This window comes from Schistocerca cancellata, chromosome 6 (genome assembly GCF_023864275.1).
Source record: "Schistocerca cancellata isolate TAMUIC-IGC-003103 chromosome 6, iqSchCanc2.1, whole genome shotgun sequence".
NCBI classification, from domain to species: Eukaryota; Metazoa; Arthropoda; class Insecta; order Orthoptera; family Acrididae; genus Schistocerca; species Schistocerca cancellata.
The window spans coordinates 563500463-564077178 of NC_064631.1; the positions used below are offsets into that span (position 1 = coordinate 563500463).

General features: G+C 42.7%; 2 protein-coding genes, 1 non-coding gene and 2 pseudogenes across 4 annotated transcripts; 2 read left to right on the top strand and 3 right to left on the bottom strand.

The window, feature by feature from the left end:
• The first annotated feature begins 20640 nt into the window (after positions 1 to 20640).
• On the top strand, positions 20641 to 334859 carry LOC126191405 (uncharacterized protein K02A2.6-like). The gene is made up of 2 exons (XM_049932271.1): positions 20641 to 23375; positions 334659 to 334859. The coding sequence occupies exon 1, from the start codon at positions 21875 to 21877 to the stop codon at positions 22985 to 22987; it is 1113 nt and encodes a 370-aa protein (XP_049788228.1). The 5' UTR covers positions 20641 to 21874; the 3' UTR covers positions 22988 to 23375; positions 334659 to 334859.
• LOC126191404 (cytochrome P450 6k1-like) lies at positions 36199 to 170972 on the bottom strand. 2 transcript variants are annotated; one of them, XM_049932270.1, is made up of 8 exons: positions 170929 to 170972; positions 142205 to 142431; positions 113872 to 114110; positions 103866 to 104128; positions 76354 to 76553; positions 54106 to 54327; positions 50495 to 50746; positions 36199 to 36509 (listed from the first exon to the last, which is right to left on the bottom strand). In XM_049932270.1, exons 2-8 carry the CDS (start codon positions 142422 to 142424, stop codon positions 36343 to 36345), a joined length of 1563 nt encoding a protein of 520 aa, XP_049788227.1. In that variant the 5' UTR covers positions 142425 to 142431; positions 170929 to 170972; the 3' UTR covers positions 36199 to 36342. The 2 variants fall into 2 exon arrangements, with proteins under 2 accessions (XP_049788227.1, XP_049788226.1); XM_049932269.1 differs by lacking the exon at positions 170929 to 170972 and adding an exon at positions 164500 to 164632.
• Positions 188820 to 188937, bottom strand: LOC126089658 (5S ribosomal RNA; annotated as a pseudogene).
• Positions 220672 to 301565, bottom strand: LOC126088431 (cytochrome P450 6k1-like; annotated as a pseudogene).
• Positions 322568 to 322642, top strand: Trnas-cga (transfer RNA serine (anticodon CGA)). The gene has a single exon. It is a non-coding gene; the product is annotated as a tRNA-Ser (tRNA).
• Positions 334860 to 576716: the final 241857 nt, after the last annotated feature.

Consider the following 576716-nt stretch of genomic DNA (forward strand, 5'->3'; position numbering starts at 1 on the left):
AGTCACTTATTGAGATCTCTGGGGAGCGACTACTCAGGAGTATGTCATCAGCAGGAGAAGCAAAACTGGCGTTCTACAGGCCACAGCATGGAATATTAGATCCCTTAATTGGGCAGATAGGTCAGAAAACTTAAAGAGGGAAATGGATAGATGGAAGTTAAATATAGTAGGACTTCCTTCAGTCAGTACAGAAGGCCCATATGCTGTGATGAGACAATCAACTAAGTTTTCCTTGAACACATGCGATAGACAAGTATAGATTCCCTGAGAACTACTTAGAACAGATAGTACATAATGACACTCATAATGGAAATATATTAGAGCTAATGGCAACATGACCTCTTTGAAGATGTCTACATAAAAACTGGTATCAGTGATAATGAGGCTGTTGTGTCAATAATGATTACCAAAGTACAAAGAACTACACACACACACACACACACACACACACACACACACACACACACACACACACACAAAGATGATGTAACTAACCAAACAAAAGCGTTGCTGTGTTGATAGAGACACTAAGAAACACAAACACACACACAAAATTCAAGCTTTCGCAACCCACGGTTGCTTCATCAGGTAATAGGGAAGGAGAGGGAAAGACGAAAGGATGTGGGTTTTAAGGGAGAGGGTAAGGACTCATTCCAATCCCGGGAGTGGAAAGACTTACCTTAGGGGTAAAAAGGGACAGGTATACACTTGCACACACACACATATCCATCCGCACATATACAGACACAAGCTAGTGTCTGTATATGTGCGGTTTTGTGTGCGCGAGTGTATACCTGTCCCTTTTTCCCCCTTCCGATCCCGGGACTGGAATGACTCCTTACCCTCTCCCTTAAAACCCACATCCTTTCGTCTTTCCCTCTCCTTCCCTCTTTCCTGATGAAGCAACCATGGGTTGCAAAAGCTTGAATTTTGTGTGTGTGTTTGTGTTTGTTTGTTAGTGTCTCTATCAACATACCAACACTTTCGTTTGGTAAGTTACATCATCTTTGTTTTTAGATATATTTTTCCCACTTGGAATGTTAAGCAGTCAAAAGAGCAATGTGATCTTTCACAAAACCCAAAGAAATTATGGTCATGTGTAAAGACTGTTAGTGGCACCAAAATTAGTGTCTGGTCACTTGTGGATGAGATAGGACTGAAATTTAGAATAGCAAAGCAAAAGCAGAAATGCATAACTCTCTTTTTAAATGTTCATTTACAAACAAAAACATAGCAGTATTGCCAACATTTAATTCTCATACCACTGAACAGATGAATGAAATAAGTATTAGTGTCAGCGGTGTTGAGAAACAACTAAAATAATTAAAACTCAACAAAGCTCCATGTCCCAATGGAATTCCTGTCAGATTCTGTACTGCATTTGTTGCTGAGTAGCCTCTCTTTTAGTATGATCTGTCATAGATCCCTTGAACAAAGAACTGTGCCCAGTGGTGGGAAGAGAGCACAGGTCACACCTGTTTACAAGAAGAGCAGAAGAAGTGATCCACAAAACAACTGTCCAGCATCCTTGACATCAATTTGTTGTAAAATCTTAGAACATATTCTGAGATCAAACATAATTAAACATTTAAAATAAAATGACCTCTTTCATGCCAAACAGCACAAATTCCCAAAACTTCAGTCATGTAAAACCCATTCTTCTCACACGACTTTGGATCAAGCAGTCAGCTAGATGCAGCATTTCTTGTTTTCCAAAAAACATTTGACTCAGTACCATATCAACACTTACTATCAAAAGAATGACAATATGAAGCAAAATGTGTTGCTAGATTAAGGGTTTTTTGGTAGGTAGGCCACAGTAAGTTACCTTGGCTGGAGAGTCACTGACAGATGTAGAAGTAACTTGGAATATGTCCTGCAGAAGTGTGTTGGGACCCTTGTGTTCATGAAATATATTAATGACCTTGCAGACAATATTAATAACAACCACAGATTATTTGCAGATGATGCAGTCATTTATAATGAAGTACTATCTGAAAGAAGCTGCACAAATATTCATTCAGATTTTGATAAGATTTCACATTGGTGCAAAGACTGGCAACTTGCTTTAAATGTTCAGAAATGTGAAACTGTGCACTTCACAAAACGAAAAAAATGTACTATTATTCTACAACTATAACATCAATGAGTCGCCGTTGGAATTGGCCAACTCATACAAATACCTGGATGTAACACTTTGTAGGGATATGAAATGGAATGATCACATAGGTTCAGTCATGGGTAAAACAGGTGGGTGACTTTGGTTAATCTGTAGAATACTGGAATACTGCAGAAGTGAAATTGATCTACAAAAGGGATTGCTAATAAATCACTTGTGGGACCCATCCTAGACTATTGCACAGATGTGTGGGACCCATACCAGATAGGTCTAACAGGGGGTGTTGAACATATAGAGAGAAGGGCAGCATGAATAGCTACAGATTAGTTGGATCCATGGCACAGTGTCACAGAGATACTGAAGGAACTAAAATGACAGACCCCTGAAGACAAATGTAAACTAGCCTGAGAAAGTCTATTAACTAAGTTTCAAGAAGCAGATTTAAATGATTACTTTACAGATGTACTGCAATCCCCTACATATTGCTCACACAGGGATCATAAGGATAAGATTACAATAATTACTGCATGCACAGAGGCATTCAAACAATCATTCCTGCACTCCATACATGAATGGAACAGGAAGAAACCCAAATAACTGGTACAATGGAGCATACCCTCTGCCATGCAGCTCATGATGGCTTGCAGAATATAGATGTAGATGTAGATACTCATACAATGTTCTCATAAGCAGTGAGTCCAGTTTTGAGTTTGGAATCATTGTGGCAATCCACATGTTATGTTTCCCTGTTCTAAGGGATTCTCATAATATGCAAAGATCAGCACATTCCTCAAACTGGGGAACTATCAAGAATGGGGTTCCACAAGGGTCAGTCTTGGGTCCTTTGTTGTTCTTAATATATATTAATGACTTGCCATTCTATATTCATGAAGAGGCAAAGTTAGTTCTCTTTGCTGATGATATAAGTATAGTAGTCACACCTGACAAACAAGAATTAACTGATGAAATTGTCAATACTGTCTTTCAGAAAATTACTAAGTGGTTCCTTGTAAACGGACTCTCACTGAATTTTGATAAGACACAGTACATACAGTTCCGTACAGTGAATGGTATGACGCCATTAATAAATATAGACCTTAATCAGAAGCATATAGCTAAGGTAGAATATTCCAAATTTTTAGGTGTGTCCATTGATGAGAGATTAAATTGGAAGAAACACATTAATGATCTGCTGAAACGTTTGAGTTCAGCTACTTATGCAATAAGGGTCACTGCAAATTTTGGTGATAAACATCTTAGTAAATTAGCTTACTACGCCTATTTTCACTCGTTGCTTGCATATGGCATCATATTTTGGGGTAATTCATCACTGAGGAATAAAGTATTTATTGCACAAAAGCGTGTAATCAGAATAATAGCTGGAGTCCACCCAAGATCATCCTGCAGACATTTATTTAAGGATCTAGGGATATTCACAGTAGCTTCTCAGTATATATACTCTCTTGTGAAATTTGTTATTAACAACCAAGCCCAATTCAAAAGTAATAGCAGTGTGCATAACTACAATACTAGGAGAAAGGATGATCTTCACTATTTAAGATTAAATCTAACTTTGGCACAGAAAGGGGTGAATTATACTGGCACTAAAGTCTTTGGTCACTTACCAAATAGTATCAAAAGTCTGACAGATAACCAACAAGTATTTAAGAAGAAATTAAAAGAATTTCTGAATGACAATGCCTTTTACTCCATGCAGGAATTTTTAGATATAAATTTAAAAAAAAATTAAAAAAAAATAAAAATAAAAAGCACAAAAAAATGAAAAAGTTGTTATATTAACTTAAGTATGTTGTTAAATTAACTTAATTATGTCATGTATTGGAAAATTTGACTCGTTCCACATCATTACGAAATATCGTATTCATGATCCATGGAACTAGTATTAATCTAATCTAATCTCTAATCTAAGGTTATTTTCAAGTGTGAGACAGAGTCTGTTAATGAGACCCTCTGTTTTCTGTCATGAAAGGCCATCCATGCAAGAGGGATGACATTAACTCTCAAGTGAGGGTGCCTATGTGTAAAGTGTGCCAAATACAAATAAAAGTGTTATACATCATTCTATTGTTGTTTCACAATGGTGAGCCCATAGCCATTCCTTCATCACTTCTTCAGCTAATACAGTGATATATTGTGTTGTCGGACCAACTGGGCACCAGTAATATAAAATAAACAGTAAGCAAAAAAATTATCCCTGCAAGAAAATGACCCATATTACAATCCAACAGCACAATTCCACAGTTAGACAGTTGTCTATGAGATAATGAGTAATTGAATAAATTGTTGATTGGGATATGATGCAATTGCAGTGTTTAATGCTTCAAGTGGGTCTTTACTGTGGGGTGACACCTGTCCATGGGAACAGAGCAATATAATGAAAAGCTATTTCATTATTGTTTAATGAAACAGTGCTTTAGTGCATATTGTGTAAGTTTATTTTGCCATTGTTTGATTACACTAAGATTCAACTATGATTTTGCTCTTACATGTTTACTTTGGTAGCATTAAGATAGCTATTCTTTACAGTAGTACCAAGTATGCCATGCTCCTGCTTGAGTTATGAAAATTCGTGTACCCACTTGACGGTTAATGCCACAAGACTTTGGTTTGTTAACTAGAATTTTGTGATGCACACAATCAAAGGTTTTGGTAATGTCACAAAATACATCAACAGGATAATTTTTCTTGTTTAACTCTACTAGCACTTAATTTGTGAGGTTATGTTTTACTTTCTATGAGAACGAACCTGAGCCAGTATTTTGTCATAAGCCACTTTCTCAAATACTTTTGAAAGGACTGGAAGGTGTGATATAAATCTGTAACTAGAGGGAGTTTGCTTGTCTCCAGATTTGTAGATAGGTGCTACGACATCACATGTAAGTCTGTTGGGAAATATACCATGAGTCATTGATTGGTTGCAAAGATAGCTTAACAATAATTCTATCATATGATACTGCAGTGCCTGTGTTATTCAGAAATACAGTGCAACGTTCCTACGGATATGCACACATATCGAAAGGAACAGGCACTGCAGCAACTGCAGCTGAAAATTTGTGCTGGACTGTGGCTCAAACCTGGATTTCCCACTTATTGTAAATGGCCACCTTACTAGTACGCTATCAGGTGTGATTCGTGGGCAGACTCAAACTTCTGTATGTCATCAACCATGTGTCTGCTTCCTACAGTCATACACCCATTTTTTCCTTGCATGTCCGAAGGAACATTACATCATACTTCTGAGCAATACAAGCATTGCAATATTGTATTTATCCACCAACAATGAGCAAGTAACTTTCAATTAAAATGTCTCACCTGTAACAGAAAATGCATAATGGATGCACAAGTGTAGATTGTAGACACATGTTTGACAACTTATGGAAATTGGGTCTCACCATGAAGCATGCACGGATAGCCTAATTGTAAGGCGGTCAAATGTGATAAGTAGTAAGTTCAGGTTCAAGTCCTGGTCTGGCATAATTTTTCATTACCATTATTCCATTTTACAGCTGATGGTTGTCCATATTCACAATTGTGAATGCATTGAATGTATTTTACAATGGCTGTAATCACCACAGTGCCTTTTCCATTGGACATGTACATGTGTCCAGAGGAACACTGCATCGTATTTTTGAATAGCAAAGGCACTGCAATATTGTATCTATCCACCAACAATGGGCAAATGACTTTCAATTAAAATATCTCCATGTACAGGTATATACATATGAACGTACGAGTGCAGGCGATAGACACATGGTTGGTGACATATAGAAGTTTGGGTCTGGCCAAGAGTTGTGTTCGGACAGTGTAATGGTAAGGCAACTGCTCACAGTCAGTGGGAAATCCATGTTTTCAAGCCCTGATCCAGCACAAATTTTCATTATCTTCATTTCATTGTACAGCTGATGATTGTCAATATTCACAATAGTGAGTACATTTAATGTCATCCTATCAAGTCAGCAAAAGAATTCATATTCTGCTTGAAATAGCATCTACACAGAAGAATTACGTTTTTTAATGACCTGATCTGTTCTGTAACCTCCTTAGAGGTTGTATTTTTGAAAGTAATATCTGTTGGTGTTGGACGTGGTATCTGCATAAGTAAATTTAATGCAATTGTATTTGTTTCTGTTAACTGGGTGCAGTGTCTGCTGCAATTGACAAAAAGTAGTCATTGAACTTGTTGGCTTGTGAATTGGAAGTGTCACCATTCCATCAGAGCTATTTTCTGGAGGCTCTAATTCATTTGGACCACTTGTTTCTGGTTTAATAATGATCCAAATACTTTTTGTTTTATTCTTGGTGTATTTTATTTTTTGAGCTCAGCAGATGAGTTTTGTATTTTTAGCGACACAGTGGACGAATTCTCATCACTGATGGCAATAGAGGTTCAGATGTTGACTATTGCTTATGATTTGAATTATCTAGAGCTCTCTCTTTGTAGCACAAGGTGATTTAGTCCAGGGTTTTATCCACCGTCTTTCCATGCCTCTGTTCACTGTTGCCCTTATATGTTTTAGGAATATATTTAAGGAAGGGCTAAATTTTCCATCAACACTCTCTGCTTTACAAATTTCTCCCAATCATTTTCCCCATAATTTCTTTGTGAACTATATGACAGATAATTGTTTGTGATCCAGTGGTACAATACTTTTTTTCTACAATCTGCACCTAAGTGGTCAGTACTTTATAGTTAACATTTCTCTGACAAAAAAAGTGAAGTACCAATTAGACATGGTTGGATGTCAATGTAACTTCGTACAAACACATATAATTGACTAGTATGAAAATGACTAGAATTGCAGTTCTCTGTAACAGATAGAGTGGCTGCCAGAGTGCATTAGTGTTGTTCATATTTAATTATAGTTGTAATCCAGAGTGTCTTTAAGAGAGAATAGCTGATACAGAAACCTATCAAATTATTTTATTTTCTACACTCCAACAATCTAAGAAATAAGGAGAAAATCGCACCAAATAACACATCATCTTTTCGATCCTATAAGTGAAAGACTAAACTTAGTCGCTTTCACTATCTTTTAGTTTTATCAAAGATATTAATAATATACACTACTGGCCATTAAAATTGATACACCACGAAGATGACGTGCTACAGACGCGAAATTTAACCGACAGGAAGAAGATGCTGTGATATGCAAATGATTGGCTTTTCAGAGCATTCACACAAGGTTGGCGCTGGTGGCGACACCTACAACGTGCTGACATAGGCAAGTTTCCAACCGATTTCTCATACACAAACAGCAGTTGACCGGCGTTGCCTGGTGAAACGTTATAGTGATGCCTCGTGTAAGGAGGAGAAATGCGCACCATTACCTTTCCTACTTTGCTAAAGGTCGGATTGTACCCTATCGCGATTGCAGTTTATCGTACCGCGACACTGCTGCTCGCGTTGGTCGAGATCCAATGACTGTTAGAGAATATGGAATCGGTGGGTTCAGGAGGGTAATACGGAACACCGTGCTGGATCCCAACGGCCTCGTATCACTAGCAGTCGAGATAACAGGCATCTTATCCGCATGGCTGTAACGGATCGTGCAGCCACGTCTCGATCCCTGTGTCAACAAATGGGGACGTTTGCAAGACACCAACCATCTGCACTAATAGTTCGACGACGTTTGCAGCAGCATGGACTATCAGCTCGGAGACCATGGCTGCGGTTACCCTTGACGCTGCAACACAGACAGGAGCGCCTGCGATGGTGTACTCAACGACGAACCTGGGTGCACGAATGGCGAAACGTCATTTTTTTCGGATGAATCCAGGTTCTGTTTACAGCATCATGAGGGGCGCATCCGTGTTTGGCGACATCGCGGTAAACGCACATTGGAAGCGTGTATTCGTCATCGCCATACTGGCGTATCACCCGGCGTGATGGTATGGGGTGCCATTGGTTACACGTCTCGGTCACCTCTTGTTAGCATTGACGGCACTTTGAACAGTGCACGTTACATTTCAAATGGTTCAAATGGCACTGAGCACTGTGGGACTTAACATCTGTGGTCATCAGTCCTCTAGAACTTGGAACTACTGAAACCTAACTAACCTAAGGACATCACACGCCTCCAAGCCCGAGGCAGGATTCGAACCGTAGCAGTCGCGCGGTTCCGAACTGAGCGCCTAGAACCGCACGGCCACCGCAGCCGGCGTTACATTTCAGATGTGTTACGACCCGTGGCTCTACCCTTCATTCGATCCCTGCGAAACCATACATTTCAGCAGGATAATGCACGGCCGCATGTTGCAGGTCCTGTACAGGCCTTTCTGGATACAGAAAATGTTCGACTGCTGCCCTGGCCAGCACATTCTCCAGATCTCTCACCAATTGAAAACGTCTGGTCAATGGCGGCCGAGGAGCTGCCTCGTCAAAATACGCCAGTCACTACTCTTGATGAACTGTGGTATCGTGTTGAAGCTGCATGGGCAGCTGTACCTGTACACGTAATCCAAGCTCTGTTTGACTCAATGCCCAGGCGTATCAAGGCCGTTATTACGGCCAGAGGTGGTTGTTTAGGGTACTGATTTCTCAGGATCTATCCACCCAAATTACGTGAAAATGTAATCACATGTCAGTTCCAGCATAATATATTTGTCCAATGAATACCCGTTTATCATCTGCATTTCTTCTTGGTGTAGCAATTTTAATGGCCAGTAGTGTATATTTCCCTTGATGAGTAGTCGACAGAATTTTACATGTTTTTAGAGAGATCACAACGTCAGAGCTAAGACTATTGTCCCAACAAGAACTAAAATTCTGCAGCCGGAAAGGAGCAGAGTCTTGTTAGTTAAAGCACTGTTAATTCCATTAATAAGCAGGTTGCAGTTACACGTCAAGATGAAAATATATTACATATTGAATGTATCGAAAGACTTTTCAAAATGTCCCGTTCAATACAGCGCTCTGACCGGCGTGTATCTGTATCAGTCGGCGCCGCCACCCACCTGCCACTACCGTACATGAGACAGGGATATTCTTCACGATGGTTCACCTGCTTTGCACTGGTCTCTTCTACGCATGTAACCTGCTTTCTTTGTGTGTGCACCCAGAGATTAGTCGTGGCTTGAGTACTGAAGATGAGTGCACAGTTTTGCTTCAGAATATCACTGTCAGGGCGAAAATGACCTATTGTTGGGATCAGATTGCCCCTCTAAAAGCTGTGTATTGTGAGACTATGGAGGGCTTAAGACGAAAATAATGCGATGCACTGTATATTACTGCAAATGTGCTGCAGAAGAGGCTGTTTGATGCCTGGAAATAAGTTCGACAGAAAGTCCTCGCTGCAGACGAAAAACGCATCGTCCGTTCGTGAAGGGCTAAAAAAATGGTTGTATTCTTGTTTATTCTCACCATGAGAAAATACAGTGTATGTGATCCTTTAAACGGAAACAGGCCATAGAGCAATGTCCTTGTTATGTCCCTGTTATCAAAAGTGCTATTTGTATATTCTTTTAGTCACGGCAACTTCAGTTTGTGGACTAATAGTGAGTTGTGAGGCTTTCATTTATTTTTGTAACTTTTTCGAAGGCCGCTCTAAATTTAGTTTAATAGTTAATCATCGTTTAAAGCAGTAGTCGCAAATTTATTATGAAGCTACTGTACCGGTTTTAGTTCCTACTGTGCGTAAAAAAAGCACCTAGGGTAGGATTAAAAAGTTTTTTTACAAACTCTTACATTTGTTTATTGCTTATAAACTCATGTGTCTAATGAATATGGAATGAATTATAATGTCTATAAGAAAAATAAATTGAAATGTGCATAAGAAGGAAAGCAATGTGTAATTAGTAATAAATTACAATTGCAGGAACAGATTTTTTTATCGGACTTACTAACAGTTAGTCTGTTTTTTGTTCTTTCTCTTTTTAATTTCGTACTGGTAAAAGAAACCACACACATATACGTAAAGCCGAATATTGCCTCCACTTTGAGACCAACATGGACCAATACAGAATTATTTTGTTTTTGAGTAAAAGGCCAAATAATTTCTGAGCTTGAAGAAATCGAGTTTAAAGATAAATATTTTGAAAATCAGTCAGTTTGTGCCATCCCTATATATGTCTTACTTGTGCCAGTGTGATACAATAGGAAACAGTGTAGTGTTGTGAAAATATGGTGAAGTGTGAAATGAAACTCAATACAGTGCGTCCACAAAATGAAACTCAATACAGTGCGTCCACAACAAATAAAATCTATAAACAATAGCAGATGAAAGTGTTTCGTCTAGTTGAACTCATCGACCTCTCTGGTAATACACATATGGTGAGCCGCCAGAGAGAAAATTGACTGATACTCTTTTGTCTCGCTGTACAAGAAGGAACTTGTTTTGTTAAACTATCTCTAACGCTTACTACTTGTAAAACGAAAACGTATGTATTGTAAATGTATTACTTTATGCTTAATTTCAGAATGTAATTCAATAGTTAAAATATTAACCTACTTCCTTTCGGAGAAGCTCATCTCCTTGAATTATCAAGTAAATACGTAAGAATTTTCTGACGGCCACAAGCCATTGCAGATTATTGCTGGATTGCGGCCGCATTTTAATAGCTTTAAATTTGTGTAATAATTTGCGGGCGTCACCTGTTTTCTTGAATATTATTACATTTAGTCTAATGATATCATAAAACCTGGATGCTTGGGCATAATTTTTTTTTTACTTAACGTAATAAAATACTCTTACTTGATAGATTTCGCTTCACGAAATCTGACAACAGTAAATGGTTTATTAAAGAATTAACTTGAAGACAAATACTGAACAGTCAACCGAAGTCAAGTTTTTTTTTAATTCTGGATGCTCAGATATTAAGAATTACTTCATTACCATAATTTTTCGTTACGTGAGTGTATTGACAATCTCACTAGATTGTGTACGTTGTTGTGTTGGGCAAACCAAAACAATTTCACGCTGTTGACGTCATATACCTTTCGCGAATCCAGTCACATAAATGAGACGATATTCCATAAGCACGCAATTTAACTACAAGCCGCTTGTGTGCTACAGTGTCAAAAGCCTTCTGGTAATCTAGAAATCAATTTGAAATCCTTGTCAATAGCACTCGTCACTTCGTGTGAGTAAAGAGCTAACTGTGTTTCACAAGAACGATGTTTTCTAAACTAGTCTTGACTGTGTACCAATAGACCATAACAGACATAATGTGCACACTGCACAATCTAATGTTTATATAATCAACAATGAGGCTAGCAATTTAGTATTCTTGAAATTTGGCTAACAATGGCAGCTGCGCGGGAGAGACAAGCAGTTGTAGAGTGCAGTCTGAGCCAGAGCTGAGAGAGCTACTGCACCTACTCGCTATTACCGTTGGTGCATATTTGTAATATATTCAGAACCGACCAGAAATTAAAATGACGGAAATGGAAGCTCCAGGTTGCCTTGTGTTTAGAAAAAATAGCTTTTTTGGCTTGGGTCCTGCGAGACACGAGCCACTTAACGTTAGCGTAGTTTACGGGCAGAAACTGGCTCAATGGAGAGAGTACAGAATGCAAATCCGATCCGAGGATTGTTGGGTCGAGTCCCTATCTGGAAACAATTTTTAATTTTTTTGTTACTTATACGACAAATAAACCGAACTATTGCTCAGTATACTGTATTTATTAATATTTTCAAAAATGGCATTTAAAGGAAAGACAGATGAAAATTTGTGATTGCAACAAATTTCCATGAAAGGATTATAAGGCAGACCTGGGAACTTGGAATATAAAATTACTTTTTTTCGTATTTTTTTCCAGTTGATGACTTACACGTGCTGGAGTGATATTCATCGTGAAAATGGGTGAATCTATAATGAGCATTATTTCGGTTTATTTGCATTGTAATAACGTAAAAATTAGAACGAGAAAAACGTTTCCTCATAGGGACTGGACCCCACGGCCGTCGCATTTCCATTCCGTAGTCTTTCCTCTGCGTCAGCCTAACGTAAATGGCTCATGCTTCACATGACTGCGACAAAATTGCTATATTTTCTAAACCCTTCGGCATCTAGAGCGCTCACTTCCATCACTTTCATTTCTAGGCAAACCTTGCATATACGATAAGTTTGGACGAAATCAATATGACGAGGACCCCTTTTCACTGGAGCAATCCATGTTACCCAACCTCAGTAGTGCGTTACTGCCGTCTACCAAAAATGTCGTCGTGAGCTACGAGCAGCTTGAGATCGACTATTTCGCTATCACCAATTTAGAGAATACACTTCATTCTCATGTCCTGTTTTATTTTACAGTCGTCACATGCTCGGCAACGTGTCGAAAATAAATTTACAGTTGTCTTTGCAAAAGTTTTGTGCCAACAAACACACACACACACACACGCGTGCGCGCAAAACATGCTGAAAACAGTAATAGTTCCACTTTCTGCCACAAGATGAACATATAGCGATGTAAGCAGTCAGACCCTATTCCGCCGTCAGTTTTCTATTTGTCGCTTGGCGACTGTTATTGATTTCTTTTGTGAATTGACTGTAGGTGTAAAGGGTTAAGAAGGTTGAAGTTTTCCATATGAATCGCAATGACTGTTGAGAAGGAATGTGCACAGCTGGTTAAATTGTTTCAACAGAATGAAAGTAACAGCAGCGCTGCTTTATGTGAATATCGCCGACAGAAGCAGCTGCGAAGAAGCCCCACGTAAATAAATGGGCTAAAGAATGTGATCAAGGAATCTGAAGAAACAGGTGCATTAAGTTGTGCAACACGGAGGGGGCGGCGGCCCATTCCCATGATAGTTGTTGATGGGGTTGCTGTATGTATAGCCGACCGTGCAGCTCATGCCTCAGATTCCAGAGCCAGCACTCGAGCTGTGTCATAGGAATTGTCTCTCCACTAATCAACAGTTCAAAAGATTTGCGGCGCATTTTGCACTGGCATCCCTACAAGATTCAGGATGAGCATCAAATGAAGCCCGAAGAGAAGCTAGAATGCCATGACTTTGTCCCTTAATTTTTGGCACAAGCGACTTCTAATCAAGCTGCGGGCCTATGCGATATCGTCTCAGTTGTGCGACTGGATTCGTGATTTCCTGTCAGGAAGGTCGCAGTTCGTAGTAATAGACGGCAAATCATCGAGTAAAACTGAAGTGATATCAGGTGTTCCCCAGGGAGGCGTCCTGCGACCTCTGCTGTTCCTGATCTATATAAATGACCTGGGTGACAATCTGAGCAATTCTCTTAGGTTGTTCGCATATGATGCTGTAATTTACCGTCTAGTAAGGTCATCCGAAAACCAGTATCAGTTGCAAAGCGATTTAGAAAAGATTGCTGTATGGTGTGGCAGGTGGCAGTTGGCGCTAAATAACGAAAAGTGTGTGGTGATCCACATGAGTTCCAAAAGAAATCCATTGGAATTCGATTACCCGATAAATAGTACAATTCTCAAGGCTGTCAATTCAACTAAGTACCTGGGTGTTAAAATTACGAACAACTTCAGTTGGAAAGACCACATAGATAATATTGTGGTGAAGGCGAGCCAAAGGTTGCGTTTCACTGGCAGGACACTTAGAAGATGCAACAAGTCCACTAAAGAGACAGCTTACACTACACTCGTTCGTCCTCTGTTAGAATATTGCTACGCGGTGTGGGATCCTTACCAGGTGGGATTGACGGAGGACATCGAAAGGGTGCAAAAAAGGGCCGCTTGTTTTGTATTATCACGTAGTAGGGGAGAGAGTGTGGCAGATATGATAAGCGAATTGGGATGGAAGTCATTACAGCAAAGACGTTTTTCGTCGCGGCGAGATCTATTTGCGAAATTTCAGTCACCAACTTTCTCTTCCGAATGCGAAAATATTTTGTTGAGCCCAACCTAAATAGGTAGGAATGATCATCAAAATAAAATAGAGAAATCAGAGCTCGAACAGAAAGGTTTAGGTGTTCGTTTTTCCCGCGCGCTGTTCGGGAGTGGAATGGTAGAGAGATAGTATGATTGTGGTTCGACGAACCCTCTGCCAAGCACTTAAGTGTGAATTGCAGAGTAGTCATGTAGATGTAGATGTATGGAAATGGGTGACATGTGACCAGGGAATATTCTTTGTATGGAAGAGGAACATTTCACTCTGCACGAATGCTCAGAACTGTCTCATACTGTGTGGGAACATCCACTGCAATCAGCTTATGTGACTCTGTGGTGTGGTTTTACAATGTGCTTCACTCACTGTCTTCTTCGAGAAGACGCCTGTTATGTGTACAGTGGCATTTACGCGTTATAAGGACCTTGTTGTGCAACAGGTGATTCTAGCTTCGCAAGAATGCAGCAGTGTCCACACCACTATTTTCATGCAAGATGGCGCGACGTCACATAACACTTGCCATGTGAATGGTTTGCCTCGAGAAACCTCCAGTAACGACTACATCATTTCTAGGCGGTCTTCCAGGTCCCCTCGAACTAAATCCATGTAACTTCCAGTTTTGGGTTTCTGAAAGATCGTGTCATGCAGGGATTTATCCGGACTTTTCCTGATCTGAAGGACAGCATATAGCGACATATCACTCTGATTACACTATTCCAGATATACTGTGAGCAACTGTCGAAAATGCTGTGTTGAGATGCTGCGTGTTGCTGAATTGGGAGACCATATGGAACAGATGATGTAACTTGTGATGATAGCCTAATAAACGTACCAGATCCACTGATACCAATGTGTTTGATCGTTCCTTGCCTTTCCCTGCATCCACACCACATTATAGCTGCTTACAGCGCCATATTTTCAACTGGTGACAGATAGTGGAACTATTACGTTCTTCAGCATACTCTGCGAGGGCACCGATTAATGAACGTCCTGCGATGTATACAGTGCACATTGCAGCACTCGGAACACAGTGTAATTACGAGTATAACCACCAGGTACACGGCAGAGCATCTCTTCTTGGGTTTCGTCGTTCGCCTCGTGACTTGCATCCTGCTTCTTACAATGGTATGTGGTTTTTCCAGGAGAAAGTATATCAATTTACAGACATTTGATATCGAATTTTATTTTTAACCATTGTAGGTATGTGGAATACGGTTTCTTCATGTTTTCTTCCGAGAAATCATCGAGGGGTTAAGAATAAATCATGTCAGTCCTTATAGACTGATTATGCGCTTGTTTACGGGACACAGCTTTCATCTAATGCTTTCAGTTACGGGACAACGATGAGGCAAATTTTTATAACTACTGCCCATCGCGAGACTGAATGCCGCTTGGTGCGGTGTAGGTAGCTGACTCGGTACAGGGAGTGCACATTAGGAGCAGAAACGATTTGTGAATCATTACAATGACTATACAGGACGCAGATGTGGAAATCCACCGACATTAGTGAGTTTGACAAAGGGCAGATTGGTGTGGTCCGTCGCCTGGGAAGGAGCTTCTAGCAAACGGCGAAACTGGTCGACTGTTCGTGCCTACTGCCGTGTTTGTCTTCAGAAATGCTTGAAAGATGTTGAACTATGAGTATGCGAAAAGGTGCTAGACGTCCACTACTAAACATAGAACGTGGAGGCAGGAGATTTGCTCGTTCTGTAAAGCAAAATAGGCTGCGTCTAGCGGCAGATCTAATGACAGAGTACTATTCTAGTTCAGCCAGAAGTGTTTTCGAACACACATTGTAGTACAGATTGTTGAACTTGAGGCTCCATAGCAGGCAACTCCTATGTCTTCCCTTGCTGACGAAGCGACATCGTAAATTACGATTTCTGTGGACGTGGCTACTCGAAACATTTACCGAGCCACGGACGCAGGCTGTTGGCGACAGTATTGGGTTGTAGTGGATATTCACCGCAGCAGCCATGGAACCTGTGGTAGTAAAAGAGGCACCGTAGCGGCTGTGGACTACGTGAACGAAATTGCAGTCCATCTGAATCATTGCTTGACTTCTACCCAGAAGACGATGGCATTTTCCAGGAGGATAACTTACCTGTGCGTAGATATCTGGTGCGACATACCTCCAGATACCTAGGAAGGACGTATCGATTCCATGGCGTCCAGAATCGCTGCTGTATCGCAATCCAAAGCTTTCATTGATAAAAGGTACAGACAAAGAAAGCGATGCGGATGGAAGAAAAGTAAGTAAACTGATAATTATTTCGAAAGTAGTCGCAATCACTGCCTTCATAGAAAATGTTTGGGGTTGCCTGTTGGACCATGATCATACCCAGGCGTGCGCTTCGTCTGGAGCAAATCGACAGCTATGAATGTCTTTTCATAGCGTGTAGGCTTTCACGGCCGGCGTCTTCAGTAATTAAAACTTCCGGGCTAAGAGGCCGTGGTCCAACAGTAGAAATACTTCTCCCTGACGTTTCGTTGCCAGCTGCGGGCAACATCATCTGAGGTGAGTCTACGACTGGCTGCTAGGCCGTGGAGGTCCTGTTTATATAGAGCGCGTAGAGGGCGCCACCACTCGTCAGGGCTTCTTCAGGGCTCTAAAAATATGGAAATCGCACGGGGTGAGGGGTGGGGGGGGGGGGGGTGGGGAGGCAATCGGTACTGCAGAGGATGTCTAAGGGCTTCTCAAAGAGATTTCTTTCTGCAGCGTAATCGAAACAACCTAGGCAACATGTGAGTGGTCCACATGCGATTTCCATATTTTTTGTGCCATGAAGAAAGATATTCGTGGCCATCGATTTACTTCGGGCGATAAGGTGCACGCCTAGGAACAATCATAGTTTCATAGGCAACCACAAACATTCTTCCATGAGGACACTGACCAACTTGTCTCACAGTGTTAACGATTGTGGCGACTTCTTTTAAAATTATAAACAGTTTGCTTAATATTTTTTCTGTCTGTCCCGTTTTAATTTAACTGCCCCTTACACAATTTTTTATGTATAATTTCATTTCATAATCATTCAATAATGTGTTTAACTACTGAATATTTTCTGTTCAGTTATGAAATGTTAGTTTCTTTACTAGCATCTGTACAAGTTTATTCACTTCACTGTTTAACGGTATTATAACACCATTGTTGTGTTTGTTACCACATAAAAAGTATCGGTAATGAAGTCCATGAGTCTGATTAATAGCATTTAAAGAGTGATACGTGGTATACGATAGTATGAGGAAACAGGGTCCCAAGCCATCGTATCTAATTTCATGTGATCAATTGCTGCTCATTAGCTAGCTCTTTTCGTATAGGGTTTAGTGTTTAGTTGAAATCTCAATAATTTTGTAGCATGTAATAGTAGAGAACAAGTAGTGAAGTTTGAAAGTGGTCTGCGCATTGTTCACTGTATTTCAGGTCAGTGTCTTTTACTTACAAGTGAGCAAAATGTTTGGTGACAATTTATTGCGTTAAGAACGGGCGGCGGTTTTATGTTATGTAATGTAAAACGATACAGAGAAATAGCTTGACGATATTTCATTGCTCTGTCCTCATCTATATAACAGTGACAAGATAGCCTTATTTATTTCATTAGGGGAAACACAATCATGGTCATTTCCGACTAAAACGCCGCAATGCTACCTTAGTTGTTGAGTGTCAGAAGAAGGTAAGGACATAGCAAGGGGTTGCGGCATCCGGATTTGATTTTTTAGTCAATTCCCTAAATTGCTTCACCCAAATACCAGAATAATTCCTAAAGAAATGGCCAGGGCCAGTTTCCTTACACATCCATATCTTTTACGGGATTGTGCTCTGTCCCTAATAACCTTTGTGTGGTTGAGAAGTTAACCCTTAATCTCCTTAGAGTACGTATTGTACTTTTCGTTTTGTAGATCCAATGTTAAGAGATAGTCAAGTGTGTGAGACATATCATAACACAAAACAAGTAATACACTAACACTTAGCAGCCTGACGGCTGCAGCTTAACAACAAGCCCGTTGGTTCATAACAAGAAAGCTTTTAAGCCCCCGCTCAAGTGCCTTAGGTTATCGTAACTCAGCGGAGTCTCTCAGTTGTCAGTTCGTCTTGAAATGGAACATCCACAAGGCGGGTTTAAGGGATTTAGGGGCCCCTGCAAAGTCTGATCATGTGCGCACAACGCGCGCGCACGTGTGTGTCTTTGTGTATGTATGTGAATGTGTGCGTGCATCTGTGTGTGTGTGTGTACAGCTCAAACAGTTTCGACGAAAATGATGGATTGAGGTTTCTTTGAACCTATGTACAAACGGGCCAGCAGTTTGGTAAGGACTAGTTTACCCATGATTTCGCATGGGCTTAAGACTTGTCGGTAAAAACACATTGTAGTTCAGTAATTACTTACATGGAGTGTCACGTGTTAGGCTCGAGTTTTAGCAGTACCGGACGGTGTGAATTTCATAATATTTCTGTGGTGTCACCGCCAGACACCACACTTGCTAGGTGGTAGCTTTTAAATCGGCCGCGGTCCGCTAGCATACGTCGGACCCGCGTGTCGCCACTGTCAGTAATTGCAGACCGAGCGCCGCCATAAGGCAGGTCTAGAGACACTTCCTAGGACTCGCCCCAGTTGTACAGCAAGGAACGGTTCACTGACAACTACGCTCTCATTTGCCGAGACGATAGTTAGCATAGCCTTCAGCTACATTTGCTACGACCTAGCAAGGCGCCGTATTCAATTGATATTGAGGTTCTATTAATGTATCATCAAGAGCGATGTTCTACAAATGTGGATTAAAGTTAAGTATTCCAGAAGCTACGTACTTTCCTTTATAGCATTCATTACGTATCCTGTTTCAGACCTCACGCCAGCCTGCGTGAGTTTAAGCGCGTGCCTTTCGGCTTCCTCTCATTGTGTCTAGGCTGTCTTGTCTAGACACAACATATTTGGCGACGAGGATCAAAAAGGATCTTGTTCTTTATACTTGCTTTGCCCTAATTTACTTGTGTCATGGCTTCGCCACATTCTCCAGATGTACTGTCCGAATTTTATCGTTTGCAGAATCAGCAGACGCAGGCCTTAATGGATGCCCTTGGACAGCTCGTCCAGGATCAACGTGCAATGCAAAAAGATTCGGCCGCCGCCGCTTCACCGCTACAGCAGCCACAAAACGCAGTTGCACCACCCTTTCGGCCTTATGATGCAGCAATGGAAAGCTGGACGGAGTGGTCACGCCAATTTGGATTCCATCGCGCCGCCTACAGAATTCAAGGTAACGAGCGGCAGCCTCATCTCCTTTCTTGTGTAGGTGTGTCCACCTACCGTGTGATAGTGAAATTGTTTCCCAGACGCGACGTAGCAACTCTGTCCTACGAAGAAATTTTGTCTGCATTGGATGCCTATTTCAAAGAAACAGTCAATGTAGTTGCAGAAAGGTATACGTTCTTTCGTACAAAACGTACGGCCGGTCAAACTAATCGGGAGTGAGTTGCAACATTGCAAGGCCTTACTAGGGATTGTGCATTTGAGTGTGAATGTGGACTCCCTTATTCAGATACTATGGTGCGTGATGCAATTGCACAGAACGTTTCTGATGTTCGCATAAGGGAACAGATTTGGAAACTAGTCAATCCCTCCCTTCAACAAGTGATAGACATATTGGATAGGCAAGACACACTTGACTTTGCTCAGGAATCATTTGAAACTTCGCCAGCTGTGTGTCACATTAACCGGCCCGCCGGGCGAGCTGCACGGAACTGTAAACAGCCCTCGCGCCCTTCCACGCAGCCACGTGTCCCGCGCCAGCATGCAAATACAGTGATAAAATCATGCCCGCGTTGTGCAACTAGACATTCGCGTGAGAATTGCCCGTCACGCCAAGCTATTTGCTTTTTCTGTAGTAAAAAAGGACATGTTCAAAGTGTTTGCCAGAAAAAAGCTCAAAACGGACACTAACAACCATTCCAGGCCCTCTGCTTCGCGCCGGAATCGAACCAAGAATACTCGGGTTCGTGAACCTTCGCCCATGGACATTCATGTAGTTAATTCCACTCCGTCCAGTGCTACTCTCTCTAACAGTGACTGTGTTCGTCCCACAAAAAGTGTACGTCGACGTCGACGGAAATCCCGTCACGTCGCAAGTGATTCTGTACCAGTGTCTGTTGACGTTGCACAAAACAGTCGCTCTTGTCGTCAGCACGACAATAAACTTTTTGTAGATTTGGACTTTGACGGACAAGTGATAATGTTCCAGCTCGATACCGGAGCTGCAGTTTCATTGCTCAATAAAGACACGTACAAACAACTGGGCACCCCTCCGTTGCGTGCCGCAAATGTTAAGTTACATAGTTATTCTGGCCAGCATATCCCTGTGTTAGGACAGTGCAGCCTTCTTGCTACATACAAGGGACAAACAAAACTTGTGTCATTTTACGTCCTTCGTACTTCTTCTGCAGTGAACTTGTTTGGTTTAGATTTATTTCAGTTGTTTAACTAGTCTTTAGTCAATCAGGTCCTATCAGTGAACCAGACTGTGCCTTCAGCCAGTGTTTCTCGTCTATGTGAAGAATTTGCAGACTTTTTGCACCGGGCCTTGGTTGCGCTAAGAACTATGCAGCACATTTGGAACTGAAAGTAAACGCGCAACCGAAATTTTACAGAGCGCGCAATGTTCCCCACGCATGCGTGATGAAGTCGCAAGAATATTGGAATCACAAGGTGTCATTGCACGTGTGCAGGCTTCTCTCTGGGCTTCACCCTTAGTAATTTTGCAAAAACCTTCCGGAAAATTGAGACTTTGTGTGGACTTCAAGGCAACAGTGAATCCACAACTTGTGACTGCTACTTTTCCTTTACCCCGCCCGGAAGATCTTTTTGACAAACTGTGCCCGGGTAAATATTTTTCTAAGTTGGACCTACCAGATGCGTACTTGCAAATACCGGTGGACGAAGAATCCCAGCGCGTATTGGTGGTTAACACGCATCTTGGTTTGTATCGAGTCAAAAGACTGCCATTCGGGTGTGCATCCGCCCCTGCATTGTTTCAGCAATATTTACAAACTGTTTGTGCGTCGGTCCCTACTGCTGCAAACTATCTGGACGATATTGTGATCTCCGGACAGACGGAAGAAGAACATTTAGACAATCTCCGAACATTATTTCAGGTCTTGCGACAAAATGGTCTTCGCTTGCGGAAGGACAAATGTGTGTTTTTTGCTCGTGAATTGCCATATCTGGGACATGTACTCAATGCCCAAGGCATACATCCCAGTCCAGAGCACCTTCGTGCCATACAAGACTTGCCTTCGCCGCAGAATTTGAAGCAGCTACAGAGTGTGCTGAGAAAAATTAATTATTACAACAAATATATCCCCCATGCATCTTCCATTTCAGCTCCGCTTCATCGCTTACGCCGTAAAGGTGTTCCGTTCGTCTGGACGACGGAATGCGAACGCGCCTTTCGCCAGTTGAAATCGGCGTTGCTTTCTAATACTTGCCTTACGCCTTTCGATCCCCAGAAACCCCTTTTGTTGATGGTAGATGCATCGGATTTCGGGATCGGAGCTGTGCTTGCGCACAAAGATGGTTCGCATGATCGCCCTATTGCCTTTGCGTCCAAGTTGCTGTCGTCTGCGCAAAGAAATTATTCACAGATCGAGAAAGAAGCTTTGGCTCTCGTATTTGGTGTTACCAAGTTTCATGATTTCTTGTATGGTCGTCACTTTACCATCATCACAGACCACAAACCCTTGACATCGCTTTTTCATCCGAACAAGTCTGTACCTCCGCGTACAGCGCAGAAATTCATTCGCTGGTCTATTTTCCTCTCGCAGTACCGCTACGATATCTTGTATCGGTCCACTGCTAAGCACTGAAACGCCGATGCGTTGTCCCGTTTGCCTGTTGCTGAGGATAGAGCATTCGATTCCTCCGAACTTGCTTGCATGTTCATTGATGCGGAAACCGATGACGTGGTCGAATCGTTTCCGATTGATTTTCGTCGTGTAGCTACAGCCGCAACTTCTGACCCTGTCCTTGCTACCGTTTTGCGTTTTGTTGCTACGCAATGGCCTTTGTCAAAGTCACGGATCGAGGATCCGTTGGTTCGCCGATTTTTTGCTCACAAGGAGAAACTTTTTGTACGACGTGGTGTTTTGCTGTTGCGTTCTGATAATGATCAGTCCAGGGTCGTGGTCCCACGTTCGTTACAGTCCTCTGTCTTACAGCTTCTCCACCAAGGACATTGGGGTATAGTGCGAACGAAACAACTTGCTCGTCAGCACTGTACTTGGTTCGGAATCGATGCTGCGATTACGAATATGTGCTCTTCTTGCGTGGCGTGTGCTGAACAACAATCCGCACCACCGCGGAAATTCTTTGCATGGCCGAAAGCCACTTCCCCTTGGCAACGCTTACACATAGATTTTGCTGGTCCATTCTGGAATGCTCGATGGTTGGTTGTTGTCGATTCCTTCAGTAATTTTCCTTTTGTTGTCAGGATGTCTTCCACGACGTCTTCTGACACCATCCAAGCGTTGTCCGCTATCTTTTGCATTGAAGGTCTTCCACAGACTATTGTTTCCAACAATGGCCCACAATTCATGTCCGCAGAATTTCAGTCATTCTGCAAGGCCAATGGTATTCAACATCTGACGTCCGCGCCGTTTTCGCCACAGTCAAACGGTGCCGCTGAACGTTCGGTCCAGACTTTCAAGTCACAGATGTTGCAATTGACAGAGTCGCATTCTCGGGAGGACGTGTTATTGCTCTTTTTGTCCTCGTATCGCTCTCAGCCCCGCGATGGTCGCTCGCCGGCTGAGTTGCTTCATGGTCGCCCTCATCGAACCTTGATGTCTTTGCTGCATCCGCCGCATCAGGTTCCTGTGCAGCTGCAGATACTTGCTTTTACTCCCGGCGACGTTGTATACTATCGCAACTATCGCGGCTCACGGCGTTGGCTCGCAGGGCGTATTCTTCGCTGCCTCGGTCGCGCTATGTATCTGGTTTTGGGGGCTTCTGGTGAGGTGCGTCGGCATCTCAATCTGCTGAGCCTCTGACGTCGCATGGGTTCTGCCGCTCCCCATCTGCTTTCAGCGACGGTGCCGTCCGGTCAGCGCCCTGGGGACCCATCTACTGGCTCGCCTCATCCCCAGGTGTTACCGACGAAGCCTTCCATTTTGCCCCATGGCGTCGCGCCGCCGCCGCAGCCGCCGCCGGCGCCGCCCGCAGTGGACACGTCGCTGCAACCGCCGGGCGCCTCCCTGGGTCTCGCGCCGCCGATCGCTTCCCGTGACCAGTTGTCCTCCGACATGGAACTCTTGCCCGCTCCGGACCATCTGTCGTCTTCGCCAGTCGGGTGCCCCGACACGATGGAGGTCGACCCTTCGGCCCCTCCTGACTATCTACGGGCGCATACACCTCATGTTGGCGTGCACCCTGGACTAGGTTTTCAGGCGTTTCCTAGCTCCCCTCGGACCGATTGGCCGGGTGCGGGTGGCACAGCCTCGCCTGTTGTTAGGCTCCCCACCTCATCGCATACGCCAACATGGGGACCTCCCAACGGGTGGCGGAAGCCTTATAATACAACCGTTCGTCGATTTGCGGGGGAGGAATGTGGTGTCACCGCCAGACACCACACTTGCTAGGTGGTAGCTTTTAAATCGGCCGCGGTCCGCTAGTATACGTCGGACCCGCGTGTCGTCACTGTCAGTAATTGCAGACCGAGCGCCGCCACACGGCAGGTCTAGAGACACTTCCTAGGACTCGCCCCAGTTGTACAGCCGACTTTGCAAGGAACGGTTCACTGACAACTACGCTCTCATTTGCCGAGACGATAGTTAGCATAGCCTTCAGCTACATTTGCTACGACCTAGCAAGGTGCCGTATTCAACTGATATTGAGGTTCTATTAATGTATCATCAAGAGCGATGTTCTACAAATGTGGATTAAAGTTAAGTATTCCAGAAGCTACGTACTTTTCTTTATAGCATTCATTACGTATCCTGTTTCAGACCTCACGACAGCTTTCGTGAGTTTAAGCGCGTGCCTTTCGGCTTCCTCTCATTGTGTCTAGGCTGTCTTGTCTAGACACAACAATTTCCCTTTTTTATGTAAACGCAATGATGCTGCTGCCTAGCTGGAACGTCAATGGTTTCGCCCTGATGTACACTATGTGATCAAAAGCATCCGAACACCTGGCTGAAAATCACTTACAAGTTCGTGGGCCCTCCATCGGAAATGCTGGAATTCAGTATGGTGTTGGCCCACCCGTAGCCTTGATGACAGTTTCCACTCTCGCAGGCATACGTTCAATCAGGTACTGGAAGATTTCTTGGGGAGTGGTAGCACTTTCTTCACGGAATGCTGCACTGAGGAGAGGTATCGATGTCGGTCGGTGAGGCCTGTCACGAAACGTCCCAAAGGTGTTCTATAGAATTCAGGTCATGACTCTGTGCAGGCCAGTCCATTACAGGGATGTTATTACAGGGCTATTACAAATGATTGAAGCGATTTCATAAATTCACTGTAGCTCCATTCATTGACATATGGTCACGACACATTACAAATACGTAGAAAAACTCATAAAAGTTTTGTTCGGCTGAAGCCGCACTTCAGGTTTCTGCCGCCAGAGCGCTCGAGAGCGCAGTGAGACAAAATGGCGACAGGAGCCGAGAAAGCGTATGTCGTGCTTGAAATGCACTCACATCAGTCACTCATAACAGTGCAACGACACTTCAGGACGAAGTTCAACAAAGATCCACCGACTGCTAACTCCATTCGGCGATGGTATGCGCAGTTTAAAGCTTCTGGATGCCTCTGTAAGGGGAAATCAATGGGTCGGCCTGCAGTGAGCGAAGAAACGGTTGAACGCGTGCGGGCAAGTTTCACGCGTAGCCCGCGGAAAATTGGCTCATGCCACAACTGGAGACCGACAGCGCCGACTTCATCTTTCAACAGGATGGTGCTCCACTGCACTTCCATCATGATGTTCGGCATTTCTTAAACAGGAGATTGGAAAACCGATGGATCGGTCGTGGTGGAGATCATGATCAGCAATTCATGTCATGGCCTCCACCCTCTTCCGACTTAACCCCATGCGATTTCTTTCTGTGGGGTTATGTGAAAGATCCATTGTTTAAACCTCCTCTACCAAGAAACGTGCCAGAACTGCGAGCTCGCATCAACGATGCTTTCGAACTCATTGATGGGGACATGCTGCGCCGAGTGTGGGAGGAACTTGATTATCGGTTTGATGTCTGCCGAATCACTAAAGGAGCACATATAGAACATTTGTGAACGCCTAAAAAAACTTTTTGAGTTTTTGTATGTGTGTGCAAAGCATTGTGAAAATATCTCAAATAATAAAGTTATTGTAGAGCTGTGAAATCGCTTCAATCATTTGTAATAACCCTGTATTGTGTAACCACTCTTCCACAGGCCGTGCATTACGAAGAGGTGCTCGATCGTGTTGAAAGATGCAATTGCCATCCCCGAATTGCTCTTCAACAGTGGGAAGCAAGAAGGTGCTTAAAACATCAATGTAAGCCTGTGCTGTGATATTGCCACGCAAAACAACAAGGGGTGCAAGCCCTCTCCATGAAAAACACGACCACACCACATCATCACTGCCTCCGAATTTTACTGTTGGCACTACACACGCTGGCAGATTACGTTCACCGTGCATTCTCTATACTCACACAGTACCATCGTATCGCCACATTGTGTACCGCGATTCTTCACTCGACACAACGTTTCTCCACTGTTCAGTCGTCCAATGTTTACCCTCCTTACACCAAGCGAGGCGTAGTTTGGCATTTACCGGCGTGAAGTGTGGCTTATGAGCAGCCGCTCGACCATGAAATCCAAGTTTTCTCACCTCCCACCTAACTGTCATTGTACTTGCAGTGGATACTGAGGCAGTTTAGAATTCCTATGTGATGGTGTGGATAGATGTCTGCCTATTACACACTACGACCCTCTTCAACTGTCGCTGGTCTCTGTCAGTCAACAGACGAGGTCGGCCTGTACGCTTTTGTGCTGCACGTGTCCCTTCACATTTCCACTTCACTATCACATCGGAAACAGTGGACTAGGGATGTTCAGGAGTTTGGAAATCTCGCGTACAGACGCATGACACAAGTGATACCTTATCACCTGGCCACGTTCTAAGTCCGTGAGTACCGCGGAGCGCCCCATTCAGCTCTCACTATATCTAATGACTACTGTGAAGAGTGATGATGATGATGTTTGGTTTGTGGGGCGCTCAACTGCGTGGTTATCAGCGCCCGTACAATTACCCAATCGTTGCTCAGTCCAATTTCGCCACTTTCCTGGATGATGATGAAATGATGAGGACAACACAAACACCCAGTCATCTCGATCTAATGACTACTGAGGTCGCTGATATGGAGTACCTGGGAGTAGGTGGCAGCACAATGCACCTAATATGAAAAATGTATTATCTTTGGGGGCGTTCGGATACTTTTGATCACATTGTGAATGTATGCATTAAAATGTGCACAAACGTACCGGAAATATTTACTAAAACGAGAAAATTTTGCGCCAAAAATATACGATTATGCATTGAAAATGAACGAACCTCTATTTAAAACCAACACAAAATAGAACTGCAAAAATAGGAATCTAACACTTTATTAGGCGTTTCTAACTTTACTAAAGAAATTCTGAATTGATTTTATTCGTATCTATATAGTAAATAGCTAAATATTATTTTCCTAAATTTTTCAGAAAGACCTTCCTACACCTGTCAAAATAGTTGTCGCATATGGAGAAGTCCCCTTCGAATCTCATTACGATACGAAGTTGGATTTCACTGTCGCAATGTCGCTTGCAAAATAATAATCGAATAGTACGTCTGAAATCATAATGTCTGATACAATGTTTGTTTTTTAACTCCCAAATTTAACAACAAGCATACGTGTGTCTATTTTGTATTGTGTTAAACAAATTTACTCATAGCACTATATACAAACTGAGGGAACCACAGATTACTACTGGTGTGGCAACAGCCGTAATGACGAAGCGTTTCATTGTAAATTTTATTTTTTAAGAAGCAAAAAGTATTTGGTTCAGCGCTGGGTTTCCTGATTATACAGGGTGAGCACAAAATCTTGCCCTGATTATAACATTTTGTTACAGAATAAGCGTTTGACATAATAATTTACATTTGATGGCGTTACATAGGTTAGTGTTACTATTTTTTTTAAGACCACTTACGTTAGTAAACCTCAAGGTATTCTCCCTTGGTAGCTCGGGGAATGTCGAGGCGGTATTCCAGTTCCCGCCAGATGTTCAGCAACAAGTGTTCTGTCACAGTACCCACAGCAGCTTGCATCCTAGCCTTCAGATCGTCGACGTCTGCAACTGGTGTGATGAAGACTCTGTCCTTGATATAGCCCCAGAAAAAAAGTCAAGGGGCGTAATGTCTGGAGAGCGGGGTGGCCAGGGTGTTGGACCGTCGCTTCCAATCCACCGATCCGCAAATGTTTCATCCAGGAAATCACGCACTATCAAAGCCCAGTGGGTGGGTGGGGGGGGGGGGGGGGGGAGGGGGGCGGGGTGCTACATCTTGCTGGAAAAGTATCCATGGTTGGTATTCTTCTAACTGTAGGGAAATGAACTGTTGCAAAACGTCTAAGTAAATGTTAGCGGTAATAGATTTTTCCGCGAAGAAAAACAATCGAAAAACCTTGTTATGAATGAGGCAGCAGCAAACTTGCACTTTTTCGCTGTCTCGCTGTAACTGTACAGTAGCATGTGGAGGCTCTGAACCCCATATACGGACATTATTCCTATTTACCATTCCACTGACATGAAAGGTGGATTCGTCGGTAAAGTATATGCGATTTAAGTAATCGTTAGCGCCATCAATCCTGTTGAGAAACTCAGTTGCAAGTTCAGCACGTGTCAGCAAATCATTCGGTTACAAGGCCTGCACAATTTGCACTTTGTAAGCATGCAACCCAAGCCTTTCATGAAGAATTTTCACCACACTTGCTTGCGGTATTTGAAGTACACGTGATGCTTGACGAGTTGATTTAGACGGACTCCGTTGAAACGGTTGCCGAACACGATCAACAGTTGCATCACTCACACGAGGCCTGCCACTTTGAGGACAATATTCAACGCTGCCTGTTTCGTTAAACCTTGCATACCATCGCTTTATTGATTTAACGTCAGGAGGGCTGCGTCCATAAGAAGCCCGAAATTTACGCTGAACACTGATTGGCGATTTCGTTTCGTGAAACCAAAGCACACATTGCGCTTTCTCCTCCTTCTAAGCCATTTCGCTAGCGACTAGCGTGACCTAACAGACCGCGTCGGTGTTGTGTAGCACTAACGCCATCTATTCGTCACAACAACTATTAACAATAATCTGTGTAATGGCATCAAATGTAACTTATTATGTCAAACGGTTATTCTGTTATAAATTTTTAAAATCAGGGAAAGACTTTGTGCTCACCCTGTATTATTCGCTGATTAGTTCTTACAACCAAGACAAGCATAGGGCGAGAGCTGGAAGAAATAAATTCCATTTATATGTATTGTTAAATTTTGTTTTCGTGAGCGTTTTGCCACTGTCGACTAGGCGTTAATAGAAGTTCATAACCAAGTGAAGGTCGACTGACCAGATAGTAATAACTTTTACATGCCCCGCTACAACAATGCAAGATTGGTCAAATAGCCAAAGAAAGTGTTCTTCAGTAGCAAATGATATGGAAAAAACATTTAATACCCTTAAAACCACCTTAATTGCTCCTTGTGGGTTAATATGTTACTGAGTACGGCCTTTTTCGTGACAGATACCAACTCATCAGAAATTATGGTAATGACTTCATTTTGTTTGCCCTTACTTAAGTAAGTAACCAACTTTCTAGGTTTAGCCACACGATTAACGTGATTATTTAATACGAGGTCGAACTTGGCCGTTAAGTCTACTTACCTTAAGAAATTTCTATTACCAGGATCTGGTTCAAATGGCTCTGAGCACTAAACATCTTAGGTCATCAGTCCCCTAGAACTTAGAACTACTTAAACCTAACTAACCTAAGGACATCACACACATATGCCCGAGGCAGGATTCGAACCTGCGACCGTAGCAGTCCCGCGGTTCCGGACTGCAGCGCCTAGAACCGCACGGGCACCGCGGGCGGCTACCAGGATCTCCCAACAGTTTTTGGTCGCCTCTTAATGAACGATTTCGACAAGGAAACATACTATGGAAAATAACCTTAACAAAAAGAATCTTCACCGCTTTTCCTTGACCTATTGTTTATGAGTTTTTAATTTTCTCCGAATGCCCTTTCCATTTGCAAATTTTACACTCCTGGAAATGGAAAAAAGAACACATTGACACCGGTGTGTCAGACCCACCATACTTGCTCCGGACACTGCGAGAGGGCTGTACAAGCAATGATCACACGCACGGCACAGCGGACACACCAGGAACCGCGGTGTTGGCCGTCGAATGGCGCTAGCTGCGCAGCATTTGTGCACCGCCGCCGTCAGTGTCAGCCAGTTTGCCGTGGCATACGGAGCTCCATCGCAGTCTTTAACACTGGTAGCATGCCGCGACAGCGTGGACGTGAACCGTATGTGCAGTTGACGGACTTTGAGCGAGGGCGTATAGTGGGCATGCGGGAGGCCGGGTGGACGTACCGCCGAATTGCTCAACACGTGGGGTGTGAGGTCTCCACAGTACAACGATGTTGTCGCCAGTGGTCGGCGGAAGGTGCACGTGCCCGTCGACCTGGGACCGGACCGCAGCGACGCACGGATGCACGCCAAGACCGTAGGATCCTACGCAGTGCCGTAGGGGACCGCACCGCCACTTCCCAGCAAATTAGGGACACTGTTGCTCCTGGGGTATCGGCGAGGACCATTCGCAACCGTCTCCATGAAGCTGGGCTACGGTCCCGCACACCGTTAGGCCGTCTTCCGCTCACGCCCCAACATCGTGCAGCCCGCCTCCAGTGGTGTCGCGACAGGCGTGAATGGAGGGACGAATGGAGACGTGTCGTCTTCAGCGATGAGAGTCGCTTCTGCCTTGGTGCCAATGATGGTCGTATGCGTGTTTGGCGCCGTGCAGGTGAGCGCCACAATCAGGACTGCATACGACCGAGGCACACAGGGCCAACACCCGGCATCATGGTGTGGGGAGCGATCTCCTACACTGGCCGTACACCACTGGTGATCGTCGAGGGGACACTGAATAGTGCACGGTACATCCAAACCGTCATCGAACCCATCGTTCTACCATTCCTAGACCGGCAAGGGAACTTGCTGTTCCAACAGGACAATGCACGTCCGCATGTATCCCGTGCCACCCAACGTGCTCTAGAAGGTGTAAGTCAACTACCCTGGCCAGCAAGATCTCCGGATCTGTCCCCCATTGAGCATGTTTGGGACTGGATGAAGCGTCGTCTCACGCGGTCTGCACGTCCAGCACGAACGCTGGTCCAACTGAGGCGCCAGGTGGAAATGGCATGGCAAGCCGTTCCACAGGACTACATCCAGCATCTCTACGATCGTCTCCATGGGAGAATAGCAGCCTGCATTGCTGCGAAAGGTGGATATACACTGTACTAGTGCCGACATTGTGCATTCTCTGTTGCCTGTGTCTATGTGCCTGTGGTTCTGTCAGTGTGATCATGTGATGTATCTGACCCCAGGAATGTGTCAATAAAGTTTCCCCTTCCTGGGACAATGGATTCATGGTGTTCTTATTTCAATTTCCAGGAGTGTAGTAATATGGTTGCGGGATAGTTCATGGCTGGAGAGAATTTTTGATCAGCTTTGCCAGTCTCTTAAACCTCTTCCTGTGACAGAGTCAGCACTAGAATTGAACAACTTAACAACAAAAGCAGTACACAGCAGTTTTTGTTCTAGAATAGACAAATCGCGTTCGCCTTACTTTTTCGTCATTTGAAAGATGAACGAAACAATGAAAAACAGTTAAACATATTCTTGTCTCGCTATCCACAATAAATTTTACATCTTTTTCACTAATGCTCCTATCCTAAAACTGTCATTTATAATAAATCCGCCCAGGTTTCCGGATCGCAAATACTATCGCCAAGCTGAACGCTGTTTCCTTCCATAGATGATTTTTTCTTTCTTGGTGATGTTGGTCTGCTCCAGTTTCTTCCGCAGTAACGCTGTCTCGTATTTCCGCTACTGGAATACTTTCGTGAGCCACTAGTTCTTGCTTGCACGAAACATGCGATTCTTCAGCATCATCAAATGATGAAATTTTAGTAATACTACGTTCTTTCAACTACACTGTACATTCACAGAGGCACTCTCATTCCGGTTTAAAAATGTATTTAATGAACCCTGTTGCCACAACTCCGACTGCAACATTGACTGCGTTCATTCTTCACATCGGACTGGGTAGCTGAACCAAGATACCGAAACAGTGAAGTACCTTTACTTCAATGGGCCAAGCCCTCAGATTTGCAGAGGAAATTCCAACCTGTCGATTTCGACCTTGTAGGGAATAAGGAATACCGCGCTGGTCGACGATATCAAACATTTCTGCTATTTCCGCACAAGCCAGCGACCAACTGGAAGAGAAACGGAAATCTATGTTGTAGCGCAGCGCTATTCATTGAAGAATTTTTTGCCAGGAAACCAAACTGTTCAATAAGTAAGGACAAATTATAACAGGGAACATGGCGCCCCACTCCCAAAATTACTGAGACCTTGCGCGACTGCAGTTCTTGCAGCAGCCCTGAACATTATTTTAAGAGCAAAACACAACACAACACTTCAGTTAAACCGTTCCTATTCGTCGTTTATGGCTTTTCGGGAAAAGCTCAGGATAATCGAGAGCGGCTGAGCTGGAACACCTTTGTCCTGAGCGTCGGGCTGCGAAGTATTACAATATTTACCAAAGAACTAATCATGAAAGAAGGTTGTATACGTGGAAGAGGCCTGGAGACACTGAAAGGTTTCAGATAGACTATGTAATGATAAGACAGTGATTTAGGAACCAGGTTTTAAACTGTAAGACATTTCCAGGGGAAGATGTGGACCCTGACCACAAATTATTGGTTAAGAACTGCAGACTAAAACTGAAGAAACTGCAAAAAGGTAGGAAATTAAGGAGATGGGACCCAGATAAACTGAAAGAATCAGAGGTTGTAGATTTTCAGATAGACGATTAAGGAACGTTTGACAAGGACTGGTGGAAGAAAGCAGAAGAAGAATGGGTAGCTTAGAAAGATGAAATTGTGAAGGCATCAGAGGATTAAGTAAGTAAAAAGGCGAGGGCTACTAGAAATCCTTGGGTAACAGAAGAGATACTGAATTTAATTGATGAAAAGGAGAAAATATAAAAATGCAGTAAATGAAGCAGACAAAAAGGAATACAAGCGTCTCAAAAATGAGATTGACAGGAAGTGCAAAAGGCTAAGTAGGAATGGCTAGAGGACAAAGGTAAGGATGTAGAGGTATATATCACTAGGGGTAAGATAGATACTGCCTGCAGGAAAATTAAAGAGACCTTTGGAGAAAAGAGCCCCACTTGTATGATTATCAAGAACTCAGATGGAAACCCAGTTCTAAGCAAAGAAGGGAAAGCAGATAGGTGGAAGGAGTGCATAGAGGGTCTATACGAGGGCGATGTACTGGAGGGAAATGTTATGGAAATGGAAGAGGTCGTAGATGAAGATGAAATGGGAAGTACGATAGTGCGAGACTAGTTTGACAGAGCACTGAAAGACCTAAGTCGAAACTGTGCCCCGGGAGTAGACAACATTCCATTAGAACTACTGACAGCCTTGGGAGAGCCAGCCCTGACAAACCTCTACCATCTGGTGAGGAAGATGTATGAGACAGGCGATATACCCTCAGACTTCAAGATGAATATAATTCCAATCCCAAAGAAAGCAGGTGTTGACAGTTGTGAAAATTAGAGAAATATCAGTTTAAAAAGGCACTGCTGCAAAATTTTAATACGAATTCTTTACAGACAAATGGAAAAACTGGTAGAAGCCGACCTTGGGGAAAATAGGTCTGGATTCCGTAGAAATGATGGAACACGTGAGGCAATACTGATCCTACGACTTAAGGCAAACCTACTTTTCTAGCATTTGAAGACTCAGAGAAAGCTTTTGACAATGTTGACTGGAATATCCTTTTTCAAATTCTGATGGTGGCATGGGTCAAATACAGGGAATGAAAGGCCATTTACAATTTGTACAGAAACCAGATGGTAGTTACAAGAGTCGAGGGGCATGAAAGGGAGGCAGTGGTTGGGAAGTAAGTGAGACAGGTTTGTAGTCTGTCCCCGATTTTATTCAATCTGTATGTTGACCAAACAGTAAAGGAAACAAAATAAAAATTCGGAGCAGGAATTAAAATCCATGGAGAAGAAATTAAAACTTTGAGGTTTGCCGATGACATGCAATTCTCTCAGAGACAGCAAAGGAACTGGAAGAGAAGCTGAACGGAATGGAGAGTGGTTTGAAAGGAGAATACAAGATGAACATCAACAAAAGCAGAACGAGGATAATGGAATGTAGTCAAAATAAATTAGGTGACGCTGAGGAGACACTTAAAGTAGTGGATGAGTTTTGCTATTTGAGGAGCAAAATAACTGATGATGGTCGAAGGAGAGAGGATATAAAATGTAGACTGGCAATGGCAAGAAAAGCGTTTCTGAGGAAGAGAACTTTGTTAACATCGAGTATAGATTTGGGTGTCAGGAAGTCTTTTCTGAAAGTATTTGTTTGGAGTGTAGCCAGGTATGGAAGTGAAACATGGACGATAAATAGTTTAGACAAGAAGAGAATAGAGGCTTTCTAAATGTGGTGCTACAGAAGAATACTGAGGATTAGCTGGATATATCACGTAACTAGTGAGGAGGTACTGACTAGAATTGGGGACAAGAGGAATTTGTGGCACAACTTGAATAGAAGAAGGGATCGGTTGGTAGGACATGTTCTTAGGCATCAAGGGATCACCAATTTAGTATTAGAGGACAGCGTGGAGGGTAAAAATCGTAGAGGGAGACCAAGAGATGAATACACTAAACAGATTCAGAAGGATGTAGGTTGCAGTAAGTACTGGGAGATGAAGAAGCTTGCACAGAATAGAGTAGCATGGAGAGCTGCATCACACCAGTCTCTGGACTAAAGACCACGACAACGACACCAACAACAACAACCAAGGAGCTAACACATGAATATGTCTTTCGAGACCATAAGGGGAAAGATGCTGAAGAATGAGGATCGCGGAAAAAACTTGGATCTTTTTCACTGAAAAGTTAGCAGAAACATTATCTTAAATATGCGATTTTACACATGTTGAAGAGCGGCAGATAATTCCTGAGCTACTGTAGCAAGCGCCATAAAAGGCTTACTTACTCTGATTGCATTAATGCTCCGAAGAGGTGGAGAAGTCAATTATTACACGTAACACTACACATGTCAGCTGGTTCTACTAAGTAATTTGTCAGTGAAGATGAAGTCATACTCCTGTACTTAATCCCTTAGGCTCCCTCTTATACTATATTTTATTAGAAACAAAATTTTGTTATGGCTGCCAGAAAACTGTTAAAATGTATATTGCCCGAAAAATGATAACACTTGTTGTGATTTCAGTCATAGTAGTTCTAAACGCGTTTGAGCTGCAGGGGTTGGGCAAAAATACGAAACACCGCGAGAAATGCATGCATTGACATACAACCAGGTGGTAGCCAAGCCTGTACGTTGCGCAACTGTATTTGAGCACGAACGGCACCTGCGCGATGTCTTCAATACGTTGCAATTGTCGGTCGCGGTCAGAACACTGTTCTGTGTAGTTCTGAGTGCATAATGTCGGAGCTAATTGGATTCGAACGCGGGCAAATTGTTTGTAGACGTTTAGCGGGTGCTTCGATAAACAAGGCAGCCGAAGTGTTTGGCGTTTCAAGAAGCACCGAGCTGAAGATTTATACTGCAACCAGGAAAGCGGAAAAACACCATCCGCCAAGTCACAAGGAGGACGAAAATTTGTTGGGTGAACGAGGCGGACGGTCATTGAAGAGGGTTGTCATGAAAAATGAGACGGCAGCAGCACAAGTCGCTGAAGGAATGAATGTCGCACTCGCGAACCTTTTCAGTACCAAAAGAGTACGGAGGAGGCTCCAGCCGGCCGAAGTGACCGAGCGGTTAAAGGCGCTACAGTCTGGAACCGCACGACCGCTACGGTCGCAGGTTCGAATCCTGCCTCGGGCATGGATGTGTGTGATGTCCTTAGGTTAGTTAGGTTTAAGTAGTTCTAAGTTCTAGGGGACTTATGACCACAGCAGTTGAGTACCATAGTGCTCAGAGCCGCTCAGAGCCAGGAGGCTCCAGAAGCAGGGAATTACAGGGCGAACTGGAAATCCGAAAACACACATCATTGAGGTAAATGCCATTCACAGGAAAACGTGGTACCGACGCCATAAAACGGGAACTGTGGAACAATGGAAGGAAGTTATTCGATCAGTCTCGTTCTCACTTTGTTTTAATTTCTAGTCTAGTTTTCGTCCCAAGAATGAAAGAAGGCTGGGCTTCGGTGATGACTGGGCAAGCCATGTCGTGGTGTTCCATGGGTCCCATGGTTACTCTGCAAGGTCGCATTACTGTCAAGGATTAGGCATGGAAATTTGTGGTGTTTTAGGTGTTTCCGTGTTTTTTCCCACCTCCTGAACGTTGTATGTATCGCTATAAAGTTAATAACAAAGAAAAACTTTGTGTAACGTGTTAATAGTGTTATATTAAAGTGCCTCAAAGCAAGAGAGTTACTGTTTTCCTCTGTGAATGACAGTTGTTTTGTCCGCCGCTCGTGGTCTCGCGGTAGCGTTCTCGCTTCCCGAGCACGGGGTCCCGGGTTCGATTCCCGGCGGGGTCAGGGATTTTCACCTGCCTCGAGATGACTGGGTGTTTGTGTTGTCCTCATCATTTCATCATCATCCAGGAAGGTGGCGAAATTGGACTGAGCAAAGGTTGGGAAATTGTACGGGCGCTGATAACCACGCAGTTGAGCGCCCCACAAACCAAACATCATCATCATCATCATCTGACAGTTGTTTTAATTTACAATCACATATTCCATGCAGAGTGATTAATGGAAGTACAAACATAATTCTTAAAAGCAGTTGGCAGCGTCGCACACAGGTATGATTGATAGATACTGTATCATGACGTGCGAAGGTAGGATACTGTATGGATGTGCATTATTTTGAAAACAAAGAGCCGCCTTATACTTCACTCTCTTAGTAAAATAGTGTATTTTATCATAATGTAATTTAATCTTAACATATTGCAACAATGTAGAGCTAAAAGAGCAACTTCATAAGCTCTGAAACAATCTACAGCGTTACTTTGATATGATATCTTGGATCCATTCAATGTGAACATCGTTAGAATCTCTTTTCAAGTCGTAGCTGGATGCCACTTTTAGGCATCAGTATAATGGACATAGAGCTGTACTCGAGGTTCGTCACCGTTTTTTCAGTGGTCCGAACGTTGTACCTCGACAACAGGTAAGCGAGTCCCACCTTGACTTGCAACAGACCGAGCCTCATACCTGAAATAGAAAGACAAGTAACGTAAGGAGGCTGTGTATTAGGCAAGGCAACAGAGTGGTTAACTAAATCTCTATGTTATTGAAAATCAAACAAGATTACGAGATAATTCTATTTTTGTTCCAATGCACCCGTGTATTTATAATACTGCGTATTTACAAATGTTTACAAAGACAGTTGGACAAATATCAAACACTTGAAAGTAAAACTGATAAAATGGAAACTACAAAGTCGATGACATCAATAATAACAAAAAAATTCACCATATACAGTTACTTCATTTTAAAAGGCTTCGTAATTTCTCAAATAATGTGGAAAGTGGATCTTGAGCTTTTCCCATCTATCATATATCGTACAGGGATGCAGCAGGGTAACGTTCTCGACAGCCGGTGGTATTTCTAGGGGTGAACACTTCGTCGTTTTCAAGGTACGAATCCTACGAGAGATCACCGTTTACTGCATATGCGCTGTGAAAACGATGCCGTCCTCAGCTATCGAAATTTGGCAGTCTCGAAGACGTTATTTGGCTGCAGTCCCCCAGGGTTACTTGAATAATGAAGGAAATGTAGGCCTTGGTCATCACCGGAAACTGCAGCCTATGGAATAGTTTGAGGAATGTCTCTCATGCCACAACACACATATACAGAGAAGCCTTGTTGAAAATGTGTCTTCAAGACGGCATGTCGGCTTTCGTCGGACCACCGATGTTACTGAGGAGTGTTATTGACAGCATCACGAATAAAAATGGCCTTAGCAGCAAACAATAGTGATGGCAGTACTCGGAGATTTGCAATTAGCCAACCACAAAATTCCAATCGTCTACCTTCATCTGTTTCTCCAAGTGGTCGAATTTGCTACAAATGATAAGGACAGAGTCCGTGAATACGCAGTGTCCGCCGTATGTTTGAATGTGAAACACCGATGTGTATAGAAATTCTGCGTAGGCTTGTTTGAAGTATTACGTTCTACGAGCTGAATAATTCATGAAATGTATTCGCAGTTGCCAATATGGGCAATCATAAGTTCTATAATGGAATGAAGACAGTGAAAATTTGTCCCGGATCGGGATTCGAACCAGGATTTCCCACTTATCGCGAGAGGTCGCTTATCCGAGCACGACTCACAGCCGACCCGAACTTCCACAGTTATGTCGTCAACTGAATAATGTCTTCTACTTCATTTACTCTCTGTTCATTTATATATTCAGATGAAAAATGAGTGCCGCGCGCTGCACCAGTCTCACACAGTTTAGTGAAAAGACGAGTAAACACTCATGAATGAAGTTATGAAATCGTCTACCGTATTTCTTACAAGCAGCAGCAGTGTTTCCGTTACAAAACAATACATAAATACTACATCGGCATACATCACATTCGTGAATACGTGCAGTGTCAATCGCGCAACAAATCACAATCACGAAACAATTCAAAAATTCAATTGTCTAAGTTCAAGCACAACTTTACGTTAACTTCAAAATTGAAATGAAAATCGAAAAAGGAAGTCGCAGCTACTTGAATACCGACCCGCGAAATGAAAACTTATCTCCGTAGGCATTGGTATCTCAGTAACCACTAACATTGCACACATGTTACATGGAATAATGTATTAGAATTAGTCTATGTTACCAGCGTCTAAAATGTTTACTGTTCCTCATGAAACTCCCTGTATAGCAAACCGCGCTGGCTAGAGCAAGTAAACCAAACAGGTTCGTCTTTTTCTCATATTAAATTAGAGCACTTGCCCGCGAAAGGCAAAGGTCCCGAGTTCGAATCTCGGTCCGGCACACAGTTTTAATCTGCCAGGAAGTTTCATATCAGCGCACACTCCGCTGTAGAGTGAAAATTTCATTCTAGATACATTTTAATTAGTTACAGTTAACGTAAGATATCAAACTTTTCAATTTATTCTAGTGTTCTGTAATTCTCATAATACCGATACGTGTACCTTAAGTAGTAATTTTCATACATAATGAACATTATATTCTTACTTTTCGTATTGCTGGCTTACAATTCACTAACATCATCATCATAATCATCATCATCATCATCATTATCATTAGCTGCAGCACCAAACTGGCACACAGTGCTGCATACAGGCCCGCTCTGCACTTCTTCGTGTCTTTGTATTTTTTGTATTTAGGTGCTGATGTGAAATGAAATACCTGAAGAAATCTTGGTTTAAAGGGTAGTTCTTTTTAGAGAAACTGAGTGATGGTAAACAGCATTGAGGTAGACTTTGTCGAAGAAGTTCTCGTCACTGGCTCTAGGGGCGATGTATCTGAGCGATAGACATAGCACCCAGATGTGATACCAGGCGCTGTGGGTTATATTTCCTTGATGGCTGGATTGGAAGGGATTTTACTCAGCTTCATGAACTCAGGTGGGTAGATAATTGAAGGATAAGTAGCGGCTTTGATTCCTGAACTTTACAGCGACATTCGCGTCCAAGGGTGAGGTCACAATCACATGCTAGCAATATGGGCCTCGACCAGGCCGTAGCCACTCCGAACTCTTGTGGTGTAAGAATTTTTCAACGATAATGTTTGACCAGAAAGGGAAGAAATTTGGTGGTGTACAGTTTTTGAGTACTATATCACGCGCCAGTACTTTGAGTTAAATCCAAAATCTCTCCACAGTGTCACAAGGTGTGAGGTCATGTGATCGTTTTGACTGTAATCAGGCCTTTGGATGGGGACATTACGTTTATTCATAGAAACAGAAGGCTGCATTACAAAAGAACTCAACTGTGTCATACAAATGATATAGAAACATACTTCATCCAGTCAACAATACGAAGAAAGGTTGCGGTAAGACACTTCTACTAGGATCTTGCCATGGAGATCGGAGTAGGATTTCGACTTTAGAAGAAGATGTGGAGTTTGAGAGAAAGAGAGAGAGAGAGAGAGAGAGAGAGAGAGCTCTTCTAGCCATGCAGAATGGAATAGTACACAATTTCATGTCATTGGGTCACTACATCAGCAAGGTCTTACTGGCATTGCGCTGTTCTTATCATATCTTGTCTAGACTGTACCGCAAGCACCTCGTTTCAAGGTAAACCACAATCGTAAGAGTCTACTGCTTTGGGCCTAAGCGTATTGAGGACTGAGGACTGGGGTCACCGACGATTTTAATGGTAGACAGACAGAATACAGTGCAAGAAGCCTCTCGCCAAATAAGTAACGTACAACAGACTTATAATTCAGAGCTATTATCTTGATACAGTGCAAAGAAGCCAGCGCCAAACACATGTACTACTGCTCAAGGTAGACCACAGGGCACAGAAGCTAACAGGGAATTCACGATTGTACACCTGAAACGTTGAGACAGGTCATCTGTAACGCTGAGCCGCGGTACACAGCACACCGAAGATGATCCGTACATTCAGTAAGACAATGTTAACATCTCCTTAATTACGAACTGTGTTATGAGGGTTTGCTGGACACACCGTGGGCATGAGAGCACTCTTGACTCCCTCCCATCCCATCCCTTTATCACCGGATGATCTAATTTAAGTATTGGACAAATGTCTGACGACATTAAGCGAGATGGCCATGCCTTTGACTGTCTTCTGACCACTTTCCATGCTTAGCATTATTGGTGGTTCAGCGGTGATATTACTGGAAGGCCCTTCAATGCCGTCGCTGTCTCTTGGAATGGAGGGGAGTGTTATACCTGGAGGATGCAGTATTTAGGAACGGATGATGTTTACCGGTCGGTGTTTCACAGAATCACATGATGGAGCGTGCGCTAGAGACCACACTAAGCAGTTTCCGGCTTGTATTTGTTGTTGAAAGGCATTAGTTGGTGTTTTGTGCACTTTTGTAACTACAACGTATTTTACATACACAAGTTGCGTGTAACATCCACTGACGGAAGAAAATTCACAACATAAAAATGTAATTAATGTAGAGTGATGAATTTCGGGACTGCATTTATCGAGATTGGCAACGGCCTTGCCGCAGTGGATACACCGGTTCCCGTGAGATCAGCGGCGTTAAGCGCTGTTGGGCGTGGTCGGCACTTGGATGGCAGACTGCCCAGCCGCCATGCGCTGTTGCCATTTTTCGGGGTGCACTCAGCCTCGTGATGCCAATTGAGGAGCTACTCGACCGAATAGTAGCGGCTCCGGTCAAAGAAAACCATCATTACGACCGGGAGAGCGGTGTGCTGACCACACGCCCCTCCTATCTGCATCCTCAACTGAGGATGATACGACGGTCGGATGGTCCCGATGGGCCACTTGTGGCCTGAAGACGGAGTGCTCTTTTTTATCGAGATTAACATATTGAAGTGGTTAACATTGCAAGACCATAAATTAATAATGTAAGTGCGAGATAAGCCATTGCAAATGTGAAATTTCGGTACATTAATGACCGGTGTAACCGCCAGAATATTGAATGCAAGCATACAAATTTGCGTGCATTGTGTTGCACGGGCGCCGGATGTCAGTTTGTTGTATGGCGTTCCATGCTTCTTGCACTTAGTCGCTCAATACAGGGATAGTTAACGACGGTTGTGGTTGACGCTGGAGCTGTCATCCGATGATGTTCCATATGTGCTCAATTGGAGGTAGATCTGCTGATGGAACAGGCACTCTGTAGAGCTTGCTGTGTTATAACAGCGGTATGTGGACGAGCGTTGTCCTGTTGGAAAACACCTCCTAGAATGCTGTTCATGGTTAGCAGCACAACAGGTCGAATCACCAGATTGTCGTACAGATTTGCAGAGAGAGTGCATGGTATTAACACGAGAGTGCTCCTGCTGTGATACGAAATGGCACCTTCACCATAACTCCAGGTGTAGGTCCAGTGTGTCTAGCATGCAAACAGGTTGGTTGCATGCCCTCAACTAGCCTCCTTCTAACCCACACACGGCCGTCACTGGCACCGAGGCAAACCCAGCTTTCATCAGAAGATACAACAGACTTCCACTCTGCCCTTCAATGAGCACTAAAGTCGCATATAGCGGTGGTTTCGGATCAGTGGAGTGCATGGTACAAGGCGTCTGGCTCGTATCTGTCCTTGAAGTAATTGATTTGTAACAGTTGTGTCACTGTGGTGCCAGCTGCTGCTCAAATTGCTGTTGCAGATGCTTTACGGTGGGCCAGAGCCATAGGTCGAACACGATGGTCTTCCCTCTCGGTAGTGCCAAGTGGCAATCCAAAGCCCAGTCTTCTTGCGACCGTACATTCCCGTGACCATCGCTGCCAGCAATCATGTACAGTGGCTACATTCCAGCCAAGTCTTTCTGCAGTACTACAGAAAGGGCATCCTGCTTCTCGCAGCCCTATAACACGACCTCTTTTAAACCCAGTGAGTCTTTGTTGCCTTAAAGGCAGTCTTGACTAACATCAACTCCATCTTCCAATCTCAAAGATGACTAAGGTTGACGACCGTTACTGCCCGTATTTAAAGCAAACCTCTTAGTGGTGCTGCATCATCTTTAGATGTAGAAACATGCCTACCAACTGTCGTTTATGTCGCACAACTCCTAGGTGTTGCGATTTTTTCCCATCAGTTTATTAAAACTAGTTAGAAGATGTTCTTAATTCTTCAGTTACAGAAGCTTACGGTGAGCAAGATGCTGAATATTTTTAAAACTCGATACACAATTTATATGAAAATAGTAATGTTCTCGAAAGAACAGATACCATTGATGACCGTGCAAAAAAATGGTTCAAATGGCTCTGAGCACTATGGGACTCAACTGCTGTGGTCATAAGTCCCCTAGAACTTAGAACTACTTAAACCTAACTAACCTAAGGACAGCACACAACACCCAGCCATCACGAGGCAGAGAAAATCCCTGACCCCGCCGGGAATCGAACCCGGGAACCCGGGCGTGGGAAGCGAGAACGCTACCGCACGACCACGAGATGCGGGCTGATGACCGTGCACCTTCTCTAGAGTAAATGATAATTAATTGAAACCCTCAGCTGCCGACAGGTGGTGTTGATATACCTAAATGTGGGCAGCTGAAATTGTGTGCCCCGACCGGGACTCGAACCAGGGATCTCCTAACATGGCAGACGCTCTATCCATCTGAGCCACCGAGGACACAGACGATTAACGCGATTGCAGGGACTTATCCCTTGCGCGCTTCCCGTGGGACCCACATTCCCAACTGTCCACAATCTACATACTTAATGTTCCTAATGTATATTTGTCCATCCACTCATTACCCGCGCCAACTAAGGTGACGATTCCCGTAAGAGTTCGGGCAACCCGTGTGCATTCGCACAGACGAAGGTCAATGGCCGGGTAGCCTTTTTGCTATATATGAAGATAGTAACTGTTCTCGAAAGAACAGATATTATTGATTACCGTGCAGCTTCTCTTGAATAAATGATGATTAATTGAAACCCTCAGCTGCAGACAGGTGTGGTTGATATACCTCGATGTGGACAGCTGAAAATGTGTGCGCCGACCGGGACTCGAACTCGGGTCCTCCTGCTTACATGGCAGACGCTCTATCCATCTGAGCCAATTTCAGTTAATTATCATTTACTCTAGAGAAGCTGCACGGTCATCAATGGTATCTGTTCTCTCGAGAACAGTTACTATCTTCATATATAGTTAAAAGGCTATCCGGCCATTGACCTTCATCTGTGCGAATGCGCACAGGGCGCCCGAACTCTTACGGGAATCGTCACCTTAGTTTGCGCGAGTAATGAGTGGATGGGCAAATATCTATTAGAAACATTACGTATGTAGTTTGTGGACATTTGGGAATTTGGGTCTCACGGGAAGCGTGCAAGGGCAAGTCCCTTCAGTCGCGCTATTCATCTGTGTCCTCGATGGCTCAGCTGGATAGAGCGTCTGTCACGTAAGCAGGAGATCCCGGGTCCGAGTCCCGGTCGGGGCACACATTTTCAGCTGTCCCCATCGAGGTATATCAACAACACCTGTCGGCAGCTGAGGGTTTAAATTAATTATCATTTATTCGTTACATAATGTTTAGCCATATTTCGTCCATCATGTACCATCTTGTAGGTTAAAAGGGAAGGCCTTCTACCATGGAACAAATGATATTTACAAATGAACTGACAACGGAATGGTCCAATCCGACATGTCGAAACTTTCCCTGAAATATTTTATGCAGGAAGTTCCTCTCAAAATTTGAGCTTCTCAGACGAACTAGGAGTACCAACAAAAAAAAAAAAAAAAAAGTTGAAGATTGCCAAATTCAGTAGCTCAGCAGATGGCTGGAGAAATGTACAGCTCTACTGTAGCTGTAGTAGACTGCGCATGCGCAAAATGACAGCGGCATATCCTTAGTTGACAGTACTTCGGTAAGCAGGTAACACGACTCGGCGCGATCGCAATTCGTGAAGCTAATTTTAGTTTTTGTTGATAGTTTCTCTGAAATATTTGTCCGCAGTTACTGCCCAATCAAATCTGCAGTTGCTTTTGCGGTAGCGTAAGTGTTAAAAATGGAGTTTAAACTTATTCATTGTGTTTAACACTTAATGTTAAGCAGCGTGAAAACCCGGTTTTACTTCGTAAAATCTGACTGTGAAACGTATAAATGGATGAAAGACTTACACAAAGTAATAAATAAGCGTCATAAAGAAACTCGCAAAACTGTGAAATCAAAACGATTATAAAAATTTATTGCACAGATTGTCCCCACGAAGCCCCGACACCCGCATTAATAAACATACTGAACCACAAAACTTGAATAAATAACATGAACAACAGTTTCTTAGATGAGTTTTCTTGAGTTATGAAGCATGTAGGGCTGCTCCTGCTCTTGAAAGGCAATGGAATATTACCGATGGAAGTCTTTGAGACTGGACCTTCGAAATGGAACTGAGATGAACACTGCTGATCTCACGTCTTTTTCCATCTGGTTGAGCAGATTCAAGACACCATACAATATAGGAAGTCACAAAACAACGAAGTTTACGTCAAGTAAACGTCTAGAGAAGGTGCCATTAATTCATAGTTGTCGTGAAGACAAAGCTGGATGTTATCCCTACATCTGATGTATCTATCGGCAATCGACCAAGCTTCGTGGAAGAACTGCGAGCAAACCACACTTTATCATTTCGAGGCGAAAAAAGACAGTTTGTTGTGTAACTGATTAATGCTATGGCACATTCAAATAGAACAGTGGTAGTGATAAGTGTGGGTGGATTATTGTTTCCACAGCTTCAGGGACCTCAAGGCATGTTACGACCAAACCTTAAAGGAAAGGATTGTTCAGAAGCAAAAATCTTGCAACAGGCCTATCAAAATCTGGAAAAACAGGAAAGAATAATTTTTAACATCTCATTCAAAATGGTTTCTAATCAGTTGCAGAAATTAATTCATAGCTTTTGTTGCACTCTTGGCCTGGAAATAACGATACCCGCTTTTCAGGAGGACGACGAAAAGACTGTTGATACAATTCAGATTCCACCAAGAACGACAAGTGTGAGTCTCGAAAAAAATATTTTTTCGACTGTGGAAAGTATTTTTAAGGATATTGTCGGACAGTATAATTGCCGATATCTCCATGTCATTTGAGAATTACCAGGAGAGCAGTATTCTTAAATTTCAGTCATTTGTACACTGTCAGTCTGTTTCGGAACGTTTTTACGGACTGTGCACTGTCAGTTTGTATCGGCAGAGTTTTATGAACTGCTTGAAGTATGCTCGGCATGCAGCACAATAAGCAGGCAATGGCGAGGACCATTTCTATGTCTTACTCCATCGCAATTCTGTCTAAATAAAATTAGTAATTACTATGACGTTTCCCAAAGCATTAATTTTTCTTTCGCCGGGTGTGCCTGATGTATGGAAAATGTTAGTTTTCGTCATTCGAATGATACTTCGCTTTATTGTGACGACTATGTGAAATGAACAAGGAACTGTTTCAGTGTTACTAAAATATACATTATTAAAAAATTACAAGAACTGTGCTACAGGAATTGTAACAAAATGATGTATGTGGAAGAAATATTTCGTTTCAAAAAGTTGAAGTCACGATTGATGGAAGTTGTCTTTAAGGTAACAGCAAACACTGCCTTGATTTATTATCCTCTGCTAGTCACCTTGAAAGAACTACATACGCAACAGTTCAGCTGTCAATATGAACCGCCTCTTATTCAAAATATTAATGATACGTGACATTTTTTTAATGTTTCACGTGTTACAAATTCGTTTGTCATTCCGCAGCGCTATGCTCTCTTCTCACAGCCGATCGTGCGCTAGGCAAGCGGTTCTTCGTGCGACATAAACGAATAACTTCAACAGTTTTGGAAAAAATATTTGGGTGTGTCTCAGCAGCTAAATGATGACAGAGCATTTCTTTCATTGCGTTAGTCCTGCATAAAAATTTTCAGGGTGGATTTTGACATGTCGGATTGGACCATTTCCTTGAGTGTTTCTTTAATGTCTTAACAGTCTTCCCTGACTTGAAACGGAAATTTCTGTTAGCTGGCAATAGCTTCGTGGAGTAATGATGTAGGTCATAAAGATGAAGGTAGGCACATCCATATTGATGATGATGATGATTACTGTCCGATAATAGATGTTCTAATACTTTTGCTCAGATAATGCAAATGCTCCGAAAGTCATTGAAAAGTGCATGGCACAGTGTGATCCGTACCAACATAATCCATTTTCATTCATATTCTTTTCACGTATTCAGCGAGGGAAAACTGGCTATATATATGTCACTGTTACATTCCCTAAATTCTGTTATCTTATTCTAAAGATCCATACGCGATATACAGGGTGTTACCAAACTTTCAGGAAACATTCCTCACACACAAAGAAAGAAAATATGTTATGTGGACATGTGTCCGGAAACGCTTACTTTCCATGTTAGAGCTCATTTTATTACTTATCTTCAAATCACATTAATCATGGAATGGATACACACAGCAACAGAACGTACCAGCGTGACTTCAAACTCTTTGTTACAGGAAATGTTCAAAATGTCCTCCGTTAGCGAGGATACACGCATCCACCCTCCGTCGCATGGAATCCCTAATGCACTGATGCAGCCCTGGAGAATGGCGTATTGTATCACAGCCATCCACAATACGAGCACGAAGAGTCTCTACATTTGGTACCGGGGTTGCGTAGACAAGAGCTTTCAAATGCCCCCATAAATGAAAGTCAAGAGGGGTGAGGTCAGGAGAGCGTGGAGGCCATGGAATTGGTCCGCCTCTACCAATCCATCGGTCACCGAATCTGTTGTTGAGAAGCGTACGAACAGTTCGCCTGAAATGTGCAGGAGCTCCATCGTGCATGAACCACATGTTGTGTCGTACTTGTAAAGGCACATGTTCTAGCAGCACAGGTAGAGAATCCCGTATGGAATCATGATAACGTGCTCCATTGAGCGTAGGTGGAAGAACATGGGGCCCAGTCAAGACATCACCAACAATGCCTGCCCAAACGTTCACAGAAAATCTGTGTTAATGACGTGATTGCACAATTGCGTGCGGATTCTCGTCAGCCCACATATGTTGAGTGTGAAAATTTACAAATTGATCACGTTGGAATGACGAAACTAAAATGAGCTCTAACATGGAAATTAAGCGTTTCCGGACACATGTCCACATAACATCTTTTCTTTATTTGTGTGTGAAGAATGTTTCCTGAAAGTTTGGCCGTACCTTTTTGTAACACCCTGTATACGATGGCAGCAGCACAACGCTTGAACAAGCTTCTTTGAATACAGCTTCTTTAAATTTGTCCAACTCTCTTCCGGGTCAACTGCCTTCGAAGAATTCTTATTTGACTCGCCTGTGCATTCCTTGTTTCTTGTAAGGACTCCAAACACTGCTAAATACTCTAGAACTGGCCGCAGTAGCGTCTTGTGTGTGATTTCCTTTACAGATGTGCTACATTTTCCCATAATCCTTCCTACAAACCTTCGTCTACAGCTACATGACTACTCTACAAACCAAACTTAAGTGCCTGGAAGATTGCTCTTCGAACGGCCTTCAAACTATTTCTCCTCTGTTCCAATCTCTAACAGCGCAGTAGGAAAAATGAACACTTAAATCTTTTCGTACAAGCTCTGACTTCTCTTATTATGGTCCGATGATCATTCCTCTCTGTATCGATCTCTGAGACCAAATATTTTGCATTCAGAGAATATAGTTGGTGATTAAAATTTCGTGGAAAGATCTTGATTTCCACCCCAACTCGCTCATCACATCCGTGACACTCTCGAGAATTTTGCGACAGTAGGAAATATGCTGCCCTTATTTGGACTTTTCCATATTCTCTGTCAATGCTATCTGGTAAGGATCCCATACCGCACAGCAATGCTCTAGCAGAGGATGGAAAAGCGTAGTGGAAGCAGACTATTTAGCAGATCTGTTGCATCTTCTAAGCGTCCTGCCAATAAATCATTGTCTTCGGTTTGCCTTTCTCAGAACATTATATGTGATCGTTCAAATTTAAGTTGTTCGTAATTGTAATACCTAGGTATTTAACTGAATTGACAGCCTTTAGATTTATATGATTTATCGTACAACCGAAATTTAACGAATTTCTATTAGTGCTTAGGTGGATGCTTTCATACTTTTAGTTATTCAGAGGCAATTGCCACTTTTCGCATCTTACAGGTATCGTGTCTAAGTCATTTTGCAACGGGTTTTTATCTTCTGATCAATTTACTAGGCTGTAAATGACGGCATCATCTGCAGACAATCGAAGGGAGCTATTCAGATTGTCTCCTAATCGCTTATATAGATTAGAAACTGCAGAGTGACAATGAAACTTTCTTGTAGGTTGCCAAATATCGCTTCTATTTTACCTTCCGTCTAATACTACGTACTGCAACCTTTCTGACAGGAAACCACAAATGTAGTTGCACAACTGAGACTGTAGTCCACAGGCACGCAATTTGATTAGAATTCTTTTGTGAGGAACGGTGTTAAAAGCCTTTTGGGGATCTAGAAATATGGAATCAATCTGAGATCCCTAAATCTTCCATTCACCTTCGGCAACACTGATTTTGCATGATGGTGCCATTTCATGTTGCTTCTTAGTGGTACACAGTAACCATAGCATATCATTAAAAAAAATTACTGCCATCCAAATGTTTTTCAAGAGGTTCTAAAATAAGGATATATGGAACTATAATCAGATCGGTATTAATATATTGGGCACACATATGGAGAACAGATGAGTACACAGAGAGAAAGACAAAGTTTTTTGAAACGAAAATTCTGAGGAAAATATTTGGACCAATATGTGAGGGAAGAGGATGTTGAAGAAAAAATAACTGGGGGATATATAAATAACCAGATGTTGTTGCAGAAGGCAAGACAAGGAGACTGAGAATGGGCAGCTATATCTATATCTATAGAGGAGATGAGGAGTCAAGATTGAGGGGAGTGTCAGAGAAAAAACCCAAAGAACGAAGACATTCAGGAAGGTCGAAAAATAAAATGGAGAGACATGGTGGCCAACGATCGTCAGATATTTGCTGCAGGGAAAAAAGACGCCAATAACAGGAGAAGCGTACTTGACAAGGCCAAACACAGACGGCTGTTTATGGAGCCACGAGAGTAAGAGAAAGTCTTAGAATTACTCATAGGAACTGAGGTGTTCAAGAAGTTTACCACTACTCTTGGAATCAGATACTGTAGAGTTATTTCTATATATTATGCGTTATCTCACATATGTCCACATTTTAAGAGGCTGGCACCCACTATGCCAAATCTGAAATTTTATCTGAAGTTTACCACTACTCTTGGAATCAGATACTGTAGAGTTATTTCTATATATTATGCGTTATCTCACATATGTCCACATTTTAAGAGGCTGGCACCCACTATGCCAAATCTGAAATTTTATCCAAGTCAAAAATGGTTCAAATGGCTCTGAGCACTATGGGACGTAACTGCTGTGGTCATCAGTCCCCTAGAACTTAGAACTACTTAAACCTAACTAACCTAAGGACATCACATACACTCCTGGAAATGGAAAAAAGAACACATTGACACCGGTGTGTCAGACCCACCATACTTGCTCTGGACACTGCGAGAGGGCTGTACAAGCAATGATCACACGCACGGCACAGCGGACACACCAGGAACCGCGGTGTTGGCCGTCGAATGGCGCTAGCTGCGCAGCATTTGTGCACCGCCGCCGTCAGTGTCAGCCAGTTTGCCGTGGCATACGGAGCTCCATCGCAGTCTTTAACACTGGTAGCATGCCGCGACAGCGTGGACGTGCTTTAGAAGGTGTAAGTCAACTACCCTGGCCAGCAAGATCTTCGGATCTGTCCCCCATTGAGCATGTTTGGGACTGGATGAAGCGTCGTCTCACGCGGTCTGCACGTCCAGCACGAACGCTGGTCCAACTGAGGCGCCAGGTGGAAATGGCATGGCAAGCCGTTCCACAGGACTACATCCAGCATCTCTACGATCGTCTCCATGGGAGAATAGCAGCCTGAATTGCTGCGAAAGGTGGATATACACTGTACTAGTGCCGACATTGTGCATGCTCTGTTGCCTGTGTCTATGTGCCCGTGGTTCTGTCAGTGTGATCATGTGATGTATCTGACCCCAGGAATGTGTCAATAAAGTTTCCCCTTCCTGGGACAATGAATTCACGGTGTTCTTATTTCAATTTCCAGGAGTGTACGTCCATGCCCGAGGCAGGATTCGAAACTGCGACCGTAGCGGTCGCGCGGTTCCAGACTGTAGCGCCTAGAACCGCTCGGCCACTCCGGCCGGCTATCCAAGTCATTCTGCCATTCCTTGCTGATAGAGTCAATATCCTCATGTTTTTTTTACTGTAAAGCATATCTAAATCGTTTGATGGTAATAAGCAAATTTGTACTTCGAACTTGACACCAAGACTCATTCCGAAATCTCTCTGCTTGTACGAGACAAAAGCTCACGAATAACATTTTTGGCTACTGTAACCGAAAAATGGAACTACATTTTAGAACTCACAATTTGAGGATTTTATTGTTCTTCACATCGAGACACAAATTGGAACTGAAAGATATGACGCGAGATTACTCACCTATACAGATGCGGGGGCCCTCCCCGAACGGCAGGTAAACATAGGGGTGCCTCTTGGCTTTCTCCTCCTCCGAGAACCTCTCAGGGTCGAAGCGCTCTGGATCCGGGAAGTACTTGGGGTCGTGCTGGAGGCCCAGGACGGAAATGGCGACAGCCGTTCCTTTCTCCAGGACGAGTTCGCTGTCAGGAATCCTGTACTCTTTGTTACACTCCCTGTTCAGGATGGGCAGGGGTGGGTACTTCCGCAGTGTCTCTAAAAGAATTACACAATCGATGGATTAAGGATATGCTGTGTAATCTACCAGACTAGTTTACAATACAATTCTTTAGAATGCTGAAGAATTTGAGCCGTAATTCACAGGAATGATAATGCTTGTAACTCCTTTTAATAACTTCGTCATTCTTAATTCCAATGTAACACGAGTGTACAAATGTTGTTATACTTAAAAAGCATACTGTTGAACGTAATTTATTATTTTGTGTATAATTGCTTTGAAGAACAATCAGAAGATAACGTGATAACTTGAAATTAACTTAAAAAATGTACGAAATATTTGCCAAGTAACGAAATAAATCTCGGGTGAACAGCCTACTATGAGTGTGCATAGGCCACAATATTTCGGCAATCGACCACGTTGCCATCATCAGGTGCCACAGGTCAGTACGTCAGCGCACCTGATGATGACAACGTGGTCAGTTGCCGAAGTATTGTGGCCTATGCACACTCATACCAGGCTGTTCACCCGAGATTTATTTCGTCATAAAATACGCCTGGAGAAATTGAAGAATCACTTTACCAAGTATCTAACTGAAATAAATTTTTCAGCATTTGTACGAGAACGTGCTAGAAATTTAGCATCAAAATTGAAAAAAAAATGAAAAAGTATTTATCTTCGGAGACTAATTATGTGCACAAACAAATGTTATTAATTTTCATTTTGAGAATGTACGAGGGGCGTTCAATAAGTAATTCAACACTTTTTTTCCTCGGCCAATTTCGGCTGAAAAATGCGGAATCTGTTTTGGGACTTCGTGGTATATTCCGCCCTCAGCCCTTACAGGTTCATGAAGTTCAGACATGTGATGGCGCTTTACGTAGCTTTCAGAATGGCGTCTGTAACACGGACGTGCATTCCAAGCAGAGAGCTCTCATTGAGTTTCTGTTGGTGGAAAACCAGAGCATCGTAGTTATTCATAGTAGCTTGCAGGATGTCTAGGGAGACCTGGCAGTGAGTCGCTGGGCGAGGTGTCTGTCACCGTAGCAACGAGGTCGGACAGACCTGTCCTATCTTCTGCGTGCCGGCCGGCCGCGCACTGTGACACTTGCAGTGGTGGAACGTGCGGACACTCTCATTCGAGTGATCGACGGATCACAATCAAACACCTCGCTCCTCAGCTGGACATCTCTATTGGTAGTGCTGACACACGCCTACCAGTTGTGGTACTCAAAGGTTTGTGCACGCAGGGCTCCTCGCCACCTAACGGAGGACCAAACGAGCAACGAAGGACCACCTGTGCGGAACTGAATGCGCGTTACGAGGCTGATCGTGACAATTTTTTGTTGAACATTGTCAGAGACAGTGAAATATGGGCTTATCAATTCGAAATGGAATCAAAACGGCAATCCACGTGGTGGTGTCGCACCATCCCTCCTCTGAAGAAAAAGTTCAAAGCCGTATCCTCAGCTGATAACGACAAGGCGATGGTCTTCTGGGACTCTGAAGGGTTATTCTGTCTGATGTTCTCCCTTTTCGTGCAACAATCAACTTGAAAGTGTATTGTCCTTCACTCAGGAAATTGAAGAAACGACTTATGCTCGTGCCAAAAAAAAAAAAAAAAAAAGAAAAAATGCAAACGAACTTCTCCTTCTCCATGACTACGCGAGGAGTCACAGAAGTCAGCGCACCAGAGAGGAGCTCACAAAACTTCACTGGACTTTTCTTCCTCAAGCACCCTACAGCCCGGATCTCACACCTTCTGAATTCCTTTTATTTGGTCCAAAGAAGGGTACACTCCACTGGAAGCAGTTCGTGGATGATGGGGATGTTATTGATAGAGCAAAACGTTGGCTCCGACGTCGACCAGCTGATTGGTACCATGGGGGCATAAACGCCCTGCCAATCAGGTGGCGTAAGGCCGTCGCATTGAACGGAGATTCTATTGAAAAATAGGTTTTTGTAGTCAGAAGAGTGGGAAATAATATAGGATATTGGAATCCTGAATAAAACCGAACCACTTTCAGAAAAAAAGTGTGTTGCATTACTTATTGAGTGCCTCTCGTATTTGTTTCAAAACTATGGTAAACATGTTACTACACTCTGTAAAATCTTATCTCTGCACTCGAACTTTTGTAGACATTTTAATTTTGAACACATTCCAGTAATACTTTGAAATATTTCAATCGTTTTAACTCATTTATAGGCCAGCAGCGGGGGCGCAAAGTGATTTATTTGAGAGTTCTGGAGAGCTATAAACTGTATATGCACTCATCTCATTTCAAAATCCGTTTTGAGCTTAGTAAATATGAAGCGATGTTATAATCTCGTACTCTTAAAAGTAATAAACAGAAAAGATGGCGCAAAAAGTTGTCTGATAATTATCTTACACATAAAATTCCAGGAAATATTTAAGCTACACTTCCACAGACAAGAATATTTTCAAAATTTATTTCATTGTACGTTACCACTCACTGTTGTTTTTACACTGTGGTACATTGGCATTATGCTCCAATTGAATCACTTACTGTTTTTAAAGCCGATTTATGTGAATGATAACGATTATTAAGAAATATCGGACGATTACATTACAACAGCAAAATATAAAAAGCAAGAAAGGTAGTTGTTTAAAGAAGAGAAAAAGAACAAAAAAATGGTTCAAATGGTTCTGAGCACTATGGGACTTAACATCTGAGGTCATCAGTTCCCTAGAACTCAGAACTACTTAAACCTAACTAACCTAAGGACATCACACACACCCATGCCCGAGGCAGGATTCGAACCTGCGACCGTAGCGGTCGCGAAAGAACAAGATTTCGTAAACGATGAAGGTGAGGGAAAAATGTCCGACGTTGTAGTATGACATCCAATATAATTTATATGAACGAAAGTGAAGCATATTTAGTTAATTTGAAGCGTGACATTATGTACTGCAACAAGTTAACGCAGTGTCTTCGAATTCGAGAGGACGGCTGTTGAAATCCCTGTCCGACCATCTAGATTTAAATTTTTTTGGCTTCCCAAAGCCAAAGGACGGAATGACTCGTTTTAGAACAACGCAGCCGATATCCTATCCATCATCCCCCAACCCGATCCTGTATTCCGTCTCTAATGATCTCTTCATCAACCTGACGCTAACTCCAATCTTTTTTTCTCATTTTTCGAAGGAAATACCTAATAAGGCCAAAAGCCGGTGGACGCCAGCTGACATGACCAGTACACGGAGTATGTCCAACACGTCGACAACAAAACGCTGCTGTCAACGACGCTGGCTTCGTAACCGTGCTTTGAAAACCGTCTTATCATACAGAGTAAGGCATTTAATGAGTGCCCTGGCTATAGGCAGAAACAAATTATGTACAAGTCTGGATTCATAGTGAAGGTTAAATTGACTTACCGCACACAACTTTGTCGAGGTAGGACATTTTTGAAATGGAGTCGTAGGTGATGTCCGTTCCATATTCTTTGAACACCGAGTCAATCTCCTCTTGCAGCTTGGTCTGCAACGAAGGATTGAGAGCCAGTTCGTGCAAAGCGAAGCTCATTGTCGTCGAAGAGGTTTCAAAGCCGGCTGCGAAGAAGACGAATGCCTGGGCAGCCAGCTCGTTGAGAGTCAGCTCTGCAGAAAAGTGAATACGGCTAAGAAAACAATTTAAATCTACTTCTGCATCTATATTCCGCAATGCACCTTACGGTATGTGACGGAGGGTGAATGTCGCACCACTATCGTCTTATCCCTTCTCTGCTCCACTTGTGAACGACCCGTGAGAATAACGAGAGAGTACAAACTAGTTTCTCTGATTTTTTAGTCCTGATATGTAGAGGGACATACATGAGTGGAAGTAACATATTGCCCGCCACTTTTTCGAAACACATTCTGCAAGTTTCCTCTCCGTGATACAAAACGCCTCTCTTGTAGTTTCTGCCAATGAAGTTTTCTGAGGATCTTCGTATCGCTGTCGGGCTTATTAAACCACCCGTGACGAAATGTGTCACTCTTCTTTGGAGCTTCGCTATCTCTTTTGTTAATCTTATTTACAAGGGAACTTTACCGAGCGAGGTGGCGCAGTGGTTAGACACTAGACTCGCATTCGGGAGGACGACGGTTCAATCCCGCGTCCGGCCATCCTGATTTAGGTTTTCCGTGATTTTCCTAAATCACTCCAGGCAAATGCCGGGATGGTTCCTCTGAAAGGGCACGGCCGACTTCCTTCCCCATCCTTCCCTAATCCGATGAGACCGATGACCACGCTGTCTGGTCTCCTTCCCCAAACAACCAACCAACCAACCAACCAAGGGAACTTTCCCAAATGTCAACAAACGTTCTTGATGGAACTTGGCAGGCATATGGAAGAAGTAAAATAATCCAATACTTATTGTTTTTGTTTGTGTCCAATTTCACTTTTATTGGGTAAAACATGCCCCAACAGGTAATTTGACGTATTAGGTTTGGAGAGAATATCTTCGAAACGATTATATATAAAAGTGTTTCCCATACGGAAGCTGATACGTAATTAATGTTCTTGAAAACTATATAAACGAATTTCACAATAATTTGAAATTTTGTAAAATACTCCACCACCACTAATTAATTTTGAAAAATGAAAATTTTTGTAATATAAATTGAAGAAGCTTTTAAGCTACATACATCCATGTACAATAAAGCAAGTCTCTGAAACACCATTTTTGTAAAATACCCTATTCACAATGTGCTGTCAGAGTACTTTCGACATACCAATTAAAATATCTAAACGCTCACTATTAGTCTAGTTTTTAATTTACTTGTGTTTATCTGAAAGGGAAGCAGTGGTTGGGAAGGGAGTGAGACATGGTTGTAGCCAATCCCCGATGTTATTCAATCTGTATATTGAGCAAGCAATAAAGGAAACAAAAGAAAAGTTCGGAGTAGATATTAAAATGCACGGAGAAGAAATAAAAACTTTGAGGTTCGCCGATGACATTGTAATTCTGTCAGAGACAGCAAATACTTGGAAGAGCAGCTGAACGGAATGGACAGTGTCTTGAAAGGAGGGTATAAGATGAACATCAACAAAAGCAAAACGAGGATAATGGAATGTAGTCGAATTAAATCGGGTGATGTTGCGGGAATTAGATTAGGAAATGAGACACTTAAAGTAGTAAAGGAGTTTTGCTATTTGGTGAGCAAAATAACTGATGATGGTGTAAGTGGAGAGGATATAAAATGTAGAATGGCAATGGCAAGGAAAGCATTTCTGAAGAAGAAAAATTTGTTATCATCGAGTATAGATTTAAATGTCAGGAAGTTGTTTCTGAAAGTATTTGTATGGAGTGTAGCCATATATGGTTCAAATGGCTCTGAGCACTATGGGACTTAACATCTATGATAATGGGTCCCTCAGAACTTAGAACTACTTAAACCTAACTAACCTAAGGACATCACACAACACCCAGTCATCACGAGGTAGAGAAAATCCCTGACCCCGCCGGGAATCGAACCTGGGAAGCCGGGCGTGGGAAGCGAGAACGCTACCGCACGACCACGAGCTGCGGACTGCCATATATGGAAGTGAAACGTGGACGATAAATAGTTTAGCCAAGAAGAGAATAGAAGCTTTTGAAATGTGGTGCTACAGAAGAATGCTGAAGATTAGATGGGAAGATCACATAACTAATGAGGAGGTATTGAATAGAATTGGGTAGAAGAGGAGTATGTGACACAACTTGACTAGAAGAAGGGATCGGTTGGTAGGACGTGTTCTGAGACATCGAGGGATCACCAATTTAGTATTGGAGGGCAGCGTGGAGGGTACAAATCGTAGAGGGAAACCAAAAGATAAATACACTAAGCAGATTCAGAAGGATGTAGGCTGCAGTAGGTACTGGGAGATGAAGAAGCTTGCACAGGATAGAGTAGCATGAAGGGCTGTATCAAACCAGTCTCAGGACTGAAGACCACAACAACAACATATTTATTTTATGTTTCGCACTGTTGTTTTACATTTTACATTGATTTTCTTCTTCTTGTTTCTTTGTTTCTAAGTTTACCGTTTCACTCAAGGATACAGGATTCTTTTCTGGCTCAATATTATGAAAAAATCAACACATATTTCCTTCAGGCACTACATATAACGTGTATGTTTTTTTTGTTGATATCAGGTAATGCAGCACAGTTTCTAAACAAATTAGAAGCATTCTGAATATTTTTGGTTCTGCTTAGGGTTATTAAAATAATTACCAAGAAATTGATGATTTTTTTTCCAAATTGCTTCCTCAAATTGCGGTAGCATTTAATCCAACGCTATACATTTGAAGGAGACCAAATTTTTATCAGATATGTATGACATGATGGCTGAGTTACTAGACCTATTTAATTCCACCTATTACGTATATTACAAGGATAAAAAATATCACATCTTACATTTTAATTTTTATAACTTTTTCCTAGTAAAAATTTTTTTTCCTATAATTTCGTTGATTCTGCAATAAAGCTTAGGTCTACTACATAAGTATGGACTATTGCAAGTTACAGAAAAATATTAGAGCAAAGCTTTATAAACTTTAGGAAATATTTATACCTGAATTCTGAAAAATACAACTTCTCGGAAATTGCGAATGAAGATATGAGTCCTATTAGACTGTGCCTCAGTACATTGGTGAAGCATAGTTTTCATCCTGCAGCATTTCTTTATCTTCAAGCTAGCTCTTGGCATTCCTTTTAGCACTTCTGGCTTCTTTGGTAACTTGAATGCACCTGTTGTCTGTCACACACAAGCAATTGAACTTCCATATTAGAGCCACATTTTATGCCTAAATTTCTCAGGACTTCCAACCTTCCTATCACTCCATCATTGAAACATATCACTGCATCTAGTACACCTATTTATTCCTACGAAAACATTCTTCGGTCATCTTTCCTGTATGCAATGGTTGAAACTTTTATTTGTATTCTGAGTACCCCCATGAAAACAGGGTCACTCAGGTCTCTAAAAAGTCGTTTTATTTCATTCATAACAGGCTCAGGAAGAGAATGCTTCTGATGGTGTGTTTGACCACTTTCTGTTCCGTTTTGGTAACCACACCAAGAATCTGCTCCTTTAGAGCAAAGTTCGTGAACAGGGTGGTCATCTGAGGACAACTTACGAAAGTAGTTGGCCCATACAGCTTTTCTCATAGCTGTAACATCATTCAGCGGTGCAGTTTGTCTAATCACCAGTCCATAATAACTCTGAAGAAGGTCTATTTCAGTTTCTGTCAATCTGCCTCGGCCAGCCAGATTTTCCATCAGATAGCAACTTTCCTTTCATTTCTCTTCGTAGCTTCGTCAATATAGCAGCCATCCTCTTTTGCACATGTCCACAACACTTCAGTTTTGTTAGCAAGGTGTCACCATAAACATTGAACTTATTAATTTTATTGAAAACTTTAGAGTCCCCATAGCCTAGGTGCTTCGTATACCTAACTTTATAAACGGGCACCGACCTCTGAAATATTTTTAGAGCTCCATCACATTCCATACGGCCACAGTAACCATAATAATTCTTAGAATACTGATGTTCACTATGTCCTTCAGTGTTACCATAGTATGTGTGGCAGTACTTAGATAAGCACTCAACATCAACAACTTTTCCATTCTCCAGAGAAGAAGCACTTACAACACCATTCAAGGAACGATGTGCTCGACGTTGCCATGTCCCATCAAGTGCAACAGCAATGTCCCTGGTTCCACTATATTTACAGTTTCTTCTACTGCACGTTTCATAGATGCTTTAGACATAACCGTCAAGGCACCTAAAAGTATTTTTATGTCCTTCCTGAACCTACTGGGAGGAGGAGGAAGGTCCATCAAATCACAAAACGTTTAAGCAGCCTTTTTTCCTTTTCCTATTGCACACATTGCATATACTTATTTCAAATTCATAAGACTTATGCACAATGTTCGAAGTCATTTTTGAGGTAGATTTATTGCAGGATCTACACAGAACAACTAATTTTGGCGCTAAACCCTTCCTGCTACTTTGTTCTTCGGTTATTTCCAGACAGAATACACCATCACCATCACGTTGTTTTCATTTCGCCACTTCCTTTATCAAAGAAGATAAGATTCCCACATCAACAACAATAAATCCACTACAAACAGCGTCACTGTTAACACAAAAATTTGAATCACAAGGAGGCATGCCATGTGGGAGTTTCTTCCCTGAATAACTATACATGGGTTACTTTCAAGAATGTGGCTTGCTTTGTTTGTGAACTGGTTGCCATGGAATTTCCTTTTATTGAATTTCTTGATGCGTGGCATAGTTCGTATTTATTGCACACTAAAGGATACGTACTTCCACAAATATATGTAGCACTTGGGAAACAAACATGCAGCGAAACGAAAGTAAATACAAGCAAAGATAATAATTTACAGACACTAGAAACCTGCACTGTTCCCAAAATATACAATGTATCATACGTATAATCGCTGGAAACGAAAGTTCACAGTTCTTTTAGAAATAATACCGGCTTCTGTAGTAGAAATAAAGGGTGCGTGGCGGCATACATGACTGTAACTTTAAAATTTAATATATGTAGGACTTTTTCATTTGAAACCCTATAATGTATATATCAATGGAATCAAGGAAGCTTATAGAATTTAATAAACTCAAAACATTCAATTTTTCCACCATTTATAAGTACCCTGTATCCTTAAGTGTATTTTGTTAATTTAAAATAATAAGTAACTCATTATTATGATATAAAATCATTACAATAATGATAATTTGTAAATAAATGTTTGAAACATAACGTTTTATTACACCGAGTGCATAAAATTAGCAACTTTTCTCACGCAATATACACGACAAAGAACACAATACAGAACAAAATTTGTCAGGACTTGAAACTGTCTCAAGTAATTTTTTAAATATCCTGATTTGTATCAGGCATATTTCAGCATACTGGTAAGCTATGGAGAAAAGAACTGATCATGTGCTAGTGACTACAGCTTTACTATATCGATATCGAAATCATTTAACAGAACTAGATCTGAAAATATTCTCACAAGGTGCTTCCAACATCGAAAGCCTTATACGTACCACGACTATACCTGTGCCATCGTGTCCTTTGGTATCACAAGATGAATAAGTGCCTTGTCCTCGGATATGATAGTGAGAATGGTTTCTTTACGCTGACCACCTGCCTTTTCATAGTTTTAAAAGAAACCAAGAATTCGAGAACCTCTTTTTGAAGTCCCAAATGTCCTTGTGACAGCATAGAAATATGATAAACAAATGTCTGAGCAGGTCAAAAGATATCTGAAGGAGGTTTTCTTTCCCAGCAAGGGAGAAAAATTTGTATGATTGTTAGATTCTCAGGGTTGTCAGTGAAAGAACAGTATACACCATCGTACCTCAGGACAAGGAGCTTGTTCAGCTGATGATCGCAAAGGGCTTGACGAGAGATACCGTATACCGTTTTCGATGTTGGAAGAACTGCGTTAGAAGACTTTAAGATCTACTTCTGCTGAATGATTTATATGTCAATCTCCACTTCAGAAACAATATAAATAATCTGTAGTCACATCCTACCAATATACTGAAATAAGCCTGACACAAATCAGGATATTTAGAGGATCACCTTTGAGAATTTGAAATGCTGCTGAATTTTGTTTTGTATTGTATGCTCTGTCGTGTATATTATGTGAAGAAATATTATTAATTTTATGTGCATGCTGCAAGAAAACGTTATGTTTTAGGCATTACCATTATTGTAATGTTCTGTATCATAACAATGAGTTACTTATTATTTTCAATTAACAAAATACGTATATGTGAAAGAATAAATTTAAAAAAAGAAAAGAAAAGAAGTAAAATAAATATGAAACGTAAAATCACAATTTCAAACATAAAACAAATATAATTAAAATAAATAACTAGACTAATAATGCATGTTTAGATATTTTAATTAGGTATGTTGAAAATACTGTGACAGTATATTGCGTACAGTGTATTTTCCATAAAATGTATTTCAGAAACCGGCTCTATTACACATGAAGCTTAATTACACATGACTGTATGTAGCCTGGAAGCTTCTTTAATTTGTGTCGCAACAAAAGTTACCATTTTTCAAAATGGTGGTTGGATGTTTTGCAAAATTTGAGATTTTGCAAGTTTTCAGATTACTACAAAATTGTATTATACGGTTTTCAAGAACATTAATTCCACTAGAACTTCTATATGAGAAACATCTTTTATATATCATCGTTTCGAAGATATTCGTTCCAAATCTAATATGCTAAATTACATTTTGTGGTGTGTTTTACCCCTTAAAAGTGAAATTGCGCACAAAGAAAAAACATATGTACTGAATTATTTCTCTTCTGCATACCCATCAAGTTTCATCAAGAACGTTTTTTGAGAGTTGGGAAAGTTTCCTCGTTTGTGAGGGTCCGAGAATGACAAAAATCACAGATATCTATTAAGTAAGTGTTTTGTAATCCATTTCTTTCTTGGATGAGCTATATTTCCTTAACACCCACCTCGTATATCTCAGCCAGGGACCTGCTCTTCCTATAGTTGGTTTTACTTAGCCATTCGACTTTGGGTCGTTATTGACGGTTATTCCTGGGTATTTTACGGTTGTTACTGTTTTCAGTGTGTTTTCACCAGCTGTAAAATCGACCAGTGTTGTATGACTTCGCCTAGAAAACAACAATTAATACTTACATACAACACAGCTGCGTGAAGCCTCGTGTGCGTGTCAAAAATAAGGATAATAATTTTCTTCAGTGTGAGAGAGATGTTGTTATTTGGTTACTCGTAGCAAGCAGACCAAAGTATTCAACCAAAACGTTGGTTTTACACCGCAGTGCTTTTATGGGCACGGTACTACTGGAGATGGTGTGCCGTTGCTTTCCTATCTTTGAGCTGACGTTATCTAGATGTAGCTGGTGTTCTACACTCCTGGAAATGGAAAAAAGAACACATTGACACCGGTGTGTCAGACCCACCATACTTGCTCCGGACACTGCGAGAGGGCTGTACAAGCAATGATCACACGCACGGCACAGCGGACACACCAGGAACCGCGGTGTTGGCCGTCGAATGGCGCTAGCTGCGCAGTATTTGTGCACCGCCGCCGTCAGTGTCAGCCAGTTTGCCGTGGCATACGGAGCTCCATCGCAGTCTTTAACACTGGTAGCATGCCGCGACAGCGTGGACGTGAACCGTATGTGCAGTTGACGGACTTTGAGCGAGGGCGTATAGTGGGCATGCGGGAGGCCGGGTGGACATACCGCCGAATTGCTCAACACGTGGGGCGTGAGTTCTCCACAGTACATCGATGTTGTCGCCAGTGGTCGGCGGAAGGTGCACGTGCCCGTCGACCTGGGACCGGACCGCAGCGACGCACGGATGCACGCCAAGACCGTAGGATCCTACGCAGTGCCGTAGGGGACCGCACCGCCACTTCCCAGCAAATTAGGGACACTGTTGCTCCTGGGGTATCGGCGAGGACCATTCGCAACCGTCTCCATGAAGCTGGGCTACGGTCCCGCACACCGTTAGGCCGTCTTCCGCTCACGCCCCAACATCGTGCAGCCCGCCTCCAGTGGTGTCGCGACAGGCGTGAATGGAGGGACGAATGGAGACGTGTCGTCTTCAGCGATGAGAGTCGCTTCTGCCTTGGTGCCAATGATGGTCGTATGCGTGTTTGGCGCCGTGCAGGTGAGCGCCACAATCAGGACTGCATACGACCGAGGCACACAGGGCCAACACCCGGCATCATGGTGTGGGGAGCGATCTCCTACACTGGCCGTACACCACTGGTGATCGTCGAGGGGACACTGAATAGTGCACGGTACATCCAAACCGTCATCGAACCCATCGTTCTACCATTCCTAGACCGGCAAGGGAACTTGCTGTTCCAACAGGACAATGCACGTCCGCATGTATCCCGTGCCACCCATCGTGCTCTAGAAGGTGTAAGTCAACTACCCTGGCCAGCAAGATCTCCGGATCTGTCCCCCATTGAGCATGTTTGGGACTGGATGAAGCGTCGTCTCACGCGGTCTGCACGTCCAGCACGAACGCTGGTCCAACTGAGGCGCCAGGTGGAAATGGCATGGCAAGCCGTTCCACAGGACTACATCCAGCATCTCTACGATCGTCTCCATGGGAGAATAGCAGCCTGCATTGCTGCGAAAGGTGGATATACACTGTACTAGTGCCGACATTGTGCATGCTCTGTTGCCTGTGTCTACGTGCCTGTGGTTCTGTCAGTGTGATCATGTGATGTATCTGACCCCAGGAATGTGTCAATAAAGTTTCCCCTTCCTGGGACAATGAATTCACGGTGTTCTTATTTCAATTTCCAGGAGTGTATTTCCGAGTTACTGAAAAATATCTGAACGTTCGATCAGAGGAAATGGAAGCAAACATAAATGCTGCAGGACACGCGCTGTCACAGATCCTGTGGCTGCGCTGACCATTCTTAAGGGAAAATCACCCGTTGCCAGATTTGAACTCTAAACAAGAATATTTTTCAAATTCATATCCGCATGACACCGCAATATTTTTAAAGCTCTTGGAAGTAAGATATCATTGACTTAAAACTGTGCACATTTTCGAATTGTTATGCTTTATTTAACCCCTGTTTATGAATTTCATATAAATTAAAGAGTTTCATTTCTGGTTTATTCACTACGACGTAAACGTGGACTCCCTAGTTCCCCATCGTCTGAAGCCGAGAGAACTATGCCGCCTTCGAGCCACTTAAGATTTGTGTCCGGTCGCTGCTAGTATTGCAGAGGAGTACACACGTTCCCCCCCCCCCCCCCCCCCCCCCCCATGAACCATGGACTTGTCGTTGGTGGGGAGGCTTGCGTGCCTCGGCAATACAGATGGCCGTACCGTAGGTGCAACTACAATGGAGGGGTATCTGTTGAGAGGCCAGAAAACGTGTGGTTCCTGAAAAGGGGCAGCAGTCTTTTCAGTAGTTGCAGGGGAAACAGTCTGGATGATTGACTGATCTGGCCTTGTAACACTAACCAAAACGGCCTTGCTGTGCTGGTACTGCGAACGGCTGAAAGCAAGGGGAAACTACAGCCGTAATTTTTCCCGAGGGCATGCAGCTCTACTGTGTGATTAAATGATGATGGCGTCCTCTTGGGTAAAATATTCCGGAGGTAAAATAGTCCCCCATTCGGATCTCCGGGCGGGGACTACTCAAGAAGACGTCGCTATCAGGAGAAAGGAAACTGGTGTTCTACGGATCGGAGCGTGGAATGTCAGATCCCTTAATCGGGCAGGTAGGTTAGAAAATTTAAAAAGGGAAATGGGTAGGTTAAAGTTAGATATAGTGGGAATTAGCGAAGTTCGGTGGCAGGAGGAACAAGACTTTTGGTCAGGTGAATACAGGGTTATAAATACAAATCAAATAGGGGTAATGCAGGATTAGGTTGAATAATGAATAAAAAAATAGGAGTGCGGGTAAGCTACTACAAACAGCATAGTGAACGCATTATTGTGGCCAAGATAGACACGAAGCCCGCGTCTACTACAGTAGTACAAGTTTATATGCCAACTAGCTCTGCAGATGATGAAGAAATTGATGAAATGTATGACGAGATAAAAGAAGTTATTCAGGTAGTGAAGGGAGACGAAAATTTAATAGTCATGGGTGACTGGAATTCGAGAGTAGGAAAAGGGAGAGAAGGAAACATAGTAGGTGAATATGGATTGGGGCTAAGAAATGAAAGAGGAAGCCACCTGGTAGAATTTTGCACAGAGCACAACTTAATCATAGCTAACACTTGGTTTAAGAATCATGAAAGAAGGTTGTATACATGGAAGAACCCTGGTGATACTAAAAGGTATCAGATAGATTATATAATGGTAAGACAGAGATTTAGGAACCAGGTTTTTAAATTGTAAGACATTTCCAGGTGCAGATGTGGACTCTGACCACAATCTATTGGTTATGGACTGTAGATTAAAACTGAAGAAACTGCAAAAAGGTGGGAATTTAAGTAGATGGATGAACTGACTAAACCAGAGGTTGTACAGAGTTTCAGGCAGAGCATAAGGGAACAATTCACAGGAATCGGGGAAAGAAATAAAGTAGAAGAAGAATGGGTAGCTTTGAGGGATGAAGTAGTGAAGGCAGCAGAGGATCAAGTAGGTAAAAAGACGAGGGCTAGTAGAAATCCTAGGGTAACAGAAGAAATATTGAATTTAATTAAGGAAAGGAGAAAATATAAAAATGCAGTAAATGAAGCAGGAAAAAAGGAATACAAACGTCTCAAAAATGAGATCAACAGGAAGTGCAAAATGGCTAAGCAGGGATGGCTAGAGGACAAATGTAAGGGTGTAGAGGTTTATCTCACTAGGGTAAGATAGATACTGCCTACAGGAAAATTAAAGAGACCTTTGGAAGAAAGAGAACCACTTGTATGAATATCAAGAGCTAAGATGGAAACCCAGTTCTAAGCAAAGAAGGGAAAGCAGAAAGGTGGAAGAAGTATATAGAGGGTCTATACAAGGGCGAAGTACTTGAGGACAAATTATGGAAATGGAAGAGAATGTAGATGAAGATGAAATGGGAGATACGATACTGGGTGAAGAGTTTGACAGAGTACTGAAAGACCTAATTCGAAACAAGGACCTGGGAGTAGACGACATTCCATCAGAATTACTGACGGCCTTGGGAGAGCCGGTCCTGACAAAACTATACAATTTGGTGAGCAAGCTGTATAACACAGTCGAAATACCCTCAGACTTTACGAAGAATATAATAATTCCAATCCCAAAGAAAGCAGGTGTTGACAGATATGAAAATTACCGAACTATCAGTTTAATAAGTTGCAGCTGCAAAATACTAATACGAATTCTTTACAGACGAATGGAATAACTGGTAGAAGCTGACCTCGGGGTAGATCAGTTTGAATTCCGTAGAAATATTTGAACACGTGAGGCAATACTGACCTTAAGACATATCTTAGAAGAAAGATTAAGGAAAGACAAACCTACGTTTCTGGCATTGGCAGACTTAGAGAAAGATTTTGACAATGTTGACTGGAATACTCTCTTTCAAATTCTAAAGGTGGCAGGGGTAAAATGCAGGGAGCGAAAGGCTACTTACAATTTATACAGAAACCAGATGGCAGTTGTAAGGGTCGAGGGGCTTGAAAGGGAAGAAGTGGTTGGGAAGGGAGTGAGACAGGGTTGTAGCCTCTCCCCGATGTTATTCAATCTGTATATTGAACAAGCAGTAAAAGAAACAAAAGAAAAATTCGAAGTAGGTCTTAAAATCCACGGAGAAGAAATAAAAGCTTTGAGATTCGCCGATGACATTGTAATTCTGTCAGAGACAGCAAAGGACTTGGAAGAGCAGTTGAACGGAATGGACAGTGTCTTGAAAGGAGGATACAAGATGAACATCAACAAAAGCAAAACGAGGATAATGGAATGTAGTCGAATTAAGTCGGGTGTTGCTGAGGGAATTAGATTAGGAAATGAGACACTTAATGTAGTAAAGGAGTTTTACTATTTGGGGAGCAAAATAACTGATGATGGTCGAAGTAGAGAAGATATAAAATGTAGACTGGCGATGGCAAGGAAAACGTTTCTGAAGAAGAGAAGTTTGTTAAATCGAGTACAAATTTAAGTGTCAGGGAGTCGTTTCTGAAAGTATTTGTGTGGAGTGTAACCATGTGTGGAAGTGAAACATGGACGAAAAATAGTTTGGACAAGAAGAGAATAGAAGCTTTCGAAATGTGGTGCTACAGAAGAATGCTGAAGATAGATGGGTAGATCACGTAACTAATGAGAGGTATTGAATAGTATTGGGGAGAAGAGGAGTTTGTGGCACAACTTGACAAGAAGAAGGGACCGGTTGTTAGGACATGTTCTGAGGCATCATGGGATCACTAATTTAGCATTAGAGTGCAGCGTGGAGGGCAAAAATTGTAGAGGGATACCAAGGGATGAACACACTAAGCAGATTCAGAAGGATGTAGGCTGCAGTAATTACTGGCAGATGAAGAAGCTTGCACAGGATAGGGTAGTATGGAAAGCTGCATCAAACCAGTCTCAGGACTGAAGACCACAACAACAACAACAACAACAACAACAACAACACATGTTCCGCTTTCATCCTGCCAATGCTTGCCTGTTAGTCAAGCAGGCCAGCTGCCTCACGCTATCAGCAGAATGGACACGGTGCTTTACCCACGCCAAAGCCAAGCTACGCCCAGCCCATGCAGGCTATAGGAAACATGCCCATCCATCTTCCCGCTGTGTTACGCTGCGCAGCATTTTATTCTCTACGCTTACACTGCAGTGTCACGAGTAGAGGTCGGAAGTTGATGAAAAGTCTTTTTTTTACCCTTGTACTATAAGATGAGGCTCAATTACATGTATATTCATTTTGGATCATTGTAGGCCAAAAAATGGTGTATTTCATTTGTCCTTTATTTCGTTTTCGGCGTATTTCGGGCTTATTTATTTATTTCGATATGAACGTTTTTCTCTGCAACTTCACCCTTTTTCTGCCAGTCCTGGGTACTCTATATTCGGGCACTCATCCGGTCACCTCCAATACATGTTACCTGTAATAAGCAGAACCGCCTCTAAAGGAGATATCATTTGCACCCAAGAAATGAAGATCTCTATTACACTGTAACCTTTATCTGAAGTAAAGTTTTGGGATTCTAGTGTCTGTTATCAGCCCAAAAATGAGCCCAGTTATACCAATTTTAATTACTTTTTACAGGATGCGCTTTGCGGGTTCGCTGAAAAACTCATGCTTCTAAATTTCCCAATGCATTTTGGCAAAAATGAATTTCGTTTTTCATTTTATGTTCGTCTAAAAACTACATATCTGAAAGAAGAAGCTCCTTTTTCATGCTAAGCTTTCTTTGCACTATGTTGCATACCACCAAAATGTGGTTTTTAATGTCCATAGAACCATCTTTTTTCCTATTACAATCAGTGAGTGCCCTAAATTTAGAAAGCCTGTATACTGCTGAATGGCCTCAAGTCCTTTGGATGAATTTCAACAAACTGGTCAGCCATTAAGTCTTTATCCTCTTTCAAAATATTTATTGAGTGACTGCTGGTCAAATTTAAAACTATGTCTTGACACACTCGACGTTCTCGAATGAGTGTTTGATAACTTCTTAAACAACTTGTTTCCCGAGACGCCTATCGATTTATTAGAAGTTGCGACATAAACACAATAAAGCTTTTAAGGGCTCTGTTTCGTGATTGATATATATTCGTCAATTCTTAATTTCTTTGAGTCTTCTTTAAGTTAAGTTTGTTTAGTTTGTTGCTCCCACTGTTATGATAAAAAAGCTGCAGTGAAACTACCCACGGAAACATATACAGTAATGTTAATGTTCGGACACTATGAGATTTTCCTCTATAAAATCATAACATTATGATAAACAAAATAAAAAAAATAATAATCAAGTATTGTAGTAAGATCGATGTCCAGCACATAACAGTATGAACTTTTTATATAACTTTTAACAGTTGTTAAATAATACCGTTTAAATAATACGCTGTTCGATTTTCACGTTACTTTAATATTCTGACAGTTGGCAGTGTAGCACTTGTTTAGATCGTTCACGCCAAGTTATGGACTCTGGGTTAGAAGGTAGCGTTTGTTTATGAGTGCGGTCGACTGTGCAGATGGTACAGTGTCACGCAAAAGTAATACCAGTTTTGATATGCAACTTGTGATTTTTCGTAACGCAAAAGGTACATTATATAGACAAAGTTATGACATTCTCAGTATGCGTAAGAGCACTGTGACTTATGTCGTCAAACGATTAAAAAACGAGGACTGTATAATCTCTACACATCAGAAGTGCCAACCAGAGAAGTTGGATTCATGTGACAAGAGGAATCTAATACGCATAATAAAGAAGGATTCTACATTCAGTGCACCCAAATTAGCATGTCGGCCTCTGAACGAGACTGGAAAGAACGTATATCCACAAGCCATTCACAGAGCATTGAAATGTAGTGGCTACAATGGAAGAGTGGTTAGGAAGAAGCATTATGTGAATGAACGTCGAAAGAAAATTTAGAATTTTTAGGTTGGAAAGACGAAGAATGGTGTGGCGGAAGAAGAATAAATTTTAAGCTGACTGTAATGCATGGAGATGACAGTGTTCTTGTATGAGGCCGTATATCCACATTTTGACCTGTCTAATTAGTGTTCGTCGACATTATTACGGACAAATATGTCTATCTGAAAATAATAAAAAACAGCATACGCGAAAGTGCTGAAAAAATCAAACACGTCCAAGTTCTACCAAGACAATGACCGAAGCATAAGGTTCGCATTGTGCAGGAATGTTTGGTGTACAGTTCTCCGAAGATCTTACAACCATCACCTCTATCACCAGACCTCAAACGTATAGAGAATGTTGACGAGAACTAGAGCGACTTGTTAGAAAACACCAAAATCATCCAAAGAAACTTTGAACTGTCGATTAAAAGAAGAATGAGATGATCTATGTACTGACTAATTACAAAAATCATTAGCAGTATGTCACTGCTTTTGAAAGAAGTGATACAACAGTGTGACTGCTCGACAAGATATTGAAACACATATTTTCAGAACAATTTGTCGTGAAATAATTGGTTCTGAAAAGTGTCCGAATACTAAAGTTGGATTTTTAGTGCGACCTACTGTCAGATGCAGCAGACTGAAAGGGTCCCGCAAAGAACTGCTACAGTATACCGCAGAAGCTAGCTGAAGGACATGCGCATTGAGACGAACAGAAATAACACTTCAGTTTACAGACAATAATTACGCGAATGTCACCACGATTTTTGATGGTCCTCTGGTTATTACAAAATGTGGGACATGGTCTTCAATATTGTGTGTGATCACCACGGACAACAATGCATGCTATGCGACCCAAACGCAAAAGGACTCAGTTAACTCTATAAGACACTGAGACATGCGGGTCGAAATCATTCCCGAACCCCAAAGCTCAGTACCCTCCTCTTCCTTTTTAACAAAAGCATATGCGACCCCAAATTCTTAAGCCGCAACATACTCCTCAGACACATTCAGAGATAAGTCTTTGGCAAAGTTATTCTTATTTCTAGCACTGATTCCGTTAACAGAGCAGTTGATTGAAAAAGAAATATACGGGGTGTTTGTTTTAACTTGATAGAACTAAATATCTCAAAAACGACACATCGTACGAAAATACACTCCTGGCAATGGAAAAAAGAACACATTGATACCGGTGTGTCAGACCCACCATACTTGCTCCGGACACTGCGAGAGGGCTGTACAAGCAATGATCACACGCACGGAACAGCGGACACACCAGGAACCGCGGTGTTGGCCGTCGAATGGCGCTAGCTGCGCAGCATTTGTGCACCGCCGCCGTCAGTGTCAGCCAGTTTGCCGTGGCACACGGAGCTCCATCGCAGTCTTTAACACTGGTAGCATGCCGCGACAGCGTGGACGTGAACCGTATGTGCAGTTGACGGACTTTGAGCGAGGGCGTATAGTGGGCATGCGGGAGGCCGGGTGGACGTACCGCCGAATTGCTCAACACGTGGGGCGTGAGGTCTCCACAGTACATCGATGTTGTCGCCAGTGGTCGGCGGAAGGTGCACGTGCCCGTCGACCTGGGACCGGACCGCAGCGACGCACGGATGCACGCCAAGACCGTAGGATCCTACGCAGTGCCGTAGGGGACCGCACCGCCACTTCCCAGCAAATTAGGGACACTGTTGCTCCTGGGGTATCGGCGAGGACCATTCGCAACCGTCTCCGTGAAGCTGGGCTACGGTCCCGCACACCGTTAGGCCGTCTTCCGCTCACACCCCAACATCGTGCAGCCTGCCTCCAGTGGTGTCGCGACAGGCGTGAATGGAGGGACGAATGGAGACGTGTCGTCTTCAGCGATGAGAGTCGCTTCTGCCTTGGTGCCAATGATGGTCGTATGCGTGTTTGGCGCCGTGCAGGTGAGCGCCACAATCGGGACTGCATACGACCGAGGCACACAGGGCCAACACCCGGCATCATGGTGTGGGGAGCGATCTCCTACACTGGCCGTACACCACTGGTGATCGTCGAGGGGACACTGAATAGTGCACGGTACATCCAAACCGTCATCGAACCCATCGTTCTACCATTCCTAGACCGGCAAGGGAACTTGCTGTTCCAACAGGACAATGCACGTCCGCATGTATCCCGTGCCACCCAACGTGCTCTAGAAGGTGTAAGTCAACTACCCTGGCCAGCAAGATCTCCGGATCTGTCCGCCATTGAGCATGTTTGGGACTGGATGAAGCGTCGTCTCACGCGGTCTGCACGTCCAGCACGAACGCTGGTCCAACTGAGGCGCCAGGTGGAAATGGCATGGGAAGCCGTTCCACAGGACTACATCCAGCATCTCTACGATCGTCTCCATGAGAGAATAGCAGCCTGCATTGCTGCGAAAGGTGGATATACACTGTACTAGTGCCGACATTGTGCATGCTCTGTTGCCTGTGTCTATGTGCCTGTGGTTCTGTCAGTGTGATCATGTGATGTATCTGACCCCAGGAATGTGTCAATAAAGTTTCCCCTTCCTGGGACAATGAATTCACGGTGTTCTTATTTCAATTTCCAGGAGTGTATGATGTAAGTGAAAAGTTAATATTAGTAAAAGGGGCATCTGGCTGTGCTACAACTGGCCACCTCCTAACCACACCTCTACGAGGGTGGGGTCATTTTGTATTTTCAAGTAGGAGCCTCCAATTTTTATTGGCTATTCGGATTCTACACCAAAAAATACATACTGTTTACTCATACCATTATTTCCCATTCGTGGTAGACGGCGCTGTAACCGACAATTATCAGGTATACCTGATTTTGCAACAAAGAACCGAAGCATTTGATTGTACATGTCATTTACGATGCAAATATAAACATTTGTGTTCTAGCAGTTGATACTGATGTACAAACGTTACCTGAGTGTTGCAAATGTGACTGTACAGTACAAATAAAATGGCTGGACATGCAAGTTTCTGGCGAATAAGCTATTTGTATGGTAACGTCATTTTCTGTTCTCTGCGGCGTTGAATGTGGTGAGTCGCCAAACCATCGGAACGCTTGATTTCGGTGCCTATACTCGAACTCCGCATCAGCGTGACTGATTTCGTCCTGGCTACTACGCGGCTACCGGCGGAATACAAACGACAACCGTTGTAATAAGGTAAAATGATCATGAAGTAATAGTGACAGGCGTACCTGCCATGGATGCGCACCGAAATGATGCACCCTAATGGTGAGAGGCAAGAGGACTTACGGAAAACAAGAATGAAGCTGACTCACCGATGTCTAGCATCCCGATGGAAGTGGAAGACTATTACACCCACGTCGTTGTTCCTGGATCACGTTACAGGTAGTTTTTAACGAGACATTGAACATCCGAATATATTGCAATTGTACAGTCAAATATGCGACACTGAAATAAATGTCAGACATAAATATTAACCGTTAGAACACAAACGTTTACATTTACATCATAAATGGAATGTAGAATCAAACGCGTCGGCTCTTAATTGCAAAAACACGCGGACGTAATACTTGTGGATTATGGCGCCATCTACCAGAACGAAAGACAGTGGTTTGAGTAAAGCTACGTATTTTTTGGCGTAGAATCCGAATGCGCAGTAAGAATGGAAAATTCCCATTTGAAAATACGAAGTTGGCTCCACCCACGCAGTGGTGTCGGAGGTGGCCAGTTGCGGCAGAGACAGATGTCCCCTTTACTGATATTAATTTTTCACCTAGAGCATTTTTTTCGTACGATGCGCCGTTTGCAAATGGTTCAGATGGCTTTGAGCACTATGGCACTTAACATCTGAAGTCATCAGTCCACTAGAACTTAGAACTACTTAAACCTAAACCTAAGGACACCACACACATCCATGCCCGAGGTAGGGCCGGCCGGTGTGGCCGGGTGGTTAAAGGCGCTTCAGTTTGGAACCGCGTGACCGCTACGGTCGCAGGTTCGAATCCTGCCTCGGGCATGGATGTGTGTGATGTCCTTAGGTTAGTTAGGTTTAAGTAGTTCTAAGTTCTAGGGGACTTATGACCACAGATGTTGAGTCCCATAGTGCTCAGAGCCATTTGAACCATTTGAACCCGAGGTAGGATTCGAACCTGCGACCGCAGCAGTCGCGCGGTTCCGGACTGACGCCAGGTAGAACCGCTCGGCCACCACGGCCGGCCGCGTCGTTTTCGATATATTTAGTTGTATAAAGTTAAAACAAACACCCTGTATATTAGTGACACATTTCATTAAGAATTAAATATTTTGGGAAAGAGCAGTTACCTCATTTCCTAAAACAGGCCTCTGCAGGACGATTTCGAGTTCTCACCACTTGGGAAAACTTTAGCTTGGCTTGATGAGTTAGCCTAAAAATCCAGCTTGATGTTATGGAATAAAAGAAGTCTTTTTTTATTTTTGTATCACGTATCTCTGAGAACTTCCGCACTACACATCCAGACCTGTTTAGGCACTGCAGCAGTACCTCCTAGTCTCATTTCTTATCAAGCTGAAAAGTTCATGAGCCAGTCGTTTTGAGACTATACCTGATTTGCTATAACTGTAATGTTTCTATCACCCACAGACAAAATGAAGTTGGCAACTGGTAATGTTACTGACGAAAAGTCATTGGTCACTAACATCGAACCTTAGAGGACACCACATGTATAGTTCCCAACTGAATGAAGCCTGGTACCTTAACAGACCTTTATTTCCTAATGACACCTTTTGTTTGCTGTCGGAGACATATGATGTGATCCCTTTTGCTGCAGTTTCTGTTTTCAACTTACTATTCTAATTTACTTAATAGGATTCTGTAATTTACACAGTTGTAGCGGCACCACCGTTTAAGATAGGGAAAGTTAGTTTTGCGCGATATTCGGAGCACAAGTTACAGGCAGGTGCGGGCCGGATTGCAGTACGTTACGCTGACCAGCGGTTGCGAAGTGGAATGGAGGCCACAGGACCGTCGAACCACTGAAAAGAGTAAATGCAGCGGTTCGCATGGTGCAAGCTATAGGCAGAAGGAGCCCACTGGCGTAACAGAGCCACACAGCCGAGTATAAATAGGTGTTGTTTTCTAACGAGAGTCATTCAAGTGTGGCAGCTCTCCTGGACGGCGGGGCGTATCACTCCGCCGGGCTACATGCAGCAACAGATGGGGCGACAACACCCTAGCCCATGGCGGGTCGTTGGTTCGACCCTCTGAGGCCGACGTGGGATCCGCAGCCAACCAGGGCGGGCCACTCTTTGGCTCGCTACCGCGGGCAGTCGTATCGGCCCGGGACTCACACCGGAGACTTCCGAAGAGAGTGGCCGCAGATTCGAACGCCGGATCGTGGGCGGTCGCTGCCGCCGCGTTCCGAGCTATGCCAACCGAGGAAGAAGCAGCAGCGGGGCCAGCCTATGACTCCCGGCGGAGCAAGGCGGAGACAACGAGAACAGTGGTCGCTGAGTCGGCTGCTGGCGCAGCCATCCTGTTGTAATCGGAACTCTACGGCTGCCAAACAAGGCCAGCACGACACAGCGTTGCACTGCACAGGCCGCTGGGGGTGCTACCTTAGCACTGCGGGGCTTGTGACGCAGACCGAGGTGAACAGAGCACTGTAGCGGAAGCAAATAAATCATTTGGAAAGTTCTCGCCGAGTTGTAATACGGCACCTCCTGTCACCCATCCACTACATGTGGTGTCAATACGCTGCAATTGGCGTCTGGCACCACAACACAGTTAAATAACTCCGACAGATCACAAAATATGCGAGTAACCTGTAAGTTCTCATCTAATTAATTAAGTGCATTCTCACTGTATGTGTAAATTCCCTCATCAACAGCGGAACCGTGTATAAATGCGAATAGCGACTTCGACAACGTATAAGGGGCGGCCAACAAGTTCCCTTCCGAAGGCCGTACAGTTCAGAATCGTTATGCCAGTCAGGCAAAATCACCGCGAGTATTGAGGAAATCATCCCAAGTTGAAGATATCCGTTTGATAAAACACCGTGTCTTGCTGCGTTAAGAAGTCCGTAACTGCCTGCTGCACATTCTCGTCCAGCAGGAATCGTCGACCCTTCAAGCCCTTATTACTACTAAAGGCAGGATAATTGCATGGGTAGAGATCAAGACTATAGGGCGGTTGCTCGAGTATCTCCCACTTGAGTTGGCGTAACTTCTGCGTTATGACATTTTCTAAATGGGGACGTGCATTATCATGAACTTGTCGCACCATTCCAGAACGGTGCTTTTCGACAGACCCCATGCACATTATTTATTTTTCATTGGATGTCTGTTACCAGGAAAAGAATGTCAGTACGTTTGTCCTGTTGGGACATATTTGGTAATAACGTCGGCATAACTCACGTTTCCGCATTAACCCCGCGCAATTCGGAAAGACGCCAATGTCACATTAGTCTCTTGCCTACATGCCGGTGCTTATATAGCGGGGTCGGATTCGAGCTACGTTGTATATACGCAGCAGCTGCCACTCGTTATATAATTTCTTATCAGATGGCTAAGAAGCTCACTGTGTATTGCCTTTTCCAAAAATTTTCGAGAATGCTGCCAAAAGTGAAACTGGATGGAAATTTGGTGTTATTTCTATATCTTCTTTCTTATCAAAGGTAGCACATTTCAGCCATCAGGAAATGTTCCACTGACAAATCACTGGCTATACTAATAACTTAATTTGTTACTAGACTCAGTACAACCCTCTTTAGTTAACTTCGTCGATATTATATTAGAACCTCTATAACTTTTTGATTTTAAAGATATTATGGTGGACATTACTTCTACTGGTGTAGTAAGGTCACATTCATATTACTGGAGTTATTTGCAACGACTGGTGTGAGATATTGCATTGTGGCATCTGATGAACCTGAAAATTCCAGGCAGTAACGCTACAGTACTTCGCGTCGCATGATATACTTGTTCCTCAGAAAAGAATTCATACGATATGCTGATGTATCGCACAAGACAAATTACTGCACTTCCCTTCCGCAAGAGTTCGGCTGTAGCCAAGTTAGTTTGCACAGCTCCTTCTAGCAACGACTCGCGACGACTTGCACGCGGCAGTCGGAATATAGTTTTGCTTATGTCTTTGCTCGGAAATTATACCCATAATGTTGTTACCACACAAATTGTTTGGTTCATAGGCTCAAGATTATGCCGAATTCAGAAGACGGCACGTTTAGTTATAGAAAAATCATTGTAAATTAATGTACTTTTGAAACTTCCTGGCATATTAAAACTGTGTGCCGGACCGAGTCTCGAACTCGGGACCTTTGCCTTTCACGGGCAAGTGCTCTACTATCTGAGCTACCCAAGCACGACTCACGCCCGATCCTCACAGCTTTACTTGTGCCAGTACCTCGTCTCCTACCCTCCAAACTTTACAGAAGCTCTCCTGCGAACCTTACAGAACCAGCACGCCTGGAAGGAAGGATATTGCGGAGTTCGAGTCTCGGTCCGGCGCACAGTTTTAATCTGCCAGGAAGTTTCATATGAGCGCACACTCCACTGCAGAGTGAAAATCTCATTCTAATGTACTTTTGTTTGTAAAACCAGCTGATAGTAAGTTTTACAGAAAGTATTTGCTCGAAGCGTACTTACTTTTGGTATCGATGGCTTCATTCGTGTACCCGTTCTCCTGAGCCTCGCTCTTGTCTGGGTCGACAACTCCTTTGTTTTTGAGCTGTATAAGCAAGTCCATAAAATCTTTCCTCGTGATATTGTTCTTCTCCCTGTAGGCTACGGTGTCTGCAACCATGCGACGAAAGTATTCGCTGACCTCAGTAGCTCCGCCCTTGATCCTGTAAGGGAAATGTCCCATTTCTGAACTGATAAGCGAGAGATGATCAACGTTCTCATCAACTGCTTCACAAACAGGGTTCCTGAGTAACCTGCATGCTTGCTGCAATCACAAAAATGAGCAGAGACTGGAAGAAACAAAACTACACTACTGGCCAATAAAATTGCTACACCACGAAGATGATGTGCTACAGACGCGAAATTTAACCGACAGGAAGCAGATGCTGTTATATGCAAATGATTAGCTTTTCAGAGCATTCACACAAGTTTGGCGCCGGTGGCGACACCTACAACGTGCTGACATGAGGAAAGTTTCCAACCGATTTCTCATACACAAACAGCAGTTGACCGGCGTTGCCTGGTGAAACGTTGTTGTGATGCCTCGTGTAAGGAGGGGAAATGCGTACCATCACGTTTCCGACTTTGATAAAGGTCGGATTGTAGCCTACCGCGTTTGCGGTTTATCGTTTCGCGACATTGCTGCTAACGTTGGTCGAGATCCAATGACTGTTAGCAGAATATGGAATCGGTGGGTTCAGGAGGGTAATACGGAACGCCGTACTGGATCCCAACGGCCTCGTATCACTAGCAGTCGAGATGACAGGCATCTTATCCGCATGGATGTAACGGATCGTGCAGCCACGTCTCGATCCCTGAGTCAACAGATGGGGACGTTTGCAAGACAACAACCAACTGCACGAACAGTTCGACGACGTTTGCAGCAGCATGGACTATCGGCTCGGAGACCATGGCTGCGGTTACCCTTGACGCTGCATCACAGGCAGGAGCGCCTGCGATGGTATACTCAACGACGAACCTGGGTGCACGAATGGCAAAACGTCATTTTTTCGGATGAATCCAGGTTGTGTTTACAGCATCATTTCAGCAGGATAATGCACGTCTGCATGTTGCAGGTCCTGTACGGGACTTTCCGGATACAGAAAATGTTCGACTGCTGCCCTGGCCAGCACATTCTCCAGATCTCTCACCAACTGAAAACGTCTGGTCAATGGTGGCCGAGGAGCTGTCTCGTCAAAATACGCTAATCACTACTCTTTATGAACTGTGGTATCGTGTTGAAGCTGCATGGGCAGCTGTACCTGTACACGCCATCCAATCTCTGTTTGACTCGATGCCCAGGCGTATCAAGGCCGTTATTACGGCCAGAGGTGTTTGTTTTGGGTACTGATTTATCGGTATCTATGCACCCAAATTGCGTGAAAATGTAATGACATGTCAGTTCTAGTATAATATAGTTGTCCAATGAATACCCGTTTATCATCTGCATTTCTTCTTGGTGTAACAATTTTAATGGCCAGTAATGTATATGAGAATAAACGTAAAATACAGAAATGGAAGTACTCTGACGAAATGTGAAGTACAGGGTGCCTCTACGAAAGACGCTCGGGAAATGTCCGCGAGTCGCGCTTCACCGCCATCGGCCGCCGCCACCGCATCCGCCGGCCGCCGCCTTCTCGCCCGACTCTCGGACACTAATTGCCGTTAGTCGGCTACGCGCGCTCCTCCGCTGAGTTAAGCATAAACAACGTTGCCATCTGATTAACTTAAGCTTATCTTTATTTACAGCAGTTGTGAAAAATGATGTCCCTCTGTGGTAAGAGCAGCCTGACATCTCCTGAACACATTACCAAGCACTGGACGAATTTCGGCTGCCGAAATCTGGGGAGCGACTAGCCGACCCTGTCTTCCAACACTTCGAGCTTGTGGGGATTGGTTGCATACACCTTGTCTTTCAACATTCCCCAAAGATAAAAGTCACACGGATTTAGATCTGGAGAACGAGGAGGAGAGTCAACTATCCTATCATCAAGAACACTTCTTATTGCTGTCATAGTAGCATTGGCGACGTGTGGAGTTGCTTTATCCTACATTAAATAACCGTGCATCGTTACGTTAGGTGTTAGTTTAAAAAAAATGATCCAGTATATTGTTCACACACCTGTCAGAACTTACTGACTTGTGGGAAAAGATTGGCCCAATAATTCGTCTTGCACTAGTTGCGCAGCATACTCCTGTTTTCACATCACGCAGACGTTGTCGGTGTAATTCTTGAGGATTTTCTGAGCTCCAACGTCGATTGTTCTCATAATTTACGTACCCTGACAAATGCAGCCAGGCTTCATTAGAAAAAAAGCATCTCAGGATCGACTTCCCCGTCGTGCGTAGACGGTAACAACCAACTGCAATAACGACGCAGAACAAGAGTATCTGAGTTTCTCAGTTGATGCGCCACGGTCATTTTGTAGGGTTTCAATTTCAGTTTGTCCACAGCTCTGTGAGCAAGTGCTCTTGACGCACCAGTCTGAAGTGCTAAACGGTGCCGGCCGGAGTGGCCGAGCGGTTCTTGGGCGCTACAGTCTGAAACCGCGCGACCGCTACGGTCGCAGGTTCGAATCCTGCCTCGGGCATGGATGTGTGTGATGTCCTTATAGGTTTAAGTAGTTCTAAGATCTAGGAGACTGATGACCACAGCAGTTAAGTCCCATAGTGCTCAGAGCCATTTGAACCACTTTTTTTTGCTAAACGGTGCAAAAATTTTCTCGAACTTCTTTCCAAGGCCTCCCCTATCTCGTCAAATTTATTTTCCGGTAAAACACTAGGTTATCTAGGCCTTCGTTTGTGTAACACTGATCCGTCTCTTGAAATTTGTTCACTAATCTCCGTATCGTCGAATCATTGGGAACATGCACACCGGGAAATATTCGTATGAATTAAAGCCGACAGTCCACATACGATTCTGTTTTTGCATAGTTCAGCACAAGAAACACTCGTTGACCCTTCGTGTATACAATGCCGAATGGAAACTCGACAGGAAACTCAAAACACCCGGACACTCAGTCGCACAGTATAGAAGGCACGCGCGCGGTGTTTCTGCCCGATGACCGGGCCCAGCGACATACGGGCAGGGAAAGCCGCCGATAGAGCCCACTTGCAATAACAACTTACAGCAACAATATTTGAAGCGATTAAACTTGAAAAAATCTCAGAATAAGACACCATTACACTCAGTCGCGCAGTGTAGCGGGCACGCTCGAAGTATTGTTGTCCGAGAACTACGCATAGCGCCAGCCGACAGACACAGTGGTAATAGCCTGCATATGCGCCGCGCGACCCTGGACCCCTCCAGGGCGTCTTTCATGAGACACCCATTAGTACAGAAGGCACTTGACGCAATGCCTCCAAACTGGTACTGCAGTATTTCCACACGTTGATTAACATTTCATTATTATACTAGGTTTTTTCAGTATTTTAAGTACAGTATAAAGCCATTCTTATAGATGAAGAACTATCTCAGGACATGATGGCTATTTGATGCGCCTAACGTTATTGGAACTTTTCAGGTGGGGATCGCAATACAGTATGCCCAGGGTTCGTGCAAGTGGAGAGTATTGTCATCTTACGGACTTTCAGAAAGGTAGAATCCTTGGGATGAAGAGCATCAGAGCCGGCCTGTGTGGCCGTGCGGTTCTAGGCGCTTCAGTCTGGAACCGCGTGACCGCTACGGTCGCAGGTTCGAATCCTGCCTCGGGCATAGATGTGTCTGATGTCCTTAGGTTAGTTAGGTTAAAGTAGTTCTAAGTTCTAGGGGACTGATGACCACAGATGCTAAGTCCCATAGTGCTCAGAGCCATTTCCGTAGTGTTCAACTTCTGCTCGTGGCGGTGAGGCATTTATGCGATGGGCGCTCAGTAAGTCATTCAACACATTTTTTTTCTGAACGGAGATTAGTTTTATTCAGGATTCGAGTACACCACTCTTTTGGATAAAAAACCGTGTTTTTCAACATAATCTCCGTTCAACGCGACGGCTTACGCCACATTACTGGGTCAGCCTGTATGCGTGGTACCATTCTACTGGTCGATTGTGGGGCCAACATGTTGCTGCATCAGTAACCTTCCCATCATCAGTTTACTGCTTTCCGCGGAGTGCATCCTAATTGGGCCAAACAGATGGAAAGGTGAGGGAGCTGGGCTGTAAGGTGGATAAGAAAGAATATTCCGATGAAGTGTTTTAACTCCTCTAGGGCGCGCAGACTTGCATGCAGCCTTCCGTTCTCATGGACAAGGAGCAGTTCGCTTGCATTTTTGTGGCGACGAAAACGTTGTATCTTCAGTTTCCTGGAGGTAGCACAAAACACTTCAGAGTTGATCGTGGCACCATGAGGGAGAATATCAAATAGAATAACCCCTTCAGAGTCCCAAAAGATTGTCGCCATGACTTAAGCAGCTGACGGTGCGGCTTTAAACTTGTTCTTCGGAGGAGAAGTTTTGTGGCGCCACTCAATGAACTGCCGGTTTTGTTTTGAAACGTCCCCTTAGAACAATTATACACGACTGTGCTTAAGCTGACACACAATATTTTTAGCGCAACGCAATCTGACTTTCAAAAATCCCTACAAAAGAATGGCCCTGACTGACATTAACCTATACGTTTCACAAATCACTTACCTCACAAAAATCTTGGTTACTCGAACTACTGCAATGCAGCGAGCGCCACTACTGCCAGCTAAATTAAAGATTCAAACTACGGAAGGCACTAACTACTGATAGGCATAGTTAGCAAATGAAAGATTTTAATAGAGAACAAACAATGTATTTACCTTAATAGTCATCAAAAGACAAAATATATATAGCAGTTCATGACATCCAGTATTACAAATTTCAAAACTCCGCCATTTCTCTCCCCACATCCAGCACTGCTGCCGGCTCACCTCCAACTGCGCAACGCTACGCAGTGTTGCCAACTCTAAATAACCCGAGTCGCTAGATTCAATATCAAAAGTCGCTAGAAAGTCGCTAAAACTGATTTTACTAGGGGTGTACTGAAAATTTCGTGCTGTGAATGGTGCAATAAGCCAAACATTGTCTCATATGTAATTTCTATATTGTCTTAATTAAATGACGCATCGCTTGCAACAACATACATATAAAATACAATAACGTTTAATTAAACATGTTATCATAATTGACGCAACATACAAATTGTTGTTTCAATCACAGTAGTCAAATATACTAGAAATATAGAACTACATTTGTAACAAAAGAAAGCAAGAACTCAAATTAGGTTACAAAATATATACATACCGGTATGTGAGCTATTCATCGTCGTCACTCAGAAGATCGAATAACTTCTCTTTCATGCACTGACAGAACTGTGGATGATGTAGAGGGTTGAACGTTTAAGGTAAAACATGTAAAGATGATTTGAGTCGTCGCAATACATCTTGTACAAAAGATCGGCAGTGTAACAATTGTCTTGAACCATGGCAAGTGAAAAATTTAACTTCAGTTCTTCCCACTGCTCCAAAATTCTTCGTATTGCTGGTTCAATTGAAAGCCAACGTGTTGCACAGATCTTCAAATTTTTAGTGGCTGTTTTCCACAATTTACTGTCTTATAAACCTTTTTATATTCCTCTTGTCTTTTGGGTGAAATGGAGAACCAATTGTAGGTTTCCCGTATAAGAAACTCTATGTTTATAGGTATGGTACTCACTGAGGCGTGCGAAACTTCAAGCTGAAGAGAGTGACAAATGCAACGGATCAATACCAAATGCTTCAAACTATATTCTGTCTTGAGTTGTTCGAAAAGCCCATTGTTTATTCCAACCATTGCAGAAGCATTATCTGTGCCAATTCCTACCATATCAGAAATTGGAAGTTTGAGATCTTTCAAAGAATTCACAAGAACAGCAGCCAGATTTCTTGCATATGCAGTTTCTACTACAGCGAGTTTGAGAAATGTTGATCTAGTGGTTTGGTTGTTTACACTATAGTACCGTGTGACGATACCTACCATTTTAGATATTGATACATCTGCGGATTCATCTGTTAGTACACTGTATTTTTGGTTACCTATATCTTCAACCAATGATTGTGTAAAATATGGAGCCAAAATTTCAGTTATAATGTTAGTGCACTTTGTACAATGTAATTGCATGTTTTAGCGTCCTCGTCACCGGAAAACACCTTCTTGCACGGTATTCCTACATGATCTACAGCTAAAATAGAACGATGTTCAGCAATAAATAAAGAAAGGGCTCCTTCCGCTCTGCTTGCTATTCTAACTGTAGTTTTCGGAACAATTTTCACAGGTAAGGTGGTTTGTCTTTTTTTAATCATTTTTTTATGCTTAATAGTTTTCGAATGCTTTCTAATATCACACAATTTAGCATAAAACTCTGTTGCACATACTTGACATCTTGCCTTGGATAAGTCTCCAACGACTGGTTTCAGCCAGCCATTGAATTCAGGTTCTGCTTCCCACGCATCCCGATATTTTTGAGCGTACTGCTTCTTCTTCTGCGGTAAATCCATTATGTAAGCCACCACAACATAAGTTTCACCAATTTATAATCACTGAAAATACATTAAAACTCAGGCGAACTAGAGGTCATGAAACAATCTACTCACTCGATAACTCAATATCAGTCCTGTTGTTCATTGTTTAAAACGTAATAATGTCTGAGATACCCCCACCGAATTGTTCTTGCGTTACCACTGCGCATGTGGTAATAATTTGACTGCGAGTTAACATTTCGAAAAATTAGAGGTTGCTGGACAGAAATGTACTTTAGTATACTTAATATTACGTATGTTTTTTGTCACTTCGAAAAATAAAGGGAGTTCAAAAGTTGAAGAATTATAGATTGATACGCTATCGACGATAACAGGCCAGTGGGTAATGAATAATGAATTGTTCTATAGTCAAGGTTCTCTCACTCTGTAGGCAATTCCCACATTCAGGTTTACTAAATGCTGAACAATGATACGTGATCTGCTAAGAACTTAATTTAACTTAGTAAATCTAGAACAAAGTCAGTGTAGTACCCATTCTATAGTAAAAATCTTAGTTTTGTTAATGAAAATACTGGCCCAAAATAGTTTTGATTTGTACTTCAAAAGTCGTCAGTACTCCAAAAGTCGCCAGGTAAGTCGCTAAATAATTTTTGTCGCTAAAAAGTTTTTTTTGTCGCTAAGACGGAGGCAAAAGTCGCCATTTCTAGCGACAAAGTCGCTAAATTGGCAACACTGACGCTACGCGCTGTTAACAGCCAGCTGCCCAACACTACAATGGCCAACAACAATGCAAACCAGCCACAGACTGCACACAGCACAGCCAGTGACTTTCATACGGAGCGCTACGTGGCGTTACCAATATAAAAACCGAAACAGCCTACTTACAGTTTCCAGGATGAACCAATATGTCATCATCTATGACACTTTATGCTATCTTAAGAGGCAAGACATAACATTGACTGCCGCAGCTGGTGGGCGAGTGAGTCAGCACTACCAACAGATACGTCCAGTTGTGCAGCGAGGTGTCTGAGTGTGATCCGCCTATCACCTCGAATGAGAGTGTCCGCACGTTCCAACACTGCAGAAGTCACAGCTGTGTGCGGCCGGCCGGCATGCAGGAGAAAAGATAGGTTTGCGTGATCTTGTTGCGATGTTTACGGATGCTTCGCTCAAAGGTTACCCTACTTTTGTTCACTGCCGTGTCTCGATAGACATTCAGCTAGTGTCTGTGATTATCTGCGACGCTCTGGTTTTCCACCAAAGGACACTCAATGCCAACTCTCTGCTAGGAACGCACCTCCATTACAGGTGCTATTTTGAAAGCTACGTATAGCGTCGCCACGTATCGAAATTTCACGAAACTACATAGGTGCCAAAAACGGGAATGTTTCACGATGTCTCAACAGATTCAGGATTTTTTCAACCAAAATTGGCCAAGAAAAATTTGTGTTGCATTACTTATCGAGCACACCGCCACGTATCGAAACTCCATGAAACTACATAGGGCTGAAGCTGGGATATCCCCAGATGGCTTACAACAAATTCAGAATTTTTTCAACCAAAATTGTCGGAGAAAAAAGTGTTTTGCATTACGTATTCAACGTCTTTTGAACATCTCCAGCCCCTGGAATAATGATGTGGAGTACTACTGGATATGTTGATTTTTGTTGGAAGTCTGAATGCTTTCCAGCATGTTGTAAGAGTGGGAAACTTTGTTGTCATACCGTTCATGACCAGGTGATTAAACTGCAAATTTCAGCCAGATAATGCAAGAACCCACACTGCAGGCTACACCTTTTAGTACTTTATCGATATTCAACAGCTCTAAGCATACTTATTCAAAAAAATCAGCAACGAGTTGCACAAAAGAAGGGACCAATGACCTTCTTCATAAAACTGTACAGAAAAATATCCCACAAATAGGCCCAAGTACAGGCTGCATAAGGATATTATAAAATTTAAGAAGGAAAAGTTTAAAAATTTAAATTACAAAGAGAAGGTACATACTTAGAATTATCGCATTATTAGAAGGTAAAAAATAGGCAGGCATGGGCACCATAACACTGTAGTCCTATAAAACTATGAGAACAATATGATACGATTATGAAGTGTGTCACTGTAGAAAGAGCTCGTAAGTAATTACATATAGATGGAGGCATATGTACAGATATGGTATAAGGACACCAAACAAGAAGTGGAGACTTCATGCAAACCTGGAGCTAATCAGCTGATGACATGCACATCTTCAGGTTGGTCTCAGGGTGGGGGTAAATGCAAAATAAAGCAATAAAACAAAAACTAATGCATAAAACATAGATGAAAACTTAAGTGCGCATAAACAGCGTATGAACTAATAGATAAAATACATATTAATGATAAAATAAGTTTATACAAACGGCATGTGGCGTTGTGAATGGGAAGTTTAGGAACTAACTGCCGAAATAGGTGTGGCGAGGTCAGTAGCGTGGTAGCAGGGAACCTGTCAGCGAAAACGAAATGCGAAGCAACTCATGGGGCTGGAAGCAGTAACTCCAGTAAGTGGAGAAACAATTTGCAATTAACAGCTAAAGTGAGGCGTCAAAAGAGGGCTAGGAAAGGAAGCGTATGCAAAATTTTATACTTCTATTTTAGTGAAACAACTAATACCGGAACATATGCAATGTCGCAAATACAATTCGTGAAACAATAACGAGAGATATACATACCAATTGTATGATAATTGTTAGTATACATCGTCGAACAGCTGTAGAGAGATCCTATATGTGCTCTCAGGAAATACGCCTGCGCAAAGAACGCGCTAAGCGCACCAAGGAGCCAAATGCAATAACTAGAGTAAGCAGAGAAATAATTCCTAATCGCCGCGCGGGATTAGCCGAGCTGTCTGTGGCGCTCCTGGCATGGACTGCGCGGCTGATCCCAGCGGAGGTTCGAGTCCTCCCTCGGGCATGGGTGTGTGTGTTTGTCCTTAGGATAATTTAGGTTAAGTAGTGTGTAAGCTTAGGGACTGATGACCTTAGCAGTTAAGTCCCATAAGATTAAAAAAAAATCCTAATCACTACCCAAAATGAAGGTTCAAAATAGCTACAGAAGAAAAGTATACATAGTTGTGTACAATTTATTGTGAAATAATTGATTGGTGAATGCACACAATGTCAAAAGTACGCTTCATGTAGAAACTGTAACTAGGAATAGATATGTTAATTTTATAAAATTGGTACAATAGATTTGACTGATGTTAAATAACTAAAAGTGTTCGGCAGCTGTAAATGTCACTTGTAACTATTATGCAAAACAACTGTCACTATAAAGATACACTGCTGGCCATCCAAAATACAACACCAAGAAGGACCTGAAATATCACAGTCAAACTGATTTGTGGGATCACTTGACTGAAAATATAGCGAAGCAAGGGGGATAATGAAATTAGTATTGCGCATTGCCTCCGTTGCTGGCTATACCCGTTGCTACATGCCTCGGCAACGCACAGTCTTCGGCTGTGTTGATGGGGTATTGCAGTCCATGCTGCTTCCACATATTGCCAAAGTTGATCTGGTTTAGCAGTGGGTGGTGTATCCCGGGACGCTTTCTGTAGGCGAACAGGAAGACCATGGCAGCTATTGCACCCGAGGGGGCGACGAAAAAATCTTGAACATTGCATGCCACGTGTGATAATGCATTGCAATCTGGCCATCGGCAAGCTCCGAAAGTACGGGAGGAGAACAGGCTCGAACACTTCAGAGATGTAACGCTAGCTTTTTAGTGTATCAGCGATGGGCACAAGAGGTGTGCGGGAATGGAATCCAATACCATCCCAAATCCTAGTGCATGAATCAGGCAGGCAGAAGCGGGATTCGTCGGTGAAAACATTGCCGTTCCATTTGGTTGTTCTTGTCCATGGTACATTGCACCACTGGCGGCGCAAGCACCTGTGGTGTTGACTCAGTAGTAAACGCAGCAATCGACGCCTTGCGGACAGTTCAGTCTGCTGCAAACGACGTCGAATGGTACACGCGGACACTCCTTTTTGCGCAACAGACAGAATTTGTTGTGATATGGTCCGTAATGTGGCAGAGCGATGCATCAGTGCCATTGGCGCAATATTCCTGTTGTCAAATGCAGTGGTGCACCGACGTAGGTGCAATTGGTCCCACCGGTCCGGAACTATTCTCAAAAATGGTTCAAATGGCTCGAACACTATGGGATTTAACATCTGAGGTCATCAGTTCCCTATACTTAGAACTACTTAAACCTAACTAACCTAAGAACATCACACACATCCATGCCCGAGGCAAGATTCGAACCTGCGACAGTAGCAGCCATATGGTTCCGGACTGAAGCGCCTAGAACTGCTCGGCCACTGCGGCCGGCCAACTATTCTCCCTCGGCCGAAATCCGAAGCGTGCTCGAAAGACGCTCGTTGACTTCTGCGAGGGACACTGAAGGTGCTTATGTAAAACAACCGCACAAAAGAACAGTTCCATTACGTCCACATGGCCGTCTGTTCCCTTGCGTGTGACGCTACTAGCGCCTGTGATGTGCGCTTGCGCTGAAATGCTAATCATGTGCATCTCTCGTCGCCGCAAACGATTGCTGCAAATTTCACCTGATTTGGATACTTCCTTCAGGATGTAGCATTTTTGGTGCCCAGCAGTGTAGATTGTCAGCTCACTGCTTATCTTTGGCTAACCAAATGAATCACCACCTATATGTTATAGACGACTTAGTATCTGTAACAATAAATGGCTAAGTACCTGGTAGTCTAAATGGCTAACCAAACATTACTTGAGGAATGCACAGAACCTGGACCAGCTCGCTCTATAACCTGATCTATCACCCATGCTTACAGAAACGTGTGGTGTGTGATGGGAAGACGTATATTTTCGTTCCAAAGTGCAGCCTGCCTTCTTCAAGAGCTCAGTCAGCATGTGTTTCAAGCGTTGTAAAAAATTCTTCAGAGTCGGAGATGTTTGCTTTCCTGCCTCAACGAATACAAGTGTGTATTCGTGCTGGTGTGGAACATACTTCATACTGATGTTGATACCGAGCGAGGGGACGCAGTGGCTAGCACACTGAACTCACATTCTGGAAGACGACGGTTCAAACCCGCGTCCAGCCATACTGATATAGGTTTTCCGTGATTTCTCTACACCGCTTCAGTCAAATGCCGAGATGCTTCCTTCGAAAGGAACCCGATTTAACCGATGACCTCGCTTTCTGGCCCCTCCCCCAAATCAGTCAACCAACCAACTGACGTTGATCATCAGTTCCGAATGGAATTAATGTTGAACCGTTTAATACTTATTACGTGATGAACATCACAAAACTTGATAAATATCGGATGGTGCTTCATGGTGTAACACTTTCCATTTCCGTAGCGTATAACAGGAGACAAGGATAATTGTAGAACTCTCTGCCTCCCTCCTCAGTAAAACATACTACAAAAATATTAACTTTATTGCCCTCAGTACACAACAAGAGCCAGATCAAATAAACTCGAGGCACAGGGAGAAACTGTGGTTATGAATCAACTGTGTTGTGTGTTCTTAGTTTGTCCCTACCACAAACAGTCTCTCGCTACTTACCTGTCAGCAACAAACGAACAGATCCATTGCTTTTACTAGGAATGTGGGTATATCAATGTGTGTATGATGTATGATGTATACTGGTTTCACAATATCAGATTTATTTGGCGCCCCATCCTGTGCATGCCATGAAAAGTTCAGACCCTAGCGTCAACATTCCCTGTATAAAACATAACTATTCTAATCACAGTAATTTTAAAAAATACAGCAAAACCTGTCACTTACCTACTTCGCTTTGCTCATTGCTTTACATATTCAGTTCGACTAAATTTGACCCGACACAGATATGTTCACAAAATCACATCTCAGTAACGACTGCCTTGGCTTTGCCTATCCCCAGACACTCTCTCCAAAATTCGAATAACAGTTTGTACGCCTGAAAGCCCAAAAAGTGGCGGCGGAAAATCGCAGATGTAATAAAAGTCCGGTACAGCACAGTCGCGAATGAAATACAACACGTCATTTTTCCGGATACTTTGAGGACCCGGGAATGAGAATTATACACGAAACATTACGCAAAAATGGTTTTGCCCCATTAAGTTTCTGGCGTGCAGCCACATAAATTCTACTTCTAATATTTCGGCCGTGTACCGTGCGGCTGGAAAACTCACTCTGAAGATGGCCGAACGGTACGTGGCCGATATACAGGGTGATTCAAAAAGAGTACCACAACTTTAGGAATTTAAAACTCTGCAACGACAAAAGGCAGAGCTAAGCACTATCTGTCGGCGAATTAAGGGAGCTATAAAGTTTCATTTAGTTGTAAATTTGTTCGCTTGAGGCGCTGTTGACTAGGCGTCAGCGTCAGTTGATGCTAAGATGGCGACCGCTCAACAGAAAGCTTTTTGTGTTATTGAGTACGGCAGAAGTGAATCGACGACAGTTGTTCAGCGTGCATTTCGAACGAAGTATGGTGTCAAACCTCCTGATAGGTGGTGTATTAAACGTTGGTATAAACAGTTTACAGAGAATGGGTGTTTGTGCAAAGGGAAAAGTTCTGGAAGGCCGAGAACGAGTGAAGAAAATGTAGCACGCATCCAGCAAGCATTTGTTCGCAGCCCAGGAAAATCGACTCGCAGAGCTAGCAGAGAGCTGCAAATTCCACAATCAACTGTATGGAGAGTCCTACGAAAAAGGTTAGTTATGAAACCTGAACGTCAACTACCCGAGGCGATGGATCGGCCGCCAGGCAGCCCGTGACAGAGCACTTCATCACTGGCCTCCAAGAAGCCCTGATCTTACCCCCTGCGATTTTTTCTTATGGGGGTATGTTAAGGATATGGCGTTTCGACCACCTCTCTCAGCCACCATTGATGATTTGAAACGAGAAATAACAGCAGCTATCCAAACTGTTACGCCTGATATGCTACAGAGAGTGTGGAACGAGTTGGAGTATCGGGTTGATATTGCTCGAGTGTCTGGAGGGGGCCATATTGAACATCTCTGAACTTGTTTTTGAGTGAAAAAAAACCTTTTTAAATACTCTTTGTAATGATGTATAACAGAAGGTTATATTATGTTTCTTTCATTAAATACACATTTTTAAAGTTGTGGTATTCTTTTTGAATCACCCTGTATTATAAGAAGAAGTGGATTTTCTGTGGGTGCACACCCAAAGTTTAATGGAGAACTCATTGTCGCGAGAAAACATGAACATGCACAAGAATTGTTTTTTGTTTTTTTTTTTTGCTTGCTACATTTATTCCAGTAAGACACAAATGTTTTTCTTCAAATAAAATATGTGTTATTAAGCTATGTCCCTTTACAGGAACATGCATGCTGAACGTCACTATAGTTCAATGAACTGCTCGCTACGCTTTTTAGGGAACGGGAGTAGAGGTGGTATTCAATTTAAAATTTCGACAGGGATAATAATGATAATAATAATAATAATAATAATACATTAATAAATTAATTGGATCATAGTCTAGCAGAAGGGCGAAGATGATCGAAATCTGATTACTGAATTTAGACAATAGCAGCAGTACGAACGCTGAAGGTTTTCCTTTGATTGCATTACTGGAATCTGCAAATTGCTCATACTACGGCAGTACGTAAAGAAATCCATTTTTGTAAATAACTTGCCGTTTAATTAACACTCGAGGATATACATTAAATGGTTACTATCTTCTTGTCACACTGAAGTAACATCTAATACGTAGCATAATGCTTTTTTTTTTTTTGGGGGGGGGGGGGGGGTGAGTCTTGTGGCTGGTTTGATACGGCTCACTGCAAATTCCTCTCATGTGCCAACCTCCTCATTTCAGAGTAGCATTTGGACCCAGCTGTTCAACTATTAGTTGGATGTGTTGCAATATTCTAACATTCTACAACTCCCTCAAGTACCATGGAAGTTATCACTTGATATCTCAACAAATGTCCTATAGTCCTGTTCCTTGTTCATGTCAGTGTTGCCCTTGAATTTCGTTCCTGGCCGAATCTGCAGACAACCTTCTCACTTCTTATCAGCCTACCTCCTCACTTCTTATCAGCCTACCTAATCTTCAACATTCTTCTGTAGCATCACGTTCCAAAAGCTTCGATTCTCTTCTTTTAAGCCTTCCCCACAGTCCTTCATTCAGTTCTATACGATCATGACATCCAAACGTACAGAAACGTCTTTGTCAGTATAAGCACTATTTATAACAATAGTGGTTCTTTCTGCGAAGAATTCCCTCTTTTCCTGTGGTATTCTCCATTGTATGTCCTTCTTCCTTCGACCGTCATGTATTAGCTTGCTTCCGAGGTAGCAGAATTCCTCCACTTCGTGGTCCCCAGTTGTGATTTCAGGGCTTTGCTAATCTTATTTCTAGTATTTCTCACTACTTTGGTTTATCTTCTTTTACGTTCCACTCAGTGTGTCCCGTAATTGTCCCTATTACATTGAGGGTAACAGTGTCCTCAGCATCTTATCCTCGATATTCTTTCACTCTTATCTCTTGTTTCCGTCATTGCTTCCTCAGTATACAGTTTTAGTAGAAGGAGTAAAAGACTACATGTTTATCTTTTACCCTTTCTAATCCGAGAACTCCCTTCACGGTGTTCCATACCTATTTCTCCCTCTTGGTTCTTATACACATTGTACGACGGTCGTCCACAAAGTAAGTTCAATTTGTATTTCTATCCGCGGCAGCGCTGCGACCGCAGTTCCGAGCATGAGCGGCAGTTACTCTGACTCAAGGAGAAGACATGTACGCCATTTTCAGATCGCTGCTGCCGACGTGTGCTTTGTAGTGCTTTTTTATAATGTCAGCCGTAATTGAAAATGCCGCCGCGTGTGAAATCAGATCCATGATTCGTTTCCTAAATACAAAGAAAGTTAAACCAAAGGAAATTCATTGGCAAATCTGCGAGGTTTACGGACAAAATGCCATGAGTGATTCAATGATTAGAAGATTGGTCAGACTGTTCAATGAAGGACGTGATCAAGTGCACGATGAAGAACGAAGTGGACGCCCGTCTGTGGTTACTGATGAACTGGTTCACACAATTGAAGAGAAGATTAAGTACAACCGTAAGTTTACACTTAGTGCCCTTGCTATGGAAGTTCCGCAAATCTCACGATCACTAATTCATGAAATTGTTACCGAAAAACTGAAATTTCGAAAACTTTGCTCACGTTGGGTACCAAAAATTCTTACTGAACGACACAAAAAACAGCGGATGGGCAGTGCACTTCAGTTTTTCACACGCTACAATCAAGAAGGCGATGGTTTTCTTTCATGGGCGATGAAAATTGGGTATCGTAAGACTCCCTTGAAACAAAACAGCAATCAGTGGAATGGAGGCACACTTCGTCCCCAACGAAGGTTAACCCTAAGCAAATCTTGACAACTCGAAAAGTCATGGGCACCGTTTTCTGGGACAGAAAAGGCATTTTGCTGATTGATTTCTTACCACGAGGCCTAACAATCAACGCACATGGTTACTGCAAGACCATTAAGAAATTGCGCCTCCTAATACAGAACAAGCGCCGAGGATTACTGTCAAAAGATGTAGTTTTTTTTTCACGATAATGCCCGACCTCACACGGTGAATGTGACCAAACAACTCTTACCGGAATTTCACTGGGACGCGTTTGATCATCCTCCGTACAGCCCGGACCTCGCTCCCAGCGACTTTCAACTCTTCTTACACCTAAAATCTGTCCTTGGTGGTCAACACTTCAACGATGATGACGAGCTGAAAGAACATGTTACCACATGGTTGAATACACGCGCAGCAACCATCTATGAAGAAGGCATACAAAAACTTGTGCCACGCTATGTCAAGTGCCTACAAAATTTCGGAAGCTATGTAGAAAAGTAATTTAACACTTGGGGATTTTTGTACAATAAATATTTTTCTGTATCTGTACAAGTTTGTTTTATATAACCAAACAGAACTTACTTCGTGGACATACCTCGTATATTACCCGACTTTCCTTATAATTTGCATCCATTTTCATGATAATTTCGAATGTGTTTCACCATTTTACAGAGTCCTAACGTTTTGTAGTTCAGCAAATCATTTTTCTTAATTATTCCATTACCAATCTACAAACAAGGATATGTATACTTCTGGGTTCTTGGTCTGGAGATGAATCGGAAAAAATGAGAATTAAATCATGGAAATAAATAAGTATTTAATGAGTAACTAGTCGCACCGAACTTTATTTGTACATTTTTTTGAAGAAAATAAAGGTGCACCACGAAGAAATGAAGGACATATGCAAAGATATTACAAACTGATATTCACACAGGTATCAACGGTAAATGGAAAATTGCAAAATGGTTAACTTTGGATGAGTGTGTCACGCTGCAGCGCGGTTTCACTGCGCAGCTCCCAAGGATAGTAAACAGGAGACTTGTCGATACCAGGGCATAAAATTTTTGCGAATTTCACTCTGCATACTCAGTTGGACACCTAACTATGCCTTGCAGACAGGCGGGTGAACAATATATACATATGCCAGCATTTCAGAAAGACGGCCGGCCGATGGGGCCGAGCGGTTCTAGGCGCTTCAGTTTGGAACAGCGCGACCACTACGGTCGCAGGTTCGAATCCTGCCTCGGGCATGGATGTGTGTGATGTCCTTAGGTTAGTTAGGTTTAAGTAGTTCTAAGTTCTAGGTCACCGATGACCTCAGATATTAAGTCCCATAGTGCTCAGAGCCATTTGAACCATTTTTTGAGAAAGACCTGTAGTTGGGTCCAAAGAAGCCAGTTGGAGGGACTGGTGAACCACTCGACAGTTGAACAGGAATGATGCCACTGTTCGACGATTTTGGCATGTATGGGTGAACCATGGCCGTACACAGCGTCGGAAGGAAGTGGTTGGTCTAGAGAGACGACAAAACGAGAGGACCGAGAAATCATTAGAGAGACACTCAGAATCCAGGATTCATCATTATCATCGATCTAATGTGCTCTGGTGCTTCGTTGACCTCAAGTGCCATTAATAAGTGGTTCAGAGAGGGCTGGGCTCATTGTGCCCCTTGCGCTGACTGCCATTGACCTCTGTACAAGAAGCCCATATGCAGTGTTGTCAGGCACATTCGGTCTGGAATCTCATGGACTGGAGAAGAATTATGTTCAGTGAAGAGGCCCGCTCCGAACTGAGCTACGACAACCAGTGAAGGCATGTCTGTAGACGCCCCAGACTGCAGTAGGATACCAACCTGTCTGTTGCCCAGGATATGGCTGGGGTGCCATTTTATTTCGTAGCATGTCTCCTTCGGTTGTCATCCTCGGGACCCTTGAAGTACATTGTTACGTCGGCGATTTTCTATGCCTCGTTTTTTTGGGTAGCGATCCAGAGCATATATTTAAGCAAGATAACGTCTGCCTGCACATGGCAAGAGTTTCTAATTCTTGTCTTCATGCTTGCCAGACCGTACCTTGGCCAGCAAGGTAGTCGGATCTCTCCCCAGTTGGGGAATGTCTGAAGCATTATGGGCAGGGTCCTCCAACCAGCTCGGGATTTTCACGATCTAAGGCATCAGTTGGACAGAATTTGGCATGATGTCCCTCAGGAGACATCCAGCTATGCTATCAATCAATTTCCAATCCAAAATAACTTCCTGCTTAAGGCCTAGTTGTGGACCAGCGCATTATTGACTTGTTCAATTAGTGAAACTCTTTTTCTTTAATAAAGCATCGAATTTTTCTGAAGCTTTAATTATTTGATGACCTTAGCACTTAAGTCCCATAAGATTTCATACACATTTGAACATTTTTTTAAATTATTTGTTTCTCTGTACATGTTGTGACGACTGCGATTCTACCCTGTCACTAAGTATCGCCAAAATACCCGAAAAATACCGCGTTAACTAATGCAGTCCAAATCAAGCCGTATCTAAACAGACGTTTCTCCAAATTTTACTTCCCATAACAATATCTGACCGTGCATTTATCCCAGTTTAGCATATAATAACCATATTAAATAAGAATTAAGGACATTGACAAAAAAATTTGTTTCTAACATCAATAAACAAAAGAATACCAAAGTTGAGTGATGAACCCACAATTTTACACGACTCTCATTCAAAGTAATCACAACCCGTCTGGTTTGACAGCTGCCCGCCTTTGAATTACCCACTATGGAATGTTAGCACCAATAGCAAGCGAGCTTCACTGTCATTGGTCGACGTTTAAGAAATTAATGGCAGGCGCCCTTGTCCAAGTAGCAAAGCTTTACAATACTTCTGGTAAATGCTACGGCACACGAATTTAGACACATACCCTCCAAAAGTTATAAAAAAATACACATGCAGCGACAGGGGATTTAAAATGTAAAAAAAAAAATAAAATAAAATGGAAATAATTAAAAGGGAAATGGCTACTGCTAATGAAAGTCAACAATGTCTACATAGAACACACCACTTCGTGGGGAACACTTTTATTCTAAAGAAGACAAATGTTACGTGTATGTCAGCCAAAAAGAAATTAAAATTGTTTGCAATAATTTTGAGTCTTTGAGAGGAGAGCGCTGCTTTGAAATCTTATCTTGTGTGTTGTGACGATGGTCGCGATATCGACGGCAGCTGGCTGGTCCTGGTGAAACGCTGAGATCTGCTCCCACGGTCGTGTGATTGCAGCTGATGATCTTTCCTCGTAATCGGGTGGGCGGTGGTACTCATTAAGCTGCAAATCTGATTACAGTGGCGTTTTGCAGGCCACAGGTTGGTCGATGTAATTGTTTTTACAGATGTCCGTTGTGCACAGTATTAATGTTTCTGGCACAAACAATTTAAGTTTACTTATGACACACACAGTTTATAAAACTTGCCGATGGCGAATTCTATAGAAAGTCAATTCGTATTATGACTGCCGCGATCGCGAAAAACCATCCTGGGCGGGAATGTACTCACACACACAATAGACAGTTCGCATAAGTTCATAACGACTGTTACTGATTATAGGCGTCCGACAGTTCATCGAAACGCGAATAAATATGTAAGTTCACAGTACTTGAGTGTACGAAAACACAGTCAAAATACAAGTGCAGTTCAATTCACAGACACAAAGCTACAATACCGCCCATTCTCGGTTGCATTGTCATAGTTACTTCGTCTCACGGCACAGTCTCAGTATTTACTTCGCCCAGTTTCTACATTCACTATTATCATATCACGTACTGGTATAAAACAGTCATTCAAAACGTACATCGCTTGCCACTAAACTCAATCTTCAACAGTTCGTAAAAGTCACAACTCCCACAGTAAAACATGTGTCCGCCTCTCTAGCTACCCAACAACACAAAAACCCTTTGTTGGATTGACTATCGATATCGCTCTCTCTCTTTCTCAATACTCTCGCCCACAGTTTATACAACATCAAAGTAAATTACATATATCTTTACACAACTATTTTCTACCAAACTTATTACAGTAAACGATAAACAAAAAAAAAAAAAAAAAAAAAAACACTTAAAGCTTTCCACAATCAATAAACTCTAAACATATTTATCTACTTACAAAAAAAAAAAAAAAATTTCCAGTTACATATTACATCTAGAAAACAACTTTTATCTCTATATTACAGGATAAAAGAAAAATGCGTTACAACATCAAAGATATATAAACAGACGGAAAAAACAAGATAAATATATATATCTATTGCAAAATAAGATGCCTTCACAATGTACATCGCATCTACTGATTTCCGTCCCATTCTGATGATTCCTTCGTGGTGTGCCATTTCTCTGTTTTATGAAACTTCCTGGCAGATTAAAACTGTGTGCCCGACCGAGACTCGAACTCGGGACCTTAGCCTTTCGCGGGCAAGTGCTCTGCCATCTTTTTTTTCTGACAAAAACATTTATTAAAAAAACCATGTTAAACATTCCAAATACATACAAAGTTACACATACATTAAGTTATTTAAACAAAACGGTTTGACCATTTCAATTAGGCTGACGTTAAGGAAAGACAACAGAAAATTGTATTATTGACTAAATTACCAGAAAGAATTAAGTTAAACATCAAGAAAAACCTTTTTAAAGACATTCAAACTTCAACCTGAAGAAGTAAAATCTGCACTTTGAATTACATGAGCTCCAATCTTTACAGAAGCATAATTAGTTCTTTATGATGGATATCAGCAAGTTGGTGGGATAATTTTAAATATAAAACAATTTAATAATCATATTAGACAATTTCTGAAATACTTGAGAATGGCGGAAAGGAGATATATAATAAAGTTGCCTAGCCTTCCAACTACACTTTCTGGACATTAATTGAATCTTAAGTATCTGAAGTGATCAGATCTATATAATCAGTCTTTCACTGCGAAACTGACTTACACAACACAGTGAAAAAATGAACAGGGCAATGTGCCAGCCATTGAATATTACATTTATCAGATAGAATCTTATGGTTTTAACCAATCGATAAGGACACTTCTATAAAAACTGTCTATTTCCAAATTTATATTATAAGCCAATAATGCACCTTTAATGTTTTGTGTTTTGACACTATTAGACACACAATCTCAGTGTCACATAAGTTCTGTGCATTAGCTTATAAATTTCAAAAACTACTCTCTGAAGTAGAAAAAGCACACATTATAAATATACTGTAAAATCTTAAATAGTATCCTTAAGGTAACTACAGTACATCACTGTCAACACAGTCTTCTTTTTTATATTAACCAATGCCCATCTTTCAAATACAATTTTTAACATAGTACCGAACTTTTTCTTGTGATTCGAATACCTTCTAATTTTGTGGAACTCACACAGCATGTGTATCTTGAACTCTATGATGCTATCGGATCCTAATTTGTTAAGGACGTAGTTAACAAAATTTCCCAGCAACCAGTACACAGCTTTATTTTTTGCTTCTGGGAAATAGCGTGCTTCAGGCCTGTGTATCAATGACAGCGATATATACTCAGGGGATGTTCTTGTAATCAGAGCTATTTGCTCCCGGATCCACTTCCAACTATTCATGTGACCACTGCAAGTATATCTATGAATTACTGTGTCAACTAGATGGCGTTGTTGACATAAATTTGTTTCACAGAGTCCGACTGCGTGCAGTCTTTCATTTGTGCTAACTATGTTGTTAACTGTCTTGTACAATGACGTTTGTATATTAGACGTGAGCACATTAGAACTAACGTTTTTCCTAATCTCAGTCCACTCAATGTTTGGAAACTGTCGTTTATTTTGTTCTTTCCTTCGCTTTTCTGTCGTTCCCGCATTATGGCTCTCGATGTTAAGTGTCGGGACTGCCTGAGTTCGACACTGACATAACTAAACTCAACATAGAAATTCCTCACGTGCTGTAAGAGACTGTTGATATTCTGTACGTCAGTCGGGGGAAACAGGCTTGGAGGTTTAATGATCTCGAAAACTTGGTTGGTTATGCTTTCTCGCGAGTCTCTTATTAAATTAACTTGCTTTCCGATAAAAAGAGCAGAGGCTTTATTCGTTATATCAGTTAATCCTAGTCCACCATTTTTAGGATCTAAAGTGGCTACTTTAGCAGGTACTCTGAACACTTCACCTCTCCACAAAAAGTTGGTGATTTTGGACATTATCCTCCTCGCTATCATTCTCGGTATTGGAAACAGCTGGGCAGTATAATAAGCCTTAGCAAGGATGCATGAGTTGCTATACTGTGTTCTTTGAACTTGGTTCATATATCGAGTTAAATTCTCTACAATGGCTCGTTGCACTTTACCTGCTGCAACTTTCCAATTTAAAGCCGCCATTTTCATAGGGCATGCTGTCAGGGTGATCCCAAGTGTTTTATGTTGTCGGACTAATTTTGCGCACTCGACGTTGATATTATCAAAACCTCTGACATTTAACATCTTACTTTTTTTTCGTTTGCATTGGCTCCAGGTGCTCTACAGTACGAATCAATCACTGTTGCTAGCGTGTTTACCTCGTCATTATTCCTTATAATGACCCCTATATCGTCCAGCATAGGCTCTTATAACTGTTTTATTTCCTGATAACGTTAAGCCTTTTAATATAGCATGGACATGTCGGAGGAAAGGTTCCAGCGAAATGGCGAAGAGCGACATGGACAGAGGACTACCTTGAGGAACACCTCGTTGTTTTTGCATCGGCCTGGATTGTTGACAATTCACCGCTATTTTAGCATTTATTCCAGTTGCTATGTTCTTAATCAACTGTATGACCCTATCGTTGAAATCTATTTCCTTCAATGTCTGTAGAAGATATTCTTGATTTACTACATCGAGCGCTTTATAAAAATCTAAAAACAATAAAGCACACTTTATGTTTGTTACAGAAGTTATTGCAATGATATCCCTGAATTCCGCTAGATTTTGAAAAATGGTTCTGCCTTGCGCACAGTTCTGATGTTGACTAATAATCTTATCTATAAGGCGTGAAATTCTCTTGTTTATTATTCTAGCTATTAATTTATAATCAGAATTCAGCAGTGAAATTGGACGAAAATTATTTAAATCTTTGTTTCCATTATTTTTTGGCACCAGAACAATTTTACTCTCCTTAAACTCAGCCGGAATCAATTTACACTGAATAACCTCATTTACAATGTCCGTGATTTTCGCACCTACTATTGGCCAGTAACGGATGTAAAACTCTGCTGGCAACCCATCCGGTCCTGGGGATTTTTTTGGTGATGAGGCGCACGGAGTCTGATACACTTCTTCTTCACTGACAACCTCGAGAAAATTTTCGTTGTCATCTTCTGTCAGCTGTGGGGCTGGGATGTCAAGGAATTCTTCCAAGGAAGCATCACTACTTTGATGTACAGAATATAGCTCGCAAAAATAGCGATAAATCTCGTCCATGATATCCTGCTGGATTCTAAGAATTGTACCGTGTTTTGTTCGAATTTCATCAATAAAAGTCCTCCCGTTTTTCGTATGCTTCACTAAATGATATAGGGAAGTAGTTTCATCTTCTGACACCGAATTTGCCTTAGATTTTATTTTCAACCCTTCCATTTGACTTCTCTTGATATTAAGTAACTTGGCTTAGACTTTTTTGGTGTCTGCTATCCGAAGTGAGGAACCTGCTGAGACTTGATCATATAGATCTCTCAAAACGGAATAGTAATACTCTATAGTGCATTTCATTTCCCTTGCGCTCTGGGCACTGTATTGAATAAGAACTTTCGTCAACTTTGGCTTTGCCATTTTAACCCACCAGTCAATAGCAGTGGCATATCTACTACGGGCTCGCAGGCATATTGCCCATGTTTCTTTAATCAGATCTTCTAAATCATGATTTACTAACAAGGAAGTGTTCAAATTCCACTGATTCTTGAATCGGCGAACCGGCTGTCTTGTTAGATTTATGCAAGCTAAGACACTTGAATGGTATGAAAAGTACGTAGGAATGGTTTCTAATTTTGTCACGGAATTTTCAAGATTTTTAGAAATATATAGTCTATCAATCCTGCTACGTGATTTTGCCGTGACATAAGTGAACTCAACAGTGGATGGGTATTTGATTTCCCATATATCCTTTAATTCTAAACCAGTAACTAGTTGTTTTAGTTCACTTGAGAAATTAAAATTAGGTAACTGATCTTTTCGATTTAAAACACAATTAAAATCAACACCAAGTAATAACTGTCTTGGCGATTTCCTTAACAAGTATATCAGGTCATCTTTGAAGAAACGTACCTTGTCAGCTCGATGAGAACTTCCTGAAGGGGCGTACAAGTTGATGATAGTCACATCATAGATATTTAGTCCTATTCCCCCTCCTGATTCCAGTCGTTCCACCTCGCTTACTGTAATCCCTTCCCTCACCAAAATTGTTGTTCCAACACTTGTTTCGGGAGACACATTTATGTAACTGACAAAACCGGGAATTACCAAATACGAAATTAGAACTTCTTGTAACAGGGCAACATCAGTCGCGGATTCGTTCAAAAATTCCTTAAGGGCCGATAATTTCGTACCGGTCGTGATTTTATTTATGTTTATAGTGGTGACAATAAGATTGCGTCATTGTGCTGTCACTATGTAGTTGTTTTGATGAACTAATTTAGTTTCCTGTGGTTCAGGGTTCAGTTAAGCTGAACATGGAATAACACTTCAATCAGTTTATTAGTTACTGTCCCGTTTTTTTCTACTTCTGATGTTTTCTCTTGTACCGCAAGCAGACTGATTTCCTGGTAAACTTTCTGATTTTTCCTCCAGTGATTCGTGTACGACCGTTTCGGACTGAACACTCTTTGGGCTTGGGTCGCCCCTACCGGACTTTCCCATCCCTTGGTTACGAGCAACATTCTCATTTGGTTGCGTCGGTATTTTACTTCGCGGCTTTTCTGGAGCAGCAGCAGACGCTTTAGCAATTTCGGTTGCCGGCGCCTGCCCTGAGGTGTTGACCGTGATTTCAGTTCGGCCGCCACTTCCTCGTTCTTTATTAATTTCACTCACTTCCCGATCGAGGGCAACAAATGGAGACTGCAGTTTTGCAACCTCTCCCTGAATTTGTTTATTAACAGATAGATTCTGACCCTTGAAATCGGCTGCTGCACCTGTTGTTTCTTGCAAATTAATGCTGCTTACACCCCCTTCATTTTCTGATACCGTATGTGTATTATCTTTCTGTTCATTAGTTTCCATTCGCATTTTGCCTTCAGGTTCCTCTGCCTCCTCGTCGCACTGTTTTTGCTTGCGAAGTGAGGGAGTGGGACAAGACAGTTCGTCCTCTGAACAACTATCAGTTATCTCCAGAGGTGGTTTTTTCGGTTGCGTTTCAGTTTCACGAGTAGTGGCAACAGGGTTTCCTTTTGTTGTTAACGGGGGAAATTGACTGTTATCGTGAAGGGAGACATCAGCTTGGCCCGCTGCATTAACATCCTCAACCAGTTGTTCCGGGCTATTCTTTGGTAACAGATCATTTAAGGTAAGCTTCTGACGCTGAATCAAATTACTTTTAAGAACAACAGTTCGCCGCGGACATTCCTGTCTGAAGTGACCGGTTTCGTTACATATATGACATGTAGCTTCCTGACCTGTATAAACAATTAGTGCCTTATACCCACAAACAGTTATGTGAGACGGAATATTCGTCTTAACATCCATCTCTACGCAGCGGACCCCGTTAAAACACTGCAGTTTAAAGCGAGGCGACCATCTTTCATTTGCAATTGATTTAACGTCTCCGTAGTTTGAAAGAGCTTCCTTAATCTTAACATTTTCAATTTCAATGGGAAAATTCAAGACACGAACGGTTTTTTGATGAATGTCCGCTCTATAGATGGAAACCTTACTTTTATAACCATTTCTATGCACAAAATCTACTTCATAGCCCCACTTTCGTAACACTTTATCAACAGTCGAAGCACTGATTAACTTGACAAAAACACAGTATTTTTCCTGATCCAGTTGCCAGGTATGGACGGTTTCAGAATTTAGATCAATTACCTCTGTAATCCAGTCATCTATTTCCAGGGATGTCGGCTGAACAGGACGGGATTCCTTGTCAAAAGCAAATACCAGAGTATTCTTCCTGAGGTTTGTAGCCATGGTTAATCCAGCGAAGCAATGTCGGTTAAACAACCGAATTCCAAGTAGCAGCAGCAAGACCAGAAAGAGCGATCAGATCACAAGGAATGGGAACGAACACTGAGATTAACGGACGGACGGCACTCGGCGAAGCACAAGTACAGAGATGTAAACACTGAAGTGCAGCGCAACAGTTAACAGCGGCCACTCGCGAGCGCGGCTGAAACGACTTTACAGAAGCTCTCATGCGAACCTGCGCAGGAGAGCTTCTGTAAAGTTTGGAAGGTAGGAGACGAGTTACTGGCAGAAGTACAGCTGTGAGGACCGGGCGTGAGTCGTGCTTCTGTAGCTCAGATGGTTGAGCACTTGCCCGCGGAAGGCAAAGGTCTACATCTACATCTACATTTATACTCCGCAAGCCACCCAACGGTGTGGCGGAGGGCACTTTACGTGCCACTGTCATTACCTCCCTTTCCTGTTCCAGTCGCGTATGGTTCGCGGGAAGAACGACTGTGTGAAAGCCTCTGTGCGCGCCCTAATATCTCTAATTTTACATTCGTGATCTCCTCGGGAGGTATAAGTAGGGGGAAGCAATATATTCGATACCTCATCCAGAAACGCACCCTCTCGAAACCTGGCGAGCAAGCTACACCGCGATGCAGAGCGCCTCTCTTGCAGAGTCTGCCACTTGAGTTTGTTAAACATCTCCGTAACGCTATCACGGTTACCAAATAACCCTGTGACGAAACGCACCGCTCTTCTTTGAATCTTCTCTATCTCCTCCGTCAACCCGATCTGGTACGGATCCCACACTGATGAGCAATACTCAAGTATAGGACGAACGAGTGTTTTGTAAGCCACCTCCTTTGTTGATGGACTACATTTTCTAAGGACTCTCCCAATGAATCTCAACCTGGTACCCGCCTTACCAACAATTAATGTTATATGATCATTCCACTTCAAATCGTTCCGCACGCATACTCCCAGATATTTTACAGAAGTAACTGCTACCAGTGTTTGTTCCGCTATCATATAATCATACAATACAGGATCCTTCTTTCTATGTATTCGCAATACATTACATTTGTCTATGTTACGGGTCAGTTGCCACTCCCTCCACCAAGTGCCTATCCGCTGCAGATCTTCCTGCATTTCGCTACAATTTTCTAATGCTGCAACTTCTCTGTATACTACAGCATCATCCGTGAAAAGCCGCATGGAACTTCCGACACTATCTACTAGGTCATTTATATATATTGTGAAAAGCAATGGTCCCATAACACTCCCCTGTGGCATGCCAGAGGTTCGAGTCTCGGACGCTCACACTGTTTTAATCTGCCAGGAAGTTTCATATCAGCGCACACTCCGCTGCAGAGTGAAAATCTCATTCTGGTTTCTGTTTTATCTTACAGTGTATTTGATTAACACACAGTCACAGGCTCCTAGAGCACCCGTAATTACCTTAAAAGTCTGCTGAGTGTGGGACTGATGAAAGAGAGGATGGTGCTGATGCCCGACCTTACGGTGGGCTGGAAGATCTTGCGCCCCCACTGGCGGAACTCGTTGTCGGGGTTCCTCTGGCAGTTGCACTCGATGCCGAAGGCCACAGACGCGATGACGTCAGTGGCGTACCTCGCGGCCAGTTCCCGCATTTCCACAGTGTCGCCACGCTCGGCCACCGCCTCCAGCACGTCTGCCATCTCGCGGCCGCACTCCGACAGCGTCTGCCGGCAACCACAGTTTGCGATGCTGTAACACCACTGTTTAAGAGTTTCGCGGAGCGCCGTCGCCAATCCAGAACATCAGTCCTGGAGCTTGTAAACGAACTATTTCCTTTTCTATGTACAGAAACCAATATATCAATATATTGTATCAAAGAATACAGTTTGAAAACACAGAGAACAATGGAAGTAAGGTGTGTTCCTAAAACGCCATAATCTGACGTCCTGTGTATGGATACCAACGAAGTAAACCTTGATGCCGGCATGTATACAGTAATACGGACGCGTTTAAGAAGTAATGCAACACATTTTCTTTCGCGTCCAGTTTCGCTTGAATAAATGCGGCATTTATTGAGGGACTCTGTGGAATATTCCCGGTTCAGGCCCCGCAGTTTCATGACAATCTGACAATTAGCGACGCTACACGTAGCCTTCAAAGTGGCGTCTGCAATGGAGGTCCTTTCCAAGCCGAGAGCAATCATCCAGTTTCTTTCGAAGAGAAACCAGAGCATCGCAAATATTCGTAGCGCTTGCAGAATGTCTACAGAGGCCTGTCAGTGAACAAAAAGACCGTGACTCGTTGGGTGAAGCGCCCGTCATCATCGCACAAAGTCGAGCAAACCTGTCCGGTCTCCCACGTGTGGGCCGGCTGTACACAATTGTAAAGCCTCCAATGTTGGAACGTGCGGACACTCTCATTCAAGGTCATCGACGGATTACAATGAAACACCACGCTACTCAGCTCGGCGTCCCTGTTGGCAGCACTGACACGCTCGACCACCAGCTGAGGTATTCAAAGAATTGTGACCTCTGGGTTCCTACCAGAAGACTATAAAGAACAACGATGTATCATCAGTGCGGAACTGCTTGCGCATTACGAGGTGACTGAAAATTTTTTGTCCAGCATCATCACAAGTGATAAAATATGGGTTCGTCACTTCGCACCAGAAACAGAATAGCAATCTATCTAGTTGTGCCACACCACCTCTGCTCTGAAGAAAGGGTTCAAAATCTCACCCTCATCTGGTAAAGTCATGGTGACGGTCTCCTGGGACTCTGAAGGTGTTATTCGGTTAGATGTCCTCCATCATAGTGTAACGATCATCTCGGAGGTGTATTATGCTATCCTCAGGAAACTGAAGAAACGTCTTCAGCGTGTTAGGCACCACAAAAAAAGAGAGGAGCTCAAAAAACTTCACCCTGGAGCTCGGATCTCACACATTTCGACTTCCATCTGTTTGGCCCAATGAAGGCAGCGTTCTGCGGGAAATTAATTCCAATGATGTACCCTATAAAATTCACGTCAGTGAAAAGTGACTGTCTATTATTAACATACTTAGCACAAGAATAAGAAAGTTTATACAGGGCGTTTCAACGTCTTTGAATCAAACGTCTACGGGTGATAACGCTCTCTGACGCTTCCTGGCGATACTAATCATCTTTTATTTTGGTTATGTCTTGAGAGGCAGCAGGTGTAGGCGCTTTGCGGCGTGAGTATTCTATCTATATTGCCTACAATCCTGTGATATGCTCCGTGTGAAAGGGGGTATGTCGAACTACCAAAATATCTTTCTCCTCTTAGAGGTACTCATTCATAAGGGTATCTTGCTGAAAATCAGTCTATCAATTTACTGGGGTAGGGCGTAGGCAGTAGCACCACACCTGGCTTGTAGACTGTGGCACGACATATTATAAAGAGAATAGGGGTGACTGGTTCTGATCGTGTGCTGTACTTGGTTCATACGCGCTGTAGCGCAGGCGCTGGCTAGCACGTCACTGACAGCTCACAGGGAGACGTGGTAGGCCCTGCAAGATGAGGCACTAAGAGCATCAGAGTTTGTTAAACTTCACAAGGGCCCTGACGTAACATCATGTCTGCCCGCCATCATACAAAAAGGACTGTACATCGGGTGGTTGTAGTTAAAGTGCAGCAACCCACAGAGGTCGAGTGTAGGCTGCAATTATCGTATGGCAGAGAACCTTGGTAGATATGCCTAAACATTAATGAGGAACTATTTTATGCAGAAAAAAAATTAGTTCCAATTTTGGCCACCAAGGAAAATCTGGCGCTGTGAGTGCAAGAAAGATTTATAGACATGTTTATGTATGTAATGGATTAGGGACGAGACGTGGGTAAAAGAGGCATAATGCTGAATTTATAATTGCTACCACGTCCACAGTTTGTTTAATATCAGCACAGAAGACACTGAGGATATGCTGTACAACACCAGATTTGCACCTGGTAGTCAAAATTGGAAATAATTTTTTTCCAGCGTAAATCTGTTTTTCTTCAATGCATTACCATGTCTATTACGTTTCTCTCCCATACAGTAATTACACCCCACTTTGGTCCTCTATGAGTAACTGCACATTAATTATAATCACCTCTTGGCTTTATCTACACTTGTGCACGTGCAGCAGGCGCCATAGTACTTAGGGTAGGAGGATGATGAATCATCTTAAAGAAGAAGGAGTGACTTTTCATCTTATATGTAGATGGGGTATGAAAGTGATATGTGTAATTAGTTAGAGAGCTGAGAAGGTTTCTGTAACTGAATTTCACTAAATATAAAATAAAAACTGAAATTAAGTGTCTGAAAATTAAATCGAGCCTTCAGATTAAAGTGCTCATTTATACACTTCGACTGAACTATATACATATTTGATTACCTATGGAATTATCAGTGATAGGCAATTTAATCAGACACTTAGTTAAAGTCGATTTAATTAATGAAACAAAACGGATATACTAGACTTGTGGGTGATCAACTTCAGATATTAAGAAGTATAATATACCATTTAAACAATATTATGAAAAGGATACTTCCTACTCACCATATAGCATAGATGCTGAATGGCAGGTATGCACAACAAGAAGACTGTCACAAAATAAGCTTTTGGCCAACAAGGTCTTTGTCAAAAATAGGCCACAGACAAACCAACACACACACACACACACACACACACACACACACACACTCAAATGCACTCACACACATATGAACACAGTCTCTGACAGCTAAGCCGACAACAAGTATCAGCACTATTGCCTGATGAGTCGGAGCTGGCCGCTGTGGCCGAGAGGTTCTAGGCGCTTCAGTCCTGAAGTCCAGTCGCAGGTTCGAATCCTGCCTCAGGCATGGATGTATGTGATGACCTTAGGTTAGTTCGGTTTAAGTAGTTCTAAGTCTAGGGTACTGATGACCTCAGATATTAAGTCTCATAGTGCTTGCAGCCATTTGAACCATTTTTTTGATGAGTGGGCATAAGGAAGAGGCTGGCGCTGGGAGGGGGAGAGATAGCAGGGTAGGGGTGTGGTACGCTGAAGTGCTGCTAGGGAGCGTGAAAGGATGAAGTGGAGAGAGGGTAGGACAACTAGGTGCAGTTTGGAGGTTAGATGGCGGCCAGGTGAGAGGGGAGATGGTATCAGAAAAGGAGAGAGGTAAAAAGGCTGAGTACATTGATGTAATCGATGGCTGCATAGTGCTGGAATGGGAACTGGGAAGGAGCTAGATGGGTGAGGACAATGACTAACGAAGATTGAGGCCACGAGGGTTATGGGAATGTAGGATATATTGCAGGGAGAGTTCTCATCTGCCCAATTTAGGAAAGCTAGTGTTGGTGGAAAGGATAGGGTGGAAAGCAGTCACTGAAATGAAGAGTGTCATGTTATGTGGCATGCTCAGCAACAGAGTGGCCACAGTTTGTCAGTGGCCTTTCATGTGGACAAACAGCATGCCCACAATGACTGCAGCACAATGATTGCAGCTTAACTTGTAGATCACATGATTGGTTTCACAGGTAGCCCCGCCTCTGATGGTATAAGTGATGTTTGTGACCAGACCAGAGTAGGTGGTGAGTAGATGATGGTGGGAGGATGTATAGGACAGGTCTTGCTTTAGGTTGCAGGATATGAGCCATGAGGTAAGGGGCTTGGGAGCAGGGGTTGTGTAGGGATGGATGACTGTATTGTTTAGGTTAGTCAGACAGTTGAAACCATTGTGAGAGGGGTGGGAAGGATAGTGAGCAGGACATTTCTCATTTCAGGGCATGACGAGAGGTTGTCGAAATCCTGGTGGAGAATGTAATTCAGGTGCTCCAGTCAAGCATGGTACTACTGAGGTATGAGGGGAATGCTCCTCTATGGCCAGATTTTGAGACTTTGGGAAGTGGGCGACTGGAAAAACAAGGCACGGGGGATTTGGGGAGGATAATTACAGTTTCTAAAGGCCTCAGTGAGAACCTCAGTATATTACGAGAGGAGCCGTTTGTCACTGCAGATGCGAAGGCCAGGGGTGGTTAGACTGCATGTAAGGGACTTCTTGGCATGGAATGGGTGGCATCTGTCAAAGTGGAGGTATTGATGGTAAGTTAGTAGGTTTGATATGGACAGAGGTACTGATGTAGCAATCTTTGAGGTGGAGGTCAACGTCTAGGAAGGTGTCCTGTTTGGTTGAGTAGGGCCAGGTGAAACGAATGGGGGATAAGCTGTTGAGGTTCTGGAGTAATGTGGATAGGGTGTCGTCACCCTCAATCCAGATCGCAAAGGTGTCATCAGTGAATCTTAATGAGTTGAGAGGTTTTAAATTTTGGGTGTTTAGGAAGCATTCCTCTAGACTGCCCATGAATAGGTTGGCATAGGATGGTGCCATATGAATGCCCATAGCTGCACCCCAGTTTTATGTGTTCGTAATTCCTTAAAAGGAGAAGGAATTGTGGATGAAGATGTAGTTGGTCATGGTAACTAGGAAGGAGGTTGTTGGTTTCGAATCCATTGGACTTTGGGAAAGGCAGTGTTGAATAGCGGTAGGGCCAAGGGCGTCAGGGATGTTAGTGTAAAGGGAGGTGACATCAATAATGATGAGCAGAGCGCAATGTGATGAAGAAACAGGGGCTGTGGACAGTCGATGGAGGAAATGGTTGGTGTCTTTTATATAGGAGGGTAGGTTCCAGATAATATGCTGAAGGCGTTGGTCTATGAGAGCACAGATTCTCTCAATGGCAGCACAGTAACCAGCCACAATGGGGCATCCTGGGTGGTTGGGTTTATGGACTTTAGGAAGCATGTAGAAGGTAGGAGTAGAGAAGTGGACTCTGGGGAAAGGTTCTGGGATGGGCCTAAGGATTTGAGAAGAGACTGGAGATCCCCTTGGATTTCTGGAATAGGGTCACTGTGGCATGGTTTTGTAGATGCATGAGTCTGACAGCTGGCAGGGTACTTCTGCCAGGTAATCCTTGTGGTTCTAAGCAACAGTGGTGGAGCCTTTGTTCACAGGTACAATTATAAGGTCAGGATCAGTTTTTAGGGAACGGACTGTGGTCCTTTCTGCAGATGTAAGGTTAGTTTGCATGTTGAGGGTTTTGGGGAATGAATAGTGAGGCTGTGTTCGAGGTTCCGAAATTCTAGAAAGTTAACAGGGGGTGATTTGGGGGCAGTGGTGGTGGATCACAGTTGGATGGAGGAGTGAACTGAGACAGGCAGGGTTCAACATTGGTTGACTCTGATTGGTAGTGTTATTGACAAGAAAGTGTTTCCACTCTAAGGACTGGGAGAATGAAAGAAGATCTTTAACAAATCCAGCATGACTGAATTTGGGAGTGGGGCAAAAGGTGAAGCCTTTGGAAAGGACCGATATTTCTGTGGGACTAAGGCTTTGGGAGGAAAGGTTCATGACTGTGTTTTGGGTATGATTAGGTTCTGGATTCTGTGTGGAGATGGGAGGGAACTTTGGAAGGTGGGACAAATGTAGTAGGCCTGCGAGACAGAGTTTGTCAGCCATGAGGGGATATGGGAGAGGTTTGGAGGTTTTTGAAGAGGTGGTGGCCAGATGTACTCCAGTGTGGGAATAGGAAGAGAGCACAGTGGAGAGTTTTTTGAGGTGGAGTTGTGCATGTTGCTCTAGTTGCTGGAGGAAAAGAGTTTCAATGTGTGTTATGGGTTCCATGAATTGGGGTTTGCAGAGTAGGAGAACTTTACAGGTGGAGAGAAGGTATTGCATGGAAATTTGTGCTTGATTGATATGGATGAGGACTAAAGATAGGCGGAATCTAAACAGAAGGAGGTCACTGTGGAAGTAAGAGTGGCAACTGGAGGTGAGTAAATTGATGGTAAGGCTATTTGGAGGATTCCATGAGCCAAGCAAGAACGCAGGAACAGTGTGTGGGACTGGGTTCTGGCTAGGGATAAGGAAACTTTTCTGTATTGTCGCAAATGGAAGGAGCAAGGATCCATGGTGATGGGGAAAAAATGGAAAAAATACGTAAATAACATAGAAATACCTCTGGAAAAATTCGCAAAAGTATTCCCAAATATGTGGGAAAAATCACGGAAACGATGAAACGGATGAAATAGGGGGTAAACAAGATGAAATATGAGGAAGTAAGACGATAGTGAAAGGCGAAAACCCACTAAAATTGGCGTGAAGTCATAATAAGTTCAAAGAAAAGATATAAATAAAAAAGTATTTTACTGTGGGTTGCAGTTCCTAGGGTGGTTAAGCGTGAAGAAGGGAGGCGGCAGATGTCACTAGATGAGTTGAAGTTACAATTTGTTAAGGAAACCGCGATATCGCTAGACACTGCAAGTTCGGTGAAATCTCCTCGTCCCAGGGCAGGCAAATTCAATAAAAAGACGCACAGCGTGGTGGCGTGCCCACATACGCCGCCACTATCACTGCTGCCATCGGCACCGTCGACTGATTGGAGCTGGCTGGCTAAACACCAGCAACGCGGCACACACTCTCTTGCTTCGCTCGCGCTCTGTGAAGGTTCTACTTAAAATTACGACTGTTTGTTATGACGAGCTTGGTTGTTATCGGACTTGTACCTGGACCGTTTTTCCCACTGTTTCTGTCGTGTCTGTGCAGTCTTTGGTGCTCAGTTACTACAATGGTACAGGGTGAGTCAGGAGCCCCTAAGATGGGTTTCCACAACCCATCCCGCCCCCTTCCCAACCCTCGCCCCCACAGAAAAGGAAAAAAAGAACAAGACAATTTTTAGGAAATTTTACTTAGTTAAATTTTGTACTGAGATACATTATCGGTAAAGACCTTAGTTTTGGATTTGTTCCCGAAAAATGAAAAAAAGTGACCTTCAGATACGATTTTACTGAATAACTCGACAACTGTGGCCTCCTGCGGAAACGTATCCCAGTAGAAAATTTAACTACTCTAAATTTCTTACAGACAGATCCTTTTCATTTTTTATAGGACTAATAGCTTGCTCATAATGACGAAGACAATATGAAAATGTATGTTACACGTTGTTTTTGAAGTCATTGTGGATTACATAATGTCCATTGGCAGAGGTAGCTGAATCACCCTATATTTATTATGCACTTTATTATTAGCAATATATCTGTGAACACTACAGTCTTTTGCGATGAAGTCATTTAGTTTCAACGTGTGCTCCACGGTGTCAGTTATTACAACAACAACAGCAGCAACAACGGCAGTTAGACTTGTTCCATCAGTTGTTTATGACGTCACAGGGTGCTACAGTCTTCCTGAAAACTGCTTTGTTAATTAAATTTCAGTTAAATTCACAAGTCTATCATTCACGTAGGGTATCAATTCTGTTTTCTTTATTCACTGGTGTGATGGATGTCATAAGGTGAATGTGAATGTCGTGTGACTAGGGCCTCCCGTCGGGTAGACCCTTCGCCGGGTGCAAGTCTTCCGATTTGACGCCACTTCGGTGACTTGCGCGTCGACGGGGATGAAACGATGATGATTAGGACAACACAGCACCCAGTCCCTGAGCGGGGAAAATCTCCAACCCAGCCTGGAATCGAACCCGGCCCCTTAGGATTGACATTATGTCGCGCTGACCACTCAGCTACTGGGGGCGGACGTCATAAGGTGATACGAATTTTTGTTTTGTGTTTCTTTCTTCCATTTTATTAGTATTTCTGCGTCTAATGTGATCCCATGTAGATTTCAACGAAATTGTCTGATTTTTTACGGTATGTATATAACTTAACACTGAGCTTCTTTTTTTAGCGTATAGGAAACGAGTTTTATCTTGTAACTAATTTTTTTCTGCTTTTCTTTTTGCTATTTGCATAAGCCACACATCACGCCGGTAAATTCCCAACGACATCTCGCTTGGAGTGAAGAGCGTAAACATTGGATGATTGAACAGTGGATAAACGGTGTGTGGAGTGACGAATCACGGTACAAAATGTGGCAATGCGGTGGCAGGGGGTAGGTATTGCGAATGCCCGGTGATCGCCATCTACCATCGTGTGTAACGCCAACAGTAAAGTTCGGAGGCGGTGGTGTTATGGTGTGGTCGTGTTTTTCATGAAGGGAGCTTGCACCCCTTGTTGTTTCGCGTGGCACTATCACAGCAGAAGCCTACATTTATGTTTTAAGCACCTTCTTGCTTCCCACTGTTGAAGAGCAATTCGGGGATGGCGATTGCACCTTTCAACACGATCGAGCACCTCTTCATAATGCACGGCCTGTGGCGGAGTGGTTACGCGACAATAACATCCCTGTAATGACTGGCCTGTAGAGCCCTGACCTGAATCCTATAGAACACCTTTGGCATGTTTTGAAACGCCGACTTCGTGCCAGGCCTCACCGACCGATATCAGTACCTCTCCTCAGTGCAGCACTCCGTGACGAATGGGCTGCCAAGAAACCTTCCAACACCTGATTGAACGTATGCCTGTGAAAGTGAAAGCTGTCATCAAGGCTAAGGGTGGGCCAGCACCATACTGAATTCCAGCATTACCGATGGAGGCCGCCACGAACTTGTAAGTCGTTTTCAGCCAGGTATCCGGATAATTTTGATCACATAGTGCCGTAAAGGGACACGATGACTTGAATACAGTAAGCAGGTTCAAATGGATGTAGGCTACGGTGATTGTGTCGACATGAAGGGGCTTGCAGAGGATAGACCAGCGTGGACAATGGCCTTAAACCAGTCTATGGACGAAAGACAACGACAACAAACAACAAGAATATTATTCCAAATTTCGTTACTATTCCGTCTTTATGGAGGCACGTAAAGAGATTTATAGCGACCATCGATCTGTAGAAGTATTTAAATAAATAGAGCTTTCAGAAGTATTTTGCAGTAGTAAAGTTCGAAACTTTACGTCATGAAAACTTTGCTTCAGCTGTCAACGACGCATACCTTCCCAAACTTATATATTTTACAATATGATCGTAATATTCTAGGCACAAACATTTAAAATACTTGATCATGGCACGTAACTGAGTCGAAACCGACTGTGTAACCAGACTACAACATAATTGGCAACTGGAGTGTTGATTTCAACGAAAGCAGTCCAAATCTGTCAAATTTTTTGTTAAGTTTGTCAGATTTATTATAAGAAAGCTTTATAAAAATTGTAATGGAAGAAAACAACAAAATCATAGCGTTATAGCTATATTTACGCCTATGCTTTAATGCATTTAATACATTTAATATGTTTCTAACTAATATATATCAACCACCGACTTAAGAAATTTTAGCGTTTCTAAAGGTGATATGCATAAAGTATACACTATGTTACAGCCACTCTATCAAATGTAAAATTCCTCATTATGTTCTAAATGATATTAGCCTTCCAACAAATACGTATTTCGATTGCCAAAAGGTACTTAAAGAACTTCAGGTTTGAAGAAATGCAGTTTTACAATGTATCTGGAGGAAGAGATTTGACACATCTTCATGAGAGATTTCAGACTGAAGTATTTATAATTCAGATAAATGTAAGACATGTACGTACTCACCTTAAACATACCCTTCAGTTTGCCAGACGTGAATGTAGGACTCAATTTAACCCTCAGTTGTCGCCACTGTTGTCCAGTGAGGGCAAACAGATGATTGTTTAGTGGCTCTTCATCGTCAAATACGACTCCTCGGTCGTGGAACGTCGAGAAATCCTTCACAAGGATGTGGCGTATGATCTCTGGATCACGAATTAGAAGAATCGGTCGACTGAATCCGAAATGTCCAACATAACGCTCTCCTGCAAAGAGAAATTAATCTACAAAGTGCATGATAGTAGCAGGAACTGATTTATTAAAATATCCAAATAACCTAGTAATGGTAGCCATTGCTGCAGATGGAGTTGGGCCTTTTCGTCCGTGTCATATAGCAGACGTGCGCTATAATTCAGTGGGCAATGGAATGAGAGCTATGTGCTTCTCACTTTGCGACGTACCAATTGTATGGCGCTTGAGCGATGTATGGCTCTATTAATAAATATAGCTCATTTATTTCATGCCCAGCAACAAATTCCACTGGAGTATTGTCCTTTTCTGGCCGCGGTGGCCGAGCGGCTCTAGGCGTTTCAGTCCGGAACCGCGCGACTGCTACGGTCGCAGGTTTGAATCCTGCCTCGGGCATGGATGTGTGTGATGTCCTTAGGTTAGTTAGGTTTAACTAGTTCTAAGTATAGGGGACTGATGACTTCAATGTTAAGTCCCTTAGTGCTTGGGGCCATTTTTTTGAACCTGCGCTGTTCGATGCGGCAGCGCATTGCCATCTATCAAAATGACATCATGGTCGAATGCGTCCCTGGAAAGACGCACATACGGAAGGAGCACAGTGTTATAACAACGTTGCCTGGTGAGCGTACTGTGTACAAAGATCTAGAGCTCAGTACCCCATGCAATGTTTGTCTCCCCACATCATAACACGTGGACCACCAATACAACATTTCGATAATGTTCTTGGATGCATTACGTTATCCCATCTCTCGCTATATAAGGGAACGCTCAGCTTTTGCCAAACATGACCGTCTGGTGGTACACATGTTACAGTGTAGGGAGGCATATGTTGCATGGACGTATTGAGTTCGTAATGTTTGAACACGGATACTCGCCGTTTACTGCTAATATGGCACTGTACTTTTTATCATGCGCGTCATTTCGGGGTTGCATTCAAACCTGAATGCATTTTTATGGATGAGAATGCGCTACCGCATCGAACAGCGCAGGTGGAGGGGCTCTTGGAACCAGGGGATATTCGGCGAATGGACTGTCCCGCCCGTTTCCACAACTTAAACCCCGTCGGGCACGTGGAGAATACACTCCTGGAAATTGAAATAAGAACACCGTGAATTCATTGTCCCAGGAAGGGGATACTTTATTGACACATTCCTGGGGTCAGATACATCACATGATCACACTGACAGAACCACAGGCACATAGACACAGGCAACAGAGCATGCACAATGTCGGCACTAGTACAGTGTATATCCACCTTTCTCAGCAATGCCGGCTGCTATTCTCCCGTGGAGACGATCGTAGAGATGCTGGATGTAGTCCTGTGGAACGGCTTGCCATGCCATTTCCACCTGGCGCCTCAGTTGGACCAGCGTTCGTGCTGGACGTGCAGACCGCGTGAGACGACGTTTCATCCAGTCCCAAACATGCTCAATGGGGGACAGATCCGGAGATCTTGCTGGCCAGGGTAGTTGACTTACACCTTCTAGAGCACGTTGGGTGGCATGGGATACATGCGGACGTGCATTGTCCTGTTGGAACAGCAAGTTCCCTTGCCGGTCTAGGAATGGTAGAACGATGGGTTCGATGACGGTTTGGATGTACCGTGCACTATTCAGTGTCCCCTCGACGATCACCAGTGGTGTACGGCCAGTGTAGGAGATCGCTCCCCACACCATGACGCCGGGTGTTGGCCCTGTGTGCCTCGGTCGTATGCAGTCCTGACTGTGGCGCTCACCTGCACGGAGCCAAACACGCATACGACCATCATTGGCACCAAGGCAGAAGCGACTCTCATCGCTGAAGACGACACGTCTCCATTCGTCCCTCCATTCACGCCTGTCGCGACACCACTGGAGGCGGGCTGCACGATGTTGGGGCGTGAGCGGAAGACGGCCTAACGGTGTGCGGGACCGTAGCCCAGCTTCATGGAGACGGTTGCGAATGGTCCTCGCCGATACCCCAGGAGCAACAGTGTCCCTAATTTGCTGGGAAGTGGCGGTGCGGTCCCCTACGGCACTGCGTAGGATCCTACGGTCTTGGCGTGCATCCGTGCGTCGCTGCGGTCCTGTCCCAGGTCGACGGGCACGTGCACCTTCCGCCGACCACTGGCGACAACATCGATGTACTGTGGAGACCTCACGCCCCACGTGTTGAGCAATTCGGCGGTACGTCCACCCGGCCTCCCGCATGCCCACTATACGCCCTCGCTCAAAGTCCGTCAACTGCACATACAGTTCACGTCCACGCTGTCGCGGCATGCTACCAGTGTTAAAGACTGCGATGGAGCTCAGTATGCCACGGCAAACTGGCTGACACTGACGGCGGCGGTGCACAAATGCTGCGCAGCTAGCGCCATTCGACGGCCAACACCGCGGTTCCTGGTGCGTCCGCTGTGCCGTGCGTGTGATCATTGCTTGTACAGCCCTCTCGCAGTGTCCGGAGCAAGTATGGTGGGTCTGACACACCGGTGTCAATGTGTTCTTTTTTCCATTTCCAGGAGTGTATTTGGGTCTCATTCAAGAGATTGAAAAGGTCCAAAGAAGAGCGGCAACATTCGTGACTGGTACATTTAACCGTCGTGAGAGCGTTACAAATCTCTTAGAAAGTTTGAAATGGGATACACTTGAAGATAGACGACGCGCTAAACGGAAGGGGCTGCTCACTAAATTCCGAAATCCGATCTTCGCCGAGGATGTAGAGCTTATATTATTACCACCAACTTTCAAATCGCGTAATGATCACCATTCAAAGTTAAGGGAAATTAGAGCTCGTACTGAGGCGTTCAGGCTGTAGTTTTTCCCTCGTGCAATCCGCAAGTGGAACAGAGGGAGGGGTAGGGGGAGGGGAAATATGACTTTGGCCCGAATTGTGCCCTCCGCCACACACCGCTTGGTGCCTAGCGGAGTATATATGGAGTATATATGCAGATGTAGTTACCTTATGTACATGTGATGGATGGATGGATGGAGAGGGTTTCAAGGGCGCACGACGGCAAGGTCTTCAGCGCCCGCTCAGTAACAGATTGAGACTGGTGTCAAGAAAATACTCAGAACAATAAGATTAAACAGAACGTAAGACACAGGAAACAAGCTTGGAAAATTATGTGCCTACCCACACCGAAGCGTGGGACGAAGCATGCCGCCAGCAGTAAAACATAGACAACTCAGGAAGAAAGTGGTATAGGGAGCTAAAACAATATAGCAGATGGTAGTGGCTGGCTGATCGCAAGGAGAAGGGAGGAGCCAGCCACTGTGCAATACACTAAAACCTCTAGCCTAAAAGTTTAGGCCAGAGTCCAAACACATCACAAAACTTTAAAACCCTAGACACACACGTCCCATCATTAGCTAAAACACAGGGCATCCCCATCAACTTGTGCTTGTGCCCTTGCATCTCGGTATAAAATGCAGCCTGTTAAAATGTGCCGGACAGAGATGTGCACACCACAAGCATCACGAATCGGGGGATCATACCGCCGTAATAGAAAGCTATGTGTGAGAGGACAGTGCCCAATCCGAAGACGCGTGAGGGTCACTTCTTCCCGCCTGAGCACCCGGCAGCAGGTACGCCACGGTCGAGTTGTTGACTTCACCAACCGCAGTTTATTGGCCGTCACCGCCAGCCATTCTTCCTCCCACAACTCCATGCACTTCTTGTGGAGTGCAGAAATGACAGACTGCAAGGGAATAGGACACTGGACCACATCCTGCTCTCTGCAGGCCTCCTTGGCAGCCCGATCGGCCTGTTCATTGCCCCATATTCCTAGATGACCAGGTACCCAGCAGAAGGACACCTTCCTACCCCGCCGTTGGAGCAAATACAGCTGGTCATATATCAGTTGGGCCATCTCCTCAGTTGGGTACAGATTCTGCAATGACTGTAAGGCACTAAGAGAATCGGAGCAGAGGAGAAATCGATTGCCCCGAACACGATTCATCCGCTCCAGTACCTTCAGGATCGCGTAGAGCTCCGCTGCAAAAACGGTATATTCATCAGGGAGGCGAATCAGGGTAACATGATCAGGGAACTCTACAGAACAGCTAATGAAATTCTCCTGTTTGGAGCCGTCAGTGTAAACGACGGTAAAACCGTGGTGCGCATCTAAAATGTTAAAAAACTGAGATTGGAATGTAAAATCTGGTGTACTATCTTTCTTAAAATTAGTCAAATCTAAAATAAGTCTGGGTCACCGGAGGAGCCAAGGTGGAAATCTGCTCCAACCGCGACGGAAAACATGAAGACCAGCCATATCCATCGCAGAGAGGCAATCCTGCGCGCGAATCCCATAGGGCTGCGTCGCTCGTTGCCGGTTATGAAATAGCCGTGCCAGAGGAAGCTGAGCAACGGTATGGTATGCAGGTGCGTATGGTGTGGACAAAGTTTTATACGCCTGGCGCACCGTAAGTAGCCGCCGCCGCATATGAAGTGGCGGTTCACCAGCCTCTGCGCAGAGGCTTGGTATGGGGCTAGTTCTGAATGCCCCAGTGGCCAACCGAAGCCCTTCATGGTGCACAACGTCCAACATCTTTAAGTAAGAAGGCCTCGCAGACCCATACACCGTGCACCCATAATCGAGCCGAGATCGTACAAACGCCCTGTAAAACTGGAGCAGATACGTCCTGTCGGCTCCCCATGTACTGTGGCTAAGACACTTTAAAATACTTAAAGTCTTAAGTGACCGTCGTTTCAGGTCTTTAAGATGAGGTAACCACGTAAGCTTCGAATCGAAAATGAGCCCCAGAAATCTCACCGTGTCTTTAAAAGCGAGGACAGTGTCCCTTATCCTCAACTCAGGAAAGGTTAAAATCGAACGAGAACGGTGAAAAAGAACACAAACGGACCTCTCGGTAGAAAACTTAAAACCACTCTTCTGCGTCCAGTCATCCAAACGTCTAAGAGTAAGTTGCAACTGACGCGTTGTCGTTGCAAGGCTTCAAGAAGAGTAAAACAAAGAGAAATCATCCACAAACAAGGAACACTGGACAGGACTTTTCACTATGGAGGTGATGCTATTAATAGCGATGGCAAAGACAGTCACACTTAAAACGCTACCCTGAGGGACACCGTTCTCCTGCTCAAAGCGGTCAGTCAGGACGTCACCAATTCGGTATCTAAAATGTCGTGGCGAGAGGAAAGACTGAATAAAAAGAGGAACCCCATTCGTGAAGCTGCTCCAGGATGAGACGCCTCCAAGTGGTATCGTAGGCCTTCTCGATGTTAAAAAATATACCTAGAAGCGTAGGAAAGCTTGTTGTATAGCCGTCTCCAGGAGGGCAAGGTTATCGAAGCTGGAACGAAACCTCCTGAACCCACACTGAAAACGACTAAGGAGTTGCCGGGATTCTAACATCCAAACAAGGAAGAGGTTGACTATCCGCTCCAAGGTCTTTCCCATAATTAGTGAGGGCAGCACTACGGTAGCTACTCGGGCTCGTGCGGTCTTTCCCAGGTTTTAAAAAGGAATTAAAACTGCCTCACGCCACGAGTCAGGAAAGTGACCTGACGCCCAAATGGCATTAAAAAGTGCGAGGAGGATTTCTTTTTTGGGCCTTGTGAGGTGCCGTAGCATACTGTAATGGATCCTGTCGTGACCATGGAATGTGTCACGAGCTGCAGACAATGCGGAATCAAGCTGCCACATAGAATACTGTAACAGTTCTTTCTATGTATGGGCCAAGTTTCATCGAGCTATGATACTTGGCAGTGGCACATCAAGCAACCGCTGTCGGAGGTTCGAGTCCTTCCTCGGGCATGGGTGTGTGTGTTGTCCTTAGCGTAAGTTACGAGGGTAATCCCGAAAGTAAGGTCTCCTATTTTTTTATAAGTACAGAACTCTTTGTGTGGCAGTTGGTCACACTGTTATGAAGAGTGCTTCACGCGCTGTGTGTAAACATGAACACGCCGCGCTGAGGCGCTGTCTTGGCTTGACAGCCGTTGATAATGGAGCTCCCGTTGGGTGTTACCGCCAAGTGCGAATTACGCGCAGTTATTCGGGTTTTGAACACAAAGGGCATTGAGCTGATTGAAATCCATCGCCGATTGGCGGAAGTATATCGTGAGTCGTGCACGGATGTCAAAAATGTTCGTAAGTAGTGTAGAGAGTTTGAAGCTGGTCGGACCGAAATTCACGACGAACAAAGGAGCGGGAGCTCGTCAATTTCTGAGGAGACAGTGTTGAAGGTTGAGCAAAGCATGCGTGAAGATATGCGGGTCACCCTGGATGATCTCTGCACGTTGGTTCCTGAGGTTTCCCAAAGCACCGCTCACAGAGTTTTAATGGAAACATTGAACTATTGGAAGGTGTGCGCAAGATGGGTGCCACGAATGCTGACTGAAGACCACATACGGCAACGAGTCGATGCTTCCCTCGCATTTCTTCACCGCCTTGCAGCCGAATAGGATAACTTTTTGTTCTCAGTTGTCACGGGTGACGAAACCTGGACATACCACTTTACACCTGAGACCAAGCAACAATCACACCAGTTCATAACATTCTGAACAGCATGGCGGCGAGCTGGTATGATATGGGCATACAAAAACTACCACAGCGTCTACAAAAATGCATCGACAGAAATGGTGATTATGTCGAAAAATAGTTAAATATTCAAGCTGTAAACTTATGTAAACCATTGTAGAAAGAAGCAGGTCTATGTACTTATAAAAAATAGGAGACCTTACTTTTGGGATTACCCTCGTAGTTTAAGTTAGATTAAGTAGTGCGTAAGCCTAGGGACCGATGACCTCAGCAGTTTGATCCTATAGTCCTTACAACAAATTTCCAATTACATCAAGAAAAAGTTACTTTCGTTCTTTAGTTTCCCACACTGGTGTATTTACAGAACTGAAAATAAAAAAAAGCCGATTCAGTACGAAATAGGCTACACAAAACACCCAACTTATGGAAATCTTGCAAGCATCTGAAAATTGTCGGTAACGTATCTTTTTTCATGCTAATACACAATGAAACAGTTGGTTTTGAACGAGAAAGTTTCTGAAAAGTACAGGTTAACTTTACAACTGAAGATATAATACTACATAGTATATCACTATTACGAAAAGTACAGGTTATGTTTACAAATGATGTTATAGAACTGCACAAAATATAACAACAGCCGCACTAGTTCTCATAAAATCAACACTAAAAAATGTATAAATTTTACGTCAAGTTTTTGGATCCTAGTTTTCTAAACGATTTTGTCTGACGTACGTGATCATACTCTTAGACAAAAGTAATAGGTGAAGTCGGCTTATATGAGCAAATATAAGTAAATAAACGCACGAATTCCACGAATATTGTAACATAGTGATTTTGTGTCTCCTTTTGCACCAAAGTACCAAAGATGAACTTTGCAGCGTCAGTACATCTCACAGAAACGACGTGAAATATCGAGCACAACAGAATGACCGTCTGCTTTGTGTGGCTAACCCGCTTGCTCGTAGAATGTTCTCGTGAGCTGTGGTTATGAGAGATGAAACTGTGCACGTGTTACGTTAGCTTTCGACGTTCAAAGGCAACGGTACGGTACACCGTCTAGCAGATTTGGTCCTCCGCTTCGTTTGTCATTAGCAAGCCTTTGAAGACCAGCGTATTAAGGAAGGCAATGCCTCGACATATAGCTCTGGGACTGTTTGACCATGATTCGGTAAACCCTCGAAGGGAGTGAGATTAGCTGTTTCATAACGAAGTCGCTTGGTCTGAACCCAATGAGCCCATGTAGAATACTTTAGAAGAGCTGTGCACATCCTGGTAGACTGCCTAGCTAAAATATATTGAAGGAAGAGAGGCCCACTAATGAATGAGACACAAGCTCCGTAATCGAATGCTTTGTCTTGCAGAAACGATGGAATTCTTTGAAGCGCAAATCGAGACTTCTACTAACTAGTCTCGCATTTCTTACACTGAAACTTGAAAAACAGTTTAACCCTCTAACGGTAAGGTGAAGTTTCTTGGCATAAACGGTAAGGTGGGGTTGGATCAGACCCCTCCCTCCAAATATAGATTTTTCGGGGTAAAATAAAAAATGAATAATGGGAAAAAGTTTTATCATCAATTAAAAACATATAATATTTGTTATAACAACAAGTTTTTTTATTTTTATAGTCAATAAATAAGAATATAAAGTACATTGGAAAAGATAGGAACTTGATTATAAAAAAATACCTTAATAGAAATATTCTCTATAAAATTATTGAAAACATAGTAAAAATCAGTAGATTCAGTCATCAACTAGGAACTTTAGAAATTCTAAAGATAGGAACTAAATGAGAAACATCTATTACTAATTGTAGAAAATAATTATAGTGTCAGCAGTTTCGAAATATAAAGTTCTCAATAATAAACGTCTTTGTACACATAACGTACTAGGAACAAATAATAAATGTATAATGTTATCCTGGACACGATCACATACATCCCTTAAAGTACATATTTGGCACAATTTATCACATCTCAGTTTCTTTACAGCCAGGGCACATAATAACTTTATGCTCCCCCCATATATAACGATTACACTTACTACAAAAAGCATTCCCCTTCCTATCTTTTGATCTGTCACAAAAATCACATCTTCTTTTCATTAATGGCTGTGCTTGGGAAGGCTTGTCTAATTCGATCGATTCTTTTTCTAAAAGTTTTCCAATATACGAACGGAGCTCACGGGGAAGATGTCTGTTATTCAACCTCTTTTCCATAAGAGGTTTTGTCAAAAAGAGCCCAAGATCTTTGAGAAATGATATTCTCGCGTCATTTGAAAAGCTGTCCATTTTGCCATTGCTTTTGTAAGTGATAAAGCTATTTATAGCAGCGATGTCTAAAGTAGCATAAAAGTACCGCATGGCCCATCTTCTCGATTTTCTTTTTGTGCCCTGCTGTAGCAAAGCATATCTAATACATCGACCCCTCCTTTAGTTACATTGTAGAACTCCACTATTTCAGGCTTATTTGATTTTTCATTTATCTCTCCAGAGAAGTGCATAGACGATATCAGTAAAACTTTTTTTATTTTCCTTTGGGGTAAATGACACCAAAGTCTTGTCGTCCTGATACATAAATGTTGAAGAGCCTACTGGAGCGGAAAGCAGCATTGATGGTGGTATTTGTGGTTTGTTCCTCCTCAATGTACCTACAAATGTGAGTTTCTTTTGGAGGAGGGCGTCAGTCACCTCCAGTGTGGAGAACCAATTGTCCGCTGTAATGTTTTTATTAGAACTCCTGATAGATTTCGTCAGGCGTAAAACATACTGGACAGGTAAAGGCAAATCTCCAGGTCTCCTCTTTATTCTGTTGTCCTTGCCAGTCTATGGAATGCCATGCAAAAAACAGAATGTCCTTGCGTCGCATAGTGACATTATTTTGAACCCATATTTGTCGGGTTTCGGTGGGATATACGTTTTAAATGGACAGGCACCCCGAAAACTCAGTAGAGTCTCATCTACTGTGACATATTCAGATGAACTGTAATTTTTTTCACTGTTAGATTCAAACATGTCCCACACTTCTCTGAAAGCCGCAAATTTGTCGTTGATTTCTCTTGCCTCTCTGGTGGCTTTATCATCGAAGCGGACCTTGGCTCTGAGCACTATGGGACTCAACTGCTGAGGTCATTAGTCCCCTAGAACTTAGAACTAGTTAAACCTAACTAACCTAAGGACATCACAAACATCCATGCCCGACGCAGGATTCGAACCTGCGACCGTAGCGGTCTTGCGGTTCCAGACTGCAGCGCCTTTAACCGCACGGCCACTTCGGCCGGCCATCGAAGCGGAGGTTTTCTAGAAGAAATGCAAACCTCTTCTTGCACATAGTGCAACGGAATACCGGAGGTCCATAGGTTGCTGAGAACATCTCATCTACACTGAGCATTGAATTTTTTAGGACACACTCATGAAGAGAAGGCCCATCAACCCTTTTATTTCAACGCTCTCTGTTGGTGATGGAGCCACTGCACCGTATTGTACTTTTGCCTAGATTTATCGATTTCAAGATTTGTGTAGAAAACAATTTTTTCTATAATTTTCGAATCTATAAATAATAAAAATATTTCTAATTCACTAGTGACCCACCCCCTTGCTTCCCCACGTGGACCAGGGACATGAGTAATAATATTTGACGCTGGTGTCCTAGAAAATTTTGAATGGATGGGTTTGTTGGTCCATATTGTCTCTAAGTCTGCACCTAGATCAAAATTTCTCTCATCATCTACATCTGACTGAGAATTATCAAACTCGACTGCTCCTGCCGCACAATGAAATACATCATCCTCGTCATCAGTATTAGATAATACATCATCCTCGGTTTCTGAACAGTTTTCTGCATCGATATTGTCGCCATCCTCTGACTCAGCCTCCTGTCGGAGAAACTCGTTGTATATCTCCTCAGGAGTTCTAAGGAGTTGATGCGCCATTGTAGTAAGATACTAGAAGAGAAAACAAAACTTACAGGGTGTTTCAAAAATGACCGGTATATTTGAAACGGCAATAAAAACTATACTAGCAGCGATAGAAATACACCGTTTGTTGCAATATGTTTGGGACAACAGAACATTCTCAGGCGGACAAACTTTCGAAATTACAGTAGTTACAATTTTCAACAACAGATGGCGCTGCAAGTGATGTGAAAGATATAGAAGACAACGCAGTCTGTGGGTGCGCCATTCTGTACGTCGGCTTTCTGCTGTAAGCGTGTGCTGTTCACAACGTGCAAGTGTGCTGTAGACAACATGGTTTATTCCTTAGAACAGAGGATTTGTCTGGTGTTGGAATTCCACCGCCTAGAACACAGTGTTGTTGCAACGAGATGAAGTTTTCAACGGAGGTTTAATGTAACCAAAGGACCGAAAAGCGATACAATAAAGGATCTGTTTGAAAAATTTCAACGGACTGGGAACGTGACGGATGAACGTGCTGGAAAGGTAGGGCGACCGCGTACGGCAACCACAGAGGGCAACGCGCAGCTAATGCAGCAGGTGATCCAACAGCGGCCTCGGGTTTCCGTTCGCCGTGTTGCAGCTGCGGTCCAAATGACGCCAACGTCCACGTATCGTCTCATGCGCCAGAGTTTACACCTCTATCCATACAAAATTCAAACGTGGCAACCCCTCAGCGCCGCTACCATTGCTGCACGAGAGACATTCGCTAACGATATAGTGCACAGGATTGATGACGGCGATATGCATGTGGGCAGCATTTGGTTTACTGACGAAGCTTATTTTTACCTGGACGGCTTCGTCAATAAACAGAACTGGCGCATATGGGGAACCGAAAAGCCCCATGTTGCAGTCCCATCGTCCCTGCATCCTCAAAAAGTACTGGTCTGGGCCGCCATTTCTTCCAAAGGAATCATTGGCCCATTTTTCAGATCCGAAACGATTACTGCATCACGCTATCTGGACATTCTTCGTGAATTTGTGGCGGTACAAACTGCCTTAGACGACACTGCGAACACCTCGTGGTTTATGCAAGATGGTGCCCGGCCACATCGCACGGCCGACGTCTTTAATTTCCTGAATGAATATTTCGAAGATCGTGTGATTGCTTTGGGCTATCCGAAACATACAGGAGGCGGCGTGGATTGGCCTCCCTATTCGCCAGACATGAACCCCTGTGACTTCTTTCTGTGGGTACACTTGAAAGACCAGGTGTACCGCCAGAATCCAGAAACAATTGAACAGCTGAAGCAGTACATCTCATCTGTATGTAAAGCCATTCCGCCAGACACATTGTCAAAGGTTTCGGGTAATTTCATTCAGAGACTACGCCACATTATTGCTACGCATGGTGGATATGTGGAAAATATCGTACTATAGAGTTTCCCAGACCGCAGCGCCATCTGTTGTTGAAAATTGTAGCTACTGTAATTTCGAAAGTTTGTCTGCCTGAAAATGTACTGTTGTCCCAAGCATATTGCAACAAACGGTGTATTTCTATCGCTGCTCGTTTAGTTTTTATTGCCGTTTCAAATATACCGGTCATTTTTGAAACACAGTGTAGATGTAATATAAACATCAATATGGGGTTGAATCCTCCCCACAAAAGAAACTAGTAAGTGTGATGTAAACAGTAAGGTGGGCTCGGATCCAACCCGAGCGCGGGTAATGTAGGTTTCGGATAGAGAGGGTAGCTGCAGGTCACTCACCAGACTGACGTGGCCTCCTCGGCGTTCTCGGGACGACTGGCTGGTAGGGTAGCTGGAACCGTAGCGCTCTCAGAAAAGGGAGTGGGGAGTTATAAACAAAACAGACTCGCTGGGGTCGGATCCAACCCCAACCTTACCGTTAGAGGGTTAGTAAAAGCATAAAGTCCAGTCCCCTTGGATCTACCCGAACTGCGGGGTAAGCCATCAGTTGCCTGAGATATAAAAAGCATTCTGTCTGCTATAAAATTTAGTAGTTATAGTACGATACGTAATAAAACTCACCGACCAAGCTATAAATGAAATGCCAGTTTTAGGGTCTTTCCCTTCCGCGCCTTCGGTCAAATGCTGCGCAGTGTCGTGATTATCACACTATAATGTGCCTGAGGCTTCTCTCCTTGTATACTTCTCAAATACTACATTCATCTGAGACACAAATCACAACCATCACTACCCATGTAAAATAACTACTGGTGTTCTGCCCCCTTCCCACTCCATAAATTGTGTATTACAGACGCCAGTCTTACTTCACATTTAAATATCCATGAGACAAGGACTTCCAGTCTGTTAGAGTTTCTTAGGTTCTCTAGCTACTTCTGTCTCGAAGACTTTTCGTTTGTTAGTTGGATCGATGAAAAGCAGGGAAAATATGAAACGGACAAATTTGTCCGCAATAAGACAAATAAAGGCCATTCCTGTAATCAAAAGTATGGACCAACCACCAGGGTGGATAAACAGAAACAATAGCAGAACAATAAAATAGCGTTTATTTATCTTAAATTAACAGGACTCCGTGTCCAGTTAGCAAAATATAATAAACTTTCCGCCACCCGTAGAAAGATACTGCACCACTGGAAATGCAATTTAATTAACATGCGCCCCTTTCCCGTCTACTGCTGAAAAAATTATTCAGTTCTTTATTACTAGACTGCTTGACAATAAAAGTGAAGTACCTCAGAAAAGGAGGAAGAAGCGAAACGAATATATTACGGCTTGAGGCAATAGGCGATGTTATTCCAGTGATTAAAAATTCCAGACAAATTTAGAAAGAACTTGTCATGACGAGCCAACTAATCATTATGACGCTGCGGTCCCTCTGGCCTAGATGTATGCACTGATTCGCGTAGATATGTTGTCACAAAGCCGTTGCATCCTTTCCTGATGCAAGCTGGGCCACAACTGTTGTAAGTGACACTAGGGATCCGAGATACTGGCACTGGGAGGAAGTCAACGTCCAAGCTAGATCTTGCCGGTCTCGGGATCACCTCAACATGAGGCAGGCACCTCATAGATACAAGATCCACGTGTGAACGAGCATTATCCTGTTGAAAAACGACACCAAACTAATGTCGCATAAGAGGTAATACATCAGGAAGCAGGATGTATTTGACGTAATGTGTGCCTTCAGAATTCCCTGAGTAACTGCCAGCCGTGACCTGAATGTAAACCCACCCACAACTTTGTTACGCCAGGAGTAGCAAAGCTGTGCCTCTCCAAAACATTAGAAGAACGTAATCACCCCCAGGTCGCAGCCACACTAGCCCTTGGCATTCGGAGTGGTGCGGAATTGCGATTCATCACTGAACATACACTGCTTGCCATTAAAATTGCTACACCACGAAGATGACCTGCTACAGATGCGAAATTAAACCGACAGGAAGAAGATGCTGTGATACGCAAATGAGCTTTCCAGAGCATTCACACACGGCACTTTAAACAGTGGACGTTACATTTCAGATGTGTTACGACCCGTGGATCTATCCTTCATTCAATCCCTGCGAAACCCTACATTTCAGCAGTATAATGCACGACCGCATGTTGCAGGTCGTGCACGGGCCCTTCTGGATACAGGAAATGTTCGACTGCTGCCCTGGGCAGCACATTCTCCAGATCTCTCACCAATTGAAAACATCTGGTCAATGGTGGCCGAGCAATTGGTTCGTCACAATACGCCAGTCACTACTCTTGATGAACTGGCAGCTGTACCTGTACATGCCATCCAAGCTCTGTTTGACTCAATGCCCAGGCGTATCAAGGCCCTTATTACGGCTAGAGGTGGTTGTTCAGGGTACAGATTTCTCAGGATCTATGTACCCAAATTGCGTGAAAATGTAAACACGTGTCAGTTCTGGTATAATATATTTGTCCAGTGAATACCCGTTTATGAAATGCATTTCTTCTTGGTGTAGCAATTTTAATGGCCACTAGTATAATATAATATATATATAATGAATAGGAAAATAGGAATGCTGGTAAGCTACTACAAACAGCATAGTGAACGCATTATTGTGGCCAAGATAGACACGAAGCCCACGCCTACTACAGTAGTACAAGTTTATATGCCAACTAGCTCTGCAGATGACGAAGAAATTGAAGAAATGTATGATGATATAAAAGAAATTATTCAGATAGTGAAGGGAGATGAAAATTTAATAGTCATGGGTGACTGGAATTCGAGTGGAGGGAATGGGAGAGAAGGAAACGTAGTAGGTGAATATGGATTGGGGCTAAGAAATGAAAGAGGAAGCCGCCTGGTAGAATTTTGCACAGAGCACAACTTAATTATAGCTAACACTTGGATTAAGAATCATGATAGAAGGTTGTATACATGGAAGAACCCTGGAGATACTAAACGGTATCAGATAGATTATATAATGGTAAGACAGAGATTTAGGAACCAGGTTTTAAATTGTAAGACATTTCCAGGGGCAGATGTGGACTCTGACCACAATCTATTGGTTATGACATGTAGATTAAAACTGAAGAAACTGCAAAAAGGTGGGAATTTAAGGAGATGGGACCCTGATAAACTGAAAGAACAAGAGGTTGTACAGAGTTTTAGGGAGAGCATAAGGGAACAATTGACAGGAATGGGGGAAAGAAATACAGTAGAAGAAGAATGGGTAGCTTTGAGGGATGAAGTAGTGAAGGCAGCAGATGATCAAGTAGGTAAAGAGACCAGGGATCTTAGAAATCCTTGGGTAACAGAAGAAATATTGAATTTAATTGATGAAAGGAGAAAATATAAAAATGCAGTTAATGAAGCAGGCAAAAAGGAATACAAACGTCTCAAAAATGAGATCGACAGGAAGTGCAAAATGGCTAAACAGGGATGGCTAGAGGACAAATGTAAGGATGTAGAGGCTTATCTCACTAAGGGTAAGATAGATACTGCCTACAGGAAAATTAAAGAGACCTTTGGAGATAAGAGAACCACTTGTATGAACATCAAGAGCTCAGATGGAAACCCAGTTCTAAGCAAAGAAGGGAAAGCAGAAAGGTGGAAGGAGTATATAGAGGGTCTATACAAGGGCGATGCACTTGAGGACAATATTATGGAAATGGAAGAGGATGTAGATGAAATGGGAGATACGATACTGCGTGAAGAGTTTGACAGAGCACTGAAAGACCTGAATCGAAACAAGGCCCCCGGAGTAGACAACATTCCATTGGAAATACTGACGGCCTTGGGAGAGCCAGTCCTGACAAAACTCTACCATCTGGTGAGCAAGATGTATGAAACAGGCGAAATACCCTCAGACTTCAAGAAGAATATAATAATTCCAATCCCAAAGAAAGCAGGTGTTGACAGATGTGAAAATTACCGAACAATCAGTTTAATAAGCCACAGCTGCAAAATACTAACACGAATTCTTTACAGACGAATGGAAAAACTAGTAGAAGCCGACCTCGGAGAAGATCAGTTTGGATTCTGTAGAAATACTGGAACACGTGAGGCAATACTGACCTTACGACTTATCTTAGAAGAAAGATTAAGGAAAGGCAAACCTACGTTTCTAGCATTTGTAGACTTAGAGAAAGCTTTTGACAATGTTGACTGGAATACTCTCTTTCAAATTCTAAAGGTGGCAGGGGTAAAATACGGGGAGCGAAAGGCTATTTACAATTTGTACAGAAACCAGATGGCAGTTATAAGAGTCGAGGGACATGAAAGGGAAGCAGTGGTTGGGAAGGGAGTGAGACAGGGCTGTAGCCTCTCCCCGATGTTATTCAATCTGTATATTGAGCAAGCAGTAAAGGAAACAAAAGAAAAATTCGGAGTAGGTGTAAAATCCATGGAGAAGAAATAAAAACCTTGAGGTTTGCCGATGACAATGTAATTCTGTCAGAGACAGCAAAGGACCTGGAAGAGCAGTTGAACGGAATGGACAGTGTCTTGAAAGGAGGATATAAGATGAACATCAACAAAAGCAAAACGAGGATAATGGAATGTAGTCGAATTAAGTCGGGTGACGCTGAGGGAATTAGATTAGGAAATGAAACACTTAAAGTAGTAAAGGAGTTTTGCTATTTGGGGAGCAAAATAACTGATGATGGTCGAAGTAGAGAGGATATAAAATGTAGACTGGCAATGGCAAGGAAAGCGTTTCTGAAGAAGAGAAATTTGTTAACATCGAGTATAGATTTAAGTGTCAGGAAGTCATTTCTGAAAGTATTTGTATGGAGTGAAGCCATGTATGGAAGTGAAACATGGACGGTAAATAGTTTGGACAAGAAGAGAATAGAAGCTTTCGAAATGTGGTGCTACAGAAGAATGCTGAAGATTAGATGGGTAGATCAGGTAACTAATGAGAGGTATTGAATAGTATTGGGGAGAAGAGGAGTTTGTGGCACAACTTGACAAGAAGAAGGGACCGGTTGTTAGGACATGTTCTGAGGCATCAAGGGATCACCAATTTAATATTGGAGGGCAGCGTGGAGGGTAAAAATCGTAGGGGGAGACCAAGAGATGAATACACTAAGCAGATTCAGAAGGATGTAGGTTGCAGTAGGTACTGGGAGATGAAGAAGCTTGCACAGGATAGAGTAGCATGGAGAGCTGCATCAAACCAGTCTCAGGACTGAATACCACAACAACAACAGTATAATATGACGTCATTGATCAGCAGTCCATACTTCTCCGTCGCGACAACACTCCAGGCGCACGCGTCTTTGTTGTCGAGTTAACGGCAGCCCACACAAGGAAGTTAATTCCCTAACTCGGTTGCTGCTAGTCTCCAACAAACGGTGCAGGATGACACAGAATGTTGCCGGGAATGCATTGCTTGATCTCTGATGCCAGTCGTAGGTGTGAAGGATTTACGATGTGCTTGGTGCACAGTACAACAATTCTCCATTTGCGGTGGTCAGGTGTGGTGAAGTGGAACCCTGACGACGTTCCCATGAAATACAACATTACCACTGTCACATCCAAATGCCCCACAAATCTCGATATTACATGATTAGACCGATGTAAAATGTAAACCCACAATGGTGCCCCTTTAAAATTGTGTCAGCTGCTGATAACTCTCTCTCAACCGAATATACGGTAATCCGTGTTCTCCAGGGGGGTTACTCAACATCTGATGGATCTGACGCCATTTACATACCCCACCACGCCTGTTTCCTTTTACCGACCCTCCAACTCAGACGATCCAGTTGCTGAACAGTTCAAAGAAAACATGAGTCTCATTTCAAATAGATACCGATTCATTCCTTTTTTTCTTAGTTTTTGAGTCATCGGTCTTCTGACTCTCTTGTGTCAACCTTTTCGTCACAGAATAGCACTTGCAACTTACATCATCAGTTATTTGCTGGATATATTCCAACCTCTGTTTTCCTATACTGTTTTCACCTTCTACACTCCATCTACTATCATGGAAGTTATCCCCTGACGTCTTAGCAGATGTCCTATCATCTTGTGCCTTCTTCTCGTCGGTGTTTTCCATATAGGGCCTATTTCCTTCCCCACTGATTTTGCAGAGAACCTCCTCATTCCTTATCTTATCAGACCTCACTCATACAGAAGTTAGGGGTGACTTCAGCGAAAATACATGTTTAAGTAGGTGGTAGGCATAAAACATTGTCCGAAATCGTGCTAAATGCTTTCTCCGAATATGATTTTGAACGGCTAGTTCAAGAGCCCTCTCGAAGTCTGAGTAGTTGCGAAAACATTTTTGACCTCTTCGCGACAAATCATCTTGAGCAGAGAGGGAGCATCTTGACGGATCCAGGGATTAGTGGCCACAAGATCGTTGGAGCGACACTGAATACTGTAACATCAAAATCCGCCAAAAACAAACGCAAAATATGTCTATTTTAAACAGCAGAGAAGAATTGGCATAACATCTTGCTAAGAGACATTCTCCATCTCGTAACTGTACATCAAATGTGGCTTAAATTCAAAGAAATAGTATCAACGGGAAGTTATAAAAAATAAATTAATAGAAGATTGTACTGATCCTCCACCGCCCTCAAAACCGCTCAGAACTTTGTTGTAGAAGCAATGAAAAAAAAAGGATGCCAAATCTGTAAAAGAACGCACAATCTCCAAGATTGGCGATGTTTTACAGAAGCTCGAAACTTAGGACAAACTTCAAAGCGAGATGCTTTTAGCAGCATCCTCAACGAAACTCTGTCTCGAAATCTGGCAGAAAATCTAAGGCGATTCTGGTCATATGTGAAGTACACCAGTGGCAAGACATAATCTATATCTATACTTCGCGGTACCAGTGATAATATTACTGATAACAGTGCCACTGGAAACTAGTTGCTAAACACAGTTTTCCGAAATTCTGTCACCAAAGACAGTGAATTAAATAATACAGAACTGGAATCAAGAGCAGCAGCCAAGATGTGTGGCTTAAAAGTAGACATTCTCGGTGTAGTGAAGCAATTTAAATCACCGAATTAATGCAGGTCTTCGAGTCCAGATTGTTTACCAGTCAGATTTCTTTTAGAGAATGCTGACACAACTGCTCCGTACTTAGCAATCACATATAACTTCTCGCTCGTCCAAAGATACGTATCTAAAGATTTGAAAGTTACATAGGTCACCCCAACACTCAGGAAAGGAAATAGGAGTCATTCGATGATTTACAGACCCATATTATTGACGTCGACTGACAGTAGAATTTTAGAAAATATACTGTGTTCCAACATTAAGACTTACCTCGAAGAAAACGTTCTGTTGATCCATAGTCAGCACGATTTCAAAAATATCATTCTCGTGAAGCGCAACTAGCACATTATTCGCACGAAGTAGCGGGTGCTACTGACAGGGGACCGCAAATTGATTCCATACTTCTACATTTTCAGAAGGCTTTTTACATCGTTCCTGACAAGAGTTCTCTAATCAAACTGCGTGCCAATGGAGTAGCGTCTCAGTTGTGAGACTGGATTCGTGATTTTCGGTCAGAAAGATCACAGTTTGCAGTATTCAAAAAATGGCTCTGAGCACTATGGGACTTAACATCTGAGGTCATCAGTCCCCTAGAACTTAGATCTACTTGAACCTAATTAACCTAAGGACATCACACACATCCATGCCCGAGGCAGGATTCGAATCTGCGACCGTAGCAGTCTCGCGGTTCCAGACTGAAGCGCCTAGAACCGCTCGGCCACACCGGTCTTCTCTCAGTAATTGACGGAAAGTCTTCGAGTAAAAGAGAAATGATACTGGTGTTCCCCAAGGAAGTGTTATAGCCTGTTCCTAATCTACATGCTGTTCCTAATCTACATAAATGATTTAGGAGACAATCTGAGGAGCCCTCTTGGATTGTTTTCAGCTTATACTGTTATTTGCCGTCTAGCAAAGTCATTAGTAGATCAAAACCAATCACGAAATGACTTAGACATGATATGTATATGGTGCGCAAGTGCCATTTTGCTCCAAACAAAGAAAAGTGTGAATACTAAAAAGAATCCGATAAATTTCGCTTGCACGATAAATCACACAAATCTAAAGGCTGTCAGTTCTACTAAATACCTAGAAATTACAAGTACGAACAACTTAAATTAGAACGTTCGCATAGACCCTGTTATGGGAAAGGAAAACCAAAGACTGCGTCTTACTGGAAGAATATTTAGAAGATGCAACAGATTCACTAAAGAAAATACCAACATGACGATTGTCCGTCTTCTCCTAGGGCACTGCTGTGCCGTGCGGGATCCTTACGAGATAGGACTGACATCGCATCGAAAAAGTCCAGAGAAGAGCAGCTTGATGTGCATCGCCATATTTTCGTGGCGCAATGACTGATATATGAAATTTCGGGCGTGCAGCCGCGTAAATACGACGTCTTCTTCTAATATTTCAGCTGAATACCTTCCAGCCATCTTCAGAGTGAGCCGAAGTGACTGACGCTCTAGTCAGTCACCTCGCCTCACTCTGATGATGGTTGGACGACATCCAGCTGAAATATTAGAGGAAGAAGTCGCATTTACGCGGCTGCACGGCCGAAATTTTATAGATAAGAAGAGAAGCTCGTTTTGTATTATCGCGAAATAGGAGAGAGGGTGGCACGGTTATGATAAGCGACGTGGGGTGGCAGTCATTAAAACAAAGGCGTTTTTCGCGTTCTCCTTTGAATGCGAAAATAATTAATGACACCATCCTACATAGAAATAAACAATCATCACAATAAAGTAAGAGAAATCAGAACTCGTATTGAAAGAGCTAAGTGTTCATTTTGATCAAGCTATGTTCGAGAATGAAACTGTAAGGAACTAAAGGAAATAGTCTCAAGGTGGTTCGATGAATCCTCTGCCAGGCACTTAAGTATGACTTGCAGAGTAGTGCTGTAGATGTAACAACACTAGACACTAACTACGCCAGTGTTCACTGGTCGCCGTTTCACCTGTCACAGAAAATTGCAGATCTTATCATTTATATACCTGCCGTGTACATGTACGAAAATACGCTGACATCCGAACATGACTTCGGGTGCTTTTTTTTGTTTTTGTTAGGCAGTGTGCTTCCAAGCCTGTAACCTAAATACTATACCACACAACCACTCTCGTCTAGTACAGAAGAATCAGTTCAGCATCTAACCGGTAATTCGAACGGATGTATACCCTCTTGAACCGTCCTTGAACGATCACCGGCGCTACAGTATGGAGCCGAGTGACCGCTACGGTCGCAGGTTCGAGTCCTGCCTCGGGCATGGCTGTGTGTGATGTCCTTAGGTTAATTAGGTTTAATTACTTCTAAGTTCTAGGAGACTAATGACCTCAGAAGTTAAGTCGCATAGTGCTCAGAGCCATTTGAACCATTTTTGAACGATCACCAGATTTTCAATATCTACTGTGAAACTACCTGACCATTTCAGAATTTACAATAATTTTAATACATTGTTTATTTTTTAGTGCCAGTTGTACATTGTTTTTTTACAGTTTTACTTGTTTCGAACAGCCTGGATTATCTTCAGATCTAAAAACAGATCAGGACTAAGTATGTACTATTATTTTATAAAAAGTGGAAATGTTTTGTAAATAAATGTTGAATTTACACATGTAGCTGCATCAGGAATCCGCCGTGTCAGTATCAGAACTTCACACCAGAATACCATAGTATGTAACGGCTGTCCATATTTTAAATCGGTTGATAGTGGAGGGCGGGGAGAGGGTTAAAAGGGAGAAGAGGGGAAATGCAGAAGAGTGGTGCGAGGTGCAGAGATGGGGTGGGGGGGACGGAGATAATGAATTTAATAGATTTGCATTTGGTAAATATGTAAGGAACTCGTGTAAAAAAATTGTCTTACGCTAAAATTATAAAAAGTAAAATGATGTAGAATATTATCATTAACATATTAAGAGCATAGAACAGTGGAGGAGGGATGCCCTGAGTATATCTGATTTACATTTGGCCAAACGTTATTGTATATTGTGTATCAAGAGAGAGTTGTCTTCTAAAATTATAAAAAAATATATGTAATATTAAGAGGGTGGAACAAAAGATGTGTAAACTGTGAAAGGTATAAAATGATGGAATTATAAAAGGAGAATTATGTAAAGTAATCAAAGATGAATTTGCCGCACGGGATTAGCTGAGCGGTCTGGGGCACTGCAGTCATGTACTGTGCGACTGGTCCGGCGGAGGTTCGAGTCCTCCCTCGGGCATGGGTGTGTGTGTTTGTCCTTAGGATTATTTAGGTTAAGTAGTGTATAGGCTTAGGGACTGATACCTTAGCAGTCAAAAAAAATGAGTTAAGTATCTGAGAACATTAACAGTATAAGACTTCAGAAGTACACAAATAGAAAATGTATATACACTCCTGGTAATTGAAATAAGAACACCGTGAATTCATTGTCCCAGGAAGGGGAAACTTTATTGACACATTCCTGGGGTCAGATACATCACATGATCACACTGACAGAACCACAGGCACATAGACACAGGCAACACAGCATGCACAATGTCGGCACTAGTACAGTGTATATCCACCTTTCGCAGTAATGCAGGCTGCTATTCTCCCATGGAGACGATCGTAGAGATGTTGGATGTAGTCCTGTGGAACGGCTTGCCATGCCATTTCCACCTGGCGCCTCAGTTGGACCAGCGTTCGTGCTGGACGTGCAGACCGCGTGAGACGACGTTTCATCCAGTCCCAAACATGCTCAATGGGGGACAGATCCGGAGATCTTGCTGGCCAGGGTAGTTGACTTACACCTTCTAGAGCACGTTAGGTGGCACGGGATACATGCGGACGTGCATTGTCCTGTTGGAACAGCAAGTTCCCTTGCCGGTCTAGGAATGGTAGAACGATGGGTTCGATGACGGTTTGGATGTACCGTGCACTATTCAGTGTCCCGTCGACGATCACCAGTGGTGTACGGCCAGTGTAGGAGATCGCTCCCCACACCATGATGCCGGGTGTTGGCCCTGTGTGCCTCGGTCGTATGCAGTCCTGATTGTGGCGCTCACCTGCACGGCGCCAAACACGCATACGACCATCATTGGCACCAAGGCAGAAGCGACTCTCATCGCTGAAGACGACACGTCTCCATTCGTCCCTCCATTCACGCCTGTCGCGACACCACTGGAGGCGGGCAAGGCAGAAGCGACTCTCATCGCTGAAGACGACACGTCTCCATTCGTCCCTCCATTCACGCCTGTCGCGACACCACTGGAGGCGGGCTGCACGATGTTGGGGCGTGAGCGGAAGACGGCCTAACGGTGTGCGGGACCGTAGCCCAGCTTCATGGAGACGGTTGCGAATGGTCCTCGCCGATACCCCAGGAGCAACAGTGTCCCTAATTTGCTGGGAAGTGGCGGTGCGGTCCCCTACGGCACTGCGTAGGATCCTACGGTCTTGGCGTGCATCCGTGCGTCGCTGCGGTCCGGTCCCAGGTCGACGGGCACGTGCACCTTCCGCCGACCACTGGCGACAACATCGATGTACTGTGGAGACCTCACGACCCACGTGTTGAGCAATTCGGCGGTACGTCCACCCGGCCTCCCGCATGCCCACTATACGCCCTCGCTCAAAGTCCGTCAACTGCACATACGGTTCACGTCCACGCTGTCGCGGCATGCTACCAGTGTTAAAGACTGCGATGGAGCTCTGTATGCCACGGCAAACTGGCTGACACTGACGGCGGCGGTGCACAAATGCTGCGCAGCTAGCGCCATTCGACGGCCAACACCGCGGTTCCTGGTGTGTCCGCTGTGCCGCGCGTGTGATCATTGCTTGTACAGCCCTCTCGCAGTGTCCGGAGCAAGTATGGTGGGTCTGACACACCGGTGTCAATGTGTTCTTTTTTCCATTTCCAGGAGTGTATTTGGTTCTGTACAACTCAGTTATCCGCTTCTAATATTTCGAAACACTTAATTCAATTTTAGTTACTTTACTTAATTACACTTTTATGCGGTCCAATCATATTAATATGACCATCTGTCAAAAATATGAATAACCATCTTTTGCAGTGAGGACGTGCAGGACGAGAGCCAATGAAGTTCTGGGAGGCACCGGCTGAGACGTGGAGCCATGCCGTCTCCAGCGCCATGGCCAGCAGCACTATGATCCTCGGTTAAGGATCCATGGCGCGAACAGCCCGATCCATGAAGTTCCACAGATTTTCGATTGGGTTTAAATCAGAGGCATCTGGTGGCGAGGGGAATACGGCAAATTCACGCTGGTGTCCTTCGAACCACGCACATGCACTTCGAGCCGCCATCTGTGGTGGCCCATATGCAGCTATGTTCGTTAAACGGTGGTTGAGGAGACACTGTCTGTAGCCCCTTGGTTTATCTGGATCGGTCAGTTGCTCAACAGTTGGACGTCTGCTCGCTCGTACACATCTCCGCAACCGTCACTCACGCCTGTCATCCATGGCCTGTTGAGCACCACAATTGCCTCGTTGCTGGTTTTGGATAGTACCAATTTGCCATGCGAGGTGTACTCCATCCGAACTGTTTAGAAACTTTGTTGTTTCGGATATTTCTCCACCCTTGACCCGAAAGCCAATGTACACTACTGGCCATTAAAACTGCTACACCAAGAAGAAATGCACATGATAAACGGGTATTCATTGGACAAATGTATTATACTAGAACTGACATGTGATTACATTTTCAAGCAATTTGGGTGCATAGATCCTGAGAAATCAGTACCCAGAACAACCATCTCTGGCCGTTATAACGACCTTGATACACCTGGGCATTGAGTCAAACAGAGCTTGGATAGCGTGTACAGCTACAGCTGCCCATGCAGCTTCAACACGATACCACAGTTTATCAAGAGTAGTGACTGGCGTATTATGACGAGCCAATTGCTCGACCACCATTGATCAGACGTTTTCAATTGGTGAGAGATCTGGAGAATGTGCTGGCCAGGGCAGCAGTCGAACATTTTCTGTGTCCAGAAAGGCCCCTACAGAACCTGCAAAATGCGGTCGTGCATTATCCTGCTGAAATGTAGGGTTTCGCAGGGATCGAATGGAGGGTAGAGCCACGGGTCGTAACACATATGAAGTGTAACGTCTACTGTTCAAAGTGCCGTCATTGCGAACAAGAGGTGACTGAGACGTGTAACCAATGGCACCCCATACCATCACGCCGGGTGATACGCCAGAATGGCGAAGACGAATACACGCTTCCAATGTGCGTTCACCGTGATGTCGCCAAACACGGATGCGACCATCATGATGCTGTAAACAGAACCTAGATTCATCCGAACAAATGACGTTTTGCTATGCACCCAGGTTCGTCGTTGAGTACACCATCGCAGGCGCTCCTGTCTGTGATGCAATGCCAAGGGTAACCGCAGCCATGGTCTCCGAGCTGATAGTCAATGCTCCTGCAAACGTCGTCAGACTGTTCGTGTAGATGGTTGTTGTCTTGCAGACGTCCCCATCTGTTGACTCAGGGATCGAGACGTGGCTGTACGATCCGTTACAACCATGCGGATAAGATGCCTGTCATCTCGACTACGACTGATACGAGGCCGTTGGGATCCAGCACGGCGTTCCGTATTACCGTCCTAAACCCACAGATTCCATATTATGCTAACAGTCATTGGATCTCGACCAACGCGAGCATCAATGTCGTGATACGATATATCGAAATCTCGATATGCTACAATCCGACCGTTATCAAAGTCGGAAACGTGATGGCACGCATTTCTCCTCCTTACACGAGGTATCACAACAGCGTTTAACCAGGCAACGCCGGCCAACTGCTGTTTGTGTATGAGAAATCGGTTGGAAACTTTCCACATGTCAGCAAGTTGTAGGTGTCGCCACCGGCGCCAACCTTGTGTGAATGCTCTGAAAAGCTAATCATTTGCATATCACAGCGTCTCTTTCCTGTTGGTTAAATTTCGCATCTATAGCACGTCATCTTCGTGATCTAGCAATTTTAATGGCCAGCAGTGCACATGCGCTCTTGCGAGTCAGACAAATCGTATCGTTTCCCCATTACGGCAACGATTGCATTGTTTCTTGCGTGGCCCGGGAAGACTTTGATTATCCTCCTCTGCTGGTGCTGCCACCTGCCGTCCATGGATAGTTATAGCACGCTGACGTCGAACGTAGCCGATGGTCACGTTGACGCGATTGGGCCGTGTGTAATTTGATTATTTTGTACCTTTTACAGTTTACACATCTTTTGTTTCACACTCTGAATATTTTAACGGTAAGTTCACACAACTTTAGCAGTATGTTCTCTCTTTTTACACAGTATCCTGTAATGTGTTACCATACGTAAATCCAGTATGATTATGACATCCCTCCTCCACTGTTCTACACTCTTAATATTTTAGCGATAATTTTCTAGATTATTTAATTTTTTATGATTCTAGCCTAAGGCTCTTTCTTTTTACGCAAGTTACTTTATTGATTTAGCAAATGTTAATCTATTAAGCTCATGACATCCCACCAAGTCCTCTGCCTTCTTTCTACTCTGGTGCTCCGCGAAAAACTTAATAACATAGAGATTTTTTTCGACTTTTTGACGATACTTACTACTTTCTTAAAATTTTATTATGATTTCTGTGTTATTAGTCATGTTTTAAGACTGAAATAATCAGCGAATAAAACAGATTGTTCCCATTTTAAAAAAATTAATTAACTTACGACATAAACAACGTTTTCCATCCTCTTTTCAATCTCTACTTGTAAAATATGATTGACCAATGCTCATTAGATGACAAAGGGGTAGAAATTGGAGGCCGTAAAAAATTATAGAATGAAAATTAACACAAAGAAAACAAAAGTATTGGCATTAGGAGGAAATAAAGAAATAAAAATTGTGCTGAATGGAGAAATACTAGAACAGGTGCAAAATTTTAAGTATCTTGGAAGCAGGATAGACGCCGACTGGAAGTGCACCACGGAAATTTAAACAAGGATAGCAATGGCAAAAGAGGCATTTTATAAGAAAAGGAGAATTTTCTGCAGCGGTCTGGACAGAGAACTCAGGAAGAGACTCATAAAATGTCTTGTATGGAGTGTTCTTCTATATGGCGCTGAAACATGGACTTTGAGGAAGAAAGACAGAGAAAGGCTGGAGGATTTTGAGATGTGGACATGGCGGAGGATGGAAAGAGTGAGTTGGATGGACAGAGTAAAAAAATGAAGAGAGAAAAGACAATTACTAGATGTGATAAAAAGAAGAAAAGGAAATTGAATTGGGCATATATTAAGAAAGAATGACCGACTGAGAAAAACAGTTTTAGGGAGAAAAGGAAGCGAGGAAGGAAGAGATTTCAGATACTGGATGACGTGATGGACGGTACAATATAGAGCAGCCTTAAGAAGGAAGCAATGGATCGCAGAAAGTGGAGAGGCAAAGGACCTGCTAATATAGCAGAAAACTAATGACGATCCACCAAAATACATAGATTCTCAAAGTGTTTCGTCAGAGGCAAAGTTTGGGAACTCGTGCTTCCTCCTAGCTTATCTGCAGGTTCGTGTTGACGCTATCTCAAAAGGAGCCACCTGCAAGAGATATACATACACTTCGTTTACGCTTCTCGCCGATTATTTGTTTCAGGAGGCACCAGTTTCTTCATCTCCCATAATGTAAAGGTGAGCTGCACAACAGCCATCTATAAAATCTGCTGCAATGTCTACCTGATCTCTTTTTTTGGCCGTCAGTCAATTTTCATGACTTGTGTCCTGCTAATTCTTCCTATGTAACGCTAGTACCCAAATCTTTCAATGTATGTTTCAGAAGCAGTCGTGTATTTTGAGCCAGTATCTGTGGTAGTTGCTGTGTCTATGATATGTAATGCGGCAGTCAACCCGAAAGAAAAGCATTATCTACAATTTTTTTTACGATCTGAAAGCATTTTTAACAAATGTAAACGCATTTACTGTTCACGGATTCTGCAAAGGGTGTTTGCGTCTCCAACTATTTTTAGAAAAGTTACAAAAGTGCCAATAAGCAACAAAATACAAAAATTTGCGCTATGACACGAAGTTCTACCTTACTGCAACTCGAAAACCTGGTTCATGTAGGAGTATCTCTGTTTGTCTGCAGGTACACACATTCACACACGTTGTTGTTTTGAAAGCCGTCCCTTCATCACATCTCATACGTTTACACGATCGAGTAGGACCTGTTAGGTTAAAAAAATCTTTACCGAAGACTTTATTTATGCTAGGTATCCTCATCACGATGTACACCGTACAAGAAGAATTTACAGTATACATAAAACTTATGTCTAGCTTACCATTGCCGCAGGGCTTGAAACGTACCTGGTAACTGTTTGTATAAGCGTTGTGTCGTAACACCAAGGGTCTCCTGGCCCAAAATGTTTTTCCTGAAGTTTCCGAACGGAATGCTTGGCTCCACGAAAGGTACGCCCTTCTTCTTCCAATATTTGAAGCCATGTTCGAACCATAGGTAGATAGCGAGAGCAGCCGCGGAAACGACAAGCAGGAATTCACTAATCCACGAGTCTAAGATTAGCGCCATCGTTGCCCTGGAATAAAGAGATTGAGTTAATATCTCAAATGAACATGTATAATCCGAAAATTCGAATTAAAGTAAGTAGCTAACTAGGCGATATGTTATGCTGGTAGTGTTTGTATTACAGTATAGACGTGAAGTTTATGAAGACTGTTTTATTTGAATCACTGGATCGTATGAATGAAATGGAGAATGTACTTTACTCTCGGAATTTCGGAGAACATTCACAGACTGTCATGGATAAAGTGAGTGGAGAAAATACTTCGCCTGAGAATGTTCTCGGTTAATGTAAAAGTTTGGGAGAAAATACTCAAAGTGAAGAACGTTCTAGGATTTCGTATGAATAAAACTAGCGAGGTTTCTCAGAAACGGAGAATATTCTCAGTTTTTGAAGTAAACTTTGTAGCGTAGTTCGTATTGTGTAAGTTCTGTTGAGAGGTTAAGTTTTACCGAGCTTGTTTTCTAGTAAAAATACCAGATTTTAAACTGCTCAGAAGGTCAGAAAAAATACACTACTGGACATTAAAATTGCTACACCACGAAGATGACGTGCTACAGACGCGAAATTTAACCGACAGCAAGAAGATGCTGTGATATGAAAATCATAAGCTTTTCAGAGCATTCACACAAGGTTGGCGCCGGTGGCGACACCTACAACCTGGGGACTTGAGGGAAGTTTCCAACCGATTTCTCATACAAAAACAATAGTTGACCGGCGCTGCCTCGTGAAAAGTTGTTGTGATGTCTCGTGTAAGGAGGAGAAATGCGTACCATCACGTTTCCGACTTTGATAAAGGTCGGATTGTAGCCTATCGCGATTGCGGTTTATCGTATCTCGACATTGCTGCTCGCGTTGGTCGAGATCCAATGACTGTTAGCAGAATATGGAATCGGTGGGTTCAGGAGGGTAATATGCAACGCCGTGCTGGATTCCAACGGCCTCGTATCACTCGCAGTCGAGATGACAGGCATCTTATCCGCATGGCTGTAACGGATCGTGCAGCCACGACTCGATCCCTGAGTCGACAGATGGGGACGTTTGCAAGACAACAACCATATCCACGAATAGTTCGACGACGTTTGCAGCAGCATAGACTGTCAGCTCGGAGACAAGGGCTGCGGTTACCCTTGACGCTGCATCACAGACAGGAGTGCCTGCGATTGTGTACTCAACAACGAACCTGAGTGCACAAATGGCAAAACGTCATTTTAGCGGATGAATCCAGGTTCTGTTTACAGCATCATGATGGTGACATCGCGGTGAACGCACATTAGAAGCGTGTCTTCGTGATCGCCATGCTGGCGTATCACCCGGCGTGATGGTATGGGGTGCCATTGGTTACACGTCTCGGTCACCTCTTGTTCGCATTTCGGCACTTTGAACAGTGGAAGTTACATTTCAGATGTGTTACGACCCGTGGCTCTACCCTCCATTCGATCCCTGCGAAACCCTACATTTCAGCAGGTTGCAGGTCGTATACGGGCCTTTCTGGATACAGAAAATTTTCGACTGCTGCCCTGGCCAGCACATTCTCCAGACCTCTCTCTAACTGAAAACGCCTGGTCAATGGTGGCCGAGCAACTGGCTCGTCACAATACGCCAGTCACTACTCTTGATGAACTGTGGTATCGAGTTGAAGCTGCATGGGCAGCTGTACCTGTACACGCCATCCAAGCTCTGTTTGACTCAATGCCCAGGTGTATCAAGGCCGTTATTACGGCCAGAGATGGTTGTTCTGGGTACTGATTTTTCAGGATCTATGCACCCAAATTGCATGAAAATGTAATTACATGCCAGTTCTAGTATAATATATTTGTCCAATGAATACCCGTTTATCGTCTGCATTTCTTCTTGGTGTAGCAATTTTAATGGTCAGGAGTGTATATGTAGCCCGAAGGAAAAGGGAAAAGACAAACTGTAGAAGTTTATTTGGGTTTGACAATAAAAGCATTATTTGGCTGGCGAACTTCCGCCCCCAAAATGATGAAAGAAGAGTAGATGATCTCTCAGACGAAATGATAAAAGAAGAGAGGATGTGCTTTCAAACTACGTGAAATTGAAAATATTTTTGTGCTTTTTAGGTGAGCCAAGTATTCAGACTGGTGTGCAAGAAGATTTAGGTATACATCACAGGGCATTCAACTGCGTAACTTACATTCTCAGGTGTTCATCAACATGTTTTCTCAAAGCATAATTTTTATATTATGTTATGTTATAAATATGTAAGCGATTCATTAATATTGCTAACTGGTTTATTACAAATCTAGCGTTCTGTTTCTCGTATAGAAACCTCTCGGTCGAACGTTTAAGTCCTCGATGCGCGAGCGGACTATTAGGCGTCATGTTAAACAAAATTATCTCGTATTAGAAAACTCTGACAGAGTTGTCGTTCGGAGCAGCTGAAAGCGTGATGTATTGTTAAAACTTTGCTCACGTATTGTGTTCACTTAAGTTCAATTACAAAAAAATATGCCACATATCGGCAAATGAGGTAACATCGGCAGAAAATGTATTTTGGTAAAGGAGGTAGTATCGAGACGTAGTGCAACTATTCCGTAACACAGTGAAGGCAGTTCTATAACTGTACGCTGAATAGTTTGCCCGTTTGAGCGAGCTGAAGAAAAAGTAGTTTTACACGTGTGTTCTGTGCCGGACGCCGCAGACGACACACACCGAGAACCTTCTCAAGAAGGCGGGGAGGTGGTGAGAAGGAACTCCCTCCTCAGAGAACATGCTGCGAATATACACTACCGGCCGTTAAAATTGCTACACCATGAAGATGACGTACTACAGGCGCGAAATTTAACCGACAGGAAGAAGGTGCTGTGATATGCAAATGAATAGCTTTTCAGAGCATTCACACAAGATTGGCCATTAGTGTATTATTCACACAAAACTGAGAACTTTTTTCAGGGAATGTTCTTTTGATTCGGCAGTCTTCTGTGGAGAATGTTCCCTGTTCTATTCGTTGTTGTTGTTGTGGTCTTCAGTCCTGAGACTGGTTTGATGCAGCTCTCCATGCTACTCTATCCTGTGCAAACTTCTTCATCTCCCAGTATTTGCTGCAACCTACATCCTTCTGAATCTGCTTAGTATATTCATCTCTTGGTCTCCCCCCACGATTTTTATCCTCCACGCTGCCCTCCAATACTAAATTGGTGATCCCTTGATGCCTCAGAACATGTCCTACCAACCGATCCCTTCTTCTGGTCAAGTTGTGCCACAAACTTCTCTTCTCCCCAATCCTATTCAATACTTCCTCATTAGTTATGTGGTCTACCCATCTAATCTTCAGCATTCTTCTGTAGCACCACATTTCGAAAGCTTCTATTCTCTTCTTGTCCAAACTATTTACCGTCCATGTTTCACTTCCATACATGGCTACACTCCATACAAATACTTTCAGAAATGACTTCCTGACACTTAAATCTATACTCGATATAAACAAATTTCTCTTCTTCAGAAACGCTTTCCTTGCCATTGCCAGTCTACATTTTATATCCTCTCTACTTCGACCATCATCAGTTAATTTGCTCCCCAAATAGCAAAACTCCTTTACTACTTTAAGTGTCTCATTTCCTAATCTAATACCCTGAATATCACCCTACTTAATTCGACTACATTCCATTATTCGTATTCTATTCGTATGACCCATAATTCCTAGCCCAGAGCTAAATAAACCGATGACGACTAAATAGGTACCTTCAGGTGGTATTTTGGACGTATGAAGTGTTAAGGAAACTACATAAGTGGAGGAGAGACGAATGGGGAAATCATTCTAGCGATACGGTGCATATTTGGGAAACTCAATGTGAAAATCGACTTTAATAAAGGGCAGATTAGATTGTTCTAGCCCGGTGTCTGAGTGTTTTACGTCTACGTCTCATCGCACAACATGGAGATCGAAGGCTTGTGCGTTCTGTAGAACAGAATAGACGGCGATCTGCGGCAGATATGACAGAGCGCAATACTGGTGCAGGCAAAAGAGCTTTGGAGGACAACTTTCAGCGCTGACTGCTGAAGTAGTTACCCCGCTGTTGACACAACATCATCACAATTTTCATGGGCGCGATATCACCGAGACTGGACCGTGGCTCAGTGAAAACGTGTCGCCTGGCCTGAAGAATCACGTTTCTTGTTATAACTGATAGTTCGTTGTGTGCACATACGCAGGTCGTACAGTTAACCGGGACTCCATAGGACCTGTGGTAGTTTTCACTAATTCTCTATTATTCCATTCCCGAACAGCAGGCGGAGAAAACGAACACCTCTGATTTCACTTCCTTTATTATGAAGATCATTTCTTCCTATGTAGCTCGGCATCAACAAAATATTTTCGCATTCACAGGAGAAAATTGATGACTGGAATTTCATGAGAGGATTCCACCACAACGAGAAACGCCTATGTCTTAATGGTGTCCACCCCAATTCCTGACACTCTCTCCCCTATTTCGCGATAATACAAGACCTACTGCACCTCGCTGAACTTTCTTCGTGTACTCCTTTAATCCTATGTACTAAGGATCCTACACCGCGCATCAGCACTCAAAAAGAGGACAGACAAGTGCAGTGTAGGCAGCCTCTTTTGTAGATCTGTTCCATCTCCTAAGTGTTCTACTAATACAAGTATTCTTTCCAATTTACGTTGTCCCTAATTGTAATTCCTAGGTATTTAGTTGAATTTACGGCCTTTAGATTTGATTGATGTGTGGTGTGTCGGAAGTTTAAACGATTCCTTTTAGCACTCACGTGGATTACCTCCCACTTTACATTATTTAGGGTCGACTGCCAATTTTCGCACCATAAAGATATTATCTACATCGTCTTACAATTGCTTGATCTTTTGATGGCTTTATTAGACGATAAAAGACAGTATCATCTGCAAACAACCTAAGACGACTGCTCATATTGTCTCCTAAATCGTTTATGTTTCTACGGAACAGCAAAGGGCCTATAACCCTTCCTCGGGGAACACAATAAAATCACTTCTGTTTTACTAGATGACTCTCCATTGGTTATTACAAACTGTGACCTCTGTGACAAGAGATCAAGAATCCAGTCGTATAACTGAGATGATATTCCATAAACATGCAATTTGATTACAAGCCGCTTGTGAGGTGCGGTGTCATAAGCCTTCTGGAAATCCAGAAAAACCGAACTATTTGGAATCCCTTGTCCATAGCACTCAACACTTCGTGTGAGTAAAGAGCGCGTTGTATTTCACAAGAACGATGTTTTCTAAATCCGTGTTGACTGTGTGTCAATAGACCGTTCTCTTCGAGGTAATTCATAATGTTCGAATACAATCAATGTCCCAGAATCCTGCGGCATATCGACGTTAATGAAATGGACCTGTAATTTAGTGGATTACTCCTGTTGCCTTTCTTGAATATTGATGTGGCCTGTGCAATTTTCCAGCCTTTAGGTATGGATCTTTCCCCGAGCGAGCTGTTGTATATAATTGGTAAGTATAGATCTATTGCATCGGTGTATTCTGATGTTTTCTTCGAAGATGACGGCATCGTTTAGAAGGACAACTGTTCGTGTCACACGGCCAGAATCGTGTTGCAGTAGTTGATGAACTTGATAGTGAACTCACTTTCGTGTCATGGCCACGAAATTCGCATGATCTGAACGCGATGGAACAAGTGAAGGACGCCAAAGATACACCCACGAACAACCTGCTCACAATTTACGGGAATTGTGTAACCTGTGCGTAGAAATCCGGCGCCACGAACCTCCGGATACCTACCAGGGAGTTGTTCAACACTTGGCACGCAGAATTCCTGCTGTACTACGTTCAAAAGATGGACAAGCGCTACTAAGCAGGTGGTCACAACGTTTGGGCTCATCAGTGCAGCTTATGTCGTAATGTACCAGTTCTCTCATATCTTTTCGGTCAAAAGTGTTCAGCCAGTAGAGGATCATAACCTTAGAGTTCTGTGTAAGGAACCAGCGGTCGGAAAGAAATACTTCAATCTCTGTTGATACATCTTGGATACGGGACAGCGACCCGTCAGTTAGTTACCAATGAAAAATCAACAGACGGCCTATTTTTTCAGAAGTTGTTATTTTATTTACACGACCAATTTCGGTACCTCATGAATGCCATCTTCAGGCCCCTATGCACTACATGTATAGAGAATCAGATACAAAGATGCATGCGGTTGTAGTCAAATCTTCGCAGTCATGCTCCACAAAATATTCACGGAATTCAGATATTGATGGCTCCGGTTATGCATGCATCGCTGTATCTGATTCTCTATACATGGCGTGCATGGAGGCCTGAAGGTAGTATTAATAAGATGCCGTAACCGATCACGTAAATAAATTAAAAACTTATGAAAACATACGACTGTTTGATGATTTTTCTTTGGCAAATAAATACTTGAAGTAGGGCGAGTTCTTCACTGAGCAATGCTTGTTTGTAAAATGCTCATGTTACATAACAAACAACTGCTTACAGAAGCGGCACTTGTGGCACTATGTTAAAGCGCTTGTCAATCGTGTGTGACGTTGTCCTCAATAGAAGAAATTTGTCACCGGGTAGAGTACCTCACGAGAAACTGGGTACGTCTAGTCACTGAGAAAAACTTTTAGGAGAACATGTTGTATCGTGTGAGAAAATACACTCCTGGAAATTGAAATAAGAACACCGTGAATTCATTGTCCCAGGAAGGGGAAACTTTATTGACACATTCCTGGGGTCAGATACATCACATGATCACACTGACAGAACCACAGGCACATAGACACAGGCAACAGAGCATGCACAATGTCGGCACTAGTACAGTGTATATCCACCTTTCGCAGCAATGCAGGCTGCTATTCTCCCATGGAGACGATTGTAGAGATGCTGGATGTAGTCCTGTGGAACGGCTTGCCATGCCATTTCCACCTGGCGCCTCAGTTGGACCAGCGTTCGTGCTGGACGTGCAGACCGCGTGAGACGACGCTTCATCCAGTCCCAAACATGCTCAATGGGGGACAGATCCGGAGATCTTGCTGGCCAGGGTAGTTGACTTACACCTTCTACAGCACGTTGGGTGGCACGGGATGCATGCGGACGTGCATTGTCCTGTTGGAACAGCAAGTTCCCTTGCCGGTCTAGGAATGGTAGAACGATGGGTTCGATGACGGTTTGGATGTACCGTGCACTATTCAGTGTCCCCTCGACTATCACCAGTGGTGTACGGCCAGTGTAGGAGATCGCTCCCCACACCATGATGCCGGGTGTTGGCCCTGTGTGCCTCGGTCGTATGCAGTCCTGATTGTGGCGCTCACCTGCACGGCGCCAAACACGCATACGACCATCATTGGCACCAAGGCAGAAGCGACTCTCATCGCTGAAGACGACACGTCTCCATTCGTCCCTCCATTCACGCCTGTCGCGACACCACTGGAGGCGGGCTGCACGATGTTGGGACGTGAGCGGAAGACGGCCTAACGGTGTGCGGGACCGTAGCCCAGCTTCATGGAGACGATTGCGAATGGTCCTCGCCGATACCCCAGGAGCAACAGTGTCCCTAATTTGCTGGGAAGTGGCGGGTGCGGTCCCCTACGGCACTGCGTAGGATCCTACGGTCTTGGCGTGCATCCGTGCGTCGCTGCGGTCCGGTCCCAGGTCGGCGGGCACGTGCACCTTCCGCCGACCACTGGCGACAACATCGATGTACTGTGGAGACCTCACGCCCCACGTGTTGAGCAATTCGGCGGTACGTCCACCCGGCCTCCCGCATGCCCACTATACGCCCTCGCTCAAAGTCCGTCAACTGCACATACGGTTCACGTCCACGCTGTCGCGGCATGCTACCAGTGTTAAAGACTGCGATGGAGCTCCGTATGCCACGGCAAACTGGCTGACACTGACGGCGGCGGTGCACAAATGCTGCGCAGCTAGCGCCATTCGACGGCCAACACCGCGGTTCCTGGTGTGTCCGCTGTGCCGTGCGTGTGATCATTGCTTGTACAGCCCTCTCGCAGTGTCCGGAGCAAGTATGGTGGGTCTGACACACCGGTGTCAATGTGTTCTTTTTTCCATTTCCAGGAGTGTATTTGTAAATAACCACCTGTCAACTTGCCCATGAAATGCACGTGTCGTAGAATGAGGTGCGGACTGCATTACTGGAGCAGTAATTGTACCCGTATAACCAACAAAGTGTGCAGATCATGGCCTGATGTAATTTGATCCTAAAGTTCAGTTCCGTTAATGCATTATTCAAGCATTTTGACTATGAATACACTTCCTGACAAAAAAAAAGGAAGACCCTCATAAGACGTGGCCAGATATCCCTGTAACTTCGTATACACGCTCACCATCGGCGGATATGTAAATAATTGAAGTTGCATTTCCCTATTGCAAGTAGAACGGCCACCAGGGTGTTGTTCGTGTTGGTCGTCATTGTGGTAGTGTATACAAGAGTTGTGAGCAGCACAGATGTCGAGTGGTCACTGTGGAGGACACAGAGATGCCGTATACTGCTGTGACACAGCGTTATCAGCACCTGACAGAGTTTTAACAGAGTGGATCTCCTTTGCGTCTGCTGGTCGAATCAGGTAATATTTGTGGGGCATTCGGATGTGACAATGGTCCAATATTGAGTGGGAACATGAAGGCAAGCATATTCGTTGCGAAGCTTCCGGTTGATCACGTCTGATCACGGCAAGGGTGGGTCTCCGTGTTGTGCACAAAGCACTTCCTAACCCCTTCACATCGGTACCTGTCTTGCAAGAGCAAGTAAACGACTCCCTGTAACATTCCGTATCATTACACACCACTGGTCGGAGACAAGCAGCTTTAGGACGAGGGAATTACTGTTCCACGCGTAGGCTGCTGTTAACACCACAACACAGACTGTTGTGTTTGCAGTGGTTCCTTACTTGGAATCATGGACTGCTGACGAATGGCTTTGTATTGTGTTCAGCTGGTGTCCAGTGATGAATTGTCGTTCCACATTGCCGGCCAGTGTGGCCGAGCGGTTCTAGGCGCTTCAGTCTGGAACCGCGCGACCGCTACGGTCGCAGGTTCGAATCCTGCCTAGGGCATGGATGTGTGTGATGTCCTTAGGTTAGTTAGGTTTAAGTAGTTCTAAGTTGTAGGGGACTGATGACCTCAGATGTTAAGTCTCTTAGTGCTCAGAGCCATTTGAACCATTTTTTTGGTTCCACGTTAACACGGATTACCATCGCCAAAGAAACTGGTATGAGCATGCCTATTCAAATGGTTCAAATGGCTCTGAGCACTATGGGACAATTTCTGAGGTCATCAGTCCCCTAGAACTTAGAACTACTTAAACCTAACTAACTTAAGGTCATCACACACATCCATGCCCTAGGCAGGATTCGAACCTGCGACCGTAGCGGTCGCGCGGTTCCCTACTGAAGCGTCTAGAACCTCTCGGCCACTCCGGCCGGCATCGCGGATGAGTATGGTGGCGACCTTGCGACAGATTGCAGTCTTCCAATGTTTTGGGGAGGCACAGCGGTGTTATTCCTGCCGTCATGGTGTTGATAGTTAGTGGGTTTGCCTTCTGGTCACGTCTACTAGCGGTTGAGGGGACTCCGAATGCATAACAGTACGTTACAGACATCCTGCGCCCTCAGGTCTTATATCTCATGCAGCTGTATCGTGGTGCCATTTTTCTACAGAACATTGCTCGTGCATATATGACATGTGTCACTATGAACAGCCAACATGACGCTGGAGTACTCCTGTGAGCAGCAAGATCTACAGATATGTCCCCGATGGAACATATGTGGGACCATCCGGTACATGAACACCACCCCAGTGGCGGTACGGAGTACAAAGCATGATTTGTCCACCGTGTACAAAACCCAGGGATTGAGCGATGACAGGATATGGAACAAAAAAGGTCTAACGAACTTATCTCCGCAATTCGTGGTTCCATGCTAGAGAACAATTATAAATCAAACATTGTTACAGAGATTGCGGTCTAATATGCGCTGTACCATACAGCCACATTTACAGTATGCACGGTTTCCTCCTAGAGTCTGGTACTGTTCCTCATACGTTAGGCTCTAACGCCCTCCCCTGCCATCGTAATTGGTTACGTTTTGTCTCATTCACTTCTGCTGCTGTTTATCTTGTAGTGGATGCGATGCAGCGTCGTTCTCAGTGGTTCCGTATTGGAATCGAGAGCTTGCCGACATGGTGTTTACTTACGGAAAGGCAAATGGCAACGGTCGGCGGGCAGCGAGGGTGTATCAGAAGAACTATTCCTGCCGACAACAACCACTGCATTCAATGGTTGGAACAGTGTTTCGCCGTTTGCCTGAGATAGGGTCCTTTTAGGAAGCAGGAACTCATGAAGGACGTACCCGAAATGTTCGGACGCCAGACTTGGAGGGAAATGTGATTAGCACTGTGGAAGGCGACCGCCGTGTCAGTACCAGGCAGTTGGCCCTTCAGTGCAGGGTAAGCCAGACGACAGTGTGGAATATACTCTATGAGAATTGTTACTACCCTTATCACTTACCCCCCCGGCTAGCAGGGCAGTCTAACGTGCTGCTTTTCGGGCGGGAAGGCGTGCCGGTCCCCGGCACGAATCCACCTGGCGAATTAGTGTCGAGGTCCGGTGTGCAGGCAAGCCTGTGGATGGTTTTTAAGGCGGTTTTCCATCTACCTCGGCGAATGCGGGCTGGTTCCCCTTATTCCACCTCAGCTACACTACGTCGGCGATTGCTGCGCAAACACTGTCTCCACGTACGCGTACACCATAATTACTGTGCCATGCCAACATTTGCGGTTTCACTCGTCTGGTGTGGGCCGTTCCCGGGATGATCCACTGGGGGCCGAACCGCACAATAACCCTGGGCTCGGTGTGGGGCGGCGGTGGGGTGGGTGGACTGCTGTGGCCTGTTGTAGAGTTGTGACCCACTGAGGACTACAGCGGGACGAAGCGTCCCTGTCGTTTCTAGGGTCCCGTTTCAATGCACACTTATCTCTTACAGGGTGTTCAGGGCTTACTAGTGACAGACGGTTTTGTCACTGGTTTCTTCACCAGGCAACCTCTATTCTGGAATTTGTGTCATCCATCCTATTCACAGGTGAGGCCAGTTTATGCGGAGTTGTAACTTCAACTTGTAAGTAGGCTGTTTATGTTTTCTTATTGGTAACGCCACGTAGCGCTCTGTATGAAAATCACTGGCTGTGCTGTGTGCAGTCTGTGGTTAGTTTGCATTGTTGTCTGCCATTGTAGTGTTGGGTAGCTGGATGTTAACAGCGCGTAGCGTTGTGCAGTTGGAGGTGAGCCGCCAGCAGTGGTGGATGTGGGGAGAGAGATGGCGGAGTTTTGAAATTTGTAAGACTGGATGTCAATTATGAATATTAAGGTAAATACTTTGTTTGTTCTCTATTAAAATCTTTCATTTGCTAACTATGCCTATCAGTAGTTAGTGCCTTCTGTAGTTTGAATCTTTTATTTAGCAGGCAGTAGTGGCGCTCGCTGTATTGCAGTAGCTTGAGTAACGAAGATTTTTGTGAGGTAAGTGATTTGTGGAAGGTACAGGTTAATGTTAGTCAGGGCCATTCCTTTGTAGGGATTTCTGAAAGTCAGATTGCGTTGCGCTAAAAAATATTGTGTGTCAGTTTAAGCACAGTCATGTATAATTTTTCTAAGGGGACGTTTCATAAACTTTCATAACAGTCATCTGTGGAATAGTATGCAGATGACTGGATGACAGCGAATCATCAGCATCGGTGCATCCGGAATGGCCGGGATAATTGGTGACCGTGTTTTCCGACCAATCTTCGTTCCACGTCGCCTGACAGCCGGAACTATCGGCGTTTCTTGCGGGTGACTGACTCCCGTGGCATACCGTATACAACCGTTGTCGGCGACCGTGACTCAGGAGCGGATACGAAAGAAAAATGACATCCTTCGAAATCGAGTCTGTGCATGCATCAAGGCTGGAGGGATTGCAACATCATGCTAATAAATGGGCGCATATTGCCATCTTCTCTATAAATCTGATACGATGTTCTGATAATTGAAATACTATTAAATGACCTCGTAATCCGTGAAATTTCATTTCGCTTTCTCGTCTCCTATTGGTTGCTTAACTGTTTGTCAGGCAGTGTTGTTGCTGTGAGTTTACGTTGTTACCATAAGGTATAGTGTATTTACGTTGGCTAAATATTGATTTCGACCGTTAGTTCCTAATCAGTTGTTTTGACCATAAAGGCATGCGACACCTTGTATGTATACGATGATCATTACTGCAATCTAACGCTTGCAACAAAACCGAACATCGAGAGAGGTGTGGATACAGCGCGAGACAATACACATAATAATGAAAAGAACAGAAAATGAATCTCATTTCAGTACCGGAACTCAGGATGTTATTCAGTTTAGTCCAGTAAATACGGTCGAAAGGTGTTATTGGGCAGTTTTGAATGGTAGTAATGCAGATCCAGAAAAAAAGGAATCATCGTAATTATCGATACCATATGAAGTACAGAGACAGTTTTGATTGAACAACTATTATTTATTTTTTATTTATTCTATTATTTAGCCTGACCGGATTAGGGCCTTTAGGCCCTCTTTTACATCTGGCCAGGAACAACACATACAGATGTATTACCAAAACATTCATGAAAATGATAACAATCTTAGAGACGATAATAATCTTAATAATAGTAATAATAATAATAATAATAATAATAATAACAATAATAATAGTTGACAATAATGAAAGTAACGATAAATGGTAATAATAACAGTAATAATAAAACAAAGTGCATTAAAAATAACATTGACTAGTTTAGAACAACTTACATCATGTTTAGTATTGTCAGAAAAAGAAAGGATGAAGAACAGTAAAATTGGAATGACAGTAATAGTGGCTGTTAGGAGAGGACTTGATTTAAGTGGATAATTCTGTAAGCGAGGAGAAGGGAAAAGTTGTAGGGGGTGGCGATTGAAGAGTGAGGGCTGCAGACCAGTATGTGGGAGAGAGAGCTATTGCAAGAGAAGGTGAGCCATTAGCTGCCTTTTGAAGCCTGGAAGTGATTTAATTTCTCCGATATTTTGAGGAAGATTGTTCCGAAGTCGGGTTCCGGATACAGAAAATGATTTCGAAAACATGACGGTGTTGTGTGGTGGTACTGAGAGGATCTTACTTTGTTGAGGATGAGTATTTCTGCTGTGCTATGCAATGGCTGAAGATAAGTAAGAGGGAGTCTGATGATTGAGAAGACGATGGAGTAAACATAATGTATGGTAGTCCCTACGTTTAGCAGCACGTAGCCACGATAATTGTTCATAGGCTGGAGTGATATGATGACGAACGTCACAAATATATTGTACGCAAGCATTCATCGCCAGTTCAAGCCTGTGAGAGTTTTCGTACGAAAGTCCTTGAAGAATAGCAGCACCACGGTCGAGAATAGGGAATGTTGGAGATTCTACGAGCTTCTTCGTAAGCTCGAATGGAAATACTTTTTTATATTTCTGTAGACAATGAAGGGAGCAGAAACTTTCTTACAGACTGCAGTAGTGTGTTCAGTCCAGTCTAAGTGGTGGTCCAGGATTATCCCTAAGTTCTTTGCAGAAGGAGAAAGGTTATTTCTGTGTCATTTAAAATTAAGCATGGAAGAGATTCTCTTTGCTGTGTTGTAATAAGTCTTTTGTGGGCGACTAAGACTGCTTGGATTTTGGAAGGTTGTTGTTTGAGACCTAAGTTCTGCGACCATTCTGAGAAAGCAAGTAAGTCAGCATTTACATGATCGATGGCTGTGTACAGGTTTGCTGGACTTGCAGTGAGATATTACTGAAAGTTATCAGCATATGGGTGGCATCTGCAGTGGGAGAGAATAGTTGACATATCATTAACATACAATGAGAAAAGTAATGGGCCCAATACTGTTCCTTGTGGGACCCCTGATAGAGTATCCTACCACTGCGACCTTTTGGTACCTACCATTACTCACTGCTGGCGGGATGTAAGGTATGAGGGGAAACACTGTACATCTTATTCAAATTATGATTTTTTATACTCTGGCTTGTGCAAAAAATGGTTCATTTCTTTTTTCTGTCCTTTTCCCAAACATGTATCTTCAGTTCGTCTGGTTTCATATATTGAAATTTTCGCAAGAAGTACCTGGTTTGGCATTGCACTTAAAAACTAAAACATGTTCTTTTTTGTTTGTTTTGATTGCTTACCCAAAACTACAATCATTGTGAAGTTGGAATTGTACAAACTCGCTTGCTTTTATGGGTTTATGGCTGACAGCAAGTCATCTGAAAAGCAGTTGGAGAAATTTGCTTAAAGAACTATTATTTTATGCACTTTTTCCGTCACTCTCCTCTGGCATAATATGTTTTATGCATAAAAACTAGATTTAGGAATAATTTATGTTGCCACAGGCATCGAGAGATGCTATGTAATTGACGCTACCCACTTGTTCAGCGTTTTGTATTTTGTCCAGTATAGCGCTAATTTTGACTGTTTGAGGGAGTTTTTGCGGTCATACAGCCGCCGATTCCCTCTACACACACACGCATACGCACGCACGCACGCACGCACACACACACACACACACACACACACACACACACACACACACAGAGACGCAAACACACATGAGATTACGAGACTATGGCATGCGGGGTGGAAAGAGGTGGTGAGTGTTTTTAGCGGCTGGGGTTTACTGGGTAAACAGAAATGACTAGCTAGTCGAAGTGCATAAGAAATGCAGGCTGTGGCTGGCCAATGTATTATGGGTGGATAAGTTTGTTTGAAATGAAAAACGGAACAGCAAATACACCAGAAATTTTGTAGTGATGAGACGAGCTCATTGCAGTTTTAAGTATAATTCTAGACCCAATATTTTAAAGGTTATAGTACGCTTTTACTTACAATAGTTTATAAAATTAATAACAAATGAACGACTGAATCAGTATCTTTATATGAGGCGTTATATGAAAGTTGACGATGACCGTATGCACCACAAGCAGCTGCACAAATAAGTGTATAAACAATTGCAGACGATTTATTAAATGTTAATGTGAAAATTCTCCATAGTCGCACGTAATATGAAGGCAGCATGAGCTCCCCACTTTCTTAAAATATTCCTAGTGGATGAGTGATAACAATTTGTTATTTGGTTTGAATTAGTAATGTTTCTAAAGGTTTAACATATTGCAATGCCGGATGCAGGCATGTATTCGTGAAGTTTATTAATAACTTGTTAAATACTGTGGCGATATTTTAGTGAGAGATGGCAAAGCGACCGTAATAAATTTATCTGTGTTCTAGCATGTTATATATATATGTAATTGTCTTTAACTTGAATAATTGTCAATATTTAAGTAATTAACGGGAATTCAGTAGTGTGAGACGCCACAGAGCATTCAATCGGTCGAGGAAAGGCGCGCAGGGACTCGTGTCAGCAAGCTTTTGTCGCTCCTGTTGAGTGTCTTATTGTCGGGAGGATGTGCAGCTGAGGAGCCGTGGTCAATGGAAATACTTCAGAATGCCATGACCGTAAGTTACACGCTCTAACATTTTACACGTGACTTAGAATATTTGACTATGAGTTTTTTGTTTTGGTAATTGATTTTGCGAGGTGTAATTTGGTTTACGGGATTGAAGGCAGCTGTGAAGTGCGAATATTCCCTGCATTTATTATTTCTGTTCTGTCTGATGAACTAGATGGATATTTTCTGCGCGGTGATTGTTGAGAATATCGAACTTTCCCCCTGCAGTGGGAAACTGAAGTTTCGAACTTTGAACTTTTCTTGTTCTTTTTATGAATTAACGTGCAGTTAGATGTACTTTGCTCTCACGTCTTGATGTGCAGAATGCTCTCTTTGTATTACATAACAACATACTTTGCACTACATAAAGTAATCATTATTTAACGGTTTTTGTTTGTATCTGCAAATCCATGTGAGGCCAACATTCTCTTTAGTTTGAACTATAGCTACATGGTTTACCTCAGAATATTATCCTGAACATTTTATCCAGTTAATTTACATTTTCTTCAGTGTCTTATTAAACCATACTAGACAGGCACATTAACAAAAGCTAAAGACATCTTTAACTATGCTAAAGTCACTGTCTACTAAATAAGGGTTTGAGGAATATTTCTGTATTTAATATTTGGGGTTTAAAGCATTGGTGAAACACCGACCCATCCGACAACATATCGAGTCAAGACAACAGATTGTGCATTGTTTATTGAACTAGGGACATAGAAACGACGGAGAGGCTTCGTTCCGGCGTAGCCATCAGAGGTTCACAACTCCACAACAGGCCACAGCAGTCCACCCACCGCACCGTCGCTCCACACCGAACCAGGGGTTATTGTGCGGTTCGGCCCCCAGTGGACCCCCCAGGAACGTCTCATACCAGACGAGTGTAACCACAAATGTTTGAATGGTAGAGTAATTATGGTGTACGCGTACGTGGAAACAGTGTTTGCGCCGCAATTGCCGACATAATGTAACTGAGGCGGAATAAGGGGAAGCAGCCCGCATTCGCCGAGGCAGATGGAAAACCGCCTTAGAAACCATCCACAGGCTGGCCGGCACACCGGACCTCGACACTAATCCGCCGGACGGATTCGTGCCGGGGACCGGCATGCCTTCCCTCTCGGGCAGCAGCACGTTAGACCGAGCGGCTAGCCGGGCGTGCTAAGACAACAGATACTACAATTTGGTCGTGCATTGCCCACACAGATAGCGGCCTACACAGCTGCCAGTGCAGACCGAAAAGTTTTCCGCAGCAGATACACCACATACAGGGTTATTACAAATGATTGAAGCGATTTCACAGCTCTACAATAACTTTATTATTTGACATATTTTCACAATGCTTTGCACACACATACAAAAACTCAAAAAGTTCTTTTAGGCATTCACAAATGTTCGATATGTGCCCCTTTAGTGATTCGGCAGACATCAAACCGATAATCAAGTTCCTCCCACACTCGGCACAGCATGTCCCCATCAATGAGTTCGAAACGGTAAGGCTTCTGCTTTAGCCTTTTCCGTAAGATTTTCCAACCGTCGGCTGTGGTACATTTAGCTCCCTGCTTGCTTTATTCATCGACTTCCGCGGGCTACGCGTGAAACTTGCCCGCACGCATTCAACCGTTTCTTCGCTCACTTCAGGCCGACCCGTTGATTTCCCCTTACAGAGGCATCCAGAAGCTTTAAACTGGACATACCATCGCCGAATGGATTTAGCAGTTGGTGGATCTTTGTTGAACTTCGTCCTGTCGTTGCACTGTTATGACTGACTGATGTGAGTGCATTTCAAGCACGACATACGCTTTCTCGGCTCCTGTCGCCATTTTGTCTCACTGCGCTCTCGAGCGCTCTGGCGGCAGAAACCTGAAGTGCGGCTTCAGCCGAACAAAACTTTATGAGTTTTTCTATGTATCTGTAGTGTGTCGTGACCATATGTCAATGAATGGAGCTACAGTGAATTTATGAAATCGCTTCAATCATTTGTAATAGCCCTGTATATACAATTTTAGATGAGTAGTGAAAACAAAATATACTTATCTTGCCTAAAACATAAAACCACCACTAACTTTATGTGATATTTTTACAAAAATAAAACGAAACACATTAAAGATGAGACATAGGCGCTGAAACTTGTTGAAACAGTCAGGATGTCTCATTTCTTTTTTTACTTAACACACTTATCCATCCGTATGATAGGTCTAATTAATCAATAAATTCCGTTATATACGCAGAACAGTGGTATTATCCGCAACAGTGGGTGATGATTGTCAAGAGTTTCCTTCAACTTGTCTTAATTGTAAAGCTGCACTCTGAATTCATTATGTTAATTAGTGGGGAGTAAAAACACGGCCTCTACAGTTTCTGTCGCCTTGGCTGCCTTCAGTGGGCGAGGCAGCTGCAGCTTGCGCCCGGGGGAGCAGCGGCGGCTACCCGACTCCTGTGAGCGATCGCCCACTATCGCATTCACTGCGGCAGAAGGGGGCGTACGTCTTTGACAGAATTATCAACGCTGGAGGAAGAATGCATTCGGGTGCTGATTTCAGCGAACTCGCACTGTCCTCGATACTTTGCGAGTATGAATACATGGGTTTCTCCGAAGGACAGACCACCCACGAAAATGGCGTGTCCCGTGCGGTAAAATCGCTGTATTGAGCAGTAACAACGGGGCGACTCCACAAGTGAGTCTTTTGTCTAGTGCCAACGGGCTGCTGACGTCTTGTGCGTAAACATGGAGAATGTAACGGAACTGAAATGATGGTGGGCTGACAGTAATTTGGAGCCCGCGCGTCGGAAACGGGCGCGCTTGTGTGAGACTGCCAGGGAGTGCACCCTGATGCCATCTATTGGCGAAACTGGGAATTAGCGCTACCTGTCAGACAATGCACTAAGCTCTCGGAGTCAAATGTATTCTTTTTCTTGGTAATTATAAGTTGTTACTGTATAATTTAATGTTGTAAAGCGCTAGTAGTAAATCATTATGACTGGTATGAACTCCAGGGTAATAAATATAAATATTCTTAAATACTAAATGATTTCAGTAAAAAGGTGGTAGGGGAACGCCCCCACTCTTGGTGATACGAGTGTAGCTAGGGGTAGCTGGAGACACAGGGACTGAACAATGGAATGGCCTGGGGAGTGTTGACGTGATCGGACGTGCGTAACTCTGCTCACGCAAAAGTGATTGTGCAACAGAGAAGAGGCGAATATCGTCGCCGTTTTTGGAGTAAAACGCGACGAATGGTTGTTGAAGCCGCCTCTATGCCACTGGGGCTGAGTGTAAGAGTTCCTGCACCCAGATTTTATGGCGGACGTGCAGTAGCTTATACGAGTGCTACAGCTCGTAGTTCCAGCCGCCATTAAGGGCATGAGGCGTGAAGAGCTGCGTTAGCCACATGCATTTCACCACCAGCACCGACACGTCTACTCAAGGCAAGACTGCTTGCAATTGTTAAGTCGAACTTTGTATACATGTAAAAGGAGAATACCAGTTTTCTTTTATGCAAGTGCAGAGGACAGAATATAGTAATGAGTAAAATTACGACGCATGTTGTTCATTGTAACGTGTAGTAACCTCAAACATAGTATAGTGAAATCAAAGCGTATAAGAATGTTGAAAAGAGCAATGGTCTCACCAGAATGAGTCGCCTATTTATAGTTACTTAAATTTTTCTGAGTAACCTTTCAAGTAAAGTCACTTAACTAATTCTGTATCAATTGTCCAAAGAGTAAGATCCAAAATCATTAAATAAGTGAAGGATAGAATTTTGTTAACCCAAGTTGCATAAACTGTCTTGGTAGTAATTACCAAGCCAACTCACAGAAATTGAGAGAGTATTTGCTTTGTAGAATCATCTAGAATGATCAGAAATAGTAATATTCAGAATTAAGTTTAAATTCAAATCAAGCCATTTCACTTTGAAACGAGCCAAAAATTGATTTATTCTTTTGCTCCTTCAGAGCTGGCGACCGTAGTTATAAGTATTTTCAGGAGGATTCGACGGTAAGTCTGCTGCTCTCGTCGTGCTGGTAGGATTATCCACTGCTGCTAGCAGTGGTGATTGGATACATAAGCTCACTACCAAGTTAAGTGGGTCAGGTAGGCAGTGTTACCGTGTGAACTGTAGGGCACTGTAGGCCGTGGATCGAACCCGTTCAATCATCACAGCTCTTAGGGAAATAGTCCGGTTAGGAGTGTACTAATCATTAGGTAAATACTGGCGAGTAACGGTCAAAAATGTATACGCAAGTGAATTTAGCAAGGTCCACGTAGCACCTAGTTAATGTGGTGCAATGGCGAGGGTAGGAGTGGAGTAAAAGTGAGCTGAGCTTGTGACAGCTGTGCTGTATTCAAATATTAACAACGTGAATTCACTACTACCTCTTACCGTTAGGACTGAGATATTTACAGTTAAAAATACGTAGCAGTAAGCGCAAAGGCGTGACAGCTACAAGTCCGTATTGGTTTTATACATACGGAATTAGGAAGCGGGTCATTCCGTCAGTGGAGGGGGTTAAAACAACCGAGTCAGTTGAGAACATACCCCATTTACTGATGGAAAGATTCGGCGGTTCGGTCGCAAGAAGACAAGCTTACATAAAGTTTTTGCTGGGACACAATCTGATAGGCTGCAGTTTGGAATCTTTGGGAACGCTGATGCGTCATAGTACGGCACTCGCAAATTTCTGAAAGGAGGAGTGGGGTAGTTTGGCGTTAGGAATCTTCCAAAAAGCGATGCCACATCTTCCAGAACAAAACTGTAAGGACGTTTCTGACTGGCGGAAAAGAGTATGCGGTTTCAGACTGGACAGAATGACAGTTTTGGCTGGCCCGCACCGGGAAAGGACCGGGAGCCATAGCAAACGCACTTATCCGCCTGGAGCCTCAGTAAATACACTTCGTCATTGATACGAATAGAGCACAGAGTTCTTCACCGTGAGAGGGGCAGTTTATTCACGAGCAGATGGGCTGCATAATTCACTGCCGCCTGAGACTTCGCCGCGCCTCGTCTCCCGTAAATGATGCAAGTGTCGCAGCAGTGGGGTACGAAGTTCGTACGGGATGATAGGCGTGTTAGTTCAGATTAATAAATCACTCACAGTGTGGTGTCCTTTCGGGCATGATTTTACTCTTTGGGATTCTATTTCTCTTTACTCATTAACCTTGCAATACAGTCTTCACCAACACTTCAGTCTCGCGATTAGCAATTATTTAACGCACTTTTATTTAACACCGTTTCTTGTTCGTTCGGCCTGTTTTATGAGAACTTTGCCAATTCCGTCCCCCTGAATATCCACAGTTACAAAACGCTCCTGTATGCGTATGCACTCATTCTCCTGTGATGATATTTGATCCTTGTTTGTCAGGAACAATAACTGAATTAATAACCAATAAATGTACATAATTTGTAAACATTACTTCGTTGCAGTTGTTGGTAGTCCTCGTCACTACTAGAGTAACTATTTTTTTAAATATTTAATCAGGCCACACAGCTACAGTCTATGTGTTAGAGCCAACCCTTTCCTTTAGTTTCCTTGTGCACAGTTCCTTTACATACGCCTGGAGCGTAGTGAGGGACCTGCACCTCGAGAGGGGATACTCAGAGAATGCCAGTAGCAAAGGAGATTGATTTGAACTTTAACCCAGGGGAGCCTTGCACGATAAAGAACAGAAAACAGAAAAAAATCGTGTTTTGCAGAAGATGGAGTTTAAAAAGCCCACAGTAAATTCGCAAACAATGGAAAAACTGTAAGCGGGAGGTTACTGTTGTGTCTAGACAAGACAGTCTAGACACAAGGCGAGGAAACCGAAAGGGCACGCGTCGTCTGGAACAGGATACGTAATGAATGCTATAAAGGAAAGTACGTAGCTGCGGTTATACTTAACTTTAATCCATCATTTGTATACAGCATTCTTGATGATACAAGTGAGACTCTCTCTAGATATGGTTAATGGCGCCTTGCTAGGTCGTAGCCATGGACTTAGCTGAAGGCTATTCTAACTATCTCTCGGCAAATGAGAGAAAGGCTTCGTCAGTGTAGTCGCTAGCAAAGTCGTCGTACAACTGGGGCGAGTGCTAGTACGTCTCTCTAGACCTGCCGTGTGGTGGCGCTCGGTCTGCGATCACTGACAGTGGCGACACGCGGGTCCGACATGTACTAATGGACCGCGGCCGATTTAAAGCTACCACCTAGCAAGTGTGGTGTCTGGCGGTGACACCACAGTTACAATCTCAGCAAAACATTTTATACAGCTTATGAAAGTCTGAGAAAACGTAAGCACTGACTAGAAGTACGGGCTGACTGAAGACAGGGAGTACAGGGGAAGTACTAAACAGAAACAAATCTCTCTCTGGTGGAATGAGATAAGAGACAACTCCAGGGAAACGGATTACATTACTGTAGCTGTAGGTGCTATGAACAGAAGCAATTAGTTTAATATTTTGAGGAATCAGCCTCAGTTGCACAAATTTTCTGGTCTTTACCAGGTTTCGGCTAAATTAATCTAGCCTTCTTCAGAAGCATAAAATTACTATAACATGCCAGAGTAAGGCAAAGTCAGCATTAAAATTAAAACCTATATTACCGTGGTACCATGTCGAATAAAACTACTTAGCTGAAGTCCAGCCCATGCGGTCACTGTGCGGTCGGTTGGCAGCGGCAACTAACGTTTGCACTGACCGTTGCACGCGGAACTGCACTGAGGACATAGCAACTCGTGCGCGCGCGCAAACGGAGAGTCAAGGCTGTATATCGTTGGCTGTCTGTATATCACGTGTTGGGAAGTGATAACCGTAATTGTAAGCAAACTAGGCATTATGTACATGAAGTCCCTCTGAGTATTAACTACATGCAAATTGTATTAAATGGTAGGAAATTTACTTAGTTGGGTATATTAAGTTTAAGGATAACCTTTACGACTTTCAGCAGATATGGTCATCGTGTAAAGTATCCCCACGGAACATGCCTTACTTGTCTCATTTAAAACCTATCAATAATTTAACTAGGGTGCAACTGGGCGTTCAACGCCCCTGTCATCACACTTAACTAGTATTGACCGACATAGGTCAAGCGTATTAATTAAAATGTGTCGGAGGGTACAACGTCTCCGTCATCACGCTTACATGCTATTGACCGACATAGGTCAAGTACACTAAAATATACTCTACGATGTACGTTAGACGGGAAATATTTTTTATAGGTAACATTGTGAGTAACGCGATACACATGAAACGTTATCGTTATCATTACAAGGGAAAATTTAGAGCAGCTAAGTTCTACTTTACTTTGCTGCATAATTGTTAAATTAATGTATGCCAATGAGCGACATAGGCCACGCATATTAATTAAAGTGTGGCGGAGGGTACAACGTCTCCGTCATCACGCTTATGTGCTACTGACCGACATACGTCAAGTGTACTAACATATAATCTACAATGTACCTTTGACGGGAATATTCTTCCACAGGTAACATTGCGAGTAACGCGATAAGCGCGTAGCGTTATCGTATCATAGAAAGGGGAAGTATTTAAAGCAGCTAAGCTTGACATACTGTGCTGCATAATTGTTAAATTCGACTATAATGCGGCCGGAGTGGCCGTGCGGTTCTGGGCGCTACAGTCTGGAGCCGAGCGACCGCTACGGTCGCAGTTTCGAATCCTGCCTTGGGCATGGATGTGTGTGATGTCCTTAGGTTAGTTAGGTTTAATTAGTTCTAAGTTCTAGGCGACTGATGACCTCAGACGTTAAGTCGCATAGTGCTCAGAGCCATTTGAACCATTTTTTTTCTCGTCTATTAATGGCGTCCAAACTCTCGTGAAAGAGTAGTGGGCCAAACTTAAATTTAAAGATAAGTGTGAGGCTTGATGTCTGAACATGGTATGCGGCAAACAGGAGAGAAATATGGTAGTCAATGTAACAGGGATAAATTAAACCAACCGTAACAAAGATTGGAAATCTTCGAAAAAGTTTTTATTTCTCAGTAGCAGCTGATCGTTCAGAAGGATTTCCTTATCGGATAGCAAGTGTTTAAAAATCTGCATCTCCTCTAGAATATCTAGCTTTGTTCCTTTTACCTCACAGTACAACAGCTCAGTATTAGTTGGAGGATTGGTTGCATGGGCCATTTGGACGAGGTGCTCGGTGAAAGTCGAACCCCGTATGCCGTCACCACTTTTCGTTGGCATATGCTCTCTATATCTTGCTGACAGCGCTCTCTCTGTTTGGCCGATGTTAAAGCTAGGGCAGTCACCGCACGTGATTTTATGTACCTCAGAGAGAGATAGTTTGTTCTTAACTACTTTTAAATAATGGATTAAATTTTTCTTTTGGCTGTGGGGGATACTTTACACGATGACCATATGTGCTTAAGGTCGTAAAGGTTATCCTTAAACTTTATATACCCAACTAAGTAAATTTCCTATCATTTAATACAATTTGCATATAGTTAATACACATAGGGTTCAAAAATGGTTCGAATGGCTCTGAGCACTATGGGATTTAACTTCTGAGGTCATCAGTCCCCTAGAACTTAGAACTACTTAAACCTAACTAACCTAAGGACATCACACACATCCATGCCCGAGGCAGGATTCGAACTTGCGACCGTAACGGTCGCGTGGTTCCAGACTGTAGCGCCTAGAACCGCTCGGCCACCGCGTCCGGCTACACGTAGGGACCTCCTCTACATAATACCTAGTTTGCTTACAATTACGGTTACGAGTTTCCAACACGTGATATACAGACAGCCAACGATATACAGCCTTGGCTCTCCGTTTGTACACGCGCACGAGCTGCTATGCGCTAAGTGCAAGTCCGCGCGCAACGGTCAGTGCCAAGGTCAGTTGCCGCTGCCAACGAACCGCGCGGTGGAGAGATGCCGGGGCTGGACTTCAGCTAAGTACACTCCTGGAAATGGAAAAAAGAACACATTGACACCGGTGTGTCAGACCCACCATACTTGCTCCGGACACTGCGAGAGGGCTGTACAAGCAATGATCACACGCACGGCACAGCGGACACACCAGGACCCACGGTGTTGGCCGTCGAATGGCGCTAGCTGCGCAGCATTTGTGCACCGCCGCCGTCAGTGTCAGCCAGTTTGCCGTGGCATACGGAGCTCCATCGCAGTCTTTAACACTGGTAGCATGCCGCGACAGCGTGGACGTGAACCGTATGTGCAGTTGACGGACTTTGAGCGAGGGCGTATAGTGGGCATGCGGGAGGCCGGGTGGACGTACCGCCGAATTGCTCAACACGTGGGGCGTGAGGTCTCCACGGTACATCGATGTTGTCGCCAGTGGTCGGCGGAAGGTGCACGTGCCCGTCGACCTGGGACCGGACCGCAGCGACGCACGGATGCACGCCAAGACCGTAGGATCCTACGCAGTGCCGTAGGGGACCGCACCGCCACTTCCCAACAAATTAGGGACACTGTTGCTCCTGGAGTATCGGCGAGGACCATTCGCAACCGTCTCCATGAAGCTGGGCTACGGTCCCGCACACCGTTAGGCCGTCTTCCGCTCACGCCCCAACATCGTGCAGCCCGCCTCCAGTGGAGTCGCGACAGGCGTGAATGGAGGGACGAATGGAGACGTGTCGTCTTCAGCGATGAGAGTCGCTTCTGCCTTGGTGCCAATGATGGTCGTATGCGTGTTTGGCGCCGTGCAGGTGAGCGCCACAATCAGGACTGCATACGACCGAGGCACACAGGGCCAACACCCGGCATCATGGTGTGGGGAGCGATCTCCTACACTGGCCGTACACCACTGGTGATCGTCGAGGGGACACTGAATAGTGCACGGTACATCCAAACCGTCATCGAACCCATCGTTCTACCATTCCTAGACCGGCAAGGGAACTTGCTGTTCCAACAGGACAATGCACGTCCGCATGTATCCTGTGCCACCGAACGTGCTCTAGAAGGTGTAAGTGAACTACCCTGGCCAGCAAGATCTCCGGATCTGTCCCCCATTGAGCATGTTTGGGACTGGATGAAGCGTCGTCTCACGCGGTCTGCACGTCCAGCACGAACGCTGGTCCAACTGAGGCGCCAGGTGGAAATGGCATGGCAAGCCGTTCCACAGGACTACATCCAGCATCTCTACGATCGTCTCCATGGGAGAATAGCAGCCTGCATTGCTGCGAAAGGTGGATATACACTGTACTAGTGCCGACATTGTGCATGCTCTGTTGCCTGTGTCTATGTGCCTGTGGTTCTGTCAGTGTGATCATGTGATGTATCTGACCCCAGGAATGTGTCAATAAAGTTTCCCCTTCCTGGGACAATGAATTCACGGTGTTCTTATTTCAATTTCCAGGAGTGTAGTTTTATTCGACATGGTACCACGGTACTATAGGTAATAATCTTAATGTTGACTGTGGCTTACCCTGGCATGTTATAGTAATTTTATGCTTCTGAAGAAGGCTAGATTAATTTAGCCGAAACCTGGTAAAGACCAGAAAATTTGTGCTACTGAGGCTGATTCCTCAAAATATCAGTCTATCGCAGTTGCTGACGGGGCCGCAATATGCTAAAAATTCTTAGCAATTAGTTTGTTAGAATTTCAAGAATGGCAGCAAGACAACGAAGCCGTTTATTGTTTGCACAAAATTAAGAGACAGAGTAAGGGGATTTTTGTGCTGTTGCTGGGGTCGTACAAATGTGTCCCCGCATGGAAGCCCACATTACATACTGAGATGGAAGTTTACTATCCTTTACTTCTAGAGAGGCGTAAACGTCAGAAATAAAGTTCCGGACGGTATGCTATTCAGTCGGTTAGTTATTTTCATGTCACGTGGATGTTTTGCACGATAAATCGTAATGATGTGGAACTTGTCATTTTACATTCATCGCAAATTAATTTGCGTCTGTGGTTACATATTCAATATTTCTAAGGTTCTTTTTCTTTTTAAGAAACAAGATATACAGATGTGCATTAATAATTGCTATCCACCACCTTTTATACATTAAAATAATAGAAATACTTCTACAGATTAGAAAGAGTTGTAAAGAAGAAACTTTTTCAGTTTGTTTTCAAATTTTGCTTTGCTGTCTGCCTAACAGCTGTGGCCGCCAACAGTAGTACAACAATCCCCCAATTCAAGCGTGGTTTTACTGCGTACTTTGTTGCCAGACCTACAAAGGAGCTTTATCGCAGAATTTTTCTCATATAGATGATGTATTCTGCCGCAAAAACAGAAGGAAACACAGTTCCTTTAACAACTGCTTATGTCTGTATCTCAGTGTTTAATAAATTTGGGAAAACTTGTCTTTATTTGATGATCCATGGCGGCTAGTCTTCACCCCATAATCAACAACCATCTAACATTCACAACTGGATAAAGTTTTATATACAGTGAAATGAAATGAAGAGTAGAAATTGAAGCCGCTCTAAGTACGAAATCTAACATTTGCTGGAAGAATGAAAAAACAAGGTACCTCTGTTTGTGTCAAAAATATTGAGAAGTTATTCTGATACTACAGAATTATACTGCCTGTCCCATCACCACATAAAAATGATACAAATTAGGAAATAAAGTTTGTTAAGAACTTTCTAAGTGCCATACTAGGAAACTGGATGGTTCTAAGTGCCAATAAGAAATTTTTTACATGTTGTGTCTTGCAAAGAAGCAAACAGTAACTATCCACAATGAATAATGCTATTTATTGACATAAACAGCGTTATTACCTGTTCAGAATCGACAGGCTTATTTTCAGATAACTGTTCACGTTTGTATTACATTTATTGCTGTGTACATTAGTTGTTGGTCGTTTTTTCCATCAACTAATGTAAGCAGCAGGTGTTATACAAACGTGGACAGCCCTATGAAGATGTTGGTTCTAATGCATGAACGAGCACTTTTCGTGTAAATGAATAGAATTATTCACTGTGGCCGATTGCTATTCTCTACATCTACATCTACATGATTTCTCTGCAATTCGCACTTTAGTGCCTGGCAGAGAGTCCATCGAACCATTTTCATACTACTTCTCTACCATTCCACTCTCGAATGTTGCGTGGGAAAAAGGAACACCTAAATCTTTCTGTTCGAGCTCTGATTTCTCTTATTTTATTATGACCATCATTTCTCCCCACGTAGGTTCGTGTCAACAAAAAATTTTCGCATTCGGAAGAGAAAGTTGGTAATTTAAATTTCGTAAATAGATTTTGGCGCAAAGAAAACCGCCTTTGTTTCAGTGACTGCCACCTCAACTCGCGTATCATATCAGTGACACTCTCACCCCTGTTGCGCGATAACACGAAACGAGCTGCCCTTCTTTGCACTTTTTCTATGTCCTCCGTCAATCCTACCTGGTCAGGATCCCATACCGAGCAGCAATATTCCAGCAAAGGGCAAGTGTAATGTAGGCTGTCTCTTTAGTGGGTTTGTCACATCTTCTAAGTGTTCTGCCAACAAAGCGCAGTCTTTGTTTCGCCTTCCCCATAATATTATCTATGCGGTCTTTCCAATTTAAGTTGCTCGTAGCTGTAATTCCTAGGTATTTAGTCGAATTGACAGCCCTTATATTTGTGCGATTTATCGTATACCCAAAATTTATCCGATTTCCTTTAGTACCCATGTGGATGACCTCGCACTTTTCTTTGTTTACTGCCATGCAATCAGGCGGGCGCTGTGGTAGCTGGTCCTGCGCTGCTATGCATTTGTTTCGCATGGGTGTGATCCCCAATCACTGACTGACTAGCCCGACCATCACACATTCATGTTTTCATAATTATGTGGTGGCACCTGAAGACGAAGCTTTAAGCTTCGAAACAGGTCGTGGAATAAATTAAGACAATTACTAGCAGCTGAAGCGGATTTCTATTCTATGTTCCCCAATTGAGAACGTTCACCTGATCAAATATTTTGCACACTGGTTAAGTTTAACTCCTAGGTAGTTATCGCATTGAGGAGAAACCAGCAGCATTTCACCAGTGCAAAGCAAGTGTAACGCTTGAAACCGTTCGGTGAGTCGCAGAATACACAAAGTGAAATGCCTTCAGCCACTTACTTATCAGTAGACGGGTACCGTCAGTGTTCTGGACGACGTATCCTACTGCGTCGGCGACAAAGAAACTATTAAAGACGCTGTGAATGGCGCTGCAACTTATATGACTCAGCTTTCTGGAGGCTGAGATACCGGGCTTTACCACGAGGTCTTTGGTGACGGAAAATAACTGCGCGTGCACGTAAGGTCACCTTGTCTCACAGTCTCGTCTCCGATATCTGCTTACCGGGCAGCCTTTCTGCGCAAATATGCTGCCGGAATATGCTTGTGAAGAGTCGTTTCATGCCGATCCATCATTTTCTTGTGAATTTCTGTGATACTAAACTTCGGTCTGAAGCTGTTCATCATATAATTCCATTATACGTATACAGCCAACGTCTTCCTTTCCACTTAGGAAAAAAATACCACTGACTGCAATGACAGTAAAGAACTGTAAATCTATCAGGCATGTAAAAGAATCTAGTGATGCTCGAAACTGTTTTCAAGACATAGTGGAATGCGTGAAGTTCTTTCATCGTTTCGAAGAGTGCTCGTTACACAATTCCAGCGAACATATACTCCTGTACCCACAACTCGGGAGACATCTTTAAGTAATCGAGAACGGAGAAATCATGTTAAATACACGCGCTGCAAATGGTAGTATTAATATTAATTCCCATTCAGACAGCGTTTAAATAATTTTGCTGTGCCCTGTAACCGTGAGTCTTATTAACTTATAGCTAGATGACGAATGAGTATGTTGTTGGTACACTGCGTCCTTGCAGCTGTTATCAAGTGATAACTCAGTCTCAAAATTAGTCTGAAGAAAATATGATTTTCGTAAATTTCCTTTTCGTTACTCTTCCACACGACTGTTGAAGTATTTATTAATGAATCAGTTACCGCAGAATACTACTATGGTTACAGGAAGCGATTTAAATTTTAAATGTTTTTTCATTATGTAGTATAAGTGGCTTGTACCTACGACTCAGAACCGTCTGTAAATCTTTATTCTACGCTTATGAGTTAGTATTGACTGGAATACTCTCTTTCAAATTCTGAAGGTGGCAGGGGTCAAAACAGGCAGCGAAAGGCTATTCACAATTTGTACAGAAACCAGATGGCAGCTATAAGAGTCAAGGGGCATGAAAGGGAAGCAGTGGTTGGGAAGGGAGTGAAACAGGGTTGTAGCCTATCTCCGATGTTGTTCAATCTGTATATTGAGAAGACAGTAAAGGAAATAAAAGAAAAATTTGGAATGTGAATTAAAATCCATGGCGAAGAAATAAAAACTTTGAGGTTCGCCGATGACACCGTAATTCTGTCAGAGACAGCAATAGACCTGGAAGACCAGTTGAACGGAATGGACAGTGTGTTGAAAGGAATTTGGGAGAAGAGAAATTTGTGGCACAGCTTGACTAGAAGAAGGGATTGGTTGGTAGGACATGTTCTGAGGCATCAAGGGATCACCAATTTAGTACTGTAGGGCAGCGTGGAGGGTAAAAATCGTAGAGGGAGACCAAGAGATGAATACACTAAGCAGATTCAGAAGGATGTAGGTTGCAGTAGGTACTGCGAGATGAAGCAGCTTGCACAGGATACAGTAGCATGGAGAGCTGCATCAGACCAGTCTCTGGACTGAAGACCGCATCAACATGAGTAAGTATAGGTAAATATAGTGATGCTGTGTATCACAAACATTTTTGGTCCCGACGCCCTCAATTTGTCATAATTTTTCCATGATGCCAAAATATATCTTTCTAAAGCAGATGAAGTGAGCAGTTGATGCGATTAGATTTGCTTAAAATGTAATAATAAATGAAGCACGAAATTTACATTAAAAAGCAAGTGATACAACAGATTTATCATTAACATAATAGATGGGAAGTATGTGCGTGTTGTTAACCACTCAGCTTCTCAAATCATACGCGGCTAGCCTCATTTATTGTTGGACTCGACATTTACTCCACACACCACCTGGTAAAAAGCATATGGACAACCATATGAAATTTAGAACTGATCACTAGATGTCGCAAGAGACGGACCCGCCAGTATAAAGAGAGACGGGGAATATGGTTGTGTTACTGGGGAAGCAGTGGCAGCAGAACTGGTGGAACGGGAGAGCTCGGCGACTTCGAAAGTGGACGAGTCATTCGATGTCACCTGAATGACAGATCCATCAGAAACATCTCAACCCTTCTACAGCTGCCCTGGGCGACTGTTGGTGATGTGACTGTGAAGTGGAGACGCAAAGGAACAACCAGAGCTAGACCAAGACCAGCATTTCTCACGTAATGACGATCAAGGAACCGTCGAGCATTGAGGAACGTGGTTGTAAAAAAATCGCTCGAAATCAGTGCAAAGGTCCGCTTGTGATTTCCTAAGGGCTAACAGTAGTCTAGCTAGAACAATGACTGTTCAAAGGGAGTTAAATAGAGTGGGGTACGACGGTAGAGCAACTCTTCATAAGCGACACATTTCTGTAGTGAACGCTTAGCGACGTTCGAGGTGGTGTGACGTCACTGGACAGTGGATGACTGGAGTGATGAACCACGCTGTGTCCTACGGTAATCTGATCAAATGGCTTGGGTTTGTCTAATGCCTGCACAACCTTACTTCTCATCACGTGTAATGCCAAAAAATGAAGTATGTAGCAGGTGATCCTACAGTATGGGGTTGTTTTTTATCGTTTGGATGTGGTCCCGTTATTGCGATTAAGAGAACCGTGAACGTGGAAGAATATGAACACATTTTATGGCACTTTTTACTACGTAGAATAGCGAGTGACGATGATTGTATAAGCATCACAATGTAAACCTGTCATATATCAGCATGTGTCAAGCAATGTTTTATGGACAATAACATACGTGAAATGAACTTGCCTACCCAGAGTACCGACCTGAACACGATGGAACACCTATGCGATGAGTTCGAATGTGCTTTCACTCCAGACACCAGCCGCCAACATCACTCACGTCTTTGCTTTCTGCTCTTAAGGAAGAAAGAGCTGCCATTCTTACAAAGGCTTTCAGACACCACATTGAAGATGTTCCTAGCGGAATCCAAGACGTCATAAAGACTAAGAGTGGACGAACACATATTAATGGCCACTAATACGTGTCCGGATACTTCTGATCATATAGTATATTTCATTGACCGCCATAAATCTAGCTTTACACAGTTATGATGCTACAAATGGAATTAATGTTCGTTGAAGTTCACTATTTTCGAGTGGATATCCCAAACCTTGACTTAAAATTTCAGTCGCAAGACTACAGAATCAAATTTTCGTCCTCTAAAGAATGAAATTTAGATGAATCTTAGGCGTAAATCCATCTGAATTCATCGATATTATCAAGTTGGCAGCTGGAGCCTAACTGTAATCTTCGGAGGCTCGGACCAAGTTCCTAAAGTAAGTTCCCTTCTTATCCCCCCCCCCCCCCCCCCCGCTCCACCCCCTGTAACGCGCCGACTGGCGGTACCCAAGATTGAACTTACAACGACGATATATCGTACTGTACCAACGTCGCTATGCGTTAATGTGTGGCTTCCCGCCGCGCAAAATACTTGGGAGAACCAATCGACCACTACAGCTTTAATTTAAAAAAATGGTTCAAATGGCTCTGAACACTATGGGACTCAACTGCTGAGGTCATTAGTCTCCTAGAACTTAGAACTAGTTAAACCTAACTAACCTAAGGACATCACAAACATCCATGCCCGAGGCAGGATTCGAACCTGCGACCGTAGCGGTCTTGCGGTTCCAGACTGCAGCGCCTTTAACCGCACGGCCACTTCGGCCGGCACAGCTTTAATTAGTTACAGTTTTTAATTTCACAGTCAATGTTATGACTGCGGATCACTATCTGATTCAGTCGTAGTGGAGCGCCTGGCGACTACTCGAAGTCTACCTTGTACCGTAATCGCACTCTTAAGGAACAAAGTGAAGACAGATCAACTTTAGTATAATTACTCCTGCGGCAACCTCAACCACTAACTATGCAGCCGGCTCGAATATCGAATAATGAAAGACAGCACCCTTACATTACACATCGTCGTTATAGAACAATGACACGATCACACTACGAATAGAAACATCCAAACATTCGAATGACAGTCATAAACCATAATTACGAGATAAGCCAATTGAGATAACAACTCTCGTTATCTAAACAACTGGTCAAATCAAAGCAACAAATCTCTTTAAATACAGTACCTATTTGTATTATGTCATGATAAATGTCATTCTAACTTGCAATTGTTCTCCCACACAACGAAATTCTCACAACGCAGTACATTATCTCTGGAAAAGACTCGTAACTTTTTAATTACTTACAAAATTCCTATTCCATATATCGTCATGTTATGACCAATTTTTATTAAGACGCTTTTACCGATATCTATGTGAATTAAAATAGTTTATGCTACCACTAATTCTCTTTCCGCTTAGCCCAGCGTTGCTACGTAAATAACACGACGTCACGTACTCCACCGATTTACCAATCTTGGTTATACGTATAATCGTTGACTGTTACGTAATAAATTATGGCAACGTCAATTCTACTTGCATTTACTGATAACACTATTTCCATATATGAAATCGTTTTAACTGTTTAGATTATTTTTTTTCATTTATGGGGTTTCGATTCCCCCTACAGGGGGCGGGCTGGCAGCAGCTTAATACGCCGCTCTTCAGCCTCTGTTTAGAATATCTACCTTCTATATATTTATCGTGAATCTACTCAATCAATGAACTTTTGATAAGGTAACCTTACAAATACCAGCGTATACTTGTGTCCTGGAAAGCAGTATTAAGATCTCTGAATTTCAACCTTTTCTTTTCTCGTAAAATATATAAAGGGTGATCCATTGATAGTGACCGGGCCAGATATCTCACGAAATAAGCGTCAAACGAAAAAACTACAAAGAACGAAACTTGTCTAGCTTGACGGGGGAAACCAGATGGCGCTATGGTTGGCCCGCTAGATGGCGCTACCATAGGTCAAACGGATATCGACTGCGAAAAATAGGGACCCCTATTTTTATGACATATTCGTGTAGTACGTAAAGAAATATGAATGTTTCAGTTGGACCACTTTTTTCCCTTTGTGGTACATGGCGCTGTAATAGTCACAAACGTCTAAGTACGTGGTATCACGTAACATTCCGCCAGTGCGGACGGTATTTGCTTCGTGATACTTTACCCGTGTTAAAATGGACCTTTTACCAATTGCGGAAAATATCGACATCGTGTTGATAACTGGCTATTGTGATCAAAATACCCAACGGGCGTGTGCTATGTATGCTGCTCGGTATCCTGGACGACATCATCCAAGTGTCCGGACCGTTCGCCGGATAGTTACGCTATTTAAGGAAACAGGAAGTGTTCAGCCAACATCTCTGGCGGTACACCGCAAGGTTACAGCCCTTCGATTGTGCCATTCCAGCACTAATCGAAGTGCTAGGTTTTTGAGGTGCCAGCCCGCCAGCCAGCCAGCCAGCCAGCAGCAGCAGCCCCGTCCGCGGCAGCAGCAGCAGCAGCTGCGGCGTTCCTGCCACCCTCCGTCGCCGTCGCCGTCGCCGTCGCCCTCGCCGTCGCCGTCCGACCCTGGTCTACGTCCGTCTTCATCTTCCCCCGTCTCCGTCTTTGCCTGTTCCCAGTTTGTGTCCTTTCTTTTTCGTCCTGTGCGTTTTTGTTTCTCCCTGTCGTCATGTCCGCCCCCACCACCACCGCCACAACTACCACCACCGCCATAGTTTATACTTCCCCTTCCGCCGCCTCCACCACTATAACATGGTGTGCCCAGTCACACCCCCCTCCTTCCATCCCACCTCTTCTCACTCTCCCTTCGCCCTCGCTCTTTGTCGCCCCCTCTCCAGCTTCTTCCTCCCGCCCCTCTCGATCTGATCCTTTCCCCCCACTCCCCCAGCCTGTCACTGCAGCTCCGGCTAGGGTGGTGGCCCGTCGGGCCACTGTCCATGCCCAGCTCTCCCCATCGCCTTCGCCATCACCGCCGCCACCGCCACCACCACCGCCACCATCACCGGCACCGTCACCGTCACTGCCACCGCCACCGTCACCGTCACCGCCACTGCCACCGTCACCGTCACCGTCACTGCCACCACCACCGTCACTGCCACCGCCACCATCACCGTCACCGTCACCGTCACCGTCACCGTCACCGTCACCACCACCGTCACCACCACCGTCACTGTCACCGTCACCGCCACCGCCACTGTCACCGTCACCGTCACCGTCACTGTCACCGCCACTGTCACTGTCACCGTCACCATCACCACCACCGTCACTGTCACCATCACCGCCGCTGCCACCGTCACCATCACCATCACCGCCACCGCCACCGTCACCGTCACCGTCACCGCCACCACCACCGTCACCGTCACCGTCACCTTCACCGTCACCGTCACCGTCACCGTCACTGTCACCGTCACCGTCACCATCTCCGGCGCCGACTACTGCGTCCACGCCGGGACCTGTCCCTTCCCACCACCTCCCTATAGCTCCCGTCCCTCATATCACCACCCGCCCTTCTGCCACCATTAAACACCCTAGTGGCACCACCACCTCCTCCGCTCCCAAAAAGGCCCTGCCCCGTCCTCCATCCCCTCCCACAGAGTGCCATGGATGTCTCCCCACCTGGCCCTGCTCCCTCCGCCTCCTCCTCCTCCTCCTCCTCCTCACCCCCTGTTTATACAAATACCTCCTCTCCCGTCCCGATCCTTCCCTTCTCGAGGCCCGGAATCTCTCCCTCCTCCTCCGCCAACACTTCCCTGGTGCCCCCATCTCTCTCCTTACTCTCAGACGGGATTCTGTTCTCATCTCCTCCCCCAGCCCAACCCTCCATACTGACATCCTCTCCCGCCTCCCCATCACCCGATTTGGCCCCAACGCCTCTCTCACCCCTGCTCCTTCTCCGTCTCCTACCCGCCAACCCCAACCCCCACGTCACCCGTCAACCCTCACCACCGTGATCACTCGGCTCAGTCCGTCGATCATGGAGGAGGAGGTGTTGGCGGAGCTCAAGGCGCATCCCACACTGGAGGTGCGGGCGGTCCGCCGTATTTTCAACTCGGCCGGCCCCACCCGCCTTATGTGGGTTTTCTCCGAGGACGCCCCCTCCATTGACCATCTCCTGAAGGAGGGTGCCATCCTCTTCAACCAGCGCTACAAGGTCGACCCCTCCCGTTCCTTTCCTCAATCCCTGCGCTGCCAGAGGTGTCTGCGCTATAACGCACACCCCACCGCTGAGTGCCGTGAGGCCCCCACCTGCCCGCATTGTAGGCAAGCGCACTTCCTCCGGCAGTGCCCTAACCTTCAATCCCCTCCCTCCTGCAATACCTGCAATCTCCCCCATCCCACCTACTCCCAAAAGTGTAAAGCCCGACCCCCTCCGACCACTACTGAACTCACCATACCTGTCTGTCCTCTGGACGCCACCACCCCTCCTGGCAATTCCCTTCGTCCCCCCCCCCCACCGCTGAGGACATCATCAGGTTCCTCACCATCGTCCTTCAGAATGTTCATCCCTTTCAGCGCCCCCACACCCTCCAACAGATCTCCCTCGCCGCCCATTCCATTTTCCACCTCAAAATGTACGCCACCTACTCCAACAACCAGGCTCATTTCACCTCCTCCCCTCTTGACACCCTCGTCTAAATCCCTGTCATGGCGTGACAGCACCGTATCCTTTTCAACAATATCTGCTCCCTTCCTGCCAACAAGAACCTCTTCCTGCACACCCTTGCCACCCACCGCGTGGATGCCTTCCTCCTCAATGAAACCTTCCTCCAACCCCACCACTCCATCCACACCTCATCCTATCTCCTCCACCGCTCCGATAATCCCCTCCCAATTGCGCGTGGCGGAGTTGCCATTGGTCACCACCGCCAGATCCCCGTTCGGCTCCAACCTCTCCTTCCCGACCCCACCGAACACCTGATCCTTAGTCTCTTCTTCCGCGGCCTTACCGCTACCTGCGCCACTATCTATGTCCGCCCCAACGCTCCTATTCCCTTCGACTTCCTCTCCAACATCGACTGTACCTTCTCCTGCTACGTGATCGCCGCCGACCTCAACATCCATAGTCGTTCCGCTGCCCAGTTACAGCGGTGGCATCGGTTCCTCTCCTCCCTTCAAGGCGACCTCATCCCCGTCCCCCAGCACACCCGTCCCGAATCCAACTCCACTCTCGATGTTCTTCTCTCCTCCCCCAACCTCCTTGGTCGCATAACGGTGGATATCCTGGAGCCTATTGGTAGTGACCATCTCCCTGTCCTCCTCACCGTTTCAGACGGCCGTCGCCCCCGCCCCGACCCTCGTAATGACCCTCCCCCTAAGTTTGTCCATGACTATTTCCATGCCAACTGGAATGCTTACCGGGATACCCTCTCCACCCAGGTCGATGGCCACCCTTTCACCTACCACCACCCAGATGATGTCACCCATGCCGCCTCCTTTCTCAAGCAGACCTTGTCTGAGGCTGTGGAGGCCCACGTCCCAACTGTCGCCATCCACCCCCACCGTCCTACCTTACCCCCACAGGCCGTCCTCCTCCTCTGTGAATCCCGCCATCTCTACCATGCCTTCCTCCGCACGCGTGACTCGGACACCCTACGACGCCACCGGCAACTCCAGTGACACATTCGTAATTTGCTCACGGCTAAGAAATGCCGGGACTGGCGACAGACATGCACCCGTTTAAATGCTACCCTACCTATCAACTCGTCCAAGTTCTGGTCAGCCTTCCGTCGCCTTACCAGAACTAAGCCCTCCCCCTACTATCCTCTTCTCCGTGATGATCACCCCTTCCCTGACGCCCTTAGTAAGGCCAATCACTTTGCCTCGTACCTGTCTGATGTGTTTTCCATCCCCTATGAGCCCCAGTTCGATTACTCCCTCTTCCCAGATATCCGTGATCAAACTGACACCTCTGTCCCTCCCCTCGCTCCTGGTTTTCAGTACTTGGACAAAATTGCACACACGGAACTCAATGCCCCTATCACTACACAGGATCTCATTGCTACACTCCGCACAAAACGCAACACCGCTCCTGGTCATGATCGTGTCACCTACCGTCACCTTCGTGAAGCTCCTGTCTCTTTCCTCTCCACCCTGGCCAGGCTCTACAATGTAGTCCAGTCCACTGGTTACTACCCCGACCTGTGGAAAACCTCCCGTATCCTCATGTTCCTGAAACCTGGCAAACCGCCGTCCGTCGTCTCCTCCTACCGTCCCATCAGCCTTACCTTGGTCTTCAGCAAGGTCCTGGAATCTATCCTCCCCCAACGCATCCACCAGCATCTCCGCCAGCACCGCCTCCTTCCCATTACCCAATGTGGCTTTCGGCCGTCCTTCTCTTCCGACGACCTAATCCTTCACCTCATTCATCTCCTTTCCGACCAGCTTAATTCCCGTCGCTCCACAATCTTCCTCTCCCTGGACCTCGAACGTGCTTATGACCGCGTATGGCATTCCGGTCTCCTCTTCAAACTCCAAACCTTCGCCCTTCCCATTAACTATGTCCATCTGATCGGCTCCTTTCTCTCCCGCCGTCCTTCCTATGTCACCATCCATAACACAGATTCCTACACCTTTTTCCCCTCCGCCAGTGTGCCCCAGTGTGTCCCCCCTTCTGTATTTTTTGTACACGGCGGACATGCTGCTGCCGTCACCCCCTGTCCACCTTCTCCAGTTTGCCGATGACACTGCCTTCATTGCCCTTGCCCCCACCCTGCAGCGCTGCCAACACCTTCTCCAATCCCATCTTGACCGGTTCACCGCTTGGTGCAACCAGTGGTTGCTCAAGGTCAATCCCTCAAAAACCCAGGCGATCATTGTCGGCAAAACCACCCCTTCCTTCCGCCTCCTTGATTTCTATCTCACCACCTATGGCCGTCCTATCGCCCTCACTCCCACCCTTAAGTACCTTGGCGTCGCCCTCGACCGTCGGCTCTCCTGGACTCCCCACCTCCGGACAATCCAAGCCAAGGCACACTCCCGACTCAGTCTCCTCAAGCTCCTCTCCGGCCGTACGTGGGGGTCTGGACCCCTCCACCATCCTCCACACCTATAAATCCCTCATCCGCCCTATCCTTTGTTATGCCTATCCAGCTTGGATCTCCACCCCACCTACCTTTTACAAATCCCTCCAAATCCTTGAATGCCATGCTCTCCGCCTCGCCTATCGCATCCGTCTCCCCTCCCCCACGTGGATCATGTACGATCTCCTCCCCTTCCCCCACCTCCTCCTTTTCCTTGAAAGGATATGGATCCTGTACACCTCCCGTAAACACGATCCTCCTCACCCGCTAGTTTCCCCAATCCTCTCCCACCCCCACCCGCTGCCGCGCCTGTATGCCCACGTCCCACCCGGTCTCAATCTCTCCACCCTCCTTACCCTCTCCCAAGGTGGCTTCCGCCAGCTCCCTCTCCCTGATGATGTCCTCCTCCCCTCCATCTACCCCTCCTACCAAATTTGATCCTCCCTCCCTCTTCCGTTTTTTTGCTCCTTTGGGCACCCTCCCACCCTTCTCTCCCTCTTCCCTCCATCCTCCATTTCTCCCCACTCCTTCCCGGGCTTCCCCTCCCCTGTTCCTCTCCTCCTCCCCACCTTCTCCTCAGCCATTGGCATCCTTGTTCTCCCCTCTCCACCACCTCACCCTTCTTCCCCTCTTGGCAGGTCCCTGGACTCATACACGCCAAGTGGCCATTCGCGCGCCGGAGATCATCGCCATCAGTGTCTCGTGTGTGCCATCATGTTTAGTGTTCAGTGTTCCCGTCACACTCCATCGTTCACCTGTGCCATCACCATCTTCAGTGTTAGTGCATCGTGACAACAGTTTGTAGTGTGGATTATCGTCGAGTGTGAACGGCTCCGTGTTTGTCTTTATGTGTCTACTGTTTTATTACCCACCGTTATGTCACATCTGAGTATTCTTTCTGTTCTTTATTTATCTACTCTATGGCTGAAGAGCGGCGTAACATGCTGCTGACAGCCTGCCTGTTTGTACGGGTTTGAAAATAACAATAAAGAAAAAAAAAAGTTCAGCCAACCCCTCTCCCCCACCTCACCCTTATTCCCCTCTTGGCAGGTCCCCGGACTCGCACACGCTACGTGGACTTTCGCGCGCCGGAGATCATCGCCATCCGTGTCTCGTGTGTGCCGTCGTGTTTAGTGTTCAGTGTTCACCGTCACACTCCATCGTTTACCAGTGCCATCGTCATCTTCAGTGTTTGTGCTTCGTGTCAACAGTTTGTAGTGTGGATTGTCATCGAGTGTGAACGGCTTAATGTTTTTTTATGTTCCTGTGTCTACTGTTTTTCCCGCCGTTTTTCCAAGTCATGTATCTTCTCTGTTTATATCATTGTACTATCTTTGTCTGAATAGCAGCGTATTGTGCTGCTGCCAGCCTACCTGATCTACAGGTTTTAAAATCACAATAAAGAAAAAGAAAAAAAAAAACAAAAAAAAAGTTCAGCCAAATGTGAAACGTCAACCACGACCTGCAACAAATGATGATGCCCAAGTAGGTGTTTTAGCTGCTGTCGCAGCTAATCCGCACATCAGTAGAAGACAAATTGCGCGAGAATCGGGAACCTAAAAAACGTCGGCGTTAAGAATGCTACATCAACATCGATTGCACCCGTACCATATTTCTATGCACCAGGAATTGCATGGTGTCGATTTTGAACGTCGTGTGCAGTTCAGTCACTGGGCACAAGAGAAATTACGGGACGATGACAGATTTTTTGCACGCGTTCCATTTAGCGACGATGCGTCATTCACCAACAGCGGTAACGTAAACCGGCATAAGATGCGCTATTGGGCAACGGAAAATCCACGATGGCTGCGACAAGTGGAACATCAGCGACCTTGGCGGGTTAATGTATGGTGCGGCATTATGGGAGGTGGGATAATTTGCCCCCATTTTATCGATGGCACTCTAAATGGTGTAATGTATGCTGATTCCCTACGTAATGGTTCAAACGGCTCTGAGCACTATGGGACTTAACTTCTGAGGTCATCAGTCCCATAGAACTTAGAACTACTTAAACCTAAGTAACCTAAGGACATCACACTCATCCATGCCCGAGGCAGTATTCGAACCTGCGACCGTAGCGGCTGCGCGGTTCCAGACTGAAGCGCCTAGAACCGCACGGCCAGGCTGGCCGGCCCTACGTAATGTTCTACCGATGTTACTACAAGATGTTTCACTGCATGACAAAATGGCGATGTACTTCCAACACGATGGATGTCCGGCACATAGCTTGCGTGCGGTTGAAGCGGTATTGAACAGCATATTTCATGACAGGTGGATTGGTCGTCGAAGCACCATATCATGGCCCGCACGTTCATCGGATCTGACGTCCCCGGATTTCTTTCTGTGGGGAAAATTGAAGGATATTTGCTATCGTGATCCATCAACAACGCCTGACAACATGTGTCAGCATATTCTCAATGGATGTGCGAACATTACGGAAGGCGAACTACTCGCTGTTGAAAGGAATGTCGTTACACGTATTGCCAAATGTATTGAGGTTGACGGACATCATTTTGAGCATTTATTGCATTAATGTGGTACACTCCTGGAAATTGAAATAAGAACACGGTGAATTCATTGTCCCAGGAAGGGGAAACTTTATTGACACATTCCTGGGGTCAGATACATCACATGATCACACTGACAGAACCACAGGCACATAGACACAGGCAACAGAGCATGCACAATGTCGGCACTAGTACAGTGTATATCCACCTTTCGCAGCAATGCAGGCTGCTATTCTCCCATGGAGACGATCGTAGAGATGCTGGATGTAGTCCTGTGGAACGGCTTGCCATGCCATTTCCACCTGGCGCCTCAGTTGGACCAGCGTTCGTGCTGGACGTGCAGACCGCGTGAGACGACGCTTCATCCAGTCCCAAACATGCTCAATGGGGGACAGATCCGGAGATCTTGCTGGCCAGGGTAGTTGACTTACACCTTCTAGAGCACGTTGGGTGGCACGGGATACATGCGGACGTGCATTGTCCTGTTGGAACAGCAAGTTCCCTTGCCGGTCTAGGAATGGTAGAACGATGGGTTCGATGACGGTTTGGATGTACCGTGCACTATTCAGTGTCCCCTCGACGATCACCAGTGGTGTACGGCCAGTGTAGGAGATCGCTCCCCACACCATGATGCCGGGTGTTGGCCCTGTGTGCCTCGGTCGTATGCAGTCCTGATTGTGGCGCTCACCTGCACGGCGCCAAACACGCATACGACCATCATTGGCACCAAGGCAGAAGCGACTCTCATCGCTGAAGACGACACGTCTCCATTCGTCCCTCCATTCACGCCTGTCGCGACACCACTGGAGGCGGGCTGCACGATGTTGGGGCGTGAGCGGAACACGGCCTAACGGTGTGCGGGACCGTAGCCCAGCTTCATGGAGACGGTTGCGAATGGTCCTCGCCGATACCCCAGGAGCAACAGTGTCCCTAATTTGCTGGGAAGTGGCGGTGCGGTCCCCTACGGCACTGCGTAGGATCCTACGGTCTTGGCGTGCATCCGTGCGTCGCTGCGGTCTGGTCCCAGGTCGACGGGCACGTGCACCTTCCGCCGACCACTGGCGACAACATCGATGTACTGTGGAGACCTCACGCCCCACGTGTTGAGCAATTCGGCGGTACGTCCACCCGGCCTCTCGCATGCCCACTATACGCCCTCGCTCAAAGTCCGTCAACTGCACATACGGTTCACGTCCACGCCGTCGCGGCATGCCACCAGTGTTAAAGACTGCGATGGAGCTCCGTATGCCACGGCAAACTGGCTGACACTGACGGCGGCGGTGCACAAATGCTGCGCAGCTAGCGCCATTCGACGGCCAACACCGCGGTTCCTGGTGTGTCCGCTGTGCCGTGCGTGTGATCATTGCTTGTACAGCCCTCTCGCAGTGTCCGGAGCAAGTATGGTGGGTCTGACACACCGGTGTCAATGTGTTCCTTTTTTCCATTTCCAGGAGTGTATTTACAGGTAATCACGTTGTAACAGCATGCGTTTTCAGAAATGATAAGTTCACAAAGATACATGCATCACATTGGAACAACCGAAATAAAATGTTCAAACGTACCTACGTTCTGTATTTTAATTTAAAAAACCTTCCTGTTACCAAATGTTCATCTAAAATTGTGTGCCATATGTTTGTGACTATTACAGTACCATCTATCACAAAGCGAAAAAAGTGGTTCAACTAAAAGATTCATATTTCTTTACGTACTACACGAACATGTAACTAAAAAAATGGGGGTTCCTATTTAAAAAAACGAAGTTGACATCGGTTTGACCTATGGCAGCGCCATCTAGCGGGCCAACCATAGCGCCATCTGGTTTCCAACTTTAAGCTAGACAAGTTTCGTTCTTTGTAGAAGGCCTTCCCTTCTCGACACACACACCAACCAATACCAAACCACTTCAACAAAACGTATAACAACCCAATTACCTCTGGGCGAGCCGCGACCACTAATCCCACAATACGGACGGGGTAACGGTTCCACAGATTCCCGAAAACTCAGCACCTACAATCTACTACTCTCTCTAACCAGGCTCATGGTGGATTTACCACAGCAAACTTTACGACCGAAACTGTTCACAAGACGACAATCAATTGATAGCTCGTGCACCTAAATTCGCTAGAACTAGTGTATCACCAGCGACTATACAGAAAATCCCACAGAATCCCTGTGTATTCCGTTACTCAACGTTGGGAGGAAACAACCGTCGCAGCCACGTATATGAGCAGGGGCCTAACAGACTAAATAGCCACGCGTACTCCTTTTCCTTCTTCATTTTCTGCAATTTTATATTGTCTCTTTACATCAGTTAAATTCAGTCTCTCCTCTGATAGCCAAAGATTTCTACTAGACCCTGACTTTTTACGTATTTGATCCTCTGCTGGCTTCACTGTTTCACCCGTGAATGCTTCCCATTCTTTTAGTCCATTCCTTTCCCTTGTTTCTGTCTATTGTTGTCTAATGTTCCCTACGAAACTGTCAACAAGCTGTGGTTCTTTCAACTTATCCACATCCCACCCCTCTAATTTCGTACGTTTATACAATTTGTTCAGTTTTAATCTACATTTCATAACCAACAAATGGTGGTCAGAGGCCACATCTGCCCCTGGGAATGTCTCAGAGTTTAAAATATGGTTCCGAAATCTCTCTTACAATTATACACACTTCAAAAAACGTTTTGCATCACCCCAGTTCTCAGAACTCCTGAAGATAGATGTTGCTGTGAGTATTGTATCCCTGACACCGTTCGTTTGACTGTTCAGAGATGTCACTAAACGCTCCAAAAGATGTAAACAACCATGCATGAGCAGTGCCTATTAGACGGAGTGGGTCCGACAGCTGATCAGTTCCACTCATTCCACCAGAAAGGAGGTACACGGCTCATGTTGTCTGTAGTTCAATCATGCCTAGACAGTCAATACCGCGGTTCGATCGCGTCCGCATTGTTACTTTGTGCCAGGAAGGGCTCTCAGCAAGGGAAGTATCCAGGTGTCTCGGAGTGAACCAAATCGATGTTGTTCGGAGATGGAGGAGATACAGAGAGACAGGAACTGTCGATAACATGCCTCGCTCAGGCCGCCCAAGGGCTACTACTGCATTGGATGACCTCTATCTACGGATTATGGCTCGTAGAAAACCTGACAGCAACGCCACCATGTTGAATGATGCTTTTCGTGCAGCCACAGGACGTCGTGTTACGACTCAAACTGTGCGCAATAGGCTGCATGATGCGCAACTTCACTCCCGACGTCCATGGCGACGTCGATCTTTGCAACCACGACGCCATGCAGCGCGGTACAGATGGGCCGAAGAACATGCCAAATGGACCGCTCAGGATAGGCATCAGGTTGTCGCATATACCTTCAACCAGACAATAGTCGGAGATGTGTTTGGAGGCAACTCGGTCAGGCTGAACGCCTTAGATACACTGTCCATCGAGTGCAGGAAGGTTCCATGCTGTTTTAGGGTGGCTTTTCGTGGGGCCGACGTACGCCACTGGTGATCATGGAAGGCGTTGTAACGGCTGTACGATACGTGAATGCACATCCTCCGACCGATAGTGCAACCATATCGGCAGCATATTGGCGAGGCATTCGTCTTCACGGATGACAATCCGCGCCCCCATCGTGGACATCTTGTGAATGCCTTCCTTCAGGATAACATCTCTCGACTGGAGTGGCCCGCATGTTCTCCAGACATGAACTCTATCGAACATGCCCGGGATAGATTGAAAAGGGCTGTTTATGAACGACCTGACCCACCAACCACTCTGAGGGATCTACGCCGAATCGCCATTGAGGAGTGGGACAATTTCGACAACAGTGCCTTGATGAAGTTGTGGATAGTATGCCACGACGAATACAGGCATGCATCAATGCAAGAAGACGAGTTACTTGGTGTTAAGGGTACCAGTGTGTACAGAAATCTGGAACACCACCTCTGAAGGTGTCGTTGTATGGTGGTACAACATGGAATGTGGGGTTTTCATGAGCAACAAAAAGGGCGGAAATGATGTTTATGTTGATCTCTATTCCAATTTTGTGTACAGTTTCCGGAACTTTCGGAACCGAGGTGATGCGAAACTTTTTTTGATGTGTGTATTTTCAATCGGAAACCTCCTAGTGACTTTAGGACTCTTCCATGTTCACAACCATCTTTATGATTCTTAAACCAACTGTTTGCGATGAATAAATCTCGCTCTGCGTAAAATTGAGGCGGGCTGCTTCCATTTTCATACCTTTCCCCCAGTTTATAGTTTCCGACTACCTTACCTTGTCTTCCTTTTCCAACTATTGAATTCCAGTCTGGACTGTGCGGAGGTTCGAGTCCTCCCTCGGGCATGGATCACACATCCTTAGGATAATTTAGGTTAAGTAGTGTGTAAGCTTAGGGACTGACGACCATAGCAGTTAAGTCCCATAAGATTTCACACGCATTTGAACATTTCAATTCCAGTCCCTTGTCACAACTAAATTTTCCATCTGTTAAGTATCTGAGTAAGTTCTTTTATCTCATCATACATTCTTCCAATCGCTTTATCACCTGATACGCTAGCTGGCATCTAAACTTGTTTCGATGGTGGTTGTCGACTTCGTATCTGTCTTTGCTACGATAACATTTTCACTGTACCATTGTGCTCTTCATAGAAGCTTACCAGCATTTCTGTTTTATTATTTATTATTAAAGCTATTCCCGTATTAGCCCTGTTTGATTTTGTTTTTATGAACCTGTGCTCACCTGAACAGAAGTCCTGTTATTTCTGCAATCGAACTTCACTTATTGCCATTCTATCTAACTTTAACCTACCCATTTCCCTTTTAAACATTCTAACATGCCTGCCTGATTAAGATATGTAACAGTCCACGCTCAGACCCGTAGAATGCCAGTTTTCTACTTTCTGATGCTGTCTCCGTCCCTATCTTCCTACCGGAATATTTTGTCCAAGAAGATGCCAACACTATTTACCATACAGAGATCTGAATGCCATTGGGAAAAATAACGGCTGTAGATTCACTTTGCTTTCAGCAGTTCGCAGTATCCCTCTCGGCAAGGTCCGTGGTTCACGGCCGTGTGCTCCGCTTCCAGTCACCCCGTAGTCGACAGTAAAATACCTATACTTAGATTATATGATGGTTCTCCTCCAGAACAGGCCATGAAGCCCCAATGGCACCGACCGGCTTCCGTGTCATCCTGAGCCCACAGTCGTCACTGGATGCGGATATGGAAGGGCATGTGGTCAACACACCGCTCTCCCGGCCGTATGTCAGTTTCCGAGATCGGAGACGCTACTTCTCAATCAAGTAGCTCCTCAGTGTGCCTCACAAGGGCTGAGTGCACCCCGCTTGCCAACAGCGCTCGGCAGACAGGACGGTCACCCACCCAAGCGCTAGCCCAGCCCGACAGCGCTTAACTTCGGTGATCTGACGGGAACCGGTGTTACCACTGCGGCAAGGCCGTTGGCTTATGGTTTTACTTAGTTAGATTTGAAAGTGAAAAGTGATTTCACCCTGTGATCTTTCCAGTTTCTTGGTGCTTATTTAGTGCGATTTGTGCTTATTTAGCGCTATTTGGCTATTCTATTTATTTCTGCGGATTCAGTAGCATTTAAACTACAGGCGTTAATTTTTAGGATGTTTCTTTTGAAATCTATTTTAAACAATGTATTGTATTCTTTAGTCACGTTAGGTATGTTCTGTATTTCCTTCCTATCTAAATTTCACAAATATATCTTGATATCCTCAATTTCGTCATTGATTCGGTCTCAACATTTGCTCACATCTAGTCCCTTCCTTTCTTCGTTTGTTTACCAGTTTGGCCGTAATTGCTTAATAATTACTGAAAGTATTTTAAATACGTCTTTGTCACCAAACGCGTTTCATTTATGTAAATAAAACATCATCAGTGGTATGTAATGGAAGTTATTTACAATTTCTCTTGTTTTTCAGATAAAAAAACGATTCCCTAGAAAATTTATTGATTTTACTTGTGGTATTTCATGCCTAGTTCTCGCTTATACGAGAAAGCGCCGCCTGCTTGCACCATTTTCGATATCTACATGGATACTCTGCAAATCACATTTAAGTGCCCAGCAGAGGCTTCGTCGAACCGCCTTCACAATAATTCTCTATTATTCCAATGTCGCAGAGCGCGCGTAAAAAATGAACACCAATTTCTTTCAGTGCGAGATCTGATTCCCCTAATTTTAAGATGATGATCGTTTCTCCCTATGCAGGTCAGAGTTAACAAAATATTTTCGCATTCGGAGGAGAAAGCTGGTGACTGAAATTTCGTGAGAACATTCCACCTCAACGAAAAACGCTTTTGTTTTAATTATGTCCACCCAAAATCTTGTATCATGTCCGTGACACTGTCTCCCATATTTCTGAATTATACAAAAAATGGTGCTCTTCTTTGAACTTTCTGGATATACTGATTGAATCCTGTCTGGTATGGGTCCTAGATTTCGCAGCAGCAGTGCAAAAAAGGACGGACAAGCGTAGTGTAGGCAGTGTCTGTAGTAAATCTGTTACATTTTCTAAGTGTTCTGTTAATAAAACGCAGTCTTTGGTTTGCCTCCCCCACGACATTATCTATATATTCTTTCCAATTTAAGTTGTTCATAATTGTCTTTCCTAGACGTTTAGCTGAATTTACGGCCTTTAGGTTTGATTGATTTATCGTGTAACCGAAGTTAAGCGGATTCCTTTTGGCACTTATGTCGATGACCTCACACTTTTCATTATCTAAGCTCAATTGCAAACTTTTGCACCACACAGATAACTTGCCTATATAGTTTTGCATTTGGCTTTGATCTTCTGACGAGTTTACTAGGCTATAATCGACAGCATCATCTGCAAAAAATCTAAGATGGCTACTGAGATTGTCTCCTATATAGTTTATATAGATAAGAAACAGCAGAGGGCCTATAACACTACCTTTCGGAATGCTAGAACTCATTTCTGTTTTACTCGATGACTTTGCGTCAGTTACTACGAAGTGTGACCTCTCTGACAGGAAATCACGAATCCAGTCACATAACTGAGACGTTATTCCATAAGCACGCAATTTCACTACAAGCCGCCCGTGTGCCAGAAGCCTTCTGGAAATCTAGAAATACGAAATAAATTTGAAATCACTTGGCAGTAACATTCAACACTTCGTGTGAGTAAAGAGTTAGTTGTGTTTCACAATAACGATATTTTCTAAATCCATGTTGATTGTGTGCAATAGACCATTCTCTTCGAGGTAATTCGTAACGTTCGAACACAATATAAGTTCCAAAGCCCCGCTGCATATCGACTTTAATGATTTGGAACCGTAATTCAGTGGATTACTCAAAAATGGCTCTGAGCACTATGGGACTTAACAGCTGTGGTCATCAGTCCCCTAGAACTTAGAACTACTTAAACCTAACTAACCTAAGGACATCACACACATCCATGCCCGAGGCAGGATTCGAACCTGCGACCGTAGCAGTCGCGCGGTTCTGGACTGTGCGCCTAGAACCGCGAGACCACCGCGGCCGGCGTGGATTACTCCTGCTGCCTTTTTTGAATATTGGTGAGACCTGTGCGACTTTCCATTCTTTGGGTACGGATATTCCGTCGAGATAGCGGTTTTAAATGATTGTTAATTATAGAGCTGTTGCATTAGCATACTCTGAAAGGAGTATTCCTTCACTTGGCAGTGCCTATTCTGGCCTAGTCCCACATTGCCTTGCAATAGTATGCATTTCTTGATGTGAAGCACAACATGATGTACTCCACTACTGATTGCATATTTCTGGCTAAATATGTCACGTGTGGATTGTAGAAGGTTAACAACTTTACCGCTAGTTTTTCCTTCCATCTAAAAATGTTCTCTTTTTCTGCGATTCGTCGTATGTAAGTTATGTCGTTTAATTATGTTACTATGCATTTATTTCCTGTGAAAGAGAAACGAAGGAGTAGTGATGGAGTTGGATTTCTAAATGGTGAGAAGATGGGAGAGAGCCGGGAGAGGAGGGCCAAGATGCGTGAACAGCGAATCCAAGTCAGTGGAACGAGTAAGTTGGAGGAAAACGGGTGAGGAGCAAGAGTTGAAATGAAAGGGGGGAGAGGTAGAGCGAGAGTGAGGAATGCTAAAGAAAAAATGTTTTTTTCTCATTACGTTATTTTTAAAAGCTTTGAAATAATGTTTCGTTACCAATATTTTTCAGAACATTGAGTAACTTTTTAATTTTTGTTTTGTTATGTATATAAACAACTTAACTTGAAACTTAACTAATCTTGCTCATGTTTATTGTATAGCTAGAGAAGGCCGAAATGCACGTGTTAAACTCAAGCAGTCTGGCGTGACGGGCAATTCTCACGCGAATGTCTAATAGCACACCGCGGGCATGATTTTATCACTGCATTTGCGTGCTTGCGCGGCACACGTGGATGCACGGACATGCGCGAGGGCTGTTGACAGTTCCGTGCAGCTCGCCCGGCGGGCCGGTTAACGTGACACACAGCTGGCGAAGTTTCAAATGATTCCTGAGCAAAGTCAAGTGTGTCTTGCCTATCCAATATGTCTATCACTTGTTGAAGGGAGGGATTGACTAGTTTCAAAATCTGTTCCCTTATGCGAACATCAGAAACGTTCTGTGCAATTGCATCACGCAACATAGTATCGCAATAAGGGAGTCCACATTCACATTCAAAAGCACAATCCCTAGTAAGGCCTTGCAGTGTTGCAACCCACTCCCGATTAGTCTGACTGGCCGTACGTTTGGTACGAAAGAACGTATACCTTTTGGCAACTACATTGACTGATTCTTTGAAATAGGCATCTAAAGCAGACAAAATTTCGTCGTAGGACAGAGTTGCTACGTCGCGTCGGGGAAACAATTTCACTATCACACGGTAGGTGGACACACCGACACAAGAAAGGAGATGAGGCTGCCGCTCGTTACCTTGAATTCTGTAGGCGGCGAGACGGAATCCAAATTGGCGTGACCACACCGTCCATGTTTCCACTTCTGCTTGAAACGGACGAAACTGGGGTACAACTGCGGGTTGTGGCTGCAGTAGCGGTGGAGCGGCGGCGGCCGCATCGGTTTGCAGTGCACGTTGACCCTGGACGAGCTGTCCAAGGGCATCCAATAAGGCCTGCGTCTGCTGATTCTGCAAGCGATAAAATTCGGACAGTACATCTGTAGATTGTGGCGAAGCCATGATACAAGTAAATGAGTGCAATACGAACGCGAAATCCTCTTTTAAGCCTCGTCGCCAATATGAAGTGTCGGCAGAATTGCCAACACTGTTTTTAGAGGAGACCGAAATGCACGCTATAAGCTCACGCAGGCGGGCGTGAGGTCTGAAACAGGATACGTAATGAATGCTATAAAGAAAAGTACGTAGCTTCTGGAATACTTAACTTTAATCCACATTTGTAGAACATCGCTCTTGATGATACATTAAACATTAATAGAATTTCAATATGTATACTGGAGAGGGCGCCTTGCTAGGTCGTAGCAAATGTAGCTGAAGGCTATGCCCACTATCGTATCGGCAAATGAGAGCGTAATTCTCAGTGAACCATGGCTAGCAACGTCGGCTGTACAACTGGGGCGAGTGCTAGTACGTCTCTCGAGACCTGCCGTGTGGTGGCGCTCGGTCTGCAATTGAATACGGCGCCTTTCTGAGTCACGCGCCGCCGATCGCTTCCCGTGACCAGATGTCCTCCGCCATGGAACTCTTGCCCGCTCCGGAACAGCTGTCGTCTTCGCCAGTCGGGTGCTTCGACTCAATGGAGGTCGACCCTTCGGCCCCTCCTGACTATCTACGGGCGCGTACACCTCATGTTGGCGTGCACCCTGGACTAGGTTTTCAGGCGTTTCCTAGCTCCCCTCGGACCGAATGGCCGGGTGCGGGTGGCACAGCCTCGCCTGTTGTTAGGCTCCCCACCTCGTCGCATACGTCAACATGGGGTCCTCCCCACGGCGGGAGGAAGCCTTATAACACAACCGTTCGCCGATTTGCGGGGGAGGAATGTGGTGTCACCGCCAGACACCACACTTGCTAGGTAGTAGTTTTTAAATCGGCCGCGGTCCGCTAGTATACGACGGACCCGCGTATCGCCACTGTCTGTAATTGCAGACCGAGCGCCACCACACGGCAGGTCTCGAGAGACGTACTAGCATTCGCCCCAGTTGTACAGCCGACGTTGCTAGCCATGGTTCACTGAGAATTACGCTCTATTTTCCGAGACGATAGTGGGCATAGCCTTCAGCTACATTTGCTACGACCTAGCAAGGCGCCCTTACCAGTATAGATATTGAAATTCTATTAATGTTTAATGTATCATCAAGAGCGATGTTCTACAAATGTGGATTAAAGTTAAGTATTCCAGAAGCTACGGACTTTTCTTTATAGCATTCATTACGTATCCTGTTTCAGACCTCACGCCCGCCTGCGTGAGCTTATAGCGTGCATTTCGGTCTCCTCTAAAAACAGTGTTGTCAATTCTGCCGACTCTTCAATGTTAATACCTTTCACTATTGTGTTTGTATTGTGGTGTTCCTGTTCATGGTGATCTGTAAATATTGAGTGGTTTCTAACGTATTTCCATGCTCTGATGTATTCTTTCAAAATCAAATGTGAGTGAAATTTTATGGGACTTAACTGCTAAGGCCATCAGTTCCTAAGCTTACACACTACTTAACCTAAATTATAATAAGGACAAACACACACACACACATGCCCGAGGGAGGACTCGGCCTGTCCCGCGCGGCTGATGTATTTTTTACACCTTGTGCTAAATGTCCTGCCAGTCATCACAATGTAGATTCTTTCACGGTCCCTGGAACTGAGCTGATAGATATCAAATTGTTGGTATCTGTCTGGTTTTGTCTTCAGTTCAAGAATGTGTTTCTGTAATTACTTATTTCTTTTTTAGGCAACGTCTTTTGAATATATTACCTATTTTGTATGTGAGTTTATTGTGGTAGGTCATTGTACGCCACTTTCTTGTGATGATGGTGTTTGTATGTGTTGATGTGATTTGGTTTGTTTGTTTTATTATTTATGTCGTTATTTTTCTGTTACGTTTATCTGCTAATGTGTCTTTTTATAATGTTATCATCTTTGTAGCGGTAATGAGAAGCGTATAGTTGAATGTGATTGCGTTTGTTTGGCATGTATCTGACCGCAGCTTGTTTGTGATTCTGTGGGGGTTTGAACTTGCATTTATTATTGTGTGTGTTGTTATGGATTTTCTGCGTTCCGTTCTATAGGTCTTAATAACTGCTGTGCAAGTCCAAATGCAACATAATTTTGGCTTGAGAAAATGAGGTAAATGATACGTATATCTGTCTCAGAAGGACTTCAAAAACCAGCGATGTTTCTATTAACACAGACCAATACTTCACTAGGCTAATTGATGTGAGTGATTCTTTGTATTTTAATTACTCCTTGTTTTTCCTGTTTCAGTAAGGTGCAAGGGACCCCTTAAACTCGGTGGTTCTGTCCAGCGCCTGGGTTGCCTCAGCCTACTTCGCCCCTGCTTGAGGAATATTTCCGGCCATCTAATAAAATGTGATGGGTGATGTACAACAGACTTTATATCGTGTGGCAAATCAACCAACGTCTTAGAATATTACCAACTTTTGCAACAGCGGTAATCAGTCTTATATATTATCTTCATAATTTTGTTCTGGAGTTGTGATGTTTTTTTAATCTGAAATATTCTCGTTAATTTCAAAATGTGGAAACTGCATTCTTTGGGTAAGAAGAATCCAACACATGTGATTTTTCAGAGATGTCCTACGAATATGGTACGTTAACGAACTATTCCGTGTACACAAAGTATTCAGCAGACTCGGTTTTATTTCTTCTTCAAAAGACATGCACATTTGCTGACGTAACCGTAACATACGGGAGATAGTACTGCCACAAGAGACCCACTAGCAGTAGTAAAATAAATACGTGTGTTCGGTTCCTATACCCCCGTACAATGTTTTGACAGATTTTGCTCATAACTGGCCAAATTTCCTTTTATGTAGCATACAATATTCGACCGACAAGACTAGATTCAGCGGAGGGCTCCAATAGTTTGCTGTGCGTACTTCTCTTTGAAAGACTCAGTGCATCTTCACTGAATCTAGAACATTGTTTGGAATGGCAACCAACAAAAGCAGCCGGACATCCAGCTACAACAGTCTGTACTATCACCAACCCACTTTTCCCACTCCACTTATTTTCACTCTTTAAAGTGTTTAGTATCTCGGACAGGTATTGAGCTTTTGCGGTTGCAGTTATGTTCTTACGAAAGAGACAATTCTCCACAACACAATTACCATGTAAGATCAAGTGTGCACCCTTGTTATTAAATATGGCCTTAAGGAGCTGAAACATAAATTTCCTTTCTCTTTTTCAAATATTTGTGTCATTTAACATAGTTTTCTCGTCAACTCGCCAATCGTGAATTTTAATAACTGTGGGATAATATACGCGTGTTTGTTGTTGAAGAGAAAAATACACTCCTGGAAATGGAAAAAAGGAACACATTGACACCGGTGTGTCAGACCCACCATACTTGCTCCGGACACTGCGAGAGGGCTGTACAAGCAATGATCACACGCACGGCACACCGGACACACCAGGAACCGCGGTGTTGGCCGTCGAATGGCGCTAGCTGCGCAGCATTTGTGCACCGCCGCCGTCAGTGTCAGGCAGTTTGCCGTGGCATACGGAGCTCCATCGCAGTCTTTAACACTGGTAGCATGCCGCGACAGCTTGGACGTGAACCGTATGTGCAGCTGACGGACTTTGAGCGAGGGCGTATAGTGGGCATGCGGGAGGCCGGGTGGACGTACCGCCGAATTGCTCAACACGTGGGGCGTGAGGTCTCCACAGTACATCGATGTTGTCGCCAGTGGTCGGCGGAAGGTGCACGTGCCCGTCGACCTGGGACCGGACCGCAGCGACGCACGGATGCACGCCAAGACTGTAGGATCCTACGCAGTGCCGTAGGGGACCGCACCGCCACTTCCCAGCAAATTAGGGACACTGTTGCTCCTGGGGTATCGGCGAGGACCATTCGCAACCGTCTCCATGAAGCTGGGCTACGGTCCCGCACACCGTTAGGCCGTGTTCCGCTCACGCCCCAACATCGTGCAGCCCGCCTCCAGTGGTGTCGCGACAGGCGTGAATGGAGGGACGAATGGAGACGTGTCGTCTTCAGCGATGAGAGTCGCTTCTGCCTTGGTGCCAATGATGGTCGTATGCGTGTTTGGCGCCGTGCAGGTGAGCGCCACAATCAGGACTGCATACGACCGAGGCACACAGGGCCAACACCCGGCATCATGGTGTGGGGAGCGATCTCCTACGCTGGCCGTACACCACTGGTGATCTTCGAGGGGACACTGAATAGTGCATGGTACATCCAAACCGTCATCGAACCCATCGTTCTACCATTCCTAGACCGGCAAGGGAACTTGCTGTTCCAACAGGACAATGCACGTCCGCATGTATCCCGTGCCACCCAACGTGCTCTAGAAGGTGTAAGTCAACTACCCTGGCCAGCAAGATCTCCGGATCTGTCCCCCATTGAGCATGTTTGGGACTGGATGAAGCGTCGTCTCACGCGGTCTGCACGTCCAGCACGAACGCTGGTCCAACTGAGGCGCCAGGTGGAAATGGCATGGCAAGCCGTTCCACAGGACTACATCCAGCATCTCTACGATCGTCTCCATGGGAGAATAGCAGCCTGCATTGCTGCGAAAGGTGGATATACACTGTACTAGTGCCGACATTGTGCATGCTCTGTTGCCTGTGTCTATGTGCCTGTGGTTCTGTCAGTGTGATCATGTGATGTATCTGACCCCAGGAATGTGTCAATAAAGTTTCCCCTTCCTGGGACAATGAATTCACGGTGTTCTTATTTCAATTTTCAGGAGTGTATCAATTTTGTTTTTTAAATGAAAGGAGAAACAGAACTGAATATTATCTAATATCACAGCAACTCAACCCCTCAGTCTCACTACTAAAGACTTTAATATAAGAGAATTATATCTTTGAACATAGCTGCTAAGGTTCAGTGACCGTGTCAGAATTATATTGTAACAAATAAGCCCTCGGTCACAAATATTAAGTCAAAATTGACCTGGTTTCGACGCTACTATGAGCGTCGTCTTCAGAATTAAACTAACTGTTCTAAAACATATTAGGTATATAATACATTAATAAAATTAAAGTTTGTACTGACTGGAAAGAGATGCACTACTTACAAGTATGTTGCCTTCTCTACTAATAATAATTTGAAGAGACACTTCATTCATAATTTGAAATCCATTCGCTCCCCTACAGAAAGTTCTGGCGTTTATAAGATCATCTGTGATACCTGCTCCTCCTATTATATAGGACAAACTGGACGTGCTTTCACCATCAGATATAAAGAACATCTTTTGAGAAAGAAAGGCAGCAGTCCCCCAAATTCATCCTTTGCCGATCATCTCTTAATTACTGGACACGTGCCTAAAGCCATAGGCGATAGCAATATTCTGCATACCGAAAAGAAGGGGCGTAGGTTAAATGTTTTAGAGGAATCGGAGATTTTCAAACATCTCTCTCGTCATGATGGCCTCATTCTCAACGAACAGCTGCAGCTGCGAAATAAAAACTTTTTCGACTGTATAAAGCCTTTGCTTGATCTTTGATTCAGATTTCCTCATGCAGTTTACCGAAATGTTGTTTTTCTGTTACATCTTTGCCGTTTTCTTGAATGTCATAACTGACGTTTCTTACGTTACAAAATGTATCTCTGTTTAAAGCAGATAAATATATAACTTCATCCTATTATTATTAGAGCTTACGTTATGTCTGAATCAACTGCATCACAATTTCATGTGTCTAAGTTTGAATGTACAGTAGCCTAGTTGTTTCTGCGGCTACTAGATGGCGCTTGTAGCAACACCACGTTTACTTGCCCACACTTTCTAACGTGGGAACCTCAGTCTTGTTGCAGCCCTTGTTCACTCAAGTACGAGCAGCCCTTAGCGGCTCGCCATCTTATTTACAACTATTCATGACGTCGCCTTTCCGGTTTAGATTTTTTTAAATGTGACTTGTAAGTGCTGCATCTCTTTCCAGTCAGGACAAACTTTAATTTTATTAATTTATTATGTACCTAATATGTTTTAGAACAGTTAGTTTAATTCTGAAGACGACGCTCATAGTAGCGTCGAAACCAGGTCAATTTTGACTTAATATTTGTGACCGAGGGCTTATTTGTTCTAATATAAGAATTATGTCTCTTTCGTCTACAACAATAACTGCAGTGTGCTCAAAACAATTTCAACTCGTTCCACAGAGTTAAACTATACCACGTGCAAATGATATGTTGGAATAAGGATTTTCGAAAACTTTGTTTTTTAACAGTGACTTACTTTCTTATGTCACCGGATTTCAATTCAAATTGCATTTGATATGATTTAACAAATGCAATTAATACTGAAGTCCACACAGTCTCCTATAATTATATTTATCAGAGAAGTAAAATTAACGTACTAACGGTTGTCGTAGGCGAACAGCTACAATAATACGGCAGAATTTGTTAAGTTCGGGCTTAAATACACAGAGTGTTTCGATGTCCTTGCATTAAACGTCTAGGCATGATCCATCACCTCATGGGGAACAGCTTCTGATAGACACAAATATTTGCTTACGCTTTCCGCAGACAGTCATTCGTCTGCCTTGGGACGACGAGATGTCTGCGAAATAGCAGGATCAACTAAACAGGTCTGCTGCATCTGCATACTGCTTACCCCAGTAAACTGATACAGTGATTTTACGGCCTATACTGTTTCAGGTGGAGCAGGCGTCTGGATTATAAACACTACTCATTGTATAGATAGGTCGCAGAGTGCCTAAGGTCTACTGCGTCGCACGGGCGTAGTCAGTGATATGATAAGACACTTGGCGTTACTGGGAAGAGTCAGCGAACATTTTAACTCTCACGAAAGTTGTTCCTCATTACGTAACCTGTCACACCAAGAAGTTTGATGCAAAGACTTTGATTACTCAGTATGCATCACCAGTAACCTGTAAAATGTAAGATATTAGCTTGGTCCCTTCGTTTGGCGAGCGGAAGTTGCTAGTTTTGTGTACTGGGTATAGTGCCTTTAAAACGTACTCTCATCCCTACTTTAACCCTCATTAGTCAAGAATTTTCCTGGTCATGGTCCTCCCTCCTATCATTCTACCACTGCACTAAAGTTTGTGACTAGACGAATTATTTCCCATAATTGACGATTTTTGGTCTTCATTGGGCTATTACGCCACCGGCTTCGTCGGTTGCTTCGTTACCATTATTAATTTAATCTTTCCCGTGAGACTATTGACAGAAAACGTTATGCGTAAGCTCATTACGTTTACATTTCGATCTCAATTTAACGCCTACAGACACAATGGTTTCGCAGTGTGAAGTCCAGACAAACAAAACAACTTGTCAATTTTATGCTGTTAATATCAATACAGTTACGAGGTAATTTTACACTAAAGTCAATTTTACAATTTGTAAGTGTACGACTAAGGTGATGGCGCAATAACAGCCCAATCAATGAGTAAAAAAGGTCGAATATAGGCAATAACTCGTGTAGTGACAAATTGTTGTACAGTGATATTGTGATAGTAGGAAGTGCCTAGAACAACATACCGAAAATCCTGACCGATGGAGCGTGAACGTCGGATTGGGTACGCATTTGAAGGCCACATTCGTATGTTTTTCTCGAATAATTCTAAAACGGTGATCTGTAACGAAAACGTGACCTGTAAAATTTGCTATAAAGGTCACATTCATTCTGTCTCCAAGACCAATACTTTCCACTGAGAGAGCGAGAGAATTCTGAAGATCTCGCACACCGCGCATGCGCTGTAACTTAGGTTGTCTTTGTAGGTCCATTTGTGGTAGTTGATCGATCACAAATGTTTTGTATGAAACTGTACGTGTAGACGTCCTCTGCACCGCTGTGGTACTTTGGAAACAATTATATCTGCGATTGCACGCAGTTAAAGCTCCTTCAAGTGTGGCAGTATGGCTCACTTGGTTTAGTTACGAGTGTTTACTAAGCTCAGATGCAGGCCTGGATGCTCAGCTTTTAACTGAGACGAGTAGTTGTTCGATGAACAGAGTGAGATTACGAGTGAAAAGTACTGTTGCCACCAGAAAAACCGAAGGCAGGTCCGTATTGAATGGCATTTTAATACGAAGAGAGATGATGCAAAATAAATTGAAGCATATCTCGACTGAAGAGAATGTGCTTGGAACAAGTAAAGCTTCACTGGGTCGCAAATGTAGTTTTAAAAATGTATTTATTTCATGCTGCTGGTATTGGAAGTTACCTGGTTGCGTAGAAAAATATATATTAGAGTAGATTAGATTCAATTTTGGTTACATAAATCCAAAATGAGATGTCTGTGGGTGTGGAACATGTCAGAAGGTATAAAATAATAAACAAAGAACATGTGAACACTCACTTCCATGAACATTTGTCAGGAGATTGTCAAAATATGTGAATATTTACAGAGTTAATACGCTGCCAGAATTAAACATAGTTATGCACTTTTAATAAATAATAATAAAATATTCATTTATAAAGTAGGAGTTGCCTACCAAAAAGTCTTTCAGACTCTGTTTAAATTATGCATTATCTGAAACCCAGCTTTTAATGTTTAATGGAAATTTACTGAAATTGTGCACTCCTGAATACTGGACACGATTTTTGATCATGGCAAGTGATTTGAGGTCTTTATGTAATTTGTTCTTATTTCTAGTATTGGTACTATGTATTGAACTATGGACTGGAAGTAGAGCCATATTACTTGCAACAAATTTCATTACACAATGAAAATTCTGAGAATCAGTAGTTATAACACTGTTTCTTGAACAGGTTTCTACACTCCTGGAAATTGAAATAAGAACACCGTGAATTCATTGTCCCAGGAAGGGGAAACTTTATTGACACATTCCTGGGGTCAGATACATCACATGATCACACTGACAGAACCACAGGCACATAGACACAGGCAACAGAGCATGCACAATGTCGGCACTAGTACAGTGTATATCCACCTTTCGCAGCAATGCAGGCTGCTATTCTCCCATGGAGACGATCGTAGAGATGCTGAATGTAGTCCTGTGGAACGGCTTGCCATGCCATTTCCACCTGGCGCCTCAGTTGGACCAGCGTTCGTGCTGGACGTGCAGACCGCGTGAGACGACGCTTCATCCAGTCCCAAACATGCTCAATGGGGGACAGATCCGGAGATCTTGCTGGCCAGGGTAGTTGACTTACACCTTCTAGAGCACGTTGGGTGGCACGGGATACATGCGGACGTGCATTGTCCTGTTGGAACAGCAAGTTCCCTTGCCGATCTAGGAATGGTAGAACGATGGGTTCGATGACGGTTTGGATGTACCGTGCACTATTCAGTGTCCCCTCGACGATCACCAGTGGTGTACGGCCAGTGTAGGAGATCGCTCCCCACACCATGATGCCGGGTGTTGGCCCTGTGTGCCTCGGTCGTATGCAGTCCTGATTGTGGCGCTCACCTGCACGGCGCCAAACACGCATACGACCATCATTGGCACCAAGGCAGAAGCGACTCTCATCGCTGAAGACGACACGTCTCCATTCGTCCCTCCATTCACGCCTGTCGCGACACCACTGGAGGCGGGCTGCACGATGTTGGGGCGTGAGCGGAAGACGGCCTAACGGTGTGCGAGACCGTAGCCCAGCTTCATGGAGACGGTTGCGAATGGTCCTCGCCGATACCCCAGGAGCAACAGTGTCCCTAATTTGCTGGGAAGTGGCGGTGCGGTCCCCTACGGCACTGCGTAGGATCCTACGGTCTTGGCGTGCATCCGTGCGTCGCTGCGGTCCGGTCCCAGGTCGACGGGCACGTGCACCTTCCGCCGACCACTGGCGACAACATCGATGTACTGTGGAGACCTCACGCCCCACGTGTTGAGCAATTCGGCGGTACGTCCACCCGGCCTCCCGCATGCCCACTATACGCCCTCGCTCAAAGTCCGTCAACTGCACATACGGTTCACGTCCACGCTGTCGCGGCATGCTACCAGTGTTAAAGACTGCGATGGAGCTCCGTATGCCACGGCAAACTGGCTGACACTGACGGCGGCGGTGCACAAATGCTGCGCAGCTAGCGCCATTCGACGGCCAACACCGCGGTTCCTGGTGTGTCTGCTGTGCCGTGCGTGTGATCATTGCCTGTACAGCCCTCTCGCAGTGTCCGGAGCAAGTATGGTGGGTCTGACACACCGGTGTCAATGTGTTCTTTTTTCCATTTCCAGGAGTGTATAAAATATTCTTGAATTTACACGGCAAATGAGTCTTATTACCCGCTTTTACTCCCTAAAATCTATTTCTCAGTTTGACAAATCACCCCAGAATATGATCACGTATGACATAATACTATGAAAGTAAACGAAGTACACAATTTTTTTAAATATTTATATCTCTTACATCTGACATCATTCGCGTTGCAGGTACAGACTTATTTAGGCGCTTCGGCATTCTGTAGAGTGCCCTTCCCAACTGAATTTATTATCGAGTTGTAATACCAGAGCCGGCCGGTGTGGCCGTGCGGTTCTAGGCGCTGCAGTCTGGAGCCGGTTCGAATCCTGCCTCGGGCATAGATGTGTGTGATGTCCTTAGGTTAATTAGGTTTAATTAGTTCTAAGTTCTAGGAGACTGATGATCTGAGAAGTTAAGTCGCATAGTGCTCAGAGCCATCCATTTGAACCATTTGTAATACCAGAAATTTAACAGTGCCAACCTCTTCTATCTGCATATCTTCGTATGTTATACACATGCTGGAAGGAAATCTCTCACAGTTTCTGAAATGCAAATAGTGAGTCTTTCCAAAGTTTAATGTCGGTGGATTAGTTTTGAACCATTTATTAATTTCAGTGAAAATTTGATTAGCAGCCCTTTCTAAATCTGTACTTGACTTGATATTTATTACAATGTTTGTATCATCTCGAAACCAAGTAAACTTAATATCTGGCAATATAATGGATGAGAGGTCATTAATGTGCACAAGAAAAGCATTGGGCCCAAAATGGAACATTGAGGAACACCATATAAATTAAATTCCAATCAGATGAAAACTGATTGCTTACTCCACAGGTATTTCGCAACGTCACACTTTGTTTCCTGGCAGCACTGCCAGTGACACCATGTTATTCTAATTTACTTACGATAATTCTGCGATTCGCACAGTCAAAGGCTTTAGACAGATCACAGAAAATGCCAGTAGCCTGTAATTTGTAATCTAATGAATTAAGTACATTCTCACTGTATGTGTATGTAGCCTTTTCTATATCTAAACCGTTAACGAACCCAAATTGAGACTTTAACAATGTATTATTTGCATTCAGGTGCTGAAGAACACTCTCGAACACAACCTTTACAATTATTTTGGAAAAAACCAGAAAAAGTGAAATTGGTTGATAGTTTGGATGTATCCCCTTATCCCTTCTTGTAAAGAGTATAGTTTAGTCAGTCTAGTAATATTCTGCCTATAAGTGATTGATTACAGAAATAAGTTATGCTAGAACCCAACTCGAATGAAGACCTGAAAGATTAACTTTTTTGACATGTTATCATAACCACTATAATACTTCGGTTTTTAGGATTTTATGATAGAGATTGCTTCTTTGGGAAATGTGAGTGTCATTTCCATTTTACGGATGTTATCTGTAGAGACTGTCTCAGATGTTCCATTGCACTGTTTACTGAACCTGGTAACCCAAAGCTGTCAGTAACAGCAACAAAGTACTTGTTTAAGAGGTCTGCAATATTACATGCACTTATTAACAATGCGTACTGTATTTTTGAGCTATGTGTTCCTCTTCCTTTCTAGCATCACCTGCTTTGCCTTCAATATATCCCATACTGTTTTTATCTTGTTGCGTGATGTAATAATTTTTTTCTCATAACAAAGCTGCTTAAATTTCTGGATTACTTGCTTCATTATTTCGCAGTACTCTTTATAATGCATTAGAATGATAACATCAGAACTGTTCCCAGATGTAGATACAGTTTCATTTTTGTTCCACATGATATCTTTATTCCTTGTGTGATCCACAGTCTATTTTTAGACTTCTCTTTGATTTGAGTAACATTTAAAGGAAACCAATTTTCAAATGAGGAAGTAACTTTATTAATCAATGCTTTGTATTATCCAACTGAGTCAGAAATATTGTAAAGATTTATCCAGTTCATGCCTCTGAGAAATTTCCCAATTTCTCAATTCTTGACTGTTTTATTCCCCCCCGTTCTCAGATTTAATAGATTGTTTATCCTGACAAGTTTCAAAATTTAACATAAGATGCTACAGATCATGTTCAGATAGCCAATTAACTATTGATTTTGTGATATGACTTTATTCCCTAGATACTTCTACAAAGGTGTTATCAATAAGAGTCTCTGAGCATTCACATAACCTAGTTGCAAAATTGACAGTAGTAATTAAATTGAATAACTGTTACTGATTACAATAATTATTCACTGACACAGCTTTTCAATAAATCGCCATTAAAGTCACTAGCAACCACAGTGTCCCTGTGTTTTACTGTGAGATAGTGTGGCGAAACAAGCGCTGTATCATTTGATACAGAGGCGAGCGAGTGTGCCGGTACTTACCCCAGTTCATTGCTAGTAGCGCCACGTCACCTAACGCGTCTGTACGTAGCACGCAAGCATTGCACCATAATTAAGAATGAAATTAAAAGTTAAAGTTGCTTTTTCAAACGTTGTGAATAATGCTTTAGTGTAATAATGTTTAAACTGTCAAGTATCAGATTGATTAGGTCAAAATTTTGCCTAAATGCATTGTTTTAAGAAAAAAAAGCGGCGCTAAATAATAAAGCTAGGAAGCCAGAAAATGGTCATAATGTGCAGATGTATGTCTAAATTAACTGGTACAAGTCTCAATGTGATTAAAACAATATTTTGGCCAGAATCCACGGTTTTAAGAAAAATTGAAGCCGCTAAATATTAGACTTAGAAATGTTAAAATTTGTATGACGCTTCAGTTCAACATAAAAATAATAAGTACGTGACCCCATTACGCTAGCTCTAATAGTTTTCGAGTAATTTACTGAAAACTAAATCTGGAACAAAGACGTTTTTATTTGTAGTAGATTAAGTATCTGTTATATTAATGTTAGGAAGTTTTGATTACAGCAGTGATGAAACCTACTAAATAACACAGCTATAAAAAGTTTCAGGACCTTGATGTTAATAACTACTAATACAAGGTCTCTTAAAGTTGTAGTTCAGAAGTAATGTTCTACTGCCAGTTCCGTTCTAAAAATTCTAGAAAGCAAAGTTTTAATGCAGGCGTGCTAAACGTTTTTCTGTGATTTTAATCAACTTAACTACATGCATGCAAAAATTACGAAGATTCTAAATTGATCCATAACACTGTTATTAAATACTGTGTGTCCGAGAAAGCGGCCGTTTAGAGAGTGCTACAGCGTGCATAGGGCGGACGACAGCAGGTGTTCCCTTGGCAGTCCGCTGCGCTACATATACAAATACAGCCCGAGAGGCAAGACTAGGTTTCACTTCGCACCCAGCCACTGTAAGATCGCGTCTGTCGAACGCCGGATTGCGCGCTGCCTCGGGTGACGTCAGGACAGGCTGTTACAAAATTCTTATTTTCAGTAATAATAGAAAGTGAACTCGCGAGGACTGTACACCGTCCTAGATCGCTTAGATTTCACTACAGTAACTGTTAGTGTGCCGCCCGTAATGTTAACAAATCCGTGTGGCAAGTGCTGACAACTATTTTCCACTTTTGGAACGAGCATTTACTTTGATTATCAGTAGTCAGGGCGAAAGACAATTTAATAGGAACTTACCGTAGAGGACGCCTCTGAACTGCTCATAGTGCTGTTTAGGATAGAGTGATTTACTGTCAGTATGAACATAATGAATATTACAGTGTTGTGCGTGTGAAACTTTACCAAATATGTGTATCAATTAGGGCTCAAAATCTTCATTGATAGTCGTAGTTCTAATCCTCCTGAGCAAATAGAGAATAGAAACATTTTGTTTCAGTGAGCTGAACAAGAATGTGGACTTGCAGACTGAGAACTATAGTCAATATGTTCTCTATAGTTGCTAGGCGCTCGTAAAAGATGGCGAACAATATTTACAACAATTCCAATTTCCTAGTATGACTAATGTTTATTATTACGAAAGTAAGCCCGCCGACCTACAATAGGACAGGATAGCTTCCAGATTTTTTTATGAAGAGGTTAAAGTTTCCTGAAGGTACTCTGTACATCCTTACTATTATGAAGAACTTATTATGAAATACTACTTCTGTTGTATAAGCTTCTAAGTGCTGATCTGAGGAAAATTTATTAACGCCAATATTATTGAAATTAGAACATTTTTGGCAGATGTGGCAACTCCTTCTGTCTCCATATTATCTCTACAGAAATGCGAGGCTGGCTTGAATCCTGTAACATTTAACTTATGTGTAGGGTGGTTACATGATGTTCAGAGACGCAGATTATAACATCTGCTTTGCTCAACTAATTCTTTAACACAAATAAGCAACTCATTAAGCTTAACCATGTCATCAGATATTCTGATACAGTAAGGGTAAATGATTTTGTGCAATGGCTGAATTGAAACTGGATGAATCTAATTTTTCTGTCGATTTATGAGCATCACCAATTTCAATTAGAGGCTTTTGCATGAGCTGTGTACATTGAAATGTGTTTTCTGGCTGCCTGTTTTATCAATGTGAAGGTAATTTTCATCCTGTCTCTGAAAATCTTTTGTTCCGCCCTCCAAAGCGCATAGTGCTGTAGCTGTGGAATAAATGTTGTTTACTGTGACTGTAAAGCTGGTTCATGATTGTGCCACATTTGATAATTATTGTGTCGTCGTAGAAGGGTACATGGATTTAGTAGTGTTATATGGAAATTTGAGATACGTATTCAGTCTTGATTTAAGAGTAAGACTTTTTGAAGCTTGCTTCGTACCAATAGATTAACATTGAAATGGTCGAGCTAGAAAGTATTCAGACTTTTCTCACTAAATGGGCAGAAGAAAAAGGCAAGATGGAAAAAAAGCCAAGGCAGGGAAGAGAAAGGGAAAGGCGAGAAGACAGGAATAAATTCAACGATTTTTTTGAATATTGCATTTGTTTTTGTTGTGGTCTTCAGTTCAGAGACTGGTTTGATGCAGCCATCCATGCTACTCTATCCTGTGCAAGCTTCTTCATCTCCCAGTACGTACTGCAGCCTACATCCTTCTGAATCTGCTTAGTGTATTCATCTCTTGGTCTCCCTCTACGATTTTTACCCTCCACGCTGCCTTCCAATATTAAACTGGTGATCCCTTGATGCCTCAGAACGTGTCCTACCAACCCATCCCTTCTTCTAGTCAAGTTGTGCCACAAACTCCTCTTCTCCCCAATTCTATTCAGTACCTCCTCATTAGTTATCTGACCTACCCATCTAATTTTCAGCATTCTTCTGTAGCACCACATTTCGAAAGCTTCTATTCTCTTCTTGTCCAAACTATTTATCGTCCATGTTTCACTTCCATACATGGCTACACTCCATACAAATACTTTCAGAAAAGTCTTCCTGACACTTAAATCTATACGCGATGTTAACAAATTTCTCTTCTTCAGAAACGCTTTCCTTGCCATTGCCAGTCTACATTTTATATCCTCTCTACTTCGACCATCATCAGTTATTTTGCTCCCCAAATAGGAAAACACCTTTACTACTTTAAGTGTCTCATATCCTAATCTAATTCCCTCAGCATCACCAGACTTAATTAGACTACATTCCATTATCCTCTTTTTGCTTTTGTTGATGTTCATCTTATATCCTCCTGTCAAGGCACTGACCATTCCGTTCAACTGCTCTTCCAAGTGCTTTCCTGTCTCTGACAGAATTACAATGTCATCGGCGAACCTCAAAGTTTTCATTTCTTCTCCATGGATTTTAATACCTACTCCGAATTTTTCTTTTGTTTCCTTTATTGCATGCTCACTACACAGATTGAATAACATCGGGGAGAGGCTACAACCCTGTCTCACTCCCTTCCCAACCACTGCTTCCCTTTCACGTCCCTCGACTCTTATAACTGCCTTCTGGTTTCTGTACAAATTTTAAATAGCTTTTCGCTCCCTGTATTTTACCCCTGCCACCTTCAGAATTTGAAAGAGAGTATTCCAGTCAACATTCTCAAAAGCTTTCTCTAAGTCTACAAATGCTAGAAAAGTAGGTTTGCTGTTCGTTAATCCATCTTCTAAGATAATTCGTAAGGTCAGTATTGCCTCACGTGTTCCAATATTTCTACGGAATTCAAACTGATTTTCTCCGAGGTCAGCTTCTACTAGTTTTTCCGTTTTTTTGTAAAGAATTCGTGTTAGTATTTTGCAGCTGTGGCATATGAAATTGATGGTTCGGTAATTTTCACCTCTGTCAATACCTACTTTCTTTGGTATTGGAATTATTATGTTCTTCTTGAATTCTGACGGTATTTCGCCTGTCTCATACATCTTGCTCACCAGATGGTAGACTTTCGTGAGGACTTCCTCTCCCAAGGCTGTCAGTAGTTCTAATGGAATGTTTACTCCTGGGGCCCTCGTTTCGACTTAGGTCTTTCAGTGCTATGTCAAACTCTTCACCCAGTATCATACCTCCCATTTCATCTTCATCTACATCCTCCTCCATTTCCATAATATTGTCCTCAAGTACATGACCCTTGTATAGACACTCTATATACTCCTTCCACCTTTCTGCTTTCCCCTGTTTTCTTAGGACTGGGTTTCCATCTGAGCTCTTGATATTCATACAAGTGGTTCTCTTTTCTCCAAAGGTCTGTTTAATTTTCCTGTAGGCAGTATCTATCTTACCCCTAGTGATATATACCTCTACATCCTTACATTTGTCCTCTAGCCATCCCTGCTTAGCTATTTTGCACTTCCTGTCGATCTTATTTTTGAGACGTTTGTATTCCTTTTTACTTGCATCATTTACTGCACTTTTATATTTTCTCCTTTCATCAATTAAATTTATTCTTTCTTTTGTTACACAAGGATTTCTACAAGCCCTCGTCTTTTTACCTACTTGATGCTCCGCTGCCTTCACTACTTCATCACTCAAAGCTATCCATTCTTCTTCTACTGTATTTCTTTCCCCCATTCCTGTCAATCGTTCGCTTATGCTCTCCCTGAAACTCTGTACAACCTCTGGTTTAGTCAGTTTATCCAGGTCCCATCCCTTTAAATTCCTACCTTTTTGCAGGTTCTTCAGTTTTAATCTACAGTTCAAAACCAATAGATTGTGGCCAGAGTCCACATCTGCCCCTGGAAATGTCTTACAATTAAAAAACCTGGTTCCTAAATCTTTGTCTTACCATTATATAATCTATCTGATACCTTTTAGTATCTCCAGGGTTCTTCCATGTATACAACCTTCTTTCATGATTCTTAAACCAAGTGTTAGCTATGATTAAGTTGTGCTCTGTGCAAAATTCTACGAGGCGGCTTCCTCTTTCATTTCTTAGCCCCAACCCATATTCACCTACTACGTTTCCTTCTCTCCCTTTTCCTACACTCGAATTCCAGTCACCCATTACTATTAAATTTACGTCTCCCTTCACTATCGGAATAATTTCTTTTATTTCATAATACATTTCTTCAATTTCTTCGTCATCTGCAGAGCTAGTTGGGATAGGAACTTGTACTACTGTAGTAGGTGTGGGCTTCGTATCTATCTTGGCCACAATAATGCGTTCACTATGGTGTTTGTAGTAGCTTACCCGCATTCCTATTTTCCTATTCATTATTAAACCTACTCCTGCATTACCCCTATTTGACTTTGTGTTTATAGCCCTGTAATCATCTGACGAGAAGTCTTGTTCCTCCTGCCACCGAACTTCACTAATTCCCACTATATCTAACTTTAACCTATCCATTTCCCTTTTTAAATTTTCTAATCTACCTGCCCGATTAAGGGATCTGACATTCCACGCTCCGATCCGTAGAACGCCAGTTTTCTTTCTCCTGATAACGACATCCTCTTGAGTAGTCCCCGCCCGGAGATCCGAATGGGGGACTATTTTACCTCCGGAATATTTTACCCAAGAGGACGCCATCATTTAATCATACAGTAAAGCTGCATGCCCTCGGGAAAAATTACGGCCGTAGTTTCCGCTTGCTTTCAGCCGTTCGCAGTACCAGCACAAGCACAGCAAGGCCGTTTTGGTTATTGTTACAAGGCCAGATCAGTCAATCATCCAGACTGTTGCCCTTGCAACTACTGAAAAGGCTGCTGCCCCTCTTCAGGAACCACACGTTTGTCTGGCCTCTCAACAGATACCCCTCCGTTGTGGTTGTACCTACGGTACGGCTATCTGTATCGCTGAGGCACGCAAGCCTCCCCACCAACGGCAAGGTCCATGGTTCATGGGCGGGGGGGGGAGTAGTGTGAGGTGTTATTCCACGTACCACGTTACGCAAAAGCGATTGATTAATGTTACTGGGGCAATATATTACTAATAAGTTAATCATAACAGACAGATGTACGGTAACAATCCACGTTTATTAACTGAAATAATGGTGCGATTAAATACGCACAGCCAAACGCTGTGGCCTAGCGATTCTAGGCGCTTCAGTCCGGAACCGCGCTGCTGCTACGGTCGCTGATTCGAATCCTGCCTCGAGCATGGATGTGTGTGATGTCCTTAGGTTAGTTAGGTTCAAGTCTACGGGACTGATGACCTCAGATGTTAAGTCCCATAGTGCTTAGAGTCATCTGAACCATTTGAAATACGCATCTTACGTGCTGCGCTATGGTCCCAACGACAGCACAGCGCTCCCGGCACACGACTCAACTACCACTGACAATGCGAACTAAGAACGTGTGTCGGTGTTATTGTTAACCTGTACATTTAAATGAAGGTATAAACTATTCAAAAGTGTGCTCAATTAAATGACTTCGAGATGTGGTAGCTCTGAAAACGTCACAAATTAATTTGGAATCTGTAACTCAAGATTTACTTCTTCGAGATCACTTTGAGGGGTGTGAAAGTGTGAGATGATTCCGAAGATACTATCCACGTTGTAAAGAAATTTTTGATTATAGAAGGGGCAGTCAAATGAAAACGAGACACTTGGAAAATAGTAAGTAAAATGTTTATTATTTGAAAAGCATTGGCTTTATCTATTAATATACTTATCCCACTGTGAGACAAGCCAGTCAGTAAATTAGTGGAAAAATGTTTGCAGTTGCCTACGAAAGCATTAATGTGCCCAGGCGTGCACGTCTTCGTCCGAAGCAAATCGACGATCACGAATGTCTTTCTTCAGGGCTCCAGAAATATGGAAATCGCATAAGGAGAGAACGGGACTGTATGGAGGATGTGGGCAGGCCCACATGTTGCCATGATCGTTTCGAGTAAGCTTCAAAGTTTCTATGGAAAGCCATTACACATCCTCCCTACAGCCTGTATCCATGCAATTTTCGTATTTTTAGAGCCCTGAAGAAAGACATTCGTGGCCGCCGATGTGCTTCGGGCGAAGAGGTACATGACTGCGTACGATCACGTTTCCGTAGGCAGCTGCAAACATTCTTCTTGAAGGCATTAACTGGCATGTCTCACAACGGGGTAAACGTACAGGGTGACAATTACTGAACTACATGAAAAGGAAACGTATATTAGTTACAAACTACCACGTGTACACACTTTATTCAACACATAAACGTCACTACAGATATTTGGATTTAGGTTATGACGTGTTCGATGTACCTGCCATTATTGGCGGTGATGTGACGCAGACGAATAGCGTAATTCTGCATGACCCGCTGAAGTGCCGGAACATCGATGCTGTCGATGACCTCCTGAATGGCTGTTTTCAACTCAGCAATTGTTTTGGGGTCATTGCTGTAGCCTTGCCTTTAATATATCCCTGCAAAAAGGAGTCGCATGTGTTCAGATCCGGAGAATATTGCAGCCAATCGAGGCCCTTGCCAGTGGCCTCTGGATACCCTAGAGCCAGAATGCGGTCCCCAGAGTTCTCCTTCAGGACATCAAAAACTCTCCTGCGTCGATGGGGTCGAGTTCTGTCTTGCATGAATCACACCCTGTCGGAATCAGGGTCACTTTGGACAATCGTCTTCCAAAACATTCTAGTTCCTTTCGGTAGTCACCGTGCCATCAAGGAATATCGCACCGACTATCCCGTCACTGGGCATTGCGCACCACATAGTCACCCGTTGAGGGAGAAGAAACTTCTCGGTCGCGAAGTGCGGTTTCTCAGTCCCCCAAATCCACCAGTTTTGCTCATTGACGAACTAATCCAAATGAAAGTTAGCTTTGTCTCTAAACCAAACTACACAGCGCATACTAATTCCCATCATACGCCGCGGCCAACCGTGCAGTTTGAATGTTCTAACGCAAACCGTTTAGAAGTTATGACGATTTTTATTTCATATAGTTCAGTAATTGTCACCCTGTATTAATAGTAATGGCGATTACATTTGAAATAACAAACCCTTTACTCATTTTCCCCCCACTGTCATTTGAATGCCTCTTATGTAATGAGAGGCTTGGTCGGTGTTCTAGCACGACTGTCGCCAGCCTAAGAAGAAGAACTTAATGCTGTGTTCCGTCGTTACTTCTGAATCCGGATTTAGCCATTCAAGTGTTATGAAGCTACAGCGAGATTGGAGAGTACAAATAGACTTAACAGAAGCCCAGGATGAAGAGATTGCTGACTAATCTGTAATCTTAAATTGCTGGAACGAAATTCTACAGTTGAAGTAGGTGCCGTGTCTTGTTTATTTTCGTGCGGTTATAAGCGTTAAACAACTTGAGTTTTTATCGTAGTATAACAAAACGTACAGCTTACGCACGTTGTATATTACGCGAGTTCCCACAACTGCCTCTGACAATGTCACCTCTCTTGTGTGTACGGCTGACAGCGTTATCCCTTGCTTTTAAAGTTCATGCGCAATGACACCTTTATCTTCGGAAGGCAGCCAGTACCTGTCAGGGATTCGATGATGATGATGTTGATGATGTTTGGTTTGTGGGGCGCTCAACTGCGTGGTTATCAGCGCCCGTACAATTACCCAATCTTTGCTCAGTCCAATTTCGCCACTGTCCTGGATGATGATGAAATGATGAGGACAACACAAACACCCAGTCATCTCGAGGCAGGTGAAAACCCCTGACCCTGCCGGGAATCGAACCCGGGACCCCGTGCTCGGGAAGCGAGAACGCTACCGCGAGACCACGAGCGGCGGACCAGGGATTCGAGTTCTGCACTGTCACACGGTAACTAAAACTTGCACATAAGAGTTTCCACATATTCAGGGTACTTATGAGGTCAGTGAAACATATAGAAAAAGAAAAGTACCGATATATCTCCCAGAACAACGTAATTAATATTACATGCATAGTAAACCAAAAACTCAGCTACATTCAAAGACTTTCCATTAAGATGTTATTTTCTGGTGCTATAAACTTATTTTGTCTATGACCATTACCAATCTATCTGCAAACAGTATTGTTAGCGCATGTATCTAGTGCATATTTGCTTGCGACTGGTAACAGTTTTGTATGTATCTGTCGTAGTACTTACTTCCATAACATCTCATTAATGCTGTCGCTGTCTAATACCTTCTCTTGCTGAGTATCGTAGGTGTAGCGCAGACGATATTGTTATTCGCTAAATATTTAATGTTTAATCAGTGGAATTTGTTGCTGAACAATATTCGATAGGACCTATTTAATGTTTGCTTTTTTGTTAGCTTCAGTTGATACGTAAGTCAACGCTGTTGTGTGTTTCAATAGGTGGCTTATTCATCTATGGAGTTCTGTGTGGTAATAGAAAAATATTTGGAGCAAAATTACGAGTGGATCATGAAATCAAGGATAAATTGGCACAGAAAAATCTTTTGAATGAAATTACGTATGCGGCTTACTTGTCTTAGGACAGCACCAGTCAACAGATGTTTGACCAGTTGTCCAGATTTATAGATAAATATGTGTGTTATACCAACGAACATGCACAGATAACACATAAAAACAAAATGCAACATACACTGCTCACACAGTACCCTACAACTAAATCAGAACAGGTGTGTGCATAACCTTTCCAATTCCATGCAAGAACATCAAATCTAACATATATCACCCTCACGATTAACGAAAAAACTTACTTGATAAGGGCTTCAAATATAACTGAAAACCTAAACCAAACATGAAATCATTGAACATTCGCATAACTGCAACCAAAGTCGCAACCGACGCAGCAAAATTAAGAGTCAGACAACAAAATGAAAAACAGTACGAGCATCACACAGTATAGAAAAAAAATTAACACACAACCGTTGATACAAAAAAGATGCAAAATTAGATCACTCAACACTCGACAATATAAACCAAAGCTCATCACAAACCATGCATCGCAATTAAAGCAGAAAAGAAACAAGTTTACTCATAGTAAATCACAATGACTACATAAATAAAGTAGAACTAAAAATAGTATTAAATCAGAATTGCTTTGAACTCTGTAATGCACTATATATACAAAAGGATAGAGTAGCCATCGATGTATTATAGCTGGCACCATAGATGTCATATTTCTAAATACAATGGAACAAAACTAATTTACAATCACAAACACACTTGCAAAGATTGTTGACTATTTTTCTTGTTATGTGGATGACACCCTGCTACTAATAGATGGTTCCGGCACAGACATTCAACAGATACCCAAAATAATTTCTTCATATACGACGTGTTCACACACCTCATGTATCGTCTAATTGTTGGAACCATTTTAACCACTGTAGGTCGTCAGTTTTATCTTTTAAATGTACCATGCATATACATCAGATTACTGGCCAGTTGAAGCCTTAGGCTTTTGTCAGGTGTCCGCAATATAATGCCAAAACTACAGTTAACAGGTAAGACATATTTGTGGATAACATTTGATTACAATTGTTGTTTAAATTATTTACACGATACTGACGATATGTGTGTCACATTTTAAAAAATCGTGTTATCCGGAGCTATACGCATCCCACACATACACATGTCGAATGTTAGAGATATGGTCTTGCACGTACCCATCAGCTTACAGGAACATCTATCATAAGTCATGTAGAAAAGAACCTTATTGGCAGTTATTGACAGGTAGCTTACTAGCCCTTGCACGTTCGTTTAGCAGAATACTGTTTACTTTCCCGCACTCATACACACACACACACACACACACACACACACACACACACACAACTGTTACAAAACGCAGGAAACATGCAGTGGCACAATATTACTTTCCCTCCCTACTGTAGTAAAACAGTTTCTTACATTTGATCGATGAGGCAACGGTCTTGCCTCAGTGGATACACCGGTTCCTGTGAGATAACCGAAATTAAGCGCTGTCGGACGGGTGACCATCCAGGCCACCATGCGCTGTTGCCATTTTTCGGGGTGCACTCAGCCTCGTGATGCCAATTGCGGAGCTACCCGACCGAATAGTAGCGGCTTCGGTCAAGAATACCATCATAACGACCGGAAGAGCGGTGTGCTGACCCCACGCCCCTCCTATCCGCATCCTCTCCTGAGGATGACACGGCGGTCGGATGGTCCCGGTAGGCCACTCGTGGCCTGAAGACGGAGTGCTACATTTGATCAATGTCTCATTTCAAATCGAACTGCGAGCATATAATTATGCACAACGCTATTGAAATTGTTTACAGTACTGTCAAATAATAAAATGATGTACATTTGTTATTGTGTGTAAAAATTCGTTTTTCTGGCTATAATTTTCACTGAAGTGGTCTCACGTGTTTGTTTTCTGATAATAATCTATTAAAACTATAATTTTCGTCATTAATAAAATTACAAATCCACTTCATTGCAGAGGTACGATACTGCTCTGAAGCGACCACCTAGATTTCATGGTGATAATATCAGTCACTCTTATTAATTAAGTCACATAATGATGCTCCACTTTATGCATACAAGCACTTTATGCATACAAGCATAGAGGTTATTTTCAATGATGGTGTATAAAACTAAAACCATTTAAAGAAGAACAATAAGACCACATAGCATCATTCCAACGATAACGGAAGTTTAATTATGTGTAGAATGATTATAAGTGTTCTCAAAGTCCATCAAAGGTTGATAAGAACTAACGACATGTAGGCGAGACTGCCATCATATGTCTGCAGCTCTCTCTGGCGATGATTTTGTCTTTGCAAAATGACAAGTCTTAGCACGTATTTTGGTTGATGCATGTTTCCGTCCAGGATAACGTGCTGAATCCTCGCTACGAAAAAATCCTCACTCTAAACTAAAATTTTGCTTGATATTCCATATGATCATACTGAATCAAAAGCTCTCGGGAAATCGAGAAATAGTGCATCTACCTGACTACCTTCATCCATGGCTTTCGGATGTCATGTGAGAATAGTACGGTTTGAGTTTCACTTGATCGATATTTTCGGAATCCATGGCGGTTGGCGTGGTAGACATTCTGTTTCAGATGTATTACGAGTGAGCTCAGAGTATGTTACGAGACTCTACAAGAAATGGATGTCAAACATAATGGACGACAATTTCATGAATCACTTCCGCTACCCTTCTTGTAAACGAATGAGACCTGTGCGTTCTTCAAGCACTGCGCACGTCTCTTTGTTCCAGGGATCTACGGTGGACTGTAATTAAAACAGGGTGTAGCCGCAAATTGGGGGTAGTATGCTTAGGTATCCTCGCAGCTCGCGAACTTCGTACTGTGGTAGCGAGTTCAGCTGTTTCTTTACACTACTGACACTAACAAGGTAATCTTAGCAGTGCTGTGAGTATTTAATCTGTTACTTAGCATGGCCTTTTACGCGACAGATACAGTCTCATCAGAAATTATGGGAATGAATTCATCTTGTATGCTCTTACTGAAGTAAGTTACCTATCTTCCAGGTTTAGCCGCAAGATTAATGTGTTCCTTTAATACGGGGTCGAAGTTGGCTCTTAATTTTACTTGCCGTAAGAAGTTTCCAGTACCAGGATTTGCCAACATTTATTGGTCGCCACTTAATGAAATATTATTTTCGACCTGAAAACATTCTATGGAAAATAGCCTTAACGGAACCGATCTTTGCCTCTTTTCTTCATAGTTAATTTGATCTTGAGCTGCCTTCATAGTTAATTTGATCTTGAGCTGCCTTCATAGTTAATTTGATCTTGAGCTGCCTGACCCATTGTTTCTGAGTTTTTAATTCTGTGCGAAAACTCTTTCCACTAGCGCATTTCAGTAATACGGTTGCGGGACATTTCATGGCAAGAGAGAATTTTTGATAAGCTTTGCCAGTCTGTTAGACCAATTATTGCGAGAAAGCCAGCATTCGTATTCAACAGCTTGCAACAAAAACAATACACAGCGAGAATATACAAACCACGTTCGCTTAACTTTTTCGTCATTTAAAGGATGAACGAAGCAATTAAAAACAGTAAACATCTTCTTGTCTCGCTGTCCACAAGAAAGTTTACAGTTTTTCACTAAGGTCTTTCGGACCTTCCTTAATTGCTCTTAACCTAAAACAGTAATTGATGATATAATATGAGGCCAGGTTTCCGGATCGCAAAGAATATCGAGAACTTCCTTAGATGATTTCGTTCTTCTTGTGGACGTTGGCCTGCTCCAATTTCTTCCGCACTGACACTGTCTCATACTTCCGCTACTAGAATACTAGTTCTTGCTTGCACGAAACATGCAATTTTCAGCATTATCAAATGATGAAGCATTAGTAACACTTTCTCGCCACACTGTACATTCATACAAACACTATCATTTCGGTTTAAAAATGTATGTAATGAATCCTTTTGCCGCAATTCCGATAGCAGCAGACTAAACACGCAGATTGCGTCCGTCCTTCACATCTGACTAGGTAGCTAAACCAAGACACCGAAAAAATGAAGTATCATTACTCCAATGCGCCCAGCTCTCGGATTTACAGTAGAAATTCCCGCCAGCCCATTTCGGCCTACACGCCGCACTTTGTCTAGAACTTTGTAGGCAATAAGGCATACTGCGCTGGTCGACAATATCAAAGGTTTCTGGTATTTCTACACAAGACGGCGACCACCTGGAAGAGAAATGGATTTCTGTGTTGTAATGCCGCGATATTCATGAAACCTGTCCGGTTTAAGGAAAAGTAGAACCTAAAACGAAGGTGCTCTCAGCTTATTCTAAATTTGAAGAATTTTTTTGCCGGGAAACCAGAATGTTCGTTAAGCAAGGAGAAATTCTGACAGGGAACGGCGCCCCACACCCTAATTACGGGGACTTCGCGCGACGGCAGTTTTTTCGGTAAACTTGAATCGGCCCTGAACGTTCCTTTCAGAGCAGAGCACAACACTTCAGTTAAACGGTGCCTCTCCGTCTTCTGTGGCTCAGGATAATCAGGCGCGGATGAACTGGAACCCGTTTGTCCAAAACTTCGGGTTGCTAAGTATTACAATATTTACCAAGGAACTAGCATATTAATGTGTCTTTCGAAGACCGTCAGGTGAAAGATGCTGAAGAATGAGGAATACGGCAAAAACTTTAGTCATTTTCACTCAAAAGTTAGTACAAACATTATCGCAAATGTGTGGTTTTAATACATACTAAAAAGCGTCAGATAATTTCTGAGCTACTATAGCAACCGTCATAAAAGGCTTTCTTACCAGTATCGAGTTAATACTCTGAAGAGGTGCAGAAGTCAGCCATTACTCAGAAATTATTTTCCAAGATACTTGTAAAAGTACATATATCAGCTGGTTCAATGAAGATGAAGGCGTATTCCTCTACTAAGTCCTTTAGGCTCCCTCTTAAACTACATTTTATTATAAACAAAATTTTGCTAAGGCACCCAGAAAATTATTAAAATGTATATTCTTCAAAATATGATAACACTTATTGTTTTAATTTCAGTCACAGTAGTACGAAACTCTTTTGAGCTACAAGGGTTGGACAAAAATATGAAAACACGTGAGAAAAGCATGCATGAACATACAACCAGATGCTAGCCAAGCTTGCACGTTGCGCAGCTGTATTTGAGCACGAACGGCACCTGCGCGATGTCTTCAATACGTTGTAAGTGTCGATCGTGGTCAAAACACTGTTCTGTGTAGTGGTTAGTGCACTATGTCGGAGCTCAGTGGATTCGAACGCGGGCAGATTGATTGTAGACGTTTAGTGGATGCTTCTGTAAACAAGGCAGCCGAAGTGTTTGGCGTTTCGAGACGCACCGAACTGAAGATTTATACTGCAGCCAGGAAAGCGGAAAAACACCATCCGCCAAGTCACAACGCGGACGAAAGTTTGTTGAGTGAACGTGGCGGACGATCATTGAAAAGGATTGTCACGAAAAATGAGACGGCAGCAGCAAAAGTCACTGCAAAATTGAGTGTTGCACTCGTGAACCTTTTCAGTACCAAAACAACACGGAGGAGGCTCCAGAAGCTGGAAATCCAAAAACACACATCAGTGAGGTAAATTCCCTTCACAGGAAAACGTGGTGCTGTTGCCATAAAACGGGAACTGTGTAACGATGGAAGAAAGTTATTTGATCGATCATTCTTGTTTCTCACTATTTCCAATTTCTGGTCTAGCTTACGTCCCAAAAATGAAACATGGCCGTGGATAGGTGATGATTGGGAAAGCCATGTCGTGTTGTTCCATGGGCACCATGGTTACTCTGCAGGGTCGCATTATTGCCAAAGATTAGGCATGGTAATGCGTGGTGTTTCCGTATTTTTGCCCAGCCCCTGTACATTGTATGTATAAGCAAGTGAGTTACCATTTCCTTCTGTGAATTATAGGTGTTTTAATTTACAATCATATATTCCATGTAAAGTGATTCATGGAAGTACAAGCATACTCTTAAAAGCAGTTGACCGCCTCGCATACGGGTATGTGTGGTATACATTTTATCATCATGTGCGAAGGTAGGATCCTGTATGGATGTGCGTTATTTTGAAAACAAAGAACCGACTTATACTTCAGAGTGGCTCGTAGTAAAACAGTGTATTTTACGACAATGTAATTTAATCTTAACATAGTGCAACAATGTAGAGCTAAAACAGCAACTTGTTAAGGTCTGTAATAGTCCGCAGCGTTAGTTTGCTATAATATCTCGGATCCATATAATGTGAACATCTTCTAGAATCTCTTTTCAAGCCGTAGTTGGATGCCACCTTTAGGCATAAGTATGATGGACCTAGGGTTGTACTCGAGGTTCGTCAACGTTTTGTCCGTGGTTCGCACGTTGTGCCTCGACAACAGGTAAGCGAGTCCCACCTTGACTTGCAACAGACCGAGCCTCATACCTGAAATAGAAAGACAAGTAAGGAGGCAGTGTATTAGGCAAGGCAACAGAGTGGTTAACTAAATCTCTATATTATTGAAAATTGAAAGAAAAAGATAACGAGAGAGTTTTATTTTTGTTCCATTGCACTTCCGTGTTCATAATACGTGTCACTGTGTATCTACAAATGTTTAGAAAGACAACTGGACAAATATCAAACATTTGAAAGTAAAACTGATAAAATGGAAACAACAAAGTCAATGACATCAATAACAATAAAAAAATTCAACGTATACATTTACTTCATTTTAAAAGAGTTCCTAATTTCTCAAAGGATGGGGAAGGTGAAGCTTGTGCTTTTCCCGCCTATCGTATAGGAATGCAGCCGTCTAACGTTCTCGACAAACAGGTGGTATTTCTAGGGGTGAACACCTCGACGTTTTCAAGGTAAGAATCCACCGAGAGATCGCCGTTTACTACACATGCGCTGTGAAAACGATGCAGTGTTCAGCTACCGAAATATTGGCAGTCTTGAAGACGTTATATGACTGCAGTCTCTTAAGTTACCTGAATAAGAAAGAAAATGTAGGCCTTGGTCATCATCGGAAACTGCAGCCTATGGAATAAAAGTTTGAGGAATACAGGCTGTTTTGGAGAGAACAATAAATATTTTACAAAGTGGTTCTACAGACAAATTCGAATGAAACATGCGTCCAGCTTTTACTCGTAGCAGAGATACAATTGTTAGAACACAACTCACAAAAATACGCACAGAAGGCATTAGGCCATTACAGGCAAGTGATGTAGTTCACATCTGATTTTCTTAAACCCGTCTGCAACTTCAGTGCACTTTCTAGTCTGGGGTTTCTGAGGTAGTCTTGGTGTTTATTTACAAAGGGAGCACTACTCATGATCCAAACAATTAGTTCGTCTAATGTGTTTATTTTGTATCCTCAGACTTTATATTCCAACTATTTTCATACGCATACAGTGCTGGAACATTGCTGGTCAAGGAACTTTATCATTTCTATCGATCTAACTTCCACTGAATGTTACGTTTAGATTACGTGTCACTTGGAGAATATAATGGTAGGAGCCCCGTCATGCTGGAAAAACATACCCATGCTTGCAGCCAAAAAGGGTCTTTTTCACTAATGACAAAAGCTCTCTTTCAGGGAATTCTAGCTAATGGGGCCTGTAAGGGGATGCGGTTACGCAATAGGCCCAGTTAGCTGATTGTCTCTCATGCCACAACACACATTTACAGAGAAGCGTTGTTGAAACTATGTCTTCACGACGGCATGTCGGCTTTCGTCGGACCACCGATGTTACTAAGGAGTGTTTTTGATTGCATCACGAATAAAAATGGCTTCAGCAGCAAACAATATTGATGGCAGTTCTCGGAGATTTGCAATTAGCCAACCACAAAATACCAATCGTCTACCTTCATCTCTTTCTCCGACGGGTCGAATCTGCTACAGATGATAAGGACAGAGGCCGTGCATACGCATTGTCCACTATATGTCTGAATGTGAAACACCGATGTCTATAGAAATTCTGTGTAGGCTTGTTGAAGGGTTACGTTATACCAGCTGAATAATTTATGAAATGTATTCGCATTTGCGAATATGGACAACCACCAGCTTTATAATAGTATGAAGACTATGAAAATGTGTATCGGATCGAAACTCGAACCCGGATTTCTCACTTATCGCAAGCGGTCTCCCATCCGATCACGACTATTGGCCATATCCGTACTTCCATAATTATGTCGTCAACTGAATAATGTTTTCTACTTCATTCTCGCTCTGTTTGTTTACACATCCAGATGAAAAATGAGTGCCTGGTGCTGCACAAGCCTCACACAGTGTAGTGCAAACACGAGTAAACACTCGCGAATCTTCTACACTGTTGTCAGAAAATCGTCTACGGTATTTTTTACAAGCAGCAGCAAAACCAATGCATAAATACCACATCAGCATACATCACATTGGTAAATACGTGCAGCATCAATTGAATAACAAATCACACTCACAAAACAATTCAAAAATTCAGTTGTGTCATCAATTGAATAACAAATCACACTCACAAAACAATTCAAAAATTCAGTTGTGTAAGCTCAAGCACAACTTCATCTCAGCTTCAAAATTAAAATTAAAATCTTAAAAGAAACCCGCTGCAACTTGAATACCGACCCATGAAATAAAAATTTATCTCTGTAGCCACTTGTATCTCAGTAGCCACTACAACCAGGCACAAGTTACAGGGAATGTTGTATTCGAATTAGTCTATGCTAACAGCTCCTAAAATGTTTAGAATTCCTCCTGAAACACTCTGTATTGCAGATCATGGTGGCTAGAGCAAGTAAACAATATAAGTTCATGTTTTCATTATACTCTATATATTTTAATAAGTTACAGTTAACGTAAAACTGACAGCAGACTTTTCGATTTATTTCAGTGTTTCCTAATTCTCATAATATCGGTACCTGTACCTTTATTACGTATGAAAATTTGTACTTAAAATTATATTCTTCCTTTTCATATTACTAATTTACAATTCCCTAACCATCGTCATAATTAGCAGCAGCACCAAACTGACACACAGTGCGGCATACAGGTTCGCTCTGGACTACTTAAAACCTTACAGTCTTCCCTCACAGGCCTCTACACATTTGTGTCAATGCAGTCTGCCCCCCTTACATCAAATCGCTACCCCTGTCTTCTCACATGTCCTGGAACCCATCTAAAGCGTCCGTGGCCCATCTGCCAGCCGGCAGCCGTATTACTAGCACTGTTACTACCTATCGCTGATCGTTTACTTCATTTTACTCTCTCAAAGTAATCTGAAATAGGATTCGCTCCGTTGCTAGCTCAGAATCACTCGATTTTCTAATGGTTTCCCCATCTAAAATCCATCGCTCAGTGCCATAACACAAAACAGGTGACACACTCTGTATTCTAACTTTCCATACAGATAAACTGAAAGTTTATTTTTGAAAATTTTATTTAGTTTACAGGAAGCTCCTCGGAACAGTTTTTACACTTCTGCTCTTTCTTAGCTGTGCATCCAGCCATCTTCCTCAACATCGATAGATACACTAACACAAAAGCTGCATTGATAAGTTGGACCATCTTCTTTCCGATATGCCGGTTACGCGTTATTTATGTTTTATTATAACTGATTTTACGAACACTTTTAAATTTAGTTGATTGAGATTTTTCAATAATTAATGTAGTAGAAACAAACATCGCAATTTCATTCGAAAAATTACGGCGTGTCAGTTAAGTTACATTTATCCAAACACCTTATTTTCCGGTTTAAGGATAAGAAAACTTACTCTAGCGCTGTTCAAAAATGGTTCAAATGGCTCTGAGCACTATGGGACTCAACATCGGAGGTCATCTGTCCCCGAGAACTTTAGAACTACTTCAACCTAACTAACCTAAGGACATCACGCACATCCATGCCCGAGGCAGGATTGGAACCTATGACCGTAGCGGTCTCGCGGTTCCAGACTGAAGCGCCTAGAACTTCTCGGCCACACCGACCGGCCCTAGCGCTCTATCCTAGGCGCGGTGACTTGACCGACTAAATCCTTCTCGGTTTACAAGCGGCGTCATTTGGAAACGACAGGCTCGTAAGCCGAGAAGAGTAGATTTACTCTAGTGCTGCTGATAGCTACTCCCTTAGTTTTGAACTTCCCATCATTCTACTGAAGTCTAATAGAAACTGTTGCCTTAATGTATATACTCTTCAATAAGATAACATACACTAGTGTCCAAAATTAAAGCAACAAACGGAAATTTTGCAAGGTTGCGTTTATTTTTCCGCAAGACGGTGATAGTAAAGTAAAAACAACGTAAAGAATACACAACGTAATCAACTGCAACATGCGTAACAGTAGAGAAAAACGTTCTTTTTTATTTTTCAAGTTACACATTCTGACAACTGGTTAATTTGCTCAGTATGGCGTGTGACCACCTGTGGCACCAGTAAAGTCTTGACAACGACGGGACATGTTGTGAATGATGTCATCGATCCCATGTTGAGGCAATAATGCCCATTCTTCCTGCATAGCTGGTCACAAGTGTTGGAGGGTGGTTGGTGGGTTGGTGGATGCTGATGTGATGCAACCCGTATCCCTAGTGCATGCCAGGCATGCTCTGTGGGATTCAAATCGGAAGAGCGAGCAGACCACACTATGCGTGCAAAGTCTGAACGCACACATCTTGGAACACCCGCGCATGAAATCCCAAGATCTCCTCATAATACCTGACAGCAGTTAAACATTGCTGATTCACCCGTACAATTTCATGAAGAGGCATTCGAGTGGTCAACAAACTCCCTGCCCACACCATTAGGGATACTCCTCGATATCGGTATCTTTCTACAATGTTTGGGTCCCGAAATCGTGTTCCATATGCCCTAGAGATGCGAATGCGTCGAGAATCACTCTCCAGATCAAATCGAGACTCATCAGTGAAAAGGACATTGGCCCACTGCCCGACCGTCCAGGTGGCATGTTGACGGCTCGACTCTAGACATTCACTTCTGTGACGACGTTCCAGAGGTAAGACAGCTGTTTCCAACAATAAAAAATGGCTCTGAGCACTATGGGACTTAACTGCTATGGTCATCAGTCCCCTAGAACTTAGAACTACTTAAACCTAACTAACCTAAGGACGTCACACACATCCATGCCCGAGGCAGGATTCGAACCTGCGACCGTAGCAGCAGTGCGGTTCCAGACTGTAGCGCCTTTAACCGCTCGGCAATGTTCCTTGGCCTCCCACGTCTCCTGACTTGTCAGTATGTGATTTTTTTCTGTGGGGGTGCCTTAAGAACTGTGTCTAAAACCACTAAATTTGGATGAGTTGAAGAATGCAATCATTCAAGAAATTGCTGCCATCCCTGGAGAGATTTTAGTCGTATGATGGAGGATTTTGAGAAGAGACTTGAGTCCTGCATTCGAAATGATGGACATCACCTTGATGACATTATTTTTCACAAATAACTTTGTTCACTAAAATGGCAAATAATGAGCTTTGATTTTGTGTAAATAAACATGCATTAATTTCAAAGTTGGCTGAGTATTATTTCATTAAAAAACCGTCCGTCTCCCATGTGTCACCCTCTAGAACTCAGGAAACCAGGAAACATGCGTCCAAGAACTGTCATTGAATTGTTTGCGGTGTGCGATGTTGCCCCATCCTGCTGGAACCAAACGCGTTTTAAAGGGTTTCGTCGTCTTCTTAGTTCTGGTTTCAAGAATGTTTCAAGCATACGAATGTAACGAACCGAATTAACAGTAACTGTGGCCCCGTTCTCTTCAAAAAAATAAGGTCCAATAATGCCAACAGAGCCAAGAGCACACCAGACTGTTACTTTTTCTGAGTGTAGAGGACGCTGGTGGATAAGGTGGGGATGCTCTGGAGCCCAGTAACGTAGGTTTTGCTTATTCACGGTCCTGTTTAAATGAAAATGAGCTTCACCGCTCATCAATAAAACTTCAGTTTCATTCGATCCCAAAATCACTTGTATTCTGTAAGCGAAGTCTTCTCGTACAGCAAAATCAGTTTCCTTAAGTTGTTGGACAATGAGCATTTTGCAGGGATGGAATTTTAATTCTTTATGCAAAATTCGTCTAACCGATTCACGATTGATTCGTAACTCACTAGCATGGCGTCTAGCTGACTGTCCTGGGCTTCTGACTGCCGCTTGCCTTACCATTTCAACATTTTCTGGTGCCGTTACTCTGCGTCTCAGGCCAGGATGCTTCTTATACAGAATGTTTCCAGTTGATCTGAAGTTTTCCACCCATCTGAGGATTGTGTTACGGCTCGGAACAGCTCCATGTCGACCGACATTAAACCGCGCACGAAACAATCGCTGCGTAGCAATAATAGACCTGCCACTTTTCACGAAACCGTCATAGACAAACACTCGACGTTGCGTGTCCCACTGCTTCATAGTGACTGAGTAAATGACATGGCGTCTTGTGTGGATCAGAACTATCCCCACCACGACCACCCCCCACCATCGCGCCCTCAGTACTACGCAGTTCAAAACCGTCCGTCTCCCGTGTTCACCCTGTATTTGTAGGAAACTCTTCTATCCAGTGATTGGAGTGATATTCCGTACGCTGTTTTGGTTATTAGGTGGCAGTGCGCAACTGTATCGAATGCCTTACAGAAGTCAAGGAAGACGGCATCTACTGGGGCGTCTATATCTACTGCATTCTGGGTCTTGTGGATGACCAGACCGAGCTGGATTTCACACGATCCCTTTTTGGTACGTAACTATTATTATAATACAATTAAGGAGACCGAAAGTACTCATAGACTGAATAGAAGGACTTGGTCACAGTAAACGCCTTCAACTGGGGTTTGGAAATTTGCAGTTTGTCAGAGGAAGCGTTCTTATGTTGTGGGAGCTTGTTGAAAATTACTGTATAAGGGACTATCACGAAGTTTCCGTTCGAAAGCCCCTTGCCTACATGTCTGTGCTTATATACCAATTCGGAGTCGAGCTGGGATGCATATGCGCTGCTGCACTGCCATCAGGCGGAAAATTTGTCACCATCTCTTTTTCAGAAAATGAGCAAATTATGATCACAGGCGTTGTAAAAATGAGCAAAACTGCATAGAAAATGTGTACCTGGGTATTCTATGCTGTGGTAAAAGTAATGAAACTGAAATCTGGAATTTGCACAATCAGTGTTTCTATTTAGGTGCTCATCTGAGGCGAATTACCTGAAGGAAGTAGCCCTTGCTTAGAAAAACTGAGTAACCGTAGACAGCATTCAGATAGACGTTGCCGAATAAGTTCCTGTCTCTGGTTCTCGGGGTGATGTATCTCAGCGATGGACATAGCACCCAGATGTGATATCAGGTGCTGAGAGTAATGTTTCTTTGATGTCGGGGCTGGAACGGATTTTATTCATTTTCATGAACTCTGGTGGGTAGATTATTGAAGGATAAATAGCGGCTTTGATATCTGAAGTTTACTCCGACATCCGCGCCCGAGAATGAGGTCACCATCACATGCTAAAAATATGGACCTCGCCAAGGTTGTAGCCACTCCGAACCCTTCTGGTGTAAGAATTTTCAACGACCGTATTTGATGAGAAAGGGAAGAAATTTGGTGATATACAGTTTCGGGCAGGTAGGTTAGAAAATTTAAAAAGGGAAATGAATAGGTTAAAGTTAGATATAGTGGGAATTAGTGAAGTTTGGTGGCAGGAGGAACAAGACTACTGGTCAGGTGACTACAGGGTTTTAAACACAAAATCAAATAGGGGTAATGCAGGAGTAGGTTTAATAATGATTAGGAAAATAGGAATTCGGGTAAGCTACTACAAACAGCATAGTGAACGCATTATTGTGGCCAAGATACATACGAAGCCCACACCTACTACAGTAGTACAAGTTTATATGCCAACTAGCTCTGCAGATGACGAAGAAATTGAAGAAATGTATGATGAAATAAAAGAAATTATTCAGATAGTGAAGGGAGACGTAAATTTAATAGTCATGGGTGACTGGAATTCGAATGTAGGAAAAGGGAGAGAAGAAAACGTAGTAGGTGAATATGGATTGGGGCTAAGAAATGAAAGAGGAAGCCGCCTGGTAGAATTTTGCACAGAGAACAACGTAATCATAGCTAACACTTGGTTTAAGAATCATGATAGAAGGTTGTATACAAGGAAGAACCCTGGAGATACTAAAAGGTATCAGATAGATTATATAATGGTAAGACAGAGATTTAGGAACCAGGTTTTAAATTTTAAGACATTTCCAGGGGCAGATGTGGACTCTGACCATAATCTATTGGTTATGACTTGTACATTAAAACTGAAGAAACTGCAAAAAGGTGGGAAATTAAGGAGATGGGACCTGGATAAACTGAAAGAACCAGAGGTTGTACAGAGTTTCAGGGAGAGCATAAGGGAACAATTGACAGGAATGGGGGAAAGAAATACAGTAGAAGAAGAATGGGTAGCTTTGAGGCATGAAGTAGTGAAGGCAGCAGATGATCAAGTAGGTAAAAAGACGAGGGCTAGTAGAAATCCTTGGGTAACAGAAGAAATATTGAATTTAATTGATGAAATGAGAAAATATAAAAATGCAGGAAATGAAGCAGGCAGAAAGGAATACAAACGTCTCAAAAATGAGTTCGACAGGAAGTGCAAAATGGCTAAGCAGGGATGGCTAGAGGACAAATGTAAGGATGTAGAGGCTTATCTCACTAGGGGTAAGATAGATACTGCCTACAGGAAAATTAAAGAGACCTTTGGAGATAAGGGAACCACTTGTATGAACATCAAGAACTCAGATGGAAACCCAGTTCTAAGCAAAGAAGGGAAAGCAGAAAGGTGGAAGGAGTATATAGAGGGTCTATACAAGGGCGATGTACTTGAGGACAATATTATGGAAATGGAAGAGGATGTAGATGAAGATGAAATGGGAGATACGATACTGCGTGAAGAGTTTGACAGAGCACTGAAAGAACTGAATCGAAACAAGGCCCCCGGAGTAGACAACATTCCATTGGAACTACTGACGGCCTTGGGAGAGCCAGTCCTGACTAAACTCTACCATCTGGTGAGCAAGATGTATGAAACAGGCGAAATACCCTCAGACTTCAAGAAGAATATAATAATTCCAATCCCAAAGAAAGCAGGAATTGACAGATGTGAAAATTACCGAACAATCAGTTTAATAAGCCACAGCTGCAAAATACTAACACGCATTCTTTACAGACGAATGGAAAAACTAGTAGAAGCCGACCTCGGGGAAAATCAGTTTGGATTCCGTAGAAATACTGGAACACGTGAGGCAATACTGACCTTACGACTTATCTTAGAAGAAAGATTAAGGAAAGGCAAACCTACGTTTCTAGCATTTGTAGACTTAGAGAAAGCTTTTGACAATGTTGACTGGAATACTCTCTTTCAAATTCTAAAGGTGGCAGGGGTAAAATACAGGGAGCGAAAGGCTATTTACAATTTGTACAGAAACCAGATGGCAGTTATAAGAGTCGAGGGACATGAAAGGGAAGCAGTGGTTGGGAAGGGAGTAAGACAGGGTTGTAGCCTCTCCCCGATGTTATTCAATCTGTATATTGAGCAATCAGTAAAGGAAACAAAAGAAAAATTCGGAGTAGGTATTAAAATCCATGGAGAAGAAATAAAAACTTTGAGGCTCGCCGATGACATTGTAATTCTGTCAGAGACAGCAAAGGACTTGGAAGAGCAGTTGAACGGAATGGATGGTGTCTTGAAGGGAGGATATGAGATGAACATCAACAAAAGCAAAACGAGGCTAATGGAATGTAGTCGAATTAAGTCGGGTGATGCTGAGGGAATTAGATTAGGAAATGAGGCACTTAAAGTAGTAAAGGTGTTTTGCTATTTGGGGAGCAAAATAACTGATGATGGTCGAAGTAGAGAAGATATAAAATGTAGACTAGCAATGGCAAGGAAAGCGTTTCTGAAGAAGAGAAATTTGTTAACATCGAGTATACATTTAAGTGTCAGGAAATCATTTCTGAAAGTATTTGTATGGAGTGTAGCCATGTATGGAAGTGAAACATGGACGGTAAATAGTTTAGACAAGAAGAGAATATAAGCTTTTGAAATGTGGTGCTACAGAAGAATTTTGAAGATTAGGTGGGTGGATCACATAACTAATGAGGAAGTACTGAATAGGATTGGGGAGAAGAGAAGTTTGTGGCACAACTTGATCAGAAGAAGGGATCGGTTGGTAGGACATGTTCTGAGGCATCAAGAGATCACCAATTTAGTATTGGAGGGCAGTGTGGAGGGTAAAAATCGTAGGGGGAGACCAAGAGATGAATACACTAAGCAGATTCAGAAGGATGTACTGGGAGATGATGAAGCTTGCACAGGATAGAGTAGCATGGAGAGCTGCATCAAACCAGTCTCAGGACTGAAGACCACAACAACAACAACAACACTTTCTGAGCACCAGATGGTGCACCACAGCTTTGAGTTAAATCCAAAATCTGTCAACAGTCTCTAGTGAGGTATGTGAACATTTTGTTATATTTGTTGTTCAGAGACACGAGATAGCGTTTTGTGCGCGTTTGTAAATATATGTTCAACATATTTAAGTTCTGTATAACATACATTGATGAAAAAAATCACAGCACCAAAAAATAATTAATATAGGGTAATGAAATTTCGTGAATACATTTTCTAAATTAACATATTTAAGTGATAAATCCAGGAAGATCACATGTTAATGTAAACGCGAGATAAGCCATTGAAAATGTGAAATGCTGGTACATTAATAACCGGTGTAACGGCCAGAATATTGAATGCAAGCATGCAAACTTGCATGCGTTGTGTTGTACAGGGCCGGATATCAGTTTGTGATATGGATTTCCATGCTTGTTGGACGTGGTCGGCCAGTGCAGGAATGGTTAATGCTGATTGTGGATGACGCTGGAGTTGTCATTCGCCGATGTCCCACAAGCACTCCACTGAAGACAGATCTGGTGATCGAGCAGGCCAAGACAACATGTAGACACGCTGTACAGCTTGTTGGGTTACAACAGCAGTATGTGGACGAGCATTATTCTGTTGGGAACCACCCCCTTAAATGCTGTTCATGGATGGCAAGACAACAGGTCGAATCATCCGTCTGACGTACAAATTTGAAGTTAAGGTGCGTGGGATAACCACGAGAGTGTTCCTGCTGTCATACGAAATCGCACCCTGACCATAACTCCAGGTGTAGGTCCAAAGTCTCTAGCACGCATGCAGGTTGGTTGCAGTTCCTCACTTGGTCTCCTTCTAAACAACAGATGGCCCTCCTTGGCATCGAGGCAAAACCAGGTTTTATCAGAAAACACAACAGACTTCCACTCTGCCCTCTGATGAGCTCTCGCTTGATACCACTGAAGTCACAAATGCAGGTGGTTTGGGAGCAGTGGGAAGCCCGCTACAGGACATCTGTTTCGGAGCTGTCCTTGAAGTAATATATTTGTAATGGTTCGTTGTGTCACTGTGTGCTCAAATTGCTGCTGCAGATGCAGTATGAGGCGCCAAAGCCATATGCTGAACACGATAATCTTCCCTCCCGATAGTGCCACATGGCCTTCAGGAGCCCCGTCTTCTTGCGACTAAACATTCCCGTGACCCCCGCTGCCAGCAGTCATGTGTTGTGACTACATTCCTGCCAAGTCTTTCTGCAGTATCACAGTGTTCCTCTTGACGAACATAAACTGCCACATCCAAACTCAAATGTAAGTAACTTTCACGACCGTTATGCTTGTACTTATGGCGAAACTGATTCGCATTCTCATAGTGGCGCTACATCTTTCAGGTGTAGAAACACGCCTACCAACTTTCGCGTATGTTGTACCACTCCTTCTAGGTGTTGCGATTTTTTTCCGTCAGTGTACTTGTTGTGTACATAGTTCCACGTAGTCAGCGCGTACTCAACTTTCCCACTAGAGCGCGCCCCGCTAAGCTCAACAGCGCAGGCGCAGAGCTCTTCCGTCTCCGCACTATGAGATGGCGCTGCCATAGAGACGGACCAAATTCTGCTTCCACTGATCCGCGTGTTAATATGTAACGCAGCCAATGAGATTGCTGCTAATGTAGAATCTTTGCTCCTCGCGGATCACACTTGCGCAGTGATACATGAACGCGTGAGGTGTTATAACGAGTTTACTGACCTCCGATTAGTCAGTCTGCATTAGTCTGCAGTTTTCTGTACCAGTCTGCATTAGTCTGTACCAGTCTGTATGAGTTCTACATTTGTCTGTACAAGTCTATAGTCAAGTTGCAGTCTGCGCCTAATAATATTACCATAGTCCTGTACATAACCATGAAGATAAATGTATAGACACTTTTGTCAAGTATCAGAGATACATGTGAGAATAAGATTAACATACCAATACCAAACGAACTTCAGATTGTCAATTGTAAATAGCATCCAGAACCAAGTTAAGTAATTTTTATGCTTGTTATTATTTTAATAAATGTGTGTGAAAATTAATCAAGTTCTGTTTAAAGTTGGTCACCGTCAGTGTGCTACTCTAAGCGTGCAAGTGGCATTTCTATCGTCTGACCTAACGGCGGAAGAAAAACACGCCACGATAAGACCACGAGACATAAAATAATCTGATGGTGTGTGTACTGAAGGTCTTACAGTATGCACACCACAGTACTAAAACTATTTTTAGGCTCTTCTTAATTCTTCAGTTACAGAAGCTTACGGAGAGCAGAATGCTGTTTATTTTTAAAATTCGATACATAAGGTATGGGCAGGTACACCAAATTTCGTCCATCATGCACCATCTTGTACGTTGAAACGGAAATCCTCCTACCATGGAACACGTAATATTTACAAATAAACTGACAAGGGAATGGTCCAGTCCGACCTGTCGAAATATATTATGCAGGAAGACTCTCTCAAAATTTTAGCTGCTAAGACGAACTATAAGTTTTTTAAAAATGTTGAAAATTTTCAAATCATAGCTCGGCAGGTGGCTGGAGAAGTATACAACCCTGCAGGAGCTGTAGTAGTCAGCGCATGCGCAACACGACCGCGGCATATGCTTGGTAGACAGCATATCGGTAAATTAGTAACACGTCTCCCACGATCGTAATTCGTGAAGCGAATTGTTCTTGATTGTTTCTCTGAAAAATATTTCTGTGGTTACTGTTCACACATATCTGCAGCTGCTTTTGCGGTAGCGTAAGTGTTAAAAATGGAGTTAAAAAACTGAATTAATATTCATCGCATTTAACACTTAATGTTAAGCAGCTTGCAAACAGGTTTTAATTCGTGAAATCTAACTGTGAACTGTATAAATGTAAGAAATACTTACATAATGTAATAAATAAGCGTCAAATTGAAACTCGCAAAACTGTGAAATCAAAACTATCCGAACAATTTATTGCATAGAGTGGTCATACGAAGTCCCGACACTCTCATTAATAAGCATCCTGAACCCCTAACCTTGAATAAATAACGTGAACAACAGTTCTTTAGAGGAGTTTTCTTGAGATATGAATTATGTAGAGCTGCTCCTACTCGAGAGAGGCAATGGACCATTACAGATGGAGATCTTTGAGACGGGGTCTTCGAATCGCGGTTGACATGAACACTGCAAAAGTCTTCTTCGATCTGGTTGAGCAGATTCAAGAAATCATTCAATGTAGGAAGTCGCCAAACAACAAAGTATACTTCAGGTAAACGTGTAGAGGAGATGCAGTCAACTCGTAGCTGTTGTGAAGACAAAGCTTGCTGTTATCTCCACTTCTGATATGTTTAAAGCTATTCAGTCAGGTTTCATGAAAGAACTGTGAGCAAACCACACTTTATCATTTCGAGGCGGAAACAGAGTCTGTTGTGTAATGGACTAATGCTATGACTCTTTCATACGCAACGTTGTCAGTCATAAGTATGAGTGGGTTACTGTTTCCATACTTTTACACTTGAAGGACCTTAACACATAGTGCGACCAAAACTAAAAAGAAAGGACTTTTTCGTAGCAAAAATTTTGCAACAGACCTATTAAAACCTGGAAAAATAGGAAAGAATAATTTGTAACATTTCATTCGAAATTGTTTCTAATGAGCTGCAGAAATTAATTCATTGCTTTTGTCACACTGTTGCCCTGGACATAACTCTGCCTTTCAGGAGGACGAAGAAAAGACTGTTGATATAATTGAGATTCCACCCCGAACGCCTAGTGTGAGGCTGGAAAACAGTTTTTTTTTTAAACTGTGGAACATCTTTTTAAGGAAGTTGTCGGACGATATAATTTCCAATATCTTCGTGTCATTTGAGAATTAGCAGGAGAGTAGTATTCTTAAATTTCAGTCATTTGTGCACTGTCGGTTTGTATCGGCACATTTTACGAACTGCTTGCAGTATGTTCGGTATGCAGCACGGTAAGCAGAGCAACGGCGAGGACCATTTCTGTTTCTTGCTCAGTCGCAGTTGTGTCTAAATAAAACTAGTAATTACTGTGACGTTTCTGAAGCATTAATTTTTGTTTGGCTGGTTGTGCCTGATGTAAAGAAAATGTTAGTTTTCGCCAAATTTTGTGACGACTACGTGAAATTAACAAGGAACTGTGTCATTGTTACTAAAATATACGTTATTCAAAAATTACGAGAACTTTGCTACAGGAATTGTTACAAAATGATGTACGTTTAAGAAATATTTTATTTCAATAAAATGAAATCACGACTGATGGAACTTGTCTACAATGTAATAGCAAACACTGCCTTGATTTATTTTCCTCTGCTAGTCACCTTTGTAGGAATTACATACGCAACAGTTTAGCCGTCGGTACGTACTGCTTCTCAGTGAAAACATTAGTGATGCGTTTTTTTAATGATTCAGATGTTTCAAATTCGCTTGTGTCACTCCGGGTATCAGCACTACGCAGCACGATGCTCTCTTGTCACAGCCGATCGCGCGCTAGGCAAGAAGGACTGTACAAACAGTTGTCTTAAGCTATTCGTCGTGTGTCAAAAACGAAAAGCGTCAACTTGGAAAAAATACTTGCTGTGTGTCTCAGCAGCAAAAATGTTGACAGAGAATTTGTTCATTGTATTCTAAATTCCAGGTTTGGTTTCGACATATCGGATTGGAATATTTCCTTGTGTGTTTCTTTAATGTGTTAAGTCTTCCCCGCCTTGAAAACGGAAATATATGTTAGTTGGCTATAGTTTCTATTTCAAAAGCTATTTAACTTATGCCTGTTTTAAGACAATACTTCTTCTTACTTCGATTACACTTACTGATTACTGGTGTGGCGTAGAATAATAATGTAGGTCCAGCACATAGATTATCAAATACGATGTATTCACGATTTTCTCGATCGCAACGTTTTTACGTTTGACCAGAATACTTGTTCATAATTACATGACTCTGACGTTCGTTGCAACATTTTTTCACATTTGTTTAAACCTTTCTTTCGTGGAGTAATTTTTATGATTTCAAGAAGACTGCACCGCACGTAAAATGAACGCTGTTGTTGTTGTCTTCAGTCCAAAGACTGGTTTGATGCAGTTCTCCATGCTACTCTGTCCTGTGCAAGCTGCTTCATCTCCCAGTACCTACTGTAACCTACATCCTTCTGAATCTGCGTAGTGTAATCATCTCTTGGTCTCCCCTACGATTTTTACCCTCCACGCTGCCCTCCAATCCTAAATTGGTGATCCCTTGATGCCTCAGAACATGTTCTACCAAGCGATCCCTTCTTCTAGTCAAGTTGTGCCTCAAATTTCTCTTCTCCCCAAATCTATTCAATACCTCCTCATTAGTTATGTGATTACCCATCTAATCTTCAGCATTCTTCTGTAGCACCACATTTCTAAAGCTTCTATTCTCTTCTTGTCCAAACTATTCATCGTCGACGTTTCACTTCCATACATGGCCACACTCCATACAAATACTTTCAGAAACGACTTCCTGACACTTAAATCTATACTCGATGTTAACAAATTTCTCTTCTTCAGAAACGCTTTCCTTGCCACTGCCAGTCTACATTTTATATCCTCTCTACTTCGACCATCATCAGTTATTTTGCTCCCCAAACAGCAAAACTCCTTTACTACTTTAAGTGTTTCATTTCCTAATCTAATTCCCTCAGCATCACCCGACTTAATTCGACAACATTCCATTATCCTCGTTTTGCTTTTGTTGATGTTCATCTTATACCCTCCTTTTATGACACTGTCCATTCCGTTCAACTGCTCTTCCAAGTCCTTTGCTGTCTCTGACAGAATTACAATGTCATCGGCGAACCTCAAAGTTTTTATTTCTTGTCCATGGATTTTAATACCTATTCCGAATTTTTCCTTTGTTTCCTTTACTGCTTGCTCAATATACAGATTGAATAACGTCGGGGAGAGGGTACAACCCTGTCTCACTCCATTCCCAACCACTGCTTCCCTCTCATGCCCTTAGACTCTTATGTCTGCCATCTGGTTGGTGTACAAATTGTAAATAGCCTTTCGCTCCCTGTATTTTACCCCTGCCACCTTCAGAATTTGAAAGAGAGCATTCCAGTCAACATTGTCAAAAGCTTTCTCTCTGTCCACAAATGCTAGGAATGTAGGTTTGACTTTCTTTAACCTATTTTCTAAGATAAGTCGTAGGGTCAGTATTGCCTCACGTGTTCCAACATTTCTACGGAATCCAAACTGATAGTTCGGTAATTTTCATATCTGTCAATATCTGCTTTCTTTGGGATTGGAATTATTCTATTCTTTTTGAAGTCTAAGGGTATTTCGCCTGTCTCATACATCTTGCTCACCAGATGGCAGAGTTTTGTCAGGAATGGCTCTCCCAAGGTTATCAGTAGTTCTAATGGAATGTTGTCTACTCCCAGGGCCTCGTTTCGGCTCAGGTCTTTCAGTGCCCCGTAAAACAACCATTTCAAAACTGGATAAGAAAGTATATTAAATTTACAGTACATGGCGGGATAGAAGCGAAAGGTTGAAAAGTCTTCCAGTGATAACAGATTCCCCTACATACCAGAGACAGGTTGCAACAGTCATGGGGCGAAAGAGGTCTGGTACGGGTGACTACGCCGCATTCTCTGATTCAGCTCTACATCTTTTTACACTACATCATCTTTTTACACTACATCAAACGCATCCGGATACTCCTATGTAATGCCGAACTGGCCACAAGATGTCACGAGAGGCGGACCCACAAGTGTAAAAGAAGGAGGGGAGTGCTGTGTTGTCAGTAGAGAAGCAGTAAAAGTTGAATGGTTCAGTCAGGAGCGTTCAGTGACTTCCAATGTGGACTAATCATTGGATGTCATTTGAGTAACAAAGCCATCTGGTATATTTCAGCCCTTCTAAAGCTGCTCATACCACCACAATTTATGGTATGAGTGTGAAGTGAAAATGCGAAGGAGTAAACGCAGCTAAACGAATACCATGCAGACCTCATATACTGACGGACAAGAAGCATCGATCATAGCCGCGGCTGGTAGTAAAAATATAGCATGACATCTGAGGAAGGAATCACTCGTAAGTTCCGAAGTGCTACCAGCAGTCCAGCTAGGACAGTAATTATGAGTAGGGAGTTACAATGAATGGATACAATGTTCAAACAACCCCTCATACATGGCACATTTCTGTTAGTAAGTGATAAGTGATGCTTTAGGTGGTCAATGACTGGAAACGAGTGATTTGGAGAGATGGATCACGCTATACACTGTGGCAATCCGATGGAAGGGTTTGGTCTGGCGAATGCCTGGAGAGGGTTTCTTGCCCTTATGTGTAGTTCCATCAGTGAAGTATGGAGGTCTTGGTGTTACGGTATGACGGTGTTTCTCGTGGTAGGACTGTAGTCCCCTAATTGTGTTTGAAGAAACAAAACGCCGTACGAAGAGACCATGAAGGCGGAAAGGTACCGACCGGTCGCCGTGTCATCCTCACCCCTAAGGCGTCACTGGAGGGGCATGTGGTCAGGACACTGCTCTCCTGGCCGTTGTCAGTTATCGTGACGGTTTCGCTGATTCTCAATCAAGTGGTTCCTCAACTGGTCTCACACGGCCTGACTGCACCCCGCGTGCCAACAGCACTCGGCGGACCCAGAGGGTGCTCGATCCAAGTGCTAGCCAAGCCTGGCAGTGCTTAACATCGGTGATCTGACGGGAACCGGTGTTACCACTGTGGCAAGGCCACTTGCGTTAATTGTGCTTCAGGAAAAGCTAAATGTAGATGGATATGAACAAATATACAGCATTTTTTTACCATGTATAGTAGAGGAACAGTTGTGAGTCGATGACGGTATGAACATGACAACGCACGCTGTCAGAAAGCAACAATCCTGACACAGACCGGCCTGCCTAGAGACCCGAGCTGGATCAAATGGAACACGACTGGGATGAACTGGAACGATGGCCTCCCTCTAGCGCCCAGTGTCAAAGATCACTAGCTTCTCTGGTTTCTGCTCTTGAGGAAAAATAGACAGCCATTTCTCTACAGATACTCAGACGCCTTACTGTAAGTGTCCCCAGTAGGGTTCAAGCCCAAGGGTGGGTTAGTCTACGTATTAACGCCCGCTAATAGGTGTCTTGATATTTTTGGGCAGGTAGAGTAAATGCTCCGAAAGTCACTGAACAGTGCGTGATACAAAGTAATTCGTACCAACCTTATCGATTTTTATTTCTATTCTATTCACGTATTCAGCGAGGGAAAACTGACTAAATATATGCTACTGTACGTAGCATAAACTCTGTTACCTTATTCTTAAGTTCCATATGCGAGGCGCCTTGCCACAGTTCATGTGGCTCCCTCCGTCGGAGGTTCGAGTCCTCCCTGGGGAATGCTTCTGTGGGTCGTGCTTAGCGAAAGTTAGTTTAAGTTACATTAAGTAGCGTGTAAGCCTAGTGACCGGTGACCTCAGCAGTTTGGTCCCATACGATCTTACCACAAATTTCCAAATCTCCATACGCGATATATATGATGGTAGCAGCATCATGTTCAAATAGGTTTCTTTGAATACGGCTTCCTTAAATTTTTCTAACAGGCTTCCGAGTCATCTTGCTTCCAGGGATTCTCATTTCAGTCGCGCGTACATTTGTAGTTACTTGATAAGGCCTCCAAACAATGAAAAATACTCTACAACTCGTCGCGGTAACATTTTGTCTGTGATTTCCTTTACAAATGTGCTACATTTTCCCATAAACCTTCCCGCAAACCTCCATCTACAGCTACATGACTACTCTGCAGACCACACTTACGCGCCTGGCAGAGGGGTCTTCCAACGGCCTTCAGGCTATTTCTCCTCTGTTCCACTCTCTAACAGCGCAGTTGTAAAAATGAACACTTAAATCTTCCCATACGAGCTCTGACTTCCCTTATTTTATTACGATGATCGTTTCTCTCTGCCGGCCCCTGTGGCCGAGCGGTTCTCGGCGCTTCAGTCCGGAACCGCGCGACTGCTACGGTCGCAGGTTCGAATCCTGCCTCGGGAATGTATGTGTGTGATGTCCTTAGGTTAGTTAGGTTTAAGTAGTTCCAAGTTCTAGGGGACTGATGACTTCAGATGTTAAGTCCGATAGTGCTCAGAGCCATTTGAACCATTTTGAACCATTTCTCTCTATGTCAATTGGCGAGAATAAAAGATTTTTGCATTTAGAGTAGAGAATTCCCCCATTTCGCTATAATAGGAAACGAACTGTCCTTTTTTTGGACTTTTTCGATGTCGTCTTGAAACGTGGTAATGTGGTATGCACCAATGAACACGCTTCAGATATGCAATAGTCTTAAGCCTTTTTAATTAAGCGAGCTCTGATTAGAATGCAGGAGGATGGCAGACGAACGGACGGAGTGAGCGGAGGTAGCGTGCTGAAGGGTTACGATAAGAGCCGAGTCGGGCGCGGTAGGCCAGCAAGGTGAGTTGCGAGAACGTGAAGGCGGAAGCACACAGAAAAGCCAGGGGTAGGCCTAGGTTAGAAATACGACGCAGCATCCACAGGCGAGCACCCCATATGGATTGACAAGATGGACGGGTCTTACTAGACGCTGCTGAAAGGTAAAAAAAAAATAGTTCGGTGTAAAAACTTTAAATTAGAGCAGAGGGCCATAGTAAAATTTGCAGAAGAACGAAATTCAGAAGTGTATTTGCGCAGAAAGAAACAGGGAAAGTATAAAACAAAATATGTCTGTTTTAAGGGCAGTGACGTCACAAGCGGTTTAGTGGGGGAGAAGGAGCACATAGCTCACCATTGTTGAGGACTAGCGGTTAGACGGGGGAGCAGAACGGATGGCTGGCGGTTGCGCTCCCGCAGGATTACCAACTAAGCTTTGCTCTGTGGCTTAATCTGCTTAAGACCGTGACAAAGTAATGTTCGCGTAGTGGTGAAGTTATGTTGACTGTGAAGGAACGTTTATCTTAATATCTTACAGTTACTGAGGTACAGACGCCAATAGTTAACTGAGCAAAGCTTAGTGCATGCAACAACACGACAGTCATTGAACACTGCTGCTGTGCTCGCTCCTGCTGTGGCAGATTCTGGTTTTGTTTTCTGATAATGACCATTATTTCCAATTAGTGATTATCATGCTTATTTTTATATGGCGTATCAAGTGTAAGAAAGACTGAGTTCCGTGACATCCAGTAATACAAGATCGTGGCCTTGTGCACACAAAGACCCACGTGGCAGCTGAGTGATTTATATTAATGCGATCACAATTGGGGTTAGCTTGATTGAGACGACAACAAAATGCAATCGGTATCCGACAGTGGTCTAAAACCCACTGAGAGAGACATATCCGTGTGACCGCTATCTGGCTGGATTCTGGCGTGAAAACTATGATTTTGCTACTTGTTTGTAATAAAGTGTATCAGAGCATTTTGAGGCCAATATAATTGTTTTATCAGAGGTGCGTTGCACTATTTAGTCGCAACGGAATTCCTCTCCAAACCCTTAGTTCAACGTATTTACGAAGTCCAGAATCCACAGGGTGCCGAGTAACGCACGAGCGGCTGAACTGCGGGTAAGGGCAGGTAAGATTACAGGTCGAGAAAGTGCGGAGGCTGATGACGCTGCCCCTGCGCAGGTGTCACAAACAGGACCTGCCATGCACCCCTGAAAGTCTACTGCTTACCGTACCAGAAAGTCCAAGCAGTCCAGTACGTTATAAGTTAGGGTACGTCATTCCGCAGAGGGCATGTTACAAAGTGGTACATCGGCCCAGGGAATGTTACATTCTGTCTTTCCTGTTTGGTAAGGACCCCATAACGCACAGTGGTTCTTTAGAGGTCGGAAAAGCAAAGTGTAGTGAGACTCTTTAGGAGATATTGTATGTTTTCTAAGTGTCCTGCCAATAAAACGCCGTCTTCCGTTTGCCTTTCTTACAACGTTATCGATGCGATCGTTCTAATTTAACTTGTTCGTAATTGTAATTCCTAGATATTTAAATGAATTGGCAGTCTTTAGATTTATATAAATTATCAAGCAAATGTAATTTAACCCATTTCATTTAGTACTCATGCGGATGCCCTCACACTTTTCGTTATCCAGAGACGATTGGTACTTTTTGCTTATACAAACATCGTGTCCGAGTGATTTAGCAGCTGGTTTTGATCTTATGATGCAATTACTGGGCGGTAAATCACAGCATCAACTGCATAAGACAATCTACGAGAGCAACTCAGGTTGTCTTCTGAATTGTTTATGTAGATTAGAAACTGCAGAGGGCTTATGACACTTTCTTGGCGAACGCCAAATATCACTTCTATTTCACTCGATGACTTTCTGTGTAATGCTATATACTGTGAACTTTCGGACACGAAACCACAAATCCAGCAACACAGATGAAACGATAGTCCACAAGCACCCAATTTGATTAGAATTGTCTTGTGAGGAACGGCGTCAAAAGTCTTCTGGGAGTCTAGAAATATGGAATCAATTTGAGATCCCTAAATCTTCCATTCACCTTCCGTAACACCGGTTTTACGTGATCGAGCCATTTCATGTTGCTCCTTAGTGTTCCGCAATAACCATTGCTGTAATCCCAGCACTTTTGTAGAGTTACTACTACAAGAAAATATGAAACTAAAATCAGATCTGTACATTTGGCACAAAATTGGAGGATGGATAAGCATAAAGAGAGAAAGATAAAGGTTTTCGAAAATTAATTTCTGAGGAAAATATTTGAACCAATATGTGAGGGAGGAGGATGCTGAAGGAAAAAGAACAGCGGGATATATAATGAACCAGGTGTTGTTGCAGAGGGCAAGACAAGGAGACTGAGAATGGCCAGGTTCCCACGGTGGAATATCATAATTCTGAAGGCAAGAGACGTTAAAATCAAACAACGAAAACCAAAAATATATGATACACACCAAAATTATATCTACATACCTGTTTTTTCGGCATTTGGTTGTTTCGGGTGCAAACTGGATTCTCTCCATACCGTATACGATTAGCAGCATCCTCTCTTTGCACAGTTCGAATATCATTACTGCTACGAGAATTATTAACATTTGTTAGTGGAATTCTTTCCGCCATTTCAGTGTCTTCCTCTGGTCCCGGATATAAAACACCTCCGTCGTATTGTATAGAGCCATGGTTGCCCGTGCTTAAATACTGATTTACCCAAGACATTTTGCTGACTAAAATAAATAAATCATTGCCACCTTTTATATACATTACGTTATCGAACAGCACGTGACGGGCAACCTTTTGCTGGCGTGGGTGCTTGCCGAGATAGTGTCTGAAAGACAACTATCTTGCAGGGACAGGCATGGCCGCCACGGCGACCTTGGGACCCAGTGACCCGGCGGCCTGGTGCCTCGAAACGAAACGGCACTTAGTGCCATGTTTCATGTTTCATGTTAGCGAAACAGTGCCCTTGTTATCTGAGAGTGTCACGGACGGGGCCGCAATTAACACAGCTGGTATTACAAGTTCAGGGCAGATAGCGATAGCGGCAGGCGCGACAACCGCTGCCGCCGCAGGTGCTGCTTACGGCGTTAAAAAAGTAGTTGAACGTGTACAGAACAAAGGATATACTTTACCTGGTAGTGATTACGTAGGACCGGGAAATCCTATAAAAATAGACGCGCCGCGCAGTGGAGCAGATGCCATTGCTAAAGAGCACGACGTAGGATACGATAATCTGCTAAAGGAAGCAAGGGAACGATCATTTACAGAGGAAGAGTTTAGACAACGAGTTCAACAGTTGGATGCCAAAGCTATAATTTATTTCGCAGTTGACTGGAGCAATACACGAAATTGGCATTCATTTGTGGGAAAACACGGCCTGAAATTTAAGACAGCTGTTGAACAACGTACTGGGAAAACTTTGTACCCGAAACAACCAAATGCCGAAAAAACAGGTATGTAGATATAATTTTGGTGTGTATCATATGTTTTTGGTTTTCGTTGTTTGATTTTAACGTTTCTTGCCTTCAGAATTACGATATTCCACCGTGGGAACGGTCTAATTGGGAGTTCATGCATGAAGGCCAGAAACGCTATGCCTATGAACAATGGCTAATGTCTCGTGTTCGCCGTGGTTTGCCTATAGATCACGACCGTCCATCAACATCTAGATCAGCCACAGGAATAAGTTCTGTAGACGAACATCACGTCGACCACGAGGTATCAGACAGCGAAGAAGACGAATACGAACAAGGACCAGAAGAAACACAACATCCTCAACCACAACGTTTAGTGCCATATTCTGACAGTGACGAAGGTATGAGTTCGCCAATGCAGGTAGAGTCGGGTAAACGACAGGCTGCAGCAGGTCAATCTGGTAGACCTAAGAAAAAAAAAAAAAACGTTACCAGTGACTGGAGCACCATCTGCTAACGTTCTGGGTGATTCTCCTAATACCCGTGTTGATCCGTTACCTGCTCCTTCTATATTAGATACTGGTAATATTACAAGATATCGCAAAGTACATAGATGTTTCACATATGGTTTAGCATATAAAGTGATTGAACATGAAAAGGTAGTACGCATGGTTACTCCTTTGGCAGAAATTCCCGTTGATAGGCCATTTTTGTATATGACACCTTCTGAATTCGATTTATTACCTGATGGAAGTAGAATTATTCATTGTTCTGTAAAAGTAATTGCACGAAATCCTAGAATTGCTTTTCCCACTAATTCAAGTGATACAGAACTTGCAACATTAAATCAAAATAAGAATATGATTACAAGTGTAGGGATTAATTTGAAAATACCGGGTATTAATGTAAAACCTACAGCATTTACAACAAATGCACCTATGGAAACAACCGCCATAGATCATAAACGAAAGTTTGATTCCATTTGGAAGTCATGGTATGGTTATAGAAATGATGAAGCAGAGTTTCTTACTAAAGTGCCTGCACATCAATTTGGATAACCCATTAATTTGAAATATTATTTTGCATGTGTTTCTAGCTCAAAAGATAAGGGTTTACATAATTGGGGTTGGAAATGTGTACAGTCTTGTGTTTCTGGAGTAGATGCAGATGCACGAACAGGAAGTGTTATTGTTGACCTTACTTACACACCAACATTAGGTTTTCTCAAAATTCCAAAAGTAGCTAATGTTGATATTTTTCCTATTACAAGTACTGCTCAAAATGTGATTCAAAGGTATAATATTAATGCTGATAAGCACTGTAATCCTTTTATGTCATGTGATAGTTTTTCTTTAACCCCTTTTGAACCGGCAAGAGTGGAAGAACAATTAGTAGGAGCTGTTACTCCAGTCACAAATGCAGGCGCATCTGGATATAATAATTTAATAGAAAAAGCTGATATTGCTTCTGCCGGGTACAATATTAGACTTCATGATACAAATGTTCAACTGAGCCTTCATGTAGGCATTAATCCTACATATGCTTTAAGTACAAGCAGTTTAAATAGTGATGTTACAAAATATACTGATACTCAAACGTTATTGAAGTTATTGCTGAATGTTCAGTGTATGCAGATGGTCTAGAGACACATTACCCTAGAGCAACTGTATCAAATGTTCAAGTATCAGATATGATTTATATGTCTAATGTAAAAAGGAATGAGGAATCATCTATTTATAAAGGTCAATATGAAATGAAACAGAGTTAATACACAATAATATTTATTATCAAGCATTGTCATTATTTGTACACCTTTTATTTTGTTAATAAAAACATTGTATATATATTTTGTCATGTTTTTGATTGGTACATAAATGGAAATACACATTTTACTGTACATTGTGTATAGGTAGATTATGCTTCATTTTGTTTATTAATATTCCACACCATACATTTGAAGTAAATTAAAAAATGCCAATGGATAGGGTTTTTTTGATGCATCCTTCAAATCATCAAATTTCTTCCACTGGATTGTTTTTACACGTATGTCATTAAAGTCAGGATGTGAACAAACAATAGGTGGATGTGAACAAACAATAGTTAGATTGTTAGAAATTAATAATACAGGTGTTCTTCTCAAAATGGCGTCCCCTTTATATTTGAGACGAATATTACAAGCTATACCCTCACATATTTTCTTAAAGTCTTCTAATGCACCGTCTTCAATGGATATCTCATTGCCGACTATAATTCTCCTATTTACTGCGTCTTGTAACGCGAACTGATTTGTATTGTTATTACAACGGCCTATGTGACCTACATTTAGTGCCCAACTTATTAAACAATCGAAAAACCAGTTCTTTCCACTATTTGGAGGGCCAATTACACATAAAGTATTAAGTTTTTTACTTTTACAAAATATGTCATCATTTCTACAGTATAGCCCTTCTTTATTGAACCATGAAACAAGATTTGTCAATAATTCCGTTGCTTTATCACTGTCATTTTCACATTGGAAAAGAAGTAACCTGTTGAGCCATGAAATAGAATCACCAAGAGTATAATAATAATCCCACACAGTGTTACATGTTGCATAAAACACATTTGTTTCTGATGAGGAACACAGTAAAGTTTCAATACCTTTCAAATACAAATAATTTACTGTCTTTTTGTACAACTCTAAACCCATGTCAAAAAACCTTCTAAATTTAGGATCAATTAAATTTAAAAAATAACCATGAGTTATTGGAATAGCATTAGCTATATTTTCCGGCGGAATGCAGTTGTACTGCATCAATAGGGAAAGAATCTTCTTTGCGATACTTGTAGGGTTGCACCATTTGCATGTAATGATGAATTGGCGTCGCGAATGAGGTTGCTTACATGTTTCATTAGTGGACTGTTTTTGTTCGATGTTATAAGTAGATCCACTGGCTTCCCTTTCCAATATTGCTTTGTATCCTTCGAGGCAATTTTGCCATCGTATAATTTCAGTTGTATTAGGTAATCGTTTACTGGTTCCTCTAATCCATATTTGTCCCCGACCTGGCCCTTTTGACACAAAGAAGTATAGAAATACATTGAGCCAGTCGAGGTCAGACATGGCTGCGATTGCTCTTGTTCTTTTACTATACTTTTACTATACTTTTTATAGAGGAGACGAATAGTCAAGATTGAGGGGAATATCAGAGAAGAAACCCAAAGGACGAAGATATTCAGGCAGATCGAATGTAAAATGGAGAGACCTGGTGGCCAGAGATTGTCAGATATTTCCAGTAAAGAAAAATATGCCAATAATAGGAAGAGCGTACCTGAAGAGCCCAAACACCGACTACTCTTTGTGGAGCCACTGGAGTAAGAGAGAAAGTCTTAGAACGATCAAAAATGGTTCAAATGGCTCTGAGGACTATGGGACTTAACATCTTAGGTCACCAGTCCCCTAGAACTTAGAACTACTTAAACCTAACTAACCTAATGACATCACACACATCCATGCCCGAGGCAGGATTCGAACCTGCGACCGTAGCAGTCCCAACTAGAATGATCCCTGAGTACTCATGGCATTTGAGGTGTTCAAGACGTTCACCGCTGCTCGTGTGGTCAGACACGATAGGGTCGTTTCTCTACATTACATGCGTTATCTTACACTGATCCACATTTAAAGAGAGCTGGCATTCACTATAGCAATCTGAAATTTCATCGAAATCATTCTGCATTCCTCGCTCATTGAGACAATAGCCCCACGTTGTTAAATTTTGATTTACTATAAAGGATATGTAAACCGACTCACGGTAATAAACAGAGTTGTACTTCAACCTGACACTAAGACTTATTCCGAAAGCTCTCTGCCTGTACGAGACAAATGCTCACGAATAACATTTTTGGCTACTGTAACCGAAAAATGCAACTATATTTTAGAACTTACAATTTGAGGATTTTATTGTTCTTCACATCGAGACACAAATTGGAACTGAAAGATGTGACGCGAGACTACTCACCTATACAGATGCGGGGGCCCTCCCCGAACGGCAGGTAAACATAGGGGTGCCTCTTGGCTTTCTCCTCCTCCGAGAACCTCTCAGGGTCGAAGCGCTCTGGATCCGGGAAGTACTTGGGGTCGTGCTGCAGGGCCAGCACGGAAATGGCGACCGCCGTTCCTTTCTCCAGGACGAGATCGCTGCCAGGAATCCTGTACTCTTTGTTACCCTCCCTGTTCAGGATGGGCAAGGGCGGGTACTTCCGCAGTGTCTCTAAAAAAACACACAAACGCTGTTTATGTACACATTAATCTACCAGGCTAGCTTAAAACACGATCCTTTAGAATAGTGAAGAAACCGATCCATAGTTCGCAGAGGTTGTAAAGTAACAGGGGATAATATGGAGCTCTTCCAAGTAGTTTGTAATTTAAATTTAAAGCACAGCAGCAGAAATGTCAGGCTGGTGTACTTCAATCAAAACGTTTCATAGTAGAATTGAGTTATAAAGATGTTTAGAACAACTGCAAAGTAAGTCGTTATTTTATTATGAAGACACCATTCAGTTTCGATATTTGTAGTGCCAGACAATTATTTGTATGTTTCATATTTCGTGCAGAGATGTCATTAAATGAAGGAAGAGGGGCGAAGCTGTGCCAAAACATGGAGTTATTCCTAATTATGTAATCTGGTAGCATGTCATAAATTAGTACTGATTTTAATTTTCCATGCTTAAGAATAAAACTGCTTTAAATGCAGAGTGAAAATATTATAATGCAAAATAGACAGGAAAATAATTGTTTTGTCTTTTGATGAGCGTTTTAGTTCCTTTGCATAGTGTTTTGTTTTCTTTTTAATTGCTACAAATTATAAAACTGTGGTGATAAAGCTGTGTAAAATTATATAATGTATTTAGGTTTAAGTATTTAAATCTTATAAAAATTATAAACGAATTATGGCCCGGTTTATGGATTATTTTGATTAATGTAGTGTCAGGTGACCCAAACTGGGGGTATGAGCGTGAAAAGGAGATCTTTGGTCGTGGTCCGCTTGGACGCCAGTGCATGTGAAGGAACAATGTGAAAGTGTGTAGGTACGAGACAATAAACCATGTGTACGAACTGCACCGATTATTATTCGTACAGATCGGATTTATTTGTGAACTTAAAAAATGCATGGCCACAAAGTTAAAGTGTTTCTTTTTGAATAAATAAGTTTCAGTCTGAACGTGTATAGTGTACCTCATTTTCGCAAGGTTGTGGTATAGACAATTGTGTATTCAGTTCACTGCCGTTCAAAAGCTAGCGAATATATGGCTCAGTAGTAGGGGCGCAAATGCAACCGTTCACTACCAACCCCCTTTGCAGATGAGCCACGTGAGAAGTAGGTAGTGAACGAGCCCGAGTACAGTTGCAAGGTGATAATGTTTGTAACTACTTTTAATAACTTTGACATTATTAATTTTAATATAACAACGGTGTACAATTGTTATTATACCTAATTCACTTACTGTTGGATGTAATTCCATTATTTTTGTGTATAATTCCTTTGAAGAACAATCCTGAAGACAACATGATAACTTGAAATTAACTGAAAAAGAATATACGAAATATTTACCAAATATCTAACTGAATAAAATTTTTCAGCATTTGTACGAGAACGTGTTTTAACTGCAGCATTAAAATTAACTTTGTAATTAAAAAGGATTTATCTTTAGAGACTAAGTAAGTGCAAAAGCAAATGTTATTAGTTTACGTAATGAGAATGTATGCATGGTATTGAATAAGTAACGCAACACACTTTTTTCTTGGTCAGTTTCGGTTGAAAGAAGGCGGAATTTGCTGTGGGTCATCGTGTTGTATTCTTCCTTCAGTCTTTACAGTTTCATGAATTTCTGGTCGGTTGTGGCGCTATACGTCCGCCGGTTGGGGAACTCAAAGGTGTGTGCGCCCTGGGTTCCTTGCCGCCTAACGGAGGACCAAAAGAGCAACGGAAGTCCATCTGTGCGGAATTGCTTGCGCGTTTCGAGGCTGATCATGACAATTTTTTCGACCATTGTCACAAGCAGTGAAATATGAGTTCATCACTTCGAAGTGGAAGTAAAACGGAAATCCATGGAGTGGCGCCAAACCACCTCTCCGCCGAAGAAAAAGTTCAAAGCCACACCCTCATCCGATAAAGTCAATGACGGTCTTCTGTGGCTCTGAAAGGGTTATTCTATTTGATGTCCTTCGTCTTGGTGCAACGATCATCACGGACGTGTGTTGTATTACCCTCAAAAATCGAAGGAACGACATTAGCTTGTTCGTCGGCAAGAAAATGCAAACGGACTTGTTCTCCTCCATGACAACGAAAGGACTCTCAGAAGTCAGCGCACCCGAGAGGAGCTCACAAAACTTCATTGGGTTGTGTTTCCTCATCCACCCTTCAGCCCTTATCTCGCACCTTCTGACTTCCATCCGGTGGCCCAAAGAAGGACGCACTCCACGGGAAGCAATTCGTGGACGATGGGGCGGTTATTGATACAGCCAGACGTTGGCTCCGACGTTGACCAGCAGAGTGATACCATGCGGGCTTACACGTAAGGTGGCGTAAGGCCGTCCCATTGAACTGAGATTGAAAAATAGGGTTTTGTAGTCAAAAGAGTGGGAAATAATATAGTGCATTGGAATCCTGAATAAAACCAAACCGCCTTAAAAAAATAAAATAAAAAAAACAAACGGTGTGTTGCATATTCCTTATTGAATGCCCCTCGTATTTCTTCCAAAATGCTGTTAAACTATGTTAAACATATTACTACGTTTCGTAAAACTTATCTTTGCACTTGGATTTTTGTAGACGTGTAAATTATTGTTTTAATTATGAACACATCCCAATAATACTTTGAAATATTGTAATTGTTTTAACTCATTCATAGGCCAGCGGCGGAGCCTGCCAAGTAAGTTGTTTGAGAGTTCTGGAAAGTTATAGACTTTATGCTTTCATCTCATTTCAAAATCCCTTTTGATCGTAGTAAATGTGAAGTGTTGTTATGATCTCGTGCTCTTCGAAGTAATAAACAGAAAACATGGCGCAGAAAGTTGCCTGATTATTATTTTATACATAAAAACTCAGGAAATATTTACGTTACTACCCCACAGATAAGAATATTTTCAAAATTTATTTCATTGTACGTTACAATTCGCTGTTATTGTCCCTCAGCGTTGTTCATTGGTATTTTGTTCCAATTGAATCACTTAGGTTTTTAAAGCCAATTTATGTTATTGATTAGGATTACTCGGAATCATCGGATGATTTCGTTACAACTGCAAAATCAAGAAAAGGAAAGTAACTGTTTAAACAAGAGATCATTAGAAACGGAATACGACTTCGTAAACAATGAAGGTGAGGGAAAAATGTCGGCCATGGCAGAATGACACCCATAATAATTTATTTGGACGAAAGTGTAGCAAATTTAGATAATTTGAAGTGTGATATTATGTATTGCGATAAGTTAACGTTGTTGTTGTTGTGGTCTTCAGTCCTGAGACTGGTTTGATGCAGCTCTCCATGCTACTCTATCCTGTGCAAGCTTCTTCATCTCCCAGTACGTACTGCAGCCTACATCCTTCTGAATATGCTTAGTGTATTCATCTCTCTGTCTCCCTCTACGATTTTTACCCTCCACGCTGCCCTCCAATACTAAATTGGTGATCCCTTGATGCCTCAGAACATGTCCTACCAAGCGATCCCTTCTTCTAGTCAAGTTGTGCCACAAACTCCTCTTCCCCCCAATCCCATTCAGTACCTCCTCATTAGTTATGTGATCTACCCATCTAATCTTCAGCATTCTTCTGTAGCACCACATTTCGAAAGCTTCTATTCTCTTCTTGTGTAAACTATTTATCGTCCACGTTTCACTTCCATACATGGCTACACTCCATACAAATATTTTCAGAAACGACTTCCTGACACTTAAATCTATACTCGATGTTAACAAATTTCTCTTCTTCAGAAACGCTCTCCCTGCCATTGCCAGTCTACATTTTATATCCTCTCTACTTCGACCATCATCAGTTATTTTGCTCGCCAAATAGCAAAACTCATTTTCTACTTTAAGTGTCTCATTTCCTAATCTAATTCCCTCAGCATCACCAGATTTAATTCGACTACATTCCATTATCCTCGTTTTGCTTTTGTTGATGATCGTCTTCTATTCTCCTTTCAAGACACTGTCCATTCCGTTCAGTAGTGGATTCGAATTCGAGAGGACGTCTGTTCAAATTCCTGTCCGGACATTCAGATTCGTATTTTTGTGGCTACCCAGAATCGCTTAAGGCACAGGACGGAATGTCTCGTTTTAGAAGAAGGCAGCCGATATCGTACTCATAATTCTCCATCCCGATCCTGCATATCGTCTCTAATGATCTCTTCGTCAAACTGACGCTATATCCAATCTTATTTCTTATTTTTCAAAGGAAATACCTAAAAGGGCCAATAAGCAGCGAACGCCAGCTACCATGACCAACACACCAAGCATCTCCACGACGTCAACAACAAATCGCTGCTGTCAACGACCTTCACTTCGTAATCGTTCTTTGAAAACTGTCTTGTCATACTAACTAAAGCATTTAGTGAGTGTCTTGGCTAGGGGCAGAAACAAATGATGTACAGGTCTGGATTCGTAGTGAATGTTAAACTGACTTACCACACACCACTTTATCAAGGTAGGACATTTTTGAAATGGAGTCGTAGGTGATGTCCGTCCCATGTTCCTTGAACACCGAGTCTATCTCCTCTTGCAGCTTGGTCTGCAACGAAGGATTGAGAGCCAGTTCGTGCAAGGCGAAGCTCATTGTCGTCGAAGAGGTTTCAAAGCCGCCTACGAAGAAGACGAATGCCTGGGCAGCCAGCTCGTCGAGTGTCAGCTCTGCAGAAAAGTGAATACGGCTAAGAAAACAACGTAAAGTTACTTCTGTATCTATACTTAACAATCCACCTTACAGTTTGTGGCGGCGGATGCCTGTCGTACCACAATCATGTTCTCCCTTCTCTGATCCACCTGTGAACGGCCCGTGAGAATAACGAGTGTGTACAAACTAGTTTCTCTGATTTTTTAGTCCTGATATTTAGAGGGACATATATGAGCGAAAGTAACATATTGCCTGCCAGTTTTTCGAAATACGCCCTGGAAGTTTCCTCTCCGTGATACAGAACGCCTCTCTTGTAACGGCTACCAATGGAGTTTGCTGAGCACCTCCGTAACATTCTCGCGCTTATAAAACAGCTCCGTGACGAAATGCGTCGCTCTTCTTTGGATCTTCTGTCTCTTCTGTTAATCCTGCTTACAAGGGATCATTCCCAAGTGTCAAGAAACGACCCTGATGAAACCTGGTGGGTGTGCAGAAGGTGCAAAATAACCCAAAACGTATTTTTTTTGTTCGTGCCCAAATTCACTTTTAACGTAATTTAACAAATTAGGTTTGGAAGAGATATCTTCGAAACTATGATACATAAAAAATGTTTGCCATATGAAAGCTGATATGTAATTAACGTTCTCGATAACTGGGTAATCGAATTTTATAATAATTAGAATTTTTTGCAAAATACCCTCCCTCCACCATTAACTACTTTTGAAAAATGAAAACTTTTGTACCAACACAAACCGAAGGAAATTTCAAGCTTGATACATCCATGTGTAACAAAGCTGGTTCTGATTTTTGTAAAATACAACGTACACAATGTTGTGTCAAGGTATATTCAACATACTTCATTGAAATATCAAAGTTTTCATTATTAGTCCAGTTATTTATTTTACTTACATTGTTTCATATTTCGTGTTGTTATTTTACATTCTTTTTCCTGTATTTATTTTTTATTTTTCCGTTTCACATAAGTGTATTATGTTAAGTGAAAATAATAAGTAACTCATTATTATGTCACAAAATCATTTCAGTTATGATATCTGTAAATAATCGCTTAAAACATAACGTTTTCTTACGCCATGCACATAAAATTAACAAAATTTCTTCATATAATATACACGACAGAGAACACAATATAAAACAGAATTCAGCAAGTTTTCAAACTGTCGTAGGTGATCCTTTAAGTGTTCTGATTTGTATCAGGCATATTTCATTAAATTGGTAAGCCGTGGCGGAAAGAACTGATTATGTGGCAGTGACTACAGCTTAATTATAGTGTTTCGCAAGTGGAGATTCACATCAAAATCATTCAACAGAACTAGATCTGAAAATATTCTCACAAGGTTCTCGCAGCATCGAAATCCGTATACTTACCAAGTCTGCACCTGTGCCGTCGTGTCCTTTGGGATCACATGGGGATAAGTTTTTCTCCTCTGGTATAATAGTCAAAATGGTTTTTTCACATACCTTTTGATAGTTTTAAGAAAGAACTAATGGTAAGTTTGAATTGAGAGTTCGAGAATCTCTTTTTTAAGTCCCAAATGTCCTTGTGACAGCATCGAAATATGGAAAGCAATCCTCTGACCAGGTCAAAAGATATTTGAAACCGCTTTTATTTCCAAGCGAGGGAGAAGAATTTGTATTATTGTTAGATTTTTAGGGCTATCAGTGTGAAAGAACTGTACAGAGAATCGTACCTAAGGACAAGGAACTTGTTCCTCTGGTGGTCCCAAAGGACAGGACGGCACAGGTGCAGACCTGGTACATATACGGCTTTCGACGTTGGAAAAACCTTCTGAGAATATTTTCAGGTCTAGTTCTGTTGGTTGATTTTGATGTCAGTCTCCACTTGGGAAACACCACAATTAGGCTCCAGTCACTAGTACATTATCAGTTCTTTTCGCAACGGCTTAGCAATGTACAGAAGTATGTTTGATACGAATCAGGATATTTTGCGGATCACCTGCGAACAACTTGAAATACTGCTGAATTTTGTTTTATATTGTATTCTCTGTCGTGTATATAATGTGAAGAAAGTTTGTTAACACACTAATAGACTAATGGTGGATGTTTAGGAATTTTAATGTGGTTTATTGAAAATACTCTGACAGCACACCGTGTACAGAGTATTTTCCGTAAATCGTGTTTCAGGTACCAGCTTTATTACACACGAATGTCTGTGGCTTGAAGGCTTCTTTAATTTGTATTGTAACCAAAATTTTCGTTCTTCAAAATTAATTAATGGTGGTGGAGTATTTTGCAAAATTTTAAATTATTACAAAATTGGATTATAAATTTTTCAAGAACGTTATTTACATATCAACTTCTACATAAGAAACATTTTTATATATCATCGTTTCGAAGATATTATCTCCAAACCTATGTCAAATTACCTTTCGGGGTGCGTTTTACCCCTTAAAAGTGAAACTGGTCTCAAACAAAAAAATACATATTGAATTATTTTGCCCCTTCCTCACACCCGCCAAGTTTCATCAGGAGTGTTTTTTGACCCTTGGAAACGTTCCCTTGTTAGTAAGTGTCCCAGACTGATAAACAAAACACAGTAATCTGCTGAATGAGTGTTTTTTAATCCAATTGTTTCGTGGATGAGCCAAATTTGCTTAAGATCCACCTCATAAATCTCAACCTGGAATCTGCTTCTCCTGTAGTTAGTTTCATTTGCTCATTCGACTGTAGGTCGTCCTTGACGGTTATCCCTAGGTATTTTAGGGTTGTTACTATTTTCAATGAGTGTTCACCAAAGGAATACTCGAACAGTAATGGATCACTTTGTCTAGAAAAGAACAATTAACATTTACGTACAGCACAGCCATGTGAAGTCTCGTATGTGGCGAAAATAGAAACAATAATTTATTTCGGTGTGAGTGAGATGGGATTATTTAGGTACTCGGAGCAAGCAGACCAAAGCATTCGACCAAAAGGGTGGTTTTACATCGCAGTACTTTTCTGGGTACGGCAGTACTCGTGATGGTATGCAGTTGCTTTCCTCAATCTCTGAATTGACATCTTCCACAAAGAATTTAACTTCTAGTTTGTTCATTACGTCCTAAACAACTAAACGAGGACTCCGTAGTCCTCGATCGCCTGAAGCCGAGAGAACTCAGTCGACTTCGAGCCAGGAAGGTTTTTGTCCGGCCGCTGCCAGTACTACAGAGGTGTACACGGTTAGTCAAGCAGGCAAGCTGCCACACGTTATCACAAGAACGGGCAGTCTGCTTTACTCACACCTAAGCCAAGCTATACCCAAACCATACAGGCTAAAGGAAACATGTCTGTCCGGTTTTCTCTGCAACTTCACTCTCTTTCTGCCAGTACTGGCTATTCTCAATTCGAGCCATCATCAGGTCTCCTCTAATGCATGTTATCTGCAGTAAGCAGAACCGTCTCTGAGAGTCGACATCCTTTCACACCTAAGAACCTGAAGATCTCTGCTACACTGCAAGTCTAGTTTCTGTAACCTTAGTGTGTTTCAGCCAAAACATGAGCTCAGTTATACCAATTTTAATTGTTTCTTCCGGGACGTGTATTGCGGGTTCACTGAACTATCAGTTCATAGGCTAAAGATTATACGCAATTCAGAAGGCAGCACGTTTAGTTATAGCGAAATCATAGTAAATTAATGTACTTTTATTGATGAAAACAGCTGAGAATAATTTTTACAGAAAGTATTTTCTGAAAACGTACTTACTCTTGGTATCGATGGCTTCACTCATGTACCCGCTCTCCTGAGCCCCGCTCTTGTCTGGGTCAACAACCCCCTTGTTTTTGAGCTGAATAAGCAAATCCATGAAATCTTACCTCGTGATATTGTTCTTCTCCCTGTAGGCTACGGTGTCCGCAAACATGCGACGAAAGTATTCGCTGACCGCTGCAGTTCCACCCTTGATCCTGTAAGGGAGATGTTCCACTTCTGATCTCATAAGCACGACATGATCAAAGATCTCGTCAAGCTGCTTCACAAACAGTGATCCTCAGTGACCTCGCCTGCAGTTCTGAACGCTTGCTGCAGCCAAAAAATAGAGAGAGAGAGAGGGAAGGAATAAATCTATGTGGTAATAAAACTAAAATATAGAAATAGTACTCTGATGAAAATGGAAAGTATTTTAAAAGGAACACCTTGACGCAACGCCTTCAAACGACTACTGATTAATATTTCATCGTTATGCGGGCTTATTTTCAGTATTTTAAGCACAGTATCAGGCCATTATTATAGATGAAGAGCGGTGTGAGGACATGATGCCTATTTGATGTGTCTAACGAGAGTGGAACTTTTCAGGTGGGGATCGCAACGCAGCGTGCCCAGGTGACGTGCAAGTGGAACTTATCGTCATCTTATGGACTTACAGAAAGGTAGATTCATCAGGATGAGAGACATGAGAACACCAGAGCGGCAGATTGCACGGACAGTTGGCTTTAGAGCAAGTGCTGCAGAGCGTGTGGTGATAAGACGGATTCACGATAACAATGAAAAGACAAATAGGTACAGGTTCTTCCAGAAGGTCTACAAAGCGAGGAGGTTGTAGTGTAAGTAGGCTGTTTAGGTTTTCTTATTGGTAACGCCACGTAGCGCTCTGTATGAAAATCACTGGCTGTGCTGTGTGCAGTCTGTGGCTGGTTTGCATTGTTGTCTGCCATTGTAGTGTTAGGCAGTTGGCTGTTAACAGCGCCTAGCGTTGCGCAGTTGGAGGCGAGCCGCCAGCAGTGGTGGATGTGGGGAAGTGAGATGGCGGGTTTTTGAGAATGGATAACCTGGAGGTGTGTCCATCAGAAACAGCACATTTTTAAGAATGGATGTCATGATCTGCTATACATATTATGACTATTAATGTAAATACATTGTTTATTCTCTATTAAAATCTTTCATTTGCTAACTATGCCTATCAGTAGTTAGGGCCTTCCGTGGTTTGAATCTTTTATTTAGCTGGCAGTAGTGGCGCTCACTGTATTGCAGTAGTTCGAGTAACGAAGATTTTTGTGAGGTAAGTGATTTGCGAAACGTATAGTTCAACTTAGTCAGGGCCATTCTCTTGTAGGGATTACTGAAAGTCACAGTCATGTATAAATTTTTCTAAGGGGACGTTTCATATAGCGACCCTGCCAGGATACCTCACTGGAATCTTCTGATTTTTTCTTGTAGTTTGTGTAATTAGTGCAGCCTTTGTTTATTGCTAGCACGTAATTGTAGAGAGAATTTCCTCTGTAGTTGTAGTTTTTCATTGCTGTACAGTAAAACAGTTGTGGCATGCATGTAGATTTGCACCAAGTATTTCGCAGCTGCGCTTGCAATTAACGAGATATTATTTTCAATGCTATGTTAATGTGTTTTCTTACTTTGTTCTTCAAATTGTGGTTTTCTGTGTTGTCGTGTGAAATATTGTGACAATAATGGCGTGTGAAAAAAGTAATACTAGGCTCCAAAGTAAACTGAGAAATGACAGTGAAGACGAAAGCATTGTGTTAGCGCCGCCGAGCAATGGATTAACTAATGTTCAAAGTAGTAATTTTGTAATTGTGCATAGGGAAATGGAGCGGGCTGCAAATAATGATGTAGGCAGTGAAACAATTAGTAAACAGGGAAGCATTATCGATCGATCGGTCGGCAACAGCTCGCCTCAGGAATCCGAAATGACAGGACACAATCTTGCAAATACTGTAGATTCAGGTTTTGCGTCCTCACCGTTTTCTCAAATAAGTCAAGACACATTTTCTGCTTGTCAAAATGTGAATGTTGCCGGTGCAAATGCACTGCCGAAAAGCATAGAGGAACAGATTCCAGACACTAATACATTATTATTGCAATTAATGCAACAAATGAAACAAAATCAGAGACAAACAGAGCAACAGTTACACACAATGTTACAAAATCAGAGACAAACACAGCAAAAGCTTCAAAAGTTAGACACAATGGAACAAAAGCTTCAAAAGTTAGACTCAGCGGAATATACGCTTGAACAAACACGTGAAGATTTAACTACTGAGTTACACAAAATCGAATCGAAATGTCAAAAAGTCTGTAATGACGTAAAAACACAAATTTGTGAGCATTTCCAACCTATTTTTTCGCGGCATGAAAATACATTACAGAATCACGAATTATCCATAAAAGAACAGCAAACTATTGTTCATGAAAATCATGAGACCTTGCAAGCTAAAATTGACTCAGTTGCATCTACCGATTCGGTTACGCAACTTGCAAAAACTCAGGAAAACTTAAAGGACACAGTAGATTCGATTTCAACACAAATGGACACTCTGAAACTTAGTTCAGAAAAACACACTGAAGAAATAAGTACACTATCGGAGAAAGTAGCCGAACTTTTGGATCAGTTCACTAACTTATCTGCAAAGGTAGATGATGATCTGAATGACACAAGACCTGTAGCCATCACTGACACAGAAGAGTATGAACCAATTAGGAAATTCAAATAAAATCAGAATCAAATTAATACGTAACACCAAAGAGAAATCCAGGAAGTACAAGATCAGCTGACACAGGTAATACAAGAATTACGTATTTCAGAGGACACTCGCGCTCCAATATGGGAAGAGGGACATAGAAATACGGAACAGCCACAAAATAATAACATGGGGTACTTTGGAAATTATGAAAGAAATTGGTAAGGTACACCGAATTTTGAGATGGAACCACCGAAACAAAGTAACAATGACCGATATGCGACTCGCCGACATGATGATTTTGACTATAAGCTGTTTATTACTACATGTAAATTCAAAACATTTAAGAACTATGGCAACGACATTCATCCACAAGCGTGGCTCCATCAATTCTCTCATTGTTTTCCTCCCAACTGGTCATTAGAACACAGATTAGAATTTATGTGTGGCTACTTAGAGATTGAACCAGCTGAAAGAATGCGATCGGTCATTCACGATTGTCACAGTGAAGGAGAATTTTATCATGCCTTCCTCTCAGCATATTGGTCTCAAGCTACACAAGACCGAGTAAAACATAGCATCATAATGATGAAACATTTCGAACAGTCTGAATTTTCCAGTCTTGTGAAATATTTTGAAGATATGTTGCACAAGAATCAGTACCTGTCAAACCCATACAGCCCCTCAGAACTCATCCGCATTTGCTCAATCAAATTACCTGAACATTTACGACATATTATCATGGCAGGACGTTGCAAAGACGACATTGAAGCTTTTCAGGGACTCTTACAAGAATTAGAAATTGACACTATCGCGGAACTCGAAAACAGGAACACAACAATAATAGGTCACATCCGTCACAATTACACGATGATAGAAATAATAAATGGACATGACAAGGCTATTCTTACAACGTAAATCGTGGCCAAAACAGACACCACCCATATGGCAGAGTAGTAATAATTACAGGGAAAGATCACCTCTCCGCAGTAATGACTATTACAGAGACAACCATAGAAACAGACAATATGGGAACGAAAATAATTATTATCAAGGGAGACAGAATAACTTCAGACGCAACGGTCCAGCGCGCAGTTACGATTCCAGGAGAAATTCGCCACCACGTGACCGACAAGAAAGAAACTACAGAAATTACCGACATGACGACAGACGATATAATCGTAACGACAGACTTGAATTTCATCAAAGCTGGCGGGATTCAAACAGGGCAGGGCCCTCTCGACAAGGTGAATTAGTAGAAGTTAGACCTCCAAATTGCAATAACGACGCGCGCCAACAAAGAGGCAGACAATGACCTGCACCGCAGGCAGCCACGTGCGCCGGCTGGCTCAGAGAACAATAACATAGACGCTAACCTTGAGAAAAATTTTAGCATTCCTTACCGACGTATACAACATGATAATTACTTTTAAGTTGAAAATCTGCGCACTAGAAATATGGATAATCTGGAGGTGTGTCCATCAGGAACAGTACATTTGTAAGAATGGATGTCATGAACTGCTATATATATTATGACTATTAAGGTAAATTCATTGTTTGTTCTCTATTAAAATCTTTCATTTGCTAACTATGCCTATCAGTAGTTAGTGCCTTCCGTGGTTTGAATCTTTTATTTAGCTGGCAGTAGTGGCGCTCGCTGTATTGCAGTAGTTCGAGTAATGAAGATTTTTGTGAGGTAAGTGATTTGTGAAACATATAGGTTAATTTAGTCAGGGCCGTTCTCTTGCAGGGATTACTGAAAGTCAGATTGCGTTGCGCTAAAAAAAAATATTGTGTGTCAGTTTAAGCACAGTCATGTATAAATTTTTCTAAGGGGAGTTTCAGTAGGATTGTGGGGCTGGTTGTGACAACAGATGGATGCCGTTAACTATAATCCAGGCAGTGGTTAGAGGCGGAGTGCCACAAGGGACCGTCGGGATCAGATTAGTATGGGCTGAGTTGACATCTCGAGTTGGCAAGCCTCCTTTACTGCTGACACAATAACAGAGGCAACAGCCAGAATCAGATGGGACATTTTGTGGTATTCTGTAGTGTTCAACGACGAGTCACGCTGTTATTTGTGGTGATGCATTTGTACGAGGAGCGTTCTATAAGTAATGCAACACAGTTTTTTTCTGAAAGAAGGATGGTTATATTCAGAATTAGAATAGACACTATTATTCCCCACTCTTTTGACTAAAAAACCCTATTTTTCAGTTTAATCTCCGTTCAATGCGACGGCCGTACGCCACCTTACTGGGAGGACCTGTATATCCGCATGGTACCACATTGCTGGATGACGTACTAGTTAACGTCTTGCTGCATCAGAAAACTCTCCATCATCCACGTACCGCTTCCTGCCCTCATTGTGCCAGGCGGATGGGAGTCAGAAAGTGCGAAAGTCAGGCTGGACGGTGGATAGGGAAGAACAGCCTAACGAAGTTTTGTGAGCTCCTCTGGGGTGTGCAGACTTATGTGAGGCCTTAAGTGCTCATGGAGATGGAGAAGTTCGTTTGAATTTTTGTGGTGGCGAAAACGCTGAAGCCGTTTCTTCAATTTCCTGAGGGTAGCTCAATACACTAGTGGGTCGGTCGTGGAACCATGAAGGAGGAGATCAAACAAACTAACTCCTTCAGAGTCCCAGAAGACTTAACCAACTCAAAGTGCAGCGTTGCACTTATTCTTCGGAGAAGTGGTGTGGCGCCATTCCATAGATTGCTGTTTTGTTTCCCGTTGAAAGTGATCAACCTATGATTCATCGCGTGTGATGATGTTCCACAAAAAAATTGTCACCATCAGCTTCGTAACGCGGAAGCAATTCCGTCCAGATGGTCCTTAGTTGCGCTTTATGGTCTTCTATTGGGCGGCAAGGAATCCAGCGGTCTCACAGCTTTCAGTACCCCAACTGGTGTATGAGTGTTACAGCAGCACCAAAAGATGCGTCCAGTTGTGCAGCAAGCTATCTGATGGCGATTCGTCGAACACCTCGAGTGAGGCTGTCCGCACGTTCCAACATTGCAACCGCGCGGAGTGGCTGCGTGGTTTGGGGCGCCAAGTCACGGATTGCGCAGCACCTCCCGCCGTAGGTTCGAGTCCTCCCTCGGGCATAGATGTGTGTGTTGTTCTTAGCACTCTGTTGTGTGTTCTTAGTTTGTCCCTACCACAAACAGTCTCTCGCTACTTACCTGTCAGCAACAAACAAACAGATTCATTGCTTTTGCTATGAATGTGGGTACGTGGGTACATCAATGTGCGCATGATGTATACTGGTTTCACAATATCAGATTAATTTAGCACCCCATCCTCTGCATGCCATGAAAAGTTCAGACCCTAGCATCAACATACCCTGCATAAAATATAACTATTTTATTCACAATAAAGTAAAAGTTATAGCAAAACCTGACACTTATCTACTTCGCTTTGCTCATTGTTTTACATATTCAGTTCGGCTAAATTTGACCCGACATAGATATACTGACAAGATCACATCTCAATAACGACTGCTTTGGCTTTGTCTACCCTCAGGCGCTCTCTCCAAAATTCGAATAACAGGTTGTACCCATGAAAGCACAAAAATTGGTGGCGGAAAATCGCAGATGTAATCAAAGTCCGGTACAGCATTGACGCGAATGATATACAACACGTCATTTTTCCGGGTACTTTGAGGACCCGGAAATGAGAATTATACTTGAAACATTATGCAAAAATGTTATTGCTCCATTAAGTTTCTGGCGTGCAGCCGCATAAACTCCACTTCTCCTAACATTTCGATCGTGTGCCATTCGGACATCTTCAGAGTGAGTCTTCCGGCCGAACGGTACATACCCGAAATATTATAAGAAGTGAAATTAATGCGGGTACATGCCCGAAGTTAAATGGAACACTCGCTGCGCCGTGAAAACATGAACAAGAATTACATATTTTTGTTTCTACATTCATTCCAATAAGACACAAAAGCTTTTCTATAAATAAAATACGATTTTATTAGCTATAGATATAGGAGACAAACCCTTTACAGGAACATGCATGCTGAACGTCACTATAGTTCAATGAACTGCTCGCTAGGCTTTTTAGGTAACGGGAGTAAAGGTTGGATTCAATTTAAAATTTCTACATTGATAATAATAATAAATTAATAAATTAATTGCATCATAGCCTAGCAGAAGGGCAAAGATGATCGAAAGCTGATTACTGAATCTAGATAATAGCAGCTGTACGAACACTGCAGGTTTCCTTTTGACTGTATTACTGGACTCTGGCAAGCCGCCCATACTACGGCAGTACATAAACGAATTCATTTTTGGAAACAACTTGTCATGTAATTAACACACAAGACGATACATTGCATGCTTACTACCTTCTTGTCACAGTGAAGTAACACCTAGTACGCAGCACAATGCTTTTTTTGGTGGGGGGTCAGTCTTGTGACTGGTTTGGTACGGCTCGCTGTAAATTCCTCTCATGTGCCAACCGCCTCATCTCAGATTAGCATTTACACCCAACTATTCAATTATTTGCTGGATGTGTTACAATATTCTAACACTCTAGAACTCCCTCATGTACCACGGAAGTTATTCCTTTCTGTCTTAAGGAATGTCCTGTCGTCCTGTCCCTTGGACTTGTCAGTGTTTCCCTCATATTTCTTTACTCGCCGGATCTGCAGACAACCTCCTCACATCTTATCAGCCTATCTAATTTTCAACGTTATTCTGTAGCACCACATTTCAAACACTTCGATTCTCTTCTTTTAAGCCTTTCCCACAGTCCTTCATTCAGTTCCATACTATCATGAGATCCAAACGTACAAAAATGTCATCCTCAGTATAAGTTCTATGTTTAATACCAGTGGACTTATTTGTGCCTATAATTCCCTCTTTTGCTGTGCTGCTCTCCTTTTTATGTCTTCCTTCCTTCGACCGTCATGAATTAGTTTGTAGAATTCCTTCACTTCGTCTACTTCGTTGTCCCCAGTTGTGACTTCAGGATATTGTAATCTTATTTCTACTATTACTCACTTCTTTAGTTTATCTTCTTTTATGTTCTACTCAATGTTCCCGTAATTGTCTCTGTTTCACTGAGGATAACAGTGTCCTCAGCGACTCTTATCGTTGACATTCTTTCATTCTTATCTCCTGTTTCTGTCATTGCTTCCTCAGTGTACAGATTTAATAGAAGAAGTGAAAGACTACATGCCTATATTCTACCCTTTCTAACCCGAGAACTCTTTTTATGGTCCTCCATATTCATTTCTTCCTCATGGTTATTATATACATTGTATATTACCCGACTCTTCCTATACTTTATACCCATTTTCATGATACTTTCGAATGTATTGCACCATTTTACGGCGTCATAACTTTTTTCTAGTTCAATAAATCATTTTCTTTATTCTTCCATTATCAGTATACAAGCTTGATCTGGAGATGAATCGGAAAAGCAATGAGAAATAGTTCATGGAAATAAATGGGTATTTATTGAGCGTCTGGTCGCTGCGGAGTTTATTTCTGCACTTTTTTCTTTCCTTTTTTTTTTTTTTAAAAAAAGGAAGAAGTAGATGCATCACGAAGGAGTGATGCAAATACGTTACAAAGTGATATTCATACAGGTATCGACGGTAAATGGAAAATTGCAAAATGATAAACTTTGGCGGCCAGCGGATGAATGTGGGACGCTGCAGCGCAATTTTACTGTGCAGTTACCATGAATAGTAAACAGGGCACATGTCGATACCCGGGCATAAAATCTTTGCGAATTTCATTCCGCATACTTAGTTGGACTTTAACTATGCCTTGGAGACAGGCGCGTGAACAATATATACATATGTCAGCATTTGAGAAAGGCACATAGTTGAGCTCAAAGATGCCAGTTGGAGGAACTGGTGAATCACTCGACATTTGAACAGGGGTGATGCCACTATTCGACGATATTAGCAGGTATGTGTCAACCATGATCCGACACAGCGTCGAGAAGGAAGTGGTAGATCTAGAGACACGACTGAACGAGAGGACCGAAAAATCGTCAGAGAGGCACTCAGAATCCCGGATTCATCATTATCATCTATCTGAGGTGCAACTGGTCTTTCATCGACCACAAGGACCATTAATAGTCGGCTCAGATGGGGCTGGGATCACGGCTCCCTTTGCGCTGACTGCCATTGACCTCTGTACACGAATCCCTTTTGCAGTGTTGTCGGGCACATTCAGTCCGCCATCTCATTGACTGGAGTAGAATTATGTTCAGCGAAGAGTCCCGCTTCGAATTGAGCTACGACGACCGGTGAAGGCGTGTCTGTAGACGCCCCAGACAGCAACCTGTTAGTTGCCGACTATATGGCTGGGATGCCATTTTATTTCATAGCATGTCCTATTTGGTTGTCATCCTCGGGACCCTTAAAGTACAGTGTTACGTCGGCGATGTTCTATGCCTCGTTTTGTTAGGAAGCTATCCAGAGCATATACTTAAGCAAGGTAACGTCTGCCTGCACATGGAAAGAGTTTCTAATTCATATCTCCGCGCTTGCCAAACCAAACTTAGGCCAGAAAAGTAATCGGATCTCTCCCCAGTAGGAAATGTTTGAAGCTTTATGGGCAGGGTCCTCCAGCCAGCTTGGGATTTTGACGATCTGACTCATCAGTTGGACAGAATTTGGCACGATGTCCCTCAGGAGGACATCCAGCTATGCTGTCAATCAATTGCCAAGCCAGAATAACTGCCTGTATAAGGCCGAGAGGGGGACCAGGGCTTTACTGACTTGTTCAGTTTGTGAAACACTTTTTCTTGAATAAACCACCCAATTTTTCTGAAGCTGTAATTATTTGTTTCTCTGTACATGTACTTCCGTCCCATTTGGATGATTCCTTCGTGGTGTGCCGTTTTTCTGTTTTGTCTTACAGTGTATTTGATTAACACACAGTCACAGGCTCCTAGAGTACCCGTAATTACCTTAAAAGTCTGGTGAGTGTGGGACTGATGAAAGAGAGGATGGTGCTGATGCCCGACCTTATGGTGGGCTTGAAGATCCTGCGGCCCCACTGGCGGAACTCGCTGTCGGGGTTCCTCTGGCAGTTGCACTCGATGCCGAAGGCGACAGACGCGATGATGTCAGTGGCGTACCTCGCGGCCAGTTCCCGCACTTCCACAGTGTCGCCGCGCTCGGCCACTGCCTCCAGCACTTCTGCCATCTCGCGGCCTCAATCTGACAGCGTCTGTCGGCAACTGTGGATTGCTGTTAACACCACTGCTAAGAGTTTCGCGGGGAGCCCTCGACAAACCAGAACATGAGTCCTGGAACTTGAAAACAACTATTTCCTTATCGATGTACAGAACTAATACAGGGTTATTACAAATGATTGAAGCGATTTCACAGCTCTACAATAACTTTATTATTTGAGATATTTTCACAATGCTTTGCACACACATACAAAAACTCAAAAAGTTTTTTAGGCATTCACAAATGTTCGATATGTGCCCCTTTAGTGATTCGGCAGACATCAAGCCGATAATCAAGTTCCTCCCACACTCGGCGCAGCATGTCCCCATCAATGAGTTTGAAAGCATCGTTGATGCGAGCTCGCAGTTCTGGCACGTTTCTTGGTAGAGGAGGTTTAAACACTGAATCTTTCACATAACCCCACAGAAAGAAATCGCATGGGGTTAAGTCGGGAGAGCGTGGAGGCCATGACATGAATTGCTGATCATGATCTCCACCACGACCGATCCATCGGTTTTCCAATCTCCTGTTTAAGAAATGCCGAACATCATGATGGAAGTGCGGTGGAGCACCATCCTGTTGAAAGATGAAGTCGGCGCTGTCGGTCTCCAGTTGTGGCATGAGCCAATTTTCCAGCATGGCCAGATACACGTGTCCTGTAACGTTTTTTTCGCAGAAGAAAAAGGGGCCGTAAACTTTAAACCGTGAGATTGCACAAAACTCGTTAACTTTTGGTGAATTGCGAATTTACTGCACGAATGTGTGAGGATCCTCTACCGCTCAGATTCGCACATTGTGTCTGTTCACTTCACCATTAAGAAAAAATGTTGCTTCATCACTGAAAACAAGTATCGCTTTGAACGCATTCTCTTCCGTGAGCTATTGCAACCGCGCCGAAAATTCAAAGCGTTTGACTTTGTCGTCGGGTGTCAGGGCTTGTAGCAATTGTAAACGGTAAGACTTCTGCTTTAGCCTTTTCCGTAAGATTTTCCAAACCATCGGCCGTGGTACGTTTAGCTCGCTGCTTGCTTTATTCGTCGACTTCTGCGGGCTATGCGTGAAACTTGCCCGCACGCGTTCAACCGTTTCTTCGCTCACTGCAGGCCGACCCGTTGATTTCCCCTTACAGAGGCATCCAGAAGCTTTAAACTGCACATACCATCGCCGAATGGAGTTAGCAGTTGGTGGATCTTTGTTGAACTTCGTCCTGAAGTGTCGTTGCACTGTTATGACTGACTGATGTGAGTGCATTTCAAGCACGACATACGCTTTCTCGGCTCCTGTCGCCATTTTGTCTCATTGCGCTCTCGAGCGCTCTGGCGGCAGAAACCTGAAGTGCGGCTTCAGCCGAACAAAACTTTATGAGTTTTTCTACGTATCTGCCGTGTGTCGTGACCATATGTCAATGAATGGAGCTACAGTGAATTTATGAAATCGCTTCAATCATTTGTAATAGCCCTGTATATCAGTATAAAGTATCAAACAATAAATTTTGAAAAAACAGGGAACAATGGAAGCAAACGCCATTATCGGACGTCCTGGGTAAGCACACCAAACACAACTTCACGACAGCACATATATTGGAATACGAGGGGCATTTGCGGGCAGTTTCGGTTCAAAAAATGCGGCATTTATTGAGTGGTAACGTGGAATATTAGCGCTTCAGTCCTTGCAGTTTCATGACGTTCCGATAAGTAGTCTTCAAAATGGTGTCTGTAACGAAGGTGCGTTCCAATCAGAGGGCAGTCATGGAGTTTCTTTTGAATAGAAACCTGAGCATCGATAATATTCGTAGGCGCTTGCAGAATGTCTACAGAGTCCTTATAGTGAAGAAAAACATGGTGAATCGTTGGGCGAAGCGTCCTGTCTTCATCACAAGAAAGCCAAGGAAACCTGTCCAATCTTCCAGGTGTTGGCCGGCTGCAGACAACTGTGACGCCTCCAGTGTTGGAACGTGCTGACACTCTCGTTCGAGCTGAGCGACGGATTGCAATCAAACACCTCGCTAAGCAGCTCGGCATCTCTGTTGGCAGCGCTGACATATTCGTCCACCAGCTGAGGTGTTCAAAGGCAAGTGCCCTCTGGGTTCCTAACAGAAGATCTTAAAGAACAACGATGGACCATCTGAGCGGAATTGCTTGCGCGTTACGAGGTGACTGAAAATTTTTTGTCCAGCATCGTCACAGACGATAAACCATGGGTTCATCACTTCGCAGCGGAATCAGAACGGCTATCCATGAAGTGCCGCCACACCACCTCTCTGAGGAAAAGGTTCAAAGCTGCACCCGCAACCGGTAAATTCATGGAGACGGTCTTCTTGGACCAGGTAGGCGTGGTGCAACGATTACCTCGGAAGAGTGTTGTGCTACCCTCAGGAAACTGCAGAAACGACTTCATCGTGTTTGCCAGTACAAAAAACGAGGTGCTCAAAAAATTTCACTGAATTGTTTTCCCTCCCTCACGCTCCAGCTCGGATCTCACACATTTTGACTTCCATCTCTTTGGCGCAATGAAGGTAGCATTCCGTGGGAAGCAGTACGTGGATAATGGGGAGGTCATCGATGCAGCAAGACTTTGACTCATGTCAACCAGTAGCATGTACCAAGCAAGCATACAGGCCGTCACAGTAAGGTGGCGTAGGGCAGTCGCAATGAACGGAGATTATGTTCAAAAATATGGTATTCTAGCCAAAACAGTGGGGAATAATACGGTTATTGGAATCCTGAATAAACACATCTCACAACGTCTTGTATTACTTACTTAAGAGCCCCCTTACCTTAAAAAATCTCCTCTGAAGGTGCTTCACAAATAAAAGGAAATTAAACTTATATGGTACAAAACAAACTGCCTTTCATTTAGTTGCTGTAGACGAATCGCATCTTCAAGAATACAAAAGAGCTCAACTTCCTTGGATCCAAGGGTATTCCCCAACCAGAGACAATGAAACTGTCGAACAGTTAACAAAAGGTAGCATCACGAATGGAATACCTTTCTTTATACGTAACTAAAGGGCCATTTAATGATTGGTACAGATTCTGGGAAACCTCTCAGTTGATGTAAGGACATAACTTTGCACGTATTCATTAATACATTCCAAAAGGAAAGTGCTATTCAAAGTTAAAACTTTCACCAACGACAAGCAACATCAGTTATAAGAATCCATAATGGACACTGCTGTTACGCTGCACATCGCTACAGCACCCCCTCTCCCTATTGGTAAAATCACCACTCAGAAGTAGCACATCTAAAATACCCACTTCTTAGCTGGTCAGCAGGTCAAAATTTATAAAGACAGTCGTCAAACAGAATTCTTCTACTGACAAGAGTCACAAAACTTGCCTAATAGCCAAAATTCTATGCCCACATCGCAAGATACTATCAAGAGACGGACATGTATACCTAAATTCTAAGATTCGTAGCTACTGAGCCACAGGAACTGCAGTGTTTGATTAATTCCACCAGTGCACACTACACCAGTAACTACTAACAGAACCGCATGCAGTAATATAGTAACTTAATAACTGGTAATTTGTGTGTAATGTTAGTCTATTGCCCAGTTAGCTAATTACCTCCAGTGATAAATAATATAAAACTTACACCAGTGAAAAGTGATTACCAATTATTAACATACTTAGCACAAGAGTAAGAAAGTTTATACAGGGCGTTTCAACGTCTTTGAATCACACGTCTAGGAGTGATAGTTGATGTCATGTGGAACTACTTTTGTTAGAGATAAAATGCTCGCTAACGCTTCCCGGTGATGCTAGTCCCCTTTTATTGTCGGTAATATCCTGAGAGACAGTAGGTGTAGGCACCTTGCGGCGTGAGTATTCTATGTATGTTGCCTACAATCCTGTCATCTGCTCCTTGTGAGAGGGGTATGTTGAGCTACTAAAATATCTTTCTCCTCTTAGAGGCACTAATTCATAAGAGTATCTTGTTGAAAATCAATCTATAAGTTTGTGATTACGTAAGCTTTCCCGGCGTAATAATCACAACAGTTTCCTCAAATTTCACAAAATGAAATTTGAGGAAACTGTTGTGATTGCCAACATTTCCGGATTTTGGGATAGTGTCTATAAAGAGGCGATTCAAATTAGGTTAGCTGATAATTTAATCAACAGAGACAATGGGTTTCCTCTTAGCAAAACGTGGAATCCCGTATTATCTCGCATCAAAACTGAACGTTCTTCGGTTCGGCATGGATTGCGATATATCGCTGCCAGCAATGTTTCACCAAGGGCGGCGCCACCTCCCTGTTTTGAAAGGTAGAAACCGTGATGGGCGGCGCATGCGCCGTGTACTGAACGGTGGCCTATATAGGACGTTGAATTGCAATCTTGCGTCAGTTCTCAGCGGGACTCATCAGCAGAAGCAGCATTCCTGAAGATGGCGAACAGTTGGATCGCCGAAATATCGAGTCAAGTTGATTTTAGGATCCGGCAGCAAACCCGAAAAGATTTTCAAAATCTATAAGTTTACTGGGGTAGGTCGTAAGCTGATGCACCGCATCTGGTTTGTAAACTGTGACACGATATATTAAAAGAGATTAGAGGTGACTGGTTCTGATCGTGTGTTGCACTTGTAGGAAGACGCGGTAGCTCCTGCAAGATGAGACACTATGAGCATGAGAATCTGTTAAACTTCACATGGGCCCGTACGTGACATCATGTCTGCCCGCCAGCATACACAAAGGACTACACATCGGGTGGTTGTATTTAAAGTGTAGCTACCCACAGAGGTCGAGTGCAGGCTGCAATTACCGTATGGCAGAGAACCTTGGTAGATATATACACTAATGCGGAACCGATTTGTGCAGGAAAATAAAAAGTTCCAATTTTTGACCACCAGGAAAAATCTAGCACTGTGACTGCAAGAAAGATGTATAGAAATGTTTATGTATGTAATGGATTAGGGACGAGATGTGGGTATAAAAGGCCAAACAAATGAGAAAGGCATAATGCTGAATTTATTATTACCGCCGCTTACACAGTTCGTGTAATATGAACACTGGAGGCATTGACGATGTGCTGTACTACGCTAGATTTGCACCTGGTGGCCAAAATTGGAAATAAATATTTTCCAGCGTAAATCTGTTTTCCACATCTATCATGTTTCTCTGCAATACAACAATTACACCCCACACTGGACCTTTATGAGTAACTGTAGTTTAACTATAACCACCCCTTGGCTTTATCTACTCTTGCACACGTGCAGACGCCATAGTATTCAGGGTTGAGGACGATGAATTATCTGCACGAACAACGAGAGGTAATTCAGCTTATACATATATAGATAAGCTATGAAAGTGGTATGTGTAATTAGTTATAAAGCTGAGAAGGTTTCTGTACAGAGTTTCACTAAATATATAATAAAAATTGTAATTATGTATCTGCAAATTAAACTGACTCTTTAAATTAAAATGCTCATTGATACACTTCAACTGAGTAATATACATATTTGACTATCTGTGTAATTGACCAGTGATAGGCCATTTACTAAGACACTTAGCTAAAGTCGATTTATTTAATAAAACAAGACAGATACATTACTTCAGATACTGATAAGTGTAATATATCATTGAAACAATATTGTGAAAAGGACAGTTGCTACTCGACATTTAGTGGAGAATTTGAATCGCAGATAGGCACAACAAAAAGACTGTTACAAAACAAGCTTTCGGCCAACAAGGCCTTTGTCAAAAATACACGAAATCCACACACACACACACACACACACACACTCACGTAAACACAACTCACACACACCTGATGACAGTCTCTGGCAGGTAAGCCAGACTACGAGCAGCAGCATCGGATCATAATGGGACAGGCATCTGGGCGGGGCTAAGGATGAGGCTGGCAAAGGTAGGGGTGGGGGCAGTTAAGCACTGCTGGGGAGCATGCAGGGACGAGATGGAGAGAGGGTAGGGCAGCTAGGTGCAGTCTGAAGATCAAACGGAGGGAGGGGGAGAGAAGAGGGGTAGTGGAAAACGAGAGAAGTAAAATGACTGGTTGCGTTAGCGGACTATACCGCTCTGTAGTGCTGGAATGGGAATAGACAAGGTGATAGATGGGCGAGGACAATGACTAACGACGGTTGAGGCCAGGAGGGTTACAGGAACATAAGATATATTGCAGGGAGAGTTCCCACCTGCGCAATTCAGGAAAGCTCGTGTTGGTGGGAAGAATAGTCTTGGAAGCAGTCACTAAATGACGAATGTCGTGTTGGGGGACATGCTCAGTAACAGGGTGGTCCAGTTATTTCGTGGCCACAGTTTGTCAGTGGCCATTCATGCGGACAACTAGCTTGTTGGTTGCCATGCCCACAAAGAATGCAGCACAGTGGTTGAAGCTTAGCTAGTAGTTCACATGAATGGTTTCACAGTTAGCCCTACCTGTTATGGTACTGGTGATGTTTGTGACAGGACTAGAGTAGGTGTCGCTTGGAGGATGTATACAACAGGTCTTGCTTCTAGGCCTGTTACAGTGATATGATCCATAAGGTAAAGGATAGGGAGCAGGGGTTGTGTATGGATGGATGAGTGTATTGTGCAGGATTTGCAGCCAGCGGAATATCACTGTGTGAGGGTGTGGGGGTGGGGAAGTTTAGTAGACTGCACATTTCTCATTTCAGAGCACAATGAGAGGTAGTCGAAATCCTGGTGGAGAATGAAATTCAGTTGCTACATTCCTGGGTGGTACTGAGTTACAAGAATCCATAGTGATGGAAGAAATAGGAAAAAATCGTAAATAGTATAGAATAATGTGTGGAAAATATTCGCAAAAGTACTCCCAAATACAAGAGAAAAATCACGAAAAGGATGAAACTGACGAAATAGAGGAAAAAAGATTAGTGAGTGAGTGTGATGATAGATAGTTGACCTAGCTGCAAGATCTGTCTCGTACGTCCTCTCACCACCACCCTCTCCAGTCTGGTCACAAATATCACCTATACCATCAAAGGCAGGGCTACCTTTGAAAGCAGAAATATACTCTACAAGCGAAGCTACAACCACTGTGCTGCATTCTATGTGGGGATGACAACCAACAAGCTATTTGTCTACATGAATAGCCACTGACAAATTGTGGCCAAGGAACAACTGGATCACCCTGTTGCTGAGCTTGCTGTCCAGCATGACAGTCTTCATATCAGAAACTGCATCACAACCTGTGCGATATGGATCCTTCCTACCAGCACTGGCATTTCTGAGTTGTGCAGGTGAGAATTCTCCCTGCAAAATATACTTTATTCCTGTAGCGCTCCTGGCCTCATCCTGCATTAGTCGTTCTCCTTACCCATCTAGCCCTTTCCCAGTTCCCATTCCAGCACTATGCAATACTTGATTCCATCAACGCATCCAGCCTTTTTACTTATCTCCTTTTACACTACCCCACATCTCACCCCTGCCCTCTGTCTAACCGGATTTCACCTAGCTGTCCTACCTTCTCTCCACACTGCCCCTGCACGTCCCCATCAGCACTTCACAATCCACCATCCCTACCCTGCCATCTGTCCCCGTCCCTGCCCCACCCACCTCCTCATCCCCACCCAGTTACCTCTCCCATCATGCACTGATGCTGCTGCTCGTAGTCTGGCTTGAGCTGCCAAAGACTGTGATCATGTGTGTGTGAGTAGCATTTGTGTGAGTATGTGTCTATGTCTGTCGTCTATTTTTGACAAAGGCTTTGTTGGCCGACAGCTTATTTTGTGTCATTCTTTTGTTGTGCCTATCTGTGACTCAGCGTCGCCACTATATGATGAGTAGCAGCTATCCTTTTCGTAATATTTTTCAACTCCATCCTGGATTTTCAATTGTTTAATTTTGCCTGACGACTTTTCTTCCATCCTAAACCCTGTGCCCGTTTTCTTTGTTACTATTTTTAATGCATTACTATACACAATATCCGTCCTTCCTTCTTTCCAGAGTTTCTCTTGTCGCCTTACAAATCGCACTGCACATTATGGTTACGAGCCACACTGTATCAACAGTCTCGGCCGCTCACAACAGATGGCTACAAGACCTAGCTGATTAAGCTTCATGGCGAAGTTATGGTTATAAGTTACAGAAGTAGACCTAGTCATAATAATGACGATGTTGGCTTTGTATCATCCTTCCCACTCCCAAGTTATTTTTAGGTGCATAAACTTCGTGCTTAAGCACAAAATTTTCCTAGACACGCCATACGTTGTAAGCACGTGATGTCTTCCTCATATCATGACCAACGAATACTTCATAGATGTTAAGACAGTCGATCTAAGTCCGTTCTGCACAGGATAACATATACGCCCTTTTCCTCAGCTGTTTCACTTTACTAGTAAATTCAAGGTCAGGTGTTAGGTTCGCGTCTTGTCCCAACAAGTACCCATCATACAGTTTATGCGCAGGCACAGCGTATTGTGTCCGCCTAGGCGGGCCTCATAACTTTACAGTCAGTTCCAGTATAGCACTCGTGGCTGCCGCATCGTGGTCGCGAAGTGGGGCCGAGGCAGTTTCAGATACGCTTTTCTGACGATAATTTATGGATTTGCAGTTTGAGCTTGATAATGCCCACTATGGACTAACGGTAGTTACTTTTATTCTGAAGAAGGTTGGGTTATAACGACTGAAACCTAGGTAAATCTAGGTAAACTTTGCAACTGAGGCTGTTGGTTTTTAAAATTAAAATTAATATTTATACAGTTGCTGACAGGGCCGCGAAATGTTGAAAATATTTAATCAGTCTCCCTGTGTCACTCTCCCGTATTTTCGCGTGTTATTTGCCATACGTTTCTTGTGCCACACGATCTTGTTTCTCATCCTACCAACCCATCCGCCCCCTCCTTCTCCCTTCTATTCCAGTTCGCAGTTACTAATTTCACCTCATCCAGTCACGCCCGCTGTGCCCCTTCTTCATGCTTATTCACCCTCATATCTCCAACCCACAGTAAAATATATATTCTTTATTTATATCTTTTCTTTGGCCTTATTATGACTTCACACCAATTTTAGAGGGTTTTATCCTGTCAGTATCGTCATACACCCTCAGTTTCATCTTGTTTCCCACTATTTCATCCGTTTCATCCTTTTAGTGATTTTTCCCATGTATCTGGGATTACTTTTGCGAACTTTTTCATACGTAATTCTACGTTTCTTTTCCTGTTTCTTCCATCACCAGGCTTCCTTGCTCCTTCCATCTGCATCAATACAGGATACCTAGCTATAACATAGTCCCACATGGGTTACTGTGATGTTGCTTGGCTTATGGAATCCCCCCAAATGGACTTACCATCAAAATACTCATGTGCAGCTACCACTCTTCCTTCAACAATGATCTCCATCTGTTCATATACCGACAATCCTTTCTGTTCAGATTCCAACAATCCTTAGTCTTTACCAACATAGTCCTGCAAAACCATATTAATCAATTGCAAACCTCTTTGCAGTGCTTTCTCTCCATCCGTAAACTTGTCCTGCTATGCAGTTCCAAATACCTGGAACCCATAACACACATTGAAACTCTTGCCCTCCAGGAACTAGAGCAACAACCCTAACGCCACCTCAAAAAGCTCTCCACCCTGCTCTCTTCCTGTTCCCGCCTTGGAGTACTACTGTCCACCACAACAACCTCCAAACCTCCCCTCATAGCTGAGAAATCCTGTCTCACAGACATACTACATTTACCCCACCCTCCATAACTCGATCCTACCACCACACAGAATATAGAAGCTGAATTGATCCGAAACATAGTCATGACCCGTTCCTCTAGAAGCCTTAGCCCTGCAGAAATATTGGTCCTTTCGAAAGGCCTCAATTTTTGCTCCACTCTCAAATTCAGTCATGCAGGTCGTGTTAGAGAACTTATCTCCTTCTCCTGGTCTTTACAGTGGAAACACTTTTTCACCACCAACCCTACCAATCAGAGTCAACCAAAGACCACTGTTGAACCCTGTCAGTTCACTCCTCTATCCAACTGTGATCCACCGCCACTGCCCCCAAATCATCCCCTGTCAACTTTCCAGAATTTCTTAACCTCAAACCTTGCCTCACCATCATTCCCCAAATCCATCAACATACAAACTAACCTTACATCTGTAGAAAGAACTATAGTTCACCACCTAAAAACTGATACCGATCATATAATCCTACCTGCAGGCAAAGGATGCACCACTGTTGTTTTGAACCGCAAGGATTACCTAGCAGAAGGATCTTGCGAACTGTCAGAATCATCCACCTACAAACATTGCCACAGTGACCTAATTCCAGAAATCCAGCAGGATCTCCAGGCTCTCTTCAAATCCTTAAGCCCATCCCAGAACCTCTCTCCATTGTCTATCTCTCTCCTCATCCCCACCACACCCTGCATTACTACCTTCTACATGCTTCCTAAAATCCATTAACCCAACCACCTAGGATGCCACATTCTGGCTGGTTACTGTGCCCCCACTGAGAGAATCACTGCTTTCATAGACCAACACCTTCAGCCTACTACCTGTAATCCAGCCTCCTATATAAAGGATACCAACCATTTACTCCTCTGACTCTCCACAGTTCCTGTTCCTTTACCACATGGTGCCCTGCTCACCACTATTGATGCTACCTACCTTTGCACCAACATCCCTAATGCCCATAGCCTTACTGCTGTTGAACACTACCTTTCCCAATACTCTATGGATTCCAGACCAACAACCTCTTTCCTTGTTACCATGACCAACTCTATCGTCACCCACACTTGTCCTTTTATAGCATTACCTAGAAACAAATCAGGGGTATAGCTATGAGCACCCACATGGCACCATCCAATGCTATCCCATCCATAGGCCATCTAGAGTAATCCTTCCTAAACACCCCAAATCCTAAACCCCTCATCTGGTGCAGGTTAGGACACCCTATCCACATTCCTCCAGAACCTCAACAGCTTCTTCCTCATTCGCTTCACCTGGTCCTCCTCAACTCAACAAGTCACCTTCCTAGATGTTGACCTTCACCTGAACGATGGCTACATCAGTGTCTCTGTCCACATCAAACCTACTAAGAACCAGCAATAACTCCACTATGACAGCAGCAACACATTCAATACCAAAAGGTCACTTCCATACAGCCTAGCCAACCATGGCCATCGCATCTGCAGTGACGAACGGTCTCTGTCGAAATACACAGAGGGTCTCGCTAACGCCTTTGCAGACATTATCTCTCCAACCTTGTACAAAAACAAATCTCCTGTGCATTACCTTTCCAGTCACCCACCGTCTCCCAATGCCTCATCATCCAGATAAAAAGGAGAGCCAGTACCACCCAGGACTGGAGCAACTGAATTTCATTCTCCACCAGGATTTCGACTACCTCTCGTTGTGCTCTGAAATGAGAAATGTGCAGCCTACTATACTTTTCACTTCGCACACAGTGGTATTGTGCTGGCTGCCAAACCTACACAATACACACATCCACCCATACACAACCCCTGCTCCCTACCCCTTACATTATGGATCATATCCCTGTAACAGGCCTAGAAGCAAGACCTGTTCTATACATCCTCCAAGCGTCACCTACTCTAGTCCTGTCACAAACATCACCAATACCATAGCAGGCAGGGCTAACTGTCAAACGATTCATGTGAACTACAAGCTAAGCTTCAACCACTGTGCTGCATTCCTTGTGGGCATGACAACCAACAAGCTAGTTATCTGAATGAATGGCCACTGACAAATTGTGGCCAAGAAATAACTGGACCACTTTGTTACTGAGCACATCACCCAACATGACATTCGTCATTTAGTGACTGCTTCCTAGACTTTCCTTCCCACCAACACCAGCTTTCCTGAACTGTGCAGGTGGGAACTCTCCCTGCAATATATCTTATGTTCCCGCAATACTCCTGGCCTCAACCTTCGTTGGTCCTCATCCATACAGCACCTTCTCCATGCCCATTCCAGCACTACAGAGCAGTCTAGTCCACCAACGCACCTAGTCATTTTATTTCTCTCCTTTTGCACTACCCCTCTTCTCTCACCCACCCTCCGTCTAATCTTTGGACTGCACCTAGCTGCCCTACACTGTCTCCACCTCTTCCCTTCATGATTCCCAGCAGCACTTAACTGTCCCCCACCCCTTCCCTTCTATCCCTCCCCCTCCCTGTGCTAGCCACCTTCTTACCCCCACACAGGTGCCTGTCCTACCATGCACTGCTGCTGCTCGTAGTCTGCCTTCAGCTGCCAGGGGCTGCGGTGGTATGTGTGTGAGTTGCATTTGCGTGAGTGTCTGTGTGTGTCTGTCTGTCGTCTGTTGTTGACAAAAGCCTCATTGGGTGGAAACTTGTTTTGTGACAGTCTTTCTGTTGTGCCAGTCTGCGATACAGCATATCCGCTACTTGGTGAGCAGCAAATTTCATAATATTGTTTCACTACATCTTGGATTTTGCATTGATATCATTTAAACAGATTTTTAGGATGCTTCAAATTACACATATAGTTTCAAGGTAAGTTTTTAGTAGAAATAACATGTATGTGTGAATGTTGGTGCTAAGTGACGTGAGGTCTTGGAATTTGTGGGGGTATTAGGACCGAACTTACAGAAGACGATAGCCATCTGGCGTCTTTCGCAGTTTGTTAGCACAATTGCTGTGAAGCGATGTTCAAGCCAAACGTGTTAAGAACTTAGTAGTTTTTCGACGCTGCGGTCATGACAGAGAAATTTATCGCAGTGGCTTAGTGGGGACTACAATAATCTTTGCAGTCGTCAACATCTTCAAATATTTTGTCTGCGGTTCAGTGGGTCTCGTAATTTTTCATGTGCTGAGCTGATCTGGACTTTAACAACTCTGTTGCGAGTTGAACTTCAGTTGAGTCTGTGTAGTGGAGACTGTATTTTAGCATTAAACAGAGACTTTACAAATCACAATGTGGGGGGCTCGAGCTACTTTAAATCGGTTTAACAACTGTACAGATTCGTTACTCAGTCTGCAGTCTGCTATGCAGTTTGTGAAAAAGATAATTTTTAGCCTTAAAAATGGTAGTACTCCAACGTTATACAGCATGTTGCTCTTGTCTACCAATTAACATTCTTTTACTCTGGTTTATACATGAGGAACAATTAAGGGTTTTTATTTAGGAAAGCATGGGGTTTGGTAACTGCATCTCCTGTGAAAATGACACAGTCAATTTGTTAGCGAAACCGCAATATCGCTAGACTCTGCAGATTCGGTGAAATCTCACCGTCCCAGGACAGGCAAATTCAATAAAAAGACGCATAGCGTGGTGGCGTGCCCACATATATCTCCACCACCACTGCCGCAGTGTCCACAATTGAAGTCTCTAGCGAGAGAATGAAACCAGAGCGCCTCCTTCCCTTGCTGCCAGCGTCACCACCGACTGGTTGGGGCTAGCTACACACCAGCAGCGCTGGCCACTCTCTCTTGCTTGCATCATTCATGTTCCGTGAAGGTTCTACTTCAAATTACGACTGTTTGTTATGACGAGCTTGGTTTGTATCAGACTTGGACCTGGATCGTTTTTCCCACTGTTTCTGTCCGTGTGTGTGCACAGTTTTTGGTGCTCCGTTACTGCAGTTATACAGGGTGATCAGCAGACCCCACAGATGGGTTTATGCAACCCGCAACATCATCAGATCCCCCCCCCCCCCCCAAAAAAAAAAAAACGTACTGAGGTACGTTATAGCTAGAGGCCTTAGTTTTGGAATTGTTCCCGAAAAATGAACAAAAGTTACCTCCAGATACGTTTTTACTGAATAACTCGTCAACTGTTGCCTCCAGAGGTGACGTATCCCAATAGAAAATTTAACTACACTAAATTTCCTACATACAATCCTGTTCATTTTTTATAGGACTCTTAGTTTGCACATAATGAGCAAGAGAATTTGAAAAATCTTGCACGTGATTTTTGTAGGTATTGTGGATTACATAAAGCCCATTGGCAGGGGTTGCTGAATCACCCTATATTTATTACGCACTTTGCTACTTTCAATAAATCTGTAGATACTACAGTCTTTGGCGATGAGGTCATTTAGTTTCTGCGTTGGTTCCATGAGCACAGTGGATCCAGTGTTTGTGCAGGTTGCTAGAACAGCAGCAGCAGCAGCAGCAGCAACAAGAGCAGTTAGACTTGCTCCATCATTTGGTTATTACTTTGCAGGATACTGCAGTCCTCCCGCAACCTGCCCCCCACCCCACCCCCTTTCCAGCATGCAGCACACTCATCTAGGCCTCCAATTTTTCCACCATTCCAAGAGCTGATGGAAGAGTGGGACCCAACACATCTGGCATTTGCAGCAACATTTCGCAGCATTTCAGGCACTTGACCGGACTTGCCAAAAATCCATTTCTTTATCTTGGATCGAGCCATATGCGTTCCGCCTATTTCGAAAACTCACTCCATTAATGGAATCTGGAGTTTCTCAATGATTACACTACTCAACACTCATTTTGCATCGGGGATTTGACATATCAATTAATATGTACTTTGGCGCGTAGAATTCGAATGTACCTTTGAGAAAGTTCTCATTCGTGAGATTTTTGAATTTTTAAGGCTGTTTCCTGCGCTTTTGTTTAGATGTTTCATGTTCTAATCTTTTTTGTTGTTTTGGTACACGAAGATCTCTAGTTCATCACCAGAAGGCAGATGTCATAAAGATTCTGATGGCGAGATAATCCATAGTGCAAAAGAGTTCTTACGATTTAATCCATGATGAAACACACATGATGCTATTATCATAATACTTACCTCGGTCCAGTAGTGTTTTGCGAGTTTTTGTTGTCCCGCTGTGTATTCGTTGCGAGAAACATGGAACGTTGTCATACGTTTGTTAAGCTTACACTTAACAAAAATGGCAACTAGCAAACGCCATTACCGTGTAAACCATCACGATAACTTGCTATTTGTATGGGAAATTCACTCAATATCTCAAAGAATACCAATCATTGATTTTGATCGTCCTGTTGGTGATCACGATAAAAATTCTGCACTTCATATTGCCTGCGTAACCTGTGGTACCACTTTAATCGAATGGTCGAAAGCAAAAAGCGTAACCATGCCATTCACTATTGCAACGTAGTGGCCTCAACCTAAAGAGCATTTTTAGGTTGCTCCTCTCCAATACTGCAGGGTATTGAAACAAAACAGCGTAAAGTTTTCAAATGTGTCTTCACTGCATTTGCACCCTTTGACGCCAAATATCGAATTAGCTGCTTGGTCCTCTTTCAAGGCAATTGTGTAGGGCTTTTTTAGCAACACAAATTGCTGTAACGGTGACTGGAACAGTCGCGGGGTTGAAGTGACGGAAAACGCGGCGGGACCCGCGGAGCGGCCCGCGAACAACAACACAACCGAGAGGATGGACACGACCAACGAAGGGCCTTACGACAACAACAAGAACGAGACAACAGAGTCGAGAAAACCTAAGTAGACAACCACGTCCTCTCGTAAACAAAACGCGAAAGTAAATACGCTGTCTAAGGCGAGGCGATATGTTCAGAGACGTACGCATTGTTAGACTGGATGGCTGAGCTTTTTTTTTCTTTTTTTTTCTTGATGAGTTTCGATTGCCCCCGAAGGGGGGGGGGCTGGCAGCAGCTTAGTATGCCGCTCTTCAGCCTACTCAATTTGTTTTAAAAAGAGGAAGACAATAAATAATAAAAACAGGCGATAAAATCGGAGACTTAAATGGTAAATGATGATGCTAATAAAATACATATGAAGTAGACAGTTAAAATAATAGACAGACAATTAAAAAACACGGCGACAGTCTGGTTTCTGTTCGCAAGAGACATAAAATTCACATCCAGCGACAGCATGATTTCTGTTCGTAACACTTTGGAAAGACGAACAACACTGAACATTTACTTGAACACTGCACTGAGAACTTGGCAAATATGACATACCACAGCTGAGGGCTGGTTGGGGGAACCTGGACAGATGATGGGAAAATAAAAAGGGGGGAAGGGGAGGACAAACGAAAGGGGGGGAAGGGGGGCAAGGAGCCTCTGGAGGACGAGGCTGCTGGTTGAGCTTTTTTTTTTCCTTTACTGTGATTTTAATACCCGTATAATAACAGGTAGGCTGGCAGCAGCACAATACGCCGCTCTTCAGCCAAAGAGAGTACAATGATAAAACAGAGAGGACACATGAGTTGGAACAAAACGGCGAGGAAAAAACAGTAGACACATGAACATAAAAAACCATGAAGGCGTTCACACTCAATGACAATCCACACTACAAACTGTTGACACAACGCACAAACACTAAAAATGTCGATGGTACTGGTGAACGATGGAGTGTGACGGTGAACACTGAACACTAAACACGTCGACACACACGAGACACTAATGGCGATGATCTCCGGCGCTTGAATGTCCACGTAGCGTGTGCGAGTCTGGGGACATTCCATGAGGGGAAGAAGGGTGAGGGAGGGGAGAGGGGAGAACAAAGATGACAATGGGTGAGGAGATGGGAGGAGTAGAGGGACAGGGGAGGGGGAGCCCGGGGAAGGAGTGGAAAGAAATGGTGGAGGGAGGGAGGGTGCCCAAAGGAGCAAACACAGGAAGAGTGAGGGAGGATCAAAGTTGGTAGGAGGGGGGGATGGAGGGGAGGAGGACATCATCAGGGAGGAGGAGCTGGCTGAAGCCACCTTGGGAGAGGGTAAGGAGGGTGGAGAGATGGAGACGGGTGGGACGTGGGAATACAGGTGCGGCAATGGGCGGGGGTGGGAGAGGATGGGCGAGACAAGCGGGTGAGGAGGATCGAGTTTACGGGAGGTGTACAGGATCCATATCCTTTCAAGGAAAAGGAGGAGGTGGGGGAACGGAATGAGATCGTACAGGATCCACGTGGGGGAGGGGAGACAGATACGATAGGCAAGGCGGAGAGCATGGCGTTCAAGGATTTGAAGGGATTTATAAAAGGTAGGGGGGGGGGCGGAGATCCAGGCCGGATGGGCGTAACAAAGGATAGGGCGGATGAGGGATTTATAGGTGTGGAGTACGATGGAGGGGTCCAGGCCCCATGTACGGCCGGAAAGGAGTTTGAGGAGACGGAGTCGGGAGCGTGCCTTGGCTTGGATTGTCCGGAGATGGGGCGTCCAGGAGAAGCGACGGTCGAGGGTGACGCCAAGGTACTTAAGGGTGGGGGTGAGGGCGATAGGACGGCCATAGATTGTGAGATAGAAATCAAGGAGGCGGAAGGAAGGGGTGGTTTTGCCTACAATGATCGCCTGGGTTTTGGAGGGATTGACCTTGAGCAACCACTGGTTGCACCAAGCGGTGAACTGGTCAAGATGGGATTGGAGAAGGTGTTGGGAGCGCTGCAGGGTGGGGGCAAGGGCAAGGAAGGCGGTGTCATCGGCAAACTGGAGAAGGTGGATGGGGGGTGACGGTTGCGGCATGTCCGCCGTGTACAAAAGGTACAGAAGGGGGGAGAGGACGGAGCCTTGGGGCATACCGGCAGAGGGGAAAAAGGTGTAGGAATCTGTGTTATGGACGGTGACATAGGAAGGACGGCGGGAGAGAAAGGAGCCGATCAGACGGACGTAGTTAATGGGAAGGGCGAAGGTTTGGAGCTTGAAGAGGAGGTCGGAATGCCATACGCGGTCATAGGCACGTTCGAGGTCCAGGGAGAGGAAGATTGCGGAGCGACGGGAAAGGAGATGCGTGAGGTGAAGGGGAAGGTCGTCGGAAGAGAAGGATGGCCGAAAGCCACACTGGGTAACGGGAAGGAGGCGGTGCTGGCGGAGATGCTGGTGGATGCGTCGGGTGAGGATAGATTCCAGGACATTGCTGAAGACCGAGGTAAGGCTGATGGGACGGTAGGAGGAGACGGTTTACCAGGTTTAAGGAACATCAGGATACGGGAGGTTTTCCACAGGTCGGGGTAGTAACCAGTGGACAGAACTACATTGTAGAGCCTGGCCAGGGTGGAGAGGAAAGAGACAGGAGCTTCACGAAGGTGACGGTAGGGGACACGATCGTGACCAGGAGCGGTGTTGCGTTTCGTGCGGAGTGTAACAATGAGATCCTGTGTAGTGATAGGGACATTGAGTTCCGTGTGTGCAATGTTGTCGAAGTACTGGAAACCAGGTGCGAGGGGAGGGACAGAGGTGTCAGTTCGGCTCTAAACTGGCTCTGAGCACTATGGGACTTAACATCTTAGGTCATCAGTCCCCTAGAACTTAGAAGTACTTAAACCTAACTAACCTAAGGACATCACACACATCCATGCCCGAGGCAGGATTCGAACCTGCGACCGTAGCAGTCCCGCGGTTCCGGACTGCAGCGCCTAGAACCGCACGGCCACCGCGCCCGGCGGTGTCAGTTCGATCGCGGACATCCGGGAAGAGGGAGTAATCGAACTGGGGATCATCGGGGATGGAAAAGACATCGGAGAGGTAAGAGGCAAAGTGATTGGCCTTACTAAGGATGTCAGGGAAGGGGTGATCTTCATGGAGAAGAGGATAGTAGGGGGAGGGTTTAGTAAGGCGACGGAAGGCTAACCAGAACTTGGACGAGTTGATAGGTAGGGTAGCATTTGACTGCTGGCTGAGCGAGAGGCAGGCGCTTAAGTACTCTATCGTAAATGCGGGCCAGGAGGCCCGCGCCGCCCAGCTTACGGCGCGATGGTGCAGAGACCTCTAGGGGTCTTCGACGTCCATGACGTCTGGCGGGGATTCAAATTCGGCGGCGCGCGGTACCAGACAAATGATAATAGGGTTGGGTTGGGTTGTTTGGGGAAAGAGACCAAACAGCGAGGTCATAGGTCTCATCGGATTAGGGAAGGATGGGGAAGGAAGTCGGCCGTGCCCTTTCAAAGGAACCATCCCGGCATTTGCCTGGAGCGATATAGGGAAATCACGGAAAACCTAAATCAGAATGGCCGGACGCGGGATTGAACCGTCGTCCTCCCGAATGCGAGTCCAGTGTGCTAACCACTGCGCCACTTCGCTCGGTCAAATGCTAATAACTACGTTTCCATTGTAAATGATCTGTTAGACTGCCACAAGAAGCGTCGCTTTAAATTGCCCTTTAACAACGCCACCCTGAGTTCTTTCCAGGAAATTTGGCCACCGTAAGCAATGAGTAGGATGCACGCTTTGACGAAGACATCCATACTATAGAACACCACTATCGAGGCTACTCGAACTCTTCGATGATGAATGACTACTGCTGGGATCTTGTTAGGGAGAGCGATGAAATGGCAAACAGAATAAGGGCATCTTTGTGACATTTTCGAAAGCCGAAAAAGATTATAGTTGAAAAAACCATGTTGGGAAATAATTTAGACCTTTTATTGGCGTCCTTTCCGTATACACACATTTCTAAAGTTCTGAATACGTATTTCTTGTTTATTGTAATTCTGTCAATGTTCATCAGTGCTGTTTTGATTCTGATGTGTATGTAATAAATTTATAGTGATCGAGAAATACTGATTTTACCAGTGAATTCAGCATACCAAAATTTAGACAAATAGAACCATTTACAAACCAGATAAAGAAAAAAGTTTCAATTTGTTGAGTAGTGTTATTATCATAAGAAAACTTGCGTTGTGGCTTCTCATATACACTTTCACCATCAAGAACAGAAACCGAGCTAGTCCTATAAGGCGTGAGTAGCTGACCTCCTGAGGTTAATTCAGAAGTGCAAATTTGCACGTGGTCGTTGTCAACAGTGCTATGTCGACTATGTGATAAGTAACGCCGTTGTCCGTTCTGGTCAGGGCAGAGACGTGCATCGAGAAGCAGTGCATCTGGAAGATCCCACTGTCAAAGAGGTCCTGACTATTGCTCAGATGTTCGAAGTGTCACAGGCAGCAACTGAACAGTTTGAGGATGCAGTACGAGTAGCGGTGGTGTGTTCGGCATCACAGCAAATGCGTCGTTCCCCAACGCCATCGTTATTGTCTTGTTGTTCGCACTGTTCGCCATCGGACCATGGGTCTTCCCGACGCCGTTTTCTGTAATGTATCATGTCTCTGCCGCATCGGGGTGCAGGGTGCGTGGCTTGTTGTAAACAAAACCATGTCGTTGCTTGTTATCGTGGGTGCCCGAACAGCCAGTTTTCGGAATTGGTTCTGTGAGGTTCATAGTGTCACCCTGGGCTGCAGCCAGCAAGATTTATATAATGCTGCAAATTCGGAAACGGCCATTGCATTTCCAGATCGATACCAGAGCCTCCATGTCTCTCGTGAATCTTGAACCGTATCATTGTTTGGGTCGCCCTTCTTTTTCCTCCATCATATGTTTGCTCTGCTATGGCGGCCTGCAGATTTATCTTTCACGGTAGAAGCTGAGTATCAGCAAGTCACGTGGGTGGTCTCCTTTTTGGCAGTTAAAACTGTGACATCCAAAAACATTTTTCTTACTGATGTTGTTGTCGGTTTTCAAATTCAGGATGCTGTTCATCACATTTACGACTCTACTCTGATTTAGGTGTTAGACGACCTCTGCCGCGGGTCTGGATCGCTGTTTTGGCCGGAATTCGTTGCTGCAAAAATCTATGGGACCCACCCCATCCTTAAACTGACGGCCATTGCCAAATTGAATTGTGCTCGGCCAATTCCGTTTGCTCAGTGGGCAATAATTAAGGAAGTATTGGACTGAGTGCATAGCCATAGGTACCATAGGCACCATACCTTCCAGCCAATGTGCTACACCTCTGGTGTCCTCTTCAATTGTTCAGGATTTTTAAGTTCACCATTAACGCCCAGTCTGTAGCGGATAGGTATCCCATTCCTTGGATCAGAAGAAATACTCGTGCAATTGTTGGGCAGTGAGTCTTTTTTTAAAATATCGTTGGTAAAGGCGTACCTACAGATTTGGCTGGATTCCGCCTGTCAACACATAATTGTCATTACACACCCCTCTGGTTCTACCGCTATACCGCCTGCTGTTTTGCATGGTGAGTGCATTCGCCTTTTTACAGAGATTTTTAGAACACGTAAGGTGTCCTGTGCTGTGCAAGCTATTTTGATGACATGATCTTCACGTGTTTCTCACGGCAGGAACATATTACTAACCTTCAGTTTCTGTTCACTAAATTGCAAGAGGTGGGCCTTAAGTGCAATCTGCAAAAATCAATGATTTTTGGGACAAAATTTGAATGTTTGAGCTACCTTCGTTCAAAGAACGGTTTAATAATAATAATGAGCGTATGGCATTGGTGGCCGGGAGACCCCTCGCGAGGCGGTTCGGCCGCCGCTCCACAAGTTCTTTAAAGCCACCACGGCGACTTGAGAGTGAATGAGGATGAAATGATGATGAAAGACGCACAACACCCAGTCATCGCGAGGCAGAGAAAATCCCTGACCCCGCTGGGAATCGAACCCGGGACTCCGTGCGCGGGAAGCGAGAACGCTACCGCAAGACCACGAGCCGCAGACAAAGAACGGTTTCAAACCTACGAAGTGCCACGCAGGAGTGATTGGTAACCTCCCTAAAACACAGAACCTGAAGAAACTCCAGTCGTTTCTGGAAAAATGAGTTATTCTTCGATATTTCTTCCTAACGTGGTGGATATAACTCATCCGTTGGATGAATTGCAAGAAACGGATCTTCCTTTCCTTCTGTCAGCAGCCTGCGGCAGTGCATTCACCCACATAAGACGCTACTAAAGTCGTCAAAGTGTCTCGATATCTTTACAGCAGGCTAACAGATCGTTTTGGAAACAGATGGTTCCCAGTATGAGGATGGAGCAGCGTTAGTTCACTGAAATGCTGATAGCTCTGAACAGCCTCTCCTGTATGCCTCCAAAACGTAGATAGTTTCTCAGTGCAATTACTCTCTGATAGCAAAGGAGATTCCGTCTCACCATGACCATAAGCTGGTTGTGGCACTGTTTGGTCCACTTTTTCAGCCAACCAACAGGACTGTGGAATGACTACAGCACTGTGCTTTCTTTCATTTGAGTGCACTTAACACCATGTGGTTCATTGCAGAACCATGGCAAACCATGCTAATGGTGAAACATTAGCGTGCCTGCACGTAGGTCCTGACCAAGAAATCAACAAAGCCAAAGTTGCCTGTTCCCAGATCAGAACTAACTTTCAGTACGCTGTGAACGACTTTCGGTGATGGCCTAATATGTTGTGTGGGTCAACGGGCAAGACTGCTTGTTCCGACAGATGGTCCATTTTGTGTGAATGGTTGGTCCAAGTGACTGTCCACCAATGAGTGTGATCCATTCTGAACCTAGTTTCTCCTCCGTCATCGGCTGCAGGTGGTCAGTGGCAGTCACCTACTTACCATCGACTTGGATGGCCGCCAGGTCGTTGTCCCTCTGGCCCTGCAGGTTCGTGTCCTTGGTCTCTTACACCATGGCCACTGCTGCGTGACCTACTTGGAGGTCCTCTCTAGGTGTTCCGTCTTCTGGCCTGCCATCGGCTCGGCCACTGGGGGGTCATCCGTGATTGTAAACAATGCAATGAACAGCAGATGGCACTGCCAAGAACTTTCGTTCCATGGCCTATGTTAAGACAGCTGTGAGACTGTATTGACACTGATGTCGCAGGCCACTTCTGTCATTCTATATGGTGAGTGGTAGTTGATATGTTTATCTTCACAAATATTTTCTAAATCCATCGAATTCCCTTGCACCACTTTCCTATTCAGACGAAGTAAGGCTTAATTGCTCTCTCCAGTTAGCACAATATCATTCGATACAGGGTGCATTACTTTGCCATCTGTAAAAGATAGTGTTTTCTAAGTCATTTTACGATTAATCTCCAATCTTGAAGCAGTCACGATTAACATTATACATCATCTTCTTATGAATAATTTTCAGAATGAAATGGAAGTGACGGAGTTTGGTGGTGCAAGGAAATTTGCAGTTCATGGTTTTATATATGTGAATATTTTACTTCATGTATTTGTGATCTGTGCTAACAGTGTGGGTACACCATGCTTACTGCACCAAAAAGCTCAGTAAGCACTCTTGTTTACACTGTTTTATTGTGAATTCATATGTTTGGTGCTATTAATCTGGTTAATGCAAATCGATAAGCTATTTGCTGAAGTAAGTCTCCCTCGTCTGTTACATTCTCCAAATATGGCAGTCATATTGGGTTACTATATCAATTCATGCGCCTAAACTTCGTTCCGTGGCTATTTCGGACTTACTTTTGTAGCTACCCCGTTTTTTGAAACCTAACAGGGAGCTTACAGTCTAGCACGGACGAAATCAGAATTCGTGTTACAAAAATCGCGCTCCCTCGCATCAAGTCTCAGTGGTGGCCACTTAAATGCGTGGCATTTCAATCAGCAACGTCGCTAAGACATTCAAAAGAATGAATAACCGAAGTCGGGCAGTTGGAGATGAATTCCAGTTTCCGGAAGCATATTTCTTTCATCCTTAATTTCGTCCAAACCAGATCCCAATTTTTTTTTTTACTTCTTGTCACGTGTTGCAAGTGATCGAGCTGTTGAAACTGGAGAATACTGTTTACACATTACATTATTGGATAAGAAAATATCGTGGGGAAATACTGTACTGAATTTAATATGTATGATGTAGATTGGCTAAAATTTACAGACGCGCGAAATTTGGCACGGACTTCAATGCGAGTTGCCTTTAATAGGTTCCATAACGAAACATTGTCTAAAAATTTGGTAGAAAATCTGAAGAAATTCTGGTAGTATGTAAAGTATACAAGCGGCAAAACGCAGTCAATACCTTCGCTGCGCAGTGCCGATGGTACTGTTACCGACGACTGTGCCGCTAAAGCGGAGTTATTGAACGCAGTTTTCCGAAATTCGTTCACCAGGGAAGACGAATGGAATATTCCAGAATTTGAAACACGAACAGCTGCGAGCATGAGTTTCTTAGAAGTAGATACCTTAGGGGTTGCGAAGCAACTCAAATTGCTTGATACGGGCAAGTCTTCAGGTCCAGATTGTATACCGATTAGGTTCCTTTCAGATTACGCTGATACAATAGCTCCCTACTTAGCAATCATATACAACCGCTCGCTCACCGATATATCTGTACCTACAGATTGGAAAATTGCGCAGGTCGCACCAGTGTTTAAGAAGGGTGGTAGGAGTAATCCATCGAACTACAGACCTATATCATTGATTTCGGTTTGCAGTAGGGTTTTGGAGCATATAATGTATTCAAACATTATGAATCACCTCGAAGGGAACGATCTATTGATACGTAATCAGCATGGTTTCAGAAAACATCGTTCTTGTGCAACGCAGCTAGCTCTTTATTCGCACGAAGTAATGGCCGCTATCGACAGGGGATCTCTAGTTGATTCCGTATTCCTAGATTTCCGGAAAGCTTTTGACACCGTTCTTCACAAGCGACTTCTAATCAAGCTGCGGGCCTATGTGGTATCGTCTCAGTTGTGCGACTGGATTCGTGATTTCCTGTCAGGAAGGTCGCAGTTCGTAGTAATAGACGGCAAATCATCGAGTAAAACTGAAGTGATATCAGGTGTTCCCCAGGGAAGCGTCCTGGGACCTCTGCTGTTCCTGATCTATATAAATGACCTGGATGACAATCTGAGCAGTTCTCGTAGGTTGTTCGCAGATGATGCTGTAATTTACCGTCTAGTAAGGTCATCCGAAGACCAGTATCAGTTGCAAAGCGATTTAGAAAAGATTGCTGTATGGTGTGTCAGGTGACAGTTGACGCTAAATAACGAAAAGTGTGAGGTGATCCACATGAGTTCCAAAAGAAATCCGTTGGAATTCGATTATTCGGTAAATAGTACAATTCTCAAGGCTGTCAATTCAGCTAAGTACCTGGGTGTTAAAATTACGAACAACTTCAGTTGGAAAGACCACGTAGAGAATATTGTGGGGAAGGCGAGCCAAACGTTGCGTGTCATTGGCAGGACACTTAGAAGATGCAAGAAGTCCACTAAAGCGGCGGCTTACACTACACTCGTTCGTCCTCTGTTAGAATATTGCTGCGCGGTGTGGGATCCTTACCAGGTGGGATTGACGGAGGACATCGAAAGGGTGCAAAAAAGGGCAGCTCGTTTTGTATTATCACGTAATAGGGGAGAGAGTGTGGCAGATATGATACGCGAGTTGGGATGGACGTCATTGAAGCAAAGACGTTTTTCGTCGCGGCGAGATCTATTTACGAAATTTCAGTCACCAACTTTCTCTTCCGAATGCGAAAATATTTTGTTGAACCCAACCTACATAGGTAGGAATGATAATAAGAGAAATCAGAGCTCGAACAGAAAGGTTTAGGTGTTCGTTTTTCGCGCGCGCTGTTCAGGAGTGGAATGGTAGAGAGATAGTATGATTGTGGTTTGATGAACCCTCTGCCAAGCACTTAAATGTGAATTGCAGAGCAATCATGTAGATGTAGATGTAGGAACTTTTACATTTCTTTTGTTATTTTGCACTCGTTTAGCAAATAAGTTCGCTTATTTTTAAAACAAGTTTTTTTAGACACAGACATGAATCACAGCTTTTTGTCCTTTCCTTTACGTAATTGTTCATAGTCATGTTAATAAATCGTGTTCAATACACAAATGATTTTTTTTTAAATCTCATCACCATAATCGTCATTTATTGTGGTAATGGTAGAGATCAGCAAGCATGTGGCCTATCTGCGAGGTTTGCACGCACCCACGGTGTGCGAGAGAGAGCACCAATACAATTTGGGAACATCCGCGGAAGTTGCCGAAAGTGTCCGATGCTTCCTCCCCAAATAACACGTACGAGTGAGCGGTTGGGAGTGGCCACGCGGATGTCACCCCGGCGCACTGTCTTGCACATGGGCTGTTTACTCGAAATATTATTCATTTACACGAATAAAAACATTTATTTGTCTGTGAACAAAAAATATTTCGAATAATATATAAATTGGAAATCCACTTCTTCGTCATTTATTACACAATCTGCTTTTAAATTATTTTCAAAACATTCTTTTTCTCAAACATCTCATCACGAAGTTTAATTGCTTTGTGTTGATTTCCCATTGGGATGCACTAGACATGTAATTATGTCAGTGTGTTATATCACTTGAAATCGTCTTTATCAGGATACCGATACAAGACTTTCAAATGACAATCGCCTTCATAAAAAACTGAGAAATCATTAATTTGGCTGTAGTTTTTGGCAAATAATTAATTGTGATTCCACGTTAGCTTCACCTTCCACATATGACATAACATTATTAGACTTACGTATGTTAGCAGGGGAGAGGGGGGGGGGGATGTGCTGGCAGTCGCAGAGACAAGACATTTGAATGGGGCCGAGTCTGTAGGTGGCTGCTAAGACCGTCTGCCTATAGGTGTTTTTATGTTGCATATCTTACACTGTAGTGCAAGTAAAGACGTGTTTAACTCGGAGGTTCGTTTGAACGCTGCAGTGCATCACTACTCATGGCGGTATGTCCTAGACTTCCTCCCATCTCTGAAACGACATATGGAGGCAGTTAGAGTGGGACCTGCTTTTCAGCACCTTCTCCAAACCACGTGCATCGTGACTTAGCATATTCCTCGTTGTTAGAAGGGAAAGAAGCGATAAGTGACATGAGACTTGTAGGACCAACAGTGGTCGAACCTGGAAATTTAGTTTTATCGTCTGGAACTTGAACTAGTAAGTCACCGATGCACATTTCTGTACAAACCATTGATAAGCTATTTATCAAGCAGAAACTGCATTGAGCAAAAACACTAGTTACATAGAATTCTGTGTAATAAGTAAATAAAGGAAGCATGGCTTTCTGAGTTATTCGTTATTTAAGTTACAAATATTTTTTTCATGAATAAATTTGTTTGAGTGATTATGTATTCGAAAAATTATCCAGGTAGAAATTTATTGGAATAGTGCCCACCTCTGCTTACCTTGCACTTCTTTCCTCTTTCCATGCTTTGTAGTTAATATTATTAACTGTTACTGCAGTTAGTTTGCTGGATTTACCGACAAAAGCCTACAGTGCTGCCACATTACAGTTCTTTGTTACTTACAAATAAAGTAGACAATTATAATTAATTGTTTTGTTAGTCAACATAAATCTTTTTCCTTTCCTCTGTCCAAAATACATCTCATTGCACTGCAGTTTTAGCTGCAGACTGAATAATTATTTCATCAGATTTCATTCACGCAAATTTAGGGTTGCACTGTTAAATCATTGACTTTCTGTGACTTGTGCTGTGGGCTGTTGTGGGGTTGTGAACCACTGAAGGGCTATGGCGGGACGAATCCTCTCCGTCGTTTCTAGGTCCCCGGTTCAATACACACAGAATATACACACACGGTTGGTATGAATTCGTACCAACGTTGTTATTAACTTCCTATTGGCCTGAAATTCCCGAACCCAGAGGAAGTATGTACTACACCTACATCGAGATACCGTACGGTACATGCCTTAGATTGATCTCTACCACTATCAGTCTTTCTCTTTTCTATTCCACTCGCAAATGTAACATGGGAAAACGACTGTCTATGTGCCTCCATACGAGCCCTAATTCCCTTTATCGCCTCTTTGTGGTCTTTTAGCGACATGTACGCTGGCGGCATTAGAATCGTTCAGCAGTCAGCCGGAAATGGCTCCCTCCAGGGGGCTCGCCACTCTTTGGTGGGTTCGTGCTTGGCTACCACAGTGCTCCAGCCTTTGCAGCATCATTTCGCTTCTGTGCTGCATGTCTATCCTCTTGCTACTCTTTCTTCCCCTCGCTTGGGGAATATGTCTGGGATGTTTTTGGGAATGCGTTCTGCATTTTCAGTAGCCTGACATCGGAGCAGACTCACCACTGTTTCTCGTTCCTCTTTTCTTTCTTCGTTCCCCTTCTCCTATTCTTCCTCCACTTCAGCGTTTGAGGTTCCTCTTTTTGTTCTTCCACCCTGTCCAGTCCTGAAGGCAGCCTACACTTCTGACGCGTAACAAATGGCTGGGTAACGTGTAATTCCCAGCCCTGGGTCGACTGATAGGGTTCACACGTTCCCCCTGGTACAGGCGAGGCCCAGACAGGGGCGACTGCTTGAGCTCTTACCTTCCCAAATTTGCAGTTGGTCTCTCTGTCAGATGCTTGGGATGTGTGACCTGAGGTGTGAACAGTCACCCAAGGCAGTGTGCCCTCCTATGCATGGGACCCCTGGTTGGAAGCAGAACGCCATCGGGGAGGGTGACAACCTTGGAGGATTTTCTCACAATGAGCCAATCCTCTTCTTCACAATCTACGTCTACTAAACGGAAACGACATGAGACTAATAATTCAAAGACCCTCTCAGCTGCACCGTAGCTCCTCATGGTTTCACATACTGAAGACAGTCAGTCCTTTGCAATGATAAATCTGTTTGCCGAGCGGTCTAAGCCGCTGCAGTCATAGAGGTTCGAGTCCTCCCTTGGGAATGGGTGTGTGTGTTTGTCCTTAGGATAATTTAGGTTAAGTAGTATGTAAGCTTAGGGACTGATGACCTTAGCAATTAAGTCCAATAAGATTTCACACACATTTGCACATTTTTTAAATCTAGAATGAGATTTTCACTCTGCAGCGGAGTGTGCGCTGATATGAAACTTCCTGGCAGATTAAAACTGTGTGCCCGACCGAGACTCGAACTCGGGACCTTTGCCTTTCGCGGGCAAGTGCTCTACCAACTGAGCTACCGAAGCACGACTCACGCCCGGTACTCACAGCAGGAGAGCTTCTGTAAAGTTTGGAAGGTAGGAGACGAGGTACTGGCAGAAGTGAAGCTGTGAGTACCGGCCGTGAGTCGTGCTTCGGTAGCTCAGTTGGTAGAGCACTTGCCCGCGAAAGGCAAAGGTCCCGAGTTCGAGTCTCGGTCGGGCACACAGTTTTAATCTGCCAGGAAGTTTCATTTTTTAAATCTGTTTGTTATTAGGAAGGTGTTGACGCAATCCTTGAAGTCCTGTTCTCGTTTACAAAATGTCACTTTGCTTTTAGAGACGACTTCTGATTCTCAAACACAACAGCTTCTTCCAGCTTCACTCCTCCATGGCTGTCCTGTTCGTGTCGAGGCCCATCGCACATAGATTTCTTTATGTGATGTTATTAAAACTAGGCTGCTCGATGGTTTGACCAAGGCAGATATCCAAATGTAGTTCTCTGATCAGGGCGCCATTGCAGTCCATCAGATGATGAGAAAGGTAGATGCATCCTTAGGGCCCACACGTACATTTGACACATTTGACTAACATTTGACACAGTAGTACCTCCATCCAAGCTCAAAGTAGGGTTTGAAGTTATTACAGTCCGACCGTACATTCTGAACCTGAAGCAGTGCTACCAGAGTCATCACTACAACCATACTCAAATATCCCATCGACGCCTGGCCAAGTGAGTAACCTGTGGTAGGGATGCTCAAGAGGCTGAGTGTCTGCTTCCTTCTCCCCACTGCACCAGTTTCGATGGCGACTACGCCACCTCCTCCAGAGATAGTGCAGTGCATCTCAATGAGTGGGCTATCCAGGAGATCTGGGTGAAGGAAAAGGTGCCTTACCCTGTTGTTCACAAGTTGGTGGCTAGCCAGAAACCCTGCATTTTACCATCCAGCACTTGACAGTACTTTTCTTGCTACACCTCAGGCCATGAGGGACATGGTCAAGCAGACATGCGATCTCAAATTCTGCACAGCAGTTGTAAGATCGCCAAGTGTCACGGTAGCATCCCCATTTCCTCCTCCTCCAGCTCTCATACAAGCCACCAAACGTTTGTGTCACAGGGCGAAATCATCTGCTATACGACCGATTGGCTGGAAAGGACAGAAGGAATAATCGCACGACGATTTCTTACGTCTCTTCAGCGAAAAAACATCTGAACCGCCATCTGCCACCCTCAAAGGTTCCATGAAATCAAACAGAGGCAAACGGTCCTCTCCTTTACTGACTAGGTTCGAATCCTGCCTCGGGCATGGATGTGTGTGATGTCCTTAGGTTAGTTAGGTTTAAGTAGTTCTAAGTTCTAGGGGACTGATGACGTAAGATGTTAAGTTCCATGGTGCTCAGAGCCATTTGAACCATTTTCACTGACTAGGAGATTCTCTTCAATGATGTCGCCACGGAATACACTCACCCAGGTGATCTCTTTTGTCGCCAGTGTGTACTGTCAATTGTGTTTCCATCTTGGACTCTGCAGGCGACAGAGGGAGGATGAAGACACCTCTGTCGATCTCATGGAGCATGATCGTCCATAGTCTACCCCTGGATGCATTGAGTCCTCAACGACTGGCACTCGGCAGCCACCGAGGCGAGACTTCTTCATTTCTTCCCTCCTCCTTTCTCCCTCGTCATGACTCTCCTTCAATTGGTTGTTTGTTGCTTTAGATCCAAAAGAGAGGAATTACCGCTGCTCTTAGAATCGCAGCAGCCATTTGTTCTCTGCTTCCAGGAAACCAAATTGCGTCCACACGGCCCATTTGACCTCTTGCATTTATTTCCAGTCCGCTTTGACCTTTCCCTTGAGGATGGCATTCTATATCATGGGGGAGTCATGCTGCTCATCCAGGATGATGTTCATAGTCAAACCATCTCCCTGACTACTCAGCCAAGCTGTTGCAGTCTCCATTTTCCTTCCTTTTTCGCTTTGTTTACATCCCTCCATCATTTTGTGTCACTAGGATAGACTTCCTCTAGCTCGTTGGGCAACTCCCTTACCCCTTTTTACTCGGCGACTTTAATACGCACCATCCGTTTGGGGTTCACCCAGAACCTGTCTGAGAGGAGCCCTCTTGGCTGTCCTTCTCAATCAGCTTAACCTCATCTCCCCCCCCCCCCCCCCCCCTCTGACCCCAGTTCCTTCCAGACTCCACGCACACCTATTCCCATTTGGACTCGTCCTTCTGCACTCCTCATCCTGCTCATCGTCTCGAGTGGTCCGTTCTCTCTGACACTTACGCAAGCGGCTATTTCCTGTGTGCTATCCTGCCCCACCTATCTGCACACCTAAATTGCAGCTTTCTAAGGTCGACTCGACTAATTTTTCCTCCCTGTAGACCTTCAACGAACGTTTCCCCAGTTGTGATGACCAGGTGTACCACCTTACTACTTCATCTTCACCTCACCATGTCCGAGTCCCTTGGTTGACTGAGGAGTGCTGCAATGCATTTCGCGTACAGAGACGTGCTCTCCGCGTTTTCAGCCGTCATCCTACGAGGGCAAACTGTATTCGTTATAAACAACTGCGTGCGCAGTGTCGTCACGTACTTCGGGATAGTAAAAAAGCTATCTGGATTTCATTCACTGGTTCTGTTAATAGTTCCACTCCCTCTTCCAATGTGTGGGCTGACATCCGACGGCTCTCTGGGCCCAAGGTCCATTACACAATTTCTGGACTGATCATAGCTGATGATGTCATAGTGATGCTATCTCCAACACCTTGGGCCGCCATTCAGTGGAGATTTCGAGCTCCATCGACTATCACCATACCTTCCTCCATATCAAAAGAGTAACCAAACTGCAACATAACTGGCAACTGTAGTGTTGATTTCAAGAAAAGCTGTCCAGTTTCTTTAATATTTTTGTTAAGTTTGTCTGCCTTATTTTAAGGAAACCTTAGAAAAATTTAAAGTGATGTTTATGGTTATGTTATAATGCATTTAATACGTTTCCAAATAAAATATATCAACCACCCACATAAGAAACTATAGCGTTTTTAAAGGCGACATGCAGAAAATGTCCACTGTGCTACAGCCGCTCTTTCAAATGTTAAATTCCTCATGCAAGGTCTAAGTGATCTTAAACAATATGTTCTTCAGTGATACTAGACTTTCAGCAGATATGTATTTCGATTGACAAAAGGTAATTAAATAATTTCAGGATTAGAGAAATGCAATTTTACAATTTAGCTGGAGGAAGAGATTTGACGTATCTTAATGAGGAGTTCTAGATACAGCGTTTCGAATTCAAATAAATGTAAAACATGTTTGTACTAACCTTAAACATACCCTTCAGTTTGCCAGACGTGAAAGTAGGACTCAATTTGACCCTAAGTTGCCGCCACTTTCGTCCAGTGAGGGCAAACAAATTATGGTTCAGTGGCTCTTTATCGTCAAGTACGATTCCTCGGTCATGGAACGTCGAGAAATCCTTCACAAGGATGTGGCGTATGATCTCTCGATCACGAATTAGAAGAATCGGTCGACAGAATCCGAAATGTACAACATAACGCTCTCCTGCAAAGAGAAATTAATCTTAAATTGCAAGATAATAGCAGAAGCAGAATTATTACAATATCCAAATAACATAATAATTGTAGCTATTGCTGTAGAAGGAATTGGGCCTTTTCGTCCATATGGTGGACGTGCGCTATATTTCTTTGAGCAATGGAATGAGGGCGCTATATGCTTCCCACCTTGCGACGTACCTATTGTATGGCACTTGCGCGATGTACGGCTCTATTAATAAACGTAGATAATTTATTTTATGCTCAGCAACAGATTCCACTGCACTATTGTCTTTTACCCTTGATCCTGAAGTTGACTTACCTGATCATTGGTATGTAAAATTAATTGTCAAGTAAGAACATTTGAAACATATTAAGAACAATAATAATAAATGAAAAAGGGTTGAATTCCAGTGAATGACTGATGTGTGGCAGAACAAAAGATTTAAACTGAAGGAAACGATTTTTTCAATCACACAAAACACTTCAACTTTTAAGAGTGCTGCTCCATAAAACAGATTCTCTGAGACTTCGTCCAATATAATCAGAAATTTTGTAAGTTTGAGCAACAGTTAAAGTATTTGTGGTCACTCGCCGCCCGGCACTTCACCTACATCTGGCTACTCCGACCGATCGTCATAGAGTCTTCTAACAGAGTGTCTTTCAAACTGCCTCATGAATCCTTTTTAGCTTTCCAGAAACAATCAGAACGCCTGAGCGCCAATCGAGACATGCATTCCCCCACTATGACAGGACAGTTTTATTTAAAATCGATGAATGTATTGATTATTAACAAATGTACAAATTACACGAACGTTTTAAGTGACAACTCACCATCTTACGATTCTACTGATACTAATCACTGTACACTACGAGTATTTACAACGTTTATATATAAATAATATATCAAGTAACTAATGCATTCTCGCTAGTGAGAAATAATGATGATGAAATATGTAGAATCTATGAAATAAATGATCTTGGTCTGCTCTATTGAAATATCATCTAGATTTCAATCTACTAGTCCATTACTTCATACATATACTTCGCTATTGTTAAATTATAATTGTTTTTTAATTCTGGTCAAAATTACTATTCGTTAAAGGTATTTGACATTAGTTTTCAGTCTAATTTTTTAAAATCGGATGATTCTTTTTGATGCACCCTGTACAAACATTTGTTCATGTATTGCTTCTTTGCACTGTGACACCAAATGCCACTGTACTGGAACACGAAAACCTGGTTCATATTTTTGTGACACTTCTAGATATAAAAGCATCTCTACGTATCTGCAGGTACACACGTTTTTGGCCCACGTTACCGTTTTGAAAACAGTCCTTCTATCACATCTCGTAAGTTTCACACAATGGAGTTGTCCTGTTAGGTTACAAAATCTTTACTAAAGATTTTATTTTACTTATGCTAGAAACCTTCACGACAGTGTACGCTCTGTTGTTGTTGTTGTTGTTGTGGTCTTCAGTCCTGAGACTGGTTTGATGCAGCTCTCCATGCTACTCTATCCTGTGCAAGCTTCTTCATCTCCCAGTATCTACTGCAACCTACATCCTTCTGAATCTGCTTAGTGTATTCATCTCTTGGTCTCCCTCTACGATTTTTACCCTCCACACTGCCCTCCAATGGTAAATTTGTGATCCCTTGATGCCTCAAAACATGTCCTACCAACCGATTCCTTCTTCTAGTCAAGTTGTGCCACAAACTTCTCTTCTCCCCAATCCTATTCAATACCTCCTCATTAGTTACGTGATCTACCCACCTTATCTTCAGCATTCTTCTGTAGCACCACATTTCGAAAGCTTCTATTCTCTTCTTGTCCAAACTAGTTATCGTCCATGTTTCACTTCCATACATGGCTACACTCCATACAAATACTTTCAGAAACGACTTCCTGACACTTAAATCTATACTCGATGTTAACAAATTCCTCTTCTTGAGAAACGCTTTCCTTGCCATTGCCAGTCTACATTTTATATCCTCTCTACTTCGACCATCATCGGTTATTTTACTCCCTAAATAGCAAAATTCCTTTACTACTTTAAGTGTCTCATTTCCTAATCTAATTCCCTCAGCATCACCCGACTTAATTTGACTACATTCCATTATCCTCGTTTTGCTTTTGTTGATGTTCATCTTATATCCTTCTTTCAAGACACTGTCCATTCCGTTCAACTGCTCTTCCAAGTCCTTTGCTGTTTCTGACAGAATTACAATGTCATCGGCGAACCTCAAAGTTTTTACTTCTTCTCCATGAATTTTATTACCTACTCCGAATTTTTCTTTTGTTTCCTTTACTGCTTGCTCAATATACAGATTGAATAACATCGGGGAGAGGCTACAACCCTGTCTTACTCCTTTCCCAACCACTGCTTCCCTTTCATGCCCCTCGACTCTTATAACTGCCATCTGGTTTCTGTACAAACTGTAAATAGCCTTTCGCTCCCTGTATTTTACCCCTGCCACCTTCAGAATTTGAAAGAGAGTATTCCAGTTAACATTGTCAAAAGCTTTCTCTAAGTCTACAAATGCTAGAAACGTAGGTTTGCCTTTTCTTAATCTTTCTTCTAAAATAAGTCGTAAGGTCAGTATTGCCTCACGTGTTCCAACATTTCTACGGAATCCAAACTGATCTTCCCCGAGGTCGGCTTCTACCAGTTTTTCCATTCGTCTGTAAAGAATTCGCGTTAGTATTTTGCAGCTGTGACTTATTAAACTGATAGTTCGGTAATTTTCACATCTGTCAACACCTACTTTCTTTGGGATTGGAATTATTATATTCTTGTGTACGCTCTACCAGAAGAATTTACGGTATAAGAAAAGCTTGCCGGCCGGAGTGGCCGAGCGGTTAAAGGCGCTACAGTCTGGAACCGCACGACCGCTACGGTCGCAGGTTCGAATCCTGCCTGGGGCATGGATGTGTGTGATGTCCTTAGGTTAGTTAGGTTTAAGTAGTTCTAAGTTCTAGGGGACTTATGACCACAGCAGTTGAGTCCCATAGTGCTCAGAGCCAAGAAAAGCTTGTGTCTAACTTAGCCGTGCTGCAAGTCTTGAAACGTACCTGGTAGCTGTTTGTATAAGCGTTGCGTCGTTACACCGAGGGGCTCCTGACCCAAAATGTTTTTCCTGAAGTTTCCGAACGGAATGCTTGGCTCCACGAAAGGTACGCCCTTCTTCTTTCAATATTTGAAGCCATGTTCGAACCATAGGTAGATAGCGAGAGCAGCCACGGAAACGACAAGCAGTAATTCACTAATCCACGAGTCCAAGAGCAGCGCCATCGTTGTCCTGTAATAAAGACACTGAGTTAATATCTTAAATGAACATGTGTGATCCATATGTTCCAATTAAACTAAGTAGCTAACTAGGAGACACGTGATGCTGGGAGTGTTTCTATTACACTTGAAACGTCAAATTCATGAAGACTGTTTTATTTGAGTTATTGGGTCGTATGAATAAAACGGAGAGCGTACTGTATCCTTGGAATTTCGGAGAACATTCTCAGTTTCTAATTAATAAAACGAGTAGGAGAAAACACATCATCTGATAATGTTCTTGGATGAGTAAAAGGGCGGTGGAAGTTTCTGAAGGCGGAAAATGTTCTCCGAATTCATATGAATAAAACTAGGGAAGTTTCTCAGAAATGGAGAAAATTCTCGTTTTTTTAAAAAAAAATAAGCTCTGCAGCATGGTTCATGCTGAGTAAGTTCTATTGAGGATAATTTTTGGTAATTTTTACCGAGATTTTAAGTAAAAATGGCGGAACCTTTTGTTGCTCGGAAGGGGAGAAAAGATATATGTTGCCCGAAGGAATACTGAAAAGAAAAACTGTCGAATTTATATGGTTTTAACAATAAAATCATTATTTTGCTGGCGAACGTCCTTCCCGAAAATGAGAACAGTCTTGTACTATTTAACAAATACAAGTTTTCAGACTGGTGTACGAGAAGTCTTAGGTATACACCAGATAGTGTCACTGACATTCTTGACATTCTCAGTCCCCCTACTTAGCTGAGTAGTGACGTGTTTGCCTACGATGCAGTCGGCGCGGGTTCGATTCCTGTGCCTTTGGAGATCTTCCTCCGCTCGTGGGCTGGGTGTTGCGCTGTCCATATCGTCATCTCACTATCACCGACGAACACGTCACCCAGTGTGGCGTCAGCTGAAATAAGACTCGCACCCGACTGCCGTACTCCCCCGGAACTGGCCTCCCGGCCATCAATGTGACACGATCGCTTTTTTTTTTAGACATTGCCAGGTCTTCATCGTCATGTTCCTCACAGCACAAATGTTACGTTAAAAATAAGTAAGCGGACCAGTAAAATTGCTAACAGGTTTATTACAAAATTAACGTTCTGTTTCTCGTAAAGAAACCGCACGGCCGGACGTTTAAGTACTCGACGCGTGAGCGGACCGTTTTGCATCATATTAAAATAAAATTATCTCATATTAGAAAACTCTGAGAAAGTTGCTGTTTGGGGCAGGTGAAAATGTGATGTATTCTTAAGATTTTGTTCGCGTAATGTATTCACTTAACGTCAACAACAACAAAGTTTCCTGCCTGTCGGAAAACCAGGTAACATCGACAGAAAATGTATTTCTATAAACTACCCGTGTACATAAAGGTAATATCGAGACGTAGTGCAACTATTCCATAACTCAGTGAAGGCAGTTCCATAATTGTACATTGAATAGTTCCCCTGTTTGAGCGAGCTGAATGAAATGTAGAACTACACTCCCGCAAATGGAAAAAAGAACACATTGACACCGGTGTGTCAGACCCACCATACTTGCTCCGGACACTGCGAGAGGGCTGCACAAGCAATGATCACACGCACGGCACAGCGGACACACCAGGAACCGCGGTGTTGGCCGTCGAATGGCGCTAGCTGCGCAGCATTTGTGCACCGCCGCCGTCAGTGTCAGCCAGTTTGCCGTGGCATACGGAGCTCCATCGCAGTCTTTAACACTGGTAGCATGCCGCGACAGCGTGGACGTGAACCGTATGTGCAGTTGACGGACTTTGAGCGAGGGCGTATAGTGGGCATGCGGGAGGCCGGGTGGACGTACCGCCGAATTGCTCAACACGTGGGGCGTGAGGTCTCCACAGTACATCGATGTTGTAGCCAGTGGTCGGCGGAAGGTGCACGTGCCCGTCGACCTGGGACCGGACCGCAGCGACGCACGGATGCACGCCAAGACCGTAGGATCCTACGCAGTGCCGTAGGGGACCGCACCGCCACTTCCCAGCAAATTAGGGACACTGTTGCTCCTGCGGTATCGGTGAGGACCATTCGCAACCGTCTCCATGAAGCTGGGCTACGGTCCCGCACATCGTTAGGCCGTCTTCCGCTCACGCCCCAACATCGTGCAGCCCGCCTCCAGTGGTGTCGCGACAGGCGTGAATGGAGGGACGAATGGAGACGTGTCGTCTTCAGCGATGAGAGTCGCTTCTACCTTGGTGCCAATGATGGTCGTATGTGTGTTTGGCGCCGTGCAGGTGAGCGCCACAATCAGGACTGCATACGACCGAGGCACACAGGGCCAACACCCGGCATCACGGTGTGGGGAGCGATCTCCTACACTGGCCGTACACCACTTGTGATCGTCGAGGGGACACTGAATAGTGCACGGTACATCCAAACCGTCATCGAACCCATCGTTCTACCATTCCTAGACCGGCAAGGGAACTTGCTGTTCCAACAGGACAATGCACGTCCGCATGTATCCCGTGCCACCCAACGTGGTCTAGAAGGTGTAAGTCAACTACCCTGGCCAGCAAGATCTCCGGATCTGTCCCCCATTGAGCATGTTTGGGACTGGATGAAGCGTCGTCTCACGCGGTCTGCACGTCCAGCACGAACGCTGGTCCAACTGAGGCGCCAGGTGGAAATGGCATGGCAAGCCGTTCCAAAGGACTACATCCAGCATCTCTACGATCGTCTCCATGGGAGAATAGCAGCCTGCATTGCTGCGAAAGGTGGATATACACTGTACTAGTGCCGACATTGTGCATGCTCTGTTGCCTGTGTCTATGTGCCTGTGGTTCTGTCAGTGTGATCATGTGATGTATCTGACCCCAGGAATGTGTCAATAAAGTTTCCCCTTCCTGGGACAATGAATTCACGGTGTTCTTATTTCAATTTCCAGGAGTGTACATGAGTGTTCCGTGCCGGACACAGCAGGCGACACACATTGAGATCCTTCTCAAGAAGGAGGGAAGCTGCTGCGAAGAACAACCTCACCAGAGAACGTGTTTCGAATTTTGTACTAACGCAAAATTGACAGTCTTCTGCGGAGAATGTTCCCTTTTTTATTCATATAACCCATTATTCGTAGCCCGGAGCTATATACACTGATGAGCAGAAACACTGTGGCCACTAAATGCAAACCTTCAGCTGGTGTTTTGGGCGCATGACGAGTTAAGGAATGTATGTAAGCAGAAGAGTGACAAATCGTGAAATCATTCTAGCGATACGGGGCACAGGTGGGGACATCCACTGTCATAAGCGACTTTGACAAAGGGAAGACTGTTCTGACCCGATGTCTGACTGTTTTACTCTATGCCTCCTCACACAACGTGTGTACGGGGTCCGATACTATCCGCGAGTTCACTTGAGCAGTTGTAATGTCGATGGATTGCTCACGCGCTGCTTGCGATATGGAATTTCCATGCTACAATAGAATCGCAGGTCAGAGCAGTGTTGGAAGTAAGTCGAGTTTGGTAGCTCGCAGAGAGCAGTCGTGTTTTGTAGCTTGCACAGAGCACTTGAGTTCTGGAATTCGGGCAGGGCAGTCCAGCAGTTGACTTGTTGCAGAACGATGGCAGTACAAGGTAATAAAGAAACAATATTATTGTTCTTTGTTGCCTCGCGTATATGTTAATTGCCACAACTTATTTAACCACAATTGTAATGTTAAAGTCCCATGTAATTCCTTGCAGAAATGTTTCAATAATAACTGTTGTTCTGAAGAAAACTCTGAGTTTAAAGATTTTATGAATTTTTCCTGTGCATACTCATGTTGATTAAGCAAAAGAAAATCAGTTGTTTTCCTACAAATGAAAATCTAGTGGCCAACATTGCACTGGGCTGTGCCAAAAATTTCTTATAGGAGCAGTTATATAGATGGCGTTATCCGGCGACATCATTGTGAGGTAAGAATTTTTCAGTCTATTAAGGATGATTTCACAGGGCCATGACGTAGCGCTGCTGACGTCAAAACTTATTAATCTCGATATGCAGTCAGTCTTTAATGGAAGGTCACATTAAAACTTGAAATTTTATTGTTGGAAAGAAGTTTTTATTGGGAACTTAACCGAGATTTTTTTCTGTTGGGAGGTTACACTAAAAGTGAATATTTTAATTATTTTTCCGTTGGGAGGTCACACGTGGATAGCGAAGACTTGCGCGCTGTGTAGACCAGGATAGACGGCGATCTGTGGCAGGTGTCAGAGTGCAATGCCGGTGCAGACATAATTGCTTCGGAGCACACCATTCAGTGCTGACTGCTGAAAATGGCTCTCCACAGTAGAGGTCATGTTGGCTCCAGGACATCGTCAGGATTGCAATGGGCACGGAATCGCCGAGACTGGACCGTGACTTAGTGAAAACTTTCCACCTGCTCTGACGAATCACGTTTCTTGTTACAACTGATCGTTGGTCGCGTCCCCATACGCACGTCGGACAGTTAGCTGGGACTCCATAGGACTGGCGGTAGTATCTGAACGCATTATGACAGCTGTGCACTACGTCAACGTTATTGTGGCCAACTGTATCCATTCATATATACCTATATCTGCATGGATACTCTGCAGATAACACTTAACAGCGTGGCAGTGGGTTCACTGAACCATCTTCACACTAATTCTCTATCATTCCACTCTCGAACTGCAGGCAGAAAAAACGAACACCTATATCTTTCCGCGCCAGCTCTGATTTCGCTTTTTTTATTATGATGATCTTTCTCTTTATGTAGCACGGCGTCAACAAAAAATTTTCGCATTCGGAGGAGAAAGTTGGAGATTGAAATTTCGTAACAGGATTCGACCACAACGAGAAACGCAGGTTTTAGTGATGTCCACCCCAGTCCCTGTATCATGTCCGTGACACTCTCTCTCCTATTTCTCGATGATAAAAAATGAGTTGCTCTTCTTTGAACTTTCTTGATGTACTCCGTTAATCATATCTAGTCAGTATCCCGCACCGTGCAGCAGTACTTCAAAAGAAGACAGAAAAGCGTAGGTAGGCAGTCTCTCTAGTAGATCTGTTGCATCTTCTAACTGTTCTCTCAATAAAACGTAATTTTTGGTTCACCTTACTCACATTTTCTCCATATTCTTTCCAATTTAAGTACCTCGTCATTGGAATTCCTAGATACATCGATGGACTTAAGGTCTTTTAGAGTTGATTGATTTATCGTGTAACCAACGTTCAACGTATTCCATTTAGAACTATTTGGTTGCCCTCGCACTTTTCATTGTTAGGATCAATTGCCAATGTCCGCAACATACAAATATTTTTTCCAAACCTCTCAGCAATTTTTTTGATCTTCTCATTACTTTACTAGACCTTAAAAGACAGTATCATCTGTAAACAAACTACTAGAGTTGCTGAGATTATCTCCTAAATCGTTATATTCATAAAGAATAACAGACAGACTTTCCGCGCGACCGCTACGGTCGCAGGTTCGAATGCTGCCTCGGGCATGGATGTGTGTAATGTCCTTAGGTTAGTTAGGTTTAATTAGCTCTACGTTCTAGGTTACTGATGACCTCAGATGTTAAGTCCCATAGTGCTCAGAGCCATTTGAGCCAAGAGACTTTCCGTCAGTTAACACGAGCTGTGGCCTCGGTGACAGGAAATCACAAATCCCGGAGCATAACTGAGACGATATTCCATAAGCATGCAATTTGGTTACAAGCCGCTTGTGAGTTACGGTGTCAAAAGCCTTCTGAAAATCTAGAAATACCGAACCACTTTGGAATCCCTTGACGATGGTAGTCAACACTTCGTGTGAATAAAGTGCTACTTGTGTTTCGTAAGAACATTTTCTAAATCCGTGATGACTATGTGTGAATAGACAGTTCTCTTCGAGACAATTCATTACTTTCGAACATAATATATGTTCCAAAATCCAGCTGCATATGATATGGACTTATTACTCCTGTTGCCTTTCTTGAATATTGCTGCGACCTGTGCAGTTTTCTAGTCTTTAGGTAGGGGTCTTCCGTCGAGCGAGCTGTTGTACATGATTGGTAAGTATGGATCTGTAGCATCAGTGTATTCTGATGCCTTCTTCGAAGGTGATGCCATTGTCGAGCAGGACAACTATTCGTGCTACACGGCCAGAATCGTGTTACAGTAGTTGATGAACTTGATAGTGAACTCACTTTCGTGTCTTGTCCACCAAAGTCTCGTGAACTGATCGCTGTCGAACAAGTAAAGGAAGCCAGCCACGCGCCCACAAACAAACGGCCCATAATTTAAGGGAATTGAGTAACCTGTGCGTAGACATCTCTCGCCACGAACCTCCGAATACGTACCGAGGATTTGTTCAATCCCTGGCATGCAGAATCGCTGCCGTATTGCGTTCCAAGGGTGGACCAATACTGTGAAGCAGGTGGTCACAATGTTTTGCCTCATCGGTGTAGCTTATGTCTTAATATGCCGTCGTTCCATACTATTTCGGTCAAATTTGAACAGCCAGTCGGCCAGAGTGGCCGAGCGGTTTTAGGCGTTACAGTCGGGTTCAAATGGTTCAAATGTATGGAACTTAACTTCTGAGGTCATCAGTCCCCTAGAACTTAGAACTACTTAAACCTAACTAACCTAAGGACATCACACACATCCATGCCCCCGGCAGGATTCGAACCTGCGGCCGTAGCGGTCGCGCGGTTCCAGACTATACCGCCTAGAACCGCTCGGCCACTCCGGCCGGCGCTACAGTCGGGAACCACCCGACCATTAAGGCCGCAGGTTCGAATCCTGCCTCGGGCATGGATGTGTGTAATGTCCTTAGGTTAGTTAGGTTTAAGTAGGTCTAAGTTCTAGGGGACTGATGACCTCAGAAGTTAAGTCCCATAGTGCTCAGAGCCATTTTTGAACAGCCAGTACTGGATTATAGCCTTAGTGTTCTGTGTGAGGAGCCAATGGTTGGAAATAAATACTTCAATCTCTGTTGATCCGCCGTGGATACGGGCCGCGGCTGGTCGGAAGAAAAATCACCAAACAGCCGTTTGTTTTTAGATGTTGCTACTTCATTTACACTATCAGTTTCTGCATCTCATTAATGCCATCTTCAGGCCTCTATGCACTCTATGTATAGAGAATCAAATACATAAATGCATGCAGTCGTTGTCTAAGTACATACTCCACAAAATATTCAATGGCTCCGATTATGCATGCATCGCTGTATCTGATTCACTCTCATGGAGTGCATAGGGGCCTGAAGGTGGCATTATGAAATGCCGAAACTGGTTGTGTAAATAAAATAACAATTTCTAAAAACGTACAACTGTTCGATGATTTTTCTTTGGTGAGTAAATACTTTGCCACCTGCCTTGCCGCAGTAGTAACTTCGGTTCCCATGAGATCACCGAAGTTAAGCGCTGTCGGGCTGGGCTAGGACTGGGATGGCTGACCATCCAGTCTGGCGAGTGCAGTTGGCAAACGGGTTGCATGAAGCCTTTGTGAGGCAAACTGAGGAGTTACTTGATTGAGAAGTAGCCGCTCCGGTCTCGTAAACTGACATACAGTCGGGAGAGCGGTGTGCTGACCACATGCCACTCCTCATCTGCATCCAGTGACGCTTGTGGGCAGAGGATAACACGATGGTCGGTAGGTATGTTGGGCATGCAGACTTCCTCGGCAAATCTCGATGACAAAATCTTCTCGGGTTGACAGCCGAGTCCACGCGTTGTTCTCCAGCAAAGATGCGGACGAGACATGAACGCGACACTTCAACCTGAAGCTGGCAAGTAAGAAACTTGCTGAAACGTTGCTGGAGAACAACGCATTGACTCGGGCTGTCAGTCCGAGAAGATTTTGTCACAGGTGTGTTGGGTCATCACTGCCTGTTCGGACTGTGTTTACTTTTTTTAAAATAAATACTTTAGGTAGTACGTTTCCTTGATTGAGCAATGCCTGTGTGTAAAATGCTCATGTTTCATAACAAATAACTGCATACAGTAGCGACACTGGTGGCATTGTGTTACAAAGGCTCCACAATTCTGTGTGGTGTGACCATGGATAAGTTTAATACTTTTTAATGTACATGGATGGCTGTACACGATGGAAGGTTATTAGTTTTAAGAACTCGCGCAAACGCATTTAATTTATGGTGCAGCAGGAAGCAGCGCCCAGAAAGACGAATGTATGTACAAAGAAAAGATTCGCAGCATGCCTCATTCTCACTGGAATAAAATTGTCATTGTGTAGAGACGCTGATGTGAAAATGAGTGCTTCAAGTCACTGGGGGAGTTCTTGAGATAGAGTTGCACGCACAGTAAAATTTTAGAACACGTTATATCGTGTGGGAGAAGCTTCACGAAAAACCACTCATTAGCTTGTCCATGAAATGCATTTGTCGTAGAATGAGGCGCGAAAGGCGCTACTGGAGCAGCAATTGTACCCGTCATCAACAAAGTGGGCAAATAATGGCTGCAAGTAATTTGATTCAAGAGTTCAGTTTGAATACACTGCCTGACAAGGAAAGGGAGACACCCATAAGATATCGCCAGATACCAGTGTAACTTCCTGCACGCGCTCACCATCGGCGGAAAATGCATCGGCGGACGTTGTATTTCCCTATCGCATAACAATACGTCTTGGACATCCTGCGCCCTTTGGTCTTATCTCTCACGCGACAGTGTCGTTGTGCCATTTTTCTACAGGACATTGCTCGTCCATACATGACATGTGTCACTATAAATAGCCAGCATATTCTGAGGTACCCCAAGGGCAGAAAGATGTCCAGATATGTCCCCCCAATAGAACACATGTGGCACCATTTGATAAACGAACACCATACCAGTACATTACCGAGTATACAGGGTGTTTCCAAAAAAATGGTTCAAATGGCTCTGAGCACTATCGGACTTAACATCTGAACTCATCAGTCCCATAGAACTTAGAACTACTTAAACCTAACTAACCTAAGGACATCACACACATCCATGCCCGAGGCAGGATTCGAACCTGCGATCGTAGCAGTCCCGCGGTTCCGGACTGCAGCGCCAGAACCGCACGGCCACCGCGGCCGGCTGGGTGTTTCCGTAAGAGTGTAAAAAAATGGAACAGGACATAGAGAATGCTGTAATGAACAATTCGAGGCAGGGAACCTGGTGTCGTAGAAGCCATCTTGAGGTGATTTGGAAGTAAACTTGTCCACTGCTTTGTCTAGCATTACTGTTTTCCAGTTTATTTACAACTAACATGCGTGCAAGTTTACACATACTGTGCTTTTTATTTACATGTACATTCTTTGTTTCCTGCAAGGAAACAAGGAGGCCGGCCGCGGTGGCCATGCGGTTCTAGGCGCTCAGTCCGGAACCGCGCGACTGCTGCGGTCGCAGGTTCGAATCCTGCCTCGGGCATGGATGTGTGTGATGTCCTTAGGTTAGTTAGGTTTAAGTAGTTCTAAGTTCTAGGGGACTGATGACCACAGATGTTAAGTCCCATTGTGCTCAGAGCCATTTGAACCATTTGAAACAAAGAGGGCGAGCCTGGTTACTAGGAAGTCTAGCTGGCCATCTGAATAGCCACCTGTGCTTGAGGATTGTGCTTGAGTGGCTGGAGAACGTACGGTTGGCTGTTCGTGATAGGATCTGGACACAACATGACGGCGCGCCGCCTCACTTCAGTGTGGATGTTCGCAACCACCTCAGTGCTGTATTTCTTGGTCGCTGGATTGGAAGGCACAGGTTCTATTACATGGTCGTCGAGGTCACCTGACCTAGAGCCCCTTATTATTTCCTACGGGCATACTTAATGTCTCTTGTGTATGAGACCCCAGTGGATACGGAGATGGAATTCGTTGCCAGAATCGTCGCTGCCTGTAATGTGAATCGAAACACACCAGGGATATTTTGTCAGGGTGCGTCAGAATCATGTTCGCAGATATGCTTGTACTGATGGCCTTCAATTTCAGCACATTTTGAAAGATACAATACAAATGTTACGTTCATTGTGTCAGCGGTGGTATTTGCAATTAGCTGCAACTAATTTAAATAAAAAATGACCCAGTAATGTGATTTTATTCCTGTTATCTCCTTAAGCTGACTTCTCCGGACCCAGCTTCCTTACCTCAAATTGTTCAGTGGAGCACCCTATATATCCGGTTAAATTTTTGCGCGCTCTTATGCAAACACCCTGTCTAAAGTACCGTACACACGGTTGTCAGCGAGCGTGGTTCAGGAGTGGATACGACAGGTTTATGATATTCTTCGAAATTGAGTCAGTGCATGCATCCAAGCCAGATGGGCAGACACGTCATGCTAATAAATGGGTACATATTGCCATTTCCTCCATAAATTTGATTCGATGTGCTAATCATTGAAATAACATCACATACCCTGTCAACGTGTGAAGTCTCATTTCGTCTTCCAGTCCGCTTCTGGTTGCTTACCTTTTTTGTCAGACAGTGTAGTTGCTGTGAGTTTACATTGTTACCAAACAGTGTAGTGTATTTACGTCGGTAAAATATTCATTTCGACCAGTAGTTCGTAATTTAAAGGTATTCAGGTTAGGATACTATTCGTAATATGATACTATTCGTAATATTTTGACCGTAAAGGTACTGGACGCCTCGTACTTATAAGATGATCATTGTTGCGATCTATGGCTCACAACAAAGCCGATTAGCGGCAGGTGTGTGGTTACAGTGGGGGACGATACACATAATCATGAAAATAATAGAAAATGAATCTCATTTCAGTGTTGTAACTCAATCTGTTATTTAGTTTAGTCGAAAGGTGTGGTTGGGAAATGTCAACAGTTTTTGTTTTTTATGTCATGTTTCGAATCGTAGTAATGCAAGTCCAGAGGAGAGTAAGCATCGTAAATATTGAAAGCGTATGAAACTAAGAGACAGTTTTCATTGAACAACTTCATCTTATTCAGATTTTTGTAATACTCTGGCCTCTGCAAAACATTGTTTATTCCTTTTTTTAATTCTTTTTCCAAACATGAATCCACACCCATGTGTCATATTCAGTGCGTCTAGCTTTATTTATCTTGAAATATCACAAGAAGTACGTGGTTTTGTTCGAATTGGTTCAAATGGCTCTGACCACTATGCGAATTAACATCTGAGGTCATCAGTCCCATAGACTTAGAACTACTTAAACCTAACTTACCTAAGGACACCACACACATCCACGCCCGAGGCAGGATTCGAACCTGCGACCGCAGCGGTCGCGCGGTTCCAGACTGAAGCGCCTAGAACCGCTCGGCCACTCGGCCGGCACGTGGTTGGTTCTTACGCCTAAAAACTACAAAATGTTTTTTTATTTGTTCGTTTTGATTGCTCACATGAAACTACAATAACTGTGAATGCGGAATTGCTAATGCTCGCTTGCTTTTACCGGTTTTTGTGGACTACAGCAAGTCATATAAAATGTAGTGGGAAAGATTTGCGTAAGAACTGTTATTTTTAAACATTTTTTACGTCTCTCTCACCTGCCATCATATGTATTCATGCATAAAAACACGATTTATTAATAATTTAGTTTGCCACACGTATCGAGAGATGCTATGTCATTGACGCCATTTACTTGTTCATCGTTTTGTGTTTTGTCAAGTATATCGATAATTTTGACTGGTGAGTGATAATTTTTGCGGTGATCCAGCCCCGGGTCCCCCAGCTACACACGCACACACACGCTCTCACACACATGCGCGCACACACACACACACACACACACACACACACACACACACACACAGACACGAATATCAGGTTATGTAATTACGAGACTCTGGAAAGGGGGGTGGAAAGAGGTGGTGAGTGCTTCTGGTTGCTAAGGTTTAGTGGGTAAGCAGAAATGACCGACTAGAGCGAGGTGTGTAAGTAACGCAGTATGTGGCTGGCCACGGTATTATGGGCGGATAACTTCGTTGAAATGGAACACGAAACAACATATTTATACGAAAATGCGTAACACTCCCCACAAACATTTTTCTGAAAAACCAAATGCACCAGAAATTTCGCGTCCATGACTCGAGCTCATTGAAGTTTCAAGAATAATTCTAGACCCAATATTTTAAAGATTATTAAATGCTTTTCACTACAATAGTTTACGGCATTAATAACGAATGAACCACTGAAGCAATACGTTCATACATGAGAGTTGACGACGTCTGTGCCCACCACAAGTAGCTGCATTTAAAATCAGATGTGTGTATCAACAACTATAGACGATTTATTAAATGTCAATATGCAAATTCTCCACAGTTACACATAGTATGAAGGGCGCATGATCTCCTCAGATTCTTACAACATTCCTAGTGGATGAGCGACCATAGTTTATTTGGTACGTATTAGTAATTTTTCGTAAGGGTTAAGACATTGCAATGCCAGATTTAGGCATGCATTCGTGAACCTTATAATAATTTGTTTAATGCTGTGTCGATATTTCAGTGAGAGGTCGCAAAGTGACCATAGTAAATTTCTCTGTTTTTAGCGTGTTACATGTGTATGTAATTATCTTCAAAACTGAATAGTGGTCAGTATTTAACTAATTAACTGGAATTCAGTAGTGTGTGACGTCGCGCAGCTTTCAAGCGCTGGTGGACAGGCGTGCTAGGAAGTCTGTCAGCAAACATTAGTCGCTGCTGCTGTGTGTGTTATTGACGAGAGGCAATGCGACCGAGGAGATGTGCTCAGTGGAAATACTTCAGAACTTGTCTGGACTTTAAGTAATGCCATGAGCAAGTTACAGACTCTAGCTTTTCACGCGACTTAGAATATTTGACTGTGAGTTATTTTTGGTAATTGCTGTAATTTGGAATACGGGATTGGAGGCAGCTGTGAATTGCGAATATTCCCTGCATTTGTTACCTCTATTCTGTCTGATGAAGTTGATGGATGTTTTTTGCGCAGTGATCCTTGAGAGTATCGAATTTCAGTTTGCATAGCGATTGGCATTGGGAAACTGTACTTTCGAATTTTGAACATTTGTTGCTGCTTTCATAACTTAATGTGCAATTTCATGAACTTTGCTTGCAGGTCTTGCTGTGATCAATGTTCTGCGCGCACTAAAATACAACATACTTACCACTGCACAAATCAATCATTATTTAACTGATTTTATTTGTGTCTGCAAATCCATGTGAGGCCAACATTCTCTATGAGCTCATTCCTTGGTTTAAACTATAGTTACCTGGTTTAGCCCACAAAATCATCCTAAATGATTTTATCCAGCTATTAACATGTTCTCCAGTCTGTTTTATTAACCCTTTCTAGACAGACACATTAATAAAACCTAAAGATATCTGTAACTATCACTGAAACTACTCTCTACTAAATAAGAGTTTGAGAAATATTCCTGTTTTTAATATTTGAGATTTAATAATATTGTTTAATGCTGTGTCGATATTTCAGTGGTGCACCACCGACCCATCCGACAGCACATCGAGTCAAGGCAACAGGTGGTAAACTTTGGTGTTGCATTGCCCACAACGACAGCGGTGTACACAGCTGCCGGTGCAGTCCTAAATGTTTTCCCTACCAGATAAATCACATATATGTAGTTTTAAGAGAACAATAAAAACAAAATATACTCATCAGGTCTAAAATATGAAACCACCCACAAACATTGTCTGATATTTTCAGAAAAATAAAACGAGAAACATTGAAGGTGACACAAAAGTGCCGAAACATGTTGACTGTAGCCAGCCTCGTATTTCGTTTCTTTTTTCTTTTCAGCACACTTCATCCATCCGTACGATAAGTCTAATTAATCAATGAATTCCGCTGTACGCCCAAAAGAGTGGAATTATCCGTATGAGTGGGTGACGATTATCGAGAATTTCCTTGAACTTGTCTTAATTTTAAAGCTGCACGCTGAATTATTTCTGGTAATTAGTGGGAAGTAAAAACACGGCCCTTACAGTTTCTGCTCGCCTTGGCCTGCCTTCAGTGGACGAGGCAGCTGACAGGATGCGCGCAGGGAAGCAGCGGCGGCTACCCGACTCCTGTGAGCGACCGCTCGCTGTCGCATTCACGGCGGCAGATGGCGGCGTGCGTCTTTGTCATAATTAACTACACTCGGGGAAGAATGCATTTGCGTGCTGAGTACAGCGAGCTCTCCCTGTCCTCGAGTTGGCAAATATAAATACAACGGTTTCTCCAAAGGACAGAGCATCCACGCAAATGGCGTGTCCTGTGTGATAACATCACTATACAGGGTGATTCAAAAAGAATACCACAACTTTAAAAATGTGTATTTAATGAAAGAAACATAATATAACCTTCTGTTATACATCATTACAAAGAGTATTTAAAAAGTTTTTTTTCACTCAAAAACAAGTTCAGAGATGTTCAATATGGACTCCTCCAGACACTCGAGCAATATCAACCCGATACTCCAACTCGTTCCACACTCTCTGTAGCATATCAGGCGTAACAATTTGGATAGCTGCTGTTATTTCTCGTTTCAAATCATCAATGGTGGCTGGGAGAGGTGGCCGAAACACCATATCCTTAACATACCCCCATAAGAAAAAATCGCAGGGGGTAAGATCAGGGATCCTTGGAGGCCAGTGATGAAGTGCTCTGTCACGGGCTGCCTGGCGGCCGATCCATCGCCTCGGGTAGTTGACGTTCAGGTTTCATAACTAACCTTTTTCGTAGGACTCTCCATACAGTTGATTGTGGAATTTGCAGCTCTCTGCTAGCTCTGCGAGTCGATTTTCCTGGGCTGCGAACAAATGCTTGCTGGATGCGTGCTACATTTTCATCACTCGTTCTCGGCCGTCCAGAACTTTTCCCTTTGCACAAACACCCATTCTCTGTAAACTGTTTATACCAACGTTTAATACACCACCTATCAGGAGGTTTAACACCATACTTCGTTCGAAATGCACGCTGAACAACTGTCGTCGATTCACTTCTGCCGTACCCAATAACACAAAAAGCTTTCTGTTGAGCGGTCGCCATCTTAGCATCAACTGACGCTGACGCCTAGTCAACAGCGCCTCAAGCGAACAAATGTACAACTAAATGAAACTTTACAGCTCCCTTAATTCGCCGACAGATAGTGCTTAGCTCTGCCTTTTGTCGTTGCAGAGTTTTAAATTTCTAAAGTTGTGGTATTCTTTTTGAATCACCCTGTACAGTATTGTGCAGTAACCACGGGGCGCTTCCACAGGTGCGTCTTTTGTCTAGTGCCAACGGCCGCTGACGCCTTCAGTGTAAACACTGACAAGACAAGGTTACATGAAGTTTTTCGTGGGACACCCTCTGATACGTTACAGTTTGGAATCTTTGGGAACGGTGATGTGCCATAGGACGGCACTCGCAAAATTTCTGAAACGAAGAGTGCGATACGTTGGCGTTCAGAATCTTCCAAAAAGCGATGCCAAATCTTTCAGAACAGAATTGTAAGGACGTTTCTGATTGGTGGAATCAAGTACGCGGTTTCAGATTGGCCAAAATACCACTATTGGCGGGCTCGCACCACGAAAGGACCGGGAGCCATAGTAAATACACTTCTACGCCTGGAGCCATAGCAAATACCCTTCTTCATTGATATGAATAGAGAACAGATTTCGCTACCGTGAGAGGGGCAGTTTATTCACGAGCAGACGAGCTGCATAATGCCAGTATCCGTCGCCTCCTGCGACCTCACCGCGTCTCGTCTTCCATAAATGATGCAAGTGGCGCACTAATGATTTAGAAGTTCGTATGGGATGATCGGCATTTTAGTTCAGATTAATCAATCAGTTACTGTGTGGTGTCCTTTCAGCCGTGATTTTACTCTTTGGGGTTTTATTTCTCTTTGCTCATTAACCTTGCAATGCAGTCGTCACCGACACTTCAATTTAGCGATTAGCAGTTACTTAACACAGTTTCTTATTCGTTAGGCCTGTTTTATGATAACTTTTCCAGTCCTTTCTCTCTGAATACCCACAGTTACCATACGCTCATGTGTGTATATGCACTCATTCTTCCGTGACGATATTTGATAATTGTTTGATCTGAACAGTCATTGACTTGATACCCAATAAATGTACTTAATTGTAACCGTTGCTTCATTAGAGTAGCTGATAGTCTGCATCACTACTTAAAATTTTTTTTTAAATGTTTCATCAGGCCACACAGCTACAGTATACGTGTTAGGGCCAACGCCTACCTTTCGTTTCCTTTTGCACAGTTTCTTTACATGCACCTGGAGCGTTGTGGGGGACCTGCATCTCGAGTACGGATACTCAGAGCATGCCAGTGGCAAAAAAAGATTGACTAGAATTTTAACCCAGGGGCGCCTTTCAAGGTGAAGAATAGAAAATGGAAACAAATCGTATTTTGCAGAAGATTGAGTTTAAAAAAGCCACAGTTAATTCGCAAACAAGGGAAAAACTGTAAGCGGGAGGTTCCAATCTCAGCACAACACTTTAGACAGCTTATAAAAGTCTGAGGAAACGTAGGCACTGACTAGACGTACGGGCTGACTGAAGACAGGGAGTACAGGGGAAGTACTAAACAGTATGAAACGTCCCCTTAGAACAAATTATACACGACTGTGCTTAAACTGACACACAATATTTTTAGCGCAACACAATCTGACTATCAAAGATCCCTGCAAAAGAATGGCCCTGAGTAACATTAAACTATACCTTTCACAAATAACTTACCTCACAAAAATCTTCATTACTCGAACTACTGCAATACAGCGAGCGCCACTACTGCCAGCTAAATAAAAGATTCAAACTACGGAAGGCACTAACTACTGATAGGGATAGTTAGCAAATGAAAGATATTAATAGAGAACAAACAATGTATTTACCTTAATAGTCATAATATATGTAGCAGTTCATGACAAATTACAAAACTCCGCCATCTCTCTCCCCACATCCACCACTGCTGGCGGCTCACATCCAACTGCGCAACGCTACGCGCTGTTCACATCCAGCTGCCGCTGCCCAACACTACAATGGCAGACAACAATGCAAACTAGCCACAGACTGCACACAGCACAGCCAGTGATTTTCATATAGAGCGCTACGTAACGTTGCCAATAAGAAAACATAAACAGCCTACTTACATAAAGAAAACATAAACAGCCTACTTACATAAAGAAAACATAAACAGCCTACTTACATAGCCCCCATGCTCCCCACAAAAAATTTGACAAATTTTTTTTGGGCACTGGCCAATACATATTTGTTAAATTTTTTTCACAATTACAATAACAAAGATATCAAATGCACACACTTATTGATACAATGTTGGTCAAAAGCTAAAATTTTCTCACAGTCCATAAAAACAGTCCTGATCATTCATCATAAGAGTAAACCTGCAGTTTGTTTTCTCATAGTCTGAGCAGTAAAAGACAATGCACACGGAAGTAGTGGATTTCCATGCAGTCGTGAAGAAGCAGTGTTGTCCTTCCAACGGAAAGACTGTGCTGACTCTTGACATGCAGACAGGTAATGGGCCACAACAGAGCAAACCCACAGCAGAGTCATTCGACGTTTTGAAGAAGATTGGTAGGTAGGTCATCACAGAGTAGACCCACTGTAGTCCTGGTAGAGATTGTGGTATTGGTGGGTCATCAGAGGTGCAGACCCACTGTAGTCCTTGTAGAGATGGCCAGCAGCCATCTGTTGCGATTGTGCAGGTGCACATTCACCATCGAAGAGTCTTGCGGAGAATTTTGCAAGTCCATAAACCACCACTTATGCACTCACAAAAATATTGGAATTGTCCTTAGAACCAGCAATGCTGTTATCCAGTCCCTTGCTGAATTATCAACACATGTGCAAACACTAACAGTCCCTACTTCTCACATAGTGTCCATATACTATGACCAACAGAAACGTGTGCAGTGAAATGTAACTTACAAGTTACTTAATTTGATGAACTGGTGTCAATTACATTTGAAATTTATGACATGAGAATACAATTACAAAGGCACAGAATACATCATTAAAAACATAACAATACAGATAACATTTATAGTAATACAGGCTTTACAAAAGAATAGAAATAAACATATACATCAGTGTTACAGGAATTATGACATGAGTACAAAAATAAAAGATCAGAATCACTTTCGAAACATCAACTTCACACATGAGCATTAAAACAGAACAGAGTACATAATGTCTAAACATCTTTACAAAGAAAATACCATATTATTAATGCAAAGTAGATTTGAGGATAACAGTATTCCTCATCATAGTGAATGTAGCTGAGTATTAGAAAAATTCTACAACATAAGTCTTATCAGATAAACATATAAAGACAGGAAGAACATAATTACACACAGGTACCCAAACACATAGTGGGATAACACGAAAGGAAAGGACAGGATTTGTTTCATTGCAGTATTTTGCAAATAAAACTTTCTTTGCTTCTTGGAGATCTCCCTTCATTCATCATTATTCCCAAAAGTCCTATCTAAGCCTGCTTTCTGTATTCTGTTCACATCTTCTATCAAAAAACAGTTTTTCTCCACTGTACAGTATCCGCACCACCCGTATGGCAACCGTTGGCAGAGTGGTAATAATTACAGGGAAAGATCACCTCTCCACGGTAATGACTATCACAGAGACAATCAGAGAAATAGACAATATTGGAACCAAAACAATTATTATCAAGGGAGACAGAATAACTTTAGACGCAACAGTCCAGCGCGCAGTTACGACTCAGGGAGAAATTCTCCACCACGTGACCGACAAGAAAGAAACTATGGAATCTACCGACATGACGACAGACGATATGATAGTAACGACAGACCTGAACTGCATCAGAACTGGCGGGATTCTCGTCATGGTGAATTTGTAGAAGTTAGGTCTCCGAATCCCAATAACGACGCGCGCCAACAAAGAGACAATAGGCAATGACTCATACCGCTAGCAGCCAAAAGACGTACTTATGAAACTGACGACGCAGCTGCCGTAGCTAGTAATTACGTAAAAATGGAAGACATTAGGGACATCTTACTCCAGGAACACGATGTAACACGTAACAACATTGCATATCCTGTGATTCACATTACTGTAAATGATGTAAAATACCTACCTACCAATATTCATCAACTTCGACTGACTCTGCTGTGGGTTTGCTCTGTTGTGGCCCTTTACCTGTCAGCATGTCAAGAGTCAGCACTGTCTTTCCGTTGGAAGGACAACACTACTTCTTCAAGACTGCATGGAAATCCACTACTTCCATGTGCATTGTCTTTTACTGCTTAGACTTTGAGAAAAGAAACGGCAGTTTTACTGTGATGAAAGATCAGAACTGTCTTTATGGACTCAGTTTTACTGTGATGAAAGATCAGAACTGTCTTTATGGACTGTGAGAAAATTTTAGCTTTTGACCAACATTGTATCAATAAGTGTGTGCATTTGATTTCTTTGTTATTGTAATTATGAAAAATTTTATCAAATCATTATTGGCCACTCCCCAAAAATATTTTGTAAAATTTTTTGTGGGGAGCATGGGGGCTATGTAAATAGGCTGTTTATGTTTTCTTTATGCAAGTAGGCTGTTTATGTTTTCTTATTGGCAACATTATGTAGCGCTCTATATGAAAATCACTGGCTGTGCTGTGTGCAGTCTGTGGCTAGTCTGTAGAGCGCTACGTAACGTTGCCAATAAGAAAACATAAACAGCCAACTTACATAAAGAAAACATAAACAGCCTACTTACATAAAGAAAACATAAACAGCCTACTTACAACAGAAACAAATCTCTCCCTGGTGAAATGAGATAAGAGACAACACTAGAGAAGTGGAATACATTAAATACTCATAGCTGAAGGTGCTATGAACAGAAGTAATTAGTTTGTTAGAACTTCAAGAATGACAGCAAGACAGCGAAGCAGTTTCTTATTTGCACAAAATTAAGAGATCAAGTAAGGGGTTTTTGTGCTGTTGCTGCGGTCGTACTAATGTGTCCTCGCATGGAAGCCCACATTACATACTGATATGGAAGTTTACTATCCTTTACTTCTAGAGAGTCGTAAACGTCAGGAATAATCTTTGGGATGGTGTACTATTCAGTCGGTTAGTTAGATTCATGTCATGTGGATTATTTTGCATGATAAATCATAATGATGTGGAACTTGTCATTTTACATTCACCGCAAATTAATTTGCGTCTATGGTTACATATTGAATATTTCTAAGGATCTTTTTTTTTTTTTTTTTTTTTTGAGAAACAGGATACACAGGGGTCCGTTAATAATTCCTACCAGCACCTTTTACACATTACGATAATAGAAATCCTTCTACAGAATATAAAGAATAGTCAAGAAGAAAATTTTTCGGTTTGTTTTCAAATTTTGCTTTGCTGTCTGCCTGACAGCTGTGGCCGCAAACAGTAGTACAACAATCCCCAATTCAAGTGTGGTTTTACTGCGTACTTTATTGCCAGAGCTACAAAGGCGCTTTATCGCTGAATTTTTCTCACATTGATGATGTATTCCGCTGCAAAAACAGAAGAAAACACAGTTCCATTAACAAGTGATTATGTCTGAAACTTTGTGGCAGATTAAAACTGTGTGCCGGACCGAGACTCGAACTCGGGACCTTTGCCTTTCGCGGGCAAGTGCTCTACCATTTTTTTTAAAATCTCATTTTGTTCGCTTTTGTTCGTTGCATCTGCTCGGGGCGGACGTCGTAAGACATCCGTTTAAGTTCGTTGTTGATCGATTAGCTCAATTTTTTTATTACAGAGGGGTGCTAACCCTCTGACCGAACACGCTGAGCTACCGTGCCGGCGGACCAACTGAGCTACTCGAGCACGACTCACACCCAGTCCTCACAGTTTTAGAGCACTTGCCCGCGAAAGGCAAAGGTCCCGAGTTCGAGTCTCGGTCCGGCACACAGTTTTAGTCTGCCAGGAAGTTTCATATCAGCGCACACTCCGCTGCAGAGTGAAAATGAAAATCTCATTCTGAAAACATCCCCCAGGATGTGGCAAAGCCATGTCTCCGCAATATCCTTTCTTTCAGGAGTGCCAGTTCTGCAAGGTTCGCAGGAGACCTTCTGTAAAGTTTGGAAGGTAGGAGACGAGGTACTGGCAGAAGTAAAGCTGCGAGGATGGGGCGCGAGTCGTGCTCGGGTAGCTCAGTTGGTAGAGCACTTGCCCGCGAAAGGCAAAGGCCCCGAGTTCGAGTCTCGGCCCGGCACACAGTTTTAATCTGCCAGGAAGTTTCATATCAGCGCACAGTCCGCTGCAGAGTGAAAATCTCATTCCAGTGCTTTGTATCTCATTGTTTATTAAATTTGGGAAGACTGGTCTTTATTTGATGATCATTGGTGGCTAGTCTTCACCCCATAATCAACAATCATCTAACATTCACAACTGGATAAAGGTTTATATATAGTTGAAATAAAATGAAGAGTAGAAATTGAAGCCGCTGTAAGCGCGAAATCTAACATTTGCCGGAAGAATGAAAAAACAAGATAGCTCTGTTTGTGTCAAAAATATTGAGAAGTTATTCTGATACTACAGAATTATACTGCCTGTCCCATTAGTAGTAGCCCGGTGTGGGCGAGCGTTTCTAGGTGCTTCAGTCTGGAACCACGCGACCTCTATGGTCGCTGGTTCGAATCCTGCCTCGGGCATGGATGTGTGTGATGTCCTTAGATTAGTTAGGTTTAAGTAGTTCTAAGTTCTAGGAGACTGATGATCTCAGATGTTAAGTTCCATAGTGCTCAGAGCCATTTTTCGTCCCATCAGTACATAAAAATAATGATGCAAATTAGGGGATAAATAGTTTATTAAGAACTTTCTAAGTGTCATACAAGGAAACTGACTGGTTCCAAGTGCCAATAAGAATTTTTTTTACATGTTGTGTCTTACAAAAGAAGCAAACAGTAACCATCCACAATGAATAATGCTATTTATTGACATAAATAGCGCCATTACCAGTTCCGAACCGACAGGCTTATTTTCAGATAGCTGTTCACGTGTGTATTACATTTGTTGCTGTTTACATTATTTATTGGCCGTTTTTTCCAACAACTAATGTAAGGCGCAGCAGGTGTTATATAAACGTGGACAGCCATCTGAAGATGTTGGTTCGAATCCATTAACGGGCACTATTTGTGTAAATAAATAGAATTATTCACAGTGGCCGATTGCTGTTCTCTTCCTTGTCGTGCAGTCAGTCGGGGGCTGAGGTAGCTGGTCCTACGCTCCCACCCTCCTGCGCTCCCCCTTTGGCATGGGTGTGATCCCTAATGACTGACTAGCCCGACCACCACACGTTCATCTCCTCATAATTACATTGTTGGCACCTGAAGATGAAGCTCTAAGTTTCGAAACCGGTCCAGAAATAAATTAAGAAAATTATTAGCAGCGGAAGCGGATTTCTATTCTATAAATATGTTCTCCAATTGCGGATGTTCACCTGATGAAATATTTTGCACACTAGTTAAGTTTAGCTCGTAGGTAGGTATCGCATCGGGGAAAAAGCAGCAGCATTCCATCAGTGACGCTTGAAAGCGTTCGGTGAGTCGCAGGAGACAGAAAGTGAAATACTTTAAGACACTCACTTATTAGTAGACGGGTACCACCAGTGTTCCGGACGACGTCTCCTGCTGCTTCGGCGACAAACTAAGCTATTAACGAGGCTGTGAATGGCGCTGCAATTTATATGACTCGAGTTTCTGGAGGCTGAGACACCGGGTTTTACCATGTGGTCTTTGAGGGTGGTGATGTAAAATAGCCGCTATACACGTAGGATCATCTTCTCTCCGATATCTGCCTATCGGGCAATCTCTGTACCCGGATATGTTGCCGGAATATCCTGGTGGAGAATCGTTTCATGCCGACTCAGCATTTTTCTTGTGAATTTCTGTGATACTAAACTTCGGTCTGAAGCTGTTCCTTATCAAATGAATTCCGTTATACGTAGACAACCAGTGACTTTCTTTCCATTTAGAAACAAAATATCATAGAGATGGGCTGTATCTTTGATTGGAATGACGATAAACAACTGTATATCTATCAAACATGTAAAAGAGTCTAGCGACACGCAGAACTGTTTTCAAGACACAGTGGAATACGTAAGGTTCTTCCACTGATTCGAAGAGCGCTCTTTACACAGTTCCAGCGAAAATATACTCCTGCATCCACAACCCATAAGGCATCTTTAAGTAATCTAGAACGGAGAAATTGTGTCAAATACACGCACTGGAAGTGGCAGTATTAATATTAATCCTCTTTCAGACGGCTTTTAAATATCAAATTATTGTCGGGTTTCCAGCCGGATCAAACTGTCATCTGAGCACAAAATTTCAGCGGTCCACCTGGCCATGCTGCTCTCACCGATAACTGATTTGCGAGTGGAATCAATTATCGGCGAGAGCAGCGTACCTTTTCTTACTTGATGAGGGCGGCCAGGTGGACTGCTGAAATATTGTGCTCAGATGACAGTTTCATCCGGCTGGAAACCCGACAAGAATTTGATATACTAATACGGCGGAAATGTCTACATAGGCGTTTAAATAATTTTGCTGTGGCGTGTAACTGTGGGTCTTATTAATGTATAGGTAGATGAAGAATGAGTATCTTATTGTTATACTGCGACCTTGCAGCCGTTATCGATCGGTAACTCAGAGTCTCAAAATTAGTCTGAAGAAAGTATCATGTTTGTAAATTTCCTTTTCGTTACTCTATCATACGACTGTTGAAGTATTTATTAATGAGTCACTTATGACAGAACACTGAGTGCAATGAATGCTATGGTTTCAGGAACCGGTTTATAATCGTTTTAAAACGTTTTTCCATCCTGTATAATTGGCTTATAGCTACGACTTTAAGACGTCTGTAAATCTTAATTGTGTGCTTACGAGTAAGTTCAGGTGAACATTGTGAAGCTGTGTATCGCAAATGTTTTTGGTCCCGACGTCCTCGATATATCACAATTTTACCATGATGCCCTAAGCCAAAATATATCTGTCTAAAGCAGACGAAGTGTGCAGTTGATGCGATTGGTTTTGTTTGAAATGTAATGATAAATGAAACACGTGTTTTACATTCAGAAGCAATTGGTTTCATAGATGTGTGATTAACATAACAGATAGGGAAAATGTGCTAGTTTCTAACCACTCAATTCTAAAATCATACACTGCTAGCCTCATTTATTGCTAGACTCGACATTTACTCTACACACCATCTGGTAAAAAGCATATTGACAACCATATGAAATACAGAACTGATCACTAGATATCACAAGAGACGGACCCGCCATTATGAAGAGAGACGGGGAATATTTTTGTGTTACTGGGGAAGTAGTGGCAGCAGAACTGGTGGAGCGGGAGAGTTCGGTGACTTCGATGTCACCTGAATGACAGATCCATCAGAGACATCTCAACCCTTCTACAGCTGCCCTGGTCGACTGTTGGTGGTATGATTGTGAAGTGGAAACGCAGAGGAACAACTACAACTAAACCAAGACCAGCAGATCTTATGAGCTTACGGTCAAGGAACCGTCGAACATTACGGAGCCCCCTGGTAAAAAATCGCGTAAAATCAGTGCAAAGATCCGTTTGTGAGCTCCCAAGGGCTACCACTAGTCCAGCTATAACAATGACTGTGTATAGTGAGTTAAATAGAGTGGCGTACGACGGTAGAGCAAGTCTTCATAAGCGACACATTTCTGTCGTGAACGCTAAGCGACGTCTGAGGTGGTGTGAGAGTGACGTCACTGGGCAGTGGATGACAGGAAACTAGTGATTTGGAGTGATAAATCACGCCGTACCCTGTGGCAATCTGATGAAATGGTTTCGGTTTCTCTAATGCCTGGACAACGTTGCTTCCCATCATGTGTAACGCAAAAAAAAGTATGGAGCAGGTGGTACTACAATAAGGGGTTGTTTTTCAGCGTTAGGGTGTAGTCCCGTTATTGTGATTAAGGAAACGCTGAATGTGGAAGAATATGAACACACTTTACAGCATTCTGTACAAAGTGGAATAGCGAGAGACCATCCTTATAACAGCATGACAATGTAAACCTGTCATAAAACACATCTATGAAGCATTGTTTTGTGGACAGTAACATACTTGAAATGTAAAACAATAAACTGGTAGCCAAGATCGCAGGAATTTTTTTTTATTCCATTATTACCAGTTTCGGCGAAACTAAAGCCGCCATCATCTGATCTTAGGACACATACAGAGTACAACATCAAGGCAAATAATGGTGATATTAATAGTTGCCTATAACACCCAGGCCTTACAAAATTAATAGCACATAGCCGTCCAAAAGAGATGACATTATAAATGTTGTGGACAACCACATATTAATGGCCACTAATATGTAGCCGGATACTTCTGATCAAATAGTGTATTTCATTGTCCGCCCTAAACCTAGCTTTACACAGATAGGATGCTGCAAATGCAATTAATATTCGAACGAATATCCCAAACTTTGACTTCAAATTTGTGTCAATCAGATTTTCGTCCTCTATAGAATTAAATTCAGATGTAGCTTAGGCTTTGAGTGGCGCGTGAATCCATGTGAATTCATAGATAATATTGACAGCTGGAGCCTAACTACAGTCTTGGGAGCCGCGGGCCATGTTCCTAAAGTGAGTTCCCTCCTCCCCCCCCCCCCCTTTCTTTCACCGCTCGAGCATGCTCACCGTATTCTCAGCTCAACAAAACGCCCCATCGTGTAGCATGCCGAGACCGACTTTCTGATTGCTTTTTGGTCAGCCTCGTAGCATGTGCTGCGCCTTTAAGAACTACATTGAAATTGTGATTCTAACCTTTGTTTTCGCACCGTTTTAGATGCCATAGATCACAAATGCTGCATCATGTCCTTGCCCTAAAATTCTTACTGACTTCTTGTCCTTTTAGTTCTATACATTCAATTTATCAATTTTCGAGTATCATCTGTCAACAGGGTGAAGGAGATAACTCATTCTCATACCCTAATCTCAGAATGATTTCCTAAACAGTGTTTCACTATTTTGAAACAGCTAACGGCTTTTCTTTACTGATCAATTTCATAAATATTTTCACCTATCCTTCCCATTTAAATTTTTCTTACTTATTTATTTCGGTCAGCAGAGACATCTCATCCTCGGAATCTTTAGCCTGGACATCACAGCCCAACTACGCCCTTGCTATCACCGCTGGATAATTTCTTTAATTGTAGAGCGTTTATTTTCCTCATATCCTCTGCGACATAAAGGAGTTTTCAACAGTACAGGAGCCTTCTCAGCAGCCCACGCCATTGTTCTGCATCAGTGTGAGAAACGTCGACCGGTTAGTAACATGAATGTTTCTGCCTTGTTCAGCAAAATTTTAAGAAGACCATGAAACGCAGCAAGAGCACGAAGCAACGAAAACAGGGCGCGAGCTATCCCATCAACGAACATTTGACATCTGCCAATCATTGGCGCCCAAAACACTGGCGCCATTTCGAGTACGTCTTTCTGCGGACGCATGACATAAATTCTCACAAGCATGCAAGTTTAATGGACAAAGAGATCTTCTACTCAGCAGTAATATTTGGGGTAATTTTATTTTGTAGACCAGTCACCGTTTGTCGCTTTTCGCCTGAAGCGGTTTGTGCTAAAAGAAAATTATAAATTTTATAATTGCAAGAAAATAGGAATACGGCAAATTATACATGCTTGTACAAAGTAGCCATGCGAAGTGCTTTCGCATCTATAGAAAACGTTCGACTTTTCGTGTCTGTCACCATGAAGTCTTGAAACACTCGTGTATATGCACATGTCGCAAAAGCTAAATATTTTTAGAAGAATTTCCTGGCCATATTAGGCAGATTTCATGCAATAGTTACTATGTTCCAAATAGTTTTTACTTTTTTGTTGGAATAATTTATTGTTTATTGAAAAATAAAACACGTTTTGCTGAAACACTGCTTCTATTGAGGAGAACGATGGTTCAAATGTCGATAGTTTTTCTGTAATTCCTCTAAATTGCTTTCGGCGAATGCCGCGTTAGTTCCTCAGAAAGGTCACAACTCATTTCCTTCCCTGTTGTTGTGGTCTTCACTCCGAAGACTGATCTGACGCAGCTCCTAGGGTACTGTGCAAGCCCTTTCATCTACGAACGATTACTGCAAGGTACATCCATTCGAACCTGAATGCTGAGTTCATCTCTTTGTCTCTACAATTTTTGCACCTACTCTTTCGTATAATAATAAATTAACGATTGCTTGATGTCTTAGAATGTGTCCTATCAAACTATCTATTTTTCTAGTCAAGTTTTGTCCCAAATTTCTTTCCTCCTCACTTCTATTCCGTAGCGCTTATCTCATTCGTCACAAGATTTGCCAACCGAATCTTCAGCATACTTCTACAGCACCACGTTTCAAAAGCTTCTATTTTCCTCTTGTCTGAATGGCTTATTGTCCACGTCTCACTACCTCCTGACACATACATTTATATCTGATGTTCACAAATTTCCCTTCTTCAGAAACACTTTTACTGTCAGTCTATAATTTATATCCTCTTTACTTCGAACATCATCAGCTATTTTACTGCCCAAGCAGCAAAATACATTTATCACTTTTAGTGTCACATTTCTTAATATAAATCCCTCGGCATCGCCTGATTTGTAAGGGCCGATCAAAAAGAAACGAGCTGGAGTGTGGAATGTGCAAACCGGTGACAGGAGGGTAATATCGTGTCGTGTGTAGCGAGGTGTGGTTCTGAACAGAGCGTGGAAGTTCACAGCTCATCGCTAGAAGGCACGCGTGCACGTCACGTGACTATACAGAGCTAGCAGCAGTATGCATCAATCGTCCAACGCTGCCAGGAAAGGTTATACTGCCGTTCTTCTTTGACCAAGATGCCCCCCATCTGATTCACTTCCCGTAGCACGAGACAACAGCGAATGCCCAGCGTTACTTGCAAACCTCGACCACCCTTCGCAAAGCTATCACATCTAAACGACCAAGCAATCTCACCCGTGGGGTCATTCTGGCCCAAGACAATGCAAAGCCTTATACGGCCAACATAGTTGCGGCACTCCATCAGAAATTCAAATGGGAGGCTCTCGGCCACCCTCCACAAAGCCCGGACCTATCTCCCTGTGACTACGCCATTTTTGGTCCCCTTAAAAAGGCTCTGAGGGGAAAACGATTCACCTTGGACGTCCAGCTGTACCAGCGGAAACTAGTTAACATCGCAGTCCCAGGAATTTTATGAGACAGCCATTCACCACCTTGTGTCACTGTGGGACAAGTACCTCAACAGCCAGGGTCAATACTTCTAATATCCAGGTACAGGTTTACGAAATTATGCCTCCGGCTCGTTTCTTTTTGAACGCCCCTTGTAATTTGGTTACATTCCACTACCATGGTCTCGCTTTCTTTCAACATTGACCATAACGTTCAGCTGCTCTTCCAAGTCCTTTGCCGTCTCTGATAGCATTTCAATGTCATCGGCAAACCTCAAAGTTTTTATTTATTCTCACTGAGCTTTATTTACTTCTCCATTTTTTTGTCCTTTACTGCGTGCTCAGTGTATACATTGAATGACACTGGGCATAGGCTACGACCCGGTCTGCTCAATTTCCTGCCCTTCGACAGTTGTAACTGCCATGTGGTTTCTGTACAAGTTGGAACATTTCCCTATATGTATTTTACCGCTGCTGTCTCCAGAATTTCAAAGACTGAATTCCAGTCAGTGTGGTGTCACCGCCAGACACCACACTTGCTAGGTGGTAGCTTTTAAATCGGCCGCGGTCCGCTAGTATACGACGGACCCGCGTGTCGCCACTGTAAGTAATTGCAGACCGAGCGCCACCACACGGCAGGTCTAGAGAGACGTACTAGACTCGCCCCAGTTGTACAGCCGACGTTGCTAGCCATGGTTCACTGAGAATTAGGCTCTCATTTTCCGAGACGATAGTTAGCATAGCCTTCAGCTACATTTGCTACGACCTAGCAAGGCGCCATTACCAGTATAGATATTGAGATTCTAATAATGTATCATCAAGAGCGATGTTCTACAAATGTGGATTAAAGTTAAGTATTCCAGAAGCTACGTACTTTTCTATATAGCATTCATTTCGTATCCTGTTTCAGACCTCACGCCAGCCTGCGTGAGATTAAGCGCGTGCCTTTCGGCTTCCTCGTATTGTGTCTAGGCTGTCTTGTCTAGACACAACATATTTGGCGACGAGGATCAAAAAGGGTCTTGTTCTTTATACTTGCTTTGCCCTAATTTACTTCTGTCATGGCTTCGCCACAATCTCCAGATGTACTGTCCGAATTTTATCGCTTGCAGAATCAGCAGACGCAGGCCTTATTGGATGCCCTTGGACAGCTCGTCCGGGGTCAACGTGTACTGCAAAACGATGCGGCCGCCGCCGCTCCACCGCTGCAGCAGCCACAACACGCAGTTGCACCAACTTTTCGGAATTTTGATTCAGCAATAGAAAGCTGGACGGAGTGGTCACGCCAATTTGGATTCCATCTCGCCGCCTACAGAATTCAAGGTAACGAGCGGCAGCCTCATCTCCTTTCTTGTGTAGGTGTGTCCACCTACCGTGTGATAGTGAAATTGTTTCCCCGACTCGACGTAGCAACTCTGTCATACGAAGAAATTTTGTCTGCTTTAGATGCCTATTTCAAGGAATCAGTTAATCTAGTTGCAAAAAGGTATACGTACTTTCGTACAAAACGTACAGCCGGTCTAACTAATCGGGAGTGGGTTGCAACTTTGCAAGGCCTTACTAAGGATTGTGCTTTCGAGTGTGAATGTGGACTCCCTTATTCTGGATACTATGGTGCGTGATGCGATTGCACAGAACGTTTCTGATGTTCGCATAAGGGAACAGATTTTGAAACTAGTCAATCCCTCCCTTCAACAAGTGATGGACATATTGGATAGGCAAGACACACTTGACTTTGCTCAGAAATCATTTGAAACTTCGCCAGCCGTGTGTCACATTAACCGGCCCGCCGGGCGAGCTGCACCGATCGGACACTCCTAACCATTCCAAGTCCTTTGCTTCGCGCCGGAATGGGTATCGAACCAAGAATACTCAGGCTCGTGAACCTTCGCCCATTGACATTCATGTAGTTAATGCCACTCCGTCTCTCTCTAACAGTGACTGTGTTCGTCTCACAAACAGTGTGCGTCGACGTCGACGGAAATCACGTCAAGTCGCAAGTGCTTCTGTCCCAGAAACAGTTCACGTTGCACGAAACAGTCGCTCTTGTCGTCAGCAGGACAATAAACTTTTTGTAGACTTGGAAATTAATGGCAAAGTGATCCCGTTCCAGCTCGATACCGGAGCTGCAGTTTCCCTAATCAATCACGGCATGTACATACAGCTGGGCAAACCTCCGTTGCGTGCCGCAAATGTTAAGCTAACTACATATTCAGGACAGCAGATCCTTGTGTTGGGACGGTGCAGCCTTCTTGCTACATACAAGGGACAGACAAAATTTGTGTCATTTTACGTCCTTCGTTCTTCTTCTGCAGTGAACTTGTTTGGTTTGGATTTATTTCAGTTGTTTAACTTGTCTATCGTAAATCAGGTCCTATCAGTGAACCAGACTGTGCCTTCAGCCAGTGTTTCTCGACTATGTGAAGAATTTGCAGACATTTTTGCACCGGGCCTTGGTTGCGCAAAGAACTATGAAGCACATTTGGAACTGAAAGTCAACGCGCAACCGAAATTTTTCAGAGCACGCATTGTTCCCCACGCATTGCGTGATGAGGTTGCAACAACATTACACGAATTGGAATCACAAGGTGTCATTGAACGTGTGCAGGCTTCTCTCTGGGCTTGACCCTTAGTCATTTTGCAAAAACCTTCCGGAAAGTTGAGACTTTGTGTGGACTTCAAGGCACCAGTGAATCCACAACTTGTGACTGCTACTTCTCCTTTACCCGCCCCGGAAGATCTTTTTGACAAACTGTGCCTGGGTAAATATTTTTCAAAGTTGGACCTAGCAGACGCATACTTGCAAATACCGGTGGACGAAGAATCCCAGTGCATATTGGTGGTTAACACGCATCTTGGTTTGTACCGATTCAAAAGACTGCCATTCGCCGCAGAATTTCAAGCAGCTACAGAGTTTGCAGGGAAAAATTAATTATTACCATCGATATCTCCCCCATGCCTCTTCCATTTCAGCTCCGCTTCATCGCTTACGCCGTAAAGGTGTTCCGTTCGTCTGGACGACGGAATGCGAACGCCCCTTTCGCCAGTTGAAATCGGCGTTGCTTTCCAATACGTGCCTTTCGCCATTCGATCCCCAGAAACCCCTTTTGTTGATGGTAGATGCATCAGATTTCGGGATCGGTGCTGTGCTTGCGCACAAAGATGGATCGCATGATCGCCCTATTGCCTTTGCGTCCAAATCGCTCTCGTCAGCGCAAAGAAATTATTCACAGATAGAGAAAGAAGCTTTGGCTCTCGTATTTGGTGTTACAAAGTTTCATGATTTCTTGTATGGTCGTCACTTTACCATCATCACAGACCACAAACCTTTGACATCGCTTTTTCATCCGACCAAGCCTGTCCCTCCACGTACAGCGCAGAAATTCATTCGCTGGTCTATTTTCCTCTCGCAGTAGCGCTACGATATCTTGTATCGGTCCACTGCTAAGCAAGGAAACGCCGATGCGTTGTCCCGTTTGCCTGTTGCTGAGGATAGAGCATTCGATTCCTCCGAACTTGCTTGCATGTTCATTGATGCGGAAACCGACGACGTGGTCGAATCGTTTCCGATTGATTTTCGTCGTGTAGCTACAGCCACAGCTGCTGACCCTGTCCTTGCTACCGTTCTGCGTTTTGTTGCTACGCACTGGCCCTTGTCAAAGTCACGGATCGAGGATCCGTTGGTTCGCCGATTTTTTGCTCACAAGGAGAGACTTTTTGTACGACGTGGTGTTTTGTTGTTACGTTCTGATAATGATCAGTCCAGGGTCGTGGTCCCACGTTCGTTACAGTCCTCTGTCTTAAAGCTTCTCCACCAAGGACATTGGGGTATAGTGCGCACGAAACAACTTGCTCGTCAGCACTGTACTTGGTTCGGAATCGATGCTGCGATTACGCATATGTGCTCTTCTTGCATGGCGTGTGCCGAACAACAATCCGCGCCAACGCGGAAATTCTTTGCATGGCCAAAAGCCACTTCCCCTTGGCAACGCTTACACATCGATTTTGCTGGTCCATTCTGGAATGCTCGATGGTTGGTTGAGGTGGATTCCTTCAGTAATTTTCCTTTTGTTGTCCGGATGTCTTCCACGACGTCTCCTGCCACAATCCAAGCGTTGTCCGCTATCTTTTGCATTGAAGGTCTTCCACAGACTATTGTTTCCGACAATGGCCCGCAATTCAAGTCCGCAGAATTTCAGTCATTCTGCAAGGCCAATGGTATTCAACATCTGACATCCGCGCCGTTTTCGCCTCAGTCAAACGGTGCCGCTGAACGGTTGGTCCGGACATTCAAGTCACAGATGTTGAAGTTAAAAGAGTCGCATTCTCGGGAGGACGCGTTATTGCTCTTTTTGTCCACGTATCGCTCTCAGCCCCGCGATGGTCGCTCGCCGGCTGAGTTGCTTCACGGTCGCCCTCATCGCACCTTGATGTCTTTGCTACATCCGCCGCATCAGGTTCCTGTGCAGCGGCAGACACCTGCTTTTGCCCCAGGCGACGTTGTATACTATCGCAACTATCGCGGTTCACGGCGTTGGCTCGCAGGGCGCATTCTTCGCTGCCTCGGCCGCGCGATGTATCTGGTTTTGGGGGCCTCTGGTGAGGTGCGTCGGCATCTCACTCAGCTGCGCCTCTGTCGTCGCACGGATTCTGCCGCTCCCCGTCTGCTTTCAGCGACGGTGCCGTCCGGTCAGCGCCCTGGGGACCCATCTACTGGCTCGCCTCATCCCCAGGTGTTACCGACGCTGCCTTCCGTTTTGCCCCATGGCGACGCGCCGCCTCCGCCGCCGCCGCCGCCTGTTCTCCCGCCGGCGACGCCCGCGGTGGACGCTTCGCTGCAACCGCTGGGCGCCTCCCTGGGTCACGCGCCGCCGATTGCTTCTCGTGACCAGCTGTCCTCCGACATGGAACTCTTGCCCGCTCCAGACCAAATGTCGTCTTCGCCCGTCGGGAGCTCCGACCCGATGGAGGTCGACCCTTCGGCCCCTCCTGACTATCTACGGGCGCATACACCGCATGTTGGCGTGCACCCTGGACTAGGTTTTCAGGCGTTTCCTAGCTCCCCTCGGACCGAATGGCCGGGTGCGGGTGGCACAGCCTCGCCTGTTGTTAGGCTCCCCACCTCGTCGCATACGTCAACATGAGGTCCTCCCCACGGCAGGCGGAAGCCTTATAACACAACCGTTCGCCGATTTGCGGGGGAGGAATGTGGTGTCACCGCCAGACACCACACTTGCTAGGTGGTAGCTTTTAAATCGGCCGCGGTCCGCTAGTATACGACGGACCCGCGTGTCGCCACTGTCAGTAATTGCAGACCGAGCGCCGCCACACGGCAGGTTTAGAGAGACGTACTAGACTCGCCCCAGTTGTACAGCCGACGTTGCTAGCCATGGTTCACTGAGAATTAGGCTCTCATTTTCCGAGACGATAGTTAGCATAGCCTTCAGCTACATTTGCTACGACCTAGCAAGGCGCCATTACCAGTATAGATATTGAGATTCTATTAATGTATCATCAAGAGCGATGTTCTACAAATGTGGATTAAAGTTAAGTATTCCAGAAGCTACGTACTTTTCTTTATAGAATTCATTACGTATCCTGTTTCAGACCTCACGCCAGCCTGCGTGAGATTAAGCGCGTGCCTTTCGGCTTCCTCGCATTGTGTCTAGGCTGTCTTGTCTAGACACAACAGTCAGCATTGTCAAAGCCTTTCTCTAAGTTCATAAATGCTATAACCGTAAGTTTACCTTTCCCTAACCTATCTTCTAAGAGAAGTCATAGATCAATACTGCCTCGCGTGTTCACATATTTCTCCACAACTCAAACTGAGCTTCTCCGAACTCGGCTTCTACCAGTTTATCCATTCTTCTGTAAATAATTATTGACAGTACATTGTAACCACGACACATTAAACTGATAGTTCGGTAAAATTCACACCTGTAAGCACCTGCTGTCTTTGGAATTTTTACGTTCTTCTTGCTGAGGGAATGACGTCTACTCCAGCGAACTTGTTTCGGTTTAGGTTTTCCAGAGCGCTGTCAAATTATTTGTCGCAGTGTCATATATTTCCCGTCTCATCTTCATCTACTTCCTCTTCCCTTTCGTAATAATGCCTTTAAGCTCATTTCCCTTGTATAGCTCCTCCGTATGCTCTCCACCTTTCAGCTTTTCGTGCTATGTATAGTGCTGGTTTTCCATGTTTATTTTATTTAGTTACACGTCAAGTTCCGTAGAACCAAATTGAGGAGGAAAACTTCAAGATCATGGAACGTATCAATACATGAAATTACAACTAAAGGTAATAACATACACTCCTGGAAATGGAAAAAAGAACACATTGACACCGGTGTGTCAGACCCACCATACTTGCTCCGGACACTGCGAGAGGGCTGTACAAGCAATGATCACACGCACGGCACAGCGGACACACCAGGAACCGCGGTGTTGGCCGTCGAATGGCGCTAGCTGCGCAGCATTTGTGCACCGCCACCGTCAGTGTCAGCCAGTTTGCCGTGGCATACGGAGCTCCATCGCAGTCTTTAACACTGGTAGCATGCCGCGACAGCGTGGACGTGAACCGTATGTGCAGTTGACGGACTTTGAGCGAGGGCGTATAGTGGGCATGCGGGAGGCCGGGTGGACGTACCGCCGAATTGCTCAACACGTGGGGCGTGAGGTCTCCACAGTACATCGATGTTGTCGCCAGTGGTCGGCGGAAGGTGCACGTGCCCGTCGACCTGGGACCGGACCGCAGCGACGCACGGATGCACGCCAAGACCGTAGGATCCTACGCAGTGCCGTAGGGGACCGCACCGCCACTTCCCAGCAAATTAGGGACACTGTTGCTCCTGGGGTATCGGCGAGGACCATTCGCAACCGTCTCCATGAAGCTGGGCTACGGTCCCGCACACCGTTAGGCCGTCTTCCGCTCACGCCCCAACATCGTGCAGCCCGCCTCCAGTGGTGTCGCGACAGGCGTGAATGGAGGGACGAATGGAGACGTGTCGTCTTCAGCGATGAGAGTCGCTTCTGCCTTGGTGCCAATGATGGTCGTATGCGTGTTTGGCGCCGTGCAGGTGAGCGCCACAATCAGGACTGCATACGACCGAGGCACACAGGGCCAACACCCGGCATCATGGTGTGGGGAGCGATCTCCTACACTGGCCGTACACCACTGGTGATCGTCGAGGGGACACTGAATAGTGCACGGTACATCCAAACCGTCATCGAACCCATCGTTCTACCATTCCTAGACCGGCAAGGGAACTTGCTGTTCCAACAGGACAATGCACGTCCGCATGTATCCCGTGCCACCCAACGTGCTGTAGAAGGTGTAAGTCAACTACTCTGGCCAGCAAGATCTCCGGATCTGTCCCCCATTGAGCATGTTTGGGACTGGATGAAGCGTCGTCTCACGCGGTCTGCACGTCCAGCACGAACGCTGGTCCAACTGAGGCGCCAGGTGGAAATGGCATGGCAAGCCGTTCCACAGGACTACATCCAGCATCTCTACGATCGTCTCCATGGGAGAATAGCAGCCTGCATTGCTGGTGGATATACACTGTACTAGTGCCGACATTGTGCATGCTCTGTTGCCTGTGTCTATGTGCCTGTGGTTCTGTCAGTGTGATCATGTGATGTATCTGACCCCAGGGATGTGTCAATAAAGTTTCCCCTTCCTGGGACAATGAATTCACGGTGTTCTTATTTCAATTTCCAGGAGTGTATTTAAAAAAATGTTTATGAACGCGAAAAAAGTCAAGCCATAAGATTAAGTACACACAACCAACAATACATCAAGAATCAGCTTAATTTTTCAATAAACTCCTCGACAGAATAGAAGGAGTGACCCATGAGGAAACTTTTAAGTTCCGATTTGAAAGCGCGCGAATTACTGCTAAGATTTTTGAATGCCAGTGGTAGGTTATTGAAAATGGATGCAGCAGTATTCCGCACACCTTTCTGCACAAGAGTTAAAAAAATCCGATCCAGATGCAGTTTTGATTTCTGCAGAGTATTAGATGAGTGAAAGCTGCTTATTCTTGGGAATAAGCTAATATTGTTAACAAGAAATTATATATATATATATATATATATATATATATATATATATATATATATAATTATTATTATAACGATTGTTCCCCTTTAGGAGAGCGATTGAACTTGAATTCATAATTTCATCTTCGGATGTTTTTCTTCTTTGCTTCCCAAAACCTCCTCATCCTCTCAGAATGCTCCTTCCGTTCCTCTGTCCATTTTTTACCAGGCTGACGCAATGTTCTTTCCCCAAACTTCACACTTGTGATTTTACGCCGGCACTCGGTGCGATCTTCGAGATTTTTTATGTTGATCTGCTGTAGAACTCTCTGGACGTCTTTCAGCCATTCTGTGCCACATTTACTCCTTGTTATAATATTGAATAATTTCTTTGCTGTTCAGGAGTCTTCCATCCTGTAGATGTGTGTATAAAATTTGGCTCGGCGCTTTCTGATTTCATCTGTTACTATGTTGATCTTTCTATAGGGTTCGTTTTGTGGTCTCTTCATCCAAATGTCATTTTTGTTGATTGGACCGTAAATCTTCCTGAGAATTTTTCTTTCCTGCTTTTCTATTTCCTTAATTTTTGAATGACCATCAATCACCATTGTTTCAGCTGCATAGATTGCTTCTGGAAGAATCACTGTTGTATAGTGCCTTAATTTCGCGTGTGTCGAAATGCACTTCTTGTTGTAATGCGTCCATGTTAGTCTGCAGGCCTTCTGGAGCTTGGTGATTCTTTGTTCATTGGCAATTCGGTTTAATCCTGAGGACTGTATAGTTTCACCGAGGTATTTAAAATGGCAGACTTGTGCAATTTTACCATATTTTGTTACTAAAGGGGATTTATTTTCTGGCTGCCTTTCCATATATTGGGTTTTTTCATAAGATATCTGTAGTACGGTTTTTTGTGAAATTTCATGTAGTTTTTCCACTGCGTGAATCGCTTCTGTTCTGTTATTGGTGATAATTGCAATTTCGTCAGCGAAAGCAAGGCACTTGATTTTAATTCGGTTCTCTTTCTTGATACCAATTTGGATACCATTTACGTGAGGTTCCCATTCCCTGATTATCTTTTCTAGAACAATATTGAAAAGGATTGGGGATAGTCCGTCCCCCTGTCGGACTCCAGATTGGATTTCGAAGGGTTCTGATACTTCGCCCATGAATTTCACTTTGGCCGTTGTTCCTGTAAGTGTCTGTTCTGTGATTTTTCGTGTCTTTCGGTCGATCCCAAATTCTTCCATGATTTTGAACAGGGTTCCACGGTCCACTGAATCATATGCTTTCCTGAAGTCGATGAATGTAACTACTGTGTTTCTGCATTTCCTCATTTGTAATATTGTCTTTAAGCACCAGGTCTGTTCCGCACATGAGCGTCCTTTTCTGAATCCGGCCTGGTATTCACCAATTAGTGAATCTGCTTGGGATTCTATCCTGTTTAAAAGCGCTTTGGAAAGGATTTTGTAAGCGACTGGGAGCAGGGAAAGTCCTCTGTAATTGTTCATGTCTGTCTTGTCGCCCTTTTTGTGTAGCGGGTGAATTAGAGCGCATTTCCAGTCGTCTGGTATCTGCTCCGTTATCCATATGTCTGACATTATATGGTGTAATTTCTGCATAAGTATAGGATCGTTTAGTTTCCAGAACTCAGCAATGATCCCGTCTTCTCCTGGTGCTTTGTTATTTTTCAACTGCTTGACTATCTCCATAATTTCTTCAAGATCCGTGGCATGTGAGTCTGGGTGTGTGAATACTGGAGAAGAGAAGACAAGCTTTTCTTGGGGTGGTTCGCAGTTGAGGAGGGAACTGAAATATTGGGCTAAGATTTTGCAGTTAGTTTTCGTGTTGGTTTCCAAAGAGCCATCGGCTTTCTTGAAGTACAAGCTAGGCGCTTGGTATCCCTGTAAGTTTTCTCTGAAAGTCTTATAAAAATTTCTTGTATTATTTTTGATGAAATCCTGCTGGACTTCAGAGAGTCTGTTGTTGTCATATCCCCGTTTTTCTTTTCTAATTACTTTTGACGTCTGTTTTTGGGTTTAAGAAAAGTTCTCCCAGTTTTCTTCAGTTTTGTGACTGCAAAATTTTTTCCATGCAGTTATTCGGTTGTCGACTGCCTCATCACAGGTTGCATTCCACCAGCGATGTTTCCTGTTGCGAGGGGGTTGTCCTAATTTGAGGGCTTCCTGAATTTTCTCTGTTAGTTTCTTCCAGTCTGTTGATTTTTCCTGATTAATTTGCAAGATGATTTTTTCTTTGTTGAGTTGCAGATATTCCGGATCTGGTTTGGTACTTCTGGGTGGCCGTTTTAGCATTCTGTTGGGGTGGAATTTTCTTTTTATTTGGAGAAGATGATGATCTGATTCAAAGACAGCTTTGCGGGTTCTGATGTTTTGAATTTCTTTTATGTTTTCTTTGGAAATTGCGACAGGGTCTATTTGGTATTCACCCTGTGCAGGTTTTTGAAACTGGGTACTCATTATTTTAAGTCCAAAGTTTCTGCAGAAGTCGATTAGTTTTTCACCATTCTTGTTGGTACGTTTGTGTTTGGTGTGGGGTCCAGTGGTATCTCTGAATTTTTTTCCTTCCCTAATTGTGCGTTAAAATCGCCTACTAAGATTTTCACATGGTGCCTAGGTACTTTATTTGTTGTTTCTTCTAGGGTTTCCCAGAAATTGTCCACTGTATCAGGGTAGATTTTATTGTGGCGATTTGTGGGGGCTTGCACATTGATCAGAGTGTATGCTTTATTAGCTGATTTTAATGATAACAGGGACACTCTTTCATTGGGAGACGTGAAGTCAATAACTGAGTCGAGTACGGAAGTGTGTGCGGCGAATCCTGTTCCGAAAAGTGGTAGTTTGTCTTTTACTTTATGGCAAGTTTGCCCTTGTAGATCCTGTACTTCTCTGTGTTAAAGTGTCCTTCATCTGTGAATCTTGTCTCTTGCAGTGCAGTGATTTTCATGTTAAATTTTCCCATTGCGTTGGTAAGTTGCTTTAATTTGCCTGTTTTAGTGAGGGTGTTCACATTAATTGTACCAATAAAATTTTTACGTTTCGTTTTGAGAGTGTGAGGAGTTTTTGAGAAGCTCCGATTTTTCTCCGCATGGTGTCCCTGATCCCCCAGAATCCGATGATCAGGTGAATCCAGTCTATCGACTGGTGCCTGGGGTAGTGACTCTGTGGTCGTCTTTTCCATCATGCGTTCAAGTTGAATTTTAGTTTTTGTGGTGATCTCTGTTGAGACCACAGGTATACGACTCGATTTTAGAGTTCGAGAAGATTTTGTGCAGCCGCCTCAACTAGAGGAACAGACGCTGACCACTGGCCGCCAGATGCTGAACAGACACCACTGGGTTTATTGATTTTTGCTCCGCCCTGGGTATTTCATTTCCCCAGTACCACCTATATCTAGCAAGCTATCCCCTATCCGCCACCCGGAGAGGCGCCCGATGTGGGTACCAACAACCCCACACATGGTATACATATATATATATATATATATATATATATATATATATATATATATATATATATATATATATATATATAATGAGTGGCCAATTTCAAAATACCCAGACTCGTGAACAGGGGTCGACAAGAGGTTCGTGAACTTACACCACCTATTGCCTGAAACAGCCAAAATATCCTCTTAGAATAGGAAGAGTTACCCCAAAATATAATACCATACGACATAAGCGAATGAAAATAAGCAGAGTAGACTAATTTTCGTGTCGAATGATCACTCACTTCAGACACCGTTCGAATAGTAAAAATTGCAGCATTAAGTCTTTGAACAAGACCCTGAACGCGGGCTTTCCAAGACAGTTTACTATCTTTCTGAACACCTAGAAATCTGAACTGTTGAGTTTCACTAATCATATGCCCATTCCGTGAAATTAAAACGTCGGATTTTATTGAATTAAGTGTTATAAACTGTAAAAACTGAGTCTTACTCTGATTTAGCGTTAGTTTATTTCCTACAAGCTGTCACCCTATGTAATGAACAGCACTGTTTGAAACCAAGCCAATGTCGCACACAACAACCTTTACTACCAAGTTAGTGTCATCAGGAAACAGAAATATTTTAGAGTTACCCATAATACTAGAGGGCATATGATTCATATAAATAAGGAACAGGAGTGACCCCAACACTAATCCCTGGGACACCCCCCCCCCCCCCCCACTTGACCATACACCACTCAGACCCCACATCACAGCCATTCTTAACACTGTGAGTAATGGGATTTTGCTGTCTGTTGTTAAAGTATGAGGTGAACCAATTGCGAGCTGCTCCCCGTGTTCTGTAATGGTTCAACTTCTGGAAAAATATTTTGTGAGCAACACAATCAAACGCCTTAGTTAAGTCAAAAAATACTTCTAGCATTCGAAACCTTTAGTTTAAACCGGGGCTACCCAACGTAATGTCCGCGGACCCCTTAGGGGTCCGCCGGCTCTTTCTAGGGGGTCCGCCGCCACCCTTCGCCAAATCGTGTAAAATAATGAATAAAATAATTGAATAAAAATGTGAAAATCAAATTCATCACAATTTTTTTTTCGTGTGAAAAAATGTGTACTTTTACTTTAGGTCGTATTCCCAAGCAGCCTTTGCGGTTCCTAAGTGAGAACGTACACACAGTTTAGTGCCGGAGAATGCGGCTTCTCTGATCGACTGTTTCGCAACAATATGGGGGTCGTTTGTGCGTCGGCTTACGGCGGTAGATGCGCTGAAACCTTTTACGCATGCGCGGAGCGAGCTTTGTCGACCAATCACAGCACTCGCTGGCACGTACGCGGCCCCAGGCATCATTAAATGTTAAACTTGCTTTGTCAGTGCACTACCTATTTCATAAGTCGATTTTTGACCTTCAAGTTGTTTTCATTCATCTCTAAACCAAACACTATTGATACTTTGGGGGGGGGGGGGGGGGGAAGGCAATGGGAACAGACTAGGGGTCCGCCATGGATTTTCGACTGAAGAAGGGGTCCACCAGCTGAAAAGGTTGGGAAGCCCTGGTTTAAACCATCCGGTACCCCACAGAGAAAAGAGAACATAGCATTTTCAGTTGTTAAACGACTTCTAAAGCCTTGATAACAAATTATGTGATATAAAGCGACCAGTTGTCCTCACGTATTAAGAAGCGCCGTCTGCTTGCACTTTTTGAGGGTATTCCTTCATTTGGCACTATTTATTCTGGCCTAATCCCACACTGCTTGCAAAAGTATACATTTCTTGATGTGGAGCACAATATGATATACCCCACTACTGATTGTATCTTCCTGGCTGAATATGTCTCGTGTGTCTTGTAAAAGGTTAACAACTTTAAATCTAGTTTTTTCTGTGATCTAATAATGCTCTCATCATCTGCGATTCGTCGTATATAAGTTAGGACGTTGCATGGGGGCTTAATTAAAATAAAGATATAAGAATGCAATGCAAATACTTTTTAATTTTCTGTCGCTGTATGTGCGATTACGCTGTTTCGTAAACGGCTGGCCCTGACTAGTTTTAGTACGCAATCTGACTGCTTAGAATGACAACAAAGAATGTAAGAAAATTTTTGTTAACACAGTTAATTAATTAAGTCCCCAGCAACTATAAAACCTACGAAACTAACAAAGCACAAGTGTAGCTGTTCTGTATATGGTAGTATGACTCAACGCACATCTGGCACGGTTCTTCTTCAACAAGACAAGAATTTTAAATACCAATTATACTGACGTGATAAAAGAAAATTAGAAATACTATAATTGTGCAAGAAAACCAAAATTACACTCTAATACAAGAACACAAGCCAGATGCTTTGTTGACTGAACCTGTAATGATGCATTATGTAGGTCACTGAAATAATGAGAGAGAAAAATAAAAGTAGTTTGTTACCTTAATTTATATTGACGAAATGCACTCTGATCATTACAATGTCTCCATTACAATAGCATCTGCTATCTCTCCCATCAAATAGCTGCATAAAACATGGAACAAACACTCACTACTACCCCATCTCAGTCCAACTTCAGCTACAAGCAGTGTCCACCACAACTTCTCGGCAAGAACTGCTTGCCGCTACCTCAATAATCACTGCCAGTGGAGGCGGCGGAACAATTATCTCTGGCGCGATTGTTGGCGCTGTGGCTCAGTGTAGCCACCTTTCATATGCCCTTCCTCCACGGGCTAGAATTTGATGGTATTTTTGCCAGCATTGGTGGTGAAAATACCACCAAATTCGTCAAAAAATACAGACAAAAATAAAAGATAATATTAATACGTAAATATCATATAACTAGATAAAATTTTGGCTTTGCACTGACCTTACAATAGCCTAATATATAAAATACAGTAAGGAATACAAATTCTTTCATACATATGACTTTACATAATAGTTTACACAAATATCATGTGGTTAAACAATTCAATCGATAGCGTCAGCAATGACGAATATGAGCAGGTAAGAGTCTTATAACTTTTCACAAACAGTAATACACAAAAAATCAGTTTATACAAATATTCACATAAAATGTTTTCATAACAAGTGGTTGACAGTTCCAGCAGTAGCACCCAGCAATGTTGAGTAGGTGCAGACACCATCAGGTGACATCATTTCAGTAGAAGCAGTCCATCAGTGGCACCCAGCATTGTGGAACAGGTGCAGACTCCAACAGGTGGCATCATTTCAGTAGAAGCAGTCCATCAGTGGCACCCAGCAATGTTGAGTAGGTGCAGACACCATCAGGTGACATCATTTCAGTAGAAGCAGTCCATCAGTGGCACCCAGCAATGTTGAGTAGGTGCAGACACCATCAGGTTACATCATTTCAGTAGAAGCAGTCCATCAGTGGCACCAAGCAATGTTGAGTAGGTGCAGACACCATCAGGTGACATCATTTTAGTAGAAGCAGTCCATCAGTGGCACCCAGCAATGTTGAGTAGGTGCAGACACCATCAGGTGACATCATTTCAGTAGAAGCAGTTCATCAGTGGCACCCAGCATTGTGGAACAGGTGCAGACTCCATCAGGTGACATCATTTCAGTAGAAGCAGTCCATCAGTGGCACCCAGCAATGTTGAGTAGGTGCAGACACCATCAGGTGACATCATTTCAGTAGAAGCAGTTCATCAGTGGCACCCAGCATTGTGGAACAGGTGCAGACTCCATCAGGTGACATCATTTCAGTAGAAGCAGTCCATCAGTGGCACCCAGCAATGTTGAGTAGGTGCAGACAGCAGTCCATAATATTCACTATCCCTAATCACACTGTTCATCAGCAGAAATTAAACATGTCCTAGTGGCACCAATCATGTAGAAAAAGTACAAGTAACAGTCCATAATATTCACTATCACTGATCACACTGTTCATCAGCAGAAATTAACATGTCCTAGTGGCACCAATCATGTAGAAAAAGTACAAGTAACAGTCCATAATATTTACTATCACTGATCACACAGTTCATCAGCAGAAATTAAACAACTATCACTGATCACACTGTTCCTCAGCAGAAATTAAACATGTCCTAGTGGCACCACTCATGTAGAAAAAGTACAAGTAACAGTCCATAATATTTACTATCACTGATCACACAGTTCATCAGCAGAAATTAAACATTCCTAAGTGTCACACATCATGTTGAAAAGTGCAGGTAACAGTTCATATTATTCACCATCACTGATCAGACAGTTCAAGCATGAACAATAGTTTGAATGCACATACAAATGCTTTTACAATGCTCTTACACTAAACATACAAATCATAACAAACACACAAATGATATCAGATAATTGTCATATTGCTATTACAAATACACAAACATCAGTAAACCTATAATATTTATGGGTGTCAGTGCAAGCCACTACAAACAAATAAAATAATATTTAGGAGATAGGTGGGTAGGATTAGGAAAGGAAGACACACAAAACACACTCACTCATCTTTCATCCACATTAAGTACTACTGTGTAATTGAATAGTGTTAACTGTGTACATGCACTTCTGTCAAAATTTCATGTTCAACTTGTGTATCAAGTAGTAGTGGCAGCAATGTATAACAGTCAATAATAGTTAAGTCAGCGTCATAGTCATCATGTCAAGACCAATGTTTGCCAAGCCAAATAAAAATGTACGTTTGCTGAACAACTGTCAGTGTGCCAAGATATGCAACTTCCTCTCTCCAAAAAAAAGTACATACTGCTTAGTGATTTAACAAAGTGTGTGTAGACAATCTTCCTTCCATTTTAGTGTTCTAGTCTGCTATCTTCATCCTCCTTGTTCCATATAGACAAAAAAAAAAAATATGCACCTCACTTACTTTACCTCTTATACACCAAAACTCCAATCAACTTCATATAATCTCAATACCTCAATAATACCTCTTCAATACGTCGATACATATAAACCTTATTGCCAGTATCATTTCACTTCCATAACAACTCTTTCCTCTAGTCAGTCTCCTCGAACAAGTACAGATAAAATCCTAATGCAAACCTCCTCATCCCATACAATCCGAAGACACACTGTCAACACACAACCTCTGTGTAATCCATCTGACCAAAATCTTCTACTCATTATGAATTATAAACAAAGAATGCATACATGACCTCTAACAGACTTAGTTCGAATAACTCTCAGTAATTAAGTACGATCACGGAGTGTGAATGATCCTAATATTTCACAGTGTGTACACCACTTCAAGAATTATGGCAAACAGAAGCAAACATGTGGAGTATTTCTTGTGTCAAGTGTCACTTCCTATTTCAATTGCTCACGAAAAATGCAGTGTAATAACTGTGTTGGTATGTCATGTCGTTAGCTTCCTTCCTATTGGCATACATTTATACAGCTTTCATAATACCTCCAGCTCATGTGACTTCTATGAAGTTTCTTGTACTAATGTCGTTCGTCGAATTATAGCAGTTCATTGTCTTATCTTAAAAATATAAGGCACTGAGCGTAAGCAAAACAAGCAACAGCGAGTAAATATACCAGTAGTGAACAGAATGTCAACAAGTGGATGCAGCACAATTCTTACAACGAGGCTCTGCCAAGCGAACAATCTGTAATTAATACAATAGTGTGACCTAAACTCTATGTTCATACACAGTATATCAGCATTTCTATATACCAAATTAAAGAGTGGTTGTGACGACAAACAGAAATGTATAAATATGCAATTCATACGCATAGCAGTAAACATATATCTTACGTACTAAACAGGTCATTAGCATTGTATCAGCGTAAGCAAATAAATGTTCATATGTAATCTTAATAAGTAAACATGAAGGCGCAAGCAGATAAATCACAAAGTATAACTTACATACCTAACCACATCAGCACAATTAATCAGGTGACAATTATAATTTAAATAAATAAGCACAGCAGGCACATAATAAAAAAAATATGACATCAGTGAAAAAGCAGTGCAGCCAAGCGATGCATAATATACACAAATAACAATCCAGTTCATTAATAATCATTGTCAAAATCAGTTAACGTACGCAAGCACGTCGCTTCACAAGTAAATTCATAGAACATGTAATTAGCACAAAGTATGAATCACATAATCGCGAGCAGCAAATTATGTCTAAAGTACGTACCTAAGTGGAAATATGTTACCTGAAAAATAAACTCAATTAATAGTTACCTTTTTTAGTTTATTACTTTCTTCTTGGAAATTACATTCTTCCTGAAAATTTCTCAATAGCAAGTCGTCTTAACGTCGGAGACACACAGAATTTACCTGAAGTTCTTAAATATCTTATAGAACCGTATCCTGAAAAATACTGAATGTTAATAACATAATTCATCAAGTCATTATAGCTTTATACTGATTTTATTCGGAGAAAGACTGTGTATTTGTTTACGGCTGTCAGTGCATTCGCACTGAGCGCTCGATCAGCTGTAGGCGCGTGACGTAGTAAGTAATTGTTTGCGGTCAACGACTGCCTTGTGCGGCGCGCAGACTTCACTGTTGCTTTGAGTATGTGCCGCCGCGCCGCCAAAACACAGCGCAGTATCCTTGTACTCTCCGCATGTTTACATGTAGCTGTTAGTTTCTCACAAGTATGTCATTCTACAAAAATTTTTCAAAAGTATATCATTTCACAAAAATTTTAACGTTAGATATATGATGTATTCCTTTAGAGCGTCGTGATTTAAGAGTTTCTACTTCTACACTGTTATCATGAATAATTTTGCGAATTCTATATGGGCCGTTATAAAGCAGAAAAAATTTGCGACACAAGCCTTTTCCTTTGTGAGACAATCGATGAGACTTAATTAACACTTTTTGACCAACTGACAAGATTTTTAAACGACCAGGACACTTAGCTGATTTCTCTCGTCTAGCAGCCGCAGATGCAATATTTTGTAGAGCCAGATTCACAACTTCAGAATGCCGCAGTTTCCGTGAAGGCGGAAAAGGAACGATTTCAGATATGCGATTTGTCGGTGCTTTGTTTTTTAATATCAGTATAGGCGGTAAAGAAGTTGAGTCATTAGGAAGTTCATTCAGAATGTTTTGAAAAATATGAAGATACTGATCCCACGTTCTGTGATTCTGATGACAATAAAGACGACACAATTTATTGATTTCCTTCATCCATCTCTCTGAAGCGTTAGATTGAGGGTGAAAAAGTGAAATGAAAATTGGTTTAATCTTACGACGCCGTAGAGTACGAAGCCAAATTTTAGAACGAAACTGTGATCCATTATCTGATATAACCTTATCAACATGACCCACTTCTTTAAGAAAATGTTTGATGAAAGCGTTAGATACTGAACGAGATGTTGCTTTGCGTAACAGTGTAAAACACACATATTTTGATGTCAACTCCACTGCTACGATAATGTACGCAAAACCATTAGTAGAACGAACCACTGGAAGGAACAAATCAACTGCAGCCATGTCCTTTAATTTTCCTGGAATGATAGGAAACAACGGTGCTCTGTGAGAAACTGTTGGCGGCTTAGCCTTTTGACATAATTTGCATTTGGCCAGAACAGATCGAATACGTTTTTCCATATTACTGAAGTAGCAATTTTCTCGTAATTTATGGAAGCATTTTCTGGGACCAAAGTGTGCATAACTGAAATGCGTATACCAAATCAGCTTATTAACCCACTCATCAGGAATACAAACTAACCAAACAGAGTTGTCGACCGATTTTCGTTTAAAAAGAATGTCATTGCGAACTAAATAATGCTGTCTAATCGCTACGCTTTCCTTTCTCCTCCACTTCTCCTTAATGTCCTTCCAGATTGGATCCTTATTTTGCTCCTTAGCGATGTCCTGGAGCGAAGACGAAATAAAGTTCTCAAACGCAACACCTTGAATATACATCAAACAATAATTGTTTTCCTTGCAGTCCTCTTCAGCACTTTGTTTCAAACCCATAGGTGCACGTGATAAAGCATCAGCAACAATATTTGAAGAACCCTGTATGTAAACAATACTAAAGTCAAATTCCTGTAGGTACAACGCCCCTTCGTGACAATCTGCCATGAGTTAATTTTGTCGACATAAGAAATTCCAGAGCTCGATGATCGGTGTAAACCTTAGTATGTCTGCCAAACAAAAATGTGCGAAATTTTGTAAAAGCCCAAACAACCGCCAAAGCTTCAAGTTCCGTTATCGAATAATTCTTTTCTGATTTAGAAAGAACACGACTTCCAAATGCAATAGTTTTCTGGACTACAACGCCGTCTTCTTCTATCTCCTGAAATAAATGTGCACCTAGCCCTTTGTATGATGAGTCTGTCGCCAAACAAAAATCTTTAGATAAATCCGGGTGTGAAAGAAGTGGAGCAGCAACTAAAGCATCACGAAGTTGTTCAAATTCTGATTGAGCTTCCTCATCCCAACACCAATTAGATTTCTTTCCAGATAGTTCACATAAACGAGGTGTGGCCAAATCGTCCAATTTAACAAAGCGTCTAAGAAAATTACAGACACCAAGGAAACTACGAACATCACATTTTGTGGTAGGAACAGCATAATTACGAATAGCGTCAAGTTTTTCTGGATCAGGAAGAATACCTTCTGTAGAAGTAATGTGACCGAGAAATCTCACCTGAGAACGACCAAATTCGGATTTTTCTAAGTTCACTGTAATGCCAACTCTTGCAAAGATACGTAATAATGAATCCAAAATTTTGTTGTGCTCACTCCAAGAACGTTTAGCAATAAGAATGTCGTCAACGTATGAAGTAATGTTGTCACGAAGATAAACAGGTAAAATTTCATTTAAGCTACGAATGAATGCTGCTGAAGATACAGTAAGTCCAAACGGTAATTTCCGAAACTGGTAACAGTTACCAAAGGCTAAAAAGGCAGTATATTTTCTACAATCAGGGTGGAGTTCTATTTGCCAAAAACTTGCGCGCATATCAATCGTGGATAAAACTTTAATTCCATGAAAATGTTGAAGAAGTTCATCTAAATTTTGTGGGTGGTCAGTTTCAGGAATGATGATATTATTTATCTGTCTGGAATCCAGAACCAAACGAATTGACCCATCCTTTTTAAGAACAACGTGTAATGGGGTAGTATAAGGACTGACTGCAGACTCAATAATGCCCTGATCTAACATGTACTTAAGTTCATTCTTAACCTTGTCTCTGTAAGCCAAAGGAATAGCGTACGTTTTCCCGCGAAATGGTGTGTGTTCTTTTACTTTAAATAAATATTGTAAGCCTTGTATAGTTCCCGTGTGATGACTAAACACTGTAGCATGTGAAGTCAAAATGTGGTGCAGCTCTTCTCTTGCAACGTCATCTGGCACTTCAGCTTTCTTAACCTTTTCATTAATTAATTCTTCGCTATTAATTATATCATCCATCGCGTCTCTGTATCTATTGTCATTGTCATGAATAAACACATTGTCGTCATAATGCTCAACGAAAACATCAGAAGTAAGAAACCTTAAACATTTTGTATCTGACTCAGATCTTGTTAAACACTCGAAAAATTTCAAACATTTCGGCATTCCGGCAACACTCAAATTCACACTTCCTTCTTTAAAGTTCAAAATTGCCTTATGTGCGTTAAGAAACTCCATACCTAATATAATTTGTGTACTGAGTAATGGAACAATAATAAAATTAGCAGAAAATTCGTATCCTTGACAATTGAAATTTAGGTTGGTCTGTTGTTTAACTTCTACACTTTTTCCAGAAATCGCTCCTCGAATTGTAGTTTTAGAAATAGGTAACACAGGACAGGCAATAGTTCTTTCACATATACGAAAAACTGATTCACTAATGACATTCAATGGGCTCCCAGAATCCAAAACTGCAGTGAACTTATTCTTACCCACACATACTTCAATAACAGGATGTAAAAATGCGTCTACATTATTTTCCTTTTCTTCTAACAAAATGTCTCTCATGTCTTCCAGGCGTCCGTAGTGTAAAGTCGTAATGTCATTACTTTCTGAACCGTCTATATTGCTGCCAGAAGCCGAAGCTGCAAGTCATTGTCGATTGTTTGCGTCACGTCTTTGAGTATTTGCGTCATTCCGCGGATCCATTTCTACGATTTGCACTTGTCTCTCTGAAGTTCTGTCACGTGGAGGATGCCAATTAGGCCCCTCCTGTCTGTTAGATACAAATTCTTGGTTGTGTCTGTTATTAAAATTTCTGTTTTCCTGTCTGTCTGCATAACTACTTCTTGTGTAATTTCGACTGTCACTTCTGAAATTATTGTTGTATCTACTACCCTGGTTATTTCTGTAGTAAGAATTTCTATTACTGTATGAATAATTTCTGTCTTGATGATACCGATTACTGTTTCCGTATGATTGATCATTCCGGTAGGAATTACCGTTATTATAATTGTCTGTGTAATTTCTGTTAGAACGTCTGTTATTGTCATAAGGCTGGTATCTATTGTCCTGTCTGTTACGTCTGTCATTCTCAAAGTTCCCCATATAACGCCCGTTCCGATCACTATCCCTTTTCTCTGAAAATCTATTGTAATTACTGTTACTGAAAAAGTTACAAGAAGTGCCGTCATCGTTGTCATACTCAAGTTCTTGCAACAAAGTCTTAAAGGTCTCAATGTCGTCTTTACATCTTCCGGCTAAAGCAATTTGTCTTATGGATTGTGGCAGCTTAGTTAAACAAATGCGAATTAATTCAGTCGGGCTATAAGGGTTGGAAAGGAACTGATTCTTTCGAATCATGTCTTCAAAATATTCCGCTGGCGTGCGGAACTCAGACTGTTTGAAATTACGCTGCATAATAAGACTGTGTTTGACTCTGTCTTGCGTGTTTTCGGACCAATATGCCGATAGAAATGCATGATAAAAATCATTTAGGCTATTACAATCTCTAATGAGTGCGCGCATCCGCGTCGCCGGTTCGTTTTCTAAATATCCACACATAAATTCCAGTTTGTGACTTAGTGGCCAATTTGGTGGGAGTGCGTACATAAATTGATCTAACCATGCACATGGATGTATGTCATTCTTAGAATTGCGGAAGATCTTAAATTTCCGAACAGTCAAAAAGTGTTTATAGTCAAAGTTTTCGCCTCGTGGCGACAAAGACCTACCGCGTCTGTCCCAGTCCCAATGTCGATTATTGTTAAATTCACGCGCCTGGCGCTCTCTTGTTGCATCCCGTAAATGAAACAAATTATTTTCTTCAAACCCCTCTGGTATCTGTGATTCTAAATTTCTTGTGCCGTCTTTTCCTACGATTTCGCCTTCAATCTGTTTGACTTGCTTTTTTAATGCCTCAAATTCCCTTTTCACGCGTTCATTAAATTTTCCCTGATTTTCAACATGCTTATTTATGTTCTGGTACTCTTCGGTTTCTGCAAATGGCAATGGTGCTGTATCATCTGAATCTTTGTCCCCATGTAAACTAAGATTTGTCAATTTATCTGATATCTCCTCAACTCTTTCCGCTAAATCACCTATTTTTTCTCTCTGTTTATTTACGTCTTCCGTAAGTGTCGCGACTCGGGTTTCGGTATTAACACATTTAGTAGTTAACTGTTCATACTGTTGTGTTAGGTTATTTAATCTGTCATTTGGTACGGATTCCTCGATTCTCTCAAATATTTCTTCCTTATCCTTTGCATGTTGTAAATTTAACTCTGAAAATTTCTCTACTATCACGCGATCTATTTCTTCCTGTTCTCTATCCTGTTCCCTTTGTCTAATCTCTACTGCAATTACTCTATTATTGTGAGAATTCAAAATCGGTTGTACTTCTTCTCTAATTTCTTTCTTTAATTCATCTTTCATGTTTTTGAAACATGTCCCTATTCGTGAGTCTAACCGTGTTTCCAAAGTTCCAATCTCTGTTTTTAATTCAGATCGCAAAGTTCCCATCTGTGATCCCAATGAGTCTAACCGTGTTTCCATTGTTTCCCTATCTGTTTTTAATTCAGATCTAAACTGAGTTTGCATTGTTCCCATATCAGTTTTAATTTCAGATCGTAACTGTGATCCCATATTTAATATAGCACTCATCAACCGCTCCATAGTAACTGGTTCGAAATTCTTTTCGCCCATAACGTTTCCCGCAAAACCAGCTTCCTTTGTCATAGCTGTAAGACTATCTGTGTTCGATACTATTCCAGAATCTTCTGTCGTTAATCTCGAATTCTGAAAATTTTCTAGTTGTGAAAAGTTTTGAATTGGTTCCGGACTATTCTCCCGACTTATTAAATTGTTGTCAACTTCATTATTCATCACACTGTTGTCCTGTGTTGGCGAGTTCGCCATGTTAACAATTTCATCATTCTCACTATTCATCATTTTTGCCTTTTTCATTGATCGCGTAATCATTTACTAAATGTACAAAACTCGTCACTATATGAAGTTTATACACAATGACACTTTATCACCAACAATATCAATCACACGAAATGCTTCCTTCAAACACGATTAACGAACAATAGAAGAATGACAATCACCAAATCTACACATTTAATACAAACTACAATTACTAAACTACAAATTACTACAACAATACTACTGTCTACTATTTTTCCAATCAGAAGAATTCCAAGGGACGATCCTGGCAGGGTCGCCACGTGCATGGGGGCTTAATTAAAATAAAGCTATAAGAATGCAATGCTAATACTTTTTAATTTTCTGTCGCTGTATGTCCGATTACGCTGTTTCGTAAACGGCTGGCCCTGACTAGTTTTAGTACGCAATCTGACTGCTTAGAATGACAACAAAGAATGTAAGAAAATTTTTGTTAACACAGTTAATTAATTAAGTCCCCAGCAACTATAAAACCTACGAAACCAACAAAGCACAAGTGTAGCTGTTCTGTATGTGGTAGTATGACTCAACGCACATCTGGCACGGTTCTTCTTCAACAAGACAAGAATTTTTAAATACCAATTATACTGACGTGATAAAAGAAAATTAGAAATACTATAATTGTGCAAGAAAACCAAAATTACACTCTAATACAAGAACACAAGCCAGATGCTTTGTTGACTGAACCTGTAATGATGCATTATTTAGGTCACTGAAATAATGAGAGAGGAAAATAAAAGTAGTTTGTTACCTTAATTTATATTGACGAAATGCACTCTGATCATTACAATGTCTCCATTAGAATAACATCTGCTATCTCTCCCATCAAATAGCTGCATAAAACATGGAACAAACACTCACTACTACCCCATCTCAGTCCAACTTCAGCTACAAGCAGTGTCCACCACAACTTCTCGGCACGAACTGCTTGCCGCTACCTCAATAATCACTGCCAGTGGAGGCGGCAGAACAATACTCTCTGGCACGATCTTTGGCGCTGTGGCTCAGTGTAGCCACCTTTCAACGTTTAATTATGTTACTGTGCATGTAACTGAAGTGTAAGAGAAATGAAGGAGTGGTGATGGAATTGGAGTTATAAATGGTGAGAAGGATGGATAGTGGCAGGAGGAGGATGGGTGGTGGGGTTCAACAAGATGAGTGAACAGTGAATGAGTTGCAGGAAAATGGGTGAGGAGCAAGAGTTGAAATGAAATGGGGGTGAAGGGTAGGGAGAGAGAGGGTGATGGATGGGAAACAAAAAGTGTTTTTTCTTTCATTACACGATTTTCCAGTTATTTGAAACACTGATTTGTTTCCAACATTCATCAAATCCTTGAGTAACTTTTTCATTTGTGTCATCTTCTTTGTATAAGCAAATTATCTTGAAAAGGGAAGAGGTGTCTATCTTTACTGATTTTTGTGGTTTTCGTACCGTTCATTATTATGCTTGGACTATGGTATTCCTGCTCATGGTAGTCTGTAAATGTTGAGCGGTTTGTCTTGTATTTCCATGACATGGTGTGTTCTTTATACCTCGTGTTACATGTCTGCCAGCCATCACAATGTAGATTCTTTCACTAACCCTGGAATTGAGTTGGTAGATAAGATGGTTGGTAGCTGTCTGGTTTTGTCTTTAGTTCAGGGATGTGTTCCTGTATTGAGTTATTTGTTTTTTATGTGAATTTACTGTGGTAGGTCACTGTACGCGACTTTCTTGTGACTGTGCTGTTTGTACGTGTGGGTGTGATTGGTTTATTTGTTTTATCATTTGTATCTTTATTTTTGTCTTAACTTTATTTGCTAACGTGTCTTTGTAATAAATTTTAATGCTATATTTTTATAGAAATAATTAGAAGCGTATAGGTGAATTTTATTGCTTCTGTTTAGCGTGTATCTGATTGCAGCTTGTTTGTGATTATCTGGGTTGGTGGGTTCGAGCTATGATTTATTATAGTGTCCGTTGTTGTGGATTTTTCGATTAGCAGTAGTACGATAAAATACATATTTGTGTTTGGTTCTCACACCCTCGCACAACGTTTGATAAATCCTGCTCTTCGCTGTCTGAATTCCCTTTCATGTAGCTCACAATATTCGACCACAAGACTAGAATCAGCGGAGGGCTCAAATACTTTGCTGTGAGTGCTTCTCTGTAAATGATGCAATGCGACAGCACTGAATATAGAACATCGTGTGAAATGGGAGCCTACAAAAGTAGTCACGCATCCAGCTACTATCGCCAACTCACTTTTCCCCCTCCATTTATTTTCACTCATTAACGTGTTCAGTATCTCGAATAAGTCTTCAGCTTCAGCACTTGCAAACGATTGTCCACGGTACAATTACCATGTAAGAACCTTACATAGCAAATTAAGTGTGCATCCTTGTTATTACTTATTGTCTCAACAATCTCCAGCAGAAAGTTCCTTTATATTTTTCAAATATTTGTGTACTGAAATTCTCTGCCATGTAGTGGAGTCTATAACTGATACTACTATAAGAATAAGTCACATTTATCGGAGTTTTCTCGCCAACCCATCGATCTTGAATTTTAGTAAATGTGGGATAATATACGTGTATTTGTTGAACAACAGAAAAGAATAAATTTTGTTATATAAAAGAAAGAAAAAACCAAACTGACTGTTATGTAATAACTGCAGCAGCTCAGCGTCGCACTTCCACAACTAAAAACTTTAAAATCAGGGAATTATGTCTCTTTCGTCTATTATAATAACTGTAGTATCGTATTAAAGTCAGTGAATGTCCTACCATTCATCTGTTTCGGATCATGAGCGTGCAATGTGCTCAAAACAATTTTAGATCATTTCACAGAGTTAAACTACACCACGTGGAAGAGATATGTTGGAACAAGGAATTTCGCATACTTTGTGTTTTTAACAGCAAATTATTTCCTTCTGTAGCCGGATTTCAATTCATATTGAATTTAAGGTGTTTTCCCAAATGCAATTAATATTGTAGTCCACTAACAGAAGGAATTAATTTTATTCAGAAAATAAATAATTTTTTTTAAGAACAGCAGAAAGTATTTGCGAATCCTTGTTTAGCAGATCCCTTTGACGTAGTTTAGTGTGGATTTCTAAAGCATTTTTAAAACAGATCATCACAAGATAAATCCTCTACTTGTCACTTTCTCCAGTTGCTCACCAGTGTTTTCCTTGCAGTCTCCTACAGTTATTATTTATGAGTAGAGAAAAATTAACGTACTAACGGTTGTCATAGGCGAACATTTACAATGCTACGGCAGAATTTTATAAGCGCGGATGTAAATATGCAGATTATTTCAAAGTCCTTGTGTCATACGTCTAGGCCTGATAGATCACGTCATGGGGAAAACAAAACGCTTGCCGACACTTCCTGGAGTCATTAGACATATTCTTACTGAATTCGTCTGCCTTGTGACGACGAGATGTTACCGAAGTAGCGGGGTCTACTAACCAGGTGTACTGCATCTGCAAAGTACTTACCCCAGTGAACTGATAGAGTGATTCTTCGGCGAACGCCTTTTCAGGCGGAGCAGACGTCTGGCTCATAGGCAATAGACACTGCATAGACACGTCGCAGAGTGCCTATGGCCAGCTGCCTCTCACGGGTGTAACCAGTGATATGATATAAGAAACCTGGCGCCATAGGGAAGCGTCAGCGAATTTTTGTGTTTTACGAAACCTGTTCTTCATTGCTTGATCTGTCACCCCAAAAAGTTTAACGCAAAGACTTGGAAACATCCGGTATACATCACACGTAATCTATAAAATGTAGGATATTGTCTTGGTTCCTTCGTGTAGCGAGTGGAAGTTGAGAGTTTTGTACCCAGGGTATAAACATAATTTGTTTAAAAAGTACCACAGTGGTATAGGGGAAGACGAGACGAACAATCTGATACAGGATACTTGTGGTCCTAACAGGACCTGTTAACGAAAATAGCCCAGAATGACACCGACTGTTAATCTTTATATCCTGCATTCAACATACGTCTCAGGAAAGGTAAACTTCTCACCGCTAAAAGCCTTCATCATGTATGCGCACGCTTGCGAAAACACCGTTAATCATAAAAGCATTCTTGTTACATGGAGAGAGACACGATGGTCGCATCAAGCCCTTCCAGAAATAGTTGTTGTTGTTGTTGTGGTCTTCAGTCCTGAGACTGGTTTGATGCAGCTCTCCATGCTACTCTATCCTGTGCAAGCTTCTTCATCTCCCAGTACCTACTGCAACCTACATCATTCTGAATTTGCTTAATGTATTCATCTCTTGGTCTCCCCCTACGATTTTTACGCTCCACGCTGCCTTCCAATATTAAATTGGTGATCCCTTGATGCCTCAGAACATGTCCTACCAACCGATCCCTTCTTCTGGTCAAGTTGTGCCACAAACTTCTCTTCTCCCCAATCCTATTCAATACTTCCTCATTAGTTATGTGATCTACCCATCTAATCTTCAGCATTCTTCTGTAGCACCACATTTCGAAAGCTTCTATTCTCTTCTTGTCCAAACTATTTACCGTCCATGTTTCACTTCCATACATGGCTACACTCCATACAAATACTTTCAGAAATGACTTCCTGACACTTAAATCTATACTCGATGTTAACAAATTTCTCTTCTTCAGAAACGCTTTCCTTGCCATTGCCAGTCTACATTTTATATCCTCTCTACTTCGACCATCATCAGTTATTTTGCTCCCCAAATAGCAAAACTCCTTTACTACTTTAAGTGTCTCATTTCCTAATCTAATTCCCTCAGCATCACCCGACTTAATTCGACTACATTCCATTATCCTCGTTTTGCTTTTGTTGATGTTCATCTTATATCCTCCTTTCAAGACACTGTCCATTCCGTTCAACTGCTCTTCCAGGTCCTTTGCTGTCTCTGACAGAATTACAATGTCATCGGCAAACCTCAAGGTTTTTATTTCTTCTCCATGGATTTTAATACCTACTCCGAATTTTTCTTTTGTTTCCTTTACTGCTTGCTCAATATACAGATTGAATAACATCGGGGAGAGGCTACAACCCTGTCTCACTCCCTTCCCAACCACTGCTTCCCTTTCATGTCCCTCGACTCTTATAACTGCCATCTGGTTTCTGTACAAATTGTAAATAGCCTTTCGCTCCCTGTATTTTACCCCTGCCACCTTTAGAATTTGAAAGAGAGTATTCCAGTCAACATTGTCAAAAGCTTTCTCTAAGTCTACAAATGCTAGAAACGTAGGTTTGCCTTTTCTTCATCTTTCTTCGAAGATAAGTCGTAAGGTTAGTATTGCCTCACGTGTTCCAGTATTTCTACGGAATCCAAACTGATCTTCCCCGAGGTCGGCTTCTACTAGTTTTTCCATTCGTCTGTAAAGAATTCGTGTTAGTATTTTGCAGCTGTGGCTTATTAAACTGATTGTTCGGTAATTTTCACATCTGTCAACACCTGCTTTCTTTGGAATTGGAATTATTATATTCTTCTTGAAGTCTGAGGGTATTTCGCCTGTTACATACATCTTGCTCACCAGATGGTAGAGTTTTGTCAGGACTGGCTCTCCCAAGGCCGTCAGTAGTTCCAATGGAATGTTGTCTACTCCCGGGGCCTTGTTTCGACTCAGGTCTTTCAGTACTCTGTCAAACTCTTCACGCAGTATCGTATCTCCCATTTCATCTTCATCTACATCCTCTTCCATTTCCATAATATTGTCCTCAAGTACATCGCCCTTGTATAGACCCTGTATATACTCCTTCCACCTTTCTGCTTTCCCTTCTTTGCTTAGAACTGGGTTTCCATCTGAGCTCTTGATGTTCATACAAGTGGTTCTCTTATCTCCAAAGGTCTCTTTAATTTTCCTGTAGGCAGTATCTATCTTACCCCCAAGTGAGATAAGCCTCTACATCCTTACATTTGTCCTCCAGCCATCCCTGCTTAGCCATTTTGCACTTCCTGACGATCTCATTTTTGAGACGTTTGTATTCCTTTTTGCCTGCTTCATTAACTGCATTTTTATATTTTCTCCTTTCATCAATTAAATTCAATATTTCTTCTGTTACCCAAGGATTTCTAAGAGCCCTGGTCTTTTTACCTACTTGATCCTCTGCTGCCTTCACTACTTCATCCCTCAAAGCTACCCATTCTTCTTCTACTGTATTTCTTTCCCCCATTCCGGTCAATTGTTCCCTTATGCTCTCCCTAAAACTCTGTACAACCTCTAGTTCTTTCAGTTTATCCAGGTCCCATCTCCTTAAATTTCCAACTTTTTTGCAGTTTCTTCAGTTTTAATCTACAGGTCATAACCAATAGATTGTGGTCGGAGTCCACATCTGCCCCTGGAAATGTCTTACAATTTAAAACCTGGTTCCTAAATCTCTGTCTTACCATTATATAATCTATCTGATACCTTTTAGTACCTCCAGGGTTCTTCCATGTATACAACCTTCTATCATGATTCTTAAACCAAGTGTTAGCTATAATTTTATTCACCTACTACGTTTCCTTCTCTCCCTTTTCCTACACTCGAATTCCAGTCACCCATGACTATTAAATTTTCGTCTCCCTTCACTATCTGAATAATTTCTTTTATATCATCATACATTTCTTCAATTTCTTCGTCATCTGCAGAGCTAGTTGGCATATAAATTTGTACTACTGTAGTAGGCGTGGGCTTCGTGTCTACCTTGGCCACAATAATGCGTTCACTATGCTGTTTGTAGTAGCTTACCCGCATTCCTATTTTCCTATTCATTATTAAACCTACTCCTGCATTACCCCTATTTGACTTGGCGTTTATAACCCTGTAGTCACCTGACCAGAAGTCTTGTTCCTCCTGCCACCGAACTTCACTAATTCCCACTATATCTAACTTTAACCTATCCATTTCCCTTTTTAAATATTCTAACCTACCTGCCCGATTAAGGGATCTGACATTCCACGCTCCGATCCGTGGGACGCCAGTTTTCTTTCTTCTGATAACGACATCCTCTTGAGTAGTCCCCGCCCGGAGATCCGAATGGGGGACTATTTTACCTCCGGAATATTTTACCCAAGAGGACGCCATCATCATTTAATCATACAGTAAAGCTGCATGCCCTCGGGAAAAATTACGGCCGTAGTTTCCCCTTGCTTTCAGCCGTTCGCAGTACCAGCACAGCAAGGCCGTTTAGGTTATTGTTACAAGGCCAGATCAGTCAATCATCCAGACTGTTGCCCTTGCAACTACTGAAAACGCTGCTGCCCCTCTTCAGGAACCACACGTTTGTCTGGCCTCTCAACAGATACCCCTCCGTTGTGGTTGTACCTACGGTACGGTCATCTGTATCGCTGAGGCACGCAAGCCTCCCCACCAACGGCAAGGTCCATGGTTCATGGGGGGGGGGGGGCAGAAATAGTAACGTTCCAAAAAAGCTTCTCATTGGCTGAACTTTCAAAAGAATCTCTCTCATTGGTCGCCTCGGTGTATACAGGGTGTCCCATTTATCTTGACCACCCTAAATAACAATTTGTCCAGATGCAGATTACAAAATGTTTCAGGTAAATGTTCTTTAGCGGTCAGGGGGACATCAATCAGCATGATTGCCTTCGTTGAAGCTTTGTTTTTTTACAAAGATATGAACAGCAGTATGACTTTTTTAAATGGCACCCTGTATTTTTTATTCGGTAATTCATTTCCTCTCCTAAAGACCTTTTAAAGATGTATCACGGTGTACCATTCACTGAAACACAACCTTATTAATTACATAACACAACACTGACTTTGAGTCCGGAATCACAAACTCATCCACTTGCTGAAGTTTTCAGAAAACAATTGAAAACCAAGTAAAAACCTAACACAAAATTGACTTACCTGTACCATCGTCCAGGAGTAGAACATTCAAAGGTGCTCGAAGTGGTGACCCTGGACACCGATACGCTAGTGCACTCGTTGAATGAAAGAATTATTTACTTCTTCCAGTGTTGCCTGCTGAAGTGAATTACAAGCAAGTACGATATGTTCCTGCATGTCCTCTGGAGTTGTTGGAATATCGTGACAGGCAACATTTTTAATGCATCCCCAAAGAAAAAAGTCTGAGGATTTAAATCAGGAGACCCAACAGGCCAAGTAACAGTTCCTCCTTGACCAATCCATCTGGCAGGGTACCTTCGGTTCAGATCACGACGTGCGCGCAAGGCATTATGTGCTGGACATCCATCGTGTTGGTACCACATAGGCATTCTGGTTCTTAGCGGCACTTCATCCAGAAGAGGAGGAAAAATTCGTCTGAGGAAGTTGGCATACGCTGTGCCGTTTAGACTGCCATTGATGAAATGAGGACCAATAATTGTAGTACCAGGCATTCTACACCAGATGTTAACTCTCCATTGACGCTGATGTTCCACCTGTGTAAGCCATCGTGGGTTGTCGCTGGACCAATAATTCATGTTTCTTGTATTTACGTGTCATTTGTTCGAGAAGGAACATTCATAGGCAAATAGAACATTGGAGAAGACGTTCGGGCTGGCGAGGATTTGCTGCTGTGCCCATTGACAGAACTGTACACGATTCTGGAAATCATTCCCATGCAATTCTTGACGTAGGTGTACATGATAAGGATGGAACCGGTGACGTGTAAGAATTCGATGTACACTGGTTTTAGGAATGCCAATCTCGCGTTCACGCTGTCGTGTGCTCACCTGTGGATTCATAGCAACGCAAGCGAGAACAGTAACTTCGGCAGCTTCGTCTGTACGAGTGCTACGACGATTTCGTAGTCGTGGGTTGAAACTTCTCGTTTCCTGAAGCGTCGAAACAAGACGAGAAAACATCCGTCGAGAAAGTGGGTTCTTGTCGGGATATCACTCTCTGTACAGTTCCGCTGCCTGCGTAGCATTTCGCCTACCTTCAACGACAACAATAAAAGAAACGTTATGTCGATGAAGTTTGTAGGACGGACAGCCTTTACTATATGCCTACTCTACCCAACAGTATTTAAAAGGACTAAATTAGTGTACTAAATGTACCCGTTCATAAGAAAACAGTATTGCAATTAATGTTCAGCTAACTTAAATTCCCATAGATGAGTAGCATTTCTACCTTCTCTTCGTTGTGTTCATTCTACTCACAGAACTCTTCAACTGACGATGGTGGACGGAATGAAGGGTGTGCATTCTACTTATGTTTACATTTGTCCTCTGTCAACATCAGCACGTGGATGTGTTCCATTACCCCGAGTACCTGCAGTAAGCTCTGGAAGCTTCAACATCAGTGTTGCGTTATGTAATTAATAACGTTGTGTTTCTGTGACTGGTACATTGTGATACATTTTTGAATTGGTCTTTAGGAGAAGAAATCTACATTTACATGGATACTCTGCAAATCACATTTAAGTGCCTGGCAGAGGGTTCATCGAACCACCTTCACAATTCTCTATTATTCCAATCTCGTATAGCACGCGGAAAGAATGAACACCTATATCTTTCCGTACGAGCTCTGATTTCTTTTATTTTATCTTGGTGATCGTTCCTCCCTATGTAGGTCGGTGTCAACAAAATATTTTGGCATTCGAAGGAGAAAGTTGGTGAGTGGAATTTCGTGAGAAGATTCCGTCGCAACGAGAAACGCCTTTCCTTTAATGATGTCCAGCCCAGATCCTGTATCATTTCTGTGACACTCTCTCCCATATTTCATGATAAGACAAAACGTGCTGCCTTTCTTTGAACTTTTTCGATACATTCCGTCAGTCCTATATGGTAAGGTCCCACACCGCGCAGCAGTATTCTAAAAGAGGACGGACAAGCGTAGTGTAGGCAATCTCCTTAGTAGATATGTTACATTTTCTAAGTGTCCTGCCCATAAAACGCAGTCTTTGATTAGCCTTCCCCATAACATTTTCTGTGCGTTCCTTCCAATTTAAGCTGTTCGTAATTGTAATACCTAGGTATTTAGTTGAATTACGGCTTTTAGATTCATCGTGTAACCGAAGTTTAACGAGTTCCTTTTAGCACTCATGTGGATGATCTCACACTTTTCGTTACTTAGGGCCAATTACCGAATAAGAAATACAGGGTGCCATTTACAAAAGTCATACCGATGTGCATATCTTTGTAAAAAACAAAGCTACAACGAATGTAATCACGCTGATTGATGTCATCCTGACGGCTAAACAACATTTGCGTGAAAAATTTTGTGATTTGAATCTGCACAAACAGTTATTTAGGGTTGTCACGATAAATAGGACACCCTTTATATAAACCCACAACCAACCACCATCGTCCTCAGTCCGCTATTATCCGCCTTGTGCGTTGCATCGTCTCTGTGTGTACTTGTTGTTTTCTCTCCGCAAGATGCAGCAACGCTTCAGAGTGTAGCGGCAAGCGGCCTAGAGTTCTGGATACAGGATTACCACGTGAGCAAATAATTTCTATTTTGAGTGTAAATTTTCATGTGTATGTTAAATTCGCCTTATTAATTCCACCTTCTTGTTATACGTAGTACAACTCCAGGATTTTGTCTTGGAGTGTGAGGAGAGACACGAGTGGGCTGGACCGCTCCAGATTCTCGAAGTCCAGCCTCATGTGTTGGGTTCACAGCCAGAATTGCCATGTGAGTATAATTTTCATTGTAATTTGTTCTTGTATATTAGAGATTCATAATTTTCTTGTTTCATATTTGTTTGTTTTTTTCCTCTAGCTCACCTGATGAAAATGCAAACTGAGCTGGAGGCAGAGCTGGGGGCTGTAAAGAACTATCCACTGCAGCAGCAGCAACGCTACGTGGAACAGCCACCAGCTGTGGATAACCAACAACATCATTCACGTAAGTATAGAAAAAGTATCCTATTGTGATCTTTCTGTATAACTCGATATTCAAAATTAAAAAAATTGTCTCGTCCTGTTACAGGAACAGCTCTAGAGGATTTCGATTTGTTGGACAGGCAGCTGGAGGCTTTCCATGAGCAGATGCAGGAACAGCCTCCAGCAAATAATGAGATAGATGCCCGTGCCGCATACTTGAAAGTTTAAAAAAAAGATTACGTTTGTACGTGCCTCTAGTAGTAGCGGTAGTTGTAGTTGTAGTAGTAGTATCGGAAGTTTTTTTCTGTAACAAATCGGTTTATATACCTTGTTCGTTGTTGTTGTTGTAGGCGAGACAGACCATTTCCCAGGTTCTGTCGACGACGATGACATACCTGAACGGGTCAGACAAAGGCGCTCTCATCTGGCCGTATTAGATGATGATGACTTTTTTGAGATTGTTGTGGAGTCGCCCGATGAAGTGTTAGTGCCCTGGTGCCAGAGCGAAAACCTGTTTATAACCTTGTGGTCGTCAGAATTCTTTCCTTCATCGCGCCAACAGTGGTAAGCAATGTACTTAACTATTAGTTATTTTGTCTCTTCCTCCACAGTGGTTGCGTCTCAGCAGCCTCAGCACAGTGTGGCGCGCATACCGGTGGCGGCTAAACCTTCTTCCTCACCAAAGCGGCGCCCGGTAAAGCCGTCGGCACACGGACCGTGCTGTCGAACGTCAACATTGAGCGTTCTAAGTTCAACGTGCTGCTGAACGCTCAGAAACGATGCGGCTTGTGCATATGGTACGTGGGCCCCAACGTGGTACACGCGATCACAACGCACTCCGGCGGCAGTTGCTGGAAGTTTATAGTTCGTAAATCACACTGTTTACTAAACAGGCGCGCGTAAAATTCCCACGTTAGCTCTATTAAAACGCACATTTCCTCCATTGTGCAGGAAAAGTAAAGTACGATGCCCAATCAGTAAGGACACAGGCTTATAAAAGTTCCATTACAAACAGTGCGATACATATTTGCAATACTTCTTCACATAAGATAAACATTATTTCATCATTCCCACATTTCAGTAAAACTCTAAGGTCAGTCTTACTTGATCACTGTTCCTACCCAGTAGCAGAATCTTTGCAACATGTGAATTACGAAGCGTAAAAGAAAAAGGAGCAAAATAGCGTTCCACAAGTAGCGCAAGGTGTCCTGTAGATCAAGCCAATCGAACACCCACAGAAAGGTGAACTTATATTTACATAACATCAAAAATTATAGTATATACTTATATTAAACTAATAATAAAGTAACAGAACCTAATAAAAACGCATAAGTTAGGAAATAATTTATGTACTGGCGAGTCGCGACCCACCGCCCAAACATAAAAACTTCACAAGTCAGTGACGATACTCAGCACGCTAAACGAACATTTTGTGGTCAATTGCCATTCCTAGGATCTTACCAATCTTAGCACTTGCTGAAAGCTTTAATCGTAACTATGTTACTAACTGAAATTTAATTATAACAAATTGTACCACGAACAATGGGTTTTTGGTGGGTCTTCAGTGTGTCGCTGCCTTCAAATAGCATACTCTCATAATACGCAAGTTACAATAATTCTTTTCCCACGAATATGATGTTTCTCATTATTTTATTGCGACGGATCACACAGTTAACAACGGGTTTTCCAGTGATTCTCAATTTGCTGGTGCTCAGAAACGGCATATGTACGTGTAGGCTTGAAACGAATGCCAATATGGCGCCTCACAACTTTGTGCTGAAGGGAGATGGCGTGCATGTGACGTAGGTGGCGTTGTGCCATCTGATTGGTCAACCAACGCTCAGACTCACGCTCAGAATATCTGACATACCAAATATTGCTCTGCACGTTCGGAAAGACTCCCGAGCGCGCTATTCCACGCTATGACGTCAGAAACTCGGCTCGCTCAACGTTCGGATGCACGGTCCGTGTGCGGACGGCTTAAGGCACGCCTCGCCTATAAGGGTGCCGCTACTCGCTGCGCGGGAAGCCGCCGTCGCGACGCCCCGGCGCCGCCGCTCTGGCGTCCGTCGGCCGAGCAAAGAATCACCACACCCCCAGTTACCGGGTCGGGTCTACAGCAACATCGGGAACCATCGCCACAGCCTGGCTGTTCCCATCGCTGACCCCGTAGCACCGCAACATCCTCCGTCATCATCATATGAGCCTCGTCAGAATCGACGTAAACGCAGTAGAAACGAGGACCGATACAATATATTCTAAGTTTTTTCTGGAACCTGTACCAATTTTTAGCTCTTATGATATGTACGTTTTCCGTTCAAAATGTGTGGAACATCCCTAACACCCACGGCTTCATCTCAGAAACTAGTGTTGTTTATGTACTTCTCGAAATATTTCAGAAACACTAATTAGCAATTGTGCACGATCAGTAGCTCGTCCTGTGTATGGAGGATATTTATGGCAGAAGGAAAGACAAACACACATGATAATAACATAAACCGAAATTACCTAATTATAAACTCATTAGTTTATTTCAGAAGACTAACATACAGAGAAGAGACAACAACCGAGTCACCCCTTGAGAAATAGAAATAAGCGATCAATTAAAATGTCAACAGACACTGATGGCAAGGCAGGGAAAGAAAATTACAGTGCTCATAGAACTGTAAATGCAAAAATAACAAGCAGTTAATGGGATCTGAACACGAAAATCATCAAAACGCTGTAATAGCAGCCTATAAATATAAATATAATAGAGAAAGGTAGCAAGGGGCGAGGAAGGAGAAGGGGGAGGGAGAGAAGTAACAGCCTTGTTAACAAAGCAAGGCCCATCTGGCTCCAGATAGTAGCATGCAGTGAGGGCCCCTGTCTATGGTTACAGGTGGAACCCGACCAACTATCTCGAAGGCAGGAGAGGAAGTCTGATTTAACTCCCGATTGTGGAAAGCATGGAAGAGCCTAGTGGAGCGTACCACGAAAAAAAAAAGAAATCAAATTTCGGACTCACAATCCGATCTTGTCTTGAAATCACATTCCTCACTTCATATGTAATACAATAACAGTTGCAGTATGGAAAGTCCGCAAAATGAATGCACTACCCCATGAGAGAGAAATCCACCATTGTGTCACGAAATGGCGGATTCTAGGGAGTCTCAACAACTGCAATCAAAAGGTTGAATCTGAGCAACATTGGAACCCATCCAAAATAAAATTTGAAAAGACATTCTTTCTAAGTACTTTAAATGAAATTCTCTACTCAAGACTGGTAAACAATAAGAACTAGAAGTACTTTTAGAGAAAAACAAAATTAAGAGTGTAGCAGTTCAAGAAACAAGGTTCCTGGACGAAAATGTAGTAGATACTTGTAACAAAGGCAAACCGGCAATAAAAATTAACACTCAGATGCCATTACTGGGTACACCTTTGTACGTTCATAAAAGTATGACAGGAATTGAACTGAATTTAAATTCACCTCGAACAGAACATCTTTCTTATAAATTAAATGAAGAAACAAGATATACACAGTTGTTAATTCTCACGCACTAAAAAATGAAGGCAACAGGAAAAATCGTCAAAAAGCGTAGGAATTCTGGGATCTTTTAGAAACTGAAACATCTAAAATTCCATAGATGAACACCATATTACTATTACGCGACTTCAGTGCACGAACAGGCAGAGTAAAGAAGTTTAGAAATGTAGTAGGACAATACCCAGCTCATAGAATAACCAACGCAAATGGTATAAGGCTAATCACTTTGTGTCAAAAGTCTCACTTGAAACTAATGTCAGCTTTCTTTAGGAAACTCCCAAGAAAAGATACAACGTGGATATCTTCCAACGCAACGTTAGGAGAATTTCAGTTAGATCATGTGGCTATTTCACAAAAATTTACAATGGAAATTATGAATGTGAAAGTAGTGAAGAATCGTTAACTTGATTTTGATCATTACCTCTCTAAAATTAACATCAAACGCCTACCTAAAACAGAACAAATAAAGTCTCAAATAAAATGGAGTACAGACAGACTTACTATAACAAAAGAATCAATTAAAAACAATCAAGACAAAATTAAAGTGTCTGAACATGGCAACTGGTAAGAAAGGTCCAAAGCAGTTAATAAAGATGCACAGAAAGAATTAAGTTCAATAAAAAAAATAAAAGAAAAATATCGTGGAACGAAATATGCAAAGAAGCCACACTGGAGAGGCTACACAATTGGAAAAATGGAAATGCTCGAAGAAAATTGAAGATTTGATCAATTTAAACAACAAAGAAAGGAAAACAGCCAGATTAATAAAAAATACCAAATAAGCCTTTGAAAAAGAGAACTTTTGGAAATAGACAAAAACTCTCTAAAAATGAAACTTGTGACTTTTATCAAACTTTTAGGAACAAATTGAAGGGGTAAAAAACTCCAAATATCTCTTTCAAATATGAAAACGGCAGGATTGGGTTAAGCAATACCGAAAATAGCAAAATACTAACACAATATATTTACCAGCTTCTGAACTGTTCTGAACCTAGTCGTAAAATAGAAGTCTCAGACACCAATGAAAATTTGGAAAAAAATTTAGCACCAACTATAGAAGAAATGGAAGAAGTAATTAAAACCCTTAAAAACAACAAAGCTAATGGAGAAGATTCTATTACAGATGAACTTTTGATGTGCGCCTTGCTAAATATAGGAAATTAGGTAAATTTACTCTTTTATGAAAGCTGGGAAAGTTGCCTTGATACATCCAATCCACAAAAAAGGTAAAAATAGGATTAAACAACTACAGAGGAATAAGTCTTTACTGCCAGCAGCATAAAAAGTATTTTCCAAGATTTTTTAAGTAGAATAAAAACAACACTAGACAGTCATTTAGGTGAATATCAAGGTGGTTAGAGTAAGCGAAGTGAGCAATTCGCCATAGGGCATTGTATTTATATTTGCTGATTTTAAAAAGGCTTTTGATTATGTTGACAGAGAAACTATAGATTAAATAATATTAGAATTTGGCCATAATTCTAAAGTGGCAAACCTAATATGTGAGATACTTACAGATACAGTCTGTAGAGTAAAATTTATGCAAATAATTTCGGATCCTTCCAAAATAAAAACGGGTGCATTACATTGTGATGGCTTATCCCCAATTCTTTTTAATGGTGTTTTAGAGAAAAATAGTGAGAATTTGGAACGATAAAATTATTGTACTCAAAGTTTCTCTGATAATGTTAGAAAGAGGAATCAAAAAGATCGAAATAAACTGAATTAACAAACGGTAAGAATTGTCGAAATTTCCTGAAAAAACGAAATAGAGAGGGCCAAATAGAGAAGGTAAAAAATTTAAATATGAAGAGGAGATAATCCAAGAAAATGCTTCGGAAATATCTGCAATAGAGGAAAGATTGCATAAAGTGGGGAGAGCATATGGTAGCACCAGAGACCTGTACAGTAAGAACTGCCTATCGAAAATGCAAATAGAGGTATTACAGCACAGTAGCGAAGGCAGAATATCTATATGCAAGCAAATGCCTGGCATTAAACTATAATTTAGATTAATTAGAAGTGCTAGAAAGGCGAATTATTAGGAAAAAATTAGGACCACAAAACACAGCATAAGATTGTAAATTACGAAGTAATGCTGAAATATACTAAAATATAGAACATTTTTCAAACGCAATGAGAAAAGAAAACTGATGTTTTCAGATATTTATTTCGAATGCGAGACAGTAGATTACCAATAAGATTTTCACATGTTTCTGGGGTAAGAAGTCCAGAAAAAACTGTGTCAACGAAGAAAAAAGGAATTAAGAAAGAAAAAATGTAGACTAAAGAACATAAACAACAGAGAAGCCTTTCAGAAAAATGTATTGAACATGGGAGGATTCCAAGGCAGGGTAACTGAAAAGACTGCTTCTAAATGGTCTGAAGACAGACAGAAGAAACATAGTGAGCAGATGAAAGCATTCTGGAAGAGAAGCAAATAATGGAGAACTGAAATTGGAACATGGTCCTCAGATGGCCTATTCGCAGAAAAAAAGAGAGAGAGAAAGGTACAAATAAAAATACCTATCCTCAGGCATATATATACGTTGCAATTTCAGTTCTTCATTCTTTGTTCTTTTCTTTTCTTCCAGTACGCTTTCATATGCTCACTATGTTTCTTCTTTCGATCAGGGCCTTTAGTCATACTATTTCTTTTTTATTTAGCGTATGGCATAGTCCATCATATGGATCAATCACATGTAAATGGTCTACAATACAAACATTAAGTATGTATATAAAACATACATGTCATATTAAAAAAAAATAATGGGCCTAAACCGGAGTGGCCGAGCGGTTAAATGCGCTACAGTCTGGAACCGCACGACCGCTACGGTCGCAGGTTCGAATCCTGCCTCGGGCATGGATGTGTGTGATGCCCTTAGGTTAGTTAGGTTTAAGTAGTTCTAAGTTCTAGGGGACTTATGACCACAGCAGTTGAGTCCCATAGTGCTCAGAGCCATTTGAACCATTTAATGGGCCTAAAGATACGTAAAATATATAAACTCACATAATACAGGGGAACTTAACAAATGCCGAATGTTCATCATGGGATCGTTTAGTCGACGCGAGAGCAGTGGCAGACGCTACAAAAGAAGCGTTGTGCATCACGGAGAAGTTTACTATTGGAGTTTCGGGACAGTACTTTTCGGAAAGAGTCGGACAACATATTACTGCCTGCCACGTACATCTCGCGAAATGATCACTACGAGAAGATTCGAGAAATTGCAGCTAATACAGAGGTTTATCGAAAATCGTTCTTCCCACGTGATATTCACGATACCGGAAGTACCCTCCACCACACACCGTGGCCTGCGGGATTTTGACGTAGATGATTTAGCTGTAGATATCCTGTCATTCAGTTTACCATGAACACAAACCAAGATGTTTCACCATCTTCGGTTGTCAAGTGTTACCCTTTGTTCTTGATTTGTAAGACATGCCTGTCTTCACGATGATAGCAGCCGATTCCCAGTACACCACACTTGTGTTTCTGAGTTTGACGAACACACTGGCACCCAACCGATTCTCGACTGTTCTCATAAATCAATAGGTCTTAAGTCCATACACATGTCTTCGACTATTTGGAATACTGTGGGAATATATCACTCAATGTTCCCGCAATTCGGTAGCTGTCTGGGATCGAATCAATAACGAGTAATTTTGGCTTGGTATGGCACTTATGGAAAAGCTTATGAACTCTCTTCCACGGTAAACTGAAGCCATTATCGAGGATAGTGATGGTGTAGAAGGGTAACAGTTTCACGCCTATTAGAGTTAAGAAAGTATTAAAGCGATCTGATAATCCCTACAGTAAAAATATAGACGAAAATGACGACCGTAACCGAAACTATTCGTTCTTTGTCCACACTGACGCGGCTTAGCCAACGTGAAGAATTTTTGTGCTACTAAAATTTCAATAAGTAGTAGTGTCCACAGTCTTTTATAATGAAATCAGGTGACCCTATGTCAATTGGAACGAGAAAAGTGAGGTGTTATGCTACGTACCAACTTACCCAAGGGAGCGATTGATTGATGCCACTGGGGCAATATGTTATTAATAAGTTAATCACAACATCCAGATGCACGGTAACAATCCACATTTATTAAATGCTACGATTAAATACGCATACATACGTACAGCGGTATGCTCCCAACGACAACACATTGACTCCTGGCATCCGACTCAACTGCCACTGATTTCGATAAATGAGTGAATGCCATGCTAATGGACCCATGTTCGATTCCTGACTGGGTCGGAGATTTTTCTCCGTTCAGTGACTGGTTGTTGCTTTATTTTCATCATCATCTCATCCACATCGACGCGAAAGTCGTCGAAGTGGCGTCAGCTAAAAAGACTTACACCAGGCGACCGGTCTTCCCGACGGGAGGCCCTAGCCACTCGACGTTTCATTCATTGTTAACCTGTAGATTGAAATGAAGGTGTAAACTATTCAAAAGTGTGCTTGATTAACTGACTTCGGAAGGTGGTTGCTCCGGAAACGTCATAAACGAATTTAAAATATGCAATACAAGATTTACTTCTTACAAGATCACTTGGAGGGGTGTAATCCTGTGAGATTATTCGAAAGGCTCTATCTAAATTGGAGAGAATCGTTGATTACGAAAGGGACAGTCAATTGAAAACGACACAGATTGTAAAAAGTAAGATGTTGTGGTCCTCAGTCCTAAGACTGGTTTGATGTAGCTCTCCATGCTACTCTATACTGTGAAAGCTTCTTCATCTCCCAGTACCTACTGCAACCTACATCCTTATGAATCTGCTAAGTGTATTCTTCTCTTGGTCTCCCTCTACGATTTTTACCCTCCACTCTGCCCTCCAATACTAAATTGGTAATCCCTTGATGCCTTAGAACATGTCCTACCAACCGATCCATTCTTCTAGTTGAGTTGTGCCACAAATTTCTCTTCTCTCCATTTCTGTTCAGTACCTCCTCATTAGTAATGTGATCTACCCATCTAATCCTCAGCATTCTTCTGTAATACCACATTTCGAAAGCTTCTATTCTCTTCTTGCCCAAACTATTTATCGTCCATGTTTCACATCTATAATGGCTACACTCCACACAAATACTTTCAGAAACGACTTCCTGACACTTAAATCTGTACTCGATGTCATCAAATTTCTCTTCTTCGGAAACGCTTTCCTTGCCATTGCCAGTCTACATTTTATATCCTCTCTACTTCAACCATCATCAGTTATTTTGCTCCCCAAATAGCAAAACTCATCTGCTACTTTAAGTGTCTCATTTCCTAATCTAATTCCCTCAGCATCACCCGACTTAATTCGACTACATACCATTATCCTCATTTTGGTTTTGTTGATGTTCATCTTATATCCTCCTTTCAAGACACTGTCCATTCCGTTCAACTGCTCTTCCAAGTCCTTTGCTATCTGTGACAGAATTACAATGTCATCGGCAAACCTCAGAGTTTTTATTTCTTCTCCATGGATTTTAATACCTACTCCGAATTATTCTTTCGTTTTCTTTACTGCTAGCTCAATATACAGATTGAATAACATCTGAGTAAGTAAGACGTTTATTATTTCAAAAGCAGTCGCCTTATCTATTAATGTATTTGTCGCACTGTGAGACAAGCCTGACAATAAAAGAGTGGAGAAATGTTTGCGGTTGTCTACGCAACAATTGTGCCCAGGCGTGCACCTCTTCGTCCGAAGCAAATCGACGTTCAGGAAAGTCTTTCTTCAGTGCTCCAAAAATAGGGAAACCGCATGAGGATAAACTGGGACTGCATGGAGTGTGTGAGCAACTCCACATATTGCCAAGGGTGTTTCGAGTAGGCTGCAAAGATTCACTGGAAAGCCATTACATATCGTCCATACAGCCCCGATCTCTCTCCATGCGATTTTCATATTTTTGGAGTCCTGAAGAAAGACATCCGTGGTCGTCGATTTGCTTCGAATGAAGAAGTGTAAGATTGCGTACGATCGCGTTTCCGGAGGCAACTACATTCTTCTTGAAAGCATTGTCTGGGATGTCTCATACTGGGGTAAATGTGTTAACAGTTACGGCGATTACTTTTGAAATAATAAACACCTTACTTACTTTTTCGCCAACTGTCACTTGACTGCCCCTTATATAACGAGAGGGTCTGTTGATGCCCTGGCATGGTTGCTGCCGGCCTAAGAAGAAGAACTTAATGCCGTGTTCCGTCGTGGCTTCGGAATGCGGATTTAGCTCTCAAGTCTTATCAAGCTACAACGAGATTAGAGAGCATCAATACACTTAACAGAAGCGGAGGATGAAGAGATTGCTGAATGCTCTTATAATCATGAATTGCCTGAAGAAGTTCTGCAGCTGAAGTAGGTCAGATAAGAACGTGTGGTGACTTGTTTATCTTCATACAGTCGTAAGCACTAACGCATTAGAGTTTTTGTAGCATTATAACAAAACATGCAGCGCACGTACATTTTATATTACACGAGTTTACACAGCTGCCTCTGACAATGTCACCTGTCTTGCGTGTTCGGCTGACAGCGTTACGCCTTGCGTGTAAAGTTCATGGACAATGACACCATTTATCTTCGGAATTCTTGACAGAAATTCGTTGTCCGTGCTGTCACACATTAGCTAAAAGCTTGCGGGTAAGAGTTTTCACATATTCCGGGTAATTATGAAGTCAATGAGACATTTAAAAAACGGTACAGATATATCGCCAAGAACAATGCAATGAATTAATATTAGATGTATAGTAAGCCAAAACGTTGCCATATCCAAATAATTTTCATTAAGATGTTATTTGCTGATGCTATAAGCTAATTTCGTCTCTATGCTCATTATCAAGCTATCTGAAAACATATGGAGTTGTTAGTGGATTTATCTATGCCTGTTTGTAACTGATAACAGCTGTGTGTATATCTATCTGGAGTTGGCCTTGCACATACCAATCAGTTTTAGGAACATCTTTCAAACACGTCACGTAGGCAAAAACCTTACTAAATGGTAACTTACAAGCCCTTGCACAGTCGTTTTAGCAGAATACCTTGTACTTTTCCGCACTCATGAATACACAGTCCTTACCTTTGATCACTGTCGCACATCTCATCGATGAGTGAGCTTATAAAATTATTCACAACACTGTTAAAATTGTTTACAATACTGTGAAATAATAAAATGATTTACGTTTATTATTGCTGTTAAAATAAGTGTCGTTCTGGCAATAATTCCACTTCTCTGCAGCGATACGGTACTGCTCTGCAGCCACCAACAAGATTTCATTGCGATAAAATCACACCTATTAATTAACTCCCATAAAGTGCTTATATTCATAAAGTGGCAAACACTTTATGAATATAAGCACTTTATAGGAGGAAGCATACAAGCTATTTTCAGCGACGCCCTATAAAACTAAAGCCAATTCAAAAGGTGCAATAAGACAACGTAGCATCATTGCAGCAATAACAGAAGTTTAGTTATGCCTATAATAATTAGAAGTATTGTCAAAGTCCATCATGTAAGAAGGTTAATAAGAGTTAACGACGACTGCAGCTCCCCCTGGAGATGACTTTCTCTCTGAAAAATGACTCGTCTTAGCATGCTGTTGGTTGATGCTTGTTTCCCCTGATTTGCAACACTTCTGTATATGTATGAGTGTCGAGAGGCATACGGTATACTGCTAAACAAATATGTAGCGTCTAGTAAGGTATCTATCTGTTGGAAAGATTTTGGTCTGCGTGACATTGAGAAAGCTGTTCTTTTTAGCTGATAGGTATGTGCAACATTATATCTCTTAACATTTAAAATTTGCCTCAGGCAATCATCGTAGGTCGTACCACTCGCTCCTTCCGGCTCCTGGATTTCTCCCTTACAGTCTGCGCCCTTCCTATCCGCCTCACCCTCACCCTCAACTACCCTGGCCTCACCATTGACCGTCACCTCACCTGGATCCCTCATCTCTGCTCCATCCAATCTCAAGCCCACAACCACCTCAAACTCCTCTCTGGCCGGACATGAGGGTTGCACCCCTCTACCATCCTCCACACCTACAAATCCTTGATTCGTCCCATCCTCTGTTATGCCAGTCCCACTTGTGTATCTGCCCCCCCCCCCCCCAAATTCTATAAGTCCCTCCACATCCTTGAGCATCATGCACTCCGCCTCGCCCTCTGTACACACCTCCCGTCCCCCACGCAGATCCTCTATGACCTCATTCCTTTCCACCATCTGCCCCTGTTCCTCGAACATATCCGCATAATCTACACCTCCCACCGCCTTGATCCCCCTCACCCCCTGGTTGTTCCTCTTCTCTGCCATCCCCACCCCTGCCACGTCTTCACTGCTGTGTCCCTCCTACCCTCCATCTCTGCACCCTTCATCTCCTTTCCACCCAAGGTGGCTTCCACCAGCTCCCCCTCCAGGATGATGCCCTCTCTCCCTCCATTTATCCCTCCTATCAACTCTGATCCTCACTCCCCCTCCTTTCCTCCATCCTTTTCCTGGGCTTCCTCTCCCCCCTTCCATCCTCTTTTTCTTTCCCCACCTACCCTCTCTCTGCCCCCTTCTCTCCCCTCAGTCCTTTTGCATTTCCCTCCTCTGCCTTTTCCCATTCCCTCTCGCATCTGCCCTGCCCCTCCCCCCCTTATGAGTCCTCTCCTTCCTTTGGTTCCCTCCTTCCGTTTTTCCTCTCCTGCCTCCTTGTCACCCCCTCCCCATCTGCCCAGGTCCCCCTCCCCGCATCTGCCCTTGGCTATGGTGTGTTATCTTTGTGCCGAAATTTTAATGCAGTGTTTACAGTGAGTGTTCAGTGTTGTGCGTCTTCTCCGAAGTGTTGCGAACGGACAACATACTGTCGCTGGGTGTGATTTTTATATCTCTTGCAAACAGAAACCAGACTGTCGCCATGTTTAGTTGTCTGTCTACTATGTTCCCTGTCTGCTTCCTCTGTATTTTATTAGCGTTGCCAACCCCTTTGCCTTATGTTTTAACTTTCCACAATTTTCCACCGTTTTACAATTTCAGTCACCGTTTTATCGCCTGATTTTACTGTTTCTTATCTTCTTTCTTACATTTTAAAAAGTCTGAAGACTGCAGAGCAGCGTAATAAGCTGCTGCCAGCCCGCCCCCTTCAGGGGGAATCGAAATACAATAAAGGCAACCAAAAAAATGTGCCTGTGTATCCCCCCCCCCCACCTCCTCAACTGAGCCACCCTTTTCCTCTCCCCTCGTTCTCCCAGAGCCTATGAGTCCCTGCACTCCATCCTCAGCTGTTTTCTTCTTCCATCCCTTCCCTTCCCAGCCCTCCTTTGGCACGCCCCCCACATCATCTCCCTTGCTCTCCCCTCCTTCTCACCTCCTTTGCCCTCCTCTCTTGTCCTCCTCCCACCCCCCCACCTTAAGATCCTCCAAGGTTTTTCTCCATTATCAAGTGTGCTGGGTTAGTGTTGTGTTCAGTGCCGTTATGAAGTGTCATCTAGTGATGTGGCTTTAACTACACTCCTGGAAATGGAAAACAGAACATACTGACACCGGTGTGTCAGACCCACCATACTTGCTCCGGACACTGCGAGAGGGCTGTACAAGCAATGATCACACGCACGGCACAGCGGACACACCAGGAACCGCGGTGTTGGCCGTCGAATGGCGCTAGCTGCGCAGCATTTGTGCACCGCCGCCGTCAGTGTCAGCCAGTTTGCCGTGGCATACGGAGCTCCATCGCAGTCTTTAACACTGGTAGCATGCCGCGACAGCGTGGACGTGAACCGTATGTGCAGTTGACGGACTTTGAGCGAGGGCGTATAGTGGGCATGCGGGAGGCCGGGTGGACGTACCGCCGAATTGCTCAACACGTGGGGCGTGAGGTCTCCACAGTACATCGATGTTGTCGCCAGTGGTCGGCGGAAGGTGCACGTGCCCGTCGACCTGGGACCGGACCGCAGCGACGCACGGATGCACGCTAAGACCGTAGGATCCTACACAGTGCCGTAGGGGACCGCACCGCCACTTCCCAGCAAATTAGGGACACTGTTGCTCCTGGGGTATCGGCGAGGACCATTCGCAACCGTCTCCATGAAGCTGGGCTACGGCCCCGCACGCCGTTAGGCCGTCTTCCGCTCACGCCCCAACATCGTGCAGCCCGCCTCCAGTGGTGTCGCGACAGGCGTGAATGGAGGGACGAATGGAGACGTGTCGTCTTCATCGATGAGAGTCGCTTCTGCCTTGGTGCCAATGATGGTTGTATGCGTGTTTGGCGCCGTGCACGTGAGCGCCACAATCAGGTCTGCATACGACCGAGGCACACAGGGCCAACACCCGGCATCATGGTGTGGGGAGCGATCTCCTACACTGGCCGTACACCACTGGTGATCGTCGAGGGGACACTGAATAGTGCACGGTACATCCAAACCGTCATCGAACCCATCGTTCTACCATTCCTAGACCGGCAAGGGAACTTGCTGTTCCAACAGGACAATGCACGTCCGCATGTATCCCGTGCCACCCATCGTGCTCTAGAAGGTGTAAGTCAACTACCCTGGCCAGCAAGATCTCCGGATCTGTCCCCCATTGAGCATGTTTGGGACTGGATGAAGCGTCGTCTCACGCTGTCTGCACGTCCAGCACGAACGCTGGTCCAACTGAGGCGCCAGGTGGAAATGGCATGGCAAGCCGTTCCACAGGACTACATCCAGCATCTCTACGATCGTCTCCTTGGGAGAATAGCAGCCTGCATTGCTGCGAAAGGTGGATATACACTGTACTAGTGCCGACATTGTGCATGCTCTGTTGCATGTGTCTATGTGCCTGTGGTTCTGTCAGTGTGATCATGTGATGTATCTGACCCCAGGAATGTGTCAATAAAGTTTCCCCTTCCTGGGACAATGAATTCACGGTGTTCTTATTTCAATTTCCAGGAGTGTATGTGCTCGACCTGTCCACAGTCCATGATTGTTCATGTGCCTTTTATACTGCAGCCGACTTTTAACTTGTTTTTGCCTCCAGCGTTTTTTAAGTGTGCTTCAAATTCACAGCTGTGTTCTTTTAACTTTATGTCGACTTTTTAACTGTCCCCTAGTGCATGTCCCCGTATTAGCATGTATTTTAACTCCCATCATCGGCATTTACAGTGTGTTTTATGTCCCCCTTTTTATCCCCATTTTATGTATGAGTTCGCCTTTCTGTATTTTCTTTTGTAAAGCCCTTTGACTGAAGAGCGGTGGTCTGTGCCGCTGCCAGCCCTTCCTTGCACGTGTGGGGCAGGGGAATGAAATTACAATAAAGAAAAAAAGAAATGTGCCTGTGTCAGAATGTGTCTGTCCCGTATACCATAAACAGAGCAAATACTTCAAACTAACTTAACACATTACTTACGAAAACTACACTAAGATTTGCATAACGCATTGCACACACCCTCAGAGCAAAAATCCACTCCAGAAAAGTGAAACTACAAATGCGTACATTCCCATGGATATTAAAATTAATTTTTAACGACTGCAAAAAGTTCTTTATAGGCCAAATGGGCACAAATTTCAAAACCAGATACGAAGAACATACTAGAAACAGTAACACAAACCGATTCACAGTCTTCAACCGCATGCAAACAGAAAACCATACGTTTGCAGATAGCTTGATAACGGCTATGGAGCCAAAATAAACTTATAGCACCAGAAAAGTACGTCTTAATAATGTCTGTGAACATAGTAGCGTTCTGGCTTACACTACACGTATAATGTCCTCACAAGATGTATATAATGCTGCAGTTCCAAATAAATTCGGAGTAAATTTTACAGTATTCATATTAGAGTATGTGTAAGATTAACTCTAGAAACCTCATTAAAATGTGCGTAAATGTTGTGTGTTTCCACCTTTGGTCGTGCAGCCCACATCTAATCGGTAGTCCACTTCTGTCCATACCCGACGCATCATTTCAGGAGTGACAGTGAGAACAGCTGCTGCGATGTGGTGTCGCAAGTCTTGCAGATTCTGTGGTCGAGGTGGAACATAAACGCTATGCATGATGTGACCCCACACGAAAAAAAAGAAAGCAAGGTGTTAGGTCCAGAGATAGTGATGGCCACTCCAGTAGAGCCAGATCAGTGGCCTATCCAGCGATGTGTCAATGTCTGTTTCTAGTAAGTGCGTAATCATTGTTAAAATGTGGAGTGATGCCATCTTATTGAAAGATGAAATCCCAATCATTAATTTTAAGTTGTGGCGTGAGCCACAACTGCAGTGTACAAAAATGGGTTTAACAATCTTCCACATTATTACACCACAGTTTAGTCCACACCGTATCGTCATGTTGTAATGTTCCTTCGTACATCTCGATCATCCTTTAAGTGAGTGTATTTTACTCCGTCTTTAAGTAAGACTCACTCCGCGAGAACAGTGGAAATCTTTTGGAATAACACAGAGCACTGGAAGACAATTACATTATGATGAACTGTACACTACAATCTCTCCTCTCCTTGATGTCAGATTTCCGATGAAGAAAAAATTTTACGTTATTGTGCTGCGAACCAGTTAGTGCAGGAGCGAACTCTGTCACACTGGCGGGTGCATAACAAAACACAGAGACTCGCATGGACTTCCTATGCTTGGAGTCCCGAAACATAGTAATAGGCCTAAGAGTGATTTGGAAAGTACATGAAGACTTACAGCCTCAGTCTGAGCACATCACACTTGCGCTCTACCTCTACATCTATGAGACATATTCCAAAACTAAAGTCCATCTGGTCATAAATAATAAGCTCATGAGAAAAGGTTTTTATTGACAGAAATAGGTTACTAAATATATATTTTATTTTTACATATAACCACAGGTCACTTCTATACTCTTCCTGTAATATTGCACTGGCTTCTTTAGCCTCTATGCATAGAAGTCTGCAGCCTGGAACTGAACCAGTTTGTAACGCCACTCTTGAGTTCGTAACTTTGAAATTGTTGTCCAACCATCCACTGTTTCAAGCATAGAAAGAAGAAGTAGTCGTTTGGTGCAAGGTGGGGACTGTACCGTGGGTGATCAAAAAGTTCCCAACGAAACTTTGAATCTTCGCCTCGGTTTGGCAGCTGTCTGAGGGCGTGCATTGTCGTGAAGGAGGATTACGCGAGACGACAGTTTCCCCGCTGAGTCATTTTGGATCGCTCGTTTCACCTATGATTATTAGCCCACGGTCCTTGAAATCGATCAAAAGAACGCCCTTTTCTTCCCAACAAACGGTAGCAATCATTTTTTTAAATTCTAAAGTGGAAACTCTTTAAACATTTGGTTTGGGTAAATTTGAATGATGCTACTGCACTGACTGTTGTTTCGATTCTGCGATGGTCTACAATATATACGTCTCGTCGGCAATAAAATTCTGGGAAAACAAATCACCTGCATCTTGTCTAATGCACTCCGAAATCTGTAGTGTACTATGCATTATCTGCTCTTTCTGTAATCCACAACTGTCTCAGCCATTGCGATCTGCTCTCACCGACTGGCAAATGACTACTGAACCAAACTAACATTGCAGTAGTTTCCTAAATAGTCGGTACACAGAGCCGTATACGTGAAACTTCATTCAGCCCTACCATCAGTTAAATACTGGTCACCGGACACGACCTTAGTTTTGGAATACTCTTCTTACATCTACGTCTACGTACATACTCTGCAAATGACTGTGAACTAGGTGGCAAAGGATACATCCAATTGTACCAGTTACGACGGCTTTTTCCGTTCCATTCATGTATGGACCGCTGGATGAATGATTGTTAAAATGGCTCTGTGCTTGCAGTAATTAATCTACTCTTGACTTAATGATCCCTATGAGAGTGATATGTAGGGGATTGTACTATGTTCTTAGAGTCACTGTTCAAAGCCGGCTCTTTAAATTTTGTAAGTAAGCTTTCTCGGAATAGTCTGCGTCTGTGTTCAAGTGTCTGCCAGTTCAGTTTCTACATCTTCTCTGTGTCACTCTCCCACGGGTCAAACGAACATGTGGCTATTTCCTCTGCCCTTCTCTGTATACGTTTAGTGACTACTGTTAGCCTACTTAGCACGGGTACCACCCACTTAAGCAATATTCTAGAAAGAATCGAACTAATAAATTGTAAACAATCTCCTTTGTAGACTAACTGCGATTACCTAGCATTTTACCAACGTACTGAAAGCTGCCACGCGATTTACCTACAACTGGGCCTCTGTGATCTTCCGCTGGCCGCGGTGGCCAAGCGGTTCTAGGCGCATCTGTCCGGAACCGCGCGACTGCTACGGTCGCAGGTTCGAATCCTGCCTCGGGCATGGATGTGTGCGATGTCCTTAGGTTAGTTAGGTTTAAGTAGTTCTAAGTTCTACGGGACTGATGATCTCAAATGTTAAGTCCCATAGTGCTCAGAGCCATTTGAACCATTTTTTTGTGATCTTCCATTTCACACTCCTACAAATATTTGAGTGCGTTGACTGATTACAACTGTAGCTCTTTTGTACTGTAGTCATAGGATACTATATTTTTCGTTTTGTGAAGTTCGCTGTTTTAAATTTTTTAACACTTAAAGCAAGTTACCAATAATTGCACCACTCTGGAATTCTTGTCGGCCGGCCCGTGTGGCCAAGTGGTTCGAATCCTGCCTCGGGCATGGATGTGTGTGATGTCCTTAGGTTAGACAGGTTTAAGTGGTTCTAAGTTCTAGGGTACTGTGAAGAGCTAGGCACCAAAATAACCGACCTCCACTTAAAGAAATGGATATCCTCCGACTGACGCGCAAAGAAAATGAAAAGGTATCTGCTTTGTGCTTTAACTACGTGCAAAATCGTCCTCTACCTTATTTGCCAGCACAAGAGGTCTCTTATTACCGTCAGATTTGGCTAAACGAATTTTGAACACACCATTTCAGAAATGGAAAGGCCATTTCTTGCTCATTAATGGAAGAACAAGGTCACAAAGGCGCGGTGAAATTTGCTCTTTTTAGATTGATTGTATTAGAGAAGTTATCCCCAATGGAGTAGAACAGCTTAATCTCTTCTCTGACGATTGTCAGGGGCAAAACCGTAAAAATACCGTGATACGGTTCTCAATTGCCATAGTCACGAAGGAAGGTTTTCAAAAATAACACAGTATTTTCCTCAACGCGGCCACTCTTTCAATGATTGCGACGAAGATTTTGCTTTGGTGAGGTGGAAAATTCGACTTCAGGACGACTTTATTCTCCTCAGCAGTATAAAGATCCAATCGATAGGTTATGAAATTCGAGTAATTTCAATGTAAAGCATGTCGACTCGTCAAGGTATGGCAGCAAATTGAAACTTAGTGACCAACCTTCTTCAAAAAGAAAGTCCTTTCAGCTGAATGTTTTGGCCCAGCGACACCTAACAAAGATAAAACCACATTTCGCTGTGAATACGTATTACAAACTTCAGTTTACAAGTCAAGAACCATGAGTTGTGATTGTGGAACTCTTTATAGATGGCCTTGTAGGGGAGTGATTTCACTTACTGAAGTAACGACAAATTGTCCCATTAATATTTATTCCAGATCCATGTAATAACCCAGTTCATGATGGGAAGATTCCTATAGACGTCAAGAAAATCAAAGTTTTATAAAAGTTGTACCAAGAAGTACCGGATACATACAAGAAATTTTACGATGAGATCTACCTTTGGCCTATCACGAAGAACGATGAAGCTCCTGAAGAATTTTTGAACCAGTTCGTTTTCTTGTGCAGACTTTCGAGAACCATCGTCCTGTTTTCAAGTTTTTTTCACTTTATTTGTATGAATGCGTAACATTCATTTGGGGAGTTTTTAAATCTTGTAAATGCACATAATAAACGAAGAAACTTGTTTCTTTAACCGAAAAAAACTAATTTCCCAGTGCACCAGAACGGTTTAAGACTGTCCAAAATAAATTTAATTTTTTCCGTATTTCGCCACTTAAAACGTGACTGTATTCAATTCACTGGAGGCATGAATTGAAAAACACCTTCGGTCACAACTTTTCGTGTTTATTCAGTACACGATGCATTTAGAACCCTGTGGGTCCATCATCAGGTGTAATTTGTTTTAATACATGCATTATTTTTTCTCTTGAATGAGGTGAAATGCATATTCCTGTCACGAAAAGGTTTGATGTTAGGTTACGAATATCGTCAGTCAAACGCGGAAAACATGTACTTAATAGTGGAAAAAATGAACAGTCTAAATTTACCAAATAATCCAGGAAAACCTTTTTTTACGTTGTAGCACCAGCATAATTCTTTTCTCCATCGTTTTCGTACATATGACTTCGTTCAACATACACATTCGTATACACATGTTTGTAAACACTTCACAGATTATTTTTTTTTTTTGTACGTGATGTGGTCAAAGATGAAATTTCATAGTGCTAAAGATATAATTATTAAACAATTGACGTCTGTAGGAAACAATTGACATATTCAGGAAATCTCGCGCCTGTATCCACAAAAGAACCACACAGCATTCTAAGCAAGACATTACATACAGTATCTACGGATAAGCACACATTTGTTCGCTTTTTGACCCCACTTCCGCTGAGCGAAGTTTCTGAGAAATGGGATTATGGCATTTGCCGTATTCTGCTCGTAAGTTGAGATTCGACCTGGAGGGAGCGTAAGAAACGGAGAAATAACGTCGTGTGTGAACGTAAGAGGGGAACATTGCCATGTTTGCATTTCCGTAGTGACCTTTCAGGTTTGCACCCGCCGCACCAAGGGCGATATAAATTTCTAATAGAAGTAAAAAATTTCGTGAAAGCCCCTCATTTCAGAGACCTTCACGTTCAAACACACCCACCCACCCACACCCACCCACCCACACACACACACACACACACACACACACACACACACACACACACAAGACTTCGTCAATATAGTGCCACCTCTGTTAGGTCGCTGAGGTAGGCACTGGTCGGAAACAAGATACTGGTTGCAAAGCGAAACGACTTGTGCCAATATGTTCTACTTTCGAATTCATAGCGTCGCATGACGCCGATAGCTTCTTCCTAAGCATATGCTTTCATTCAACCATAATTCACTTTTCTTTCCAATATTCATTAGTTAAAGACTTAGATTGTAGATTTTAGCCCCTATCACATTATTTAGAGAAGTCGGAAAGCCATATTAAAACAATGAATATTGTACTGAGTCCGAATGTTGGTGGTTATAACTCACGTTGTTTAATCTGATTCTGACATATTGGCATGTATTCCACCGACTTCTACAGTACAGTTACAAGCAAAAGTATAATAATTAGTACCGGCCGCAGTGGTCTAGCGGTTCTGGCGCTGCAGTCCGGAACCGCGGGACTGCTACGGTCGCAGTTTCGAATCCTGCCTCGGGCATGGGTGTGTGTGATGTCCTTAGGTTAGTTAGGTTTAAGTAGTTCTAAGTTCTAAGGGACTTATGACCTAAGATGTTGAGTCCCATAGTGCTCAGAGCCATTTGAACCATTTGAGTACCGGGTATCGAAGATGTTCTATTTTGTTTCAGTGTATTGAAGGACATACTAATACTAAATTTTCAATATTTCACAGCATTTATTCACAGTGATATGGTTGTGGAGTAGCATATTTTAATTATATAGGTTGTCAGTTACACCGAATGAAGCAAAGTATCCCGCAGGCATCCACCATCTCATGTTATTGCTATAACACACACGATCAAAAAACAGGAAGTATCTCCTAATGGCACATACGAATTAAAGCCAATCGTATGCAGTGAACATACTTGGTGCTACTCCATGTATGAGAGAGGAATAAAATATGAAAGACAATTATTACTGCCACTCCAACGTTAGTTTATTTTAGTTCGTATGAGTTTGTCAGCCCAATTCTTACACATTACCGACCACAAACAGGGCATCGAAGATATGAAAAAAAAATTATTACTGCAACACCAACGTTAATTTATTTTAGTTCGTATGAGTTTATCAACCCAATCCTTACACGTAACAGATCACAAGCAGGCATCGAAGATCGACTTAGCAATATGAATTGTGTGATTGATTTATTTTTATCGATAGAACAACACATACTTTCTTCTGAATTACGTATTGTTTCTGCAGATTTGCTTCCTCGAGAGTTTATGTGTCCGTATGCTGAACATTTAACAAGTATATTGCTGATATACGTTAACCAAATATACGAAAAATGTATCACGAATGCTGTAGCTAGTATCGTGCTGCCGCAGGAACTAGCCCTTTGCTGCGCAGAATGGTAGCAAAAGACAAAAAAAAACCAAAGGGATCACAGTTGTTGAGTGGGTTTGAGGTGGGCAGAAACAGTTTTCCGCCATCTTCATTGTGTGCCGACAGCACAGCCGCTCCATGCAGATCAGCTGGGTTTCGCGAAAGTGCATTACAGAGACGTTCTTGTTGAAAGGTGGTACTCATTTCTGGTAATGATTATGAAATGAGTTCTATGCAGACTTTTGTAGCTCATTTACTCAACGAGTAAAAGAGGGATGACATTCTGAACGTCTTGTTTCAGTGTATTGAAGGACATACTAATACTAAATTTTCAATATTTCACAGCATTTATTCACACTGATATGGTTGTGGAGTGGTAGGCAGCTTGTAACCACACTGTTAGATCGTGTAGGTTGGCAGCTGTTCCAACAATGACAACTTCACCTCCTATATTATGGTTCTCTCGCATATTTCGTCCGATTATGATTTTGACGTACACTGCATTTCCGACCAAGTCATATTGCGTCCCAAGAACTTCTTTTTGTTCTAACTATATCACGTTCTATCGATTTCTGCTAATTTAGATTCCAGTCTTGAATAGAATTACACATCTCAGTGTGTTTCTTCGTACGATGACTGCCATTACTGCAGTGAGCTGTACTTACAACTTTTTCCAAGCTCCTGCAAAGCTCACTGCTGCTCACGGCCTACAGGCAAACAAACTGCGCTGCCGCCGATCGCACTGGACGAGCGCCGAAAAAGGACAGCTATAGGTGTACGCCTCAAGGACTAATACAAAGTAACTAGTTTTTTTTGTTTGCATCATGAGTTTGCAAGAAATATTCGAGATGATGTCTATTTGTTTCTACACAAGCGCAGGCTCCTCGGAACACGTACTGTCGCACGATTTCAAAGACCGATGGACGGTGTTGTGCGATGGGCGTTCAGCAAGTAATGCAAAGAATTTTTTTCTCGGCCAATTTGGTTGAAAAATGCGGAATTTGTTGTGGGACATTGTGAGGCATGCCTGCTTCAGCCTCTATGGTTTCATGAAGATTTTATGGGTGGCGGCGTTTTACGTAGTCTTCAAAATGTCGTCTGTAACGGAGGTGCGTTCGAGGTAGAGAGGTGTTATAGATTTCCTTTGGTCAACAACCAGAGCATCGCAGATGTTCAGAGGCGCTTACAGAATGTCTACGGAGACCTGGCAGTGAACAAGAGCACGAAGAGTCGTTGGGCGAGGCAACTGTCATCATCAAAATAGGGTCACGCAAACCTATCTGATCTCCCACGTGCCGGGCGGGCTCACACAACTGTGGCTCCTGCTCTGTTGGAACTCCCATTCGAGGTGATCGATGGATTACTGTCAAACACCTCGTAAGGCCTCACACAAGTTTGCGCACCCCAGAGAAGCTCAACAGAGCCTCATCGGACTGTTTTTCCTCATCCATCCTACAGTCCGGCCTCGCACCTTCCGGATTCCATCTGTTCGACCCAATGAGGACGTACTCTGCGAGAAGCAGTACGTGGATGATGAGGATTTTATCGATGCAAAAGGACACTGGCTCCGACGTAGACCTGTAGTGTGGTATCATATGGGTCTACAGGTCCTCTCAGTAACTTGGCGCAAGGCCATCGCACTGAACGGAGTTAATGTTGAAGAGTATGGTTTTGGAGCCAAAAGACTACGGAATAACATGGTGTATTGGAGTCCTGAATAAAATAAACTTGATTTCGGAAAGAAATGTTGTGCATTACTTATTGAACGCCCTCCATGTAATTCTTCAGGCTTCCCTTACACATTATCTAGTCAGACATTTGTCCGCCAGATATAGTATTCAGAAGACATCTCTGACCAAAACATCGTTGACAAGAAACAACCAAAGGAATAGGTGCTTGCTTAAGATCACCGTGAACAGGAGCAGGAGAAGCACAACACTTCGCGTGCATAGGCTTTTTTTCCCAAACATGCCTTAAACGCTGAAAGTGAGTTATAACTACTTTACCAAAGAAAGGATACGTTTTTTGACAAGAAATGGACCATATCCTGTGTGTTTATATGGAGTTAACAAGACTGTGACACAGAAGTGCAATTGTAGATTTGTTGGAATGTGTTAATTACGCTGAATTTACACAGGGAGAGGTCTAAGGTCTGATAGTCTGTATATCACAGTTCCTAAGTGGGAAGAGAGAGAGAAATGCTTGATACTCTAGAGAACAATGTATCAAAATCTAAGTTAGGAGATGGGTACCAAAATCCAAAAAGTCTCCAGGAAGAAAGTGGAGTCAATAGCAATCAAAGTTGTTCTTTAGCAATGTCAATCAGCAAATTTAAAGATAGTTGCAAAAGGAGAAACATCTCGAGGGATTATGGCAATAACAAAACTTGTTTTTCTATAGTGAGGGAAGAAAAGTCGCACCACCAGAAAGTAATTAATCTAGGGTAATGAAATTCTGGGAATATATTTGTATAGGTGACATATGTAACTGAATAACACTGCAAGGTAAGATCACATGTTAGTTAATGTAAGCGTGAGATAAATCATTGCAGACGTTAAATGCTGACATAGTAATAACCGGTGTAACCGCCAGACTGTTGAATGTAGGCATACAAACGAGCATGAATTGTGTTGTACAGGTGCCTGATATCAACTTGTGTGACTGAGATACATGCCTATTGCAGGTAGTCGGTCAATACAGGGACGATTACTGCTGTTTGTGGATGACGCTTCAGTTGGCGTCCGCTGATATCCCCTATTTGCTCGTTTGGAGAGAGATCTGTTGATCGAGCAGGCCAAGCAACACATATCGACACTTTGTAGCATATTGGATAGGTGGACGAGCTTTAGCCTGTTGGAAAATACACCTGGAATACTGTCCAGGAAAGGCAACCAACAGTCGAATCAGTAGAGTTCGGTACAAATTTGCTGTCAGGGTACGCGTAGTGACCACAAAAGTGCTCCCACTGTCATACGAAATCACACCCCAGACCATGACTCCAGGTTGAGGTCCATTGTGTCCAGCGCGCAGACAGATTGGTTGCAGGCCCTTAACTGGCCATCTTCTAACCAACACACGGCCATCGCTGGCACCGAGGCAAAACCAACTTCCACCAGAACACACAACTGAACTCTATCCCGCCCTCCAATGATCTCTCACTTGACACCGCTGAAGTCGCAAGAGGCGATGGTTTGGGGTCAGTAGAAAGCACGCTTCAGGACATCTACATCGGGGCTGTCCTTGAAGTACCCGATTTGTAACAGCTAGTTGTTATCACTTGACAACTGCTACTCAAATTGCTGCTGCAGATACAGTACGATGCGCCAGAGCCACACCCCGGACATGGTGGTCTTCCCCCTCGGTGATCGTCCCGAGTACGGTCTTCTTGTGACTGTATATTCTCGTGACCGCCGCTGTCAGAATTCATGTACAGTGGCTACATTCCTGCCAAGTCTTTCTGCAATATCCCAGAAGGAACACCCAGCTTCTCGTATCCCTGTTACACGACCTCGCTAAAACTCTGTGAGGTGTTGACAATGGTGCCTTTATCGCCTTAGAGGCATTCTTGACAAGCATCATGTCACCAAGTCCAATATCAAAGATAACTAACGCTCACGGCCGTTCCAGCGCGTATTTAAAGCAAACCTGATTTGCTTCCCCCATAGCGACATTGGTAGCGTCATTCTTATGAGACTGGTGCGAAACTTGAATAGGCATTGTCTTTCAGATGTTGAAACACACCTACCAACTTTCGTTTATGTCGCACAACTCCTTGTTGGTGTTGGGATTTTTTTTTTTTCAGTCAGTTAATGTAAAATTTCGACCACTATAGTATAAATTCTTTAAAATTTTGTGCGACGAAATTCGTAGTAAACACAACGCACTTTTACTCCATACGGGAGTATCAAGAGAAAAAGTTCCATTCAGGCTTCACGAACTTCGTAATGAGTTACTGGCCTTATTTATTGTGCAAAATAATTCAGTGATAAATTTCATGGAATTTTTAAGAAATCCTTTAAGGATGACAAAATTAGCGTATGTGGCAAATACTGTCACAAAGTGCAACGAAATTAACTTGCCATTGTAAGGAAAGAATTCACAGTTTGAGACGTGAGCTGGCTCCTGATGAGTCTGACGAGGATGCGATGCTGGATGCTACCACAGCGCCATTGCAACGATACGAGGCCACCGATTAAGTATTAGCAAAAATTTCCTGGTGTCACGAAAGTCGTATCACATTAAACGAAAGAAAACGATTGTGACTGAAGGATTTCCAGGTTTGTATAAAACCTAAAATGAAAGACTCTAAGATATTTTGGCTTGACTTCCCTCTCCCCATTTTACAGAAAACCAACCATAAAGGACGTGACGCACAACTGAGTCAAATTTGGTGGGATCGATACATAGCTGCAAACTAAGTATTTATCATCATCATATATATACTATATGTACCCATAAAGCAGAAGATGTGTAACGAAAGTGCCGCTGGTGTAGCGACCAACACAAAAAATCCAGGCCAAGAAGGCAACTAAAGTGAGCGAATGGAAGGGCTATAAGGGGAGGGGAGGTAAAGAACAAAGAGACGGTATTTCATTGGGGAGTAGAGAACTTGTGTTCGGTTGCCAACTGCATTCATATTTTTCTCATTTATATTTTTGCTGTTTAGAAATTGTAAGGAAGAGTAAAACAATAAGAAATAATAATAAGGTATGGACATCAGTTTCTCAAACGAGTTAAAATACTTAAGTATTAAGAATTTAATCCTGTTCGCTTTACAATGGCTCCTTCACTCAATCTATGTCATCTATTTTTTTTTTCTAAAGAACTAGATGGATGATACTTCTCAAGTAAACTTTCGAAGCAAATGTACTCGCAACACCAAGAACATTTAATGAATGCAGCCTTCGAGCAGTTACATCATTCCTTTCGAAGATTCGACGGAAAGAAGACTTGATTTACATTTGAAAATATTTATATCTCTGGAATTAATTTTGATGTATATCATACACAGGATAAAATTGCCTGAAAAATCAGTGCTGAAAGCTGATCACGAATTATGCGATCAATCGTTATTGCGTCCGGGCGGATGTGTAATTACCGCTGTGTTTCCAGAAGCAGATTACAATTCTGAAACGTCGAAATAAACAAACAAAAACAAAACATCACATTGCTGGCACACAGGTGTGCAGTTAAGCGGAATTACCACTACCGTACTTGTCGGTAGATCCTTGCCATCTATAAACATACCACCATAAATGACAGTGTTAGTTTGCTCACTTCAGGAATCCAATGTCAGACAGGATTTATCGGCAAATAACGACAAGCAAAGCACAGTAGAGATTTGTGCGTCTGTGAAGAGATCTGTGCGCGAAGCATACAACAACTACCACCATCATACATTAGCAAGAGATCTGACAGGGAACCCGAGAAAATTGTGATCTTACGTAAAATCGGTAATTAGGTCTAAGGCTTCCACCCAGTCACTTGTTAACCAATCTGTTGCAACAGCTGAAGAGAGAAAAACAGAAGTTGAAGTTTTAAATTTCACGTTCAGGAAGTCGTTCACGCAGGAAAATCGAGCAAACATATCACAGTTTGACCATCGAACGGACTCATGTATGGATGACAGAGTGATAAGCATCTCTTTTGTAGAGAAACAAATGAAAGAGTTGAAAACAAATAATTCATCAGGTCTGGATGGCATCCCAGTTCGATTTTTCAAAGAGTACTCTACAGCATTGGCGTCTTACCTAGTCTGCATTTACAGTTAATATCTCGCGCAGCGCAAGGTCCCAAGCTACAGGGGAAAAGTGCAAGTGGCTCCTGTATAATTATAAGAAGGAAAATGAACAGAGCCGCAAAGTTGTAGACCAATACCCCTAACATCTGTTTGCTGCAGAATCCTTGAACACATTCACACTTCGAATATAATAAGGTTTCTTGAGACCGACAATCTAACGTCCACGAATCAGGAAGGTGTTAGAAAGCATGCGAACTGAGCTTGCCCTTTCCTCACTTGACATATTGCGAACAACGGATGAGGGGCAAGAGGCAGATTACATATTTCTAAATTTCCAGAGAGCGTTTGAAACGATGTCCCATTTCAAGCTGTTAGAAAAGGTACGAGTATATAAATAGGCTCACAGATATGTCAGTGCCTCGAAGACTTCTTAAGTTATAGAACCCAGTACGCTATCCTCGACGGCGGGTGTTCATCAGGGAAAGGCTATCGTCAGGAGTGCTCCAGCGAGGTATGTTAGGAGCGTTGTTATTCTCCGTGTAGGTAAATGATTTGGTAGGCTGGACGGGCAGCGATTTGCTGTTGCTTGCTGATGATGCTGTGATGTACAGTGAGGTGTTGTCGTTGAGTGACTGTAGTAGGATACAAGATGACTTAGACAAAATTTCTAATTTGTGTGATGTGTGGCAGAAAAATGAAAGTTAATGCCGAGGAGTAGGAAAGACAACACCTAATGTTCGGAAACGGCATCAGTAGTCTTCTGCCTGACACAGTCACGTCGTTTAAATGTCTGGGGGTTACGGTGCAAAGAGATATGAAAAGGAATGAGCGTGTGAGGATTGTGACAGGGGAGGAGCATAGTCGGCTGTTGTTTATTGGGAGAATTCTAGGAAAGTGTGGATTACCTGTAAAGGAGACAGCATATAGGACGTTATTGCGACCCATTCCTGAGTGCAGCTCGAGTGAATGGGATCCGTAGCAGGTTGGATTAAAGGAAGACATCGGAGCAATTCACTGGCTGTCAGAGAACCGGCTTTTGAAGCTGAGTGCAGAACGATTCTACTGCTTCCAACACACATTAGGCGTAAGGACGACGAAGATAAGATATGAGAAATTGGGGCTCTTACGGAGTCATATAGACAGTCGCTTTTCTCCCGTTCTATTTGAGAGTGGAACAGTAAGGGAAATTACTAGTATTGATAAGGGGTACCCTCCACCACACGTCTTACGGTGGACTGCGAAATATCTGTGTAAATATATATGTAGATATAGATCACCAATGCTTGGTTTTAAAATGTTCTCATGATATGTTTTCTATTTTTAATTTGTCAGTTTACTGGCTTTGGAGCAAATGACGTAAACATTTTTTTTAACGAGTTGGTTAAACGTTTGACTGTTTTTACACCACGAGTAGTCCTTAGACAACATATTTTTGGACGCTGTGATGGAATATGGCGCCGTGTACGAATATGTTATTTTTGTGTGCCACCAACTGCGACAAGGGTTAGTTTTTGTTCCTTACGCGATGTAGTGCGTCGAATTCTCGTCTTCGAAGCCCTTTTGCTCGGAATTACTGTTTCAACGAGGGTTAAAATTGTAATTCTTTTTAATCCACATCATCCGAGGAATTTATTCATGTACCTTGTTATTATTCTTTACTGATTTACTTTTTATTTTTTTAATTTAATTTTTTAATTTAATTTAATTTACGTTTCAATTATTTATTAATCCATGTCAACTGAAAAATTTGTTTGTGTATCTTGTTATTATTCTTTATTCATTTACTTATCTTAGTGACCTCCATATTCCTATCAGTTTCGAAATGGAAAAAAGTACTAATGGTAAACAGAATGATTTGAAAATCGAACACAGGTTCTATGCTCCTCCTGGGCCAAATGCCTTCGTCGTTACCCCAGCAGCACTTAGACTGCGAAGCTTCTACCTTATGGGTACGTAAGCGGCTGTCAAAAAGGTTTCTTTCCTCGAATTTTGTGAAAATATGCGTTTGCGGAACTCATGTACTACGATGAAAGGTATTTAGTATTCAGTTATCTACCGAAATTGTCAGTTTTCAGTTGATTGCGCGTTGTGACCCACAGCAGTTGCTTTCTCAAAAGCTGTGGTGAGGGTTTTGGGGGAGACGGGGGTTGTTTATCCAACATTTCTCAGAGTCTTCCATTTTAGGCCCCACACAAGGGACCTGCTAAATATGAACCGAGTCGGTTGGCTGTGTCTGATGGTTTCCCCTGTTAGTTTAGCTGTGGTTATCGGTTGTGAGAGATAATACTTGAGGTATGCTCAAATACTGAAATCTGTAGCACACTTCCCGCTAAAGATTGATAGACTAGTTCGTATGTGGGTGTACAGCTTTAGGTCGTCACTAACGTTGACTCTAGGGAACAAAAACATGGCATCTCATTGTTTCAGGAAATTCTAAAAACTTTACGTATTTGTGAAAGTTCCTTGAAACATTTTCTGATGGAGCCATACCAGTCACCACTTATTCTAACTGATACTGCACCTCGATTTCTCAGTTCTGCCGTTTCTGGTCGTGTGTAAGAGGAAATGAAATAGGCTATCAGTATTTATGCCTGTCTGAATGACTTCACCAATAATACGTATAAGGGGCTGTGAGTATTGTCCACCGCCTTACTGTAGCCCCGTACTGTTTTGTCAGCATGTAGACCGAGGACCTGTGTAGCGTCGTTAGACACAATACAACAGTATTCAAGAGTGTGCAATTTATTGTTCAGAATACAAGTTACTGCCGTGTCTTCTGTGACAATTCGTGGCTACGTAATACGGAGAGGAATCCGCTAAATACGTTAGCGGACTCACGGCTGCCGAGATTGTTTCCAGATGGTGCTGGCGTTTATCGTCTTATAAAGTCATCAGATCATCAAAACGAATTGCAAAATCATTTAGACAAGATATCTGTATGGTGTAAAAAGTGGTAATGATTCTAAATAATGAAAAATGTGAAGTTATCTACATGAATACTAAAAGGAATCAGCTAATTTTCAGTTACATGATGAATCACACTAATCTAAAGTCTGCAAACTCAACTAAATACTTACCGATTACAATCATGAATAACTAAATTTAGAACGCTCTCACAGATAATGTTTTCGGAAAGTAAGCCAAAGACGGCGAATTATTCGTAGAAACCTTAGAAAATGTAAGAGGACCACAAAAGAGACTGCTTACATTACACTTGTCCACCCTCTTCTGGAGTATTGCTGTGCGGTGTGTCATCCATTTCAGATAGGACTGGCAGAGGACACAGGTAAAAGTCCACAGAAGGGCAGCTCGGTTGTTTTATCGTGAAATAAGGGAGAGAGTGCTGTAGATCTGATACACATATTTGTGTGGCAGTCATTAAAAAAAAGCCATTTTTCTTTGCAGAGGCCCCTCAGGTAAAAGTATTTTCTTAGCGTCCACCAACAAAAGGAGAAATGTTCGTCTAATGAAATAAGAGAAATAAGAGGTCACATAGTAAGATTTAAGTGTTTGTTTTCCCTACTCGGTGATCGAAAATGGAACGGTAGAGAAGTAGCTTAAAGGTGGTTCGATGAACCCTCTGCCACGCACTTAATTGTGAATTGAAGAGTAATCATGTAGATGTAGACGTAGATGATGTCATGCTGAATGCCGCACGTGGCCCGGCGGTACGGTAGACAGACAGACTTGTGTGATGCTGGAGTTTCAGGCAGCTTCTGCCCTGGACCGGAGCCGTATTTTGTAGACCCCTGGACCACCCATCAGTGCTGGCTGCTATGCTGATTTCAGTTCTACCTGCCGGAGTTCGTTATCTGTGGCTATGGATCGCTTATCTTCTCGTAAGGCAGGAAATGTTAGGGCGACACGAGAACACTCTCACACACAAGACGTTACCAAACCACACATAGCCACGGAGTCGAGGGCGAACAACTTGAACGCCATCGATCGTACTGATTGGATACTCTAAGTCAGCGGGTGTGGAGGATTCATGTCATCGAGGAGATGCTTCACTCTATGATGTCGTTCGTAATGCCCGACTCATTTCTTCTCTATTCGATTCATCAGCGCTCCTCAGTTCTACTACATTTTCTTAATGAATCTGCTATATTGTCTTTACTGCGTAGTCAGACTCCTATTAGGCGTTGTTACGTCCTGCCTAAGGGGTCTTACATAGTGTTACGATGGCAGTTCAGTCTGCACTCTTCTAACGACTTTCTGCTGTGCTTGCTCGCAGTCTCTTTCACGACTGTTGAGGTTACTGTCCTCCCGACTGAGTAACAGCTGGCGCCGGTTGATAATTCCACGTGATTAACACTGGCTATTCAAGCTTAGAAAATTTTACTTTCCCTTTTCCTTAATAATACACTCCTGGAAATTGAAATAAGAACACCGTGAATTCATTGCCCCTGGAAGGGGAAACTTTATTGACACATTCCTGGGGTCAGATACATCACATGATCACACTGACAGAACCACAGGCACATAGACACAGGCAACAGAGCATGCACAATGTCGGCACTAGTACAGTGTATATCCACCTTTCGCAGCAATGCAGGCTGCTATTCTGCCATGGAGACGATCGTAGAGATGCTGGATGTAGTCCTGTGGAACGGCTTGCCATGCCATTTCCACCTGGCGCCTCAGTTGGACCAGCGTTCGTGCTGGACGTGCAGACCGCGTGAGACGACGCTTCATCCAGTCCCAAACATGCTCAATGGGGGACAGATCCGGAGATCTTGCTGGACAGGGTAGTTGACTTACACCTTCTACAGCACGTTGGGTGGCACGGGATACATGCGGACGTGCATTGTCCTGTTGGAACAGCAAGTTCCCTTGCCGGTCTAGGAATGGTAGAATTATGGGTTCGATGACGGTTTGGATGTACCGTGCACTATTCAGTGTCCCCTCGACGATCACCAGTGGTGTACGGCCAGTGTAGGAGATCGCTCCCCACACCATGATGCCGGGTGTTGGCCCTGTGTGCCTCGGTCGTATGCAGTCCTGATTGTGGCGCTCACCTGCACGGCGCCAAACACGCATACGACCATCATTGGCACCAAGGCAGAAGCGACTCTCATCGCTGAAGACGACACGTCTCCATTCGTTCCACCATTCACGCCTGTCGCGACACCACTGGAGGCGGGCTGCACGATGTTGGGGCGTGAGCGGAAGACGGCCTAACGGTGTGCGGGACCGTAGCCCAGCTTCATGGAGACGGTTGCGAATGGTCCTCGCCGATAGCCCAGGAGCAACAGTGTCCCTAATTTGCTGGGAAGTGGCGGTGCGGTCCCCTACGGCACTGCGTAGGATCCTACGGTCTTGGCGTGCATCCGTGCGTCGCTGCGGTCCGGTCCCAGGTCGACGGGCACGTGCACCTTCCGCCGACCACTGGCGACAACATCGATGTACTGTGGAGACCTCACGCCCCACGTGTTGAGAAATTCGGCGGTACGTCCACCCGGCCTCCCGCATGCCCACTATACGCCCTCGCTCAAAGTCCGTCAACTGCACATACGGTTCACGTCCACGCTGTCGCGGCATGCTACCAGTGTTAAAGACTGCGATGCAGCTCCGTATGCCACGGCAAACTGGCTGACACTGACGGCGGCGGTGCACAAATGCTGCGCAGCTAGCGCCATTCGACGGCCAACACCGCGGTTCCTGGTGTGTCCGCTGTGCCGTGCGTGTGATCATTGCTTGTACAGCCCTCTCGCAGTGTCCGGAGCAAGTATGGTGGGTCTGACACACCGGTGTCAATGTGTTTTTTTTTCCATTTCCAGGAGTGTATTTCTCGTAACAAGGCGATCAAAGTGCTTCCGTTTGAAGGCCACATTAACCCTTTTCCAAGATGTCAGAGATTATGTACCCGCATCGGAGACACGTTGGGTTGCGTATACTCTGCAACAGTCTATCGAAACTGAATCTTCTTGATCGTCCCTTACAGCAGCCTGCTATAGTCAGCTATCTAATCGCTACACATTGGTCGGTTCCGATATTGCTTGGCTTACAAAACGAAGCAGGAGTGTTGTACTATGGAACATCTTTTCCCCATGAATGGGTATATACACTGTTGACCATTAAAACTGCATCACCATGATCATCATTCAAATATTTGTATTTCAGCCAAACGTAGACAGGAATCACGCCATCAACATCTTGAATGTAAGAAAATTTTGCACAGCGTGTTTCCCATACAGAAATCACCTTTAAATGTTAACCAGTATTTGAAGGTGATTTCTGTATGGGAAACACGCTGTGTAAACTTTCTGTTCGAGAGAAAATCGTGATACGCCACGTGTACGGATAAACGTTCAGAAGCATGTGTCGATATTTGCCAGCGGCAGTATCCTGGCCTAGCGAGACCGAAGTGTGAATATGGAATCGATGTTTTCAAGAGAACCGCCGTCAACGTCATGCAGGATCTCAAAGGCCCGAGAGGAGGAACACAATTTTCGTTCGGCTGTGCCGGATCATACAGCCACGACAAGTAACCAGGAGGGGGTCTGCTGACGTCTGGACCATCGTGCACTGTCAGATCCGCGACCACTGTTGCGGTTTCCGTTAGAGAGACAGCAGAGAGTGGCGCGCCGACAGTAGAGCAGAGCACGCAGGAGCGACACCGCGTCATATTTTCAGAAGAGTCCTTGTTCTAGATACTGCAGTAAGATGGACGTACCCATGTGTGAAGGACCACATTCATCTTCGTCGTAAGGACTCCGTACCTGGCGTGATGATATTCGGTCCCTCCGGTACACAAAACTATCACCTCTGGTTCACATAGCTAATTATTTACACTGCAGGTGTTACATTTCTGACATATTAAGGATGGTAACAGTGCCGTCTCTTGGAGGACTTTGTGACATTATCTCTCACCAATATATCGCAAGACTGCATGTTGGCCGTGCTATCATGACATACCTCTATACGCTGGGTGTTGGACAGTTGCACTGGCCGCCACGTGGTCCACAGCTCATGTCCATCGAAAACATTTGGTCATGGGTTACCAAGACTCTGGGACCACACCACTCACACGTCACTATACCTGATGGGCTCTGGAAGAGAGCTGAGTGTGTTCGATATGATGTTCGACATCTGTGGATACTAGGGGTGGCATCTGTGTGTACTAAACTGTGCGCCCTGTGTACCTATAAATTCAATCCTATGTTCTTCCTACAATATTGTGTGTAGATTATAGGTAAACTTTGAATATTTTATATTGTTGCTGATCTTGTCATCATATTGTCCAACAGTATAGTACCCATGCTAATGCTTGCGACAGCTGAATAATTGGATCAGACGGCCATCAAATGTTCAGTTTATGGGTCTGCTTACTCATTTATCTGACTTTAATTCATTTCCGCTTTGAGAAAGGCTAATCACTGTTCTGTATACTTACCACTATGGCTTGCATTGTCATGGTAAACACCTTACTTTAATTATGATTACTCTTAGCGTTTTAACTCTTATAACGATTAGTGTAGTGATTATATGCAATATACTAATCACAACTACGTATAAAAATAGAAAGTTCCAAAAGCTATATTAGTAAAATTTCATAAGATTAATTGAATAATGTCAATCATGGCTAGAAATTCTAATGTGATCTAGCTACTTAAATGACATCCAGTACGCGAGTAGGTGCGTTGAAAATAAATTGCATCTGTTCTTAAAGTTGGATTTTATTTTGTTTTCACAACGACACAATCAAATGCTGAAGCAGCTAGGAGGTTCAGCGGTCAGGTGTTTGTGCTTTGAGAACTGTACAGCTAGTCATCAATTCATATTTCTGCTAGATTGTGCCCATACTGGGAAGAAGAAAGTAAAGTTTTGAAAATTGCTTTATGGTTATTATATTTTATTACCACAAAAGAAAACAAACAGTAGTCGCTGCTGCAATGTAGTCAGGTGATTCAATGAGACACAATCTTAAAAGTTGCTCCTTATTTTTTATTTGAAAGATAATGAATCTTCTAGCTTCGTTTTACAAATCGCAGCTCGATTTCCTTCGTTGGTAACAGCAGTATACTTCTAGTGTTGAAGGTGATACGCTTGGTTGTCTTCTCAGTAGGCCGTATACTGCACTTGGACAGGATGTTGACAAGACCCACTTTGCTCTGCAGTAAACCGAGTCTCATACCTGCAACACAAACAAAGGAAGTCGATTTATTGCTGATAACTTAATTACGTCAATTAAGAATCTCGGCATTTAGTTAGACCATTGAGGTTTGGCACTGAAGTATTTCAAAAGCATGTTTTGTCTTTACTGTTCATACAGTTCAGTACTGAGAAAAAATGTGGAAGATTCCAGTTCATTACTCTTTTGATCAATTGGTACCCAGTGAACAATGAACGTTAGTGCAATAATATTTATACCATAAATTAACAGCACGAAAACACTTATTAATAACATTACGGAGGGACGCGAATTCAATATGGTATGAAGCCCCAACACTCTACACTTCTAACAATAGTGGGATGTAATCGGTGGTATGTTCCTGGGAAAATAAAATAGCTGACGTCATACTCGCACCGAAAAGAAGGTAGACGAAGAAAATGCCTATAAATTACATGGTCCAGTCACAGTAACCTGATCGCCACCTATGTTCGATGTCAACGCGCAATAACAACACACAGGACAAATGGCAGCACTGGCAGTGGAGGGTATGTAAAATATGCCGAGGGGACTCGGAAAACAGTACAGTCGTTGTCGTAATGCGGAAGCGGAGGGATTTATCTGAAGTACAGAACGGCATGACCACTGTCTTCCAGGCCAATTCCGAAACGGCTAGGTTTCTAAACTGTTCCAGAGCCGCCTTAGTTAACCGTACGTGGCAAAATGGTACTATACAAAACTGGCATCGAGGTAACTGTGGCGCACTATGGACCATAGTTTGGGGGGGGGGGGTTGTAAATAACGGCTATAGAGACGTATGTTAGAGAATATACTTGCAGTTGTTGAGCAATTGACTGCCCAAATCAACCAAGAGGCTGCTAACAGTGTCTCCTCAACAACCGATCAGCGAATATTGGTGCGTATGAGCCTCCGCAGAAGTCGCCTGGTTCTGTGAACATCACTATTTACATGAGCCTGAAAAAAGTAAATTCTCATCCAGTGCATCCATGACGACTGATGTTCATCGGTGAAGAAAGGCTGTAGGTGGCTTTTTCAGATGATCCGTTGGACGAATGGCCGTTCGTGTGTACTGCACAAGTCGGAGGAGGGATCGTTATTGTCTATGAAATGTTTTCGTAGCATTCCGTGGGTGATTTCGTCATTCTGGAAGGCACAATGGATAATCACAGCTATGCATTTATTCTTGGGAACCATTTTGCCCACTTCATGCAGCTTTTATTTTCGACGGTACGATGGCATCTGCCAGCAGAACAAGTCACCTTCAAGAACCTCACTGAACCTCTTCCTGCACGGCCCCACTGAAAAAGGTGGTTATTCAGCCTTTCGACAGATGGTCACATCAATGTGACTGGACTGTATAAATTCCAGTTTTCAAAAATATTTCCTCACTAAGAAATGTACTATCTGTATTCAATCGTCGAACAAATACTGCAACATTGGATATTGAGATGACTTACTGAAGAATAGAAAATCCACCAAAAGCAACCAGCAGTGAAGAGGCCAATGGACCTGGTTGAATACACTCCTGATGGTTCGCCGGTGAGAAGCAGCGACAGGCCCCTCATGGCCCCACTTCCATCCACTGTAAACATCTCACCCCAGAGAGCAGCTCCACCACCTGCAGGGTGGGGGGGGGGGTGTCTAAATCCACACCCCATTTGCTACCAGTGATGCTCTGGTGGCGAGTGAGGTCAGTGATGCTCTGGTGGCGAGTGAGGTGTGGTTTTAGACGTAACAGCACCCTCCGACGCGATGGGGAAGCACGGCAGGGAGACACTGCACTTTCTTATGGGAAGACGGTGATTCAAATACACCTGTGTGCTTCTGCATGTAGGCCTTTCATTGTTTACCTAGATATCTTAATTAGGGCAAAAGGACACAGCCGATGTATTCCAGCACGTTGCGTCCCTTAAATTCCGGATGGCATTCGATCCAGTTTTTCACCGTTGTGTGCAGTGTTTCTACCATGGGACTCTAACGACTGGCCCTCTCTGATTTCAAAATGGCTCTGAGCACTATGGGACTTAATAACTGAGGTCATCAGTCCCCTAAAACTTAGAACTACTTAAACCTCACTAACCTAAGGACATCACACACGTCCATGCTCGAGGCAGGATTCGAACCTGCGACTGTAGCAGTCTCGCGGTTCCGGACTACCCGCCTACTACTGCTCAGCAACCGAGGCCGGCGATTTTCTAAGTAAAACAGGAAATGTATGCCAACAACAGGACATCAATTTCCTATAGCGGTAATTCTAAAAAATATTCGAAAAAAATCGGCTTTGATAATTAAAAGATTCTCAGCACGAAGTGGAGCACAAATCAACTGTAATTTAAATTGGTGAAAGAACGTACAGCAATCAGTAGTGTTTATTGTAATAGATCTTGACTTTGGTTGCTGAGTGACCCTCTTCAACGCTAGAGGTAATACGGGAACCAGTTAGAATACAGTCGCATACATGTTAACACCAAAGTATAATTACCTAAACTTCACTTGTAAGTGAATGGTAAGTAGCAACGGATAAAGTTAATACATGCCTTAATTTACAGTAATGCATTCTATATATGTAGTTGGTTGTTCATATCATCACAAAAATGGCCGAATTAAGGAAATACATTTTTTATCAATATACAAGCTACTATAATGGTGAGTGGTGTTGAAATAGTAAAAATTCATTATAGCCAAAGTGTTAGGACTGTGAATTACTTCGTGTGCATAATTAATATTCATATTGTATCAAAGAAGACCGTGAATAGCAATTACGTACATGTCAGTAGCCATCTTCACGAAGTAGTTCATATTACTACCACTTGGAGTGTAAAGAAGTTTTACTCTTTTGGCATCACTCACCGTTGTGATCACTATTGTATATCGATAAAAATGCATCTCCCTAAAAGAGCTATTTTTTTATAATATAAATAACCAGCTACCTATATAAAATGCTTTACTACAACATGATGCACGTACAGAGGGCGCCACAGTCATGTAAGGCGTACACTGAGGCCAACTGTGAGATAACTTACTGTAAACATGGTCTTAGGGCAGTTAGTGCTCGTAAAGTGTATAGTCTAGGAGAGACTAATCCAAATAACGGGTGAAATGTGTCAACTTTAGTTGCTAGTATGTACCATCCACTTATTGTGAAATTTGTGCAACCGTAATTTGGTATTAATATGTAGCCGGCCGGGGTGACCGAGCGGTTCTAGGCGGGACAGTCTGGAACAGCGCGACCGCTACGGTCGTAGTGAAACGTCCCCTTTGAACAATTTATACAAGACTGTGCTTAAACTGACACACAATATTTTTAGCGCAACGCAATCTGACTTTCAAAAATCTCTACTAAGGAATGGCCCTGACTAACATTAACCTATACCTTTCACAAATCACTTACCTCACAAAAATCTTCGTTACTCCAACTACTGCAATACAGCGAGCGCCACTACTGCCAGATAAATAAAAGATTCAAACTACGGAAGGCACTAACTACTGATAGGCATAGTTAGCAAATGAAAGATTTTAGTAGAGAACAAACAATGTATTTACCTTAATAGTCGTAATATATATAGCAGTTCATAATATCCAGTATAACAAATTTCAAAACTCCGCCATCTCCTTCCCCACATCCACCACTGCTGGCGGCTCACCTCCAACTGCGCAACGCTACGCGCTGTTCACGTCCAGCTGCCCAACACTACAATGGCGAGTATTACAACAATGCCAACCAGCCACTGACTGCACGCAGCACAGCCAGTGATTTTCATCATTCATTGGCGTTACCAATAAGAAAACCTAAACAGCCTACTTACAGTAGGTTCGAATCCTGCCTCGGGCATGGATGTGTGTGATGTCCTTAGGTTAGTTAGCTTTAAGTAGTTGTAAGTTCTAGGGGACTGATGGCCTCAGAAGTTAAGTCCCATAGTGCTCAGAGCCATTTGAAACATTTGTTAACATGTGTATCATTATATTGTAATTGGTTCCAGCATTACCTGTGGCAGTCAAGATGGGCACTCAGTGATGGAAATCTAGGTCTGGTACAATAAACAATGACTGCTGTACCTTGTTTCGCAAATAGAAATAAGTACGGTCGCTGAGCACTTTCAGTTTCCAGATGCGTTTCAGGCAAGTGCCAGGGTGGTTCCTCTGAAAGGGCACGGCCGGTTTCCTTCCCCAATTCCTTCCCAATAAGAGATTGTGCTCCGTCTCTAATGACCTCGTTCTCGACGGGACGTTAAACACTAATCTCCTCCTCCTCAGTTTCCAGACGGAGTTAATTTTTTTTCCTGATTTTAATGGAAGTTACTAAGGAATTCGTCTGTAACTCAGGATGTTACGTGACAGGTCTATAATCATAATGTTTCTCCTTAGAATCTTCATAGTAACACGCATTTTTAAACTTCGTTTGAATTCCATGTTTATTAATTGCTAATCTGGAGACAAATATATCAACCTCCTGACATATTTTGCATATTTCCGATCAATAATGTTTTACGGAATAATTTTCTGGAGTAACTCATCATTTAGGAAAATAGTACTGATTACACAAAAGTGAGCAGTAAGAATAATAAGTGCTGTTCATCAACTCACATCATATAGGTACATCTTCAAGCAGCTAGGCATTTTAATTGCACCATACCAATACATATATTCGCTAATGAAATTTGTCATACATAATCCATCACAATTTGAGAAGAACAGTGATGTTAGCGTCTACAACACTAGACGGAAAAATGATCTTCATGAGCCATTGTTACAGCCTGAAGTGGCTCAGAAAGGAGTTCAGTATGGAGCAACAAAAATTCTTGATATTTTTCCCCATAACATAAAAAGTCTGACAGATAGAGAAGCAAGTTTTAAATCACAGTTAATACCATTTCACATGGACAACGCCCTGTATTCCGTTGACGAATGTAGAACCGAAACTAATAATGTTTATTAATGTTAGCACTAACCATTATACATAACCTGTAAACTAACTCGTTACTCATCATTTCGATTAAATGGAACATGTAACTAACTACCTCAATAGGAAATTATGATCTTGTGAATAAATCTGAATTAGGGAAAGCTTTGGGAAACGTTGTATACATACACGAATAAATGCTTAGACGTAACAGACAAAAGCGTTATCTAAATAGTTCCACAATTTCTTACCGACGTAATGTATTTTGAATCATAATCCGGAATGTTGTTTTGGGGAGCTAAATATGCATTTTAAAGGAAAGTAAAATATAAATTAGAAAAAAGCAGCGGCAGGGTGAAGATAGACTACAGTAGTTGTACATGTTGTTGTGGTCTTCAGTCCTGAGACTGGTTTGATGAAGCTCTCCATGCTACTCTATCCTGTGCAAGCTTCTTCATCTCCCAGTACCTACTGCAACCTACATCCTTCTGAATCTGCTTAGTGTATTCATCTCTTGGTCTCCCCCTACGATTTTTACCCTCCACGCTGCCCTCCAATATTAAATTGGTGATCCCTTGATGCCTCAGAACATGTCCTACCAACCGATCCCTTCTTCTGGTCAAGTTGTGCCACAAACTTCTTTTCTCCCCAATCCTATTCAATACTTCCTCATTAGTTATGTGATCTACCCATCTAATCTTCAGCATTCTTCTGTAGCACCACATTTCGAAAGCTTCTATTCTTTTCTTGTCCAAACTATTTACCGTCCATGTTTCACTTCCATACATGGCTACACTCCATACAAATACTTTCAGAAATGACTTCCTGACACGTACATCTATACTCGATGTTAACAAATTTTTCTTCTTCAGAAACGCTTTCCTTGCCATTGCCCGTCTACATTTTATATCCTCTCTACTTCCACCATCATCAGTTATTTTGCTCCCCAAATAGCAAAACCCCTTTACTACTTTAAGTGTCTCATTTCCTAATGTAATTCCCTCAGCATCACCCGACTTAATTCGACTACATTCCATTATCCTCGTTTTGCTTTTGTTGATGTTCATCTTATATCCTCTTTTCAAGACACTGTCCATTCCGTTCAACTGCTCTTCCGGGTCCTTTGCTGTCTCTGACAGAATTACAATGTCATCGGCAAACCTCAAGGTTTTTATTTCTTGTCCATGGATTTTAATACCTACTCCGAATTTTTCTTTTGTTTCCTTTACTGCTTGCTCAATATACTCCCTTCCCAACCACTGCTTCCCTTTCATGTCCCTCGACTCTTATAACTGCCATCTGGTTTCTGTACAAATTGTAAATAGCCTTTCGCTCCCTGTATTTTACCCCTGCCAGCTTTAGAATTTGAAAGAGAGTATTCCAGTCAACATTGTCAAAAGCTTTCTCTAAGTCTACAAATGCTAGAAATGTAGGTTTGCCTTTCCTTAATCTTTCTTCTAAGATAAGTCGTAAGGTCAGTATTGCCTCACGTGTTCCAGTATTTCTACGGAATCCAAACTGATCTTCCCCGAGGTCGTCTTCTACTAGTTTTTCCGTTCGTCTGTAAAGAATTCGTATTAGTATTTTGCAGCTGCAACTTATTCAACTGATAGTTCGGTAATTTTCACATCTGTCGACACCTGCTTTCTTTGGGATTGGAATTATTATATTCTTCTTGAAGTCTGAGGGTATTTCTCCTGTTTCATACATCTTGCTCACCAGATGGTAGAGTTTTGTCAGGACTGGCTCTCCCAAGGCCGTCAGTAGTTCCAATGGAATGTTCTCTACTCCGGGGGCCTTGTTTCGACTCAGGTCTTTCAGTGCTCTGTCAAACTCTTCACGCAGTATCGTATCTCCCATTTCATCTTCATCTACATCCTCTTCCATTTCCATAATATTGTCCTCAAGTACATCGCCCTTGTATAGTCCCTCTATATACTCCTTCCACCTTTCTGCTTTCCCTTCTTTGCTTAGAACTGGGTTTCCATCTGAGCTCTTGATGTTCATACAAGTGGTTCTCTTACCTCCAAAGGTCTCTTTAATTTTCCTGTAAGCAGTATCTATCTTACCCCTAGTGAGATAAGCCTCTACATCCTTACATTTCTCCTCTAGCCATGCCTGCTTAGCCATTTTGCACTTCCTGTCGATCTCATTTTTGAGACGTTTGTATTCCTTTTTGCCTGCTTCATTAACTGCATTTTTATATTTTCTCCTTTCATCAATTAAATTCAATATTTCTTCTGTTACCCAAGGATTTCTAAGAGCCCTGGTCTTTTTACCTACTTGATCCTCTGCTGCCTTCACTATTTCATCCCTCAAAGCTACCCATTCTTCTTCTACTGTATTTCTTTCCCCCATTCCTGTCAATTGTTCCCTTATGCTCTCCCTAAAACTCTGTACAACCTCTAGTTCTTTCAGTTTATCCAGGTCCCATCTCCTTAAATTCCCACCTTTTTGCAGTTTCTTCAGTTTTAATCTACAGGTCATAACCAATAGATTGTGGTCAGAGTCCACATCTGCCCCTGGAAATGTCTTACAATTTAAAACCTGGTTCCTAAATCTCTGTCTTACCATTATATAATCTATCTGATACCTTTTAGTATCTCCAGGGTTCTTCCATGTATACAACCTTCTATCATGATTCTTAAACCAAGTGTTAGCTATAATTAAGTTGTGCTCTGTGCAAAATTCTACCAGGCGGCTTCCTCTTTCATTTCTTAGCCCCAATCCATATTCACCTACTACGTTTCCTTCTCTCCCTTTTCCTACACTCGAATTCCAGTCACCCATGACTATTAAATTTTCGTCTCCCTTCACTATCTGAATAATTTCTTTTATATCATCATACATTTCTTCAATTTCTTCATCATCTGCAGAGCTAGTTGGCATATAAACTTGTACTACTGTAGTAGGCGTGGGCTTCGTGTCTATCTTGGCCACAATAATGCGTTCACTATGCTGTTTGTAGTAGCTTACAAGCATTCCTATTTTCCTATTCATTATTAAACCTACTCCTGCATTACCCCTATTTGACTTTGTGTTTATAACCCTGTAGTCACCTGACCAGAAGTCTTGTTCCTCCTGGCACCGAACTTCACTAATTCCCGCTATATCTAACTTTAACCTATCCATTTCCCTTTTTAAATTTTCTAACCTACCTGCCCGATTAAGGGATCTGACATTCCACGCTCCGATCCGTAGGACGGCAGTTTTCTTTCTTCTGATAACGACATCCTCTTGAGTTGTCCCCGCCCGGAGATCCGAATGGGGGACTATTTTACCTCCGGAATATTTTACCCAAGAGGACGCCATCATCATTTAATCATACAGTAAAGCTGCATGCCCTCGGGAAAAATTACGGCCGTAGTTTCCCCTTGCTTTCAGCCGTTCGCAGTACCAGCACAGCAATGCCGTTTTGGTTATTGTTATAAGGCCAGATCAGTCAATCATCCAGACTGTTGCCCTTGCAACTTCTGAAAAGGCTGCTGCCCCTCTTCAGGAACCACACGTTTGTCTGGCCTCTCAACAGATACCCCTCCGTTGTGGTTGTACCTACGGTACGGCCATCTGTATCGCTGAGGCACGCAAGCCTCCCCACCAACGGCAAGGTCCATGGTTCATGGGGGGAGTTGTACATAGAATTGTGAATTTCACTATGTTTAATGATAATTAGAGCAGTTAAGGACAAATGAACTATGTCACTGATTAAATTATAAACAACTAAAAATTAAGAGTTTCATGGACTTTTGCAATATCGTGTTGTTATTTTGAAAATTTAGATAACTGTCATCTGTTTGTTTGTGATCTTTTGAGATGAAGCGTCGGACTTGTAACATTTCACCTCTGTTAGTTGGAAAACAATAACATCTGACCAAAGGAGCTGGACTTGAAAATTTTTTAGACAATCTGTCACATTAATTTTAGTATTGCAGGAGACTCTAACGTTGTATTAGTTCACAAACGTGAAGTTTTAATAACCTTTTGTCATTTATACACACAAACTGGTTGGTGTCTGGAACATTACGAGTATAAATTCCACCACTGACCACAATCTAGTCTGCAATTATTAATTATTAAGTAGGTGACAGAAACATTTATTGGGTGATGTGACAGATGTGTGACCGTCTCCAAAATGACAACATTAGAAATAGTCTCGCCTTCGATAAAGCCTTTCTTATGTGAACGCTTGTAGTAAGTACTGGAGGCAAGTAGGTCGCATTTGGAATGTCAGTATCAACAAGGACAATCAGAGCACACGTACGTGAAGTTCAGCATAGATAATGTACTGTTTGCTCAAGAATGTTGGAGAAGTGTTATATAATCAGACCATCACATTCAGTGCAGGCACAGCATCTTCGTAGAAAATCCTAGCGCACACTTCCAAGTACATCAGGTATCTGAAGGACCTCGTCGGATTCTACAAGTGACTTCGGATGAAGCGTTTCTTCGTTGGAAACTTGTGTTACGTACACAAGGCTTCTAAAGCGCCCCACTAAAAGAAAAAATAAATAGAATTAAAAAATTAAATAAATAAAAAAATCTGGTGGTGTCACGTCACGGCAGGACAGTGGTCATGTAGATGGACCTCCCCTACCGATGTGGTGTTGATGGAATTTCACACACATTCTGAAATGTTGTTTCATCTTAATACATAACGTCGTTAGTGATATATCCAGTGCATAGCGGCACAATGAATTTTTCCAGACAGGTTAAAATATGCTATTGTTAAACTTCATAAAGAAGGTGAAAAGACAGGCTTAAACTATTATCTTCCAATTTCTTTACTGACATCTTTTCCAAAATATTCGAAAAAGTAACGTAGTCAAGAGTAGTCTCACACTGAAGTGGAAACAATTTACGTAACATATGACAGTTTCGATTGCAGAAGAACTGCTCGGTGGAGAATGCTATTTGTGCAATCGCTCATCAAATAGTGCAAGTCTTAAATAATAAAATAACACCAACTGGTATTTTTTGTGAACTTTCCAATGCATTGAATAGCTTCATCATGTTACTTCCTTATAAAAACTCAACTACTATGGAACTAACGGCATTACACACAGATGGTTTGAATCTTGCTTAACAAGCAGAATGCAGAAGGTTATGTTGAATAATTCAAAGCTGTCGGAATGGTAGAATGTTTTTGTGACTGGTAATAAATCACAAAGGAAGTCTCACAGGGCTCAATTTTGTATACACTCGAATTCCTTATATATAATTCAACGATCATAATTGACGCTTTCTGCAGGCGATAGTAGTTTTATAATAAATTTCTTTAGACAGAAAGCAACAGAAGAGATAGTAAATGATATTTTCCAAAGATTTATAAAGCGGTTCTCAGAAAATGGACTCTCCTAAATTTTGAAAAAATAAAAACACTAGACCAAGTTTCGTACAACAAATGCTCATACCAACAATTGATGTAGTACATGAGCAAAAATCAGTAAATAGGACTGAATGCTCCAGATTTGTGGGTGTAGATATTAATGATAACTTGGACTGGAAGTAGTATGTTATTGAGCTTCTCAAACAATTAAGTTCAGCTACTTTTACTCTTCGTGTAATTGCTAATCATGGGAAAAAAAAGAATCACCCTCCTTATGCATACTACCTCATAATAACGTCTTATGGAATAATTCTTTAGAAACTCATTACTTGGAAAGAAAATATTCACTGCACAAAGCGAGCGTGAGAATAATACGTTGTGTGCGCCCACGGGCGTCATGCAGCTACCTCTTCAAGCAGCTAGGCCATCACCTTAAATATATTCGCTAATGAAATTCTTCATAAATAATCTACAACAATTTGAGAACAGCAGTCATATTTGTACCTTCAACAATAGAGGGAAAAATCGACCTTTGTTACCCATTAGTAAGGCTGTCCATGACTCAGAAAGGAGTTCAATATGCAGCAACAAAAATTCTTGAATGTTTTCGCAATAACATAAAGTATCTAACAGGTAGCAAGAGGTTTAAATCTAACTTAAAATCATTTTTCCTGGAGAACACTTTCTATTCCATGGACGAATTTATATTTAAAAACTGATACCTGAAAAAAAACCTTGTATTAAGTGTAGATGAATGAGTAAGGCTAAAAAATACAGTGACTTCATTAATGTTAACACTAATCACGTATATATTTATCCTGTAAAGTGACTCGTTCTACATCATTTCGATAAAAGAATCGTTCAAATGATCCGCGGAACATATAAGTGACTTACTGATCTAACGGCTGTGAATATGGAGCACTGAGTACATCATGACCTTTCACCGAAAAGTGAACAAGCGTTCCGGTTAGCTGCATGCAACTGTACACGCTCTGAAACAGTTCATTATCTGATGAACCTCAGGCGCGTGTGCGCTGATTGTCCTGACATTCCAAAGCTTTCAGTGGTTCAGGATTATCTCCAAGATCATACGTTCCTCTTCCAAAGCGGTATTCCGACTCCTACATCAGCTCCTTCGATCTGTGCACAACCTTACGTTCCTCTTCCAAAGCGGTATTCCGACTCCTACATCAGCTCCTTCGATCTGTGCACAACCTGTTGAAGCACCCTGTGTAAGCGGAACAGAGGTAAAAGGGGAACAATTCTGGTGACGAAACTGACATAAGGTACTTTGACTAAGGTCGGATTGTTATTACCTGGTGGTTGGGAACGAGCATCTTAGAAACGTTGCAGCAAGTCGGCTGTTTATGTGCACTCATTTCAACTCATTAAACATGGAACTGCGTAGGAGAGAACCGCTACGAGCTCATATGTGTATATTAAAGAAAAAAATCTTTATTCTGAAACTGAGATTTAATCAAGGATGCTACAAGAAATAATATGGTGAATAAGCAAAATTACGTCTGATTCCAGGAACATAAAAAAAATCTGCACTCGTGTCATAACGTGTAATTCAGAAGTTCTGTTCCGCAACTGAGGATACAAATCACTCTACGGTAATAGCTTTAGCGCGTCGACGCAGTTTGCATCCCTCACATAACTTCAAATATGAAATCAATCACATCACGTAATTTGTGTGCGTATAAGATACAATTGGTTAGAAATGGGCCATGGAGATGTTCTGACTTTCGGAAAAAACGCACTTGTATGGTTTCTCTTTTAAAGATTTTGATAGAGAACAAACAATGTATTTACCTCAATAGTGTTCAAAAGTCATAGTGTATATAGCAGTTCATGAGATCCAGTCTTACAAATTTCAAAACTCCGCCATCTTTCTCCCCACATCCACCACTGCTGGCGGTTCACCTCCAACTGCGCAATGCTACGCGCTGTTCACATCCATCTGCCCAACACTACAATGGCAGACAACAATGCAAACTAGCCACAGACTACACACAGCACAGTCAGTGATTTATCATACAGACCGCTACGTGGCGTTACCAATAAGAAAACCTAAACAGCCTACTTACAGAGCCCCCATGCTCCCCACAAAAAATTTTTCAAATTGTTTTGGGCAATGGCCAATACAGATTTGAAGAAATTTTTCATAATTACAATAACAAAGATATCAAATGCACACACTTATTGATACAACGTTGGTCATAAGCTAAAATTTTCTCGCAGTCCATGAAGACAGTCCTGATCATTCATCACAGTAAAATTGCAGTGTTTTTCTCAAAGTCTGAGCAGCAAAAGAAAATGCACACGGAAGTAGTGGATTTCCATGCAGCCTTGAAGAAGTAGTGTTATCCTTCCAACGGAAAGACAGTGCTGACTCTCGACATGCAGACAGGTAATGGGCCACAACAGAGGATGATGATGATGATGATGTTTGGTTTGTGGGGCGCTCAACTGCGTGGTTATCAGCGCCCGTACAATTTCCCAACCTTTGCTCAGTCCAATTTCGCCACTTTCCTGGATGATGATGAAATGATGAGGACAACACAAACACCCAGTCATCTCGAGGCAGGTGAAAATCCCTGACCCCGCCGGGAATCGAACCCGGGACCCCGTGCTCGGGAAGCGAGAACGCTACCGCGAGACCACGAGCGGCGGACACACAACAGAGGAAACCCACAGCAGAGTCATTCGATGTTTTGAAGAATATCGGTAGGTAGGTCATCACAGGGCAGACCCACTATAGTCTTGGTAGAGAGTATGGTATTGGTGGGCCACCAAAGGTGCAACACACTAGTTCTGGTAGAGATTGTGGTATTGGTGGGTCACCAGAGGTGCAGACCCACAGTAGTCCTTGTAGAGATGGCCAGCAGCCATCTGTTGTGACTGTGCAGGTGCACAATCACCATTGAAGAGTCTTGCGGATAATGTAGCAAGTCCATAATCTAGCGTTAAAAGGTTTTTTGGCTTTTCTCATTTAACCAAATATAACATTGATGATGATAATTTATGGCAATGTTTGCCGACAAAATAAAGAATGCAACCTTTAACACTATATTGCGTACTCACGGCAGTTCTCCTTGGCCGTTTTTTGGTACGACTGGGAAAGAGAGAAAAATTAATGAATGATCGCCGATGCATCGGTTCTCGATTGTGTTCAGGAGACGTACAGATTGATTGCGTGAAAATAGTTTCTCAAATGACCTCTTAAACCGGATTGCTTTCACGCAATCAGACTCTTCAATGAAATTACCTAAGGGACCTATTTGATTAATAAAAAAAATTGGAAATAAATGCAAATCAGTGAAATTTTGTAAAAAAATTTGTCAGATCGGAAACTGAACACATTAATGGTCTCCTAAATACAATCGAGACACCGCGATAAAGAGCGAACCTGTAACAAAGTTCATTTAAACATAAACATTATTTGTGGTTAATTTAAAGAAAAGAATAAGCATAGATTTTCTGTACAGTGAAGCATCAATATATTCTCAAAGAACAAAGGCGTTAAACTATAAACATTAACAAATTTACAATGAATACAAAACTTACATTTTTATGTTTTTCTCATAAATGGAGCAGTCCAACAATCGCTGCTTTTGTATGTGTGATATTTTGTAAAAATTAAATGTCCTGGCGTGCGCGTAAGTATTTTTTATCGTCACAAGGTTTACAAAAGCGGTTTTTTTTCTTGGTGATAACGTGGTTTTTCACACTAAATGAAATATAACTTGTGGCGGTGCTACAAAACACGTCTTAACAAGTCGGCGACCAAACATCAAAGGTAATGAAGTACATGTTAACATATCGGCGACCAGAAGTACAATTAACTATAAAGACTCTAGAATTTTCCTAACAAATGATAAATTGTTCTTTCTTCTGTTTCGCAGCTTCTTGCTATCAAGCGCTGCGGCAATGATTTTAAATATCTGCGCCCAGCGAGTCATAGTGTTTAAAAGTCCCTTTTAAACGCTGGCCGCGCGTCTTGGTATAAGCGCACGTTATAAACAGATTTCGTTTCTTTACTCTCGCGTTGTCATGCTTAGTATCATTAAAACTACAGCTCGATGGCTGTCCTTTTCTCATATGCAAAATGCCTGAAATGCAATAATATCACAATAACCACCACTTGTGCACTCACAAAGTTTTTGGAATTGTCCGTAGAACCAACCAGCAATGCTGTTAACCAGTCCCTTGCTGAATTATTAACACACGTGCAAACACTAACAGTCCCTACTTCTCACATGTTGTCCATATACTACGACCAACAGAACCGTGTGCAGTGAAATGTAACTTACAAGTTACTTAATTTGATGAACTGGTTTCAATTACAATTTTATAACATAAGAATACAATTACAACGGTACAAAATACATCATTAAAGAACATAACAGTACAGATAACACTTGTAGTAACACAGGCTTTACAAAAGAATCGAACTAACATATACATCAGTGTTACAGAAATTATGACATCAGTAAATACATAAAAGATCAGAATAAGTTTTGAAACATCAACTTCACATATTAGCAACAAAACAGAACAGATAAATAATGTCTAAACATCTTTACAAAGTAAATAACATAGTATTAGAAAAATTCTACAACATAACTCTTATTAGCTAAACACATTAAGACAGGAAAAACACAAATGAACATAGTGTAATAACACAAAAATACAGGACAGGGTTTGTTTTCAGTGTGACATTTGGCACTACAGTCCACCCCAAAACTTCATTCCATATATCTTTCTTCTTATTTCAACATTTGTTTCCACCAAAAAAATTCTATCCAAGCATGCTTTCTGTATTTATATGTTCACACATTTCTTACCCCATTATTTATTTTCCATTATCTTACCTCATCATTTATTTCCAAGAAAGTCCTACCTAAACCTGTTGTCCCTAAACCCTACTTTTTTTGTTCATATCCTCTTTCAAAATACTTTTTTGGCCAAACCATTTTCTTATAGCTTCTCAATGCATTTCTTCCAATTCAAAACAACTTGTTCTCTTATATGGCCTACCCCATCTTAAGCTAACTTAAATCTACTGAGCTCAGACGCTAAACTAAGGGACGAGACAATGCAGCAGCAGAAAACAATTAACGCAAACAGCAAGGAAAAAAATGCAAATTGGCAAAGCAGGCAGCAGGAAATCTAAATTAACAAAGCAATTGCAGTATTACAAGTAATATAAGACACTGTGCAGTAAACAAGAAAAATAAATCAGTAGTAAAACTGGCTTAACAGGTTAATGTAAAGTGAAATTTAATAGCACTATGCCTGGCAAACAGCAGCAGCTAATGCAATAACTTATATCTAAACATGACATAGCTCAAGCAGAAAAAATATTACAGTAAAGATGGCCATGTCTAATACGTATGTCACATCTTAGTGTCTATGTAATTAAAGTGGTGCACCACAACAACTTATTGTAAAAAAAAATATTACCATGTACTTGAAAAGAAAATTATGTATGCAGTTACTGTTACTAGTCCCTTCTTTTTGTTCTTTCCTTTCCAAGTACTCCTTTTTTGAAGAAAGTGGATGACAAAATTATTATTTAATAGATCTGTTGACAGAAAGTGTTCACATTAGCAAATGCATTTAATTTTATTTTATGAAACCAATGCTGCAAGACAGCTGGAAACCAGGTATCAAATGAAATAAGCAAATATGTACAAACTAAAGCATAAGAACATCATTCAGTAGTCATGAGGCATGTCATAAGTTAGTAGAAATTCTCTCAATTCTCGTAGAAAGACACTTGTCCTAATCAGGTGTGCAGATGTGCGAATATTTCCCATCAATTCATAAGCATAAGTAGCACAAAGTACAAGTAATCATATGTTTCCAAGTAATGAGTGTGTCATATTTGCGATACTTTCTACAAAGGAATGTCAATAGTGAGGGTAATGGCCCCTTTTTTCCACCTGTGCCTCTGAAAGGCACAGACTAATGGCATTTTTCCAGGTGACTGTCACGCAGCTGGGTGCCCATGACTCATTATGTGAAGGTGGTCACTGAACTTTCTTATTGAAATATTTACGACGCCAGTTTGCATTACAGTGACAGTCTCATATAAAAAATTTCACAGGTCGAGAATTTGCGTTGCAAATGTGTAGAAACAAAATCCTATGAATATAAGAGAGTGCAAAAAATTTTCACCTGCATTGTGATACATTCACGCATTTACACACATTTCATAACTCTTCAAGTACAATTCTTGGTTTCCAACATTCTTTTTCACAAGTCAGAGTCCCTAACTGCTACTCATTGTTCCTTACCTTATTACACATATACATATTCGTCGACACTTCTTCAATATTTCATCTTAATAAATACGTAGCATAATCAACTTCCTCATATAGCATCAGCTTATTGATCATAAACATACCTCAACAGCATAATACACATCTTCATCGTAAAAATAACATCATAACACCTCAGTCAAATCTCAAAAACGTCGTAGCTTTCTGCAATAACGTCAAAACTTAAAAAAAATTCTCTGCTCATTTCAATAGTGTCATCTACCTCAAACGTACTTTAAAATCATGCTCCCTTACCAAATACATCATTCAAAGCTCTCATAGTATCACAATGGTTCCGAAAAAAAATGAACAGTTCACAAAGTACAGACAAAATACAGTTTCATAAGTGTGAAGTTATTCAACTGTGTAATTAGGTAAACATCTGTCACTGATGTAGTAAAATAAACGTTTGTCTCTTCCAGTTAAATGATCAGATAGCTGTGTAATTTATGTGTTAGAGAAATATGGTACCGATCTGTAAAGTTGTATAAGCAAATACCATATTAGCTAGGGCTCCTTGTGCTTGCCAAACACATGGTACACAAAGTAGGCGTGTACCCCCCTGAGGATTAATGTAATTATACCCTCAGGTGTTACAGATTACAGCAATGGAATGAAATGTATCACGGAAAACCTTTGTATCACTGTACTTCAAATATCTTTAAAAATAAATGATTTAAGTACAAAATTAATCACTCAAATACGTGTACTTTAGCGCTAAACTGTGCGTCTTGTTATAAGATAATCTCTGTGGATGTGTCGTAGTTATCGTCCTCCGAGAGCTAAATTCTGCAGAAGCCAATGTACTTACCTCATGATAAACGAAAGTGAAATGCTTTGCGTATAGATATCGTAGTTATTACGTACCTGACCGTGATCAAAAAAGTACTATAATGTGATGTATTGTTGTGCTACGAAACAGGCTGTCTCATTGTAGCTATATCACAAAAGTTACTACTAAAACATGTTTTACTTTCCAGAATAATACAGAAAAACTGTGCAGATATAAAACAGAAACACCGCAAAAGCAACATTGTAAATGGTCACTAATTACTAGCGTCGTGATAAAATCGTGTAGCTGTCACATAAACTAACCACTGTGTCATCTGGTATCTCACTGAAAGTACTTTAAATCCAGAATGTATTTTCAAGTAAACCAAAATGTTGCATTAAAATCTCATTAGCAGTACCGGTATATGTTGTAAGTATGTAAGCCTTAGAGTCGTTACATAATTGTGCAATTAACAAGCAAGAATGTACACACACAATAACACTGTGACGTCTGTTCACTATTACAATGCATTCGTAATTTCTGTTTAAATAAGTTCTCTTGGTTCTTGACTGGATATTTAACTTCAAACATTGTTGCATGTTAACAGATTCTAAGTCTGACAAAGCGTACTAATAATGTAAAGTGAAAAAAATTTTATAGCAAAGACTAAGTGAAAAAAACAGATTATCTCTCAATAAACGGTTTTATATGTGAAATGTGGTGTAAACCTTTACTCTTCCTAGTACGCAGAGTTTCAACTTCAACGCAATTATCATGTGGTATACGTCGGTAAGGAATACTGGAATTTTTCTCAAGGTTAGCGTCTATGTTATTTTTCCCCGAGCCAGCGGGCGCACGTGGCTGCCTGCGGTGCAAGTCATTGTATGTTTCTTTGTTAGCACGCGTCGTTACTGGGATCAGGAGACCTAACTCCTACAAATTCACCTTGTCGAGAGTGCCCTGCTCTGTTTCAATCTCGCCAGTTCTGATGTAATTCAAGTCTGTCGTTACGATTATATTGTCTGTCGTTATGTCGGTAGTTCCTGTAATTTCTTTCTTGTCGGATAAGTGGTGGAGAATTTCTCCCTGAATCGTAACTGCGTGCTGGACCATTGCATCTAAAGTTATTCTGTCTCCTTGATAATAATTATTTTGGTTCCCATATTGTCTGTTTCTCTGATTGTCTCTGTGATAGTCATTACCGCGGAGAGGTGATCTTTCCCTGTAATTATTACTACTCTGCCAACGGTTGTCATACAGGTGGTGTCTGTTTTGGTCACGATTTACGATGTAAGAATAGCCTTGTCATGTCCAGTTATTATTTCTTTCGTTGCGGAATTGTGACGGATGTGACCTGTAATTGTTGTGCTCCTGTTTTAACGTTCCACGATTGTCAGTGTCAATTTCCAGTTCTTGTAACAGTCCCTGAAAAGCTTCAATGTCATCTTTGCAACGTAATGCCAAAATAATATGTCGTAAATGTTCAGGTAGTTTGATTAAGCAAATGCGAATGAGTTCTGAGGGGCTGTATGGGTTTGACAGGTACTGATTCTTGTGCAACATGTCTTCAAAATATTTCACAAGACTGGAAAATTCAGATTGTTGGACATGTTTCATCATTATGATGCTATGTTTTACTCGGTCTTGTGTAGCTTGAGACCAATATGCTGAGAGGAAGGCATGATAAAATTCTCCTTCACTGTGGCAATCGTGAATGACCGATCGCATTCTTACAGCTGGTTCATTCTCTAAGTAGCCACACATAAATACTAATCTGTGCTCTAATGACCAGTTGGGAGGAAAACAAGGAGAGAATTGATGGAGCCACGCTTGCGGATGAATGTTGTTGCCAGAATTCTTAAATGTTTTGAATTTACGTGTAGTAATAAACAGCTTATAGTCAATTTCATCATGTCGGCGAGTCGCATGTCGGTCATTGTTACGTCGTGTCGGCGGTTCCATCTCAAAATTAGGTGCACCTTGCCAATTTCTTTCATAATTTCCGAAATGCACTGTGTTATTATTTTGTGGCTTTTCCGTATTTCTAAGTCCCTCTTCCCGTGTTGGAGGGCGAGTGTCCTCTGAAATACGTAATTCTTGTATTACCTGTGTCAGCTGATCTTGTACTTCCTGGATTTCTCTTGGTGTTGCGTATTAATTTGATTCTGATTTTGTTTGAATTTCCTAATTTGTTTGCACTCTTCTGTGTCATTAAAGACTACCGGTTTTGTGTCATTCAGATTATCATCTACCTTTGTAGATAAGTTAGTGAACTGATCTGAAAGTTCGGCTACTTTATCCGATGGTGTACTTATTTCCTCAGTGTGTTTTTCTGAACCAAGTTTCAGAGTGTCCATTTGTATTGAATTCGTATCTACTGTGTCCTTTAAGTTTTCCTGAGTTTTTGCAAGTTGCGTAACCGAATCGGTAGATGCAACTGAGTCAGTTTTAGCTTGCAAGGTCTCATGATTTTCATGAACAATAGTTTGCAGTTCTTTTGTGGCTGCTTCGTGATTCTGTAATGCATTTTCATGACGCGAAAAAATAGGTTGGAAATGCTCACAAGTTTGTGTTTTTACGTCATTACAGACTTTTTGACATTTCGATTCTATGTTATGTAACTCAGTAGTTAAATCTTCACGTGTTTGTTCAAGTGTGGTGTCTAACTTCCGAAGATTTTGTTCCATTGTGTCTAACTTTTGAAGATTTTGTTCCATTGCGTCTAACGCTTGAAGCTTTTGCTGTGTTTGTCTCTGATTTTGTTCCATTTGTTGCATTAATTGCAATAATAATGTATTAGTGTCTGGAATCTGTTCTTCTATGCTTTTCGGCAGAGCATTTGCACCGGCAACATTTACATTTTGACAAGCAGAAAATGTGTCTTGACTTATTTGAGAAAACGGTGAGGACGCAAAACCTGAATCTACAGTATTTGCAAGATTGTGTCCTGGTATTTCGGATTCCTGAGGCGAGCTGTTGCCGACCGATCGATCAATAATGCTTCCCTGTTCACTAATATTTTCACTGCCTACAGCATTATTTGCAGCCCGCTCCATTTCCCTATGCACAATTACCAATTTACTACTTTGAACATTAGTTAATTCATTACTCGGTGGCGCTGATAAGCTACGCTCGTCGTCACTACTATTTCTCAGTTTACTTTGCAGCCTAGTGTTACGTTTTTCACACGCCATTATTGTCACAATATTTCACACAACACAGAAAAGCACAAATTGAAGAGCAAAATAAGAAAACACATTAACATAGCACTGAAAATGATGTGTAGTTAATTGCAAGCGTAGCTGCGAAATACTTGGTGCAAATTTACATACGTGCCACACCTGTTTTACTGTACAACAATGAAAGACTGCGACTACAAAGGAAATTCTCTCTACAATTACGCGCTAGCAATAAACAAAATCTACACTAATTACACAAACTACAAGAAAAAATCAGAAGATTTCAGTGATGTATCCTTGGCTAAGGGTCGACATATGAAACGTCCCCTTAGAACAATATCTGAATTACTGTGCTGATAAACCTCTTACATTATTTGCTTTTCAAACAGCTGAGCGAAACTGAACGTACTCAAACATGCACTAAAGTGACACACAATATTTTTAGAGCAACGCAATCTAACTTTCAAAAATCCCTACAAAAGAATGGCCCTGACTAACATTAACCTATACTTTTCACAAATCACTTACCTCACCAAAAATCTTCGTTACTCGAACTACTGCAATACAGCGAGCGCCACTACTGCCAGCTAAATAGAAGATTCAAACTACTGAAGGCACTAACTACTAATAGGCATAGTTAGCAAATGAAAGATTTTGATAGAGAACAAACAATGTATTTACCTCAATAGTGTTCAAAAGTCATAATGTATATAGCAGTTCATGAGATCCAGTCTTACAAATTTCAAAACTCCGCCATCTCTCTCCCCACATCCACCACTGCTGGCGGCTCACCTCCAACTGCGCAACGCTACGCGCTGTTCACATCCATCTGCCCAACCCTGCAATGGCAGACAACAATGAAAACTAGCCACAGACTGCACACAGCAAAGTCAGTGATTTTTCATACAGACCGCTACGTGGCGTTACCAATAAGAAAACCTGAAGAGCCCATTTACAAGCTCAAGTATACAGTGATCCAGACGACAAGGCAGGGAGGCATAGCTTGCTGCTTAGAGGGAATGCGAACTAGACTGTAACGTGGGATGTTCGGCGGGCGTGAATGTGTTGACGAAGGCCATCAGTATGGCACAGTAGCCTGGTGAGGTATCCTGCGAAATCCACCTCGCGTCCAACTTGTAGCAAGTAGCAAAGTGGACAGCATCTGGTCACGAGATATGCGGCTGGGAATTTTCTTTTCGAAGCTAACAACATCGATCGGTAACTTTACAGAACCTTTTCCCCTAACACCTCAACGAATCATCATGACAACGCACTTTGTAAGAGTTTCTACCACAGGGATTAAATAATATCTCATTTCTAAGACAATGAAAAGTGAGCACTGGGATTCTAGGGCTTATAACGTTATGCAAAAGTTGAGTGGGAGCGCCCTGAAACCTGCCTAAAGCCACAAAGACGTAACATTCAGCATAAGAATGTAAGTTATCTAGCCACTTTCAATGTGAACTCCTTTCTAAAAACAGGTAAACATAAAACATTAACACATTTCCTCAAAAGGAAGAATATTGTAATAACTGCATTCCAAGAGACAAGATATACCAACGAGCACCTATCTGACTTAGAAGGATTCCGGACTTTTGCAGATAAATCAAGAAAGAGTGTTATGAAAAATATATCATAATTTGGTAAGGAGTCATGTAAAGGAAAAATAAATGTTAGACTAATTAGTAGAACTTCAGTCCATAAATGACAGGCTTTCCACATTACCCTTTAAAGTCAACAAACAAAGCGTATACCACTGTAAACACACATGCGCCAACAAATGAAGGGGAAAACGAATACAGAAAGTGCAAACACAAGAATTTTGGCAAATAATATGCTGGATGTTAAACAGAATTCCATCAAGAAACGCGGTAATATTACTTGGAGGAACAACGTCACAGGTGCATAATAGGCAGATATCATGCACATGAGAGAACTAACACATATGGAGAACGACATTTTAGCCTATGTGGAGGAGGTGGAATACTTATAAAGTCTGCAGTCTTCAAGAAGTTTCCTCGGAAGCAAACCCTATGTGTGTCACCAAACACGGTTTGTGGAAAGGAATAACTATATCATAATGTTGAAGTCGTTAAAGATGCAGATTTGATTAGAGACTATTATATCCACATAATTAAGTTCTAAATTAGATGCACAATTAAAAATGGAACCAGTTCATGCCTAAAAACATGGTACAACCAACTTAACTAAGGAAGTAAATTATAGAACACTACTAAAATAAAAAAATCTGAAATGTGGGAACAATTCTAAGAACACAAAATAGAAGCAGTGGAAGATACCATCCTCCTCAGAAAGGAATGCGAGCACGCCTGGTGGAATGATGACTGCGATTATTCAGTGTTCAAAAGACAGAGAGACTGGAACGCAAATAAAAACGATAATAATCGAAAAGCCTTTATACAAGCCAGGAAAGTAACGTCAAAAGTTCTTTAGAGGGTCAGACTACAACATATGAAAGATCAGCTGACATCAAAAGAATACGAGTTTAAACAAAAGAAAATAGACACCTACAAGCTTACAGTTTAAAGATCCAAAACTGCGTACAGTAACAACGAAAGCTGTAATATATTCGTAGAATGTCACTATCACTTTCACATCTGCTTTCCACCACAAGACGATTTCAATTTTATTAATACAACGGCAGGAGAACCAGACCAGAAGCTACTAATATTTGAAGAAATCAAAAAAAAACTTGGCTCAACTTGGGAAGAGATTAGAACTGCAGAATTGTGGAAGCACTGTGCTTACAATATGACAGCATGACTCACAAAAATAATTCAAGAAATTTGCGTAACAAACAACCTGCCAGCAGGATGGACATCTGCACTAATACGTACCCTACACATAAGGATAGGTCAAACACATCCTAATAATTAGAGCAATAACCGTCTTGCCATTGGCTTATAAGATTTTGTAGAAAGGCACTTTTAAGCAGAGTTGGAAGAATACTTGACCCGCTGTTAATGGAGTATCAGGGAGGTTCAGGAAGAGCGGGTCATGCACGGAACAAGTCGTAAACGTAAAGTAGATCTTAGAAACTGGGATAATTTGAAGCTTGAAACATGTGATAGTATATGTAGATTTTAAAAAGGCGTTCGTTGTATTGATAGAAATACGTTATTGAACATTTTAAGAGCATGGACTAGACAAGAACATAAAGTTTAAAGCAACTGTAACCAACACAGTATCGAAAGTAGAGTTTATAGGAGAACTGTCAGAAACTTTTAAAATGAAATCAGGTATAAGAAAAGGAGATGACTTTTACCCCTAATGTGCAATATAAAAACTGATTAAATAATGGAGGAAGGTCTTGTTACATGAAGATCAGTGTAGACTGTCTAGCATTCGGAGTTGGTAAGGCACTTATTGCAGACTCACTTGAAAGTGGACGAGAAAAAAATTACAGAACTACAACATCAAGCAGCAAAAGAAGGACTGTATCTATCGTTTGAAGAAACACAGCTAATCATAAACATTAGTAACGCATCTTAACAGCTTAAAATAAATGACAACACAATTTTATAGTAGTTTTTTTAATACCTGGAAGAACTGATATAAGACAATATGAAGGAAAAGACAACTGTAGAGATTAGAATACTCATACTTCAAATGGAGAGGGCATTCAAATAACAACAAACATGTATACTAAAAAGCCTTTATCCTGGAACACAAAACTGAAACACCATCAATCAGTCGGCAGTCAAAAACCAATTTGTGCAGTGGAACACTGAAAACTATGAAAAGAGAGCTCGCAAAATTAGAAAAGTTAGAAAGAAGACTCCTAAGTAACATAAAAGAACCTAAAAGCAGCAATGATTCAAAATCCGGACTAAGATCAATACAGAATTATATGTGAAAGACGTAACGAGAAAAAGGAGATTAAAATTCTGTGAAAACATATGTGCGATGAATAATGACAGAATAACTAAACAAATTTTTGACTTAGTAAACAATCACAAAATCCAAAACTACATGGCTGAGAAAGGTAAGCAGAGATATCGAATATGTGAAAGTCAGCATGGACAGAATAAGAAACAGAATATAATCGCTCAATAAAATCAAGAACTGAAGAAAGTAGACACAAGAAGGGAAGGAATAACATTCTCGAAGAATGAAAAAAGTGTGTTCCAGAGCAAACTTCAGCTGAAAACAAAAAAGCAGAAACGATGTTGATGTACCGTACCATCTCAAAGAGTTTCCAAATAAAAAAAAACCGCATCCTCAGATGTTAGATTCAGGCAAAAGACATGATACATAAATTTTGTGCAAAGAAGTAGTTTCAAGGGACTTTTTTTAGCTTTTTTGAGGCTCCAACTCGCTCCTGTGCCGAATATGCAGCCGATAATCGTTCAGCATTAGTTTCCATCGTCCTTCATTTCCTATCTGGTTTTAAATATTAAATTTATCGCGTGTTTGGCAAGTCTCTTTTTTGTAATATTGAAAGGCAAATTAAAATATTTATCTGAAATTACTAGGAGGCCGATACCTTAAATGGCTATAACTCTCTTTCCTTTGCAATATCGGAAATGCAGATAATTTGAGTGCGAATCGAGATGCTTAAATCATCTTTTTTTCTCATATCGCACTATACATAAACATTAAAATTTGGAGTATAGAAATATGTAACAAACTGTTAAACTGCAAATCGCGATCTGACACTCAAAGGACGCGCCCATTATATTACTGAACACAGAGGTTTCACTTCTCAGAATTAACACAAATCTGTTAACAGGTGGTGGGGAAATATACCATGCAGGACATCATCTGTAGCTTTTTGTTTTTTATCCGAAGTATCTGTGGCTCGGCTAAAAGAAGGTGCCTAACTCAAAAACGGACAAACGAAAACATGTAATAAAATAAATGTATGAAACTCACCGGACATAACTTTGTCTAGGTAGGACATCTATGCTATAGTATCGTACGTGATGTTGCCATCGTGTTCCTTCAGCACAGAATCTATCTCCTGCTGCAGCTCGTTTTGTATATCCTCGTGCAGCACCAGTTCGTATAGGCTGGAGCTAATTGTGTAACTCTAAGTCTCGAAGCCAGCGATGAAGAACCCAAAAGACTCTGCCGCCAGGTCTTCCAGTGCGAAATCTGCTGTTGGATTAGATTATTTTGACGTTAGCAAATAAGAAGAAACAACAATTCAGTGACCCTAAAAATATCGTTATGAAATGACGTAATATTTCCTCGGAGTCTCCAGTCTGCGTAAGGAGGGTAGCTCTCTTTCTCCGCAGACAATGTCAGATTTCAGTACTATCCATTTCTTGGACGCGAGGTAGCGGCTGCTATATTTTGTCAGTGATAACTGTTAACATTCATCCGCTTTAATAGAAGTCAAAACAAATCAATAATGCTTGTTGGGAGACAATGCTCTGGCGATCATGTGGCCGAAACACAACACTTATTTATAAGAATTAAAACTCAACAACATACATGTCGCGTTCGTGAAATAAAATGAAATATAAACACAGTGTAATATCACTGAACATCTTAACCTTAGAATCGTCCATTTATGTCCTTAATCACCCAATGACGCTCCGCGACAACGCACCAGGTCTTGTCGTCATCAGCTGTGGACACGAAGAATCTCTGCTTGATGCATCTGGTGATGTCCAGGTGTAGTTGTGAGCTGCTACTTCCGAGGTAGCACTGTGTGCGCAGTAGTTGGAGACCGACGCTGCATGTATCACTCGATTACTTCCCAGGTGTGCTCAACAGGAAGCAATGAGCGTCAACATCCATTACACTCTATAAGCCACTAACCGTATGTGGTATGGAGTGCATAGTTTACTAGTATCATCTCACCCCACCCCCTTCTCTCCCCCTATTTTTCTATCACATACCCATATGGATGTGGGAAAAAAGCCCGTTGGCAGTCCTCCGAATGAGCTCAAATTTCTCTGACTTGAGCGTTGTGGTCATTACGCAAGATATGTACATATGTGGTACGATGTGGTGCAGTTACTGTCACTCCAAGTTTAGTGAGTAAGGTTATCCGCCCATGAAAAACGTTTCTCTTGCAGCCCCTCTCACAAGGAATGTGGGTGATCTCGAACGCTCAGAACCTCTCGAAAATATGCTTAGAATATAAGCCGCTCATGCCAAAAACAGTAGTATGAGCCATTCGCTTGTTAAACTGCGCCTCTTTCCACGGGAGACATTAGAATTATCACGTATTAAATGTCCAGAAGAGGAACTTTGGTAACACGAAGAAACATGATATCTTTTTAAAACCAATTGTTTCCGTTTGTGGCTGTTTAAACGTTATTTATTGCGACTGCTGTTTCGAAATGTTGTCATTTTCTAGCATTGTGGGATGTTCTTACCCACTCAGCAATATAAAGCTGTGTCATGCTTTGTAAGAGCAGTTGCATGAGGTACTTTGAATTTATCAGCTTTTCGCGCTGTCTGTGCCGCCTTTGTGGTCCTTTACCACGCCTACTACATGAAATTTAAACTTCAGTTGTTACATCATTATTCCGCCAGTTCTATAACGTATATGCTACAGTACATGGAAGAGCTGATAAATTCACAGTACCTCATGCACTTGGTCCTGCACAGCATGTCACAGCTTTATATTACTGAATAGGTTATAACCTCCCACAATGCTTGAAAATGATAACATGTTGTGGTGAAGCAAGCTGGGATATCTTAATTCCCCTCTTATTTTGCCATTTGTTTCCTTAAATTCATTTTTTCATTTTTTGGACTAATTACGATTAACATACTTGAGTATAGTCTGCATTTTCATAAAAGAGAAAGATTGGCCCGTAGTTTTAAGGAATATAACAGCAAATCTAATTTTGTGCCTAGTTTTATGTATGTAATTGTTTTTATAATTAATTTTGACTATTACTAGTTAGTATCTTTTGTTATAGGATGAAATCAGTGATTGTTTCGTTCCTTAAATTCTATTGTTGACATATAAACAAATATAAATTCTGTAATAATTGGAAACATTTGGATGTCGAAATGCTAGTAATCTTAAAGTATTTATTTTGCTGTATTCGAACACATGTTACACAGCCCTTAATTAATTCAACAGTAATTAACAGTTTTGTCAACAGTATTGTTTGCGTAACTATATTTTTCAATTTCATGATTCAAACAAATAACTTGACCTAACTCTTGCAGTAGAAGAAACTGTTAAAAAGACGCAATTTTTCGATGTATTCAGTTAATTTATTGAGTTAAGTTTCAATTGTAATTTCTGTGAATTTAACTTCGAACTGTGTGTAGTTTCAGCATCTATTATTGTGAAGATATATAAGGGTCCATTTTTTGGTCAATAGACAGTCAGTCCTCGGCCGAGTTTCAGACGAGAAACCTGTGTTGGTTAGAACAACAGCAGCGCTTCAACTTAATCGTGGAATAATTGTTAAACAATTAGATCATGTGTAAAAACAATGAAGTGTCTTCTCCATATATACCTGATTATTCTTCAAGAACTGTGAACTTTGTGGTTAGGTTTTACTGCTCGTAGAAGTTCAACAGGAAACTATTGTAGCAGTATGTGGAGGTTCACCTGCAAAATATTAATGAGGCTTATGTGAAGTTAGAACAATAGTGCACTGGCCATACATATATAACTGTGTATTATTGGTGGGTTGTGAACAGCAAAAGTAAAAGACTGTGAAACGTATCTGTGAATCTGCCGGCTACGTTATATACCGTAGTCACTATCCAAATTAAAAACACCATTTTTTAGCCAGTGTAGTAACGCAGTACGTCGACACTGAGGTCAATCAACAACCAAAGTAATAAAAGCAGGTGGAACCGCTACAATGTCGAAATTGCAGTCACAATAAATAATGTTTTAACAGCCAAAAGTGGAAATGTTTTCATTAAAAAATTTCACTGTATTTCAAGTTAGCATCAAACTAAAAAAAAACATCAATGTTATAGGAATAAACCCACCTGTATTTCGCACAGACAAGAATAATATTGCTGGAATTACACGGTGGAGAATTTTCCCGTTAGGGCTGTCACTACTTACAGTTCTCTAATGTTGTGTGAGGCTATGTGGGTATATTCTGCAACAGCAGGTGCATCTGTTGCTGTTGGTGAACCATTTTGTATTCGTTCTAAACTTAGACGTAAATTAATCTGTGATGATGTGTTATGTACGTGGATTAAATGTGGAGGAGCTATAAGTACATTTAGTTTAATGGATGATGCTAGTTTATACACACTGATGAGCCAAAACATTATGACCACTGCCCACCGCCAGTTTGAATGCGTCCTGGTGGTGTTGAGGGTACGTGACGCTGTAAGGGAAGAACGTTGGCGGAAGAGAAACAAATGGGCAGTCATTGCAGCGAAGATATGGATCGTAAGTGCGAAAATCCACTGATGTAGCGGTTTTGACAAAGGGGAGCTGAAAAAGAGAATCTCTGAAACGGCGAAATTGGTCATCTGTTGGGGTACCTCCGTCGTAAGCACCTATGGAAAGTGGGTGAAGAAGGAATGATGGAATAACACGTAGGCCGTATGGTACTGGGTCCACGTCTCATCACAAAACACGAGGTTGGAGGATCCCTCGCTATGTTATCCAGGATATGCAGCGATCTGTGGCGGATCTGACGACAGAGTATAATGCTGGTGCAGGCACAAGTCTTTCAGAGTACACCGTCCAAACGCAAAAGTTGAACATGGAGGTCCACATCACACGAACGCTACGTATTCCTGTGTTGGACGGACAACATCATCAGTTACGATTGCATCGCGCACAGCATCAGTGGGTTTGCACCGTGGATCAATAAAAACGATTAGCCTGTCGAATGACTACCATTCCTTGTTACACCATGTCGATGGTTGGGTCCTTACACGCTGTCATCCAAGTGAATGGCTGCTTGAAAAGTGCACCACGTCACAGATGCATGCCGGTGAGAGCAGAATTATGCTGTGGGGTACACAGATGGGCTTCTGTGCGACTATGGTAGTACGCGAAAACACCATGACAGCAGTGAACTGTGTGAACTTTTTTGCGCACCAAGTGCATCGCTTCATGGATGAAGCCTTCTCTGATGGCGATGACGTCTTCCAGCAAGATAACACCCCACCATACAATTCGAGAATAGTGCTGCAATGGAGGAGCATGATTTGATGTCTTAGCCAGAAAATGTCCCTAATCTGTACCCACTGGAACATATATCAGGCGCCAGTTGACAGCCCGCAAACCATTTTCCCGCAAATTGCGGGAATTTAGTGTCCTGTGGATAGAAATCTGGTGTCACATACTTCTGGTAACCTGTCAAGCACTTGCAGAATCCATGCAAAACAGAATCGCTGCTGTACTATGTTTGAAAAGTGGACCAACACCCCATTATACAGGTGGTCATAACGTATTGGCTCATCGGTGTACTGCCGGCCGGAGTGGTCGAGCGGTTCTAGGCGCTACAGCCTGGAACCGCACGACCGCTACGGTCGCAGGTTCGAATCCTGCCTCGGGCATGGATGTGAGTGATGTCCTTAGGTTAGTTAGGTTTAAGTAATTCTAAGTTCTAGGCTCTGATGACCTCAGATGTTAAGTCCCATAGTGCTCAGGGCCCCTTTTTTTTTATCGGTGTACTCCATTTTAAAATAAACACGGGTGTATGAAACAATACCTCAGTTTCTATATTTCGCTCTGCTTAAAATAGTTACGCAGTCTGAAAAATACAGTTTTTCTACAGGCTTGATAATTATACACAACTAATCATTCTTCAAAGTGCAGATGTGCGATTTCAGTGAAGTGGTCGAAGCAAAGAGGGACAGGACAATATGCACATTTAACTAAGTCGACTTTCTCATATTCGACATTATCTCGGCAATCAAGTAGTCCAGTATCAAACGCACACTATATCAATAGTATTCCAGTGTCATAACGTGTCTTTTGCTAAGCGTATTGTAACAATGGCATGTATTTCGGTGCGGAAAGCGGATTGTAAAGCACAGAGAGAAACGTGATAACGAAATGGCCTCGTGTCTGCATTGTTGTACGCCGGGCGACACCTTCGTTTCTTACACTGCCTCTCCATTAAGAAAGACGTATTTTTTGCTAAGAAATCTTAAGCTCAGTCGTAAACGTATTAGTATATTTTATAGGGTCTATTTTGTTTACTGCAACAGTGTGGAACTTTACCGAAGGCTTTCTGTGAGTCAAGAAATAAAGTATCTACCTGAGCTCCGCTTTCGATTAGAGTCGTCGCAGCATACATTGGCCGATGTGCAGTAACCAATTTTCATGTCCAAAGCTCTAAGTGAGTTCATTCGTTCGTTCGGAAAGGAAGGCCGACACTGTCAGCCCGTTTTGGCCGGTCGGTGACAACAGAACCAAGGAGCATGCCCTACAATTTTCCTCAAACAGGTTAAAGAAACTACTGGGTAAAACAAATTCATTTGCGATATCTGCACTTCAGTAAGACTATATGTGAAATTCGAAAAAGTTTGAAATGAAATATAGGATCGCTATAGTTTTGCATTTTGGGCACGTTACGTAAGCCGGCCGAAGTGGCCGTGCGGTTCTAGGCGCTACAGTCTGGAACCGCGGGACCGCTACGGTCGCAGGTTCGAATCCTGCCTCGGGCATGGATGTGTGTGATGTCCTTAGGTTAGTTAGGTTTAATTAGTTCTAAGTTCTAGGCGACTGATGACCACAGAAGTTAAGTCGCATAGTGCTCAGAGCCATTTGAACCATATTGCGTAATCTGTTGCTGCATATGAAGTTCAGCTGACATACTGAATTTTTTTTAAAACTTGGGTGGAGATCTCTTATCTGTCGCAAATCTCGAGAAAATTGATCTGACGTAGCACACTCCTGCAAGATGCAATTTCCACCCTCACACTACTACAGAAGTCAGACAGACGCTCCTAACGTTCTAAAGAGAAATGCTTGAAAAACTTGCAGCAATAAATATCTTCTGGAGTCGTCCGCTGTAAGGAAATGACACAAAAATTCACAACATTTCTTACGTGACTAGTGGGATACTTGGTTACTGGAGAAGTGCTAGTTAGTGTAAGAAAAACATGAAACTTACGAAAATTATTATTTACTTTGCTAAAATTCTGAGAAATCACAATGGCACTTTTAGTTATGAACTGAAAAAGTTATTTCCGGGTTCTTTTCGGAATGTGAAGTTACCTCTCAAGGATATGATTCGCTAATTAAATTTCTATACAAAGTTTAAGATTGTTATTGACTTGGCAGAATGGCCATGAGCCGTGCCTACTCAACTTGAATAATTATCTGTTAGAGTGTTGCTAGGTACGGTCGAGGCTGTCGCGTGTGAAATGCAGTGAAGTGTACTGTTGTGGAGGAAATATGGGGCTCGCAAGAGCTGTAGCGCACAATACCATAAACTGCGATGACTGCTGTCTGCGCCGTTCGCTGCTGACAAATAAGATAACTCTCATTCTATCTGGACTGACCTTCGCCAATCAAACTCTCCCTACGCTTTGATGAAGTGAAGGACTCCTATTCGCCCCTAGTCTAACTATTGGCGTGGTACACCGGTCAGATAAGCAGTCCACGACAATGCCACTCAAAAATTCGCTCGCAGGAGTTTAACTATAACTCTGTCAGTTCACACCGCACAATGAGTGTGACGGTCAACACAGTGAACAACGCTTAATCACAAGGACTAAGAATAGAGTCGCACTCCGATTCGCTCTCAACTGAGGTGCTCTCCCAGTGATGTACTGAGGAGAGACTTGTTCCTCGCTCTTTGAGTACAAGTACGAGCGCGCACGCCCTCGTTACATGTTCTCGCTCCAAGAGCTCTCCATGCCAGACGTGAAGGGGTATATATTTTGGTCTCTTCCATTACTCCTTCAGCTCAAGGCATCAGAAATATCGTCTGCCAATCAGCATTGCTCTTCTAAAATGGGAGAATGATATTTCATTTAAGGCGACCAATCCGGAAATCAGTAGCATCGGCTTTGGCGTTTGCTGTCTCCCTGTGAAAATATCAGAAACTGTGTGCTATATTTGTAAAGAATGCGTAGGCTGGACGCTCCCACACAATGTAGCGGAATTTGCTTTTAAGCCGAACATGGGGTCGTTCTTCCATTCACTCGGGAAAACGCTGTCCACTCCACGGGCGGCCAAGGCTGACACGTTCTCTGAAGGGACTGGCCTCCCGGCGTGCGGTCTGCCTATCTCGAGCTAAAAGCTCCTGTGACCACCGTGTCCGGAATGTATGTGTGTACGCCAGCCTAGAGTATTTCAATCGCGGTGCGCTTACTTGTTCTTTGCATATCGTTTAACTGAATTCATACAACATTGACTTTATCTTGTCGTGTTTGGGTTCGAATGAAGCGTCTTGATGTGCGGAATACGAGTATGATTGTGAGGGCGGAATATGTAAGCACTGAAGGTCAGGAGACCACGACGTCTTACAACACTTATCTGAGATCGAGTACGCCAACGGTAAAGCCAGGATGAAACATACTCAACATTCTTCATATATCATAAATGGTTTGAGATATTGAAACCAGATTTTGCAAATGATGGCACACAAGGAGGAGAGTATTTTGCCATATGGTTATTATACAAAACTTCACTATCTGCCGTGTTATTCTAGTAACTACAAACTTTTTCGATATATATTACACATTTATTTTAGTACTGAAGGTGCGCTTTCTCATAAGCTATTGACCTTACTTTTCCTCAGTTCCTCACTTATTAAACTTAACAAACCACAGTTTCAGAATTCTCCCCCAACTGCATCTGCACAACATATTGGTAAGGTGACACCGCGTAAAATCCGCTGTGTGTTGAGAAAGGAAGCAAATTTAAACATGGAAATAAGAGAAATGTAGGCTATACTCAGAATTCACCACTCAAAACACTTCTCTGTTAGTTACAGTTGGTTAACGAGCCAGGTGGAAACAAATCTCTGATTTTCTTGCATTTTTCAGTGGAATTCTTTTTAAATAGTAACCAGAGCAGAGGTAAATAGATTTTTTGAGTGGTTACCATGCGAGTGTGGTGGTGAATGGACTTCATTGAATATCTACAAAAAATATGAACATAGCCTTCAGTATAAAACGGCACTTCTCCTCCAGCGCTCAGCACTTCCCCTACAGCGCCTGCCTGCAACCTCTGCCTGGCGCGCGGGGCAGCCGCGTGGTCAAAGGCGCCTTGCACGGTTCGCGCGGCTCCCCCCGTCGGAGGTTCGAGTCCTGCCTCGGGCCTAGGTGTGTGTGTTGCCCTTAGCGTAAGCTAGTTTAAGTTAGATAATGTAGTGTGTGAGCCTAGGGACCGATGACCTCTGCAGTAAGGTCCCATAGGAACTTATCACAAATTTGCAAATTTTCCCCTACCACTAACACTTCTCAGACGTGCTTTGGCGACAGCCAATCTACCAGCCACGTTAGTATGCTCGCAATCTACTACTTGGAAACTGTGTTACACGTGACCGGTGCCTGCAGAAATCACGTCGCTTCACACAGAGGAGTCAGTTAACCTAGCAGGCTACACTAGCACACTCAGTTTCGTATGAACTCCAAGTACGTTTACCCAACGGACCCGCTGTCCGAATAGTTGACTGATAGCAGGTGGGCAGAATCATCCAAATTAGCTGATGTATCGAAGGCTAACATCCTATCATTAGTAATTCGCACGTAGTACAGACGATCGTTCTTTTAATGTGAGAGCGTACGGCATCGGATCTGAACATCGACTGGTCAATGGGTACTTGATACTCGGTCTTGTATATCATTCGTAAAAGTCAGAAGGAATATTATGCATAGATGACCACACAGGACTGTATTAAAGTCTTGGTTGCGTCAAAAATTGTAGAACACATGTCTTCAGCCTGTGAAGTATCGTTGTAATTCTTCTGGTGGTTGCAGGTCGCCGAATAAGTCGAAATAGTGGACGTCATTTGTATTTCTTTTTTTAACATATGCTACCCAGTAAGTTCCAGATGCTCCTGATACATAAAAATTCACAGTTCACAGAACCCTGGGTGGTTTAATCGATCTTTTTTTTTTGTCACTACTTTCTGTTCAGGGCGCTTTTAGCTGCATACAGCGCTGAGAATACAGTTTTTCATGCATCCTTTGGTTTTCTTCTTCCTTAGCGCCCTACGTGCAGCGGTCATAACTTGGCTCAACTTCTTCTCACCCAAACCCAACTTAACTTTACCACGCACTGTTTTTTCAACTGCAAATGCTGCACTGCGTTGACCTATACCAATATCCTTTCTCACACGTATTGCCTTAGCCTTATAGGCTGAAATTAGATCGGCGGTGTGACGATCTTCATTTGATGCGTAAGCGGTGTCTTGTTCTATACAATCTTCTTCGAGTAGATTTATTCCCTTAGCACCACGTGCCAATCGTCTCTGAAGTGTTATTCCAGGTCCGCAGTAGTTATATCCAGGAATGTGTAATGCAACTGGTACTTTGTCGAGAATGCCGCCTCCTCCTCTAATGCGTCTGCCATCACGCATGTTATGCAACTGAGGTGTGATTTGCGCTTCCTGTTATATAACATATCGTCAGCGTCGATCCAATTTTTTGTGATGCGGGAAAACCAAGCCATTTAACTAACGCTCTATTCCCTCGACGCCGTATGACCCACTCTACTACGAGATCCTCATCTGGTTCCCAGCTCTTCTGTAACTCTTGTGTGTAAAAGCATCCTTCCATTTCAGTACCACTGCTGTCCATTAAGAGGCAGGTTCTAGGATTCGTTCTCTGCACTTTTTGAATATCTCGGCTGACCAGTTTGGTATGTATGACTACCCAAATCTTGTCTTGTGTTTTGAAATACGTACTAAATCACCAACATTAAATTGTTGTTTGCTGGGATCTACCACTTTAATACGATTGTATACTGTATCTAAAAGTCTATTATCGCGAACGTCGATTGGTCTCATGTTTATTGTGCGATGTTTGGTTCGATTATTCCATGCAGTTATTTGTAGGAGGATATCGATCCACCTGTGTGAGCCACGAAGATTGAATAGCATCAACATCTGGGTTTTCACTGTTCTGTTCAGACATTCCATGATACTCGTCTTCAGGTAGGTGAACGTTGAGTAGTGATGTATTCCATACCGATCCATCACGGCCTTGAAATGTTTACTATAAAACTCACTGCCGTGATCTGTCTGAAGGTTGTCTGGGCTTCGATTCTTCCCCGTTTCAGCAATCCATCAAACACATGAGCGATTTCCTTCCCTGTTTTCGCTTTCATGGGTAATGCCCAGGCATATTTGGAATAAGTCTCAAAGGCCATTAAAATACACTCCTGGAAATGGAAAAAAGAACACATTGACACCGGTGTGTCAGACCCACCATACTTGCTCCGGACACTGCGAGAGGGCTGTACAAGCAATGATCACACGCACGGCACAGCGGACACACCAGGAACCGCGGTGTTGGCCGTCGAATGGCGCTAGCTGCGCAGCATTTGTGCACCGCCGCCGTCAGTGTCAGCCAGTTTGCCGTGGCATACGGAGCTCCATCGCAGTGTTTAACACTGGTAGCACGCCGCGACAGCGTGGACGTGAACCGTATGTGCAGTTGACGGACTTTGAGCGAGGGCGTATAGTGGGCATGCGGGAGGCCGGGTGGGCGTACCGCCGAATTGCTCAACACGTGGGGCGTTAGGTTTCCACAGTACATCGATGTTGTCGCCAGTGGTCGGCGGAAGGTGCACGTGCCCGTCGACCTGGGACCGGACCGCAGCGACGCACGGATGCACGCCAAGACCGTAGGATCCTACTCAGTGCCGTAGGGGACCGCACCGCCACTTCCCAGCAAATTAGGGACACTGTTGCTCCTGGGGTATCGGCGAGGACCATTCGCAACCGTCTCCATGAAGCTGGGCTACGGTCCCGCACACCGTTAGGCCGTCTTCCGCTCACGCCCCAACATCGTGCAGCCCGCCTCCAGTGGTGTCGCGACAGGCGTGAATGGAGGGACGAATGGAGACGTGTCGTCTTCAGCGATGAGAGTCGCTTCTGCCTTGGTGCCAATGATGGTCGTATGCGTGTTTGGCACCGTGCAGGTGAGCGCCACAATCAGGACTGCATACGACCGAGGCACACAGGGCCAACACCCGGCATCATGGTGTGGGGAGCGATCTCCTACACTGGCCGTACACCACTGGTGATCGTCGAGGGGACACTGAATAGTGCACGGTACATCCAAACCGTCATCGAACCCATCGTTCTACCATTCCTAGACCGGCAAGGGAACTTGCTGTTCCAACAGGACAATGCACGTCCGCATGTATCCCGTGCCACCCAACGTGCTCTAGAAGGTGTAAGTCAACTACCCTGGCCAGCAAGATTTCCGGATCTGTCCCCCATTGAGCATGTTTGGGATTGGATGAAGCGTCGTCTCACGCGGTCTGCACGTCCAGCACGAACGCTGGTCCAACTGAGGCGCCAGGTGGAAATGGCATGGCAAGCCGTTCCACAGGACTACATCCAGCATCTCTACGATCGTCTCCATGGGAGAATAGCAGCCTGCATTGCTGCGAAAGGTGGAGATACACTGTACTAGTGCCGACATTGTGCATGCTCTGTTGCCTGTGTCTATGTGCCTGTGGTTCTGTCAGTGTGATCATGTGATGTATCTGACCCCAGGAATGTGTCAATAAAGTTTCCCCTTCCTGGGACAATGCATTCACGGTGTTCTTATTTCAATTTCCAGGAGTGTATATCCGCTGTTCTTCTTCTTATGCTGGTCCCCCTTCTCGGTAACAGCTATTTTCCCTTCAGTTAAGTTGCCTATTTTCTTTTGAATTGCGGTAATCCGTTCGTACAATGTCCCGTTCTCAATGACAGCTTTCCCACTTCAGTTAAACCTTTTACTTACTTTTCGATTGCATTAACCCGATTGTATTGTTCAGTCTCAGAAGGGTTTGACAATACGTCTGTAGTTCCTTGCGTACCCCTCCAACTAAATGTTCGAGAGTTTGAATTTTCCCGTCCACGTACAAGCGAATGTTTCGTTTGTGTACACCCATCCTATCAAACTCAGCTCCCGGCATGCGTGCGAATTTATCAATGATGATGCGTATACTTATGTACTCACCTCTTTGCATGGCTGTATACATAGGAACTCCTGGAAGTTCCGTCTGTACCTGCCATCACTCAGTTTTCTTGTTTTATCAATAACGAGAAACCCATACTGTTATTGATTCCAGCAATCTGCACATATCTTTAAAAAATCATTGAGCGATATGTCTGTCACTACATGAGCCTGGTAAATGTGTTTTACATTAAGATTGTCCAGTTTGAATGCTGTAATTAGGTTTGCATTATCCCTCATCAGTTGCTTTGAGATTCTGGAATATATCTGACTCAGATAAAATACACCAACAGCCATATGGAGACCGAAACAGAAATATCATGTGCTTTGTTTTCCACAGCAACATCATCAAATATGGACACTGTGTTTGGCTTTACTTTTTCCGGTGGAGGGACATCACTGCTCTCACTGAATGTCGTGTATGTCACACCATCTACACTTTGCAGAATCTCCTGTTATAGTTGGTATTTGGGCTGAAACAGTGTTATTAAAAATACACATACATGCTCAAAGCGGACTCCATTGGGATGTGTTAGCAGTGGCATGAGAAGATTTGTCTTGTCGCAGTTGGATGGACCTATAATTATTGCACGTATGTTGTCAGGAAGGAGTGCGCCATTCTTCTTTCTCCGGTCTTCTTGTGCGCCGACACGGCTCGAGTCGTTTACAAAAGTCTTGATACTTCACACACCCTGCCACGATACCTACTGCATCAAGCACTGGTGTGTAGTGTGTTTTTTTAGATAATAATGAACACTCTGCCCTTTCTAAGATACCGACCATTTAAGGTATTGGCGTGTAAAGGTCTTTTACGGACAATTTAGTTAAATGACACAAATTTCTGCTGTTGCATGTTTCCAGTGAAAATGCTGAGGAAATAGCTTTAGTACTTGCAATATAATAAGAGCTAAGAAATAAAAAAAACAGATACATCATGGCAGTAAACACAGACATTAAGCGGGGGTACTTACTCTTCTACGGCTTCTTCATATTCCGTTGCTGTTGTTGCTGGACATCGCTGGACGATCTCAACGGGCGCATCATTCTGGGTGACTGACTGCAACTGAATCTGCAGAGCTACTGGGTCCGCTTTATATCCCCATTGTGATCGAATGCTACGTTCCTATTGGCTACTACCAATTTCAAGCACCGCTGGTGGTATAATTCTGAACTAGACAAGTTGTTTGGTCCTCTGGATCGGAGGCAGACGTCTCTTGTGAGGTGGAAAACTGACTGTAAATTTCAAAAATAGCTGTCAGTTATAACAACAGCATTGGTCCGCCTGACTTACAGAATGCATCGTGGTACCACTCTTCTGCGTAGCCATTATCTGCTGAACAGTTTTCCTCTTCTTCTTCAGGCACTCAGACAATGTAAATCCTTTCCATTCTGTATGTAGGAGGCTATGGGTGCAGTCCTCGTCTGTATGCTTCCAGGCAACATGGCTGTTAAACTCCTCCCAGTCAGACACCAACAGCTCTTTGATAGAACACATTCCGCTCAGCCACGAGGATGGGATGGTGGAGGGGAAATGAATGGGGATGAGTAGTTGCTCTTCAGTGGTATATATCACGTATACGAATATGCTTCCACTGAAGCGAATTACTATCAACTGCCCACCTGATCCGTTTTGGAAGAGTTAACAATTCATGTGGACTGTCTCAGCTGTTTGGGCATGCACATGAGCATGTATCGGATATGGCATGCATGTTGGCTCCATCCGTCTGCATTGTGGCAATCCTCTGAACTGAATTCTTCTGCTTCTTTCTGCTACACTCTTCCATTATCATAGTCTTACATTCTCCATACAGTGAACTGTGACTACAGTCCTCCTTCGAATGTGTACATGTCATGCGGCTATTGAAAGCTGCTCTATCCTTGACATTCATCTCGTTGATCAAACACACCACGGTGCTTCCACAACGACAGCTCAGCAAAGACTGAACGTATCCCATCAATTCTGATCACGTGAGTGGAGAAAAAAATCCCACCGAAATTTTTATTTCCACCCAGGTGGGGATGGGAGGAGGTGGGGGGGGGGGGGCACATCAGCACAGCCCTGGGACAATGAAATTTCCACCAGAATTCAAAATTCCTTCCAAAATTCGAAATTCTCGCCAATATTCCAAATTCCCGCCAATAGGGTAGGTTGGGGATGCGGGATAGGTGCGAGAGGGGAACGGGATGGGCCCACGTGCAGATGTCCGCCGCTCGTGGTCTCGCGGTAGCGTTCTCGCTTCCCGAGCACGGGGTCCCGGGTTCGATTCCCGGCGGGGTCAGGGATTTTCACCTGCCTCGAGATGACTGGGTGTTTGTGCTGTCCTCATCATTTCATCATCATCCAGGAAAGTGGCGAAATTGGACTGAGAAAAAGATTGGGTAATTGTACGGGCGCTGATAACCACGCAGTTGAGCGCCCCACAAACTAAACATCATCATCTCCCACGTGCAGATTGAGAATAACATGTGACATCATCCAGGGATGGAGATGGGCATTGTTGGTGGCGGGGGTGGGGGTGGGAGTTGTCGGGGCTGGGGCAGGGGTGATTAATTGATCAATTTAATTATTTTGTTTATCAATTTCATATCAAAAGCGGAGTCACAACCCCACAACCGTACTACTGGGAATTACGCCTTTTTGGAAAAATTGTGAATTGTCGAGATGTTAAGTATAATAAATGACTAATGTACCCAGTTTATTCTTTTTCATGTTAATAAGTTTTAATCTGCCAGGAAGTTTCACATCAGTGCACCCTCCGCTGCAGAGTGAAAATCTCATTCTGAAGATTACTGCTGTTTGTGGATGACGCTGCCCGCAGCTCGTGGTCGTGCGGTAGCGTTCTCGCTTCCCACGCCCGGGTTCCCGGGTTCGATTCCCGGCGGGGTCAGGGATTTTCTCTGCCTCGTGATGGCTGGGTGTTGTGTGCTGTCCTTAGGTTAGTTAGGTTTAAGTAGTTCTCAGTACTGGGGGACTGATGACCATAGATGTTAAGTCCCATAGTGCTCAGAGCCATTTGAACCATTTGGATGACGCTTCTGCTGTCCTGGAAAGCACCCCAGGAATGCCGGTCGAATCACCAGAGTAACGTATAATTTTGCGGTCAGGGTACGCGGGATAACCTCCAGAGGGCTCCTCCTGTCGTACGAACTCACACGGGTAGGCAGCTGCAGATCCTCAACTGGTCTCCCTCGAACCAAAACACGGCCATCACTGGCACCGAGACAGAGCCAGCTTTCATCAGAAAACACAACAGACCTCCACCCTGCCCTTGTAACCGACCTGTAACAGATTGTTGTATCATCGTGGTGCCAGCTGCTGCTCATATTCTTGCTGCTGATGCAGTACTATGCACCAGAGCTACACTATGTGATCAAAAGTATTCGGACACCCCCCAAAACATACGTTTTTCATATTAGGTGCATTGTGCTGCCACCTCCTGCCAGGTACTCCATATCAGCGACCTCAGTAGTCATTAGACATCGTGAGAGAGCAGAATGGGGTGTTCCGCGGTACTCACGGACTTCGAACGTGTTCAGGTCACTGGGTGTCACTTGTGTCATATGTCCTGTACGCTAGAGTTCCACACCCCTAACATTCCTTAGGTCCACTGTTTCCGATGTGACAGTGAAGTGGACACGTCAAGGGACACGTACAGCACAAAAACGTACAGGCCGATCTTGTCTATTAATAATAGGCAGACATCTTTCCAGACGATTACACAGGAGTTCCAAACTGCATCAGGATCGATTGAAAGTACTGTGACAGTTAGGCAGGGGGTAAGAAAACTTGGATTTCATGGCCGAGCGTCTGTTCATAAGCCACACATCACGCCGGTAAGTGCAAAACGGGCCTCGATTGGTCTAAGGTGCGCACACATTCGACGATTGAACAGTGGAAAACCGTTATGTGGAGTGACGAATCACGGTACACAATGTGACGATTCGATGGCAGGGTGTGGGTATGGCGAATTCGCTGAACGTCTTGTGCTACCGTGTGTAGTGCCAACAGTAAAATTCGGAGGCGGTGTTGTTATGGTGTGGCCGTGTTTTTCATGGAGGGGGCATGCACTCCTTGTTGTTTTGCGTGGCACTATCACAGCATGGGCCTACAATGATGTTTTAAGCACCTTTTTGCTTCCCACTGTTGAAGAGCAATTCGAGGATGGCGACTGTATCTTTCAACACGATCGAGCACGTGTTCATATTGCACCGCCTATGGCGGAGTGGTTACACGCCAATAACATCGCTGTAATGGACTGGCCTGCAGTGAGTTCTGACCTGAATCCTACAGAACACCTTTGGGATGTTTTCTGAACGCCGATTTCGTGCCAGGCTTCACCGACCGGCATCGATACCTCTCGTCAGTGCAGCATTTCGTGAAGAATGGGCTGACATTCCCCAAAAAACCTTCCAGCAGCTGATTTAACGTATGCCTGCGAGAGTGAAAGCTGTCATCAAGTCTAAGGGTGGGCCAATAGCATACTGAATTCCCGCATTACTGATAGAGGGTGCCACAAGCTTGTAAGTCATTTTCAGCCTGTCTGAATTCGCGAGGCTCCCCCCGCCGGAGGTTCGAGTCTCCCCTCGGACATGTGTGTGTGTGTGTGTGTGTGTATGTTTTGTCCTTAGCGTAAGTAAGTTTAAGTTAGATTAAGTAGTATGCAAGCCCAGGGACCGATGACCTCAGCACTTTGGTCCCATAGGAACTTATCACAAATTTCCCACGTGGTTTTCTTACGACCATACATTCTTGTGCCCATCGCTGCCAGCAATCATGAACAGTAGCTACATTCCTGCCAGGACTTCCTGCAGTATCGCAGAAGGAACATCCGGTTTATTCTACCATCTCATTCTGACTAAGTGAGGTGGTGATAACGGCATCCTCTTCGCCTTAAAGGCTTTCCAACATAAAGGATGACTAACATAAACTCACCACGTCCAGTATCAGAGGTAATTAACACTCATACTCTTACAGCATGTGTTTAAGCAAACACAATTTGCATCCTCTTAGTGACGCTACTAGGCCACACGTACGCGACTGGCAAGAAATTTGAACAGACATCACCTTTCAAATGTAGAAACGTACCTACCAACTTCCGTTTACGTCGCCCAACTCCTTCTTGGTGTTGCGATTCATTCTTTCGCCAGTGTATGTGCGGAAACACCAGACAAAATACGCCACAAGACTCTTAAGTGAGACACCATGTATGCAACAGGTTGTTCAGGAGGGATGGTCAGTGTTGAAGGACGTGACAGGAAAGCTGATTCGAAGCAAGGTAGTCTTGTAAACATGGGCCCTAAAATGCACACCTCAAGAGCTACGTGCACTTGTTCAACAAAATAAATGTATTTTGCAGTAGCTAAGATGAACATTGCTCATATCTCTTAAAGTATGCGCTTTAGAATTCATGTTTATATGACGTTTTTCTCTTGTTTTGGTCCATAGAGGCCTGTTTTCTTGAGTTCTGTGCTTCGAACTATCGATCCTATGATATTCCTCCACTCCTCCTGTGATATCCTGTACAGATTTTTGAGGTATAAGTGCAGATATTTCTATTGATGAGTGAGCACAGTGTATCGAATAACATTACATCGAAATTTATTTCATTTTCAGATTAATAATTGTAGGTATTACGAATAGTACGTTTTCAGGTTGGTTAGTATGTGTGGCACAAACAAGCCATTAAAGTTTATTTTCTCCTGGGCAGAAGATCAGGTATTGAAGTGTGGATGTATGGAGGCAAAAGGATAGACTATACTGACAGGCGTAGTACACTTTTCATTGCAGTTACAATAGTGTAGAAGACATTAGGTTGTAAATTAAGTGATGTGTTAGCGAGAAGACTGTTAGAGAATAAAACAACTTACACCCTTAAGTTGGTTTCAAGTGGCCATAATTAGTGCATCTACTCGTTGAGTTCCATTGTGGGCCGTAATTTCCACATGGCAGTGAAATTTGGTAGATATTCTTCAATGCTTTAATACAGAAACGATTTACAGTGGAAAAAAATAGTTCACATTTCAGCCACCGGGTGCAAATTTGGCACTGTGGATGCAAGAAAGGCGTACATAAATGTTTCCATATGTAATGGATGAAGAACGGGATGTGGGCAGAAAAAGTCAAACAAGCGGGAAAGGCATAATGTTGATTTTATTATTAGCCGCCGCTTACACAATTTGATCAATATGAGCACCAGAGAGGTCGACGAGATGCTATACAGCGCCACATTCGCTCCTTGTGGCAAAAATTGGAACCAGTTTTTTATATCGTGAAGTGGTTTCGCTGGACCACCATGAGTAGATGCAGAGAGCATATCTACACACACACTCCAATGCTGCTCTCTGGATTTTCCATGATCCCTCGGTTAATATTATGTTGTAGATAAATCTGAATCCCTGATAATTCCAGAATTTTAAACACTTTATTACAGATCAGTTTGCTAAAAAGTTCTCTGATTACACAATTAAATGAAACTAATAATAAATTTTCATCGCAAATGAAAGACGGAAGAGTGTATCGGGAGGTGAGCAAGACGAGAGTACAAAAACTTTATGTCACAGTAGGTCATCTGCTTATCTAGAAAAACAGGAAATTTACTAAGGGATAACACTCTTAGAAGTTATGAGAACTGTAGCTAACGAAGTCTTAGGCAAAAGAAAAAAATACTGAAGGAAACAGGATTAAGGGTGTCGAATGAAGATATTGGAAACGCAGTAAGCGACAAGAAATTAGCTCATCTACAAGCATTACAACAACAAACGGAAGAAACAAGAGAGATATACAGAGAGAAACGAAATGAAGCCAAATTTATTTTAAGCCAATCTTATCAAGAGTCTTGAGATAAATATACAAGCACCGTTTAAGGTGATGTACATGAACGAACTATGGATGGCCTATAAGGTGAGGAAAGAGATGTAGCAAATACAAAAGTAACCGAAGAAGAACTATGGATACAACTTTATGGATATTTGTGGCCAATAACTCTCTGGAAAAAGAGGAAGAAACCGATGAGCCTATTTATGCAAATGTAGATTCCACTATCTTAGAGGATTTAGAAATAGCATTAAAAGAAATGAGCCATATGGACGCTACAGGAGAAGGTGGGATAAATGCAAAATTATGGAGATATTGAGGCCCAGTACTGAATCAGAGTTTACGAATCTAAGTAACAGACGTTGCAATGGTTATCGGATTCCAAGACCCTGGTCGCATGTTTAAGTTATGCCTACATTTAAAAAAAGTGTTTGAATTATGTGTGAAAACTGTAGGTGAATAAGTGTTTTCGATAAAGCGTATGAGATACGTATGAAAGAATATTAAGTAAATGAGTACGAACCGTCACAGGCATTGTATTAGAAGAAGAACAAAACGTCTTTAGAATGAGACGATCCTGTACAGAGGGAACTTTCACAGTTAAACAGATACCAGGAAAAGGAAAGGAATGTAACCTTGAAATTCATGGCTCTTACTAAACACGAAAAAGCATTCGATAGAATAAGCAGGAACAAAATAAAGGATAACATGCCTCGAAGAGGATGTCTGAATTACCTAACTAAAGTATAAACATACAGGAATTAGCATACGTGTCGTAAACGGAAGGCGTAGTAAAAAGATGTTACATATAAACCAAGGTGGACGGCAAGTTGTAGCTCGTTTCTTATTTTGGTTAAAATTTGTGTAGATGCTTTGATTAGAGAATGGAGTATATAAGTAAAGAAGGCCTTTATATTGCACCTTATTTTACGCTTAAGACGATGCTATTTGTTGATGATCAGACTATTGTGAATAAAAATGAAGATGACCTGCAAAGAGCAGTGTATATGTTACAGAAGTACTTTTAAAACTTTAAGGTAGGTATTAAAATCCATGGAGAAGAAATAATAACTTTGACGTTCGCCGATGACATTGTAATTCTGTCAGAGATAGCGAAGGACTTGGAAGAGCAGTTGAACGGAATGGACAGTGTCTTGAAAGGAGAACATAAAATGAACATCAACAGAAGCAAAACGAGGATAATGGAATGTAGTCGAATTAAGGCGGGTAATGCTGAGGGAATTAGATTAGGAAATGAGACACTTAAAGTAGTAAATGAGTTTTGCTATTTGGGGAGTAAAATAACTGATGATGGTCGGAGAGGATATAAAATGTAGACTGGCAATGGCAAGGAAAGCGTTTCTGAAGAAGCTAAATTTGTTAACATAGAGTATAGATTTAAGTGTCAGGAAGTCGTTTCTGAAAGTATTTGTATGGAGTGTAGCCATGTATGGAAGTGAAACATGGACAATGAATAGTTTGGACAAGAAGAGAATAGAAACTTTCGAAATGTGGTGCTACAGAAGAATGGCACAACTTGATCAGAAGAAGGGATCGGTTGGTATGACGTGTTCTGAGGCATCAAGGGATCACCAATTTAGTATTGGAGGGCAGTGTGGAGGTTAAAAATCGTAGAGGGAGACCAAGAGATGAATACACTAAGCAGATTCAGAAGGATATATGCTGCAGTACGTACTGGGAGATGAAGAAGCTTGCACAGGATAGAGTAGCATGGAGAGCTGCATCAAACCAGTCCCGGGACTGAAGACCACAACAACAACAACAAAACAAAAACACTGGCCTTCAAAGGTAAATTTACTGTTAGAACCAAAATTTTCATCAGTTGTAGCAGACGAGTATTAGAACAAGTAACGGATTTTAATTACTTAGGAACACATGTTAGTTATAAGTAAGTATTCCAGAAATTACGCGGTACAATAATAGAAGGGTAAAAATTAAAACCCGAAAATAAACACTAATTACGTTCTACAAATTCAAGGTTGTGCCAGCTTTTCGCTATCGAACTATGGTCGTTGACAAAAACTGATATAACAAGATACTGGCGGCTAAATGAGATTCCTAAGCACGGTAAGAGGTTGTATCTTCCCAGATGGCATTCAGATGAAAAGTGGAATAAATTCTCTGTAAGGAAAAATTTTACACTATAGAAATGATTGGAGGCAGCTTTTTGACAGAATTCTGAAGGAGAGGATGCCAAGAAAACTCTTATACAATAGGTCTAGGGGTGGAAGATATGCGGGAAAACTAAGTAAAACACATTCGCTACATTTTGAAGCCGGAACAGTCAGCACTGCCTAACTCTTGCAATGCAGAAGATGTAGAAAACAAATAATACATATGTAGCTTTACCTTTTTCCTTTTCAGTTTATTTTCTAAGATAAGTCAGTAGCGTCTCGGGTGTTCCAGCATTTCTACGGAATCATACCGCTATACCTAGACGTCAGTTTCCACCAGCTTTTTCATTCTTGTGTAGGTAATTCCTGTTATTATTTTGCAAACATGACTGATAATATTCAAACTCGTCGTCACTTACCCTCTTTCGTACTGGCGTTTATTAGATTCGTCTTGAAGAGTAGGAGTATTTCTCCTGTCTTATACGTCTTGCATGCCGGATAGAAAAGTTGTTTCTCCCCAAGATCTCCATAATGAACTATGATACAGGTGCCATGTTTAAATGTAGGTCCCTCACTGCTATGTTTTGAATGTCATCTGGCCATCATTCTTTTAGTGTTCGTAATGTAAATTGAAGGTTGATGGGGGAGAAAGGAATGGAAAGGGAAGGAACTAATGATGTGAGCTGCATCGTGACTTTCCGCGGAATCAGTGGAGATGGCGGAAAATGTGTGCTGAAACGGACCTCGAGCACGGGATTTTAATCCACCACTCATTCCGCATAATGTCCCAATGCAGCTAATACCATTAGTTCCTTCCCTTTTCTTTCCTTTCACCCCCTTCCACCTTCAAATTAAATAATTCGGTCACAACTGAGGATTCCGCGTGGTGTCCGTTCTTTTGGACGTAGTTATTTAGCTGTTGCACATTTAATCAAGACCGAAAATTCCCTCGTAACTTTTTATTATGCTATCTTCCACTGAATTCTTTACTTAATATGTTTCTTTTATATCCATTTCATTTCTTACCTTTCGTCAACATTTACCTCAATTTCAACAATCACAATATTCAATATACACTCCTGGAAATGGAAAAAAGAACACATTGACACCGGTGTGTCAGACCCACCATACTTGCTCCGGACACTGCGAGAGGGCTGTACAAGCAATGATCACACGCACGGCACAGCGGACACACCAGGAAGCGCGGTGTTGGCCGTCGAATGGCGCTAGCTGCGCAGCATTTGTGCACCGTCGCCGTCAGTGTCAGCCAGTTTGCCGTGGCATACGGAGCTCCATCGCAGTCTTTAACACTGGTAGCATGCCGCGACAGTGTGGACGTGAACCGTATGTGCAGTTGACGGACTTTGAGCGAGGGCGTATAGTGGGCATGCGGGAGGCCGGGTGGACGTACCGCCGAATTGCTCAACACGTGGGGCGTTAGGTCTCCACAGTACATCGATGTTGTCGCCAGTGGTCGGCGGAAGGTGCACGTGCCCGTCGACCTGGGACCGGACCGCAGCGACGCACGGATGCACGCCAAGACCGTAGGATCCTACGCAGTGCCGTAGGGGACCGCACCGCCACTTCCCAGCAAATTAGGGACACTGTTGCTCCTGGGGTATCGGCGAGGACCATTCGCAACCGTCTCCATGAAGCTGGGCTACGGTCCCGCACACCGTTAGGCCGTCTTCCGCTCACGCCCCAATATCGTGCAGCCCGCCTCCAGTGGTGTCGCGACAGGCGTGAATGGAGGAACGAATGGAGACGTGTCGTCTTCAGCGATGAGAGTCGCTTCTGCCTTGGTGCCAATGATGGTCGTATGCGTGTTTGGCGCCGTGCAGGTGAGCGCCACAATCAGGACTGCATACGACCGAGGCACACAGGGCCAACACCCGGCATCATGGTGTGCGGAGCGATCTCCTACACTGGCCGTACACCACTGGTGATCGTCGAGGGGACAATGAATAGTGCACGGTACATCCAAACCGTCATCGAACCCATCGTTCTACCATTCTTAGATCGGCAAGGGAACTTGCTGTTCCAACAGAACAATGCACGTCCGCATGTATCCCGTGCCACCCAACGTGCTCTAGAAGGTGTAAGTCAAGTACTCTGGCCAGCAAGATCTCCGGATCTGTCCCCCATTGAGCATGTTTGGGACTGGATGAAGCGTCGTCTCACGCGGTCTGCACGTCCAGCACGAACGCTGGTCCAACTGAGGCACCAGGTGGAAATGGCATGGCAAGCCGTTCCACAGGACTACATCCAGCATCTCTACGATCGTCTCCATGGGAGAATAGCAGCCTGCATTGCTGCGAAAGGTGGATATACACTGTACTAGTGCCGACATTGTGCATGCTCTGTTGCCTGTGTCTATGTGCCTGTGGTTCTGTCAGTGTGATCATGTGATGTATCTGACCCCAGGAATGTGTCAATAAAGTTTCCCCTTCCTGGGACAATGAATTCACGGTGTTCTTATTTCAATTCCCAGGAGTGTAACTTCAGGACATTCAAAGTTTTCTCAGCAACGTCCTTCGTGCCACGTACCCCTCTTGTCTCTCGGCATCTTCTACGTATCTCCTCGGAAACAAACTTGCCCTCGGTTTGAGGAACTAACATTGGCGGCACGACAATTCCCAACGAATCTACGTCTCCCAAGGAACTTGCCACCCCGGTCGACGTCGTAAGGCTCGTGCAAAACAAGGTGGCACCTGCGCTGAGAAGCATTCTCGTCCGGAGTGCTGGGCCGTTCTGTATCATTACTTCCAAGAGGCGGCGGCATCTGTTGACTGTTGGCTGGCGACCTTCGCACTGCGCTCTCTCTTGCTACATACCATACCAATAAAGGGAAACAAGCAGGCAGGTATTGTTATATGCACTGCCGTTAAACTTACGGCGAAAGAAGCAAACAAGGAAGAAACAATCTCACTAAAAAGTGTACTAGATGAGAAAATTTTATATTATACAGGGTGAAAAGTATTTAAACCGACAAACTCTCGGGGGTTGTAGGGGACATCAAAACAAATATTTTTCCCTAATGTCATTTTATTCTATGAGGATTATTTAAACCGGTGGAGGCTGTATTACGCTCTTCAGTTGTTAGAGACCGTATTGCTATCTTCAGTTGTTAGAGGGCGTATTACGCTCTTCAGTTGTAGGCAACTGCTGTCCACCAGTGTAGTAGTGCATTGTCTCTGTTTACTAATGGAGCGATACACCTGGAGTGAGTACACTGATATGGTTGGTGTATACTAGTGCTTGCTAGCGAAGCACAACGGAAGAACTGCACAGCGGGTTTATCAACAACAATATCCTAATCGTCTTATCCCGCATCGTACGACCTCTGCCGCTGTGTACCGACGTCTGCGTGAGACCGGGTCATTTAGCAGATTACCTGGACAGGGACACCGTCGCACGGTAAGAACGTTGCAATTTGAGGAAGCTGTCTTGCAGCATGTGGAGCGGAACCCTTCAATCAGCACTCGTGCAATTGCACGTAACATGGGGACGAATCAGACGTATGTAAGAACAGCCCTTCGAGAGCAGTTGTTACGTCCATTTCACTTACAGCGTGTCCACAACCTCTAACCAGTTGATTATCCACCCAGAGCACAGTTTTCGCAGTGGTACCTGGAATAGTGCGAAATGCATCCTACATTTCCATCCTCTGTGTTGTTTACCGATGAAGCAAAGTTCGAGCGTGATGGAGTCTTCAACATGCACAATTCGCATGTTTGGAGTGAGGATAACCCACATGACACAGTTACTAGCTCTCATCAAGTGTGGTTCTTCGTTAATGTGTGGGTCGGTGTTGTCGGGGACTGTTTAATTGGGCCGTATCTACTACCTAGGCCATTAAATGGCAGGCACTATTACAATTTTCTCGCCAGAGCATTTGCAGAATTGCTGGAAGACGTCCCGCTCCCTACAAGACAACGCATGTGGTTCCAACATGACGGGGCGCCGGCATATTTCAGTTGTCGTGTGCGTCGATTCCTGGACCGACGGTTTCCAGAAACGTGTATTGGCAGAGGTGGTCCTGTGCCACGGCTTGCTCGATCCCCAGATATGTCCGCTGTGGATTTTTTTGTGCGGGGAGAGATGCACAACCTTGTTTACGTAACTCCTGTTGCATCAGAAGATGATCTGGTTCTCCGGATAGTAGCAGCAGCAGGAACAATTCAGGATAATCCTGGGTTTTTGCCAGTATGAGAAAGAACATGACCCGAAGGTGTAACCTTTGTTTACGTGTCAGTGGAGGCATTTTTGAAAATCTACTGTAATTGAAATTGGGTTGTGTTAATGTGTTGTCTCTTGGTCATAAAAAATGGAAGTATTTGTTAGTTTAATTAATTTGCCGCCAGAGAAATATCCCTCTACCGGTTTGAATACTTCTCATGGGAAAAAATGACATTAGGGAAAAATATTTGTTTGGATATCTCGTACAACGTCCCAGAGTTTGTCGGTTTAAATACTTTTCACCCTGTATAATACTGACGAACAGATTGCCTTGGAATTGCACAGATACTGCAGATGTAAATAATTCTTCCCCAGTGACACATGTTCTTTTACTTTGTCAGTATAACGACAAGCGATGCTGTTTGCTATGCCCTAAGAAAGAGAAAAAAAACCGATGCAACACAAAGAAGTTATGCAGATTGATATTCATACAGGTATCAACGGGAAATGCAATATTGTAAATTTTGGCGGTTGATGGGTGAAAGTTTCACGCTGCAACTCAGTTCCACCTCACAGCTGGCAAGGGTAGTAAGCAGGCGACATTTTGATGCCAGGCATAAAGTCTTTGCGGATTTCATTCCGAGTATTCAACTGCACAGGAACTATGCCTCGCGCACAGGAGCGTGAATAATATACGCAGACGTCAGCGTTGGAGAGAGGACGTGTGGTGGGCTCAAAGAAGCCGGTTGGAGTAATCGGGGTATCAGTCGACATTTGAATTGGAGCAGTGCCACTATTCGACCATGTTCGCAAGAATGGATGAACCGTGGCCGAACACAGCGTCGAGAAGGAATCGATCGACCTAGACAGACGACAGAAGGTGATGACCGAGCAGTCGTCAGAGAGGCTCTCAGAGCTCCGCATTTGTCATTATCATCGGTACGACGTGCAACTGGTGCTTCAGTGACCACAAGGACCATTAATAGGCGGCTCACAGAAATGGGGTTGAGCTCACAACGTGCCTTGTACCGGCTACCATTGACGTCTGTACGCCAACAATCTCGTTTGCAGTGGTGTCGGACACATTCGGCCAGGAATCTCATTGACTGGAGTAGAATTGTCTTCACTGTTGAGTCCCGCTTCCAACTGAGGCCTGATGACCAAAGAGGAAGTGGTTTAGAGAAGCCTCAGACAGCGGTCATATGTTATTGTTGTTGTCGTTGTTGTCTTCAGTCCTGAGACTGGTTTGATGGAGCTCTCCATGCTACTCTAGCCTGTGCAAGCATCTTCATCTCCCAGTACTTACTGCAACATCCTTCTGAATCTGCTTATCGTATTCATCTCTTGGTCTCCCTCTACAATTTTTACCCTCCACGCTGCTCTCCAGTGCTAAATTTGTGATCCCTTGATGCCTCAGAACATGTGTTGCTACACACTAGTGAAATCAAGGACACAGTAAAACTTCTGCTCACACACACCTTTATTCTCACACGTCCATTTTACAGTTGTGGGAATTAGTGGAGCACCCCATCATATTAAACTGCACCTTCTTCCTTGAGAGTGATGAACTGTAACTGGATTCGAAAGTAGTTATCTCGAGAGTAGTGCTTCCAATGACACTTAGTTGGAGAGATTCGATCAGTGAATGGTGAATGAAACTCGATTGACTCCCTGTGTCCAGGATGACACGTGTCTGTTTGCTCTTACCAGTGGGTCCTGTGATACTCACACGAGCAGTCTGCAGGTATGTGAAGTTAGAAGTCATAGTTTCAATTTTATTTACTGTTGTGATATGGCTACTACAGATAGAAATGTGATGCTCCCCCTTACATTTCGCACAGGACGCTTTTCCCCGTTTGAAACACTGATTTCTGTTGTGGCCACGTCTCAAGCATAGAAAGCAACGGTTCATTGTCTTGAGGGCGTCGATTCTTGCCTGCAAGCTTGCAATCTTTTGGCAGTCTTGGCCCCAGTGCCCTCTTTCGCCGCAATACACACAGAAGGGCTCTGAATTCTGTTGTTTCTTCTTGTCCCTCTTCGTTTTAACCTTTACATGGAAGGCAGATGCTGTTGGTACGTAATTTTCGCGTGGTACAGTATCTCCACGAATTTTGCGTGTGTTGATAGCTCCTTCCACCTCTTCATGTAAGAACTCCATAAGGTGGGTGAGGTTCCCTTCTTCAATCTTTTGCCTTCGGGCATGAACAAGCCAATTTTTGCAAATTTCTTCAGGAAAGGCTCGAAGAAGTTTGGGTGCAAGCACTCTTCCATAAGAGTCCACATTTTCTCCTAGAGCTCGTAGTGCTTGGATGCGCTTATGGCACTCAATGTAGGTGGAATTGAGAGCCTCTGGACTGCCTGAAGTCGAAGTGTTAAGATTCTCCAAGAAATCCAGGTGACTTTGGATAATTCTGTTCTTATCCCCATATTTGGATTTCAAAATTTGCTTAGTCTGCTCATATGTATCAGCTGTAACAGCAATGTCATCGACCAAGTCCTTAGGTTCCCCATCAAGGTAACCACGGAGGAATACATGCTTGATCATTGTTGACACCATCGGATTCTCGTCTATGGAAGCTGTGAATTGCTTCCAAAATCGAGGCCAAGCTTCTATGTCCCCTGAAAATGGGTGCAGTTTGATAGTAGGCAATTTTATGTCCATACAGGCGTGTTGTTGAGCCGCTGACGTCGCGTTTCCGTCTCCTGAGCGCGCTCCTCCTAGAAGGCCTTTCGCCTTTCGGAGGGCCCGTTTGCATTTATCAGTATATCCCTCACAAGCTTCCGTGTCGGCTTCGTATTCAAAGTCATCCAGCAAGTCCTGTATTGTATCGTTGAGTCGGATCAACTCTTCTACTGTTTCCTGAAGGCGTTCCTGGAAGTGTTATACTTCTTCTGCAGCTGTAGAACCATCGAAGGCGTTTATTTGGCTGACGAAACGCGTCGCATTCGATCGTAAGGTCGTCCGCTTCCGGCGCAGCCTCCCCAAGTTCGTAGCTACTGCTTCTGCCATGGTGAGTTGGTGGTTTTGCTTTCTGTCGCGAGAGTGCGTTCAAGGTCAAGACACCCCGTCAGTTGGATGGTATCGCTAAGGGATGGCGCTGTCCTGGAGTGTGAACCGTTAGCAGCCCCCTAGTGGTGTTTGTAGTTCTCAACAGATGACGCGACCATGCAGTTTTCAACTTCCGCGACCTTTAGTAGTGGTCGCTGTTGCTAACAGATGGCGCTACAGTCTACCAATACTTTAGCAAGTCCAATTTGTGCTTTGCAAATATTACGCCAACTGCCCTCTATTGCTCTGCCACCAACAAACATGCACCAAGTAACATCACATACAAATCAATCGCCCCGCAGTGTCCTTTGCTACAGTTTCAGAGCAATGCCGCAACTTAACTGTGTGAGCTGAACGTGGCGTGACGTGACCGGATTTTGAGATTGAAGTCGCTCAAAACCATCTCCGCCGGCATCGAGTCCTCTTTAATGTGTAGTAGCACTCTATCTCTTCATGTACTCCCGGGTTTCGGCACCAAAATGTTGCTACACACTAGTGAAATCAAGGACACAGTAAAACTTCTGCTCACACACACCTTTATTCTCACACGTCCATTTTACAGTTATAGTTAAAATATATCCGCTGCAGAGGGCAGCACAATGTACAGACTTAACAGAACACCAACAGATGGCGTAGGAGTCTTCGTTCCCCGACAACATGTCCTACCAACCGGTCCCTTCTTCTAGTCAAGTTGTGCCACAAACTCCTCTTCTCCCCAGTTCTATTCAATACCTCCTCATTAGTTATGTGATCTACTCATCTAATCTTCAGCATTCTTCTGTAGCACCACATTTCGAAAGCTTATATTCTCTTCTTGTCCAAACTATGTATCGTCAATGTTTCACTTTCATACATGGCTACACTCCATACAAATACTTTCAGAAACGACTTCCTGACATTTAAATCTATACTCGATGTTGACAAATATTTCTTCTTCAGAAACGCTTTCTTTGCCATTGCCAGTCTACATTTAATATCCTCTCTACTTCGACCATCATCAGTTATTTTGCTCCCCAAATAGCAAAACTCCTTTGCTGCTTTAAGTGTCTCATTTCCTAATCTCAATCCCTCAGCATCACCCAACTTAATTCGACTACATTCCATTATCCTCATTTTGCTTTTGTTGATGTTCATCTTATATCCTTCTTTCAAGACACTGTCCATTCCGTTCAACTGCTCTTCCAAGTCCTTTGCTGTCTCTGACAGAATTACAATGTCATCGGCAAACCTCAAAGTTTTTATTTCTTCTCCATGGATTTTAATACCTACTCCGAATTTTTCTTTTGTTTCCTTTACTGCTTGCTCAATATACAGATTGAATAACATCAGGGAGAGGCTACAACCCTGTCTTACTCCCTTCCCAACCACTGTTTCCCTTTCATGTCCCTTGACTCTTATAACTGCCATCTGGTTTCTGTACAAACTGTAAATAGCCTTTCCCTCCCTGTATTTTACCCCTGCCACCTTTAGAATTTGAAAGAGAGTATTCCAGTCAACATTGTCAAAAGCTTTCTCTAAGTCTACAAATGCTAGAAACGTAGGTTTGCCTTTCCTTAATCTTTCTTCTAAGATAAGTCGTAAGGTCAGTATTGCCTCACGTGTTCCAGTAATTCTACGGAATCCAAACTGATCTTCCCCGAGGTCGGCTTCTACTAGTTTTTCCATTCGTCTGTAAAGAAATGTTGTTAGTATTTTGCAGCTGTGGCTTATTAAACTGATTGTTCGGTAATTTTCACATCTGTCAACACCTGATTTCTTTGGGATTGGAATTATTATATTCTTCTTGAAGTCTGAGGGTATTTCGCCTGTTCCATACATCTTGCTCACCAGATGGCAGAGTTTTGTCAGGACTGACTCTCCCAAGGCCGTCAGTAGTTCTAATGGAAAATTTGTCTACTCCCGGGGCCTTGTTTCGACTCAGGTCTTTCAGTGCTCTGTCAAACTCTTTACGCAGTATCATATCTCCCATTTCATCTTCATCTACATCCTCTTCCATTTCCATAGTATTGTCCTCAAATGCATCGCCCTTGTATAGACGCTCGATATACTCCTTCCACCTTTCTGCTTTCCCTTCTTTGCTTAGAACTGGATTTCCATCTGAGCTTTTGATATTCATACAAGTGGTTCTCTCTTCTCCAAAGGTCTCTTTAATTTTCCTGTAGGCAGTATCTGTCTTACCCCTAGTGAGATAAGCCTCTACATCTTTACATTTGTCCTCTAGTCATCTCTGCTTAGCCATTTTGCACTTCCTCTCGATGTCATTTTTGAGACGTTTGTATTCCTTTTGACCTGCATCATTTACTGAATTTTTATATTTTCTCCTATCATCAGTTAAGTTCAGGGCTATTACAAATGATTGAAGCGATTTCATAAATTCACTGTAGTTCCATTCATTGACATATGGTCACGACACACTACAGATACGTAGAAAAACTCATAAAGTTTTGTTCAGCTGAAGCCGCACTTCAGGTTTCTGCCGTCAGAGCGCTCGAGAGCGCAGTGAGACAAAATGGCGACAGGAGCCGAGAAAGCGTATTGTCGTGCTTGAAATGCACTCACATCAGTCAGTCATAACAGTGCAACGACACTTCAGGACGAAGTTCAACAAAGATCCACCAACTGCTAACTCCATTCGGCGATGGTATGCGCAGTTTAAAGCTTCTGGATGCCTATGTAAGGGGAAATGAACGGGTTGGCCTGCAGTGAGGGAAGAAACTGTTGAACGCGTGCGGGCTAGTTTCACGCGTAGCCCGCGGAAAATTGGCTCATGTTACAACTGGAGACCGACAGCGCCGACTTCATCTTTCAACAGGATGGTGCTCCACCGCACTTCCATCATGATGTTCGGCATTTCTTAAACAGGAGATTGGAAAACCGATGGATCGGTCGTGGTGGAGATCATGATCAGCAATTCGTGTCATGGCCTCCACGCTCTCCCGACTTAACCCCATGGGATTTCTTTCTGTGGGGTTATGTGAAACATTCAATGTTTAAACCTCCTCTACCAAGAAACGTGCCAGAACTGCGAGCTCGCATCAACGATGCTTTCGAACTCATTGATGGGGACATGCTGCGCCGAGTGTGGGAGGAACTTGATTATCGGCTTGATGTCTGCCGAATCACTAAAGGGGCACATATCGAACATTTGTGAATGCCTAAAAAAACTTTTTGAGTTTTTGTATGTGTGTGCAAAGCATTGTGAAAATCGCTGTGAAATCGCTTCAATCATTTGTAATAACCCTGTATTTATTAAGTTACCCAAGGATTTCTACTAGCCCTCATCTTTTTACCTACTTGAGCCTCTGCTGCCTTCACTACTTCATCCGTCAAAGCTACTCATTCTTCTTCTACTGTATTTCTTTCCCCAATTCCTGTCAATTGTTCCCTTATGCTCTCCCTGAAACTCTGTACAACCTCTGGGTTAGTCAGTTTGTCCAGGTCCCATCTCCTTAAATTCCCACCTATTTGCAGTTTCTTCAGTTTTAATCTACAGTTCATAACCAATAGATTTTGGTCAGAGTCCACATCTACCCCTGGAAATGTCTTACAAATTAAAACCTGGTTCCTAAATGTCTTACCATTATATAATCTATCTGATACCTTTTAGTATCTCCAGGATTCTTCCACGTATACAACCTTCGTTTATGATTCTTGAACCAAGTGTTAGCTATGATTGAGTTATGCGCTGTGTAAAATTCTACCAGATGGCTTCCTCTTTCATTTCTTAGCCCCAATCTATATTCACCTACAATGTTTCCTTCTCTCCCTATTCATACTCTCGAATTCCAGTCACACATGATTATTAAATTTCCCTCTCCCTTGTCTACCTGAATAATTTCTTTTATAGCGGTCATATACTAAAATGAATACTGTCCGCCATACTTCCCGACAAACAGGTGGGATGGTCTAGGGCGCCATTTCATTTCATAGGTGACCCTTTTGCTTGTCATCCATGGCACTCTTAGAGCACAGCTGTACGTAGATGATATTCTACTCCCTGTTTGTTGCCATTCAAGGGAAGCCAAACTGGGCTCACATCTCAGAAAGATAATGACCTCTCGCAGATGGCGAGGGTTTCTAATGCTTGTCTTCGTGCTTGCCAAACCCTACCCTGGCCAGCAACATCGCCCGGCCACGATCGGAGCGTTATCAGCAGGGGCCTCCAACCAGTTTGGGATTTCGGCGATCTAACGTGGCCATTGGTGCAATACCTCTCAGGACGACATCCAAAATCTCTGTCAATCAATGAAAAGCCTAGTAACTGCTTGCATAAGGGTCAGAGGTGGACCAACGCTTTATATACACTCCTGGAAATTGAAATAAGAACACCGTGAATTCATTGTCCCAGGAAGGGGAAACTTTATTGACACATTCCTGGGGTCAGATACATCACATGATCACACTGACAGAACCACAGGCACATACACACAGGCAACAGAGCATGCACAATGTCGGCACTAGTACAGTGTATATCCACCTTTCGCAGCAATGTAGGCTGCTATTCTCCCATGGAGACGATCGTAGAGATGCTGGATGTAGTCCTGTGGAACGGCTTGCCATGCCATTTCCACCTGGCGCCTCAGTTGGACCAGCGTTCGTGCTGGACGTGCAGACCGCGTGAGACGACGCTTCATCCAGTCCCAAACATGCTCAATGGGGGACAGATCCGGAGATCTTGCTGGCCAGGGTAGTTGACTTACACCTTTTAGAGCACGTTGGGTGGCACGGGATACATGCGGACGTGCATTGTCCTGTTGGAACAGCAAGTTCCCTTGCCGCTCTAGGAATGGTAGACCGATGGGTTCGATGACGGTTTGGATGTACCGTGCACTATTCATTGTCCCCTCGACGATCACCAGTGGTGTACGGCCAGTGTAGGAGATCGCTCCCCACACCATGATGCCGGGTGTTGGCCCTGTGTGCCTCGGTCGTATGCAGTCCTGATTGTGGCGCTCACCTGCACGGCGCCAAACACGCATACGACCATCATTGGCACCGAGGCAGAAGCGACTCTCATCGCTGAAGACGACACGTCTCCATTCGTCCCTCCATTCACGCCTGTCGCGACACCACTGGAGGCGGGATGCACGATGTTGGGGCGTGAGCGGAAGACGGCCTAACGGTGTGCGGGACCGTAGCCCAGCTTCATGGAGACAGTTGCGAATGGTCCTCGCCGATACCCCAGGAGCAACAGTGTCCCTAATTTGCTGGGAAGTGTCGGTGCGGTCCCCTACGGCACTGCGTAGGATCCTACGGTCTTGGCGTGCATCCGTGCGTCGCTGCGGTCCGGTCCCAGGTCGACGGGCACGTGCACCTTCCGCCGACCACTGGCGACAACATCGATGTACTGTGGAGACCTCACGCCCCACGTGTTGAGCAATTCGGCGGTACGTCCACCCGGCCTCCCGCATGCCCACTATACGCCCTCGCTCAAAGTCCGTCAACTGCACATACGGTTCACGTCCACGCTGTCGCGGCATGCTACCAGTGTTAAAGACTGCGATGGAGCTCCGTATGCCACGGCAAACTGGCTGACACTGACGGCGACGGTGCACAAATGCTGCGCAGCTAGCGCCATTCGACGGCCAACACCGCGGTTCCTGGTGTGTCCGCTGTGCCGTGCGTGTGATCATTGCTTGTACAGCCCTCTCGCAGTGTCCGGAGCAAGTATGGTGGGTCTGACACACCGGTGTCAATGTGTTCTTTTTTCCATTTCCAGGAGTGTAGTTCCTCTACTTGTAAGCTCTTGGTCTTGAATAAATCGTCCAATATTTCTGAAACTGTAATCATTTGTTTGTCTGTACATGGACATCACATCTACTAGTTTCCGCGTAATCCTGATAATTGCTTCCTGGTGCTTCGTCTTTTTAAAGAGTGCACTTCCCCCATTTTTTATGAGACATTATTCTGGCATCACGTTGCCTGACTTGTTTTGCTTTGTTTAATGCTTTTTTCATGCTACCTTTTCTTTGTAGGTTCTCTAGTGAGAAACTGTTGTCCTTGAACGTCTATATTCCTCGAATTATTTGTCGTATTGCCATGATCTGTTAGTACGACCGTTTGCAGACTACATAGCTGCAGCTTACAAACTATGTGAGATTTGCGTCTGTGCGTGGGCTTCAGCTGGCGAACTGTGTCTCTCTTACGATGTGGTGGCCGTTCACAATGGAGCCACCACCAATGCTGTTGTCGCTCTCCTACTGCGCTGTCGGCACAGGTAGGCCCTTAGTTATCTTGTCCACACACTACCTATTCATCTAGCCACTCCTCTTTCGCAATTCTGCATTATCTCTTGAACTTATTTTTACTTGTTTATATTCCCTTGCATATAGCCATTCTGCTTCGCGATTTTGCATTTTCTGTCAGTCTCATTTTTATTTGTTTATATTCCCTTCTGCCTGCTTCTTTTTTCATTGCCATGTTTTCTTCTTTCTTCAGTAAATTTTAATTTCTTGTGTGTAACTGAAGGATTTCTGTTGCGACTTGTCTTTTAGCCTAGTTGTTCCTCTACAGCCTTCATTATTTCATTTACCAAGGCTACAAATTCGTCATCATTTGCATTCGTTTCCCCTATTTCACTCAATATTTGCCTGATGGTCCGTTTGAAACTCTCAATAAACTGTATTTCTTTCAGTTCAAAAATGGTGCAAATGGCTCTGAGCACTATGGGACTTAACTACTGAGGTCATCAGTCCCCTAGAACTTAAAACTACTTAAACCTAACCTAAGGACATCACACACATCCATTCCCGAGGCAGGATTCGAACCTGCGACCGTAGCGATCACGCGGTGCCAAACTGACGCGCTTAGAACCGCACGGCCACACCGGCAGGCTTTCTTTCAGTTCATGTAGGTTCCACGTCTCTAGCTTTTCCCCTTTCTTCAATTTATTCACTGTAAATCTGAGTTAACTATGCGCAGAGTACCCATCTGAACTATGGAACGTGTTGCAGCTTAAAACCTGATTTCGCTATCTCTGTTTTAACGTAATGTAGTATACCTTATGCCTTCTGGTGTTTCCAGGTCTCTCTCGCATGTACAGACACTTTTCATGGTTTTTAAACCACTGACAATAATCAGATTGTGCTCTAAGCAAGTCTACATCTACATCTACATCTACATTTATATTCCGCAAGCCAGCCACCCAACGGTGTGTGGCGGAGGGCACTTTACGTGCCACTGTCATTACCTCCCTTTCCTGTTCCAGTCGCGTATGGTTCGCGGGAAGAACGACTGTCTGAAAGCCTCCGTGCGCGCTCTAATCTCTCTAATTTTACATTCGTGATCTCCTCGGGAGGTATAAGTAGGGGGAAGCAATATATTCGATACCTCATCCAGAAACGCACCCTCTCGAAACCTGGCGAGCAAGCTACACCGCGATGCAGAGCGCCTCTCTTGCAGAGTCTGCCACTTGAGTTTGTTAAACATCTCCGTAACGCTATCACGGTTACCAAATAACCCTGTGACGAAACGCGCCGCTCTTCTTTGGATCTTCTCTATCTGCTACGTCAACCCGATCTGGTACGGATCCCACACTGATGAGCAATACTCAAGTATAGGTCGAACGAGTGTTTTGTAAGCCACCTCCTTTGTTGATGGACTACATTTTCTAAGGACTCTCCCAATGAATCTCAACCTGGTACCCGCCTTACCAACAATTAATTTTCTATGATCATTCCACTTCAAATCGTTCCGCACGCATACTCCCAGATATTTTACAGAAGTAACTGCTACCAGTATTTGTTCTGCTATCATATAATCATACAGTAAAGGATCCTTCTTTCTATGTATTCGCAATACATTACATTTTTCTATGTTAAGGGTCAGTTGCCACTCCCTGCACCAAGTGCCTATCCGCTGCAGATCTTGCTGCATTTCGCTACACTTTTCTAATGCGGCAACTTCTCTGTATATTACAGCATCATCAGCGAAAAGCCGCATGGAACTTCCGACACTCCCCTGTGGCACGCCAGAGGTTACTTTAACGTCTGTAGACGTCTCTCCAGAAGAAGTCTCTACAGGACATCTCCTTTCACTCTCTCTTCTCGTATTATGGAATTTTAGCCCCTCCATGACAGTTACAGGGAGTGGACAAAAATATGGAAACATAAATACTACAACACATCACCATACCTAATACGGCATACGAAAATCACTGGTCTTAAAATAGTTTCCATTCGCCTCTATGGTTTTCAAGGGACTCTCATACCATTCTTCCTGAAAAATAGTGTCAAGTTCGGGTAACGACGATGGAGGTGGAAAGCGATTACGCACACTTCTCTCCAAAGGAGACCACGAACACTCAATAATACTGAGAATTGGTGACTGTGGTGTCCAGGGCAGATGCGACTGTTCATCCTCTTGCTCAAAAAACCAGACCTGCCAGGTGTGCAAACAGGGGCTCTGTCTTCTTGGGAGACACCACACCATTAGAGAACACACATTGTACTATGGAATAGACATGATCACCGAAGATGATCACGTAATCGTTGGCTCTAAAGCGATCTTGCAGAGTAACCATGGGGCCCACGTCATACTACAATATTGCTGCCCATATAATCACCGATCCGCACCTTGCTTCACTACTGGGACGTAATGTCGGCCATACGCTGAAAACAGAGTCTCGGCCTCTAACTCCCAGTTTATGGACCTCTCTTCGTAGTGTTGTTTCGATGCTGACAGGGTACGCGAGTGCGACATTCAATTCTGCAGTGATTTTTGCAGCTGTCACCTTATATTTTTCATTACTATCCTCTTCAATGATCGTCTGTCACGTTCACTCATCACACACTTCCGTTTGCGTTCTAAGTTAGTAGACCATGTTTTCGGCTTCCCCTGTGTGCTGTATAAATCTTCGATGCCTCTCAAAGCATCAAACACTTCGGCTCCCTTGGTTACAGAAGCAGCCACCATACGAACAACAACAATTTGCCCAAGTTCGATTTCACTGAGCCCCGACATAATGCGCTCACAACTACCCAGAACACTGGTGTATCACGACTGACAGATGCAACGTATTGTGGACATTGCACAGGTGCCGCTCGTGGTCAGATACAACAGCGCAGCCTTCAGGCTTGGCTAGCATCTGTGTTTATATTCAAGAATGCATTTCTAGTGGTGTTTCCGTATTTTTGTCCAACCCCTATAACTTCGTGTCTCTCTTTTAACGTGTTGGATAACTCGTTTTGCGTCATCATATAATTTTTTGATCTGGTCAACGGCGAAGCTAATTGCTACATAAATTTTCATTACTATCGCATTTATTAATTTCTGTCTTCTGTTTACCTTGGTTATGATAATGCGTTTAGTCTGCAACACATAGTAGTTCCCACATCTTATATTATATGTTTCACTGACTCATTGGCTGTACTTGTCGTAAGTGCTTTTGAAAGCACTCATCTAAAATCAGTGTAAGGATAGGGAGCTTTCGGGTTGCCAAGTTCACATGAAAATCGATCTACACTTGTTTCACAGTAGATCTCAAAGCATTAAGTCTCAGGTAAATCTATATATCTTGTGCATTATACTGTGGAAGGCACCAATAAGTACTTGGCTGAAGGCACGTCTCACTGTACTACATATAGAGTTTATTTTCGTACCATTTGTGCAAGGAACTTGAGAAGAATGAGTGCTTAAACACCTCTGGGCCCGTTGTGACAAGTCTCGCACCAGTTGAGGCACAGTAAGAACGGAACCCAGGTAACTAACGAAGAACAATTTTTCTAAGAAATACATAAACCAAAATACTCCTCCTTGGAGAAAAAGTTAATCTTAACAACTGTTGTGAAGCTTTGTAATATGCACTGCATTTATACAAAGCTGAACTTCGAGTTATGGCCCCAATGAAGAATGAGTCTATTCTGAGATTCACTTGATAGTGGAGCAATATAGCGTCAGGTAAGGTCGACGGCTAAGTCCGTGCAGTCACCGATGTAGAGGCCACGTTCGAGTGATGTCGCTGACAGACACAGGTGGTTTCCTTGTTCAACCATGGACTAGAGGAGCTATTTGTGATAACATGGACCACTGGAGCAAACAGGTACGCAGGGCAGTTACCTCTAGTGATGCTCGCGCTTCCGGTTGTTGGAGGAGTCATCCTGCTGGAGTGAGGGTCTCTCATCTGATGTGTAGCCCCTTCCCTGTTAGGCTGCACGCAAACGACATGTGTGAGAGGAGTTGCAGCTCTGTAGGACGAATGGGCGCACACAGCACTTAGTAATCAGTACCAAAGCGTGCAGAGGATAAGGGTGTCATCTGTATATTGGGAACACGTACAAATTACATTTGACTGTACTTCCTATCTGCGCTGTATTCCTTACAGCTTGATTTTGTCCTCAACACAGGGCACTGAGTTACGAACAAAGTAGACCTATTCATGGAGGTCCAGAGCGTGCTGAAATTACTGTATGGCAGGGAAACTTGGTAGATATGCTAATGCGTTAATGCAGAACCGATTCATGCTGGAAAAGGTTAGTTCGAAATTTGGTCACAAGGTGCAAATATGGCGCTATACACTGTCTGTAACTACTTCTACATCTACATAGGTACTCCGTAAGACACCCTAAGGCAGGCTGTTCCAGCTCGTCGGCTCCGTTGTGAGCCGCGGAGCGCTCCCTGCTCCAGGGAGCCGTGTCGCTCGCAGTGACCATTCAAGTGGGCCCGCACGCCGGCAGGTGGCACAGCAGGCTGAGGCAGGCGGCAAGGCAAGCGTTTTGATGTGCCATTTGCGTCTTACAAGATCGACAACCTCATACTTTTAGCTCCTAAGACGTAGTGACATGCTACACCAGGAAATACGATGTTCCGGAAATAAATAAGAAACAACTGTTTTATAAGAAATTGCATACTAAATTTATTGGGCTCCTGTAGCTTGACTTTTCTTTTCATTACAAGATCGAAAATATCAGGCGTCAAAGTGTTCACAGCGGTAATGCGGAGGATGGCCTTCATTGTTGCATCCTGAAGAAAGGATCGTTCCTTACTTTTTACTCTTTTCATTGCTGAGAAAAGCTGCTCACAACAATACGTAGATCCAAACATGCCCATGATCTGAGCAGCATTGTTGTGAAGCTTGGGAAATGTTTTTTGCTGTAATGAACGATACCATCATGACTAATCCAACGTGTTGTAGCACCTGTCTTTGAACAAAGTTGAATTTTGCTAATCAATAATCTCTAAATGAAGTGATGATGACAAGTCATCGGGGGAAACTGAAAAAGGAATGCTGAACACCTTAAGTTCCATTTCCAAACTAGTGAGGTCTCGGAATCGTGTTTCAAACGATGTGATGAGCTGCTTTAACTTTGCTTGGTAATCGCCGAAAGTAGTACCTTCAGGTAGTTTTAAAGAAGCAAGACGATTGAAGAACGTTAAATGTCCATTATTCATATGCCTCTGAAATAAACGTAACTTTTGCATGAACGCTTTGATCTGGTTGTGCATGTCAACTATTAGCCGCCCTTTGCCCTGCAATGAAAGATTTACATTATTTAGATACATAGTTATGTCAGCTAGGAACGCCAGCTCTGATATCCATTTTATATCTTTCAGAAAACGCATTTCTTCCCCTTTCATTTCGAGAAAAAGGGTTATTTCCTCACGAATGGCAAAGAAAACATCAAGAAATTTTCCCCGACTCAGCCAACGAACTGTACTGTGGTAAGGTATACCCCCTTACTCCGCTTCCATATCTTTCAGGAATCCTTTGAATTGGCGATGATTCATACCGTGACGGCGCACAAAATTCACACACTTCACGACATCTTTCATTACGCCACCTAGCTCTATTGTTTCAGCGCACAGTGCCTCTTGGTGAATAAAACAATGAAGAGTCAAAATGTCTTTCCCGAATTCGTCCCTGAGTTTATTTTTCAAACGAGAAGCATAACCTTGGCGACACCCGATCGTTTGTGGTGCACCGTCTGTCGCTACAGAATGGAGCTTATCCCACGGCAAATTCATATTGTCCACTGATTCACAAACAGCTTCAAAAATGTCACGTCCTGTTGCGACGTAATCGAGTGGTACCACATCCAAGAGTTCTTCAGTTACTTGCAGCTCCACGCACAAAAACTGCAAGCTGAGCACAGTCCGATATGTCGGTGCTTTCGTCAAGCACTAGCGAAAATGCAACAAAGCTCTCCGCCTTTTTCCTGAGCTGTGTCTCTAAATCCGCTGCCATGTCTAGGATTCGACGAGACATTGTTTGCTTCGACAGGCAAACCCTTCAATTGCCTGCACCTCCCTTGGAAACAAACATTCTGCAACGGCTACCATGCACGATTTTACGAGTGGTCCCACCGAAAACGGCTTGCCACTCGTCGCAATGATGTGAGCCACCCTGCAGCTTTCTCGATTTGCAGACTCAGTAGTGTTTTCTCCGATCTCATTCACCTGTAAATTATAAACGCATTACAGATCACGAACTATGTTGCATGTTTTGATACCCTCGGTATTACGAAACCGTTTTTAAACTTAACGTCTCCTGGTATGTCGTTCTTAAGCCTGGCCACCAGTTCTCTGCGTGCAACGCCTTCTACCTGATCGTAGTGCGCTGCGTGAAGACGTGTATAATGTCGTTGTATATTGTACCTCTTCGCAGAATTAATTACTTTATGACACACAAGACACTGCGGACGACCATCCCTCTCAATGAATAGAAAGGTATCCTCCAATAGAGGTACAGGGCTCCCGCGGCTAATCATAACTGTCATTGAACACGGATTATTGCGTCAGTTGCGGCTGCATGCGGCCAGGGGGCAGTGAGTTCGCTTTCCCCCTCCACGCGGGCTCCGAGCTGCCGCAGTGAGCGCTCCGGAGCGCTCCGGCTGCCTGGAGCTCGGTTGGAACAGCCTGCCCTAAGGCGTATGGTGGGGGACACCCTGTACCACTACTAGCCATTTCCTTTTCTTTTCCACTAGCAAATAGAGCGAGAAAAAACAACTATGTATGTGCCTCCTTATGAGTCCTTATTTCGAGTATCTTGTGTTCGTGATCCATTAGCTCAGTTTGTGATGGCGGCTGCATAATGATTCGGCAAGCAGCTACAAAAGAAAGTTCTCTAAATTTTCTCTATATTGTTCCTCGAAAAGAACGGTGCCTTCCCTCCAGTGCTACTTATTTGAGTTCCTGAAGCATCTCCTTAACATTTACGTGTTGGTCAAATCGACAGGTAACAAATCTAGCAGCCCGCCTCTGGATTGCTTCGATGTGCTCGTTCGATCCAACCCGATACAGATCCCAACACTCGAACAGTATTCAAGAATAGGCCGCACTAGCGTCCTACACGCGATCTCATTTACAGATAAACCACACTTCCTTAAAGCAGTCCCAATAAACCGAAGTCGACCATTCGTCTTCCCAACCACAGTCCTCAAACGCTCGTTCCATTTCATATTGCTTTGCAACATTTCGCCTAGATATTTAAAGGACGTGACTGCGTCAAGCAATACACTGCTAATGCTGTATCCGCTCTTTACAGATTTGTTTTTCCAACTCATCCGCCTTTCCCACATTTAAAGTTTTTTTGCCATTCATCACATCAACTAGAAACTTTGTCTAAGTCATCTTGTATATTCCTACAGTCGCTCAGCTTCGACGCCTTAGCACACACCATAGCGCCATTAGCAGACACCCACAGATTGCTGCCCACCCCGTCCGCGAAATCATTTATGTATATAGACAAGTCCTATCTCACTTCCCGGGGGCACTCCTGACGATACAAATGTCTCTGATGACGGTATGACATCCAAGCTTCTCTTGACATGCCACAACATGAGTGAACAGAATGGCGATCGAGGAGAGAGACTGTGCGCTGTTAGTGAAACTGTTTTACGTAAATGGCAGCAATTACAGAGCTGCACTGAGAGAGTATCGCCGAGTGAAAGGTCTGACGAGGGACGCGATGTCATTAAATGGTTTAAAAAAGGTGATAATGAAATTCTACATCCCGAGTGACCTCGATGCGGCACCTTTAAGAGGAAAGTGTCCTATCTCGGTGGAAGTTGTCGACGAGGTTTGTGTTGCTGTAAATGACCATGCAGTACGTGCCCTGGGCAATGTTATCGCTCGTGCAATGCCCATCGCTTGGTCAACAATACGGGACGAACCACATTTTGCAGTGCAGGGCACAGTGAATACACAGATTTGCCGAATTTTGGTTACTGTTAAACCACGAGTTGTGTACTAAAGGCCACTGCAATCGCTGTGTGTGACTGTGTGGTGTGTATTCATCTTTATTCCCTGTTCGTTCTTCTTTGAAGGGGATTCAACCAGAGAGCCTGTCAGGTTACATAGACGTCTGCCCGTGATCGAGACCTTGTATAGTAAGCGAGTCCTGCTTTGGAAGAGTGCAACTCTGTGGAACCCACTGTTGTAATGCAAGATGAGGCTACACCTCAGGTTCGCTCAGTGAAAGATCAGGTTAACGCAATCTTCCACGAATGTGTTATCTCCGGAGGTTTTCCAGATGCATGGCCTGCAAGATTACCTGATCTCAATCTGAATCTGAATCCATTTGATTTTTGGCTCTGAGGATATCTAAAAGAAGGCGTTAACAGGCGACGTGTTCGGTCTCAACCTGATTTGACGGCCAGTAAATAAGAATACGTTGCTCAGATTCCACCGTAACTGCTGCGAGCAACTATTGATCACATCGCTTTACTAATGCAGCATCAAATCGACGTCTCCGGTGCTCGTACTGAACAAGTGTTTAAGCGGCGGTTTAGGAGTATAATACAATCTACGTTATGCCTTTTTCGTTTGTTTCACCTTTTCTGCCCATGTTCAGTTCCTAATCCATTACCATGGAAACATTTTTATACGTCTTTCTTCCGGTCGGAGCACCAGGTTTGCAACTGGTGCCAAAATTAGAAGCTGTTTTTTTCCAGGATAAGTAGGTTCCGCATTAACGCATTGGAATATTTACCAAGTTTCGTTGCCATACGATAATTACAGCTCCCACTGGACCTCTATGAGCAGTTGCACAGTAATTATAACCACTCGATACAATCTTGGCTTGGCAGTGTTTACTGGAGGCTCCAGATTATCTGATAAAATGGAGCAAGCCTTTATCCGAACTTGAACATTTTGACTGGATACTGTTGAAGGCTTTACCTGATTAGGAAAAAGTTGAATGTACACTGAAGTGGATGCAAGAAAACACAACTTACAAAGTGGATGAGAGTTTGCTATTTGACCAGATAGCTGAAACTGAAATGTTTTCTTACACAGGAAGATAACCAGAATTTGGAGATGATGCCTCATAAAAAGTGGGTTAAATTTTTTGAGGATTGTGTTTCTAAAGAGCAGTATTCAGAACTGCTTGTTATTGTGCAGTACTATTCCTCCATTCCAGGGCATAATGCCAATGTGGAGAGAGTGTTTTCTCTAGTGAATGCACAATGGAAAGAAGAAAGAAACAGGCTAGCTTTAACGTCAGTCAGTGCAATGCTCCAAATCCAATATAACATGAAAAACACAAATTGCACAGATTTTCATATACTGATTCAGAATCGGAGCAAGTTTCCTCCTTCTGTCCAGGGCCCAGAGAAATATGACTGCTATACAGCGGAAAGTGAGAGATATATATCAACTGTAGCACCATGATTGTGTACATGTTAATAATTTGTGTTCAGTGCTTTAATTAAAAAGTTATTGAATCTCAGTTGCAATTAATTTTCTTCATCATTGACCACTCTTTTATAGACACCATTAATGCTTGGATTAATTTTCTTTGTTAATTACAACTTCTTTGCTGACAGAATTACTGTTTGAATTATGGTAATTATTAAGATTTGGCTGATGTGCAGAAAGGTGAAAGGACATTGTGTGATTGCAGGTTTCAACCACATCTCCATAATTACCACTGTAAAGTAATGATGAAGATTCAACTGAAATACAAACCAATGGTCACTATCACAATATATCGGTCCGTGTTTCAACCATATCTTCATAATCACCGAATTTTGTCCTTGATTTGCGTCCTTGGATTATGGCAACCGTAACCGGAGCGGTCCATTAACGATAGTAGTATATGCCTAGATTCTTCGGTAAATACTTGTTCTTAACCTTTGTCCGTAGTCTTCTGCGTCGAAGCTGGGGTCTGTCTTCAGTACAGATATCATACGCCACCGTATTGTTACGTACACACTTGTACATGACACAGGTAATCCCCTGCCATACATTCTCTACATTTAGCTTTTCTCAAGAAGGGAGAGTAAAAGAAATAAGATTCAGTCAGAAGTTTCTGTCATATTATATACAGCTTGCATAACCGAAAAATACACATATCAGTACGATAATTTTTCTTTTTGCTCAAATTAAAAGATCTTGCCAGTCTACACGGCGTGTCTCAGATCTTTAGAGTCAAAATAATTCCTGTGGCACAAAACACTAAGCAGGTTTGGTCTACAGAACCGCTGATGGAACCAATTTTGACTTCCAAAATATAATTTGGCCCAGTTACGTAGCAAACCATTGTCCTGACGTATTGGTAGTTAGACTGGCGAGTTTTTAGTGAACAGAACTGAGTACGTCGTTCATAATGACAAGGCTTCGACAGAAGTAAAGGTAGCTACTGTCGTATCTCGAAGTACTGTGGTACGATCGAGCAAATAACTTCCTAACCCCAGGAGGCGGTTCGCAGACGATGCAAGTCAGAGAGGAGACACGTTAGAAACTTCTCCAGAAATCCAGGTGGACGTGCAGTTAACTAGTGTCTTTAACAAGTATTGACAGATGGCCGAAATATAAATAAATATAATGAATTACTCTTAACTAGACAAAGGAATCAGATATCTTCATGCTCAAATGTGTTGGCTTTCCGCATCAAATTCTTTCAAAAATCCACATGCACACAACTCGCCATTATTCTCTTGCCTTCCAAAGTTCATCAGTTCTGACAGGTTGTGTTGCCCGGACGTGTGCAGTATTATCTCTGTGTAGCCGCGCATGGAATATGCTGCGGGAACCAATCCGTGTGTTGAATCAAAAAAAATTTAGTGTGAGACAACGTGGTAGCAAAAGCAAGTGACTTGGCTTTCATGTTGCGGGCTACTCTGCTGCTAGTTTCCGAGTAGATGACGCAGATCAGCGTTGTAACATCCCGCTTCATATATTTGGTGAGTCCACTGCATGATTTTTGCTTAATCTGTGCGTTTTACATGTGTCACTTTCATTTCTTGGAGATTTTATAGCCTTTGGGTAATGCTTATACACATTAAATTATATATTTCTTCAAATTCTACTGACAATCATCATTCCTTTGTCAGCAGTTTAGAACGACATGCTTACGTGGGTAGCGATGTCCAGTTTCCTTTAACACAGCCGCGAACTCTTGGAACACTCAAACTCTCTCTCTCTTTCTGTGCCTCTGTATTATTTTTGAGTCTTGTTAAATAACTACGCTACAGATGATTATTGTGTGGTACCCGAGACGAATTTATACGTTTGCTCTAGTACTAGGTTCCCTGAGGGCACTTCGTCCAGTTTAATGGTTTTGCTTCTGTAAGAAATGTAGTTGCTTTCCTTCGCCACACACTCTTCTGCCCTTTTTCGTATATTTACAGAAATCAGTATGTCCACATAATTCAGATTGCTGACATATGCAGTTCGGAGCAGTAACGTCTTCAGACCATGTTCTCTACATAAGTTCCGCCATTGTATGTTAGGATTTGAAACGTTTGCCCTTGGTGCTTAGTTCCAGATCGTACAACGGCAAATACATTTCACTTGCACGATTTACGTCTACAGCGTGAGATTCATTGCGCTTCCGTTATTTAATGCTACAGTATTCCTAATTAAAACTTGTTAATCTGTTACTTTCAGAGACTTTTCAAAGAAATCTCCGTTGCTTCCTCGTCAGATAGTTTTATCAGAGAATCATGGCTGAAAATTGGCTGAAAATCAGGGCGAAACTTGGTGAAGTAGTTCACGGGTAAACAATCGGATGTCATTATCCAACGGGTACGATGTTTGGGTAAGAGGCTATGTTGTCATCAGGTGGGCTGATGAAGCGATTCCTTAGGGTCCAGCGTGGCGCTTTCACCTCTTCCACCTGCCTCTAATTTGCCGCTCTGTCCACCGTCGGTTCCCAGCATATCTTCCCCCATTCCTCCCGCCGATACGTTTCTCCATCCTCGGTTTAAAGCAGACACGTGTGCTGCCGCTATCACGACTGACCAGCGATTACATTTCTGCAGTCTCGTTAGATTCCTTAACGACACAGGCCCAGAAGTTAGACATCTGTCTCAGAATTGTAATACGGTCGTAATCTGTTCCGTATAATACCGATAGGCCGAATACCACAATTCTGACTTGTAAGGCTGCTGCAATATGGTGTGTCATTGGTGTTCTTGGTAACTCTTTTAGACGATACGCACCGTCTCAACCACATACGTCTTGCCACATTGGCAGGGTATCTGACAGACTCAGGAGCGACTGGAAAAAAAGCGCATGTGACTCATGTATATAAGTACGGACCTGCAAAATTACAGAGCGATATCCCTAACATCCATTTGTTGCAGAATTCTTGAACGTATTCTGAGTTCAAGTACACTAAATTTCCTTCAGAGCGGAAAGCTTATTTTCACGAATCAGCGCAGTTCTAGTAACCATCGCTCATGCGAATCTCAGCTTGCCCTTTTCTACATGAGGCACTGCATTCTGCTGATAATGGGCAACTGGCAGTTTCCATGTTTCTAGATTTTCGAAAAGCGTTTTACACGGTTTATAACACTACCGGCTACTACTATATTAGCAATACACCGATAATGTTATTCCTGAGAAAGGATACTTATTTGACTTTGGTTGTGGGTAATAGAAAGGTATCGGACTATTTTTGTCTCAGTAAATATTTCTATAGAATGGAAGGAGAAACAGAACAAACGAAAATCGAACAAAATTTCTGTTAGTAATCAAGTAAACTGTAATTACGTGAAAGGAAACGGTCGTGAGCCGAATTGTGTATGGTCCATAGTGAAACTTAACTATTGCGATTCACTTTGACTGATACTGAAATTCTGGTTTGCTGACAAGATAAAAAAAACAGTAATGTACCAGTGATTTGACATGAACTACACAGGAGGAGTATTAATAATTCAGGCAACAAGTGATTCTCAATAATACTTACTACCTGTACATTAGAGAATGAAGGTAATGATCATTATAGGTAAATAATTACTAATGTTGGAGCACGACAAACTTGGACAAGGGGCTCTTTTTCAGTTTACTACCATAGATATAGTTACAAAGTAATTGTATTTTTTTACTGATTATTATTTTTATTCTCAAGGAACATAAACTCCCTTATACTACTTAGCCCACATCGGACATGTGATCATTGAGCCTAGTACAGTCTGAATAGTTGTAGCTATTAGCTTACTATAGTACACACATGTTATATGAATGAAAGTTGTACTTCTTGAGTACTGTTACTGCAACAAGAAATTTAAATCTGGCTGAACTATTAGCATGGGGACCCAGAAACCAGTCTATTATTAGACCCAGATCTAGGTTGTACATTTTTCACTCAACACAATATTAGAAACACTGTTAGCTATATAACACATGAAATAATGAACACTATTATCTTAATAAGAAGAATCTTTAAACCGAATACTTTAAACCTTCTTTTAGTAATTGTACTTTGATGAAACTTTAATTGTTCTTTGTTGAAAATTATGTGGTGTTTTTCAAAACTTATATTCAGTAAATAATTATGTACTACCATTGAAATAGTTATAAAGTATCTTCTTTCCTGATTATTATTTGTATTGTCAAGGAAACATCACTTCCTTATACTGTTTATCTGAGATAGGACATGTGATGAGTGAACCTAGTACATTGTGAATAGTTACAACTATTTGCTTACTATAGTATACAGAAGTTACAAGAGTGAAAGTTGTATTTATTGAATACTGTTAATATAATATGAAATTTAAATCTACCACAACTATTAGCATGGGGACCCAGAAACTGGTCTATTTTTACACTCAGATCTAGGCCTAAAATTTAAGTCACATCACAATACTAAAAACACTGTTAACTATGTAAATGCGAAATAATAAACACAGTTATCTTAATAAGAAGGATCTTTAATCTGTAAACTTTAAATCTTGTCTTAGAGATTGTAATTTGATAAAACTTTAACTGTCCTTGTATGAAAATTACGTGGAGAATTTCAGAACTTATGTTCAATAAGTAATTATATACTTTATAACTACATAAATTTCATTAACATTTGTTATGGAAGATAGCTGCAATTCAGTTCAGTAAAATAGGATACTCAGAATTATAATAGGACTTGGGATAAGACCCTATCTAGGTAATGGACTAAGAATAAAATACGGTGGCTCAACATAAAGTTTACGAAACACACTTATTATTGAAAAAGAAACCTCATAATTGGTCCATGCAATTATACAGTATTCAACTGTTAATTTGAAATACGGTGGCTCAACATAGAGTTTACGGAACACACTTATTATTGAAAAAGGAACCTCATAATTGGGCCATGCAATTATACAGTACTCAACTGTTAATTTGAGATGAAAGTGGTGTCAGTATCGATCTCCTCTGTTATTCAAATAGGCGGCAAAACTACCCACAGCTCTTCCTTTGTAACGGGCTGTGAAAGTTCTCTTCTTAGTGTCGAATTCTAGTAGCACAGAGCTAACCAAAGTATGTCATGAATAATAAGCCAAATTACTTCAACATCCGAGGCTATATTATACAGTCTTGCGATTCTCGCCTCTTTCAGTTCACAAGATGCGCACATTTTGCCTACTAGGACCGAGTTACTCATGCCACATAAGAGCCTTGCAGTTCGACCACCAGAGCCATCTTTTCTCTTCCCGCCTAGCCAGTTCCATTGCAAAGGGACTTCCCTCCAAGTTTTACATGATTAAAAATCTACTTTCCCTCTGCATGAACCAGTATTATAGGTAAAGTTTTAACATTTACATTCTCTTACAGTATATAACTTTGGAAGCTATACCCATAGATTAATTACAATTATATAAATTATCATAAATAAAGAATAAAGCATTTACATGAATGTTCCATCAAAGAGCATGGTTATCCAGAAGTCATAATAAGTTAAAACAGACAAGGAAGTTAGATAAGACCATTATACTCGTAGGTAGTGTTGCATATGCCACAGGTTTCAGTGATGTTTCCTATTAGGATTACATCAGTGAAACACTCATTGCATCTCATACAGTGTTGGGTGAAGAAAAAAAATATTTTCAAACACATCACAACAGAATTCACTTTACATAAATAGCATTATAAAGACAAAGATCATAATTTCATCTCATTAACGCAAGAGAGACATTATTTACATTTAACATTAGATTTCACCATGGAGATGACATTCGGTACACCCACATGAGAATAACACATAAATAAGAGAACACAAAAGCACATAAATACAAGGGAGAAAATATGATACAAGCTTTTATATATACATTATTTGAAATTTGTTCGGTGTTTATAGCTGTTTACAACTAACTTTAAGCATTTCATTTAGTTTGTCTTAAAAGAAATATTGACTTTTAAATTTTTTATCATTTTCTAAATATTACTGAAGATTTTAGTTTCAGTTTGTGTACAGGAATAATAATGAGTAATAATTATTACTTTCAGAGATAAGTGTTTTTTGGCTGCGGTAATTTTTGTGCAGTTCAATAAAATAACAAATCACTATTTACAATAAACATAGACTTCCTCACTTTCAGGCAGACCACTCCACCATCTTTGTGTACAAACCCTGTTTTACCAAGGGAACATTTGGCTGCCCACTGAGATTTTGGCACACAGTTTGAAACACCCATTCCTTCCCTATGCACTTAACAAAAAATTATGTTGTCATTTCACATACCCATAGGCCATTATACCAAGCTGCAGCTCCTTATCGAGTACAGCCTTTTAGCACGTCATTTTACTTTTTTGGAAAGTAGATTTCATTCTATACACAGTTACTAAGAATATGAACCTTATAGACATATATTAGCAAAACGATAACAGTAAATCTTGGCAACAGTATAACATACGTTGCAAAACATAGCGCATATTATTCATGACCTGTTTCGAAACAGTTCTCATTTTACTTTGTTCTGTGGACATAAGGTTTCAAGTCCACTATATTACGAACTCCTGCGGTACTTCTTTCATTATGGGTACACCAGTTGGTATGCGTTAGCGTGAGGGGTTACTTGCACTTCAAATGGGCCATTGTAAACATATTTAAATTTGGAAATTTCATGGGTTAATTCTCTAGATTTTTCATGGATTTTGACTAGAATGTAATATCTCTTTATATTCGATGAATTATTCTGATACAATTCTACCCTTGAATGAAGTTTACAAATTTTCTGTCTTCATACTCGCAGAATCCATGCGCAAAATAGTTTCATACAATAGCTATGCCATGAGCGCATAAGTATTCTTTGTAGTACTCTCTCTGGTGGTTGTTAGAAAAAAAAGAAAGGGGGCTTCCGAGATTGTCTTCGTGCCGATTAGCCTGAGCTTGGTTTGGAAGAACTGTAATCTGATTATTGAGATTTATCACAGAAGATAACTGATACGAACTGTACGATTAAAAGGAAATATGTATAGATGGCTTCTTCAAATAAAAGGTGTGTATTTTAAATTTGAGAATTAATGATATTTATCGATATATTGCGTAGTTGTTAATCAGAAGGGACTTCCGAAAGACTGGATACGAACCTGCATTTAATAATCCAAGAGCTCCATTACTTCTTCGGAAGGTTAAACTTCATCAAAGCCAAATATCCGCTTGATCTGAGGTTTCCCGACTGATTATACAACGCTCCCAAAATTACGAGGCATTTTATTTGCACAGATTAGCAGACTGCCGCAAAGCACGAGCCTGCAGAGAAGACGAATCATCACCTGATTTCATTCTAACAAGTAAAATTTCAGAATCATTTTGGAGTGACTGAGCTATGACTGTGTTTCCTATCATGAATGATTGATTGCTCGAACGAATTGAGAGCTACAGAATCATGTAGATCGGAGGAAAAGTTACAGTGGCGCTAGTGTGACAGGACTCTCTTGGATTGTTATATAATATATGTATTTTTTGTTTCATGAAAACCAACGAGAACGAGAATAACTAATCTGAAGAGAGATTCGGTGCCCATAGTAAAAGATTGCTTGTACCAAGAAACGATTCCTACTATTGGACAACACCGAGACTACAGAACAAGGCCAGAGAAATCTAATTTTTTTTATACTGTAGTTAAAACAGTTTGAAATCAATTTAGAAAGAACTTTTTTTCCAGATAGTAGTTAGATTGTAGAACTGTATATTGTGTGATTTTCGTATCTGGACATTGAACTTTACACCATCTGTGAAGTAATTTGAAAGTGTGTCTACGACAGTAAATTTGAAACTGTATTTAGTGATTAGAACCTGATATTGACAGTTACTTAATGGTATTGACTAGAGCGGCATTTAAAATGTCATTGAATCAGCAACGAGATGTGCAACAGCCTTCAGCTGTTTGCGCAGAAGCAGAGGTCACGGATAGCAATTCTGAGACTGTTGTGGCTAGCGGTAGCAATATAAATAATCCCGCTGGTTCAGAAAACATTCATACAACAGCTGATCAGAGTGTTGTTGACACATTAGTTGTTATTATGCAACTGTTGTCTCTATTAGCCGAAGGCTAAGCGGAGATAAAATAGACTTATCCGTTATACAAAATGAACTCCAAAATCAATTAGCCGAAAATCAAACAGAATTACAAAATCAGATAAGAGCAACCTTTACCGAATTAGATCAGAGATTAAATACCCAGACACAGGAAATAAAAGAACAGGGAGAAAGGACCGAACAGAATCTTATTGCTCAAATTGAGCAGGTCCGCCAACAATGCCAAGAAAACAATAATAAATTAATAGCGCAACTAACCGAATATGCATCCGTCAAAATTGACACGATACAAAAACAAGTAGAACTGTTTCCTCAAGTAATACGAGCTCAAGAGGACATACAGTGTTCCGTAACTATGATACCAGAAATTATAGAATCCCGAGATAATCTAAAGAAGCAATTTGACGAAGTGAAGGAAAAACAGAAGACAGTGGAACATAGAATGAATGTACTTGCGGGAAAGTTTTCAGAAATGACATTAGAGCGGCAAAATTTTCCTTCGGAAACCATAGAAGAAACTGTGAAAGTAGCTCTACAGTCAATTTCAGAGAGTTCCGAGGAGAATTTTTTCAACAAAGGGTTAAAGGAAGTTCGTGGACAACTTGGCGAAGAATTCTCGCGTTGGAAAGAAAATATCGAAAGATCACTAAATCTCTCGCAGCAGGATTTAGAAACAGCGAGAAGTAGGAAACAAAACTCTCAATTTGCGCGTGACATTCCGTCCACGTCAAGATCCGATGTAGACAGAACTGGAACGTCACAAGTTAGATTCGATATAACGGACAGCGACAGGGAAAAGTACGAACAGGATGATTTTTGGAATCGTAGTACCGTTGAGGAAAAGATGATTAAACAGAGACAATTTCAAATCTTTAACCCTGACAAAAAGAATGTTCATCCTGTAGTCTTTATTCGAAGTTTCAGAGGTCTATTTCCACGATCTTGGACAGAATGGCAAAAGATTAGTTTTGTATCTGGATATATACAAGGATCAGGAGCACTGTGGGCATCCGAACAAACATCTTCTTGTAAATGTTACAAAGAATTTGAGAAGGCTTTTCCAGCAAAATATTGGTCTGCTGGAATACAAGAAAGACTTAGGCAGGAAGTATTATATCCTGAGCCTTTCTCATTTTCTAGAGGATCTCTAAAGAGATATTTTGAGAAATACATTAATAAATCTTTGTATTGGGATGTACCGATTCCTTTGTTGGATATACTTAGGATACTCAAGTCCAGACTACCCACCAGTATAAGGAATCAGTTGTTATATATAAATGATAAGGATATAGACTCATTTATGACTACGCTTGATCATATTGATATAATTCAGGAGGACAATAAAAGGGCAAGAGAGATGTCATATCAAAGAAGAGTAGTAGAAGCGAATCCGAGCTGCAACTCGAGTGGGAATGGCGGTAATGGTAGCAGTAACAATAATCATAACGAACTACACTCTCCGAGGAGACTTAGAAATGGACAAAATGCAAACAATAATTACTACCATAATGGAAACTTTAATAATGATGCAGCGAGGGGCTATTTTAGGAACAATAGGAATTTTAATCGATATAATCCAATGTATGACAACACAGGACAGTTCTACCAACACCAGCAGAACAACAACAATAATTACACGAATCAAGCAAAACAATATAGACCAAATTCACCACAACAACCGATAATCACTGAAGTAGCTGAAGAGACAAATACCAATTGGACCAACAATCAGTCAAACTAAACATGACCGCATCGTGCCCCAGAGGAGCGGTCAGTGGATCTGTTAGGGGCAAAACAGTAAAATTACAGTTGTTAAGATATAATGATGGTGAGCTGTTGACTGAAGAGTTAACAAAGGATTTAATAACGTGTCATAATGACAGATCGAGTGTTCCGGTGTCGGAAGTATTTGTTGAAATAGAGGAAGTTCCAACGAATGTGATATTAGACACCGCCGCTTCCGCCAATGTCATCTCAGGCGCTCTTTTTCGGAGAATTATTAGGAAGAAGAAGGTACCAATTTTGCCAGTACAGAAATGCAAAATCATCGGAGCTGTTGGAGCACGCTCTCCCAATGTCAAAATACAAACACAATTAGAGATGAAAATGGGAAATGTAGCAATAAAATGCACGTTCCTTGTAGTGGAGAAGTTATTAGTGGACTGTATTCTTGGTATTGGGAGTATGCAGGAGTACGATTGTCAGATTGATTTTTTGGAAGGAATAGCTAAATTTAGATTAAATGGAGAAGAGATAGCACTGGCTTTAAATAGAAAGGAAACGGTGCATGAGAAATATTGTCGCGGTGCCATAATTCAATTAATTGACACTACAAACGGCCGTTGGAAGGAGCTTTCAAAGGATTTGATACAACAGGAGGACTTTAACCAAACACCAATGATAAAAGCTAGTGAATCAAATCAGCTTACTGGAGAACAAAGGCAGCAGCTTCGTTATTTGTTAGAGGCATATGAAGAGATTTTTGATGAGAAACCAGGAATTATTAAAGGGTATATTTGTCACCTACAAGTGAAGCCACATCAGAATTACTGTTACACGCACTATCCGATCCCCTGGCGTTTAAAACAATCTGTTCATAGGGAGATAAATAGAATGTTAGAATGGAACTTGATTGATCCATCAACTAATCCATATTGTTCTCTGCTCTAAGTCGTTCTAAAACCTGGAGGCAACGGAAGAAAAGTATGAAGACCAGAATTTAAAATGGGAGGAAAAGATTCGACTCGCACTTGTCAATTGAACTAAAAAGGCAATACAACGCGAATTGACATATGATAAATGGATTCACCGGATTCAGACGTTTCATCTTGGAGAAAAGGTTTTATTGAGCCGACACATCCATTCCTCGAAACTGATGAAAAACATAAAGAAATGGAATCTTATTTATACCGGACCATATGGTATTGTAAATATACCAAATCCTGGATCATACTTGTTGGCATATCCCGAATCGAAAAGAATAAAGGGATTATTCCCGCATAATGATATTAAGAAATTTTTTGAAGGATCGTAGATCTGTGATGACAACTATGGAGAAGAATTTAGAGTGGAATTTGACTACGAGTCGAATGTGTATATAAATATCAAGAAGTTTATGTTGTCTAGAGGTTAATAGACAGTGAGATTACTCCTGTGATAGGTTAAGAGACAGTGAGATTGCTCCTGTGATAGGTTAAGAGACAGTGAGATTGCTCCTGTGATAGGTTAAGAGACAGTGAGATTACTCCTGTGATAGGTTAAGAGACAGTGAGATTACTCCTGTGATAGTTTAGCACAAAAATTTTAAGATAGGTAGAAGAATTTGTTAATTACTAGTGTTTGTAAGTGTGGACTATGAGCAGAAGCCACAGTGATATACAATGAAAGTGCATCTACATTTCCTCAAGACACGGCACTTATGTGAGAATTGCGTGTGAAACTTGAACAGTGTGGGATATGTAGGTAAATACGCTGTGTGTATGATGTGCGCTGTTCGCGCAAGATAACAAATGAACTGTGAAATGAAGCAACAGTCGATAATGTCACTGTTGCAAACAATTGAAGAAACTCTCTGGTTGCGCGAGAGAAAATTATTATAATTTTTAGATTTTTTTATTATGCCTTCTCTACCAGGATAATTAATTTAAGAATATTAATTAACATTTTAAGAATAGCAGTTTGTGTGTTTCATATTATGGACATAATTGTTGAAATATATTTCCATAAATGTTCATGAGAGGATGAAGAAGATTCTGCGAGTGGATGATTTGTTAAATGAACATACGTCATCATTAATGATATTTATTTGCAAGTGGATCTATAAATCAATTAATTATAAGAATAATGAAAATTTTTCAAATTATTCCTTTTGTGGGGTCAGTGTCATATGCCTATGTTTAAAATTTTTCATCAGGTGTAAACTTAAATTTTATCCATAATTTCGTAATTGAAAGCAAACCTCGGACAGATCCAATGCTCTACTTCCACCTGCACTATAACAAAACGATTAGATTAAAAATTTTTTTTGAGAGGAATACATTCGATATGAGCTACAACAAAATTTAAATGCCCACAGTCTATGTGGCAATGTTTTGCACAATCAGCAGTTGTAATGCAAAACAACTTTGGTATTGAGGACTACAAAAAAATTTACGATTGTCAGGACTGATGAATGTTCCAGTCTAGTACAGATGGAAGAATATAAGAATCCACTCCGATTTTGAGTTCAACGATGAAATATGGACTTCGTTGCCTTAATCCACTCTCTTCCAGGGATTTATTCAGTCAGAACCTTTTCTTATTCCACTTTAAACCTGTTTCATGTTCACGTCCCTGACCATCTGTTCCTGAGATCATCTTGCTGTTTCTACGGCACATTACCAGCTTCTATCCTGTACCATAAGCCATCGCCTGTCCTCCGTGCCGCCTCCACCAGACGCTGTACGTCGCCTACCCGGTGTCCGTACCCAGTGTTCCTGTTCCATCGACTTCACAACGAGATCGCCGGCTACATCGTCGAAAGAAGAATTTTGAAAAAATTTTTTGAGCAATATTGTAAAATTTTTTTGGCTATGAGGCACTTTTCCTTCGATCTAATCTATGGAGCTTCTATATATTTGAAAATTACTGGATTTAGGCTTTCCTATCTTCTTTAATACCTGAGCTGGGGTCTATTCTTCCGGGTTTTCCAGGGTTTCCCTGTGAAGGCCAGTTCCCAAACGGGTAGACCTTTTTCGTAATTACACCAATCTACATCTTCCCTGGTTATGTACTCGGGATGCGGGTATACCCCGGTACATGTAAAAGCTACAGCTTAGGTATTCTCGTAACTTATTGTCTTAACATGTTACCCATACTCTCTATAGTAAAATTCTACTAATTCAAAATATTCCTCTTTTGAATAAACAACCCAACAAATTTTTTCTGTTAGCTCGCAAAGTGTATTATCATTAACTTTGCTCGCTGCGAGGGGCAATTGTAATATCTCTTTATATTCGATGAATTATTCTGATACAATCCTACCCTTGAATGACGTTTACAAATTTTCTGTCTTCATACTCGCAGAATCCATGCGCAAAATAGTTTCATACAATAGCTATGCCATGAGCGCATAAGTATTCTTTGTAGTACTCTCTCTGGTGGTTGTTAGAAAAAAAAGAAAGGGGGCTTCCGAGATTGTCTTCGTGCCGATTAGCCTGAGCTTGGTTTGGAAGAACTGTAATCTGATTATTGAGATTTATCACAGAAGATAACTGATACGAACTGTACGATTAAAAGGAAATATGTATAGATGGCTTCTTCAAATAAAAGGTGTGTATTTTAAATTTGAGAATTAATGATATTTATCGATATATTGCGTAGTTGTTAATCAGAAGGGACTTCCGAAAGACTGGATACGAACCTGCATTTAATAATCCAAGAGCTCCATTACTTCTTCGGAAGGTTAAACTTCATCAAAGCCAAATATCCGCTTGATCTGAGGTTTCCCGACTGATTATACAACGTTCCCAAAATTACGAGGCATTTTATTTGCACAGATTAGCAGACTGCCGCAAAGCACGAGCCTGCAGAGAAGACGAATCATCACCTGATTTCATTCTAACAAGTAAAATTTCAGAATCATTTTGGAGTGACTGAGCTATGACTGTGTTTCCTATCATGAATGATTGATTGCTCGAACGAATTGAGAGCTACAGAATCACGTAGATAGGATGAAAAATTACAAGAACAAAACCGCCAGTTTTGATCTTGGTAATTTTGAGGGTTTTTATCATGCCTCCAAGACATGGCTTCCGCTTTTTGCTTCATTCTTCCCCTCACTAATTCCTTTTCTGTATCCATTCTCAAGTCTAAACGTGGTGGGAATTCCAAGGTCTTTCTATTACTAGTTTACTTTTACTATTTAGTAAGATTTCTTCTTGGGTAAAGATTGTAAATTCATTGTGTAGGGCACTCATGACAACTTCAAATTTCGACATAAATCGGCCCCACACACTACGATTGTGGTGGCAATAAGTTATGCACAATCTATCTAGCTCAAGCATACAGCGTTCAACCGGACTACTTGCTGCGTGGTAAGCCGAAATATATTTTATATGGCCATTGTGCTGATCCATACCCTCTTTTCAAATCTTTGAAATAAACAGAGGCCCGTCATCTGATAACACTGATTTAGATGATTTAGATTTTCCTCTCGTATTGAAATATTCCACCATCCCACTGAATTCTGCTTCAGCTGTTGTCTTCTTGACAGGGAAAAGTTTTACACATTTTGAAAACACTTCTAATACTACTAAAATACATGTACAATTTCCTGCAGTTTTCGAAAGGGAGCCGTACAAATCCACGGATAGTAAGTCCTACCTTCCGGCATGTTGTTTTGAATAGGACCTTGATTCGTTCGATTCGCTACCTTCGCTTATTCGTAAATGTCGCATGACTTCATGCGGTCAATTACTTTCATGGTCACATTACTGATTATTGCTATGACTCTTGAATGCTTTTCTACTCATTTTTTTGGTCCACAGTGTCCTAATGCAAGGTGATATTAGTCTATTACCACAGTGTCGAAGTGAGACGGCCAACATACTTTCCAATCCTCCCTATTCCGACTTTTTCGTTTATACAAAACGCTTTTAAATATCTCGTAATATTTGGCAATTTGGGAATAATTTACATTATCAAAATTGACTTTTAGTGATTTCCAAGCCTTATCTTCACTTTGATAATGCGTCATCATTTTAAAAATTTGTTCAGTTTTTCCTTTCCCCAGTCACTTGATTAATGAACTTCATTTGGAAAGTACCGTTTACTTACTTTGTTTTGGCACACAGTTTAGATCTTCTGATAATCTAGATAAGGCATCTACTACGTAACTGTCAGTCCCTTTGGCATAACAAATTTCATAAGCTGGCCGTTGAAGGCATAGTGCCCACAGTGTTAATGTGCAGGTTAATAGATGCCAATATTTCAGAAATGTCAGAGCCTTATGTTCGTACATATAGCTACTTTATATCCCAATAAATAATTTCGGAATTTTTCAGACGCCATACGATTGCTAAGTCTTTCTTTCCTGATATCGTGTAATTCCGTTCGTATTTAGTTAACGTCGTAATTGTGAACGCTATTGTTTGGTGACATGATTCTTCTTCACTAATGGTTTCTTGGAAATCCGATTCCATATGCACTGCTCTCTGCATACATGTGAAAGGCTTCTGTTAATACAGTATGGTGTAAAACATTGTTTCTCATTAGCCCACATTTAATTTTTCGAAGTCATCCTGACATTCCCTAGTCCAAATAAAAGCACTTTTCTTTCGAAGTAGGCTGTTTAAATGGGGACTGTTAAATACTTTACCCTTCGCAAATTTGCAATAAAGTCAACAAAGATCAAGGAAAGCTTTAAGTTGGTTTTTCTTCTTGGGTGGACGGTATTTTTTTATAGCATTAATTTTTCCGAGTCCTTGCGAATCCCAAGAATGTTAATGATATGTCCCATGAATTTTATTTCTCTTTTAAAAAAATCACATTTTTTCAGTTTTAGTGTCATCCTTTCAGCTTGAAGAGCATACATTGTCAATCCAGCACTTAGTTCTCATCGTAGTATTGATTCTGAAGCTCTGATAAATACTGAAACAGATTGTTAAGCCGAGAAGGGACAACTTTACACCGGTAAAACTTTCCTGCAAATAAAAATGCGATATATTTGCGAGATTCTGCATTCAGCGAAATCTTGAAGTACCCAGCCGTGAAGCCAAAAAAGGAAATTTTTGTAACATCTCATCTAAATTTTCAGGTTGGTCTACTTCTCCAATCGCCACTCGCTCGCCCTTATCTTTCTTATTTACAATACGCGACTACTATTATATTCACTGTTGCTTCGTTTAGTTACCGCCAAATCAACTATTTTATCTATTTCTGTCTGCATAACTTTTTTCTTGGTCAAGGGAACCGAATAAGGTGCACGAAAAATAGCTAGTGTGCCAGGGTTTCGATACGGTAGTCAAAGTTCTTAACTAGCTCTGGTTTGTCCGAAAATACAGCCCAATTCATTCCTAATATACTGAATGGTTCAGATTTTTATTCTAGCGCAAGGTTCTGTAAGTTCTTAAAGATTTCGTAAATATCATCCACTTAAAGATCGCCATCAGTTAAGCTTTCAACCTGGTGCATTTCAAAATCCTAGATAAACCTTCATTTTCAGGATCAGTGTCTAACTTCAATGACTCATATTTGGCGTCTTGTGAAATTTCAATTTCTGCAAACCCTACTTCCAAACTATTGGATTTGCTGTTAACTTTGACAGTTTCTTTACTATAGTCAATAAGTACTTATTCTTTATTCAACCAATCAATCCCCAAAATCGCTTTGGCTTTAAAATCTGGAACGACCAGGAAGTCATCTTCGACTTCTAGTCCTTTACTTTTGAATTCTACCATTACTTGACTTTTTATTTGCTTACTGGTTTTACCACTAGGCTCTACGACTCTGACGACATAAGCAGTCATCTTCACTAATCCGAATTTATCTGAAATGTACTCAAAAAATGACCGTGATATGGACTGACTAAAAGGATTTCTAGCCTAATGTTTTAAATTTCAACAAGATTGATAGTTCTACTGTCAGAGTTAGTTTTTTCCTCCATGTTCGATGATAAGGTCATTCCAAGACATATTACTTACCTGCAAATAACATATGTCTAAGATTTGTTTCGTTTTCCGATTGCAAAGTATTTTATGACTTGAATTCGTTGTAGGCTAGGTGCTGTGTTATCCGGAGGGACTTTCTTTCATAGTTCTGTGTTTACCTGTGGTTCTTGTATTGAAACTGCTTCATTTGTTGGCACCAAATAACATTTCGTCACGTATTCCTCCATTTATATTACTTCAATATATTCTTCATCTGAACTGACGTCTATATCAAACCATTCTAAGTCACTTTTCTTATTAAGATATTGGTTACTTCATATGACCTTTGGTCGGGCCTTAAATACTCAGGGACCCTTTTTTTACGTTAGTAGTTCCTTTTCTGTCACAGCAGGTTCTTCATCTGAGATGCCATCTGCTCAAAATCTACCTTTACTTCGTATTTTGTGTAGTAATCGTGACTTTCAATAATTCGTAAAGAATCGTCAGTACCTACTTCTTCCGGCGTACTGATAACAGTTTGTTCTGCTGGCGATTCGTCAGTCAAGAATGCTTCGTCAGCAACGCTGAGGGTTTCATCTATTTCCACTCCCCTCTCTCTCTCCACATTCCTTTTTCTCCTTTCACTGTCACCTAACATTTTGGTTGTGGAATTCCTTTTGAAATCCTCGCACTCGCATTGCTTTAGCCCTTGGTACAGATCATTCATCTGTTCACAGAAAGTTGCAACCCTTGACATATCTTCGGAAATTTTATGATTTAAAATGTTGTCGGCGCTTTCTTCATCGCATACGATTAAGTTGACGTTCTCTGTTGATACGGAGTCGTTATCTGCCGCAGTGGGTTCTTTGCATTGCACTGTGACACCGCACTCTGCCCTGCTGCCATAACTACAGCTTCCACGTGGACAGCTGATGATTTGTTTATTACTGGTGGAGGCTCTATCTGCCAGCACGTGTACCTTTCGTCGCCTGCCTGCTATGACTCATTGCTGAGCACATTTGTCCCTTCCCTTGCAGCGGCTTGCGGTGCTTCGCTGTCGCCCTCTCATGTACTAAATTCATTACGTCTATGCCGGGATTGTTTCTTACATTTGGACCTTAAAAATACATCCGTGTCAGTTTGACCCGCAACAAAAGCGGTCTTCAGTTTTCCGCGTGGTTGCTGTCGTAGTAAAGTCGCGGTGCGAATCCTCTACAGCGTGCAACCGAAGTACATTTACGTCTGACCGAACTTTGCTGAACCATTTTAACATGATACCTATCGCCACCATTTTGTTCTTTGTCATTGTGATTAGCACTATTGTTATTTTTCTGGAGATAATAACTATCATTTCGCCAATGATCTTCATTCTTTACTCTTTCCAGAAACGCAGAAAAGCTTCCAACGTATCTCTTCGAATCCTCTAGCAACTTTTTTCATAGCTCCCAAATAATCCCAGATTCGGATCATCTACTTCTTAAGTGCGTCATTTTTCGGTACCAGGACTCACAGAAATCTTTCATAGAGTTTCTTCCTCCATTATACGACCTGACCATTATAAATTCTGCCGAAAACGTTCTTGCTTTTCTTTGTGATCAGTATTCCTCGGTAAACTTTGTTTTGAATTCTTTAAACGTCATCTGATCAGTGTAAAAGTTTAGTCCCCATCATTTAGCATCATGTGCTAATGCACTGACAACTACGTCAAGCTTTTACTGATCTGTCAAATATTCAGGAAAAATCCTTCTGCAATTTTTCAGAAAATCCAATGGGTTCCGGCTGCTAGCCAGTATCTGTTTTGGTAGGATCAAATCGTTCTTAATGTTCTAATTGTTATGAAGCATCCTATCATTGACAGAACTGGGCTAGGCTCTTATTTTCTTTTCAAGGTCGCAGATCTCGCCTTCAATTTATGAGGAGTTTCTGTTAGACTTCTGTTCGCAAATATTCACCTGATTACTAATTTCTTTTTCAGAATCAACCACTGTCTTTTTCAAAAGTGAGCAATCATTTCTACACTCCTGGAAATTGAAATAAGAACACCATGAATTCATTGTCCCAGGAAGGGGAAACTTTATTGACACATTCCTGGGGTCAGATACATCACATGATCACACTGACAGAACCACAGGCACATAGACACAGGCAACAGAGCATGCACAATGACGGCACTAGTACAGTGTATATCCACCTTTCGCAGCAATGCAGGCTGCTATTCTCCCATGGAGACGATCGTAGAGATGCTGGATGTAGTCCTGTGGAACGGCTTGCCATGCCATTTCCACCTGGCGCCTCAGTTGGACCAGCGTTCGTGCTGGACGTGCAGACCGCGTGAGACGACGCTTCATCCAGTCCCAAACATGCTCAATGGGGGACAGATCCGGAGATCTTGCTGGCCAGGGTAGTTGACTTACACCTTCTAGAGCACGTTGGGTGGCACGGGATACATGCGGACGTGCATTGTCCTGTTGGAACAGCAAGTTCCCTTGCCGGTCTAGGAATGGTAGAACGATGGGTTCGATGACGGTTTGGATGTACCGTGCACTATTCAGTGTCCCCTCGACGATCACCAGTGATGTACGGCCAGTGTAGGAGATCGCTCCCCACACCATGATGCCGGGTGTTGGCCCTGTGTGCCTCGATCGTATGCAGTCCTGATTGTGGCGCTCACCTGCACGGCGCCAAACACGCATACGACCATCATTGGCACCAAGGCAGAAGCGACTCTCATCGCTGAAGACGACACGTCTCCATTCGTCCCTCCATTCACGCCTGTCGCGACACCACTGGAGGCAGGCTGCACGATGTTGGGGCGTGAGCGGAAGACGGCCTAACGGTGTGCGGGACCGTAGCCCAGCTTCATGGAGACGGTTGCGAATGGTCCTCGCCGATACCCCAGGAGCAACAGTGTCCCTAATTTGCTGGGAAGTGGCGGTGCGGTCCCCTACGGCACTGCATAGGATCCTACGGTCTTGGCGTGCATCCGTGCGTCGCTGCGGTCCGGTCCCAGGTCGACGGGCACGTGCACCTTCCGCCGACCACTGGCGACAACATCGATATACTGTGGAGACCTCACGCCCCACGTGTTGAGCAATTCGACGGTACGTCCACCCGGCCTCCCGCATGCCCACTATACGCCCTCGCTCAAAGTCCGTCAACTGCACATACGGTTCACGTCCACGCTGTCGCGGCATGCTACCAGTGTTAAAGACTGCGATGGAGCTCCGTATGCCACGGCAAACTGGCTGACACTGACGGCGGCGGTGCACAAATGCTGCGCAGCTAGCGCCATTCGGCGGCCAACACCGCGGTTCCTGGTGTGTCCGCTGTGCCGTGCGTGTGATCATTGCTTGTACAGCCCTCTCGCAGTGTCCGGAGCAAGTATGGTGGGTCTGACACACCGGTGGCAATGTGTTCTTTTTTCCATTTCCAGGAGTGTAGATTCTTGAACAACGTTTCAAACCGAAGACCTCTCCGTACTCTTTCGTTACCATCGAAGTTTCTACTGTGTCTTGGATCTTTTTGATTTCTAAATCGAACCTTTCGTTCATATCACTCATCTGGCCCTGCATAGCAGGCACATTGGTAGCTATGGCATTTATTTCAAGTTTCCTGTTCTTGATCGCAGTACTCAAAACACCTACATTTTTGTCTCCCTTTTAAATATATTTACTGATCTTTATGCAATGAGTTCTCATTTGATTCTGAAGCTTACTATTTTGTGCTTTCAGCTGATTATTAAGGTTATTTTGTTTTGAATTGATCATCAAGACCACTAACTTACGCATTAATTTGACTGTTAAATCTTCTACCTTGTGCTTTATTTTATGTAGATAAAGTTTTTAACTTACCTTTCATGATCAAACGTTTTTCACTGTCTTGCTCTACCGTATCTTCATGTTAGATTCTGCCTCATGTGTCTCGATCGGTTATTTCTCTGTTCGTAGCGAATGAACACATTAACCGATTCAGTCACATAACTACTATCTTCCAAGTAATCTGTCTCATTTGTTCCATCATTTAGTTCCTGTTCTGTTTATGACGGATTCATCATCTGAATTTAATCATTGATGGTCCGCTTTGATCTACTACTGTATTTGTATCAATTTAATACTGAATATGAATTATAGTTCACTTTCTAAACTCCCTTAACATTTGCTGTTGCTTGCTTTATTGAATGTACTGCAAGTTCCTGGCGCTGGAGAGCCAGTGGTTGTAACACGCTTGGTACATATGCTATGATCTGTATTTTACTCTGTAAAAAGCTAAAGAATTTCTTTTCACGCGGCGCCACTTACAATACCACCAACTACTACTAAATTATCAGTAGCCCACACCGATAATGTTACTCTCTTGAAAGGGTACTTATTTAACCGCTGTCGCGTTTAATAAAAAGGTATCGGGCTAAGGATATCGTCGCCATCCTAATTAGGCAGAGTTGTACCAAGTACTAGCATGGTTCATAATGAATGTTAGCTATTGGGACTGACTTTACTTGATACTGAAATCCTTTTTTGCCGATAAGATACAAGACAGTTGCGCAGTTTAGCAAGTAATGTACCAGTGATTTGACATGAACTACACAGGAGGAGTATTAATACATTTAGGCAACAACCGACTCTCAGTAACATTGCTATCTGTACGTTAGAGTAGGAAGCTAATGATATTTATAGGTAAATGGTTACTAAAGGTGGAACACTTCTAACTTGGACAAGGGGTTCTTTGGTCAGTTTACTATGACTGAAATAGTTAAAAAGTAATTGTATCTTTTGCTCTGATTATTATTTGTGTCGTCAAGGAACATTCACTTCCTCATACCACTTGGCTCGGAAGGGACATGTGATACCATGAATCTAGTGTACTTTGAATAGTTGTAGCTATCAGCTTACTATAGTACACACATGTTGCATGGATGATAGTTGCACTTCTTGAGTATTGTTACCGTAATATGAACTTCAAATCTGGCTCGACTCAGAAAGTAGTGTATCATTAGACTCATATCACGGCTGAACATTTTAGTCACAACACAGTATTAGTTAAGTTTATAACACATGAAATAATAAACCCTATTATCTCAATGAGAAGAATCTTTAAACTGAGTTACTTAAACCTTCTCTTCGTAATTATATTTTGGTGAAACATTAACTATCGTTGTAATAAAATTATCTTAGCTATTTAAGAATGATGCTCAAGATTTAATTATGCACTTCACAACTCCACAAAATTCTTTACATTTGTTAAGGAAGATAACTGCTTTCCATTTCAGTAAAATAGGATACTCGGAATTATCGTAGGGCTACGGATAGGATCCTATCTATTTAAACAGATCTTGTGACTTACGAGGACCTCCTGAGATAGCTGCACTGCTGGCAGCACTTCGGAATTAACAAATAATTTATTTTGTTGATTTCATGCGGTTGCTTAGAACCACCTTCTGCTCGATTGCCCCCGTCCAACATTACATGACCTCTGTCTTGTCTTGGTTTAGATGTCGTTGTTTCTTCACGTTCTCGCTTCACAGTCACGTCACTAACACTCGACGTGGGCCTGTTTGTAAAGTTGGAAACGTCCCTCATGGACTTGTTACTCAGGTGACATCCAATGACAACACAGTTGATGTCACTGAGCTCTCTATACCGTCCCATTTGATGATGCAGCTACTCTACTGACAACACAATACTTCTCGCATACTGGTGGATCTGCCTGTCATCGTGTCTCGTGATCCATTCCTCATTATGTAGGTGTGTCTGTTGGCTTTCATTCAGATACTCTATAAGCAGAGTCATAAGACTAAACGTGAAATCGCACTCTCTGAGTCATCTCATGCACCGGCCCGTAATGGTCGTGGATATCTGCTGGAGGTTTATCCTGGGGATTCTGTGCCTGAAGCCTAAGGACACTGAGACAGTGATGGCATTGGGAGGTAGACTGGGTCGAACTGGGAATGAAGCAAAGAGATACCATGAGAGAAGGTGTGTGGATAGAGATTCCTTGATCTGTTCCAGATGTACATATACTCGTCGGATCGCCTCACATTGCAGTGGCGTAGAAACTTGCTTTGTCTCCAAGGTCCATCTTACCTGGCTAGTGCTTTAAACAGAGTGAGATGTGTGGTAACTCTTTAAACCTTTTCGCGTTCCTCGCATGCATGGCAGCTAGTCTGATCAACATAGGGATGTGTCGTAATAATGCTAGAAAATAAATCGTAAATGATATAAACAAATATAACAAGTATAACTGATCTGAGTATAGTAACAGACGTTTAGCTAATATTTAGTGATAACACAAACTTATACAATGGAGAAGTAAACCATTATAACCACCTGCTTAATAGCGTGTTAGTACAATTTTGGAATGATATACAACTGTGATTCGGTGGCGCACGTATTCAACAAATCCTTGGTAAGTTTTTGGAGGTATGTGGAATCATAGCCAGGACCTCTACTGAGTTCACTACCATGCACCTTCTTACACAAATACAGAATGCACTAGATTCTTTCTATGGATAAGCTAATCGTTTCATTTTTTCATTTTTGTTATAACATCATTGTTATTAATTTAATTTTCTCAAGTTCTTTAGTTTGGAAAATCTAACTGTGAATGTATTGTTACCACTGGTACCTTGTTGTGGCTAGGTGGATCAGACTTGCGTTATGTAATTGAATTCTGAGAGAGGGAGAGAGAGAGAAAAAGAGAGAGAGAGAGGGAGAGAGAGAGAGAGAGAGAGAGAGAGAGAGAGAGAAGAGAGAGAGAGAGAGAGAGTGAGAGAGTGTAGAAACATAGTGGAAGAAAATACAGTCTTAGACATAAAACTCGGCTGCTGGCCGGCCACTGCAGAGACTAAGTTGAAACTAAGTTGAACTCGTTCACAAGATGGTCAATATAACCAGCTTCACCACAGTAACCTGTCCAGCCATATGCACTATCTGACAACACTGTAGGATACGGAAGTGTATGGACAAAGTGCTGTCACTTTTCGTGAGCCGTCACAAAGCTGCATCTATTTGTGGTCTAGTCGCACTGGCAAGGCAGCTCAGCATGTTCACTCAGAGGGCTGGTTGCCCTCTATAATAAAAAGCAGAGTGGAGTATATTCAACAATGGAGTCGAAAGGGTGTTCTATGACGTATACTGCTGATTGTCTGTTCCTTTGAATATATGTACATGTATGCATGTCCAAACGAGTATTTAATCATATTTAGAAACAAAACAGGCTCTGCAATATCGTATTAATCTGTCGACACTGGGTAGCGACTTTCAAGTTAAATGTCACCCCTGTTTGGGAATATACAAAATGAATGTACGAGTACAGGTTGTAGACACATGGTTGAAGACATATGGAAGTTTCTGTCTGGCCATCAGTCATGACTGGATAGCGTAATGGCACAGTTCGCCTTGCGCTTCGAGCGAGCAGGTCGTAGTTATCTTCCACCTGTGCCGCAGCGCCGCTTGTGGCGAAGCTACTCAGTCTTGTCGGTATATTGGCCGGAGTCACATCGTAGTTGCGTAGCGGAGTTTGTTGTCGTTTTTCTCTTGGCAGCGGTGTTTTCTGCCCGCGCCATGGTGTCTGTCGAGTCTCCTAAGCCTGTTTCTAGTCGAGCTACTGTTCGTTTCAGGTTTGACAAGAGTACGCGTCGTGTTCAACCTGGCTCCTTAGAAATTCACGATTGGTTGCCTGATGCTATACGTGTTACACCTGATCAGGTAGATACTTATTACTTTGATTCTGACTTGTATGCAGTCTTTGTGAAGTTTTATGATCCCGTTCAAGTAGAACAGCTTCTCTCTCGAGTTGGTTCTAAAGTGTTGTTTACACATCGAGGTGGTTCCGTTAGTCAGGTCCTCCTGGAAAATGCGGCACTCGATTATACTCCGGTTAGAATTTATAACCTTCCTCCTGAAGTGGACAATTCATTTCTTAAAACAGCGTAGCTTCCGTTTGGAGTAATACGGCATATCCGATGGGAACGGTGGTCAGCACAACAACGCTTCCAGTGTTATAAAGGCATCCGGACTGTGGACATGTGCGTTAAAAATAATATTCCTTCCCACTTAACTGTTTGTGGTTACCGGATCCGTATTACGTATGCAGGGCAAGAAGGAACATGTTTTCCCTGTAACGAAAGCAGTCACCTCAGATCTGATTGTATGCGCCGTACTACTATTCTGACGTCGTCTTACCAAAAACGTCTTCCTTTAACATTAGCAGACATAGTGTCATCGCAGTCAGCTGTAAGTCAATGCCGGCCGGTGTGGTCGAGCGGTTCTAGGCGCTACAGTCTGGAACCGCGCGACCGCTAGGGTCGCAGGTCCGAATCCTGCCTCGGGCATGGATGTGTGTCATGTCCTTAGGTTAGTTAGGTTTAAGTAGTTCTAAGTTCTAGGGGACTGATGACCTCAGACGTTAAGTCCCATAGTGCTCAGAGCCGTTTTTTTTTGTAAGTCAATCTCCAGCTTTAAGCGATGTAGGGGCAACATTACCCCCTATTCCTCGCGAATTTCTACCGTTACCGGCGCGTCCCACTGCGGCCTCTGTCCATGAGAGGACGACGGCTCCTGCAGCGCTCGTCAAACGCCGGCGGACTGAGGACGGTACAGATTTCGAGGACGCCACAGTCCAGTATCGTTCTTCTGATACGGCGTTGACAGAGGGCGCACCTTCTGGCGGTAATGAGTTGTCTACTGACGAGAATTGTGATTCCAGTATTACCAGAGATGATGTCACTGCTTCTGTTGATATTGAAATGTGTATTGAATCCGCGCCCCCCACTTCACCAGTAGGCGCGAGGGTCCCCGTGAGTTCAGATGTTCCCGCAGAGAAGTTGCCTGCTGGCCCGTCTTTACAGTGTTCCAGTGATATACCACCCCTCCTCCATGCTGAGACGGTGCAACAACAGGATTCTACGGGTTGTCTTCCTGATGATCAGGTAATGCCATCCGACACGAGCACTGCATTACCTGTCTCTTCTGCACCTGATGATGCTGTTGGTCGTTCTGAATTGTGCTGCCCGATTTCCGATGAGTGCGGAGGTGAAGGCTCCTCTATCAAATCGGAGCTTGACGTGCCTCCGACCCTTCCACATCAAGAGTGTCTGTTTTCACGGAGTGGTATGAAACAGAGTTTTCAACCTGCACATGCAGCGGCGCGTCGTAAGTAGTAAAACAAGGATTCCTCGGCTTATGGTGTGGAGGATTAGAATTATACCTTCTTTCCGCCGCCTCCGGACGTTCAGGAGAGAAGGACGTGATGAGTGCTTTTTTCGTAGTGTTGTTTCATTGACCTCACACTGTAAGTAGGCTGTTTATGTTTTGTTTATGTGGGTTGGCTGTTTATGTTTTCTTATTGGCAAAGTTACGTAGCGCTCTATATGAAAATCACTGGCTGTGCTGTGTGTAGTCTGTGGCTAGTTTGCATTGTTGTCTGCCATTGTAGTGTTGGGCAGCGGCAGCTGGATGTGAACAGCGCGTAGCGTTGCGCAGTTGGAGGTGAGCCACCAGCAGTGGTGGATGTGGGGAGAGAGATGGCGGAGTTTTGAAATTTGTTATACTGGATATTATGAACTGCTATGTATATTATGATTTTTCAACACTATTAAGGTAAATACATTGTTTGTTCTCTATTAAAATCTTTCATTTGCTAACTATCCCTATCAGTAGTTAGTGACTTCCGTAGTTTGAATCTTTTATTTAGCTGGCAGTAGTGGCGCTCGCTGTATTGCAGTAGTTCGAGTAACGAAGATTTTTAGTGAGGTAAGTGATTTGTGAAAGGTACAGGTTAATGTTAGTCAGGGCCATTCCTTTGTAGGGATTTCTGAAAGTCAGATTGCGTTGCGCTAAAAAATATTGTGTGTCAGTTTAAGCACAGTCTTGTATAAATTGTTCTAAGGGGACGTTTCATATGTCGACCCTGCCAGGATACCTCACTGGAATCTTCTGATTTTTTCTTGTAGTTTGTGTAATTAGTGTAGATTTTGTTTATTGCTAGCGCGTAATTGTAGAGAGAATCTCCTTTGTAGTTGCAGCCTTTCATTGTTGTACAGTAAAACAGTTGTGGCATGCATGTAGATTTGCACCAAGTATTTCGCAGCTACGCTTGCAATTAACTAGATATTATTTTCAGTGCTATGTTAATGTGTTCTCTTGTTTTTGCTCTTCAAATTGTGCTTTTCTGTGTTGTCGTGTGAAATATTGTGACAATAATGGCGTGTGAAAAACGTAACACTAGGCTCCAAAGTAAACTGAGAAATGACAGTGAAGACGAAAGCAGTGTGTTAACGCCACCATGTAATGAATTAACTAATATTCAAAGTAGTAATTTGGTAACTGTGCATAGGGAAATGGAGCGGGCGTCAAATAATGGTGTAGACAGTGAAACAGGTAGTAAACAGGGAAGCATTATCGATCGATCGGTCGGCAACAGCTCGCCTCAGGAATTGGGAATGACAGAACACAATATTGCAAATACTGTAGACTCAGGTTTTTGGTTCTCACCGTTTTCTCAAATGAGTCAAGACACATTTTCCGCTTGTCAAAATGTGAATGTTGCCGGTGCAAATTCGCTGCCGAAAAGCACTGAGGAACATGTTTTTGACACCAGTGCATTGTTATTACAATTAATGCAACAAATGGGACAAAAGCTTCAAAAGTTAGACACAATGGTAGACAACAATGCAAACTAGCCACAGACTGCACACAGCACAGCCAGTGAATTTCATATAGAGCGCTACGTAACGTTGCCAATAAGAAAACATAAACAGCCTACTTACGTAAAGAAAACATAAACAGCCTACTTACAACACGTGCTAATGGATGCAGGCATATACATTTCTAACCTTCAGTCTTAATAGGATATGTTCCCAATTAGGGCTTGCTGCGTTACGCCAGTTTATTTACAATTCCCAAGCTGATATCGTGTGTTTATAAGATGTATTATTTGATATGTTTTGTCTTCCTGGTTACTATATGTTTCTCTTTGTCGCGCCTGAAAATTCTACCGGTATGGCTTTGCTTTATCGAGATAGAATCCCGACGAGGGTCTTCGAAACGCTAGATGATGGTCGCGGTACAGGCTGTAGTTTTTATGACCTCACCTTAATTTTTCTTTACGCTCCGTCTGGACGCGGTCGTTCATCCGATCACGCGTGGTTTTATAAGGAAGAAGTTGTTTATTTACTCCGAAGGAACCCGCGCAATGTTTTGTTGGGGGGTGATTTTAACTGCGTCTTACGTCGTGTAGATCAGACCCCCAGTTATGCATATTGTCATAAACGTAATGATATGGTGACGTCTTTGCATCTCCATGATACTTGGGTTTGCAGATATCCTACATTGGTACGGTTTACGTTTTTTACAGCTACTTCAAGTAGCCAATTGTAAACTTATGTAGCCTATATGTAGTCAGCTTCTGTCGATTGATGTAATGCCTCCCAGTTTCATTGATCACTGTGCTGTTTCAATGATTTTCAACCATGTCGCACGGCAGGTCCATCTTCCGCGCCCTTTATGGAAGCTAAGCACTTTACATCTCACGGACACTTCACTGGAAGGCATCATCGCAGACGTACGGCGGCGGACAACCCAGTCCCAGGCGCGTTATTCCTCACTTCTAGAATGGTAGGTTACCTATGCTAAACCCTGGGTTCGAAACACACTCAAGCATTCTACCGCTGAAAAAGCAGCTGAAATAAGGCGAACTAGGGAATTCTATTCTGCTGTCCGTCGCGATCTCTACGATAATGCTCGTGATGCCCCCTTGAGAGTCGTCGACGTCCACCATGTGAAGGCAAAACTTTTACAACTCAATCGCAGGCAAATGGATGCTGTCTGATTGCGTTCCCAGCCTCGTTCAATCGTATACGATGAGTTGACCCGTCTCTATCATCTTCTTCGGCTTCACAAGCGATCTCAAAGGACGTGTCTTTCTACCATTCGTTCCCCTAGAACGGGGGAGTGGTCCTCCAAATCTGATATCATGCGTGAACTTTACCAGTACTTTTCCGAACTTTATACTGAAGTGGATTCAGACGGTCCACCGTCTGTCGATTTTACCTCCCTCCTTGATAGTGTTGTTACGCCAGCTCTCCAGGAAGAGTTTTTCTCTGCATTCCATCGCGATGATATACTTGATATTGTGGCTCGTTCTCCCTCACACAAATCGCCTGGCTCCGATAGCCTTCCCAAAGAATTTTATATTCGATTTTGGCTCCTGATAGCAGATACGATAACTTCTATGGTGAATGAAGTATTCCACGGAGGCCTTCTCCCGCCCAGATTTAAGGTTGCTAAAATTGTCCAGATCCCCAAAAAGCCGGGACGTTTGCCTGTGGAGCAGGTCCGTCTCATAACCCTCTTCAACTATTGTTATAAAATAGTCGTGGAAGCGGTAAATAGCGGACCATCGGTATTGTTGGCTACCATCATCGCGAGCTATCAAAGTTGTCTTCCGGGTCGTACTCTCCTGACTCCCGTTGCTGAATGTCGTGTTTTAATTTCGATTGCTTCCACCTTTCCTGTGCCAAGCGGTTTGCTTTTCATTGATTTTCACCAAGCGTCCGACCGCGTTAATCATGGATTCCTTACGCGAGTATCGACGACTGTTGGTTTTAACGATGCAACACGACGGCTGTTTAGCTCTCTAATTACTGGTATTCGGGCGTCCATTGACGTAATTGGCCGTATTACCTCCACCATCGCGGTGTGTCAGGGCGTCCTTCAAGGGAGTTATCTATGTCGCTCTACGTGCTGTTTATGGAACCCTTATTGCGATCAATAGCTGCTGGTTTGGGTGGCTGGTCGCTGTTGGGAGAAAGGTTCACCGTTCGTGCATATGCTGATGACGTTATGGTTCTTCTCCGTACCCATGATGATATAACACTGCTGAAGGAAGTTTTGGATGCCTTTTGTCGTCTTACGGGAGCGCGGGTTAATGACCAGGAATGTCAGTTACTCAGTTTGCGAGGAATTGACGCTGTTTGAAGTTCCTTGAAGGTCACCCGATATCGATCGTTAGGAGTTATAATTGACAGTTGTCCACTAAAGATGGCTACGATAAATTGGAAGTCTGTCACGGATAAGATCCAGAGAGCAACCATTTAACACGAGCGTCGCTCCCACTCACTTCTTCATAAGGTCCGTACCATGGAAACGTATGTGTTAAGTAAGGCTTTTTTTACTGCGCAACTCTTTCCACTTCCTGCGATGATGTACCGCAAGTTGCAAAGTTTAACTGGCAGGTTTATCTGGCACAACTCTATAGTGCGTTATGGGGTCATGGCGCGCCCCCGTCTGCAGGGAGGTTTGGGCCTCCCTGAGATTCGGGTTAAGGCTTCTGCTTTATTCATCCGTCGCACCGTTTACTAATAATACTCATATGTGCTGACTGCAAACTAAGCATCATACATCAATAACTTTCATAGTTATTTGTAGTTTCTGTCTAAATACTACTGAAAGCTAAAAAGCATATCACAAATTGTGATTCACATTTTTGGAGCAGCTTTAGCCTTTATACTGTCAACATTCTCAGTAGGCAACACTACTGTTTTGTAATTATAGACTTAGAAAACATTTATCTTGAAATCACTGTCATTGGCGCTGTCCGCAAACGAGAAGATTGAGGAGACAATATCATAGCTTTGGTTGCAAAGTGTGAACATCCGCAGGGAGACTTTGTAAACTACAAATAAGAAAGTTTCAGTCACGAAAGGCTACTGTCCAGGAAACCACACACAATGACAGAAAATGTGGGCTCGAAAATCTGTTGAAAATAGAACCAGTAACAGCTAGTGAGGTATCAAGAATGTGAACATTCTCCCACTGCTGCAGTGGAGGCCTAGATAGAAAGAAACAAATATCCCACAACGAAAATTCCAAGATATATTGTATTTTACTCATGTAATAATCTTTTTGCAGTCAAAAACGCAATTTTCCAACTCATTTTCCAACCCACTGTCACCCAGTACGCACACATTATTCCGAAAATTTTATCAAATGGATGTAAATGCATAGCGAATGTAGTAGGATAACTGAGATCCAGTCATGCAAGTCCGCCGACTATCACTAAATTTTCTGGATGATATATTATATGTAACTGTTTTTTGAGACAATACTAGTGAATTTGTCTTCTGATTGCTTCCTACTTTATGGCATCCTTATCTTAGTCATTGTATGTGAAGGCGTCAATTCATGTCAAATGCATGTGAATCAGAGTGTAGCGCCCATACGGGGAGTCCTATTTTAATCTATACCGGCCGATATATCTGGAGCGGCACAATTCTGCAAAAAAATTCTCTAGTAGAAATTGTAAGGTTAGAAATGGGTCATGGAATTGTTATCTCGAAATTACCTTGAACCTTGTTTTCAAGGTCAAACCAAGCTCAAGTTTATTTTTGCAAATGGTAACCCCTATTCTTCATTCCATATTCGTTTCTACGTGAAAAATACTCCTTGTTTGTAAGGAACATTTTTTCCGTAAAAACCAATGGTTTGTCGCCAGGGGACACTTCATTGTAACTTTCCCAGTTTACCAGTATCTTGAGAACGAAGCGAGATCGGTAAAAATTTTCAATGTAAATCTCTCCAGGTTTCTGAACTACACTACTGGCTATTAAAACTGCTACACCACGAAGATGACGTGCTACAGACGCGAAATTTAACCGACAGGAAGACGATGCTGTGATATGCAAATGACTTATTTCAGAGCGTTGGCGCCGGTGGCGACACCTACAACGTGCTGACATGAGGAAAGTTTCCAACCGATTTCTCATACACAAACAGCAGTTGACCAGCATTGCCTGGTGAAACGTTGTTGTGATGCATCGTGTAAGGGGGAGAAATGCGTATCATCACGTTTCCGACTTTGATAAAGGTCGGATTGTAGCCTATCGCGATTTCGGTTTATCGTATCGGGACATTGCTACTCGCGTTGGTCGAAATCCAATGACTGTTACCAGAATATGGAATCGGTGGGTTCAGGAGGGTGATCCGGAACGTCGTGCTGGATCCCAACGGCCTCGTATCACTAGCAGTCAAGATGGCAGGCATCTTATCCGCATGGCTGTAACGGATCGTGCAGCCACGTCTCGATCCCTGAGTCAACAGATGGGGACGTTTGCAGGACAACAACCATCTGCACGAACAGTTCGACAACGTTTGCAGCAGCATGGACTATCAGCTCAGAGACCATGGCTGCGGTTACCCTTGACGCTGCATCACAGACAGGAGCGCCCGCGATGGTGTACTCGACGACGCACCTGGGTGCACGAATGGCAAAACGTCATTTGTTTGGATGAATCCAGGTTCTGTCTGTACACGCCATCAAGCTCTGTTTGACTCAATGCCCAGGCGTATCAAGGCCGTTATTACGGCCAGAGGTGGTTGTCTGGGTGCTGATTTCTCAGGATCTATGCACCCAAATTGCGTGAAAATGTAATCACATGTCAGTTCTAGTATAATATATTTGTCCAATGAATACCCGTTTATCATCTGCATTTCTTCTTGGTGTAGCAATTTTAATGGCCAGTAGTGTATGTCCACTGGTCAAATTTTCATGAACTTGAAATGGTCTCGAAATTCTTCAGTACCCGAAAGCAAATGCCGTCGGCGTTAGCGGAACCCAACGAGCGCCACATGGAGGTTGCCCCTCGGACTGTCGCGAAATCCACCATTAAGGGATGGAGTACGGCATTAAATTCAAAGTTGTAAGCGAGGGCCGGCCGCGGTGGTCTCGCGGTTCTAGGCGCGCAGTCCGGAACCGCGCGACTGCTACGGTCGCAGGTTCGAATCCTGCCTCGGGCATGGATGTGTGTGATGTCCTTAGGTTAGTTAGGTTTAAGTAGTTCTAAGTTCTAGGGGACTGAGGACCACAGATGTTAAGTCCCATAGTGCTCAGAGCCATTTGAACCATTTTTTTGTAAGCGAGGCGCTGCATGGGAAGACGACGGAGGAGTTGGCGCAATCGGGTATTCAAACAGCGACAGACTGGCGACGGCCGGTACACAGACTAACTACATACACATACAGCCTCTGGTCAGGCAATGTGTGACCGAGGTCCCGTATAGCAGCTCGTGACAGTGACATAAGTGTCGCATGAGTTTCCCATACACGTTAATGTGCGATGTGCGTCAGAGGGAACGTTCTAGGAACTCGGCGAGCGCTAAAAAAGGAGACCTGTCCCTACCGAAAGGGGAGCACAGTGGGTAGTCGTCTGGGATCCTACCCCTGGTGCCGGGGGTCGCCAGGCTGAGGAGTTAAGACAGTTAGTCACGTCGCGATCGAGATAATACTGAAAAGATAGTCTCAGGACCGCGAGGTAGAAGGCCACTGACAGAGTTACGTGAATCCATTGCTCCATTGTATAGAAGAAGCTGAAGTCAGTAGCGTCGGATGTGAACTTCCAATTAACTTTATTAGTATGAGTTTGATTAGACCTGAGTTTCCTTGCGCTGTGCGCCTAGTTCCTTGTCCCTGAACACCCTCTTTAGCTTTTAGATTCTTTTTCAGGGTGGAGTTCCGAAAGCTGCCGACCGGAAATTCGCCCATCGATTACATCGATCGAGGTAAGCTCTTGTAATTACAACGTGTCTTTATCACTCCCTCTTTGGACACGACAGAACTTCACAAATCGTTAGCTCTGAAAAGGACTGATTAACATAGTTCTCACTGGAAATTTAGGATCTCAGATGCTCGATCAACTGCCCATTTTAGCTCTCTGTTGGAAATTGGTCTCGACGTCATTCAATGTCTCATGGGTGATTGCCTGTAAAGCCGCCACAGTCCTTTCTGTCATAACTTCTGGCGTCGCCGGGGGAGTGGAGTACACATTCTACTTCACAGCTCCCCATAAGAAGAAGTCCAATAGTGTTAAGTCTGGCGATCTTGGCGGGAATTCACAAACTGCGCTACCAATACCAATCCATCGATTCGGGTAAGTTGCATTAAGGTGCCTTCTGACAGATAAGGCCTGATGTTCAGGGGCGCCGTCATGTTGATACCACATACGTGTTCGTATGTCTAGTGAGATATTTTCTAGTAAAGGAAGCACCAGATTCTGGTGAATATGAAGATAGCGCAAGCCGTTCAATGTTTCGCCATAAAAAAAACAGGACCTATAGTATCACGTAATCTCCTACTATGCCCGCCCAGGCATTGATTGACCACCATCTCTGTGTTCGGTCATCTCGTTGCCAGCGAGGATTTGCTTCGACCCAGTAGTGTGCGTTATGGAGATTGACTCCTCCCATGTTGTCGAAGTTTGCCTCGTCTGTAAAGAGAGTGAGTGCAAAGAGAAAGGGATCACGACATGTTTGCGTATCGGCCCATCGAAAAAAACGCTAGGCGTCTCTCAGGATGCCCAGGTTCAATTGCCTGGGTGATAGGTAAGCTACATGGGTGGAATTAAAGGTATTTAAATCAGGAGATACCGTTGATCGAGGCACGCCACGCATTCGCTGAATCTGACGAGGCGAAAGTTGCGGATCTTCAGCAACTACAGCACGAACTCCCAGCGCAATCGTCTCTCCCTTTTCAAGGTCCCTCTTTCAGCTCGTCGTACTGGAGACCTAATTGTAATCTACGTGGGATGACGGGGATCGGGTTACCTGTCGGCATAAAACCTTTGCGCGGCTGCATAATTATCGCGACACTCGCCAAGAGTTTTTATCATTCTATTTGCAACGGCGAGTAATAAGACATTTCGGACAGATTAGAGTCGAAAAATAAATTCTACTGACCACTTTTACTATTATTGGTTTTCTTAGGTTTTTTCTTCAACGAAACATCCGGCAAGCGTGTTGCAGGACAACTGACTTACTACAGTGTACAGTTTACACATGCTCCATATTGTTTACGTCACAACGTGAAGCCAAAACATACAATAGTCAAGTGAATTCTTTCAGAAAATTACTTAGGTCTCCAAAGGTAAACTTTCTGTGCCCCAGTAATCACTTCTAATTCCCGGACAATGACACTTATTAGTTAGCCTCAAAGCTCCACCCTTCTCTTCTGTGACTGTGCCGGTAGAAGAACAATGCTGGTCTCTGATTCGGCAACCTCTGAGTGGTGTAGATTACGTTCCGCTAAAGCTGACGGTATTTGCAATCAGGATAATGCCTCCTGAAGAATTTCAAGGGCATTTCAAGTTTACGAAAGATTCAATAGTGGACAGAGTTCATAAAGCATACAAGATTTTCATCGAAAATTTTTCCAGATCTCGCTTCGTTCTTGAGATACTAGTTAAATGGGAAAGTCACAATGAAGCGCCCCCTGGTGACAAACAATTAGTTTTTCGAAAAAAAAATTCCCTATAAAGAATGCGTATTTTTTAACGTAGAATACGTATGTGGGATAAATAATAGTTTTTACCATTTGCGAAAATGAACTTGACCTTGGTTTGACCTTGAAAACAAGGTTCAAGGTCATTTCGAGGTGACCATTCCATGACCCCCTTCAAACTTTCAGCTTTTACTAGACACTTTCTTTGCAGAATTTTGCCGCTCCAGAGATATCGGCCGATATAGATTAAAATGGGACATCCTGTATATTCAAATAAATGATGCTCATTATGTTTCAGAACACTGGGAGCGGAACTGCTGCGAGCTTAGTACTTAACTAACTGTAACGTGCAAAATATGTGACGTGACGGTCATCTCAGTTGCGTAGCAAACGGTGATATTTGTTAAGGATTTATCTGCAGAATTTTTGTAATTACCACAAGAATGAAATCTGTGCCTAATTGGTGCTAATGGGACAGGTGCTTTGTTTTTTGGACTGCAGCTGACATCAATTAGACTGCAGACTGACGGGTGTTTCCCTCCAAATGCTAGGAGTTTTTGGTTCTATTCTCCACTTTTTCTTGAGGGAAATATGAGGCGGTGTAGCAGGGCAGGTGTTCCTAGTGGCACATCAGTGAATAGTGTACGCCTGTTCGTGGAGCAGGATGAAGTAAGCAGAGCTTCATCAGAGTTGTTGTTCGTAAGAATTGTCAAACCACCACCACGCTCTCTTCACCGAAGTAGTCACTAAGTAGTCAGAGCTAGAGTAAGTGCTTCGCCGCTAACGTCATTCAGACCAGGTGGACAGCATAACACCATCACGTTCACAGAGAACCCATACCATTCTGATCATACGGTTGTTACCATCATCTACTCACAACTATTACAATATAAATACCGTAATTAGTAAAATAATGAAAGGCTCATTCTACTGAAAAATTCGGTGTCCACAAGTCCATAAAAAATAATCTGCAACCGGCAGTTATGCGTGAAAGGAAACAGACTGAGACATGGCCGTGTATTCCCATATCACTGCACACGCTCTAACTGATACTACCCATCTGAAGATGGTGCGAGATGCGGCATGGCGTAAAGGATGGCGAGGCGATGGTGCGGTGGCTATGTCGAGACAGGCTATACCGGGCGGAAAAGAGTGCAGAGACGACCGATGTCTGTTCGACAAAATAGTGCCAATCCATTTCTCAATTGCCAACAAACGACATACGTTTCTCAGTATTCGCAGAGGGTGAGCTTATTGCTAGTTGGAAGCTCCAATGTTAGGCGCGTAATGGGGCCCCTTAGGGATATGGCTGCTAAGGAGGGGAAGAAATCCAGTGTGCACTCCGTGTGCATTCCGGGTGGAGTCATTCGTGATGTGGAAAGGGTCCTTCCGGATGCCATGAAGAGCACAGGGTGCAGCTAGCTGCAGGTGGTGGCACATGTCGGCACTAATGACGTGTGTCGCTTTGGATCTGAGGAACTTCTCTCTGGATTCTAGCGGCTATCTGATTTGGTGAAGGCTGCCGGTCTTGCTTACGAGATGAAGGCAGAGCTCACCATCTGCAGCATCGTTGACAGAACCGACTGCGGATCTTTGGTGCAGAGCAGGGTGGAGGGTCTGAATCAGAGGCTCAGACGGTTTTGCGACCGTGTTGGCTGCATATTCCTTGACTTGCGCCATAGGGTGGTGTGGTTTCGGGTTCCGCTGAATAGGTCAGGAGTTCACTATACTCAGCTGGCGGCTACACGGGTAGCGGACGCTGTGTGGCGTGGACTGGGCGGTTTTTTAGCTTAGAAGGCCTCGGGAAAGTACGGGGTGGGCTGCAATCTCAAAGGGTGCATGGAAAATACAGGACGTGTTTGGATCAAGGAATAGTCGGAATTGTAGTTGTAAATTGTTGTAGTTGTGCTGGGAAGTCCCTGAGCTTCAAGCGCTAATAGAAAGCACTGAAGCTGATATCGTTGTAGGTACAGACAGCTGGCTAAAGCCTGAAATAAGTTCTGTAGAAATTTTAAGAAGTCTCAGACGGTGTTCAGGAAAGATAGATTAGGCAGAATTGGTGGTGGAGTGTTTGTGTCTGTCAGTAGTGGTTTATCTTGTAGTGAAGTCGAAGTAGATACTCCGTGCGAATTGGTATGGGTGGAGGTTATACTTAACAGCCGAACTAAGTTAATAATTGGCTCCTTCTACAGACCCCCAGACACCGATGATATAGATGCTGAACAGTTCAGAGAATATTTGAGTCTCGTAACAAATAAATACCCCACTCATACGGTTATAGTTGGGGGGGACTTCAACCTTCCCTCGATATGTTGGCAAAAATACTTGTTCAGAACCGGTGGTAGGCAGAATACATCTTCCGAGATTGTCCTAAATGCATTCTCCGAAAATTGTTTCGAGCAGTTAGTCCACGAACCCACACGAATTGTAAATGGTTGCGAAAACACACTTGACCTATTAGCCACAAACAATCCAGACCTAATAGAAGGCATCTTTAAATAAGCGGATAAAGTGTCACTAGAAGCCTTCCTAAGAGACAATCTCCACTCCTTCCGAACTGACTATGCAAATGTAGACGAGATGTGGCTATAATTCAAAGATATAGTAGCAACAGCAATTGAGAGATTCATACCTCATAAATTGGTAAGAGATGGAACTGATCCCCCATGGTACGCAAAACAGGTCCGAACGCTATTGCAGAGGCAACGGAAAAAGCATGCGAAGTTCAAAAGAACGCGAAATCCCGAAGATTGCCTAAAATTTACAGACGCGCGAAATTTGGCACGGACTTCAATGCGAGATGCCTTTAATAGGTTCCACAACGAAACATTGTCTCGAAATTTGATAGAAAATCCGAAAAAATTCTGGTTGTATGTAAAGTACACAAGCGGCAATACGCAGTCAATACCTTCGCTGCGCAGTGTCGGTGGTACTGTTACCGAGGACTGTGCCGCTATAGCGCAGTTATTGAACGCAGTTTTCCGAAATTCCTTCACCAGGAAAGACGAATGGAATATTCCAGAATTTGAAACACGAACAGCTGCCTGCATGAGTTTCTTAGAAGTAGATAGCTTAGGAGTTGCGAAGAGACTCACATCGCTTGATACGGGCAAGTCTTCAAGTCCAGATTGTATACCGATTAGGTTCCTTTCAGATTACGCTGATACAATAGCTCCCTACTTAGCAATCATATACAACCGCTCGCTCACCGATAGATCTGTACCTACAGATTGGAAAATTGCGCTGGTCGCACCAGCGTTTAAGAAGGGTAGTAGGAGTAATCCATTGAACTACAGACCTATATCATTGACGTCGGTTTGCAGTAGGGTTTTCGAGCATATATTGTATTCAAACATTATGAATCACCTCGAAGGGAACGATCTATTGATACGTAATCAGAATGGTTTCAGAAAACATCGTTCTTGTGCAACGCAGCTAGCTCTTTATTCGCACGAAGTAATGGCAGCTGTCGACAGGGGATCTCAAGTTGATTCCGTATTTCTAGATTTCCGGAAAGCTTTTGTCACCGTTCCTCACAAGCGACTTCTAAACAAGCTGCGGGCTTATGGGGTATCGTCTCAGTTGTGCGACTGGATTCGTGATTTCCTGTCAGGAAGGTCGCAGTACGTAGTAATAGACGGCAAATCATCGAGTAAAACTAAAGTAATATCAGGTGTTCCCCAGGGAAGCGTCCTGGGACCTCTGCTGTTCCTGATCTATATAAATGACTTGGGTGACAATCTGAGCAGTTCTCTTAGGTTGTTCGCAAATGATGCTGTAATTTACCGTCAAGAAAGGTCATCCGAAGACCAGAATCAGTTGCAAAGCGATTTAGAAAAGATTGCTGTATGGTGTGGCAGGTGGTAGTTGACGCTAAATAACAAAAAGTGTTAGGTGATCCACATGAGTTCCAAAAGAAATCCGTTGGAATTCCATTACTCGAAAAATAGTACAGTTCTCAAGGCGGTCAATTCAACTAAGTACCTGGGTGCTAAAATTACGAACAACTTCAGTTGGAAAGGCCACACAGATAATATTGTGGGAAAGGCGAACCAAAGGTTGCGTTTCATTGGCAGGACACTTAGAAGATGCAACAAGTCCACTAAAGAGACAGCTTAGACTACACTCGTTCGTCCTCTGTTAGCATATTGCTGCACGGTGTGGGATCCTTACCAGGTGGGATTGACGGAGGACATCGAAAGGCTGCAAAAAAGGGCAGCTCGTTTTGTATTATCACGTAATATGGGAGAGACTGTGGCAGATATGATACGCGAGTTGGGATGGAAGTTATTAAAGCAAAGACGTTTTTCGTCGCGGCGAGATCTATTTATGAAATTTCAGTCACCAACTTTCTCTTCCGAATGCGAAAATATTTTTTTGAGCCCAACCTACATAGGTCGGAATGAACATCAAAATAATATAAGAGAAATGAGAGCTCGAACAGAAAGGTTTAGGTGTTCGTTTTTCCCGCGCGCTGTTCGGGAGTGGAATGGTAGAGAGATAGTTCGATGAACCCTCTGCCAAGCACTTAAATGTTACTTGCAGAGTAATCATGTAGATGCAGATGTAGATGTAGTATCCTGGATACGCAAGAACTATGAGAAGGAGATTTAACGGTAATGGACGTTTATGCCGAAGAGCTGCTATAAAGCAACGCCTGACTATCAGAAGATAGACCACATGGCTTTTGTTGAAGGGCATACTGACTATGACTGGAGCAGAGTCATATTTTCCGATTAGAAAGTATTTTCTGCCGTTAACAGTATCCAAATGCAGACGAGATATCAATAAACTGATCACATATAGCATCGTAAATGCAAATGTTTTAGATCAAACTGGCTTCACGTTACTATCATGCAGAACACTCGTTACAAATGTTTCCCTTGTTTTATAATTGCATCTGTTTCATCTTGCGTTTGTCAAAAAATGAATTTGTGAATAATTTTTTTTAACAGGCAAAAGGTTTTGATAATACTAGGTGTACCGGTCATGGGGAGAGTGCTTCGATCTGAAGCATCTCGTAGAAAGGGAGGTAAGTAGACGCTTTTCTGTTGGTCTCATTGTAGAGGCCTATGTCAGCATTCTAGAGCACATAATGCAGCCAGCCAAGCGTGAGCTGCCGTACCTTCAAGGAGACGTCTGTTTCCTGCACATATTTACGGCAAATAGCACAAAATATAGCCATTTCCCAAAGGCTACAACTTGTTGAGGTAGCCATATTATTCTGTCGCTTGTCACTGTTGTTGTATTTTGTTCTGTTTGTGATGTGCTGAAAGTAGTTTCCTCTGTCGCCCTCATAGATTATAGCTTCTTACGTTGTCCCTAAACACACTGCAGAGGAGGGTGATGTGTATAAAGTTGTATCGAATGAATTGCATCTTGTTTTTTTTATTTTGTCCATTTACCTTCTTTGTCACTTACAGTGCTTTCAGATTTTTTATCGTTTCATCTTATTCTTCCGTTTATTGCTCTGTGTATGTAAATTACTGTTGTTTCCAGCCTGTTCCCTGTTGATTTCTCTGGGTTCATGGAGATGTAAATCGCATAAAGTTGATTTTGCATTTGAGCTATGTATTTTCTGTGATATGTAAATTGTTGAAATGTCGTAACCATAAATGCTTGTTTTGTTTTACTGTTGTTATATTCACATGTGTTGAGCATCTGTTACATCTACAGGACTATATCCGAGATGTTTGAACAGTCAACTTAATTGACTTTAGTACCCAGTGTTTTTACATCTATGTTGGTCTCTTTAATCTCTTTTCTCACTTACTTTAATATAATGTTTCGGTTAGAAGTTAATTCGAATTTCCTCTTTCGTAATGCACAGATAGCGCCTGTGTTATCACATTTCTTTCTGGATTCCAAATTACTACTACGTCATATCCCTCACATTTTCTCTTGCAGATGCTGTTCGTTACTGCATCGAGGGAACGGTTTTGCACCACACTGTGGCACCGCAGAAGTTAAAACTACCTAATGCCTTATATAGCTCAATTCAATACCGCGTCATTGTTATACGATTCAGCCGATTGGTCTTTATGCGATTTTCAGGAGGTGAGGATTCTCGTCACATCATGGACTCGGTAAATTACGTTCCTAGCAGGACTGTTTAATCTACATCTCTCATCTATGACCGGACCTGATTTCTGAAGTCCTACATAAAATATTAACACAGTGTGCGAGTTACAAATACGTTTTATAAACACAAGTAGATGAAGTAACGAGATAACAATTTGTATACAGGGTCACAGAACCGTTCATCAAAGTTGAGCTGTTCAAGACTGGTTTCAGGACCAAGACAGGATAAAGCAAATGGCTTTCGTTCCATGGCAGCTAAGGAATGGACTGGTGCTTGTGTTGTCGAACAGACATTGGCCGTCTCTCCCAATAGACAGAATGACTGTGTGTGTGTGTGTGTGTGTGTGTGTGTGTGTGTGTGTGTGTGTTTGTGTATGTGCGCTTGATACATTTAAGATTTAAAGGACAAGCAATAATAAAAATTGCATTAAATATCACTGTGAAGCATTTTAATTCAGTGGCAAGCTACAAAACTAATTTTTACTCGACCTCTGTCCTGCACATTATGTTAACTAAATTGTTGGAGGATTTACTACGTCTAAAATATATTTAGCATTGACAGTGAGCTCTTGAGGTCACGACTCACGATAAGTGCAGCAATAAACAATGTTGACTGACTGACAGACAGATAATTCAGCAGTTGCATACCAAGAAAATATCATCTTGGCTCTAAATGCAGTGTGGAGACATCGCCATGTTCACTTCGTCGAGTAGCCACAGTGAAACTCTACTCAAAAACTCGTTGGAGAAGGTCGAACCAGTATCACATCATTAGCAATCATAGTACTAACCAGTAGTAGATTGTACGACCGCGTTTGATCCCAAGAAAAAGCATGAAGACGTGATACCACAATTGATGCGTCACACAAATCAGAACTAAGCAGCTTTTCTGCACTCGGTAGTAACACACAAATAAATAATTTTTCTCAGATGCATATAATTCATTTTATCCTCTCTTCTGATAGCACTAGTTTTGGTATGAGGTATGCTAAGACTGTAAATCAGGGGAAGTTGGTAAGGAGCGGCGAGCATGCAGCATGCAGAGGAAGTGAGACGCCTGAACATGGAACTAAGAGGATGTGTTTGGCACCACTCAGCGCACAAATGCTTCTGTTCTAAATGACTCAGTATTTCAGCACACAGATGCGCTATGGTTGGAAAGATGTTGCCGCTATAAAATACCACTGACATCGTCAAATATTTCTGTGTATGAACTCTACCAAATCTGTTTTTAAACGTAATACCTATATAAGGTACCTTACCTCGTCACTGAATGAACTAAGAACCAATCATATCAATATTAACGACAAAGGATACACATTTCAAAAAAAATTGTAACACTAATAATTGCCATGGTGTATCCAGTTAGCTGGTATACCTGATATACGAAATAATGAGTCTCTAACAAATTGAATTGTGTATTAACTACACTACTGGTCATTGAAATTGCTACACCACGAATACGTGCTACAGACGCGAAATTTAAACGACAGGAAGAAGATGCTGTGATATGCAAATGATTAGCTTTTCAGAGCATTCACACAAGGTTGGCACTGGTGGCGACACCTATAACGTGCTCACATGAGGAAAGTTTCCAACCGAATTCTCATACACAAACAGCAGTTGACTGGCGTTTCCTGGTGAAACGTTGTTGTGATGCCTCGTGTAAGGAGGAGAAATGCGTACCATCACGTTTCCGACTTTGATAAAAGTTGGACTGTAGCCTATTGCGATTGAGGTTTATCGTATCGTGTCATTGCTGCTCGCGTTGGTCGAGATCCAATAACTTTTTGCAGAATATGGAATCGGTGGGTTCAGGAGGGTGATCCGGAACGCCGCGAGATGACAGGCATCTTATCCGCATGGCTGTAACGGATCTTGCAGCCACGTCTCGATCCCTGAGTCAACAGATGGGGACGTTTGCAAGACAACAACCATCTGCACGAACAGTGCGACGACGTTTGCAGCAGCATGGACAATCAGCTCGGAGACCATGTCTGCGGTTACTCTTGACGATGCATCACAGACAGGAGCGCCTGCGATGGTGTACTCAACGACGAACCTGGGTGCACGAATGGCAAAACTTCATTTTTTTCGGATGAATCCAGGTTCTGTTTACAGCATCGTGGTGGTCGCATCCGTGTTTGGCGACATCGCGGTGAAAGCACATTGGAAGCGTGTATTCGTCATCGCCATACTTGCGTATCACCTGGCATGATGGTATGGGGTGCCATTGGTTACACGTCTCGGTCACCTCTTGTTCGCATTGACGGCACTTTGAACAATGGACGTTACATTTCAGATGTGTTACGACCCGTCGCCCTAGCCTTCATTCGATCCCTGCGAAACCCTACATTTCAGCAGGATAATGCATGACCGCATGCTGCAGGTCCTGTACGGGCCTTTCTGGATACAGAAAATGTTCGGCTGCTGCCCTGGCCAGCACATTCTCCAGATCTCTCACCAATTGAAAACGTCTTGTCAATGGTGGCCGACTAACTGGCTCGTCACAATACGCCAGTCACTACTCTTGATGAACTGTGATATCGTGTTGAAGCTGCATGGGCCGCTGTACCTGTACCCGCCATTCAAGCTCTGTCTGACTCAATGCCCAGGCGTATCAAGGCCGTTATTACAGCCAGAGGCGGTTGTTATGGGCACTATTTTCTCAGGATCTATGCACCCAAATTGCGTGAAAATCTAATCACATGTCAGTTCTAGTGTAATATATTTTTCCAATGAATACCCGTTTATCATGTGCATTTCATCTTGGTGTAGCAGTTATAATGGGCAGTAGTGTAGATGGAAACCTGTATTTGCCCAGATTTTTGTTTATTTCTTTTGTCTTTAGCGAAATGGTATTGTATCAAAGTTACTTGTCCTAAAGTAATATTAAAACCGAACGAATGTGGTTGATAATCAATGTGGTTCATACAAAAGGTTATGCAGGCTTTTTAGAAAGATTATAGGTTACTGTGAGGTGTCACTGAACTGATAACTGCGTTCACTTTAATAAAAATGTTGCGATTATGCAATGTTTCAGATTTATGAAAAAGTATTTTTGTTTCTCTGAAAATTTCCTTTCTGTGTCAGTAATGCAAAATCACTATTGGGGTTAATGTTAATTTATGCACGCCCAAGTCGGATTTCAAATGGCTCTGAGCACTATGGGACTTAACATCTGTGGTCATCAGTCCCCTAGAACTTAGAACTACTTAAACCTAACTAACCTAAGGACATCACACACATCCATGCCCGAGGCAGGATTCGAACCTGCGACCGTAGCGGTCACGCGGTTCCAGACTGAAGCGCCTAGAACCGCACGGCCACACCGGCCGGCTAAAGTCTCTTTTGCTTACAGCAAAGTACCATAATTTTAATTTCACAGAACGTATAAAAATTAATTTTATCATGTTTGGACTGGCGATCGGCTATTTTACCCTGAAACTGGGTAAAATATATCCCAGAGTTAATGTCTTCCTTACACCTGACTACTGCTCTCGATCTCTGTACTTGGCTATAGCAGTGCTTTTACTTGTCTTTAGACACAATCATGATTAAATGTCAACACGGTCAGCTGAAGCATAGAAGGTAAGTAGCATTACAATTTCAAATAACTGCAGCTCGATTTTGGCGTTGACACTTATCCTATTGGAAGATGCCACCGTCGCCACGGAGGAAATCAGCGGTCAAGGGGTGCAAGTGTTCCGGAGTAGTGTTCACATAGCCCACAGCTGACATGGTGCCTTCGATAACTACCACGGATCACATGGTATGTGGTGTGAATGTTCCCCATATAAGTGTTCGCATTGATGTGTGTCTGTCATACCGCGCATGTTTCATGCATCCGTTCGCCTAGATGGCGCCGTATGCGGACTGGTGTAACAAGAAACTAGACGACACGTCTCCATTGATCTGTGGTCCAAACTCGATAATCCTGTTTTCACTGCAGCTGTGTTTAACGATGCTGTTTGGGCAACTTGACAACAAATTGGGGTCGTCATGTCCAACAATGTGCGCTGAACTGTGTTCTCTAAATCATTTGCGCCTCTGTCATCAGATCTGCTACAGATCGCTGCGTATTCTGCTTTAGAGAGCGAGCAATCCTGCGACCGCCACGTTCTGTGATGACGCGGAGGCGGCCGAAACATTATCGCCTAATCGTGCTTCGTCTGCTTTCAACCACTTTCTACAAATGCTCATCTTACTAGCGCGCCAACAGCCGGCAACCTACACTGGTTTCGAGACCGTATTTCCCATGCGCCGGACAACATCGATCTGCCGTTTATCAGCGTCGCTTATGCTAAGAGATTTTCCCTTTTGCGGTCCTCATCGACTCTAGAATAATTATCCTTTCGTCTCTATTCTACGAAAACACTTCTCTTCTGACGTCACGTGTCAGCAGTGTCACGAGCCGGCATTCTGTCACACAGTGCGCGAAGGTCGTAATGTTTTGATTTTCGGTGTATTACTATGAGAATCGATTTATTGTTTGCCAACATACTAACTTAAAATAGCTGGATGTTATTTAAATTTTATTCTACAGAATATATACGCACTCATTTAAAAAGAAAAATAAGTACTCCAAATCTGCAACCAGAGAGACATTAGTGTGAATTAGACTGTTCAGGTACTTTGCAATCTGTTTAACATCACACTGATCAGGAAGACGTACGAGGGTGGCACACATTTTCTAGAAACTATACTTCACAAGTTTAAAAATTTTAAAATTTATTAATGAGCGTACTTCCCCCCCCCCCTCCCCCAACGCAATTCTTCTGTCTTATCCTCGTTGCCATTCGTGGAAGACATGGGGAAGGTCGTTCTATATCCTGCATTTGAAAATCGGTTCCAAGGCTTTCACTGTCAGGTTATTACTAATTAATTAATTACGTGTTCCATATATGATATGAAGGATTTAACATTAATGAACACATTTTTAGTGCTACTCCTGCCACTACATTTAAAAACAAAGTCTTCTTCTGTTTAAGCTACAAGTTTTTGAATAGAAACTCTTTCAAGGAATAGTTCGACTTGTTCAGGAGAAATGTTTTTAGGCTAAATTTAAAACTTGCTTTCCTACCTGTCGGGTGTTTCATAGTCTTGGGCACATGATCAAAATTTTTGTTGCTGCTCATTGACCTCCTTTATGAGCCTCTGACAGCTTTAATAATGGGTAATAAAGGTCACTTTTCCCTCTACTGTTGTAAGTACGGATATCGCTATTCTTACCAAACTGTGAATAATTATTTATAACTAATTTCATTAGCGTACTGCGATGGTGCAGTTAGAATGCAAACTGTGACTTGCTAAGTAAATTGTTCCTACTTAAAAGTCATACTACTCGTCAGTAAATTACTTTCTTCAGTATTTTGCAGACTGGTTGATAATTATTTCAATCTTTCCTATAACCTTTATTATAAAGCTGTTTAGCCGTTGCATATTTTAATCTGTTTGGAAAAATTCCCTCTGCCAGTAATGCATTACATATTTTACTAAAGACATTTGTTATTAACACAGAACGATTTTTTTTGTTCTGTTTGAAAGTCCATTAACACTATACGAGCCTGTATTTTTAGAACTTTTGTAATAACTTCATAATTGATTTCATTAAAAGACGCTGGTCCTACTTCTAGTTGCTCAATGTTTTGTGGAGAGACATTTTCAACATATTCTCTTGCTACTTCAGCTGAACTACTTAATCCTAATTTTGCTGCTATATTTACAAACTGATTGTTAAAAGTACTTGAAACTTGTTAATTTTCAATGACAACATTGTCAGTTCAGTTATGGCACCTTGTTCACTTACTTCCAAAATACAATATCCCGTATAGTTTTGATCTTATTAATTTCTGTCTCGATAAGCACATTTCTTGGTATTTTAATGACTTTCTGTAGAGTATAATAGATTTTTTATAGTACACAGGTAATATTGGATCTTGACTTATTCTGGAATTTCCCTCATCCTCTTACATGAGATTTTAATTATCTTAATTATCTATGGCTTACTTGGTTTATGCGATTTTTCTGTATAACTTTTAAGAAAAGTATCTTTCAGATATTGACACAAATCTACTTGGAATAAATTGCACATTAACAACTCTTTCTATATGCACCTCATCCTACATTATCTCTTTTAACATGCGCTCAAAATATTCTGTTCTCATTAATAGGCCTTACTTTTTGTGTGCACCTGCCTCAGGGCTGTGAGGTGCTTTATTGTTCATTTTCATTACTTGTTCATGATGATCATATAGTCCATTAACGATTGGGTACACATTAAATGTTTCAGGTTGAGCACTGACTGAAAAAAAATTTATTAATGGGATTTATATCTTACTGCATGTAAGTTGGAAAATTAACCACTGAAATTAGATTGAGATACCCAAATAACAATCCCAGTTCATTTCACCCGCCCCTCTCTCTTAAGAGATCTACACCGATATCTATAGGAAGTACTGCTTCTTGTCTGACACGTAGCTTAATAATACATATAAATTTTTCATGTATAGATGAAAAATTCCTGGAGAGGATCTGTAGACAGTTTCAATTACAGGAGAAAGGTTCAACAATAAGAAATGATAAACACATGCCTCTAGGTTCTGATCTAGAAAAAAACTGGTTCTATCAATTTTTTTATGAAAACGACGTCAAGGTCCTTTTTGGTAGGGCTATAACGAAAAAATTCACAGGATACCAAGTCTGAATTGTAAAATGGATGGGATACCATGGAAATGCTTTTTTGGTCAAAAGCTCTATCACTGTTTGGGCAACATGGGCTTGGTCTAATCCTGATGAAGATTTCACCAACCAAAATGTTCTTTCTCTTCTTTGGAATTTAATCCTTTATTCGCTGGTTAAAGACCTGTATACAGCACTTTACAGTAACTGTGGTACCTCTTGGAACTGTGTGAGTATACATCATACCTTTTTCGTCCGAGAATATCATGACTATGGCCTTATTCACAGATTTACGCACTCGCTCTTTTCTTGGGGGTTTATTTCCCATTTTCTTGTGCCAATGAAAGCAGGCTACGCAGGACGTATCAGACTCAAGAGAACTTGTCTTCAAATTGTCATACCTCAGACGAAGGAATCATCCGGTCTAATATGTCGAAACCTGACCTGAAATTTTTTATGCAGAAATAATACACCGAAAGGAACATTATTTCAAAATTTTAACAGTTAGGAAAACTAAGTATTTTTTGAACAATGTTGAAAATCACCAAATTTATATCTCGCCAGCTGGCTGGAGAAATGTACACGCTTACCGTAGCATTAGCAAACAGCGCATGTGCAACAGATCAGTTGCATAGCCTTTGGTCGTGGCTCATCGGTAAACAGATAACACGGCACGACGCGATCGTAATTTGTTAAGAAATTTTCAGCTTCTGTCGATAGGTTCTCTGACACAGTTGTTCACAGTTACTATTTGCTTCAATTTGCAACTCATTTAACATCCATAATAGTTAGCAGTTGCATTTGCGATATCGCCAAGTGCTAATATTGGAGACAAAACTGAGTTAATTTTCTTTGAGCTTTCGTCGTATTTGCTTGCTAATAGTATCTATCTTTGTACAGGTTCCAGGGTTTCATGTAATATGAAATCCAATTAATATTTTTAGCATTGCAAAGTGAACTCTGAAGAACATGGTATCAGTCGAAATCACCCACAAGTCCTGAAGGGCTACAGTTGTGTAATTTTGCGGTTACTTTCTTGGACATTCATTCGAATGATGCAAACATTTCGTCAAAAATTGTAGAAACACTAGAAAAAACAGGAAACGAATCTGTCGATTGTGATTAGAACCATGGCTGATCTGCTAACTAAAGGCCAGAAAAAATGCAGTACCTTCTTAGCCGAAAGAAAACATTGCGGTAACAGCTTTCAGTTACAACAGAAATGGCTTTAAATTTTTTGGTTTAATGAAAGACTGAGGAAACACAGTTAAGCAGTGTGCAAAGCCACTTTTCCTTTGTAAACCTGAACGAGAATTGTATAAGTGGAAGAAAAATTTACGCTAACTGCGAAATAAGCACCAAAATGTAAATTGCAAAAGTGTGAAAGAAAAACTATTCTAAGGATTTAGAACTACTCCTGAGACTCAGTGCATAATTGCCAAGGGAAAGCTACGAGACTACGCCATCTGAATTACAAGTGAGATGATTATTCCTGATTTTCAGGCTTCTTAACCTAGTTAAACAGATTCAGGAAATCATACAGATAAGGAGGCAACAAAATTACACAGTTCACTTGAAGTAAGCGTCCAGAGGAGATGCGATTAATGGGTAATACGGTACAGAAATTCATAGCTGTCGTAAGATGAAGCTTCTTGTTATGCCATAAAATGCTGTGTATACAGGCATTCAGTGAGGTTTTGTGCAAGAATCGTCTGCAAACTGCACGTTATAATTTCAAGAGAAAAAAAGAAAGTCGCTTTGCAGTAAACGAATACTATGACACATTCGTATACAACAGTGCCAGTAGTAAGTATCAATGGATTGCTGTTTCGGCAGCTTTTGGTCTTTCATCAGGAAGCACAAGGCAAATTTTAAAAATACTACTGTTTAGTTGCGGAAATCTTACAATCGAGGTAGCAAAATCTCGATAAATGGGAGAGTATTACTTTCAGTGCTCCGTCGGAAACGTTTTATTACCAGCTGCAGAAAGTAATTCGTTGCTTTTTTTGGATTTTTGATCTGGACATAACACTCAACTCCGTCTTTAAGAAGACGACGAAAATACTTAATATGTACATACATCGAAATAAGTTTTGCATCACCTCGGTTCCAAGAGTTCCCGAACCTGTAGAGAAAACTGGAATACAGATCAGCATAAACATCATTTTCGCCCTTTTTATTGCTTACGAAAACCACACACTGCATGTTGTACAACCATACCGCGAGACCTTCCGATGTGGTGGTCCAGATTGCTGTACACACGGTACCTCTGATAGCCAGTAGCATGTCCTGTTGCATTGATGCATGCCTTTATTCGTCGTGACATACTGTCAACAAGTTCATTAAGGCACTGTTGATCCAGATTGTTCCACTCTTCAACAGCGATTCGGCGTGGATCCCTCAGAGTGGTAGGTGGGTCACGTCGTCCATACGCAGCCCTTTTTAATTTTTCCCAGGCATGTTCGATGGGGATCATGTCTGGAATACATGCTGGCCACTCTAGTCGAGCGATGCCGTTACCATGAAGAAATTTATTCACAAGATGTGCACGATGAAGGCGCGAATTGTTGTCCATAGTCCATGGTTGCAATATCGCTCGGAGGATGGCATTCATGTATCGTACAGCTGTTACCGCCCCACATAATGCCACCCCAAAATAGGAGGGAACCTCCAACCTCCAACTTGCTGCACTCGCTGGACAGTGTGTCTAAGGTTTTTTTCTATTACGTTGCTATGTTATCTTGCCAACGGTGTGCTCGCCGTCCTGGTTACCAAAATCAAATCAAAAGCACATTAGATTTTGTGTAGCAGATCTTGCGGTATTAGTGGACCCGCTTGGCAAAGTCGGGTAACATTGATGGAGGGCCCAGTTCAAAACTGTAAAGCCACATGAGAATTAAATAATTCCGGTGATGTGTTCGATAAAGCTTCATTTAAAGTGATACCCTGTAGCGACGAGCGATCCCTTCATCTCAAGATGGTCTGTTCTATATATGTATTGTTTGTTATTTAAGATAGTCCATCTGTGTCTCGTGTGTTATGGGAAAGGAGTCTTGTTATTATGTTTCTTCATTTCGTGGATTCATCTACCCCAGAACCGGGGTCAGCTATTACAAGTAACACCTCTACTGAAACCGATGGTTGACTTGCAAAAACTTTATGTTACCCTTAATCTGAGTTAATGGAGCTAAATTAAGAAATTAGTTAGGTTGGCCAGCTGTTTAGTCTAGTGCTAAGCCAAAGTTCTGTTTTCGTTCTGCTTAGGTTATCATCCGACGGTCCTATATCACAGACAGAATTCTGTACTATATCAGGATATGATTAACTTCGTCCAAATAGGCATCGGAAAGCCCATCGGTACCGACCAATCACCGCCGTGTCACCCTCAGCTGATAGACGTTACTGGATGCGGATATGTAGGGTCATGTGGTCAGGACACTCATCTCCAGGCCTTTGTCAGTTTTCGTGATCAGTTCCGCTACTTCTCATTCAGATAGCTCCTCAATTGGCAACACAAGGACTCAGTGCATCCCACTTGCCAATAGCTTTCGGCAGACCCGCTAGACAGTCATCCATCCAAGTGCCAGCCAAATCCAACAGCATTTAACTGCTGTGATCTGACGGGAACTGTGTTACCACTGCGGCAAGGCCACTGGCACGGCATGATTTACAGTAATGAGGTTTTGTTAACGCTAAATCTGAGTGACTCTTCTACAAATAAGTTGTCCCATTGAAGGTATGTACATTTTGTTTTGATCTTCATTTTTAAGAGGGGCTTGCAGGTCTGCTGCTAGTAAACATATTTGCTCCCGTATTCAGGTGGACTACTCACCCAGAATTGAATTGAACGTTCAAGAAAATTTACCTAACTAAACTACATATTAATTTCGCCAATGGTTTTTTAAAAGGTTCTCTTGTTGGCAGTTGTTGTTTAACTTAGTGCTCATTTTATCAATTTATTACATTCTGCCAACAACTGCTTTTTTAAAGTTGTCACAGTAAGTCTAGCTGACAGTTACTGTTTAACTTTGTGCTCATTTGATCATTCTATTAAGTTCTAGCAGAAGTTGGGTTTCGTAATTCATTGCAGTAAATTCTGTTGGCGGTGGTTTCTCAGATTTATGTACCAACAGATGCTTTCCTTAAGCTGCGATGGTAAATCTTGTTCGTAGTAATACTTGATACCTGGTGTTAATAATTGTTGTTATGAAAATTGCAGAGGGTCGGTTTCATGAAAGCACAAATGTAAATCTGACTGTACTTGGGTTTTAATAACTTTTTAGTAAATTCTGTTAACAAGTGGTTGATCAAATTTGTGGCGCCAACAGTTGCTTTTCTTAAGAGGTAATAATAAACTCTGTTGGCAATGTTGCACAATACTGACATCAATAAACTACTGTTTTGGGGTTTTTAGTAATTTCTACACCAGTAGACTTTTTTAAAGTCATATTAATAAATTCTGGTGGTATGTATTCCTGTCTGATGTGTTTTAAGCTCGTCTCAGAGATCGTTTTTGTATGATAGCTTTTAGTGATTTAAATAAAATGATGTGTTTAGATTTTAATAAACGTACTTTGCTCCAGTAGCTTACCATTCAACACTCAGAAGTGTCAAACAGGTCAGCCCTTGGCCCATCATTGTTCTTGTATCTCAATGATATTTAGATATTTAGACGGCTCTGTCCCTCTGGAAATATCATTTCCTTGCCCAGGACATCCACCTTTAACTGACAGCTGGAACTGAAGGTATCAATACTGCCGCATCCAGACGAATGACGATCTGTCTTCAGTGATAAAATGGGCGCAAAAAGAGAAAACCGTCGAAGTAGTGTGCCTCGTCAGTCCATTCCACGACAAGTCGTGGTGCAAATTAGCTACATTTTATATCTAAGTTAGATACAATTTTCTATGCAAATTAATCACATTTAAATTATTTCCAATCGAAGTCAGAGTGACTTTGAAAATTTATAATTGTTTCCAACTGCAGCACAACAAAAGTGATTGTGCAGGTGATTTCGCCTTTCCTTCATATCTTAACTTGTAGATACACCTTGTGTGTGTACGGTAGGTGGCTTAAAACGACTACAGGTGGCTGTGTCAGCCAGAGAGCAGATAGAACATTCCAATAAAAGGACCATCCCAACCCACCCCTAGCTTAGGAGGTGGGGAAAGCGCCAAACATCAGATGCCGAGCCTCACGCATGAAGGACGGCTGATAGGCCACAAACTATTGTGGTCCGCTGCATGCCTGGAAATTCGTTGTCGCTCACATGCCCTCACCTAAAAGTTTACTTCTATGAACAGCTGCAAAACGTCTCTGTGTTGGAAGGAGGATTCCTAAACAGATAGGCAGTTTTTTAAGCCTTTCATAAGAGGAAATTTGTACGGGAAACAGCTACTTTATGTGCCGGCTGATTCCTGAAAAGCGGTTGTCGGTCAGCTGCCCTCTTATAAATTTTTATTACTATGGGGAACCCCAAAATGGAAGGAGAATTCTTACATGACAAGGACCGTTCTTGAAGCCATTCTGAAAACAAACTTTCTAGGGGAGATTCTTTTTGTGTTCCCAAGCAAGAAGCCGTATCACAAAGGCACCAAAAATAATATATTACGATTAACAGGAGCATCGTGACATAAAATTTTTTTACATCCAACCTTCTGGAAGTGGGGCATCACTACACTTGATTGGAATAGCTGCGTTTTCCCTACATTGGTGGGTGAACGGCGGCGTCAGCTTAATTTTTCCATTGGCTTGACGATAAAGATAACTTTATTGATTGGCAATTGCTACTTGAGGTGCAGGAAACGTTCACAGAACACACACGCTCTGCGCTCTTTACACTCTGCAGGTTCTGCTCTCAGCAGGGACACATCGAATTTTGCTCTCAACAAAATCAGTTCGGGTTCTGCATGTAGCTGAAACACACTTCAATCAGAAAACTTCAGGCGGAAACTTTGCCCAACATACTTCTGCTTCAGAGCTCGTGCCTTTGGCACCACCCGCAGCCAGCACACTCACACTGCAAAGATGGTGAGATTTATGGGCACTGTAGGTCACGATGAGTTCAGTTACCTTCCATAATTTCAAGGTTAGTATCAGTTTGGCCACTGGAGCAGGACCAGTGCAGCGTCTCATCTGTTCTGAGCATGATAAGCAATTATTTTTGTTGAGTTGCGGATTTTGGTCAATTTATTTTTTGTATGTTAGAGAGCTTAACAATTTAATTGGGGTGTTTGCTCGGGCAGGCACCCAGATAGTAAAGTAGATAGCATATTTAACTCCTCTCTTTTATAGAGTGGGGAGGGTTTCCCATAATTTGACTGAACCTGGCCAGGATTTCGAGTATTTCTTCGATCGTTTGTGAAGCAGCTAAGTTAGAAACGTTCAGCCAACAACATAGATTTGATTGCAATCAGTTAATTTTTTTTCCTTTTTCATTTCAAAATGTTTGAGGTACATTAGACCCATGTTTTTATAATTTTTGATTAAGCTGCAGCCACAAATATTTAACACACTAGTCTTTCTTGCAGATTTCTCTTGTTTTGTGGATTCTGTTTCACATTCCGTGGAAATGGACATCGACAACATCACTGTAGTATTTTAGTGTGTTAGGCATTATTTTTATTTGCAATTTATTGTGATAGATTTCTTCAAACATGTTTGAATTCTTCTTGGTTTGAATGAAAACAAGAAGCCAGATGAAGTTAGCAAGGGATCAATCTAAAGTTAATCAATTAACAAAAAATGGAGCAATGACATGATAGGGGAGAGCTAGATAGTAGAGAGGAGCATATAACTTTTCGCATAGCTCATAGTGCATCCGAAATAGACACAGGAAGAGAAGAAAGTATGGAAGTAGCAAGCGCTGTAGGTTGTGATAGCGAGGAAGAGGTCTCGGGCACATAAAATGTTGATGCTATAGTAAAAATCAGAAACTGTAAGGTGGATGAGAATGATAAGCCAGACACAACATCACAGTCACATTCCCCAATTCCATTGATAGGCGTCAATTGCAAAAAGAAGAAATGAGTGAAGAGGCACAAATTTAATTAATTTAAATTTTTTAGGAACGTCGGCGAGAGGAGCTGACATAAAATTAGAAGAATTTAGGAAAGAAAAGAATTAAGGAAAGAAACAATGGGGAGCGTAGAAAAACCAAGGGAGGAAGCCAAGGCATAAGTAGAGAAGACTAGGAGAGAAGCAACAGAAATTAGGAAAGTGGCTGAAGAGCCAAAGGAAGAGGCCAGGGAGGAGAGAAAGAAAGCAGAAAGGACGAGAAGAGAATCGAAGACAAGGTCATAAGAAATAAGGAAACAACTCAAAAGGAAGCTAAAGCTATCAGAAAGGAAATGACAACAGCAGAAACGAAAGAGGTCAGGAAACAAGAGAAGGAAGCAAAATATGAATCCATAGAAGACAGGAAAGAAACGCAGGAAAGGTGGTTACGGAGACAGAAAAAAAAAACAGGAAGAAACGAATGTTCGTTTAGAATAACTTCCACTCATAGAATGAGATCCTGAGAAGATCAGTGATTGCAGGAAGAGCAGGGGGATCGGATTAGCAGGGAAGAGAGCGGATAGACAACACCGAAAGATGCATCATCAACAAACCAGACAAAGCTGTGGGACAGTCAGCCACATAATGATGGAGCGAGAATTGCGAAAGACAGATACGGGGTCAGACAGCTCCAACGCTGTTTCGGCTCACTATCGGAAGCAATTCAGTCCCTACACCAATTCAAAAAAGGGCAAAGGTGAAGAACCCAACACACTGACAGACTGAGAGAAAATGAAATGCCACTGGTAAGATCAGGGGGAGGCAAGAGGGGAATATACACGCTGGAGAAATGAATGAAAATAAATAAATTTAACGAAACCGTAGGCTGTAGTAATGAGTCCGCTGAAAATTCAAGATTGGGGAACAGAATAGAGTGTCACCAGTGGCAACTACGACGTGCTCCAGGAAGAAGTATTTGATTTCATATACTCCCTTTCTGCACAGATATTTCATGCATACAAGAGTGGTGGGAATTCGCTCCACTCCACGGTGTGCATTTTTCAAAACAATTTGTCGTTTCCACCATTATAGTGACCACACTATAATTCAGACTCTTTCTGTGCACATTTATAAAGGAACACAGTAGTAAGAATGAGGACTAATGCGCTAATTTGCACGTCTTACTGGGGGTTTAGGGAGGCTTTCCTAGCAAACTACTGGTCAAAGAAAACACAACAAGGCATTAACCAAGAGACAGCAATGTGAAAAGATTTGGAGTGTCAGGCAGAGGAGCCCAATGAAGTTTTCCGACATGTTACTAAGAAAGAACCAGCTCCTAGATGTGCCCCGTGGCACAAGTAAAATCATGAGATTTTGATACATGGATTTATCAGTTAGATACCAACAACTACTGTTGAGTAGATTAGACCATGATGTTATAGCTTTCAAGATTAAGCAGTCTGTTTCTATTGTTCCTGCTATCGTTATTCCTTTCAGTCCTTACCCAACAGAGAAGCAGAGAATTATTAACAGCTAAATAATGAGACACATTCCATAGAAAACTGGCAAAAGCCATACAGAAATAGGAAACAGGCAGATATTGTAGAAATAAAGCCACCGAATCCAAGGGATAACAACCATGTGGAACATCCATAATACACTACTGGCCATTAAAATTGATACACCAAGAAGAAATGCAGATGATAAACGGGTATTCATTGGACAAATATGTTATACTAGAACTGACATGTGATTACATTTTCACGCAATTTGGGTGCATAGATCCTGAGAAATCAGTACCCAGAACAACCACCTCTGGCCGTAATAATGGCCTTGATACGCCTGGGCATTGAGTCAAACAGAGCTTGGATGGCGTGTACAGGTACAGCTGCCCATGCAACTTCAACACGATACCACATTTCACCAATTGCGCCACACCACATTGGTGTATTGTGACGATCCAGTTGCTCGGCCACCATTGACCAGACGTTTTCAGTTGGTGAGAGATTTGGAGAATGTGCTGGCCAGGGCAGCAGTCGAACATTTTCTGTATCCAGAAAGGCCCGTACAGGACCTGCAGCATGCGGTCGTGCATTATCCTGCTGAAATGTAGGGTTTCGCAGGGATCGAATGAAGGTTAGAGCCACGGATCGTAACACATCTGAAATGTAACGTCCACTGTTCAAAGTGCTGTCAATGCGAACAAGAGGTGACCGAGACGTGTAACCAATGGCACCCCATACCATCACGCCAGGTGATACGCCAGTATGGCGATGACGAATAGACGTTTCCAATGTGCGTTCACCGTGATGTCGCTAAACACGGCTGCGACCATCATGATGCTGTAAACAGAACCTGGATTCAGCCGAAAAAATGACATTTTGCCATTCGTGCACCTAGGTTCGTCGTTGAGTACACCATCGCAGGCACTCCTGTCTGTGAGGCAGCGTCAAGGGTAACCGCAGACATGGTCTCCGAACTGATAGTCCATGCTGCTGCAAACGTCGTCGAACTGTTCGTGCAGATGGTTGTTGTCTTGCAAACGTCCCCATCTGTTGACTCAGGGATCGAGACGTGGCTTCACGATCCGTTACAGCCATGCGGATAAGATGCCTGCCATCTAGACTGCTAGTGATACGAGGCCGTTGGGATCCAGCACGACGTTCCGTATCACCCTCCTGAACCCACCGATTCCATATTCTGCTAACAGTCATTGGATCTCGACCAACGCGAGCAGCAATGTCGCGATACGATAAACCGAAACCGCGATAGGCTACAATCCGACCTTTATCAAAGTCGGAAACGTGTTGGTACGCATTTCTCCTCCTTACAAGAGGTATCACAACAACGTTTCACCAGGCAAGGGCGGTCAACAGCTGTTTGTGTATGAGAAATCGGTTGAAAACTTTTCTCATGTCAGCACGTTGTAGGTGTCGCCACCGGCGCCAAACTTGTGTGAATGCTCTGAAAAGGTAATCACAGCATATTTTTCCTGTCGGTTAAATTTCGCGTCTGCAGCACGTCATCTTCGTGGTGTAGCGATTTTAATGGCCAGTAGTGTAACAATGACGTAATGGATGCAGGACACGCTGTGAGAACAACCACAGAAGAAATAGCACTGAGTGAAGCTGATGTAATAGGAAATACGAGTGCGATAGAAACATTGCCTTGGTAGGAAAAGGAAGATTATGACGTTGAGACACCAAATGAAAATAGTAAAAATGTGGAAGATGCGTAAATTGAATACTATAAGGAGGATTTATTAATTATTTGCGTACTACGTCTTGTAGCGGAGAGGATGGAGAGCCATCATGAAGACGAGATGGACAGACAGGATGCGCAGGAAGAGAGCGATGGTGTTTGAGAATCCATTTTATATGTAGGTAATGAAGAGGATACGTCTTTTGAGACATTTATATTAGGCTGAATAATGAGCAAGCAAGGTGATAAAATTGAAATGTAAGTGGGACTTAATTACACAGAACCGCCAAAGAAACTGATATAGGCATGCCTATTCAAATATAGTGATATGTAAACAGTCAGAATACTGCGCTGTGATCGGCAAAGCCTATATAAGACAACAAGTGTCTGGCGTAGTTGTTAGATTGGTTATTGCTGCTAAAATTGCAGGTTATCAAGGTACACGTGAGTTCAAACGTGATGTTATAGTCGGTGCACGAGCGATGGGACATAGCAACTCCTTGGCAGCGATTTAATGGGGATTTTCCTGTACGACCATTTCACCCATGAATATCAGGAATCCGGCAAAACATCAAATCTCCGAAATTGCTGCGGCCGGGAAAAGATCCTGCGAGAACGGGACCAACGACGGCTGAAGGGAATCGTTCAACGTGACCGAAGTGCAACACTTCTGCAAATTGGTGCAGATTTCAATACTGGGCTATCAACAAGTGTCAGCGTGCGAACCAGCAACAAATCATCATCTGTATGGGCTTCCGGAGCCGAAGGCCCACTCGCGTACCCTTGATAACAGCACGACACAAAGCTTTACGCCTCGCTGGGCCCGTCAACACCGACATTCGACTGGAAACATGTTCCCTGGTAGGACGAGTCTTGTTTAAAATTTTATAGAGTGGATGGATGTGTACGTGTATGGAGACAACTTCATGAACCCATGGACCTTGCATGTTAGGAGGAGACTGTTCAAGCTGGTGGAGGCTCTACAATGGTATAAAGCACCACACCATTACAGAGCCTCCATCAGCTTGAACAGTCCTTTCCTGACATGCAGGGTCCATGGATTCATGAGGATGTCTCCTTACCCATACACCTCCATCCGCTAGATACAGTTTGAAATGAGACTCGTCCGACCAGGAAACATTTTCCAGTCATCAAGAGACCAATGTCGGTGTTGACGGGCTCTGGTGAGGAGTAAAGCTATGTGTCGTGAAGTCATCAAGGGTACACGAGTGGGTCTTCGGCTCCGAAAGCCAATATCGATGATGTTTCGTTGAATGGTTCACACGATGGCACTTGGTGATGGCCCAGCATTGAAATCTGCAGCAATTTGCGGAAGGGTTGCATTTCTATCACTGTACGATTCCCTTCGGTCTTAGGTCCCATTCATGCAGGATCTTCTTCCGGCCACATCGTTGTCGGAGATTTGATGTTTTACCGAATTCCTGATATTCACCGTATACTAGTGAAACGGTGCTACGGGAAAATCCCCACTTCATTGCTACCTCGGAGATGCTGTGTCCAATCGCTCATGTGCTGACTATGACACCACGTTCAAACACACATAAATGATTATAACCTGGCATAGTAGCAGCTGTAATCGATCTGAGAATTGCGCCATTTTTATTTATTTTTTCTTTATTGTGATTTTAATAACCGTATAAAAACAGGTAGGCTGGCAGCAGCACAACACGCTCTTCAGCCAAAGATATTACAAATGTAAAACAGAGAAGATACATGGGTTGGAACAAAATGGCGAGGAAAAAACAGTAGTCACATGAACATAAAAAACATGAAGTCGTTCGCACTCGATGACAATCCACGCTACAAACTGTTGACACGACGCACAAACACTAAAGATGTCGATGGCACTGGTGAACGATGGAGTGTGACGGTGAACACTGAACACTAAACACGACGACACACACGAGACACTAATGGCGATGATCTCCGGTGCGCGAATGTCCACGTAGCGTGTGCGAGTCCGGGGACCTGCCAAGAGGGGAAGAAGGGTGGGAGGGGGGGGGGAGAGGGGAGAACAAAGATGCAAATGGCTGAGGAGATGGGAGGAGGAGTAGAGGGACAGGGGAGGAAAAGCCCCGGGGGAGGAGTTGGGGAGAAATGGAGGAGGGAGCGTAGGGGGGAGAGAAGGGAGGGAGGGTGCCCTAAGGAGCAAACACAGGCAGAGGGAGGGAGGGTCAAAGTTGGTAGGAGGGGTAGAATTGCGCCAAACACTTGTCGTCTTATACATGCGTAACCGACCGCATTGCCGTATTCTACCTGTGTACATATCTCTGTATTAGAATATGCATGCCTACACTAGTTTCAATGGCGCTTCAGTTTATTTATACAGGGTGGTCCACTGATAGTGACCAGGCCAAATATCTCACGGAATAAACATCAAACGAAAAAACTATAAAGAAAGAAACTCGTCTAGCTTGAAGGGGGAAACCAGATGGTGCTATGGTCGGCCCGCTAGATAGCGCTGTCATAGGTCGAACGGATATCAACTGCGTTTTTTCAAATAGGAACCCCCATTTTTATTACATATTCGTGTAGTACGTAAAGAAATATGACTGTTTTAGTTGGACCACTTTCTTCGCTTTGAAATAGATGGCGCTGCAATAGTCACAAACGTATAAGTACGTGGTATCACGTAACATTCCGCCAGTGCGGACGGTATTTGCTTCGTGATACAGTACCCGTATTAAAATGGACCGTTTACCAATTGCGAAAAGGTCGATATCGTGTTGATGTATGGCTATTGTGATTAAAATGCCCAACGGGCGTCTGCTATGTATGCTGTTTGGTATCCTGGATGACATCATCCAAGTGTCCGGACCGTTCGCCTGATAGTTACGTTTTTTAAGAAAAAAGGAAGTGTTCAGCCACATGTGAAACCTCAACTACGACCTGCAACAAATGATGATGCCCAAGTAGGTATTTTAGCTGCTGTCGCGGATAATCCGCACATCAGTAGCAGACAAATTGCACGAGAATCGAGAATCTCTAAAGCGTCGGTGTTGAGAATGCTACATCAACATCGATTGCACCCGTACCATATTTCTGTGCACCAGGAATTGCATGGTGACGACTTTGAACGTCGTATACAGTTCCGCTACTGGGCACAAGAGAAATTACTGGACAATGACAGATTTTTTTGCACGCGGTCTATTTGGCGACGAAGCGTCATTCACCAACAGCGGTAACGTAAACCGGTATAATATGCACTATTGGGCAACGGAAAATCCACGATGGCTGCGACAAGTGAAACATCAGTGACCTTGGCGGGTTAATGTACGGTGCGGCATTGTGGGAGGAAGGATAATTGGCCCCCATTTTGTCGATTGCAATCTAAATGGCGCAATGTATGCTGATTTACTACGTAATCTTCTACCGATGTTACTACAAGATGTTTCACTGCATCACAGAATGGCGATGTACTTCCAACATGATGGATGTCTGGCACATGGCTCACGTAAGGTTGAAGCGCTATTGAGTAGTATATTTCATGACAGGTGGATTGGTCGTCGAAGCACCACACCATGGCCCGCACGTTCACCGGATCTGACGTCCCCGGATTTCTTTCTGTGGGAAAAGTTGAAGGATACTTGCTATTGTGATCCACCGACAACGCCTGTCAACATGTGTCACCGCACTTTCAATGCATGTGCGAACATTACGGAAGGTGAACTATTCCCTGTTGAGAGGAATATCGTTACACGTATGGCCAAATGCATTGAGGTTGACGGACATCATTTTGAGCATTAATGTGGTATTTACAGGTAATCACGCTGTAACAGCATGCGTTCTCAGATATGATTAGTTCACAAAGGTAGATGTATCAAATTGGAACAACCGAAATAAAATGTTCAAACGTACCTACGTTCTGTTATTTAATTTAAGAAACCTACCTGTTACCAGATACAGATAGCCATACCATAGGTGCAACCACAATGGAGGGGTATCTGTTGAGAGGCCAGACAAACGTGTGGTTCCTGAAGAGGGTCAGCAGCCTTTTCAGTAGTTGCAGGGGCAACAGTCTGGATGATTGACTGGTCTGGCCTTGTAAACACTAATCAAAACGGCCTTGCTGTGCTGGTACTGTGAACGGCTTAAAGCAAGGGGAAACTACAGCCGTAACTTTTCCCGAGGGCATGCAGCTTTACTGTATGGTTAAATGATGATGGCGTCCTCTTGGGTAAAATATTCCGGAGGTAAAATAGTCCCTCATTCGGATCTCCGGGCGGGGACTACTTGTAACCTCCCTACACGAAAATATTAATTAAATGATGAACCAAGTGTAAATTCCCCACAAAATAATAATTAAATGAATTTTAAATATTGTAACCTCTGAACAAAATTGGCTCCCATTTATAATCTCTGTGCAGAAATGCATTCACATTTAATGTACCCACAAAATTCATTTCTCATTTAATGTTAAGTTCGAAACAAAAAAAAAAAAAATTCGTAAACACCGAAATAATAAAAAACATTCAGTATCCTGGTAAATCTTATGACAACACCAATGCTGCGCCTCAGCCCTGTATTCTGAATAAAAAAGGAAAAATTCTTACCTCAATAAAAACTGCGAATATATATCTGCTCTTATGTAGAAATTTTTGGCACAGCTTCGTGCAATGCTGGCGTATATATTTTTTTTATTATTCTTGGAAGGAATGATAATGCATTGGAAATTTTCTTTAAATTAAAATGAATGCTTTCCTTTAAAAAAAATTACTTTATATTATAAAAATTATTATTGGAGGCATTTTTTAAAGAAATTAATGACAGTTAATATACATTACTAGATACGCGCAAGGCTGCTTCTTTACCTTCTACAATAATACTCATCGTCCAAAGTCCCGACCAGAGCAGACTGCCGACACGCGCAGGCACGCGCCGACTACCGCCGACTACTGCAGACTACTCAAGACTAATGCTGACTACTGCTGACTCACGCCGACTAGCGACAAGCAACAACTAACTACATACTACTCTCTGGTCAGAGACTCTGCCATGCCTCGCCCATCGCTGGCAGCGCATACGTCTTACATAACCCTCCACTGGGGGGCAAAAATTTGGCAGCGATGGTGAGTCAATTCGACTTGCCATGAGCAACAAATTTTTCTTAATTAACTAAGTTTATACTCACAGAATATATACATATATATAAGTGCAGAACATGAAATAAAATATAGTGCACATGCACTGAGTACAGAACATATCAGCAAATCACAAAATGTATACAGAATGAGTACAAATCATATTAACAAATGACAAAAGTGCACACGCACTGTAGTTCAGAACATATCAGCAAATCACAAAATGTATATGCAATGAATACAAATCATGTTAACAAAATGTCAAAAGTGCACACACACTGTATATACTTTTTTACTATTTTACAAGAACTAGGATAGGAAAGGGAAGGATTGCATCATGGTTGTAGCACTTTAGGTTGCACGCAGCTGCACTGAAAGTCCATATCTTTCTACAAAAGTACAACACCAAGTGAGACTATCTGAAGTTCCTTTCCTTGAAATATTAATCAGTGTAACCAAGACACTGAAATGTCGTAGTAATATTCTATGTTATCATTTTGGTAGTACATTAGGTACACCAAACAGTGGGACCATAATAACATCTCCATCGCTCAAGGTGGTGGACAGCATGTCGTGTAAACACCACGTTCTTGTAAGGTACACCAACGTAGAATTAGTGCAAAAACCAAATATAGTGCTCCATGAGCATGAGGATAGACAGGACAAACTGATATTACAGTAATTTCTGGTAACTGGATCAGAAGGTGAAAGACATTAAGTCACATGCTAGTCTTCATTGAGAATTACACTAGTCTAACAACTGATTTGAGTAATTGGTGGCACTCATCGCCCAGTTACTGAACATTTCTGTACCATGTATGAAGTATTACAGAATAATGTTCATAAATCATCTGATTACAGTGAACATTGGCACTCATTGGCCAGTTACAAACCATCAGAAGTCATCATTCAAAACAGGAGCTAATGAATGGCATAGTATTAACATAATTCACTTAGTTATAGTAATCATTGGCACTCATTGGCCAGTTACAAAACATATAGCAAATATTGAATAGTACAAAACATTTTTCATCATTCAAGTGACATATGACATATTTAAAATAATTATTGGCACTCACTGGCCAGTTACAAAACATATAGCAAGTATTGAATCTTACAAAACATTTTTCATCATTCAAGTGACATATGACATATTTAAAATAATTATTGGCACTCATTGGCCAGTTACAAAGTATTCTTATATTTTTATAAAACCTTATTCAGTATTATTCAGAAGTTATCATTCAAAATGAGAGTCAATTATTGGCATAGCATTTATAGAGTATAACAAAAATATTATTTACAGAAATTATTGGCATAGTATTTATGCATTATTACAAAGCATCATTCAGTATTACTCAGAACTGATCATTCCAGTGATATATGACATATTGAAAATGTAACATACTGTAACTGTTATTCAAGGTCTGTGACTAGAAAACATCATTCAGTATTACTCACAATTCATCATTCAAATGACATATTACTCAGAACTGATCATTCCAGTGACATAGGACATATTGAAAATATAACATACTGTAACTATTATTCAAAGTGTGTGACTAGAAAACATTACGCAGAACTCATCATTCCAGTGACATAGGACATAGTGAAAATGTAACATACTGTAACTATTACTCAAGGTCTGTGGTTAGAAAACATTCAGTATTACTCACAATTCATCATTCAAATGACATATTACTCAGAACTGATCATTCCAGTGACATAGGACATATTGAAAATATAACATACTGTAACTATTATTCAAGGTGTGTGACTAGAAAACATTATTCAGTATTACTCAGAACTCTCTTAAACTGTAACATTATTTGGGACTGGTAATACCTTTTTTTGTGCTAGAAATGCATTGCATTGAGATCGATAATTAATTACTGGGGCATAACAATATTTGCTTTTGAGTTATTGCTGCAAATGAAGATGTGTAACGTCATTTGTCATGAGTCAGCTGTAGCAATGTTATGAAACAAATAGAGTTTATGTGATCACATTCATGAATGACACAGGTTTAATGACCAACTGCTTATAGCACATTAATTTCATGAATAATTTCTCCTACAAAATATACAAAATGGATTATTAAACTGAAAGAAGAAACGCATATTATGCTGAAAAGTAGTGAACTTCGAATTAACAGGTAGTGAAATGTGTATAAAATATATATGTTCTCTAGCTGTGCTTTCTAAAACCTTCAGTCATCATACCATGCGACAGAAGACATATTGTCAAAACGAACTGCAACAAATACTTAAATAACTACATACCATTTCTTAACTAACAGTAAATATATAAACTTCATCATTATTTTCATCTGCAAAGAAAAACTTCATTATCATTACTATCATCACCTGCAAAGAAGAACTTCATTATCCATATCACTATAACTCCATTATTATCATCACCTATAAAGAAAACTTCATTATCCATAGTAGCATACTCTTCATCACTATTCATCATCATTCATTATCATCTGCAAAAAAGTCACGTCATTATTCATTATACAACTATTCCTTATTTCTAGCATATTTCATCACTAAAACCAAGATGTGTAGTTCTGTCTGACAGCCTGCATCAATCGCCTCGTATTCTGAAAGAAAAAATTAGTTAAGACTGCTATCAGACGATGTATATAGTATATTCTCGTTAATGCTTGTTAATTCTGATCCATTTATTCTTCGTGACGAGGTATTGCATCTTTTTTCGTTCATTCCGAAGGTGAAATTCCCATTTCATAGTAATCCACTATGGTTTGTTTCATTTATTTCTTTTATACGTTATTGCTTTCTGAAAATGATGAACAATGATTAATGTCTTGCATTTAAATCATATACCCATTAAATAAAAACTAGTTTCTAGTGATATAATTGAGCATACAGCATAGCATGACAGAAAACGTAATATGTCAAAAACATAGACAGTATTCAGAGGCAAAAATGTACACAGAGTATCACAATGTAGCAGCAAAAAAAATGTAAAAATAGTCACGATGTTGAGATATCATAAGGCAAAATGTCAAAGTCAACTGGTGTTTGTTACGTCTTAAATATTTCATAGTGCATACAAGTAAAACAGGAAAACAATCATACATACATGAAGAATGGAAAATGTCCTCGGTCTGATGTGTAACGACAACAAAAGCGACCTGCGAACCTTACCTTGCCGGGCACTTGCCAAGAAAAAATACGATAGTCATCAGTAAGTGTTCATGTAAATATAATTCCATAAGTGGTCATAAAATGTGTAAGTTCATCTGGAAAAATCTGCACGGTCTGATGTGTAACGACAAGAAGAGCGACCTGCTAACCTTATCTTGCCGGGCACTTGCCAAGAAAAAATACGATAATCGTCAGTAAGTAGTCACATAAATATAATTGCATAAGTGGTCATAAAAAGTTAGGAAATGGCAATACAGTGTGATAAATCATAAAGTATGTTCATTCAATAAAGGGTTTGATGTTGGAGACATGGTGATTGTCCTTGCTTTTTCTGGTTCTCAAAGTTTCGACGTGTACTACATTGGGGTGAGGAATGCTGCGAATTCGATATGGACCTGCGTATAGAAGCTCAAATTTACTGCATCTTCTCTTTCCTCTGTTGGATAAATAGTGTGTACGTACTAATATCTTCTGTCCAATGTGAAAGTCACGGCGTGTACAAACCTGTTTTTGCTGTCTTCTCCGGCGCTCTGTGGCACGTTTGATGTTGTTCACCGCAATGTCAATTATTTCATGGTGTCGTAGTCGAAGAGACGTAGGAAAGGTTACTAATTCCTTAATTTTGTTAGGTGGTTCAGCATTTTGCAATATAACAGTCGGAGATAGCATAGTAGATTCATTTGGTATGGAATTAATTACATCCTGGAATGAGAGTATGTGTGTGTCCCAATCAATATGTCTTTTATGGCAGTATATTCTACACAGTTTAGCAATTAGTTTCATTAATCGTTCACAAGGGTTCGAAGAAGCATGGTACCTGGATATATAGATCGGAGAAATGTTTCTAGCTCGTAACATACGTGTCCATATCTCAGATCGAAACTGTGGTCCATTGTCGGAAATTACTTTCAACACATGCCCTACATGAAATAGAAAATGTTTTACAAATGCTTTCGAAACAGTTTTAGCAGTAGCTTTGCGTAACGGAGTGAAGGTAACAAATTTTGAAGTGAGTTCAACAGCGACAAAGATGTAGCTAAAACTTCTATTAGTTCTGGGAATCGGACCAAAAATGTCTACAGCGGCCATATGTCTCAATTTAACAGGTACAATGGGATGTAATGGAGGAATATGTGAAGTCGTGTCTGATTTAGCTTTCTGGCAGATTTTACATGACGCTAAAACTCGTCGAATATGTTTCTCCCTGTTGGTAAAATAACAGTTCTGTCTCGGTATAAGAAAACATTTTCTGGCTCCGTAATGTGCGTAACTTAAATGAGTATACCAGATAAACTTGTTAACAAGATCGTCAGGAATACATAATAACCAATTGATGCTGTCAGGGTGAGAGCGGCGAAATAGAATATTATTGCGTACAGTGTAGTGGTTTCTAATGGTAACATTATTCCTATCTTGCCAAAGGTGTTTAATCTCTTTCCATACGTTGTCTTTACTCTGCTCTTGTGCTATGTCTTGTAATGATGACGAAATGAAATTTTCAAATGCAACTTGTTGAATGTACATGATGCTGAAATTTGCTTTGCAGAAGATGGTTGTGATGTCTTGCTGAATGTTGCTGAGAGAACGGGATAGTGCGTCTGCTACAATATTTTGTGTGTCGGGAATGTGAACAATTGTAAAATTAAATTCTTGCAAATAAAGTTTCCATCTGCTTAATCTGTCTTGTGTAAATTTAGCGGAAAGTAAAAACTGTATCGCTCTATGGTCTGTATAAACGGTCGTATGTCTTCCATAAAGGAAATGCCGAAATCTCGTAAAAGCCCATACAACACATAATGTTTCAAGTTCTGTAACAGAATAATTGCGTTCGGCAGGTGACAGAATGCGACTCGCAAAGGCTATTTTTTTAATTACTGTAGTGCCATCTTCTTCAATTTCCTGAAAAATATGTACGCCTAAAGCGGTGTTAGAACTGTCGGTGGCAATGGAAAAATTTCTAGTAAGATCTGGATGTGATAAAAGTGGTGCATTCAACAAAGCTTGTTTCAGGTTCACAAATTCAGAATGTGCTTGCTTATCCCATGAGCAAATAGTGTTTTTACCTGTCAATTGACATAATCTAGGTGTGTCTAAAGCAGAGTAATGAATAAATTTACGAAAAAAGTTAATTAAACCCAAAAAGCTGCGTAGTTGTGTCTTCGTCGTAGGAACAGTAATGTCACGTAAAGCTTGAAGTTTTTCCGGGTCAGGCGTAATGCCCTCTGCTGAAATTACATGTCCAAGAAATTTTATAGAAGTTTTACCAAAGTGCGATTTACTGAGATTAACTGTGAGTCCTTGTGCACGAAAAGTTTGCAACAGTTGTTCAAGAATCAGATTGTGTTCAGACCAGTTAGCTTCTGCAATAAGAATGTCGTCTACGTACGTTGTGATTCTGTCTTTAAGTTCTGTCGGAAGTATTGTATTCAAACCGCGAATAACTGCTGCTGAAGAAATAGTTAAACCGAACGGTAATTTACAAAATTGATAACAGTCACCAAAACATAGAAAAGCCGTGTACTTTCTGCTGTTCGGATGGAGTTGAATTTGCCAAAATCCCGATTTCAAATCTAATGTGGAATAAATAGCAGTACCATGAAATTTCTGTAGAAGTTCTTCTAGTGTCTGTGGGCGATCTGTTTCATTAATAATAATGTCATTGATGTGACGCGAATCAAGTACGAGGCGAAGTGAACCATCCCTTTTCTTAACAATATGGAGCGGGTTTATGTACGGACTAACTGCCGGTTCAATAATTCCTTGGTCAAGCATAGCTTGCAATTCTTTCTTAACTTGTTCTCTGTGAATATACGGAATGGGATAATGCTTGGCTTTAAATGTGTCGTGCTGTTTAACTTGAAATTCATACTTAAAACCGGACATAGTACCAGCAACGTTGTCAAAAACTGGAGCTTGCTGTAAAAGAATTTTGCGTAGTTGTGTGCGTTCGTCGTCTGTATTTGCACTGCTCTGTTTAACTTTATCAGAAATCATCTGTATAACGTCATAGTCGGCTTCGTCGGGAGTATTATAGTTGTGTACGTACGTATCTGTGAACAATGTGGAATGACAGTCTAAGTTACGTGATGCGGAAATGACCTCTGTACGATTAATTGTTTGATCTTCTGCAGATAAGAGTGCTGAAATTCTAAAGCCATTTGTACATTTTCATCCTTTAACATTAAATAGGAGTTTTGAAAGTCAATAATTGCGTCGTGTTGTACCAGAAAATTCGTACCTAAAATAACGTCTGCCGTCAATAAGGGAACAATCAAAAAATTTGAGTGAAATGTATGACCTGCAATACAAAATGATAAATGTGTATGTAATTTTACATCTACTCCTTTACCAGATACTGCTCCTTTTATTTAGTTTTGCCTAATGGGAGCGTAGGATAGGTATTCTCTTTGTTAGATTCGTTGAAAGTTTCCTCATTTATGACTGACATAGGAGATCCAGAATCGATTACTGCTGAAAATTTCGATGATCCAATTTTTACTTCAATGACAGGGTGTGAAATAGTTTTTTGAATAACTGGTCTTTCCTGCAAAAGAGTGTCTCGGATGTCATCAAAAGTAATAACATTTTCGTGAACAAGATTCTCTGTGTCAAAAGTATTGCTTGCGTTACTGGAAGATGCAACCTGTACTGTATCTAGTCCAATTCTATCTGACGTGTTATTATTTTCAGGAGGATGCTGTGGCATTTCCACTATTTATACGGTTCTGTTATTTCTTCCTGACGTATTACGTTCGGGATGATATCTGCTGTCTGGTTCATTCATGATAATATGTTGTTGTTTATGATTTTGCTGCTGACAAGACCGAATGTTATTAAACGTACGCTGAAAATTGTGTTCATTACATTTACGTCTGTCATGATAGTCATTTCTATACGGTGCATTGCGATAAGAATTGAAATAGTGTGTTTTCTGTACGTACTGATTTCCTTGTTGCAGTGCGTTACTATTTGTTGGAGCTGACGCTATACGTGTAGGCGGCGAAACATTAAAGCTTGGTTGACCTTGTACATTACATTGTTGGTTAGGTATGCTAACCGGCTGACTTTCATGCTGTTGTGGTGAAAAACGTCTATTGTTACCAAAATGCGTTCGCTGTTGCTGATAATCTTGTCGATACTGATAATTAAAATTTTGTCTGTTATTAAAGTTCTGGTGGTTGTCGTTTCTGAAGCGTCTATTACCTTTGCTATTGAAATTGCATGGCTGATCGTAATTGCTGTATGTTTGTTGGCCTTGGTTATTATATGAAAAATTTTTGTTTATAAACGAATAATCCGATTGCTGCATTTCCAAAAGCTGTAACAGATCTCTGAATGCCGAAATATTTTCTTTCTGTTGACCCGTTAAAAGTGACACTCATAATGATCGTGGTAATTTAGAAAAGCATAATTGAATAAGTGCAGATTCACTGTATGGTTCACTTAAGTACTGGTTTTGTTGGACCATGTGTTCAAAAAATTGCGTGACAGTGGAAAAATTTGAGATCTCATAGTTTGGTAAACTAATTAATTGATCCTTGATTCCTCGCTGTGTCGTCTTCGACCAATACGCTGACAGAAAAGCATTCTGAAATTCTTCTACCGAGTAGCATTGTCTCGCGATCGGTCTCATACGAGTTGCCGGTTCGCCTTCCAAAAAACTGCAAATAAATTCAAGTTTATGTGTTACAGGCCAAGTCGGTGGAAAAGCAAAGCTAAATTTTTGTATCCAATCCAATGGGTGAATCTGTGTTCTGTCATTTTTAAATACTTTAAATTTTCTCACGGATAGAAAATGCTTGTAATCAAAATTATCTTCTCTGTATGTCTGAACAGGTCCAGGATTGTATGAGAATCTATTTGTCTGTGATTGTTCGGAATCTAAGTCACGTACTCTCTGTAAATTACCTAAATTATACTGGCTGTGTGAGTGTGACAAATGTTCGGAATGTGCCGTATGCTGTGACGTGTTATTGACTGAAATATTTTTTATCTCTGTCACCTCTTGCTGTAAAGTCGACAATTTTCTACATAATGTATTATTGGACGAATCTATCTCACTGATCGTCTGCTGTAAATTTTGGAATTCAGGTGTTTGATTAAACGAAATCGTTGAAGTATCGTCTGATTTGCTGTCATTATGACTTTCAATAACGTCAATACGACTGGCCAATTCATCATATTTTTCAGTCAGTATTTTTACCTGATCATCGTTTTTAGTATCACAAGCATTAATTTGTTTTTGTATTTTACGTGTGATTTCGTTCAATTTTTTAACGTCTGCTTTGATGGCATCGGGATCCTGTATTAATTCTAATTGTTCAAGTCTGTCGGTCACTGTCTGAAAGTCTACTGTATGTGTATCTGTTTTTGTTTTAAGATCGGAAATTTCATCACGCAATTCAGTGTTCAACTGTTTGACAGTATTAATTTCGTCTGATACTGTAGCAATATTGTTGTCTACGTATATTTTTGCTTTCGTAAACAATTTACGTTTATCTTCCTGTCTCTGTGCGGTAATTGTTTCCATGACTTGTCGCTTTACTTTATTCTGTTCCTGTATGAATTTACTATGCGTTTCACTGTTTTGTAGGTGGTGATTAAAGCGTTCGTCAATTTGGCTGTTCTGTTGGTCGAATTTCGCATCTACTTTTGCAACCAGTGTGCGTGAAAGTTCTGCTGACATTAATTTAAACTCGTCGCGTAACTGTGTTGCGTTTTCAGAGCATTGTTTACCGACTGCACTAATTTCTTCTCTAAGTGATTCTGTTGTGGCTGCTTGTGCATTACTTAATTCTTGTGCAACAGATCTAATTTCTTCACTACTTTTACTAGCACAAGCCTTAATTTCTTCACGTAATTGTTCTTTAGTATCATAACATTGCGCGGCAACGGCTGCAATTCGTTCACTAAGTTGTTTGTTCTGTTCATTTAGGTGGTCGTGTTTTTTATTCAACTGTTGGAAATTTTCATTAAGGTTGTCTTGTTTTTCGTTCAACTGTTTGAAATTTTCATTAAGGTTGTCTTGTTTTTAATTCAACTGTTTGAAATTTTCATTAAGTTGTTTGTGATTGTTGTCTTGTCTTTCATTCCGTTGTTTGAAATTTTCACCAATTTGTTGTTCGAGATTCTCGTTAAGTTGTATCATTAATGCTATGACTCGATCCATGCCAAAATTAGCTACTGTATTCTTTGTGCTGTGTGATGGTGTATGTGCATTTGTCGCGTTTTCTGTAACCATTTGGTCATTCTGTAATTCTTGAAAGGGCTTGCCAAACGGATGTGCACTGTTAGTCACTAAATCGGAATTAAATAAATCTGCCGTACTTTGAGTACACTGTTCCTTTTCGTTAGAAAAATTTATCTGTTCACAATTCAAATTTTGCAAATTGGGTGTGTTAAACTGGGCAGCGTTCATTGTAACAGAACGTGCCGCGTCATCAATTGTCATTAAATTAACAAAGGACACAATTGAATTAGTTTGTTCATCACTAGGATCAAAATCAATATTAGTGGTCGGTACGCACTGATTGTCTACAATTAGGGGATTATCATCATTACACTGAGTGTCGCAAATACTATCGGTCAAATTATTCGAGTCGGCTATTTCACTCATTACACATCGCGATGTACTGTTAACAGTTTTTCGCGGCATTTTTCACAAATCACAATTAAGCACAAAATGAAACAAAGACAATGCAAAAATGCAACAAACACAATTACAACAAAGAACAACAAATTGCCGATGATCTGTGAAAGAAAGAGTGACAAATTAGTAAATGCGTTGCGCCAGATGCAAACTACGTTTCAGTAAATAAGAGCAGATATATGACTACTTATCAGAAGATTCACAAAGAAAGAGGATCCTGGCCGGATGTCGCCAAGTGTAACCTCCCCACAGAAATATTTCATAAGAAACCATGAACCAAGTGTAACCTCCGCACAAAAATTTAAATTAAAATATGAACCATGTGTAAACTCCCACAAAAATAATAATTAAATGAATTTTAAATATTGTAACCTCTGAAAAAAATTGGCTCTTATTTATAATCTCTGTGCAGAAATGCATTCACATTTAATGTACCCACAAAATTCTTTTCTCATTTAATGTTAAGTTCGAAACAAAAAAAAATTCGTAAACACCTAAATAATAAAAAACATTCAGTATCCTGGTAAATCTTATGACGACAGCAGCGCTGCGCCTCGGCCCTGTATTCTGAATAAAAAAGGAAAAATTCTTACCTCAATAAAAACTGCGAATATATATCTGCTCTTATGTAGAAATTTTTGGCACAGCTTCGTGCAATGCTGGCGTATATATATATATATATATATATATATATATATATATATATATATATATATATATATATATTTTTTTTTTTGATTCTTGGAAGGAATGATAATGCATTGGAAATTTTCTTTAAATTAAAATGAATGCTTTTTTTTAAAAAAAATTACTTTATATTATAAAAATTATTATTGGTGGCATTTTTTTAAAGAAATTAATGACAGTTAATATACATTACTAGATATGCGCAAGGCTGCTTCTTTACCTTCTACAATAATACTCATCGTCCAAAGTCCCGATCAGAGCAGACTGCCGACACGCGCAGGCACGCGCCGACTACCGCCGACTACTGCAGACTACTCAAGACTGATGCCGACTACTGCCGACTCACGCCGACTAGCGACAAGCAACAACTAACTACATACTACTCTCTGGTCAGAGACTCTGCCATGCCTCGCCCATCGCCGGCAACGCATACGTTTTACATACTCAGGAGGACGTCGTTATCTGGAGAAAGAAAACTGGCGTTCTACGGATCGGAGCGTCGAATGTCAGATCCCTTAATCGAGCAGATAGGTTAGAAAATTTAAAAAGGGAAATGGATAGGTTTAAGTTAGATATAGTGGGAATTAGTGAAGTTCGGTGGCAGAAGGAACAAGGCTCTTGCTCAGGCGAATACAGGGTTATAAATACAAAATCAAATGGGGGCAATGCAGGAGTCGGTTTAATAATGAATAAAAAAATAGGAGCGCGGGTAAGCTACTACAAACAGCATAGTGAACGCCTTATTGTGGCCAAGATAGACACGAGGCCTACGCCTACTACTGTAGTAAAAGTTAATATGCCAACTAGCTTTGCAGATGAAGAAATGTATGATGAAATAAAAGAAATTATTCAGATAGTGAAGGGAGACGAAAATTTAATAGTCATGGGTGACTGGAATTCGGTAGTAGGAAGAGGGAGAGAAGGAAACGTATTAGGTGAATGTGGATTGCGGCTAAGAAATGAAAGAGAAAGCTGCCTGGTAGAATTTTGCACAGAGCACAACTTAATTATGGCTAACACTTGGTTCAAGAATAATAAAAGAAGGTTGTATACATGGAAGAAGCCTGGAGATACTGACAGGTTTCAGATAGATCATATAATACTAAGACAGAGATTTAGGAACCAGGTTTTAAACTGCAAGACATTTCCAGGGGCAGATGTGCACTCTGACCACGATCTATTGGTTATGAACTGTAGATTAAAACTGAAGAAACTGCAAAAACGTGGGAATTTAAGGAGATGGGACCTGGATAAACTGACTAAAACAGAGGTTGTACAGACTTTTAGAGAGAGCATAAAGGAACAATTGACAGGAATGGGGGAAATAAAGACAGTAGAAGAAGAATGGATAGCTTTGAGGGATGAAGTAGTGAGGGCAGCAGAGGATCAAGTAGGTAAAAAGACGAGGGCTAGTAGAAATCCTTGGGTAACAGGAGAAATATTGAATTTAATTGATGAAAGGAGAAAATATAAAAATTCAGTAAATGAAGCAGCAGAAAGGAATACAAACGACTCAAAAATGAGATCGACAGGAAGTGCAAAATGGCTAAGCAGGGATGGGTAGAGGACAAATGCCAGGTTGTAGAGGCTTATCTCATTAGGGGTATGATACTGTAGATACTGTCTACAGGAAAATTAAAGAGACCTTTGGAGAAAAGAGAACCACTTGTATGAATATCAAAAGGTCAGATGGAAACCCAGTTCTAAGCAAAGAAGGGAAAGCAGAAAGGTGGAAGGAGTATATATAGGGTCTGTACAAGGGCGATGTACTTGAGATAAATATATTGGAAATGGAAGAGGATGTAGATGAAGATGAAATGGGAGATATGATACTGCGTGAAGAGTTTGACAGAGCACTGAAAGACCTGAGTTAAAACAAGGCCCCAGGAGTAGACAACATTCCATTAGAACTACTGACGGCCTTGGGAGAGTCAGTCCTGACAAAACTCTACCATCTGGTGTGCAAGATGTATGAGGCAGGCGAAATACCCTCAGACTTCAAGTATAATATAACAATTCCAATCCCAAAGAAAGCAAGTGGTGACAGATGTGAAAATTACCGATCAGTTTAATAAGTCACGGATGCAAAATACTAACGCGAATTCTTTACAGACGAATGGAAAAAGTGGTACATGCTGACCTCGGCGATTATCAGTTTGGATTCCGTAGAAATATGGGAACACGTGAGGCAATACTGACCCTATGAGTTATCTTAGAAGCTAGATTAAGGAAAGGCAAACCTACGTTTCTAGCATTTGTAGACTTAGAGAAAGCTTTTGACAATGTTGACTGGAATACTCTCTTTCAAATTCTAAAGGTGGCAGGGGTAAAATACAGGGAGCGAAAGGCTATTTACAATTTGTAGAGAAACCAGATGGCAGTTATAAGAGTCGAAGGACATATATAGGAAGCTGTGGTTGGGAAGTTAGTGAGACAGGGTTGTAGCCTCTCCCAGATGTTATTCAATCTGTATATTGAGCAAGCAGTGAAGGAAACAAAAGAAAAATTCGGAGTAGGTATTAAAATCCATGGATAAGAAATAAAAACTCTGAGGTTCGCCGATGGCATTTTTATTTGGTGATAGACAGTAAAGCACTTGGAAGAGCAGTTGAACGGAATGGATAGTGTCTTGAAAGGAGGATATAAGATAAACATCAACAAAAGCAAAACGAGTATAATGGAATGTAGAAGAATTAACTCGGGTGATTCTGTGGGAATTAGATTAGGAAATGAGACACTTAAAGTAGTAAATGAGTTTTGCTATTTGGGGAGCAAAATAACTGATGATGCTCGAAGTAGAGAGGATATAAACTGTAGACTGGCAATGGCAAGGAAAGCGTTTCTGAAGAAGAGAAATTTGTTAACATCGAGCATAGATTTAAGTGTCAGGAAGTCATTTCTGAAAGTATTTATATGTAGTGTATGCATGTATGGAAGTGAAACATGGACGATAACTAATTTGGACAACAAGAGAATAGAGGCTTTCGAAATTTGGTGCCAGAGAAGATTGCTGAAGATTAGTTGGGTAGATCACATAACTAATGAGGGGGTATTGAATAGGATTGGGGAGAAGAGACGTTTGTGGCACAACTTGACTAGAAGAAGGGATCGGTTGGTAGGACTTGTCCTGAGGCATCAAGGGATCACCAATTTAGTATTGGAGGGCAGCGTGGAGGGTAAAAATCGTAGAGGGAGACCAAGAGATGAATACACTAAACAGATACAGAAAGATGTAGGTTGCAGTAGTTACTGGGAGATGAACAGGCTCGCACAGAATAGAGTAGCATGGAGAGCTGCATCAAACCAGCGTCAGGACTGAAGACCACAACAACAACAACCTGTTACCAACTGTTCGTATTAAATTGTGAGCCATATGTTTGTGAGTATTACAGCGCCATCTATCACAAAGCGAAAAAGTGGTCCAACTAAAACATTCATATTTCTTTATGTACTACACGAATATGTAATAAAAATGGGGGTTCTTATTTAAAAAACGCAGTTCATATCCTTTAGACCTATGACAGCGCTATCTAGCGAGCCAACGATAGCGCCATCTGGTTTCCCCCTTCAAGCTAGACGAGTTTCTTTCTTTGTTGTTTTTTCGTGAGATATTTGGCCCGATCACTATCAATGGACCACCCTGTATAAATGAACTGAAGCGCCATTGAAACTGGTGTAGGGATGCATATTTTAATACAGAGATATGTAAACATGTAGAATACGGCAATGCGGTCGGCAACGCATATATAAGACAACAAGTGTTTCACGTAATTTGCATTCGAGGGTTTGATTGCCTCACTTCCTGCTCGAGGACTCACACTGCCTGGGCTACACTCAGGGTGTATCTTCGACGTGGAAAAGCCCCAAACTTTTCTCCCGTGTTGTCGCCCATCTGCACTCTGTCACTACTGCCAGCCGTCCGGTCCTCGCCGCGGCCGCCGCCGCCGCCGCCGCCGCCGCCACCGCCGCCTGGTCGCCGGCTCCAGGTGGTCGCCGCCGCCGCCACCACCACCATTACCCAACCCACCGCTACTGTCATTTTCACCTGTCCCTCCGCTGCTCCAACCACAATCACGTGGAGCTCATCCTCCACTCCCCATTCCCGTCCTTCTTTCCCTCCCTGTCCACCTCACTCCTGCGCTATTCGCGGCTATCACTATCCCCAACTCTCTCCCCCTGTCACTGTCACCCTGTCGACATCTGCAGACTTTCCTCCACTCCCTGCATCACCTCCAACAGGCTACAAGCCAGCACGGATTTCGGCTCGCCGTTCCACAGTCTCTGTGCTACCCACGCCCCCTCCCACTGCCTCATCCGCTCCGCAGGGCGGTACTGCGCCCCGCCATCTCCCCCTGCAACCCATCCCCCAGGCCCCTCTTTACCCTGTCGTGACCACGAAACCTTCCAAGCGCCCTAATGTTGACCCTGATCCCCATGACCCACCCACCCCCCTGGAAGTGACCCTGACTCCCACCCTTGCCGCGCCTGCCACCCACAACTTTGTCCTCTCCAATCCTGACCCTCAATTCCTTGATGCCCACACCCTCACCCTCGCCATCCCGAAATACTACCCCAATGCCCCAGTCTCCCTTCTTATTCCTCGCAAGGACTCGGTCCTCATTAAATCCCCCAATGCTTCCTTCCACAGCGATCTCCTCTCCTGCACCCCACATATCAAATTTGGCCAACGTGCATCCCTCACCCCCTACCACACCCCATCCTCTGCCCATCAGCCTGAACCTCCCTGATGTTGCCAACCTTCACTGCTGTGATCATGAAGCTTATCCCAGTGGTCGCGGAGGCTGAGGTGTTGGCGGAACTCAACTCCCAGCCCAACATCGAAATCCACTCAGCCGGTCGCATCTTTAAAGATGCCGGGCCGAATTATCTAATGTCGATATTCACCGAATCGTCCTCCTCCACTGACCGCCTCCTCACCGAGGGAGCCCTCATATACAATCGCTGTCATAAGGTGGATCCCTCCCGTTCCCCAGTCCAACCCTACCACTGCCAATGCTGCCTCACGTACAATGAGCATGTTATCTCTACTGCAAGAACCCCCCTACTTGTCCCCACTGCAAAGCTTCCCACTTCCTCAAGAACTGCCCCAACCTCACCTCTCGCCCCTCCTCTGACACCTGTAAGGAACCCCATTCCACCTACTACTCAAAGTGTAAAGCGAAACCTCCTCCAGTCACCCCTGAGCTCACTGTCCGTGTCCGTCTTGTTGATGACCCCATCCACCCCAACAACTCGCTCCACCCTCTGCCTACTGCAGAGGACATAATCTGTTTCATCAACATTGTGCTCCAAAACATCCACCCCTTCCAGCGCTGCCACACCCCTTCCCAAATCACCCTCACTGCCCGTTACACGTTCCAGCTTAGCACCTATGCCACCTACTCCCACAAACAGGCCCAATTCACCTTCACCCCCCTCACCACCCTCGTCTAATTCTCCCTTACCATGGTACAACAACCTTACCATATCCTGTACCTCAATATTCGCTCACTGCCCACCCACAAACTCCTCTTACACCACATCCTCCATCAGCACCGCGTGGATGCCTTTGTCCTAAATGAAACCTTCCTTCAACCCCATATCTCCATCTCCACAGCTCCTTACACCCTTCACTGCACCAATAACTCGTACCCTCTAGCACCTGGTGGAGTTGCTATAGGCACCTCCCTGTCCAGCCCCAACCTCTCCTTAACAATCCTGCTGAGACATCTAACCTTCAGCCTCTTCTTCCCCACCCTTATCATCACCGGTGCCACCATTTATGTCTGCCCTCACACCCCCATCCCGTACGATTTCCTGGCCCACACTGACTGCACCTTCTCCACCTACGTGATTGCCGCCGACCTCAATATCCACAGCCGTGATCCTGCCGACCTCCAGTGGTGGCATCGGTTTCTCACCACCCTCCAGGGAAACTTGGTTCTCCTCCCCCAGCAAACCTGACCTGGATCCAATACCACTCCCAAAATGGTACTTGCCTCACCCAACCAGCTTGGGCACTTCACTGCAGATGTCCTTGACCTCATTGGCAGTGACCATGCTCCTGTTCTCCTCACTGTCTCTAGTGGTCACCATCCCCACCCCATTCTTTGACCCGACATCCCTCCTAAACTTGTCCATGATTATTCCCATGCCAACTGGGACGCCTACCGGGACTCCATTTCCATCCAGGTCGAAGGCCACGGCCTTACCCTCCAATCTCCTGACGACACCTCTCGCACTGCTGCCTTCCTGCACCAGACCTTATCTGACGCTGTCACCACCCATATCCCCACCAAAGCCATCCACCCTCACCATCCCACCCTGCCTTCACAGGCTGTCCTTCTCCTTTGGGAGTCATGCCGCCTCTACCACTCTTTTCTCCACACTCGTGACCGGGACACAATTACCTGCCACCAGCAATTACAACGACACATCCGCAACCAGCTTACTGCAAAGAAACGCCGCGCCTGGCGCCAGACATGTACACAACTCAACACCATGCTCCCAATAAACTCTTCCAAGTATTGGTCTGCTTTCCACCGCCTTACTGGGAACCGCGCCACCCACCAGTACCCTCTCCTTCTTGATGACTGTCCCTTCCTGACAACCTCAGTAAGGCCAACCACTTTGCCTCTCACCTCTCTGATGTTTTTCCATACCAGATGATCCCCACTTTGATTATTCCCTCTTCCCTGACGTCATGGACTGCACGAATACCTCTGTTCCTCGCCTTACTCCTAGCTTCCAGTACTTGGGCCACACACCACCATCTGAACTTAACACTACCATCACTACACAGATCATCAGCCTCACACTCCACACTAAATGCAACACTGCTCCCGGCCACGATCACATTACCTACCACCACCTCAAACAATGCCCTCCTTCCTTCCTTTCAGTTCTTGCCACCCTCTACAATGTCATCCTTGCCACTGACTTCTACCCTGACCTGTGGAAAACCGCCCGTATCCTGAAGTTCTCCAAACCAAACAAGCCTCCGTCTGATGCCTCTTCCTATCGTCCTATCTGTATCACATCGGTGTTCAGCAAACTCTTGGAATCCATCCTTATCCGGCGCATCCATCACCACCTCCAACAAAACCTCATCCTCCCCAACACCCAATGTGGCTTTTGACCTTCCTTCTTTGCCGATGACCAACTCCCCCGCCTCACTCATCTCCTCTCCCTCCAGCTTAACTCCCATCGCTCTGCCAGTTTTGTCTCCCTCGACCTCTAAAAGGCCTACGACCGTGTCTGGCATCCTAGTCTCCTGTTTAAACTCCAAACCTACACCCTTCCTGTCAACTACATCCGTCTGATAGCCTCCTTACTCTCCCACCGCCCCTCATATGTTACCATCCATAGTGCACATTCCCACACCTTCTACCCCACTGCAGGTGTACCCCAAGGCTCTGTCCTCTCCCCTCTTCTCTACCTCCTGTACACAGCAGATATACCACAACACCCCCCCACCCTCCAGTACACCTCTTGCAATATGCCGATGACACCGCATTCCTTGCCCTCACTCCTACCTTCCAACAGTCCCAATGCCTTCTCCAGAATCACCTTGACCTGTTTGCTGCAAAGTGTAACCAATGCCTCCTGAAAATCAATCCTTCCAAGGCCCAGGCAATCATCGTAGGTCGTACCACTCGCTCCTTCCAGCTCCTGGATTTCTCCCTTACCATCTGCGCCCATCCTGTCTGCCTCTCCCCCCCTCACCTACCTTGGCCTCACCATTGACTGTCACATCACCTGGCTCCCTCATCTCCGCTCCATCCAATCCAAAGCCCACAACCGTCTCTGACTCCTCAAACTCCTCTCTGTCCGGACATGGCGGTTGCACCCATCTACCATCCTCCACACCTTCAAATCTTTAATCTGTCTCATCCTCTGTTATGCCAGTCCCGTCTGGATATATGCCCCACCCCTCCACCCCCAAAATCAGTAAGTCCCTCCAGATCCTTGAGCGTCATGCACTCCGCCTTGCCTTCCGTATATGCCTCTCGTCCCCCACGTGGTTCCTCTATGACCTCATTCCTTTCCCCCATCTGCTCCTATTCCTCGAACATATCCGCATACTCTACACCTCCCACCTGCCTTTATCCCCCTCACCACCTGGTTGCTTCTCTCCCCTCCCACCCCTACCCCCTGCCATGCCTTCACTGTTATGTCCCCCTCGCCCTCCATTTCTGACCCTTCATCTCCTTTCCCAAGGTGGCTTCCATCAACTCCCCCTCCCGGATGATGCCCTCTCCCCCTCTATCTAACCCTCCTATCAACTCTGATCCTCACCCCTTCCTTTCCTCCGTCCTTTCCCTGGGCACCCCCTTCCCCCCCTTCCATCCAGTTTTCTCCCCACCAAACATCTCCCTACCTCCCTTCTCCCCCCGAGTCCTTTTGTATTCCCCTCCTCTGCCTTCCCCATTCCCTGTCGCGTCTGCCCAGCACCCCCACCCCTCTTATGGGTCCTCATGCCCCATCGGCTCCTTTCACCCCTCCCCCTTACCTTTTCCTCTCCTTCCCCCCTTTTTTCCCTTCATCTGTCCAGTTTCCCACCACCTGCCCTCGGCTTTGGTATGTCACATTTGACAACTTTTTTGTGCAGTGTTCCAGTGAATGTTCAGTGTTGTTCGTCTTTCTAGTGTTGCGAACAGAAACTATGCTGTCGCTGGGTGTGAATTTAATGTCTTTTGCGAACAGAAACCAGACTGTCGCCGTGTTTTTTAACTGTCTGTCTATTATTTTACCTGTCTGCTTCGTATGTATTCTATTCGCATCATCATCCCTTTGTTCTATGTTTTAAGTTCCACGATTTTTTCGCTTTGTTACTATTTAAGTCTCAAATTTTATCACCTGTTTTTATAATTTATTCTCTTCATATTTTTAAAACAAAGTCTGTAGGCTGAAGAGCGGCATACTAAGGTGCTGCCAGCCAGCCCTCTTAGGGGGAATCGAAATTCAATACAGAAAAAAAGTGGCGCAGTTGTCAGATCGATTACAGCTGTTACAATGCCAGGTTACCAACATTTATGTGTGTTTGAACGTGGTGTTATAGTCAGCGCGTGAGCGATTGGACCCAGCATCTCTGAGGTAGCGATGAAGTGGGGACTTTCCCGTACCACCATGTCACTAGTGTACCGTGAATATCAGGAATTCGGTAAAACATCAAATCTCCGACAACGATGCAGCCGGAAGTAGATCCTACAAGAACGGGACCTAAGGCTGAAGGGAATCGTACAATGTGACAGAAATGCAACCGATCCGCAAATTGCTGCAGATTTCAATGCTGGGCCATCACCAAGTGCCATCGTGTGAAGCTCTCCATGCTACTCTATTCTGTGCAAGCTTCTTCATCTCTCAGTACCTACTGCAGCCTACATCCTTCTGAATCTGCTAAGCGTATTCATCTCTTGGTTTCCCTCTACGATTTTTACCCTCCATGCTGCCCTACAATGCTAAATTGGTGATCCGTCAATGTCTCAGAACATGTCCTACCAACCGATCCCTTCTTCTAGTCAAATTGTGCCACAAGCTCCTATTCTCCCCTATTCTGTTCAATACCTCTTCAGTAGTTATGTGATCTACCTATCTAATCTTCAGCATTCTTCTGTAGCACCACATTTCGAAAGCTTCTATTCCCTTCTTGTCTAAACTATTTATCATCCACGTTTCACTTCCATACATGGCTACACTCCATACATATACTTTCAGAAATGACTTCCAGACATTTAAGTCTAAACATGATGTTAACAAATTTTCCTTCTTCAGAAACGCTTTCCTTGCCATTGCCTTTCTTCATTTTATATCCTATCTACTTCGACCATCATCAGTTATTTTGCTCCCCAAATAGCAAAACTCCTTTACTACTTTAAGCGTCTCATTTCCTAACCTAATTCTCTCAGCATCTCCCGACTTAATTCGACTACATTCCATTATCCTCGTTTTGCTTTTGTTGATGTTCATCTTATACCCTCCTTTCAAGGCACTGTCCATTCCGTTCAGCTGCTCTTCCAAGTCCTTTGTTGTCTCTGACAGAATTACAATGTCATCGGCGAACCTCAAAGTTTTTATTTCTTCTCCATGGATTTTAATACCTACTCTGAACTTTTCTTTTGTTTCCTTTATTGCTTGCTCAATATACAGATTGAATAACATTGGGGATCGCCTGCAACCCTGTCTCACTCCCTTCCCAAGCACTGCTTCCCTTTTGTGTCCCTCGACTCTTATAACTGCCATCTGTTTTCTGTACAAATTGTAAATAGCCTTTCGCTCCCTGTATTTTACCCCTGCCACCTTCAGAATTTGAAAGAGAGTATTCCAATCAACATTGTGAAAAGCTTTCTCTAAGTCTACAAATGATAGAAACGTAGGTTTGCCTTTCCTTAATCTTTCCTCTAAGATAAGTCGTAGGGTCAGTATTGCCTCACGTGTTCCAACATTTCTACGGAATCCAAACTGATCTTCCCCGAGGTCAGCTTCTATCAGTTTTTCTATTCGTCTGTAAAGAATTCGCGTTAGTATTTTGCAACTGTGACTTATTAAAGTGATAGTTCGGTAATTTTCACATCTGTCAACACCTGCTTTCTTTGGGATTGGAATTATTATATTCTTCTTGAAGTCTGAGGGTATTTCGCCTGTCTCATACATCTTGCTCACCAGATGGGAGAGTTTTGTCAGGACTGGCTCTCCCAAGGCCGTCAGTACTCCCAACGGCATGTTGTCTACTCCCGCGGCCTTGTTTCGACTCAGGTCTCTCAGTGCTGTGTCAAACTCTTCACGCAGTATCGTACCTCTCGTTTCATCTTCATCTAATTCCTTTTCCATTTCCATAATATTGTCCTCAAAACATCGGCCGTGTATAGACCCTCTATATACTCCTTCCACCTTTCTGCTTTCCCTTCTTTGCTTAGAACTGGGTTTCCATCAAAGCTATTGATATTCATTCAAGTGGTTCTCCTTTCTCCAAAGGTCTCTTCAGTTTGCCTGTAGGCAGTATCTATCATACCCCTAGTGAGATAAGCCTCTACATCCTTACATTTGTCCTCTAGCCATCCCTGCTTAGCCATTTTGCACTTCCTGTCAATATCATTTTTGAGCCATACATACTAAAACCATATATGTTAGCATCACAGCGTCACCCCATGGGGTTGGTGTCGCAAGGCCACCATATGGGATGCTGATTGAGAATCACGGCCACCAGCACAGGGCAGTGGGTTTCTGCCTGCTACGTCACCAGATCGCCGCATACTGGGTGGGGCACGGGACGCACCACCATAGCACGAGGTCGTTGCAGGTGCTGCTGAGCGAGAAGAGGCATCGCTGGTGTAGACTGCGGCGCAAAGGCGACGGCCGGCAGACGCTGTGACGTCATTACTCTGAAACCAGCATCTAATTCACATGATTTGGTGCAGGAAGAATAGTTTCTGTTATTACGCACTGTATGGAGTGGAGTTGACAATTACAGTTTTCTTCATTTATAGCTGATATCAAGCGTTGATTTTAACGAGAGAACAATTTGCGTTATTGCTATTAAAATGTAGTAGTGCAGTGTACCTGATTTCTCCGAAACTCCTAATACTAAAGCGAAGGTTATCGTTTCTACATGTGACCAAGTTTACAAGCAACGAAATTACAGTTCTTCAGTGAATACTTGTTTCTGTTGCACTGCGAGTCTTATAGTTCATCGCTTCCACAGGAATGGAAGACAAACTATCAGTTTGGCAGGCAACATTACGTTTCTCACGAGTCCCCAACAAAACGTATGAAATGTTTTGTTATGCTTGTATAATGCTGAAATCCATTCATGACTACAATGTGCAGATTTTACACCACTATTTCCACTTAGTGATGGCGGTATGTAGAGCAAATAAAATCAGTGCCAGTTAGGTTAAAAGAAACGTCTGCTGAGAGAAATTTACTGGTTCACTCAACAAAAACAGGCGTTACAGGTTTATTTAGCGGCATTTAGTTGTGTACGATGCTACCAGTAGTAGATCTCCACCACTAAAGACTTTCGTACTGGCATACAAACTCAGTCCAGACCCATTGGAAGTATATTTCGGTGGTGTGATATTTGTACTAGTGCTAATTGCTCTGCCATTTTATCAAATAACGATTATGATTACACACCTCATCTTGTTTCTTACACTTCGCATTTAGTTAGGAAACAGAGCAAAAGACAGGGATACCACATGTGGCAAATTTCGCAATGTTCTAAAGTTTCTAGCACCGATATCGTGAACAGAAAAAGTAGAGGTGGATTGTCTATTATATCCAATGATTATGTTTATCTGCGAAAAATGGGACACGAAGTATTAGACAAATGTCAATTTTTAATGTGAAAAACTCTTAAGTAATCAGTTATCTCAGCTTTTCAGGACATAAGGAATGATGTTTACCATTAGCTGAATAGACATTTTTCAAACACGTCTCCTCTTAATAATTACATTTGTCAATTGAAACAAAGCTTTACTCATTGAGTATTGTATAATTAGGCTACATGATGAAGTGGCACTCCATATCAAGAAGCTATACCATGCTCTGATTAGAAGTGTCAACACAAAAATAGTTTTGTTTAGCAATCAGTGATTTTGTGATTGTTTTGAAAATAGAATTACATGTATATGTGGTGGCAACTACAGCTACAGAAGTCAAGTCACCTACACCTGAACTGTAGCTTTTAATGAATTTTAATCCCATTGTGTGACCTTTCTCTGTATTTTTCTTAAACTCTGTTGCTGACAGGTGATAAATTAATGCCTTATATCTTTTTCAGTGTGTAATTCAGAAAATCAGTTTCAGAATTTCTGTTCCTTAAAACTGTTATCATCTTAATGTTTAAGATGAACTGAACTAATTTTTCTTGCTTCTCATGTAGTGTTTCCACTGCTGCAAAAATTGGATTAAATAAAGTTGATTCTAAATATCTGTGTTAAGTGAAACAGCAATAAATTTCCACAGTACAAGGATATAAGATTTGTATAAACCCTGTTTTTCTATGACACAAATATCCATTAATTATGCGCTTCTATTATTAACAACCGTTCTTTCATTTTTCTGTTGTGTTCATAGCTGTCCTAAGGAGTCTGTTGAACTTTCTGGCAACAGGCCAGGGACAGCAAAGTTTGTCACCAGAAGCTATTGCCCCCGACAGCTTACGATAAAAGAAAGCACTCTTTATTCTCTTACATTTACCATATAGCATACTGCAGATCCTAAAGAAGTTAACGCATTTATATGAAAATGATAATGATCTTCTTAAAGAAAGGCTGTTTACCTAAAGGCAATTATCCTCTGAGGCAGGGAACTTTAAATGAATCAAATGTTTTTCCACCAGAATTGAATAGCAATGTTTTTGTGTGAAGGAGATAAGCATGAACTGTGCAAAATGCTTTATAAGACCCTTGGAATTCTTCCACAATACATGTAACCCTTAATGGTTTTTCTTGCGGCCAATAAAAAAAAAAAGGTTCAGGTGAATTGTGACATACGCAGGCAAAAGATGAGAGATAAAAAGTAATCTTTATGTACACTTCGGCTTTTTGCACTTTCTTCAGGGTAGTGTTACAAATGGGGAACTCCTACCAATTTAAATGAAAAAATCACTTAATTAGCCTGTCATTCTAGAAATTATCTGAAGATCTAGATAAAATGATCAAAAAGTTCAGTCAGTTATATGGCAGGTAAGAGTGTTTTTTTAACGCTATGAGTCAAATACGGGGTGTTCAAAAAGTCCCTCCGCAGTGCCGTATGATTGTTAGCCGCGCGTGCTTTATGCCGCAGTGAATATACCGAACTGAAACTCAGTGAAATACGAGTTGTTAATTTATTGAATATTAATTTTTACTTACAAATTTTTACAATAAATGTTGAAAGTGTTCCCCCTGTTGTTGAATACACAATACAATTCATCTAACCATGTTTCCAAACACAAACTGTAATATTTCTTCTGTTACAGAAGCAATGAAAGTGTATATTGCAGTTTTCAATTCATCGATGGATTTTGAACGGTTTTTATAGACAGTTTCTTTTGCTGCACCCCAGAAGAAAAAGTCAGGTGGTGTTAGGTCAGGCGATCGTGGAGGCCAAAGTCCTTGTGAAATTATGCGATCAGCAAAAACATCAGCAAGCAGTAACATTGAAACGCGAGCTGTATGCGCTGGCACCTTGTTGAAAATAACCGTTCAGTACTTCACTTAACACAAGTTCTCTTGTGAATGGGTACAGAATATCACTGAAGTATCGTTGTGCGTTTATTGTTTCGTTGAAAACTACGGGACCCACAATCCGACGTCTAGAAATTGCAATCCAAACTCCTATTTTCACAGAATGAAATGGTTCCTTATGAATACACAATGAATTTGCAGTACCCCACATACGAGAATTTTGCGAGTTCATGTACCATGATAAATGAAACCACGCCTCATCAGTGAAAAAAGTTTCATTAAGAACATCCTTTGCATTTTGTTGAACGAAATTTTTGATCCATTTACAATAATGCAGTCTCTTGCCATGACCAGTATTTTTCAGTTCTTGCACGACTGTCACTTTGTATGGGAAAGTTCTAATTTTTTCCTTACAGCTGTGTGGGCCGTTCCGACACTAACATCGATTTCCGGGGCGAGTTTTCTTACTGACTTGCCCGGACTCATGGACATTTTATCGGAAATAACGAGTTGTTTATCCTCAGGCAAAATGCTACGACGACCACTTCTCGGTGCATCTGTCACTGAACCCGTACTTCGAAATTTGTTAATCAAATCTCGCACAGTATTGCGATGTGGGAGTGTTGTCTCCAGGAAAACCGAATTAAATGGTTGACGTACTGAAACTGTGTATTTACCGCCAGCTTTGAACACTTGTTCGACTAAAAAAATACGTTCTTCAATGGTTAGCATTTTAATAATGACATAAACGAAACAAACGAACAAAGGAACTAGGTTTAAACGTTCATGTCAACACGTTACGACACACACCAATGTTACTACTGACGCTGGCTGAGATGAACGAAGCAGTGGAATGTTGGGAGAGACCACTTGAAGGGAAGTAACTCAGGCACGCGAACAATCATACGGCACGCGCGGCTGACAATCATGCGGCACTGCTGAGAGCCTTTTTGAACACCCAGTAGTAATTTGCAGTTGGAATCAAATATTCTGTTTGATAAAAACTGAGGTAATCAAGTAAATATCACTACGAGATAGTCAGCAACTGTTTGGTACAACTGTGGAGTCAGCATCTTCTTTCAGCTTCCTGTTTAATTTTCTTACTTACATATAGCTTGTGTAGGCATGAATAACACTAATCAATAGAATGGTAGGTGGGTTAATGTTAATACTGGAAGAGATTAAGGTTTACAATTTCCTTGTCTGTTGTCAATGTACATCGTGAGTCATTCTGCATCCCAGAAGTTTCTCCTTTATGGAATTTTGTCTCAGATCAGATTTTGTGCATTGTACTTGAAAAACGGAAGTAATGACCTCCGTATACACCGAGAATATTGTTTTGCTGCCTACAGATTAGACAAACCGACGAAAATCTCAGTGTACTATTTCACAATCTTTGTAGAGATATATCCGTGAGTTGAACGTTAGGTTATATGTTGGTCCTTAGAAGTACAACTTGATAAAAGACTAAAGATTTTAAGATGACAGAATATTAATGACCAACTACTTAGAGTACTGTCTATAGTCAATGTTTTCTAATACATTACGAATATATAGGGCATATAAAAAAGAATCATCTGATTTTGCACATGTTAATTTGTGAAACTAATAAACATAAACAATGGATTTTGTTTTTTTGATGAGCAGGAAACTCAAGAAGTTTTTTTTCATACCATCTCATAGATGCTCAATGTGGCCCCATTGAGATGGACAGCATATGTCAATGCAGTATTCAAATTGTTTCCACACTGCAGCGAGCATGTCTTGAGCTACAGCTTCCACAGCTGTTGTTATGCGGTGTCTCAGTTCATTATTTGTTGCTGGTAACGGAAGCACATAAAAATGGTCTTTTATAAACGCCCACAAGAAATAATCACATACAGTCAGGTCTGGTGACCTCTGAGACCAGTAAAGTAAGGGTGAATTATTTGGTCCAGCGCGACCTATCCATCTTTCAGTAAGCCTTTGATTTAAAAATTCCCGCACTTCCAGATGTCAGCGTGGCGGTGTCCCATTCTGTTGGCAAGTGAAGTCGTTCAAATCAGTCTCAAATTCTGGGAAAAGGAAGTTCTCAAGTATATAGAGATATGTGCTTGCTTTAACAGTGTTCTCTGCAAAGGAAAATGGACTTACACCTTTTCCTGTGAACCTGCACAAAACACATTAAATTTTGGAGAGTTGGCTGGAAATTACAGTCTTTTAAACTGGAATGGCAATTCAGTAGGTACGGGGCTATTCTCGGGATAAAGTGTCCTTTGTGCTCTCCAGTGATAAGTTCGGCTAAGATGATTTCATTCGATAGCTGTTTGACGATCATCCTTGTTCCATCACATATTTTTGGTGAATTGAGATTGCTGAGTAGTGTGATCGAAGATCGAATTTGAAGTCGAAGGCAGTGTAATGGCATTCCTAGTATTTGAAAAACTTTCTTCAACGTTTACCATCGCGTCGATTGATTTGTATATTCTTTCTCCACAGGGAATTTTCTTTTAAATATATTTTATTTAGTTGCCAGGATTTCCCTTTCAAACAGTCCGTTCGGATTCGTATACTTGTGAACAATGTTTGGAGAAATTTGGTAGACGAGTTCGTTTCCAGCAGTGGCCATGTTACAGAAATCGCTGTTGAGTTTAATGAGGCCGCTCATCTGGCCAGTAGGATGTGTGTCTTCACTTATTTGTGAAAGTTATTGAGCAAAATGTGCTGTTGTTTCGTCATCCGATAGTTATATTTTTCGCTGGTCCCAGTATTTGTATGTGTAGCCAGAGATGTGACTTTTTAAGCTTGCATTTATCTCGTCTGCTGGGGTTGACTTGGGGATAACAGGAAGTGTTTGTCGAAAAAGAGTATCGGTAGAGCTCGTCCCATCACTTCAGAGTTTCCTCGCAAGTCTTGTAATGTTCTGTCCATGGCTTCGAGTGATATTTTGTGTGCCATTGTGCGTCCGTCCCAGAAGATAATTTTAGCTTGCTTTAGAAGTTCACCCACTGCAGATGCTCTTGTGATTTGGCATACTGGGAATTGTTCTTCAGCTATATTCAACGGTAGTTCTATGGCGGAATGAGCAGTTCGTCCTCCTTCCATAAATGTGGCTGCAATGCCACAAAATACCAGTGCAAGTACGATGTGTTGTTTAGCATGTAATTCCGCCAGCAATGCATTTCCTAGAAACGTTTTTCCGGTGCCGCCTGATCATTAGGCGGTAAGCATAGAGCTCCTTGGAAGTGACGTTTTTGATTGTTTTCAACACCTGTTTCAGGTTGGATTTGTTTCAAATTAAAATATTATACGTCTTCTCCGTGCAGAAATGTTATGGATATTGGAGGGTATCATATTAACGGAGTGTCTCTGCAGTGCGTTGTAGTTCTTCTCTCTTCCATTGTACCATTATGTCACGGTTTGTGCTTTCGTTGTCCACAAATACCTTGGCGATTTCTTTTGCCTGAGGTGCATTAAATCGACGTTCGTATTCTCCATGTGGTCTTTTGTCGGCTCGGCTTTTAAATTTGTAGTCATCAAAAATCATTCGGTGTAGTGCTGTTTTGAAAATGTGAACCAGCTGATTGATTTGTGTAAGATCCTCTGTACATCTTGGACTGCTTCTCGTCTCAGTTCACTGATCTGTGCATCCTTGATCAATTTTTGTTTCTTCATTTCCGATGAGGCAACGGCCTTGCCGCAGTGGATACAACGGTTTCCGTCAGATCACCGATGTTAAGCGCTGTCGTGCGTGGCCGGCACTTGGATGGGTGACCATCCAGGCCACCATGCACTGATGCCATTTTTCGGGGTGCACTCAGCCTCGTGATGCCAATTGAGGAGCTACTCGACCGAATAATAGCAGCTCCGGTTACAGAAAACCATCATAACGAGCGGAAGAGCGGTGTGCTGACCACACGCCCCCTCCTATCCACATCCTCAGCATCCTAACGGTTGTACTGTTTACTTGGCCTCGTCCGCGCTTCTCGTAGAGTGATATTTTCATAGCTGGCATGAGTTAGCAGGCTTTTGTTATAAGATTATGTCGCAATTTTTGATTCTTCAGTCCATTCACTTCCTTGTCCTTTGGTTCCTCTGCTTCTCACGGTGCTCATTCTAGTTCGTTGGAAACTTAGACGTGAACCCTTCGTCTGATTCCCTTTTTCGCTGTTATTTTCGTTTTCGCCGTTTTCCTTCAGAACTGGCAAGATCACCTCCTCTTTTATGGTTGGGCATTGCTTAAAATAGAAATCAAATCAACTGAATTTTCTCATTTGGAGAATACTGAAGGGCGATCTATTCCAATTGTTAAAATCAGTCAACAGCCAAGAGGACATAAATATTTCTTTATTTAAGACAACCGGTTTCAACAGAATTCGCTGTCATCGTCAGGTCTTAAAAATCTTTTTGTAAAACAAGTCCATTTTACGCTGAACTTTAGGCACAAGATGTCAAATGGACATAAATCAGCGTTTTAAAAAAGGTCTGTCATCGCCAGGCTATTCTAAAACGTAGAGCACCTTGGCAAATGGCCATATCCATATACAAATTGCTCACAGGTGCTTGTTACATCGTACAAACACCGTACGCAATAGCACATCTATTTACATATGATAGGCTTATTCTAAACAGTGCGAATCTACCTAAAAAGTGGTGTAATGTATGGCATCGAATATAAACATTTATTATACATAAGCAAGTTCGAAGCGTTCCGTAATTCCTCTGATGTTATGCGTTATAGCTCTCGGTTACAGCAATTCCACTATTCACTGCCTCCCATAGTGCCTAGTGACTAAGAAATCGAATTCAAATGTGGTTATTTAGAACAAGAACCGGCCCTCCGTAAGAGACCAATTGTGCGAGAATGTCATACCCCCACAGACAATTTTTCCAAGCATAATTGTCGGCTTACTGTGCAAGATCATTCTAAACACATCATCATCGTGTTACTCAATTACGACGAATCTGGATCCACGAGTCCAGTGAGGTTCTTTGAGTCAGTTTCTCTAAAAGTCCATACAGCCCTGCCGAGCTAATCAAGACTCGCATCGCCAAACTATCGGTACCTCTGAAGAATATTATTTTTGGTGGAAGATGCAAAGATGATGCTGTAGCATTTAAAAGCCAACTCCAGGAAATGGATGACAAAGCAGGAGAAAACGTGATGCGAAATTACCAATGTGGTCCCAACTACTAAGATGAACCGCTGCGTAATAGGAAAGGCAGTAGTAGCCTATACAACAGGCGCGATAGAAATTGCGGGCGTGGCAAAATTGATAGGCGACACCAATACTATCGTTTGAATGGCTGGACTCGACAAGATGCTGAGTGCCTCTGCGGCACATTGAAGACATAGTACCAAGTTTTACACTAAACGCAAATTTTACACGCAGAAATGCAAATTAAATATGGTTAGTCACTTCCAATGCCTGGAGTTGCTGATAAACTCAGCATTTACCACGTCCTAAGTCATGAGACCAAAAACTACCTTACAATTACATCTCTGTGGCATAACAGAGCGTCCATACCCACCAGGTGCCCAGAGAAGAGTGCTCAGCAAATCTCCTGTTCGCCTCTACGTTACACAAGTCTGAGTGTCTGCATTTTCTGGAGGTGGCGGTAATGGCCAATCATGATGCATGTCTTTCATGACCCAGAGGTCCAAAGAAATTTTTTGCAGGAACTCATCGTTTTCATACAAAGGATAAGGAACAAGAAAATTATTTTCATCTAGCGTGTGGAATAACACCTGTGTATAGGTTATACAGGGAACACTAACTCCAAAGCTAACTGTTTCATCTTTCTTTTGTGACAGAACATAAATTTAATTACTAGACAAATATACATATATACATGAAATTGAAATATAAAGCTTCAAGACAAGAAACACCAATTTTCTCGAGGGTACTTAGTACATACTATCCTAACCGTCAAGGTAACGAAATCACAGAGCAAAATGTAGGCTCTTACTGTAGGCAAAACAAATCTTCAACGATAAAGTTGAAAGCTGCAAGTGGACAACATGTTTCTGTTATGTGAAATGCAGCCAAATAAAGTAGGATAAAACGTAATTAAGCCTTGTTAATTAAATCTTACTAAGTATCACGCAGTCTACCAAAGAAGATTAAACCTTTGAATTCTAATTTACAGTTTGAATGGATGATAGTAAGAGTAAAACCCATATACGATTCCGTATCAACAGATTCCAACAGTAACATGCAGCTGTCGCAGCTGTCGGAGATCTATGCCTACCTCCAGCTTTCACCAACTGTGGCACACCACATTCCATAACCTGTCTGCACAAGGAGTGCTCTGGGAAGACGCCACTCCCCAGGAACTCACATCATATCACCTTCTCGGAACCCCATGATCGAAGACTGGCTATAATTGTGCTTCTGGCATACAAAGGACTCTCTTTCTTGTGTACTCTCTGTACCGTACGCTATCCGTTGGTGACTTTTGCTTTGATCTCCGACTATGTACGGACTTTAATGCTGGCTGTTTATCTTCTTTATGTGCGACACCGAACTCATATGTTATTGTCTTTACTATGTGTTCGTACAGCGTCATTGTAATAAGCCAAATAAATTGTGTTCATAACCGCGGACTTTTGCAGACTCCAGATATAAATTTCACTTGAGTGCTACAGACTACCTCAAGCTGTCATAATCCCATAATACCGTATTGTAATAAAACTGTAATCCAAGTAATAGGCAACACATGTACATCATAACCTTAATAAAGGGGAAGAATGTAATGACTACAGGTCGTGTGTTGATCTGTAAATGTTAGTGACAAATCTTTACACACAGGAATTCAACAGAATGAGAAATATTAAACTGACTGACTCAATGAACCTATGAGTTTAACAGTGAAGAAAACAGTCAGAGAAACAGACACACACACACACACACACACACACACACACACACACACACACCTCATAAATAAAAACACATAAATAATAAAGAACAACTTGGTTGCGGACATTAAAACGACCTCGTAGGTGAATTTATCAGAAAATAAGACTCAGTATGAGGACACAAGGAAAGATCACTTGAAACTACACATTCCTAACGAAAGTAATTTACAAGATTAAACTTGAACACGAAAACACAATATGACAGTAGAATAGTCAACAAAATCGTCGTAATGGCATCCAGCCGAAACACTTCAGCTTACGGATGACACAGTAACAGCTTTAGTCGTGGCACTACACTGAAATTCATTATCACATGAAGTAAAACATTGCTCTAATGATTTTGGATACGCAACAATGACGTTGTTCCTAGCACAGCATTTCTTATGAGGCAGTTTAGGGGTCAAATGGACGGGACACACTTCTTTGGCCGTAGAATCTCTGCTAGTATAGTCATTCACCATCACCCCTTAAGCTTGGACTGAGGGCATTCTTGTATATTAGCATGGACATCCCAGTTTCCTCTTCATAGTCATACTACTACGAACGTGAACTGGTGGTGGGCGTTGCCCACTACAGCTGATTTCCCAAATGACTCAACCTCATTCAAGGTATCGCATTGGTTTTACTGGTAATTTAACATTCAACAATGCTCACCTATCACTGGCTTGCAAGTTCTGATGACTATGATGATTCTGTTTCAAACTGTTCTTATAATGGAATCAGTTCCACTTCCTGAAGATACCTGATACATCCAACAGACTCACTGACAACATCTCAATTGGTCTGTTCACTCAGGAGATAATAAAATTCGTTCATGTCTTACCCTAACCCCACGAAAATGTTTGTTGCATAATGAATTGCTAAACATTGTACACGGATTGCCTACTGCATCTGCTCTGAAATCAACGAACTGCTTGTCGTGCATTATAGCTTTGCATATTACTGTTGTCATTAATACAGAACTGAAAAGAAAAAAACGATGTTGATGGAGTACTGACTCATGGCATAGCAGATTCGTCTACTGGCAACCTGATATACATGTTCAGTAGTTACAAGTATAGTCGTGGCTTAGCGAGAAACGTCTCTCCCCATCCGTTGTTTGTAAACGCTCTGTAACGCCAGGAAGGGAAATGGCTTTTGAAACTGGATCTGAGTTGTTGAAAACCGGAGTCTCTCAAGCGAAGACTCTCGCTTACATTCTTCTCAGCTGGTGTCGAAGAGCTAAGTTGAGGCTGATCCATTCGGGCAATGCATAATGGTGTGGGCCATGACTTGTTATCACCGTCGGTGTGGAGTAGAGCGCCTGTGAAGCTAGGTCGAGAGGAAGGTCAGACTCTGTGCAGGTCGTACCACCCTGATACCTAGTGGCTGCCCGACTCGCCTGATGGGACGCGTCGGTGCCTAGGAGGTAGGGGTGGCTTGCAGTTGCGTATTTCCCAACCGAACGCCTCGATCGTTTCCCTGACCCGTTTTGCTATGTAGGGCGTTATCATGGAGGAATATCACCTTGTGTTGTCTTCTTCCACATTACGGTCGTCTTCTAGGTAATGCTCGATTTAAATCGATTATTTGCTATTGGTAGTGATCAGTGTGAACGGCTTCACCAGGTTTTAGTAGCTCATAATAGATGATACTGCCAAACACAGATCATTGTGTTCTTTCCAAAGCGATTTGTTCTTGCATTGGATGTCGATGGCTTGCCTTGATTCACCAGCGTTTTACGACGCTTAGGATTCTCAAAATACAGGGTGGTCTAAAAGTCCGAAAACACCCTGATAAAATCCAAATGGAGTAGCAAACAAGGAAACAGACTCCCTACACACGAGGAACGGGAAGGGGGAAACTTTATAGGCTATGCCACCAACATGGCGGCCATCTGGAAAGCCACCATCTTTGATTCAACTCCAAAATTTCAAATGGAAATGTGGTCATGTGACATATCAGACAAATAGAGAATTTCTCCAGAAAAACAATTCCGTTGTTATTTTAAACATAGCTTTATTCGTTCTCGGGTTATAGCCAATTACTTGCGGCCGCTGTGGGGCGGTCGGCAGCACGTGTGTTATATGCCGAAGAGACATTACGCCGATGTTGCACAGTCCCGAGAGGCCACCAACAGTCATAGAAATGGCTCGATATGTTGTCCATTATGTTGGATTGTTAATGCTGTCCTCCGAACCCAGTCCTGATGAACTTTGACCAACACGTCTGGCTGAATGTGACCACATGCAGCAACAATGCGCTGCTTTAGATGATGCAAATCACGTATTTTCACAGAATAAACCAGTGCTTTGCCATGACCCCAAAGCTAAAAATCCAAAAGAGTCAAATCTGGTGAACGTGGTGGCCACAGCACCGCTACGATCCACTTTTGAGAGAACTGCACATCCAGGTATGCTCGCACATTGTGCCCAGACCAGCTAACCGCCTGTCATGAAGTGGCTCCCGCCCTCGCTGGGGAATCTGCATGGACCCGCACCAGCCATGTTTTCTCTCTTCCAATACGGGTGCCACTCTTTCTTTTCTTGTGGATTGTTGACGAAACACGAAACATGTTAACAGAGTGGGCTATCCTAGTCTGTCCATTATCAGCAACACACCAAGAGAAAAAAGTACCCTGGTCTTTACACAAAAGTAAAAAACCAGTTGATCACAGTCTTCAAAAATAAATTAAAACTGAATTCTGACAATCTTAATACCTACAAAAACGTAAAAGAAACTTCAGCTACTAAATCTGAGCATTATTTTACAAGGCATCAATAGGCGGCATGGACTTCTACCAAAGAAAGTGGTACCGCCGATTTACAAGATAAAAATTAAAGGAAATATGGACAATAAAGGATTTACAATATTTTATAATGTTGTCAGAACAAGCTATAGCCTGTGTAGTGAAAATAAAGATCTAAGACGCTTTAATTAAACAGAGAAACAAATATTTAAAAAAAAATGGCTCTGAGCACTATGGGACTTAACTTCTAGGGTTAGAACTACTTAAACCTAACTAACCTAACGACATCACACACATCCATGCCCGAGACAGGGTTCGAACCTGCGACCGCAGCGGTCGCGCGGTTCCAGACTGTAGCGCCTAGAACCTCTCGGCCACCCCGGCCGGCAATATTTTTCATTAACAAATTATTGTAGTATATATATTACTCGTTATGGGTCGTGACAGCATGTAGTACTGCCAGGAGGGTTACACTACTGTAAGATGTCCCAGTTTTGAATGTGCTATCAACTCCCCACAATCTTGTACACATCACTTATCGATACAATCACCAGAGATACTTCATATGCTAATTACCAGTACTACTCTTTCTAGTACATCATCAGACTACATATTTATACATGCAAATACTTTCTATATAGATATACTCCACACCAAATCATGCATGCTGAACGCCAGTGAAAAGTAGCTATGGCTACCGAAATTACTCTAATATTTGCTGCTGTGACTAAATACTATTACGACTGTTTTTATGTTTCTAACAGGAGGGTTTCTGCATATAGGCTCAACCCCTCCTCCCTTTTTCTCTTACAATCAGTCACATGTTTGACCATGTATTGGAATATTTGCTGTACAGTGAATCTAAAACGTGAGCAATACTATTACTTTTTTTTCGAAAAGAATGACAAAGAAATTGGCAAACCTTTCTCTCCTAATATGACTAAGTCATTGTTACGGAAATTCCTCTTTTCTGTGTCATATACTCACGACTGTCATCTCCAGTTCCCTCGTCCGATAAATCTCTTTCGTGTTGTTATTTCAAAACCTATTTATCCTTGTTTTCCTCAGAATTATTGGATGCAGTGAGTTACTAGTTCCTTGGGGATCCTCTACGCTAAAATAATCCTCCCTTTCTGTAACAAACGACTTAGTTTTTACCATTACTGTAAGACTCTGCTTAGTTCTTTCGACTTCAACTTAATTAACCTCAGAACATTCCTAGCCCCTGGTGTATTCGGCATACCGCTTTCCTAGCATCTGACCATTATATAACCACCTCGTCTATTCACCAGACAATGACTGACTTGATGGTAACGCCCAGCCTTCTGCATATGGCTGTGACTCTTTCCCTCCCGTCAAAAATCCCACTAAAGAAACTTAATTCACTACTTTGCAACATATTTGTCGCACTCCAGCTACACGAACATCATCCACTCGATCTACTTAAACACTTGTCAACTGAAAGGGAACTAACACACTATAAACAAGAGACAAAATAAACTCTTTTCTAAGACCGCCAACGAAAAGAACTAGATATTAATTAAATGATAATGAAATCGAACCCGTAGCTACCGACAGGTGTAGTTAATGTACATCAATAGGGACGCTTGAAAATATATGCCCCGCCAGGGACTCGAACACGGGATCTCCTGCTTACATGACAGACGCTCTATCCAGTTGAGCCACCGAGGGCACAGAGGATAGTGCAAATGCAGGGACTTATTCCTTACACGCTTCCCGTGAGGCCCTCACTCGCAACTGTCCACAACCTACATTCGTAATGTTCCTAATAGATATTTGTCCATTCACTCATTACTCGCGCCAGACTAAGCTGACGAGTCCCGTAAGAGTTCGGGCAAAGCGTGCGCATTCGCACAGAAGGTAACCTTTGACTACATGATGATGGTATCTGTTCCCAGGAGAAGAGATACCATTGTTGACCGTTCACCTTCTGTAGAATGAAATGATAATTAAATCGAAACCCGAAGCTGCCGACAGGTGTTGCTGATATACATCAATGGGGACAGCTGGAAATGTGTGCCACGACCGGGACTCGAACCTGGGATCTCCTGCTTAAATGGCAGACGCTCCATCCATCTGAGCGACCGAAGGCACAGAGGATAGTGCGACTGCAGGGACTTATTCCTTGCACGCTTCCCGTGAGACCCACATTCGCAACTGTCCACAACCTACATTCGTAGTGTTCCTCATAGATATTTGCCCATTCACTCATTACTCGCGTCAGACTACCATATTCATATAGTTAAAGGCTACCCGGCCATTGACCTTCTGCTGTGCGGATGAGCACGCATTGCCCGAACTCTTACGGGACTCGTCAGCTTAGTCTGTCGCGAGTAATGAGTAAATGGACAAATGTCTATTAGGAACATTACGAATGTAGGTTGTGGACAGCTGCGAATGTGGGTCTCACGGGAAGCGTGCAAGGGGTAAGTCCCTGTAGCCGCAATATGCTCTGTGCGCTCGGTGGCTCAAATGGATAGAGCGTCTGCCATGCAAGCAGGAGATCACCGGATCGGTCGGGGCACACATTTTCAGCTGTCCCCACTGATGTACAGGGCTATTACAAATGATTGAAGCGATTTCATAAATTCACTGTAGCTCCATTCATTGACATATGATCACGACACACTACAGATACGTAGAAAAACTCATAAAGTTTTGTTCGGCTGAAGCCACACTTCAGGTTTCTGCCGCCAGAGCGCTCGAGAGCGCAGTGAGACAAAATGGCGACAGGAGCCGAGAAAGCGTATGTCGTGCTTGAAATGCACTCACATCAGTCAGTCATAACAGTGCAACGACACTTCAGGACGAAGTTCAACAAAGATCCACCAACTGCTAACTCCATTCGGCGATGGTATGCGCAGATTAAAGCTTCTGGATGCCTCTGTAAGGGGAAATCAACGGGTCGGCCTGCAGTGAGCGAAGAAACGGTTGAACGCGTGCGGGCAAGTTTCACGCGTAGCCCGCGGAAGTCGACGAATAAAGCAAGCAGGGAGCTAAACGTACCACAGCCGACGGTTTGGAAAATCTTACGGAAAAGGCTAAAGCAGAAGCCTTACCGTTTACAATTGCTACAAGCCCTGACACCAGATGACAAAGTCAAACGCTTTGAATTTTCGGCGCGGTTGCAACAGCTCATGGAAGAGGATGCGTTCAGTGCGAAACTTGTTTTCAGTGATGAAGCAACATTTTTTCTTAATGGTGAAGTGAACAGACAAATGTGCGAATCTGGGCGGTAGAAAATCCTCACGCATTCGTGCAGCAAATTCGCAATTCACCAAAAGTTAACGTGTTTTGCGGAATCTCACGGTTTAAAGTTTACGGCCCCTTTTTCTTCTGCGAAAAAAACGTTACAGGACACGTGTATCTGGACATGCTGGAAAATTGGCTCATGCCACAGCTGGAGACCGACAGCGCCGACTTCATCTTTCAACGGGATGGTGCTCCACCGCACTTCCATCATGGTGTTCGGCATTTCTTAAACAGGAGATTGGAAAACCGATGTATCGGTCGTGGTGGAGATCATGATCAGCAATTCATGTCATGGCCTCCACGCTCTCCCGACTTAACCCCATGCGATTTCTTTCTGTGGGGTTATGTGAAAGATTCAGTGTTTAAACCTCCTCTACCAAGAAACGTGCCAGAACTGCGAGCTCGCATCAACGATGCTTTCGAACGCATTGATGGGGACATGCTGCGCCGAGTGTGGGAGGAACTTGATTATCGGCTTGATGTCTGCCGAATCACTAAAGGGGCACATATCGAACATTTGTGAATGCCTAAAAAACTTTTTGAGTTTTTGTATGTGTGTGCAAAGCATTGTGAAAATATCTCAAATAATAAAGTTATTGTAGAGCTGTGAAATCGCTTCAATCATTTGTAATAACTCTGTATATCATCAACAACTGTCGGCAGCTACGGGTTTCGATGTAATTATCATTTCATTCTAGAGGAGCTGCACAGTCATCATTGGTATCTGTTCTTTCGGGAATAGATACCATATTCATATAGTTACTAATTGCTGTAACAGATATATTGCAACCATACTTATCTATTACCTAGCTCACTCACGAAATTTCTTTAGGTTGTTATACTGAATACCCTTCCTTGGTTCTTTTTGTTTCCACTGTTCTGTCTCAACACAGTTTGTACGTTTTTTCCTCTTCACTCTACATGATCCTGAGTAAACACTGAAAAACTTGCTCGAACAGTCCACGGGTGTACTGTTGGTCCATAGTCTCCAAAGGGCACAATATTTCGGCGATCAGACATGTCGCCATCGCCAGGTGCGCTGACGAACTGAGCTCCTAGGGGCGGCCGTCAGTCTTAAATCCCCTCCTATTGCGAGGCGTTCTCTCCGCGGTCCGCTCCCGTGCGTCTGCGGTCGCTAAGACGCTGGCGTCGGCGTCTGTGGTGGCGTCGTTGTAAGGAAACGAACGGGCTACTAGGGCGGACCAGGCATTTACGCCGGCGCCACCACAGACGCCGACGCCAGCGTCGTAGCGACCGCAGACGCACGGGAGCCGACCGCGGAGAGAACGCCTCGCGAGGGGAGGGGATTTAACACGGCCGCCCGCCCCCAGGGCTCAGTTCCACGCGGCACGCGCCGACGCACGCACGCGGCTCACTTGCCGCAGCAAGCAACTTTGTCCTGTTACAGCGCTTGTTGGCTGCGCTGTGCTTTATTCAGGAATAAAACCCTGCGCACCTAGGGACCGATAGCGAGGGATTTCGCGAGTCAGGGCCCCCTTCGCATGGGACAAGCCCACGCTCGCAGAGGCCAAGGCTAGCTTTCCTTCTTCTATGTGTAAATCTCGTCGCTTTCACTGGCGCTATGTCTGACACACGAAACGCACCTCGCTCGTCCGAGGCTACCACGAAGAAGCAAGAACTCAACGCCGAGAGAGACACTGACCTGCCTCAGACAGACACTTCAACTTCCAGCAGTGCCGAGCAGGATCCAAATGAAAGCCTGAAGCTTCTTACTGGCTTAATGCCAACCACTACCACGTGTTCTACGCCAACAGAAGAACCTCCTGGGCCTGCCAAGAGCAAAAAGACGGACGAGACAACCCCGAACTCGTCAGCTAGCGAAAATCGACACAAGAAGTCCCGCCCCATCTCTGATGAGGAGGGATGCATCCCAGCCACTCGGACGGCTCCTGCCCGCAAGATCACGAGTGCTGCTCCGATATCAACAAACAACTCTTTCGCGGCTATGGACGCCGACCCAACCGACCAAAACGACACCTTGGCCACCACGGCCCAGACTTTTACAAAAGCACAGAAGCCTCCTCCCATCGTCATAGAATTCAAGGAGGCGTACAAAATCCTTCTGCAAACTACTAAGGGCCTTCTCAGTAACCCTTTCCACTTACGAACATCTGGTTAAGATCTCTGCAACTTTCAAACCATAACTACCGCGGGTTTTATGAAAGTCACGGAGGAAATCTTGAAAAGGCAATGGGTATTCTGTACCTTTTCGCTTGACAAACCGATCAAAAAAGTCATTCGAGGGATTCCCTTCAATTTCTCGTGCGATGGCGTGAGGGAAGAACTTGAAGCCATTGGAATTGTCCCCAGGTCAATATCCAGAGAACAATCGCCTAGAACTTACAAAGACAACCCCCCCCCCTCCCCTTCTTTATGGTAGTGTTTACCAACACACCAGACAATCGAAAATTGCTGACACTGAAGATCATAGCCAACACGGACGTCAGAATTGTGGAACCTCGGGGCAAACATGGCCCCACCATTTGTTATCGATGCCAAGGCATCGGCCATGTGGCCAGACACTGTGAAATGCCTTCAAGTGTGTGAAGTGCGGCCAAGGACCTATCTCCAAAGAATGCCCCAAGGATAAAGACACTCCCCCCACATTTGTCCCATGCAACAAATCTCACCTTGCCAGTTACCTCAGCTGTGAAGTCATCAGAGCCTATAGGACTAGACAAAAGACAACCACTCACCAGGGTCTCACTTATGCTACTATCGCAGCTGCCAGAAGAAACACAAATGTCGCAGCAACCAACACAAACAATGTCTTATCTTCTAAGGCCAATGCCCCCACTGAATGCATACAGAGAACCAACCCCCACCACCATAAGCGTACTCAGTTTATTCTGTATCGCCCAGCTCCACCCCCTCCGACCATTGCTGCACCTCAGTAGCACACAATCAGTGCTGGGTCACCAACAACTCAGGCACAACACAACATCCCCCCCCCCCCCCTCCGGAGTTCAACCTGACCTCAGTCATGCAAGTCACGACGAAAGCCATCACTGATGCCCTTCAGGCTATCATGGCTACCATTCCGCAACAGATTTCTGCTGCAGTTCAAGTTGCCCTACAGGCCATTCCAAAGCCAATTTCCACCACTCAATATGGCAGCTAGATTTGGATTAACTGTGTGCACGTGGAACGCCAATAGAATCCGCAATCAACTAGGAGAGTTCCGTCAGTTCCTTCAAGATGAAAGAATCGACGTGAGCCTGGTCACCGAGACACACTTGAAACCCGACATCCAAGTACGAGTCGCCAACTACAGCTGTTTCCGGACGGACAGGCCGACTGCTGGTGGAGGAACAGCAGTATATGTAAGAAACTCCTTGATGCATCACCAACTACCACGCCCAGCATTAGCCACAGCAGAAGCCACATCGGTTGCAGTCCAAACATCAACAGGCCGCATACAATTCATTGCAGTCTACAGCCTGCCACCCCCCCCCCCCCCCGTTACTGTCACATCAAAGAAACCTTTTTCTTGCTGGCGACCTTAATGCCAAAAATACCAACTGAAATAGCCGCATCACGAACATTAATGGACTCCATCTCCTACGAGTTGCAGAAAGAAACCACGCCATCACTGTGGGACCATACGACCCCACATGCTTTCCGAACAGAGGCCAGAGCGACGTGCTGGATAGCCATCATTAAGGGATTCCCCAATGAAGTTACTGCCACCACCAGAAGGGCCCTTACATCAGATCATGTACCTGTCATCTTTGATGTCGACCTCGTCGGCATCAATTACCGCCTAGATACCACCTTGATATTCGAGGAATCAGCTGGGAAACATATCGCCAACTGCTTGAAAGAGACCTTCCGGACACACCAGACCCAGAGACAGCAGGAGCAGAGGCCACACTGTTGTACATAACATCTAAAGTACTGGACACTGCAACAGAAGCCCCGCCTCCGAGACGAACAACACGACCAAAAACACACCAACTGCCTCCACTTATCATAGCAGTCATCAGGAAAAAAAACGAGCATTCAGAGAATGGCAGGCAACGCGCGATCCAGCCAAAAAGCGCCTAGTAAACCAACTGCAACGAGAAATAAAGGCAGAAGTAGAAAAACATAAGAATCAAGTCTGGGCTGATAAGATCGTTCTGCTACAGCTACAAGACCAATCAGCCTGGAAGATGACGAAATCTTTACTAAGGAACAGACAGAAGTTACCCCTACTACACGTGGGCAACAATATAGTTAGCGAACCAGACGCCAAAGCTAATGCTCTGGCAGATGTATTCGCAAAAAATTTCTCGCCGATGAATGACCCCGCCGACGCAGCCCACATTGGCCTAGTCAACTTGATCATCTGCTGCCTTCACTACTTCATCCCTCCGAGCTACCCATTCGTCTTCTACTGTATTTCTTTCCCCCATTCCTGTCAATTGCTCCCTTATGCTCTCCCTGAAACTCTGTACAACCACTGGTTCTTTCAGTTTATCCAGATCCCATCTCCTTAAATTCCCACCTTTTTGCAGTTTCTTCAGTTTTAATCTACAGTTCATAACCAATAGATTGTGGTCAGAGTCCACATCTGCCCCTGGAAATGTCTTACAATTTAAAACCTGGTTCCTAAATCTCTGTCTTACCATTATATAATCTATCTGATACCTACTAGTATCTCCAGGATTCTTCCATGTATACAACCTTCTTTCATGATTCTTGAACCAAGTGTTAGCTATGATTAAGTTATGCTCTGTGCAAAATTCTACTAGGCGGCTTCCTCTTTCATTTCTTAACCCCAATCCATATTCACCTACTATGTTTCCTTCTCTCCCTTTTCCTACTCCCGAATTCCAGTCACCCATGACTATTAAATTTTCATCTCCCTTCACTACCTGAATAATTTCTTTTATCTCATCATACATTTCATCAATTTCTTCATCCTGTGCAGAGCTAGTTAGCATATAAACTTGTACTACAGTAGTAGGCATGGGCTTCGTGTCTATCTTAGCCACAATAATGGGTTCACTATGCTGTTTGTAGTAGCTTACCCGCACACCTATCTTTTTATTCTTTATTAAACCTACTCCTGTATATCTCATAATCTACACAAAAGGTAGTCAGTGGACTTCGCTAGAGCTTGGATCGTCCTGTCTTGGTTCTGACAGTAAAATCTTGAGATTATTTTGCTCCCCTGCATTTGTCACTTTATTCCTGGCGTCTGACATTTTATCCCTATAATCATTTCTGACGACTCCTAATTTCGCACTGGGCTCGGTTCTTGAAAATTTTCTCAGTCATGGAAGTGCTTTGTCGTTTGCCAAAATTCTCTCCATGAGTGTCCAAATGGCTTTCGATCATTCGGCTAGGGATGGTAGTGCGATTGCCATCTTGCAGCTCATAGTGCTAACAGTAAGTGCAAATTCACCTTTTCTCCTGATGAATAGTTGGAGAAGATACTGGAATCCGCCTGTAACCTAAGTCTTGCAATATTGACTGAAATGGCGGAATATCGTTTATGTTTGTGCTCTCAATTGTAACGGTTCTTTGAAGCCAACCTAGTAGTTCAGTTTGTCAGATGCTGCTTAATTAGAAAGGCTCGTAATATGCAACAAGATATTGGTTCTTTGGCACCATATCTTTAAAGTATTGAGTTTTGCGCCTCGAGTGGCTGTACGCCTTGGTCATGAAGATCCCGAGTTTTCCATTATCTTGACGCTTTTCGACCAGTATTTGGCTAAAATGGCTGCTCTGAACCTGGAGTACAGTACACACTCACGCAATAAGATGTGCATTTGTGATGCTGCGTCCTTTCTCAAGTGTCTGCACAAGAAATTCATCTCTAACGACGGGCTTCAGTGTGAAGTTAAAGCATTCTCCAACTGCTCCGTCTAAATTGTTGTATTTAAATTGATCATCATATCGCAAAATAGGCCGTTAAGCTTCTGGCGACGCTGTCCATGGCTTTAAGGTATTATTGAGGTATAAAGTTTGCAATTTAAAACTGACATCAATGAGATTTAGTCCACGATTTTATGCCGAGAGAGAGGCACCGTCAAATTTCGCTTTGAAAATATTGCATTGACTCATGTACTCTAGTAATTCAGATATTATTCTCATAGATATATCCTTAGGTATTGGTAACACAAGGGCCACATAGTTCAGTTTGGAGGTTATGTGTGTATTTGCAAGTTCTACTCTCTAAACTTCGTCCAGCTTCCTCATGCTGTGTACATATACTGACGAATGTATGCTCGCTAAGAGTTTCTTGTAGTTGGCAGCGACGGTGTGCTTTATGTTACACCTATACTCAGTGCCTGGCCTATGCATGTGGGAGACTACTTTTATTTCTCAGGTGATTTTATCTTCTTCAGTTTTGTTCCTGACACCATTTTTTATCTGCGCATATCTTCTAATGCGATCTGTATGTCATCTTCGTTTGTTACCACAAAACCTACATCATCGCCGTATGCGTAACTGATAATGTTCTGGCCATGTATGTGTAATCCTTGAAGCTTTAGTTGCAAAGTGGTGAGCAGACAGTTAGTATCGATGGCAAACAAGCCATCGACGTTGGGCAGCCCTGCCTCACTGAACTACTGAAATCAAAACTCCTCGACAACTGGCCGTTGACCATAGTTCTTGATGACCCGGTCTTTAGTATTCTATGTATCATGTGATAAATCGTAGTCGGAAGCCCGTCCCCCATGTTGTCTCTAAAAGGTACTGGTAAGTTCAAGAATGTATGCTGTAGCTATTATGCTTATATAACCACACACAATGTGGAGGATTTATCTGCTCTTGCTTATAATAGTTTGATAGCCTCTGATGACCTCAGGTCTTATCCTGTAGAGCCTTTTCACAAGGACGCGGCCCATTGTTTTATAATCACTGTTAGGCAGTGTGATAGGTCATAGGTTTCCGAGAAACACAGCATATGGGTTTTTCGGGATAAGCGCAACCGCTCCTCCCAAGAAATATTTTCGGATTTCGGAGTCATAAGTTCGTAATATTCA

Excerpts from the sequence above, each read along its gene's own strand:
- LOC126191404 (XM_049932269.1), bottom strand. Across the intron at positions 76,554-103,865 it reads ACACTCAGCAGACTTTTAAG|GATCAAGGGCGGAGCTACTG; the intron begins GTAATTACGGGT and ends TTTCCCTTACAG. Across the intron at positions 36,510-50,494 it reads GGGCCCCCGCATCTGTATAG|GTATGAGGCTCGGTCTGTTG; the intron begins GTGAGTAATCTC and ends TTTCTATTTCAG.
- LOC126191405 (XM_049932271.1), top strand. The coding sequence starts at position 21,875 with ATGTTCATTGATGCGGAAACCGATGACGTGGTCGAATCGTTTCCGATT.